Source organism: Homo sapiens, chromosome 2, assembly GCF_000001405.40.
Source record: "Homo sapiens chromosome 2, GRCh38.p14 Primary Assembly".
NCBI classification, from domain to species: domain Eukaryota; kingdom Metazoa; phylum Chordata; class Mammalia; order Primates; family Hominidae; genus Homo; species Homo sapiens.
The window spans coordinates 160,257,141-160,833,856 of NC_000002.12; the positions used below are offsets into that span (position 1 = coordinate 160,257,141).

Here is a 576,716-nt window from a genome sequence, read left to right on the forward strand (position 1 = left end):
GGACAAGGCTGCCACCAGGCCCAATAATCTGTTGGCATTATAGAGTAGGGTAGGCAAACCACAGTAAATCAAGGCCTCGCCTTCATTTTTCAAAAAGCCGAATGGATTAAAAGTGTGTGCGTCATTCTTTACCGTGAGAAGGCAGACAGGTTTTGCAACAAGCTAGAGGATGGTGTGTGGAGTAAATAACAAATGCCTCTTGGTCGGAGGCTGTTTGATCGCTTCAGGTGTCCATGTGGAGGGTCATCTTGAGAAAGGGACTTGGGACTATGTGCTTTCTTATTCTTTGCAGGGATGAAAAAGAGGAAAACCCAGTTTGGAGGCCATAGTCTGTAAAATGGCAGGATCTGCCAGCTTTGGCACCACAGAGTGTGGCTTTGGGCAGAGCAGTTTGTGCTTCCATTTATCTGGAGTTTCCTGGTGTGTAGAAGCCCCACCCCTGAGCACAGCAGGAGGTTGAATAATGAGGATTGGCAAAACTCAGGGATGTGCTCACCTCCCTAGATTATGAAATCCCATTGTCTAATCAGACCATCCCATAATGGACATTAAAAACAAACAAACAAACAAACAAAAAAAACAACAAACCAAGAGTATTTATTTTTCAAAGAGATGATTGTGACCGTGGATGGCAGAAATAATGTCTTGTTAAAATGACTCAATTCCTTTTAGGTAATTGCAAGGGCGGCTGGTTTCTTCAAGCATTCAGATGAGCTCCTCTAGAAGCTTTTCACAGGGCAACGAAACTGCTTTGGTGCCTCCTTCAGGGCTAAGACCATGATTTGGATTCACCCTGCCTTAAAGGAGAAAAGTTGGAAGCAGCAGGAGGCATCTGTAGAGAAGTGGTGAAGTGAACATCTCTCTAGGTCCCTTGTTTTGTAACCAGATTTTAATCAGTGAAGAATTCTGAAAAAATAACAGAAAGCAGTTTGGAAGCAGCTTTCATTACAAAACTGTATAGTCATGTCTCCAAGCCACCAAAGTATTTTATAGCCATTTGCCCGAAATGTCAGAGTAAATAAGCATATCGTCCAGAGCGCTGCCTGGAACCAGAGTCTCGTTTTGTTGGAGGCATTAGGGGAAAGGCAAGGGAGCTCAGCTCCAGGGGTATTGCGCCCTAGTCTAGTCTAAATGGCTCTTCTCTCTGACGTGACTGGAGTGTTTTCTGTCACCTCTAAACATTGCCTGCAGTGATAACATTCATTCCCCAGGCTCAGGCCCCCTGTAACAGTCAGGAATGTGCGGAAGAAGCCAGAGTGGGACAAGATGGCTGCCCTGCCCAGCCCGCTGCTGGCCGGATGTGGAGCTGGGAGGAGCTGACTCTCATTTTGCCCCCTGTTGTCTTTGGAAGGCTTTCGTTTGGGTTTTGAGTGGGTGGTCCCTTAGGTCTCCTACTACATTCCAAATATTTCCAAAACGTTCTGAGAAATGGTGGTGCAACTAAATGAACATACTCTCCTGACTAATGTGGGAAGCTGATTGGGGCTGGCAGTTCCTCCTTCACATCCCCCACTTTGGTTGACACATAGAGTGTGTCAATCTGAAGTTCTAAGATTCTGGGTACAGGTTTTTTTTTTTTTAATTTTACAGCCCCTTATGGTTTAATGCTCAGTGGTTTCCAGGCTTTTTGGATGGCTCACTGGATTCAGTAAAAGGTTTTTAAGCAGATACTCCCAATACTTGTTATTTGTAAATTATATATATGTTATATGTACTATTGAACTAACATATTATAGTAATTAAAAACAGGGAAAATGTTAAAGAATGAAGCAAAGAGTTCGGGGTGGTGGCTCACGCCTGTAATCCCAGCATTTTGGGAGGTCGAGGTGGGTGGATCACTTGAGGTCAGGAGTTGGAGACCAGCCTGTCCAACATGGCGAAACCCCATCTCTACTAAAAATACAAAAATTAGCTGGGTGTGGTGGTGCAGGCCTGTAATCCCAGCTACTTGGGAGGCTGAGGCAGGAGAATTGCTTGAACCTGGGAGGCGGAGGTTGCAGTGAGCCGAGATCACACCACTGCACTCCAGCCTGGGTGGCACAGCAAGACTCTGTCTCAAAAAACAAAAAACGAAAAAGAATGAAGAAAAGATGAAATAATATTATTTTATTGATGGTACAAAACCCCCTTTTGCTTTTTGCTTTCCTATTAAGGTTCTATACGCATTTTATATTTATATGTAACTGAACTGAATATGCTTCATTTGAAAAGTTTGATATAACACTTTGTGATACAATTCAAAAGTCTGCTTCTAAGATCAGTCTATTTTGATACCTGGCTTTAGTGATTCTCATGGCTAAAACAATACTACAGCGATAATGCAAGAAGGGCATAATTGGCTGTAACTGCTAAGTTAGACTCACTTTTTTACCCACATCCACCAGCTATGCAAAGGTTCTGTTGAAAGTTTACCAATACATTTTCATCTGCCTTGGGTCAATCAACAGTTCTTATATTCTAATCAAAGTGCTTCCCATTGACCAAACCCAGAGAAAGTCAGAAGGCAAAGAAGTCTGATTGATGCACCATTTTTACATAGATAAGTAGAGACAGAGATAGACAGATAAAGATATATTCAGTGTTCTCTGAAATTGTACATTTGAAAGATTTTTAAATAATTTAGAAAAACCCCACTTCTCAGTTTTTTTACACTTTATTTTTATTGAGGTAAAATACACATTTAAAATTTACCATCTTTACTATTTTTAAGTGTACAGTTCAGTGGTAATAAACACATTTATATTCTTGTTTTCCCTTTCATCTCTCCCTCTTCCCTATCTTTCCTGGTCTCTGGCGATCATCCACTTTTTTAGCTCCCACATTAGTGAGAACATGTGATATTTGTCTGTCTGTGCTTGGCTTATTTCACTTAACATAATGGCCTCCAGTTCCATCCATGTTGCTGCAAATGACAGGATTTTATTCTTTTTTATGGCTGAATAATATTCCATTGTATATATATACCACATTTTCTTTATCCATTCATCCATTGATGGACTCTTAGGTTGAACCCATATCTTGGCTATTGTGAATAGTGCTGCAATAAACATGGGAGTGGAGATATTCTTTCAATATATTGATTTCCACCCTTTTTTTTGGACATAAATATATGTCCAAAGCTCTCTGAAACTGTACATTTAAAAGGTTTTTTGTTTGTTCATATAAGAGATGATCTTGCTGTGTCACCAGACTGGAGTGCAGTGATGCAATCATAGTTCATTGCAGCCTCGATCACCTGGGCTCAAGCAATTCTCCCACTTCAGCCTCCCAAGTAACTGTGACTACAGGCAAGCACCACCATATTCAGCTAAATTTAAAATTTTTTGTAGAGTCTGGGTCTCACTTTATTGCCCAGGCTTGTCTTGAACTCCTGGACTCAAGTGATTCTCCCACCTTGGCATCCCAAAGTGCTAGGATTACAGGTGTGAGCTAATGTGCCCAGCCTACATTTAAAATATTTTAAAATAATGTAGAAAAATTCCATTTCTCAGTTTTCGACACATGTACGTATTAGAATTTTTAATAACGGTAACACTGTTTTCAGAACCAACATTTCTCAATGGTGGAAACAATTCTAAATATCCACCTTCAAAGTGTTCTCTCCATAGCATACATTTCTTTTGTCAAAGCAGTCAGTTTCTCATTCATTAGTTACAATTCAGTACCTTCATTTTTGCAGAGCTGTTAGGTTGCATATTCCAACAGCTTCTTGTCACCATGGAAATCTTTGAAAATACTTTTTACATAGTAATGTGACAGAAAGGGGCTCACCCGATAAGCCATTTTGGTTTATTTCTGCTAGGTAGGATTACATTTTAGGAACAGCTCAGGCAAATAGTGAGGGAAACAAGTGGATCCATCTAAGTCCCTGTAAGTAACACCTGGTGCACTGGGGTGGGGTGACTGAAGAAGGGTTGAATAAAGGCAGTTACAAAGACATGTGCGCAGTTCAGAGAAACCAGCAGTGATAGGGAAGCAATAGCAGGGGCCCTTCCTGCTTTCTCCTAAGCCTGAAGGGGTAAGGAGAGGATGCTGTGATCCAAGCCCAGGGAGAGAACTGGAGCTCTAGGAGTGGGGGCATGGACTGCAGCTGTGACTCTGGTAGAGGGATTATATTAGTTTGTTCAGGTACCATAACAGAATCGCACAGATGTGATAACTTAAGCAACAGAGATCTATGTCCTCACAAGTCCAAGATGCAGGTGCTGGCAGGGCTGGTTTCTTCTAAGGCCTCTCTCCTTCCAGTCTTCACATGGTTTTTCCTCTGTGCCTGCATCTGTGTCCAAATTTCCTCTTCTTATAAGGCCACCGGTCATATTGGATTAGGGTCCCACCTAATGATCTCATTTTAACTTAATTACCTCCTTTAAGGTCCCATCTTTAAATACAGTTACATTATGAAGTACTAGGGGTTAGGAATTGAACATATTAATTTGGGGGGACTTAATTCAGCCCATGACATGGACACTGCCAACCTGTGGCCCACAGGGAGGAAGTGTTAATTGATCTTTGCTCTAGCCCACCTGGCAGCCTACTGGTCTGCCAGCATCTCTCATTGGCCAAACCAGATGGAAGTCAGAGGCAAGTAAGCTTGTTTAATGCCACCCTTGAAGGTCAGTCTCTTGAGATATAGACAGCAGAAAAGAGTAATCTGCAGGAGCAGAGAGTTTCCAGCTCACAAAGTCACTGAGCTGAACTTAGAACACAGAGATTTCATGACAGGCTTATAAATGATTTAATGTAGCAAGAGGGAAAGAAGTAATGATCAGAATGAGCCAGGGTGTTTGGTTTTGTGGATTGCACAAGAGATGCTAATATCAGGGAACTGCTGTTACTAGGCTCAGCATTGCAGTGACAATTTGAATCTCTCGTATGGTGCTAGTCCTTGTGAGAATTAGAAAAAGGCATCCCCTATGGGCAGACAAACGAGAAAACATTGCCTTCTGCTGGACCAAGCAGTCTTTTTGGTATACAGCTTTTGGTGAGCAACCTGTTCATCCTACCCAGCCAAACACGCACTGTATGACCCTGTCAGTGCCCCTTACCATGGGCTCAGCTGGAAGGCCCACACTCTGCCAGTCCATTCTTTCCAGCCCCTAGCAGGAACAACTTGAGGACAAATTTTGATGTTGTGCCTGCTATAGTCTGCAAACTGCCAGCCTCCTAGTTCCACATGGAAAAAAAAATCATTAAGCCATGAAAAAATTCAAATCTATCACTGGCTGTCTTATTAAATCATTCAAGCACCTTGTGCTGGCAGTTTCTGGTTGATCTGAACTTAAGTTTTTGGTGGATCTTCCACCTAAAGGGAGTAATTAATGTTAATTTAGATCATTGTTCCTTGTTAGCACTTCTGGGAACCCCATTTTGAGAGTTTAGAATTATTAGCAAAAATGAATATAAGCATTGGCTATAAGCATTGGATTTTTTTCATCCATCGAACAGACTGCAGCTTACGGTGAGAAAGCCACACACTGCACAACTCTGGGGGCGCCATTCACGTAGTCATTGTACATTTGTATGGGCTTTCTGACAATTTTCTAGCAGATGGCAGTAAAGACTTCTAAGAATAGTGTGCCTCCTCCATCCCCAGTTGATCTAAAGTTGCAGTTTGAGTAAGTGGTAGGTTAGGTATCCATGTGTGTGAGGCACTAGGAGTGGGGCTGGGGAAAGGAAAGGACCCAGTGAAGACAAAGGCGTGATCCCCATTTCTCAGTACAGTGGAGGAGGGAGACATATGGGCACCCCCTTATGAAGCCTCAGCTTCAGAATAATACCCAGATGCACTCCTTCCATCTGGCCCACCCTATCTGGTTCTGTGATGAGGTGTGAATGAGGAGAACATTCCACCACCCCACTCAGGCAGTGGCAACATTGGGCTATTAAAGCTATTCTTCAGGCTCGAAGGGCCAAGACTCTGAGAGACCCATGATAGCCACTGCCAGGCCAGGAGAGGGAGAGTTGCAGAGGCCCAGGGGACTGGGGTGGACGGTGAGCACGTGGCAGGCCCCGGAGCAGCATGGTTGGTTCCCCAGCTGCCATGGCTGTCTTTTGAAGCCACTGGAACAATACTCAATGCACCAGAGCCCCCGTAACCATGAACTGCATCCTTGCTTAGCTAAACCTAGTTTCCTTTTTTAAGGAGAAAGGAGGGGAGCTCTTTCGCAGTATCCACAAAGCCAATACAACTACACATGGGAAGCCACTTATATCCCTGCTACCCTAAGCCCAGCTCCCCACTGCCCATGAGGACTAACTCCCTCTCAGCTGCATTCCTCGGGCTCTCTGCTAGTCTTTGCCAATACTCATCCTCTAACCAATGGGCTCTTCCTACTCTTCTTTTTATGACAGATGCAGCAAAGAGGTCATTAGATAAGGATTCTTTTACTTGAGAATAGGATTCTGACCCTCCATGCATGAAGAGCTTGTGGCAGATACTAGATTGCAGTAAGATGAGGTGGAATGGAAGGTGGGCACATGGAGACAAATGGGGTTGGCAGCACTGACCAATGGTGCAGAGGGCCAATTGGAGGACAAAACAGATGAGATGAATTAGTTTGGGGAATTCACACTTCCCCATGACCACAAGGTTGAAGCTCTTTTCATTCTCAAAAACTCAAAGGCATTTATCTTAGAAATTTAAGAATTAACTCATGGTTAATGAGATGCTTCAACTGGTGAGGATAAGTCTCTGTGCTCTGTGAGGCGCTTTTCTTGGGAGGCACTTGAAAAATACCTGGGAAGATCCAGAGGCTGCTGCATTTGAGTTTCTGCAGGAAGCTGGATTTGTGGCCTCAAAGATAGTAACTCACTGCTGACATCTTAGAAATATCACTGTTTCCTTAATTTAATACATGCCAAAGTTGGTGGCTGAGAGATTGTATCTTACAAGCCTATTACCAGCCGATTTACTAGGCCTTCGGGAACAACTTTGGAAAGAGGATGTTAATCAAGCGTTCATTTTATCTTCTTTTTCTCCTACACTTTTTACTTTTTCTTCCTTATATTATTTTCTCACTTACCTCCCTAAGTCTTTCTTTTCTACTTCCTTTCTCTCCTTTATGTCACCCTCTCATTACTTCTCTTTATATTTTTTTCAGATTTTACACTTCCACACCCTTCCTGCCCTTCAACTCTGTTTCAAACTTTTAGCACATTCTATATGACAGTGAGACATAAGCAGACTTCATGAGGCAAATTTATGGCATCACAAAAGGTCTCTTCTTGTGGAGGGTACTTGCTCTCTTATGGCAGAATTACTTCTGTTCTTTAACATGTGGTTCCCTTTTGCTTCTGGGCAGAGAGTAGGAGAAGAACCAACTTGCTCACCCCTCCAAACTCCCACACAGAGCAAGGTATCAGAGCCTGAGCAGGGTGAGCTGGGCTAAGGCATTTGCATGGCAAAGTGGGTGGTGCCAGCAATGGGAGATTGGTTGCACACAGGGGGACTGAGCAATGAGTAAGTGTATTAGCCCATTCTCACATTGCTGTAAAGAACTACCTGAGACTGGGCAGTTTATAAAGAAAAGAGTTTTAATAGACTTACGGTTCTGCATGCATGCTGTACAAGAGGCCTGATAGGAAGGCCTCGGGAAACTTACAATCATGGCAGAAGGCAAAGCAGAAGCAAGCATATGTTCACATGGTGACAGGAGAAAGAGCTACACACCTTTACACAACCAGATCTTGTGAAAACTCACTCACTATCATGAGACCAGCAACGGGGAAGCCCACCCCTATGATCTAATCACCTGCCACCAGGTCCCTCTCTGAACACTGGAGATTACAATTCAACGTGATTTGGGTGGGGACACAGAGCCAAACCATATTAGTAAGTAGATCAAAGATATTGGGAGCCAGGCTTCTTACCATCAGAAAATAATTACAAAAATGGGAAGGGACCAGTCACAGTGACAATCCCAGCATTTTGGGAGGCCGAGGCAGGAGGACTGCTTTGAGTCCAAGAGTTTGAGATTAGCCTGGACAACATAGTGAGACCCTCTCTCTGAAAAATAAAAAATAAATTAGCTGGGTGTGGTGGTATGTGCCTGTAGTCCTAGTTACTTGAGAGGCTGAGGTGGGAGGATTGGTTGAGCCCAGGAAGTGGAGGCTGCAGTGAGCTACATAATGGCACCACTGTACTCAAGCCTGAGTGATATAGTAAGACTCTGTCTCTAAGAGGGGGAAAAAAAAAGGAAAGGGAAAATGAAATCTGTGGTTGAAAATTCATGCTTTCCAATATTTACAGACAAGGTATAAATATGTGTGTGGACATACACATGTGTATACACATACTCCCTAACCCTGTCTACTGACAAGACTTGGGAACAGTGACATGCAAGTAGCAAAGAGTATACCTAGTACCTAAACCTTAGCTTCTAAATGTCATTCTCCATCAAAAGAAACTAGGGCTGACCGGGCGTGGTGACTCATGCCTGTAATCCCAGCAGTTTGGGAGGCCGAGGAGGGTGGATCACTTGAGAACCAGCCTGGCTAACATGGTGAAACCCCGTCTCTACTAAAAATACAAAAATTAGCTGGGCTTGGTGGCGCACGCCTGTAATCCCAGCTACTCAGGAGGCTGAGGCATGAGAATCGCTTGAACCTGGGAGGCAGAGATGGCAGTGAGCTGAGATCATGCCAGGTAACAGGGCTCTTTGGAGAATTCCAGGGCTGGGGCAGGGAAAGTACAAAATAAGCCTGAAACATCTTGTGGTGCCAGTAGGCAAGGCGATGCTTAAAGAATGACAGGGACATGTCTAAAAAATAGACGCTGGCTTGCAGGGCTCCCACGGGCCAAACGGGGGATAACTTGAACATCAAAACAAGTAATGACTGCAACCGATTAGAATCCACTGAGTAAAACAGGAAATTCTGAGTCCATACTTACATAAGGTAAATGAATAAATTAAAAGTTTGAGGACGTTTGGGGTATTTCCATGGTTTCAAAGCACTTCCTCACAACATACTTATTAACTGCAAAGTGTGAAAGGTAACTTTACAGTGGAGATGCCTGGCAGACACCACTTTAATTAAGTGATCAAAGAGAGAGAGTATCATAGGTAATGAAACACAGTGAAATCACTCACGTCCTGACGGGATGCAGTGAGGAGAAAACAGCTTCACTTTGTTGATATTCCTGCCAAAATTGGACCACGCAGAAACTTCAAACAAACCAATCTGAGACACTCTGCAAAATCACAGGCTCATAATCTTCAACTGCGTCAAAGTCATGAAAGTCAAGGAAAGACTGAGGAGCTATTTCAGACTGAGAGAAACTTAAGAGACATGACAATTAATGTGTGAAACTTGACTGGGGTCTGAGGTTTAGTTGGTAGTAATGAGTCGGTGTTGCTTTGATGGTTGTGTTGTGGTCATGTAAGAGAATGTCCTTGTTTTTAGCGGGTAATGGAGCATTTGTTCTGTGATCTGCTCTCAGGTAAATTAGGACACAAGTTCTTTGTATTGTACTTGCAACTTTTGTGTTTCAAAATTTAAAAATATTTCATAAACCAAATGGCATACCCACTTTGGGGAAAAATAGACATTATGAGGTAAACACAAAATTCCCATTAATTTAGAACAAAGCATGAGAATTTCCGGAAATTTTGTTTATGGTGGGCCACACTGGGCTATCTCTGCCTTGCATCCCTGGGGCTCTCTATTCTCTCTCCTCAGCTCTCGAGGGTCCTCTGATGGCAGAATAAAAAAGCGCTATGATTTGTGAGAGCCCTAGGAAGGCTACAGTATTAGGTAATGGAAAGGGTCATCATCTTACCTCCTGACTCACTGGCCAGAGGACGGAGCGACTGCCCAAATCAGACAGCTCAGCGATTCACCTCTGAGCTGCTGCTTTGGGTGGAATGGAAGAAACTGGTTGGTGTCTTAGGTATAACATGAAGTGCTCAGTAAGTGGCAGGAGGACTTGTGGCTTGCATCTCTTTTCCCATGTGAAGGGCCAAATGTGGAAATAAAAGGAGGATACGGAACATTTTTGCTGTTGCAGAGCTGTTTTGTCCTTCAGAGTCATAGCAAAGGGCTCTGTGAGAGGGATGAAGTATATCACCTAAGAACATGTGATGAGATCAGAATACCTATTATGAGTCTATAGCCTACCAGAATCACTATCACGAAACGGTGGCTTGCTGTGCCGCCCTTGACTTTTATGAATGGGTCCTATCTGAAACAGGCTTGGGAAACTGTCATTGTATTGGTGGAGAAATGTGGTGGACACTGCCCAGTAGCCCCTGCAGCAGCCCCTGTACAAAGTGAGTAAATACTATCTTTCTCCAGAGAATCTGGCGGGCTTTATTCTTTTTGACAGTAAGAGCTACAGATGCAAGTTCTTTTCTCCCTTTTCACCTTGGCTGCCAGGAAACATAATTATTGAAGTTTAACTGTAGTGATGGTGGAGAACTTTGGCCTATAGAGCTACATTCTGTGTACTCCTTATGTCTCTTCCCTGTTAATTTATCAAGTCCAGATTTCTACGTTTGTAATTGTGTTTCCTACACAGTTGCCTCAAATCTTCGTAAAATACAGGTTTGTAAAACAAAATAAAACAAAACAAAAAACCCAGATCATTGGAAGAATTAAGTTGAAGGATCCAAAATCTTCTCAATAAAATTGAACTAAATGTTAGGGAGAAAATAACAGTAATGGAAGTTCCTTCACGTATTTCTTAGGAAAAATTGTTGTTCCTGGCTAGGAGGCCAGGAACAATATTTATGGTCTTGAACATGTGTCAAAGACATGAGTTACAAAGTGGATAAAATGGGATTCCTGCCTAGGCTTCCCTGAAGAAAATAACAAATAGTTCTCAAGATATATGAAGGGCATGGGAAAACTATACAGGTGTTTGCAAATCCATAATCTGATGTGTGGAGAACATGTGACCAAGGGTAAAAGAAATCAAAATGACATTACTTGGAAAGTATCCCACACCCTACTTGATTTTTTTTTTTTTAAAGGACAGTTCTTTCTTCTTACACATTCCAGTATTTTCAGAACAGAAGTGACAGCAATGTCAACTCTTTGGACATCTGCTCCAAGTCTCATTCTGGCAAGGGCAGAGCTATCAAAGACTTTGTCTGTCTGCCTGACAATTTCATCTCTCAGAAGGTAGAGGAACCCGTGAGGAAAATGGCTGCTCTCAAGTGAATTCTGATCAGTAAAAAAGGAACTGGTTGGAAATGTGGAAATACTGAGAATCTCAGGAGAGATGTTTTCATTATCTTCGCCCCCTCACAGAACTCCCAAAGCTCTTTATTTAGATCTTTTCTTACTTCTCCTTATAATATTGTCACTTATAGACTTGTGTCTCTAAGATTGTCCCTTGAGGACTGGGACCACATCACATCATCTTTGTGTCTGCCAATGCTTGGGGTAGTTATCTTTTAAACACAAAAAAATCAATCAAATGTGCTTAGTTGGAATATGAGCATAGTGACTTGCATAATTTCAGGATAATGTGACAACATTCTTTAAGAATTTTTTTTCTTGATCATAAAATGTTTTCATTGTTGAAAACTGGAAAAATTATTCAGGGAAGTATAAATGAGAAAATACAAACTTTCTATAATCCTCCCACTTGATAAGCATTTTGAAGTACTTTCTCCTTGTTATTTATTTTTAAGACAGTGTATCTCTCTGTCACACAGGCTACAGTGTAGTGGCGTGAACATAACAGCCACTGCAACCTCAAACTCCTGGGCTCAAGCAATCCTGTCTGAGCCTCCCAAGTGGCTAGGACTACAAGTGTGTGCCATCATGCCAGGCTAATTTTTAAAATTTTCTTGTAGAGATGACTCTTGCTATATTGCCCAGGCTGGTCTCAAACTCGTGGCCTCAATCAATCCCCTGGCCTTGGTTCCCAGTGTTGAGATTACAGGCATAAGCCACTGTGCCCAGCCTCTCCTTGGGTTTTATACTTATTTCATAGTTTTGATCATACTGTATCTACAGGTCTGTTCCTAACACTTTTTATTCACGTTATATCCTAAGCATTTTCCATGTCATTAAAATGTCCTCATTTTAAAATGACTTCATATTATCTTGCATGTCTTTAGCGTAACTACTGTCATTTAAAAAATAAAGCAACATAGGGATTTTCACTGGCTACAAGTTCTAAGAATTGTGGTATGTCTGAGAAGTCAAAAAGGAACCGGCAGGGCAGGGGAGACAGGTGAAGTCCCAAGTTCTTCCTCCGGTTTTGGGTTTTATCCTGAGTCAACTGTGGTACATCTGGAAGGTGAGTTGATGATGTGGAGTGACCAGGGCTGACGAGGAAGAGTTAAAGCTGGAAGGAATGCTCAACCCAGAGAAGAGCAGAGCCATGGAGTCACGTTTCCACACTTGAAGTATGACTGACTGACTCTGTGGCATCCCGGTTGGCAGCACTAAGGCCGGTAAGTGGGAATTTCAAAGCCACAATTTGGACTCCTCTGCAAACAAGTTTGAGAGCTGTTCCCTAAAGCTACCTGATGCCCTGTGAGGCAGGCAGTGCCTGGTCCCTGGAGGTGTTCAAGTAGGGCAGGTGGCTTCAAGGATACTAGAGGATAGGAAATCCCTGCAGTCTGGTTTATGGTCTGGGTCCTGTGTGAGCACTGGAATAGCCTACATCAAATCTTAAGTCTCTCAGAGTCGCATAAAACAACCGAATTCTTTAATTCAAAGCCACGTTTTCAATTCTGAGCAGCCCAGAGACCTGCCATCGCTTTCTCGCGCCGAGTCACGTGGTCTGGCAAGGCGCGCGGTTTCCTCCCTAGCCGCCCCCAGCTGCCCTGAACCTTCAAAGTCACATTTCAGTCACTCCCCAGTCTGACCAACAACGCTCACAATGAGGGCGCTGCCAGCACAGGCGACGGCCTGCGCTCCAGTCTTACGAGGAACCCCAAATTCAAGACCCCTGTGACCCAGGCCTGTGTGCCCCGACAGGCTAAACCTCCGCCCAGGGGCTTCCCGATGTCGGCTGCAGCGGGTCTGGGTTTTCGGCCTGCAGAGCTCGCGTCTGACGGCTGAGGAACAAAACACCCTCCCTCTAGCGGCTCAAGCGCACACACCCTCTTGCCTTCCGCAGCCACCGAGCGAGTCACGGGAGACACTCTGGAGCCATTTTGCGGGGCTGGAATTCCTTCGCCCGGCGGAGCTCGGCGCGCACCCGTCAGCTGTGCCGAGGACCCTGCGCCCGGGGGGCCCCGCGGCCACGTGACCCCCATCTGGCTCTCGGCCTGGACTGAGGGGGCTGAGCTCATCGCGTTGCTATTCGAGGGGCAGAGACTGCCTGGCCTTCCTCAAATCCTGAGCTCCCGGCTCTCCTCCCTCCCCCACCTACTTGACATCTCAGGCTTTTTGTGGAAGGGGCAGGGCGATTGAGAGGTCGGTGACCTTTGTCCCAATGGCGCTGGCTCTTTTCCTTTTTGGCTACCCTAATGGAATGAGGATATAATCAGTCATATCTTAACATTCATTGAGCCCCGGCTCAGGCTGGGAGGCACTGCCTTTCTCCTAGTGAATTTTAAATCAGTATTTGTGGGATTTAAGCTCCAGCGGATAAACCTAGAGCCACTGGCCATGAAGGGTGTGGCAGTGGGGTGAAAAACGGGACTCCCGCCTCCACTCCCTGGCTTTCCTCATTCCAGCCACTATAGAGGGGAAAATACGTAGACCACAGAGCAACGGCCACACCCTCTTTCCTCTCCTCCAACCCCAGAATTCCACTTCAGTCTCAGAGCTTTCAGCTAGGTGGGGTTTATCCCCAAACATGCCACAACCCCTCTAGTTATATGGGAGCGGTAACTGTGAACCACCATCGCTGGCTTGATCCTCCCTTTTCCGTGGATTGGTGCTCCTGAGTATGTTTACCGGTTTCAGTACATAACACAGCCAGATAGAGGGCCGCGGACTTCAGCGGCGAGAAGCTACAACAAAAATAGGGTGAACAAAAACGAAGGTGCCCAGGAGCCTGAATTGCATTTCTTTCTTACCTTTGGTCATAGAAAGGAGCACTTAGGTGTTTGGCTGGAACGCAAAGTGAGACCAGAGCTTACATTCTTAGCAGCCTGGGTTTGTCTCGAGAGGCCATGCTTCTCTCCTCCCTGACATTTTGCTCTCAGAAGCACCAGTTAGCATCAGAGGAATGTTGTTTCCTTCTCTGAAACAGCCATCAAGTACCAGCGATTTCTTGGCTCCGGCAAGTTAAGTGCTCTGACCCCTCCCTTATCTAACTCACCCCGCACACCATCCACATGGCAGGGGACGCAGCCAGAAATGGAGCGGACTGCATCTTTTCCTTGCCCACTCTTTTTATCACCATGACAGAGCCACTGGACACCAGGAAATAAATACTGAACCACCACACTAAAACGTTTACTCCACTTTGGGCAGAAGGAGCCTATTTTGCATATTAAGTGCCTCCTATAAAGCAGTCAAGTGAGGGAAAGAGGAGTTCTCGCTCCTCCGTGAATGCTGCACGGGAGCCTCCAGTCGGGAACAGCTGAACAGGTAGCTCTGAAAGAGGACCTTGGTCATAAACGCATAGATAAGATTATCCCGAGGTTCTCGCCCACATGCTTCCTTACCACAGGTGGGAGGGCTGCTGTTAGGCTGTCTTCCTTGCTGAGCATTGACAAGCAATGAAATAGTTGAGGCGTAGCAGCAAGAAAGGAGGAAGAAAAAGGGCCTGGTTTTTTGGTCTTTAAGAACAGACCACTAGTGGTGTATTTTGGGCTGGATATTTGCTGAGCCGACCGTTGACGTGCTGAGCTGACGGTTGACGTGCTGAGCTGAGGGTTGACGTCTCTGGTCATTACACAGATTTAAATAACCAGCAAAAGTGGGGTGGAAAGGTTTTTCCAATTGTTTTCAAGGAAATGTATTTTGAGGATATATTGAATCTGACATAACTTTCAACTCACTTTCAAACCAATCTACTGAGCTGAAGAAAGAGATCAGAAATGAAATGAAATTCTGATATACACTTAATCGACTTAAAAAAAATTGACAGGAAAAATAAAATTTCAGATGTTTTTTATTCAAAGGTTCTCAAAAGAAATAAAACAGAAAAGCTAACAATCTGATCAAATGTACAGTTCAAAAATGTCTTTTGGCGTTTAACAACAAGTCCTAGGAAAGAAAACTACAGAGTTATCTTGAACCGGACAAATAAGTTACCACTGGCAAGTCTGTGGCACTAGTAAAACAAAAATAAAAAATTAACTCTCTTGATCATATAGATATCTCTATGAAAATCTTTTTTTTTCAATCTGTACAAAAGGTCTTTCTTCATAAATTAATTTTTTTATAATTTAATGGCTGTCTACTATGTGATGTTTAACTGATTTTTTTTTTTTTATGTACAGAGGTTATGTTTCCCAAATCTTACCCAGACGAGTATGGCACTTAGTTCAGACATTTCTAGCAGCAGATTTCCCCTCCCCTCTAACCGAGCTATCAAATTTCTGTCTTAACTAATGCAAAAATATCAAGTAGTGAGAGACCCAGGTTTATAACTGTACTAGGTACACAGAGGGTGCTGCGTTCAGTCTGGACTTTCACAAAGCAGTAATATTCCAGGGAGCATAGAACCAATAATACCACAACTTTAAAAAAATGAAACAAAAACAAAAACAAAAACACATTTCTCTTATGACTATGTAATTTTCACTAGAATCTACACTTCTCAGAGCAGCAAGGACTTTTGAAACTATGAAATGTCACTGACATCTATCATCAAATACAAGCATAAAATTTAAGAACTAAAAAATACTTGAAAGAAATAACTGCTTAGCCCTAGCTCCTGAGCTAGGAGGATTTGGTCTGTGGAAACAGGGAGGGCCAGCAACCTGTCCCAGCACAAAAGAAAATAGACTCTGAGGTAGATAACTGATCATACACAGCTGACCAGACAAGTACACAGTTTTGGAAGACAACTTAATTTACCATTGCTTTTAAAACATATGCAATTGCCTTAATAAAAGAGCTTTAATAACAGTGAATTATCTTATATGTACTAAAGTAGAAATAACTGTGTATTTATGAATCAGGAATTTCATAGTTTCAAAATTGGTTTTCTTTACACTTGAACACTTGTAGTGATGATGTAAAGTGTGGCACTGCTTGGATCCAAATCTTCCTTCATGCTTTTTTGTTTGTGTGTGTCCATACATCAATTAAAATTATAAAACCTAAATGCAAAGGTACAAAAAAGGCACATTCTCCTAACCGCAAACTGGTCCGGCAAAAATAAAGAGCACAGAAGATGTGATGCTGAGACAAGTTGGAGCTACTGGTTACTGGCTCTTCGGTCTTTGGTGAAGTTACCTTTAAAAGTGCCAAGTCATTTTTATTTTTCAAATTTACCTAATAGAGAGAGAGAGAGAGAGCTAGTAGCCAATCGTTTTGCTTCTATTCGTTATCTCAGCTTATGTTTGAAGATAAATCCTTACTTTTAGCTTTTGCCACTTTGTTGCAATAGCAACATTTTTCGGTTTGCCAGATTTCAGGCATAATTCTCATTCTAAAGCACTATCATTAGTATAAAGGAAGGACAAAACATTCAGTGACTCCCCTCCCCCACCCCCATCCCCAACCCCAACACTACCTACACTAAATCTAGTACATCAAGTTAGCTTTTTTTTTTTCCTGAAAAAAGGCAAAAAAGACTTTACATTGCATCATACAGCAGATATCCTAAATCAGTCAAACTATCAGAGGAAACTGTTGGCGTACAGCCTTACAAACAATTTACCCTAATAAAAGTTCCCCAGTCAGAAAATGTGTTTCACACAAAACATTTTTCCCTTCTTGCATTTCACTACCTTACACATTATGTGAAAAATCATTAAAAACACCTACTACATATTTAAAAAAGCCAAAATTTCAGCAACTTTTATTGACTACCTTTTAAAAGCCCTATGCTGCTGTTTTACAAGGCATAATAGACCAGCTCATTTGGTCAAAGCATTCTACATCATTAGTTTGAACTAACTTTTACTGAAACAGCTACAGCATCAAAAGAGTTAAGGCAAATTGGAATTCATAGAAAAGGATAAGACACTTCACACTACGTTGAAAGAAAGACAGAAAGCTAAGAAAAGAGACACTGACGGCAACACTGAATTACAGCAACACTCGCACTGCAAGCACAGAACACCATGGGTGAAGTCGGACTATTTAAACTTCAGAAAGCCCATTTCATACAGCTGGAAAAAAAAAACACAAATTAAACACAAAATGAACAAAACCACAAAAATCCGGTCATGCACTTGGATAAGTCTTCATGGTCTTTGTGCATACCCAGAAAATTGAAGTTTTCTTTTCTTTTTTTTTTTCTTTTTCTTTTTTTGCATCATAACATTTGATAAAAATCTTTTGTTTTTGTTTTTTGTTTTTTTTTTTTTACTAAAATAAACCTGTTCGGGGGAACAGCTACTAGATGAATTTAAGGGTTTTATGCACCTTATAGAACTTATAGCAAAAATAGTTTTAGTTGATTTCATTATAAATAACGTTTTCAAGAACCTGTGCAAAACTGTCAATAATTTCCTAAAGCACAATTGATCAGAAAAATCCATGATTGTTCAGCCTTCACACCCTTCTTCATGTAAGAACACCTTTCTGTACATCTGGAAGAGAAAAATAAAAGACAAATGCTTTTGTAGATTTGGTGTGAAACACTACAGAGCTTTGTAATCTGTTTCTTGTTTTAAAGAGATATGTGTTTGAAAAAGGTTATGCTCATCACTGATGGTAGACTGATAAATGCAGACTCTGGAACTGATGGTTACTTTCAATGCCTGTCACATCCAGGACTTGCAAAATACTTTCTTTTCTAATTTAGAGCCAAATTCATTTGGGTCTCTAAAGAGTGACTTTATGAAATCAAAAATACATGTTATCACCAGGGCAATCCAGAAACCAAGGTATTCTATATCACCAGGGCAATGCAGAAACCAGGGTATTCTAAGTTCTACACAGCTATTTTATTACAGTCTGCATGGTAAAGTGAAAAGTTTTGAAATTTGTGGTTCAAGTGAGAGTTGGGAATATAATCTTTCAATCTAAGGATATTGACATTTATCTAAATTCATAATCAAGATGTTGCTAAACTTGTAATGCTAGATTGAGCAACATCTTATGCTATAGGTCCTCCAGTTTCTGAGTATTAAAGTAATATGATATAGGATACTTGTATTATAGAACAATTTTGGTTCTTGGTGTTCTCTGATGTTACAGATTTTTATTTTTTTCTTTTTAGTGGGGAGAGTATACATTTGGCTTCAGTATAAAGCATTCTCTTTAGACAAAATGATTAATCTTAAATTCATAAAATCACTGATTTTAATATTTCAACAAGACTAGATGCCTTGGCCACGATTAAAGCAGTATGATAAAATCCGAGTTATCCCAATCACCATTCTGATTTTAAAAAAAGCCCTATAGATTGTGCTTGATTTGAGCCCCCCAGTTATGAAGACCTTTCCCTCATACCTCACAGTTACTTATTAGGTTGAAAGGTATATGGAGAATGGTCATTAGACGTCTCGACAGCCACCTGCTGTTGACCACTTGCCTCCTACAACAAACAAAGCAGAATGGATGAGACATGTTAGTGAAAAAACCTCAGCTCTGCTACTTAGGCCTGACTGAATCCAACAGTGCCTTAAAAACAGTTACTCTTTAAAGTAAATTTCTTCACGTCATGTAGAGCTTTCAAGGTTAATCATTTCCCTAAGCAGCTGGCATGTCTAACAGACCCAAAGCACCTCCCATCCAAATGTTTATGACTTTCCTATTCTTATCAAGCTACAGCATATCAAACAAATCTCTTACCCTCTTATCCCCTGGGGACAGATGTGATTTGGAATTCAGTATTTTCAGATTTTATAATCTGAAATGTGGTATGCATATGCTGTATATCATTTAATGCCTCCAGTAGGGTCTAGGGCTGCACCTCATAAGCAAACATATTAATAGTTCTACACTGGAAGCCATGAAGCAGCACAGTTAAGTGGGATCAAGATTTTGTCTCATCTCAATTCAGGTTGAGTTTTGCCATAGGTCAGGTTTTATGCTAAAGTAGTTACAAAGATAATTTTTATTTTCAGATTTCTTTTTGGGTTTCAGATTGCAGGTAAGGAATTGTAGGCTCTGGTAACTGTGGTTGTCAGTAATTGCACAAACAGAAGTAAAATACTACTACCACCACCACCACCACCACCACCACCACCAACACCTACTACTACTACTACTGCTACTACTATCACCACCACCACCACCACCTCCACCAACAGGCCAGAGTCCTATGATCCTTTCCTGGAATTGGAACCTTTGGGATCTGCCTAGTGGGCAAGATCAACTGGATTGATACATTTCCTTGAAATTTTAAGGATACTTTGCAGGAAAATGCCACGTTTTCTCTCTAACCATAATTCAAATGCTAGACTTCTTTCTTTCATATCAGTATCTTCCATAACAAGAACAGTTATCTAGCCATACTAACAGCCTCTGTAAAAACAGCTATAGCTTCTTCTTCATCCCTGTAGCAGTTTCAAAACAGCTTTCTCTTTTCCACTAAGTATCTTAACTACAACTGATTTCTTTTCGTCATTATTAATTATCATTGATACGATCTTTAGTACTGGGACTGCAAACTCCAGATTTATCTTATTATGTCTGTAGTATCATTTTATGAGAGACAAGACAGAACGTCCGAGGGGTATGAAAGGCACTATAGGCTTAGAAAATATTTCTGGGAGTCTTAAGAGGTGTGGCCTGGATGTTGTTACCCTAATTTGTCATGATCATAGCTCACTGTAGTTGCAAACTCCAGGGCTCAAGGGTTCTTCCTGCCTCATACTCCTGAGTAGCTGGGACTACAGGTCCATGTCACCATGTCTGGCCAATTTTCAAACAATTTTATTTTTTGTAGAGATGGGATCTCACTATGTTGCCCAGGCTGGTCTCTAACTCCTGACCATAAGCAATCCTCCCTCCTCAGCCTTCCAAAGTGTTGGACTTACAGGCATGACCCACCACATCTGGCTAAACGCAATTCTTTATGCAAATATTTGACGTCTGGTAGATTTTTCTGAGTTCTATTTAATTTACCCATTTCTGAAACTACTTATAGCCAGAATGGTCACTGGATGGTCTCTACCAACCTCAACAGGAACCGCTGTCGTCTGCATATGTGCATACTGTGGCAAGTAGGCTCCTTGCATAGCTGACGTTGCAGGCATGTACTAGAAAGAAGAATGAGGTCAGAATGGGCAATGGTAAACCATGCAAAATTTGGAGTACGTGGGGGGATTGTGAGATGGATATAATGTATTTGGAAATCTCAAAGAAGAAATTTAAATGGGCTACACCTCAAAGCTTAAATAGTGCATATAAATATGTCATATGGAAGGTAAACTGTTTTCTACTTTTTGAATCTGCTAAACTAAAAATTCCACATTTCTTTGGATTTGCTAACAAAGTGAAGATAAAAAAAGTTTATTATGGGTGAAGATAAAAAAGTTTGTCACTCTCAATAATTCAGTATCACTAATGTGTGATTTTAGAAGATCTCTCCTCAAAGGACCTCATTATTTTCTAGCAGCCCCCTAAACTAGTACCTAGTATTGTTTCTACAGGTAGAGCCCACAGGGGTAAGACTTATTAGACCTCTAACAGGTCACTGCAGATTAGGCAGCAGAGCCTGGCTTTTCTGACACTGACAGTCATCCTTTCCCAAAGGCAGGAGAAATTTCTAGTCAGTCTCATTGGATATGTGTGGCCCTGGCTTAGCCTTCACAAGAAACAGCTGTAGGTTTTGAGTGTATAAGGGGAAAACGCACCACCCTTTGTTCTTTTAAGCCACTATAGAATAGAGGCTAAATTAAAATCCTTTAGCCATCTTACCAGCAAAATGCTAAGCATCAAATCTGGAAGCTGATCTGGTGCCAGCTCAACCTCATTACCCAAAGGAGTCCCCTGGACTTTGGTGAAATATTTCAATATTAAGACCATGATTCAATACTCCCAAACTCCATAAAAGAAGAAATAAGCGAGAAATAATTCCCTGCTTTTACCATCTTGTATTACCTTCGTCTTTCGCTTCATGACACTGCCACAGGGACAGTGGTACTAGTTATATAGATGACACTAGTCATAAAAGGCTAGATGTGGTCACGTGTGGGTGCTATATTCTCGTAAAGGAGAGATACCCAGAGAATAGACTTTCAGTTCATCAATTAATTAAGAAATAGCTGAGTATTTACTTTATGGAAGGTCATGTGGGGGGAAGAGAGGGGATTAGACATAATCTGTTATCATAGAGGCTGTCATTTGATAGGGAAGATACAGGCTGCATTAATTTACCCTCCTCTGTTTACAGAGACACATGATAATTATTTGCCACCTACTGTTCCGGTGCTGCCTAGTGACAGATGACTCATCTGCTGGGCCAGAGGGCTGATCATTGATGCGGGCTGTAGTGACATGGTGTGCTCCATTGAGGGAGTTAACACGGCACCCTGGGGAGTTGGAGACAGGAGCAAAATTAGACAAACTGAGGCAAGAGTTAAGATCCTGTAATTACTTTTTACAAAGGAAATACCTTAGTTTGTTTAAGAATGTGAAGCAAAAACAACCTTCCTCAATCTTGCAAATGGCATCATAAACAGTTTCCTAAAAATCTTCTAAATTGCTCTTCCTGAGAGTTTTTTAAGAGCGTTAGGGGAAATGATATCTTGGCATTCACTTCACAACAATCCCTGTATTAAAGCCAGTGTCCCTCTTCTCCTTCCCTTTCCCTTCACTTCCAGTAACTGGAAGCAAGCTAGTCCAGCAGGAGGAGCTATCATAGGAAAAACAAACTGATTATCACTGCCTGCCTAGGGTTACAAAACGCTTTCTTAAAAAAAAATCTGGAAAAAAAAGGCAGTTGATGTTTTCTCCAGTCACCAAACAATGTATTATATTTAATAAGATCAATATAGTATTTTGTTTAACAATGTTCTATCCAGATAATCGTCTGGTTCAAGATCAGGTTGTTAGGATCAAGAGCACATTTCTTCATTCACTCAGTGTTTCTCAGAACTTTAAGTTACATTTTGGTGCCTGGGAGGGAAGGCAATTCAGATATGATTAATAATCTGAGTCCAGATTCTTTTATTTAATTTGAAAAAATGTTAGTCATTAAAATCAAATTAAATATATTTAGGAAAATAGGAGGGAAAAAAAAAACAATTGCTTCTAACTCAGCCAGTCTAATACAACCACTGTTAGCAATGTCAGGGTACTACTGCCAGATCATAGCCTCTGTGTGTTTCTGTACAGGTTCAATCAGAGCACATCAACAACTTCATATCCTGGGATTTTGCTCTTAACTTTGCATTCTATTCTAACCATTTACCTAGCTTGTTGAAAAACTATCATTATCATCATTTTTTTAAATGGTTACATTGATTGTATAAACCAAAATTCAATGAACTCTTTATTTTTGGACTTTTGCAATCACCTCATTATCTGAGAATGCAAGTATTCTGACACGCTCTGTAACTACTAATGTATGTTTTGTTATCACTGTACCTGGCATCCCTTAAATACAACTGTTATTTATTGATAATTAGATAGACAATCTAGGACAGAGTTAGGTGTACAGGAACTTTAATTCTGATGTAAATCAGGCAGTTTAAAGCTGGGTGGGGAAAGGTAATGAATCCTCAGATAGCAACCTTCTGCTTACATTCCTAATGTCTCCTCAAAGATGTTAAGCTCAGATACGTGCAGTCTTTTTCTCAAATGTTGCCAAAAAGAAAAAAAGATATAGATGTGTGTCAGAGATAATGTTTGTCATTAATACATTCTGTTAGAAATTTTTTTTTTAACATGCATCATCAAAAAGCAAGTGGTAACACGGAAATGACTCAGAAGCCTAGAAGATGGTGGAGCAGTTTCCTGCTCCTTTTTCTCATTCATTGGCACCATCTGTAATAGGAAGTCCTCAAATTCAAAGCAAGCTGATTTCCAAGCATTCCAAAATAGGGTAGCATGGAGTATCAGGGACACAGATTGCTATGGGCATGTGTGGATCAGTGCATGTATATTATGTACACATGTACAGGTAAGTGTGGGTTTGAAGATGTGTCTATGTATGTGCACATGTATAGATCTATATGTATGTGTATATATCACACAAAACGTATACATATATCAGAGCGCGCCTCTCCTATTTCATCACCTAAACATGTTTTATCTGCTTCTTAAAGGTCATCTCAGCAATTTCTCATTCAGAACCTGTTATCCCTGGATTGCTATTTCATATACATGGTCTTACATCGCAGTATCCACTTTAAAAGGTATCCGAAGACAAATTGCTGTCTGAACATAAGGCCAAGAATACAGTTCTTTTTCTAAGCAACCAAATCTGTTTTTATTTTACACATATTGTGAACTGTATTGCTTACCAGGATTCCCATTTTGCATCAGTTACTAGAAAGCTTAGAGCCAAATTTGTGATTTTCTCATGTGAGCATGCAGGGTCATTGTGTTGGACATCCTTAGCCTTATTGTAACTTTGTTCTCCATATGTATTTTTAAATTTTCAAACCCTTCTTCCACAAACTAGATCTTATGTGTCTTTGAAAAACACATGAAATACACTATATAATAAGTATAACTCATTCAATTTAAAAAAATGTAATATATATGAATGCTCACGTCATTAAGAAATCACATTTGTTATTTACCAAATAATGTGCTACCACTTTAGTATTTATAATCTCCATAGAAAGGCCAAGTAACACTGATGAAAATCTTCATCTCGGTTTTGAACTTTATATCTGCATTAAACAGAATGTAAAAAATGAGAGCGGTTTTATCCCAAGTACTATTAAAAATGTAGCCTCTCATTTGAATGATCTCTAAAGAGCTGGTATGAATAAGAAAATGGTGCCCTGCCTCAAATATGATATATTTTAAGTTCTTATAGAAAATGTAACTTAATATCTTCTACCAAGTTGTTTTATAAGGATGAGAAGAAGTTTTATAATGAAATTGTACATTCTCATATTCCATGTTTAAAATTTCCCAAATCCTATACCACCCTTGGCAAATGGTTTTAACCTAGAGAGAATATACACATAACTTACTTGTAAAACACAAAGTCATTAAGATAAAAAACTTACAGGGTGCTGTAGAATATATGGTTGAGGTTGCATCCACGAAGGACTTTGCACCTAGAAAAGGGAGGATTTTGAAAGAAATATTGATTTTCATTGTAAAGCTTACCTATTTCTTTAGAACTCTTTTTAATCATGTTAAAAATCTACAGAAAGAAAACAAGGAAACAATACTATCAATGATTAAAAAGATTAAGGCAGTTAGAATTCTTGGCAAACTGGTCACTCTGAACAGGATGAAATGATTATTTAGAAACAATTTCTATTTGCCCACTCAAGAAGTAATTGTTGAGTATCAGGCAACAAAGAGAAAAAGGCGAAACAGACTGGGCCCCACCCTCAAGAAATTTACTATCTATGCAAGGGAGATAAACACAGCAACAACTCAAATAGTGAAAAGTGTTAACAATCAAGGTATGAACTAGGTGCTTTAGAATTACAGATGAATGACGATTAATTCCAGCACATCTTATTAGAAGCTAACCCTTAAAGTATGTGCTTATTTAATACAAAAAACCAAATTCAATTTCTCTTTCATATCTAGGACATTAATTTTAGAAATCTTGTATTGTGGTCAACAATTTCTACTTAGTGCAGAAAATAAAAATCTGAAATTCAGATTAAGGAAATTAAACTTCAGTAACTAGATTTTGACATCTACAGTCAAATGGGCATCCACACAGTAGACCCTCTGAATTGAGAAATAGATGTGAGAGTCAGGTTTTGTGGCAGGAAAGAAAGCATGTGTAGTCTGCCACTCAAGAGAAAAACATATCAGCCCATTTCTTGATGCCCAGAGCTTTCCAGAGTCTAAGTAATTTTATTAAGTTTCAGTTTCCAATTCTTAACAACAAAACCCTCCTGCATTTTATCCCCTATTGTTAACTTCAGAGGTTCAACAGAGAGGATATGGGGAAGAGTCATGGGGGAAGAATGTATTGCGATTTACCTTGATAGCAGAGCCCCGATACTTGTTTTCTCTGGTTTCCTTTGCCACCTAAGGCAGACCAAAGTTAAGTGCTTCTGCCTTGTTAACATTTCAGTTATCTGGACTGTAGCCTTTCCCCATTGGGGTTGGTGGTTTCTTGCAGCTGCCAATTTCTCAAATCCAATTGCATAAGCTTATGGTGGTTTAGTGGAGAAAGGCCCACTCCAACATGAGTGCAGGGCCCTCACTGGATATATGATGGGAAGGCAAACAACTCCCTACAGACCCTAATTTGGGCCAGATGCCCCCATTTTTTATATGCTTCAGTGGTCTTAATAATCTAATAGCTTATAGCATTACAGGATTAGGGAACTATGACATCTAATTTTCTTTCTTAAGCAGCAAATCAGCTGCTGTCAATTTCTATTCCTCAATTTTCTAATTATAAAATGGGAATAATAATGTTTTGTAAACTCTTTACTATTGGTTCTTAACCTCTTTAGGGTCATGGAGCCCTCTGAAAACCTAATTAGGGAAATAGAACATTTTTCCCCACTTAATTGCACACACACAAGCAACATTTTGCAAACAACTTAAGGAGTCACAGATCACTTAAAGCTCATCCACTGACCCTACTAGGTCCCTGAACTTATGTAGTTAAAAATCAGTCTTTGAGGCTATGGCACCGAGTGTCAGGCAATGCAATGAAATTCCATATGTATCTTAGAGAAATACAGAATGCCCAGGAGAGGAAATAAGGCCTCTGAAATAATATGTTATTTCTAGTTAGCTATATCAAATCTATTACTGACACAGATCTCCTAATTTTTATTGTACAAAATGGTTCTGTGGCCAAATGCACACTGGTTTTATATTATAAGAGGGAAAAAGAGGTGTTGGAGAAATGTGTTAATAGCTGTAATATCTATAGCAACATAAATTCAAATTAATACTTACAACCTTTCATTTGCCTGAGAATAACTTACACTTGCCCCTATTTTCAGTGACATATAAATGACAGAGGTTTCCAAGTTCAGACAGTTAAGAAAGACTACCTTTTCATAGCAGACACATGAATTGTTAATTAGGGAAGTGCACTAGAGCAGATCTCACTGAGTCTTATACAGTCAAAGAAAGGATAGGAATCCTAAATCCAAAACAACTAAAGAGGCATTAAATTAGTCAATACTACGCCCAGCAGAATGAAGCACCAGAATAAGTAACATAAGAACCCAGAGAGAAAAAAGAAAAGAAAACGAGTGACAACTCAGGGAAAGGAGGCTGTAAGAGCCTAGAAGCATAGGAGACTGTGAATGATAATGCCAATCCTCAGTTTTAGCGTATCTAATCACTTCTGTTATTCAAAACCATTTTTATGTTTTTAGGCAGAATTAGTTATATGACATTGCTTATGTTGGCCAATTCATTATTTAAACGTATAACTAATATACTCTTATTATCAGCCACCTAATCATGCATATTAATGATAATAATCATAGCTAACATTAACTGAGTGATAATGATATGTGAGGTCCTTGGCTGGGCTCTTTATACAGTCTCATTTGGTTTTCATAATTCTCTCAAGCCTATGAGATAGAAACTATTATTATCCCCATTTTAAAGATGAGGAAACTGAGGCTTATAGAAGTTAAAATAACACAACTATTAGATTACATATTGTAGTCCTCTAACCCCAGAAATTAGGACTACAACATCTAATTCAATTGTTTTAAAATCAAGAATACACAAAAATTTAGTCACACAGGATCCTGATGGTCAACAAAAGGGAACTCTGCTCCCACATGTCTGCAACTGAACTCCATTATAAGGTTCCTATCTGGGTCCAGGAAGTAATCCTGTTAGAGGTTTTCTGACACAGGAGGAGAAATGCATGTACACTACTGGGTTCATGGCGGACAGGAGCTACCTTTGCATTAAAATCAAATCAAATCTTGAAATACAAGACATTTCAAGAGTTTTTGTTGCTAAGTTGGGAATTTATTTTAAGGTAAAGCCTCCTCACTTAACCTAAACAGGAAGTCACCTTTTTGCTTTTATATTTTTACCTCAAATGTCAGCTGCATTGCTCACTTAATGCTACCTACTAGAGACACATCTTTATGTATTACCATGTTTATACTTGTTCTTTTATCAGTTCCTGCTGAAGAATAAACAAAAGCAAGGGTACACACCTATTCTGTATTATATCTAACGGCAATTATCTTAAGTTTCAATTTTTGGGACACATGGTGTCCAAAAGCAGGGCCCCTTGGTGAAGGAAGTGTTTGGGTTCATTCCAATCCAAAATGCTATGATTCCAAGGACTGACCACTGACAAACATTTTCCTTTGCTTTACATTCTCCTATACATAAATTGCTCTGCCAAATACAAAGCAGCTCATACTAAATTGGGTATCCAAGCTGCATAATATTTGACTCAAATTTCATAAACGCTCAAAATTTTAAGACACATAAAAATGTAGCAGAGATTCATGGTCCGCAAGTGGTTATACTGCTGACGAATCCTAAAGGTACAAACCTGGTAGGCAGATACAGGAGATGCAATATAGGGTGTAATAGAAGTTTGAGTGATCATTCGGTTTGTAGCAATACTGTATGGTGAAGGATAAAATCTAGAACAAACACAAAAGCCTTTATTAAGTAATCCTTTAAATAGAATAATTCATGGAACAAATGTCTGATATTTTCCACCTTCACATTTTCCCTCAAGCCATTATGGATTTATTTTAACGACATACCCGTTCTGTATAGCAGCTGTAGTTGGGTCGTAAGTAAGTGTCATTCCAGCCTATGGGAAAGAGAAAGAAATATAAACATTCATCTAGAAAGGCATGATTTAAAAATTCTATTTTTAGCCAGGTGTGGTGGTGTGCACCTGTAGTCCCAGCTGCTGGGGAGGCTGAGGTGGGAAGATCCTTTTGAAGCCCAGGAGTTCGAGGCTGTAGTTAGCTATGATTACATCACTGCACTCCAGCCTGGGCAACAGAAGGAGACCCCTGTCTCTTAAAAAAAAAGGGGAGGGAGGGGAATTTGTACTTAGAGTCTAGTAGCATTTGATAAAATTGGGAGTTTCTGTTAGTCAAAATGACTATAAATATGAAAATTAATCTCTGGACCTGCACTGTCCCATGTGATAGTCATAAGCCACATGCAGCTATTTAAAACTACATAAAAAATCAATCTCTCTAGCATACTAGCTACGTTTCAAGTGCTCAGAGAGCCACCTGTGGCTGGTGGCTGTTATTGGACAGTGCAGATTCTAGAACATTTTCCCTAGACATTCTTGGATCAATATGTTATTGTTTTTAAAATAATAATTCATGGAAAGTCAATACAGGGAAATGGACGTCCAACATTTTATTACGAAATTGAGAGTTTTAATTAAAAAAAAAACTATTCAAAAGAGAGGTGAAAAAAACCCCAACTCAGTGATAAATGTACTATTTATATATAAATATTTAGATTACTATTTAGGATAACTTCTAAATATTATAAATATAAACCCCTCTAAGAAACCATGCTAGCCTGGGCAACATAGTTAGATCCTATCTCTATAAAAATTTTAAAAAATTAGGCCGAGCACGATGGTTCACGCCTGTAATCCCAGCACTTTGGGAGGCTGAGGTGGGTGGATCATGAGGCCAGGAGATTGAGACCATCCCGACTAACACGGTGAAACCCCATCTCTAGTAAAAATACAAAAAATTAGCCGCGCATGGTGGTGGGTGCCTGTAGTCCCAGCTACTTGGGAGGCTGAGGCAGGAGAATGGCATGAACCCAGGAGGCAGAGCTTGCAGTGAGCGGAGATCGTGCCACTGCCCTCCAGCCTGAGCGACAGAGCAAGACTCCATCTCAAAAATAAAAAATAAATAAAAAAATAAAAATTTTTAAAAATTAGCCAGGAGTGGTGGCATGTCCCTGTCGTCTCAGCTACATAGGAGGCTGAGGTGGGAGGACTGCTTGAGCACAGGAGTTCAAGGTTGTGGTAGGCTATAACCACACCACTGGACTCCAGCCTGGGCAACAGAGACCATGTTTCTTCCTTTCTTTTTTTTTTTTTTTTATTTTGTTTTTTTTTTTTGAGATGGAGTCTCGCTCTGTTGCCCAGGCTGGAGTGCAGTGGCATGATCTTGGAACACTGCAGCCTCTGCCTCCCGGGCTGCAGCGATTCTCCTGCCTCAGCCTCCCAGGTAGCTGGGATTACAGGCATGGACCACCACGCAGGGCTAATTTTTGTATTTTTAGTAGAGACGGGGTTTCGCCATGTTGGCCAGGCTGATCTCTAACTCCTGATCTCAGGTGATCTGCCTGCCTTGGCCTCCCAAAGTGCTAGGATTATAGGTGTGAGCCACCGCGCCTAGCCTACAGAAACCCTGTTTCTGAAAAAAACCAAAAACAAACCCAAATCACTTGTGTTTTTCTTATGGCAATTTAGAATGCTCTTTTACTTCATGTGTAGCTAGCTGGTAAACACAGCTGCTTCCACCACCTATCGGTCCATCTGGAGAATCACTCTGTTATCACCATATATAATGAAAAGAATTTTAATTTGGCATCACTTGAATTATAATGTACCGAAAGGAAGATTTAATCCTGGCACCTATTTCAGAAGTGTGCAGCCAAGTCAAGATGCCTTTTTGTGTTACTTTTCATGTGGGCATTCAAGATCACACCCCCTCCCCCACCCCGCAAAGTTTCAAGAAAGGACTTACAAGTCTCACCTCTCCTTCTCTATGCCATGGTCTTCCATTAGGGATGTATTTGTTTGGGTTCTGTCTCTTTTTCTGTCCTCCATCAGCAAACTTACACAATAAAGGTTCTGTGGGGGCTAAGTAAACAGAGAAAAATAAAATGAAACCACAATGATACGTGTATGTGGATGACAAAATGTATTACAAAAATAGGAATAGTGTTCACGCTATTAGAAAATTCATACAACACTTTAAGGCAAAAGCAGTTTACTCAGACCTTTGTAAAACTGTCCACGATGAAAAACATAGTGCAGAAAAACATACTAGTTATTATTTCTGAACATTTAAATAACTATTCTGAGGAAGCAAAGGAATCTTTCGATTCACTTTCACACTTAAGAGTAGACACATTTCTTTTGGTTTTGGGCCCTCTCCAATTCCACCTCTGGACCGTCACCAAAATAATCTTCAAATTCAATAGGATTGTGCCATCCTCCCCTCCCCCAACTTAAAATGGTCCCTTAGCGTCCCATTATAATTCCTAAGAGGGACCCTTCACTTCTCCCAGTAGAAAACAAGCCACCTCTACACTGCTCGCACATATATTTTTATTCACAATTTGTAACAATTGGTGAGTATGTTTACTTGCTTGGTGTCTGTTTCCCCTTCTAGGCTATACGCCCCATGGGGGCAGTAACATTGTCTGTTTTGTCTATCACTGTATCCCCAGTGCCTAAGTGTCTGGACTTTGTAGTTGCTTATTACATCTTGGTTGCATCAGTGAATGAATAGAAATAGGTCTCATATGTTTATTTTTGGGATACGTCAGTGAAGATGGCTGTTGTGAGAAAGCTAAAAATACTTGTCCACCCTATTTAAAGGTTTTTCTGTGCCTTTAATCATACAACTGGGTATTGCTTTACTATATATCTATATACCACTATATATAGATCTGTATATTATTACTATATTACTTATAATATATATTACTATATACCTATACATTTATATAAATTCTTCTTACAGAATCCATGAGGCCAAAACAGAAAAGCAGAAGATGTAGAGAATATTTTCAAAGATATATACTCATTAGAGTTAAAAAAAAAAAAAAGTCTACAGACAGCACAATAGGGCACCAGTAACTTTTCCTTTTCTTTGCTTTTCTGCAATGGAAATAGCAGTGTATTCCAGAAAGTTGTGCATTTTTCTGTGTTTCTAGTTAATGTAATAAAGGCAATCACACCTTCCTGTCTGGTTCCCACATTCTGTCCTTTGTCTACTGTAGAACCATGATTACTACTTTCAAGTTCTGTTTCAAAGTTAAATAACCACGAAGAGAAAAATATTACTTGTGGAAAATTTACTCCTTTCTCCTGTGCCTCTTATTATCCTAATTCATCTCTTATTTTATTTCATGATTACCCACCCACTAATGACAGGGTGGAAGCAGTAGTGTCTTTCAACACTTCTCTGCCAAAAAACAAAACAAAAGAAAACAAAAAGCCCAACTGTAACTCCTTCTGGGTGAGCTGTCTGGGCTGCTGCCTGGCACTCCTTTCTTCTTTCCCTGGTGTGAACCACTCTGGAGGGATGGGTTGGAATGCCAACTCACTTCTGAATGACAACTGGACTATGGGTATGACGAGTCAGGAACAAAAATGTTAGGTGTCTGGTGAGACTATCAGCAAGCCTTGGCCCAGATCTAGAGAGGTTTATCCACTGACATTTGAGGTTGTAAGATGTTGACTCCACATAATCTCGTAGAGCAAGAGAGAAGATAATAAATTTGGTGGTGCTGGTACATAGTGGGTCTTCTCTAAAACGAGGTGCTTTTATCTAGAGGGTTTATGAAAACTAGGTCCTAGACTGAAATTTAACCTTTTTTTTGTTTTTTTTAAAGAAGTTACTTGGCTCAGCAAGTGATCCCAACTGGCCGTTTTTCTCTATTAGCATAATTTCTTTCAGAGACAGTAAATGATCAGGTTGGACTCATTCTAGAAGTTCAGTGCAGGCCACCTAAACAGGCAGGTGTGAATAAAAGCAGGTAAGCAGCCAGACCCTGATGCCTGCCTAAGCTCAACATGTGCTGAATGACCAAGTGTCCCCATCTGTGGATAAGGTGCTTCTAACACATTTTCCTTCATCTAGACTCCAGCCTGTCAAAGAAAAAAAAAATCTCAGGTGACAATAAAGCCTGCTAAAAATGCATAACAAGGAGGTAAACATCAAGGGAGTGATGACATGTTTGCAATTAGATCATTTAAAATAAACAAATGGAAGAGGATATAGCTGAACCTTTCAAAAAATGAATTATATTTACTACATGATTCTATGCTGTCATTAAGCTATTTTTTCCCCGCTAAAAGCAAAAAGGGAAGTAGTTACAACAGTTTGTATACTGGCAGGCATTTCATATCTTAGGAAAACAAGCTTTTTAAGAATTATAACCAGTAAAAATGACACATTTCTGAGATAGTTGCTGGCTGCTTGTTTCAGGGAAATGGGAGTACCCCAATATTCCATGTGAAGCAATATAAAATTCTAACAGCTTTCCTCTTTAAAATTCTCTTTGGTCTATTTAACCATCAAAATTTTAACTTAATGTCCACTATGTGCCAAGTACACAAGAGCTGGGGATACAGTGGTAGATAAAACAGGGTCCTTGCCTCCCTGGGGCTTGCAGTTTAATGGAGAAAAGAGTGTACCTAATCTCATGAAAACCCATTTAGTCATTTATGGAACAGAGCATTGTTTTTAGAGGTATTTGTTTTCAATAAAAATGCTAACCAGAAGCAAAATACTTTTGATGCAGAAACAGCTGTATTTCTTTGACAATTGCTGTTCCATTTATTTGAAGGACATTATTAGAAACAGCTTCTCCCTATAAGTTCTTAATGTTTTATTCATTACAAAGATTGTCCATGTGCCCTAGGAAAGCAAATTACATCAAGATTTAAGAAATTTTTAGGTATTTTAGGGTGGCAAAAGGGCCTGACTTATTGTAATTGATATGTGGTCTTACCATGATGTTGAGCAAGGGTTAGATGATCTGTTAGATTTTTGGGTAGGAAAAACAAACAAAACACACTGATGTCATGACCCACTTATTTTTAAGTGTGTGTGAGCGTGTTACAAAATGAGAGATCCTCATTTGGCCAGCATCTCCTGTGGCTTCTACCAAACCAGCGGTAGTCCCTAGTTTGCCTTTTGGAGCTGAATATACAGGTTACAGGTTGAAGAATCAGGAGATCCTATGTGACAGTAGCTTGTTCTATAGAGCGTACCTTTCAGCTGAACTCCAATTGTTTTTTACAAGGGAGAGATACCGGAAGACTGACATGCAGAAAAGGAAGTGCCATAAATACTAGTCATATGACTTTGAGTGATATGTAAGTTTGGCCAAATTAATATAAAAATTAATATGTAACTGTCAATCTTCTATATGCATGGTTACTTTTCCAGATTAGCAACTTTTTACCTTATTCTGCAAAGCAGTGATTACAAATAATTCTGACAAATGATTTGTGATTTAAGATGTATTCCTGTGTTAAAGTACTATAAAAATGATATAACCTACCCTTAAATCAACTGATTTTGCCAAATATGCAGAGCATTCTAGGTTAAATTTCCCCTTAATTAGTTGTGATCTTTTGGGTTTGTAAAGGGATTCTCATTCTCATCACCCAAAACTAAAGAGTTATTTTCCTGTTCATCAGAACCAACAGGAACATGCATCTCCAACAGCTTGACAACTGCAGTGTTACCTTGAGCATTTGTTAAAGGCCCCAGGCAACACTGCAATGCAAACACTGATCTAATATTTTCCGGCATCTCTTAAGAGCCATCTAAGGTAATCATGTCACTGGATTCTCCAGTGTGCTCTCAACAGAGCTTTGAGAGTGGGATGGTCTCTTACACAAGCTTGATTTTGTGGTACTGACAATCCTTCCTGAGACTGTGAGCTCCATGGATAAGGCTCAGGCTGACTTGCTGCCCATCTCCACCGAGTATTTTCCTTACCGATCTTCTGAAACTTAACTCTACAGTGATTTGTGCTCCAATGTCTTTCTTTGATATTTGTACTAAAAAATCACTTCTAGAATGCCTGCTCTGAGTAAGCACTGTAGCTCATGATGAGATCTGCAAGTCCTCCTCACTTATCAAACAGCTTGGAAGGACTTGGAGCTCTCTAGAGTTTGTAACAGAACTGATCTTTTCCTCAGCAGGTTCTAACGAAGGTCTTCTCCGTGCTTTTCCCTGTCAGATGCTGACAGCAGTTAACAGGTGGAGAAACTGTCACTTCCAAACTTCCATCTTTCTAGTTATGCTGTATTTTATCCTAATCAAAACACTGTAAAATGTAAACTGCCCTTGATAGAAGCTTCCCTATCCACTGTGGAAAACTAGTCCACTCAGCAACTGTAATTAGCTTTCTTTCTGATAATGTTGGCTACTTTCAACACTCCTCAACTCACAAAATGCAAGGAACTAGCTGCTGCTTTTAAAACATTTCAATAAGGATCCAATAAATATTATCTATTTTTTATGGGCACAACATCGTTTCCTGTTTTAGCCCTCTCCTTTTCTAACTGAATTCTGTTGACCTATTCAACCACTAGGAAGAGCTACAGCTTTTCTCTGTGGACGTTCTTCCTCCCGAGGCTGTTTAGGTTTCTCCTCCTCCCCTGTGCCTTAGGTAGTGTTTCTATCTCCAACCCAGTTTGAGAAGAGAGTAACATTTGTAATATCGTCATGTTACAATCATGTTACCTGATTATATATAGTCATGCTTTGCTCCTGCTGGGTTTGAGTTTTCTTCTTATTGAAATTCTCCTTCACCTCACTTCCCAACCCATCAACTAAGAGTTGTTTATCAGTAAAACAATGATTTGACAATATTAAAGTCATGTTAAATACAAAACAAAAACTCCATACCTCCCATGACTCCAACAAACATCTTTTAATTTTCTATATTTACTACTTTTCTAAGTCTATGTAGAGCCATTTATTTTTCACATTTGCAATGATAGGTCCTTTTCTTCTACCATTTATGTTGTGGGTCCTTCTCTACCTTGTTTAATGGTGACATAGTATTTTATTTGCATAGTTTATTATTGTAACTAACACCGCAGGAACATCTGTGTGTGGATCTTAATCTTTTTTAATTCCAGTGCCAACTGCTATAGTGGTGGGTGTACTGTATGGTGGTATTCTAACCAGTATTCTAACTGGCTCATAATTAGTCTCCAAGGGTTTAAAATTCTGCTTTTGTATTTACTAGCTAGTGACTCCGGGAAAGTTATTCAATGTCTCTGGTCTCATAATCTCTGAAATGGGGATGATAATAGTGCCTACTTCAAAAGATTGTTATAGTTAACATAATAAGTGCTTAGAAGAGCTAGTGTTCTTAACTACTGTGGCAACAGGGGGAGCTCAAACTTTTGAATTATGGCTCCTCCTCTTGTTTTCAAATGAAGAAAAATTCTCAGGAGAGGGACACTTCTGGTTCAGAAGGTCTAAACACTTGGGGACTGGCCTGTTATCCATGGGATTTGAATCTGAGAGATTTAAGGAGCTGGCTAGAGTTGCTGCCTTGGCTTCTTACAGAATGAAGAAATGTTGAAGTTATAGTTAAGGATAAAGTTACTGGTCAATGTCTTTTAGAAAACTGTTACACAATAACACCTACAACTTCTACCCAAGAGCCTTGTGCTTTAATAAAATCTTACTCCACTATTTACTCCTCACTGGCAGAACCTGATCGTGAAAGGGTGTAAAATGTTGATTTGTGAGGCTGGCTGTAGGCTGGGTGTGATCGATGGTGATAATTGTTGTAAGGCAGCCTCACCATAAGCCTGGTGTGGGGACTAGAACACTGGCACATCTCAGGTTGTGGGCCCCTGTCACTTTTTAAAAACTAGTCTTCTCCTCCTCAGTAGGAATGAATTTGAATTCTGGATCTGCAAGACCGCCCTTGCCCCACTGGCCACCTAGGCCTGTTCCAGCGCTTTTGCTGTCACGACAACAATTCTTCTTAAGAGTATAGCCCTTGAAAGGTACAGCTCATGATGCTGTGTGAGTTCAGATCCAGTTCTGTTTTATGTACCGGGTGAGGGAGATATGACTGCACATCCTGAAGGTACCAGGGACATTCCACATGTCTTCAAGTATTTCTTTTGTCCTAGAGCTACCAAAATTTTCTGTTTTTACAGGGTAACAATGCTTAAGAGAAATATTAAGGGAACAAAATGGGCAATAAAAACCTTTGAAAAATCTCCAGGCCTTTTACTAGATTCATAATTTTCCCTCTAAACATTATCTTTTCTGCTACCTGGCATAGGACAATGCCCTCATAATATCACTATACACACAGAGTTATGAAATGTGGGCAAGAGCGGTTTTCAAGCCCCACTGGACACATAACCAATTGGAAAAGTCAGAGTAACACAGAAAGCAGATGTAAAACAAGCTGAAGCCTTTGAAGGGAGTCTGCCAGCAGACACATATGCACTTCATTGAGGCTCCTCTGTGACAAGATGAAGCTGTGAGCGATGTGGCAGAATGATAACAGTGCAACACTGAGAATCTAACAGGCATTCCCTGCCCTTAGCACACAGGGACTTATTCACACTCCATTAATGTCATGGAGAGGTTCAGAAAGCGAGATGGGAAATCATACTGTCTCCTGCAGCACTGAACACACAGTTAGCCTTTGTCTTTGAGAGGTGGTGGTGGTGGCGAGGGGGAGAGGTGTTTGTGCAGGGAGTCAGGGCGCCAGAGCTGTTCTCAGCTCTAGGATAGTTCCAGCTCACATGCCATACGCATTAGTCTTCTCAAAGACTGTACTCTCTTCCAGGAAGGTCCTAGAAGAGCATTTTTAGACAAATCACTGAATCATGATCATGTGTTTCAGTGTTTTTGCCTGAGGCATGTCTCCTAATTTGGACACTGGTTCTAGATAACTAAAACTTCCCATCTCTGTTTCTAACATTCATTGTGTAGAAAACTGCCACCATACTATTTCTGCATAATGGAATTTTTATCAAGCAAGTATTAAGTGGTTGTGGAAAAACTCGATGGAATTCACCTAGCTGTGTCATGAAGAAGCCATGGGTTCTTTTACCCTGGTTGGGGACATTCCATGTAAATCTGACTTAATACAAACAAGCCACCTCCAATATTTCAGGAAAAAATGCAGGACTGGGTGGGGAAAGACAGAAGGAAAGGCCACATAAGCAATTATTTTTTCCCCCAACAAACTATAATATACATTTAAAGAAACATCTGCTATAAGAAAAGATAAAGCCTCTTTTAAAATATAGTGACATCAGACACAAAAGCACAAGATTTTAAAAGAGCATTTCAGAAAGCAGACGGCACTAGAAATTGTGATGTGGTACATTAGATTTTTACAAAACTGTAACCATGTGCTTTATTATGTGCCATGCCCCAGGCCAGAGTGGAACATGGCTGGCATGAGGGACCCAGCCATGCCACTCGGGTATGGAAAGAATATGGTGGCAGGAGGGCAGGCAGTGTAGAAGTGACAGCTCATGTGCATAGCTGACTTCCTCCTGCTTAGTCATCTAGAGACTTCCTTAAGAGTGTCACAGCTAGGATGAGTTCATTGTTCAGTTTGTTCATTTTGAGAAAGTATCTTTCGGGAATTGTGTCTAACGTGGGTTTCTTTTCTGTACTTGGCTCCAATGTCATGGGCAAACTGCCAGCCATGCAAGAATCCAAGTATTCTGACAGGAATCATCCCAGATAATTCTGCTTACGCCAGCTAAACAACTTGCATCATTAAATAAACCGTCTTCTGACTGTATTTATGAAATGTTATGTCTACCTATCAATGAGACTACATTATGCAAACATTCAAGTGGAGGCTCATTCAACTGACCCCTGCCTGACAATATTTTTGTTTTTTATCTGGTTCTTCTGATAATAATCATATGCCCTCCACAGAGAAACTGATGCTATGGAGTAACCATTCAGGGGATATAAAGAAAGAACAGTATCTAATACACAAACTGGTACTCAAAAGAATTCTGAAGTCACCATGTATACAAGAAAAAAAAAAAAAAGAAAAAAGAAGTCTAGAGAAGTTGAAAACTCTTTCACATTCTTTGTGGGTTTTCAAGTCTACTGGGGACTTGTTTTGGAAAAAGCTGAATTCACTGTGCCAGTGTGCTTCCAAGTCTGGCATTATACATTTAACATTCATGCCTAAAGGCAATTTAACCTCCTGTGCAAAAAGGTGGTATCCAAAAAGGCCCTCAAATTAGCAATAATTCTTGGGAAGAGCTCTGCATGAAAAATGCTCTTAGAAACCTGTTGGTAACTTCTGGTGGTAGGGTGATGCACAAGTTCCCTGAGTCTAGCACAAAATTAAAAAGAAAACATAGCTCCTGCCCCCAAAGAACATGCAATCTAATTGTCAACCAAGACTTACACACTCAAAAGATCATTACACATTCAAAATGGCACAAAATTAAGTGCTAATTCAGAACAAAGTGAACAGCTTGACTGAAAAACTGTACCCCTGCAGTAACGCTCTCAATGTAAAAGGAACTAATCTGTTTCTTGTGCTCCATTTGTAACTTGGCACAGCTTGGAAGAAATTACTCTTTACTAGCTGTGAAGGTGAAGAGGATCCTACGATCATTTACATGTGGTTTGGAAATCTAGGGCTTTTATTTCCCTTGAATGGATGTGACCAATAGTCTGCAAACCCCCTTCAAAGAAAACACCAATGACAAAACCACGAAGTTCTTTAGAGAAAAAAAGAGACTGTCTAACCTTGATCTGTGACACCCTGAGATCTACTGTATTCAAGGAACTGAAGAGCTTTTGTTGTTATTAATTTAGCAAACCATTCCTTCAACAGGGAAGATCTTATCTTAGACTGATACACCATCAAAACAAAAGTGTCCTAGATGTTTTTCCTTCTCAAACTTTCCTTGTTGCACACAAGAATGAGTTAAAAAAGCAAAGAGGTCACAAGTAGGTGGATGAATAGGTGGTCACAAGTAGGTGGAATAGTCCCTTCAAAGGGACTAATGTGTGGGGCCCTGCTCGTGCAAAGGCTGACACCGTAGGAGCAAGAAAACGCCAGCTGGGCACAGGTGCTCAATGCCGGAGGCTGACAGGGTAGGGTTTACAGAAGACTCCCACGTACAAAATTTCTCCTTTGTCTTTACTTGGGCAGAAGTTAAAAACATTATTTTCTCTTTCCATTTTTTTTCAACTCTACTGATGTTGATGGGAAAACAATACTAACTTAAAAAACAAAAAAAGGAATCTCTTCCACTAGATTGAGTTTCTTGAAATAATTACTTCCAGGTTTTATATTTTATGCTCCAAATTTGTGTATGTAAGCAGTTCAACTTCAGATACAGTCACAGATGCAGTGTGCTCTCAGGTTTTAGTATTACAAGATCAGGTGTAGCCTGTGGAACTGCACATACAAATTAGTTTCTCTATGAAATGAAAAGCAACTGAATACAGAAAATTAAAGTGAATTTCTAATGGTAAACATCAGTCATCTAGCTAAAGATAAAACAGTGGAGCTACGGCGGAATAAATACTAAACACTAGTTATACGTGCACAGCCTTGGAGAAACTGCTCTCTTCCATGACTTCTGGCTGGAATGAATCTAACTTCAAAACACCTCAATGTTTCTTGGCTGTGTCTCATGTGAAAAACTGGGATAAATATTCTATATTGCCTCTGTGCTTGCTTTCAAGATTGGGCCTGACCTGTTTTTTTATGTTATTTAATAAGGTTCAATTCACTGAATCTATTAACTTCAGTGTGTACATATTTTTGCATAGAAAAAGTGGCAAAAATCTGTGTTTTGGCAAATGGGGCACTCTGTTCTAATTCTTGTGGATTCTGTGGCAGTTGCTCACTTTAGAGACTCCTCCCCCATTCAGATATGAGCACCAGTGTCTGCTCTCCCAGCCTGAGTATTTGGGATAAATCTTCTTGATATGGTGAACCCACTTGACACTCCAACAAACAGGTGGCCAGGGTAGCAGTTAAAGGCTCCCTCTCCAGACCTGTACCCAACACTAAGTGAAACCTCAACTTTAACCCTTGGGCATGCTTGGGCAGAAGCTGGAAAGTAGGACTTTTAGCTGACATGGACCTAAGGCTCAAAGAAGACTTGCTGATCTGGGATACAGATTGGGAAGTAGAATTACAGATGCATTATGCCAGCTAAACATAAGATGACTAAAATTACAGGGGAGAAAGATGGAGGAGGGTGTATGTGGCTTTTTTTCTTTTTCCCCATTTTAACAATTTCATTACCTCCCCCTCAAAGCAAGGTGATGTGGTTTCTAAATTTTGAAACTTTCTCCTTTCTGGCAGGTGGCATGCTAGTGGCTGGCTGCAAATCAGATCAGAAGACATTTCAATTTCCCCCCACATGGTAGCTTGTTAAGAACATGGTATTGGCCTGGTGTTACAGTGTAGTAAAATTTATTCAAAACCACCAAATATTTGTTGTTGCATAGTATGGCTCAAAAGTTGTGGTGGGCATGAAAATAAAAAGCTGAAGATACAGTTTCTACTTTCAAGGAGCTTCTAGTTTAGTGGGACTGACACATGTAAACATGTTAAGTGCCACAGCACACACGGAGGTGTCCTCAAGGTGATGATCTGCAGACACAGCATAACCCAACTGGGTCAGAGGAGGTCCTTGCAGGGAGAAGGCAAGCCCTGAACACAGTCTTGAAAGCTGAGGAAGAGACAGCCAGGCTAAAGGGAACCAAAGGGATCTGGGTCATTGGAAACCATGAGAGAAAGCCAAGAAAAATGATGCAGCACGCTGTGTTGGGAATACCATTTGTAGTTCAATGTTGGAGGAGGATAAGCAGGAAGGCAGAGGATGGAGGGAGACAGGACTGCAGAAGTAGGCAAGGGCTCCTGTCACCTTTGGCTTTCCATGCCATTCCAGGAATCCTCAATCTTTCCTTCTAACTGAGAGGGGGTCGATTTTTAACAATAAAGTGACACATAGGTATATATTTTATCTAAGTCTCTCTGGCTACAGTCAGGGAGAATACCTTAGAGAGGTAAGAAGAAATAGGGCTGATGCAATGGTGCAGATGAGAGATGATCAGAAATTAAACTAGGCAGTGGCAGAAGAAAGGGAGGGAGAAGGTAGATTCTAGAAATAATCAGAAAGAAAAATTTGGGGACTTGAATGATTATTTGTATGTGAGATACAAAGCACAGGGGAGGTAGGGGAGTCCAGTCCTGGGTTTCTAGCTTGGGAGTCTGGGTAGATACTGGTTCCACTAACTGAGAGCAGGAAAACAGGAGGAAGAGCAGAATTAGATGGGAAGTGAGGTAAGGGGGACTAGTGTAGTTCTGGAGAGGATGAATATAAGGTAACTGAGGTCAGGCAGTCTGAAACTCTGGGGAACAGCCAGGATGAGAGATGAATGAGAGTCAATGACTATGAATATAAGTAGTAGTTAAAACCTTGAGAGTAGATGAAATTATCAGAATCCTGAGCCAAAAAATGGAATTCAAGGCAACACTAACAATTAAAAGCAGATAGAAGAAATAAGTTTACAAAAGAGAAAGGATTAACACAAGATGGGAAGAAAACGGAGACAGGTGCAAAAGTAGTCAAGGGAGGACGCACTTCATGGATGAGTGAGGGGCCAGCAGTCCCAAATACATACAGCAGACAGACACAGGATAAAAAGAGGGGAAATTCTCCAGATGGGGTAATCAGGAATTAAGAGTTACAGGTTGAACTGTGTGGGGTCCTAACACCCAGCCCTCAGAATGTGATCTTACTTAGAGACAAGGTCATCAAAGTTAAAGTAAGATCATGGCGAGGGGGTAGGCCTTCATCCAATATGGCTGCGGTCTTCCTAAGAAAGGGAAATCTGGGCACAGAGACAGATACACAAAGAGGGAAGGTGCTGTGAGGAGATTCGGGGAGAAGACAGCCATCTACAAGCCAAGGAGAGAAGCCTGAAACAGATCCCTCATAGCCTGGCTTGGGTGTCTGGGTAGAAGGAACCAACCCTGCTGACATCTTGATCTTGGACTTCTGGCCTCCAGAACCCTGAGACACTAAATTTCTATTGTTTAAGCCACTCAGCTTGTGGTACTTTGTTATGGCTGTCTAGCTAACTAATATTGCGCATTTACCAAGAGGAATTTCAACCACACACCAGGGAATGTCAGATTGGAGAGAGTGATGCATAAATGGGAAGTAAGGAAGTGAAGACTACACTTTTAAATGTTGACATGAGAAGGTGCTGTAAGGAACCAGAGTGCTTAGTTTAGTTTCTAGATTGTAAAGACTTAAATGATTTCAAACACAAATGGCTATCTTCTTGAATATTTTTGGCATGAAGTAATTCATAGTTTTTGTTCACTGAATCCTGTGATTTAAAAAATGTCTATTGTAGTTATGTTCACAAGTTTTGTTCCTAGTGTTACTTGTTTGCACGTTTCCCCCCATTTCGTCACCAATTAGTCTTGCTAGATATCTATTTTAGTAACTGAAAATCAAATTTCTCGGCTTTGCTGAAAAAAAAAATGAACAAAAGCAAAAGACAGAGACTGAAATTATAGGAGAGCAAGGCAATGACTGGCAGAGCAATGTCTCAATGAGACGGCACCTCAAGGACAGCTTCGAAACCCTTGTACATGAGACTTTAAGAAAGGGGACTGATAAGACTGGATGTGGGTGTAGGTCCCCTTGCTGGGAGAGAGCAGGAAGCTGACGGAGCTTCTAGCTGGTGATTTCAATTTTATTCATCAAGTAGGAAGTGAAGTCATCCACTTGAGATTAGGGAGGGGGTTAGGTAGGGGACTGAGCAGGCTGGGGAAATTGAGAACTGCTGCTAGGGAAGGGTAAGGAAGCTGAGTGAGGACTGGTGGTGCTGAGCAATTGATTAAGCTGAAGACATTTAATTTGTGGTAGTGCCAATCTTTGGCTGCATGGATATAACAGGAGTGGTGTGCGTGAATTACAGCAGGATTAATTCAGGTTCAGCATTCTGTCATGACAGTGTGAACAAGGGATGGGGTGCAAGAAAAAGGAGAATGCCACTTAAGAAATGATTTTAACACTCAAAAATGGAGACCAGACTTAGTAGGAAAGAGAAACAGGTAAAGGAGGATGAATAAACAGTGAAAAGAGAAGGATCCCTTTGTATTTCAGATCAGGGTTTGTGGGAGTTAGAGTAAGTGTGACATTGGAATGAAAAACCCATGAAGTGTGGTGTTCTTGGTAATGACAACACAATGTAAAACCATGGGAGAAAGTGGCTAAAGTGGAGTGGACATAAAGGCCATAGGAACTGAGGTCTAGGCACTGCTGGGATAGAAAGGTACCACAGTGCTCAACGGATATGATCAAATGAAGGGAGGTTCACTGAGGATGGTGATAAGGTGGTTCAGAAGCTGGCTGCTGCATCAAAAGAGGAGTGAATTGCACAATGCTTTACAAGTCAGCTCCTTACCACTGCTTCCATTAACATTTAAACATCCAATGCCTATGCCTAGGGAGAGGTGAATTTTTAAGTCTTATTTCTAAATCCAACAAAATGCATCTTAAAGAGTGAAATGAGGGGTTTTTGTTCTATTGAAGAGTCATCATGTGCTAAAGTTAAACATACATCATATAGAAGACTACTGATGAAGTTTCAGACAAACAACATACCAGAAACTCCTGGTGGTGTCTTAATAAATTTTCCATTAAAATGACCAATAACAGCTTCACATTTTTCTGTTGATTCCATCCTATTTATAATAAAAATAGAATACATAAATATTTAAAGGTTTCTTAACTTTCATCTTGTTCGGTGCATGCATAAACATTCTTATAGGTTTTTTGGATATAAATGAAACCTAGTAAAAATGTGAATATGATAAAGGGTCTATTCTACCTTTTATCTAACTGCTGCTTTTGTACTTCTATAGTAAAATGACAACTGATAACAATAGAGTATATTCTGAAGCAAAGCAAGAATCTACTGAGTGTTTAAGATCAAGTATATCAAACGGATAATTTTATTGTAATTGTTGTAAAATTGAAAAATCAATACACAATAGCTTTGTTAGCCATAATAGTGAATTGCAGATACAACAGTTTAAAATACTAGGGTATTTTCTACTTGCTAAAATACTAGTCATTTTAAAATTGTCTTTGCTTTCACAAATTCACAAAATGACAGACTAAAAAGTCATGATAACAGCCAGTATCAGTGAGAGGGTGCGCCTTATATGCTTCTTACATTTGCTTCAGGTTTAAAATTAAATTAGTGAAGTCAACTATATACTTTCTTTGTCACCTTGGCTTTGGAGGAGTAAAGGCTGGAGGCTAACTTTACAACTTAGTCAATTCCTATAGGTGGCTGAAAGTATCTGAGAAACATTGCTGGGAACTTAAATTACTTCAAATCATTTTTCTTTAATGGATGCAACACTGAATAATCTACTAAAAACACTCTATACTCCTGGACTACTCAGAGAGTTACATCTTAGTTTTAACAAACAGTGATAGTTTCAAAAAACAATGTAATTTAATTGAATTCTCTCTTTGGATACAGAAATGATACGACTTGATCTGTTTTCAGAACACCCACAGAGGTGACAAAATGATGCTGAGCTATTCAGTGACTCACTTGCGTCATTTTAACAAGTGGAGCACATGCTGGAGATGCTGGCCTTGGTGACTTACTACTCATAGGATGTTTTAGTTTTATGATAAAACTAACTGGCCTGACAGAAACAGCAATGAACTAAAATCCAGATGAACCAAGTACTAGCCCCTGCTTCATTATTTGGCAGTTAGGTAACAATGGAAAAGTTCCCTTTTTTGTCTCAATTTTCTTCTATATAAAACAACATAATAATAATGCTTTGTTGATATATAACAGGTCTGAGGTAAGATGTGATTGTCATTTGTGTATAAAAGCAAACCCTCAGAAATTCTTCCTACAAAATCAAAGTCATTACTTTAAAATATATACACATTATTTGTTATTGCAGAGTATTAATAAGTTTCTAATTAATGCATCATATAAAAATCAGCTTTTATACATGGGCTTTTAGATTAGAATTCTGATCAAAATCAAAGAGCTTTCTATTTAGTATTTTTCCATCAGAAACCAAAATAACCACTACTCTGAAGTGTTTTTTTTCTGGGGAGAAAAAGATAAAAAATTAGATGGAAGGAGTGAGGGCACTTTAGCTATAACTAGACTTTTAGACTTTTTTTTTTTTTTTAAAGACAGATCTGTCACCCAGGCTGGAGTGCACTGGCATGATCAAGGCTCACTGTATCCTCCAATTCCTGGGCTCAAGCAATCCTTCTGCCTCAGCTTCCCCTGCAGCTGGGACTATAGGCATGTGCCACCATGCCTGGCTAATTTTTAAACTTTTTGTAGAGAAAGGGTCTCACTATGTTGCCCAGGCTGGTCTCAAACTCTTGGGCTCAAGCAATCCTTCCGCCTTGGCCTCCCCAAATGCTGGGATTATAGGTGTGAACCACTGCATGCGGCCCCTAGAAGATTTTATTTATTTATTTATTTATTTTAAGACAGTCTCGCTCTGTTGCCCAGGCTGGAGTGCAGTGGCGTGATCTCGGCTCACCGCAACCTCCATCCCCCAGGTTCAAGCGATTCTCATGTCTCAGCCTCCCAAGCAGCTGGGATTACAGGTGCCTTCCACCAGGCCCAGTTAATTTTTGTATTTTTAGTAGAGACAGGGTTTCGCCACGCCGGCCAGGTAGGTTTCGAACTCTGCCCGCCTGGCCTCCCAAAATGCTGGGATTACAGGCATGAGCCACCATGCCTGGCCTAGGTTTTATTTCTCACAAAAAAAAAAAAAAATCTGAAATAGAAATTATAAAATGTTAGTATTTGTCATATCTGTGTGGTGGTTACACAGTTATCATGTCCTTGTCTTACTTTTCTGAATGTTTTACATATTTCATTTTAAAACCTAACTCATTTACTTTATTGATGAATCAAATTTCCATCGAATAAGAAAAAACATACTGATTTATCTATTGAATTTAGGAGACTGACTGTTATTTTTAAAAAGTTAGAAGCATCCTGATGATCTAAGGACACACACACGTTCAGAACTTTTGCTCATGTGATAGTTCCTTTCCATAAGGACCCAAATATTTAGTGTGCTCAGCTTCATGAATTCTAATGAACTTGCAAAAGATCTGGAAAAATGCAGTCTGGTATTTACACATAATTTAAGTTCACAGTGCAACTGCTCCCATAACCCTAGCTGAAACTGTCTCTTCTTAGTCATTTTTAATTTTCCAAGATAACTTGGCAAAGCTATTGTTGTTGACATAATAAAGACTGGGCAGAAGGCTTACCTAGCAAAGCCAACACCACGACTTGTACCACTGGAATCACGTAGTATCCTTGTAGAAATAACTTGTCCAAATGGTTTGAGCATATTTTCTAGTTCTTGCTCATCCATGGAGAGTGGCAAATTAGAAATGTAGAGGTTGGTAGGATCTTGTTCCTGTTGCTAAAACAGAAGAGAGTGTTGTCCATTAATTTCCAACAGAAGGTGAGATATTTATGTTAACACACCTATTTTTATTAGCTACTTTCTTTGCTCAAGTCCTTTTAAAGTACTCAGAACCTCAGAACACCAAAGTCACCCTGGACTCTTGAAAATAGTGTCTGAAGCTTGGACAATCTGTGCAGGCCAGACACGATCCCACCAAGCCCTTCTTAGCAGATCTGGAAATGGCACTACTGAGTTGGAGAGGATGCCCTCATGGAACCACAACTCTCAGTTGTTTGCGGTGTTTCTAAAAATAACTGACCTCTCCTCCACTGTTATTTTTAGGAGTCCATTTCAGGCACACTATTGCGCAGGAAGCTATTATTTCAATTTAATTATTGCTAATAATTCAACTTAGAGATACATGAAGGATTCTGGACCAAGTCATCTAGCATCCAATAGGGATCTGCCTAAATTTCCGTCCTCTGCTCTATGGCAAAGTTCACACTACTTTTGAGTCATGATCACCAACAGTAAAAACAGGTAATTTAACGAAAACAAGAAATAACAAAGCCGTATAAAATAGTCAATTCTGGGTAGGGAAAATTTTAGACTCTTGGAAAAGCTGAACTCAAGAGTAGATGGGAAAGGAAATACTTTGTTCAGAGGACATGGCATTGACTTGGGACCCAAAGATCAAGCAGAAGTCAAGAGGCTTGCAAAAGGCTATCTAAGGAGTTTGATTTTACTTTGTCAGTCACTACTGCTTCAGCTTTCCTACTTAAGCAGTGCTAAAAGCAAGGAGAATAATTATGTAACTGTAGGCAAAAGGCAAGGTAGTCTTGCCAGAGCTGCAAAATGTTCTTGAAGTCTTGTGTTTTATCTTTAAAAAAAAGTCATGTAAATTTTGCAATCTACTTCCTATCTAAGTTTATTTTAATAGAGAAACAATGTTTTTGACCTAATACCAGTAAGTAACACCGACACTCCAGGAAGATAAGCCATGCTTATCTTGTGATATTACGCACATGAGCTGCATAATGACATTTCAGTTAATGGCGGATGGCATATACGATGGTGGTCCTGTAATAGAGATGAAAACTTCCTATCACCTGGTAATGTCTTGATGATCCTGACACTGTGTAGCCCTGGCTAATGTGTGTGTTAGTGTCTTAGTTTTTTATAAAAAAGTTTAGAAAATAATAAATAATAGATTTTAAAATAGAACAATGCTTATAGAATAAATGTATAAAGAAAATACTTTTGTACAGCTGCATAATGTATGTGTTTTAAGCTAAAACACACATACTTGACAAAAGTCAAAAACTTAAATTTAAAGGTTTATAAAGTAAAAAAGTTACAATAAGCTGATTCATTAATGAAGAACAAAAATTTTTCTTTTTTTGAGATGGAGTCTTGCTCTGTGCCAGGATGGAGTGCAGTGGCGCGATCTCAGCTCACTGCAACTTCTGCCTCCCGGGTTCAAGCGATTCTCCTGCCTCAGCCTCCTGAGTAGCTGGGACTACAGGCATGTACTACCACGCCCAGCTAATTTTTGTATTTTTAGTAGAGATGGAGTTTCACCATGTTGGCCAGGATGGTCTCGATCTCTTGACCTTGTGATCCACCCACCTTGGCCTCCCAAAGTGCTGGGATTAAAGGTGTAGGCCACTGTGCCTGGCCAGAAAGAAATTTTTTAAAATAAATTTAATGTAGTCTAAGTATACAGTGTTTATAAAGTCTACAGCAGTGTAATGTCTTAGGCCTTCCCATTCACTCACCACTCACTCACTGACTCATCCAGAGCAACTTCCAGTCCTCTAAGCTCCAGTCATGGTAAGTGCCCTATAAGGGTGCACCATTTTTATCTTTTATACCATATTTTTACTGTACCTTTTCTATATTTAGATACACAAATACTTATCATTGTATTATAACTGCTAACAGTATTCAGTACAGTAAGATGTTGTACAGGTTAGTAGCCTAAGAGCAAGAGGCTATACCACATAGCCTAGGTGTACAGCAAGCTACACCATCTGGGTTTGTGTAAGTACACTCTATGATGTGCACATGATGACAAAATCACCTAACAATGCATTCACCAGAATATATCCCCGTCATTAAGCAACACATGATTGCACACTGGTAGGTGACGGGGAAACAGGAGGAAGAAGAAACTGCAGTTTGAAAGCTACATCTTGAAAAATAGGGCGGTTTTGGCGGCATGGAAGCAGGGGAATGATATGATCAAACCCATCTTAGTTTTGATTTTAGGTTCTATCTTTTAATAAAGATGGGGACCCCTTAATTAAAGGGCACTAAAACACTCTTTGGACAGAGATATGGTATAAAAAATGTTACAGAAGAAACACATATCAAAATATTGTGAGGCCAGGCACAGTGGCTCACACTTGCAATCCCAGTATAGGCCAAGGTGGGAGGATCATTTGGGACCAAGAGTTTGAGACCAGCCTAGACAACACAGTGAGACCTCATCTCTTAAAAAAAAGTCAGCGAGATGTAGTGGTGCCCATCTGTAGTCCCAGCTATTTGGGAGGCTGAGGCAGGAGGACTGCTTAAGCCCAGGAGTTCAAGGTTGTAATGAGTTGTGATCATGCTACTGCATTCCAGCCTGGGCAAGAGCAAGATTGTTTCTCTCGTGTGTGTGTGTGTGTGTGTGTGTATACACATATATATGGAGTATATATGGAGTGGACTTTCTTTTTAAGAATGTTCATAGGAGAATTTGTTATGTATGAAGAATTTTTAGAAGGGGATCGACAATGTAGGCACTAAATCTGTGTTTTAGTTGCTTCTGTTATTAAAATATTATTAAAAATATTACACATGCTTTAAAGTCTTGATTCAACTTGAAAGTTTACCGATGAGGAAATAATATTTAAAAATGCTATAAATCAGAATCCCAGAAAGAACTGGGCTCTTAACCCACTCTTTGATATAGTGAAATAGAGTAGACTAACGCAGGTAAGTATTTCCTATGATGTGAATGCATTTGTTTTCAATAGCAACGACCCTGTCGGTTAAAAACCTAATTTCATTTGGGATGACCTTTAGCGCTAATGTTATTTATGTTTCTTTTCAAACGGTCAACATATCTTACAAACATTGTCCACAAAGTTGCAGTAATTTAAAAAAAAAAAAGAATGGAAAGAAACTCCAAGCTGGCAGCACATGCCACAAAATAACAAAGTGTCCATGAATTCTTTTTTTTCTAATCCCTTCTTTTCACGGGTGTTTTTTTTTTCTTTTTAAATTTTACTTTCTTTTTAGTTGTTGTCTATGCATTCTTATAACCACACATTCACTGTGAACAAGACATATAATGCATGTGATAACTGGTGGTGGTTCTTGAAATGAGGATAGTTTAGTATCTTTAAAAGCAGTGACAACCATAACTGGTTTATTATTTACAATGCTATGTGTGAAAAAAACACTTATTCTTTCAATTATAGGTGACCAAACATAAAAATAGGGTCAACAGGCCTCCTTTGTCCCTAGGCATGGAAGGGTTCAAGGGCTTCCATAACAAGTAGAAAACTAGATCTCACATTGGCCGTCAGAGTGATAAACAGCTACTAACGTTCACGTGAGTAGAAAAGCCAGGATCGGAAGTCCTGCACAGCGTAAAGCACTCAGTCATCATCCGAAAGAAATTAACAAAAACCTCCCCGTGCGTGTGGAATGGTTCCTAAAATGCAAGAACGGGGACTTGGCAGTAAGAGCAGACATCTGTTTTCTCTTGTACAGAATAGGTTCAACAACCAGCAGATAGCCAGTCACTGGCATGTGACTGCAAACTGCTCAGAGCATGGTGAAGCTCTGGATGGAGAGGGGGGATTATATTCCTGCTCGTGTGACTGCCTATTTATTGAAAAAAAAAAAAAAAAAAAAAGTGTAAACTTCCCAACAGCCAAAAAACATATGAGGATTTGCTGACCCCCATCAGGCCATAGGAGGAAATGAAAGGCCTACAGAAGCCACTTTGCTAATAGATATAAACAATGTCCATTAGCGTTTTCTGTCTTTGTAGCTCGTTATCTGCGTTTCTTTTCCTTTTATAGAATGTGAGTCTTTTATTTGAAAGATGTACACATTTGTAACATTTGCCTAGTTTAACATAAACAGGTTTTCCAAAAGGCCCAAGGCCATTAGGTTAAGTTTCATCAGTGTACTTGATGGATATAATTTTAAACTGTCCCTTTCTTAATTCTCAATATCTGCCCAAGCTTGGAAAAAAGTTATTTTCTCAATTATTTTATTTGATCATCAACAAAACAAACACTTAAAACCTGCCACATGGCAGGTACCAGACAAAGCGCTGAAAATTAAAACAAGAATAAAAACCAACCACTGGTCTCTAATGCTCTCATTTTGCAGTTTTGCAATTTAGTTTTGAATATTTGTGGGGTTCTTTTTCAACTTAGGTACCCAGTATGTCAAACAATATTATATTTCTGTCCCATCCTCTAAGTGATTGCCCTTAATTTTTTTCTGATTATATAAAGATGAAAGACTTTAATATATGGCAATATGAATTTTCCTGATTAGTTCATTAGAGGAGAGTGGAAAGTGACGGGTACCCTCCCTATCACCCAAGCACAGGGGCTGGACTTAAACTCCTTTTAAAAATCATTTCCCCACTGGGTGTGGTGGCTCATGCTTACAATCCTAGGCAGGTGGATTGCTTGAGCTCACGAGTGCGAGACCAGCCTGGGCAACATGGCGAAACCTGGTCTCTGCAAAAAAATACAAAAATTAGCCAGGTGTGGTAGTGCGTGCCTGTAGTCCCAGCTACTCAGGAAGCTGAGGGTGGAAGGATCGCTTGAACCTGGGAGGCGGAGGTTGCAGTGAGCCGATATCACCCCACTGCACTCCAGCCTGGGTGACAGAGCCAGATCTGGTCTCAAAAAACAAAACAAAACAAAACAAAACAAAACAAAAATCATCTCCCTGAAAGATGTGTTTCAGGTGCTCCTTTATCCAGACAGCATAAAGGGGCTAAGTCAAGTCTAGATACTCAAACTCATGGTTCTATGGTATAGAACAATAAACCCACTGACATTTAAAATACCTCTTGTAACTATAATGATATCATAAAAAAGAAATCAGGTCTAGGAATCTCAAGTCATTCTACAGGGACCTAAAGAAATTCACAATATGCAGAATGTTGGCAGCTGGCCAGCACCTCTGAACCTGAGTACTGGTCCTCGCCACAGATGATGGAGGAAGGGGTCCTTTTCCTTAGCCAATGTATAGTATCAAGCTTTCTAAAGAGGTCTTTGAACAGTGCTCATTTTCAACCTGGGGGAAAGCTAGTATTTGAAGAGCGCTGTAGACACGACATATAGTGCCAATATATACCCAGTCCAGTGTTGAATAAATGCATTGTAAAGGCTTCTTCAAAACAGTGTATAGTTAATATTCTATGCTGCTTAATATTACAGGCATTGAAAATGGTGCCTAGGTAAGTGTTCAGGGGCCACTCTAACTGAAGCCTCTACATTCTTAACAGATTGCTAAAATAGAACTCTTTCTAATTCTGTTTAAGGGGAGACCACAAAACAATGGGTGTCAGGCACTCCCACATTCCAGAGTGAGAAATCAGACCACCTAAAGACAGCCTGAAAGGCGCTGGCTGAGAACTGGTTTGGGACACTTAACTGACTGCTCACTTCCTATGTCTAAGAGACTGGGGAGACTGAGAGTGAGCATTTATGGGGAGAGAAACGCTGAAGCGTTCCAAGTCTCACCATGTGAATTGCTTTCCTCTCACCATCAGTCAAGCAAGAGAGGGCGACCACTCAGGGAGCTCGATCTGTGTCTCAGGAACCTGAATGGATACAATAGATAGATGTCTAACTTAAAATCTAAGGGAATCTTCAAGGAGAAAGGCTGAAAGGCTGACAAGTATGGCTGGGAAGTAACTCTCTCCTAAGGATGACTGGCAAAGGTAGATCAGATGTGGGCCACACAGGTAGAGTTGGCCCAGGGTTGTGTTAGATCCTCCCAAGAAGGCTGCTTCGAGGGGAAGAAATTCCAGCAGAAAGGGGCTGAAGATAGACCATTAGATTATCAGGAGCTGACCATGTCAACCTGAGGACATGTATTCTTTCACTTCAAGGAGCTATAGGAGAGAAAGATCAATTTAGGGAGGTGGGGATGGAGTTGGTTAAAGACCTCAGAAAACCAAAGCATTCCATGAGAGAAAACATCAGCATGCTGCCTGGCTAGAAAAATCAACATCAGATGACCTCACTGTCAGGTCATCCTTTTCCAGCACACCATCCCTGGAGGGGTTAAATGAAGCCATGGCTAGTGAGCTGAAGGAAGAGTGAGAAAAACACAAGCTTTGGAAATAGGAAAGAAATGAATCATTTGCTCATCTCACTATAAGCTTGCTACTTGGAGCAGACCTAATCCAGGGAAGGGAGAAGCTTCAGCTGAAGATTCACTACATGATACTCAAAATTTTTGTCAAATAAACAGTACTGGAGTATTAAATTACAGGCATCACACACACTTAACATCATAATCTGTTCCTGAAAATCAGAAATTCAGCATCAAAATGTTAACCGAGAGCCTATTTCACATTATGTTAAACAGGAAAAAATTATAATGTATTACACATCAGTCAAAATCCTCAACCAAATTTTCTAAAATGTAACTATTTTATTTTCCTATTTTTCTATAATTCCCTAAAATGTAACTAAATACACTCATCATTACATCTGTCTCTGTATGTGTGTGCACACATATAACAAATGGTTCTGTTGGAATGGAAACACTGCTGCCTGATCACCAAATAATACGGTTGTCAGCCAACAATTGCTTTTTAGGCTGTGATGTCTCTCAGCATCAGCAATATCCAAGACACACATCCCTTATGTTGACTCTCAGCAGTTTTAAAAACATCTACATATGAGTCTGACATTCTATAAACTGTATTTGCTATGTAACTTGAGACTCTGACTGAAAATGTATTGAAACATATGTACGCTTCATGGAGTTTGGCTATGAAAAATTGAGGCATTCTACCAAACACATATCAACCAGAAACACCTGAAACGAAAGAAGCTTGGGGAACTTCTTGAAATAACGACAGTGGCTGCAGAAGTCGTGAGACTTGCCCTGGATTTTATCCAAAAGCAAGGAGCTTCAGTGAGTGCATTATTAATAGAACGGACAGTGGGGGAAAGAAGTAAGTTGTTTTCCGAGTGTGCCCTAAAAGTCCTGCTTATACAATGCCGGGTTACCCATTGTTTACAGAACCAGATTAAACATTCTGCAAATCATTATGCAACATAGGTATCACATAGTCATAATAAACATATTTAAAACCTCATAATCACCGTCTTTCAATAATGTCACAGAGAATCTCTACGCGATGGACAAATAATCTGAAAATCATGGTGCTCACATGAGGCCAGGTGTGGTGGTTCATGCCTGTAATCCCAGCACTTTGAGAGGCTGAGGTGGGCAGATCACTTGAGATCAGGAGTTCAAGACCAGCCTGGCCAACATGGCAAAATCCTGTCTCTACTAAAAATACAAAAATTATCCGGGTGTGGTGGCATGTGCCTGTAATCCCAGCTACTCAGGAGGCTGAGGCAGGAGAATCGCTTGAACCTGGAGGGGCAGAGGTTGCAGTAAGCCAAGATTGTGCCACTGCACTCCAGCCTGGGTGACAGAGTGAGACCCTGTCTCCAAAAAAAAAAAAAAATCTATCTATCTATCTATCTATCTATATATATATATATATATATATATAGTCTGTTTATTTTAACTTCTTACTCTGGAGTTTAAGAAAATCTAAAGTAAGTCCAACTCAATGCAAAGTTTTAAAAATATTAAATGGCAACGGCTACTTAGAAAGGTGATTCCTCTTACTAATTACTGAAATCTTTATGTTGATTCTTTCATTCAAAGTACATCTCTACCCTATAGCTTCACACTGGTTTTTCAACATCCTTAAGGTCCTGGGAGGTAACTTATCCGCTTACCAGAGTCCTTTAACTTCTATGAACCTTCTTATGTGTATGTAAATGCTTCTCAGGGAACAATTACGTGCTACAATTCAAAAGTAGCAGAAGACAGTATAAAATTACTTTCCTCTTTACTTGAAGAAGCCAGATAATATAAAAGTATTGCTCTTTTAAAAAGAATACTCAAAAGATCAAACTGCTGAGTTTCAGGCTTGTTACTTTCCTCTTTACTTGAAGAAGCCAGATAATATAAAAGTATTGCTCTTTTAAAAAGAATACTCAAAAGATCAAACTGCTGAGTTTCAGGCTTGAAAATATTTTCTGTAGCAACTGAAGAACTCAGGTTTTAAAAAATTTAATTAATTACACAGATGTCTTAATAACTGCACTGTAGTCAGTAGGTATTATGATGTAATGCAAAATTACATTTGGGTAATAAAGACTGGGACATAAATATCAGTTTATTCAACAGAGACTCCTAAATGTGTTTGGTGCATAATGGAATGTGTATTATAGAATGTAAGCACTTAAGAGATGCATGTCATTCCAAGTGTGACTCTCCTTGTTGAGCCTTAGCTCTTTTAATAAAAAGGCCATGCCCGTTTGAAAGTGGGGTTGGGGGGAGATGCACAAGACAATCTAAGGTCCCTCCAGCTTTAGAATTATGACTGCACCTGAACTAGGGATTTAGATCATGTAAGGCCAACTTTTTCAAGGCCATCAAGTCTATCTAAGGCATCATTACTTTTGGAAGAGGGTCTGAGCATCTTAAACTAACTTTCAGGATGAACCTAATGCAAAGAGAAGGACACAATGACTGGCTGATCAACTCCATTTACATCCAGAAACTGTGATATTCTAAGTCAAAACCGTAGAGGGAAACTACCATAATATGAAAGTTTTCAAGAAAAAAAAAATGTACCTTATCATAATTAACATCCATGTGTACTGTGCTAAAATATATATTAAGCATGAAACATGGTCTCCCATTTTATAATCCCCTAACATTCAAGCAAGTTACTCACTTGAAGAAATTTTCAACAATATTGCTCATCTAAAATATGCTAAAAGTTCATCAGAAATAAATTTTGAATAAAGTCATTATAGAACTACTAAAAAGTAGATTTATATACCATTAATAATCAATACCTAAAAATGTCTCACTATTGCACAGTAAAAATAGCATCTGTAGCCCACATGTGCATTAAAACTACTTGTTTTATTATTTGTATAATGTATGTGCCAGTTATATATATTTTTGAAATAGAATATGCTATATGCTATACATAATTATCTTTTGAAACATGTCTAGAAGTGTATTCATTCCCTGGGCATTGACATTTAAATTTAAAAAAAAAAAAAACAGTACAGATCTTAAAGACTCACAAATACCTGATTACCTGAGAAAATATGCTGCTATTTCTCAATTTACTTATGGGGTTACATAATTTACTATGTAAATTTTATATATTTATAAATCCTCCTTCATAGATTAAGTTACAAGGAACAGTCCTTTGCACAATAGTGACTGTGGAGGCTGCGGAGGCACAGGACAAGTGTCCAGAAGGCGCTGTGCTGAGTGGGATGAAGGGGAGATTACAGATGCAGATAGAAAAAGCAGACCTGTCGGGCTTCACAACCAAAGCTGTGGAACAGAGAAGCAATTGCTGGCTCTCAACTCACCTTTGCCATTTGAGCTTGAACCCCACTGGCCTTCAGGGCAGACACAGCTTTTTGAGCTGCTGCAGGGCTGTCAAAGTCGACAAAACCATAACCTGAAATGCAAAAACACACTTAGTATTTAAGCCATTATTCTGTGGTTAGGTAAAAGGGTAAAAGAACAGCTCTACTTTGTTTCTGGTGTGGGCAAGAGACATGAAAATGTCCTGAGGGAGCTCAGGCGTTAACAGCTGCAGGCCAGTGGCCTCCTGGGCCCTTCTTCCCTGTCGTCTATCACCAGACAGACAAGCCTGCCTTCAGAGGGAGTTGGGGGAGTAAAGAACCAGCGTTTCCCTATTCAAGATCTTACGTGTCTTGTATTTACTGGTGGGGGGGAGACATCTAAGTTGCCAACCAAGTTTAAAAAAAAGAAATTTAAAAAAAAAGGAAGAAAAAAAATAATCAACTTCAGGGAAATAGCATTTTAATGATTCGGTAAGAAAGATGGAGACATCCTACAGAGTTTACAAATGACAGAAACAAAAATTATGTTTATTTTGTAGATAAACTTGTATTTTTAAAAATTTGAATAAGTACAACTATTAGACACCCCCAATATAAAATAATCTAAAGTTTAGTACTCAGTTAAAGATATCATATTTATTTTCTTAAAATACAGCTCATCACACCCCTTCAAAATAAAGAAGAGCTGGGGAAAATGCCTCAAGACACCTAAAATATGTTTTGGCAGTTCATGTTCTAAAGTCTAAAAACAAAACATAACAAAACAAACACATAACCTCCTTAGAGATGCTCTGGTTCAAAGTTTCCTTATCCATAGCTTTACAAACATTTTTAATGAGCTGGTCATCTGTCTTCCCAGGCCACAACAAGTCAAAAGCAGAAAATTAGGGGAAAAGGGGGGCTGGGGTGATGGCAGGTCTGCTACAAAGTAAGTATATGAATGGCATCTAACAGTCAAAACTACTAACAAGCAATAAAAGAGAAAAACTATGCAAAGAATAGGACTTACACAGCATAAGCACTAACAGCCTCATGAATCTCAACAGATCCCATGAGTATCACCGTATCAAAATAGAGAATCACAGACTTTTCACTGTGATAATTCTTAAGTTATTGAGAAAAGGGTCAAGTTATATTTAGTAGACTAACGAAACGGTACCAGGCAAAATACCAGAGCCTTCCATGGAACTCAAACTAATTGTAAATGAATAAGAATACTTTGCAAAAGAAAAGCATCATTGGAAGGTTGTTTAGAAGAGGAGCTAGCCCTATCATTTACTTACAGAAATATTACTAAGTAATATTTCTATCTAAATTAGTAGTAATTTAGATAGTATGATACTAGTGACAAAATCAACATCAATAAAGTCAAACAGAAAGCTCAGAAACAGCCCAAAGTCAGTTTTGCAGTATTAGTACCAAAAATATTGCCTGGTAACGAAATAAGTTATAATGAGATGGAGCAGACTATTGACTACAGAAATAGATGTTTCAGGAGAGATGAATGTTAAAGCTGAAACAAGAAGCGGCTTCCTTATATATTACTTGGAATTGGGCTGAAATAAGGCTTAATTTGATTTAGACAGTAGAGAAATAGCCAGGCTGGAGAGCAAAAGGAAGAGGTTGATCTAGGTAAAACAAAGAATGATACTCAACTACCAGGTTAGAAATAAGGTTAAACATATCTTGGATGTTTTTTTAGACATCTGTTGTCCATGCTAACACGCAACAAAGCTCTGTGGATACACACACAGGCATGTACATGCACAAACTCTCTCTCTCTCATATAGTTTCAGCAGGTCATAAATGAGAACCCAGCTACAATGAAATGATACAGCTTTTACTGATGGATATTTAAGTTTTTTCCTTCAATTTTGCTATTGTCAACAAATTACAGTAAACAGAAGATCTCAATTTTGATGTTATTGTATTTGAAGTTACTATCAACTCAGGTAATATTTGCATTCTGTTATCTGTTATTTTCTTATAGAGAAATCCATAATGCCTGCATTTTAGTTAACTGTTTACATCCTTTTCTGGCCTTTCCCAATGCCTACCACACTATGGCTGTTTTATAACCATTTGCTGAAGACAAACATAATAGTTAAGTATGCAACCTTGTGCTCTTTCATGCTGTCTATCTGTATTACTTTCAAGTAAATAGAAGACAATATACAATTTGAGTTATACAGACTCTATGGATTTGATTATATAAATAGGTGTAAAGACGTTTTTGAAGGCAGGGTTCACTAAATAACATGGCATCCTCTCACTGAGGCTTCCCAGGAGAATTCCTCTCAGGTTTCAGGACCAGGAATAGTTATGTTACTCCTGCTCTCCTCTCACATTGTGATGACTGAATCATGGGGCGAGCTATGTTTTCTATTTTTGCCTTGGCCAGCAGGAAACACAGGGACATTTGGTAATAACTTAAAGCTGCCTGCTTTTACCCTTATTTTTCCTGTTAGTCTAATTCATCCTGAAACTATTTTTGCTAATGTGTATAAGTATTCTGGTCTTACATGCACTTCTGTAAGTATAAATAATGAATCAATCAATTTCATAACCAATCTTTTGTGAGCTTTTCTTTTTGTCCTGAACTGACATATTTACCAGCATTGGAGGGCTTATAAATGCCTTTTGTTGGCTAAACTTTGAGAGAAACTGAAATGTAAAATAGCAACTGAATTGTGAATTTTAAAATTTAATAACTTAGGTACATGTTATTCTAATGTTTCCTTCAGCTTAATTCTCTTGAAAATACATGTTCCAAAAATATGTTTTGTGGCAAAAAATGTTCTGTAACCCTCTAAGATCTCTCATTCCCATATATAAAGTCCTTTGATCTGCTTAATTTCAAAAAATTAGTATATAACACAAGTACCTTTCATTTATATTAATATTCTATAATCTTTTATGCATTTATTTATTTATATTCATTTATCAATCAGTCATCTATATGCCTATCTATCTACCTATCACGTCAAGTTATCTTGGGTAACATGTTATCTAACTTTATCATGAGTTAAGTGTTATTTCTTCTCATTTGTCCTGAAATTACTTTTTTCTTGCTTCTAGGATTTTATAAACCCACTCTTACCCTCTCCACTCACTCACTCACCCACCGTCTCAACCCACCAGATATCTGTTGACACCTATTGCTGGGAGGCTTGTGTGAAGCAGAGAGCCCTGGAAGGTTTCTATTACTGCCCACACACCCAAAAGCAGTGTCTCCCAAAAACCACTTTAAAGGAAGGTCTCCAGGAGACTTCTTGTATCTAAAATAAGTTCTGAATTAGTCCTACCCTTAGAAGTCCATAAATCTCTCTACTATGGACCCTTACCAACTGTTAAGGGTTTGTATTGTGACAACATGTTAGATTTAGCATTAGTTTATTTTTTACCCATACCTTTTCTAGATCACGTAGAGCACTTTGAGGAATTTTGGCTTCTATGGAATAGGTTGCTTTTGGAGCAGAGTGTAAAATAGTGTGGTTTTCAGTTCAGGGATGTGGTGAAGCATTCAACCTCTGGGTCCTTTCTTTTACTTAAATTAGGGCAGCTCTGCTTTTTAACACACTGAGCCGACATTAAGATTTCTTTTGGGGTGGGGAAGAAAAAGAGAGGAGGTAGGGTATGGATAAAACCACTTGTCTACTCTGATTTCTCTCTAGTTTCAAAGTGATGTTGGTGATCAGCCTCCTATTTTTATTCCTGCAAGAGTCTATTTTTCTTTATAAAACCAAAAGATTTTTTTTCTGTGTCTCTGCTCTCCCAAATCATTTATAAATGTTAAATAAGACTAACCTTGGAAACTAAGTATATGCATTTCAGTCTATAATTTGACTCTCTCTAGTTTAATTCATTTAAAATATTTATTGGGTACCACTCTACATAAAGCACGCTCTATTCACTGTCCCAAGGCAAAATTGCCTTAATGTGCCATGTTGATTAAACATGAGCTTAGCTATTTGCTACAATAGCTCCTTTAAATTTAGGCACTTTGAAGAAGAGACAGAAATACAATGAACCACTTCAAGTCTAGATTAAAGGAAATGCTTGGCTTATAAGGAGAGGCCCCTACCATAGGGTTCATTTATGTTCTCTGCCTTTTTCAGATTGTGCTAAGCCACTGCCCCGTCACCACTACTTGAAAAACTGGGGTCTAATTAACGAGGAGATTTGCCTTCTCTGCCTATTCCTGTCAACTTATTTCAATTCATGGGGTCAGTAGTTAGATTCAAAGTCAGCTGACTCTATTCTTCCCTTTTCCTAGAAATCACATGCCTATTGTTAAGATGCTGGATCATTAAAAGTCAGAACCACAGAGCATCAGTGCTGCCTACTGTAGACGCCTCCTCTTCCAGCTCATGGGGCTGGATGAGCTCATCCTAATTACATGGAAAACTGAAGGTCAGTGCATCAAATTAATGCAGCAGCATATTTCAAAGGGGCGCATGACCTCCCCTCCCTATTACAATTTGGTCAGTGAAAATGGTTGTCTCCTCCCTGCTGCCAATATTGTCAACAGGCATTCAGCAGAGAACAATTGGGAGTACTGAAACATGTAATTAAGTACTGCTTAAAACTACTCTATTCTAATTAATAGAGCCAATTTGCACAATATGTAATCTTTTCAGTTCTTTAGTACAGTCCAATGGTCTTCAGTAAGCAGCTCTAATCTCCTCAGGCTCAGGAAAGAAAAGCTATTTTCTAACTCTACTCCCCTTTTAAAAGCAAGGGCTAAATGCCAACCCGTATTTTGCATGTTAACTCTACTGGCGTCAAATCTGGAATTCTGGCAAACTGCTAGCTGCTGTTGGGTTTGTAGCCAAAACCCAACCAGGGACAAATGTAAGTAATATGCTGACACTGTGCAAGACAGAAACTGGGTGATATATAAGATCTGGTTTTTAATAAAACGAAGGTGGTTTTGAAACCAAAGATCAGGTTTTAAATTCCATCATTTTTCTAAAGCTATCATTTACCAAATAACCAGCCAAGAAAACATACCTTTGCATTTGTTCGTTGTCTTATCCAAAATTGCCTTTGTGGAGACTATTTTCCCATATCTAAAAAAAAAAAAAAAAAAAAAAAGGAAAAAAAGAAAAGAAAGAAAAAGAAGTTATAAGGAACCCTTATTAATGCCTAAATCCAAAGAACACACATTCTTTTCAAACATCTGCAAACTTTAGAGTACAAAATTTTCTTTACTAAGAGACAGGAAATGAGAATTCTGAACTCAAAACTGAAAAAAAGGGAATGGCTAGGCCTCTTGTTTGAATTGTGGGATTGCAGTTTGAAGTTCAACTCTGAAGAAATCAAGTACTTACCTGACAATCTTAGGACAGAAACATGGGATGTGGGCTCTATACCAAATATTTTCTTCTAATAACAGTATATCAGTGGTAAAATACAAAGCCAAATGCAAGGTTATAGAATTCTAACAGGAAAGTACTGTCCTATGATCCATACAGCTTTTATGAAATAGTAACAGCGGAAAGCTGCTTGCATTATTCTATTCATTTTGGTTCTGTGGACACCATTGCAAGGCTCCATATCGCCACAGAAGGGCAGGTGTGTGCGCATGTTTATGTTTAGCACACTTAATGGTGTCAAACAGATCCTTTTTACTGAGGACTTTTATAACTGTTCATAAATACACTTATTTACACCACTTGTAACTCAGTAATAATAATTATACAGTAAACTCACTTTGTGTGCATGCACATGTGTCTAAGAAACGGACAATCAAGAATATAATGAAGAAGAATATAAGAATTAATCAGGGATTAATCATTAATTTTATGAAGTTTCTATGAGAAATATGTTCAAATTCCTTTATGTGCCATAGATGCTGGGGAATATAGGAAAAATTAAGAACATTAAAATTTAGCATACTGCTACTGAAAACGAAGCGACAGTATAATGTAAATATGAACCGAACCCCACACTCTCTCCATAGTGGCCATACTATAAGGAAAAGCACTGTTATCTATGCTTGCCTTCTAAAAATTGAGGAAAAAAAGTTTTGAAAGATAACTTTTAAAATTGTTTCTTAAAAATCAAAGTAAGGCTGGGCACGGTGGCTCACACCTGTAATCCCAGCACTTTGGGAGGGTGAGGCGGATGGATCACTTGTGGCCAGGAGTTCGAGACCAGCTTGGCCAACATGGCAAAACCCTGTCTCTACTAAAAATACAAAAATTAGCTGGGTATGGTAGTGCATGCCTGTAGTACCAGCTACTTGGGAGGCTGAGACAGGAGAATCGCATGAACCGGGGAGGCGGAGATTGCAGTGAGCCGAGATTGCACCACTGCACTCCACCCTGGGCGACAGAGCAAGACTCCATCTCAAAAACAAAACAAAACAAATCAAATCAAAGTAAGACTCTGGGAAATGCATTTAACTTACTCGATGCATCTGAGTCTCACGTTTCCTCATTTACAGTCTACTTTCCTAGACATTTACTTCAAAAATTCCACATTTGCTCTACTTTAATTTTCTCATGAATGATTTTGAGGACAAAAAGCATATTAAAATTTTTAGGAAATGGAAGTATTTTGTAGCATTTTAAACCATTGTGAATATTACACACTTGTATTTTATGCACTGAAACAAGCTGAAATATATTTATCTAGAAGAAAAAAAAATGGCTTGAGCCACTTCTCTCCTTCAGTTAATCTTCCTTATGTTCACTCTGTGTAATCATGTAATCAAATGATTACTAACTAGGCATGAAAGTAAAGATAATTTCAGGTTCAAATGACAATTACATCTAAGAGGCATAATGCTGCACAAACACCTTCAATTCCCTGTTGAGATTCTGAGCATTTTAACAATATTAACACAGATCACTAGGCTTACAAAGAAATAATCTATAAAAATCTACAAATGAGAAAAAAATAAGTGATCTAAAGACAACCTTTCAGCAACCATCTATCTACCTAGGTTACATGCTTGATATTTACCAGCTCCTATCGTTTGAATATTTCACCCATCCAAATCTCATGTTGGAATATGATTCCCAGCTGAGCATGGTGGCTCATGCCTGTAATACCAGCACTTTGGAAGGCCAAAGCCGGCGGATGGCTTGAGCCCTAGAGTTCGAGACCAGGCTGGGCAACACGGCAAAACCCCGTCTCTACCCTCCCAAAGCACAAAAATTGTCTGGGCATGGTGGTGCGGGGCCTATTGTCCCTGCTACTTAGGAGGCTGAGGTGGGAGGGTCGCTTTAGCCTGGGAGGCAGAGGTTGCAGTGAGCCATGATCTCGTCACTGCACTCCAGTCTGGGTGACAGAGTGAGACCATGTCTCAAAACAAAACAAAAACTCCCAATGTTGGAGATCAGGCTTAATGAGAGGTGTCTGGGTTGTGGGGGTGGATCCCTCATGAATAGCTTGGTGCCATCCTTGTGGTAGTGAGTTCTTGCTCTATTAGTTCTGGTGAGAACTGGTTGTGCAAAGAGCCTGGTACCTCCTCCTCTGTTTTCTTTCTCTATGTGATCTCTGCACACACCTTCTCCCCTTTGCCTTCTGCCAGGAGTGGAAGCTTCCTGAGGCCCTCAACAAGCAGCAAGCGCTGATGCTGTGCTTCTTGTACAACCGGCAGAACTACGAACCAAATAAACCTTTTCTTTTAACAAACTACCTAGCATAAGTATTCCTTTACAGGAACACGAAAAATGGACAAAGGCACCAGGACTCTCTCGTGTGTACAAGTCCTTGACAAAAGCACTTTTAGACTGTATCCCTGTTTCATACTTTTCCAAAAGCGGGGGGACGGTAGGTATGACTCCAATTTGGGGTAAGGAGATTGAGAGTCACAGTGATTAAGAGACTGCTCAAGCTCTCAGAGTTCAGGGCATTTTGTAAACCAAACAGAAGAAAGGCTCATTTAGGAGAAGGAAGGTAAAGGGTTGGCCTTCGACACTTCTAGTTCTGCTTTCAACATTTAATGATGGGAAAGACAGGAAAATGCATGGAGAAAGGGGAATGAGGAAGTAGGCAAAGAGAAAAGGCTCAGTAGTGCTGAATGCAAGCCATGCCACACCCTCTCTCAGCTTGTTTGCTACATCTGGCATGAGTCCGCTCTGCCAGTGCACCTCCCTTCTCTGTGGCAGGTACTCCCCCATCTCATTCCATCTTTCACAGCCCTCTTTCAGGGGTTCTTTGCCCATTCAGCTTCCTCTTCTCCCTCCTTAACTAAGTACTTTCATCAAGTTTAATATTTGGTCTTCAACTGTTTCTTCTCTTAGGAAATTCATTCAGTGCCATGTTTTTAATTAATGAATCTCCTCTGATGCTGCTCAGTTCTTCCTTGTGTGTGTATGTGTTTTTTTTAAAACTCACCAAAGCTTTGGTTTTTCTCTCTTCCTCTTTCTACTTAAATACCTTAATATTTTATTAGGATTCTTAAATATCCAGTGAAATATTTAAGTAGTGAAATATCAAGCCCACGACTTTCTAAATCTCATCTTCAATATTATCTCAAACATGGCTTTCCCTGTCTCTCTCCATATCTCTTTTCATTCACTAGCACTCACTCTCCCAATCTCCTACCAAGCTCGGGGTCCTCGTGCCACCACTAACTCAGTAATTCCTGAACCCAGGTGATCAATAACTCTTCCAAATTTTGTCTTTGATATGTTTCCAATCTTTACTTTCTCCCTTCACTGTTCCTAGACACATGCAAAAAACACATAATAGTTCTCCCTGCATCCAGCTTTTCAACCCTGTCTGTTGCATTAATTTACCTTAAATACCCCTTTAAACATCTCTCCATTACCTATTCTACCCATGCTTGAACTTGAAGAACTTGTTCAAACATTATCTTTTCCATGAAACTATCACTAATCTCTTCAACTATTTAGTTGGCTATTTTCTAAGAAACTAGAAAGGGCATTACATTTGTTGACTTCCTACTTATGTCCTAGACACTGTGCCAGGTACTTTGCATGTATGCTTTTATTTAATTAACTTCACAACAATCTTATGAGGTAGGTGTTATTATTCCCATTTGTGCATATGAGAAAACAAAAAGCTCATACAAGTTTTGAGCATTACACCTTGCCTGAAATCCCAGAGCTCACAAATGAGTAAATTTTCATGGCAACTTATCAATGAAATGATTTTGAGAAACAATGCCCTCTGAGTATGGAAGAAGAAGGGTAATGGAAGGTCTGTACGGTACTCAAATATTCATTTTCCAAGCACAGGACATTTTTTACTCATTTGTTTTAAACATAAGAAATAAACACGTGGCTTATGGTTGAAAGAGGGATAACAAGACAGAGGATGGTGAGTAGAAAAAGAGTGATTTCTGACATTTATCAGTTTTACTTTCTATTGTGGTTTTCCTTGCAAGTTGTGGAGTAAGACTGAAAGACTGTGATTTCACAGAACATCAGAAACGGATTCCACTCTGTCTGTGGGGCAGCTGCATACTGGCCTTCTGCAAACAAGTGGCACAGGAAGCTGCTTATTTGGATTTACCTAAGGTGCTGAAGGGCTTCCCTTTCCTAAAATATTCTTCTTTTGGGCTGTCCACTCAATTATACCACTTCCAGCACAAGAGGCTCCCATTAAAATACAGACCCCAGAACTAGAAGATGCAACCCTTGAAATCCGTCAGGCCCTAGCTAAGTTAGCTCCTCAGTGGGCAACTTGGATATCTTATTGTGGCAATGCAGTATAGAACCAGTAGTTTTTGATGTCATGACAAAAGAGCCAGGAAAGGTCCAGATCTAGAATATGAGGAGGAGCCATATATCAAATGGCACCTCAGGGACTGGGATAAGGAGTGGGAGGGTTCACAGTAGTCATCATCTCTCTCTACTCATTTTACTTGCAGTAAGATTTAAAGTGAGGGGTGAGGGGGAGCTGTTATAGACAGTTAACATTTAATCTAATTCTGTTGTCAATCACCAATGCCTGTAAGAGTAACAGACATCTGGGTACAAATTCATAAAGCAACCAGATCTTCACCTCCCCTTGCTCCTATCTGTAGCTTAATTTTTTTTTTTTTTTTAAATCATCAGCCAGGCACGGTGGCTCACGCCTGTAATCCCAGCACTTTGGGAGGCTGAGGTGTGCAGACTGCTTGAGCTTAGAAGATCGAGACCAGCCTGGGCAATGTGGCAAAACACCCTCTCGACAAACAATACAAAAATTAGCTGGACGTGGTGGTGCACGCCTGTAGTCCCAGCTACTTAGGAAGCTGAGGTGGGAGGATCACTTGGGCCTGGGAGGCAGAGGTTGCAATGAGCCAGGACTGCGTCACTGCACTCCAGCCTGGGTGACAGAGTGAGACCCCCTGTTTAAAAAAAAAATCACTGTTACGGAATAGGGACATATGATGTACTAGGAGAAACAGGTCTCCTGACTGGCGGAATTCACACTCTAAGGACACTAAGAAAGTGCACGACCAAACAGCATGATGTAGAATTTCATGAAAGAAAAAAAAAAAAAAAAAAACTGTGACTATGAAGATTCTTTGGATTTCATCTGGCTTCAAAGTAACTGGGTTAGACCACAGCCCCAGCTACCCAGATTATAATATTCTTTGCTAGAGTAGATAATCCACTCCAGAGCAAGCTCTGACAGTAAAAAGATGAAGAGTAATTAAGAGACATGACTATATAATAATATGAATTTCAAAGGGAGAGGATAACAGGTAAAAGCTCATGTTCAAACCTCTTGGCCCAAGTGAGCTTGGCTAATAAAACCTTTTACTTAGAATTTACTAAAACTTCTTTAGTTTACACCACAGTTTTACTCATTTCTTTCTTTCCATTTAGATCTCCTCTTTCATCTGCTACAATATAAAATGTAGGTATATCTCAGTTTGCACTTAGTATATAAAGCTTAATTTTCTCCTCTGCCTCTATCACTTAGTTACTCCTAAATTCTACCTTTTTGGTAATTTATATTACAAAAGAAACACAAGCTTATTGTACACTTAGAAGACAAAGAAAAGTAGGTTGAAAAATTAAAATCACCTGAAGTCCTGGATATGATTATTGGTGCATATCATTATAGACTTTATCCACTGGCACGTACAAATGTATAAACGTATGTGTGTGCGTGCAAGCATGCGTGCGCGTGCACACACACACACACACAATTTTCCTGTGTGCTAGGGAACGTGCAGCTTTTGAAGAGTCCAGGTTATAAGCCAAAGCTCTGGAGAGTGGCGTCCACTCCAACCACCACCAACAGATGGCGACAATGGTTGTTAAGTTATTTTAATATTGGTCATTTCAGTTGTAAATTCATTTAAGGCACATGGGGTCATTTGCAGTGCTTGTGCTAGTTTTAGAATATTTTATGAATATTATTAAACCTGAAAACACAATGGGTGTGTTTAAAACAACAGTAAAAAAAAAAGTGATATGTATAAACAAAAAAGATACTTTAACTTTGAGAAAGGGCAGAATGTTGCTCATGCATATAGAATGATAGTTTTCATAATAGCTGCTCCTGAAGGACAAACAGGGATTCACACATCCCGTAAAAGACGCTGTGCCTATGTATATGACCATAATTAGCAAGTAGGAGGGACAGGGGATTGAAATGAGAAAAAGAAGAGAAAAATAAAACATCAACATCAGAAAACTTATGACCTCGTGAGTTAATTCAGGGGAATAATAAAAGTAATTACTTACAGGTATACAGCTCCTACTCTATGCCAGGCACTATTCTAAGCGAGATGTGTGTGTGTGTGTGTATATATATATATATATATATATATACACACACACACACACACACACACACACACATATATATGCGCCAATTATTTTAATCTTCTTAATCTTTTGGGGAGGTGGAGTATTACTCCTACTTTGTAGATGTGAAACTCAGGAGCAGAGTCAGTAAGGGACGTATTCAAGGTTACACAACTAAGTAGCAAAGATGGGAGGTAGAATGTTTGCTTTGGAGTTTAAAGGCCAAGCATGTTGACAGCTATGGAAACTTGGGTCACCAACCACAGACTGTGCCACAGATTGAAAGTAATTCCCAGTTTGACTCTGCACACAGCTCCAAAAGAGTAAGGAGATGAGGGGTGGACTCCGTAATTGCTAAGGTCCTTAAGACAGATGCTGATGACATTCAGGAAGAAGTTACCTGACTAAAGACCTTCTGGATACATGACATTGGTCTATCTTGGAATAACATGCCCAGTAGAGCATATACCTCAGTGAGGGGGTCGGCAGGACTGGCTTTAAAGCTTAAAAGGAATAACTAAGGTATCTATTTGAGGGAAATGAATTTGAGGACTACAAATCTATTTGAGGAAACCCCCTCTTGTTATTTTGGAGTTGCTGGGAAAAAAGAAAAAATACAATACACGTCCTCACACATGTACACACAGATGAATGCAGTTTTCTAACTCACTTTTTTGGCTGCTTTGTTTTTTCAATGGCCTCCCAGACAAAGGGGATTTCCTAAAACTTGCTTTAGCTCTTTCAACAGTGGTTGGATAGGGGAAGGAACACAAAGTATACATTACGTCTGTTTAGCAAATAAAGTTTTTTGGAGAATGAGGCCTAAAAATAGTAGAAAGGGTCATTACCCATGTTATTCTGAATTCTCACTACCTGGAATAATTCAGCTGGTTATATTTCCTTTATTTACTTGGCATGTAAAGTGGTATTTGGAGATGAGATAGAAGATGTAAAAATTTATTAGGCAATCAAAATCAAGTAAATTTTATATGACATTTACCTCTTTTGCCCTGATGATTTTCAATGTTTCTACTTCCAAGACACAAAAATTAAGGGTATAGAAAGATATTCCCCATTTCATTTGGTTGTTCTGGCCTAACTCTTACATTAGATAGCTGCCCCTTCCACTTGTGTTATATGGCTGAGTGTACCTTTATGAATAAAAGATTCCTGGTGTATGTAGCTGGAATTGAAGCCAGGGTTTAAAGGAGAATGCTTGGCAAGAAAAGCTACTGCAGACCTAAAGGTCAGAAACAACTGAAAACCAGGCGCTGAAGGTGAAGGGATTACGGGAAAGATAAGTACAGTCAAGAAAGGAGAGATCAAACCAAGAAATCAACTCAAAAATATTTATAGCATGTTTACAGTATGCCCTTTCAAGGCCTGTGAAAAATACAGCAGATGCCACACCTACCATTAAGGAGGACAGTCCTTTGGGGTATGTAAAAAACTTTTAATACTAAAAAATAACTAAAAATATGAGACCCTGTATGATGTATGCTAAATAAAGGAGGCATAAACATAGAGGGAAGGTCAAGTTGAGTAAGAAAAACTGGAGAAAACAAAAATCTAGGTGGGCTCTGTAGGACAATAAAGAATCTAATGCAAACCTATGTAGTGAGTTATGGAAACTTAAGTCTCCAAAAGTCTTGGAGGACTCTGCATTCTAAGAAAAGGACAGAGAGAACAGAATGAGACTGGAGGATTTGGAACTGTAGAATGAAATCACAAGAGCAATTATTTTAGTAAGATTAACGAAAATTTTTGTCCAGGATTAGCAGAGAGAGATGCCACATTTTATTTATTTTCTTGCTTTTTGTACTTTGGCAATAACACTTAAGTTCAAGAAATTACAATGAGGGATGACGAGACGGAGGGGGTGAATGGAAAGGCTCTACAGGGCAGGAGAGATTAAAGACAAAGGATTTCTTTGAAGAAGTCTTAAATGCTTAACTTGACATCTGAGAAAAATAATCCATGGTATCTGTGCAATGGAAAGCCAGTGGCTTGTCTCTGTGAATTTAGAAGATGGGGAAAAAGAATCACAAAGTTCACTTTTCTGAACTGTCCTGGAAAGGAAAACAATTTCAGCTCCAGCCACAGATGCAAAGCCTGCAGATTTGAGGTGATTTAGCAGAAGTTCAGACAATCCTCATGTGGTCTAACTCTCAGCTAGCCTAGCTGCCTTACAGCATGTGAGCTGATGAAGACTGAATTACAGAAGCATTGGGACAGTTATCACATTTTTTCAAGAGAAGATACAGACATCTACATACCTGATTTTTCATAACTTTGAAATTTTCAGATCAACACATCCTTTGAGAGTACAAATGAAACTGGTCATCTCTACCCAGATTTTGAGACTAATAACCTTTTCTCACTAAATTGAGAATCATTCCTGTTAATGTCTTACCAACATGCCTGGGTGAATCCATTATAAATAGTATATGAAGGTAACAATTGATGCTGTTTACTGTATGTATAACTTGGACTAAAAAATTCATATAAAACACTAAAACTATCTCATTAAAAATCGCTAAGATGCATTTTTTTGCCATAGACTATGAAAAATGTATAACCTCTCTTCTAAATAAAAGAGCATATTATAAAGCATTTGATTTATTACACAGACTTGCTATTATAGTTTAGTATCAAGTCTATTATGATCTGCAATCAAGGTAACGTAGCTTTACATTATTTTATGGTCTTTTAAGAGCACATTGCACACAAAAGGTCATTTACATTATCTTATGACAATATTTTTACCAGAAGTCACTGTACTACAGCACTTAAGGATGTAGTCACAGATGGCCAGACCCAAATTAGTGCTCCCGAGTACTAACATGTCAGAGGAAAATAATATGTGCCGAAAATGAAACCCAGAATTTTGCAAGTAAAATGTATATTATCTATCATAAAAATGAATCCCTAAATGTCTCAAACACTGATGAATGTCCAACTTTTAAAGCAAAGGCAATTTGATCATAGAAAGTGGCCTTCTATTTCTGAATTGAATTTATGAACTGACAATAATTATTTCTTAAATTTTCTTCCTCTCCCACCAAAACCTGTAATGTATTTTCTTTGCTTTGACAGTGTCACCCTTGTGTTTATATACTACTTAACTTTACTGAAACATAAGGAAGACAATGTTATAATGGAAAGAAGAGAGAGTTGCCACCAGAGAGACCATATCAAGTGCTGATATGGCCAATGGGCAGCCCTGTGACTCTGGTGTAGTTAGTTGCCTGGCCTCAGGATCCTCATCTGTAAAGTTGTATGATAATGTCTCCCTCACAGCACTGTTATAAATGACCACTATGGTGCCTGACATATAATGAATATTCAATGACTAATAAGTGTTATTCTTTTCTCCCATACCCTTCAATTAAGGGCACTTCTAATTACTTGAGACTTGAGAGCATTTACCTAGACTACCTTCTTACCCTAATATCAATGTGATCCAATGTGGCAAAATATTGAGAAAAGAGAGACACAACTTTTTTGTAACTTTTCAGCACAGTTTTTTTTTTTTTCATATTGTAACCTCTCAACATACATTGGTTTGAGTGAATAAAATATAAACATGTAATATGATTTTCCCCCAAAAAGTGTTTGGTGTGGGGAATTGGCAGCAGTGAGGAGAAGGGAAATACATTTTGCCTTAGAAAATGAATATGACCTTATAGTTTATGCCAATTTAGCTCAAAAAATCACAGGAGGGAAGCAAGGCAATTTAGGAACTTAAAATGGAATTAAAAATTAGCACCCTCCCCCCGCCCCCAACACCACGGAAACAAAACTATAAGGGGCTGGGGTGGGGCGGAACGTGTGCAAAAAACCCAGAAAAGCTTTCGTTTCTAAACTGTTTTTCAAGTGTCTCTAAATTTGTCACTCCTTTTAAAGTAAATCACACAACTGGAAATCTTACACACACATACACAACCAGATAACTGTGTCAGAATCTGTAGAAAGTGAATGCATTAAACTCCATCACTGAAAACCATAAATGACTGCTTCATTCAAAACAAGAACAGCATGACAGACAGTAAAAGTAAACATCCTCTCTGAAGCAAAACAGAGTTATCTGAAGCTATTAAAACAGTGTGCAAAATTACCTAGAAATTTCTCTTGATTCTGATACAAGCTAAAAAGGCAAGAGTCAAATTGGACATTTCTTCGACTGAACACTAACGCTGGCTTTGATCCAAAACACTCCACCAGCATATTGATTTTCAAACGTAGTCCATCCTTTTCTCAAGTAATAAATCCTGACTGCCCTGTGACCTTGAAAAGCCAGTCTGAAGAACAGACTGACAAGGAAAATGATATCTATTTTACTCACTTCAGCTCTAAAAAATTTGGGGATAGGATATAAACATATCCCTAGTAAAAGACACACTTGGACTGTATAAGCAAGGGAATGCTACCACAGCCTGCCAGCAGAGTTGACGTTTCTAAACTTAGACGTTTGGCTCAAAGGTCACTTGTGACAATGGTTACAGCTGTAAGAGCGGATCTGATGGAAAAGGATACATAGCCCCCCGTATTGATTTCTTACTGGTTTGTCTGCAAACTACCCTGTCCTTAGATACTGCAGATAAAGATGAGCAATCATTGCGGAGGTAGGATAGTACGGCTCCAAAAATTCAGAATCTTGAAACTCAAGAAAATCAGAGAGGAATTATCTTTATATGAAAACACGTAACTATAAAGAGCACCAAATGCTGTAAAATTACTTTAGTATCAGTTTCTCACAATTACCATATCCCAAATGAAGGTAAACATGCCTCACCCTCAATAGAGCTTGAATCCACTGTTTTCCAGATAATGATGTTCTTCTGCTTGTAGTTGGCAAGTGTAGGGTCTGGGTATGGAGATCAGGGCTAAAAGTGCTTCTTATCTATATGATTGTCAGTAAGCATTTACCAATCTTGTTTTGAGAAACCTTGCATAATAGGAGAGCTGTTGATAGGATGGCAAAATGCTATTCAGATTCCTTAAAAAACAAAAAAACTAGATTCTAGAAACTAAAGGCAGATAAGACCAATGTTGATCTGAGGCAAAATTCTAGATTGGATTAGTAAATAGAAGGTCAGAGACACTTATGAAAAGAACAAGTACTAGCAAAGTCCTTAAGAGCAAGTCATGACACCTTAATTTTAGACTTGTAACCTCCAGAACTGTAAGAACATTAAACTTTTGCTATTTCTACTTTGGGGAGTGGTGAGAAAATCAGGGCTGCTTAGGAATGTTACATAATGTATTCTGATTTGAGTTAAATAAAAAAATCATTATTTGCTCATACATCAGATGAAGAAACCTGGGAAGATGAAATGTGGCTTGAGTGAGTGGGTAACTGGATGAACGAGTGATTGAGTTGTCAACTGTTGGTTAGCGGTCATGGTGAACACGAAGGGAGGCATCTGGGGATATGCCATATAGCTCTGTTCTTGGCCAGCACTTGTAAAAGACATTTTAAACAATGACATAAATCAGGTCATTGGTGGCACACTTATCAAATATATAAATGTCCCAAAGCTCAGGGGGATGGTGAATGTAAGATGACAGAATTAACACTTCCAATTATTTCAACAGGCTAGAATGAATACTTAGCCAAAGTCAATAAAATAACATTCACTAGGGAAAAATAGGTCTTATACATAAGTTCCAAAGGGGCAAAATCAACTGTACAAATTTAGAAAAAGCCTTGGCTTGTTCACATGAAAATATGTTTTTTTTTTTTGTTTGTTTGCTTTTGATTAAGCACAAGTTCAAGTTCCCAGAATAACTAAAATATAGGTTGCACTGAAAAAAAAAAAATGAGCCGATCATAGAAAGACACTATGCTCTTGGGCCTTTCTGCTCACCATTCTCCAACACTCACTGTTATGGGTTGAACTGTGTTCCCCCAAAAGATATGTGGAAGTCCTATGCCCCAAGACCTCTGAAGGTGATCTTATTTAGAAACAGGGTCTTTGAAGATGTAGTCAAGTTAAGATGAGTCTCTCAGGGTAGGCCCTAATCCAGTGTGACTATTGTCCTCATAAGAGGGAGATGTGAACAGAGACACATGGGGAGAAGGCTGCGTGAAAACGGAGGCAGAGATTGGAGGGAGAGATTCCTGCAAGCCAGGAACTTACTAAGGATTGCTGACAAACTACCAAAGCTGGAAGAGGTAACGAAGCATGTTCCCCCACAGGTTTCAAAGGGAGCATGGCCCTGCTGACACCTTAATTTTGGATTTCTAGCCTCCACAACCGTAAGACAGTAACTATTAGTTGTTTTAAGCTACCCAGGTTGTGGTACTGTGTTACAGCAGTCTTAACAAATGAATAAAACTCCAGCCAGCTTGCCTGTATATCGCTATACAGGTCCCTGTCCTGCCCTGCTCCACCTTAATTTCCTGCCCTTTAAGATTTTCCTTCACCAGGGAAATTTAGCATCTTTCTGCAAGACTCAGTTTAATGGCATTCTCTAGCATTTTCCGACCTTCCCTGGCTGAGCTGAGTGCTGTCTCTGCACTCTGCCCATGGCATCCTGTCCACGCAGCATCTTGGTGCAGCAATCAGCACACTGCTACATTATCTGCATGGCTGTCATCCCCATTAGGTGTGTGCCCTTGGACTGTGTGTTTTCCTCCTCGTATATGAGGCCTCAGCATAGTGCCTGAAAATAATAAACATTTGACATTCAGAAGAAAGGAGTGGAGGAATAAATAAATAAGACAGCCTGTTTTCATGAAGTGTTTTCTACATTGAATGCAATTATTCTAAACATCTCCTTTAACCTGGTCTTCTGAGCTCTTTCAGAAGAGAGTAAGCACCATAAACAAAGAGCTAGAAATCACATCCTACAAGGAAGGAACAGTTGAAGTTCTTACCGATGCTTACCTAGAAAAGGAAAGACTATAAAGCAGGCCTTTCCAAGAACTGGAGTCGAGTGTTTGCAGTCACTAGAAGTTTTCTAGCAGAACTAGCCTGGGTCAGGGAGGGTGCTGCAGAGCAGGGTTTCACAAAAACTAACCTGGGGAAAGATGATCACCACTGTGTCAGCAGAAAAATAGGTGCCATGGATTTGTCAAAAAATTAAGTTCGATTATGTACTTCTAATTTTTTTGATAGTGAAATGGTCTTTCTTTTTAAGAAAGAGTGATAAAAGATGGTGGTTGTTGGAGTTTGTGTTCTTTTTGACTCTATGCTGGATCCCTAACCCTAATTATTTTTGTTTAGTTTACTGGTCCTTAAAATCTAAAAATCTAGGAAACTACTAAAATATGGTGGGTTGGGGATAGAGGCTTTGATATCCCTGCTTTGAAAGAGGACTGGACTTCTTGTTGATACAAGATGAATGTCAGTAAATATAATGATTACATGTACAGAATTACTGAGTAAAAGAATAGCGGCAAAGATACCTTTTAAAAACCACACCTCACAGCATTCAATTTATTTTAATTTCAAGTTATAAACTGGGACAAAAACGTCCCAATACAATTTTGTAAAATCTTGTATGAATTGACCATGCCACAAACAAAAATCCACATAAGAGAAAAAAAAAATCAAACAACAGGGGGAGGCATCTGATTAGCTTTTCTCCTCATTCTCTCTGGGATTCAGCTGAAGTGAGCATGTTATCAGCAATGATGCCTCCTCACACTTCCTGTGACTATCCTGCTGAATTAGCAGAACACAACCCCTCCACTGCCCTGACTTCCTGCTTCCTCTCCCGCTTTGTTCAGGGCTTACTTAACTTTGTATGCTTAAATGGTCAGGGTAAAAATGGGTCCTGAACATCCATGCAGGATTTTACAGGTCTGTCAAAAGACCCCTCAGAGCCAAAAAGGAGTGAATCCTCCAAGGGGAGCTGAGATCCTAGTGATACTAGAAAATCACTGAAGACATGGGGTCAAAGCATGGAACCAGAAAGCTTCTTTACATGACATGGTTTTATATATATATATAAAGTATGTTTTTTATACATATATTTTATATATATAATGTTTTATATATATAAAACATACTTTATATGTGTATAAATGCATACACGAGTGTTTATACAGACATACACATACACTCATATGTGCATATGTCTATACACACACATACATAAAATAAGTATAAACTATTTTATACTTTAAAGAGTAAATGTACCAGCTCTGGCATTAAAATGGGATTCAAGACGTAAGGCAACCCAGGTGGAGGTGAGTTCACTCTTTGCAGACCTCACCCCAGAGGCTGCTGGGTGATGATGGAGGTGGGGGCAGAAAGGGTAGGTGGGCTTTCTTTGAGATCGAGTTGAGGGAAAGGCAGGGATATGAAATGATTATCTCTCCTGTGTTATTTGAGAAATATGTATTATAAATCATCTATATTGTGATCCTAATAATAATAATTCCCATTCTCTTGTTAGGAACACAGTATGTGTTGTAGAATGGAGGTACAATAAATGATACAGTCCTGAAGAAAACTTATGTGCCCTTTCCCACTACTTAACTGCTCAGAGCTCAACTTATCAAAATATTTGTTTTGTTTTACCTGGGTCAGCCCCCACCAGGCCAGCCTGGGACCCTTCCACAGGCCAGTCCCTGTTCCAAACCACATCCAGAAGAAGGTGATAATGACCTCCTTAACACCCAAGCCTACACTGGGCTCAGTAATTGCTCCAGGCCCCTGCTTGTTTCCTCTCACAAACACCTTAACTCAGAAGGAAGGCAGGGAATGGCTTGAAGCTGAAGCTCATTTCCTAGACCTAACTCCAAGCTCTTCCCAAACCACACAATTCACTGATGGAGCCAATAAGACAGGAACGGGGAAAGTGAAGTACAGGATGGGTGGTGGAGAGTAATAAGCACTTCTAGGTCCATTAAATGAAAAATCAAATTTCCTTCTAGTGGCTGAGCATAAAACAGAAGAAACAATCATAGAAGAATCAGAGAGATGTTGTGATGGAAACTCAGGAGATAACAAACCCGTTTTTCTAAAACCAACAAGTACCTCAGAGAGATGAAGCCCCATAACATTTCAGCATGAACTCTAGTGAACTTAAAAAAAAAAGAGATAAAAAGTGCATTCATTTTAAATGCATGAAAACATGAGTGGTACAGCACTTATTCTAGTACCACAGACATGAGATGCCCATATTTATAAATCCTTTTTTTGACAATGATTATTTTGAAAACTCAGTTCTATCAACATTTTCATTCTTTCTAATGAGGAAATCCTCCATCAATGTTCACAGAGCATTTATCTATAGTACTTAAAGATTTCCATTTAGCTGACACAACATTATGTAAGGAGATTTTGCAGAAAAGGAGAATAAGATGTAGTAATGCATTTTAGGTGCTCAACAAAATATTTTTGAGTAACCATATGAGCTAACAGAAGGAGAATTTGTTATTTCTAATGAGTTTAGCAATGAATATGTGGGCAGTCAGAGTAAAAACCAGGAGAGAGCTATGACAAGTACTTGACTTCTATGACAAAGTTTTAAAAGTACTGTCACATTTGACACATTATCTCATCCAAGCCTGCGGCAACCTGGCAAAGGCGGTACCATTAATCCTGTTCTACAAGGAAGGAAACTAAGGCAGAGGGGACAAATGACTCATCTTTCCCCACTGCACTGCAGTTGAAAGAAACCAGAAAATAAAATCAGGTTATTTGGTAGGTCCTCAGTAACGAGTCTGAGTCAGGTTCCACTGAAGCTCTTTGAGTAGCCACTTCCAGTGACTATGTGTGTTAAGGAAACTGTTGGCTAAGAAGGGAAGAGATCATTACCAGAGCCAAGAATGGACCCGAGCCAGGAGGAATGTATGGAGCCAAGGAAATAATGCAACACAGCCCCCTTCTTTAGGGAGATGAAACAGAAAAAGTTCAACCTAAAATTCAACCCTTTAGTCACCATTCCAGGCTAAGTTTAAATCACAAGTTTTAAATGTATACTAATATGAGTAGAGACTTGAAGTGATTCTGGGGGAAAACACAACCCAAAACGGTAGTTTTTGAGACAAACACTTAAAGCTATAATGGATACCTAAGATTTTATCCTGAAATGTGAAAAAAAAAAAGGGATATTTATCTCAGAAACAAAAAGGTCAAAACCCTTCAGCTCATCACATAATAAAAGCAAAGTAATGAGGATTAAAATCTGTTCCAATCAACCCTGCAGAAGAAAGAGGATGATATGTTTAGAATCTAAAGAATATGATTTGTACACACAAGCTCAACAGAGAGAGAGAAATGATTCCTGGAGAAATGGCATGTGGTGGACCTATCCACCACTTGAAAAGGGGATGAGAGAATGCATAAAACATCATTTAGGGGGAAATTTTTTAAATGTATTTTATTATCAAACTAATGAACCAAGTGAAAAAATGCAAAGGTATAATGATTTGCAGGAACATCAAGCTCCTACTCAGAATATGGAGTAGCTGGGAGAAGGAGGGTGGCAAAGCAATGTCTGGCAGCATCCGATTCACCAATGGGCTGAGATGCTCTTACTGTTACACCATGCAGCAAACCCAGACATGACAGTTACAGGACAGCAAACTCCTAGAGAACTGTTCAAATTGTTGTGTGTAAAAAATGTTAATGTGCTGGAGACAACAGTGACAATCAATTTCATAAGACCAACTCGTTCCTGCTCTCGCTAAATGAAAAGAAGGAAAGCTAAAGTATGTTTGGGTTTTCTTTTCATTTGTTCTCAAGTTCAGGAAGCACAGAACAGATTTTCGTAGAATCTTGGCTAATTGGACTTACAATCCTGATGTAACTGTATCCCATATAGTCATGCCAATTAAAAACTTCCCAGTCGAGAAGGACTCTTTTCCCCAGGATCTTCATTATATACTTCCAAAACTACATGTAATGTTAACTGTTCTTAGCTTCCCTTTGTGTCTAGGGCACATTTACGGATTGGTTCCCACAGGATTCATCCTGCCAGGTATTCTGTGCATTTTTAATTATTTGTTTCTTATGGTCTTCACAGCTGACAAAGAGGACCATTCATTAAAAGTATAATTTGGAATGGTCACTGAGTCTGATACTCTTCTGCATAGACTGCAAATTAATTCAAACCTTTAGCCAAAGTGGGTTAGGATAAGCTGTCCTTCATCATTTTCTCCTGTTATTTTACACTGAGCAGCTCATGTTAGGGTGTGAAATTTAGGTGTGTTCCCTTTTCTAATAGAGATAACACACACTATCAAATTGGCAAAGATAACAACAACAACAAAAACAAAAAGTGAAAAATCCCAGGTCAGAGGGAAAATGACAAACTAGGCATACACATCTGGTAAGAGCAAATTGGTTATACCCAGAGTGCAGTTTGGCAATCTGCAGCAAAAGCTAAGTCATTTCTCCTAAGAAAATTATTAAGAATGTATACAAACACTCTGTGGCAAAGATTACATAGAAAAGTTAACAATCTAAATACTAAGTGAACTGCAGAATAGCCACAGAGTGGAAAAAGCATGTCATCAGTGATACTGTATGGCCTTGTTTTTTAGCGGGGAGACAACCCATGCCTCTAAGAAAGAGGGAACAGGATATTGTATCCTGGGAGACACAGACCATGAAGAAACCAAATACACATTCCCCACCTTCTTTTCTCTTGAAATACCTAGATCAGTGCTGTCCAATAGAAACAGAATGCAAATCACAAATGCAGCTGACATTTGTAATTTAAAATTTTCTAGCAACCACATTAAAAAAACAGATGAAATTATTTTCAATAATATTTTCAATACAGTATCTCCAAAATATTATCATTTCAACATGTAATGAATATAAAAATATTGAGATGTTTGACTTTTTTTTCCTAAGTATTTGAAATCCAGTGTGTATTTTATACTGCCAGCGTATCTCTATTTGGACTCGCCACATTTCAAGCACTCAATAGCCACATGCGGCTGGTGGCCACTGTGCTGTGTACGCAGATATAGATGTTTATGGGCTGTTGCCTCTTTCACAGTTTAACATTTCCCTTGCCATGGGAAATAGTAGCTTGGCACCATTTAAACCATGGCTAACACAGTTGCAGACTCTGCTTTAGATTGTTTATGGTAGTTGCTTTAAAGTGGGCTCACATTAGGGCAATAATCCAACTTTTGTACTTCTGAAGTTATTTTTCTAACCCTGGGTCTCAGGGAGATAATCACTCACTTTTGGGGTTAATCTCTGAGAATGTCTGAATAGCAAGGCATACTTGAAAAGTCCCAGAAGCATTTTCTTTTCGTTTTTCTTTTTCTTTTCTTTTTTTTTTTTTTTTGAGCCAGAGTCTCGCTCTATCGCCCAGGCTGGAGTGCAATGGCATGATCTCAGCTCAATGCAACCTCCACCTCCTGGGTTCAAGCGATCCTCCTGCCTCAGCCTCCTGAATAGCTGGGATTATAGGTTCATGTCACTGCAGCTGGCTAATTTTTTGTATTTTTAATAAGGCGGGGTTTCACCATGTTGGCCAGGCTGGTCTCGAATTCCTGACCTCAAGTGATCCGCCCCACTCAGCCTCCCAAAGTGCTGGGATTACAGATGTAAGCCATCGTGCCTGGCCCCCAACAACTTTTTCCTTTCAATGTACTTGGTAAGACTAATAAATGGTATAAATTAAGTCTTGTGGCACAGCAGAACATCCTACAATTCTTCCTTCATTCCCAACTCTTAGGGCTTTGAATGAGCTTTAATCATATACTTTGAGTGAAATGAATTATAATATATGACTTGAGAACACACCTCAGAATGGTACATTTGTTTGATGAGCTTCATTTTAAGAAAAAAACTGGGGGGGAGGGGAACCACATATTTATTCACTGCCTAAAAAACAAGAAATTGACTAAATCTGAAGCCAATTGACCCTGCAGATCCGCAGCCTCTACTTGTCTGAGATACCAAAATTTAACCACATGATGTTAGGGGAGCAATCAGGGAAGCCACTAGCTCTTAGGGCACCTTTCTTGCAAATTAGAAAAATGTACCCTGTATGGGAAGGGTCAATCTCTGAAGTACAGGACTTGGTGACTCAGTGTGAGATGGATATCAGCTCCATTCACCCCCGACCAGGCATTCTTGTGCTTGTGCAGGTGACAATGCCCACAATCGTACATGGAATCCTGGGAACAATGTCCCAGTTAGCATACAACAGCAGACACAGGTAGAAAGCTTTGGTGACAGCAGTGAGCTCAGTATGTAGGTTACAGATTTCCTCTGGACATCCCAGTACCAAAAATACCATCCTTATTAAATACTGCAAAATTGGTAACTGTCCTCCTTATGGAAAGGTGAGGCAGAAAATAAAGAATACCAGATTTTCAAAAAGTAAAACTACTGTTATGCATCCAAATTGGAAATTAAAAATTTAAAGCCTAGGGCAGTTCTTAATATGAATAAATATGTGATGAACTTAATGAAAATATTTTCCACAAATCTTTATAAAATATGTAATACATGATTCTGGGAGTGTCCACCACCCAATGATATAACTGAGAAAGTTGGAGTTTGTTGATTGCACACTTTTTCACTCCTCCTTTACTGTAGTGACGAGAGACTATAGAGTACTCAATTTTATGTATACTAGAAAAAAGTTACAGTACATTCTATTGTCTATCTAAATAAGGTCTAGATGAAAGTGCACAATAATGGCATGTCAAGCTCATCTCCCCAACCAAATCTGGTATTCCTTATACATTGGGAAAGCAGTCATCATATCCTGCTTGCTATCTATATATCTTTTTCTCACATATATTTTAATCTTGTTAAGGATAGAAACTGTTTTATTCATTTTTATGTGCTATGCTATCTACCACAACACCTTTGACATAATTGGTGCTAAATAAATGGTGGTTGAATTGATTTTTTAATTTAAAAGACTTAAAAGTTCAAAAAAGAAAAGGTAGTGGCCATAAGACAGAGAAGACAGGGTGTGCACAGAGGAGCCTCTGATAATCACCCACTCAATAGGCAGAAGAGGAGAGTTGAGGAAAGAGAATGAAGCAAACACTATTGGTTCCAGGCCCTATTTGTGCCAGGCACTGGCCAAGGAGCTTTACATATGTTACCTTACTTAATCCTCATCACAGGCATTATAATCCCTACTTTATGAACAGAGAACACTGAGGCCAGGAAGCAAAAGCAAGTTGTCCAGGATCATCCACCTATTACACAGGCAAGCAGGGTTTCATTAGGCCTGCCTGAGCCAAATCACATCTCTCTCCCCAGCGCCCTCAGCACTGGAGGCCAGGCATGGTGGGAGGAGCTGCTGAAGAAAAAGCCAAGAAGCCAGCTGCACAGACTCTGAAGAAAAATTCTATTGCATGTCATCTAACGAGAGAGTTACATTTTCCCTTTTTCCTTTACCTGTAACACAACTCCTTCCAGTCCACTGAAACAAATGTTTTCATTTTGAATAACATGACCATCTCAGCACAAATTCTAAATTGATGAACAAGTTATTTTAATAACATTCAAGATAAAATTCCAGGAAAAAAATATTTTGAGCTCTTATTCCTTTGAAGTTTATGGTAACAATGACTTGTTACTCGTTTTTCCTGTGTTTTGGATGTAGTTGGAAACAAACAGATGTCAAAGCCATGGTGATGCTCTAAATCATTTGTGGTGATCTAAAAGTTCTGGGAAAAGCATCTGTAAATTAATTTTTGCCACGGTGCCAGGAAGTAAAACACAAGAGTGTATTTATTACACACCATGATGTGTCTTTTAAAAAGGTTCTTATTGAAAGGTCCAAAACAGCAAAATGAATATAGTCTATATCTTCCCCATACTGACATACATCTTTACATACGTGTGTGTGAGAGATGCAATTAAAATATATATATATATACACACACATACACATACATACACGTATATATAAAAAACAGCCTTTGCAACCAAAGTAAACCGTTATAAGCTACTGTGAGTAAACACACAGCAACATGTTTTAAAGGTATTTATCTTTGCATTGATGTTTAGATCATTACTGCTCATCAAATGTTCACAATACTCAGAGTGCTATGTAACTCTATGTCCTCATCCTTTAGAAGCCTGTACTGTTCAGGTTCTGATGTCTCAGTCATTCTCACTCTTAGACACACACATAACATGTACAAATCTGTTGCTCTGTTGTGTAGACCTTAAAGGATCAGTTTAGATTAATTTCAGTATTAGCCAATCAACTGTTGAGAGGGCTTCTTCACCAATGGTATTACTTTTTGATTCTTACTTTCTTCTATATACTTTTTAATGTTATTTTTTTCTAATTTTTCATGACCTATGTTACTTTTGACAGAAAATATTAAAACATACTATTTCTTTGCTGTCATTTATTAATGGATCAACCTTATTTAAGGACTATAGGTTAAAATACCTAAAGTAGCCAGATGAGACAATTATTTGAAAACATCTCTAATTCTGCTCAATTCCAGTGACAGCTTTAAAAAGAGACATCTTTGAGTTTATCTTCTTATGGCAGATATGAGACTCTGGAAGACTTTAGAAGGAAGAATTTCTCAAAACATTTTCCCAGGAGGTAGAGGCCCAACACTAGCTTTCGGTTCTCCAAGGTGTAATCTAGTAACAGCAGAAACACGCTAGCATACCTCAGGGTACATGGGGGAAAGGGTGGAACAGAGACCCTAAGGAAACAACAATAGAAATTATAGGGGGCTTGGAGTGTGAGGAACCAACAACACTTGAAAAAGATCTGAGGCAGGTGCAAATTCAAGTAGGAAGAAATGTAGGTAAGAATTTTCTGATATACAACTTATAAAAGATGGGCAAACTGTTACCACCATCCAGAAAAAAAAACCTAGCAAAACAAAGAAAACTTCCTGAGTCTAAAGCTAAATAAATTAGCAGTATTTGTCCATCCATTAATGTTTGTAAAACTTCCAATTTACTTTTTTAGAAAACTGGGATACCCATAGGCATGTTAGTAAACATACAGATTTTTTAACACTTGCTATTGTAAAACTCATGTAAGTCTTAGAGGCATGATCAATACCTTTAAGCCAACTTAAATACCCAACTTTTATAGACAGTGTCATACACCAAATGATGGTTCTGAATCTGGTGACTAAGTACATTTTCACAGTTTACTCTCATTTTCCCCATTTCTCCCCTTTTATAAAATGTTCTTTTAAAAATATTATAAAATTGGTCTTGAAGAATCAGAAAAATTATTAGTTATTTTAGAGCTTAAAAAAATATATGTTTGAGTGGGTGGAGGGATAACGAAAATTTTTTAACAGAACTGGGATGTTGGCTCTGTAAGTATTAAATCCTTTTTACTTAATCATATAATGAAAATTTTTTCATGTCATTAAATATTCCTCCAAAGCAAGATCTGCAATAAATGTTTTAATGAACACACTATAAACTCATTATTTCTGAGTATTTATATTGTTTCCAATGTTTTGGTATTACAAATGACATTGTGATAAACACCCTTTTACTACCATCTTCAGTCCCATAATGACCTTCCCTCTACCAGCACCCATCTCACTGTTCCTGCAGGGTGAGTGACTGTGGCAGAGGAGAGCCCTGAGTCCCGGCACTTTCATCCTGACACTGAAGCTGATTACTTGGTACCACTGTCAATGACAGAAAGTCTCCCTCTTGGTAGCCCAAAAGGGGAAGGGGAATCTCATCTTCACTGTGAGGAGGGGAGAATTCAGAATTCAGGGCCCAGAAAGGAATCAGAACTGAAAAAACAAACCATAAACCACAAGAAAATAAATCTTAATTAGACAGTATCTCAAGGACATTGTCCCTGTTTTTAGGGACTCCTAGAAATGGGTGTTCATAAATAGGGAGGCAATAGGGCAGTTGTGCTGTGCTACCATCTGTTTTATGTTTTAAACTGAACTAGCAAGGTACATTAAAATGTTCAAATAATTTTATCTCACATCTCAATTTCCCTTCCATTTTGAATCTCACAATAAATATTTGTGTTGATAAATGAACCTGGGCAAGACCTAAGGTTGACCTTTCACCTCCAATCTAGTTATATGTTTTAAAACATTTATGACTAAAATTTCGTTTTGCAGTCTTAAAATGTGATCCTAAAACCTAGATGAACTTGCCTGTGAAATCAAATGACAGTAACTTGTTTTTCAAAGGGCTAATTGAGATGTCCTGAATTCTGAGCAGCTGCTTTATTACTGTCATTTACAGAAATTTACCTTAAATATCTGACCCTTCTCCTCATAGAAAATGGCTTCTATTAATACTTGGCATAATATCATTAAACTGGGAGACAAAAATCATCTTCTGAGAAGCATGTGTTTTGAGTATCCAATAATCTAAATCTATGTTCCCATAAAATTTTAAACATAAATAATCTAAGCAGCTATTCACTTGTGTTCCTTACAGTAACTGAAAGATGTAACACATGTAATGCAAAATAAGAAAAGCTTATTTTTAAAAGCCATTATATTTATTTGTTAATAGTGCCAGTGGACTATTTAGAGTATTTAAATGTTCAAACAGTCAAGTCTCCTCTTAAGACTAAGTTAGAGTCACAGCAGAAATAGAGCATATTCTAGAGGTCAGACAGACACTCACTCCACCCGGAAGCAAGCATCCATATCATCTGCTCATGTCAAAGTCCTTAAGAGGCACATATCAAGTTAGCATTTCAGAAAGGAAAATCAACAGACTTTATATATATATATATGTGTGAAAAATGTTAGATTGCCATTACCCCATTACCAGTGAAACTTAGGGATGTCCAAATGATATGTGAAAAAATAATTATTGGCTGGGTGAGGTGGCTCACGCCTGTAATCCCAGCACTTAGGGAGGCCGAGGTGGGCGGATCACGTGAGGTCAGGAGTTTTGAGACCAGACTGGCTAACATGGTGAAATCCCATCTCTACTAAAAATACAAAATACAAAAAAAAAAAAAAAAAAAATAGCCGGGTACGGTGGCAGGCGCTTGTAATCCTAGTTACTTGGGAGGCTGAGGCAGAAGAATCATTTGAACCCGGAAAGCGGAGGTTGCAGTGAGCTGAGATCATGCCATCGCATTCCAGCCTGGGCAACAAGAGTGAGACTGCCTCAAAAACAAACAAAAACAAAAAGAAAGAAAAGAAAAAACAATTATCTCCCATGAACTGGAATAAGGGACCTATGAAGCCACCATGGCATGGAGCTCATGGAAACTTACTGATAAGACAAACTGAGATCCCAGGCAACACTTCCATTACAGACCACATCCAGAAGAAGACCACTGCCAGCTGGGCAAAAAGGCTCACTTCAGTGAAATGCTACACCCAAGGAGGGGCAACTGCAGAGTTCTCAAAGATTCCTCTTTTCACTGAATCTCAGGCAAACAGAATCAGACTTCTAGTGAATATTTCTAAAAATAAAGGCAGAGTGTGCATTACTTGTATGTTCAAAGATGGCTGATTTGCATTTCAGAAATTCTCTTGGAATGTCATAAATTTTTAAAAAATTAAAAACAAGAAGTCTACATTAAAATGACAGACTGATTTTAGTTAGCAATACAGCAGCACTGAGCCACATTTTGCTGTCTTATTGTAGCCAAATTACAGCCATGGCTTTGTCCTGGGTCTGCATATGAAAATGGAACAAGTTCAGTGGGGCCTCCTGTTTCATTATTAAGCCTATCGGATTACTGGTTCTAATTAAGGATCATGTTACTGGCTACCACACAGTTATTAATGTGCATTATTGCCATTATAGGAAGTTCTGACCTCTGCTGTGAGTCACCTGGAGTAAAATTTAATTATCAACCAGAGAAAATGGGAGTAAAGACGATATAAAATGGCTTCTTATGAGGCATCTGTGATTGTAAAATACTATTTTATAGCACTTGTTCTGCCATTAGGAGAATAATTAGAGTGGAGCCCCTTTTTAAAACCTAAAAATAAACTATCCAGAAGGCAAGACCACAATATATTCTATTCTACTTTTGATGCGTTATTAATTTAGCAAATTGCATAATATATTTTTCAAAGTTCAAGAACATGAGCTACAAGAAACTGAATTTACTGAATGAAATTAGGCTAACATTTAAAACAATATCATAGGAATCGCAAATATGTTTTAAATAAACATATTTTCCTATCCTACTCTTTGTTGGCCAAATATAACATCTTCAAAAGATATGAATAAGTTATTTTTCACTGGTGTGCAAGATTAAAGATATGAAAAGTAATTAGGAATCTGAACAACTTGTCATTAGGAAAGCAGCTGCTACCTTTTAAATGGACATTTTCTTTCTTTTAACCTGAAAGTTATATTTTTTAAAAGTCAAGATGAAATCGGTAAAACAACCCACTTCTGATATTTTAATTGTAAAACTAACGATGCCACATAGTCCTCGCAATAGCCAGTAAAGAAGGCAAAAGAGGTAACTTGTAAGCAGCAACTGGGGGGAACAGCAGGTATTACTAAGAAAGACAGTGGTTTATTCCTCTAGAAGTTTTAACCAAGATTAAGCACTTAACTTTCTGAGATACCTTCCGTGGAGCCACACCCAAAGGCAGAAGATGGGCAAATATATTTTTGCATCCCATTCCCTATCTATGATGTTTTGCCTGCCTTGATGAACACTTCATTTTTCTTTTGTTTTTTGTTGTTGTTATTTCTAGAAGTTGTTTCATTCTTAATGAACACTTTAGTCTACGACTCCAACAGTATATGGAAACACCAATGGTTTCTATAAAGGTGTAAATTATTCAAAAGGAGGTCAAATTTTAATTTTCAAGAGCCAAGTGCATGGAAATGGCAAAACATTTACAACTGTGTTCATTTTGCAACTATTTACTGAGTGCCTACTAAGTGTTAGCATTCAGTTCAGACACTAGAGAGAACAGAGAAGAAAACCCATTATTACAGTACAGATGGGTGTTAGGTACCATGAGCTATGGGGGGCTCTGCTGGTTGGGCTTCATATCATCCCACCATTTAGCACAGTGCTGGACACATAGTAGATGCCCAATAAAAGCTTATTAAACTGGACCTAGTATACAATAACTCCCCAGACTAAAAAAGTGACGTATCATCTTTAACTTAAAATATAATGATAAAGATATATTAATAGACATTTCTAGCTATGAGTCTCTTAGGTTTGGTGGTCTACATGATAGGATACATACCTCTATGTATCTCCTACAAATAAGCTTAGAATGTTACTATTTTACGCCTGTTTTACAAGAAAGGACACCAAGTCTCAGGCAAATTTGCCCAAGATTACATGGTAATTTCAGAAGAAATGAAACTGGAAACTCTTTTTCTTCCTATTGTGAAACCCACAATGCTAAGTAGAGTAACTCAGAGGGCACTCGAGTCCTAGAGACTAGTAGACAGAAAAACAAGACAACAGCCCAGAAAAGAGGGCTATACCAGACATTTTCATACCAGAAATGATCAGTTTATAGAGAGCAGCTGAAAATAAAGGTGAGGGAGGAAAGGGTGAGTTACTAACATTTAAAGGCAGGAAGTTAAGCCTATACGGGGAGGCTAGTAGTGTTTCAGGGACCACTGTGGAGTTCAAGTGGCACCTGAAACCGCCCACACCTGATGAAAGTGAGGAGACCTGAAGTAGAGATTAGAAATTCATATTCCATGTAACAGCATTTCTATTTTAAAGATAAAGAAACAGAAACGCAAATATTCAGTGCATTCTTAAAGACTGGCTTGTAAGCAACCCTTGCTGGTAACTGGTAGGTCCAAGGTCCGAAGTCAGGTCATCTGTTTCTAAACTGACTCCAAGTCATATGCTTTGTCTTTTACTTATTCTTTGAGAAGACAGCTCACATAAATCATATCCCTTAAAATCCCATTGAAAAATGTCAGAGAAGTTCCCCATGGGAGGGCAGAATGGGGATAATATTCAGTTTTCCAGTGCTTGTTCTGATTGGCTAGAGTCTGTTTTCTAACTGTTAAATATTTTGATGATCACTTCAGAAGTGGGTGGTGAGTAGTGGGAACAATCTTTCCTTATAACGCTAGATTTAAAACTTAAAGAAGGTTGGATACCACTGTAACAGTCCAGGCTATACAAAGTATGGTGTCAAAATTGGTATTGCAAGCAGACAATGGCTGTTCAGAGTGAAGGAGCGTTAGTAACTTCACTTTTCACTTCCCAGAACCCGGCATAGTAGGCACTCTCAATAATATTTGTTGAATTACTTGATAAACAAATTTTCCCCAAATCTTGGAAGCCTTCTCCGGTCTTTAGGGTTTTCTCAACCACTGAATTTCTCCCAGGTATGCCCCTTCTTAAAAAAACTTTTAGCTAGAGCTTTGGCTCTTGACCTCTTTTGTTCTGGGTCTTTACAGTTATCAGAGATGGGCTGCGATATTACCGACCGTAGGAATGTACTCTTTAACATGAATATGCCAGTCCAGAAGTGATGCTAAAAGTATTTAACTCCTTGTATGACACAAACACTAAGCAAAGTGGGCAGCAGTTCATGGGGTCTCCTGGTGCTGCATGGGGCCCTGGGGCAGCCTGGGCATTCTTTCAGAAGAGTGGCCTGCTTTCCTGTCTTTCTAAGGAGGGATTTTGTTTATCAAAATGGTATAAAATGAGAATTAGAACATATCCTTAAAATAGAGACAAATCACAGAAAATATCCAAATCTCCTTTAAATCCATTTAAAAAGTGAACCTAAATTGATCTGAGTTCTCATGTTGTAAAACTGGAAAAGCTTCCATCATCCGTCCACTCCTCCTGAAGATACATTAACCAATGCAGGAATGGGGTTAGGATGAAGACAGCCAGCAAGCAATAGGTGCTACATATTAATTCTCTCAATGATTAATCCTAAGACTGAATCTTTCAATTGTTTTAAGCCTTCCTAAAACTTAAGACTCTGAAGGCAATGCAATGGAATGGAAAAACTGAAGAACAGAAATTAGCAGTCTTAGACAATAACAAAATCCTCTAAACACTATAGAGTTATGAACAAAATTTCTTAAAGCTACCTTCCAAAATACACCAAAGAAAACCTTATTTTTCATTTGGATTCCCTGATAAATTGAAACTAAATATAATATTACAAGGAAGTTCTGCTCAAAAAGCAAACTTTGAAAAGAATGATTATGAAAGAAACTTCATTGTTTCCTTTTCTAGCAGTACTAAGAAAAAAAGATATTTTCTTATCACCAGTGAAAAAAATAGGTATAAAACCACTGTCAGAGTCTTTCAGCTTTAACTTAAATCATGTAAGAAATGAATATCAGAAAAATGAATGACTTTGAACTAAAGGGGAAAAAAATCCACTTTGAGTATTAATGCAGAGGTGGGACCATGGCTTTTTTCTTTTTTTTCACTAAGGGCCGGCAATTAATTGCTTAGAATGCTAAAGCTGTATTCTATTGCCTCTGTAGATGTACGAATTCAAATGGTTTAAAGTTTCAGTGAAAAATTCAACATAACTGCTCACAAGACATTTCAAACAACTTTACCACCAAAGCAAATACAACCTTGCCAAAACACAAGATTCTCAAACAAATTTTAAGGTAATGGTTATAACACCATACTATGTTTATTTAAACACCATCTTAAACCTTACTTTTATCACCTCTTACAGCATCAGTGTGATATCCAGTGATGTAAGAGACAGCCACAATAATGAATTCCAGTGATGCCAAAGATCAAGTAAGACTACAGAACTGGAAAATTATTCTAAGCAAATGGTGGTGAACACAAGACAGTAGTAGAACTAATCAGTTTTCTCATCGAAGGTCAACAAGTACCAGTATAAACCAGCCCTGAATACTATGGGTGAAATCACCTGAAGGTCTGTCTACCAATTTCTATCTGTGGAAGTTGTCATTTTGAGAATTACATTTTTACTGATCTCTAACACCATACAAAAGTACCTTCATATATATTATGATTCATAACATTTTTAGACTAAGGAATTTTGCTGCACTTCAAGGGCAATGTCTCAAATCTAGCCCAATAACACACCAGTAGAAGCCCTGATATCCTTAATCTTCTGTTTGAATAGAGTGCTTTATTACTTAGTGCTTTCATATTCATTATTTCAATCTTAATTCAGAGTCCATGATTGAGAAATGAGGCTAAAATAAACAGCAACAAATTAAGCACCGTCTAATGCATGGAAAATAGGCAGGAGTGGTATTTCCGAGCTTTGACCATTCTAGAACAGAACAATGGCCTGCACAGTGATTATCTCTAATTTTATTACCGGAAAAAGTTTTCCTAATTGTGATCCAATTAAAGGATGCTATGTATTGCACCTAAAACATAGTGAGAAAGTAAACCATTATATAAATCCACCCCAAGCCAATACTGGATTTATTTTCCCAAAAGAGTATATGCATTTGATATCCCAAATGCTCCCCAACAAGGTATTTTAAAGGTGTCTCATTCAAAATATCCTCTTCACCAGAGGAATGAAAAGTTTCTGGTTGATGTTTTTCATTTACTTACAAGAATAAAAATGACATTTACCCATCTACACATTCAAACATAAATGCTTATGTGCAGGTATGTGTGTATGTGTATTTATGTATGTAGCATGTATACATATTACAGCCTGTCTTGTTTTAGAAAGGACTTAGGGTAGCTTACAAAGAGACATACCCTAGAAGGCAAAGGTAAAAAATCAACAGCAAAGAACACAGGACAAAGGCAAAAATGAGGCAGGAATGAAATGGCTTTCACAGAGGCTGACTGTTTCAAGTGCTTCTCATTGATGGCTGAGCCTGAAGAGCTTGTCTAATGACTATCAACCTGCACTGATCAAATACAGCATATGACCTAGAGATGAAGCACCTGATTGACAAGAAATCTATCATAAGCAGCTCTTCAGCACAAGCATAATTCAATGGTAATTGGTCCTAATGATGAGTCTGGAATGCAAGTGATAAATGTAATGTGAATGATGATAAGAAAATGTATCTCAATGCATCCTATTGCTTTGAAAATTGACGATTCATATAAGACATATAAGGTAAAACTCTATAATCTGAAAACTTGATGAATTAGTATAACTTATTTCTTGACTATACTGGAAGACAGCCCAGTTAATGATTACTTGAGTTTATTAATGTTTTATAGAGGGATATTTAATACCAAAAAATCTGAAACAAGCAAGGTTCCAGGACCTTAGAAAGATGAAGAGAAATCCTTTATTTCTCCTTTTTTGGATCACAGAGCAGAAAGGAATCTGCCAAGAGTTTCAAATAGCTTTCCTCTTGCATGCCCACTCTGATGAGTTACTAGTGGTTGTATTGTATAGGGAAAGATTCCGAGGCTCAGCCAGGCACAGTAGGAAAGAGTATTCTCATCTATTTATTAGCAATTCTGCCAGGAGAGAGGAAATGAGGTGGTACATGGCCACTTGCTTGTTTATTTCTGATCTCTGGTTTAATTTGCTGATGTCACCAATGAAGAGCCAGAGGCTAAAAGTATCTGATTATTTACCACTGCTTAATAGATGTATTTATTCGTAGCCTGCTTCATTACAAAAATGACTTGATGTGTTACAGAAATACACATAACAATAAATAGATGAAAAAAATCCAGGATGATAGAGAAGAATATGTATCATGTGGGAGGATAAAGTTTGTTCTTGTGGCAAATCCTAGAGCCTTCATTTTCAACACAGCCTTTCCCAGCACTGAGTAATCCACATTCACTACATTTTAGTTGCTCATCTCAGAGACAGAAAGAGAGAGAGAGAGAGAGAGAGAGAGAGAAAGGAAGGGAGGGAGGGAGAGAAATATGTACCCCAGGAATAGGTCATGAGTTTGGCTATCAAGATAAAAATGCCTCCGCAATTAGGGATTTGGGCTCATACCCAGCCTTCCTTTGTGCCATATAAAGCAGCATTTTATTCTTTCATTCAAAAATATTTACTGATTTTGCTTATAATAAGCAAAAATAAGCAAATTATACAATATGTTAGGGGATGGTATTATGACAATAGCACAAGCAAAGCGGGGTGGGGGGGTGGAGGGGGGTTGAGATTGAGAATGCCCAGGTGAAGTGGAGGCAGATTACAATTTTTTAAAGGGTGGCTGAAGTAAGCTGATGGAGAAGGTGACATGAGCAAGGTCCTGAAGGATATGAAGGAACAAGTCAGAAGGATCCAGGGGAGGAGCAGTGCAGGCAGAGGAGGAAAACCTGGTGTAAGGCACGTGGAAGGCCTGGTGCACTTAAGAAACACCAAGGAGTCCACTATGGCTGAAGTGAAGTGATGGAGGACAGTAAGGGGAGATAAAGTCAGAGAAGTTATGGGGAGAGGAGGCAGAAAATATAAGGTCTTGTAGCCATCGTAAGACAGCCTGGCAACCGTGTCAGTGTGGCAGCAGCACTCCGAGGACCCTGCTGATGGAAGTTTTAAACACTAACAGCATTACAAGTGGAGAATGGAAGACTGCCTAATCTGCTCCCATCCAAGATCATTTAGGAAGCATCTCCTCATTTCTCCTCAATGTGGTATTAAAATTCTTCTGCCCTGGACATTTGTCAGTGGTGGGACCCATGGAGTACATCTTGGTCTAGCAGTATCAGAGGTCAGAAAAACCATTACATCTGTGTAATAACAATGAGGTACAAATGAACAGCCCTGTAAAGAAATAAAAGCAATCCAGAAAGACTCACAACAGATATATCATTACTGTCTACACAAGCCAAGGAAACGCTGGTACTGTTAGGCAGACATTGAAAGGAAAGCAGGGGAGAGGAGGAAAAGAAAGGAATGAACAACAATGGCATGATGAACTGCTTCCAGAAGAATGTTCCTTCATGCTCAAGGCTGGGAATTTATCAAGAGGTTTATCAGGAACTCAGGTAGAGAATGAAGCAGACGGCTGCATAGTATTCCATGGTGTATATGTGCCACATTTTCTTAATCCAGTCTATCATTGTTGGACATTTGGGTTGGTTCCAAGTCTTTGCTATTGTGAATAGTGCTGCAATAAACAAACGTGTGCATGTGTCTTTATAGCAGCATGATTTAGAATCCTTTGGGTATATACCCAGTAATGGGATGGCTGGGTCAAATGGTATTTCTATTTCTAGATCCTTGAGGAATCGCCACACTGTCTTCCACAATGGTTGAACTAGTTTACAGTCCCACCAACAGTGTAAAAGTGTTCCTATTCGCCATAAAAAAGGATAAGTTCATGTCCTTTGTAGGGACATGGATGAAGCTGGAAACCATCATGCTCAGCAAACTATCTCAAGGACAAAAAACCAAACACCGCATGTTCTCACTCATAGGTGGGAACTGAACAATGAGAACACTTGGACACAGGAAGGGGAACACCACACACCGGGGCCTGTCGTGGGGTAGGGGGAGGGGGGAGGGAATAGCATTAGGAGATATACCTAATGTAAATGACAAGTTAATGGGTGCAGCACACAAACATGGCACATATATACATATGTAACAAACCTGCACATTGTGTACATGTACCCTAGAACTTAAAGTATAATAAATAATAAAAAAAAAAGAGAGAATGAAGCAGATGCATACCTCACAGGAGGTTTAAAAGTCAGAACCAATACTTTTAAATTGTGATTTATTAAGCAGGCAAAATACAGGTAATACAAACCTCTGCATATGAAACACATATCCAGGCAAGTTGCTGAATGTTTCCTGTCTTCAAATAATTAAAGGCGGGGCAATTAATTCAATGCCAAAGTAAATTCCTACCAAGAATGGGTATAAGAAAAATCACATTTTAAAAAACTTTCAACAAAGATGTCAATCAAGCTAAAAGTTGCTAGAAATCATGATTTTGAGTATTTGCTGACTTTAATGTTTACTGACAGTCCAGGAAACTGTTGTGCATCCACTAATTTCTTTGCAGGGCCATTAAGAGAAGGGACCAGATTCTCCTTTCCAATGGAAATGCATTAGATATCCAAAATATCAGCATTCCCAAGTGAGCCACTTTGATAATAAAAATAACGATTGCTATACAAACTGAAAAAAGAAGGTGACTAAGCAATGTTCCTTCTGTGATTTTAAGGGTAGTCAAACAGAGAGCATGAGAAACATTTGCTTCTACCTCTTTCCCCAAAAAGTTTGAGGCTGCTGGCAAAAATATATGCAACACCACAAGACAAAAATAGATATAAAGTTCAAGGTAAGTGAAGAAAAAATCAACCCAGGAGTAGTTTTTCCACAGACACATGAACCTGAAAGTGAGATCCTGCAGAGCTGCTAATGTTGGATGCAAAGCTGACTCATAACTTCTTAGTAGTGAACATAGGGAAATACAACATTACGAAATTGAGTATTCATTAGAGTAAAACCAGGTCCTGGGCTTAAGAGAAGTTCTGTTTTTCCCAGCTCTAATGCCGGAAGGAGCGTCTTCCTGTGGTTCCTCCTAAAAGCCATACTCTATGTGCAATGCACGGTCAAGGGATCACCTGGGGCCCAAGTACTGGAATTCTACAAGGGCAAATAGCTATGTGGTTAATGCACAAGGCTTTCTGATAATATTGCTGCATCCAGGGATAAATGGCACATTCCTTGGAACAGTGGCTACCAAATTAGGCTCTGAAGAAGTACTTTAGGGGTTCCATCAATTTTCCATATGAATATTTTGTATTTAAAGACTTCTTAGCCTTTAAGTACAAAAACAAATAATAGGAAATGCAGGCAAATATATAGCACAACAAATGTTAACTTACTGATGACCACATCTACATTAAGTTGCTTCAAGTGCTGACACTAGACAAATGTATCTCCTGCTATCTCTTTGTATAAGTGAGTCACCGATTAGGAAAGTTGTAACTCTGCGTTGGTATTCTTTTGGAAATTCAAGTCTGCACATGTCCGTTCATATAAAACTGTACAAATGACCTACACATCCATCATGCTCAAACAAATGCCAGGCCAAGAGCAGGTACAACTAGTTGGCACACACCCTCACCATGATCTAATAGACAGCTGTATAATACTAAAGTGCCTACCGCGTTGCATCATGATAAAGTGACATCATTGACTGGTACTGATGCTAAGTTTTGGGTGCTTCTGGTCTGACTTTTATATCTATTATGAGGCACGTGAATAGCTGTATTATTATGAATTCAATGTTGAGGCAAAAAAATTATTTCCAGTTTCTATTAAGATTAATTCAAGGGGATATCAAGACAAAATGAGCTTGTTAAAAATTAAAACCTTTTGCAGCTGCATAAGGATTTTCCAAATGTCATACAACCAAAACAAAATACAGAAATAAATTAGGTATGTTACTGATACTGTTCTGCAACTGTTATCCACATTTTTGAGTTTATCAAAACTGTCTCACTGTTCTCCCTGATAAGTTTATAAATGTAAATTTGTACTTATAAAGCATATAATTAAAAATACCACTTATAAATATTTTTGTATATAGTTTTGTTGAACATTTTTTTAAAACTACACTTGCTGGACTAGTTCTCTTAAACATGTCAGGAGATGCTGATTCTGTCAACCCTTGGAGACTGGGTGGGGCCTGTCACCTCCAGCAATGACCAGCCTCATCCATAGGTGGCAATCCAACATAATCTAATTCAATGCCAATATAACATAATACAAATATTATCCTTTCCTCTGTCTGCCAAGTTGGGAAGCTCTGTGATGAACAAAGAAACTCCAAATCCTTCATACAATTCTTCATAAATCTTATTTCTTCGAAGAGCTTGTGTCAAGACCTGCCCAGTGGAGAGGACAAAGTTAAGTTCTTTGGCAAGAAACTGAAGTACAGATATTTCATCCTCATGATAAAGAGCAGAGTTAAGTGTAACATTCACTTGTGAAAAGTAAAGTGGCAAATCAAGAAGAGTGGATATTTCAGGAGATATGGACTCTTTTCCCAAGCCTGCCCCTTCCTAGTTTTGTGACTCCAAAAAGGTCATTTAACCTTCCCTGAGCCTCAGCTTTTTCAGTTATAACATAAAAAGACGAAATCAAGCTCTCAACTGGGATTGACCATTAGAAGCTTTAAAAAAGCTTCCCAGTAGCAGTAACATTAATACATGCCAAAAGTGTTCAGAGCACTTGACATTAACCCACTTAGTCCCTACAAGAACCCTACGTTGCAGATATTATGATTATCCCGACTTTATAGGTAAGGAAACTGGGGCACAGAGAGGTTGAGAAATTTGCTCAAACAAGAGGCGGGGCCAGGTGGAAAGCTCTGAGCCTGTGCTCTTTAGTATAAGTGCCTGTTATGCTGTTTCTCCATTAAGTATCTCTCTGTCTTCTGACTCCTGAATCTATAGAAGGACCTGACATGTAAATTTTGATTCTGGTGCGTGTTCCTCGTTAACAGCCACTTGACTAGAAGAGATGTAAAGTTCTGTAATTCAGACTAGAGATGAAAAAAGTTCAATAAACTTTTTAATTAAATAAATGCTCAAATTCTTGTGCCTCAAAAATCAGAGCCAAAATTAAATAAGTATGGCTTTTAAAAGGTAATTGCATGCTGTCAAACTTAAACTAAGGGTAATGAATAGGGGTGGTGGAGGAAAATCTAAGAAACAAAATATTATCTAGCCAGCTACACAGGGGCATTGAAATAGGTTAAGCATTGGAGCAAAAGCTATGCCTCATATTAAGGGACAGTGAAAACAATTCCACAATTTATGGCCTGGCTTTGAAGGTGAAGATGAAACACTTTGGAAGCCCACTTGGAAAGCATCAGTGCTCCTGTCCAAATGGGCTAGCAGGCCCAATTTGTTTCGAGGACCACAAATGAATGTCTCTTTGTTTCATCTTTAAAGAACTAGTCCTTATGCTGCAGGAAAGTGTCCTTTGTAAATCTGGAAATCTAAAGCTGTACATGCAAATGCTGATACTCAAACACATGCTGATCTCCCATGCAGATTCCTTTATTAACATGTGACACTTAACAGAGGCAAGAAGATGCTATGGCACAAAGAAAAAATGAGGGAGACAAGTGGTCCTGGCCCCTTAAGCAATTTAGACAAGCGTTAAGTCTGGCATGGCCAAGTTAGTAAGCGCATAGACAGGCAAGAGGAGAGAAAGTCCATGTGCCCTGGCAGCACCATAAACTTGGTCAGGATTGTTTGTGCTGTGAGTCTACTTTCTCGCTAATTCTAGATACACCATTTATGGAAACTCATCTTCCTTTCCTCCCACTCAGTTCCACGGCTCTCTCACGAAATTTCGTCTCAAAAGTCTCCAGTTTGAAGTCAAACAATTCTAATCAAGGGAGTTGCAAACACTTTATTAAATAAAAAACAACTTTTCAAATAATTTATACACCTAAAACAAAGTATAAACATCTAAGAAAATAATTAAGTATTGGAGATCACTGCTGACCATACAGGCTATCTCGACTGAGAGTTTCGAATCCACTATAAATAATCAGTGAGTAATAAACAAACAGAACACCTGTTTCAGCTGACAGAATGTTTAATTACTAGTCTCTCTTCTGCACTGAAGATTCAACAGCCTGGAATTCATGCATTACTTCTTTCTGTTTAATAGCCACACCAAAAGTACACTAACTCATAAAGCAAACAGGCACTCAATTTGCAGTTTCCCCTGAGAGTAGATGAGAATTTCCAGGTAAGAATAAAAACAAACTCTTTCTCCTGATCCCTATATTTGTTAATGATATCAAATTCCCAGTTTCTTAAGACTCCAAATCTTATACTCATCTTTGAACCACATTCTTCCTCTACCCTCCCTCTGGCCCACATTCTATCAAGGACAAACCTTGGGGCAGCATGTATCACCCACCTTCTCAGTGAAGTACAAGTCCTCTTCTGGTGTTAAAGATTCCCCCCATCATGGCATCAGTGAATACCAGACAGGGCAGGTAGGCAAGCTAGTCCTGTCTTCAGTGCTGGGGTGGGGCTGCCTAGCTCATCCTGAAGATTCATTCAAATGCCAAACTTTGCCTGATGCCCCCCATCACATGCAATCACTCCCTACTTTGTAATCTCAGTAGTAACTTTCTATCTCTCACATTCTGATCTACATTATGTGTGAAGTTCATTTTCTACACCTCCTTAAAGGTGGAAAATGTCTCAGTGCAGTATCTAGAAAAATCACTGGCATAATGTCTAATAAATATTTGTTAAATTACAAAAAAAATGGGATTCACCATTCACTTCTCCCCGAAGTGTCTTGATCTTATGTTTTAATCAGATTTATACTTACAGCAAAACTATAATGTTCTTATATGCCCATTATTTTCTAAAGCAGTATTAGGACTTGTAAGACAGTGACCCCTAAAAAATTGTTTCTTTTCATATATGCACAAACCCTCTCAGGCGCCTAGCAAATGACAAGTTGGATACCTTCTCTATGCTGTGTAATCTTGGGGAGCTGCACATTAGACAGCTAACCAGGAGCTGAGTTTCATATGACCAGCTATGCTAAAAGGGATTATTTTGCTAGATGTCAGGAAAGACAGGTTCCTCCTCTATCCTCCTGCCTTTATTTTGAGTTTTTTATTTTATTGGCTATTCAAGTGGACATAAGAAAAGGTGCTTTTTCTAATAAAATCTTGTTAAATCTATCATGGCCCAATATCTCTTAGGGTCCTGGAGAAATTAGTCTATTGTAGTTTGTGGTGCTGATGAGGAAGCAAGGGTGCTGATGAGGTAAAGAGGAAGTTAATAAAGTAGCATTCAGGGTACACTTGGAGAGGCAGAAAGCACAGTGGTTCAGAGGATGAGCTCTGGAGTCAGACTGTCCATTCTTAAGTTCTGGCTCCACCATTATCAGCTGTATTATCCTAAGCAATAAGAAAAAGAAATATCTTTCAACTTCATTTTGTTCTTCCTCCATGTTATGAAGCAGCAAGAAGGCCCTCACCTGATGCCAACATCATGCTCTTGGACTTTCCAGCCTCCAGAACCATAGCCAAATTAACTTCTTTCCTTTATAAATTACCTAATTTGTGGTATTCTATTATAGCAGCAGATAACAGACTAAGACAGAAAATTAGAGATGATAATTTTGCTCATAAAACTCTTCTAAGGGTTAAATAATAAAATACTTGGCATAGTTATCGGGAGACAACAAGCATTAGACAATTTTTGGCTGCTAGCATTATTTAGATGTTTACACATTACACAGAATTTTTTTTCACATGCATTTATTATGAACTAAAGATGAAGGGAAAAGTTATACATTTCTGAGATTCAACAGTAACTCAATAAGGAAATTCTACATAAAACCAAGCACAACTGCCAAATAAAGATTTTAGAGGCTTTTATTCCTGATGACAGTACTTTCACCTTCGTATAATGGTTAAATATCCCCAAGCTGCTGCTACAGAAATCCAAGGCTCATATAAAGGAACAAGGAAAGGATGTAAATACTATCTTCAATCACAGAGAAGGAAAGGGTGATTTTTAAAAAAATTCTTATGGTTATGATAATTATTTCCAGTGCCGGCTCCCCAATTAACTTCTGCTAAGGCTGATATTAAAACGGGTTTGCCAACAGCTTGTGTGCAGTATTTGGGCATTAGAAGACAGAATGGCTCTTTATCATGCCTAGGAGTAACAAAAAGATACCCTAAAGAAAAAGGTCAACTGACAATAACGAAGATTGGCTAAATTTCTAAATATCCATGCTTACCAGCAGATTTTATACTAAGGATACATTAGAAAATAGACATAACTGAGATTTTCTGTCAAAATATCAAATGCATGTATGAAGTAGGTACTTGGTAATAATTAATATTTGAGGTTTCAACAACTCAGGATGACATTAAAATTCCCTGACGTGCAGTTATGCTTAATACTGCAACAGCACACATTTGAATTGTGGATACTCTCACAGAGGAGAGCACGTTATGAAGCCAGTGAAGAAGCATAGCCCATTACCTAAGGTCCATATTTCAATAAGGTTTTGTTCTAATTGTGTACACAGCAATTTTCAAGAGGGGATTAAACACTGTGTTAATTTTTGAAAACTGCCACCCCCTAAGAAGACAAACCGACTGACAGTTCTAATGATAAAATCGAAGAAAGTATACACAGAGGTATGAGATGGTTCTCTATTGGGAAGCAGGTATTTATTTCATGGGATTTTCTTTTTCTGTGATGCTAAAATTATTTCTGTGAAATCTGGGGATTTCCAAAAGTCTTCAGACTACATACCTTGGTATGTCAAAGAAGTACTGTACATAAAGTATTACTTAAAGTGCCAACAATCTTCTAAACCAAGAGAAGTAATGATGCAACTAACATGAAAAAGAAAAGGATTCTATATTTCGCTTACCCAAGAGATGAATGGGAAGAAGATTCAGTTAATTACACAATTGCTCTTAAGCTCTCAACTCTGCTTTGGTGTCCATTTATTGGGCAGGGGACGGGGGATGATTGCGAAGGTTCTGTGTTTTGCTCAGTCTCAAATGCATCATGTGTTAAACTCTTCAACATGGAACCTTACTGGAATACTGTCCATGATGAGAGAATTGAGTTACAATCAGTGACTCAACATTTTGACTTAGCAGATTGGCATTCCTTTTTACGATGGGACAAATTCTGTAAACTGCACATCGTATAGATCACACTTTTCAGCAAAATGCTCAAGTTCCTTGGTCTAAGCCCTCATTGTGTCATTTATTATGTGTCATCCTATTATGCTAGCAATAACAGAAGCAAGCCAAGTTCCAGAAAATACTGTTATTAATATTTTATGTATGGAGAATCTTCTAGATCAATGAATAAAGAACTTGAGAAGATAAAAATGAGTTGTTTTCTGGAACAAAAACATTTGGAAATCAAAAGAAATCCTATGATTTATAAAACAAAATTTGTAAATGGGTGCAAGAAGCTATATAATAGTAATAGACACAAAAATGGAATGCATTTTCTATAAGTAACTGCAGAAAACTCATCACTTTAACCCAATTTTCACTTTTTGGGAAGACTAAAACATTTTTTACCAGTCAATAAAGATTAGTTTTTATTTTTTTAATTTTTAAAGGACACACTTAATGAGAGAAGAACTATTTGCCCACAACCCTATGTTTTTGTTTACTTTTATTTTTCTTTCCTCGACCCTCAAAGAAATATAAGAAATAAAAATTCACTAGATACAGATTTCAGTAGCTTTGTAAAATACCATTTTAAAAAAAACAGAAAATTCAAACAACTACAATACAATATAATATAGCTCAATATGTCCTAATCTCAATTATCTGAGATGTAGTAGCTACCAAAGAAAAAATCATCTGTGGATATTTTATTGTAATGCCTGTGAGTTAAATACACCATAACCACTATCACCATCACCAGCAGTAAGACAGTTCTTCAATTTGCTTGGAAGATAACACATAAAGGGTAAATTATATCTTAAAGAGAAGCTATTTCCTTATATTAGCCTCTAATTTAACCCTACACGAAGAGCTTCGGGTTTCTAAGACTCAGAGGCGTTGCTTTAGAATGATGCCGAATGCAGGCAATGAAACCTTTGGTCTATGTCTGTCACATCTGCATAGCAATCTGAATACTCCTGTGTAGAATACATGTGAAGCATGTGTGTCTCTTTCTTTCTAAAATAAATGTAATAACTAAGGGTATGTTCAGGCTTTTTGGACTGAGTCAAGTCATTTGACCTTGGGTCCCCTAACTCAAAATTCTCTCTTCAATTTAAAAGTGAGAACTGAGTCCCTCCTGGGTGGAATGATTTTCCTACCTCATCATAGGATCATTCTTTTGTATTGAAAATAAGGGCTCTCCTATTTCAGGTAATTTCTATACATTCCAAAGGATTTCCTATTTACATAGAGATTTCAAAACACTGGGTCTGTTGGGCCCATTGCTCCTTTCAGAGTAAATGTTGAAGGTAACTTCATAATAGGGTAAAAGCTGATTAAGCATCAAAAAACTATTTAATTTATTAGAATGCCTTCACTTTCAAATTTTACCCTAAAGGTAGCCTAATCATTTTGTAATAAAAGCGATGATTATTTAATTTCAGGGTGGAGAGAAAACATCTTTTAGCAGATGGATTGCTTAAGAAATCTTAGTATTACAGAGATCAATGGAGATGTACAAATAATGAATATAACCATTTCAAGTTGTCCTTCTCCTGTTAGTTGCCCTAATTTCTTATGACAGTAAGAATAACTTAAAATATTCTTTTAAATCCCAGCTACTTGGGAGGCTGAGGCAGGAGAATCGCTTGAACCCGGGAGACAGAGGTTGCAGTGAGCTGATCACACCACTGCACTCCAGCCTAGGCAACAGAGTGAGACTCTGTCTCAAAAAATAATTTAAATCAGCATTCAACAAACTAGCTAGTGGTTTCAGAAAAGCAAGTGGTTCATTGGGCCCTATTTGTAGATAACAAAAATAAAAGCATGGTCAAATCTGGGGAACACAGGGAGATGCTGGAGTTTTGGGACTAAGAGAGAACCACTAAAAGTCGGTGCCTTTCATGTGTGCTCTCTCCCAGTTAATGCAACTAGAGGCTTCCCTCTCACCTATGAGAGTCCTTGCCTTCTCCAATCCACTCTTCCTACTTTTGTCAAAATTAGCATCTGAGAGAGACAGAAAGAAAGGAGAGAAATTCATTATGCTACTCTTCTACTCCAACAGCTAACTTTTTCTCTGTAACTAAAGAATAAACTCCAAACTAAAATGTTAGCGTTAACTGTCTTAGTCAAGATGCTAACAATATGCCCCCAACCTACACCTCCAGCCTCATATTCCTTTACACCCACTGACACCCCGTCATGGGAACCCCGGGTAACTAACAACTGCCGAGTGCCAGCTCTGCACCAAGAAGCCCTTTCTGTGCCTTTTTAAACATCCAAGGGTTCTCACACCTCTTGGGCACTTCTTGATGCCTGGAGGATACTATTGCTTTCACCCTTCATGAAATTTTTGTTGTCCTTTAAGACTGAGATGTCATCTCCTTCCTGAAAGCTACCCCAATTCCTTCACATCAAGGTTAGCTTTCTTCTGGCTTCTCCCAGTACACCACATTGATGATAATACTATCCTGTCTCTCTGCTGACCTGTCTTGCTTTACTGTTTCACCTTTTAAGATCTGTGCTGTGTTCAAAAGCACAAGGAAAACTTACAGAGAAAATAAAACATAGGGACAGAAAATAAATATGTATTGAATATTATAAATGAGGAAACAGATTACATTTCAAAAATATTTCATTTTAAATAGTAACAGGCTATCATATCATAAGCTAGATTTAATTTCACATTTCTATTAAAGTCATATGTTTTACTGCACTTGGAAACAAGTTAAAAATTTACTGAATCAAGAATTGGTTTAGGAATGAAGGAAGGGCTGTCTGTAAAAGACGCAAAGAGTAGAGATTTTTCTTTTAATATCAAGTCACTGGTTTTTCCATTAAAATAAGTTACTGCTACACTGAGTTATCTAGAACTCTGCATATGATGTCAATACCACAGCAACCTTTAAGATACCCGGCCTTGGCCAACAGAGACTCTCAGACATTTACTCCACTACAAATCAGGGAGAGCCATTACCAAATCTTGCACACCTATGCTATTTGTAAATCTTTAAAAAAGGCTGGACATAATGGAATATTTCACATGCCACAGTAATTATTATGATGAGCAATAATCAGGGGTGGGTAGCATGTGGCTGCAACAATTCTTCTGCAAACACAGGCATATCTCAGAGACATTGCAGGTTTGGTTCCAGACCGCTGCCATACAGCGAGTATTGCAATAAAACAAGTCAAACGAATTTTTTTGTTTCCCAAGCATATGTAAAAGTTATGTTTACACTATATTGTAGCTTATTATGTAATAACATTATGTCTAAAAAAGCCCGGTGTGCATACCGTAATTTAAAAATACTTTATTAGCCAGGCACAGTGGTGCACACCTGTAACTCCAGCTACTCAGAAGGCTGAGGCAGAATCACTTGAGCCCAGGAGTTCAAGGCTGCAGTGCACTACAATCATGCTTGAGAATAGCCACTGCACGCCAGCCTGGGCAACACAGTGAGACCCCAATCTCTTAAAAAATATTTTATTATAAAAAAGTGTTAACAATCATCTGAGCTTTCAGCCTAAGTTGTAACCTTTTCATTGGTTAAGGATTTTGCCTTGCTGCTGATGGCTGCTGACTGATCAGAGTGGTGGCGGCTGAAGGATGGGATAGCTGTGGCAATTTCTTAAAATAAGACAACAATGAAGATTGCTGCATCAATGGACTCTTCCTTTCATGAAAGATTTCTCTATAGCATGCAATGCTGTTTCATAGCATTGAAGAGAGAAGGCTCACTTCTCTCAGCCTTCACAGAGTTAAAGAATTAGGGTCTTGCTCTGGATTAGGCTTTGGCTTAAGGGAATGTTGTAGGTGGTTTGATCTCCTATTCAGATCACTCAAATTTTCTCCACATCAGCAATAAGGACGTTTTGCTTTCTTATTCATTTGTTCACTGGAGTGGCACTCTGAATTTCCTTCAACTTTTCCTTTGCGGGCTGTTTGGTGCAAGAGACCTAGCTTTCGGCCTGTCTCGGCATTTGGCATGCCTTTCTCACTAAGCTTAATTTTGATTTTAAAAGGTTTTAATTTAAAGTGATAGATGGGAGATTCTTCCTTTCACTTGAACACTTGGAGGCCACTGCAGGGCTATTATTTGGCCTAATTTCAATATTATATCTCAGAGAAAAATGGAGGAGAAGGAGACAGAAGGGGAATGACCAGCCAGTGGAGCAGTCAGAACACACATAACATTTATTGATTAAGTCCTATATGGGAATGGTTTGTGGTGCCCCAAAACAATGAACATTAAAGATCACTAATCACAGATCACCACAACAGACATAATAATGATGAAGAAATCTGAAATATAGTGAAAATTACCAAAATGTGACGCAGAGACATAAAGTGAGCATATGCTATTGGAAAAATGCCAATAGACTTGCCCAATGCAGGGTTGCTACAAACCTTCAATTTGTATTTTTTTTTAAAAGCAGTATCTGCAAAGCACAGTAAAACGAGGTATGCCTGTACCCCTTCCTCCCAAAAAAAAAGCCTCAAGGAAGAGGAGGTTGGAGGTTATGTTAGCATTAAGCTACTTCCCTGGCTTTCTCAGCTTTCAAAATCAAAATCTGGTAGAGCTTCTTCCTCCTTTGTTTTAAATGTACAATTCAATATAAATTAAGCTTATTCTAGCAGAATTTCAAGGATGGAAGAAACAAGAGATACTAATATTTGTTCAGAGACAATTGTGTTGTAGGCTCTGGACCAGCTCTTTTACTTACATTATTTGATTTAATGCTTATCACAATTTTTGATAATAGCGTTATTTGACCTATTTTACAGTCTGTTGACTGAGAATTCAGAACTTGCCTAGCACTTTTAGGTAACTCTGGGATACCAAACCCAGCAATCCTGACTACAACGCTTTTGTAGTCTGGGTGACAAATCTGTTTAAGATGATACGCTGTTAGCATCATGTACTGTCACAGACATGTGGCTAAGTAATGTAACAGGCACTTGGAGAACAGAACTATATGGAAATAAGATGCTGATTATGAGCTGGCAATACATAAAAATTTAGAAATAAAGAGGAGAGTTACTGGTGTGGTCCAAGCACAAAGGAGGCAAACAGCGTTTGGACCTGGCCTTGCTGAATAGAGATGGGGAGGGGAGGCACCGGATGGGAGGTAGTAGAGGAGCAAATGGTTCTCCTGTCACACTGTAGGGAGGGAGGAGTCAGCCGGTTCTTCTGGTAGGGAGAAGAAGGAAGAAGGGCTGGAGAAGAAGGAAGAAGGGCCAAAGAAGAATCCACAAAACTTAGTGACAAAGGGACAAAGAGAAGGAGCTGCTGACTCCTAAAGCTTTCCTAAAGCTTCATGTTTAAGAAAGTAAATTTGGAAAAGAGACAGTGTTGAGAGAAAGGATATTTTGAATTTGAGGTTGAGTATGAGGTAAAAATAAAACAAATAAAATATTCAAATGGAAAATGTGCAGGAAAGTAGAAAGAGTGGAGAATAACCCTATCAGAGGATGGGACTATGGAGGAGGCAGCCAAGAAAACAGAAACCAGAAGGGCAGAGAGTTGAGCAGGAGAGGGATGAGAGTGAAAAAAAAAGCTAGGGAAAATAAGAGATATTTAAGATGCTAGTGCAGTTTCAGTTGAAAGTCTGAAGGCAAAATAAAAATGGCTAAGATGTCAAGAAAATGGACACAACATGAGCCCTCAATTCATCCATCTAAACAGTCTGCCTGAGAAGTCTCAATGAGAGAAATATTGCATTGGCAAATATTTATATGACAAATAGACCACACAGATAAGCACGGTCAAGCAGAGTGTTTGTTTGGCTTGATTTCAGAGAAGGAAGAGAATTAGGCCAAGGGATAGTAGATGAATCCTTTTGGCTACCTGGATTGTTCCATTTCCTGAACTTGCTGGTTAACTGTACTGATATCTTCTTTGTGAATAGATAACCTCTTAGAAATAGGGAGCAAAGTTGCAGCAGCCTACAGCAGTCAAGGTTCCAAGATTCCTCGTACGTGTTTCACAATTTAGAAGTTAACTAGAGCTGGTTGACATCTTTCATTAAATGTTTCTAGGAAATTTATCTCTTTTCAATCCAGATTACCTGACAGCACTGTCACCACCCTGTATCAGGAACTTAGGCTAGTTGGCTTCCAGTCTGAGCTCCTACCCCACATGCCTCCTCCTCTTAGCCAGGGTGATCTACACTTTCCAGGGTCATGACTCCCTCTTTCGAGTCTGGGTGGGGCTGCCTTTCCCTGTCATCTCAATATCACAACATCTGCTTTTCCACTGTAACCGCCTCTAACATTACAGCATCTCTATGTTCTACTTCAAACACAGTTTTTAAAAAATATTTTTTGTTTTCCTCTCTAGTTTTTAAAATCTTCATGTCATACTTGCCTTTGGACTTCATGCACTGTTTGTATGGAACTGGGCCACCATGATAAACATTCCTGGCTTGTCCCCATCTTTCTGTTAAATAATCCTCTAAAATATCCAAGCCCCCTGCAGAGCCAAATCATTTGTTTCCTTCGTTACCCCCCTAATTCAGCCTCACCAGGTCAATTTGTAATTACAGTGCTAAATTTTTAGTTCTAAGTATTTCTTTTCTTTTTTAGAGGTATGGATTTATATCTTTTTTTCTGAGATGTTTCTGATACCTACTTTTCTAAAAATCTCTAATTATGTCCAGTGGTTTTTTAAGCTCTAGCATGAGTCCCTTCCTCATAAGGTTCTTGTCACTTCTATGTCACCAACTAGCTCTTCTTTATTGGAAACAATTAAGTTCAGAACAGGAATGCTCTTTTGTGCTTTCTCTACATTCTAAGGCACGAAACTCTCAGCAAGTCAAATTTGGTATTTACTAGATTCTCTGTGTTAAATGGAATGAAGTTTCCAGCAAATTTTGAGATAGACTCTTCTGTTATTGTTATGTTTTGCCTCTGCATGGTACATATCAAGAAGACTATTATCAGACTTCAGTATAAAACCTGGGATTGTACAAGAGCCTTCCTTTGCAAGTGACGGGAGAGAGTGAGGGCTGCAAAGCGTTATTGCTGCTATTGATAATAGCAAGGAGAGTAATGTTTACACACGTTAAGAAAATCCATACATGTCAAAGAGAACAACAAAAAAGAAATGAATATTCTAGGAAAAATGATAAAATGTTCTTCTGCCACATTTGTAATATGATTCAGTTCAATAAAAAAATTACTGACTCAATTTTTCAAGTACATATTTACTGTATATAAAACATGGCATTACTCCAGTATTTTAGGGTTAACTGTCTCCTTGACATCAAAACTCACCCTACATAATTCAACACTAGCTGAAGAACAATTTGTTTTTTGAATTCCTCTCCTCTTCTCTTACACCTCATGAATTTGAGAGTTACGTCCATTCTTCTGCTTCTTACAGTCATATTTTTAGTTCCTTAGACTTTATGGTGCTCTTATCTACCTGTAATTACGCTGCAAAAACATAAGACAACGCCACTGAAAGGCCAGCAGCAGAGGAGATAGCAAAAGGCTTATTTGTGGTCTTGAACAGCTGCAATAGGGCAGGGCGTGCCTGGCAGGGTTCCCTCTGCCTCCAGCCAGCAATGACAAACCCCAAGAGCTGGGCTTGCTTTCACAGCAGTCGCTAGTGCAGGACATTATTTCACTGCCCCAAAAGCCAAGGACTGGAGTCAAAGTCCACAAGGGCTGATCAAAAAGGGGGACATGAGAAAAACACAGGGAGAGTGCTGGGAGGGATGGCCTTCTAGAAAGTTCTCCAGATCCTGAAGAGCAACCACCTGCTGTCCCACCCCTCCCCTTTCAAAACAAACACAGCACAACAACCATCACTCCTTCCCCCACCCATGGAAGGCCAGATGTTACTTTTAGTTCCAGTTTGGAAATAACTGACCAAGTTAGTTTTGAATTTTTTTTTCTTAAAAAAATAAGAAGTAATGAATCTGGATTTTGACCAGGAAAAGAGAAATGAGATGTTATCAGTCAGATGTTTTGAAATTCAGGTAATAGGAAACATTCTCTAGCAAAAGTCTTCTATTGCAGTTATGCAAAATTCTCTCTTTAAGGGACCATTATTGTCTTAGGATAAATAAAAAGTACGCTTATATGTGTAGGCTTTTCTAGCTCGATGCAATTTGATGCTTTCAGTCCTTACACAATGATCTTTGCACTATACAGTGCTTCTGGCTCCTTGTTTTAAAATTAGTGCTTTCTTACTTAGTGAGTTAGTGTAATTGCAGCAAAGAAGCACATTTATATTCTATTCATTGACAACATTAGCATATAATGCAAATTTACTTTGGAACTTTATGCACATGCACACATCCCTTCAGAACACTCTGAAAGGGCAGAATTGAGTTCTTATTCCTAAAGTGATGAGGGTGTACAATCCAGACCACAAAACTATGGATGCTAATGGGGACAGACTAATATGGTCCCAGCTGGAATTAAGAGCTTACAGTCAGTATGACGTTAGATGGTTAACAATCTTTCTGACAAACAATGATAGCTAAAGTTCCTCTCATAGGATAGACCGGCCCTCAGAGGTGCATCCACAAAAAATGAGAACTCCTGAAAAATATCTAGCCATAAGTTTTTTTTAAAAAAATTCATATTTTACTTCTCATATGCCCATAAAGTCAAATTCTATTGAGAAAATGCTCCAATTCATTTTGATATGTAGCCAGTCTGATGATGTTAATATTGACTCAAAAAGTATTTAAGAAGTTAAAACTTGAAACCCATTTTATTGTTGTGACACTGAGAGTCCACAGATACTTCTTATAAACTTCTCTTATAATGCAGTATATATCACTCTATAATATGATCAAGAAAATACTTAGCAGCTAAAATAATAGGAACAACTACTACTTACGGTTGACAGAGCTTCACCAGGTCCTGGTCGGTGGTGTGGGGAGGCAGTCCTCGGATATAGAGGTTCGTTTTGCTGAGCTGATCCCATCCTGAGTTGCTACTGCTGCTACTGTTGTTATTACTGCTGGTGGTGCTGGGACTGGGAGGGGCCATGGGGTGGGCTGGGACCAGAGACTGCTGGAAAACAAAGATCAGGAGCCTTAGTATGCTAGCATTAGGAGGCTGACACCAAATAAAATGAAGTTACCAAGATTTAAATATAGATTACTTTAAGCTACTTTGAGTTATAAATTTTAATTTACACTTTAAAAAAGGTCTGTTCATGCTACTTTAAAAAAGCCCTCTCCTTCAACATAAAATTGATAATAGGGTTTACTAAGTAAAAGTTCTCTATGTGCACCTTAAATGTGACTAAATTTATGTAACATTAATTTATTCACACATTTTTCAGGAACACATCTGAGACTCAAAACGTGCATGAAGTTAGATGATACCATCTTAATACACAGTAATTTAGAAATCACTAGACTTTTGAAAAGGTTTTCAAATTCTGAAGAACGTTTGATTGAAAGTTGCTTAAAATTTTATTAGGATGACTCTTAAAAAAAATTACTTCTCAAGTACAAGAAAGTTAGAGTTTAATCCAGATACTCCAATAAGGACGATCTCACCTAGTTCTAAGACAGGCACACGACTTCATTGAGACATCTGGGTAAGATTCCCAGGCAGGCTGCCTTTCGCTCTGGCTAACCTTGTGAAATTTAACCCCTGTGAGAATGGTGTCCAAGCTGGAAAACTTCCCAGCTTGCAGCACCCACCACAACTCAAAGTAAAGCCTGCAACCAAAGGACTCAGTGTGGTTTTACAGTCGGCAGCCACCTAGGAAGAATGTCTGAAATTGTACTCATACCAGATAATTCTCTGTGCACCGACTGAAAGAAACCACAGTTCTCTGACCCAGTGCCACACACATGACTTTGAGGAAGTTAAATGGCTCAGCTTGAGACAAAAGGGCACGTAACCCCAAGTGTCCTCACAGCAAACGCGCAGCAATTTCACACCAGGACAGGGACGTTTTTTCACCTCACATTTTCTAAATCATAAATATACTGTACTAACTCAAGGACATCACTCATGAACAGTTTGAACATCCAAAATTAAATAGTCACTAGACAGTCAAAAGGTTCAAATCTCATGGCTTGGTTTTTACCAGCACAAACAAGAAAGTCAGGCATGTCTATAGGAGACAAATCAAATCCCACAGTGGAAAGTTGGAGAAGCAGACCCCTTACAATAAGCATATCCTCATTTACCTTGTCACCAACCTCCGTTGCCCACTATAGATTCCTAGTTTTGTACCCAGCTTCTGCCATGGTCATCCTAATTCCATAATATCTCAACATATGGGGATCTCATTAATTTATTTTTATTTTTTATTATTTGAGATGGAGTCTCGCTCTGTCACCCAGGCTGGAGTGCAGTGGTGCAATCTCGGCTCACCGGAACCCTCCACCTCCCGGTTTCCAGTGATTCTCTTGCCTCAGCCTCCTGAGGAGCTGGGATTACAGACGCACAACACCATGCCTGGCTAATTTTTGTATTTTTAGTAGAGACAGGGTTTCACCATGTTGACCTGGCTGGTCTTGAACTCCAGACCTCAGGTGATCCGCTCAACTCGGTTTCCCAAAGTGCTGGGATTACAGGCATGAGCCATCGTGCCTGGCCCCATTAATTTAGATATGTTACCATTTTTTCTGGTCCTATATCCTTCAGATTCTTCCTTCCACTGCCCAGGTTCCTTGCTGAGATATCATCTGAGTCCAAACACCACTTTATTTAAAGAGATTCTCTTTTAGAAGGAGAGCAGCAAAGGGTCAATAATAGTCAATGCAGAAATGCTATTCACTGAAGGCTGAACTTGAACTGGGAACATCGGTATTGCTTAATCCCAAAATAAAAGCAGCCTGAGATCATATCCTACCAAATCTATTTGATTCATGCCCTTAATGAGCAGCTGAACTCATATCCTTTCTCCAAACCACTAGTTTTTCTCTAGGGGCTAACTACTTACTAGATATAAAACTAAGACCAAATTCTGACACTTGCTCTGCCACAGGTGGCACCTCAGAGCACTGGCCATGCCCCACAAAGCCTGTGCTCCTTCTCTGAAGCCACTGAGTTGCTACCTGCCATCCAGCCCTACTCTATTTTTCACATCAGTGAGAACAGAGGTGCTGGAAAGTAGCCCACACACCTGCCTCCTGTCCCAAGCCTTTGATTGACGCAGAGAACTTGTAGCTATTAGAACTAGACAGGACTGAATTTTCTCTTAAACCTCCTTTGATTAGTGTCTCAGAAACCATCCCTGACACAAGCCACACTGTTTTCACAGTAGGACCCAGTATGTTTAGCGTAGCTGTTGGGCGATGAAATGTGGTCATCTGGGATGAGACTTGGAGAAGTCAGTAAGAAGCTGTGGATCAGGCCCGCCCCTACCTCTTAGTGGGATTACATCAACACGAAGTAAATGAACCATCAGGCATTTTAAAGACTGCATTCCAAGACTGCATTCACTTGAACCTTTGATTTTGCCAGGAGTGGAAAGGGAGTGGCGGGCATGCACTTGTATAATTAAAGAAACATTTGGATGTATGACTTAGTTGGAGATTATTTAGACATGAAAGTAGTAGGTTTTTTTATTTATGTATTCATTTCTGGCCAAAATACAGCTATGATTTACATATCTGAATTTACAGAGCCAGTTTAATATAAATTTGATGGCCATCCATATTTACTGCAGTATTTTCCCAATGTGGGAAGCAGGTACAGCCTGTGCTTCCCTGCTTCCCCTGTTAAGTTTCCCCTGTGAGGGAATGAAATCTCCCAGCATCTGATCCCAGGCAGAAGAGGGTTCCTAAATGTACCCAATGAGGACTACTAGCCTCTGGTGAATCCTATACAGAACAAAGTTCAAATTCAAATTTTATTTCCAAATCAATTCTTTCTTGGGGCTAACTGAAGACAGAGAAAGAAAACTGAAAGAGAGAAGCGTTGAATTATTCTAGGTTGTCAATTTTTAATTTTCTGGTGCAGAAATTTTTAAACCCAAGATTACGTTTTTAGAAGTCACTGAAACTGGGCCGGGCGCAGTGGCTCACGCCTGTAATCCCAGCACTTTGGGAGGCCGAGGTGGGTGGATCACGGAGTCAGGAGTTCGAGACCAGCCTGGCCACCATGGTGAAACCCCGTCTCTACTAAAGATACAGACTCTGCTGAGTACTTTACATACATTACCATACTTAATTCAATCAGACAGGCAGGTAGGTTATTGTTCTCCCATTGTGCAGATTAGGAAACCGAGTCTCAAAAAAGGTTAGGCCATGTGCCAGGGCCACACATTTAGAAGGTGGCAGGGCTAGAATTTGAACGCAGGTCTGCTAGAAAACAAAGCCAGAGCAGAGCCTTCAAACAGTACTCTACGTGGGACCCCAAAACACTTTCTATGTCCTGAATGCTCTATTTGTATTCTTTCATTTTCTGTGCCCATCATTTTTGCTGACTAATTACCAAATTCCAGCTTCTCTGAAATTTGATACTTAATACCATTGGCAGATATGTTTTTTAAGAAAGTAAAAGGTGCCTTTAATGTTTTTTAAGAAAGTAAAAGGTGCCTTTAAGTTGACTTAATTAACACACAGTCTGTTAAGTATTAAAAAAACAAAGATTAGCTCTTAAAAAAATCAGTTTTAAAAATTCTACTTTATAAAAATCTTTTCATTAAAGAATAAATTCTACAAACAACTTCTGAAAGCTTCAGCATATTACTGCTAAACATTAGAGTCAACATTTTAGGATGACGTGACTTAAAACAGTGAAAAATTAAACCCTCATTCATAGATTAAAATGCAAATACTGACAAGCCTTTAATTACAGCTTCAGAACTCTGATAAATTTACAGCAATTACACTTTGCGTTAGATTAGGTGTCTTGGCAGCACAAATGATAAACAAATTTTTAAAAAGCTTACAAAGGGACAAAAAGGGACAATATTTTAGCCAGTTCCATTTTCATCACTGGTAGTCCTTCTACATTTTGCCTCTCAAAACCCGGAAGCTGCCTTGGAACGTGAAAAGACCCTCTATGGATGAAGCTTGCAACTATTTACACACATTCAATCTAATTAGGGGACCTGGTGGCTGGATAAGCATGCTAAGTGCCCACTCATCCCAAAAGAGCCTAGTAGTCTCTCAGCCTTCTCTAGCCTAATTTTTCCTGTTATCAGGTCAGGCAAACAAACTACATTCTTCTATCTCCAAGGGCAAAGAAAACAAGCTAATTCAATTTTCTTGATAATATTTATATGGGCTTAATTTGCATGCCAAAATGGATAGAAAACAAAGTCACTCGTGAATAAAGGGGTGGTTGTATTAGACCCTCAGCCTTTCCTGCACGAGTGGTTTGGCACCATCAGGAAGAGCGTTCATCAGCACTCAGAGAGAACTTCCCGTATGGACAGCACTCAGAGAGCACGTCCTGTGTGGGCAGCATTCAGGGAGGACTTCCTCTATGGATAGCAATCAGGGAGCACTTCCTGCATGGACAACACTGATGCCTCCTTCCCGCCAGAAGCCCCACTGGGCCTCCTACACTAAAAGGATCAACAACAGGCACAGGGCAACTATACACAGGGTAATACTATCTCCCTCTCTATCACATCACCCCCTATAGAGAAGAGAGAAATAGTCTCTCCTCTATGAATACAAATCTAAAGGTCATTTACAAAATTAACCACATGTGAACTAAAATACATTAGTAATCATGTACATTGTTATAGATTTCTATGCAGCAAAGATAATTTTAAAACAAAAACTTGTCATTTAAAATTCTATTGTCTCATTTCCTTCCTATTACTAATAGGCTAAAGAACAGTGCTCTGACCAATCTTATAGCTGAAGCTGTCCTCCTCTTCCCACCCCCACCTTACTTAGCCACTTCTCTAATAATTCTAGTACGTTTTGAAGGGAAAGGAAAGCTAGGACCTGCCCTTTAATTTTCTTCAAGTCTTCTTTAAAGTTTTCATCCTTATAGTTCAAGAAGGTTATCATTCCCACCCCTGTTGCCCCTACACCCACCACCACCACCACGACCACCACCACCACCATCCCAAACAGCAGGTTGGTTTAATACATCAACTATTTCCTTCATCCAGAAGCAAAATAATCACTACAGTTGCTCCTGAAAGCAGACAGAAGTTTACAGAACATTATCATTTTCACAGGGAAACAGTATAAGATCAAGCCTGAAATGAACTGAGTACTATGTGAAGACAATGTCTGCTACACTTATTTCCATACACCAGTTCCTCTCTGTATGCTTTCAAGATGTAAAAGGAATTTAACAATTTAAATAAATTATCAAAAAGGAATGAGGGGGGCCCCCACATGGGCCAGTTATCACTACAGTCAGAACATTTTCTTTGTTTCCTTTTGGCCATATGAGTGACTGAGAGAGGGCTGGGAATGGTGGCTGGAAAGAGAAGTTCTGGCACAGGGAACTGGAAAAACAAAACTAAATGTGGGAGGTGAACTGGAGAGGGGTGAGAAACTGGCCAGGAATCAGTTGCTCCTATGGATAGGTCAGAGAAGGAATGCCTGAGGCCAGGATGTTAAAAAACACATAGCTACTAGATTAATGAAGAGTAAGGCCCCTTTACACAGCCAGTGTGTCTCACTTATACATACCATGGAGTTAAGGAAATAATCAATTAATCCCATTTGATAACAAGGATATCAAAGCTTAAAATCACATAGCTAATTAGTTAATGAAACTGGTTCTCATATCTTCACTGTTCCTTGTTTGGAAAAAAACTTTGCAGCTTCTCAAGACTGTGAAACTGACCAATAGAGTATTAAATTTTTTTTTTGGCTGGATTAAGCCTGTCAAAGGAGAGGGGCCCATGTTACCTTCACTATTCCAATAAAACCTAAAAATAAAAATTCCCAATATGTTTCACAATTAATTCTCAAAGATATCCATCAAAGTTGATCCTTGCATGTAAAACTGCAATCTCCACATAGAAATCTCTTTACCTAAGTTCATGAATAAACCATCATTTTCTTATGCTTCAGATAAAAGAATTAAAGTTAAGACTTGCATTGTTGAATACAACATGACTGACTGAGATTTCCTTCCAGATCCCATCAAGACATTAGATTCCTTATCATTCAAGTATCTTTTAAGGGTTGGTTCTGTGCTCCTGAATGCTTATCAGCCCAATTGTTCTATTTCCTTCAAAAGTTCTTCTAAGAACTCCAGCGACTCGCCAAGTTGCCCACTGAGAACTCTGGGCCAGGAAACACACAAGAGTTTTTGTGCAATTTGTTCCATCTAGTTTTTGTAACAGCATTTATAAGGGGTATGGGTGTGTGAATATGAAGATACCAGACTGAAGACATTAAATTTAAATTAATCACCACAAAACTAGAGGGCCAAAAGAGAAAGTAAGGGGACTAAGGCAATGATTTCAAAATTTCCTTGCCAGAGAATGCATTCATCAGAAAGGAAAAGCTTTTAAGAGTGGGTTCCCAGCCTTAGCTACCCTTAATTGCATTGCTTATAATGGTGTAGTACAGTACAGTTTCTAAAAATAGAGTTCAACCAAGGGAAGATCAGGGAGGAGGGAGGATGAAAAGACAGGGGACAAAAAGGTTGAGGAAGGCTTCACAGAGGGGGTGGATGGCTGAGTGAGCTGAATACAAATGACATGTCATTAAGAATAAAAGGGGTGGTGGCTCATATCTGTAATCCCAGCACTTTGGGAGGCCAAGGTGGGAGGATCACTTGAGCCCAGGGGGTTGAGACCAACCTGAATAACATAGCAGGACCCTGACTCTACAAAAAAAATTTGGTGGCACACGCCTGTAGTCCCAGCTACTGAAAAGGCTGAGACAAGAGGATCACTTGAGCCCAGGTCAAGGCTGCAGTGAGCTGTGATTGTGCCACTGCACTCCAGCCTGGGTAACAGAGCGAGACCTTGTCTCAAAAACAAAAACAAACAAACAAACAAAAACAATAAAAGGAATGGCAAATCTGAAAGAAAGGTGGGTAGAGTAAGAAGAGGAGTGACCAACAAGGACATAGACTGGAAGGATCATTCTTCACAAAAGCCAGAGAATTACCCTGGTTGGTTCAGAGGAAGCTCCCACAAGTTGATGTTGGGGTAGGAGTGTGGTGGTACTAAAAAGGTAGTAGGAAGAACCTAAAAAGCAAGGTGGAATGTGGACATGATGTCACAGGTTACCAGAATCTCACATGTAGAAAAGAATTTAAACACAGTAAATGAAGAGCATGGCTTCTGGAGAATGCAAAACTAGAAAAACACTTCCCTTCCTTCTATAAAAATAATGTTTATAACAATAATAATAAAAAAAATTGGCTGGGCACGGTGGCTCATGCCTGTAATCCTAGTACTTTGGGAGGCCAAGGCAGGTGGATCACCTGAGGTCGGGAGTTCGAGACCAGCCTGACCAATATGGTGAAACCCTGTCTCTACTAAAAATGCAAAAATTAGCCAGGTGTGGTGGTGGGCGCCTGTCATCCCAGCTACTTGGGAGGCTGAGGCAGGAAAATCATCTGAACCCAGGAGGCAGAGGTTATAGTGAGCTGAGATTGCACCATTGCACTCCAGCCTGGGCAACAAGAGTGAAACTACATCTCGGGCGGGGGACGGTGGGGGGGAGGAATTGAACGGAAAAGTTAGAATATCCAGATTCAAGTTTTGTCCTGGCCAGGAGCAGGAATGAGTATTATCCCTGGAAGGCTCAGGTCTTCACGTGTGAAATAAGCAGGTTAGCCTGGATGATTTCTAAGCTTCCTTCCAGCTCCAAAATACTCTAAAATTCTGGATAGTGCTGGACAGTGCCATCTCCAGATAAGACATATCAAGACAGAGCCCAGTCAGGACCTTTAGTACTCTTGTCTGTCTGCCAAATAGAGAAATGGAGCAAGAGTTTGTTAAACTGGCAGACTCCAAGGCCAACTTCTGTGACATCGTGCAACTTAAGACCAACAGACATCATACTGCGGCACCATTTTCCTATGCCCCTTAGGCCAGCATGGATTCCCGACTTAGTCATAAGTGATTCTAAGAAAATATTCTAAATATGTAAGCTATCCTAAAACAACAACTGAAGCCTAAAGGAACAAATGTAAAACAAAAAACAATCTTAAAGAGCTCCTGAAACCAGAGTATCCTTAAGGTAGAAACAATATTACAGCTGAAATAACCATAGTAACTTAAGATCTATAGAGACTGTATGTTACTTAGCAGCCTGCCATCTTTGTGTTTCAACGTGTAATCAGTATAAAGAGTTACATTTCACATTCTATTCAATCTCTTCTATATAAAAGGACCCTGTAACAGCTCCAAAACCACTTTAAAAGAAAATTCAACACAATAAATAAATTACAGCCCAAACAAACAGTAATTAGAACGCAGTAAACACAAAATCCCACCCAACTTCAGGTGCAAAATTAATTATTCTTCTGAATTCTGAATGCAGGTGTGCAGTGTTTTCCTCCTCCTTGAATTTCCAGATCCATGCCAGTTTTCTTCCTCAACACAGAGCCTTGTGAAGGGGACAAGAGCAAACTCTTCCTTTACTTTTTACTCAAAATAAATGGAAAAAAAAAAAAAAAGAAAGAAAACTTCCTAGGGGAAGTGAAACATTACTTTTATCATGACAGTTCAGAATACCTCTGCAATGCATTTCCTGCCTCACCCCAGTAGATTTAGGATTCCAGGGCTGACAACTTCCTCCCAGCTGTTTTTTAAAGTCTATCTACAGTACAGTCTGTATCTTAGTATTTCTTGTAAGTAATGAATTACCGCTGAGATTGTAAAGTCCTCAGGGTGGAAAATACCCATTCAAAAACATACTTTCTCCACATTAAACAAACTTACTGAAAGTATTATTAGGTGATTAAATATTAAGTTAGAAAACTTATATGAGTAAGCTTATAAAAAAAATACTCCCACAAAACCAACTTATTTATTTATTCTTAGATCCAGCGGGACATGTGAATGACCTTGCAGTACCATGGGTTTCACAATTTAGCCCCTAGAGAAAAAAGCATTATCTGTACTTACAGGAAACTGAACAAGTATTTGCAATCTCCCCATAATAATAACTTAAAAACATAAAATCTTATCTGACAATGTTGTAATTTTGTGTATAAACATCACTGAGAAAATTTTTTGAATTAATATAACTCAACAATACTGTCTACTTTTGTTTCTTTCTCATGGTAAAATCTAGTAGCTTATATCTGATATGAATAATTAGAGAAAGTGAGTGATACTAGAACAGCTCTTCTATTATATATCAGTCTATGTATTTCTTTTTTTTATTTTTTAATTTATCTTATTTTATTTTTTTAAGAGACAGAGTCTCGCTCTGCCTCATGGGCTGGAATGCAGTAGTGCAATCATGGCTCACCACACCCTCAAACTCCTGGGCTCAAGTAATCCTCCTGTCACAGCCTCCCACGTAGCTGGGACAATAGGAGCATGCCATCGCGTCTGGCTAATCAAATAAATAAATAAATAAATAAATAAAAACTTTCTTTGTAGAGACTGGATCTTACTTTATTGCCTGTGTTGCCCAGGCTGCTCTTGAACTCAGCTTCAAGAGATCCTCCTGCCTCAGCCTTTCAAAGTGCTGGGACTACAGGCATGAGCCACTGGGCCTGGTCAATCTGTGTATTTCTGTGTCATGTTTGCGTGTGTGAACAGTCATGTTTGTGTGTGTGAATAAAGATAGAGGGGAAGAGATGGCTGTCTCTAAGCTATACTGCCTGAGAATGGGGCTTGCTGGGTTTTTTTTTTAACATTTTCGTCCAAGATCCACCTCAAAAGTTAACTTTTTGCCTGACCTCTCCATCCTATATACATAAATAGGCACAGACATATAAAACTGAAACGTAAGTTTTGTGAAACAATATTTTCCTTTACCAAATACAATGTACCCTAATGTTATCTTTCCTAGTATATTTCGTTAAAAGAAATAAACGCTGGTTGTAACCCACTGAACTGATACTTCCCACTAATATTGCCACCTACAGGTTAAAAAACAGTGGTCAGCAGCGTTTCTCAAACTGATGTGCACGTGAAGCACCTGCACTGTTAAAATGCAGATTTTGACTCAGCCATTTGGGGTGGGGTCAAGTTTCTGCATTTCTAACACAAGCTTCCAGGTTTTGCTCATGCACAAGGCAGGACTCCTGGTCTGTGTGAATGAATTTGGGAAGGGCCCCCTTCCAGCTTTAAGGAGGAGCAAGCTGCATCTATTCACACAGTGAGATAAAAACCTTTGTTCCACTGATTTCAAACCCAGTATCTGCTCAGAATAACAAAATGCTAGAGCTGGGAGGGGTATGAGGGATCATAAGAGCCAATAATTATCCACTAGAAGTATAAGGAAATCTTGGGAGATGGCAGGAGGGGAAGCAGAGGTGGGGACATACTTGAATTTTTGGCAAAGGGAGCTTGGCTTTGAAAATGCTGAGAAACACTGATGTAATGCAACCCCTCACTTTTCAGGAAACCTGAGGCCAGGAGAAGTCAAACCACATATCCAAGGCCATACAGCTAATCAGAGGGAGAACTGGGCTTCCAGTCCCGACACTGCTGTCATAAAGCACCAGTCCTTGTTTGTTACGAGGATTGCAGCAAAGATGATGGTACAGGCCAAATTTTATTAATGAGTTTTTAAAAACTGAGTAAAATTGATATGCTAGACCTGTTAAGACAGCAGACAAAAATTATTTTGTGCAGCCTCTTTTATACCTCAGATTTTATCCACTGTCAACTTCTAGATCACTTACTTAGATGTCCAGGTCTATGCTAGATATCCAGTTGCTTGCTTTAAAGAAAAAAAAAAAAGGAAACACACCTATGAAATTGATAATTTAAAGCTCCCAAAAAATGCTCGTGAATGCCACCCATTTCTATTTTTGTATTTATTTATATTAAGAATTTTTGAGTAGCATACAAGATCATTATCTGTACCATTTACAAGAAGATACAAAAATCAAACAGGTTAATTAAAGCAGTTTGGAGACTGGATGCAGTGGCTCACGCCTGCATCCCAACACTTTGGGAAGCCAAGGCAGGTGATCACTTGAGCCCAGGAATTCAAGATCAGCCTGGGCAACATAGCAAAATCCCATTTATACAAAAAGGAAAAAAAAATTAGCTGGGTGTGGTGGTTCACACCTGTGTCCAACTACTGGGGAAGCTGAGGTGGGACGATCACTTGAGCCGGGAGGTCAAGGCTGCACTGAGCTGAGATCATGCCACTGCTCTGCTCTTCAGCCTGGGCACCAAAGTAAGACTCTATCTATAAAAAAAAAAAAAAAGCACTTTGATGCTTTTCTGTCATAAGAGTACACTCAGAGTCAACTACCAATTTAACCGGCTTGAATTAGGAACCCTTAAAGAATCACTAGAATTGCCTACCCATGGTCATGTCTCCCTATATATGTCACAAATTCATACACTCAAAACAAGTTACTTCATACTCTGTTTCTTTAAAAATAAAATGGAGAGATTTGTAAGATTGTTTTATTTTGTGAACTCCACTGTTTGCTTCTTCCTAAAGCTTCACAAAGCATATACTTAGATAAATTCTCTAAAACAAACTGGTTTTCCTTCAGTTAATGTGGGCCGGACGTGGTGGCTCATGCCTATAATCCCAGCACTTTGGGAGGCAGAGATGGGCAGACTGTTTGAGATCAGGAGTTCAAAACCAGCATGGGCAACATGGCAAAACCCTATCTCTACAAAAACACAAAAATCAGCTGGGCATGGTGGTGCATGCCTGTAGTCCCAGCTACTCTGGTGGCTGTGGCCAGAGGATCACTTGAGCCCAGTTGGCAGAGGTTGCAGTGATCAGAGTGTGCACCATTGCACCCCAGCTTGGGGGGCAATAGAGGAAGAACCTGTCTTAAAAAAAAAAAAAAAAGTTAATGTGAACCTTGCTTCCAGCAGCCCACCATTATACTCTGAAGGGCTGTTTCTAATTTGACCTAAGCATTTTCCCATTTTTACAGGGACAAAGTTTATTTCAGGTGAAATTTCTATTTAATGATACTGCATATTTGGACTGAGTATCTACTGCTAACAACAGCCCTGAGACTTTCCTCTGTTTTATGGAGTCAGCCCATGCACTATTGTCTAATCACTTTAGTGGTGATGGTATCAACCTGGGAATACATAGGTGCCCTGGGAGCTAACCAAACCAAATGCTGGCAAGCCTCATTCCTCTCTTCATCTCTTCTGAAGCAGATAAATTGAAGTAGAACGTCATTCTGTGGTAAGCAGGATCTGGGAAATGCTTTCAATGTTTACAGAAATCGGATGCAACATTTTTTCTTTTCGTTTTAAAATTATTTCACAATATTCTATTTGGAGTAGGAAGTTATTGCTCAACAAGAAAAAAAGTGAAGATATTAGTCTTTCTCTGCACCTTTTTACTTTTCTGTTGCTAAAGCTAATCATAAAGCATCATTTCATCTCTTTTACCAAAATGTGCACATTGCTAGTTATTGAAAATGTCAAAGAAAATTTCTTTTCCAAAGAACCTCGGACAACATAAAGTTCTGGCCTCTAGAACAGAGACCCAGGACCTCTGTGTGTTTGGGGGCTGGGTGTGGAGATCAGTGGGCAACACAGAACTCAGTTCCTACACTTGAGTTTTCTGATCCTTCTCTTCTTTCATGATATTTAGTTTCATTATAAATCTTTTTTCTTTGCTGTGCATGATCAAACATGCAATCTTTCATTTTCCATTGTTATCCCAGATTAAACTAATTAGTGACGAGTACCCAAAATGAGTTTTGTAAATCTCAGCCTTTCTAAATGCACAAAATAAGAAAATGACACCATCTCTCCTCACTCACCACAGAGAAACACATTTATGAAGAAAATGATGCCTAAGTGGAAACTGGCTTCAGGAGCCTCACACTCAATGACTAGTGACGGGGAGCAGCTCTCTGCCCACCCCCACCTAAGCCAAAGCCACCAGTGGGCTTTCCAGAACAGGAAAGGGAAAAACAGACTAGAGCCCAAACATGGAGAAACACTATGGTGGACCCCTGCCCAGAGGACAGGGCAGACAGGAACAGCATTCTAGGTGTGGCCTGCAGCTACGCCAGGACCTCAAAGCGAAGTAAACAGAAAAAAGCAGTAGCATGGAAACTTCAGAGCGCCCCGTACGATATCAAATCATTTTGCTAAAAAAGAAAAAATGCAGGAAGAGGATACACAAACAGTTTTAAAATTTATATTTCTTTAAAAAGACAACTTCACATATTCCTAAAATTCAAGTCTTCGGATCTAACAGTTTAAATCTTAGAGCAGAGCAAAAAGAATGCATTAAGAGAAATGGTGGTTTGTTGTTGTTGTTGTTTTGTTTCTGGTAAAGATCGGAACCAAGCATGATAACTTCTAGTATGGAAAACAATTTAGGAAGGAATAGACAAGCTTCCTTTTCTCCACTGCGGCCAGGAAGCTGGGGAAGTCCACCCACACCCTCGTGGCAGGGAACGGTGGCAGCCACTCTGCTCTTCCCCGCAACCCAGTAGTTGCTCCAGTTACATAAAAATTGCTCAAATTAAAACATCATCCTACCTTTAGAAGAACTTCCATCACAAAGCAAATTAAATGAAGATAAAAATCTGCAGGACAGTTTAATCCTGCCTGGATATGTTTTTTTAAATTAATATATAAATTGTAAATATTGCAGTGAGAACTTATCCATAAAATCCTGGAGAGGTTATCTCATTCTGCTCTCCCCAGGAATACATGTAGAAACTTGGTCTGCCTTATAGACTCTAACTAACTTCATCTCTGTTCTCCCTAATTGCAAAATTCAATCTTCCCTTACAATAATAGCTCATATGCAAATCCTGGATAGCAGTCATCCTAGAAATAGATAAAACACTGGGAACAATGTTTTCCCTTAATAGGGGGATAGGTTTAGCTCTCTTTTTACCCATTTTAGTAAAATGGGTAAAAATGGATCTATAATATTTTATCTTTTTGTTACTATCAAAATAACCTAGGCAGTCCTTAAAAATAGTTTAATAAGCAAAAACTAAAGAGGAAAAACCCAAAGCATGACAATTTCTGGAAAATATTTTTTCCCCAGAGAACTAAGTGTTACGCATAATACTAATTGCTAACATTATTGAGCATTTACTCTGTTTTTGGCATCAAGCTAAATGCATTCTTCATTCAGTTTACAGATAAGAGAACAGAAAAGGGAGTTCCCCAAGGTCACCGAGGAGGTAGCAGTCAGGTTGTGAAAGATCAGTCGACAACCTCTTCAGGAGCTGAGTGGAAGAGAAAATGGGAGTGAAGGAGGCATATGCCATTCAGTTTCACCATACTGGGGGCTTTGTTTGATAGAGAACTACTCTATGAGGCTTTTAGAGAAACTGACCTTTGCTACGAATGGTATATCTATGTCATGGTTACTAAACATCTTCCAATAAAACATAACCAAAAGGTTTGGCTCAAGAAACTGGTTGCAAAACAGTACAACTGAGTGACACGGCCTTCCTTCCTTCCTCTAATACCAACAGCACAGCATTACTGTGAAGGATTATTGCTAGAAAACATTCAGGAAACCTGCTTTCCTTTAGATCCCAATATATGATATTTCAACTCAACAAAAAGTCAGTACTTTCTAAATGGTGTTTCTACATTTGGATTAAAGAACAAATCTCCCCTACCAGCCTGTCAACCCCTGCAGGATAAGGGACCAGGCCCTGCCTAGTAATCCCACCCTATGTCTTAGAGCCTGGACTAAGCTTTATGTGTTTGGTGAAGGAACATAGATTAACATTATGTTAGAAACCATGAAGCTGCTGCAGTGATTAAAATGTTATATGTTGAACACCTCCAGCGTATAAGGAGGTGGGTGAAGTTGGCAAGGGCTAGATGGTGGTGGAACCTAAGTATCTTAGAAAGGAGTCTGAAATCTGGGGAGAAATGCATTAATCATATCATTTTCCTCACTGAAACAGAATCTTTCACTTGAAATTTATTATATTTCCTCTCCAGACTAAAGCATCTCCAGAACAATTTCCCAACTCCATGACAGGTGGACTTTTAAAATTCCTAGTTTAGATTTCAAAACACCAGGGACAGTAGACAAATTATGACTGATAGCAAGAATTATAATTCAGAAAAAAATTTGAGTCCTAATAATCTTATTACCTTTGCATACATGGGGTATATGGGTATCTGTCTTTTCAAAACAGATTAATCAGAATTACTATAAACCTTCAAGAAGATGTAATCACTTTGGGATCCTCCTGCCTTTGGTAATGGCCACATCTGGTCAGGCAGTTGTTATTCATTCTTTCCAGGATTTGCTTTATTAGACTTTCAACTGAAAAATGACACCTTCACTCCAATCCTTCTAATTGATTTTTAACCTTAGAGAAGTGTGAGAGAGTTCGTTAGAGGACTAACTTGTTAATAGAGTCATCTGGGTGGTTTGATAAAATTCTTTCAGAAGAATCACAACACTCCCACCCCACAACACTAACGTAGTTTACTTAATTTTTTTTTTTTTAAAAAGCTACTCCTTAAAATGCATTTCATCTCTTTAAAACATTCAGTTCACATGTAGAGCCATCCTAATACAATTTAAATGTGATTGGCTCCTGTCAGGAAACGTAAAATGTACGATTTATACAGTAACTACAACACTGTACATGGACATGAACCTATTCCAAAATTTAAGATGAAATATCAATGGAGAGAGTGGAAAGTGGCTGTTAGTTTCCAAGGGATGCTGTAACCAATTACTACGAACTGGGTAGATTAAAACAACAGAAATGCATTCTCTCCCAATTCAGGAAAACAGAAGTCTGCAATTAGGGTGTTAGCAGGTTAACATTCCCCCTGAAAGCTGTAAGGGAGAAGCCTTCCTTGCCTCTTCCAGTAGCGACTCCTGCTGTTCCTTGCCTTGTGACGGCAGAATACCAATATCAACCTCCATCTTCACGTGGCCTTCTCTCTGCATCCTATCCTCTTCTTGAAAGGACACCAGTCAATGGTCACTGGTCATCTCAAGATCCTTAATTAATTCTACCTGTAATTAATTAATTACAACCACCCTATTTCCAAATAAGGTTACATTCTGGGGTTCTGGTTAGACATGAATTGGGGGGGGGGGAACTGACCCACTACAGTGGCTTTCTCTAAAGGACTATTTTATTTTTAAAAAATAGACAAATAATAAGTATACAAAATGATGGAGTACTTAGTGATGTTTCAGTACATACAATGTGTAGTAATCAGATCAGGGTAATTAGCATATCTATCATCTCAAACCTCTATCATTTATTTGTGTTATGAATATTCAATATCCTCCTTCTAGCTATTTGAAACTATACATTATTGTTAACTATAGTCATTCTATGGTGGTATAGCGAGCTATGTAATCAGAGCACATACAGAGAATTATTTTACAGAAGCAGCCACTACGTTGTAATACCAATGAGTTCTTTAACCATATTTAGATCCAGATAACAACTAATAGGTCATCTTGTCCAGTCTCATATCCAAAGTAGGAATTTTCTTTAAGGCATAGAGATTGGGGATGGAGTAAATAAATAAAAACTTAAGGTCGGGTGCAGTGGCTCACGCCTGTAATCCCAGCACTTTGGGAGACCGAGGCAGGCAGATCACAAGGTCAGGAGATCGAGACCATCCTGGCTAACACAGTGAAACCCCGTCTCTACTAAAAATACAAAAAATTAGCCAGGCGTGGTGGCAGGTGCCTGTAGTCCCAGCTACTAGGGAGGCTGAGGCAGGAGAATGGTGTGAACCTGGGAGGCGGAGCTTGCAGTGAGCCAAGATCGTGCCACCGCACTCCAGCCTGGGCGAGGGAGCGAGACTCTGTCTCAAAATAAATAAATAAATAAATAAAAACTTTAAATGTCATTTTTTAAATGAAAAAAAATTGAATTTTCTTTATGGCATAGAATTTTACCTATAGCATAGAGATTTGGGGTGGGGGTAAATTTAAGAAATTTAAAATGTCATTAGAAAACAGCAGATGTCCCAATTTATTTCTAAAACATTTCTAACTGCTACAACATAGAACAAGTCTAGTCTCCCCTTCTTTTAACCAACTTTAAATCTTTAGTGATAACTATTATCCCCCAATAATATTCCTCTAAACCTCAAAACAAACAATAACCAAACAATTTCTTTGGCTTGGGCAACTTCTAAGGAGGCAGTACAGCAATTAGGAATGAAAGGATGGATTCTGAAATTACAGTTCATATCCCACCATGGTCACTCACTAACTAGGTGACCTTGGGCAAAGCATTTAAAGCTTCCAAGTCTCATCTCTTCATCTGTACAGTGAGGAGGAGGATACCATCTATTCCATACTAGCTCGCAGTGTTGTTGTAAAGATTACACAAGCTAATTAATAAACTGTCGGGCTTGTAAGAAGTGCTCAGTAACTGCTACCTACACTTGAGTCCATCTTTCTCAATGTCTGATATGGTTTAGATTTGTGTCCCTCCAAATCTCACACTGAAATGTGATCCCCACTGTTGAAGGTGGGACCTGGTGGGGGGTTTGAATCATGTGGCAGATCCCTCATGAGTGGCTTAACACCATCCCCTGGTGATGAGTGAGTTCTCACTCTGAGATCCGGTTGTTTAAAAGTGTGTGGCCTTTCCCTCTCTCTCTCTTGCTCCCTCTCTTGCCATGTGACACATCTGCTCCCACTCTGTCTTCTGCCATGACTGTAAGCTCTCTGAGGCCTGACTTGAAGCCAAGCAGATGGTGGTGCCATGCCTCCTGTACAGCCTGCAGAACCATGTGCCAATTAGATCTCTTTCTTTATAAACTACCCAGCCTTGGATATTTCTTTATAGAACCACCAACAGACTAACACAATGTTCATCTCTAAATTTTATTTCCTGATATCCAGGAGGGCTCCGCCGAGGGCACACATGACCAGTTCTAACCTTAAAATCAGCCTATACATATAAAGAGCTTCTCGATCCCCCTCGTCCTACTCAGGGGCTTGGAGGCTTCTTTGCACAGCCTCATAAAAAAATAAATAAATAAAAAATAAAAAAGAGAGAGAGAAAGCTAACTAAAACAACAACAACAAAAACCCCTAGGTTCAAAAGTAACAGGCAGGTGAAGCTGGGAGAGCCACTTCCCCAGAAGAGGTCCCTGGAAGGCCTGGCCTGTTCCAGACTGTCATTGTTCTGGGATTTTGTCACTTGAGATTGTTTTATCATCTGAAACTCTAAAGAGAGAGGCATTTGGGTCAGGGCCCCACTTTAAAATCTCAAAACTTCCAGGATGTGACGTGATGAAATGCTCATCACTTAGGACAACTGAGAAGAGCATCAGGAAGGGAATGTAGAGATGCCCACGTGTTCTGTTCGGGGTGCCTCCCTTTTATTATTCTCAAGCTTCACAGAGAGAAGAGAATGCAAAAGATCATCCCATCTACATTTTTTGGTAAGATTATTAGATGCAAGGAAGATACTCTTCCTCTATCTATGTACCACATGACAAACCTGCGCTCACAAGAGACTCAGAATGGATGCTGGCTATATTGGTTCGAAACGTCCACTGAAAGGCTGGGTTTCTGTGGTAACCTGGGAAACCTAGGAACCTGGCTTCCAAACATGGTATAATGTTTCTACACACAAAAACATGTGTTCTGACTTCAAAAAGCCAAACTGAAAGAACTTCTGAACTAGAATTTATTTGTCTAGGTAGTATGATGATTTCATTTCTTAATCAAAATATCATAATTTTATTAATATAGGTAAAACTATGCTAAGGGCGTAAGCAGCTAAATTAATTTGTTGGCTAATACTCATTTATAGTCAAACCAAATACTTTGAATTGAATGTTTATGTCCTCCTAAAGTTCATTTGTTGAAATCCTAACCCCTAATGTAATAGTATAGAAGGTGGGGCCTTGGCCAGGCACAGTGGCTCACGCCTGTAATCCCAACACTTTGGGAGGCTGAGGCAGGTGGATCACGAGGTCAAGAGTTCGAGACCAGCCTGACCAACACAGTGAAACACCGTCTTTACTAAAAATACAAAACTTAGCCAGGCATGGTGGCGCGTGCCTGTAATCCCAGCTATTCAGGAGGTTGAGGCAGGAGAATCACTTGAACCCAGGAGGCGGAGGTTGCAGTGCTGAGAGCTGAGATCGTGCTATTGCACTCCAGCCTGGGAGACAGAGTGAGACTCCATCTCAAAAAAAAAAAAAAAGATGTGGCCTTTGGAAGGTGATTTAGGTCATAAAGATGGAGCCCTCATGAATAGGATTACTGCCCTTATAAAAACATACCCCAGAGAACCCTATGGCTCTCTCTGCCACATGAAAATACAGCAGTCAGCAGTCTACCACCCAGAAGAGAGCCCTCACCAGAACCCGATCATGTTGGCACCCTGATCTCAGACTTCCAGCCTCCAGAACTGTGACAAATAGATTTCTGTTGTTGATAAGCCACCTAGTCTACTTTGTTAGAGCGGCCTGAACTAAGACATCAACCATTCAGGTCTTTTTATACACCTAGTCATACTAGAATTCCCTCAGTATTTTTCACAGAAATGCAGGATTTTATGATTATTTATTCCTATTACAAACGTGGGCTTACCTTCCAGTGTGCCGCTTTCTGGAAGCTACTGTTATTTTGTGTACATCACCACTCCTCCTAGCTAGGTGTCAGCTGAAGAACTGGGAAGCATGTTTTCTACATGGTGTACAAGTTGCTGCTTTCAACCAATTTGATCACAGGACACTGTCTGTTTATCAAATTCTAAGACTGTCCCCACCCCTTGATATTCCTGGCTGCTTTCCCCTCTAGCTGTTCAATAGCCCTATATATGGTTGTCAGTATAGAAGTTAAAAATTTCAAAATGTTATTAGCTGCAGCAGCTGGGGATGCGGTGATGCTAGTAAATGGGAAAAGACTGAGGCAAGTGAGATTACATTACAGTATCTAGTCTTTTTATTTTAATGATTTTTTTTTTTTGCAGTCTTCCCTTAGGAGGGATGAATAAGAATTGGGTAAATCTCCACATTTTAGCAAGAGCTTTTAATCACTAAATGTTTTTTCCTAAAGGTAGCATTAACTGGCAGGTTTTAGGGATGGTGCCTGAACAAGCAGAGGCAGGGAGAGGAGCCACGTCGTGGTCTGGGTGCCTCTCTGATTAGACAGCTGACCAGTTTCAGGGGAGGAAGGGGTTTCTGCAATGGCACAAGCCCTGGAACATTTTCTGTCTGTGCTGCAAATGACAGTCTTTCCTACTCTGTGTACAGCAGAGAGGGTGAGGAAAAGGGTCAACAAAAAGAAAGAAAATGGAAACTCATTCTCATTGCTCACAGTATTTGGGCTCAATATATGCTCAGGAATCTCTCCTTTTTGTGACAGCCTCCCCCACAAAACACACAGATCCTCCCACCCCATAATGTGCAAATGCATACACTGCCACCCCATCAGGCAGTTACTTTAAAAATTATATGGCAGACATTAGACAGGAAAAAAAAAAAGAAAAGAAAAAGCTTTTCCTTATCCTAGATTTCAGAGAGCTTCATCTGAACCCAGAGGTTTATGCCTGGCCCTGGCATCTTAGCTGGCTCAGCATGTCCACAGGCTGACCTCTGAAACTATTTCCAGTGTCCTAGAGGAACTCAGAATGGCTCTCATGCATCAGTCCAGCTGCTCCGGTACTACAGCCAAACAGGGTTCCAACTAACATGTGCTGTTAGCTTTTCTGACGTCAATCCTAAGCAAAGTATCCCAATTTTTCTTTGGACTCAATTTTAACTCAGTTACTCATAAGACTGTCATTCTCTTATTTGGCACCCATTTACATTTCCTGCCTGCATCACCCCAGACTTAAAAGATCACTGCTTTAGAAGACAGTTCATTTCTCATCACTGAAAGGTTCAAACACACAGAGCAACCGCTCTTTGAGGAATAATTCACCCAGTGGTCCTTAGCCTTCAGTGAGATTCCAGGTAACCCAGATAGCCTAAAATGCCCCCCACATTGTTTTTGCCGGCGACAGAGGGACCCAATGGTTTACATTTTTAATGAGCACCCCAAGAGTTTCTGATGCAGGTGGTACGGTGAGGGGTAAAACCAAGACAGCAAGTCTTTGAAATTCAGAGACCCAGTGCCCCTGCTAAGCTGGAAGGGCTACTCCACGGGATTCCACAGCTAATCGGAATCTTCTGGGCACTCTAGCTCTGGGTCCGTGTCACTCCCAAAGCAGCCCCATCTTGTCCCTTGCTCCACACAGAGTCCACCTTTCAACTCTTCCAAATGACACTTGACTTGTCACTCCCCAGCAGGAAAAGGCGTCTCCTGGTTCTAAAACTGCCTGCTCTCTGCCCGCACCCTTCAGATCCTCTTTTGTGTCAGCTGAGCCAAGCAATTTCCGGTTCCCTGAACTGACACTTCTAACCAACCCTCCCTGCGATGCGAGAGGTTTTCATGGCTCCTCTAATTGACATGTAGGGAGTTCCTAGGTTAACAGGTCTACAAACTTTATTGGGATAAACAAATTGCTGGGATGAATCCCCCTGGGGGGAGGCCTTCCACAGCATACACCCACACAGTGACAGGCCAGATCTTTCTGTTCCTATTCAGGCATAGAGTAATTTCCACATGTGCTCATCTCACAAACTGTCTCCATCCTTACTTTAGTTGACGTGATTGTTTGTGGCAAAAATTTCAGAAAACAGCTGTCCTGGTCAACCCAACGACCTCATTTTAATCAGAAAGGGTGGAGCACCTCTAGGCGCATCCCTGACACAGAGCACTGTCACACACTGACAATTCTTGCTGAGATAATGACCGATAAGTATACCTAACTTCACACCCTGGATGTGTTCTGGAAAAATTTGATATGAGCAAATCCATGTTTTAAATGTGATGAGGAAACACAATTTTTAAAGAAAGCCTGAGAAAAATACCAGAAAATGCTGTGCCCTGCAAAATATGCATGAAATACATAAATGCTATTGTTACAAAGAGAGGTTCCAGTGCTCAAAGATATTAAACAATCTAGCTGGTAATGATAAACATACCTAAACAAAAGCTTAAAAAACAACTCAGCAGGATGGGCGTGGTGGCTCATGCCTGTAATGCCAGCACTTCGGGAGGCCAAGGCAGGTGGATCACCTGAGGTCAGGAGTTCAAAACCAGCCTAGCCAACATGGCAAAACCCCATCTCTACTAAAAATACAAAAATTAGCCAGGCGGGGTGGCGCACACCTGTAGTCCCAGCTACTCAGGAGGCTGAGGCAGGAGAATCGCTTGAACCCAGGAGGTGGAGGTTGCAGTGAGCCAAGTTTGCACCACTGCATTCCAGCCTAGGCAACAGAGCAAGACTCTTGTCTCAAAAAAAAAAAAAAAAAAAAAAAAAAAAAAGGCAAAAAACCCTCAGTAATTAACCAACAATCACATAATGAGGAATCCTTTTATAATGAAAATTACTAGTTTTTTTTTTTTTTCAATCAATCCATCTAAGATGTGTCCCCTGTATTCTGGTGGGGAGGGGAGGAGAGGAAAATTTTACCAAAAACCTGAAGGTTGAGAAAAACTAAAGAGAGGCCCCTCTAATAAAACATATGTACATCTTTAAATTCTTACATAAGACTCAAGAAACTTAAGTTTTAATGCTACTTCATATTCTTACAGAATTGCAGCTCTGTAATAGCTTTCAAAACAATCTTACAAATGGGCAAGAATATTACAAGAACTCACTCCCATTCCCTAGAGGTAACCTGATACCTTAATGGGTAGTGGTGCAACCCATCCCTTTCTCAAGACAACAGGCATTATTGCTTTTCCACTCCACCCACTTACACACCCCAAGTGAGATGTGGTGGATGAAACCCATCACATCAGAATTGTTCTAATGTAATAAAGAGCAGGAACTTTAGGAAAAAAAAGAGATCATCTGCCTGGAAGAGGTAGACCTTGAATTTCAACTTAAAGAAGAGAGGGACACAAACTTGAAGATAGGACGCTGTAGTTCTGTGGCCAGTTGTGATAGCCTAACAAAAGCTTGGAGGAGAGGAAGGAAAGACTTCAGAAAGAAAGGAAGGGCTCAAGACTGATGGCTCATGCCTGTAATCTCAACACTTCGGAAGGCCAAGGCAGGAGGATCACTTGAGGCCAGAAGTTTGAGATCAGTGTGGGCAGCATGGTAAGACCTTGTCACTATGAAAAAAATTTTTTTTTAATTAGCCGAGTGTGGTGGCACACGCCTGTGGCCCCAGCTACACAGAAGGCTGAGGTGGGAAGACCGCTTAAGCCCAGGAGGTTGAGGCTGCAGTGAGCCATGTGCATGCCACTGCACTCCAGCCTGGGCTGAGACCCAGTCTCAAAAAAAAAAAAAAAAAAAAAGCAACGAGGAACTTTTGGCTGGAATGGCAGGTATGAACTTGCACAAAGCAGAGGATGGGAAGAAAGGGGCAGTCACTCAGGATCCTTGAAGGCTATGGACATTGCCATAGCCATTAACATATTTAAGCTATTAATATTTCTGTAAAGAAATATCTTCTAACTGCAAGTTAAAAACAACCACCAAAAAAAAAAAATAACATTTCCATATACATTATGTACAACAGAGCCACCAATATAATACTTCTGCTATGGAAGCTAATGTGACCACAAGTGAGTCATGAAGTATTTTGCATTTATTTCAGGTCCAACAACGTGCCCAGTTGATGAATTTTGCCTAAATTGAATGTCTCTGGTACCACATTGTTATGGGGTGAATTGTATGCACCCAAGAAGACAGACTGGAGTCCTAACCCCCGGTACCTTGGAATGTGACCTTATTTGGAGACAGGGTTTTTACAGAGGAAATCAAGTTAAAATGAGGCCCTAATCTAGTATGACTGGTAGCCTTATTAAAATGAGAAGTTTGGACACAGACAGGCAGGCACACAGACAGGCAGGCACACAGACAGAATGTCATGTGAAGACGAGTTATGTTGCCACAAGTCAACTACTAGAAGCTAAGAGAGAAGCCTGGAATGGATCCTTCCCTGGCACCTTCAGAGGGAGCATGGCCCTGCTGACACCTTGAACTCAGAATGCTAGCCTCCAAAACTGAGAAAATTAGTTTCTGTGTTTAAGAAACACAGTTTGTAGAACTTTGTTATAGCAGCCCTAGCAAACTAATACTCAGGTGCTTCGGTAGTCTGCTTGGGCCAGGTTGTCCTGTTGACTAGTAAAACACACATTTTGCCATAAAATATTTTTAAAAGAAAAACATTAATATTTTGCTTCCATGATGCAATTACTATTTTACCATGGCCTTCTGTCTCACCACTTCAGAATTATGGATAAGTCTTAGGGATTCAAAACAAAAATAACCAATGTAGGGCTGGGCACAGTGGCTCATGCCTGTAATCCCAGCACTTTGGGAAGCCAAGATGGGCAGACCACCTGAGGTCAGGAGTTCGAGAGCAGCCTGGCCAACATGGCGAAACCCTGTCTCCACTAAAAATACAAAAATTAGCCGGGCGTGGTGGCACATGCTTGTAGTCTCAGCTACTCGGGAGGCTGAGGCAGGGAGGCGGAGGTTGCACCGAGCTGAGATCGCACCACTGCACTACAGCCTGGGGCGCAGAGGGAGACTCCATCTCCAAAAAAAAAAACCAAATTAATTAATTAAATAATAACCAATGTAGTAACGATTACACAGATATGTGAAGGATGCTTCCCCAAATAAAACCAAGCAAAAGAACTATCTAGTCAAGATTGAGCTCTTAATCCAAAACCTTTTAACCAAACCTATGAATCAGACCTACCTTCACTTGGTTTTATTTTGTACCTACCTATACTGATGGTGCTAATAAGTACTATCTGGTTTGGGTTTCATTTTCTTTCAAGTCCTTCTGTGCATCTTCTGGTAAAAGTGTCAACAAAGAAGGATCCTACACATCAGGGGTCTGCAAACTATGGTCTGCCGGTCAAACACTGCCTGCAGCTGGCTTTTGTATTTAAAGTTTTATTGAAACACAACCATGCCCATTTGTTTATATATTATCTATGGCTGCTTTCCAGTTACAAAGGCAGTGCTGAGTAATTGTGACAGAGACCTTATGGCCTACAAAGCTTAAAATATTTACTATCTGGCCCTTCACAAAAAAAAAAAAACCCTGATCCCAACTATAGATAGTGTATGAAATATATGAGCAGTTCCCACGTAAACCTTTATTGCTTGTTTCTCTCGATTGTCAATAATCCCAATTCCATTAGTACTATTTTCCAATCCTATTTCACACATTTCACTAGAGAACAATAAAAAGAGGAAGGGCATTCTAGCACTTTGGGAAGTCAAGGTGGGAGAACTGCTTAAGCTCAGAGTGGCTCAAGACCACTCTGGGCAACATAGTGAGATCTTATCTCTACAAAAAATTAAAAAATTAACTGCATGTGGTGGTGTGTGCCTGCGGTCCCAGCTATTTGGGTGGCTAAGGTGGGAGGATTGCTCCAGCTTGGGAGGTTGAGGCTGCAATAAGACATGATTGCACCACTGCACCACACTCCAGCCCGGGCAACAGAGCAAGACCCTGTCTCAAGAAAAAAAAAGAGAGAGAGAAAGGACCTCTTAGAATGTTAAATACTACCTTCTTTTTTGCTTAAATTTCTCTTAATGCTCGCCAGTTTTTCTGCACCCCTTTTAAAGAGATAAAACCAAACTCGGCAATGAATTGATGTCAAGAACATGGAAGATATATTTCCTTTTTTTCCCTATTCTAATTTAGTATCCTAATAAGCAGTTTCATAGAGTCAGTTAAAGGGTAGACTAACTCTAAGGTGACAATCAACACAAAACAGCCCATTGAGAACTCTGTTTCTATACAGGAAACAAATCAAATGCACCTGGAAGAAAAATGGTCAAAATTCAGGTAAACTGTAGCATGTCAGCTGCAAATCAGACATGTTCTTACTAGGCATTTCTTAAATATCTGAAGCTCTTATGGCACTAATTTCTAACTTATATAGTTATTTATACACTTGCTCCATACTCTCTCTTAGACTGTAAGGTTGACAACAGGATTACTAATTTGTTATTGCCCTCAGGGCCTAACACAGTTCTTGGCCCATAATGTACTCTAAAATATTGACTGAATGAATGATAATCCAAGCTGAATTTGGTTGAAAATGGCCAAGCTGGCCGGGCGCGGTGGCTCACACCTGTAATCCTAGCAACTTTGGGAGGCCGAGGCGGGCAGAGCACCGAGGTCGGGAGTTTGAGACCAGCCTGACCAACAAAGAGAAACTTCGTCTCCACTAAAAATACAAAATTAGCCGGGTGTGGTGGCACATGTCTGTAATCCCAGCTACTCGGGAGGCTGAGGCAGGAGACGCACTTGAATCTGGGAGGCGGAGGCTGTGATGAGCTGAGATCACGCCATTGCACTCCAGCCTGGACAACAAGAGAGACTCCATCTCCAAAAAAAAAAAAAGAAAAGAAAACAAGAAAAAGAAAAAAAAAGAAAATAGCCAAGCTTCACTGGCAGTCAGGATCTCTGGGTTCTAGTCCTGGTTTTGTTACAAATAAGCTATGCGATGTCCTCACCTCTAAAATAAGTACTGGGAAAAGCTCATCTCTGGGTCCTTTTGGCCTAGTATACTACACTTCTTTTGTAATAACACATTATATACTGAACATTCCTTCAGATCACTTCATCCGAAACACTAGTATCACATCGCAGAATTCATTCAGGATAAAATTTCATGTTGTAGACACCAGAAACAGTTGGTGAGGGAGACCGACAGACTTCCACCCACTTTTCGTTGGACTATGCAACTAAGAACCTTAATATAGATTTTTTTTTAGATGGTACAAGTGAACAATTTAGTCTAGATTACCTATTATAACAAAGGATGATCAAGTGGCCATTCAGAATTTTCAAGAACACACAGCAGTGTGTTCCTCACAGACGAGCCTTCTCCACAGTAGGGTTGTAAAGTCCTAACTGTGGTTTCTTCTATACAGGAACTTACACCTAGAAACCACAGAGTAAATTCTGCATGCTGTAATAAGTCAGGCAGGAAGGGACTGAAAGTATGCAAATTTTTCTACCCACAGCCAATTATATGAGAAAGACAAAACAAATTTAGAGGACAAAAGAATATTCATTATTAGAATGTGTGAGTTTTCCAGATCACTGACATTTTAAACTAGATTGATTTCTCAAGTCAGCTTTCTTGACTTTGTAAATGCTTTAAAAAGCAATAAAACAGGTGGAAAAACTGACCTTAACAGAGGAGAAATTAAAAGCAAAAAAAGAAATGAGAGTTGGCAGATACTAGTTTATTTTGCCTGAAGTTAACATGCAACTTACTATTGCTAAAGGCCTACTCTGTTCAGAGAATGACTTTTTAAACCTCACATAAAAGCAATTCTGAAGTTCTATCAATGATTTTTTAAAAAGATACACTCTTTAACATTCATTAGAAAAACATTAGTGCAAGTGTGTGCCATACTTAGAAAAACAAAGATTTTAAGGTAGGATGGTGAAGCACTAAGTAAAAGTCAGAAGATCCAGCTTTTCAAGCTGTGAGAATTTAAACAAATCACTCAATGTTTCTGGATTTTAATTATTTAGGAGTAAATTAAAGGGGTTGAACCCGATAATCTCTAATGTCCTTTCCAACACTAAAATGCAAAAGCTTCTTTTAAATAAGTGGTTCCCAAACTGTTCCAAGAACACAATTAGTAAATATTCTAAAACTAAATTATTCCATGATCAAGTAATTCTAGGAAAACAAATCATGAAGTCAGACAAATATCTCCACTGTAGGACTTCTTGAAGACTTTTTACTGCTAATTTACACTTTTACTCTCCTGGACAATACTACATAGTATGTAGTGTTTCCGAAGTTTCTTTGTAAAATGAGTATTTTAATTCCTTGAACACTTTCAACCTTTAATAGAATCCGTGTATCTTAGTAAGCACAATTAAGGAAAGCAGCTTTGAACAATAAACTTCTGAATTTAAAATCAGATGCTGAAGGCCGGGCGCAGTGGCTCACGCCTGTAATCCCAGCACTTTGGGAGGCCGAGGCGGGCAGATCACGCGGTCAGGAGATCGAGACCATCCTGGCTAACACGGTGAAACCCCGTCTCTACTAAAAATACAAAAAATTAGCCGGGCGTGGTGGCGGGCGCCTGCAGTCCTAGCTACTTGGGAGGCTGAGGCAGGAGAATGGCGTGAACCCGGGAGGCGGAGCTTGCAGTGAGCTGAGATCGCGCCACTGCACTCCAGCCTGGGTGACACAGCGAGACTCCGTCTCAAAAAAAAAAAAAAAAAAAAAAATCAGATGCTGAAAGAAGGAAAATGCTCACATAATAGTCGAGGGCATCTATTTCAGAAACTGTAATAACATCTCCATAGTGTTTACATATCATAAAGCACTTTATCTTACATTAACTCTTTTGACCCTTAACCCTGAGAAGCAAGGACAAATATAATAATCCTCACAAGTCTTTCTCATCACAAGGATTTTCGGCTAGTGAACAGAATGATCACAATTTTCTTCCACGATTATAACCGTAGGCTTTCCTTGACCCTTCCTCCAAAATCCTCTTTTGTATACAAACTGACCTGTTAGGAGACACCCCAAGGAAGGAGGGAAGCATCCAGAGTACCTGTGCCAGGTAATGTGCCACGTGCTGTCACCCAGATGATGTCATGTAATCATCTCAATAACACTGAGTAACTATTACCCCTGGTTTTGCTGCCAAGGAAATTAAGACCCAGAAAGTTTAAGAAATGTCCCTTCGAGTGATAAGAGCTGGGATCCACACCAATGTCCAACTTTTTTTCTTTAAAAGCAACCTGTGTTTTGAAATGGTTTGATAGTGAAATTTTTTTAAATGGACGTTGGCCATGTGGTTCAGTTGAAAAAAATTAACACTTTATTTTGGTTTGTGTTTCATGGTTTGTGGAATCTGTTTGAAATATGATTTGATTTACACAAATATTACAACAGTAGTTAGAGGGAGGTGTAATTTATACAAGAACTTCATCTTAATAATTACAACCACCTCAGTTCTTACTAGGTGCCAGACAGACCCATATGTACTATCTCATTTAATCCTCCAAACAACTCCACAAGGAAGGATCCCAGGACTATTCTACCTTCAAGGCTTTTACCTCAGAACTTCCTCTCTGAAGCAGCCTGTTTCACCTCTCTCTCCCAGGGACTTTTCTTTTTATCTTTTTTTTTTTTTTTTTTTTTTTTTTTTTGAGATGAAGGAAGTCTCACTCTGTTGCCTAGGCTGGAGTACAGTGGCACCATCTCAGCTCACTGCAACCTCCGCCTCCCGGGTTCAAGCAATTCTCCTGCCTCAGCCTCCTGAGTGGCTGGGATACAGGCAGGCGCCACCAAGCCCGGCTGATTTTTGTATTTTTAGTAGAGACGGGGTTTCACCATGTTGGTCAGGCTGGTCTCGAACTCCTGACCTCGTAATCCGCCCACCTCGGACTCCCAAAGTGCTGGGATTACAGGCGTGAGCCACCGCGCCCAGCCGTAGGGAATGTCTACCTGCGCATGCACGTGGCACTCTCTGACCGAGGTCCGGGGACTTTCCCCTAGGCGGAAGGATCTTATCAGAATCTCCATGCCCCACCCTATACCAAAAGCTCATTGTCTTTCTTGATTTCACGTTTCCTTAGCCTTTGGAACAGTGCTCTCAATTTTCAGAGCATACTCATCTTACCAATGTCAAACCCTATATAAACCCATTATCCAGATGCTTTCCCTTACTTATTGCTCGTGGAGGGTCAGGATACCATGCCAACTCGTACCTCTGAACTCCCATGGCTCCTTACTACTGCTTGAGTCATCCTTGCACTCATTTCTGTTTGAATGCTCACCAAATTCCCAAGAGCATTATTCCAAATCTTTTGTCATACTCCTTAAACTGAAAATCCCATCTTTTTTATTTTATAGAATCTGAACAGACAACCTCGCCTCCTTACTGAATCCTAAGCTTTCATAAAAAGGTGAGCTTCACTGGCCTTCCTGCCTTCTCTAGCATAACCCATTTTCTCCTTCCTGTAATCACTGTCAGGAAGACTTCTGAGGAGCCCTTTCCTGTAAGACTAATCCTGCCTCAACCTTTCATAAAAGTAAGCCCTATTTCCAAATATTCCCTCTTTTTTCTAGCACCTTGCTTTACCTACAAACACAGATGCTGAAATAATCTTGTCTCTAGGCTGTCACTTGAAATTTTCAGGAAAAAAACTCTCTTTGGCGTCTGACTTTCCTAAAGACACACCCTCTTCATTCATTCACTCTTTAAACCCTTTGGAATGTGCTTCCCTCACCCCTGCCTCCACCCTCCTTTCCCGCCCCACTACACACACAGGACTCCACTGAGACTTCTGTTTTAAAAGTTTACAAAGACCTCCCAATGGGTATTTCCAATGGCCCTTTACTAGGCTTTTGTCTTTCTTGACCTCTTGGCAACATTTAATGGAGCTGACCACCTCTTCTTAAAACTTTGTTCTCCTTGGCTTCTGTGACACTCTCCGGATTCTCTCAGTTTTGTGCCACTTCTTTCCTCCTACTTTGCCTAAGGCTCCCCCCTACTCCTGCCCAATATAGAATCTGTGCTCCCCGAAGTCTGTCCCATCTCTTGTCTTGACACATTCTCTCCTCGGAGTGCTTTAATCCATTCCCAATGCTCCACCTATTAAATCTGAGAAGTTTCTGTGCTTCTTCCCCAGAGCTCCGGTTCTCTAACTGCTTGCTAGAAATTTCTGCCTGGGATGGCAAGTGGGAAGAATAATGTGTAATTCATGTGGACAAGTTAAAATGGCCAAACCAAACTCACTGCCTTTCCCCCAGAAACTCTTATTTTGGTAGGCTGAATACTCTAAACCACTCACCACTATATCTGCCCATCTTCCATATTCCTTTGAGGTGGGAGATGTTTTAATATAACCAATGTACTTGTTAGACTATAGATATTAAAGGTGACTGTATAATTATGAATGACGTATATTACCAAGAATGAAATTTGCCATATAACAATGTGTTTGAGAAGATCCAGGACAAACACGAAAATCCATGCAGACATGTGAGGCAGCTTCTACTCTGACTTCAAGGTAATCTCAAGGGAGTGGTAAAGAAATGCTTACAACCATCTCCCCAACCAAAATAACTTCTTAAAGTGGTTTTCACTAGGGGTGTGTGATTAGCCATTTAGGCTGGACGATTCTTCCTTATGAGAAACTGAGCTGGACACTGCAGGATATTAAGTATCCCTGGTGTCTGGACACCAGTATCAGAATTCAACAATCCCTCTCCAATTTATTTTAATAGCAAAATAATAACAGTAATAATAATAATGATGATGATGATGTGGAAAATCCTTGTAATAGAAAGGCTGGGTTTTTCCTCATCACTGAGCCCCAGAGCAAAAAAGGTTGCAGTAACTTTTCATTTTCCCAATCATTTACGACTAGAAGCCTACGATGGTCTATTCCCGAGACCTTCCCCTCCCCATCCAGCCAGTCACCAGCCAAATCTTGTCAATTCTTTCTACACAATATCTTGAATCCATTCTATTTAATACATTCACACTGCCACATTTTACATCTTTATTTCAACTGAGACAATACCTTCTAAACTCAGGCTCTGCTCTCACCCATTTTAGCAAGCTTGCTCCTATTGACCTCTGTTCTTCAAACTCTACCCTGCAGTCAACCTAACCTGAACTACCCACTACTTCCCTGATAAAGCCCATGTTTTCTATCTTCAAATCTTTGCTGAATCAATGTTCTTTTTACCTGAAATGTCGCCTTCCATGATGCAACCAATTATCCTGTCTCCTGAGTTAGAAATTTTGTTCAAGTTCTTCTCCCTCTCCTTCCAAATGCAGTCACGAGAACTTTTGGAGGACACAGATCCCTCTGACAAATGGATGAAAGCTATGAATCTCTACCAAAGAAACAGCCAATGTATGCACATTTTGCATACAATTTTAAGGGCTTCCTGTATTTCAGTATCTATAAAATTTGGTCACTCCTCCTGCCTACAATTTAACTGACTTCTTTTGGGTCCTCACTAGCTCTCAGCAGTTTTAACAACTAGCTAGCTGGTTTCCCTGCCCAGTTTCTCCCCTAATGTGCACCAGTATTATCTCCTGCATGCCACCAGTTTACTTCGCAAAGATTCCTGTATGCTTTTTTTTTTTTTAAATCACTTACACCTACAACTCAATTAATTATAACTCAATGTTTCTGAGCCCCTCTTAAACTTTCAGTTTAAACAAAAGAACTATTCACTGTCTTAGAATTGGTCTGATACATTTAACATATAAAACTGAGAATACAAAATAGAGCCAAAGTACTTTCTAGAATATCTGAATTGGCAGGGTTGGGTTGATCACAAATGGTCTTCCAAAAAGGATTTATAGGCAGTTCTCCAAAGAGGAGAGAGACAAAGAGATTTTGTCTTAGAACAGAGAAAGAAAATGCTGGACGATAGGACCGATAACTAAGAAAAAAAGGGGGAGATTTAAGAATCTAAGACAATTCAAAACAATGAGGCTACATATTTGCTCCCAACCTACACAGCACCAAAACAATGAGACTGGAACCAATTTTGCAAAGTGATACATCAACTAGCAAAGTAAGAAACAAACAAGGTAAGAGTGCTTTCTTCTCTCTTAGCCCCTACTTCCCCTTCCCTCTCTTCAGCACTCCCTGCTCCTCCCCATCTTGCTCTGGAGCTTTGCAGCCTCTGCAGTGCACACCTAAAACTCCCCAGACACACTGAAAACTCCCCTGGGTTATACACTAACAGCTGCTTCTACAATGCTGACATTATCTGTACCTTGTACTTCTTACAGAAATCCTTACTCTTCCATTATACATTAAAGAAACCTCTAAAGAAGCCACACCTCCCACTGCACGGCCCTTTCAAAAAGGGAAAAGCTTGCACATGTATCTCGGAACTGGAAATTAAATTAAATTAAATTTAAAAAACGAAAGAAACAAAATGAAAAATACAAACATATATATGAGGAAAAAAAAAAAAGAAGCTAAGAGCCAAAAAGCAAGTTTGCAATGAAGACAATCATATGTATTCATAATAAAATAAACCCAAAGGATTCCAACATAGGTAGGACAGTCTTGGCTTGTCACATTTAATACAGAAATTAAATGTGGAGAAAATTTATCTGTCCACAAAACAGCTGTAAGTCAAATGAAAACAGGTGATTGTGATAATGCCTCTATATTTAGAATATTTAGAACAGCTACTCTCCTGAAAAGTAATCTAGAATATGAAATTTCATATATATAGCTACGTTTCCCCCTCACTAACTCATGTACATAAATTTGTGCCTTAAAAATGTTTCAAAAAGTACAGAAGGCATATTTAAAATATGTATAAAAAATAGGAAAATTTTAAGTTATTAAGTTAAAAAGTATCTGTCAGAAACAAGTGATTTCTAAAAAGGTAGGACAGGAGTTTGCAGGAAACAAAAATAATACATAAAGAATAGGAAAGGACCACCCCTCAAAACTCAGGCATTAGAAACAAGCAGTACCTTCATGCGTGATTGAAATTCTCAAAATGAATTCTTTGCAATTTCACCACAATTTTGAGACATTTAAAAAATACAATTTTCTAGGTTTCGTTTTGTTTTGTTTTTTCACTGTCTTTTTCTTGATAGCCAAAGGACTGCATGCTCATTGTGGGGGACAAGAGAGACTGGATGGTTGAAAAAAATGTAAAGGATCATAAAAAACAGTCATTTGTGATTCTATAGCAGAGGAAGCCATTTGTTAATATTTTGGCATATTTCCTTCCAGTTTTTAAAAATACATTTTTGAGATTGTATTGCATATACAATTGACAAACAAAAGATAATCTTCTCTAGTTTACATTACACTGTTATGAAATTCCATATGTTTAAATGAATAAAGTGGAGCCAACATAGATTTCTATGTATTAGGGTACTGTTCTGTGTAACACCAAGTTTCTTGCTGCTGCTGTCGTTATATTAAGTGTTAAGTCCCAACAGTTATATTGATTTTTTATTTTAGTCCAGGATTTCATTTGCTCCATTTAATTCTTTCACCTTATCCTAATTCCAGGAAATGCTTTCTTCCTTTCCTCACAGTGTGTTCTATACTATTTTAAAGTTTACACCAAGATTTTAGAATGTGTTAAGCAAAGCATTCTGTACAGATGCGAGTTTAAAAACAAACACCCACTAAACACCTACAGATGTCCAAGGACAAAAAAAATGTTTATTTTTCTGAGTAATGCAAAGACGATATCTTTGAAAATCAAATACACAAACAAGACAAAGGAAAGAATTCAGGAAATAATTGTGCATATACTAATAATCAAACCTGTTTTCCAGCAAATTAAAAAGTAGCATTTTTCACTGATAAGAATGATCAATGCTCTTTTTACCTTCCTAATATATTTGCATGAAATAAAGAAGAAAGGATTGAAAGTCTTCCCCAGAGAGGAAGCAAATTCTGCTATCGAGGGCATAAACCATGACCAACTGTTTAAAAATATGGTGGGATCCACTTTTCTACTTCTTGGTACTTTCTTTTTTTAAAAAAATGTGGTTGAGAATTTCATTTTCAACCTCAGGTCCTTACCCTTTTTCAGGCTGCCCCTCATTCTAAACACAGTCCATTCTTAGAGGCTGTAAACACGGTCCATTCTTAGGCGACTGTGTCAAGGTCTCCCTAGACCACACAGAAGTCTCCTAGGACCACCCGCTGTTGCTTGCTCTGTGGGGACATTAATAATAGCACCTTAGAAGGATTAACAACTACCCTGTGAAGTGGGCACTATTATCTTTACTTAGCAGAAACTCAGACTTAGGGAGGTTAAGTGAAAAAGCATGCAAATGGTAGAGCCACAACTTAAGCCATAGTCTTTCAATTAGGTAGAGTGCAGGCGGAAGCATGGACCAAATGGTTCAAGGAGGTAAAATGTGAAACGTGCGTTATCAGGGCCTAAGGAATATGCTAAGGGGCAAACTTTTCAGTGGAAAAAGTAATAGTATGTCTTATTATCATGATTTTTTTTATAATGAGTTTTAAAAAGCGAATTGGATTTCCCTGAGAGAGGGCTGCTAGATTTAGCAAATTCAAAAATGCAGTGTGATGAAAATCTGGGACATACTTATACTAAAAAATTATTCACTGTTTATCTGAAATTCAAATTTAACTCAGTGTCTAGTATGTCATCTGTGAAAGCCTTTATAAAACAAACAAAAAAACACTAATACATTCAAGAGCTACAATTCCCACATCTGAAATCTGGACACTGTGGGCCACATGTCTTTGGGAGGCCAAGTAAAGGGAAGTGTAGTGAGGCCACAGCTGTTCTTGACGGGCTTTCTTTTTCCTAGTAGCAGACACAGCCCTTGACTCCAGGGACCTAGCTTTCACCATGTAGGCCACTTAAGATGTCACTGCCTCAAAACTCCAGACCTTCTCTATATGGATGCTATGAAGATTAAATATGACTGAGGTTTATACATCCTTAAAATATTTATTTATTGGGTGAGTACTTTATAAATATATTCTCAGAAACCTGGATCAGATAGACTCTTACCCTCCTAAGAAAGGTCTCAAAAATAAAAGTACTAATATATGGTGAGCCCAGTTGACAGTAATCTCTAAAAATAAGGAAAAGTAAAAAACTAGAAGTATGTTCAAAACCTGAAGTGAACTATGGAACATGTAATGAGATGCCAAAACGGTCCCTAGTAGAAAAAGTGGACAATCACGATGAATTGTACAGTTTTCAAATGGCTATGTATGGGTAGATTTTAAAATATCATCATCATGACTCATAGATCCTACCTGACCACAAATACACAGAGATAACATAACATAAAAATGGGCCAATACCTTACTTATACATACCAATTTACCTTTCTGCTACTCTCCACTAAACCTCCAATCTCTGTAGCTTGAAGACGTTTACTTTCTTTAAAACAACAACAAATTGGGACTGTTTCAGGCAGTGTTCATTTAAATATCTTCTATGCACAAGTTTAATCTTCAAACTTTAACAAAACCCAATCTACTAAACACAAATTGCTGTGAACAGAAACTGCCTGAAGAGGATTAATCAACAGCTTTGTATGTCATCCTCTAAACAAGGCCAAACACTGAATCACTGTTGAATTCCTCACGTGCAGCTACACCCAGTTAATCTTGAAGAAGGCAGTAAACTATGTAAATCTACTTAAACTGGGAAGATAAGTACTTCCCTCATCAAAAGTTAGCAACATTTAACAAGTACAACTATTGGAGGGCAAGACCATTAAACACACACAGATATAAACACACACATACACACATGCAGAAAAATTTTGCATTCACTCCCCTACCTCCAAAACCCTACTGGAAACCACTAGGACAACATACTGCTTAGCAAAAAAGGCCTTCCTACATGCCACGATGTGCAGAAACCAAAGTATGGTTGGTTTGTAACTTAGCTACCTCAAGAAAGCAGTTCCAAAATGGAAGGAAACAGGAAGAGGAGTAGCTAATAAAAGAATTCAAGAAACAACACAAAGGAAAAATGAAAATACCAATTTTCTATATCTAAAAGCCTTTGAGTATAAATCACTTTTTTTGTTTCAAAACACACTAAAATATTTTCATAGCTACAAAAGTCCTGATAAATGGTTTCATTTTGGTTTTTGGGGTGCTCTTTTCATACGATCAGATTGGATTTGCTTAATGAACACCATATACTTCAAAGTCACAGTCAACAGTAATAGAACGTACACATTTGTCCACTGAGACTTGAACCAATCATCTTTATTTAGATACTGCCTACTCGGTTATCACTCCATTCAAAAGCTTCTCACTTTGACTTGAGCTGAGCAGGTGTATTTCTAATGTGCTCACAGGCCTGTGAGGCAGGAAAATCCTGTTGATCCCAGATGATGCCAGAGATCAGTACTCCCTGATGCCCTAGCTACACTACGTGGGGGCAGGTGAGAGATGAGTACCAACCACCGCTGCTTTAACTGAAACTAGCTCACTCCTACACAGTCGACCCTCCGTATAAAGAGGTTCTGCATCCGCCTACTGTGGATTAAAAATATTTCAGGGAAAAGCAATAAAAATAGCAATAAAACAATTTGAAAATAATACAGTATAACAATTATTTACATAGCATCTACATAGTATCAGGTATTATAAGTAATCTAGAGATTAAAGAATACGAGAAGATGTACATAGGTTATATACAAATACTACGCAATTTTATATCAGGACCTTGAGCCATCCTGGAACCAATCTTCCTCGGATGCTGAGAGATGACTGTATATGTAAAATGTAGAAAGCTTTAAGAGTTGTACAATCATTCAGTACAGCCACATTTTTATATCAATGCTGCTTCCAAACATCACAAACTTACCATCTGTATCATCCATTTGCTTCATCATTCACCTCCTAGCTCACAAGTTCTCCCTCCCCAAAAAGGTGGGAGGAATCCCTAAACTGGACTTCTGAGATTAGAAGGGTGATGGGCTATGATGCAGATAAGTTCTCTATGGGTTGCTATTGAGCAGTACATGTAGGCAGGCAGCCGTAGTGTGGTGGCTTGGAAGGGAGTGATTGTCAGGGTTCAAATCCTGGCTCTGCACTTTGAGTTGAATAGACTTTGGGCAATTTGCTTAATCTATGCCTCAGTGTTCTTAATTGTAAAATGGATATACAAATATTGCCTGCCTCACAGGGCTTTTAAGATGACTAAATGAGTTAATCTGCCAAAAACATTCAGAACAGCAATCAGCAGGTAGTGAAGTACTCAATGAAAGTTAGCTACTACTACTATGTATGTATAATGCAAGTGTGATTCCAAACCATTACGGTGTTTTTTCCAAAGGTGACTGTAAAGTATTCCTTACATTCCATTTTTTTTTTTTCTGGCAAATTAGCTGAGATCAGCTCTAACAGCTGATTATGTATTTCTAGACTAAAATCAAACTGCATCATATACCTAAAATCTGCCAATTCTTTCATCAAAATGAACAAACTAATATGAACTGCAAGGTTGAAGCTTAACATCACAAAATCTTATAAAAAGCATTAATTAGACTTCCCATTTAGGCTAAGCCAGGATGAGATCACAAAGTCACTCATGGTAACCAGGTCCCCGCGCTGGAAGTGTGCTTTCCCAGTGAATGGCTAAATACTAACAAAAGAAACCTTTGACTCAAATACCACTGGTACCCGGGGTCTTGTGTCTGTATAATGCCTACACATTCATTTCTTTCTTTGCCTATAGAAAAAAGAAAGTCTGTTTGTTTTTCTGATTCAGTCAGCCCTTTTAGTCTTTGAATCTAAGGAGAGCCCTGTGAAAAGAAGAGCATCTTATCAGCGTGCTCCAGACCAGCAGGCTACCCCCCTTCACACACAAAACCTCCAGCCCCTCACAGCCAAAGGCCTCGCCCTCAGAGCCTTTTCCCCATTTCAGAGCTAACACCCCGCCGGGTTTTGACAACAAATAAATGAATACACAAGGCCCTAACATAATTAGCCATCTTTTCAGGTAGAGTGAGGTGGGTGGGGGAGGAGGGGTTGCAAGGGGAATGTTTATTGTAAATTGGCTGCATTTATGAAGTTGATGTAAGTGTACTGGATCCGAGAGCATTTCTTTTAAATGAAGCCACATGAAATGACTTCGAGATGCCTGCTTCTGAATCTTGACTATCTTAGCATATCCTTCAGCCGAGTCATAAATGCAGATTTTATTTATTTAATTAATTAAAGGAAAGAACTTCTTAACCCAGGTAAAAGTTCCATGGACTTCCACATCAAGGGCACACAGACCACGGTGTGTGTTTACTGCCTCTTTAAAGAAAAGTTAACATAGAAAAGAACCAAAGACCAGAAGGCAGAAAACATTTCTTTTCGACACTGCCAAAATACTTGCAAATACACTTACGCTAGGACATACACACAAAAAAGAATGACTCTGACGACAACAAGACCTAAACATAATCAATAATCCTGTAAATACCTAAAGGGAAGCCACCAAGCATCACTGCCATCGGTCGTGATCTTAAGAGAGCCACGGTCTGCATGGAAGGCTACAGTTCGCTTGCATCCTTTTTGGGATAATAACTTAATTGATTTGTCTCAGTGGCTAAGGATGCAGACAAGAGATTTATTATGGAGGAAAAATATCTGCAATCCTGTTTTTGTTTTCTCAACAAGCATCTTGCCACTGACCTCTAAATCAATTTAACCTTTTCTAAACAGACTTGCACATTTTTTAGATAATTTAAAGCTACGTTTTGTTATTGCTGCTGCTGAAAGGCTCTGTGAGATGTATCACAACATGGCTTCAGTAACCTTCTTTTAAAAACAAAGATGAAAAACAAAAGGCCTCAACTATAAGCTCCCAGCTCCATTCCTTTTCCCAGCAGGGGATTGTGATCTAACCACTGAAGTGGCTTTCGAGTTCAATCTGTTAAAAAATGTATGAAACGGTATTAAAATAGGAAAGAGCATGTGTATGACTCAGGCATATCCAAGTATCTTCTGCAACTAGGATGTCACAGGATTTCCCTGTGCTACTGAAAACCTTGAGAAAGTGACAGTAGAAGTTCCTGTTTCTTTCTCTTTTTTTTTCTTTAAATGAGGGGGGCGCGCGCGAACACACAGACACACACAGAGACACAGACACACACACACAGACACACGTCTTCCGGGTTTCCTACGAATCAGACAGGTTCTCTGAGGTTCCTAGCGAAGACTGCACACCAGCGTGACGACTTATTACCGCACTCCGCTACACACAAAGGTTTTGGGAAAAACCCAAACTTGTTGCAGAGCTGGGTGAAGCCCCCGGCCCGGCGCGCTTCTGCCCTCGCCGGCTCTCCGCTCCTGCCCCTGCCCCTTCCTCCACTTCCCACCCTGCCCGGCCCGGGCGGCGGCGGCGAGGGCATCTCCCCTGCTCAGGTCGCCGGCCGAGCAGTCCCCGCGGCCGCCTTCCTGGGAAACAAGGTCACCGCCCAGCCGGTCCCTCCGAGGAGGCGCGGAGCCCCTGAGCGCGGCCCCCTTTGTAACGCGGGGCTCGCCGACCTCGGCGCGGCATCCCGGCCGCCGCCTCACCTGCTTGCGATAGGGCGTCCGGCAGTTGCTGCTGCCCCCGGGGTTGCCACTGCTGCTGGGGAAGATCATCGCTGCGGGCGGCGGCGGCGGGTGCGGGCGCGGGCGCGGGCGCGGGGCAGCCTCGCCGCGAGGGGGAGGGCGCAAGGAGGTGGCCGGCCGGGCCCGGGGCCGCGGCAGCTCTGGGAACTCCCTCTCGCCGCGCGGCGGCGGCCGGCGGGGGCTGCAGCTCCGCGCTGACTTCCCCTCCGCCTTCGACCTCCGCACTCGCCTAAAAGTACGGCGCGGCAGCGGGCGAGACTCGAGCAGCTCGGGCAGCCGCCGCCCTGCGTGCCATGGACGGGAGTTCGCGCGCGGAGCTGGCGGCGTCGCCGACTCTCCCGGCGGCAGCGGAGGAGCAGCGCCGCCGCGTCCCCACCTACCGCGGCCTCAACCACCGCCCTGAGAGCGCGCCGGCCGGGGGCGGGGAGGCGGCAGCGCACCGCCTCGCGCCGCGCCCAGGCCCACCCGCGCCTCCCCGCCCGCCCGCTGGGCGCGGCGCCTGCCGCCCCATCGCCCGCCCGGCCCCCGCGCTCTCCCTCCCGGGATCGGGGCCGGAGCCGGGGCCGGGCGGCCCGGGGAGCAGCCGGCGCCCCCGCTCTGGTGCAATGGTTGGGTCTGGCTCCCCGCATGCCGCACATTCCTCGGAGTAGCCAACCCCCCTCCTCTGTTCTTTTTCCCCCTCGGTTCTTTCCTAAGCACCAGCGGCAGCTTTGCACCCCGGCTCGAAGCCCCTTTTAAGGTCGTCGCTTCGGGGACCACTCTGGCACCTCGGTCTTCCCTCTCTTCTTCACCTTTCGAACTAGGCCCCCCGCGCCACTCTTCAAGAAAAGGTGTGGACAATCACCCCTACTTCAACGAACACACGACCCTCCCGTCAAACCTCTGCAAATCTCCATCCCCCGATTCACACGCTAAAATTTTAGCAGAGGAAACAGCTCTCCACTCCCCAGCCCCTCACCCAAATACGATCGGTAAAGTTTTGTTTTATCCCTAAGCCAGAGTTTACCAGCTTTCCTTCAAGATGATAATATCAAGGAGCGAAAATCATTTAAGGCCACCGGTTTGGTAAACCTTTCTCCCTAAAACCTGGAACAGTGTAATCCTTCCTTATGTTAATTATTAGATGCGACACAAATGTGTTTTCTTAGGACACAGAAACTCGGCAAAAAAGAGACAAAGGGAGGAGGGACTTCCCTTTGTTTCCCGATGTAAATGACCTACGGCTGCTCAAGCCGTCCCTTTTCTCGACCACCTTTCCGTGGACGTATGAAGCCCCGAACCTGTGCAGTGCAGAAGGCCTCCACAGCAGCCCGGACTGACAGAGCCTGCGGTCTCTGGATAAGCCACTGGGACGGGCTTGCCATCCTTCACATTGGCCTGTTCCACGGTGACTTTTACAGAATACTATCGCTGCAGTAAATACTACAGAGTTCTTCCTTGGTTTCTGGTCTCTTAATACCTTCCTGGAAAGGCTCATCTGCCATGATAATGAAAAATCCTAACTTGTCTAAAAAGTGAAGGCGTATGCCTTCTGGCTTCCCTAAGGAAAACAGTGTCCCCTATGGAAATGAAGTCTTCTGGCAAAGCTGTGGCCATTCAAAGGCTTTTCTAGCAGCAAGGAACTGGAAAAAATATTCATCCTAGATATCCTGCTGGTGACTTAGTGAACCTCTTCCATACTCAGGCTCTTCCAACATTCTCCAGCCAGATAACTGGAAAGCCTCACCTATTATAAATAACCGTATAAAACACACATGTAATTCCTGATTCTTTTCATTAAAAAAAAAAAAAAGCAAAGTAACTTATTCTGGGCACAGTGCTAGGTGCACAATGGACGAGTAAGAACTTGCCAGACAAAATTTACGTAAAAATCTGTCCTTTAAAGTGATTAAGTATCAAACACAGTATAATGAGCATTCATTGAAAATTGGTGTATCTGGTGGAACTATTTTCTGCTACTCCATGCATAAGACAACTGTTTTGACTTCCCTTTTGCTGTCTCCTCTCACTAGGACCCTTTACTGCAAGTTATCAAGCACAAGTATAAAATAGAAAACATTCATCAGAATGTTCAAGTCATAGGTGCCTTTCTCTGAGAACTTACTGCTCAACACCCCAGCAGCTCAGACCTGTCGTCTGTGCATCTATGGAAAAAATTCCCTGTACAACCTCAGTTGTCAAGAGTGGTCTCTTAGGAAACCACAATGTAAACCACAAAAGAAGAGAATAGATTAATTTTTCTATGGCTGTACTCTAAGGTCATGATATTTTGGATGCTGTGCAATCCAGAATGCTAAAATTTGATTGGATACACTCTGCAATAGTTTTATGGGGATAAGAAAAGTTTTTAAGTGATGATGAAATTTAAATTAGAAAACTAAAAGAATTCTAATACTAAATACTAAGATATACTAAGAATACTAAAAGAATGTTAAAAAGACTCTGGCCGGGCACGGTGGCTCACGCCTGTAATCCCAGCACTTTGGTAGGCTGAGGCGGGCGGATCACGAGGTCTCGAGACCATCCAGGCTAACACGGTGAAACCCCGTCTCTACTAAAAATACAAAAAATTAGCCGGGCATAGTGGCGGGCGCCTGTAGTCCCAGCTACTCAGGAGGCTGAGGCAGGAGAATGGCGTGAACCCAGGAGGCGGAGCTTGCAGTGAGCCGAGATCACGCCGCTGCACCCCAGTCTGGGTGACAGAGTGAGACCCCGTCTCAAAAAAAAAAAAAAAAAAAAAAAAAATTAAAAGACTCTAAGACTAGAGAAGGATATCTAAAAGCCAACAAAATGTATGTTCTATAATGGTGAATGACATAAAAGGAGAGAATATAAGGCATATATGTTTTAAAAAAACAATGTCCACCGGGGTTCAAAAGTTCCAAACTTAACTAGGTACTGTGTTCTTAAGTAAAGCATTACAAAGAGATAAGATAGATTGTCTACCCTCAACAAAATCTAAAATGTAATGAAGTCACTCAAACACAAAGAATGCAACGTAAGAAAAAAAAACATAACTATGAGACCCTGTATATAACATACACACTCAATTATAGATTATTCATAAGTGCTTAGTTGTAAGAGTGATTACAGGGACAGATCCTGGTGAGGTTCATCTGAAAAAGTTCCTCGACCTTTGAAACAAATATGTTCTAACACATAGAAAGTAAGAAAACAGTCCAGAGAGACTGCAAGTTATCATGGTAAAAACGGGGCTTTGGAAGAACCTGTCCTAGAGATGCTCATCCTCTTTTTTTTTTGAGACGAAGTCTCGCTCTGTTACCAGGCTGCAGTGCAGTGGCGCGATCTCAGCTCACTGCAACCTCTGCCTCTCGGGTTCCAGCGATTCTTCTGCCTCAGCCTCCCGAGTAGCTGGGACTACAGGCGTGTGCCACCACGCCTGTCTAATTTTTGTATTTTTAGTAGAGATGATGTTTCACCATGTTGGCCAGGATGGTCTCGATCTCTTGACCTCGTGATCCGCCCATCTCGGCCTCCCAAAGTTCTGGGATTACAGGCCTGAGCCACCGCACCTCACCAATGCTCATCCTCTTTCAAGGGAAACAGACTTTGCTGCCTGGGCTGTCCTATGTCTTCCTCCCTCACCTCACTCAGCTGGTAGGTAAAGAAGCTGTGGGAATCTGATCCAAGGGCAACTGACAGGCCAGTGACCTATGACCTGGCTGGGACTGAAAAAATGAGCAGGACCAATCCAATTCTCACCCTTGGGGATTTGATTCTGAAAACTTCAATGGCTGAACCAGTTACTAAGGGGCCAGCAACTATAAGAGTGCCAGGGGTAGAGTTGAGGCCACAACAAGCCAAAACCATATGCAAGCCAAGGTTATGAGGAAGCAGAAACTATGAGTAAACAGGAAGCTTACTGGCAGCGGGCAGAGAGTAGAGCATGCCAGGAGTGGGTGAGCATTTGGCCATGAAATGATGGAGGGGGCTGCAGTCCCTAGAGCTGCTTTGGCTCTTAAGACTTACAACAGCCCCTCCACATGTGTACTTAAAACACCCTTCTTCAGAAAGCTTAAAGGAATCTGGACTTTGCAATCCAAGGAACAGAATTAAAGCAGAACCAAGCAGATCTGGGTCCATATTTCAGCTTCCCACTTGTGCTCTGGGCAAGTTTGCTAACCTCTCTTGAGTGCCAGACTCCTCACAAAATTGTCTTAAGTACAGTACATGGACAAAAGTGTCAAACTCAGTAAATGGCAGTTGTTGTTATTTTTTTCCAGGTTTTATCATGGTGATGCCTAGATTTAAATGGTTGCACTGTGCAAATAACTGATGCTGAACATCAAAGAACAGGAGCAAGGGTACAGCAGGAATTAAGCACAAGCAAATTTAGGCAAGGGGAGGGCATTTTTGTAAAAAACTGTTAAATGGCTGAATGAATATTCTTTCTAAGGTTGTGTATACTGCAGATTTAACTTTAAAAGGAAAACGAAAGTCTAAAAAAAGGTCTGTTTCAAGAGCCTAGGTGCACTGAAGTTTTTCTTCATCTGTTTTTGTCCAGTTTCCTTTAAAGAAGTTAGGTGTTGGAGAAGAGCCATTTTTGAATGAATTGGAAGACTGTGAGCAGTATCAGAGATCACTCTCATAAGCCAGGAGGTGTATACCAACTAGAATAATAAGGATGCAGCCACCAGTACATGCAGAAGCCTGCAATCTAAAATAGGAGATGACACACATAGGTAATAATGCCTTCTGCCACTTAAAAGAGCTCATATACCTGAAATTAGAGAATTGAATTTGAAAGACATTTGTCCCAAAGCAACAATTTTAAAATGAAAGTTTCATTTTTAAACCTTTCACGTCTCATTTAACTTTCACAACAACCTTTGAGGTTGGAAGGGTTATAAGCCTCAATGTACAGATGAAAGAAAAAAAGTTAAGGCTGGGTGACCTATCCACAAAGCTAGTAAGCAAGTAGCAAACTAGGATTAAAATCTAGACCTGGCTAGGGTTAAAAGATTTACTAAGTCTTATGCTCTCTAAAACTCTGTAACGCCGCATCTCAAAAAAAGCCTTATAGATGATGATGCTTCAATTCCTAGGTGAGTACTTGTAAACCATAGAGCGCCCAAATTGCTTGCTGTACACTAATAATGCAAGACATTAAGTGATAAGTGCCAGGCAAGTGTTCTAGACAATCGTGTGCTATGGGAGTCCACAGCAGGGAGAGATCAATATTGGATATAACATGGGCGTGGGAAGCTCAACTGTATAAATGTTTTGTTAGAAGGATACTCAGAAAGAAGCATTGTGCAGATGATCAGAAAAACAGAACTACAGATAGAAGGCTAGCATGAGGGACAATGCAGACTTGGGGTAATCACTGCTGAAATCATTGCTAATTGATGAACTTCCTAAAAGGGGAAGGTGAGGCGTCCTAGAGGACCCAACACCCTAATACACATATTACCGAGCCCCACATAAAAGAGTAAGCTTTGAATGAAATTACTACAAAGAAAGTATGGTGGCGAAGCTAAGCTTTGAAAGAAGGAAAAAAAATGGGGGCAGAGAAGATGTCCAAGAGATAAGAATAGAACACCTCTATCAAGAAAAGAACTGACCTACAGCAGGTTCTATCCCTCTATTGCTGTTGAACCATTTCAGGCACCCATTTTTATTTGGGTGAAATTGAAAGGTGAAAGGAATTAAGAGGAAAAATTCATTCAACACTATATCAGACTGCAACCTTTAATGCATAAAATATAGCCACACTGTATAGGTTAGTATATGCAGTTCACACCAAAAAAAACCTATTTACTTTTGAGAGTCTATGTATAAGAGCTCACAAAGCCTCTGGCTCCCAGCAAAACAGGAGAAAAAAAAAGAAGAAAAAATAGGGGGTCAGCAGATTCTTTCTGTTCTTTCCTCGTACAAAATAGAGTTGATAAAGTACCCTATTTCTAAAGTAGCAGCAACATTTTCTATTATTTACTATTTTGCTTTTTAAAAAATCTGCAATTCTTATTCCAAACGTAAAGGCTCCCTAGACATGTATAAAAGTACATGCGTATAAAACTGAAACCACTGTAATAAAATAAAACTATAGCTATAATCCTAGAAGGTATAGAGAACAATACAAACACAGCCATATTCTGATGAGTCCTACCAGAAGCCATAGTCTGATTATTCTGTCCTGGTTAACAAAACAGAATAAATGAGTTTTGTCCCACTGCTGCTTCTCTGCATGTAGTATTAAATAATAATAGCTGTCATTTATTGAGTAACTAACTATATTCCAGGCACTTTCTAAGCACATTACACACACATACCCCAGGACAGAAGAATGACTATCCCATTTTACCAAAGAGAAAACTGAGTAACTTGCCCAAGGTCACAAATCCAATACATAGTAGAGTTGGGGTTTGATCTTGGGTCTCTTTGACTCCAAAGTCCCCTGTCTCCAATAATATTAATAATGGTTATTACTACTATTAGCTATGGATCAAGTCCAAGCCCCATAGAGAAAAACTTACATGGTATTAAGAGCCAAAGCTTGGGCATCAGAACACCTGACCCTGAATCCTGGCTTCACCATTTACCATCTGTGTCACATTGGGCAAGGCACTTATCCCTTCTAGAAGCCCCCATTTGCTCAGTTGTAAAAGCATGTGGATTTACATTGAATTTCCATTCCACTGAATATAAATGCAAACTTTCCAATATTCGAATATATCGTGAATAGTACAGGTATATATATTCAGCCCCAACCTAGCATCTAAATCTCACTTCACTGATGGTTGCTAAGGTATAACTTCTCTCTTTAAACCAGTTTTTTTGTTTTTTTGTTTTTTTTTCTGGAATCATTGGTGGGACAGAGTTAGGAGAGAAGCAGAAAAATTTATCTTCTGGGATATTGTAGGATGGCTGAGATGGTGGTTAGGTGAAAGTTATTTCCAGAATCCTGAACTGGAACCAAGTTTTATTTTCCCTCAAAAAAGGGTGAGAGACCATATTAGATATTAGCTAAGTTATGAGATTCATAGATGCTTATTTTAGGTCAACTAAAATCCTAATCACCATTTACAACATCTCTCTATGAAGAAACATCCTCCAAATTTGAAACAAATAACTTATAAACATTTTGTGATCTAATCTGTTCATAAATTAGTTATTGCTCTGCTCTGGCATAATAGTTAATAAAAATTCAAAGCTGACAGCAATTTTTGGCATAAGGGTTATCTATAAGTTTCTGTCCCTAAGTTTTTCTATTAAAAAAATCGTTGAGTTAGCTAGCCCAACTAACCTGGGAGGCTGAGGCTGCAGTGAGCCGAGATTGCACCACTGCACTCCAGCCTGGGCAACAGAGCAAGACCCTGTCTCAAAAAAAAAAAAAAAATCTATAAAAACAGGTACATGGAGTCATATCCTTTTCAAAAATACAACATCTGAATAAAATGCCATTTAAATTAAAATTCAAGATTTTGCTTTGGCTTAAACAACAGTGAATTTGTAGCTATAGATCAAATTCCACAGCAAAATAAGTAAACTATTTGGGATACCAAGACAAAGAGAAGGTCCATTTTTCATATATTGTGAATTGCTGTTTTCCTAAATTGACTGGACGATGTCTCAATCTTCTATACTCTGATTGTGCAAATCTAGTATGGAGCTGTTATTCTCCATGCCTATTGTAAGCCTATAAAAATGTAAGTGCTTATTTTCAGAATATTTCAAGTTAATTCAATGAATTTTCCATGAATTATAGTAAAACTCATAAATTGTGATGGAAAGATATTACTAGGTAATCTCTGAAATTACAGTAGTAGAGCTGGAGTTTGATCTTGGGTCTCTCTGACTCCAAAGAGATGGAAGTAACATAATTACCTATGTATGTGAGCAAACTGTGGGTAAAAGACAAGAGCTGAGGTGAGGAAGGAAGGAATGGGTGTGCTGGGAAAATTTCTGATCACATCCACTCTTGCTACTAGGACCTGGGAAGAGACAGAAAGTACTTAGGAAATTTAAAAAAAAAATTGTGGAAAACTGGAGCCAAAAATCTTTATATCGTGGGAAACAAAATTAATTCAAACCTGGAATGACCATGTCCTTTACATGAGTAAAAAGCTAACTTTAACAGCAAACTGTACCCGGGAAAAACAAAACCCTCATGTAAGCTAACAATTGCAAAAGGTTATTTAATAAGAATTTCCTAATTATCTGTAGGGAGAGGGTGCATAACCAATGTCTATCCAAAACCTAAGATGGATAGCACAAGTAAGGTTTTAAAGCATTCAATACACAGAAGGAAAGAAACAGTAAGTTTCCTTTCTCTTCAGTTGCTAAAATTACCATTAAATTAGGTCTATTTCATTTAAAGAGGAGGATGCTAGAATAATTAATGATGTCCTTTATGTAAATGAGAATACTGAAAAGCCTTTCATTCTCCCCTGAATTATAAAGGTTCAAATAAGAAGATATGGAATTACAAATGAATTTCTATTCAGTTGAATATGTATGAAGGTAAAGTTTCCAACATCAGGATACATAGTTAAGAGTACTGAAATAGGATATTTAAGGAGTTTATAAAAATTCCCCACCCTGAGTATCTTTAAGAATGACTAGTTCTGGGTTATCTAGTATGTTTAACACATGGGGTGAACTGATGACAGACCTGTGGCAAATTGATACTCCCCAAGTGAAGAGAAGGCAAATGAGGAAATTCCGATGTTGCCATGACAATGTGACTGATCATGACATCAGTGATTCCTAATTCCAAACTGTAAAAAACACTCCCAGAACGCTGACAACATATTAGATACTCCCAGAACCACCCTTCCTTCACCTCCCAATCTAATGTTTGATCTAGTGGCAAATACAATGTTTCAAACAAGTCATTATTATTAAGTGTTAAAATTCAGTTAGACTCTTTTAAACTGGAGAAAGTGCCAGAAGGAAGAAGTAGATAACTTCTGAAGACATTTACATTTTTGGGGGCTATTTACATTTTTCACATGTAAGACATAATGAATTTATAAAAATGTTACAATTTATAAAATGCTTTATTATGCATTATCTCATTAAAGTCTAGGGGAAGGAGGCAGGACAGGTATTCTTACCACCTGCCCCTGCCCCGCCACCAGTGCCGACCTTTTTTTGAACAGGTAGATACCCTCAGGTCGATCAGGCAACTTGCCCTCTGACATGAAGCCCTAGAAATATAGAATTTCAGAGGTGGAAAGAATTATTAAGGGCCGGTCCTTGTAATTGCTATACAATAATCATTATCAATAAATCTTTCAGTAATTGAATGAATGCTACTGTCTCTCCTTGGACACCTAGACCAATAATAAATTCATTCCATCTATTCATATTTAGCCATATCTACTAGAAAACTTTGTTAAACAGCCTTGAAATCTGAAACCATCCATCATAGTTCTACCGCAGGACTAGAATCGGTGGCTTCTATAGATTGTATAGTGCTTTTTCTCTGTATTCTGTACTGGTCAACTTATAAAAGTGAGAGCTAAGTCATCTTTTCTTGCGCTTTAAGAATCTTATAAGATTGCTTAAGCAGTCTGTAAATCTCTAACAATTTAACTTAACCTAATGTCCTGCACATAGTTATGTTTTGTTGCAGGCATGAATGGATGAGGTAAAAGTTTTCTTGCGCGTGCACACACACACACGCATGCACACACACACAGAAAGGACAGAAATAATTTTCACCTTCTTTTCAAAACCATGAATATCTGGGTTAAAAAGAGTTATATATATGTAAAAAATGTAGTGATGCAGTAATCAAATAAGAAAGAACATGCTTTATAAACTACATAGTGAATTTGCATCCTAATCTTTAGATTACTTAAGATCATAAAGAGAGACTGTAAATAAGTGTTGCATTTTGCAACTGTATGTGACTTACTTATTCAGTAAATGAGATTCTATGACCAAATAGTTTCTCTTGACTTCAACCATTAATTGTCAGAATAAATCTTCTCACTTTATTTTTTGGGTAAAAGAGAAGTATCACACTCATCTCTCTGTATCAGTGTCCTATAAATATTCAGACATAAACTGTATGTCATGCAATCTAAGATACCACTGATTGTGAGCTGCCTGAAAATTACAGAGATGTTAATTGACATTTGAAAAAAGTGGACTACAGTAATTAAAAGACACCATAACTTACAACCTGCATTTCAACTGCAGAGATGTTGAAATGTAAAAAAGGTGAGTCTTAGAATCTATAAAGCATGGCATACAAGTACATGAATACACAGCATGCAAATGCATATCCATGTCCTTTCTATTCATAACCTTGGCTTTAGAAAAATATTTGTCAAACACTCATTTTTAATCTTCCTAAGAACACAGAGCTACTAAGTTTTTACAAGTAAATGACTCATATGCTCAGTTTTTCCAAGGAGATCTGACAGTGTGTCTTACAAGTAGTGGGCACAGTCTGCACGCATCAGAATGAGAAACTTCACCCTAATCTCACAAAGACATCCATCACAAAGGAACAAGCTGAGCTGTCTGCTTCCCTCCTCAGCTCTCTCTCCACAATCACGTCATTCTACTTCAAGTGTTTTTCAGTGCATTTATATAATAAGAAAGATGAAAGGGAGATGAACCTAAATCTATAGATATTTATCAGACTTTGCCACTGTACACTTCTTGCTGTTACTGCTTTAAACTGTCAGTTGCAAACATACCTTGAGAACATGAATACTGGACTGTTACTTCTTTGGCAAGTTTTAGTCAAATGCATGCATATACACAGACACGCATACACTCCAAAGATCAGTCATCAGTACTGTTCCGGCACACGGCATCAATTCCAACTGATGAGCCTCACAAATTTCCACCCTTTTACGGTACCTGGAGTGCCAGTTCTTAGTCTTTCTGGGTCTTCAGATTGGAAAAGTAATTTTTACATAGATCAGGTAAATCAGATAAAAAGACATATATCTGAAATGATTATCACAGTCCTTAAAATTTATATGAAATTACAAAGTGAATCAAAAGCAATAACAACAGTTAAGATGACCCAGTTACAGGAAAAGATGTAAATGATTCACATTTGGAACAACGACTATTAGTATCTGATACTTCATATTTGTTCAGGAACTGACTAGTTCCTTGCATTTCCTCTTCTTCCATATGCAGCATTCCTTTTAGTCATTTAACTGCTGGTGTGATGATAAAACCAACATGAAAAACTGAAACAAACCAGCCAATTTATTTATTGACTGCAGGTTGATTAACCTGAGGCTTGGGGATTATCCATTAATTTCATTTATCTGTAATGTTCCCCTTGTTATAAAAGAAAATTATAATTGATCTCACCTTGAAAGTCATCTAATAAGAATTATTAACATACCAAACTACTGATATAGCCAAGCCTCTAACACAGGGCTTGGCACATATTAAGTGTTTGAATATTGGTTCATGAATGTTGGAATGAATGAATAAGCAATATATTAAAAATGTATGCAAGTCCTATTCAAACAGATGTTATTATTCTATAAAGTTAAAACAAGCTTATGACTTTCAAATACTTAAGAAATACTTAAGAAGGTTTGTAAATGAGTCACTGTTATCTTGGGTGAGATAATTAATCACGGTTAATTCAGTGATAAATTTTACATTCTAATTTACCAGCCAAACTTCCTCAATATTAAAGAATATCATGCTAAATTCTGTAATTTGTAATTTCTTGATTGATTTAAAATATATTCTATTTTAGGGGGACTCTTTTAAGAAGTCTTAGAATTCACTTAAGCTATTTGCTATGAACATTATTAAATATATCAGGCTAAAAAATATTGCAAATCACTATAGGAACTGTTTTCCTCCCTTTCTATGCCTGTTTGGCCCTTTATTTTAAAAATGAATCATAATTTAAGCTTTTAGTGACTGACAGATTTTTTAAAGTAGGTGTATAAACTCTTTAAAAAAATTTTGTTTTAGTCCCATGTCTACTCCTAGGTGTATAAACTCTTGTAGTTCAAAATCATATCATTCGTTTCATTCTATCATTTAACATTTAAAAGGTTATATCAGTAAATAAGAATGGACAAAGTGCTGATAATTGCTGAAGTTTTTCTTTCCACCTTATTGTATGTTTGAAAATGTCCGCAATTCAAGTATTTTTAGTGGATGTCAGTGTATTAAAAGACTTGTGAGGTTGATTCAGAGGATCCCAGACAACAAAAGTAAACTGATTCTTGGTGCTACAGCACCTAGGAAGTGACTACATAGCCGGTTATAAGTTTTCTTTTAAATAACTACTTTATCTGCCCATTTACCTTTTCCTCATGAATCTCTCCTAAAAAAGAAAATGGGAAAAAAACCAAACATTTAAAAAGTTATGAGACTACAGTCTGGATAGTACAAAGGTTACAGTAAACCCATTGAGAAATGCTGCAAATCTGAGTGATGAAACAAATAGGAGGCTGCTAATTTCTACATTTGACAGTGAAAATACACGATTTTTAAATTAGCAGCTTATCTGTGATTCATACTGACTCTCTTCTCTTTCTCCATATCTTTTATGGAGTTTTCTCGAGCTTGAACTGCTGGAACTCTTCTGTTTTTCCCTCTGACTGGTCCTTATTTACTCCAAATTGTTGTATACCCTGCTTCCAAAATAATTTTTTTCTGGCCTCTTTGGCTGTATCACTCTACTTCCTAAAACTCCCACATCAAATGCAAATTTCTGAACAGCACTTGTAAAGCTCTCCACTTTCTAACTCCCTTGTCCCTTTACCTCTATTTCCAGCTACTATTTGTGTCTTGGCTGCCCATGAACTCACTCTTCTCTAGCTCTGAGCTTTGCCAGGAAACAGCCTCTGTTTTTCCATCAGCCAAACCACACTCATCCCTCCGTTTACTCTGTTGAAATCATGCCTCATGGTCTACCCACTCTGAGTTTTTCCTACTCTCATCTATTTTCCAAGACCTCTTGCTACATTTTCTAAGGATGGTATTAATGCCTAAATTAGGCCAGCTCAGTGTCTTTACATTATAAACTCCTCTATTGAAGATACAATGATGGCCAAGATTTAGCACATACTCCCCATACGTACTCTATTGAAATGCAGCCTGCGACAGTCAGCAAGTACCCATTGACCTGGCTTCACTGTCAGTCAGTAGTTCTCGGCCTCCTTTCCAGTCCAGCTCACCTGAGGATTATGATATATTCCCCTCAGTCACTGTGGCTCACTTCTACATGATCCTGAGCCAGAAATTATGAGGACACATGCTCCCAACTTTACTGAAAATTTTTGTTACAAAGAATGAACCAGAACATGGTTACAGGAACCCAGAAAAGATAAGCATTAACCTCAGTACCCCCTACAACTTTCTCTGCTATAAAACAAGTTTTGCTGTCAGATACATAAAAATTATAGCCTCTTGAGGTAAGAAGGTTTGGAAATGATTCACTGTTATCTTGGGTGAGCATTTATTTATTAAAACCCAAGATGGTACCACGATGTATTTTAGAATGACTAAAGCAACCAAGAATTACTTTCCCCGGATGGCACAACTTCTGTTGAAACTCCAATGGTTGACCGTTCTGTCTTCCCCACACCAAGAGGCACCGTCTCTTCCTTTTCCTCTTCAAGGTACAGCAGGACAGCTCTTGAGATCCACTCTAACTTATTCTTTTTTCTTTTTTTTTTTATTATTATACTTTAAGTTCTAGGGTACATGTGTACAACGTGCAGGTTTGTTACATATATATACCTGTGCCCTGCTAGTGTGCGGCACCCATTAACTCCTCATTTAACATTAGGTAGATCTCCTAATGCTATTCCCTCCCCCCTTCCCCCACCCCACGACAGGCCCCGGTGTGTGATGTTCCCCTTCCTGTATCCAAGTGTTCTCATTGTTCAATTCCCACCTATGAGTGAGAACATGCGGTGTTTGGTTTTTTGTCCTTGAGATAGTTTGTTGAGAATGATGGTTTCCAGCTTCATCCAAGTCCCTACAAAGGACATGAACTCATCCTTTTTTATGGCTGCATAGTATTCCATGGTATATATGTGCCACATTTTCTCAATCCAGTCTATCATTGATGGACATTTGGGTTGGTTCCAAGTCTTTGCTATTGTGAATAGTGTCACAATAAACATATGTGTGCATGTGTCTTTATAGCAGCATGATTTATAATCCTTTGGGTATATACCCAGTAATGGGATGGCTGGGTCAAATGGTATTTCTGGTTCTGGATCCTTGAGGAATCGCCACACTGTCTTCCACAATGGTTGAACTAGTTTACAGTCCCACCAACAGTGTAAAAATGTTTCTATTTCTCCACATCCTCTCCAGCACCTGTGGTTTCCTGACTTTTTAATGAGCACCATTCTAACTGGTGTGAGATGGTATCTCATTGTGGTTTTGATTTGCATTTCTCTGATGGCCAGGGATGATGAGCATTTTTTCATGTGTCTGTTGGCTGCATAAATGTCTTCACTCTAACTCATTCTATATGCTGCCATTTATAGTAATGAGTAGCGGGCAAGGAATGGGCTTTCAAGAAGAACTACTGTGTCAAAAAGACAGTTCTACTGGCTGTTAGCTACTTTCACCTAAATCTACTGTTCAGCTGTAAAAAGCAAAAAGACAACAATATCATCCTCACAGAGTTTTTGTAGGAAACAAAGCAGACATTTCAGTTTGTTAAATGACAAAGATATTTATCATCATTTATTTACCTTCTTCTAATGCCCACCTTTTTCAGATAAATATAGCATATAGCTAAGCACTCTTCCTGGGTGATATCATTTCATCTAAACCTAAGCCTTGAGTTTAGGGGGTCGTGAGTAAGCCTGACAGTTCCACTTCAAGAAAACCTACACATCCACTTTCTTTCATTGACTGACATCATTGTGTATCATCAAGTTCTGTAATTCCAATTCTTCCATCTATTCTGTACTCTTGTTCACAAAAATTATAGCATTAGACATTTTAATTGTGCCAGACATTGTTTTAAGTATTTTACAGGCATTATTTCATCAATCCCCACACCACACTATTATTCTCATTTTCAGACCTGGAAATGTAAGTTTCTCCCTCATTCTCTTTATTCTCCCATCCTCTAGTCTATGAGGTCACCATCACCACCACTAGCACCACCAGCACCCACCCCTCACAGCTCCCCCCGCCCCACCACATTTAATTTACTTAACAAACCTAAATTCCCCAGTCAGCTAATTCAAGTTTGTTATTTCTAGTGCCTGGTATTCATAGCCCTTTCATCCTATCTTTAAAATAAGCATTTTTTTCACCAGATTTTTCTATTCCTCTCCTGAGTTACTCACAACCTCCCAGGCAAATCATACTATGCTAAAAACTCAATTTTAGTTATACCTTTACTGCTGTATAGCATTCATTTTACTCATTTGCAAGTGGCTCCCTATCCCATCCCAAGGAGAATTAATTCCAAACCTTTTAGTTTTTTTCTCAAATTCCTAATCCTACCCCTACAATGATAAGGTAGAGATCATTCATTATTTACATGAAATTCTCTCAGTTATCTCTCAAATACATATCTATACTTTTGCATCTCTTCTTGGCACTCTTCTCTATCCTAGCTAGATAGCTTCTCTGTGTTCAAGATTTAGGTTTCCATTTGCATCCTTGATTTCGAATGAACTTCTCTATAACATACCCTCACTTGACTTTCCCCAGCCCAACTTCTATACCAGTTTGATTGCTTGCTTTTCTTTTTCTTTTCTTTTCTTTTTTTCTTTCAATTTTTCTTGGCAACTTAATACATTTTTTACTATAAAAGTAATACATTAATATATTTTCCTTTTAAAAATGTGAACAGCAGATGCAATGGCATTTTTCCAGTAAACTAACTTGCTCAAGTCTTCTCTATTCTAAAAAAAAGCGGGGTGGGGGGGAGGGAAATGATTCCCTTGCTTCTTATGCTACTTTATTCCTTCTCTCTTTCGCTGCTGGAGTTCTTGAAAGACTGTCCGTCAGTGGACGTTTGCACTTCACTGCCCATTCCAGATACAGACCACTATAACTTGGCTTCTGACTCCCACTTGTCCCCACACAACATGATGTAGTTTTATGACAGCACCAGCCACTCATCTTCATGGAATTCCAAGTTGTCTACTCTTTTGGGGTCCTCCTTTACCATCTTTTTTTCTCTGCTCTAGGTTCTTTTCCACGTATGATCTCACCCACAACTAACATTTCAGTAATCACCAGTGAACAAAAGAATACCACAGCCAGAGCTCCAATCTTGGCTCTTCTCTTGGGATCTAGACCCCTGGTTCAAACTTCCTTGAGGTCCTGTGTCCCCTGGTTGGCCTTCGCTCCTCTCTCTCTCTGATATCACTACTGAAACTGGTGTGCCCCACCAAGGCCATTTGTATTGTACTTTGGTTCTATCTATCTGTCCATTTCACTGGAGGGTAAACTCGTCCAGAGCATCCGGTCTACCTCAATGCCTTGTACACTGTTACAACTCTAGAAAGAAAAGTTATTTAAAATTTATTGACTTGGAAGTTCAAGAAAAAAAGTGCCATTTCTTTTTTTTTTTTTTGAGACAGAGTCTCACTCTGTCGCCCAGGCTGGAGTGCAGTGGTACAATCTCAGCTCACTGTAACCTCCGCCACTTGGGTTCAAGTGATTCTCCTGCCTCAGCCTCCCAAGTAGCTGGGATTACAGGCGCCCGCCACCACACGCTGGCTAATTTTTGTATTTTTAGCAGAGACAGGTTTCACCATGTTGGCCAGGCTGGTCTCAAACTCCTGACCTCAAATGATCCACCCGCCTCAGCCTCCCAAAGTGCTGGCATTACAGGCATGAGCCACCGCACCCAGCCAAGTATCATTTCATAAAATTAAGAATTTAAGCCAGAGGTGAGAGATTGGGGGGGGGGGGAAACAAAAAGAAAGATGTCTCATACTTATTAGCACTCTTACTGTCTGTTTTGTCTGGTTTTCACTCAGAAAGCCTTCAGAATCTGAGAAGCACGTTTTCTCTCATGAGTGAAAATACTCTCAAATGCATTTGGGACTGCTGGTCATTTCCAAAGTGCAGGGGAATGAAGCCCCATTAACTGGCCACTTCTGGATGTTCATGCTATAACCGGGAAGCTGAGCAACTGAATTTTAAACTGCTGTTTGGGTTCTTCTTCAACCCAACATTCAGTTAAAAACTTTATATGATTAAAAAAATACATATTTGGGTCTTCTTATGACTACTGTCTATTCACTCACAAATGACTATATGAATAGCAGAAATTAAGAAAGATTTTACAGAATGTTTATAACCTTTCATGTTAAAAAAATAAAAGGCAGCAAAGGGATGAAGAATTGAGAACTCTTTCTTGGTATTTATTTTTGTCCCCTGGGCAACTAAAAAGGGGGAAAAAATGAGCAGCAATAGGAAGGTGGGGGATTTAAAAATCCTTAAAAAAAGACTGCCTTAAAAATAATCAGGAATTGATCATCTATTCACAGATAAATTATTAAGATGAAGATCTGAAGGATTAAAAAAAAAAAGTCTTCAGATCCCTATTAGACCTTAATTTTGGCTCCTAAATGGAATATGGTCAATAAAAAATGACTGCTTCCCTTCTTGGAGTCTGAAGTTAAATTATCATCTCCATTCCTGCCAGTGTGGCTGCTTAAATGGGGCAGTGTGAAGTGAGAGCATTTAAAAGCACTACTATTTTTTATAAGGTAGTCCAGAATCTCAAGTTTAACGGTATACACTTGTTCAGTGCCTCTGTAAATAAATAATTTCTTACTACTATTACAGTGAATCCTTTTTAACCTAAAGGGAGATGATTAGGTCTCTTAAATTTTTCAAAATAACATTTGTCTTCCAGCTGGCTTTTAATTAATTTATATTTTCTTAGCTCCCTTAAAGGCTAACTAAAAGAAAACACAAAATGCTTACATTTTATAATTCCCTAACAATGTTCCTCATCTATTCATTCAGTCAGTGTTTACAGGGAGTCTAAAACCACCGGGTACTGTGCATGGAGAAGGAGGCCTTATATAAGGTAGCTGAGGGGCCATGAGCAAGCAATGCTGGAAGGAAGGAGAAGCAATGAGGTAGAGGAATCATCACTTGGAAAGTGAATCACAGGACAGTGAGACTCAGAGAGTAGAAGAATGGCAGTAGACAGTAAGAAGCAAAGCAGCCGGACTCTAACCCAGCTAAACAAAGAGCAACTACAGCAGAAATGGCAGAAGTTCAAGGGGAAAAATTCAAAACTCCTGCTCTTGATTTTGTGCCTTGAATGGAAAACTGTCATCCAACTGGTCTCCATAGACCCACCTAGGAGGCTGCTTTCTCAGGTTCTGTTGAGATCGGGTTTCATAACTAAGATTCTTATTCCCTTATATATTCTTAGAACAATTCCACCTCATTACTTAACACAAACAGTAGTGGGTCTCTATTACTGTGCTTGCAATCAGAAGTATCCTGCTAAACAAGCACTAATAAAATTGTGCAAGAAACTGCTTCTTGTAAGTTAGTACTTAGCAACAGCAAGTCCACTTAAGAAGGAAATAATTTAATGTCAGGCAGCACCACCTGCTCATTTAAGGCAAGTTATTAAATTATTTCCATGTCTTTCAAAACACTTATATTAAGAAAAATCTGCAGTCCTTGCACTTCCACGATTGGCAGGCACCATGTTCATTTTATCATCCCAATTAAAGTGTTGCCTGGTGTCCAAACGAAAGAAAGGAAGAAAGAGAGAGAGACAGAAGAAAGAAAGAAAGAAAGAAAGAAAGAAAGAAAGAAAGAAAGAAAGAAAGAAAGAAAGAAAGAAAGAAAGAAAAGAAAGAAGGAAGGAAGGAAGGAAGGAAGGAAGGAAGGAAGGAAAGGAAGGAAGGAAAGAGGGAAGGAGAGAGGGAAAAAAAGAAAAGAGTCTTCTCATACACAATCTAAGCTGTCTCTAATTTTTTAAAAGGAATGGCAAGATACATGCTCCCTCTCCCTCAACAAACATAAAAATTAGATTATCCTTTATCAAATTTAAAATGTTTTTAATGTTTATATTTTAGTGTCTCTGAAAGAAACTATCATGTGACATACATGAGTTAATTTTATTTGTTGCCAATTCTTATAAAAAGTGGATATAGATGTTGTTAAAGTAGGTTTTAGAGATTCCATTTTAGTTTCAAGTGTATACCTTTTAAGTCAAAGGAGGTACTTTGTTTGCTATTAGAAGCCAACAGATTTTTGACAAGATGGTCTTAAGGACTGTGTTATATTTAGGAATGAGCGCTTCCTCTCCAGATCTGTGCCGCCACCTCATTCCGGGTGACTTCTAAACAACCTAGGGTCACAGTGGCCTCTCTTTAATTAGTATCTCACTGCTGGAGGGAGGGGAGCATGTCAGGGGGAAAAGAATGTAAGAAGACATTATAAACAAAGGTCTTCAAGGCAACTTAGTGGTTTGGTCAAGGAATGGAAGAAAGCCTAGCTCCTTTTTTGTTACCAAAGTAAGGCCGGAAACGGTTTTGATTCCTACAAATTGAGATGGTTGGAATTTTTCTGTATGTTTGTTAATTCTGCCTTAACGTGTTAGACTTTATCTCTAATCAATTTGATAGCCTATGACTGAAAACTCCACATTCATTGTTTAGATGACAAAATAATGATCCATAAAGAAAACAGAAGATTCAGTGGACACTTTTCCATCTAAGGGATGATTCCATTAAGGTTTTAGCAATATCCAAGTTACGTTAATACAACATTTTCCTTCTTTAAAATAAAGAAGTATAATATTTAGGAAAGTAGAGGTCAATAATAACTATCTAAGAGATATTTTTTAAATCCATCATAGCTAAAACTGTACCTCCCATATATATACCTACAACTAATTTTATGAGGCCAGGAACAAAATTCTATTTAAATTGAGCTCACTGCAATAAATAAATGAGTGAATAGGTAAAGAGAACTGAGTCAAAAATAAATTTTACCTGAAAATCAAGAATGACACAATTAAAAAAATTGTTAAAGCCTAAATATATAAACATATATGTTTATCTGTATCTATATTTATGTCTATCTGATGGTATATATTAATACATAGAGATTTCATATAGATCCAATTCCACAAGGGAATTACATTTTTAAAATATCAAAGACTAAAATTCTTGAAAACTAAGACGGTTATCTGTATGAATAAGGAACACTTTTAGAATATTAATTCTTCAGTTAAAAACACTGACACTGATTAATGGTTTCTGTTGGGTATTATTTACAAGAAATCATCTCAGCAGGGTGCCTGTGTCCAGTTTCATAATCACATAGTACACTCACCCTACAGGATTATGTTCTAGGCAAGTTCGAATGTTAAGTTGAATTTCATTCTCTTCAGGAAGTGACTTTTACTCAAGATTGAATACAGCTGTTAGCACAGATCACTGTTCCAAAAACATTTCTATGAGAGCTGGAAGAAAACACCATTTTAAGAAATGCAAATTCACTTTCATTATTTCAAATCTGTGCAAGCAAAGCTGGAAGGGAATCTCTGGTCTCTGTTTGTTAGTTAAATTAGGTTATTATAAATATTTAAGAGAAAACATGCAGGATGGCTACGAGATGGCTATAAGACTTTCCATGTACTTCTGGAGCCTACATATTTTAATCACCAGTTTGTTTATAACAAATACAGTGGCTTGGTTTTTGTTTCAAAAATCAAAGTTATACTCAATTTCTCCTTAAATTTCACTCTCTAATACAACTTGGTTTTCTCTCTTTATATTCACAGAAATGTAGCCTGGCAAAAAACGTGGGGTGGCCTCAGCAGAGGAAATGCTGCCAGCTGAAAACACCGGATGTAATCGAGACCACAAGAGACACAGACTTAGTTATAAATGTCGAACTAAAAAGAGGTATTGGAAAGAAACAAAGTCTAACTTTTTATTGGCTGGATTAATTATTGTAGTGAAATCTTGCTATTTCATAGTTTAGTCCCAAACAAAACAGCATGTCGGGGAATTATTTTTATAATCCTAGGTTCCACTTTCTAGAGCTTTAAAAGAAGAAGAAGAAGAAGAAAAAAACTCTATGGATTCTTACCATCCCTGGCCATTTTCCTACTACTGTGGGTAGGAGAACAGAGGTTTTGGGTGTCAACCTACGAGACAGTACAGGATAGGTTGGATCGGCTTCCACAAATAGCTGGGAAAAGAGCATTTTTAAAGAATGTCTTTTAGCATCACAGAAATGTCCTTTTACTATATAAAGAACCAGAATAAATCTGTCTATAGATGGACCCGTAACAGACTAAGTTAATTAGTATTATTAATTCTCTTTGGCAATGGGGTGGGGATAAGAAAACTTAATTTACAAAGTCTGTAATAGCTGTTTTTCTATTCCCGCCCTTTGACATTGTGCTTCCTTTTGTATGGCGTAATGGTGATAACCATGTTCCTTCCCTATTGGCTATGAAAATCCAAATTTGAATTCAAGACAAGCATAACACTTTGGGATCCCTATGATCCTCCTAGTTTGGCTATTAGTGCTTTCCAAGCTGCACTTTTCAACAGTTATCTATTGCTTTCTATGTAAAGATTGTTTCAATTAAATACATTTGTCTGTTCAAAAAATAATTCTTCAGGCAAAAATTTAAAATTTAATTTACTTTTTAGCCAGGGAAAATGATATTTTAATTGTCAAAATATAATAGTTTTTATTTAAGACCCTGACTAAAGGGAGCAGTTAGCAGTTTTTGCACTTTAAAGTTAACAGGAAGTCTCCTTTCTTCCTTTTTTTTCATATAATATGATCAATGTTTCTTGGAAAGGTTAACATTTCTCATAAGAGATTAAAGGACCCACCATAACTCACACAGGAGAAAGTGGGCATCTTCTGATGGTAAGAACAGGTCATTTTTGAAACTATGTTGTTATACATGTCAGCCATCTTATTAAGTAAGCTCTTGGAAAAAATAAAAGAAAATCTTTTGCCACTAGAGGGAGTTCAAAATTCCCTTTGTATCAGTAAACACGTAAAGTGCATTTAACCTCTGAAACAATAAAAACTATGATTGTAGTACACTTTTTAAAAAATTAAACAATAAGACTAAATCAAGAATTAGGTTTTTGGGGAATATATCTTTTCCTTCAGTTAGAATAGCTATGGTGAATATATGCCATGGTTATTATGTACAGCACACATATGTTAAAGGTAACTTAATAATTTTAATATCTGGAAGCAGTACAATGAATAAGCATTCTTATTCATTGGGATTGTAATCTTTTACTCTTTCAAGCTGTATTTAATAATAACTGTGGTAGACATTTCCAGAAATACCTGCCCACAATCCCTCCCACTCTGCATGTGCTTTCCCAATGTGATTCTCTCCTCCAAAGTCCAGGACTGGAACCTGTTTCACCTCTCCTTGCCTAAGGGATGGCCCTGTGTGACAGTAGAATGCAGAAGTATGGCTGAGTGACTTTCAGATCTGGGCCTGAAGAGGCTTTCAGCCAATCACCCTGTAAAGAAATCTGGGCTAGTCTGCCTTCCAGTTAGAATCCACATGGAAAGAGAGGCTGTACAGAATGAGAAGCTACACAGAGGAGAATGGAGGCACTCCAGTCAACAGCCAGACAACTGTGAGGCATGTCAATGAGGCCATCTTGGACATTCAATCCCCAGCTGAGCTCCCAACTGCATGCAGCTGCCTGAGTGACCCAGCCAAAGTCAAATGGAGCAGAAGAGCCACCCAGCTGATCCCAGCCAACCCAGGAAAATGCAAAATTTTAAGTCATTTTTAAGTTTTAAGTCATTTTTAAGTCATTTTAAGTTTTAAGTTGGAGGTAATTTGTTACTCCATAATAGATAATTGAAACAATAATACTAGTAAATATGTTTGTATCATGGTCTATATTTTTTAAAAGCCCTTTTACATCCACTATTTCCTATAGCCATACCATGCAGTGGGAAACTAGATCAAAGGTTAAATATCCTGGCCAAGATCTTGGAGTGCTTAAAAACAAATACAAAGTTTAAGAGAGAGATGTTTCTCTTAAGTAAATGCTATATATCCCTATTTTTCTACTTTTTATCTTATGTAGTAGTGATTAACAAATAATCAAGTATTGGTTAACAACTACTTTCTCCCGTGCTTCTTTTCCATAAGAACTAGTTAATCTAAACAATTGTATTCATTTATTTTTCTATTAGTCCTACCAGTTCAAAAAGTAAAAATAGTATTTTGGGACCTGTGCCTCTTTATTTATGCACACCTCTAGCTGTGTTTTGATGTTTGAGAAATGTTAATTATTTGAAAGTTCTACACACAAAGCACTGACAGCTTCAAGTGGTAAGCTGAATTTTTAAATGTGAAATGACCCTTAATTCTTTCCTTGCTTATTCTCATTGTAGACAAGTTTTACAACTCTCCTATCTGCTTGACTTTCAGTTGCATGAAATAATGATGGGGCGCTTAGCACCAGGTCCTTTGCATTTTGGTTCCCCATCCCCCTTTCCCTCCTCCAGGGTTACCTGTGATATTGTATATGACTGATATGGACATGACGGTCCCAGCAAGAGAAAGACACTGGATTTTTCCCACTGATAGCTAAGTGTTCTTGCGGGGAGTTGTGTGTGGCAGGAGGAATGGTCTCAGAATCCAAGAATGGCCTGGGTTACCTAGGCAATAGTCTAATAAAATAGTCTAATAAAATTAGACTATTGCCTAGGTAACCCAGGCCATTCTTGGATTTATTAGTTTATTCTGAAAATCTGCTAGAAATCAGATTTTCAGAATAAACTAAGTGGTCCACATTCAAGACAGAATAAAATTCAAGTTTTGAAAGCTTTGGATCCAGACCGAATCAACCTACTAGCCAGATTCTTTTCTGAGGAAGCAAGCATCCCACTATCTTTTGGTACAAAGGTTCTCATTACCTGCAGAAGACATGCTACTTCCTCGTTTCCCACAGCAGTCACAATGCAAATGAGAACAATAAGTATAAATGTTAAGTTATAGAGGCTGGAAGCCAGGAATCTACTGGGAGGCTGTTAAGATAAATGTAGATTAAGCATCTTCTACTTGATACCTTCCAAAGTCTGTTTCATAATCTTAGGCTAAAGAACCAAATCTTTCACATGGCCCACATATCTCTGCAAGACTTGACTCATACTTATTTCTCCAGTACTATCTTGCACTATTGTCTTCCTCACCACTAAGAACCAGGTAATCTGGACTTTCAGTTCCTTATACTTGCAAGGCAACCAATCCAGCAGTATGTTTCACACATGCTATTCTCTATGCATGGAATGCTCCTTCTCTACCTCTTTGCCTAGTTAACTCCAACTTATTCTTCAAGGCTCGGCTTAAATTACTTATACCAGAAAATCTTCCCTCTTAATCCCCAGAATAGGCTGGGTCTTCCTGTTATATAACCCTCATATAGCATACTGTATATCTCCTTTTCTGGACTCACAAAGCTGCAATCTAAATTATTATTTAATGTCCATCCTTTCTGCCTCATTATAAAAGCTCTTTGAGAAACGGGGTTGTGCCTGTTTTGCTCATTGTTTTATCACCAGTGTTTTGTATAGTACAGAATAGGTATTCAATACTATTTATTGAACATGAATCTATTATATTTAAAGAATTTAAAAATGTATGTCTACATATAAACTTGCATATGTTACATTATATTATATGTACTTCTGAAGATACAAAGAAGAATCTGACAGTTTCAGTAAGAAAAAGACATGCACAAATGACCAAGTGGTAAAGCAGACTCTGATCCAGTAATATGAAGAGAACTAAATAACATACCATGGAGAACAGGGAAAAGGGGATTGACTCTAAATGGTGACCATAGGAAGCTTTGTGGAGGAGAATCTGAAAGCGCCTCTAAGAACAGGGAAGATTTATACATACATTTTTCTGGCCCACTAGAAACAGCAATGTTCACAGTGTTTGCCATCCCACTAACATTTTTCTGTTCTTCACTCTTCCTTTTCACTTGGTATTCCCGAATGCCTTCCAAACTCCAGGAAATAAAAGAAACAGTGGTTTAATGGGGGCATTGGCAATGCTTAACTCAAATAAATGACATTTTGACAATAAACTATTAGAACTGTGTGAAAACCGATTTAACTCCTTGCAGCAATAATAGCTTGGCAACTGTGTAAGAACTCAGATTAGGAACTGCAAATCAATTGTCCAAAAGAAGTCTTTTCTTAAATCCAGATATAAGGTATAAGGAATGTAAGATGTTTGGGCGGGGAAAAGGGAGTAAAGGTCACGCAGGCCACCTGGTGGCAATGTGTCAGAGAAGGAGCCAGAGCTTTGGGAAAAGTGAGGCTCACTGCCAACACTGCAGGAAATCTTTGTGACACACTGGTGTGTCATGAAACAATGATTGGGTATCACTAATAACAAGCATTTCACTTAATGGTTTGGAATTCGGATATACTACATAGCCTGCCCAACTACCCAGAACAGAGCAGAATTAGATCTGGGAAATCACCCTAGTTGCCCAATCCTCAGGGAATTCTCATCCTGTTGGATCCAGCAAGCTGAGTTACGAGCTACTCTTCTCTTCTGAGGTTCCTGGCTTCTAGCTAACTGGTCACATCTCCGGGATGAGCACCTACTCTCACTGGTTTTGATACGAATATTAAAAAAAAAAAAAATCTTTAGACTGAGTGAGGTAGCTCACATCTGTGGTCCCAGCACTTTGGGAGGCCAAGACAGGTGGATCGCTTGGGCTCAAGAGTTCAAGACCAGCCTGAGCAACATGGTGAAACCCTGTCTCTACAAAAAAATACAAAAACTAGCCAGGTGTGGTGGTGCACACCCATAGTCTCAGCTACTCGGGAGGCTGAGGTAGGAGGATCGCTTGAGCCTGGAAGTTGAGGCTGCAATGAGCCGAGATTGTGCCACTGCACGTTAGCCTGGCCCACAGTGTGAGACCTTGTCGCCAGAAAAAAACAAAACAAAACACAAAAAAACTTTAAAACAAGTTTGTTCACAGTTATGAGAACTTGAGTTCACTGAATTCAAGTTTTCAGCAACAAAATTCCATTTTTAGCTTCACAATTAAAACAAGTGAAATTTGGTCCAAATAACAAACATTAAGTGACACTGAGGTATAATTTTGATTCCTGGATTTACATACAGTATGTCAATGTTAAAGTGAAAAATAGGCTTCCGTTATGAAAGACACATTTGGTAAGCCACACTGCCTACATAAAATTTTCTGATTCTGATCTGCAGAAATGTGGCTTGGCTTTGGAGACTGTTCTTTTTCATATCATGTCTTCACAGTGCTATCTTAAAGCCTTTTGGCAACAATTCTTCATAAAGTGAATTTTAATTCCCAAGTATATTTTAATATCAATCTTTCAACACAAAGCACTATAATTTCAAAGCAGTTTGGAATATCTAGGAACATGTCTGTGCAACTGAACTGCGCTTCCTCTTAAGTATGGCATTGTGCAATCCTCGTTTACTTTGGATTATGTGATAAGGACTCAGCTCCTAATCATTTTAATCTCACATTTTTATGACCCTTTTGTTTAAAGTCAATATTTTAATTGGCATATCAAGATCTGAATGGATCTTGGATTAGAAATTGTGTTTAAATTGAGAAAAGGGCATATACTAGTCAAATGACTTCGATATGAGCACAGGAGCTGAATTTTCACTGTAGTAAAGGAGCTTGTTATAAAATAAAACGTTTAAAAGTAATGAAATAACATTCAATAGAAAAACTGTAGTCACTAGTTCATGAGAAGTGTTTAGCTGATACAGGATTCTAGTCCATTTAAAAAACAAATAAAAACCTCTACAACTACTGCTTTGGGCAATACATATATATTAAATTCAAAAATATTTTCAAAATCTTACTCTAGCCAATAGTTTCAGTCCATCCAATTACCAACTATTTCATCAACACTACTAAAAAATAGGGCATGAGTGTGAGCTCCTTTTCCCCCCACATTGCTCACCCAAAACAAACAAACATGAAAGAAAGAGCCTTTGAGGGAGACAGAAAGGAAAAAAAAAAACAGCAACGCACAGGTTAGAAAGAAGTCTCTAACAGTGCTATCCATTAGAATTTTCTGTGACGATGAAAATATTCTACATCTGCAGTAATACAGTGGCCTCTAGCCACATGCAGCTAATGGGCACTTGAAATATGGCTAGCATAACTAAGAAACTTAATTTTTAAGTAATTTAAATTTAAATAGAGTTTGTGGCTACCCTATTAGACAGCACAGGCTTATAATTAACTAAATCCCTGAAAAATGAAACTATTGTTTATGATCAGTTAAATATGGCAATTATCTTGCGGCCAGCAGGAGTCTAGAATTATTTTTATCTAATGGTTATCTGATGATCTTTAAAAATCATTACTAAATCAGCCATGAAAAAGAGCTTGGACTACAAATAAATAAAAGGAGCTTTGACTTCCTGGTCAAAGATGGCCAGAAATGGTAAGAATCCCAGGGCAGAAAAGACAAGCCCGACCCTGAGTCCTATTGTTACTGTTCTGCCATCTTACCCAGCTTTCTCAGGAATTAGACATTTAAAGAGGACTGGTATTTTAGCCAGGGCAGTTCAACATGACCCCAACTTTCTACAGAATAAGTAGAACCAAGCAGAAATGAAAAGAAAGATCTTGCTAACTTTCTATGGAAAGAGTGGGGTTATTTTAAACTATCACTACACCTTAACTAAATAACCTACTGGATATACACTCTGTTGAGACCATGAGCCCCTTATGGGGGACATATAAATATTTAATTGGGGTTTTATCTCTTTTTTATTGGTATACCAACAATTTTTTAATCATACAGTTATTATGCCTTATGTGTGGTCCCGAATACTTTTATTCATTTAAGTTTCACAAACACTGAGGTAGGTGGAGAAGAAATTATTATCCTCATTTTATAGATTAAAAGAAAGGCTTGAAGTTAAGTGATTTGCCAAAGGTGACCCGAACATCAGTCCTCTGATTGCTATTCCACATCTCTTTCTTCAGAGTATTTAATAAAGGAACGATTATATAGTATATTTTACTGTTTAATAGTTGGAATGCAATAGGAATGGCAGATTTTTATATTGTCCAAGCCTTAGGCTTTTCTTTGTATTTTGGAGGACCTTTTACATTAGAATTCCAGCCTTACTTTTTTCTGTCAAAAAAGGCACTTATTTTCAAGATCATCTCTGGCTATGAGAAAAGAAACCTATACTCCTCACATAAAAAGCAAGGAAAAGCAAGAAGTTATATGAGCAATTGAAATAGAATGATGGAAAATCTTGAATTATTTTAGGTCCAGACTGTATTAATCTTCTTTGCCTAAATTTCCTAGCACTCAAGAATGCATTCATTATAGTATCCTAATGACTTAGAGTGTGTAACTAAATGTTTCATCAATAGCCAAGTTATTATTTAATGAGAATGGATAATTTGACTGGGGTATAGAGGAGCAGGAGGCAGTTTTGATAAGCATTACAGGATTCATCAAGTCACCTCCATGAGTCCAAGAGATTATCAATAAAGGTTTCATGATTGCTACTTGACTTGAAAAAAGTTAAAGTCACCCAGTTTAACTGCTACAATGGTCCCTTCCAACTTAAGTAACATATGTAAGTAACTGTGATAGATAATCTCCAATGAGCCACTGTCAACTCCTTCCTTTCTGGTACTCACCAGAAAAAGTAGAATCTACCTCGTCTCTGCTCGAATTTGGGCTGGCATGGTGAGTGGCTTTGACCAATAATGTGTAGTAGAGGTGATGCTGCTCCTGGCAGCTTATTCCTCTCCTCTTGGAAGCTGACCACCATGTAAAAAGTCCAAGTATCTTGAGACCACTGACCCGTGAGAAAGGCCAAGCTCCCCGTGTAGAGAGAGAAATGCTAACAATAAAGCAAGGGGCACCAGCTATTAAAAGGGAAACCTTCCTAATATTCTAGCCCATCCAAGCTGCCTGCTGAATGCAGCCCACTGCCTCACCCAGATGATGACATGTGGAACAGCCAACTGCCCCTCCAAATTCCTGAGCCACAGAATCATGAGAAATAATAAATCATTACTTTTTTAAGCCACAAAGTTTTGGGTTGATATGTTTTATCTATTACCTTACTTGATTACCAAGCTTGCTACTTCTCCTTTTTATTCTGAATTTTAAAAGTAACTTGAAAAGTAGTAATCTCTCTTTCTCTCATTCTTAATACAAGAACTAACTTTCAGCTGTCCATTTTCACTCAAGTTTAAATATGGCTGAACACAAATATTTCCGAGGGTGCTGCTGTCATGGAAAAGGCCCACCCAGACAGAAAGCTCATCCCTGAGGTTTCCTGCTACATTCGTCCCATTCTTATTGCCACCATCTAATAAAAATAAAATTTTAAAGGAGCTAACAGAATAATGGGCTCCTGGAAAAGCATAGCCTCCATTTTCACATTGTTTGAAGACAATGTGTTTAGCAAAAGAATCTGTAGCTAAGGTCTTTATACAGAAATTTGAAGGGCAATGAAGAAAAATAACCAGACGAACCTGGGGAGCATAGCTAGAGAAGTCTACAATGCTCAAAGGGAATACTCTCCAAGGTAAAACCTACTGTATAGTGCCCCATTCATTTAGCTTGGACCCTGGAAGAGCGATGTTAAAGGAAAAAAAGAAAACTTATACAGAAATAGAATAGCAAATTGACAACTACTATCCCAAAGGCCGCCATCCCAGAACTTCATGGTTGCCCTTAGGGACACCAAACTTATCTCCACCACTGCCACCTGCTTCATTTTTGGTCTAGTTTGTTGCTCCCACCTGAGCCCTTCTAAAGGAACTCTTGAGAAGGGAGAAGTGCAAAGCCTAGATTGTTCTCATTTTTCTTGAAGTCCCTCCCAGTTTTGCACAATTAGCAAGAATAGTATATAAACCATAGGAAAGTAATATAGAATCCACAAAGCAGTCTACCTAATGCCTCACTCAATTTCAAAAATTGCCAGTTCTGTCAGAAATGTCAACACTCCAATCAAGTATTCACTACACAGAATCTTCATCTTTCCATCAGTAACAGTGAAGGAGTAACAGATGTTAAAATATGACCAACTTTGTGCCTGACAAATGAATCTTGAAATATCCGTAGCAATATGAACAAAGGCAGTATGTGAATACGACACTTCGTCTGGATCGACTTCCCAAGGGTTTGATGGACAATGTCTCAGAACATTTTTGCATCTTAAGAATGTATAACATAGATGTTCAAATTCTGAGGGCTACAGATACAAAGGAATGGTCCATATTGCCTGTGCTAAACACATAGCTGTCATTCAGGAAAAATCACAGGCACTGATTATCAAGGGACCTGAGTTATATGTCACAGTTTTTCTAAAGTCAAGTTCCAATTATCGCCATATTGATACTACCTCATTTAAGGGATTAATGATACACAAGTGAAATTCTCTAAAACAGTTTCTAAGAGCCTGACTCTTAAAAGGCAGGAGAATCACCTTGTTCATCCACTTTTACTCCTGTGATCAGGGAGATTAGCTAAGATTTTTGACAGGACCTGGACAAAAACTAAGAAATGCCTTAGGGTCCTCCTGTTCCTACCATTGCTGGAAGGGAAGAAGTCACTTTGATGTTGATACCCTCTCTAACTTCTCAAGTCCTTTTTCTTTTCAGTAGCACTGAAAGCATTCAGAAGTAAAGAATATTCTTCGAGATCATTATAGCAGACTCCATAGGGGAATCAAGTTATATAAAAAGTCCATTGTTTATGCAGACGAAAGGCAATCTTCAGAGGCTCAATACTTTCTTTTTTTTTTTTTTTTTATTGATCATTCTTGGGTGTTTCTCGCAGAGGGGGATTTGGCAGGGTCACAGGACAATAGTGGAGGGAAGGTCAGCAGATAAACAAGTGAACAAAGGTCTCTGGTTTTCCTAGGCAGAGGACCCTGCGGCCTTCCGCAGTGTTTGTGTCCCTGGGTACTTGAGATTAGGGAGTGGTGATGACTCTTAACGAGCATGCTGCCTTCAAGCATCTGTTTAACAAAGCACATCTTGCACCGCCCTTAATCCATTCAACCCTGAGTGGACACAGCACATGTTTCAGAGAGCACAGGATTGGGGATAAGGTCACCAATCAACAGGATCCCAAGGCAGAAGAATTTTTCTTAGTACAGAACAAAATGAAAAGTCTCCCATGTCTACCTCTTTCTACACAGACATGGCAACCATCCGATTTCTCAGTCTTTTCCCCACCTTTCCCCCCTTTCTATTCCACAAAACCGCCATTGTCATCATGGCCCGTTCTCAATGAGCTGTTGGGTATACCTCCCAGACGGGGTGGTGGCCGGGCAGAGGGGCTCCTCACTTCCCAGTAGGCGCGGCCGGGCAGAGGCGCCCCTCACCTCCCGGACAGGGCGGCTGGCCGGACGGGGGGCTGACTCCCCCCACCTCCCTCCTGGACGGGGCGGCTGGCCGGGCAGAGGGGCTCCTCACTTCCCAGTAGGGGCGGCCGGGCAGAGGCGCCCCTCACCTCCCGGACGGGGCGGCTGGCCAGGCGGGGGGCTGACCCCCCAATCTCCCTCCTGGACGGGGCAGCTGGCCGAGCAGAGGGGCTCCTCACTTCCCAGTAGGGGCGGCCGGGCAGAGGCACCCCTCACCTGCCGGATGGGGCGGCTGGCCGGGCGGGGGGCTGATCCCCCCACCTCCCTCCCGGACGGGGCGGCTGGCCGGACGGGGGGCTGACCCCCCCACCTCCCTCTCGGACGAGGTGGCTGCCGGACGGAGACGCTCCTCACTTCCCAGACGGGGTGGCTGCTGGGCGGAAGGGCTCCTCACTTCTCAGACAGGGCGGCTGCCGGGCGGAAGGGCTCCTCACTTCTCAGACGGGGCGGTTGCCAGGCAGAGGGTCTCCTCACTTCTCAGACGGGGCGGCCGGGCAGAGACGCCCCTCACATCCCGGACGGGGCGGCAGGGCAGAGGTGCTCCCCACATCTCAGACGATGGGCAGCCGGGCAGAGACGCTCCTCACTTCCCAGATGTGATGGCGGCCGGGAGGAGGCGCTCCTCACTTCCTAGATGGGATGGCGGCCGGGCAGAGACGCTCCTCACTTTCCAGACTGGGCAGCCAGGCAGAGGGGCTCCTCACATCCCAGACGATGGGCGGCCAGGCGGAGACGCTCCTCACTTCCCGGACGGGGTGGCGGCCGGGCAGAGGCTGCAATCTCGGCACTTTGGGAGGCCAAGGCAGGCTGCTGGGAGGTGGAGGTTGTAGCAAGCCGAGATCATGCCACTGCACTCCAGCCTGGGCACCACTGAGCACTGAGTGAACGAGACTCCGTCTGCAATCCCAGCACCTTGGGAGGCCGAGGCTGGCGGATCACTCGCGGTTAGGAGCTGGAGACCAGCCCGGCCAACACAGCGAAACCCCGTCTCCACCAAAAAAATACGAAAACCAGTCAGGCGTGGCGGCGCGCGCCTGCAATCGCAGGCACTCGGCAAGCTGAGGCAGGAGAATCAGGCAGGGAGGTTGCAGTGAGCCGAGATGGCAGCAGTACCGTCCAGCTTCGGCTCGGCATCAGAGGGAGACCGTGGAAAGAGAGGGAGAGGGAGACCGTGGAGAGGGGAGAGGGGAGAGGGGAGAGGGGAGAGGGGAGAGGGCTTTTTTCTTTTTTTCCCTGAGACAGAGTCTCTGTTGCCCAGGCTAGAGTGCAGTGGCGTGATCTCGGCTCACTGCAAGCTCTGCCTCCTGGGTTCTCAATACTTTCTTATAATTGTGAACATAAAGGATTTATCCTTCTCCATTAGGAAGCCTGACCACATGAACTTCATCTCCTATCTGAGGCAGGACCCAACATCCCTGGCCTCAAGAAACAATGCACAAGAACAATTCTGACACCTAAAACGAATCCAGCATCCCTGACTTGATGATGCTTCCACCTCAGCTCCACCTTCAGCATACACTTACCAACTGATCTTTCATCCATCGTTTGACTCCCAAGCTGAAGAACACCTCAAATACCCCAGGAAGGATCTCCATGTACCACCTTCTCCACTGGATGAGGCATGAGGGTCGCCATATTTACTGCTAGCAAAGCCTGTCCCCATCTCTCCCCCACCCTCACCAAAATCTAGTCACTCTAAAATGGCCTCTCCGGTGATGTCCCTAGATCTGCTGGCACAGAAGTGGAAATATACAGTACTTTCCATTTCCATTTCCTTAGTAGGTTGTTGACTCGAGGTCACTCTCTGTAACATTCTTTCTAGGGATTCTTATAGCACAGACGTATTTGTGCACATTGGAGGCAGCTATCACCTTCTCCCAAGAAATCTCACTTACAACATCTTCTCACATCCTCTAGGTTTCCATCTTGGATTATTCATCAGTGTGTAATCATTTTAGCAGGGGAAGGTAGATTGTTTTGCTTTTTAAAAAAATTGAGATATAATTAACAGAATAAAATACATAGATCTTAAGTGTTCAGTTCATGAGTTTTGACAATTGTATACAGTTGTGTAACCACCACTGAAAACAAGACATGAGACATTCCCTTCCACGAGTGTTCCCTCATGTCCCTTTCCTGTCAACTCCCTCTCCAACCACTGTCTGATGTCTGTCATCATAGAGGAGTTTTGCCAGTATCTGGATTTCATGTAGATGAAATCACAGGATAAAGTCGTTTTTTTGCAACTGGCTTCTTTCACTTGGAGTGTTTTTGAGAGTCATCAATATTGTTGCCTGAATCAGTTGCTTGTTCTTTTTTTATTGCTAAGTAGTATGACATTTTAAGATAATTTGTTTACCCATTCTCCTGTTAATGGACATTTGGATTGTTTCCAGTTTGGGGCTTTAAAAATAAGGCTGCTAAAACATCTTTATGTAAGTCTTTTTTGTGAACCTATGTTTTTATTTCTTGTTGGTAAATACCTAAGGGTGGTATTTCTGGGTCATACCAGGTAAATGTATTAAACGTATGTTTAACTTTTAAGAGGCCGGGCACAGTGACTCACACCTGTAATCTCAGCACTTTGGGAGGCCAAGGCAGGAGCACTGCTTGAGGCCAGGAGTTCAAGACCAACCTGGGGAACATGGCAAGACTGCATCTCTATAAAAAATTTAAAAAATTATCTGGGTATAGTGGCATGTGCCTGTAGTTGCAGCTACTAGGGAGGCTATGGCAGGAAGATCTCTTGAGCCCAAGATTTGAGGCTGCAGTGAGCTATGCTCACACCACTGCACTCCAGCCTAGGCAACAGAGTGAGACGAAAACTTTATAAGAAACTGCTGAACAGTTCTCTAACATAGTTAGACCACTTTACATTTCCACTATGATTAAGAATACCAAGTGCTATACATCCTCCCTAACAGTAGGTGTTGGCCGTCTTTTTTATGTTATCTATTCTAGTGAATGTGAAATGGCCTCGAATTATGGCTATAATTTGCATTTTCCCTGATATCTAATGATGTGAAGCACCTTTTTCAAGGTTACTAGCCATTCATATATCTTCTTTTGTGCAGTGCCTTTTCAAGTATTTAATTGGATTGTTTGTCTTTTTATGGTAGATTTGTAGAAATCCTTTATGTATTCCAGATCCAAATACTTTGTCAGATATATATGCTATGAACATTTTCCAAGTTGGAACCTGTCTATTCAGTTTCTTAAAGATAGTATATGTTGGTAAGCAGAAATGTTTAATTTTGATAATGTCCGATTTATCAATTTTTTGTTTATGATCTGTGCTTTTTATGTCATGTGCAAAAAAGCTTTGCCTACTCTGAGATCACAATGACACTTCCATGTCTTCTTCCAGAAGATTTACAGTTCCAAGTTTATATTCGGGTTTATAACTCAATTCAAATTAAATTTTTAGTATAGAAATAGGTATAAAATTTCATTTTTTTCCCAGAGAGACTGCTTCTTAGTACTACATTTGCCCATAGTTTGGGAAATAGTAGTATCCAGTGTATTTGAAATCTAATTTAAACACCTTAGTTTACATGTAAGTTGTACATGCCCACGCCATGCTGATTTTATTTTCTGCTGCATTCAACATTCTAGTAGAACTAGCCATCCCAATACTGAGAAGTATTACAAGGATAGATCATTTAAACTGCACATCCTACAGCAGCTAGAGACTTTGCGTTATATAAATATTTCACTTTGATTTTTTTAAAGCAGGAGCTCAGATATAAAAAGACTCTTAGGTTCTAATTTTAGTGAAAGTCTTATAATTTGACTCATAAGTACAACTATTTAGAATGAAATGTTTCTAAGTGTAAAATATCCACGACTTGTTCCTGTACTTGAAATGGAATAGAGAGGCAACAGGAGGCCCAACGCAGGCAGCAGAAGGCAGGAAGGAACAACCGCCTGCTAGAAAGGGCACTAAGGGAACTCATGGGCAGTTTCTTTCTTTTTTTCTCCTTCTTGTTTCTTTTTAAACCCTGCCTGCCAAATTAAAATGACCTTGAGGCTGGGCGCGGTGGCTCACGCCTGTAATCTCAGCACTTTGGGAGGCAGAGGCGGGTGGATCACTTGAGGTCAGGAGTTCGAGACTAGCCTGGCCAACATGGTTAAATCCCATCTTAATTAAAAATACAAAAATTAGCCGGGTGTGGTGGCGGGCACCTGTAATCCCAACTACTTGGGAGGCTGAGGCAGAAGAATTGCTGGAACCCAGGAGGCGGAGGTTGCAGTGAGCCGAGATTGCGCCACTGAACTCCAGCCTGCGTGACAGTGAGACCTTGTCTTAAGAAAACAAAAAAAAAAACAAAAAAAAAAACCTTGACTTACACAGAAAGAGAGCACAGCCCCTCCTCTGGACTTAGAAGCAGCCCAGAAGAACTGAAGACAGCCTCATAGTATAATGACAATCATGAAAGATTTGAAAATCAGTTAAGCATGTGCTATAGTCTGAATATTTGTCCCCACCCAAATCTCATGTTGAAATGTGATCTCCAATGTTGGCGATGCAGCCTGATGGGAGGTGTTTGGATCGTGGGGGTGGATCCCTCTTGAATAGCCTGGGCCATCTCCTGGTGATGAGTGAGCTCTTGATCTGAGTTCACACCGAGATCTGGTCATTTAAAAGTGTGTGGCACCTCCCCCCACCCCCACTCTCTCTCTGGTTCCTGCTTTCGCCATGTGAAGTGCCTGCTCTGGCTTTGCCTTCTGTCACGAGTCAAAGCTCCCTAAGGCCTCCCCAGAAGCTAAGCAGATGCCGATGCCATGCTTCCTGTACAGTCTGCAGAACTGTGAACCAATCAAACCTCTTTTCTGCATAAATTACCCAGCCTCAGATATTTCTTTATAGCAATGCAAGAATGGCCTAGCACAGTGTGCTTTCTGTCACATTTTAATTCAAATTCCATTAACACAAGAAATAGAATATTGGTCAATGAATTAGGCCACTCTACTTTACTTGTAGAGTTTCTGTACTTGTAGTACTTGTACTTCTGTACTTCTGTACTTGCAGAAACTCTACTTGTAGAGTTTCTGGTAAGATGTCAACTGCTCTCTACTTAGCTTTCCCAGATACTAACTCAATGGGGATATCTTTGACCCCAAACTCTCTTTAGGAAGAGTCCAAAGATTGCTGGATTTCTTGTTATGAATGAAGTACTTTGATTTCCACAGTAATAAGGTCTACAACAACATTCTGTTTTTTATTGTACAGGTAGAAAACCAGTGTGTGTGTGTGCGTATAAGAGTTAAGTGGGAAAATGGAACAACTTCTTTACAAATATTATAAAATACATTGTATAAAATAAAACACACTCTATTCCCTTATATTTAAGCATCTATCAAGATTCATGGAGAAATTTTTCAAAGCATACTCTGAATCCTGATGCCAAAAATCATTTGATATGTAAACATAAAGTACGTGGAAACCACATACATAAAATCATAAAAGTCTCAGCTAAAAGCACAAATATCTAGTTACATATTTATTAATAATAACTAACTTTTATTGAGCACTTTATAAATGCCATATACTGTTCTGTGTACTTTGCGTGTCTTACTCAACTCATTTATTCAACATGATAAAGCTGTGAAATTACTATCGCTATTCTCAGTTTACAGAAAACCGAGAAACAAAAAGGGCAACTTGCCCCGGATTACATTCAAACTCAGGCAGTCTGACTCCAGAACCCACTGCCTTTGTGCTGTGCACTGAACTGTGTCTCCCAAAAATGGCTATGTTGAAGACCTTACTCCTACTATGACTGTATTTGGAGACAGGGGCTGTAGGAGGTAATTAAAGTTAAATGAGGTCAAAAGGCTGGGGCCCTAATCCTACAGGTCTGGTGGCCTTACAAGAAGAGGAAGAGAGAGGAAGAGATCCCCCAACCCCAGCACCAAACACATATGCACTAAGGAAGGACACATGCGCACACAGCAAGGAGACACCCTTGGCAAGCCAGGAAGAGCCCTCACTAGAACCTGACCATGCTGGCACCCCGATCTTGGACTCCCATCCTCCAGAACTGTGAAAAAACAAATTTCTGCTGTTTAAACCACCCAGTCTATGGTATCTTGTTATGGCAGCCCGAGCAGACTAATCAATCCACTCTGGAAATTTCCCTTCCCAGAGACTTCCAAATAAGGGGAGAATCAGAAAGAATAAAAGATCTAATTTTTACTCCACCTATAATTTCTTCTCATACTAGTACACTTGCCCCCTTTTACCTTTTCACAGGGTACTAAAAGCAACTGAGAAACTGAAACCTTATTGGATTTTATCATTATAAATATTCATAGATATTTTTTAATATTCACATCAATACATGCAGGTTAAGACATGTTTACTACATTGATCTTTGCAAAAGAAACATAAAAGCTTCTGATCAATATAAATGTAAAAGTTTCTGGTCAGATTTTTAGCATAACTAGATTTTCAGGCAAAGACTCTGGGACTAAAATGGAATAAGAATGAAGACCTTAAATGATTGCTGTTACAGTGTTCCTGATTTATTAAAAATAATCACAAAGCATTACTAGCAATGCCAAATCTCTAGCATTCTGATCAGTGAAAGGAATTATCAGTGTCTAAAAGGTCTTTGTCAACTCTAACATCTATAAACATTTAAGTGGTATTGAGCAGATTCCATAATCTGATCTGCTTTTAACTGTGGAAATCAATACAGTTATTAAGAAGCTATTTGAATAATTCATGTTGTAAGTGAAGGCCTTCAGAGTAGCCACAATGTGCTTGCATCTTAATGGTATTTTAAATAAAGTTGTGTCTTGCTACAATGCACATTTAGTAAGCAAGACCAATCCCCATCCATCAGTTCAGAGGCGGTGATGAGAGAAATTCTGACAGTTTCAGAGGAACAACTAAGCTATCTGGTTTTTATAAATAAGGGAGTTAAGGGAAAGTTTCTTCTCCCAGTATCTCAGAGGAAGATAGTATCTGCCTTTTCATTCACCCCACTGCCTTGTTGCTGAGGTCTGACATTCTCTTGGAGATACTGTTCAGTGATATCACTGCAAGGCCCATCTGGCTATGTTAACTGGATTAAATGCATATCCATCAGCTCCAAAAAAAAAAAATGTATTAAGTGTCAAGTGGTTAACTCCAGGTAAAGACATCTGGGCAAGAATAGTTTTCTTTCTTTGAAAGTTTTTCAACCTTATATCATTATCATAACGTTTCCCTCACATTGAAATCAGAGTTTAAATAACACCTACCTTCAAAAAGTTTTACATTTCAGACAAGTATCAAAGAATATGAGACTATAAGCAGAGGCTCCAAAAGTTACCTAGTCCCAGCCTCATCCAATACTTGAACCCTGTCTATGACAGTCCCTCCATGTTAAGAACCAGTCTATTTGAACTCATCCTGTTCATAAACTCATTGCCATCTTCTCCAGGATTGGCCGATTGCTCTTCAGGCAATTATGACAAAGCTCTTCCTTATGCTGAGCCCATATCTGTCTCCCTACACTTCTACCTGTTTGTTCTAACTCACCCTTAGGGGTCACTTAGTCAAGTAGGACACCTCTTTTACTTGCGATCCTTTCTGACACTTGAAGGTAGAGATTATGGTCTTTCTTTCCTCTTAGGCCAAAGCGTTCTCAGCATCTTCACTTTTCTCATGCTCTGTTCACATCCATGGACACATCAATATCAATGGAAGGGTCTAAGATATATACCTTTGGAAACCGTGTATGTGAGAGAACCCAGTGGACATGTCCACTATCAAAACTTATCTCTATTATAAGAAATTATTTCTGTTTTAAACTAATTACCAGATACCAGCTAGCACCTTTTCTTTGTTGTTTGTCCACCCCATTTTACTCCCCATTCCTCGGACTGCTGTCCCCTCCGGTTGACAGGGCTTTCCTCTCCCATCCCACAAAACGTTCCACATGCTTGCCTTGACTTTTCTCTCCATTCTTGTCATGAATACTGCCCTCTACTGCCGCTGCACCCTGGCCACACCAGACTACTGATTGGCGCCTGAAAGTTCCAAGCTTTCTTGCCACCTCATGTTGTTCTCCACCAACACCACCTTGCACCCCTTCTTCATGTAACTAATGCTTACTCCAGGCAGGCAGCCTGAGAATGCAAAGTAGAATGTGTTAATCAGTATAGACGAAGTACTTACGAAATAACCTTCAAATCTTAAGGACACAGTGAAAGTTTACTTCTCATTTATATTCCAGTTCAATAGTCCAGGGGCAGGGATAGTATTTCTAGGTGGGCGAGTGAGCTACACATGGCCATCCTTCAAGGTCCGAGAATGTGGCCACCTTCTACACCTGACCTCCAAGGTCATCTCAGAAAGTGAAGAAAGATCATGAAGGCTTGTATAGGAGATTTTATGCCCAGGCCAAGATGTAGTATATGTTCCTTCTGCCCACATTCCACTTACCACAACTCAATCACAGGCCTCCAAACTTACTGCAAAGAAGCTAAGAAATGGAGCTGCAGGAAGAAAATGAAACAGGGTTGCTAAATTCATAATTCTATTTTGTTCTTCGTGAAAGTCTATGCTTACTGATATTACTAGAACTGGTATTTTTAAAATGATACAAGAATATACAGTATTAGAAAAGGATACTTATAAAAGGATAAAAGCACTGCTCCACTGGGTGGTGAAATTCTGCATATTTACTTGTTTCTTTCCCCAGCTGAACTGTAAGTTCCTGGAGGCCAGCAATGTGGCCTTCATTTTTATACTGCTAGAATATAGTGCAGGACATTCCTGCTACAAATGTCCATTTATAGTTGAGACAGCATGAATGAGTCTTTGTCTATTCTTTCTGCAATTCCTAACTAGATTGCTAAAATGGTACTTGAAAATCCAAAGATCAAGAGATACTGCAGCATGCTCTTCTGAGTGCTGGGGGTCAAGAGATGCTACAGTAGCTCTTACACAGAATTGGATGATGCCCTTGATAACCATGGGGAAGATGCAGCCATCTCCTTTCCCCAAGACTCTGATCTGAGTCTTACTCATCACTGAATCCTTAGCACTCAGCACTCTTAAAAACGGTTGAACGAATAAATGTAAAACACTGAAAAATATTGTTATAAATAGGCTAATCAGATCATAGGCTATGTTAACTTTAATTTTCATGCCAAAAGTAACAAAATCTGATAACAGGACCAGCCATAAAATGCTGTCAAACAGTTTTTACTGGCTTATAACAATTATCTTTATATCCTTTTATAATATTGTCTATTCTTATATTCTTTCCATAATATCAGCTCTAATATATTTTAGTCTAATAATTTTTTTAGAAAGTTGTATTCATTTTTAAATAAAGTGAAATGGTAGAAATCACCTGACTACTTGGGGATTTGAAAACCATTAACTCCCCCTCCCCCTCCCCCTCCCCCTCTCCCGTCTCCCTCTTTGCACGGTCTCCCTCTGATGCCGAGCGGAGGCTGGACTGTACTGCCGCCATCTCGGCTCACTGCAACCTCCCTGCCTAATTCTCCTGCCTCAGCCTGCAGAGTGCCTGGGATTGCAGGCGCGCGCAGCCACGCCTGACTGGTTTTTGCATTTTTTGATGGAGACGGGGTTTCCCCGTGTTGGCCGGGCTGGTCTCCAGCTCCTGACCGCGAGTAATCTGCCTGCCTCGGCCTCCCGAGGTGCCAGGATTGCAGACAGAGTCTCGCTCACTCAGTGCTCGATGTTGCCCAGGCTGGAGTGCAGTGGCGTGATCTCGGCTCGCTACGACCTCCACCTCCCAGCCGCCTGCCTTGGCCTCCCAAAGTGCCGAGATTGCAGCCTCTGCCCGGCCGCCAACCCGTCTGGGAAGTGAGGAGCGTCTCTGCCTGGCCGCCCATCGTCTGGGATGTGAGGAGCCCCTCTGCCCAGCCACCCAGTCTGGGAAGTGAGGAGCGCCTCTTCCCGGCCGCCATCCTGTCTAGGAAGTGAGGAGCGTCTCTGCCTGGCCGCCCATCGTCTGAGATGTGGGGAGCGCCTCTGCCCCGCCACCCCATCTGGGATGTGAGGAGTGCCTCTGCCCGGTCGCCATCCCGTCTGGGAACTGAGGAGTGTCTCTGCCCGACCGCCACCCTGTCTGGGAGGTGAGGAGTGTGTCTGCCCGGCCACCCTGTCTGAGAAGTGAGGAGCCCCTCCGCCCGGCAGCTGCCCCGTCTGGGAAGTGAGGAGCCCCTCCGCCCGGCAGCCGCCCCGTCTGGGAAGTGAGGAGCCCCTCCGCCCGGCAGCCGCCCCCACTGGGAAGTGAGGAGCGTCTCCGCCGGGCAGCCGCACCGTCCAGGAGGGAGGTGGGGGGCAGCCCCCGCCAGGCCAGCCGCCCCATCTGGGAGGGAGGTGGGGGGCGCCTCTGCCCAGCCGCCCCGTCTGGGAAGTGAGGAGCCCCTCTGCCCGGCCGCCACCCCATCTGGGAGGTGTACCCAACAGCTCATTGAGAATGGGCCATGATGACGATGGCGTTTTTGTCGAATAGAAAAGGGGGAAATGTGGGGAAAAGAAAGAGAGATCAGATTGTTACTGTGTCTGTGTAGAAAGAAGTAGACATGGGAGACTCCATTTTGTTCTGTACTAAGAAAAATTCTTCTGCCTTGGGATGCTGTTAATCTATAACCTTACCCCCAACCCCGTGCTCTCTGAAACATGTGCTGTGTCCACTCAGGGTTAAACGGATTAAGGGCGGTGCAAGATGTGCTTTGTTAAACAGATGCTTGAAGGCAGCATGCTCCTTAAGAGTCATCACCACTCCCTCATCTCAAGTACCCAGGGACACAAACACTGCGGAAGGCCCTAGGGTCCTCTGCCTAGGAAAACCAGAGACCCTTGTTCCCATGTTTATCTGCTGACCTCCCCTCCACTATTGTCCTGTGACCCTGCCAAATCCCCCTCTCTGAGAAACACCCAAGAACGATCAATAAATACTAAAAAAAAATTAAAAAATGGGGGATGAATGGAAAGAATACCTGCCCTGCTTGGTGCTAAATGTGGCTCTCCCCTTCACCAAAGCTCATTTCTCATTTTCAGCTCTATACATCTCCAACCTGATGAGGCCACAGGACTCCCTGCTGCCCTCAGTATGACTTACAAACAAGCCCCACCTCAAGCCCACCCTCCTTCTTTTGCAGATTCCTTTCTCACCCCCTCCACTCTGCAGCATACACCCTTCACCCTGCTGACCACACCAACCATACCAGCACTTGCTGCCATCCTGAATGACAACTGCCACCTGCTGTATACCAGGCACAGAGGAAACACTCTTTTTGTGGAATCTACGAGGGGTGCTAAGCACTCTATGGGAATCACTTCATGCAATCTTCACAGTGCTGTACGCAGGTACTAACCTTGCACCCATTGGCCAGGTGCTGTGGCTCACACCTGTAATCCCAGCATTTGGGAGGCAGAGGTGGGTGGATCACCTGAGGTCAGGAATTCAAGACCAGCTTGACCAACATGGTGAAACCCCATCTCTACTAAATACAAAAAATTAGCCGGGCGTGATGAAAGGTGCCTGTAATCCCAGCTACTTGGGAGGCTGAGGCAGGAAAATCGCTTGAACCCAGAGGGCGGAGGCTGCAGTGAGCCAAGATTGCACCATTGCACTCCAGGCTGGGCAACAAAAGTGAAATTCCATCTCAAAAAAAATAAAAAATAAAAAATGAAAAAAAAAAAAAAACAAAAAACATTAACCCAGTTTGTAATAGTGGTGGTTTGTTTTGTAGATGTAGATAGAATGCCTTCTTCCTTTGGATTAAATCATTACAAGCTGAGATATCATCATTAGGAAACTGTAAAAGCAGGAAATGCTGTCTTCCTTTTCCAGTCTATAATTAAACAGGAAGATAAAGATACAGACTGAAGTAGCTCCCAAGCCAATATTTTGAAACTTGTGTTGACCTGACTTAAATACCTTACTTAATACTGTGACTGATTTTTATTAAGAAAAACAACAACAACAACAAACTCAAGTATCTAAAACTAGAAAAAGGACAGGTGCAGTGGCTCACGTCTGTAATCCCAGCACTTTGGGAGGCCAAGGCAGGAGGATCACTTGAGGCGAGGGCAACATAGTGAGACCCCATCTCTACAAAAAACTATAAAAATCAGTCAGATATAGTGCTGCATGCCTGTTGTCCCAGCTAGTTGGGAGGCTGAAGTGGGAGGATCCCTTGAGCCCAGGAGTTTGAGGCTGCAGTGAGCTGTGATGAGCACCACTGTATTCCAGCCTGGGTGACAGAGCAAGACCATGCTTCAGAAAAAAAAAAATAAATAAATAAAAACTAGAGAAAATATCATAACATGTTTATTGTCTTGATGTTTTGTATTAATTGTCAAAGAAACACTCAGGATCTCTAAATTTATCTGCTTGTGTTAAACCAATGTTTGCTCTTTGGGTGTTGGTTGTTTTGTTCAAAATATCCGTGATTAACCCTGATGAGTGTTCACCTTCCAGTGCCTTCATAGTTTTTATCTCCTTTGATAAATGAAATAAAGAAGCAACAGGTACAAAACTAATCCAAAAAAAGTATTTCCTTTACAATGTACAAGTATAATCTATATTTGGATTAAAATGTAAACATCAATAATTTATCATTTTGGTAGTAAAATAACCTTAGTGTGTTATTAGTAATTTTCAAATCTACTTAAACCCAATGCACCAGACAAAATATAGAAATAAAACGTTTAATGCAGCACTGTTTTTATTATTATTATTATTATTTTTTTGACAGAGTCTTGCTCTGTCAGTCAGGCTGGAGTGCAGTGGTGCAATCTCGGCTCACTGCAACCTCCATCTCCTGGGCTCAAGCAATTCTCCTGCCTCAGCCACCCGAGTAGCTGGGATTACAGGTGTGCGCCACCACTCCCGGCTAAATTTTGTATTTTTAGTACAGATGGTGTTTTCACCATGTTGGCCAGGCTGGTCTTGAACTCCTGACCTCAGGTAATCTACCCTCCTCGGCCTCCTAAAGTGTTGGGATTACAGGCATGAGGCACCGCGCCTGGCCAATGCAGCAGTATCTTAAAAAATCATCCTTTTATTATTTCCATCTAAGTTTTTTTTCAAATTATAAAATCTTATATTTAGGTTTTATCTATCTAATGAAAACCAAATAAAACCTGAATAAAAGCAAACTTGAACCCCTTAAAGAGGCTGTACAAAGAATTTAAGTATCAATCATGGCAGGACTAGAGTCCTTGTCATCTGGATCTCCATGGGGATGTGATCTAGTTTGAGGCCTAGAAAATCAGATCAGTTATGAGAAGGCTCTATGGAATTACTGGAACTTAGAGGAGATGGAAAAAAAAAGATACAGATTGATATGGAGGCCTCTGAGCTCCCAGGAAATCCCAAAGTCCTCATCTAAAGGTCCCAGGGCTATCATGGTGAGCTAATAAGTACAGTCATTCCTCATCCATGGGAGATGGGTTCCAGGACCCCCAGAAGACACCAAAATCCCCAGATGCTTAAGTTCCTTATATAAAATGACAAAGTATTTGCATATAACCTAGGGACATCCCCCTGTATATTTAAATGATCTCTTAATTACTTATATTAATAACACATAATACAACATAAATGCTATGTAAATAGTGGTTATACTATATTTTTTGTTGTTGTATTGTTATTCATTGTTTATTTTTAAAAATATTTTCAATCTGTGGTTGTTCAATCCATGGATGCAGAACCTGCAGATATGGAAGGCCAACTGTATTCTCTTCCAAGGTGTGCACTTTTACAGGTCAGTGCAACAGGCTTAGAATGACCTTATTACGAGAATGGTAATCAACAGTGTCAAGTGCTTGTACCACGTAATCACAAAGCTAAGCACTGGAGGGTATAGCAGAGAACAAGACAGACGTACTACCTGCTCTCACAGGGCTTACAGTCCAGCAGAGAAAACTGGCATTCATCAAACAAGTACGAGTATGATAAAAGTCTCCCAGGAGAAATTAGGAGCTTATGAGATCACATTACAGGGACTCCAGACTTGGTGAGGGAAGTGATAAGTTGTGATATTTACATTTGCTCAAGTCACTTAACCTTGTAATGCCTTAGTATCTTCATCTGTAGGATGGGGTAATAGTAGTGCTTACCTTACAGGACTCACGTAAGGATTAACAAAGCACTAACCACAGGGACAAGCACTGGATAGGTGATTGTTGTGTGTTTCTGTAACTACTGTTATGATGATGATGATGATGATGATGATGCTTATTATTACTATTACTATTGGCCTGAATAAGGAATAAAAGTTTGCCAGGCAAAAGGGAGAGAAGGGAATAGCAGGAGGAACTAGTCCAGAGAGAAAAAAAAAAATATGTGCAAAACCCTGGAGATCCAAAAGGTTGTGGTGCTTCCAGATGGACAAAATTAAGGCCTGTAAAAAAGAAATAAACTAGAGATCTCTAAAAGGGAGGATCCTTCTGGATCCTTTCCAAAAGTTTCCCCTGTCATCCTTACCATCGTAAAAGCATTTCCCCTTGACTCTGCTTTTCTTTCCACATACCATATTATGATCGTTCTTTTCTTTTTTATAATTTTCTGCATTTTCCAAATTATCCCTGTAAGCATGCATTACTTTCATAATTTAAAAAAAGAATTTTAAAAGTGATCCCTTCATTCTTTCTCTCCCCATAACAACCTAACTTCTGCCAAATTTGACTTGTATTCATTGCCCTCTTATGTCACTTCCCCCTCACTCAACAATGCATTGCCACCACTCCAGCATCATGTTTCTCAAACACAGATCTGCTCTCTCATTCCCATGCTTCAAACATTTCATGGCCTACAAAATAACACCCAAGCTCCTCAGGAAAATCACCCAAATGACCCAGAACCTACATCCAGTCTATCTTTCTCGTGTCATCTCCTACCACTCTTCTCCTTACCCACCCTTCTTCACAAGCACCCTCAGCCACACAGAACTTCTCACCAATTTCCTGAATCCAGTATATACTTTGGTGCCCCTCTACCTTAGTTCATGATAGTTTTTATGCTAAGAGTGGCTTTCCAGCCTTCTCCAGCTAACAAAATTCACTCCTCCTTCCCAACCCACTAAGTTTCAATGTCATCTCCTCTATGAACGTTTCTTCTATTCTCTCCACCTCACCCCCAAACACAAGCCCTTGTAATGACCTCTATGTTTATCTCCTGCTTATACTGAGTTCTATCAAAGTAGAAGCCATATCTACTTTACCTTTGTTGCTACATCCAGATCATATCTCAATAAATGTCTGTGTTGTTACTGTTCAAATTAAGATAATCATATAATGGTTTCTTTGAGGAAACCTCATGAGAGGTAGACTGTTTAAACTAGACATAGAAAGGATGCAAGGACAACACACCATTTCAATTATTTACTCTTTTCATGCAATGTTACATGAGTATTTACCAAGTTAGCACACAGTTACTGACTGCTTACTATTTGTGCTAGGTACACAGTTGTGAATAAGATGCTAAAGATACTAAAGAAACACACAAATAAATGCATAGTTATAAAATGCAGTAGGTGCCATATAAAGAAAGAACAGGAGACCATGAAGGATGGCAACTTTGAGGTCCTGGGGTACCAGGAAGTGCCTCTCTAAGGAAGCAACTGGAACAATGCAAAGTGAAAGTGGAGGAGGAATTAACCATGTAAAGAATGTGAGAAAGAGTGTCCCAAAAGAAGGGGAATATACTGGGAGGTCCTGAGGCAGGAAGGATCTGGGCGTGTGTAAGGAAGTGAAGGCCAGCATGCCTGGAACCCAGTGAAGAAGAGGAGTGGCGAGCCAACCTAGAACTCCTCTAAGGAGCTGGTCCTGTGAAAGAGTCTGCACTTTCTTGTAAAGGCACCAGTAAGTCACTAAGGGTTTTAGGTAGTGGGGGTGGGGCTGGGACAGTGACAGGATCAGATTAATGTTTTTCAAATATCACCATGAAATGAGCAATTGAAATTTCTTTTAGGTAGAATTACTAGTGAGATGGAAAAGTTCTCCATTTATTTGATTTTTCAGTATACTTAGTATAATAATTATTTGAACATCCATCAGTAAACATTATATTCAGTCAAATATTTGTCTCTGATCATTCTTAAAAGTTAAATTCAAACCACCTCTGTAGCTGTCTCTCTTTCTCTGAATCGTATACTTCAGGTACACAAAGTTACAATGCAGATCCTGGTTCCTAGAATGCCACATTATACATGCCATTAAATGTTTAATCAGAACTATCATTCCAAAAAGTTTAAAGCCTCTTTTCAAGAAAAAGACCGGTATCTGATGTCAATTGAAACTCAATTTTTTCATTTTTACTTCAGTTGAAAACCTGGCCTTTTCTACCTGAGCTGATGCTTTATAAATGGCAATATAAGACATGGTACAGGCTGTTATTTTTGTTTGTTTAGAAATGTCACACTCCTCTCTGTTGCGAACAAATGTGCTCAAGTTACAATTATGTCAGAAAAAGTAGATACCATGCAGTATCATTTTTTAGAATGTGCTTGTGACATTTTGTTAAACCAAGAGAAATGTTACAACTAGAAAGGGTGAGAAGAAAGAAGAAGATAAATATAATTGCAGACTGAACAAAAATGAACAGGAACACACTTGCACACTTCAGTTTATTAACTGTGGCTGGCAAGCAGTCATGCTGCATGGATACTATTTACTGCTTGGGAGGAAAATTGTGAACCTGCCTGGAGAGGACACCAAAGGAATATCCAAGCCAAGGAAAGAAAGAGAAGGGAGAGAAAATTATAACCATCACATACAATGTAATATAAACTCCATTCCCAAGCTTTTTTTTTTTTTTTTTTGAGACGGAGTCTCGCTCTGTCGCCCAGGCTGGAGTGCAGTGGCGCGATCTCGGCTCACTGCAAGCTCCGCCTCCCGGGTTCACGCCATTCTCCTGCCTCAGCCTCCCGAGTAGCTGGGACTACAGGCGCCCGCTACCACGCCCGGCTAATTTTTTGTATTTTTAGTAGAGACGGGGTTTCACCGTGTTAGCCAGGATGGTCTCGATCTCCTGACCTCGTGATCCGCCCGCCTCGGCCTCCCAAAGTGCTGGGATTACAGGCGTGAGCCACCGCGCCCGGCCCATTCCCAAGCTTTTTATGGGCAGTGATTTATCCATGATAAAAGCAATATTTGGAAAATCAGTGAAAGAAAAAGAAATACAGATCAAACAGGGGAGCAGAGAGCAAGGACCTACAGGCAATGTGAAAAGAGTGGAACTAATAATTTCAGGAAAAAACAAACAAACTTAAAAAGGTAAAATAGTAGTTGTAACATTGATAATACCACCACCAATAATAGAACCTAATGTATTTAGCACACACTACATGTTAGGTACTGTGCTAAGTGCTTTCTATGGTTTGTCTGATTTAAACCTCTTACCAGCTATAGGGTGAGTCGTCTTTTTCTTTCCACTGGAAAGATGAGGAAATTGCTGTTCAATCCAATGTCAGGAAGCTAAAAGGTGTACGTGAAGTCATCTGGCACTTTTGCAAAGGAATTCTAGGGAAGTTTTTTTATTATTTTTAATCTAGATAATTAAGGCTTAAATAAAATACAGTATAGATTGTTACCTTACTCCTTCTAATGGAAAGTTTTCTAAGCCATATTGTAAATTTTCCTTCTCTTCTAAACACAATACCTTGAGCATAATTTAAAGTTCCCTTAATAATTCACAGTAGACTGAGCATAATTTAAACATTAGCTATCATGCTCTACTGTAAAACAGCCTCCAAGCTGCTAAGATATGTAAGGATGATTTGTTCCTTCACCACATGGAAGCTGAATGCTCTCCTGAGCTGTTCCTATTTCTTATATTTTGACTGTCTGTTCCCTCACTGCCAAGTGATCCACTCTCCAGCAGCAATGTGACCTCCCCTTCTTCCAATTTGGCTTCTTCTCCAGCCTCCCCTTGAGCCACCCACTGCCGGCTGAATTCCAATCAGTTCAATTCAATACATTTTTCACAAAGTCTACTTTGACCTGTACTTGTTCTCTGTGGGCTATTTTATCAACAGTGATAGTAGAGATAGTGTGCCAAATCAAACAAACAACAACAAAAAACCTGGCACTTCTTTTCTAATAAACTTCAGCTAGCCAGATATGAGGGACTTTGTATATCTTATTAGAGGCTGAAAAGATTGACAGGCCTGTGAATTAGCAGTAGTATCCTCATTTTATTTTATTTATTATTTATTATGTTTATTTTATTTTTATTTATTTAATTAATTTATTTATTTATTTATTTTTGAGATGGAGTCTTGCTCTGTCGCCCAGGCTGGAGTGCAGTGGTGCGATCTCAGTTCACTGCAACCTCCCCCTCCTGGGTTCAAGTGATTATCCTGCCTCAGGCTCCCGAGTAGCTGGAATTACGGGAATGCACCACCACGCCCAGCTAATTTTGTATTTTTAGTAGAGACAGGGTTTCTCCATGTTGGTCAGGCTGGTCTCTAACTCCCGACCTCAGGTGATCTGCCTGCCTCAGCCTCCCAAAGTGCTGGGATTACAGGCGTGAGCCACCGCGCGGTATCCTCATTTTGAAAGGAGTAAACTGAGGCTCTCACAGCTGGTAAGTAGCAGAGCTGAGATTTGAACATGGTCTTTCTGATTCATGTTTCACTGCCATAAATGGTGTGGGAGAAAGGAAACACAACCATTTCTTGCAGAACTAATGGCTTCAAGAAATAGCTACAATTTGCTTTATGTATTTGCTGTATGGCAAGTATTGGATAATATTACAGATTCATATTGAAATGATACCACCATGAAAGATGATCTTACAATTTGATAAGGATTCAGAGCACAGACCAGAGATTGCTAAATAGGCAACATACAATATGTGATCAGCTGGGGAGGGCTGCCTATGCACTAACAGGTGCCAGCTTGAAAGTCGCACTTTCACACATCGTGTGACTTTCTCGGTGATTTCCTGGCATTCTCGGGTGCAGCTCACTACTTTTGAGGCAGATTATTGCGTGAGGGCAAAACAAATATGCAAAAAATAAAGGTTTCTCTGACTCATTTTTAAAATTTATTTTTGGGGTTATTGGTTTGTTTGTTGTTGTTGTTGTTGTTGTTGTTGTTGTTTTGAGACAGTGTCTCACTGTGTCACCCTGGCCGAGTGGTGTGATCATTGCTCACTGCAGCCTCAACCTCCTGGGCAAAAGTGATCCTCCCACCCCAGCCTCCTGAGTAGCTGGGTCCACAGGTCCTTGCCAGCACACCCAGCTAATATTTTTATTTTTCATAGAGATAGAATCTCACTTTGTTGCCCAGGCTGGTCTTGAACTCCTGGCCTCAAGTGATCCTCCTGTCTGGGCTTCCCAAAGTGCCGGGATTACAGGCACCAGCCATGGCATCTGGCCTAAAACTGTCAATATCTAAAAAAACAGATCCAGAAACTTGCCACGGAAACTATTTTCAATGTCAAATTACATTTGAAAGCATTTTCTTCCCAATTCACTCATATTTAAAGTTACTTAAATCTTTACACAGGATAGAGAGGTCTTCACATGGCAACCACACTCCACAAAACTTCCTCAGATCTGTAGTAAAAATTGTTGGTCACATCTTGGTTTCCTGGATGTCAGAAAACACTAACTAAAAGAAATTGCCAGGCCGGGCACGGTGGCTCACACCTGTAATCCCAGCACTTTGGGAGGCCAAGGCGGGTGGATCACCTGGGGTCAGGGGCTTGAAACCAGCCTGGGCAACATGGTAAAATCCCATGTCTACTAATGATACAAAAATGAACTGGGCGTGGTGGCGCATGCCAATAATCGCAGTTACTCCAGAGGCTGAGGCAGGAGAATCACTTGAACTCGGGAGGCAGAAGTTGCAGTGAGCCGAGATCGTGCCATTGCACTCCAGCTTGGGTAACAGGAACAAACTCTGTCTCAAAAAAAAAAAAAAAATCTCCAAAGTAACTTTTTAAACATGAAGGCCAATAATGTAAACTATATGCACAGTTATGGAGAAATGGCTTACTGGATGGGGCGGGCCCTTACACTGCATTCACTTTAGATGCACACAGCCCTTATGTGCTGCTTTGACTTTTCTGTAGCCACAAATCAGAAGTGCTCAAGCAAAAATCGCATGAGCTCAAATAGTTCCTTAGTTCAGGCAGCACCTTGAGGATACTGTTTTGGAGAAAAGACCTAATACCCATCATACAGTCTAATCATTTTTTGTGATGCAATTGTTTTGAGATTGTTTGGGTTAGGGTCGGTCTCTATTTATGTTCCAAATAATCCCGTTAATAGATGGTTTTCATTCATGTAAATTCATGCTTTATTTGTCTCATTTCTAGCACTGGCATATTTATTCCTACTTCCCATAAGTATCTACTATTTAGAGAAAACACTGGGTGGCTTCCCGAGTACGTGACATTTAATTTCATGTTAGAAAAATAAACAGGACACCACACAAAGTACTATCATTCTTTCTGCTTCTAAGATTTACATTTAAAATGCTTTTACTTGATCCTCCATGATCTTTTTAATAGCGCAAATTCTTAAAAGATTAAATATATTTTGGGGAAACTTTTAAATCCTTAATTCTTAACAGCATATTTCAAATAACTGAAAGTGATACACATGTTAATCTTTTAAAATTTCAAGCAGAAGTATAAACCAACATAAGCATTGTGTTTCTGACCTATTTAAAAAACGTTTTCCTCTTTCTCCTCCACATTTATCATTATTAACTGTTGACCAAAATCATGTATTATTTCACATGTTACATGGTTAATCTTATTGCCTCCAGTGACCAGGAGGTATTTTATGACCAAAGTTCTCAATAAATAATTTACTCCACTTTTCCATTACTTAGAAAGTAATGTTTCACAATAGGGCCTGACACTAATACTCCAAGCATAGCCACTGATTTACTAAATAGATGATCTAAGGTCTAATGCACCTATCTTCTTTCTAAGAGATCAGTTCATCAATATTGATTGAAACCAATGTGCACAAAAGTATATATTAGGAACACAGGAACTTCCTCTAAACACCACTTAACTTCAAGCCTAAGCCTGCTGAGCCAGGGGAGGATTTATGACTTTTCCTACACCAGCATCATTAATTGGGGAAAATTCTTAATTACAATCTAACACACAATTCAATCCATTAACCTTGTAGATAAGTTAAAACTAACCTCTGGGCCCACAGAAGGCAGATGCTCCCTGAAGCAGGTGATGGCTCCACTCCTCCCCCAGTGGTTGTCCTTACCCAAAGCAAGGCAATCAAGGTGAATGCCCTGATTCTGGTCATAACTTTGAAGAGGCATCTGCTTTTTGCTTTTTGTGGGGAATAGGGAGTTGAGGGCATTCAATGACTCTGAAAGGCACCAAGTCAGAGGAACAGGAGGAGAAGCAGGTGGTGAGCAGCCTGGGTGCCTTCACCACTCAGCATGTCACCATGAGGTAAGGGAATCAACACATATCACACACACACCTCAATCCAGGGGCTTTGCAGATGACAATATATTTAATCCTGGCAACAGCTCTGCAAAGTCAGCATCGTTTCCCCAGTTTTGCAGATAAGGACACTGTGGTTCAGAGAGACTAGCAGTCTCACGTAAGGTCACGCAGGACAACTGTGATATGACCACAGGTCAGTGGGGTGTGACCACAGGTTATCAGCTAGCTAGTTACCAGGGGAAGGGAGTCCTGGCTCTGCCACTACACAACAGTGCCTGCTTCCTTTTCTAACACAGGCCATTGGACAACCTGTTGCTTTTCCGCAATTTCCTCTCTGGCTGTTTTGCTTCTTTTTAATGATGCCCTTGAGTCAACTTATTCTGATTTCACTAATATATCTTATTCTGATTTCACTGATATATCTTATTCTGGTTTCACTAATATAACCATATTGAATGGCGAGGTAGAAGAAAGGATGTGTGTTTTCTCCCCAGTCCCTAAGCTCTGTGAGAAACATCCGTGCCCTCAACCTCCCTTTTCCTATGATCTTGTAAGACATACAGCATCCTCTTGTCATCTCCGTCCTTCATCTAGTCTACAATAATAAGAGTTAAATGAGCAATAAAACTTAATATTATCCCTCCTAGAAAAGGTGTTCTTGCTGGGTAAGGTGGCTCACGCCTGTAATCCCAATACTTTGGGAGGCCAAGGCTGGAGGATCACTTAAAGCCGGTAGTTTGAGACCAGTCTGGGCACACAGCAAGACCCCATCTCTTAAAAAAATTATCCAGGTATGGTGTTGCATGCCTGTGGTCCCAGCAACAAAGGGACTGAGGTGGAAGGATCACTTGAGCTCAGGAGTTCAAGGCTGCAGTGAGCTATGATTGATCCAATGCACTTCAGCCTGGGCAACAGAGCAAGACTCCATCTCGAAAGAAAGAGAGAGAGAGAGAGAGGGAGAGAAAGAAAGAGAGAAAGAGAAAAGAAAGAAAGAAAGAAAAAATATGCTCTTTTGAAAAAATCAATAATAATTCTCTGATGAAAAGAATAAGGAGAAAATGGTGGCATTTCAAGCATCTGAGTGAGAGGCAGGGTGGCCGTGGCCTTGCCTGAAGTTCTTCACTTTAATTCCAGTAAGTGGAGGGACAGGAATGACTTCCTGTCCCTTTCATTTCATTTTTGTAAAGTCAGCGCAACAGTCACTGAGGGCAAGAGCCTGCACCTTCATCACCTCTGGAAGGAAAGCTGCGGTTGGCTGGTCCAGCTTCGGGAGCGCTATAGGCCAAGCATGTGTGCAGGCCTGCAAAGGCTGCAGAAGATACCCCAGCTGGGCTCACACCCATCACTGCCACTCACCGCTGCCTTCCTCTTTGCGTTATAACCTCCACTTTCACTGCTCTGTACTCCATTTGGCTCACACAAGTATTTGCCTACAGCTAACAATTCAGAAATTCTTCACAAATACACATTTCCAGTAGAAAATAATAGGAGATCATAGCAAGGAGAGAGAGTTTCGTTGCCCTTGGACTTGCTGGTTATTTTCTTTTAGGCATTAGCCATTGAAGTGGCCATTTGCTTCGTTGTAAAACAATCCCTCAGGCTTGCAGACTGTCGAGTAGAATCATTATTGCCATCTTCTTGATTTAATAATTTCAATCAATATTCAGTTTTCTATGATAATGGAAGGCAAGTGGCAGAGCAGATAGCCCTGAACAACAGACAGCACAAGAGTTATTACTATTGTTTTCAGCTAGTGGATGCCTCACAGGCTCTTCACCAATTTCCTTTCCAAGTTCTCCTTTGCTTAGCTCAACGGGCCCCAAACTTGGATGTGCATCAGATTCACCAGGGCGAGGGTATTCAAGTGACCTGACAACCTGTTGCCTTGTGAGAAAAACCAATCTGTTTTGTGCTATTTATCACAAATAACTGGCAAGTGGACACTCAAGCATTTGACCATGCTTAGTATAAGGACACAATGCCTGCCCTCTGCTCTGTCTTATGCCTTTTGCCCAAGATTTCTAGGTAGCAGCCCTGAGCAGGCCTTTAATGTTAACATATGACACCAGTCAAATTAGGGCAGAAAAGGAAGGAGGTGAAGAAAGAAGAAAAGGTGCTATTTTGTTGAAAAAGCACAGTGAGTGGTATCTGGGTGGAAGACTTTAAACCTAGGCGGTTTTTGAGATTCTAGTACTGGGTAAGTAGAAATAATACTCTGAACAAGAAGAATATTTGGCAAGAGGAATAGAAACTTTAAGCAAAAGATATGGAACATCATATTAGCCATAGTCATTTCTTTCTTTTTTTTGAGATGGAGTTTCACTCTTGTCACCCAGGCAGGAGTGCAATAGCGCAATCTCGGCTCACTGCAACCTCTGCCTCTCGGGTTCAAGCGATTCTCCTGCCTCAGCCTCCCGAGTAGCTGGGCACCCCCATGCCCAGCTAATTTTTGTATTTTTAGCAGAGATGGGGTTTTACCATGTTGGCCAGCTGGTCTCGAACTCCTGACCTCAGGTGATCCACCCGCCTCGGTCCCCCAAAGTGCTGGGATTACAGGCGTGAGCCACAGCACCTGGCCAGCCAAAATCATTTCTAAACTTAGATAGACATTTCAGTTAAAGAATGAAACCCCAAAAAGAATGGAAGAGATGGGAAGTTAGAAGGCAGTCTAACATTTGTTATTTACAGTATACATGAAAGGAAAATCATAGCAAGGAAATGGGCTCTTCCTGCAGAACTGAGAAGAAAATGGAACCCGCTGTCAAGAGAAGAAAGAAAAAAAAAATGTTATCCATAAAATTAGCCAGATGCTTTTTCTTACCCTTCTGACAAAACCAGGTTTCATTTCTGCCAAAAGTAGTTTTCACATAAAAGAAATGATAACCTGTTCTAGAAAAAAGAGGTTCAAAAAGATGTTCAGAGTGGTCAGGATGGTTAATCCAATAACTGTGAAAGCTGATTCTTACTCACTTAAGCTATTAAATCCAGAACCTTTCAGTAGATATCTACTTTCATTTTATAACATGCCTCTCAAAAAACATCAATTCAGGCTGATACAAGACTAAGTATTTAGGGCTGAAAATGATAATGATGTAGTCTTTTCAACCAGGATTGTAATCAGGAGGGTGAGCCACCGGCCCTTTCAGAATGAGACGCACTTCAGTGAGTTCAACAGCAACTTTGCGGCCGGGCGCGGTGGCTCAGGCCTATAATCCCAGCACTTTGGGAGTTGCGAGGCAGGTGGATCATCTGAGGTCAGGAGTTCGAGACCAGCCTGGCTAACATGGTGAAACCCCATCTCTACTAAAAATACAGAAATTAGCCGGGCATGGTGGCAGGTGCCTATAATCCCAACTACTCAGGAGGCTGAGGCAGGAGAATCGCTTGAACCCAGGAGGCAGAGGTTGCAGTGAGCTGAGATTGCACCATTGCACACCAGCCTGGGTGACAAGAGTGAAACTCCGTCTCAAAAAAACAAAACAGCAGCTTTGATGGAGAGCAACAAAGGCAATTTAACTTTATGTCTCCTATTTCATTCCATGGCTGTTCTCTTTTTTCATTCACAAGTGTTTTGTTTATTATGTGGTCTGTCTTTCTCTATGGTTATGAAAAGGAATTTGAATTTTGTGAAATTAAATGCAGTTAAGCCACCTACGATGAACTTAAAAAAACACACATACACAAAACACTATTTTACTAACTAAATGCCAAAGCCTTTTAAAAGAAGTATGGAGCAAAGTGCTCTCCTATATGCCAGTGGAAGGATAAATCAAGACATCCCCTTCAGGAAACACACACCATGCCACACCACGACTCCCCACTCCACTTGCAGACACATGTCTCAGAGAATTTACCACACATGCATACAGAGATCCACACAGGGATGGGCACCATGACATATCTGTAACTGGAAAAACCAGCAACAGCTTACATCATCAAAAAGTAAACAGTTCAGCAAATTATGATATAATTAAAAAACAGAAAACTACTATGCAACAAAATGAATAAAATAAGACATTTCTCAAAAACAATGCTGCATGAAGAAAACTGCGGAAGGATACATAGATTGTGACATCATAAATGTAGATTTAAAAACATAAAATACAGTTGTACGTATTTTTTATTAACATACAAAAATGTAGGAAAAGTGTGCATATTAAGAGTAGACTTGAAATTCATGGTGAGAGGTGCCTCTGAGGAAGAAAGGCAGGCAATATTTTCTTTTATTAAAAAGAAAAAAGGAGGTAAAGCATATGGTCAATATTGTAATCTGTTAACACTATCAGGTGGTTATATTGGTATCTTTTATATTGTCCTCAGCAGCTTTTTGAATATTAAGTTACTTTTTAAATATTGTGTAACTTTCACTATTTTCCATTTAAAAGTCACACATTTTCTTGAGTTCATTCAATTGCCCATTTACTTATGCATTTGACAAATATCTATTGAACATGTCATTAATCCTAGGATGTGAAGAGTTAAGAAAATATTCTTGCCCTTGCAAGAACCACATGAAATGGACTAATTCTTATTTAAGAATCCTGTCATATTCTGTAAGTAGGTTTCTGTACACCATAAGGAAGGATTTCCACTAGGTTTGATATTGTCCAAGAATAATTGCAATGTGCTTATTTACAGAATAGTATGCTACTGTAGTTCCATAAATAAAATGGTCAATATTTATCTTTATCTTCTTGTCAAGAGTTTTTATTAAAGGGCATCTAAGCAAATGAATCTTGAGGATGTTCCAAAGTGAGTTATCATCAAATAATCACCATGACAAAAAGTCAAATAAGCTAATCTTTCTTTGAAGGTTTTCCAAAGAGACAGATTAATTGGCCAACCTGTCACCATTAATGACAAAAGCATGTGATGTGGTGTAACTTGTATTTGGCATAGTCATTATGATTGTACTTCCAACATCTTATGACGCAATTCTCTAGAAATTCAAGATTAAGTGTTTGGTTCATCCTATCTCTAAGGTAGCCACCAATAGTCTTTGCATAACAAATATCAACAACTATACTGAACAAAAAAATCAAACAGTACTCGATATTGTTGGCTAACTCTAACATTGCTCCTGCCCAACTCAATCCTACATTTTTTATTCAGATTTTTTGTTTGATAAAAGAAGCACCGCTTTTTTGGTCATCACATGTCAGCCCTCAGGCTTTCAGGCTACCTAAGTATCTCTTACTCTCAGAGAAGTACTCTAGATCTTACTCAGGTAAGAAAAGGTCAGACACTAACCAGGTTACAACCAATCTCAGGAGTAAGGAACCCCAGCATTGAATCATTAAAGCAGGCCTGGCACAGGAACCAAGCCGGAGGACTGTGGGGCAGAATCTTCTCTTCTCTCTAGGGCCTTCTCCTGAGTGTTCTCAACAGTTACCAAAGCTCAGAGCAGAGCTCATCAGATTACGAAACTGATTCAGATCATCTAAGCCTATGCTTGGGTCTGATCAAGAAACAGGCAACAAAACTCCAGGTACAAAGGGGCTTTGGCAGAGCTACACCCTCCCCACACCACACACACACACACACACATACACACACACACACACACACACACTCTCACATTTCTAGAATTTCAATCTTTACATAGTAGTTAAGAATGTCATCTAACTTCCACACAGCCTCCCTGTCATGATAATTCTAACACTTATCAGAAAAGTGTTTATTATTTTAAAATGTATCTATGTATGACTATCATATGGAATATACACACAAAGTGTTTTAAGTGTTTTATTGTACTTTTATTGCAATTTATTACCATCTCAAGTGAGTTACATTATGTCTGCCAATCATACCTATAAAAACCAAAGCTCCTAAAATCATTGTTTTATGACATTAAATGTATTCAATAAATTATATGGTACTGATATATTCTAGAGATTCTATATTCTGCCAATCATGCCTATAAAAACCAAAGCTCCTAAAATCATTCTTTTATGGCATTAAATGTATTCAATAAATTATACGGTACTGATATATTCTAGAGATTCCTCTGAATATAACAAAATATAAATATAAAATATTGTTTGCTTTCAATTGATGCTTTGCCAAACTCTAGTTAAAGAGGAAAAAACCCTCTAAATTAGACATCCATGTGAAAATGAGACACCAAGCAGATGTCAGGCTAATTTTAAGATTTTTAAATTTGAGAATTGGAACAGTGAAGTCCTCAGCTTTTGTTTTTATCTGAAATACTCATTTCTCAAATGTTAACACAGTAACAGAAAGCCAACATGTACACAACACACACAAAAACAAAAACAGAACAAAATTAAAGCCCAAATCTCAAGTTCCAGAACCCACACCTATGATGCCATCGTTTGCTGTATCTGCTTTTAGTTGACTTCTTTACAGTTTTGATCTTTATTGTGGATAAGTAACTTAAGTGAACCTAAAAGGAGATAAAGAAAAACAAAAACAAAAAGCTAAGTGAAGCTCTGCTTCAAGGGAAGCAGTGAGGTGGAGTGAAAACAGTGACTTTGAAGTGTGACGGAGGTTTCAAATCCTGGCTCAACTCCTTACCTGCCATATGACCTTGGGCAGTTGCTTCACCTCTGTGAACCCCAGCCTCCTCTTATGTAAAATGGGATGATAATAATTATTTGCTACAGTTGTTGATAAAATAATTTCTTAAAGTGCCTGACAATAGTAGGCAATAAATAAATAAATGTTAACTAATTGTCTTCTCCTTGTCTCTTTTCCCAAACAAGATGCGAATTATCCAGGGAGAGAGCATTAGGAAAGTGAGCAACACTATGGAAGGAGAGAAATGCATAGAATGTTACCCAGTGAAGACTATAAGTCAGGAGGACATTCTAGTCTGCACATGATAACAAAAAGATGGGCGTTCCTGCAGATCATATGGGGGTAAAAAGAAAAAAAAAAAAAGGTGGGCACGGACCAACTGCTGTGAGGAATGCAAAATGAACGCAGCTGACCAGTAAGTGTACAAGGTGAAAGCCTAGCCACAAAGGAGAAGAAAGTTCATTTAGTGAGAGCCAAGGAGAAGAACCAGGATTTCTGATTAAACACCACTTGGATTCCTAGTCTTATCGCCTGAGTGCCATCTCTAAGTGAACCTTATGCACAGCAAGGAACAGTGACGAAAGAAACTACAGCCAAGTTTGTTTCCCAAACGTCAGAGAGGTTTAGCAGAAATAACACTGTGAAGACATGGTCATCTAGACTTACTCATAATTTTCAATGTATGAGAGCACCACAACCATCTTCCATACAAAATAAGCTTTTTGGTCCCACTGGCAGTCAACAAGGCAAAACCTGTCTGGGCTTTCAAATGTCATGGATCAGCTGGATATATAGCAACATAAACAAGTTTTCATCAGGTCTAAAATGCCATCAACAGTAGGATACACCATTAGTCTATGTACCACTAATAAATTTTTTAAATGTTCCAAAATGAAGAGTCTGACAGAAGACTGCTACAGAAAACTGAGACACCAAAGGGTCACATTTTCTAGGGAAGGGCTAACAAGAAATAAACTTGCCATGCTGAAAGAAACAGCAAGTAGACATGTATATCTCAAGCTTGGGACCAGCTGAAGAAAAAAAAAAATCTCTGAGAATGCAAACTGCCAACTGGTACTGCATCCACACAACCAGTGTGGTACAAGAAAACCTCAAGCAGGTAATTTAATATCAAGCAGTCTCAGATTGGTAGTGTCCCTGAATGGCTATCACAAGCAAACACAAATCTCCTCTGAAGAGCTTGACTCTAATCCAGGCTGATGACCCACTGAAACATGCCATCAAATGTAAGACACACCCCAACTTCAGGGATGTTAAAGAATGGGGAGGAAAGGTGTGCATTAGAATTAAAGAAATGTAGTAGCCATTTTCCTAAAAGAATAAGGTGATATTATATATATGGGTCTGGGTCACTCAACAAATATTTATTAGTGGGTATCCACTACATGAGTAACAAAGGTTTCAAAGAAATTGAAGGCACGACCCCTGCTCACAAGTGGCTCATTAACAATATCTCTGAGAACATGGATTCATGTTTCTATCTGATTTAGTTTTGGACTGTTTGCCAACATGGTTATGGCACAGTTACAAAATGGTTAGACAGGTAAATGCACCCTGCTCCAATCTTGAGTAGGCGTTTTTACTGCCTAGCATTGGAAGTTTATCTATGAAAAGTCAGCCTTAATATAAGTAAACTTATTTTCATTCCTTCAATTTCAACAAAAAACATACAATCTATTTTCTGATTACTTTGATTAGCTTTCACTCAAACTAATAGTATTATGTACAGTATGTGGGACAGGTAAATTTGATCATTTGGTTAAAATGTATAGATTAAGTAGATATTATTAACTTCTATTTGGGGCAGGAAAGTTTGAGGTAACTTCATCTTGAAGGCTTTTAAAAAATCTACAATGTAAGACATCATTAAAGTAATTTGTATCCATTAATTCAACTTTGAAAAGTGAACATATATTTTGGTCAAGAGAGATTCAAACTCTTGCATGAAAGGAAGTATCAGGGGTTAGCTAAATCATGGCTCACAGAAAATATTATTTGTTAGCATTAGTTTTGCCTTTACCCATGGATAGGGCTACCTGTGTTAGAATTATTATATATACATATGCCAAAACCCAGCCCCAGAGGACCCTTCAACACAGTCTCTAATGCCATTTCTTGGGAAATGTTCTGTTACCATCATCTAAAAGAATACAGGTTTCCCCTCCAAAGACAGAGCCACTTGGATTCATGCCTTTGTACTTTTCTTGGAATACCCTCATCCCTGATTTGGGTCCTGGTAACTGTTTACAAGAAAACACAAAGAGAATCTTAGGAAATAAACTACATACAAATTAGACATATCATAGGTGCCCTTTCAAATTCCACATGGTCTGGCTCATCTTTACACATTAAATCATTCTTTCATTGCACTTGCAATCTCTTTTCTGAGTTTACCCTCGTTTTCAACCTTAACTCAAACCAGCGTCCTGTCCTCTTTGTCAGAGAGGCAGGACAGGACCCAGAGCTTCCCGCCTGGGGCTGTTTCTCATCTCTTTGGTTCTTGTTGCCACCCAGCCCTGACTCCAGGCTTCCCTGGAGTCCGCCCACACAAGGTGTCTGCAACTCGGGGCTGCAGGGCCTTGAGAGCTTCCAACCATTCTCTAAATGTGTTGTTTCTTTAGTGGGTTCTAATTTCTTCTCAGTTGGCTAACACTCTGCAAGAATCACTATCCAACGCTTTCTAGTTTCCCATCTTGGTACCCACCTCTCCACAGACCCTTTTCTTCAGGGAGTCACTACCCTCAGCATTTCTACCCAGACCTTCTGTTTCCTCTCAGGACTTTATTGGTATTCTGTAACTAACTCTCAAACAAGCGTATCAACGCAGAAATGATTCTGGGGAAGTACCCAAAGAGCTGTCATGAGATAACATAGAATTACAGGGCAGACTCATTCTGGAATGTAAGTTGGAAAGAGGTTAACAGATTTCAAAAAGCTGAAATAAAATAAAGGAGACGAAAAGTTGACCTCGTAATGAATAGACACAACAGTGAAAATCAGGGAGGGGCTAGAAATTTCTGAAAGGAGGAATGATAAAGAAGATTCTTAATAAAAAATGTCTGGCCTGTACTGGCAACATCTGAAGCCTTATGCTGGTAACTAGGATTTCATTGAGTATGGTACTCCAGAGCCAAGACAGTAAAACTGCACAGATATATTTTTAAACCCATGAGGCTGTTGTGTGGGTGTAGATGTAAAAGAAAAACAAATGCAAGCTGGTGTTCTGCTTGGAACAGCTCCACATCACACTCCCCAATATTATTCTATAAACCCAATTTATTTTTACTTCCTAGCGTATGTTAATTATCTGTATTATAGAGTTTTTCGATTGTCAGTAGAAAACAACAACATTATTTACTTCTCACAGTACACAGGTATTTTCCTGATTATATGAAAAAGTATAACATTTATAAATTAAATTTATTCTATTTATCAACCACATCAATTTGTTGTCCTCTTCCTTTTTCCTATTACTTACTCTAACATAAAATATGTTCATACTTATCTATGTTTTATATTTTAACAATAGTGATTTGCATACATATAAATTTTCTAGAACAGTGCCCATCACATGGTAAATATTTAAAAATGTTACCTGTAATCACTATCATTACTATCGTTATTGTTAATAACAATGTTCCTTATTATAGTAAATTCTATCATAGTCTATACCTGCCAGGAAATTCCTACAGCTATGCAAGATGGATGTTGCCTCATCCATAGAACATTTTTTATCTTTCCTGGACAGAAATTAGGTCTATTTCTCTAGTTTTTCTGCAGATCTCTCTCCTGATACCATCCGTGGCCCTCATCTTAGATTGTTAATGTCTGTTTACTATATTCTATTTCCTGTATCAGACTGTACTGTACTCGCTCTCAGAGTGGGGGGGGTATGACCAACCTATGAATCCCCCATATGCCTAGTTAAGAATATCTGTGCAATGAATGTTATAATGTAAGAAAATGTAACAGGAAACCAACATGGTGTAATTCTTGCCTTCAGTTCCAAGAATGGTCTCTCTCGGACCCATGTCTTTTTATTTCAACATTTTTATACAGTATTAGAAAGCATCTGTCCACAATAAAATCTCCAAATCTGCATATAGCACCCTACCCTTTCATTGCACTGACATACTGAGCTGATGGGGATAAGCTGTGGGAAAAGTGGGACAGAAAAGTGACAGATGATCTTCAATATCCATAAGCAAGACTTAGCCCACTAAACCACCAGTTCTAACTGGAACCATTTGGGAGTTATTTTGGACAGTTTCTGAAAGGCAGGAGCCCAATATGAACCAAAACTCAAAAGGGCAATAAATGCTGGGCAGGGAAATAAAAACTATTTATTGGAAATAAAACTGAAAACATAATGCTTCTATGTACAAAATTCAAGTGCGTGTAAATTGGTCACTCTAGGAGGTTGTAATGATTGCCCTTTGAAAACAATGAAATGCAGAATTACTAAAATGATTCAAGGAATACAGACATTTCTATGTAAGTATACATATTAAAACTAGGAGTCTCTAATCTAGAAAAATATTAATTTAAAGGAGATATTTTAAGTTTATAAAGTCATAACTAAATTTATTCATCAACTTATGGAAAAATTAGGAATAGAGGAAAATGTTTGAAATACATATTTTTGGGGAGAGAGAAGCATATTACAAATATGTGTGAATCACAATGCTGGGTTGTTTAAAGAATATCTGGAGCAACTGGTTGATCTCTCGCAACTCACAACTTGTACTCCAAGAAACTCCCTCCCTCATTTCCAAAAGTAGAGACAAAATCATGTTTGGGAAATCCTTTGGTGTATATATATATATATATATATATATAACCTTTCATACATTCTGATTATAAGTAGAAGTCCACTAGGTATTAGAAGAAGTGAAGAGGATTTATACTCTAAGAGAAAGTAAAGGACAAAAAGTTGTTTGTATTAAGGGCTCTAAACTACAAGTTTCAGGCCAGGGTTAGAGGGAGGCAAACATTTCATTTCTCATTGAAAAATTACATTTTAGGAACTGTTTTGATATTTTGAGGTACACTAGCACTCAATCATTCAAGTATCCTGCTGTAAATCTATTTATCGGGCTGACAGTTATTTATGTTTTGCTAAATAACAGGTAAACTTGTATGAAGCAGTTAAATCCTCTCTCTAGAAACATGCTTAACAAATTTCCAAATTTCAGACAACAGACTAGAAAACAGAAGCAAAAACAGCTGGCGTCACTGGCTTCAGTGACCTAAATTGAGCCCAAATCTTCCTCCTCGTTTTGAGTCAGGCATTTTTGTGTCAGTTGACATAACTATATTTTATTCTGGTGTTGATGTAAACTATTTCTCAGAATTACAAAGCCAAACATTTCTGGGAAACAGGCAGAGAAAGAAAACTTCAATAAAAACCCAATACCTACATTAAAAATATATATATTTGTATTTCTGAGTGATAGAACTATAAATCAATCTCTTAAATATTTCTATTTTCCTCAAAAAAAATTGCTTCAGTTGTGTGTCATTCCCTTTTACTGTTGCTAACAACACCGAAGGATAAAACATTCTGGCCGAGCTATAACTATAAAATTAGCCTAACTAACTTTAACAAAATATGATGTGAACTTAAAAGTTAGCTTGTGTTTTGTTTCATTTTAATCGATAATATTGTTGCCTCTTTGCATGTGCTATTTTTTGAAAATGTCTGAAAGAGGAAATCAGGAAATGCATTTTGTATTAATTTCTAGTGTTATTTTCAAACAAATAAAATTCACTTTGTAATTAAATACAATCTCCCTTTTTTATACAAGCTTAAATAAAAGTCCAAATAAGGTGAGTGCTTAAGCTCAGTTGCAAACAATATAAGTATTGCATTCTTTGACAGTCACAGAAATAATTCTCATTCAGTGATCCTTTTATTATTGCTATCTTTAGTTTCCATGGGGGTTTATGTGAATAAAATAAAATAAAATCCCACACGTACTCAGATAGAATTACAAATGAATGTTCTCTATTCCTGTTTATGTTAAGAGTTCCAAGAATGACTATCATGAGTACACATAATGGTGCTCTTTTAGCAGTGCTGACATAAAAGGGCCACTCAACTATGTTGTTTAATTGTATATATTCCAATGCTAGGCAACTCTCCAAACCTTATTGTAAACATTGTATAAGGTCTGTAAGTTTGGCAGAATAATGGAGCTCAGGCTTTTACAGTTAACGCTAAGTGACAGTTGACTTCTCTTTAGGATTGTATACATTGTTTGCCTTGATTAGTGCAGATTGCTCTGTCACGTAAAACAAGCTGGCATTTGGAAACTCAGCCTAATGTTGCGCTCTAAGGTTGTCACTTTTTCCCCATGCACACTGACTTGGTGCAGTGTTTTGTTTCCAGGTCTATAGAAAAAAGTAATCTATTACAGATTCTTGTGTTAAGGCTAGAAATAGAATAGAATAGGAATATTCAATCAACTGCTGTATTGAACATGTATTAAGTACACAGGTATTATGTAGCAACAGAGAGATTTTGTTAATTTCATGGAATTTGTCATTTAAAAGTATTTTTAGGCAAAATTCATGTTTTTATATACTCTTGAAGCAGACCCTAATTTCTGTGCTATGATTAAGGAGGAAGGAAAGGCAGAGAAACATAGGATAAAAGGTAGTACATTCCTACCCTTGAGTTTTATAAGAATGAGGCTCATTTACTGTTCAAAGGACATTGTTTATACATTCCAGACTTCCATCTTATAATTGCTCTAGGATTTGTAAAAAGGAAATCTCAGCAGGGCAGCAAAATTTATTCAAAGCAATAGCTGCACATAATTGGTATAAAATACCAGAACAGTCTGCTCTGAAAACTCTTTTTCTCAGCAACGCAGATTTCCACCCCCTCAACTCTCTTTCCATATGCAAATAAAGTTTGACTACTTCTCCTCTATTACTTGAGTCTTTTCTTCCTCTACTCAGATAATCTATTTTTTAAAGGTCCTATAAATATTTTCAATACCTTTTATATGAAAAACTTTTTTGATGCCCATTTGGTTTTAGTAGTGTTTACCTGGTTACTATGACAACAGGTAAGAAGAACTCATGTTGTAGAGGAAAGCTAGTTTTATCTTTATATTTTCATAAAACATTATGAGTTAATTATGTGTTTTATCATACATAAAGGTTAAAAACTTCTCTGCTGTGTTATTACCATCTCAAGAACTCAATTAAATGAACAAAGGAACATAAGTTTGAGTCTGGATATTATTATTCAAATTTGAAAAATATATTAAAAAAAAGGTGAGTCACAAAGTGTGGCATATCCCATACATTACAACCACGAGTCTAGAGTGTTAGCTGGACTTCTGACAAAATTCCTTCAGAGGTAAAATAAAAAGAAACAAAATAACAGCATCTTCCTGTTTAAAGGGACATGTTCATTCTAAAAGTTATTTCCAACAAGTTCTTTTTTGTGTGTGTTGATGAACAAGCGTACAATAGCTTTGCTAATTTAATACCACTTTAAAACATCACTTGATAGGATTTGGGCAGATTTTCTTTACTGATATGACTGCAAGATCATGGGATTTTGCGGTTGTTCTTTTTGAAAGAGAAAAACATCTCCGTGAAACCAGAAACACCACCTCTCAATAGGAAGGATTAAAAAACATTCTTCAGTCGTGATGGTTGCCTAATAATGTGAACGTATTCAACGCCACTGAATTGTACACAAAAAATGGTTAAAATGACAAATTTAACATTATTTACCACAATAAACAAAACAAAACTTCTTGAGTACGTATGTACAGGAAGAGTCATTTCAAACATTTGTCATAATCAAACTTAGAGCTTGTTCCTTTTAAAATGCAAAATCTCTGATATAATTCTTATGACCTATTAAAGACAGATTAAATAAAGCATAATGTGGAAAAGGTAGGCAAAAAGTAGGCTTGAGTAGTGTAAGAATAACCAGAAAACAAATATCCATTAACTCAATGTCCTGCAAAGTATTTTCAGTTGCGTCGCAAGTAATATATCGTATTTATGGTGTGATAATCTTTCACATTCTTGTTGAATAATTATGAGATTCAAGTGATTGTTTTTTTCAGGTTATGGACTTAAGATAATGCAGATTTCTGAAGACAGCCTAAAAAATCCCACTAATAACTAATTTTCTTAGAAAGTTTCCATTATTGTTTTGCAATAGACCTGTAAAAATGCTATGGTAGGCACTCACTACTGCTTATCTAATTCATTTGAGTAATCACAGCAGATTTTTAAAAAGGCAATGGGTAGCCATGTTAACTGAAAGAAATGAAACTATCCATTAAGAAAAGTAGTAAGCAGCCATTCCTTTATTCAACAAAATTTACTGATTCCCACACTTCATTCGCCTCTCCACCTTTTCCCCTCTATCCTGTGACCTGGGGGCCGACCACAGGCCCTGCATCACTGGTATCCTCCTCTCTCGGGCTTCCTATTGGTTCCAATTGGAGGCACTGGCAGATCTAAGGGTAGGAGGAAAGTGAGACATAACTGGTCCACATGGGCTTAGTCCTTGGCTGAAGGTCATCACCTCTCTCAGGGAGCCCCCAGCACTGGGCTTCCCCTCCAGGTTCTGGTAACTGCTCCCACCCTTTGCTCTTTCAGACTTTGAGTAGTAAAAGCACTCGTATTTTGCTGGCCTCAGAAAATGTCGTTGTCTCTTTTAGGTTTCCCTAAGACCTGCCAACACATTTGTAAACATTCCTTAAATACCAAGTTTGCGTATGTATGTCATGCATTGCCTATCAGAATCCTAACTAATATAATCACATATTCTTGTCAGACACAGTTTTAGGTCCTTAGAAACCCTGAGCAAATCCTGAGAAATATTGTTTTTAGATATGTAGCCATTTATTTTGCTTTTTAAAATTTAATTGCTTTTCAATTAATAATGCCCCATCCATATGTTATTTTTTAAATTATACTAATAGAGTAGAATGGGCCCCCCATTTTTTTTTTTTTTTGAGAAGGGTTCTCACTCCATCACCCAGGCTGGAATGCAGTTGTGTGATCTTGGCTCACTGCAACCTTCGCCCCCCGAGCTCTGTCAATCCTCCCGCCTCAGCCTGTCATGTAGCTGGAACTACAGGAACAAGCCACCACATCCAGTTAATTTTTGTATTTTTTTGTAGAGATGGGGTTTTGCCATGTTGCACAGGCTGGTCTCAAACTCCTGGACTCAAGTGATCCACCCACCTCGGCCTCCCAAAGTGCCGGGATTACAGGCATGAGCCACCACACCTGTCCACCGCCTCCCTTTTCTATACACATTATATTCATGATATTTAACTTAAGATAGTCATTGAATACTTGGTTTTTTGCATTTTATGAAGTGTTTATGTGACAACGACAAACTAACTTGGTAGTGATTGCCTTTGGGGACACTATGAGCAAGTCTCATAGTAAAGCTTGAGATTGAGAATATTACTTAGGTAATTTAGGCTAAAAGCTCATTTTTATCCTAATCACGTATGTATTTGAAGCAGAAGCATTTCATCACTAAAGAATTCTGTCTGTGCCTCATATTCCTCTTTATCATGTTGGTAAACAAAAAATATGGATTCAATTCAATAAACACTTACCAAGTACCTACTATGTGCAAAACATTGTAATAGGCACAAAACTGAACAAAACACACTTCTTTTTTTTTTTTTTTTTTTTTGAGACAGAGTCTCGCTCTGTCGCCCAGGCTGGAGTGCAGTGGCGGGATCTCGGCTCACTGCAAGCTCCGCCTCCCGGGTTCACGCCATTCTCCTGCCTCAGCCTCCCAAGTAGCTGGGACTACAGGCGCCCGCCACTACGCCCGGCTAATTTTTTGTATTTTCAGTAGAGACGGGGTTTCACCGTTTTAGCCGGGATGGTCTCGATCTCCTGACCTCGTGATCCGCCCGCCTCGGCCTCCCAAAGTGCTGGGATTACAGGCGTGAGCCACCGCGCCCGGCCCAAAACACACTTCTTGTCTTTAAGGATCTTATGTTCTTGTAAAGGAAGCCTGCATGTACACAAATTACTGTTTATAAAGTACGATATAAAACTATTTCTAAATACACATGCAACCTCATGCTATGCCTTTTCTTTCCTGATATTTTGTGACTTTCTCAGTCTTTTTCCCCTAGCATTAAATGTTATACAGCATAGTCTAAATGAAATGTCACTTAATGCAAGTTAAAATATAAGAAGAAGCAAAAATCAAATTAGTAAGCAGTCTCCATTTTTTAAGCAACGAAAGAATGAAACTTTACAGGCGGCCTAAGAGTGACAAACAACCAACACAGAATTGCATGTATCTAGCAGGGCGTGGTGGCGCATGCCTGTGGTCTCAGCTACTTCGGAGGCCGATACAGGAGAATCACTTGAGCCCAGGAGGTTGAGGATGCAATGAGCTGTGTTTGCACCACTGCATTCCAGCCTGGGCTACAGAGCGAGACTCTGTTTCAACAACAACAACAAAAAAAAATTAATTAAAAAAATTTTATATACTTGCTTCAGTTTGCCTGCATTTTTCTTCCCTAAGGGACAGAGTCTCACTCTGTCACCCAGGCTGCAGTGCAGTGCCACAATCCTAGCTCACTAGCCTTAAACTCCTGGGCTCAATGGATCCTCCTGCGTTAGCCTCCAAGTAGCTGTGACCACAAATGTATGCCACCATGCCTGGCTTTTTTTTTTTAATTTGCCTGCAGATTCTTAGAGAACGTGGGTAAACTGTGCTAAAAGCTTCCTAATACATTAAGAAAGTTTGATGAAAGGTACTAAAACCAGAAACTTTTATTTTAGGAAGTAAACTTGTATCAACAAGAAAATTCCCTGTATTTCCAGGGATAATAATTCCTCATCTGCTTATTTGACCCTCACTTTCCTTTTAGACTTTATATCTTTCCGATTGAATGTATACATTTTTAACTCAGAAAAATAATCCACATGACTTTTAAGGTGTTCATCATGCCCATCTTTCACCATTGAAAATTAAACAAGTAAAGGAAGTCCAAGTACAAAGCTACCGCTATGTTTTCGGAGAGATTTGAAACAATCTATTTACACATGAATATTATTAACATCAAAAAATGTTTTGGCTCAGCATGTTGTTTAAGATGATTCTCTCAGTTCCAACCAATCTTCTAGTCCTAGCGGGCCAATTGCTCTACCAAAAAGGCACTGCATGCTGTCTACAAAGGCATGTCTCTCCCCATTCTTAAAACACACTTCCTCACTGGAGACCTCCTTGACTATGACACTTGTCAAATAATAATGGTACACATACAACTTAGGTTTCCTTACAGATAGCACGATTTTAAATTGTCCACGGTCCTTTCCTTCTGTGTATCCCAACACTTCGAGAATTCACCAGTTATGGTCACACACACTTATGGGAAGAAAAGTTTTGAACCAACCACGGTGAAGGACGCTTAAAACAGTGAGAAATAAACAAAAACAAACAAACAAAGCTAGCTACAATTGTACCTTGCTTTTACTCAATCATACAATCCTAAGAAGTTGGGTGAAAATCAAATGTAATAAAACAAACTCATCCTTTTCAAAAGACTTAGGAAATTGCACAAACCATTTCTCCTAATATCTAATTAATCTTTAGTATGCCATGGTTCCTGATAGCTTTAGTTTAAATTATACTTTCTATCAAAGAGTTAGTGACCTGTAATCATCTTTGAAATATGTAAATGAACTAAGGTGGCATTTTTACTGGTAAATCTTTTGTAAATTGTGGAAAAATCATTCTCTCTTATTTGCTCAATATATCCCAATTTCTCCTGTATTTGATTTTCCTAATGCATGGCACACAGCCAGTTGTGACATTTTCAGCTGGTGGACTTAATGAGTATATGATCCAAACAGCACGAGGGAAAAGCTGTGCCCAAAGGCACAACGGGCTTGTTGATGCCACCTACTGTGCATTTTGTTTTTCCAAGGTTATCCACATAATTGACTAAAACAGAGCTCCTGAAGCCTAATTGTATGATGATTCCTGAAGGCTGCCCACCTGCCAAGTGTATTCAGATAGCGCAGGGAAAAAAACAGAGACCGGTGTGGAGTGCTTGGCATTAGGAAGGTGGTTCCCATCAGCGTGGTGAACGAAAGGGTTGGCTTCAACAGAGAGAGGTGGTGTTTAATCAGAGCCTCACTGGGTTGTTGTTGTTGTTGACCAAACTAATTACAACAGGTAGTGATGGCAGGATAGAGAAACTTTACCAAGAATGAAGTAGAGTCCATCCAGCCGATCTGGGAAAATTCCAGGCATGCTGAAAAAGTGAAGAGGGTTTTGGCCCCACAGCCATAACAACAAAAATCTTTAGGAATGTGGCAAAGAAAGACTTCAGAAACACAACAAGGCCATGAATAGGCCAGGGGCCATGGAGGGTGAGCAGGGCGCAGCTCTGGGCTACCCAGCTCATCTACAACAGGTTAGACACATGAGAGCAAGGCAGAATCAGCTCTGGATGCTGCTGTTCTGCCAAACCATGAGAAGCAGCTATGCTAGCTGTAGAAAGCACAAAAGTCTGGCCGGCCCTGACTGCCAGGTGACCTCAGACAGAGTGACCATTACTGATTCCTGTTCAGACACCAGCTGGTGCCACTGGCCCCATTCGCATCCCATCCAACCTGTGATCAGTTTCCTGGAGTGATGCTGAAGCTCCTGTGTGGTCTCTCTTCTCCCTTTTTCCTCTGCAGGCCATGGATTGACCAGTCCTGTGAGGTTATGCCCAGACCCTCCCCAGCTCTGGCCCTTCTGCCACTTCCCCTCTCTCTGCCTCCCTAGAGCTCTGCTTCTGTCTCTACACTCTGGGTAGCCTTTCTCATCTGTAAAATGAGTGGCTTAGACTAGATGATCTTAAAGTTCCTTCCCATTCTAACATTCTGTGATTCTTGGATGTTATAAATTCCCAGAATCATAAAATTTAGAGTTGAAGGAACTTCAGAAGTCATCTATTCAACCTCCTACTCAACCTAGGCTAACCTAGCCAGAATTAATACGCTTTGAAGGTTCTATGTAGTTGTTTTTGGCTAGCTGAATATGGCAATAATCAAAGCTTAAAACTTTCAATATAAAGCATGAAAAAAATACATATATATATAAGATTTTTGAAACATTTAAGAAAAGATTTGAAGGAACTGAAGCCCATTGAGCAGCATGTTTTATTGCTTAGAAGTTGGTATCTAAGCAGCAATTCCCAATCTTTGCTTTCACAATATCAGGGGCATATTAAAAAATCATAAGGGATGTCAGAAAATCCTCCAAAAAAAACTAATTTTCAATTTATTATTATGTTTATAAACATATAAGGCAGGGTGATGGGGTGTCACAACAACATCAAATAAACAAAGCCATCAAATAAACAAAGAGAATAAAGAGTATAAAGGGGAAATACAGTTATATTTTGACATGCATGCAAGAAAAATTAAAAAGAACGTCATCTGTTCTTAAAGAGTAGGTTTCAGTGGCAAGCTCCTTTTCAAAATTAATTTTGATCTGTGATAACAAACATACTCTCTCTCTTCAAAAGAATTATTTTCTTCATAGAACCTATGCCAACTACCATAATACAGATCTTGAAGAAATCATTGGATGTATTTAAGAAACAAGTACTTAAAACAATAACTTTTGTGTTTTATTATTAATTACTTAAAGGGGTAAATTCATAAATAAATAAGAGATATACCATCCTTAAAGTTTGGAAGATTCATTAGTGTTAATATATCAATTCTCCCCCAATTGATGTATAGATTTAGTATGATTCCAGTAAAAATCCTAGCAGATTTATTTTTATGGAAATTGACAAGCCGATGCTAAAATTTATAAGGAAATGCAAAGAACCTAGAATAGTTAAGACCACTTTGGAGAATACGCACTTACTATATTGCTACAGTAATTAGTATTGACACAAGGATACATATGAAACAGAGCAAGAATCCACTGGGAGGCCGAGGTGACGGATCACCTGGGGCCAGGAGTTCAAGACCAGCCTGGCCAACATACCGAAACCCCATCTCTACTAAAAATACAAAAAAATTACCCAGGCATGGTAGCAAACACCCATAATCTCAGCTACTCAAGAGGCTGAGGCATGAGAATTGCCTGAACCTGGGAGGCAGAGGTTGCAGTGAGCCTAGATCACGCCACTGCACTCCAGCCTAGGCAACAGAGTGAGACTGCCTTAAAAAAAAAAAAAAAAAAAAGCAGGAGTCCAGAAGAAGAACCACACAAACATGTTCACCTAGTTTACAACAAAGGCAACAATGAAATTCAAAGAAGGAAATGTCTTTTCAATAAATTGGGCTGGATCATTAACAGCCATACTGGGGCACCGGGGGTGGGCGAGGTGGAACAAACAACAATAACAAATCTTGATGCTATCCACACCAAACACAAACATTAATTGGAAATTGATTGCAGGCCTAAATGTGAAAGATAAAACACAGCTTCTAGTAGGAAATGTAAAAAAAAAAAAGAAAAAAATTCACAATCTTAAAGTAAGCAGATTTCTTAAACAGACACGAAAAGCAATTATCATAAAAGATTGGTAAATTTTACTTCATTAAAATTAAGAACTTATATTTATTAAAACTATCAATCAGAGAGTAAAAAGGAAAACTGAAAATTAAGGGAAGATATTTTCATACATATGTGTGATGAAGGATTGTATCCAAAATATATTTTAAAACCTACAAACCAATAAAAAAGACAACCCAATTTAAAAAGTGAACAAAAAGTTGAATTGCATGGTATGTAAATTATATCCCAATAAAGTTGTTATTTTTAAAAAATGATCAAAAAATTTGCAAAAGACTTCTCAAAAGAGGATATCTAATTGGCCAATGAATATATTTTTAAAAGTGCTCAACATCACTAATCATCAGGAAAATGCAAATTAAAACCACAATGAGATATCCACTCACCAGAAGGGCTAAAACTAAAAGACTGACAATATCAAGTTTTAGTGAGGACATAGAGCAATTAGATTTCTCATGCCTTGCTGGCAGGAGAAAACTGGTAGTGTCTACCCAAGCTGAACATACACATATCCTATGACCTACAAATTCCTCTCTTAGGAGTAAGTGCATATGTTGAACACATGATATGAACAAGACAATTACAGTAATTGTATTCAAAATAGTCTTAAATTGAAATAATCCAAATGCTCATTAATAATATAATGGATACATAAATTTTGATACAATATATCCTGTAATCCAATACACATAGCATTAAAAAAAGAACCAACTGCACACATAACAACATCAATGACTCAAACCAAAATAATAAGGAGCTAAGGAGGCCAGACAGAAAAGGATACATACAATATGGTTTCATCTTTATGATGTACAAGAATGGATACAACCAACCAACAAAGATAGAAGTCACACTAGTAGTTACCTTTAGTGGGTACAAGTGAGGATGCTGTCTGGTTCTGGAAATGTTATATCATCACCTGAGTGGTTATTACATGAGTATATCAACCTACAGATTTAAAATTTGTGCACTATATAAGTTTTAAATAAACAAATAAAATTATTCCACTGCACTTTGTGATGATGCACACTATGTTTTAATTACATATCACACCTTCCAGGGCCTAATACCATGCCTGGACAGTAAGTATTTACTGAATTTAATTAAACTGACCAGGTATTTCCATTTGTATCAACTTAACTAGATGATTTTTAGAATAATATGTCTGATTTGCTAATAGAAGAACTATGGCTGTGCACTTCCTGAAGACTCCTTTAAAATTCCCAGTGCATTCACTTATATTTAAAATATCTGGCTTCTTTTTCCCCAAAAAAGGGAGCTAGGAGGATTTGCATACTGAAAAACAAACAAAAATGACCCATTTGCAGGATTTAACAAGATTCAAATCAAAGAAGCAAAGGAAGAGGAAACAAAGAAAGGTGCTGTTGTGGCGCCCTAGAAAGCAGATGCTCATTAGGGCTCAGGCACAGATTACTATCACAATGTACTTATCTCAACATGCTATCGTCAGACCACACAGTCAAATCAAATTTTGAAGGCTCAAAGGATGTGTACTGAAGAACATCCTGTACTGCTGAAACATGTATTTGAATTTTGTGACAGAGACAGAGAGAGGTAGAAAAGAACACCAGATATCACCCACTGTCATTTTAAATCCTATTTGTAGGTTAAAAAATAATCTCTCTTAAAAAAAAAAAAAAGCAAACAAAATCAAGGTTAAAGATTTCTTCTGCTAAACTTAAAGTCTGATAAACAATTACCAAATAAGAAACACATCTTTTTTTAGGTTTTTGCCAATTGAAAAAACACAACTTTTTTGTGATTATTTTTTAGGTAAAGAATAATTAGTATTCAAAAAGTAGAAAAAATGGTTATAAGTAATTTTCAATTTTAGTATGGGTTAAGAAAAAAATGTAAACTGCTTGCTATTTGACTTTATCACATTTAAGTTTCAATCTCATTAGGAGTATACATTTATCATAAAAATACTTCCTATTATGCTAATTAAGTACTTTTGTTCAAAGTATTACATCATGTCTATGGTTCCATAGCACACTTATACGTTACCAAATAAAATTTTATTTAAAATTTCCATATAAAATTGGATAAAGAATCAGAAGAGAAAACCCAAATCAGGGGCAATTGTTAGCAAATACTTAATCATAATCTACAGCATTAAGAGGTAGTAAAGATTTTTTAGCCAAATTTTGTCAGACCCACTTGGTCCCTGATTCCGGCAGATGGAGTGGGAGTAGCTTATACGATGGTCACACTGGTGCATCTACCACTATCACACACACCTGTTAGTGGACAGAAGTCAGTCCAGAGTGGCTTAACTCTAAGAGTACAAGAAGCAAATTGGAGAACAGGAGTGAAGAAGAGAGAAAGTAAACACACTTTGAAACTGTTCAGACCCTTGCTGGATAGGGGTATGGACCTCATGCCACCCAAGCCCACTCTGCAGGACACTGGCTTTTGTGCAGCTCTTCATCACAGAGTCTGTTGAGCTACAACCCAGAAAAAAAACATGAAGGGATCTCTGGTCTGTCTGATTCATCCTCTTAAGCATAGATTTGTTCAGTATTTGTCTTCCTTCCAGGATAAAATTCTTTTTTTTTTTTTTTTTTAAGAGACGGTGTCTCACTATGTTGCCCAGGCTGGTCTGGAACTCTTGGCTTCAAGCAATCCTCCCCCATCGGCCTCCCAAAGTGTTGGAATTATAGGCATAGCCACTGCTCCCCACCCTGGGTAAGATTCTTAACCTGTGCTCCACAGGCTGATTCTAGGTAAACATTTGAGGCTAATAAAAATGTACGCCATAGGCCGGCGCGGTGGCTCATGCCTGTAATCCCAGCACTTTGGGAGGCCGAGGCGGGCAGATTACGAGGTCAGCAGATCGAGACCATCCTGGCTAACACGGTGAAACCCCGCCTCTACTAAAAATCCAAAAAATTAGCCGGACGTGGTGGCGGGCGCCTGTAGTCCCAGCTACTCGGGATGCTGAGGCAGGAGAATGGCGTGAACCCGGGAGGCGGAGCTTGCAGTGAGCCGAGATCGCGCCACTGCACTCCAGCCTGGGCGACAGAGCGAGCGAGACTCCGTCACAACAACAACAACAACAAAAAAATGTACGCCATCATCGGATTCTCAAGGAGGTCTAGGGTCTGGGGATTCCCTAAAAAGTTACGAAGCATTGGCCGGGCGCGGTGGCTCACGCCTGTAATCCCAGCACTTTGGGAGGCCCGGGGCGGGCGGATCACGAGGTCAGGAGATCGAGACCATCCTGGCTAACATGGTGAAACCCCGCCTCTACTGAAAATACAAAAAATTAGCCGGGCATGGTGGCGGGCGCCTGTAGTCCCAGCTACTCAGGAGGCTGAGGCAGGAGAATGGCGTGAACCCGGGAGGCGGAGCTTGCAGTAAGCTGAGATTGTGCCACTGCACCCCAGCCTGGGCGACAGAGCAAGACTCCGTCTCAAAAAAAAAAAAAAATTTACGAAGCATCAACGAACCAGGAAAAGGTAAAAAGAGAATTGGAAGAGATAGACAGAATTTTTACTTTGTCTTTTTGTTTCCTTCTGGTTGCCAGCCTCAAGAGATGTTTGCTTGATTCAGGGCTGAAGGAGAGTAAAGAAAAGCTGTGAGGCTGTAGTAATCTAGTAGTGGTAAGCTCAGCATGAGAAGCAGTACTAGGAACCCTCGGCTCTTAAAAGGAAAAGATTTTATTTTAATTAGGGGGAAAAGGGAACGAGTTTATCTCTGAGGCCAGCACAAGAAAACAGGTGAGTGGGTCTAGAAGTGAAGAGGGCTCTCAGGGGACCCCCAGAGGAAGCTCCAGCACAAACTCCCTGATCCCTGTGACTTCACAAGCTGCACCTCCCATCTTCTTGAAACCCCTCCCCTGCCATAAAAGGGCAAAGCCTTGTTGAAAGATTGTAGAAGAACCCTGTCTTCCCACTCACCCAAAGAAAGCAAAGACGAGTTCCTGGAAATCTAACTCTGAAAACTCACCCCTCTCTCCAAGAAACATCTGATGTGGTGATTTGGTTCAATGGCAGTGTTAGTAGAGAACTATACGTGAATTATAAAGTGGGTTACTTTTACAGACTCTTACAGGTTCGCTGGGGACCATATCATTAAGGATAACTATTTATTTATGAAATGAATTTCAAGTTTTAAATAACCAAATGACAAGCGAACTGTTTGGAATAAAATTGTTGGAAATGCAACTCACTTATAAGTTAAGGTATACCCAATTTTTGAACAAATCACATAGAGCATGAGAAAAACATCATCTAGTAGCCAGTTCTCTGATAGGTAATTCTTTCTGTGTTTATTGTTTTTTAAATAGAAGTATACAAATGATCATATGGAATGAAACCTAAAAAGAGGCTGAGATTAGGCACCTTTTTAAAAGAATGTCATTTTAGAAACAATGAAATTAATCAGAGCTGTACTTTGTAGGAGGCAAAGAGAGTCGTGGGAGTATTTCAGCTAGTGACTTGAAAATACATTTTTCTGGCAAATTTTTCTTTTTATAAATGTCTGCATTTGTCAAAAACCTGTTGGATGATGAAACGAAATTGTTGTTGAGAAGACAAAGGTAAAGTTGACGATATTACAAATATCAATATAATTTACTTTTCCTAATGACTAAATATTTTATCTGAGACCTTATTATATAAACTGTGAAAGTATTTCATTGTAATTCTACTGGTAAGGGAGGGTTTAGGGGTTCTCCAATTCAAATATACTCCCAATTGCAACTCAAAATCATCATGTTTAAAAAGTATTTAACAGGGGAAATAGTATAGTATTATTTGAGGATAATATAAATGTAAGCTCATAATATAAAATTCTGTTTTCGCAATTTGATTCCCTGTCCTCCACCCCCCACCCCCAGTCCAAGAAACTCAAGTTCGGAGCATGGCATTCTATGATGTATCCATCCAATTCTGCCATTCTAAGTATTCAGTTTTTCAACTTGTAGAAGAAACACCTCTAGTATTGTGTGAAATGGGTCTGGGAAGATGATGCATTTTTCCTTCAGGACCAGTGAAAATATTTATGACATCTATGAAATGATCTCATTTTGTTGCACAAAACCTTTCCCTGAAATCACTGTTTATCTGGGACCCAGCAGCCCAACTGCATAGCGCATGTTGTTCAATGGGCAGCCTGAGGAATGGATTCCAGGGCCCATATTGAGGCCAAGTAGAGGACAACAGGACTCCTGAAGCACTTGGATCCAGTTGCAGAGGTGAATATCTTATTTTGAAAGAATTAAAGCTGGCTGATGACCAGATAAAGAGATATCCACTAAAGATCAGGAATAATTTTTTAACATCTTATTTTCTGAAGAAATGCCAGCCCACATTAGACACATTATAAATGTGTAGATTGCAGGCAAGCAATGATCTAATTAGCAGCATTACAAACCCCAAACTTATTTCCTCCCCTTTGCCGGAAGCAAAGCTAATCAGTTAGGAGAAATAAACATCATTCCAAATGGCTCAAAACAATCAAAGTTATATTTCTGTATAACCACTATGCCATCATTTAAGGAGTACATTTCCAACCTGCCACACCTCTAATAGGTTGGCTTAACAGCACATTTGTAAGCATAAAACTAGAAAAATAATAGGGTGAAATAAATTAATTGAATATGAAACTTTAAGGAGAAGTTAACATAAAGTACAAAAAAATTATTCGTTTAAAATTCTAAGTACTCTTAAAAGAATTTATACAGCAGAAAAAATGCAAAACAATGCTGGTAAGTAAAAAAATTCATTTATTCATTTAAAGCCTTATGTCTTTCTAAAATTCCCAGATTTATTGTAGCTTTTATTAGCACTTTTCACTTTCTTGCAAAAGACATGGCAAAGTGTTTAATCCTACATATATCTTAGTGCCTTCTCAGTCACTAAAACCCAGGACATCAGCTGGTGTGCTGCTTTCGTGGGTGCACTACTTTGTAAATATTCTGTGCTTATTTCTTGCCTTGTGTCTATTCTGTCCTCCCTGGTAGCTTGTGAGGTGCTGGAGAGCAGGTACCAGATATTCAACTCTTTAAACTTTCCCAATGTCAAGTGCAAAGAATGATGTACTGGGGTCACTCAGTAAATACAATTGATTGGCTAGTGTTTTAGTCCTTCATCATGAGCCTCAGCAATTTTACAACAACTACCAGCTTAAATCTTTACCTAATCCAAAACACAGATATTATAGTGAATGTAGGAAATCACCCACCAACATTGATTTAGCATGTTTACAGTGCCAGATCTACATGCAAGCTAACTGTTCATATCAGCATCCAACCTCACTTTTAGAATCTAGGTTTTCATATTCAATGTCCAACATATTCTCAATCTTCTAAAATGCATCCATTTAAGAATTAGTTAAGAGACAACATGGGGAGAGAATAACAATGCTTAATTTTATACACTTTTCTCCCCTAGGAGGTTCAGATGTTGATTTTTTCTCTCTCCTTTTTGTTTTTCTCTCATCATTTTGACATGCTTATTTTCCAGGGCTTGTTTGAAAAATTAAAATATTCACATAATTTTGTTAAGGAGACTAGATGCATTGAGGAATTAGATTATGGGAGATATATGTTCAGTTTGTGGTTGGCTTAGCTGTTACCATCCTCTCTACACTCTTCTATTGACCTCATATCTACCAGACTAAGAAATGCTTTGTTTCTATTATCAAATTTGCATATGTACTCAAATTTGTGTGTGTGTGTTCAACACACACCATTTGTTCTAAAATTACATTTTGCTCTGTATCACCTAACCAAACTACCTATGGTAGACCTCCATCGTCCCATTGCTGCCTCTCATGAGGCACAGCTGAGTTCCATCAGGTTTCATTATTTATTCATTAAAATAAAACAGCAGAGGCTGGGCGCAGTGGCTCATGCCTGTAATCCCAGCACTTTGAAAGGAGGCTGAGGCGGCGGATCACGAGGTCCGGAGTTCAAGACCAGCCTGGCCAACGTAGTGAAACCCCGTCTCTACTGAAAATACAAAAATTAGGGAGGAATTGTGGCACGCGCCTGTAGTCCTAGCTACTTGGGAGGCTGTGGCAGGAGAATTGCTTGAACCTGGGAGGCAGAGGTTGTAGTGAGCCGAGATCGTGCCACCACACTCCAGCCTGGGCAACAGAGCAAGACTCCATCTCAAAAATAAATAAATAAAACAGCAGAGGAAACAGAACATTTAAATTCATCCCACATAAAATCCCCAAGCCGATGTTCAACTTTTGAATATTTGGTTTGGTTTTATACCAAATGTTATGGTGCTGCATTTGAACAACTGACAGGTCATTACTACATTTCTTTAAAATAAGCTATTTTAGATTGCATAAAACACTTCCACTTGAGAGTAACTTGACATACTCCTATTTCTATAATATTCTATTATTTCTATAATATTCCAATAAATAGGATAAAACTTTACTGTCTCAATTTAAAAGCTAGATGCCGAAATGGTTTCAATAAACTATTAAAAATACAAAGTCAGAGCAATATATTAGTAAAAATTCTTTTCTTGAATGTATATTACATGGAAATTCCCCACATTTGAATTTAAACTCAAAGCCAAGATTGCCTAAGATGTAAGGTGTATGTAGTTATACTGATACTAAATGACTGAATACTTTCCTAGCTCACCTATCTTTTCCTTTTCCCTTCAAGGAACTTAAGATTTGGCTCCCAACATAGGGGAAAAAACAAAAAGTTGTATGGGAAATTCAAAAGAAATAGCTGTTGGAAGAGAAGGGTGCTACACTGTTGCATTGTAATGCATCTTCATTTTAATAGTTACATGTCCTTCAGCCTTTCAATACCACTTCCAGATAGTCATACATAATACCCCACTCACTTAAGGAAATAAGGTTGATTCATCAGTGTAAAATACTGCATTACCAAACTGACATATTTTAAGCAAACTTTATTTACATCATAAATGTGGTTACTTCTTATGACACAAAGCGCCCCATGTCTGAATATTATGCCTGTGTACTTCCACTTCATTAGATGCAACAGTTTTATGTATCAAATCAGGACTACTAATTTCTGGAGAAACAGATTGATACAATATTCATTTGGCTAGAAGTAAGTAAGAGTTAAGGAATTCAATAAAAAATGCATGCAAAAGTTCAATGCAGAAAAACTGCTTTGTTCTACTAGCCTTTATTAATAGAATAAATTATATCATTTATTATTTTCAGATTCTGAAGCTAGGTTCAGATATATTCTGTGTCATAAGCGTATGTAAAAATGGCGTAAAAACAAAATTGTTTTGTTTTAGAAAGAAACGTATCTTTCGTATAGACATTTCTTCAGCATGGAAAACAATACTTCTTCATACACAAAAACTTAAAAAAATCAAGCTTTCCATTAATTTTATAGAAATATATTCTTAGAACTATGTGAATAAAGATTACAACTGTCCCAAATTGCTTTCAGTTGGTACAAAATATGTAGCTAACTAATCATGGAAAGAAAATTTTGTACTTCCCTTTCTTCAAAAGAAACAGAATATTTCAATCCCCATAACTATTTACATACATGCACTGGCAATAATGTATGTTGTAGTATCTTTGAAATAAACAGACCATAATTCAAGGGTTGCTTTTACAATAAGTGAAATTAATGCAGCCACTGGTTGAAAATGTGTACATACAAATCTTTAAGTTAAAATATGTTAGATTATCAACATCTTTTTTCTGTGTAGCTAAAAGATGGATATTAAATTTAATATAATACAGCATAGGTCATTTTAAAATTGAGAAAATTATTTAGGACAATATGTGGTTATGTTTATAAAGCTACATCAAGCTACATTTCAGAATGAATGTGTCAGCTGATAAAAAGAACCTGCTGTGATAAGACCATCCTCACTGAGAAATAAAAAAAAAAAACAAAAAACCAACAGCATGTGAAATCAGGTTACTTGAAATTTATGTAACTCTACACCAAGGTATTATGAATATTATACAATCTCATTCATTTCCACTCATGTCCTGCTCTTCCATAGTACACTCAAGTTTATTTTACATTTCATGGAGACATATTACTTTTTCTAATGATTTTTTTTCTTTCTGTCAAAGTACAAAGCATACCAATATGGTCATTTGCTCCAATATAGCCCAACGGATGGTATTTTTTTATTAATAAAATGTGGAAGTAACTAGTATGTTTTTATGGGGAAAATTACAAAATAAGTTTACCAAAATAGACTGGATCACTAAAACAAGAAGAATGGTTTGGCATATATAACTTTTAAAAGTATGGTAACAAAACAAACTGTTAAGTTCCATTTTACCTGGTATTATCTGTTCCTTCTGATTAAAAGAATTAGATTTGAGAAAATCACATCTATCTCTTGAGTACAAATTAGCTATCACTTTTTAGATGACCATGCCATTCTTCAGTTTTTGATATAGCTTCCAAACAGAAGTTTCAAAATGACTCTGCCTAGCAAACACATCACTGTACTTTAAACAGAGTGATGTTTTCTATCCCATATTTTCGGAAGGTTAAAGCACACACAGAGGCAAGAATCATGACAGACAGCAGATCCTAAGAGAGTTTATTAACTCTTTAGGTAGATTAGGCAACACTTGTTTTTAAACTAACTACAAATCAAAGTCTTTTTTTTTTTAAATGATTCAACATTACTACCATGCTACCAACAGATACATAAGGGAGAGAAAAAAAAAAGGGCTGCCTGTTCCGAACTCTGCTTACCTAAAATTTGCATCTAGTCACGTGCCATTTTTAGAAGATGTCCCCTTCTGAGATAATCAAGATACTTGTACAACAGGGAATTTAGACTTAATTACCAAACTTTAATACCATGTTATATAGGTCAAGTGAGTATGTATACCTTTCTCCAGAAACAAAGGAATTCCGAATAATAGGATTTCAGATTTAATTGTAGAATTAGCAAAATGTTTTGAGAATGTCATTTACCGCAACACAAATCAATATTAAATGCTTTATGCAGGAAGCACACTTTCAGAAAATGGGCCGTAAAGCTTTCTGGGATCCGACCCTAATTACTAGAGCAGGCTCTTGCCGTTTGTCTCTCTCTTCAATTATTTACAGGGCAAAAAAGCCAAATGGCATTGCATTAGCTACATTAAATGGTATGGACTTGGTTTCTAACTTACTAATGGTATATAAAAATTACTAAGGTAAATGTGCCTGTAGAAACATGGCTTTTTTTCTTCCTCACCTGAGTGGGTGTATTTATTATTCATATTGTTAAGTGTTGAATAAGCTGTCCTTTAGGCACCCAATGCTGCATAATTTAAACAAGTGCATTAAATATATAAGATATCTAAAAGGTAGTGCATTGATTATGCCACAAAATTTCTTTGAACAGCTACCATGTAGCTCACAGAAAACTAGCATCTCCTGCAAGTTCCTAAAACAAATACTGTGAGAACTACACAGAGATGAATAAGGGGTATCCTTGCTGCTACCATCTTGCTGCTTTCTGGTGACCCAAAGTAAAGTGGGAATTGGGGGAAGTGAAAATGAGGCCCGGGATTGCTAGGACATTTCTGGTCTCGAAACTGACAAGTGTCCTTTTTACGTAGACAAATACAGGGCTATGTCGTAAGTACATGAAAACGTGGACCACACACATTCTAAGAAAGAAAAGGCTGAATCAGAGATTCTTTGTACCAGGCCGGAAATGCCCAACTACCAGCAAGCAGAGCATGATTACAACCTCCCAAAGAAAGTTCGGACACTGCATCCATACCTGATTCTTTTGTGATCTAGAAGGGCACCCAGAGTTGTGATAGATGTTAATGGCTGAAGAAGGCTGCTGCGTCCAACTTCCACCCTCCCAAATTCTGGCGGCTGCTTCCAAAGCAGTGAAATTTCCAGTCTTCATGGCCCAAATAATTTTTTTAAATGAGTTCGGGAGGCATCAAATTCTTATTGTAAAAATAAGATAGGCCCACTAACAAAGTACCCAGGGTCCCTAGAAAGCCAGGCGCAATTTGTATGGCTACATGTCATCAACTGTTGTTACCCAAGAGTGTGCCGAGGTCACTTTTTAAAAAGCAACATTGGAAATCGATCTGTGGCAAACATATAAGCTAGTTTTGTTTTTGTTTCTTTTTTAACCAAATACGAAGTCACTTCTTTCTCTGCACTGAAATCTGCCCATTGTCCCTCCTTTGCAAAACCTCTAGAGATTAGAAGGGACATCAATGAACGCGAGTGAACTTTGGCCACTTTTCTACCCAAAACACCAGCGTAAAAGTAGAAATCAGTAACCAGGTGAAGTGCCACACCGCACAAAGATCAGAGGCGAGGGGCGGGCGCTCAGGGCCGGAGGCGGGGAGGAAAATATCCCGGCCCCGCCGCCCCTCCAGCCCCAGTCATCGCGTGCGCGGGAGGTGGAGGGGCGTCCCTGGGGGGCGGGAGGCTCCGCGCCACGGCGAGGGGAGCGAAGAGTTACAGCTTACAGGGCGAGGCCCTTGGAGAAGGGGTCGAAAAGCCGGGCCACCAGCGGATCCAGACGCGCACACCAGGCGACGGCCGCCGGCCAGCCAGGGCTCGGCGAGGGGCGCCGCTCGACCCCACGACCCTCCCCGCTGGCCGGGCCAGGAAGGGGCTGGTGGCTCTTTCCTGTCTAGTCTCTCCCCCCGCGGCTTTCTGTAACCCGATCCCCGCACTCCGCTCCCAGGGAAGCCGCCGCCCCGCGCGCCGCCCGGCTCTGCCCAGGCCAGCGCTATAGTTAGCAACCTTCCAGCAACTCCGCCCGGCGGTGGCGGGGGTTCGCCGCGCGCCCCCCTCCCCAGGCCTGACCCTGCGCGCGTCCCCGGGCCCCCTCCTCCGGCCGTCACCTCTCCCCGGCGCCCCTTTACCTTGGCTTGCAGATACTGGGGGTAATAGTAGGTGGCGTACTGAGGGTACATCTGCTGTTTCCACACTTTGCCCATGAAGCTGGAAGGGAGCCTGCCGTGCAGGGTCGCGGACACTTTGGGGTTTCCAAGTCTCGGGCTCTCCTGCCTCTCCCTTTCCGGCGGCGGCGGCAGCGGCGGCGGCGGCGGCGGCTGCTGCTGCTGCCGCTGCTCCACCTCCCAGCCGGGACCAGACGTCCTCCTCCTCCTCCTCCTCTTCCTCCTCCTCCTCCTCCTCCTCCTCCTCTTCCTCCTCCTCCTCCTCCTCCCAGGCAGAAAGAAAGACACTGCAGAGCGCAGAGGGCACCCCGGACAGGGCGCTCCCAAGGAGTTTCCTCCCGGAGCCCGACTGCTCCGGGGCTGCCAAGGGCTGGCGCGCTGGCCGCGGTCCGCTCGGGCGAGCCGGCTGCGCGGGGCTGAGAGGTGATCAATACAAGTGGAAAGTGCGGCAGCGGCGGCTGCGCTTGGTGCCAGGCGGCATCTGGGGTGGGTGCGCCCGATGTGGAGAGAGGAGAGGGGCTGGCGTTCCGAGGCCGTGGGGGAAGGGCGGGCGGGGGCGGGGCCTGGGCGCCGCCGAGCCCGGGACCCGCTGGAGGTGAGGGCTGAGTTTTAACCACTCCTCACCTCCCAGGCTCGCGGTTGGACGGGCGGAAGCCCTGTGAGTCCAGATCGCTTTGTGTCGGGGGTGGGGAAATGGGAGTGGGAGTGGGGGTGGAGGGGGAATGCGGGGGGACCCAGCTTAAGAACTGCAGGGCGGGCACCTCTTTTGCTTTCCCGAGTTTTTATCTTCGTAAGGGGGAGGGGAAATAAGGGAAAAGAGGAAATCTGATTAATCGTTCACTTCCCACCGCCCAGTAATTTTTTTTCACAAGGGAAGGAAAATGATTTAATGCCCAACAAAGCTGGAGTCTGGACACCTGGGTTCTGTTCCTCCCACCCACCCCCGACCCGGGGCCACAAGACTAATCTAGGTGACCTTGGGAGGGTTAGCGTCCTTCGGTTTGGTTTTCCCAGATGTGAGACGTGAAATCATGCCCCTTGCACAAGGGGAGGCAAAGCACATACATACATACACACACACACACACACACACACACACCCCTCACAACATATAGACGGATCCTTCTAAGAGGGGGATGCCGCAAAGAGGCAGAATGTTATTAGAGGACACAATATAGACATCAGCTTTTCTCTGCCTCTTTCTAATGCTGCCAGACAGTCTGTCAACTCCCACTCAGGAGCAAGGAAACTCCCTGAGTTTGGAATATTTTAAGGCCATTTTGAAAGTCACGCTGGCATATTGTTGCAGTGTGCTTCAGTGACATATAAAATCAATCTCTCTTTCTGCCTCTCTCCATCTCCTAATTGTCACAGCTCTAGACAGCCTCAGACCAGCAGTGGTTCAGTTCACTACATAACTAGATATAATTTAATGGAATTAATTGGTCCCCGAAGCTGCCTGCAGAAGACTTTTATATTCCAGCTCAAAAAGAGAGCTAATACCAAAATGTACATACGGATAGCATAGGTAAGCAAGCATCCTCAAATTAGGGTTCCGGCACATCTAATAAAATGTAATAAAAAACTGTGTTTGTTATTAAATAGACCTTGTTTACTTTGTCATTTTGGTTTTTGAAGAGTCTTTTGTTAATAGCACAAGGTAAATTAAACTCAACTGGAATGCATTATTTTGTTAAACAGTTATTATTTTTATATGATAACATTTTAAAATAGGTTTAGTAAGATACTTTAAAACAATGACAAAATAAGGACCTGAAACCCTTATAATCGTTCTATGGTTTAGACAAATTTCTAGATCTTACATGTTTGACAAAAACAAAATAAATATAAGTATAGGTGAGAACATTTTGGCTCTGCCAGGAGGCAAATCATGTCCCTCTCATTTACCTATGTAAAAGCCTATAAGGAAGCTAATATTTACTATGTCTGCTATATTGTAGGCACTGTTGAGGTGCATGCAGACCTGAAAAGTGGAATGGGTCACTGTCAGACTAGGGGAGCCTAAAATATTTCCCATATTGTTTCAATGTGGGGCCTTTTAATGTTTTTAAACAGGGAACTGACATGAACTAAATTGTGCTTTAGGAAGACTAGGAATGATGGTTTGGAAGAGTGACAGAAGGAAGAGAAGTAAATCGAGAACAATCGCAGAAGTTCTAGGTTTGAGGTAATAAGGGAAACTACCAAACTTAGACTGTTCTACTTACTGTTTTTTCTGGATGATGGAAATTCAGCCTGTTTTAGAGAGCCCAAAAGCAGACCTACACTTGTATAGACACTTGATTTATGACTGAGTTGGTATTATAGCGCAGTGGAGAAAGAATGAACTTTTCAATAAATGATTCTGGGTCAACTGGCAATCATATGGAAAAAATGAAATGGGAGCCCTGCCTCACACATACCAAGGGAGGAGGGTGGAAAATTGAGGTGAATCATGACCTGGATGTGAAAAACAAAAGTATAAAGCTGTTAGAAGACAATATAGAAGAATACCTTTTTGACCCTGAAATAGGAAAGATTGGTTAAATAAGGGGAACAACAGTGTAAGATTGACAGATTTGACTGTTAACATTAAGAACACTGGTTCATTGAAGGATTTTATAAAAAGCGATAAAAGCCACTAAATACCTGTAATACATATAACACAAAAGGTTAGTATACAGAATGTATAAATAATCAATAAAAAAAGAGAACTTGTTAGAATATGAACAAAAGAATGAATGTGTATTTCACAGAAGCACAAATATTCAGAAAACATATAAAAAGATGCTCAAGTTCATTAGTAATAAGAGAAATGCAAATTAAAATAATACTACTATACCATTTCATATTCACCGGATTTGCAAAAATTAAGAACTCTAAAAATATTAAGAGTAGGTAAAAATGTGGAAGGGGGGAAATCTGAAAACACTGCTTCCTGGAGGAAGTATAAATTGGTCTAACCACCACTTTAGAAAACAATTTGGCATTCCTGAATTTCATTTGCATGTTTCCTACAACACAGTAACAGGTACGTACCTTAAATAAATTATTTTATATGTGCACCAGGAGAAATATACAGGAATGTTCATAATATGCAGAAAATAACTCAAATGTCTACCAACTGTAGAGTGGATTAAAAAGGTTTTAGTATATGCACACATTGGAGTCGTTGCAGAAACAGAAATGAATAAGCTGCAGTTAAAAGCATCAACATGGATCATTTCAAAACTGATGTTGAATGAAAAAGGCAAGTCAACAGAATGCATAAAGCATGATTCCATTTGTATGAAGTTCAAAAACAGAAAAAATAACTAAACAGTATGTTATGTAAGAATAGGTGCAAGAGTAGTTTTTAAAAACTTTTATAAGGAAAATCAAAAGTAAAATAACATAAAATTCAAAACAGTATCTCTTAGGAAGAAGAAGGATGAAGTATTTAAGGAGGGGCCGAAGGAGACCTCTAGAAATAGTAATGTTGGATGTTTTGCTCTGGGTTATTGATAACATGAGACTACATTTCAATACTTTTGTTTTAATGTTCATAAGTTCTTTTGTATTTTTGCTGTATTTCATGTGAAAACATTTTAAAACAAAATCAGCTTTTAATTTTAAGCATGATCATTTTCAAACAAATACAAAAGCAGAGGAACCCTCTGTTCCTAACATCCAGCTTCAACATTCATCAACATTTTGTCATTCTTTTTTCTTCCCTCTTCTCTCTTTCTCTGTCTCACACACACACAAACACACACACACACTTACTTTTATTTTTCTAGAGTATTTCAAAGCAAATCCCAAGCATCATATTTCACCAGTAACTATTCTACTACCTTCCTCTAACAAATAACTTTTTAAAACATAATACCATTGTCACACCCAAAAAATTTAACAATAATTTGTTAATGTGAGCTAATACCCAATTCTTGTTCATTTTCCACTGTTGTCTAAAAATCGTTTTTTGTAGTTTGTCTATTTAAATCAGGTTAAAACAATGTCCACATATTAAATTTGGTTGATATGTCTCTTAAGACTCTCTTAATAAAAAAGTTTGTCCCCATTCATTTTTAAATTTGATATTTACTTGTTAAAGGATTTGGGTCATTTGTCCTGCAGAATTTCCCGCATGGCTGATTGCAACCTCATGGTGTCATTTGCAATGATGGTTAGTTCTAGAGGTTTGATTAGATGCAGATTCACATTTTTTTGACAAAGAATAGTTCCTAGATGGTACTGAACACACATAGGGAATGTGATGTGATGTGTATCCCATCAGAAAACCATAATGTCTGGTTGTCTCATTTTTAGGGATGTTAAGTTGATCAGAAGTTCAGGCATTATCAGTCTGACTTGTTCATTATAAAGTTCCCCATCAACCATTCACAGGATGTTTTTCTACATTCATGAGTTTTACCTCAATCCATTTTTTTTTAAATTAGGAGTTACAAATTGTGGTTTTTCTCCTTTTATAATTTCTTCTGCACTTACTAGTTAGAAATTGTCTACGGAGAAGAACTTTCTGTCTTCAACTCTTTGGTTAACTTAAAATACAGGTAGCAAAGGAAAGGTAGGATAAATTTCTCCTATTTATCAATTTTTAGGAGAATGAGTTGGTGCCCTAGGAAACTCCAAAGCTAACTAGTTTTAAGTAAGATTCTGGATTTGTGGATTTTAATGTACTGTATTTGAATTGCTTCAACCCATTGCAGTCATTATTCTTGTTGGTGCTCAAATTGTCCCATTTTTGGGCAATAGGAGCCCCTTCAAATTGCCTCATGTGAAAAAAAAAAAAACAGACTCTAATAGTCTTGACAGTTTTTTTTTTTTTCTTTTGGCTTTTTAGCATGATAAGATTGTCCCAGGTTCTTATACGGTTCATACCCAGATCTGAGTCAGCTATCAGCCATTTCTCTTTAAAAAAAAAAAAAAGTCAGCTTGCCTTAAAAATTTTAAATAATGACAAATTTTCTAAAAATATGTACTACATGTTTAGCACTTTTGTGGGAAGGAGCTCATGAAGGAATCTTAATAAAACTTTGTGCCAAGATGACCTAGGAAAGCATGACCCATTAAGTGCTTTTTCCCGAAAGAAGTTATACATTGACGTCTGTGCCAGCATTGAAGAAGCATCTTCTATGTGCAGGACATTGGGGATACAGCAGACTTGATGCCTGCCTCACGGAGCCTACAGTCTCGTGAGAGAGACAGTAAAACAATGATAAGTTGTGATAAACTCTATGAAGAAAGCAACAGGATAATAGAGGGAGAGTAACTTTGTGGGAGTTGGGTTACGAATCCTAAGTAAAGTAGTTGGGGACAACCTCTTCCAGGAAGTATAATGAATAAAAATGGGTCAGCCATAAGAACTTTTTATGGAGTAAAAAATGGAGGGTTGTATTCCTACAGAAGAAGCAGCAAGTTAAAAACCTTGAGGCATGAGCTAGTCCATCCAAGATCTACAATCTGTTTTCTCTTATAACCAAAGATAAACATTTTTTATAGTTAATCAGAAGTGGACCAAACAAATCAGTTTTGATTAATGCCTTTGTTCTAATGCCGTCTGCCTGAGACTGTTGGAATAATTGGATAAAATGAGACATTTTGCTACAAAAAGCCCCCGTGCTACAGCATTAGTGAATTGTAAATGAGATTTAGGTTCATGAGAAAGGTCTTATGCAGAACCTGGAACATTACTGAGTGGTTACTATTCTTGTTTCTATAGTAGGTAACTAGGCTATATCTGCAATACATTTACTGAACACTTAAACAGAAAGGCAGTAGTTTGATGAAAGTGTTGCTGGCATATATGTTAGCATTCTTAGAGGGTTAAACAAGTAAGAACATAGGTAAAAGGGAACCAATACTTATAATCTACGATGAGGTTTCATCATGAATAGGGAATTGTTTTATAATCTGCAGGAATGTTTATGTATAAATCTTCTAGCCTGATGTTCCTCAGATATTAATCGTCAGACCCTACTTTGTGAAGCCCTAAATTAAGAAACTAAAATCTTTTATGTCATTGCTAAAGAAAAATATTTTCTTTATAAATGGTAATATGCTTTTAAAAACAATTCATTAAAATGAAACATACCATTTTAAAATTCTCAGAATGTGTTCCCCAACCCCACCAGAGCTTGAGAAGCACTATTGACTTCATACTTCTTACCACAACTCATAACTTCCTTCCTGACCAGGCCCTTCCCATTTTTCCAGATTCATTTCCACTATATTACCTCTTGGCACAGAGTTCTTTCCTCCCTTCCATTGCCTGCTTCTTCCAACCCTCACCATATTGTTGTATGGTGAGGGTTGGAAGTGTTGGAGGGTTGGAAGACCAACTGTGGCCTTTTCTAATCCATTTGCCTAGGGCACCTTTCACCTTTCTTCACCTGGTTCATTCTTACTCTTTCTACAAGACTCAGTTCTATCCAGACTTTCTTCAGCCACCAGGTTGGGTCGAGTACCCCTCCCACGGTTCCCAGTCTGAACCTCTCTCCAAACATCAATCATATGAATTCATTCAGTAAATAAGAACACAACTGGAATGGAGGAGGAGCAGAGTTGGAGGAGAGTTGGAGAATTATAGGCAAAAAGATGAGTATGTGCAAAAGTGTATGCCTGGAGATCTACAAATCATTCATTGTGACTTACAATGCCAAGTACATGCTGCTATGGTCTGAATGGCCCCAAAATTGACATGTTGAAACTTAATCCCCATTGTGTTGGTATTAAGAGGTGGGACCTTTCGAGAAGTGATTAAGTCATGAGGGCTTTGCCCTTATGAATGGATTAGTGACTTATAAAAGGGCTGGAGGGAGCTAGTTTGGGCCTACTTTGCCCTTCTGCTCTTGGCCATGTGAGGATGCAGCAAGAAGGCTCTCACCAAACACTGAATGCCAGCACCTTGATCTTGGACCTGGCAACCTCCAGAACTGTAAGAAATAAATTCCTACAGTTTATTTCTGTGGTATTTTGTTATAGCACATGCATTTTGTTAAGGTACATGCAGAGGTGAGTGAGACTGGAGCTGGAAATACTTAAGTAGGGGCCCACATCATGAGAACTTTATTAGAATACCACTGTGCAATGAGTGAAATTTTAAAAATATATTAAGCATAGTCAATAGAAAGAGGCTTGTGGCCGGGCATGGTGGCTCACACCTGTAATCCCAGCACTTTGGGGAGCCGAGGCAGGCGGATCACTTGAGGTCGGGAGTTTGAGACTAGCCTGGCCAAAAAGGTGAAACCCCATCTCTATTAAAAATACAAAAATTAGCCAGGCATGGTGGTGGGCGCCTGTGATACCAGCTACTCGGGAGGCTGAGGTAGGAGAATTGCTTGAACCTGGGAGGCAGAGTTTGCAGTGAGCCGAGATGGCACCACTGCACTCCAGCCTGGGTGACAGAGTGAAACTCCATTTCAAAAAAAAAAAAGAAAGAAAGAAAGAGCCTTATAAATCATCTGGGCTTTATTCTGTTGACCCAAGGGCATTACTGAGGGGTTTTATGAAATCTGAATTGCAATCTAAGTTACAAGGTCAGATTTATGATTAGAAAGAATACATTGTCATCAAGATGGTAGATAGATTCAAGAGGAATAAGTGAGACTAGAATCAGAAACAGCAATTGTTCTGGAGAAGAAGTGACAATGGCTTAAACTAGAGCCAAGATGTATAAAAGCAGTGTCACTGATCCATTCTAGGTACAGGCAGTAAGGAGTGCATTGTCTGTGGAGAATGTAACAACAATAAGAAAATAACTAAAAATCTGTTGGCTTTCCATTATCACTGAGCACACTTTTTATCACTAAACAATATTAGTAATAAGTATACACCCTCAAAAAATATTTTGTTGGTCTGAGTTCCAAACAATTGCCATGGTTACTGTGGAGGTTTAATAATTGTATTCATTATCTATTACTGATGAATAGTTATTCCCCAAATTTATCAGCTTAAACAACAAACATTTATTATCTCACATGGTTTCTGAGGGTCAGGAATTTAAGAGTGGCTTAGCTGGGTTCCGGCTCAGGGTCTCTCATGAGATTAAGCTGTTAACCAGTGAAGTAGTCACCTGAAGATTTGACTGGAGCTGGAGGAACTGCTTCCAAGCTCACTCATATGGCTGTTGACTGGCATCCTCAGCTTCTCTCTATATGAGCCTCTCTCTACAAGACTGCTCCTGACATGGCAGTGGCTGTCTCCAGAGTGAATGATCAGAGAGAGAGTGTGAGATGGTGTGATCGACTGAGACATAAGCTGCAGTGTCTTTTATAGCCTGATCTCAGAAATGACTTACCATCAATCTGCCATATTCTATTAGTCACCATGTGGCAAGGGACACTGCCTACACAAAAAGGTGAATACTAGGGTGAGCAAAATTAAAGATCCTCTTGGAGGCTGGCTACCACCATAATGTATATGGTGAAAACATTCTTATTACTTAGTCTACTTACTTACTCATACAATAAACATCGTATGCTACTTTGAAGTTAATTTAGAAAATTACTCTTTAAGCAGTTACTCCCCATTTCCCGCTCCTCCTAGCCCCTGGTAACCAGCAATCTGCTTTCTGTTTCTATGGATTTACCACTTCTGGATATTTCATATAAATGGAATTATACAACCTATGACCTTTTCTTGCCTGGCTTCTTTCACTTAGCATAATGTTTTTTTTCAGGTGTATCTGCTTGTAGCATGTTTCAGTGCTTCATTCCTTTTCATGGCTGAATAATATTGTTACACACATATATATGTTAAATATATAATATACATGTATATATCACAATTCATTTATCCATTCACCTGTTGATGGATATTTGGGTTGTTTTCGCCTTTTGGCTATTGTGAATAGTGCTGTAATGAATGTTTATATAAAAGTATTTTGTAGGGGTTGGGTGTTACTGATTTTGACATGCCAGTGAACATTTGAGTGTGTTCAGTAGGTGCTCATGCCTGTGAGTCTAAAGCTAAGAGGAGAGGTCAGAGATTGAGACAGACCTGAGAGTCAGCAATGATATATGGGTTGTGGTTAAAATTAAAAGAAGGACAGGCGTGGTGGCTCATGCCTGTAATCCCAGCACTTTGGGAGGCCGAGACGGGTGGATCACCTGAGGTCAGGAGTTTGAGACCAGCCTGGTCAACGTAGCGAAACCCCATCTCTACTAAAAATACGAAAAATTAACTGGGCATGGTGGCAATGGGACTGTAATCCCAGCTACTTGGGAGGCTGAGTCAGGAGAATTGCTTGGACCTGGAAGACGGAGGTTGCAGTGAGCAGAGATCGCACCATTGCACTCCAGCCTGGACGACATAGTGAGACCCTGCCTCAAAAATAAATAAATAAATAAATAAATAAATAAATAAATAAATAAAAGAAGGATGAGATCACCTAAGGAGAGCATGCACAGAAAAAAGAACAATGGACCGAGGGTAGGAATTAAGTCAAAATATTTATGGCATAAAAGACTTGGCTAAAATCTTTAGACATTCTCTGCTCTAGTACCTTGGGCATCCTTAGCATCAAACCAGCTCACATAGGCAGAGCTTCTCATTTATTCTTAACCTATGAACTTTGTAAAACTATATAATTTCCTTCAATTACTTACTCAAGAGTTTAGTCATTTTTATTATTAAGAAATCCCCTTTTATTTCTAGGTGCTCAAATTGCAATTTATGACATTAAGAAATCCCATTCTGTTCTGTGGAAGATAGATAATGTTTTGTCAGTGCTCTAAGATATAAATAGCTTCTCAGGCATCTTTTCTATTTGACTAAATAATCCCAGGCCTTTCATCTTTCCTTTAAATATTTTCTCATATTTAGATGCATTGTCTAGGTCTCCTGTAATTTGCTACATCATGAGTCAGTTGGATAATCTAGTAGGGTGCTATCATGCTCAATAAAGTATGTGCTTTACTGAGTTCTTTTCGTGAATCCTTCTTTTAAGACAGTATCATGTTCTGTTATTATAAAAAGAACAAGACAAACCCACTATTGATTTACTAGTATCTTTAACGTGTGTTCCATTATGAGCTCAAGCCCATTTATTGGCATTTATGTCTAGATCTTTATTTCTCTTATTCTATCAGTAGACAGTATTTTAATTTCAGGGTACATGTTAATATTTCCTTCAAAATTTTTGATTAAAATCTTTTGTTTTACATATATCTCTAATTTGCTTAAAAAAAACAATATTCTTCTTATATTTTTAAGTGTTAATACTTTTGTCCTATTTGTTATACCAGGGTTGAAAATTTTCCCAATTCCTCTTTGTCACTGATAGGGGATACTGAACAACACTGGGGACCTAAAATTCATCCCAATGTGGTAGATTTCAAGCAGATTGACACTAAGCTGTTCGCCTGCACTTTTGGGGATATTACTCTCCATCAAATTATGCTCCTAGGATTGCATGAGACTTTTTATGTTTGCAACCTTCGCACTTTAATGGACACTGGAGTGTAAGCAAGACTGTAAATCTGTCTACAGGACTAAATTCCAGCTCATACGAACCTCAGTTGTTTCCATTTCTTGTATGCTCAATGTAGAATGCAGTGATGGTAAAACATCCAATCTTTGCCAGGACTTTTTGTGTTTGGCATATACATTGTGATGGACACAGCAAGGGTAATGAAATGCAAGTAATTCTGTGCTGCCAAAATGCTTTTGTTGGAAATTTTTTCTGTTTGGAAGATGCCTGGCCTAGCGAGTTGAAGGAAATCTAACCCAGCATTCAGAAGAACAGAAACTACACTCTGATGTCTGGAAGAAAGTGACTCCTGAATAATGGGATTACAGGCCAGTGATGTTAATTGCTGTGCAGTCATTAGGATAACTAGACTTTTTGAAAGATTGGTCTTGTATGTGCTCAGAGGGAGGAGCTAACATACCTTAGTGTTATGCAGGGAGACGAGATCACCTAATAATTTCCTGGGTTACCTACTTAGTTAGTTATCTACTAAACTCCTGGGTAATTGGTGTTGGTGGAGAATGGGCAGAGTCTGTATAGGTCAGGGCACCTACCAGGATCCTGCATGAAAAACAGCCATTTTCTAGTTGGCTTCCTAGAGGTCATGCTCACATTTGACTTCCATGAATTTCTTACACTTGATAAGTCTTATACAATGTCAGACAATTACTTAATGTCACCTCACTTAATCCTCACGATCCCCCTGCTATGTAGGTTACTGTCTTTGCATTTGCAGATAAGAAGACAAAACTGCCTGAGGTTACATCTTGCCCAAGCCTTCAGAGTAGAGGAATCATGATTTGGATGGGGTTTATTCTCATTGCATTATGCCTCATTATTTCACTTTAAGCAAAGAGCCAATGGATGATATAAACAATTCAGTTAATTTTCTAATTAATTTTGTAATTAGTAGAAACATTTATGTAAATTTTCTGTAACATTGTGTATTTATCTACTCTCATCTTGTAAAAGCTTCTTCTGATCTTAATTCACATATAATTATGATTTTTATGCAGTTATAATCATAACAAATGCACAATTTCAGGTTCAATCACTCTCATGTAACATTTTATTCACATTTTTCTATGTTGTATAGCTTTTATAGTTATAATTTTAGTAACTATACAATAATGCACTCGGTAAATATTCAATCATAAAAGAAATGTAGCAGTGAAAATTAAGGCAGTACAAATATACCTCACTTTAGGAAAACCAGAATTATGGACAAGCAAAAAATGCAAAACAGGCTGAATATTTTCTTAACAAAAGGATTCAATATAGAATTCCTTTAAATAGTGTGCTCCTCTGGATCCCTGGGGAAATTCAGGTTTTCAAAATATGTGAAGGTCTCCCTAAGGCTGGATAATTTCTGAGATCCTTTCTAGCACCACCATGATTAATGCATTGGTTGTGTAAAACGAGGATACCGATATATTCTAGGTGTTATTCAGTTACAGAAACCTACAGAAATGAAGGATGTGTTTACTTCTTAGGCCTTGGTGGTTCAATAAAAACTCAGAAGAGTTTTTCTCTCACTCATTCCCACGGTGCCCGAATCCAGGCATTTCTAGAATTGTAGTGTCCTCAGGATGTCAGGGACAGTGTGCGGTCATCTATTCTAGTCTATCCTCTTGCCTCCAGTCGGAGCCACACCCAAAACCAGCCCAGACAGATGAGACTCTGTCCTATTTTTAACAAGATCCAGGGACGGGAGCATTCCTCATTTCCTCAATAACCCCATTTCAAAACCTGTATTCACACTTCCTGTTTAATTTTCATGCCATTAACAGACACTCTCCATGTACTTCTTAAAACTTTATATCTAATATAGGATACATTTTTCATGAACTTAAAATTAAGGAAATAATAAATAGGGCTCACATAGAAAACAATATGCATTTTAGATTGTCTGTGACTTTAGATGTATCAGTATAATGTCATATTATCTTATAACAGGATATACAGTAGCCAATATTATTTACTAAAAATCCCAAATTTTATAAACTGTAAATACATATCTTAAATATCTGGAGACATTTGACTGGGAATATGATTATATTTAAGAGAGAAGATAACAATATGCCCTCACTTACAAGCCCCCCACCCGCCAATGATTTTATTCTTGCTTAGTGAGATTAGATAATATTTAAGTGAGATTTTATTTAAGAAACGCAAGAATGAAAAAACTATAGTTTTATTTTTATTCAATGAGGTTCGAAAAAATCACTATTTACCATACTGCTGATGTTCTGCTAATTGCCTCCCATCAACTTTTATTTTAGTTCTTTTAAACACTAGGAAGCTGAAAATTTTAAGGAGGCTTTTTAAAAGGACAAAGATTAGTAGAGGATAGAACTGGTGACTTTGATTCAGACCTGATGAGCATCCTTACTTTCATGTTTTCTACACAGCCCTTGCCTCAAATCAAAAGCTTGTTCTGGATTGCACGGGAATCTTTCTTAGTAGGTGAGATGTGCTTTCCTAAAGCATCATGAGTTAATTGCTTTCGTTTGGGCTACTTTATTTTATAAAGGTATCCTACAAAAACAGATTGATTATTTGACTCTGATAACATTCTGACAGGCCTGCTTGCTTCATTTTCTGTTTTTGTTTTTGTTTTTTTTTTTTAAGGAAAATTTCTGTTGTGAAGAATGTAAACAACAGTGTAAACACTCCCCTTGTTTCAGTCTCCTCTTGTCTGTTTTGTTTTTTTCTTTTTCTCCGTTTGGCACTGAGACTGATATGCAGCCGCAAGCACTAGATAAGAATTGTCTATCAGATTTAGCCATTCTGCACATGATTAATTTTGTTATGGGCAAAACATAGTGTTTTCTAGGTTTCTCTGGCAGTCACTGTATCAGGTGATACTTGCCCTTAAATCATCTTAGTTTATGTGGAGTAAAGCATGTCAGGTTGAAACAATTGTTTTCTTCCATTCATGCTACAGTACCTCTTGGGCTTTCTAGGATCATATTTTCATTCTTATGAAAATGGTGGCTGGGCCTGGTGGCTTACGCGTGTAATCCCAGCACTTTGGAAGGCCGAGGCAGGCAGATCACAAGGTCGAGAGTCCAGCCTGGTCAACATGGTGAAACCCCGTCTCTACTAAGAATACAAAAATTAGCCAGGCATGGTGGCGCACACCTCTAGTCCCAGCTACTTGTGAGGCTGAGGCAGGAGAATCGCTTGAACCCAGGAGGCAGAGGTTGCAGTGAGCCCAGATGGTGCCACTGCACTCCAGCCTGGATGACAGACCAAGACTCCGTCTTGGAAAAAAAAAAAAAAAAGAAAAGAAAAGAAAATGGTTAATATCACTTTGACAGATTATCTTGATCCTTTTCTGTGACTTATAAAACCCCTATGACAAAGACATGACTTTATTTTTCATGTTATAACTAATTTTGAGGCAAGTTAAACTAGTGAAAAAGAGAAGAAGAAGATCGTGTGAAACAGATAACGAAATAAAACAACCACAAAGCAGAAAGATGTCTTTCCTGTCAGGCTCTGGTAAAAAGATATAAACTCCTCAAGGGCAATACAATTTTGTATTTTACCAGTTTTCAGTGGCTGTATGATCAACAAATATTACTGAGTGGCTAATAGGTCTGCACACTCAGAAAATTTAGTCAAAAATGTATTTCCTAATAATATGAAAGTATAGTGCAGTCTCTTTTTATTGTTTATACAGATAGATTTTTGAGAGAAAGTCTGGAGACAGACTTAGGTTTGAACTCTTGCTGTTTTTATGTGTTTACTGATTTAATTTTTCCAGCTTTATTGAGGTATAATTAACAAAAATTTCACATATTTAAGGTATGCAATGTGATTTTTGAAATACGGATATATTGTGCAATGATTACCACAATCATGCTAACATATCCATGGCCTTGCATACTTACCTTTGTGTTGTTATTGTTGAGCCCTTGCCTTTAATTGCTGTGTGACCCTGGACAAGTTACCTAACCTCGCAGTGCTTCAATTTCCTCATTATAAAATGGAGAGAACAACAATTGTTTCTTCTCAAAGGTTGTTGTATTTTATACATATGAAATATATAATTATATATATATATATGCATTGAGAAATGTGCCTGGTAAATAATGAGCACTATGTATGATAGCATATGTTAGCTATTATTGCTCATTTTAAAATGTAAGATATCATTGCCACTATTATTATAGTGATCTTGGGCATTAGCAAAAATTATGGTGTTTGAAAATGACAGCCAAGAGAATAGGAATTCTTCATAGAAATTCCAGACAGTAAAGGAACTCCTGGGTGGTGTGTAAACATGAATAAGAGGATTTACCCTTTACTGATCAAAATTACCACTATTTTGTGATTAACTGAATACTTTTTTTTTTTTTTTTTAAGAGACAGGGTCTTCCTATATTACCCAGGTTGGTCTCAAACTCCTGGGTTCAACTGATCCTCCCTCCTCAGCCTCCCGAAGTGCTGGGGCTATAGGCATGAGCCACCAGGCCTGGATGATTAACTGAATCTTAAAGTTCAGTTTAAATATCATGAAGATTCACAGAGGCAGTTATGACTTTTCTTGAGATGTACAGAGCTGGCCTGATCTTACCAAGCTTTCCGAGCTCAGGATGGGTGGGCATCGATCTTCCAAACTTCCTTTAGTTAAAGGAAACCTGCAATTTGCCTAAACTTCATACTTGTCATCTTCTCTGCTTGTCCTTTTGTGCTATCTCTAAGTTTCATCTGTGTTCTCCACATTTGGATAAGCACTTGCCAAGTTTCAAACTTCTTTGAATGATATAGAGCAATCCATAAAAATCACTAGGTCTTTTGTAAATTCTCCTTCTTCTTCATGCTATATGTAGGAATTGTTTAATTTCAAAAGCATCACAAGCAGATTAAAATATTTTCCCATTTTGAGTATTCATTAATTTATTAGACAACTATTTACTGAACATTCCTATGGGTTAAGCACTTGATACATAAAGATAAATCAACTCTGCTTCCTGTCCATGTGTCCAAACTTACGTTCCAGTAGTTTAGTGTTGATCCATTCCATAGTTGATCCTCATTATCATTTAGTCTACTTGCTAAAATTTTTTTGTAATTCCAAAGTCAATACTTGTGGCACTTTTGCAATCATTTTTAGATATGTGCAGAGTTGGTGAAAAATTTGAGTCCCTTGCTATGCACATTTCCAGTTGAGGCTGAACAAGGCGATACTCTGCCTTCTTGTTTCAGCCCTCATGTGGTCCTTTTGCAGTCTATTTATTGCCACTTTTTAATTAATTAATGTATTTATTTTTGCATGTTAGTGTTTTTGTTGGTGACTTCCCTGTTTTTAAAAACCCCAACTATAATGCTGAAGTGCTGCCTGGAGTTTCTAAAGACAAGGTTACTGTATTGTGCGGTATGGAGAAAATATATGTTGGGCAAACTTCATTCAAGCACGAGTTATAGTGCTGTTGGCTGCAAGCTCAATGTTAGGAAATCAGTAATACTATACATTCAGAAAAAGGAAGAGGAAATTCACCAGTCTATACATGAGACCTCTCTGGAAAGTGCTCACATAGCATCAATAGTGCATGATGAAGCTATGGGAAAAATGGAAAAATTGCTGAATTTGTGGATTCATGAGATGAATTATGATGCTGAAAACCAAAGATATTTATGGTCATGTTACCCAAGGTCAGGAAAGTGTTAAACCCCTCTAAGTTAGTGTTTTATTATAAAGAAATACTGCATATAATTATTTGTTAGAAATATATATTAAATATGGTGTCTTTAAACACACATAAAATAAAGTTATATATTGATCAGTTGACAAAAAACCTTGCGGCCGGAAGCTTGTGGGAACCTATCCCTGTATTTCCTCTAGGAGCAATGGCACAGTATTTGTTAATCCAATGTTTATAGTGACTTTATAGAATATAACTACTATGAATCACAAAAACTGACTGTACATTCTTTAATACTCTTATAGCTGTGATTCTCAATCAGGGTGATTTTGTATGCCAAGGGACATTTGGCAATGTTTACAGGCATTTTCATTGTCATGACTAGGTGGAGGGTGGGGGATCAGAAGATGGTGCTATTGGCATCTAGTGGGTAAAAGACAAGGATGCTGTTAAACTTCCTACAATGCACAGGACAGCTCCCCATAATAAAGAATTAACCTGTCAAAACTGTCAAAAGTGACTGGGTACAGTGGCTCACACCAGTAATCCCAGCACTTTGGGAGGCCAAGGTGGGTGGGCAGATCACCCAAGGTTAGGAGTTCAAGACTACCTGGGCCAACATGGTGAAACACTGTCTCTACTAAAAACACAAAAATTAGCTGGGCATGGTGGCTGGCACCTGTAGTCCCAGCTACTTGGGAGGCTGAGGTGAGAGAATCACTTGAACCCAGGAGGAGGAGGTTGCAGTGAGCCAAGATCTTGCCATTGCACTCCAGCCTGGGTGACAAGAGCAGAACTCCATCTAAAAAAAAAAAAAGAAAAAGAAACTGTCAAAAGTGGCCGGGTGTGGTGGCTCACACCAGTAATCCCAGAACTTTGGAAGGCTAAGGTGGGTGGGTTGCTCGAGCTCAGGAGTTCAAGACCAGTGTGGGCAACTTGGTGAAACCTCATCTCTCCAAAAAAAAAGTCAAAAGTGCCAAGGCTGAGAAATCCTGCTTTATACCAAGGTCTGCAAATTATTTCTATTAAGGGCCAGATGGTTAATATTTCCACCTTTGTGGGCCATGTGGTCTCCCTCACAGCTACTCAACTCTGCCACTGTAGCATGAAAGCAGCCACTGACAATATCCCAGCTGATGAATGGGTGCAGCTATTTTCCAATAAACTTTATAAAACTAATCAGCATGTTGGATCTGGGCCTGGGTTTTTGAATCCCTTCATAGCAGTGATTCTCAGTCTTTGGATGCTTGTTAGAAGAACCCAGCAGCTTTTAAGCAGTGGTATTTCCTGAACTCCACTCCTTAAAATTCTGATTGGATTGGTCTGGGATATGCCTCCAGGGTTGATATTGCCTAAGGGCTCTCCAGGGATTAGAAAGTACAACCAGCACTGAGAGCCACTGCTCTGAAGAGCTGCGGTTTGTGTATTTGAAGGTCGACTTGCACAGTAAACCCTTATCAGTAATCAGCAGACCCTTTTCTTGCAATCTGGCTTTTGTCCCATGCACTCTCCTGAAAGTCCCCAAATTAATGGCCTTTTTTTGTATTCATTCCTCTGAACCTCTGAGGTTCAGATTTAGAAACACTCCATGTTTCTTGAAACTCCTCACTCTCCTGATTCTCCTCCTGTGCTTCCAACTATTCCTCTATCTCTTCTTCCATCTCTTGAACCTTAAATATAGGTGCTCCCCTGAGAGCTGTTCTGAGACTCCTCTCTGACTAATTTTCCCTGGACTTTGTCATAGCTCTACCTGTCTATAAACAACATTCACACTGCTGTTGGCTTGATGTCTCCCACAAAGATTGGTTTAGTAGGTTACCTGGTGACTCGAGTCTTTCTTTTCTTTTTTTTTCCTTAAGACGGGGTCACACTCTGTCGCCCATACTGGAGTGCAGTGGTGCTGTCGTAGCTCACTGCAGCCTCTACCTCCAGGGCTCAAATGATCATTTCTCCTCAGCAAATTATTTTATTTTTATTTTTTGTAGAGATGGGGTTTCACCATTTTTCCCAAGCTGGTCTTGAACTCCTGTACTCAAGTGATCTGGCTGCTTCGGCCTCATAAAATGTTGGGATTACAGGCATGAACCACCACACCCAGCCTCTAGTCTTCGTTTGATATAGTTTTGGAAATTAGACATGAAAATTATTATTCATGAAACTAACCAAAAGTCTCCTTTTCCAAATATCAATTCCCACCTCATAGGAACTTTCATAGAACATTAAAAAAAAACTGTGATCCTTACTATGGAACCATCTTCACTGGAAAAAACTGCAGTAGTGTCATTTGGGGAATTTGTAGCTTACGTTATGCATCTAGACCTACCTCATGCTGAATAGAAAGTATATACAAATTTAAATAACACTTAATAAGTAGTATAAATGCTAATTTTGCATTTTATATCACCAGAACTGTCCTAGAGTTCAGAGTTATAATAATGAGGCACTTGCTCATTGGAAGATACGATCTATCTGGTAGACCTTGGCAGGAGATAAGAAGCACATACAAACTGTGTAACTGGCGAGAACTTTAAGAGGGTCTGTTTACCAAGGTGTGGGCGGGTGTATTTGTTTCCTAGGGCTGCAATAGCAAATTACCATAAACTTGGTGGCTTAAAACAAGAGAAAAGTATTCTCTCACTGTTCTGGAGTCCCGAAATCTAAAATTACGGTGTCAGCAGGGCTGCACTCCATCCAGAGGCTCTAGATAATTACCTTTCTTGCTTCTTCCAGCTTCTGGTAGCTGTTGGCAATCCTTGGCCTCCTTGGTTTGTGACCACATCACTCCAAGCTCTGCCCTTGTCTTTGTATCACTTACTCCTGTCCTTTCTCACTTTTGTATCACTTTCTCCTCGGTTTGTCTTCTTCTCTTTTGTCTGTGTCAAATCTCCCTTTGCCTTTCTCTTATAAGGACACTTGAGATTGGCCTTTCGGCCCACCTCAATAGTGAAAGATGATCTCCTCATCTCAAGAGCTTCAGCTTCATTACATCTACAGAGATCCTTTTTCTAAATAAGGTCATATTCATTCACAGGTTCTGTGAATGTGGACATGTCTTTTTTGGGGGCCACCATTCAATCCACGAGAGCAGGGTTGGGGGAAGCCAACAAGGAATGGCAAGGCCCTGTGAGGTCTGTCTTTACCACAACTAGGCCTGCAGCGGAAAGGGGAGGAAGCACACGATGGAACCTGGAGCCAATCACTATCACTGTAGGGTGGGGAGGGAGGTACCTGACAGCAGTGTGGCTTTCGAAAGAGAAATTCAATTAATGTGTGGGCTGCCATAAAGAGAGCCAGGAGAATAAAGATCCAGTTTCATCCTCCTCCTACCCTCCTATTTGTGCCTCCCATGAGTCAAGTCAAGATAAAAGAAAAAAAAAAAAAAAGAAGTTCAAATGAGGTTGCCTTCACAAGTGCAGCAATAGATTTAGTTCTTCCTATATGTAAAAAACAAATGAGAACTTTTTTTTTCCCTGTAATTTCAGACCATTACACACTGGTACTAGGAAGTACTAATTACCTCTGTGTTTTGGGAAAAGCACTATAAGCAGAGTATAAACCACCTTAGTCCTTTCCATACATAAGGATAATTCCATTACCATAAGCATTGTTACTATTATTTTACTCCCCTTATTTATATTCCTTCTCTCTACCAAAAGGAATTTAGGTGGCTCATGAAGAAGAGGTTATATTATTATAAGGATGATGAAACTGAAATAGAAAATCAAGACCATGGAAAGGAGGAGAGAGAAAAAATGTCAACCTGAAGGGCTGATATATTTGCTGTGATGGAGCATCAAATTCAGTTCTGCCCTCCTGGCAGCCGTCGTTATGATAACGTAGTTATGTCCACATTTCACTTGAACAGAGCTTCCCTTATCTAGTCACGAGAAACTCTGCAACACACAGTTCCACAAAGACTGTCTCCTCTCTGGTTCATGTAATAGTCACTTTCTATTATTAAAAATTACCAGATAATTTGCAGAGCTAATCACTTGTGAAAATAAAAACTTGTGGGTTGGGGAAAAAAGACTGTAGAGGAATATGGAAGGACTAGAAAGAAAAGAAATAATGAGGGAATGAAGAGGGAACATAGTTACAGTCAATGAAGCTCTTCTAATCATTTATTATTTAGACATTTTCTCACCCCTCCTTTTATATTTTTGTGTTATCGAGGGATAATTTATGTACAATGAAATTCACACATTTAAAGTGAATTGTTGATTATTTTTGACAAATGTTTATAGCTGTGAAACTAGCCTCGCAATCACGATACAGAACATTTCATCACCAGCCAAGATGCCCTCATACCCGTTACACCTAAATCTTTCCCTCCACTGCGGGCTGCTAGCAACAGCTGATCTGCTTCTTATCAATATAGTTTTGGCTTTTCTAGAATTTCACATATATAATATTTTATGCCTGACTTCTTTTACTTAGCATAATGCTTTTGAGATTCATCCATGTTGTTGCCAGATATCATAATTCATTCTCTTTTTATTGTTGACTAGTTAACCACTTTTTGAAAATATCACAGGTTATTTATGTGTTCACCAATTAATGGACAATTGAGTTGTTTCCAGTTTTTGGCAATTATGAATAAAACTGTTATGAATATCTGAGTACAAGTCTTTGTGTGAGCATACATTTTCATTTTCCTTGGGTAAATGCCTAAGTGGGATTAGTTATATGGTATATGTATATTTAACTTTATAAGAAACTGCCAAATTGTTTTAAAATTAGCTGTACAATTTTACATTCCCACCAGCAATGTATACTATTGTTTTGCATATTTGTCAACAGTTAGTATTTTGAGTCTTCTTTATTTGGGCCATTCAAGTGTGTGTGCGTAGGTGGTATTTTTTAAGTTTGCAGTTTCCTAATGGTTAATGATCGATATGGTTTGGCTGTGTCACGCAAAATCTCATCTTGAATTGCAATCCCTGTAATCCCCATAATCCCCACGTGTAAAGGGAGAGACCAGGTGGAGGTAATGGAATCATGGGGCCAAGTTTTCCCTATGCTGTTCTCGTGATTGTGAGTGAGTTCTCACGAGATGTGATTGTTTTATAAGTGTTTGATAGGTCCTCCTGTGTTCATTCTCGTTCTTGCTGCCTTGTGAGTGAGGTGTCTTGCTTCTCCTTCCACCATGATTGTAAGTTTCCTGAGGCCTCCTCGGCCACGCGGAACTGTAAGTCAATTAAACCTCTCTTCTTTCTAAATTACCCAGTCTTATAGCAGTATGAAAATGGACTGATAATATGATGATGTTAAGCATTTTTTTTTTAGTATTTGTTTACCCCTCTTTGGTAAACTGTGTGTTTAAATCTTTTGTTCATTTTAAAAATTGGGCTTTGTGTCTTATTAAATCCTAAAAAGTTCTCTTTGTTTTAAAATAGCCTCATTTAGACAAATCCATAAGCAAATGTGTTTTGCAAATTTTTTTCTTATGAAAAATATTACTTATACCATACAGCTATTGTAAGAAATTAGGTTAGCTATATGCAAAACTTCTGATACCTAGCAGCTACTTAGGAAATGCAAATTCTCTTCCCACACCTTTTCCCTTCACCAATAGATTCAAGTACTCTAGAAAAGTTAAGGATTGTGCAAGCAAGAAAAAGTTTTTGGGTGAGGACATTTTGGAGAGAATAATTTCAGGACACAGGTGAGGTTATAAGGGAAATTGCAAAGGATTAGAGAGGAATGGTAACGATTGAATCAAGAAGCACAGATGATTCAGATATTTGGGAGATGAGGGAAGAAGAAAGAAGGCAGTAGCATAAGTGTGAAGCAGCACAGTGTAGTGGTTAAGCACAGGAGTTTGCAGCCAGGTTTCTTGGCTTTGAAGCCCAGCTCTGCTGCCTGCAAGCCATGTTGAGTGTGGGCAGTCATTTAACCTGTGTGTGAAAATGCAGGGAAGAGAGCAGCTTGGGGGGTTGGGGAAAGCTTAGATTTGCATTTGCTAAAGAATATCAAGTACAGGGACCACAGAAATTCTGCAGGATATGTCAACTCAGATGATGATTTCTCTTTTCAATTAAGTGTGATGTTAAAGCATCTGCCCAGAAAGAGGAAAATCAACGGCAGCTTGAAGCTTAGGGGAAGTGAAGAAAATGAGGGATAGCAGTTGTTGAGACTTAGTGACTTGGCAAGAAAGGCATTAAAAGATCACTAATAGTCGAGAAGGAATCAGGTGAGCTTGGAGGGCATGAATAAAAAATGGCTTCCATCAACAGATTTTTGTGACTCACTCCAAATGACATTTATCAACCAGGAAGCAGGAGAGGGAGAAAACAGAACACAACCTACAGAGGGAAGAGATAGTGGTTGGCAAGACAGCAAATTTATAAAGGATTCTAGACGAGCACATTGTCAAAATGGTCAACTGTTTAACATATATCAAGACGATGGAATAGCAAGACACTAAGGAAGAAAGTGTTCATGAGCATGTTCTATTTCTGTAAGTAGAAAAAAGAAAGGATCAGGTAGGCACGGTGGCTCATGCCTGTAATCCCAGCACTTTGGGAGGCCGAGACAGGTGGATCACCTGAGGCTGGGAGTTCCAGGCCAGCCTGACCAACATGGAGAAAACCCATCTCTACTAAAACTACAAAATTAGCTGGGTGTGGTGGCAGCACATGGCTGTAATCCCACCTACTCAGGAGGCTGAGGCAGGAGAATCGCTTGAACCTGGGAGGCAGAGGTTGTGGTTAGCCAAGATCGTGCCATCGCACCCCAGCCTGGGCAACAAGAGTGAAAATCTGTCTTAAAAAAACAACAAAAAAAAAAAAAAGAAAGAAAGGATCATTTTTTTAAGTGGCAAATTTTAAATGGCAGCTCAAATGAACCAGAAAGTAAGATGGAAAGGAAAGCTGAAAAGGTAGTGGCTCACATACTTCAAGTTTGTTGATAACCCAATGTGGATGAAGTTGAACTGATGCATGGCGAGATATCCGATGGGAGGCTCTCTGATTATGGGGAATTTTAGAGTGGAGAGTTTCGAGGGAGAGAACTTTGGAGGTTGAGGCACATTAACTCATAAGTATTAGAGTTAGAGATGGAAGAAATAGCAAACTGGTTGATTAAAGGACTATCGGGTCAGTGTCAGGGAGTGTAATGCTGGGGGGTGGAAAGTGAAGATGCTCACACACACTGCGGAAGACAGTAGTCCCCATGGGACTAAGAGGCAGGTTTTAGAGATCAGTAGATTGTTGCAGAGATTTCTCAAGTATATTGTCTTGCCAACTAATCCTGAAAACAGGTGGTAGGTCTGGGTCCAGCTGAAGATTTGCTTGACCTTGTCTTACACCTAATGCTAAGCGAGTTTTTGTATTACCTTCTGTGATTGATGTCATCTCAGTATTCACAGCACACCCACACTGTGCTCCAGAAAACATGAAACTAACAAAGCCCAGCTCTCAGCATCTTCCTCCTCACTCTCAGACATAACAAGCCTGCTGGGACAATTCCAATGAGCTGCCTTTGCCTGGGACAGAAACGTAGGGCTGGAGAGGGTGGAAAACAAAATGATCTTCCTACCTGCTTCCTGTGGGGCCATTTTAAGCGGGTGGGAGAGTGGGAGGGAGAGCTTATCTATATTTCAGTGCTGGTTAAAAAACATACCTTGGCTTTTGATTCAAGGTACTAATTTATGTAGTTTACATATTTGCACTCTGAGCCCCACGGTTCTTAACCACAAGTACACAGGCGTGTAAAAGGCCATTTAAGATGAGTCACTGAAATCTCGAGGGGCGTTTGTTCTCCCTCCTGCCTCTTCCACTTCTAGCGTGTTAGGTGAAGTTGTATTTGGAGGAGGCCCACAGGAAGAGCTAAGCAACAGCTTCAGAATTCAGCTGGAGCTTATGGTACATCATGTACCTCAATGGAAAAAAAAATTAAACTTGCCAGTGTCTACGTTAAAAGTTTTTGACATTTATTTAAACAAGGTCAGTTTCTTCTTTCTCTATGAAAATAGGCAAAATATTGCCACCTAAATGTCTTCATTTCAAGTAATTTGCAACACATACACAAATCACTGAGGGGCTAAGGTGACATTATTGATAATTCAAGTTTCAAAAAGGGATTCTGAGAAATTGCTTTACTGCTATGTGTTCCAGACTGACTGCCTCCATTAAGTACGTTCATTAGATAATCGCCTGACTTTTCCACTTTCCTTTTCTGGTGAAGCCACATGTAACATGTCCAAAATGTCTAGGGGAAATCATGGAAATCATGGAACTTGTGCACATGCATACAGCATTGCTTTTCAAAAAGGACAGAATATGTTCAAGAACTATTTATATTCTGGGCAAGCTTTGAATTTGTATATATTATGTGCACAGAAGATAATTTGTTATCATGTTGTACACCAAATTAAATGACCCTTTGATACTGAGGTCATGCCCATTCATATTAGTAGGAGTTAAAGACACCAAGAGGACCAAAAACTGATGCCAAGAATGCATGGAATGGTTTCCATGGAGCATAATGGCACAATTGTCTTATGGAACAAAATTGAAAAGAACTGGAGAACAGGAAAAGGGCGTGGTGTCTGCAAAAATGAAAAACTTTATTCATGGATTCAAATTTATGCTTAAAATGAATTGAATGTGATACACCATTCTTAGTTTTCAGACAAACGTTAGAAACTAGCTAAATAGTGATGGAACTTTTAGAGTAGTCTGGCAAATTTTTCTGGAAATTACTTTCCCTCAACCTCAAGTATTATCACCAGTTCTTTTTCACTCTTCCTGAGAGGATGAAAGAACATCTTCTAATTTTGGTAGAGACAGTGTCTTACTCTGTCACCAAGGCTAGAGTACAGTGGCATGCAATCATAGCTCACTGTAACCTTGAACTCATAGGCTCAAACAATTCTACTTCAGCCTCCTGCATAGCTAGGACTGTAGGAGCACACCACTATGTCTCTCTAATTTTTTATTTTTAGAGACGGGGTCTCGCTACATTGCCCAGGCTAGTCTTGAACTCCTGGCCTCAAGTAATCCTCCTGCCTTGCCCTCCCAAAACGCTGGGATTACAGGTATGAGTCACCACACGCAACGTACTTTTATTTTTTAACTAATGCTTTTGAACAGGTTCCTTTCAAACTCCTTCTCAGGACTTCATGCCACCGATCTTCACATTGCCTTATAAACCTGCCATTTCTCCCTACACATCTTGACGGGCTTGTTAGTAGAGTCCATTACCATGAAGAAACCAATCTGACCAAAAGATTGTTAAATTTTTGCCCAAGAGATATCCAAACAATTTGTTTTATCTTCCTATTTAACTGTTGGTTACATTTTGTTGTATTCTATAACCATAATTAAACCTTCCTATGATTGTCTACAGCTTTGTGAATGCTGAAAACCAATACATTGCTTTAACATTCTTGTATGTAAATATTGGTCACTCAGAGGCTTCCTGATAGTACAATTTGGTGCCATTCTTAGGACCATTACTTGTGTTAAATTCAAATTAAGGTACCTTTCTTATGCCACCAATTGCTTAAAATCATTCCACAGTTTAGTTTGTTTCATAATTTCTAGTCTAGATTGTTTGTTATGGTGCTTTCCCCACTATGTATCTAACTAGTTCCTTTCATACTCTTCTTATAACTTGGAATCTATTTTATTGTTCCCTAAAGCTCCTGACTTTGTTTGAATTTGACAACTTTGGTCATTCGTGGACTAATACTTTCATAGTTACCCCTCTCCCAACTTTTCCCACAGATCTCCTCCTCGGAATCCTTGTACCTTACTAGTGTTATAATTTGGACTGATTACTTTCTAGGTTTTATGTCATTCTATGGCTCCCTTTTACTGTGCTCCTGGATTGGATGGATGTACTGTTTCTTGGATCCTACATTTTTTTCTTTGATTACTTTGCTCCTTTGTTTTGCTGTAGTACATTTTTAAGAAACTACTTCTGAAGAGATACATGGGATGAAATGTTCTGAGATTTTACAAGTTTAAAAATGTCATTTCTTCTGCTCTCACCTCTGAAAGCTTGACTGAGTGTAGAATTCTAGGTTGCAAAAAAAAAAAAAAAATCCGTTAGAACTCCCTAACATGATAAAAGGAATTTATGAAAAACCCACGGCAAACATTATGCTCAATGGAAAGACGAACACTTTCTCCTAAGACAAAGGAACAAGACAAGGAGGTCTGCTTTTGTCATTTTTATTCAACTTTGTACTAGAAGTTTTAGAGCAATTATTCAAGAAGATGAAGTAAAACTAGTCACAGATGATATGATCTCATATTTAGAAAAATTTTTAAAAATTTCCCAAAATTATTAGAGCTAATAAATGAATATAGCAAAGTTGCAGGATACAAGATCACAAATTCAGTGGTAATTCTACAATGAAGAGACCAAAAAAGAAATCAGGAAAACAGTACCATTTATAATACTATCCAAAATAATAAAATACCTTATAAATTTAACCAAGGTGGTGAAAGATTTTTGCACTGAAATCTATAAAACATTGCTGAAAGAAATTGAGGAAGACCTAAATAAATGAAAAGATATAACATGTTCATGAATTAGAAGATTTAATATTGGTAAGATGTCGATACTAAAGCAATCTAAACATTCAATACGGAGTCTATCAAAATTCCAACAGCCTCTTTATTTTTTTTTTGGCAGAAATGGAAAAACCAAACTTCAAATTCATATGGAATTGCAGGGCCCCTAAAAAGCCAAAACAATATTGAAAAAAGAACAACAAAATTGGAGAGCTCACATTTCCTGATTTCAAAAGCTACTGCAAAGCTATAGTAATTAAAACACCGTGATACTGGCACAAGGATAAACATATAGATGAATAAAAGCATGAGTCCAGAAATCACAGATCTGTGGCAAACTGATTTCAACAAGGGTGCCAAGACCATTCAATGAGGAAGAGTAGCCTCTTAACTAAATGATGCTGGGACAATTGGATATCCCCATGTAAAGGAATTAATTTGGATCTTTACTCCATATACAAAAATTAAAGACCAGCCTGGGCAACATGGTGAAACCTTATGTCTACAAAAAATATAAAAATTAGCTGGGCATGGTGGCACATGCCTGTAGTCCCAGCTACTCAGGAGGCTGAAATGGGAGGATTGCTTGAGCATGGGAGATTAAAGCTGCAGTGAGCCATGTTCACACCACTGCGTTCCAGCCTGGCTGAGAGAATGAGACCCTGTCTCAAAAAGACAAATAAAACATAAAACCTCAGAATGGATCAAAGACCTAAGAGTTAAAACTATAAAACTTTCAGAAGGAAGTATAGGAGTAAATCTTGATGATATTTAGATTTGGCAATGGTTTCTTAGATATGACCCCAAAAACACAAGTAGCAAAAGAAAATAGAGAAATGAAATTTCACTGAAATTAAAAACTACTATGCATCAAAAAACACTATCAAGGGAGTGAAAAGAGATAGCATGATAGGGTGACTACAGTCAATAATAACTTAGTTGTATATTTTAAAATGATTTAATTACATAATTAGATTTTTGTTTGTTTGTTTTTTGTTTTTTTTTTTTTAAGACAGAGTCTTGCTCTGTCACCCAGGCTAGAGTGATCTCTGCTCACAGCGACCTCTGCCTCCTGGGTTCAAGCAATTCTCCTGCCTCAGCCTCCCGAGTAACTGGGATTATAGGTGCCTGCCACTGTGCCCAGCTAATTTTTGTATTTTTAGTAGAGACAGGCTTTTGCCATCTTGGTCAGGCTGCTCTCCATCTCCTGACCTCGTGATCCACCCGCCTCGGCCTCCCCAGAGTGTTGGGATTACAGGCCTGAGCCACCGCGCCTGGCCTGGATTGTTTGTAACTCAAAGAATAAATGCTTGAGGGCATAGATACTTCATTCTCCATAATGTGCTTATTTCACATTGCATGCCTGTATCAAAACATCTCATGTTCCCCATAAATATATATTCCTACTCTACACTTGCAAAAAATTTTTAAAAATAATAAAAATAATTTTTTAAAAAAGTGAAACAAACCATGGAAGGGGAAAACATATTTGCAAATCATATATATGATAAGTCTGATATCTAGAATATATGAAGAGTTATTACAAATCAACAACAGCAAAATAAATACCCAGTTTAAAAATAGGCAAAAACCTTGAATAGACATTTATTTAAAGAAGATATACTAGTGGCTAACAAATACATAAAAAGATGGTCAACATCATCAGCCAGTAGGAAAATTCAAATCAAAACCACCATAAGATACCCTTTCATATCCGCTAGGATGGTCATAGCTAAAAACCAAACCAAGCAAGTGTTGTCCAGGATGTAGAGAAATTGAAACCCTGAAACATAGACTAATAGACTACTTGTTTCCCAGTGTCTATTAGTTTGCTATGATGAAGTTTATGTTAAGTGTATTTTACCACAATTTTTAAAAAATGAGGGGAGGGATGGCAGGCTAAAGTACCTGTCACAGTTTTGTCAACTGGGCTAGGCTATAGAATGTAGCTACTTAATCAAAAACTACTCTAGATATTGCTGTGAAGATATTTTGTAGATGTTGTTTACATCTACAACTGATTTTAAGTAATGTCAATTTAAAGCTTTGCTTTAAGTAAAGATTATCCTAAAGTGGATGGGAAGGCCTTAAGAGCACAAAAAAAAAAAAAAAAAAAAAATTCTGCCTCAAGACAGCAGCATCTACCCCTGCCTGATTTTCCATGCCTGTCCTACAAATTTTAGACTTGCCATTTCCCACAATTTTGTGTGCCACTTCCTTAATATATATATATATGTGTGTGTGTGTGTGTGTGTATCTCCTTTTTTTTTTTCTGGAGAACCCTAATTGATACAGTGCCTTAAAAAAGTTTCTCTTAAAATATTGAAGCCATTCTTCCTAATCTTTTAGTTGTTGATGAGAATTTTAATACCATACTTTTGCAGATGATTTATTGATTTCTCTTGGAGGCCCTTGGAATCTTCCTATTTTTGGTTCCAAAGTTAGACAATGGTATCCTGAGTGTCTTTCATTGGAAGAAAAAGAGTTTTCAAATATGAAGATGTGTTTCTCCCTTCAGGTCTGGAATGTGACTTACGAAATTCCTTTGTTTTCTCTTCGCTGTTTTCTTTATTCTCTGTCTGGCATGTCTATTAGGCAGATATTTGACCTTTTGGTTAATTTTCTTTGTCCCCTTACTCTGTTTTTTTGTTGTTGTTGTTGTTGTTGTTTTATTTTTTAAAACAGGTTCTATGAATTATTGTCCTACCTTGGGTTGATAATATTTTTCTGAAATTATATTTGAAATGTTCAAAAGTTCCCTATTCAGTATTTTTTATTTTATTTTATAAGTGTTCTATTTTCTGGAATTTCTAGTTAAATTTTATTTGCTCTAAGCTATCTCTTCTGTTAGTTTTCTGCTTATTTATCATGAGAGGCAAAATTGCATAGTAGTTTATCACTGCAAACTGGAAGCAAATCAAACCCCACCTCTAATAAGAGCTAACTGTCCAAACTTGGGCAAGTAACTTAAGCCATCTCTGCCTCAGTTTCCTGGGGCATAATAACTAAGCTTACATTCATTTTGTGAAGATCTAGAGAGTTTGTTTATAAGCATACTCAGATAACTCCCAGCACATGGTAAGCACTCAATACATGTGAGCTATTCTTACTGGTCTTCTATTTCACATTGCAAGCTTTATTCATATGACTAATGAATCTTGGTTGTCTATTCACATTTTTAAAAAATCAGATTGCAAAGTTGACTTCATGCTGTTTTTGTGGGTGAGACTTACTGACTGGAAAACTTACTGTTATTATGAGTCAGAAGTGGACACTGAAATAAGCTTAAAAAAGAGAACTTCACTATGGAGCACCAACACTTATACTCTAGTTCTTCCTGGATAATCAGCTCCATTTCTTTAGAAGAGAACCCTCAAATAAGTTTGCTTTGCATTAAGAGCTTGACTGCAAGCTCTTCTATGTGGTAGGAAACTGGGATGCATTGATTGCTAAGTATATTCACCTAGAAATGATTCCCCAATTTTCAGCCACACTCTTTCCCAACTTTTGGTCCTACTTGGCTGTGGTTGAGTCATTAGCCTTTTCTGGGTTCAACTATGTGGTCGTGGTTGTCTCGTTCATTGGCTGTAGCTTCTTCCATGTACGTTCTGAGCTGGGGCTTTTTTTCTCTTCATCAATAAGAAAAAACACAAAGTAAAAATCGGCTGTAATCCCATCACACCAAGATAATTATTGTTAGATTTTAGTCTTTTTTTTCTCTTTAAAATCACCAAATGCCCTTCTCTAGTATTGTTTCTATCCATTTAACAGATTCAGCAGCACTAAAGCCCAGCATACAATTTGACAAAGTCAGAATTTCTCCATAGGACGTGGGGAAAGGCTAGGGACACTTGTGTTGATAATAATTATCTCTTGACGCTTTATATTATTATAAACCAGACAGTGATAATTATCTTTGCAGCCAAATCTGTGAATATTCATTCATTTCCTTAAATTTTCCAGAAGTTGAGACAAAGGATAAAAACACTTTCCAAAGGCTTTCCATAAATATACCAAACAGCTCTCGGGGCCAGTTTTACCAGTTTAAGCACAAGCAACAAGGTTTGATAATACGCCCCATTTTCAGCACTGATGATTATTAAGTTTTTTGGTAATTTAATGGATAAATACCTTACTGTTTCAATTTGCAGTTTTTCAACTTGTAGTAAAGTTAATTTAAAAAATAAATTAATTTTTTTATCTGGCTTGTTCTTAGCAAATAGCTCATTTTTTGTTGGGGGTGTTCATTCATTCTTTGTTTTTCCTGATTGTTTTCAACCTTTCCACTAATTATTATTATTATTTTTTTGAGAATCTAATATGCTAGGCACTGTTCCACATTTTGGAAATACAGGAGTAAATAAAACATAATCCCGACCCTCATAGAGCTTATATTTTAATGAGAAGAAAGACATAATACATAAAATGTAGTAGGTCAGATGGTGGTAAGCACTGAGAAAAAGAAAAATAAAGCAGGCAAGGATATGTTGGGAGTGGGGCCTTCTGAGGACCTATCAAGAGGGCAACATTTGAGCAGATATCTGAAGGAAGTAAGGGAATGAGCCATGTCTTTAACTGGGGTCAGAGCTTGCAGGCAGAGGGACTAGCAAGTGCAGAGACTCTGGGATGGAAGTGTGCTTGCTATGTTTAAGGAACTTCAAAGAGGCCAGAGTGGCTGGAACTGAGCAAGTAAGGAGAGTATTAGAAGGAGAGGTCTGAGAGGTGGGAGTACATATGTGGGGGGCAAATCATGTAAATACTCAGAGATAGACCCTTGTAAAATCTTTAGCTTTTACTCTGAGGAAATGGCAAATTATTGGAAGGATATGAGTGGAAGAATGACATGCTGTAACTTATTTATTTTTTTTAATCAACCAAATTCAATATCTCGATCTTGTTTTACTTGTTTTTAGTCCTGTTCAAACAAATCAACTGTACAAGGATATTTTTGAGACAACTGGGAAAATTATACACAGTCTAAGGATTAGAAGGAATTGTTAAATCTTAAATTTAAATTCTAAATTTAAATTAAAAAATTGTAAATTTATTTATATATATATTTTTATTATACTTTAAGTTCTAGGGTACATGTGCACAATATGCTGGTTTGTTACATATGTATACAAGTGCCATGTTTGTATGCTGCACCCATTAACTCGTCATTTAACATTAGGTATATCTCCTAATGCTATCCCTCCCCTCTCCCCCTACCCGACAACAGGCCCCAGTGTGTGATGTTCCCCTTCCTCTGTCCAAGTGTTCTCATTGTTCAATTCCCATCTATGAGTGAGAACATGCGGTGTTTGGTTTTTTGTCCTTGAGATAGTTTGCTGAGAATGATGGTTTCCAGCTTCATCCATGTCCCTACAAAGGACATGAACTCATCCTTTTTTATGGCTGCATAGTAATTCCATGGTGTATATGTGCCACATTTTCTTAATCCAGTCTATCATTGATGAACATTTGGGTTGGTTCCAAGTCTTTGCTATTCTGAATAGTGCCGCAATAAGCATACGTGTGCATGTGTCTTTATAGCAGCATGATTTATAATCCTTTGGGTATATACCCAGTCATGGGATGGCTGGGTCAAATGGTTTTTTTCTAGTTCTAGATCCTTAAGGAATTGCCACACTGTCTTCCATAATGGATGAACTAGTTTACGGTCCCGCCAACAGTGTAGAAGTGTTCCTATTTCTCCACATCCTCTCCAGCCCCTGTTGTTTCCTGACTTTTTAATGATCACCATTCTAACTGGTGTGAGATGGTATCTCATTGTGGTTTTGATTTGCATTTCTCTGATGGCCAGTGATGAGCATTTTTTCATGTGTCTGTTGGCTGCATAAATGTCTTCTTTTGAGAAGTGTCTGTTCATATCCTTCATCCACTTTTTGATGGGGTTGTTTTTTCTTGTAAGTTTGTTTGAGTTCTTTATAGATTCTGATTAGCCCTTTGTCAGGTGGGTAAATTGCAAAAATTTTCTCCCATTCTGTAGGTTGCCTGTTCACTCTGATGGTAGTTTCTTTGGCTGTGCAGAAGCTCTTTAGTTTAATTAGATCCCATTTGTCAATTTTGGCTTCTGTTGCCATTGCTTTTGGTGTTTTAGACATGAAGTCCTTGCCCATGCCTATGTACTGAATGGTAATGCCTAGGTTTTCTTCCAGGGTTTTTATGGTTTTAGGGCTAACATTTAAGTCTTTAATCCATCTTGAATTAATTTTTGTATAAGGTATAAGGAAGAGATCCAGTTTCAGCTTTCTACATATGGCTAGCCAGTTTTCCCAGCACCGTTTATTAAATAGGGAATCCTTTCCCCATTTCTTTTTGTCAGGTTTGTCAAAGATCAGATGGTGTAGATGTGTGGTACTATTTCTGAGGACTCTGTTCTGTTCCATTGGTCTATATATCTGTCTTGGTACCAGTACCATGCTGTTTTGGTTACTGTAGCCTTATAGTATAGTTTGAAGTCAGGTAGCGTGATGCCTCCAGCTTTGTTCTTTTGGCTTAGGATTGACTTGGCAATGCGGGCTCTTTTTTGGTTCCACATGAACTTTAAAGTAGTTTTTTCCAATTCTGTGAAGAAAGTCATTGGTAGCTTGATGGGGATGGCATTAAATCTATAAACTACCTTGGGCAGTATGGCCATTTTCATGATATCGATTCTTCTATCCATGAGCATGGAATGTTCTTCCATTTGTTTGTGTCCTCTTTTATTTGGTTGAGCAGTGGTTTGTAGTTCTCCTTGAAGAGGTCCTTCACATCCCTTGTAAGTTGGATTCTTAGGTATTTTATTCTCTTTGAAGCAGTTGTGAATGGGAGTTCACTCATGATATGGTTCTGTCTGTTATTGGTGCATAAGAATCCTTGTGATTTTTGCACATTGATTTTGTATCCTGAGACTTTGCTGAAGTTGCTTCCCAGCTTAAGGAGATTTTGGGCTGAGATGATGGGGTTTTCTAACTATACAGTCATGTCATCTGCAAACAGGGACAGTTTGACTTCCTCTTTTCCTAACTGAATACCCTTTATTTCTTTCTCCTGCCTGATTGATGGCCCTGGCCAGAACTTCCAACACTATGTTAAATAGGAGTGGTGAGAGAGGGCATCCCTGTCTTCTGCCAGTTTTCAAAGGTCATGCTTCCAGTTTTTGCCCATTCAGTATGATATTGGCTGTAGGTTTGTTATAAATAGCTCTTATTATTTTGAGATACGTCCCATCAATACCTAATTTATTGAGAGTTTTTAGCACGAAGAGCTGTTGAATTTTGTCAAAGGCCTTTTCTGCATCTATTGAGATAATCGTGGTTTTTGTAGTTGGTTCTGTTTATATGCTGGATTACATTTATTGATTTCTGTATGTTGAACCAGCCTTGCATCCCAGGGATGAAGCCCACTTGATCATGGTGGGTAAGCTTTTTGATGTGCAGCTGGATTCGGTTTGCCAGTATTTTATTGAGGATTTTTGCATCAATGTTCATCAGGGATATTGGTCTAAAATTCTCTTTTTTTGTTGTGTCTCTGCCAGGCTTTGGTATCAGGATGATGCTGGCCTCATAAAATGAGTTAGGGAGGATTCCTTCTTTTTCTATTGATTGGAATAGTTTCAGAAGGAATGGTACCGGCTCCTCCTTGTACCCCTGGTAGAATTTGGCTGTGAATCCATCTTGTCCTAGACTTTTTTTGGTTGGTAAGCTATTAATTATTGCCTCAATTTCAGAGCCTGTTATTGGTCTATTCAGAGATTCAACTTCTTCCTGGTTTAGTCTTGGGAGGGTGTATGTGTCGAGGAATTTATTCATTTCTTCTAGATTTTCTAGTTTATTTGCGTAGAGGTGTTTATAGTATTCTCTGATGGCAGTTTGTATTTCTGAAGGATCGGTGATGATATCCCCTTTATCATTTTTTATTGCGTCTATTTGATTCTTCTCTTTTCTTCATTAGTCTTGCTAGCGGTTTATCAATTTTGTTGATCTTTTCAAAAAAAACCACCTCCTGGATTCATTGATTTTTTTGAAGGGTTTTTTGTGTCTCTATTTCCTTCAGCTCTGCTCTGATCTTAGTTATTCCTTGCCTTCTGCTAGGTTTTGAATGTGTTTGTTCTTGCTTCTCTAGTTCTTTTAATTGTGATGTTAGGGTGTCAATTTTAGATCTTTCCTGCTTTCTCTTGTGGGCATTTAGTGCTATAAATTTCCCTCTACACACTGCTTTGAATGTGTCCCAGGGATTCTGGTATGTTGTCTGTGTTCTCATTGGTTTCAAAGAACATCTTTATTTCTGCCTTCATTTCGTTATGTACCCAGTAGTCATTCAGGAGCAGGTTGTTCAGTTTCCATGTAGTTGAGCAGGTTTGAGTGAGTTTCTTAATCCTGAGTTCTAGTTTGATTGCACTGTGGTCTGAGAGACAGTTTGTTATAATTTCTGTTCTTTTACATTTGCTGAGGAGTGCTTTACTTCCAACTATGTGGTCAATTTTGGGATAAGTGTGATGTGGTACTGAGAAGAATGTATATTCTGTTGACTTGGGGTGGAGAGTTCTGTAGATGTGTATTAGGTCCGCTTGGTGCAGAGCTGAGTTCAATTCCTGGATATCCTTGTTAACTTTCTGTCTCATTGATCTGTCTAATGTTGATAGTGGGGTGTTAAAGTCTCCCATTATTATTGTGTGGGATTCTAAGTCTTTTTGTAGGTCTCTAAGGACTTGCTTTATGAATCTGGGTGCTCCTGTATTGGGTGCATATCTGTTTAGGATAGTTAGCTCTTCTTGTTGAATTGATCCCTTTACCATGATGTAATGGCCTTCTTTGTCTCTTTTGATCTTTGTTGGTTTAAAGTCTGTTTTATCAGAGACCAGGATTGCAACCCCTGGCTTTTTTTTGTTTTCCATTTGCTTGGTAGATCTTCCTCCATCCCTTTATTTTGAGCCTATGTGTGTCTCTCTAACTTATGTTTTAAGAAGATCTCTTTGGCAGCTGTGTGAAAAATAAGCCATAGCAGACTAGGGTGGCATCAGGGACAAGGAGTTAGGAGGATTATTGAATAATTAAAAGGACAGATGATGGCAGCTGGGACCAGGGTGGTTGCTGTAAAAGTGTTGAGAAGTAGTCAAATTCTGTCTATATTTTTGCATCTATATTTAAGAGTGAGAGTTATCTATTTATACACCCACCCGCTCACCCATCTGTCCACTGGCCTGTCACCCATCTGTCCATCCATCCATCTATCCATCTATTCTCATTGTAATGTTTAGATTTCAGCATCTGAATTTAGAAAATGTCTATTATTTTAATGCCCCAAAATTGTTGAGATAGCATGGAAATTGCATGTTCCTTGAAGTCTGAAAAACCTTGTTCAAGTGACCCTCTGTGCCCTGTACTTTTCATAGAGATAAGGCTTTGATAGGCCAGGTGCAATGGCTCATGCCTGTAATCCCAGCACTATGGGAGGCTGAGGCAGGAGGATCCCTTGAGCTCCAGAGTTTGAGACCAGCCTATGTAACATGGCGAGACCTCATCTCTACCAAACAAAAAAAAATCAGCCAGGCGTGGTGACCTGCACCTGTTGTCTCAGCTACTCTGGAGGCTGAAGTGGATCTCCTGAATTAGGGAGGTAGAGGTTGCAGAGAGCCGTGATAGTGCCACTGCACTCCACCCTGGGCAGCAGAGTGACTTTGGCTTTTATAGCTTTTTATATATCTTCCATATAAGTAGTCTGTTCAGATCTTTTATCTCTTCCTGAGTCAATGTTGGTCATTTGCATTTTTCTAGAAAGTCCATTTCTTTGATATTTAAAAAATGTATTGCTTTGAGGTTTATAATATTATAATTTTCAATGTCTCTTTATGTTTGTGGCTAAGTTCTCTTATTAGCTTTATGTAGTTGTGTTTTGTCTTTCAATGTATTAGACTAAGTAGTGGGATGTCTGTTGTATCTTTTTCCCCACAGAATAGCAGCTCTTACATAACTTTGTCTGTTTATTGTTTTACTGTTTTTCGGGTCATTTTTATTTCTTAATTTTTTTTTCTTTTTTCTGCTTTCCTTGCTTGTTCTGTTGCTGTCTCCTGATTTCTTGAATTAAATACCTAAAACACGATAACAAAAAATGAACTGAGTTTGCCTCGGACAAATGCTTTGGCCATATCTCATTAGTACTGACATGTCATGTTCTCATTATTGCTCTTTTCTTAGAACTCTGTAATTTCAGATTTTTCCCAAAAGCTATTTATTAGTGGTTTCTCTTTTCATTTCAGAATGTTTGTTTTCAGTTTAGATTTTTGGAATTAATTTCTAGTTATAATTTGTGGTCAGAATCTATGTCTTACATGATTTCTGTTTTGTTGAAATTCATCAAGCTTTTCTTTGTGGCTAAATGCATGATCAGTTTTACACATTTTCCGTGGATCTTTAAAATAGAAAGTGTATTCTTTGTTGAGTACCATGTTCAGTTTGTAGTTATTAGATCAACTTTATAATAGTATTCAGCATTTCAGTATTATACTTTTATCCTTGATTTATATGTCAAGAAATAAGGCCACCCTCAATGTGAAGCAACAAGGATGAAGATTTTTATGATGATCCACTTAATATATCTATTTTTTCTTCCTTTTTTTTTTAAAAAAACCACAAAACAACAACAACAAAACAGAGAAAGAAGTAGTAAGGTCAGGTGTAATGGCTCACCTCTGTAATCCCAGCACTTTGTGAGGCTGAGATGGCAGGATTGCTTGCGCCCAGGAGTTTGAGATTAGCCTGTGCAACATAGCAAGACCCTGTCTACATTTAAAAAAAAAGTAAGACAGATATATGTAAGCCATCCGTATTTGTTGTGTTGTTTATTTACCTTTTTTACTTTATGTATTTTATTTGAAATATTTTCATGACTTTTAATAACTTTTTTGATAGCTTCATTAACATAAAATATCCCTTTGTTACATAATTTTCCCTTTTAATATGGTTTTTGCCTTGGATTCTATTTGGACTGATATTAATATTGTAATCACTGCTTTCTTTTTTTTTTCTGACATAGTTTATGTATATATAAGACTCCATCATTTGGCTGAACAATGAAACTTTAGCTTCATTAAAAATCAATTGAGGTGGTCTCTCAGCCAAGGAAGACGTTGGTGCTGAGGTTGATATTCCTATCAAGAACAGTAACTGCCATGGCGTCCAGTGTTTTGATGAAACCTCGAACACATGGCTGGAAGGTTTCATGTTGTTGGAGCATTTGTTGTATCCCTGGGGGGTTGCAGCTCTCTAAGTTTGCTGTGGCTAAACAAAAAAGACATACACAGATTTCTACAGAAATTGTGAGTCCATGAAAGATTTTGAGATGAGGAAGGTTTGTATCTTTCAGAGTACAAAGTGATTTTGGAACATAACGAATTTCTTTGGACTGTATTACCTAGAAGTTTGTCACCCACATGTGTTCCCGAACTATTATGAAACATGAAAATGTGGGCCAAGAAATAGTTTATCTTGATAAAGAAACAATGAACAACAACAAAATCAATTGAGATAAGTTAATATTGATAATTTGATTTTTTTCTTTAAAAATCATATGCTATGTTGCATTATGCACATAACCTACCTATTTTACATTTTCAGATTGTTATAACATGTATGTAAATTTATATGCTATAATCTCCAAATACATTTGAAGTGGAAAATATGAAAATGTAGGATAATTTTTTAAAATTGGGTGCCACAAAACACTATTTTAGTAGAGGATAATTATAAATGTTGCCTTCAATTTATTTTTCATATTAATTTCAGAAAGACCCTTCTGTGTCAACTTTTGGTGAATAAAAATGACAAGCAATCAAACAATAGCATAAGAACTCTAGATGACAATGTTTTGTCTGTAGTTAATTATCAGGTGATATAGAAAATGTTGATGAGATCAAGCCTCTCCATTATTATTGTATGGGTTGTTCTCTGCTTGTCTTCTGATGCCCCTCACTCAGATCCCTTCCTGCCCTTCTTTGACCTGCTCTGTTCCCTGGGAGGCTGGTCCCCTCAGTGCTGCCTCACCTACTCTTCCTTACTGACAGCTTCTGGTAGAACTCAGTCAATGAGAGCACAGACAGGAGCCTGTAGGGTGGGGCGGGGGGGCAAGAGAAGAAAAATGCTGGAGTATTTCTTCCCCTATATTGTGGAGCCTTTTCCTTCTTGGCTTCAGCTCTTATTGAGCAACACCATTTCCCCTCCTTCCTCCTCCGGCCTAGAGGTGGAAATGGTGCTGATCTCTGGTGGCTTCCACACCCCTCACTGGTCCCTTTAACCTTCCCCACGCCTCTGTAAATTGTGAATTATTAAAGTCTCTTTAGAGGAATCATGTAAATGGAATTCTATTTTCTCCTGGTATCCTCCAGTGCAATATAAGCCTGAGTTCTTTTTTATGAGCAAGAGAAAACAACTCAGCCTTTTAAAGGGTTAGAAGGATATCATGGTGCTGAGAATTAACGAAGCTTGACGACAAGGCTTGAGAGTGGTCAGGAGGCAAAGTGGGGTCCAAGAGCATGGCAGAAGCCATCATAAAGGCTATGGACATGCGCTATGGATATGTTTGGGTCACGTGCTTCCGCCTCAGATCATCCTGAACCCACCCAGAATAATTTTATCCCTGACTTAGCATTTAAAGTCCAAGGAGAGGCCAGTAATGTCTCCTTCTCCTGGTTGTTGTGGGGAGGATGGAGAGGGGATCTGGGTTATTTGGCTTCTGAAATACGAGGTGTCCACAGAAAAATTGGACCAAGAGGATGGAGAGGTGGATTCCAAACAGACAGAAATGACTAATGCCCACTGTAGATACTATCTTTAAAGGCATCTTAACATTTAACACATACTATTATATTCATGCCTATTCTAATACCTTAGGGACTTAAAGGGTGGTCAGGTTAATTGACTTCTCTTAATTATGCAATTATTTGCTCATTTATTTATTGATCTCTCCTTTTCTGTGTCTGCAGTTGAACAAGAACTGCTGGTTAAGTTATCCAGGATGTGTTCCATAGATTTTATTTCTGTCAACCCAGTATATATGTTCAAGTAAAGCAAATATACCCATGGCAAGAAGTTTAGAATCTGTGAATCAGATTCACATATAAATATGCTATCATCAGCCTTTTCCAAGAAACAATATTGTCAGAGTTTGCTGATAACCCTCACAAATGAATTTGTTCTTGGTTATCAGGATAGTAAGTCCATACTGAAAATCAATGTTAATTCAAGAATTCTCAGCTCAAATGCAGCTTGTTCTGAGCTCTAGGAATTGTGCAGGAGAGGGAGAAAGGGATGATTTGTGATCTGAGGAATATGCTTTGACAGCCCAAACCCCAACACATTCAAAAATTTCCACAGGGGCTTTAAAGGTGACCTTGATGAGGAAGGGAAAGCAATCTTTACCTGGTGAAGGCAGAGTAAGAAACACTGCCTAGAAAGATACACACATGCAAATTAAGGTGAAAAGAATTCTGGATTTTACCAGTTGAGAGCTGTGGGATTTTGGAAATACAGTTTAAAAGGCTGGCACCTCCACATAAATAATGGAGAACCTGGAGACTAGCTATCAGACGGTGGCATCTGCCCATAAACGTCCAAGAGCAATGAGAAGATTCAGCTATGGTAAAAGAGAGCACTGGCCCCTGCTGCCCTAAAGCTAAGGACTGTCATTGAAACAACACTCCAAAGGGCTTCTTGGAAGCTGCCTCTGGAGCTGGTCCACAGGGTATAATTATGAGATTCCTGAGCTCCCATGCCACTGTTAACTAGAAATAAAGGTCATCTGACTTATAGTTCAGCTAGAAATCCCTGTCCTGAGTTAAGTCTGAAAATACAAAAGTAGAGGCCTTGTACTTTAATTCACAGACTTTTTCCTTAAAAGGAAGTGCTGGTAGAAATCATGCCACCTCTTCATTGTTTAGTGTGTATAGAAATAAAATGCTAGGTATTTAAAAGTAGCAAAAGAAAATCTCAAGTTTTGTTCAAAATAGAACACATAGGTTCTAAACTATAAAGTCATAGTAAACTGATGCTTATTTCTTTAACGTTAAAAATACTTGTTAAAATACTTGCTAATAATTACGACCTCATTAACCAAGCAGTATTAAGGGACAAAATGGGACACAATGCTCCTGGAATTAGTTAGAAATTGAGTTTAGATACATATAAAAAGCTGTGTTTCATTTTCAAAATGAAAGATGATATGGATTCTTGCTTTCCTAGTTTTTAAAAGAAAGTATTAGATCAAACATGAAGACAGATTGATCTTGGGAGTATTTCTAACTTAAGAAATCAAAATCCATGTTCTCTCAAAATTGATATGAGTTTCAAGGATGGTTTTTTTGTTCAAAGACTCTTTTAACATATTTTGGGCCTATTAGAATTTTTTTTTTTTTTGAGTCAGTCTGGCTCTGTCACCCAGGCTGGAGTACAATGGTGCAATCAGTTCACTACAGCCTTGAATTGCTCAGTGCAGCCTTGAACTCATGGGTTCAAGCTATCCTTCTGTCTCAGCCTGCAGAGTAGCTGGGACTACCAACATGTGCTCCACTGTGCCTGGCTAATTTTTAAATAATTTTGTGGAAATGAGGTCTTGTTATATTGCCCAGGCTGGTCACAAACTGTTACAAATATTATAAACTATCACAGATATATGTCTATTTAGTGCAATCCATGTGTATCACAGTGTTCTAAGCCATTAAATTGGAAGACATGAGCCCTGGTCCCAAGGGACTCACAATATTAAAATCATAGATTACAGATGAGCCAATCTCTGAGCTATGGAGGACGAAGAGTCCCTGGTCAGGAAGCTCAGGTCCTGACTTTACCAACAGTTCTTTAGAACCTTGTTGAAATTAACTAAATGTTTAGTATTTCCATTTCCTCATACTTCAAATGTAGGATAATATCTGCCCTTCTTATCTCATGGGTCCCTGACCTAAGAACATAAGATAATGACTATAAACATTCCAAAAAATCCTAACACATTATTGTTATCTATACTAGACTCAAAACTGCAAAAGGATTTGTGTTTCCTTTTAAATAGCTTTAAGAAGCATCATTAACATTTGTACAACACTGAGAATCTCTTTGCACCCCAAGTTACAGAACTGTGTATTTAGCTACAATTTGGGCTGTGACTTAAGTGGAAGATATAGGTTACACCTCCTCTAACTAGAAGCAAAATGCAAATATTTTGAAGATTTTTTTTTTTTCTGACGCAGAAGTGTGGAAATAAGCAAATTGCAAAAGAAAGAGGAACATTATACTTAAGTCCTGAAATCTAAAAAATTTCAGTTTAGGGCTTTTTAAAAATAATTGGTAAAGTTCCAGGGTTAACCTACTTTGTTGAACCTTTGGGCTGTCCAGTGTGGAGCAAAATTCTTTAGGGATACAATGATACTTGAAAAAAATATTTGAAATATATAAGCCAGGCCGGGCACGGTGGTTCACGCCTGTAATCCCAGCACTTTAGGAGTCGGAGGCTGGAGGATCACGAGGTCAAGAGATCGAGACCATCCTGGCTAACACGGTGAAACCCCGCCTCTACTAAAAATACAAAAAATGAGCCGGGCGCGGTGGCGGGCGCCTGTAGTCCCAGCTACTCAGGAGGCTGAGGCAGGAGAACGGCGTGAACCCGGGAGGCGGAGCTTGCAGTGAGCCGAGATCGTGCCACTGCACTCCAGCCTGGACGACAGAGTGAGACTCCATATCAAAAAAAAAAAAAAAAAAAAAAAAAAAATATATATATATATATATATATATATATGTATATATATATATATGTATATATATATATATGTATATATATATGTATATATATATATGTATATATATATGTATATATATATATATGTATATATATATATGTATATATATATATATATGCTATCACTCACTTATAAAAAAGTATAGAGATCTGAGTAGATACATTAAAGATAGAAGATACTGGTTTTCATTCTAGGTTCATTCATTATAAAATGAAACCTTGACACATGTAAAAAACTTGATTCCCACAACTGTTAAAGGTGTTTTGTGCCACTGCTTCTGATCTTCTTACTGCTCTCCTGGCCTCCCCTAGCGTGTCTGAGTTTCTGTCACTGAGACCAGCTCTGTTTTCAAGTATTTCACATTTAACCTTCCCAGGAGAGGATTGGTTGGGTTCATCAGTCTATTCAGTATTCAGTACCCTGTAAGGTCTCAAAATAGGTCACTTCAGAGGTTACTGGCCAGGCAACTGCTGTTTCAATTAGTTGTGGCTGTGGTGTTGGGGTCATATGATGCAAAGCGCATCCCAAGAGGAGGGTTTCCATGCATGCCCATTTTATATAGGAAGTACAGGAAACATTGGTGGAAGAGTGGTGAAGTGGGATAGGAAAGATCACCAGCAAAGGGTGCATTATCAAGCACCTATAATCAAGCACTGGGTGGCTGGAGTTTAATCCATGGGGAAATCTTGGGAAATGGCATAAAACATTTCCCAGGGTTATCCTAATGAAAGGCAAGAGAGCTGGAATATTGATATACCAACTCCTCTTAATCATTGGTTAAGAACAGCTGAGAGGGAGGTAGAAGAGGGGTGTTCATTCTTGCAGACTGCATTGTTCACACCTTCAGGTAAAGGGATGAAGTTCAACTGGCAGCTGAAAGTGCTGGAGCTCATAGAAATGGTCAGGCCTGAAGGATGGGGGCAGGGTGCCACTGCATTAACTACACATGGTAACTCCAGGTAAAATCGCTCACAGCCAATTTACCAACAGGCTTCTCATATATAGGCTTTGTGGAACAGCCAATACCATTTTTATTAGAACAGTAATTCAACTTAAATTTTAAAATCAACTTAAAGAAACAACACATTTTTGTTTTGACTTTGGGACAACCTTATAAATGCCTAAAACTCTTTTTTTATATTGAATTTAGATTTTTGTACATAAGCTGATAAACGAATATTAATCTTTTCTGTGGTGAAACTGGGTGTTAATTTTTCAGTTTTGTCAGTGTCAACCTAAATAACAAAAACTGAAAGAAAATAGTGTTTATTTGGGAATAAGCATTGCGATGGGAATAGATGTGCCGTAGTAAACTATGTATTCAGGGGGGTAAAGGAAGGCAAAGGTTTTTAAAGAAAACGAGGAGGATTACATAATTGTTTTGAGATAATTATCCTTGGCTACAAGGATCAATAACAAGAGTGGCATCTGTCCAAGTTTAAATAGGCAGTTGCTGGGCAGACGTCCTCACAGAAGTGTGTTTTTGTGTAAGGCTTTGATGGCCTTTTTGCAAGGTTGTGGTTTTTGTAGTCTTTTGTGATAGCTTTTGTTATCTAGCATATGTGTGTGGGAACCCTCCCTTCATGTCCTTCCCCAGATCTGTTTTTCAGTTTGTTTTTAACATGAGTGACTCCATTTTTATTCTGACAACTTTTTATAGTGGTATCAACATCTTTGTCAGTTATTTGAATTAGGCAATTAGTTGCATATTTTATTTTAATTTTTGTCCCAATCTTAATGAAAAATAGAAGTGCTAATATCAATCATTGAACTTTTTATATGCTTAATAATGACAAAGATGAAAACCATAAAGCTTGCCAAAAACCTGAATTCTTTTTTTTTTTTTTTTTTGAGTCTTTGAGTTGTGCTCCATCACTCAGGCTGGAGTGCAATGGTGTGCTCTCCGCTCACGGCAACCTCCGCCTCCCTGGTTCAAGCGATTCTCATGCCTCAGCCTCCTGAGTAAATTCTTTAGTCTATTTGAACTCAAGCTTTGTTTTCAATTTTAAGAACAAAATTAACAAGAACAAAACAAGATTATGATTTGAACATGAAGTAAGACTAGGACTTTGACAGTTTGTTTTGTTTTATTGATTTTAGAGACAGGGTCTTGCTCTTGTCATCTAGGCTGGAGTGCAGTGGTACAATCATAGTTCACTGTAACCTGGAACTCCTGGGCTCAAGTCATCCTCCTGCCTCAACCTCTGGAGTAGCTGGGACTACAGGAACCCACCACTATGCCTGGCTTTTGTATTTTTTTAATTTCTGAGAATTGGCATCCTTTAAGACGTATAAGTCTGCTGATTTAATATTACATTTTCAACTTTTGTGCATGTATCTGGAATACTTTATGTACAGAAATTGGAGACTGCATAGCAGAACTACTTTATGTAAACATTGAAATAATTGAAAATGTCATCTTAGTAAAGTTGAGCCCTGGTAGAGATGGAGTTGTGCCTGGCCAAGTGACTATCTGTTTGAACCTCCCATCAGGATCTGAGTTCTGTCAGTCCTACAAGGTCATAAGGCCAGGCAGGCCCAGTCACCATCCAGTATAGATGGCAGTGATACATTTGGGGCTGAGCACAAGCAGGACCAGAAGCAGCACAAGCAAGCTGTGTGAGTATAGCTCTCAGACCCCATGTCAGAGAAACATCTTAGCTGACGTCCGTGTTCATAAGGATAGTCATTACAAGTAGCCGATGGAAGAGGAAATAACCTAAACACGATTTATGGGTGAATCTGACCAATTTGTGGTACAAACCATAACTCAAGTGTGACTTTGAAAGACTATTGTGTATAGCAAATCCTCCCAGTAAGCCAGCTGCTTGTGGGTGATGCAGGATATAATTCTTTGGCTATGAACTCATAGCGACAGAAGACTTGTATCTTCTTTGCTGAGAAGTGGGTCCTCTGGTCTGTGTGGGATCCTGTGCTAGTGGATCCGACACTCTGTTAACTCCCTGGATAGTGGTGCTGGCTGAGGTCTTGCAGGCAAGAAAGGCAAATACGTATCTGGAGTATGTGTCTATTTTGGGAGAACAAATCTCTGACCCTTCCAGGATGGCAGGGGTCCAAGAAGTGAGGTTGCTGATGTCAGATGTCCAGGTTATTCTACATGGTTGGTTAGTGTCTGTTCTATGGTGGATGGTCTCTGGTGGGTGCTCTCATGTGATATATAGATCTTCATACTTTGTGCCCATGCCCATATCTATTCACATGCTTCTATCTTAGAATTTATTGCACTTAATCTTCCAATTTCCCTTTTACAGGTCTCTGACCACTTTTTTTTTTTTCTATTGGCCAAAAGAGCTAGGCCATTTGCCACTGCCTCTGAATCATATACCTTCAAACCGTGGGACAGTTCTCTTTCTACCCAAAGTGGATATAACCAGGTACCATGAGCATTTGTGTATGTTTACATTCCTATGTTGTCATTTCCCTTGAGTAAATATCTAAAAGTGGAATTTCTGGGTCAGATGGTAAGTGTATGTTTAACTCTAAGAAACTGCCAAAGTGTTTCCAGAATGGCTATAGCATTTTGCATTCTCACCAGCAAAGTATGAGAATTATATGCCAACGCTTATTTTTTTTTTAGTCTTTTTAATTTTAGTCATTTTAATTTGGATGTGTCCTAGCATCTCATTATGATTCTAATTTGCATTTCCCTGGAAACTAATGATGTTGACTAATTCATGTGCTTAATGTCCATTTATATATCTGCTTTTTGAAGTAGCTGTTCAAGTCTTTTGCCCATTAAACAATTGGATTACATTTTAAAAATTGAGTTATGAGATATTTTTATATATTTTAGATATAAGACCTTTTTCAGGTGAATGTATTGCAAATATTTTTCCCAGTCTGTGACTTGCTTTTTTATTTTTTAATAGTATCTCTCAAAGAGCAAAAGTTTTAATTTTGATGAATTTCAGTTTATCAAGTTTTTCTTTTATGATTTTTGTGTCCTAAGAAATCTCTGCTTAGCCCAAGGTTGTGAAGATTTTATGTTTTCACCTAGAAGTTTAATAATTTTAGCTTTTATGTTTTGGTCTATGATCCATTTAGAGATTTTTGTGTGGGGGTGTATTGTGTGAAGAAATACCAAGATCGATTTTTCTTTATATGGATATCCAGTTGTTCCAGCACCATTTGTTGAAAAGACTATCCTTTTCACATTGAGTTACCTTGGCACCTTTGTCAAAAATCAATTCTCTATGTATGCGTGGGTCTATTTCTGGACACACTATTCTGTTTCAGTTATTTATATGTCTCTTCTTATGCAATGATACCCAGTAGCAACATTTATACTTAACATCCCCATCTTGGTTTCTAAGTACCTTTGAGCTGAAAGAAATCATGGCTGATTCTCAGGTATGTGACATAGGAAGTACAACATGAACCTGGGATGTCTTATACCCAAAAGCAAGGAAGTAAAAAAAAGACCAATGCACATGACAGACAGATTGAAGATGCTCCCACTGGCCAAATTTGGGACAATTTTAACATTAAAAAGATCATCAACTGTAACTGATCATAACCCTTAAATCCACAGTGAGGGGGAGAGTAAGGGAGAGAGAGAATGTCTCAGTGCCACATTGAAGGTGACTTTTACATCAAATCCTCATTCTGAAAATCTGTAATTAAAGGGAAATAATTATTTACCATATCTTTTTAGAAGATGACAAGAAAAAAGTCTTCTTTATAGAAGAATAACAGCTAATGTAGAAGAAATGAAAGAATTAGAAAACCATCCTTTTGCAATTCCCAGCGAAATAATTGATTTATGGAAGAATGATCTGTGGATGCTAAAGGCTAAAATCATTAGGAGAGAAATAGTTGTAGAGAAAGGACTATCTCATGGCACCAAAACACCTTCTCACTAATTGCTAAGGGAAACAGAAAACTATAATAAAGGAATTTGATCATCAACACTTAAATGAATTACCTTCACATGATGTCTTTTTTTTAGCAAGAGGATCTATTCCAGGATTAGGTGTTGAACCCAGTGATCATGTTTTCTCAGTCTCCCTAATCTAGAATGCTTTCAACTGCCTTTCCTTGAGTTCCATGCCATTGATATGTTTGAAGATTACAGGGCATTTCTTTTTTAGAATAGGCCTCAATTTGGGTTTGTCCAGCATTTCTTCATGATTGAATCCAGGTTATGCATCATTAGTAGGAGTATCACAGAAGTCAGGCTGCGTTTTCCTCGCTGTATGCTATCTTTGTCACATGAAATCAGTTTGTACTGTTACTCATGGCCTTAACTTTGAGTACTTAAGAGGTGTCTGCTACTATATAGCTCTACTATCAAGTTACTTTTCTTTCTTTTTGTAATTAATAAGTACTTTGTGAGGAGAAACTTTTCAGGTATGTAAGCATTACATTTCTTATCCTATTTTCACCCACTAGTTTTTAGCATCCATTGATATTTATCTGCGTTATTACTCTGAAGATGGCCAAATGATTTTCTGTTTCCATAATTTCTTCTATAATTTATTTTCTGACTTTCTATAGTAAGAAAAATCTCTCTTCCTATTTATTTATTCACTTATTTATATCAGTGTGTACTCAAGAACTTTCATTCATGGATTATAATTACCACCATTTTTATTTATTTTGATGCTCCCATTGGCCCAGATTTTCATATTGGAAACCTCTTCAAGCTTCCTCTGTGTCCCTTTGACACATCCCCTAATTATTTGAACATTTTCTGGCATAGCAGGATGTTTTAGGCTCATCTTCTACCTTTCCTGCCTAGCCCTGGAATTGGCCATTTCTCCAAGAAGTCCTGATTCCTTTAGCAGAGAGTGGTGTTTGGGAGATTTGGGGCAAGTGTGCTCATGATTACTGGGGTATGGCTGCTCCCAGACCCTCTCGGTGGGAGCAGCACTAGGTGTACAGACAAATCATATTCATTTCTATCTCTTCCTGAGTTGCATAGCTCCAGTTCCAGTTCAGTACTACAGGATTTATTCCACTTTCATCTTTTCCCTGTTTGTATTTCTTCTCTTCGTTTATGAGAAACCTATCACTCATTATTCTTAGAAAATTTACTTATTTGTCCAGTCACCTTTATGGACAAGCTAATTTCCCCATCCTGCCAGGCTGTCCCTGCTGTCTGATTTTGACATTGTCCTTGAGTGGGACACAGGTATTGGCTTGCACTGAAATGTCCCTCCTCCACATTCTAATGCTGTTCTCATTATTACCAGCTACCACTGGGCTTCCCCTGATGTGTCACTCCAGTGCTGCTCTCACGCAGGCTGTCTTTATCCATCTTGTTTCTTATGGTAATAGAGATAATCCTAGTGATTCTTCATTAAGCTGAATTCTAGTGATTCTTCTAATGATGATAGATTTTTGTTATGTGTACATAAACATATATATGTATGGGTGCGATATATCTGTATATATATATGTGAATACATACATATGTGAACCTATATCAATATTCTATCTATATAAAATTTATTTAGTTATTTATTTTTTTGAGACAGGGTCTTTCTCTGTCACCCAGGCTGGAGTGCAGTGGCATGATCTTGGCCTACTGCAGCTTCTGCCTACCAGGCTCAAGCAATCCTCCCACCTCCATCTCTTGAGTAGCTGGGGTTATAGGCATGTGCCACCACACCTGGATATTTTGTTGTATTTTTAGTAGAGAAGGGGTTTTGCCATGTTATACAGGGTAGTCTCAACCTCCTGAGCTCAAGCAATTCACCCGCCTTGGCCTCCCAAAGTGCTGGGATGACAGGCCTGAGCTACTTATACTTGGCCATATATGACTTTTAAATCAGGGAAGTATGTTCAACTTTGCAAAATGCCTTTTCATCATTTAGTGAGATGATTAAGTGGGATGTCTCCTTTAATCTATTAATACGATAAAAGATGAATAGGTGTTCTAATTTTGAACTATCTCTTGCATTCCAAGAATCTCATTTTATCATTGTGTATTAATTAATTAACTTGCTTATATTCTATGACATTCTGGCACTATTTATAAATTACATACTGGCCTTTAGTTTCCCTTTTTGTGCTATGTTAGGCTCAATGTCAGTGTCATTCTTTCCTTCTCTCTCCATGCTTAGGGATCACTTAGGATTTGAAATAATGTGTTCCTAGAAGTTTTGCATGAAATCATTAGCGAGACTGAAGGGGCCTTGTGTTCTTGTGAGGGGTTAATCTTTGATAACCACCTCAGTTTCTTTACTGGCAATTAGTCTGTTTTTACAAATCTTATCTAAGGACAATTCTGATAATTCGTATTTCCCTAGAAACTGACTTATCTAGATTTTCAGGTATATTTGCAGAATTTTGTGTAAAGCATTTTCTTACAATTATTTTGGTTTCCTTTTAACCCATTATAATTGCTGGGTTTATGTGTTTGTTTTCCTTACATTTCCTTTAAAAAGTGAGACAACCTGTCATTTTATCCATTTTTGTGGATATTTTTCAGGAGATCAGTTTGTATGTTTATTGCTTCTATATTTTTTATTTCCAAATCATTAATATCTGCTTTTGTCTTTAATTCATTTTTTAAATTTTCCCTGGATTTTTTTCTTATTCATTTTTCTTACCTCTTGCTTTAAATATAAACTCATTTATTTTCTTTTTTCTTATTTAATAATTTGGTTAAGTCTCTGAATTTTTCTTCAAAGCACTGATTTTAGCCATAACACATGGATTCTGATGTGTAGTTGTTTTTATTGCTGTTATTTTCTAAACATCCTTCAATTTCACTTACCATTGCCTTTAAGTCAACTTTTTAAATAGTCTTAATTTTTAGGCAGTTGGGGATTTTTTCTATTTAAAAAATCAATTCTACTTTTTTGTATTATATCTTGAGAATATGATCTGCCCTATTTCTACTTGAATGTATTGGGAGTATTTTGTGGTTCAACGTATACTGAAGGTTTGGGGATATTCTTTGGCAATCAAAGATGAAATAGTCTTTGTTTTCAGGACGAAGTGTGTGATACAGAGCTTTTTAGAGAGACTTTATGAATTACAGAATCTGATCTTATATCTGTACTTTAAAAAAATTTTTTTTTTTTACTATTTTCTTGTACTGTCGTTGGTCAAAAGAATGAGTAAACCTTCCCTGATACTTCTGTAGTTTTATTTCTCCTTGTATTTTATGCTGTTTTTGCTTTAAGAATTTTCACTCCAGGGCCTTTGGTATTAATGATCTCTGACAGATCTTTATTGTAGATTGACTCTTTATCTTTATGAAGTGAACTTATTCATCTTTAGCGTGTTTTGCCATGAATTCAACTTTGCTTGATACTAAAAATGTAATTATTCTGTTAGGTGGTTTTTTTGGGTAATCGTCTCATATATGTGCCCAGTATTTAATTTTGCTCAACATGTATCTCTTGCATGCAACAAATAGTTGAGTTTGGTTTTTGAAACCTACCTAAGAATTTTTTCTTTTAATGAGTGGCTGCTGTGATTTGAACAATGATATCACTCCAAAATTCATGTTGAAACTTAACCCCAATGTAACAGCATTAAGAGGTGTGGCCTTAATGCTGTTAAAATGTGGCATTAAGAGACAATTAAGTCATGATGGCTCTACCCTCATGAAGCGGATCAGGTGCCCTTGTAAAAGGCCTTGAGTAAGTGAGTTTGGTTTTCTTGCTCTTCTGTCTCCTACCATGTGAGGATGCAGCAACAAGGAGGTGCCATCTTGGAAACGGAGAGCAGCCTTCACCAGACCCAATGTCAGCACCTTGATCTTGGGCTTCCCAGCCTCCAGAACTATAAGAAATCAATTTATATTCTAAGTTACCCAGTCTAAGGTATTTTTGTTATAGAAGCACAAATGGACTAAGACAATGGCTTTATCTCATTTATATATGTTAATATACAGCTATGTTTGTTCTCAGTTCTCTTTTGTGATTTCTGCCATTACTGCTTTATTTTCTATTTTGCTAAATAATTTATATTTTATTGTATGTGTGTTTTCTTATAGTTCAGAAGATTTATAATGTGCTTTTTGGCCTCTTATTGCTTATTTTATAACTTTAAATGATATATTTAAGCTTACATATTTTGATTTATCAACTATTGAGAGTACCTATTGACTCTGCTATGAATAAGAAAATTTATGTTCACTTCCACACACTTCTCATTCAACTTCTAATTTTAATTATTTTAATTCTTCTTTTTTATAATTTACATGATTATATACATTTCTTTTTTATGAGAATTGCAACCTTAAAATTTAATTCATAGTTGTGGCTGATTATTTTTAAAGGCTTAGTGGTTTTTTTCTTTTTTCTTTTTTTTTTTTTTTTTTAACAGTTTTAGATTCACAGCAAAATTGAGAGGAAGGTACAGAGACATTCCATGTATCCTGTGTCCCCACACATGCATCATCTCCCCCATTATCAATTTCCCCCCCAGAGTGGTGGTACATTTGTTACAATTGATGGGCCCACATTGACACTTCATTACAGCCAAAGTCCATAGTTTACATTACGGTTCACTTTTGGTATTACATGTTCTATAGGTTTGGACAAAATTATAATGACATATATCACCATTATAGTATCATACAAAGTATTTTTTCTGCCCTAAACATCCTCTGTGCTCTTGCTGTTTAGTCCTTCTTTATCTCTTAACCCCTCGCAACCACTGATCTTTTTATTCTTTCCATAGTTTTGCCTTTTCCAGAATGTCATATAATTGGAATCATAACAGTATGTAGCCTTTTCAGATTGGCTTCTTTCACTTAGTATTATGTAGTTTAATGTTTTCTCCATGTCTTTTCATGGCTTAATAGCTTATTTCTTTTAAGCACTGAATAATATTTCATTGTCTGAATGTACTATAGTTTATTAATTCACCTACTGAAGGACATCTTGATTGCTTCCAAGTTTTTGCAGTTATCAATAAAGCTGCTAATAAGCATTCATATGCAGTTTTTTGTATGGAAGGAAGTTTTCAGATCTTTTGGTTAAATACCAAGGAGTGCAACTACGAGATCATATGGCAAAAGTATGTTTAGTTTTGTAAGGAACCACTAAACTGACTTCCAAAGTGGCTGTACCATTTTGTATTTTTACCAGCAATGAGAGTTCCAGATCCCGCAACTTGTTGCTTCACATCTTCACCAGTGTTCGGGATTGTCAGTGTTCCGGATTTTGGCAGTTCTAATAGATGTATAGAGGTACCTCGTTTGTTTGTTTGAGACAGTCTTGCTCTGTCGCCCAGGCTGGAGTGGAGTGGTGTGATCTCGGTTCACCGCAACCTCTGCCTCCCGGGTTCGAGTGATTCTCCTGCCTCAGCTTCCCCAGTAGCTGGGATTATAAGTGTGCGCCACCAAGCCCAGCTAATTTTTTTTTTTTTTTGTATTTTCAGTAGAGACAGGGTTTTTCCATGTTGGCCAGGCTGGTCTTGAACTCCTGACCTCAGATATTCTGCCTGCCTCAGCCTCCCAGAGTGATGGGATTATAGGCCTGAGCCACTGTGCCAGGCCCTCATTGTTGTTTAAATTTGCATTTCCCTGATGACACATGATGTGGAGGATCTTTTCATAAGCTTATTTGCCATCTGTAAACCTCCACTGATGAGGTGTGTGTTAAGGTCTTCGGCCTATTTTTAAATGAGGTGTTTGTTTTCTTTTTATTGAGTTTTAACAGATCTTTTTATGTTTTAGATAACAGTCTTTGCCAGATACATCTTTTGCAAATATTTTCTCCTAGTGTGTGGCTTGTCTTTTCCTTCTCTTGAATTTGATTTCTTTTTAAGAGTCAGATGTACTGAGGCTTAATTTACATACAGCAAAATTTATCTTTTTTGGGTATACCGTTCTATGAGTTTTGACAAGGGTATACAGTAGTATCAACACTACCACAATCAATACATAGTAGAATAATTCCATGACTGCTAAAATGCTTTCTGTAGGCCTTTGTAATAATCTCCTACTCCACCCTCAGCCTCTGACAACCACTGATCCTAATTGCCATTCTTTAAAAAAAAAGTCATTATAAATGGAGTAAAGACTACATACTATAGTCTTTATTGTGTGCTTTCTTTCATTTAGCATAATGGTTTTATGATTTATCAACACTGTTCCAAGTTTTGGTAGTTTTTTTCTGTTCTGAATGTAGATTTCATTTTATGAATATATCACAATTTGTTTATTCCCAGGTCAATAGACATCTGAATTATTTCTAGTTTGTAGGGCTTATGAATAAAGCTCCTTTGAACACTTTAATACAGATGTTCGGGTGGATATGTTTTCATTTTTTTTTGATAAATATCTAGTAGTGGATTGCTTATTGTATGTTTAACCTCATAGGAAACTGTCAAACTCTTTTTCAAAGCAGCTATAATACATATACATTTTCAACAGAAATAATATAAAAGATGCAGTTGCTTTGCTTTATTGTCAACACTCGGTATTATCAACTTTTAACATTTTAGCCACTCTAATTGGTACATTATAGTTTATTATTGAGGCTCTAATTTCAATTTCCCTAATAATAATAATTAACATATTATTATGTTTGTTTGCCATTTGAACCTTTTATTTGGCAAAGTATCTGTTCAAACTTCCTACTTATTTTTTTTTAATTGGGCTGTTTTCTTACTGCATTTTGAGAGTGCTATATATTTTCTGAGTAACAGTTTAATTTATCATTTTTAAATTTTGTTGTTTGTACTTTTGTGTCTTAAGAAATTTTGCTAGCTCAGTGTTACAAAAATTTTATTTAGATCAAAGATTCATTTCAAGCTAATTTTTTTTTTTTTTTTTTTTGATACGGAGTCTCGTTCTGTCACCCAGGCTGGAGTGCAGTGGCGCGATCTCTGCTCACTGCAAGCTCTGCCTCTTGGGTTCACGCCATTCTCCTGCCTCAGTCTCCTGAGTAGCTGGGACTATAGGCACCCGCCACCACACCCAGCTAATTTTTTGTATTTTTAGTAGAGGTGGGGTTTCACCGTGTTAGCCAGGATGTTCTCGATCTGCTGACCTCATAATCTGCCTGCCTCGGCCTCCCAAAGTGCTGGGATTACAGGCGTGAGCCACCATGCCCGGCCACATCAATCTTTTTTCTTTTATGGTTTGTGCCTTTGAGTGCTAAGAAATACTTGTTGGCCTAATGTTCTGAAGATTTTGTCTTTCTTCTAGAAGTTTTATAGTTTCAAGTTTTACATTTGGGTCTATGATTCATTTTGAATATATATTTTTTTACTTTTTGTTTTTTAATTAAAAATTTTTCTATTTAGAGACAGGGTCTCACTCTTGCTCAGGCTGGAGTGCAGTAGTGTGATCATTAGCTCACTGCAGCCTCAAACTCCTGGGTTCAAGCAATTTTCCTGCCTTAGCTTCCTGAGTAGCTGGGACTACAGGAGCAAGCAACTATGCCTGGCTTTTTAAAAATTCTTTTCGGAGATGAGGGTCTCACTATATTGCCCAGGTTGGTCTCAAACTCCTGTGCTCAAATGAACCTCCCACCTCAGCCTCCCAAAGTGCTGGAATTACAGGCATAAGCCACTGTACTCAGTCTCATTTTGATTTTTTAAAAATACATAATTGGAGGTTTGAGTCAAGGATCAATTTTTTTTTTAACATATAAATGCCTAATTGTTACAGTCCCATTTATGGAAAAGACCATCCTTTCTTTATTGAATTACCTATGTACTTTATCAATACCAAATAGACCAATACATGAGTCTATTTCTGGGCTTCTGTTTTGTATCTTTTTGTATCTTTTTGCCAAGACCACACTTCCTGCATTATGATAGCTTTATAAATCTTGAAATCAGATAGTGTAAGTCCCTCAACTTTGTTTTTCTTTTTCAAAATCATTTTGGCAATTCTGGGACTTGATTTTTCCTATAAATTTTAGACTCAACTTGTCAATTTTTATAAAAATAACTTCCGGAATTTTCATTGGGAATTACATTGAATCTACAGAGGAATTTTGGCAGAATTGACATCTTCTGATTCATGAACATGGTATATCTTACCATTTTTCTGCTCTTTGATTTATTTCATCAAGATTTTATAGTTTTTAGCTTTTTGCTGATTATGGAAGATTATATAGACTTGAAGTAAAAACATTTGTTTCTTCCTTTCCAATCTGTATGCTTTATATTTCTTCCCCCTGCTTTATTGCTCTGGCTAGAATCCTCAACACCATATTCTGCAGTAGTGATGAAAATGGACTTCCTTGATTCATTCCTGATCTTTGGGAAAAACATTCAGACTTTCATCACTAAGTATGATACTTGTAGACTTCACTGAGATATATATATATATATATATATATATATATTTTTTTTTTTTTTTAATTAAACAAGTTTCTGGGTACATGTGATAACTTAATACATTTTATAATTTGTAAAGATCAAATCAGTGTACTTGAGATATCCATCACCACGTACTCTCTTTTTATAATGGTAGAAGTATCCAAATTCTTCTAGCTATTGACTTAATTGATTTTAAAATAATATTAATTGACCATGTCCTTTTTTATGAAACATGATCCCATCTCTACCCATCAACTTCTAGATTTTTTTAAGTAACATTTTTATATTGCTTTGGTTTATAATGTTTACATTTTATTTTGTAACTTCATTCTTGTTTAATCTTAATTCTACATTTGAGTCAATTTAAAGATCATTGCCAGTACTTTAGCCACATTTTCTCCACTCTTCTCTTGGCCAGTGAAGTTCTTCTTCAAAGTTATTTCAGAGGATGTGGGTAAACTATATTCCTAAATTTTTGCATGTTTAAAAATAGCGATTCTTATATTTGAATGTTTAGCTGGATTTTTCCCTATAATCTTGTATGCATTTCTCCATTATTTTCTAGAGTTGAGTACTGCTGTGGAGAAATCCAAAGCTAGCTTATTTTTTAATCCTTTAGTTGACATTCTTATTCTTAGGCCTGGGTTCTCACAAGATTATCTTTTTGATCATTTAAGTTTAAATAGTTAACTTAGAATAGTGCCTAGGATTTAATTATCGCACAGTAAATATTAGCTATGAACCTTGACTTTATTTTCTTTTAAAAATTTTAAATTATAAGTGCATAATAGTTGTACATATTTATGGGGTACATGTGATATTTTGATAGAAGCATACAATGTGTAATGATATCAGGATAATTGGGCTATTCATAGCCTCAAGCATTTATTATTTCTGTTAGTAACATCCTAATTCAATTCTCTTAGTTATTTTTAAGTATACAATAAATTATTGTTCACTATAGTCACCCTACTGGAGGCTGAGAAGGGGAGTGAGTGGGGGGGGTATAAGGAAGGATGGTTAATAGGTACAAAACATAGATAGAAGAAACACTTCGACTTTCTGTTGTATAAAGAGTCTTGTTTTAAGTTATCTTATTTAATAAAGAACTTCTTGTTTCATGGTAAAGAAAAAACATTGTGCATGTGTATGCATGTGTTCCTCATTTGTTTTCTGTCAGCTCTTTTTCTTGAAGTATTGTGTAGATTCTAAGCTGATCCTGTTTGTGAAAACTACTGATTTCTAAATGAGGGAAATTCTTCCTGGACTGGCTATTTCAAGCTAAATGTGGGGGAAGAGCCAGGGGACTGAGCTAAGGTAGCAGTAGTTTGAGAAATCTTAGTCTTCCGATCCTCTCTCCTTAGCACACTGGCTTATGAACTTGGACTGTCTCTGGGATGGTGTGATTTCTCCCCAGCTTACAGTGAAGTCTTGTACCATATAGGACATGTAGTGTATGTGTGTGTGTGTGTGTGTGCACGCATGCATGTGTGATTTAGATTTCCATTTCCTCCATATTCTTGACTCTGTAAGCACTGTTAAGTCTCCTTTTTCCTGTTTATTTACTGTTTTCTTTTTCATCTGCTCACTTTGCATGTCTTTCCATAGTGTAATTGCTTTTCTTTGTTTGCTTTTTTCCTTTTCATTGGCTGCAGAATTCCATTTCTTATTACCGTTCATCTTTGAATGAAAACGATCTGCTCATAACTAGCTATGACCTCAAGAATTTGGAGGAAAGCAACCTAGAGGGTGAGCTGAGGTATCAGACAGTTTCAACTCAGAGGATTAAGTTGAAATAACAGTAGTTTGAGAAATCTTAGAGTTTATGGAAACTCTGAAAGTCTCAGAATGTCTCTTCCCCATGTTTTCAGTGTTCTCTTGTACCCTCCTTGGGTGAGCAAATGGCTTGCATTTTAATAATGGTTTTTGCATGTGATGTTTCCTTTCTTTATTTCTTCCTTTGTTTTTTAAAAATTCATTCATATTTCTCTTTGAAGAGGCACTATAACTTAGTGGTTATGAACACAAACTTTGTAGGCACTTTGTTTAGGTATGAATTTAGGTTCTGTCATTCACAAGCTGTGGCCTTGGGCAAGTCACTTAACCCCTCAATGCCTCAGTTTCCTCACCAGCAACATGGGGATGGTGACAATAATAGTACCTACCTCCTAAGGATATTAGGATCAAGTGAGTTAAAATGTGTAAAGAATTTTGAATAGTCCTGGCAAAGAGCAAACACTAGATGTTTCTAAAAATAAAGCCATCTGTGATCACCTGCTATAAAATCTGATTGCTTCTTTTTATCTCTTTTCCATGAAATCACACTGGCAGACTTCTTGTACAAATGTCATGCCGTGTCGTTTCTCATCCAGCACCACATCCCCTGTGGCTAGCAGGTTGAAGCAAGCTTCCTGAATATTTCTGAGCAAACTCTATGAATTTGCTGTTGCAACTGAAGGATCACTGATTGAGCTCTTCAGAACCATATGCTGATTTTGGGGAACTTGTTGTACTGCATACAATCTGTCATGTGGTGTCTCTCCTCCCAACCTCTTTCAATTCGGTTCAGAATCTTCTGTCTTTGGTAGCCGTTTTTCATAGTTTTTGGTTTGGGTTTGGGATTGGGATTATTTTCCAGTTTCATTGCAGATGAAGTTTTTGTCTGTTTTTATCATTCTGCTTATTGTTTAGGTTGGTTTCAGGGAGGGGAGTAGATCTTTACTAAGTCAAGTGGAACTAGAAGTTGAGTCAATTTGACTCAAACCAATTTTATTAAATCAGATTTTAAATTGCTATTCAGAAAGTATAAAACCAGCATTTATTTTCTGTAAATTAATCACTTGTTCTTTACAACTCAGAGACATGTTTCATTCTAAGTCTCTACATTTTAAAACAGTAACTGAAACTCTTTTATTAAAAAAAATACATTCATCTAGTTACAAATCAAATACAGTCAGTCCTCTGTATTGGTGGATTCTGCATGTTATGTGGAGTCAACCAACCATGGGTGAAAAATATTAGGAAAAAAACATGGTTGCATCTGTACTAAACATGTACAGAGTTTTTTCTTGGCATTATTCTCTCAACATACAGTATACCACTATTTACATAGCATTTACATTTTACTAAGTATTGTAAGTTATCTAGAGATTTATTTAGAGATGATTTAGAGTATACACGAGGATGTGCATAGGTTATGGGCAAATACTATGCCATTTGATATCATGGACTTAAGTGTCTATGGATTTTGGTAGCCAAGGAGGGTCCTGGAACCAGTTCTCCATGAATACTAAGGGGCAACTAAGACAGAAAAGCCTAAACAGCTCTCTGCCCTTCCCCTGTTTTCCGTTTCTTCAGTCCCGCTTCTCAAGAGCAATTATCTTTCACCAGTTTCTCTTTCGAGTTCTGGCAGCTAGCTTGATATATTTAAATCACCAAAAATATATATAAACATCTTTTTTATGTCGTTTAATTTTGTAACACATCAAAAAACAACAAATTGGCGTGTTGGGACATGCTCCTTGTGTAATGTCATGATTCCCTTGATAGAGTTGCACTATCTGAATTTTGCATGTAACTTCATTAACCTAGTCTCAACAAGGACTCTTTATGGTTTGCTGTTAGATTTTTCTATTTACCATCACAGAACCAATTCACTGAATCTCAGGTAAATGGGGGCAGTTTTTCCTGAAGACTGCCAGAGTAGTCTGCAAAAGCTTTGTTTCTGTTGTCATTCCCCTTATGTTTAAGTTAGACATTGCTTCCCTGCCCAGATTTGCTCAGTGTTTTCTTGAAAACACTTTAATTCAATCTTAGATTTTTTTTTTTAACCAAGTCCTTTAATTAGTCATTTGGTAGCTTTTCCTAATACAGGTTCAAGATGTTTTACCCACAATTTCAAAATTAAAGAGTTTTGTTTTTTGGTAACTCATTTGGTGGCAAAACCTGGCCTGAACTGATTTGAGGGAATATTTATCCCCGTAAGTGTCTAATTATGAGCTACTGACCCACATCCCATTGGAACTATTACATAATTTAATATGCATACATGCTCTATTGCCTTTCTAAAATCTGAAGAGTTCTGAAACATTTCTGGCCCTGAAAACTTTGAATTCAGGGATTGTTGATCTGTATCATGAGAGTAGAATGTTACTAGTACTGTAATTACATAGGCGAACCCTGTTCTCTAAATACTATCTTAAGCCAACAGTGCTGTTTGTATTTGTGTCCACTACTGTCCAGTCATAAATAATTCTAGTTATTTAAAAAGATAATTTAAGACCTTGGCTAAATGTTTTCTTGAGAATAAAAAGGCAAAGGACATTGCACTTTTATAGAAGTAGTAATGGCAAGAAGAGCTACCACTCCGGGGCTGGAAGAACAAAGGGAAGAGTTTGGAATTATTAGAACCCAGCAAAATGGAGACTCTGAAGGGCTGGGATTGAGCTTCCGAGCAGGTGGCTCTGCCTGGCTGGAGCTGGTATGTCTGAGGTGGTACAATGAGGTTTCTGGGGCCCTGCCGACAGGAAGAAAACAGTCCTTCTTCCTCCTCTAGCCTGCCAGTCTTGCTCTAGTGCCCTCCATTAACACAGGCTATCAAAGAGCTGGTTGCCAAAGGAGGAATAGTTGACAGATTTTTAGTGCCAGGATTCCAAGGCAGAGTATAGAAGGATGGGTGTAGAGCTGAGAGGCAATAGCTAAAAAAATGGGCACAGACCAGGCCGGGTGCAGTTGCTCATGCCTGTAATCCTAGCACTTTGGGAGGCCGAGGCTGGCAGATCACTTATGGTCAGGAGTTCGAGACCAGCCTGGCCAACACAGTAAAGCCTGTCTCTACTAAAAAATACAAAAATCAGCTGGGTGTGGTGGCAGGCACCTGTAATTCCAGCTACTTGGGAGGCTGAGGCACGAAAATCACTTGAACCTGGGAGGCAGGGGTTGCGGTGAGCTGAGATCACGCCACTGTACTCCAGCCTGGGTGACAGAGTCAGACTTGGTCTCAAAAGAAAAAAAAGGGCACAGTCCAGATTTTAGGCTATTCAGTATCCATATACATCTGTCTAAACATGTGAATTTTCTGACAGCAGCAATAACAAATATATCCAAGTATCCCTCATATAAAAGGTGTTTTCATTCTCTCTACAAAAGGGGACATAAAAATTCAGTATAGTCAAATTAAATCATATCTTAACATTTAATATTTAATATGGGTGACAATCATGGTATGTACCTCTTGGTGATATTAGTTACTCCTTAAATTCATTTCCATTCCTTTACAAATATTTTATAATTTAATGACTAAATTATAAATTTAATCACTACCAATATTTTTTTCACAATAATTAGGGAAAAAGAGAGGGAAAGAAAAAAATTTGTTTATATATATTACATATATAAATTTTGTTAATATATGCAAATATATATTTATATTAATATAAATATAAGTATATAAATATATATTTATATTACATAAATATAAAGTATATATATTTTTATATACACATAAATAAATATAAAATATATATTTATATTAACATAACATAATTATATAATTTATAATATAAAACACTATATTGCCTATAATACATATCATAGAAGATAAAAATATAACCTATATAATAACATAACATCAGGCAGTATATCATATTGTATTTATATAACAAGGAAGAAAATATGCATTGTTGTTGTAGTCCTAGTTTTATAAGGCTGTAGTGATATTTATAACTTCTTTCTTCTATTAAACATCTTGTGTTTTCATTGCCCCCAGCCAGCATTTCAACTGGTCTAAACCCTTTACCTGGTGGGGTGATGCAAATTTTCATTATTAAAGTGTATTTTTTGTGGTCATGCCTTCCTTCACTTGTTATACTTTTCCAATAACTTTTGCTATTGTAATGGAAGTACTAAGAGGCACCTGAAAGAATACTCTGGGTTCCATGTATATTTTCCTTTCTGCTTTCATTTTATAGCCACAACTTTGTGTTGGTACTCAGGATCAATTGCTCCAGTCAATAGTGTGGCCCCTTTCTTTGGCTTCTGATATGGTGGCACAAGGAGCTCAAAATGACCAGGTAACATTTCCAACTTCCAATTCAGTGGCATCATTGCTGTGTCTTTTGGGTGGAAGTATTCCTCTAAAACCTCCAAACCTGCAAAGTTCAAAACTGGGGGGAACAGGCATCAAATAATCTGAGTGGGTATGATATTGAAAGAAGTTAATTCTACTTCTTACCCTTTGATGATTTCTGGACCCATCTATTCTGGCTTGTGAGAAATGACACCATACTGGTCATTGATTCATGGCTTATGGTAGCCTGTAAGGGAGAAACCAAACATTTCATGATATTGTCTCATAACTGGTATTGTAACAGAATCTTCAGTAAGTCATTCACTGTTCTATCAGACTAGTCATTTCCGAGCATTACATTGCATCAGAAACACAAAATTAGGTTTATTAGGTTGTTGCAGCAAGAGAGAATGCACATATTGGGGAACCAAGGGATGTCTCACAATGGGTGAATTAGAGAAGGCATTTATGGGGTTTAGGGAGCTGGAGTTAGTCACAGGATGATGTATCAGTCCGTTCTTATACTGCTAATAAGACACACCTGAGACTGGGTAATTTATAAAGGAAGGAGGCTTAATTGACTCACAGTTCCACATGGCTGGGGAGGCCTCGTGATCATTGCTGAAGGTAAATGAGCAAAGTCATGTCTTACATGATGGCAGGCAAAAGAGCTTGTGTAGGGAAACTCCCCTTTATATAATCATCAGATCTCATAAGACTTATTCACTTTCACTAGAACAGCACGGGAAAGACCGGCCTCCATGGTCAATTACTTCCCACCCAGTTCCTCTCACAACATGTGGGAATTATGGGAGCTAAAATTCAAGATGAGATGTGGGTGGGGACACAGCCAAATCATATCAAATGGTCTTGTCAGGGATTAGTCAGAATCTATAGACCAGACAAGTTGCTGGCACAGTCATTGGCCTTGTCTCTAACATATGAGTTGAGGCAGAGTTGCCATTTGATCAGTTGGTCAGCGGTCTGTCCTTGGAACACATGAGTCTAAATGAGCTGTGTTAAGAGTATGAATTTATATTGCTTGTCTTGCATGTCACAGTTTAGGACAGTTAATCTGTTTTGTGAGTCCTAGTACAGTTTTACAAATTGTGGTCTTTGCCTCAATTCTCAGATACCCCTTCACAGCAACCAACAGGGTATATTTTTCTACTTAATCAGAATCCCTTTCTGATGGACCATTCAGGATGTGATCAATCCAGATCTATACCACTCTTTGAGGGGTCATAACTGGGTATTGAGTTTTCAATGGTAGTTGTTTTTATCTCTTTAATCATCAGGACTTCTTGTTCTCTTTGTTGGATGATCACTTGTTGAATTATGTGGCATGACAGCAGCTGTGTAGTAACAAGACTCTGGAGATCACACAGTTGGCTTCGGCAACCCAGACAAATACTAAGATAAGGATTATTAAACTTTGCAAGGTACTTCAAAATACTAGGTAAACTTCCAAATCTGGGCCATGAAGACATGTCTCATAATCTATTTGGATCTTCCTCAATCAAGTGGCTTTTCCCATTAATTTGGATATGGATTACTCCGACAGTATCTGAATAATTAGTCCCATATCTAGTTACTGTCAGGGATAAGGATCTTAAGAGTACTGTGATTGAAGGCTAGGAGTGCTTATGAACAATTAAGAACCTTAAACCAGCAAAGAGGGAAGGAAATAACCAAGAAGTAAAACTCCCAATATATACAAAGAAGTGAGAGTAAGCAAAGGTTTTTCGCATCTGGGGTTCTTGTTGTAACAGTCTTGGGTGAAGTCAGTCTACTTCAAGAACCATTGGATCTATTGAGCCATAAAATTGAAGAGGCAGAGCAGCTTGCACTGTAGACTGGACTTGCTGCAGAACCTTCTCTTACTGAGTATGCTGAAATTTACAGCCTTATAAGTTATTTGATCAGAGAAGCACACACAAATGTGATATATATTTTCCCCAAATCCAGAGAGGCCCAGAGGTTTGGCATTGAGAAAGAAAAGTTTAAAATACCAGCATAGTATTTAGTTTTCTTGAGTCTTAATACTTTCAGAGAGAGATAAGAGCTGGACTCCAAAGATATACTAGGATGCTTAAGTCTGTTGTCTTTCAGTTCTATTATAATAGCATGCTAAACAAATGGAAAAACATCTCATGCTCATTGGTAAGAAGAATCAATATCATTAAAATGGCTATCCTGCCCAAAGCAATTTACAGATTCAATGCTATTTCTATCAAACTACCAAGGACATTTTTCACAGAACTAGAAAAAGTTATTTTAAAATTTATATGGAACCAAAAAAGAGCCTGAGTAGCCAAGGCATTCCTAAGCAAAAAGAACAAAGCTGGAGGAATCACATTACCTGACTTGAAACTATACAACAAGGCTACAGTGAACAAAACAGCATGGTGCTGGTACAAAAACAGACACATAGACCAATGGAACAGAACAGAGAGCCCAGAAATAAGGCTGCACATCTATGACCATCTGATCTTTGACAAAGCTGACAAAAACAAGCAATGGGGAAAAGACTCCCTATTCAATAAATGGTGCTGGGATAACTCTGTTACCATATGCAGAAGATTGAAGCTGGACCCCCTCCTTACGCCATATACAAAAATCAAAATTAATGACATAAATGTAAAACCCAAAACTATAAAAATGCTGGAAGACAACCTATGCAACACCATCCTGGACATAGGAAGAGTCAAAGATCTCTTGACAAATCACAACAAAAGCAAAAATTGACAAATGGGATGTAATGACACTTAAGAGTTTTTGCACAGCAAAATAAACTCTCATCAGAGTAAACAGACAACTTACAGATTGGGAGAAAATATTTGCAAACTATGTATCTGACAAAGGTCAAATACCCAGCATCTATAAGGAACTTAAACAAATTTACAAGAGAAAAACAGCCCCATTAAAATGTGGGCAAAGGACATGAACAGACACATCTCAAAAGAAGACACACGTGTGGCCAACAAGCATATGAAAAACTCAGTATCACTGATCTTTAGAGAAATGCAAATCAAAACCACAGCGATACGCCATCTCACACCAGTCAGAATGGCTATGATTAAACTGTCAAAAGATAACAGATGCTGGTGAGGTTGCAGAGAAAAGGGAACCCTTATACACTGTTGGTGGGGGTATAGATTAGTTTAACCATTGTGGAAAGCAGTATGGCAATTCCTCAAAGAGCTAAAGGCAGAACTACCATTAGACCCAGCAATTCCATTACTGGGTATATACCCAGAGGAATATAAAGCATTCTACCATAAAGACGTATGTACGTGAATGTTCATTGCAGCACTGTTCACAAAGACATGGGATCACCCTAAATGCCCGTCAATTACAGACTAGATAAAGGAAACGTGGTACATGTACACCATGGAATACTATGTAGCCAAAAAGAGAACAAGATCAGGTCTTTTGTGGGAACATGGATGGAGCTGAAGGCTGTCAACCTTAGCAAACTAATGAACAGAAAACCAAATACAGTATGTTCTCACTTGTAAGTGAGAGCTTGATGAAGAGAACTTATGAACAAAAAGATGGAAACAACAGACACTGGGGTCTACTTAACGTGGGAGGGCAAGAGGAGGGAGAGCAGCGGAAAATATAACTATTGGGTAATGATTTTCATCCTGGGTGACGTAATAACATGTACCACAAACCCCCATGACATGTGTTTATGTAACAAACCTTCACATGTACCCCCAAACCTAAAAAATTTAAAAAATTGTTTTCAGCACGTTAAAACTGTACAAAGCCCTTTGAATGCATTATCTCATTTAATCCTGACCACATTTTATTGAAGTTAACTGCGCAGGATTTTCAGGTTGATCTTTAGGAATCCTTGACTGCCTCTGGAGACACAGATCCACAATTTACAAAATCAAGCTGACGGTCAATGAGAACATCAAGATTTCCTCAAGGCTGGCCTGAGACTACTTATATCAGAATTGTCTCCAGAGCTTAGGGAAAACTTCGACTCCTGGGTTTCATGCCGAAACTTCCAAATTGGTATTTCTGAGGGTAGGGTCCAGGAATCTTCAACTCATTAATCTTCCCACCTTTCAAGGGGATTCTTATGCACCTTGAAATTGGAGGGCCACTGTTCTACCTATATTCATTAATTTCAGATTTCTATTAGATACATTAACTTTTATTAAGAGACAGGTTCTCACTCTGTCCCCCAGGCTGGAGTGCAGTGGCATGATCATAGCTCCCTGCATCCTGGAGCCCCTGAGTTCAAGGGATCCTCCCACCTGAGGCTCCCAAGTACTGAGACTACAGGCAAATACCATGCTGGGCTAATTTTTAAAATATTTTCTGTAGAGATGGGATCTCATTATGTTGACCAGGCTGGTCTCAAACACCAGGTCTTGGGTGATTCTCCTGCCTTGGCTTCCCAAAGATTTGGGATTACAGGTATGAGCCACTGCACCCAACCAGATATGTTAATTTTTTAAGAAGAAATTTACTAAATAATCTAATGTGGTGCTTAAGGCAGTCTACGATATTAAGTTCATAATAAAGTCTTTGGCCTGTTGCACTTATTAATAGCATCTTAATAAAACATCTATATGAGTAAATATTTAAGATACTATGTGATAGTCCTGATATGTGAGGCTTAGGTTCCTAAAAACACCATGGACGCTTTGGGAGGCCGAGGCAGGTGGATCATTTGAGGTCAGGAGTTCGAGACCAGCCTGACCAACATGGTGGAATCCTGTCTCTACTAAAAATACAAAAATTAGCCGGGCATGGTGGCGTATGCCTGTAGTCCCTGCTACTCGGGAGGCTGAGACAGGAGAATCGCTTGAACCCGGGAGGCAGAAGTTGCAGTGAGCTGAGATCACGCCATGGCACTCCAGTCTGGGTGACAGAGCTAGACTCCGTCTCCCAAAAAAAAAAAAAAAAAAAAAACCCCGCCATGGAAGGAGAATTCACAGGCAAGAAATTTTAGAATTTACGGGAATAGAGAGGTTGATGGATTAAAATCCTAAGAAAAGCTATTCTTTTATATATTTATTTGTGTGAACACAAAATTAAAATATTAAAGATATCTGTCTAAACGGACTATCATTGGGCCTTTTGCATGCCTTATATTAGTGTATTATTCCAGATTGTCTGTTGTAAGTGGCAGAAAGCCCAATCAAACTAACTTAAAAACATCTTTTCCCCTTGGCCCATATAACCGGAAAGGCAAGTTGGTAGTCTCGGCAGGATACCGGTGCACTTGGAGACCCCCAGGAATTTGTGTCTCTCCCATATGCCCTATATTGTCCACATTTGAGACAGGTTTCACCCAGTAGTGCAAAAAGATGACCATCACTAAGTCTAGGACTAGAGCACACCGGTATGACATTTCCTGGGAAAAATCCTTCTCTTTGTTAATTCCATTGAAAATCTCATGGCTGATCATCAGAGTTCTATGCACATTGATCAGAGTGATGCAGAACTTTTAATGTTCAGGCTGAAAGTGAAGTCAGCCTCACTAGAATTTGCTCTGAGAGCGGGGGAGGATGAATTCTTAAAGGAAAACCAGGAGGCTCTTTTTAGAAGAGAAGTATGGACCATGCAAGGTGAATACCACAGCTACAGTGGGTGAACGGAGAGGCATGCAGTTGGTTTTCATTTATTCTCTTTAAGATTTTTTTCTTTTTTGAGACGGAGTCTTGCTCTGTTGCCCAGGCTGGAGTGCAGTGGTGCTATCTCAGTTCACTGCAACCTCCGCCTCCCGGGTTCAAGCAATTCTCCTCTCTCAGCCTCCCAAGTAACTGGGACTACAGGCGCCCGCCATCACACCAGGCTAATTTTTTTGTAGTTTTAGTAGAGACGGGGTTTCACCGCGTTAGCTAGGATGGTCTCGATCTCCTGACCTCGTGATCCGCCCGCCTCAGCCTTCCAAAGTGCTGGGATTACAGGCGTGAGCCACCGCGCCCGGCCCTCTTTAAGATCTTTTAAGTAAATCTTTAGAATATTCCTTCTTTAGAGTTTCAATAGGATGTTTTTGGATTGCTGCAGACAACCTTCACAAAAGAGGCTTCTGTAGCCCCCCTACCCCCTGCATCGACCTCATTCCTTTTGAATTTTTTTTTTTTTTTTTTTGAGACGGAGTTTCACTCTTGTTGCCCAGGCTGGAGTGCAATAGCGCAATCTCGGCTCACTGCAACTTCCACCTCCCAGGTTCAAGCAATTTTCTTGCCTCAGCATCCCGAGTAGCTGGGGTTACAGACATGCGTCACCACGCCTGCCTAATTTTTGTATTTTTAGTAGAGATGAGTTTTCACCATGTTGGCCAGGCTGGCCTCGAACTCCTGATCTCAAGTGATGTGCCCACCTCAGCCTCCCAAAGTGCTGGGATTACAGGCGTGAGCCAACCACGCCCGGCCTATCTTTCTAATTTTTAACTCAGTTTTGATTTTCTTCTTTCTGGGCCCAATAATGAATAACTAGAACTCTTGGGATGTAAAACCTTTGTTTAGCTTTTTTTAAAACCTTGTTGGCATAGCCAACTAAGCATATCTCATACCTGGCCATAGTACAGAGGATTATATAGATTTAGTCATGAGGAATGTGTCATCAGGTTTAAGTCTGCAGTCAGACTTGCCTGAGTTCAAATCCTGATTTTATCATTTGCTAGCTGTGACCTGGGGCACATTTTAAACCTTTCTATGACTCAGTATCTTTGTCTACAGAGTCAGTCCAATAGTGCCCTCCCAACACGTTGCTGTGAGGATGGATTAAATGATCGGATCTATGTAGTACATTGTAAAGGCTCAATGAGCATTGACAAGAGTCTTTATGCCAAAGCTTGTGAAGTCTGCTGGTTACCTTTTTACTAGTATCTCATGCCTGTCTTCCTTACAAACATAAGTGTGTAGCTTTAAGCTTGGGATTTACTATCTCTCGACATTCTTTTCTTCTTTGCAAAAATCTTCATTACAAAACTCTCTACTCCAGTTCCACCACATACTTTACCTTCCTCTCCTATTTCCAGTTCTCATGTTCCCCTCTTCTCATTACTGCCAAGAGGACTGACTCAGCACTCTCTTATATGGAACTGAAATTCTTGAAGTTGCTAAAAAAGCAACGTAAAAGAAATCCTTATGAACAAAATTTTGGTGAGGTCAACTCAAGATGGGAGAATTTGTTCTATTATATATTTAGTTCTTAGATTTCACAAACAGATCTTGACTGCTTTACATGTGTGTCGATAAGACAGTTTGAAAGATTCATTGGGAGATAGAAAGCTAAATGATGCATTGCGTCTGCCCTTAAGGAGAGGAAAATTTTGAATCTGTTTTCCATTTTTATGCACTTGACTTTAAGATGAATTAAAACTGTTATAAAATGATCTGATTTTGAACATCTTTTAAAAGTAATTTGTTGTTACTTTCTCTGCATCTAATGAATCCACTGAAGAAGATGTAAAGGATGAAGATCACAATTTTAACTGATAATTATTGTGTGCTTACTGTATGTCAAGTCCTGTTCTAGGTGCTTTATTAACACTAAATCATTTAACTTATCATTCCCATGTTGCAGATGAAGAAATCGAGTCTCAGCTTAAGTCTCATGTCTAAGGTCGTGCAATTTATACATCTGGATTTTTTGAAATGCACAGGTATTTGCTTGTTAGGCATATACTTAAAGGAAAATCAGAAAATGTAGTAAATAATGATGTGGGGTTATGATAGCTCTTTGACTTTATGAATCATTAGAGTCATCCTAAAAGATTCTTCAGTTTGAAAATTCAGTTACTTCTTATCGTCTCATAATGTATTTCTATTTTGCTTCTGTCTATCCTCTTATTCATTTGTTTATTTGCTGACTTATTCAATAAATATTTAAGTGTCTACTCTGTTGCAAATCACATAAGACTCAGGTAAATAAAAGACTCATAGTTTCTCCAGAAGAGCGTGTTTTCAATCTAGGGGTGGTCACCTTTGGGAATTGAAAGTCATCCTCTATTAAATATTTTTTTTAAATTCCATTTTTGGGTGCTATTGACAGGGAAATCTGGGGTAAGTTAAGAAGGAGCCAAAATTTTCACTAGTGATAATACTGGCAAAGTTTTCTGGGGAGAAGAAAATGTCCTTTTTTGGAGCTTTTGCTTCTTTCTCCCCACACTTTGCCCACATGCTTTAGCTATAATTTCCTGTCAAACTTACTGATGTACTAATAAATAATGAAAAGGCTGATGCTGTTAGCCATTTCAGAATTACAAAAGCTTCTTTTTCTCAATACTATTGCCAATATTTATTTCTTAGGATTGTATATTACATTCAGAAAAACAAATATCCAAAAATGTAGATCTACTTGATAATGTAAACTGTCTTATTTTTATCAATACTGTTGTATTCCTGGTTTTGACTGTTTCCATCTCACTGCTGATGGAATTCCTAGTAAAACAAAAGAAAAAGCCTTATGTTCTTAATATAATAGTAGAGGGAGCATTTCATAATTCTTTAGAAAGGCCTACAGACCTAAAAGTGAGGATGCTTTCTAATGAGGAATCTGCATCACCTGGCCCAAGATCTGGTGAACTAAAGAGTTTGGGATCTAGATAGAAGTGAAAAATATGAACTCCAGAAAAGAAAGACTCTTAAATTCTCATGATAGAACATCAGATTTTCAACTACTGCAAGACAAATTTTTACTTATTTCTGGTTTCTGGAAGCTATGTTAAATTAGTTTGTGTTCTAAAATTTGAAAAGAATAGTCTGATTAAATTTCAAGATTACAAAATCCTCCCCAATGATATATTAAAATATGTATTTGATGTAAAATATAAATCTTTAAAATACATATTTGATTTTTTTCCCCTATAGGTAAAACACAAAAACCTAAGATGGAGAAAGGTATAATATATTCAACCTCAATTTCATGCTTCCATCTTCGTCTTTGACTGGAGGCCAGAGATTCTGAACATACTTTTTGGTTATTTCATAAGACTCACAAACCTAGTTGCAGGTGATGAAAAACTTAACACTGTTTGGCATAAGCCACTCAACTGCCTTGGGAGAGTTGGAAATTTTCCCTTTCCCAAAGCAGCAGAGCTAGTCGTTGAGAAGGAAATGAAGCACTGCTGCATATAATGTGTAAATTCTACTTCTTAGGCTTAAAAAGAATGCTTACCAATTGAAAACAGAGGCCACGTGGGGTATGACCAATGACCTTGTTCACATAAAGGTGTTAGAACTAGCAAGATTTTTCTGGCTTTTCCCCCTCTCTATATATTCATGGAGGTATGTGTGGTCAGTGATTTGGGCATCTTCAGAATTCAGGTTTCTGAGTTTCCATAGACAACCTAGTAGAGAAAATTTTGGTTCTTGATCCAGGTGTTGTTGACTTTTAGTCTAAGATATTTATGTCTCAAATAAGTAGAGCGTTTTAAAGATTTCTTCAAGGTTTTGAGAACAGGAAAGACAGAGTGCTTTTTAGCATTGAAAGATATCTTTAATTTTCTCATTTCCTGTGTCTGGTGTATTCACCTTCAATATTTCTTTCCTATCAACAAATTTCTAAACAGCTCTCCAATAGCATTCCATTTGAAATGAAATTGATTTTGTCTTGATGTAGCTAACATTAGGAGCTAAGTGCATATTTCCTGTTTAATCATTTCAACTTCATTTCCTAAAAAATGAACATACTGAGTATTTAACCTCTTTGGTGGTAGGAAAAAAAAAGTGCAGTCTTGTTGGCCCAGAGCCTAAAAACACCCAATAAGAGCTTTAAAGGCAGCAGTGTAGGAAGCAGTTAAGTATGTAATTAGAAACAAATCTAGAATCCTAAGATTTTCATTGGATAAAAACTCAGAATTTCTGGGAGTCAATCTTAAAAGGCACCTAATCCAATCACACATCTGGAGTTTAAGTCCCATCACACCCTTGCCAAGCAGTCACCCTAACATATAATGTCTTATCATGGCAGGGACGGGGAACTTAGCATACCCCAAAACAGCTCTTCCAATCATAAGGAAGGTTTTCATTATGTGGACTCAGCATCTATGTCATGGTAATTTTTACTCATTGGCTCTGGAGAAATCAATGGGGGGCACACAAAACAACATCAACATTCTATTCCACAGCTCAGTAAAATTTTAGACAGTCTGACACCTCCAATTCTATCAACAGTACCTGCATTTCAGCTCTGTACTGCACAGACTCTGATTTGTTTATGAGAGTTTGCTACTATGACACCTGATCTCAAGCCCTTGTTCAAGTTGTAGCCCGAGCAGGGCAGAGTAAATCATGACTTTCATCAGTCTTATTCACAGCAGTGAGATTCTATTAAAGTCTCAACAACAACAAAACAACCTGATTCAAAAAGTGCCAAGACATTTATCCAAAAAAGATGTACAAATGGCTAAAAAGCCATGAAAAAATGCTCAAAATCACTGGGGAAATGCAAATCAAAACTATAATGAGAAACCATCTCATACCCATTAGTATGGCTACTATCAGAAAACCCCCCAGAAAAATACCAAGTGTTGAAGATGTGGAATAATTGGAACCCTTTTGCACTGCTGATGGGAATGCAAAATGGAATAGTCACTGTGGAAACAATACAGTAGTTCCTCAAAAAATCAAATAGAATTACCATATGATTCAGCATTTCTATTTTGGGGTATATACTCAAAAGAATTAAAGCAGGATTTCAAAGATATTTGTACATCTATATTCATAATAGCTAAAATATGGAACCAGCCCAGGTGCTCGATAAACGAGTGGATAAGCAAAATGTGTATTTATATCTGAAATATCATTCAGCTTTAAAAAGGAAAAAAACTCAATATTTGCTATAACATGGATGAATCTTGAGGACGTTATGCTTAGTGAAATAAGCCAGTCACAAAAAATATACTTTATGGTTTCATTTCTATGAGATACTTAGAGTAGTCAAAATCAGAGGTACAGAAAGTAAAATGATGGTTATCAGAGGCTAGGGGGAGTAGAAATGGGGGTTCTTTAATGGATATAGAGTTTAACTTTTTCAAAATGAAGAGAACTCCAGAGATGGAGGATGGTAATGTAACACAATGTGAATGTACTTAGTGCTACTGAAGTGTATGCTTAAAAGTGGTTAAGATGGTAAATTTTGTTATGTGCATTTTACCACAATAAAAAATTGAGCAAAATAGTCTTGTGTCATAGACTACTAACTCTGTCCCACAACTGAAATCTATTGAATGTATTATCAATCTTTTTTATCCTATCTAGTAGATACTATAGCCATCAGCCCTCTTCTACACACATCACTAATAAGAAGCAACATTTCTTGTTATCTGGGCCACGGACTATTCAACTGCTTTGATGTATATGAACTCTCTTAAGCTACTGTGGAGTAGATATTACTATTGTTTCTGTTTACCAGTGTGACAATGGAGGCACTTAATGAGAGATAAAGTTACCTTGCTGAAGTTTATACAGGTCATTAGTGGAAGAACTAGAGAATGAACTAAAGCTGTCTAGTTCTATGTACCAGACATGTTATGCTTAGTTGGTTTTTCTGGATCCAGATGAAAGACTGGTCACATATTTCTATTAGAAACCAATTTATATTTGTTCATCACTCTGATCCAAATCTTTACGGATCCTCAGCTGGCATTCACTCTCACTCTAGGTTTCATGCTATTAGCAATTATGATCTTGTTTTCTAAATCTCATCCAAGACATTGATAAATGTGTAAAACTGACAGGGCCAAACTAAAAAACACCCTCTGGTGCATTATGAGAAGCCTCCCTCCAGGCTGACATCTTTGCATTAGTCAACTACTTTGGGTAGTAGTTGGGTAGTATGAAACCATGTGTGTGGCTTTATAATTATACTATTTTTCTAGCTGAAGGTTTCTCAACTTTAATGTCACAACACACTGGTGTTTTGCAATGGACTGTGAGGTATTTCATAACTAGTTTCTTTAAAAAATAGAACAGACTAAAGATTACCACCAAGTTAAAGCCATTCTCATTAACTTCCATTTTATCAAACTTTTTTGCATGTGGTATACAGGGTTAGGTGTTATAGCTGGCATGGGAATAATAGTGGGTATGTCCCTGGGAGAGTGAAATTAAAAAAATCAACTATCAAAAGTGTAGTGGTAGAAAAAAATGATAAATGCTGCCCTGGCTCACATTTTTTTTTTCATCTTGGTTATAAGAATTTAATAAGAAACTTTGTCAAATTCAATTTTAGTATTTCCTCTATTTTCATGGCCATGACCTCGTATCAGGTTCCTAACTTCTCTTTCATAGAGTATCAGAATGGATTTTTCACCTACTTTTTATTGTGAAAAACTTCAAACATATAGAAAAACTGAAATATAACAAACATCTATATGCCCACCTAGATTCCACATTTTACCAAAGTTCTTTTATCTGTATGTATATGTATGTACATATTTTGTTCCCTGGACCATTCGAAAATAGGTTGCAAGTATGACAATTTTTCTGGGGCCAGTAATTTGCCTTTGATCCATTCCCTGCTCTTCACCCTACACTGTGAAGGTACCTCTGGGAGCCATTTACTGCAAACTGCATTTCCCAGACTCCCTTGCAACTGGGTTTTGTAGGTTTTGGCCAATGTAAAGCATGGGCTGGAGATTGGATGAGAAGACAGGGTGTTTCTACCACTCTCTGTGTTTTGGGAAATGACTTCGTTTACTTCTGTCAGCCCCTTTTTCCACAATCCAGGCTTCCACTGGGGAGTCCTGGCTAGTTCCCACTGGACAGCCTTGGCTCCTGGACTCTGGTAATACAACCTCCTTCCATTGTCTCTTCAATCCCAGGGTGGTAGTGGTTTCCTGCTTTAGCTAATCTCTGGGTTGCCTTTTTGTCCCATTAGCCCTTTCACTTCTGACACTTTTTAGGCCAGTTCCCTGTATTGAATCCCATCTTTTGAACACCCTTTTGTGTGTGTGTGTGAGTTCTGTTTTCCTGATTCTGATTAACACGGCCTTTAAATTCTTCCCATTTCTCCTAAAAATAAGAACATTCTTTTATTAACCTCGATACCATTATCACTTAAGAAAATTAAGAATACCTCCCTAATAACATATAACACTCCAGCCCATATTAACATTTCTCAACTTGCTCCCCAAATGCAGTTTATAGTGACTGTTTCAAACTAAATCCAAAGTTTATTCATTGCATTTGATTGTTAAGTCTTTTCAGTCTCTTAATCTAGAACAATTTCACTAATTCCTTCACCTGCCCCCTGACCCATGCCCCACCATGATATTGACTTCTTAAAGAGACTAGGTCAGTGGTCTTCTAGAACATCCCTGAATTTTTCTGACTTTTCTTCTTGGTGCTATGGGACTTGTTCCTAACTCTAGTTTCTATAACCCAGAAGTTAGGTTATACAGGCTTGATTAAAGTCAAGATAAATATTTTTGGCAAGAATACTTAATAGATGCTGCTGTTGATTTCATATTGCATCACACTAGGAAATATACCACATCAGGATGTCCAGCTTCCAGTGATAATACATTTGATCATTTAGATAAGGCCATGGCTACTAGATCTCCCTGAATATAAATACATTTTTTACTTTTGCATTTTGTTTTTGGCATTCTTGTAGCCCTGTATGATAACTAATTGAATGTTAGTATTTGTTACATATAGTTTAGTTATCTTTACAGTTTCTATAGAATACTACCTTGGGGATTGTACATGTTCTATAAATATTTAGGAAATGAATGACCTGCCATGAATTTTATAGCAGCATGATTGCTTGCTCATATATCCTAGTTCCGTTTTCACTCATCTCTTTTTTTGTTCATCTCCTTTACTCTTAGTTTTTACCTCCACTGAAGAATGAATGAAATATAAATGGATTGGCACTAAAATCAACTTGCTTTCTGTCCATTCAAATCAGCCAACTCAACATGTCTGAAAACTCATCAACCTTCCTACCAAACTTGCTCTTCTCCCTGCATTGCTTAACTCAGTGCGTCACTCAGTAGCACCAGCCACCCACTAGACTGGAGGTTCATCTCTGATCCCTGACTGTCAATCACACCACTCATTCAGTTATTTCCCAAGCTATGTCCATTCTGGCTCCCTGTACGTCAAATCACTCAAATCTTATTACCATTACTCAAGGTTAGTTTTTCACTAATTTTCAGGTAGACTACTTCAAAGACTCACTTTCTCGCTTCCAGATGACCTCCCTCAAATCTCTCCTCCCTGGTTCATACTGATGGCCCAGGTTTCTTCATCTCAACCTCCTACTTAAACTCTTGTCAATCAACCTCCATTGTTAGCAGGATTCAAGCCTCGCTCTATCAAGGGCTGCTTGCTCTCCAGTCTTGCATCTTGATGCCGTGCCTTCTGCACCCACTACACGAGCCCCCATGTGTTACAGTCACAACGGACTGTACTCTCACGTTTACACACTTGTGCCCCTGCTGCTGCTCCTTGCTGTGGCACTCCACGTTGTATTCCCCTGGTTATCCTTTACTCATGCCTCAAGTCTTAGCTGAACAGGCATCTCTATGTGAATCCTTCCCTGATTCTCTCAGTGTATCCTTGCATCCAAGCACCTAGCACAGTGCTGACACAAGTAGGTGACCAATACATGTCTACCCACCCCACTGAAGGGGGTATCCAGCCATACTTCTCTCTGCAACCCTGAAAAGGCTTTCCCTGGTTCTTCCTTCCATCTGAATCAAACCCGAGCCCCGTTAGTCTCTCTTAGCAAAAATTTCCTCTATTGCCTAGACTTATGGCTAGATATAAATAGATATCAAAAATATAAAAATGTAGGAAAAAAGGAAAGAGTCAAGGCTGGAGGCAGAGTTTCCCAGAGCAGCAGCAGGGCCACTCTGTAGGTCTGTAGAGAAAGCCTGGGGACAAGAAGTCTAGTGAGGTACAGCTAACATCAGGCTGGATTATGTTATTGCCAGGAGTAAAGGGCCAACTCCAAATCAGAATGTGGGAATCACAGCAGGGCCAAATCGTGAAAGTCACAGCCAGAAGAATTCCGTGGTGCCCCTTCTTTCCATCTCATCACTGCGGTTGTGCAGACCAATGATGAATCTAGAAGTTCATGGTTTGCACCAGCCCTGTGAAATCACAAAACAGGGCTGATAATAGTTTCAGAAGAAAGACCAGGGATTGGTCCTAAATTGCAGTATTTTAAATAACCATTTCTTTTTCCTCAATGAATTCCCCTATGTTTTTCTACCTCTTTTGGAGAATAGCAAATGATAAACAGGGACCTAAGAAGGAATAAAAATAAACCAATGATGAATTTTAACAAGGCCAATTCAAAAGAATGCAAATACTACTGCATGAATCTGAATAGAAGGAGGAAAAATGTTCAAAGAAAAATGATTATACAAAGAATGATAAAAATAGGAGGTTGATGTATGGAAAAATGTAACACATGAAAAATAAGAAACCAGTTTCTAACTTCCTCATTTGCTTAGTGTTTGGTAATCATGTCACTCTTCCTAGAATCCTCCCAGTCCCTTAGTGTGGCCTGCAAAGCCTGGGATCTGGCCTCTGCCTAGATTTCCGGCTGCATCTCACACCTCCCTTCTTCTGTGCACTAGGTCCAACCACATGACTGTCCTTCTGTTTTTCAAATACACCAAGCTCCTTCTTGCCCCAGGGCCTTTGCAGATATTTCCCCCTCTTCCTGGAACAGTCCCCGCACCACCCCTGCTGCACTATTGATCCTTGTGCCAGCCTCCCCAGCCATGCTTCCCCCACAACCCTTAACAGGTTCTCCTTGATCCCTCCTTCCGTCTGAATTAGCTCTGTCATTTTTTTTTTTTTTTTTTTTGAGACAGAGTTTCACTCCTGTTGCCCAGGCTGGAGTGCAATGGCGCAATCTTGGCTCACTGCAACCTCCGCCTCCCAGGTTCAAGCAATTCTCCTGCCTTAGTCTACCGAGTAGCTGGGATTACAGGCATGCACAACCATGCCCGGCTAATTTTGTATTTTTAGTAGAGACCAGGTTTCTCCATGTTGATGCTGGTCTCAGACTCCTGACCTCAGGTGATCCACCCGCCTTGGCCTCCCAAAGTGCTGGGATTATAGGCGTGAGCCACCACGCCTGGCCGTGAAATTTTTCTTTATTGTGCTAATCAGAATTTGCAATCATGTATTCATCTGGGTGGTTACTTGTTTAAGGATTGGAGGTTTCATAAATGCAGGGAACATGCCTGTCTTGTTTTCTTCTAGACAGTAGGAACTCAATAGACAAGTTTTGATTGAGTGAAGACTGAAAGGGAGGATGAAGCAATGGACTGCCGTGTTCATCTTTGCAGCAGAGACTGTTTATACCTCAGTATCCCTCAGCATTATCTCTTCTTCATTAGTACTATAATAGAGCCTCAATATTGACCTGAATATATGCCTTCCCAGAAAAAGGCTACATTTTCTCAGACTCCCTTGCAGCAGAGTATAGCTGTATGACCAGGTTCTGGTTAATGGGATGTAAGTAGAAATATTTGCAACTAATCAAAAAGGTATTTCAAGGGGAGGAGTTGTGTGCTGGTCTTTGACTATTCATCCTTCCTATGTGCTGGGTTAAAGGTATGATGGTTGGAATTTAAGCAGCCAAATTGGATATGATATGGCAATCAAAGAGTTACATTGTGCAAAGTAGAAGGACACTGGATCCCTGATGATTTTGGGAAGCAGAGCTGCCACACTAGGTCAAGATCTGGAACCACTACAGCTGTACATAATCCTAAATGGCAAGCACAGATAAGGTGCTGTGAGACAGGCACAAGGCATGGGGCTTAAGGACATCTGAGCCCAGTCTTGAGAACATGGAAGATAAATGGGGAAAGACACTTCAGGGAATGCAAACCCCATTAATAAATATACTAAGTAATGAAGTAGCATAGTGTATTTAGGTAATGACAATTAAACCCTTAGTATCATTGATACACAAAAGGTAGAGCAAAAGCAGGTTACAAATAACACATAGACAATTGAGATTGTGGCAGGGATTGCTTCTTATCGAAACATCTATTCTCCCTTTCCTCCTTTACTGTGATAAGTCATCACTCATATTCTCTAAACATTTCTGTTTCTCCCCCTTTTGATAAATGGTAGAATTATACTTCCTGACGCCTTGCAGTTAGATGTAGCCAGGTGACTTGCTTTGGCTAATACATTGTGAACTTTAAAGAATAAAGTAGGAATTACCATGTTCTTTGGCCACGTTCCTGATCATGGTTCTGGGTTTCAGAGTGAAGACACGCAGAGCCAAGCCCTAACTAATCCAGGATGGTCATGTAACAAAAGAGGAAAATAAGACTTTGTTGTGGTTAAGCCTCTGAGACTTGAGGGTTTTTTGTTACTGCAGCATAATCTAGTTTATTCAGATAGATGGGACCCTGGTTTTATTCAGGGCAGCCATGCACCCAGATGAGATATTTTTCAGACTCCCTTGCAGCTAGGTATTGTCAGGTAACTAAGTGCTAGCTTTAAGACATAAGTTAAAGTGTTGTCTAAAACTCCTGGGAAGTCTGCATAAAGAGAAGTTACTTAATTGGAGATGTACTATTTTACCCTTTTACTTCTTTCTGTCATCTGAAATTCAGGTAATTATGGTTCACTCAAAGAACTGTCTTGGACCATGAGGCAATACAGTCTCTTATAAAACTGAACATGCAACTATTAATACCATACAACCTAGAAACTACTTGTGATGGTTAATATTGAGTGTCAACTTGATTGAATTGAAGTATGCAAAGTATTGTTCCTGGGTGCATCTGTGAGGGTGTTGCCAAAGGAGATTAACATTTGAGTCAGTAGACTGGGAGGGGCAGATCAACCCTTGATCTGGTGGCCACCATCTAATCAGCTGCAAGCATGGCTAGAATAAAGCAGGCAGAAGTTGGAAGAACGTGACTGACTGAGTCTCCTGGCCTTCATCTTTCTCCCATGCTGGATGCTTCCCATCCTCAAACATCAGACTCCAAGTTCTTCAGCTTTTGGACTCTTGGACCTACACTAGTGATTTGCCATGGGCTCTTAGGCCTTTGGCCACAGGCTGAAGGCTGCACTGCTGGCTTCCCTACTTTTGAGGTTTTGGAACTCAGACTGGCTTCCTTGTTCCTCACCTTGCAGATGGCCTATTGTGGGACTTTACCTTGTGATCGTGTGAGTCAATACTCCTTAATAAACTCCTCTTCATATATACATCTATCCTGTTAGTTCTGTCTCTCTAGAGAACCCTGACTAATACAGTACTCTTAGGCATTTATCCTAGAAGAATGAGAACTTATATTCACCCAAACATCTGTACCCAAATGTTCATAATAGTTTTATTCATAAGTCAAAAACTGTAAACAACCTAGAAGTCCTTCAACAGGCAAATGGCTAAACAAATTATGGTACATCATACTGTGGAATACTACTCAGGAATAAAAAGGAGCAAAATATTGGTGCATTATAAACACAATAACATGGAAGAATCTCTAGAGAATCATACTGAGTGATAAAATCCAAAATATTATATGCTGTATAATGCCATTTATGTAACATTATTAAATTGGAAAAATTATGGAATAGATTAGTGGCTGCAACTTGTGTTGATAAAAAGGGTAATTTGTATTGATAAAAATATTCTGCATCTTGACTGTATCATTGTCAATATCTTACTTGTGACATTGTACTAAACTTTTGCAAGATGTTACCATTGGGGAAAACTGGGTAAAGTGTCTATGGAATTGCTCTGTATTATTTCCTACAATTGCATGTGAATGTACAATTATATACAACAAATGAATGAAAAAAGCCATAAAGTTATAAAAGGGAAAAAAAATCACAAAAATCTGAGATATACCATAGACCAATTGAACAAAAGCTTCCTGGAGCTTGGATCTAGGGGCATTGGTATTTTTAATTAAGGTTTCTCAGGTGAATCTAATTTTCAGCTAGACTCGAACTCAAGACAGCTGCTAAAAAATGATGCTACACACTGCTCCAGGGCTTATTACAAGGCCTCGAAAGAGCCTTATCCTCAGCTCCAAGTCAGGCGACATATGCATGATACCGTAGAGGAGAGGAGAGAATGAAAGTAGGACTGCAGTGTTCGTCGTCATAGCTTATCCCCACTGCCCAACCAAAAGGTGGACATTGTTGGTGTTTCCTACCCAAATTTTGCCAAGCTAAGTGGGTAGTCAGGATTTTAATATGAGTGTAGAAATCAGAATGTTTTAGGGAGAGCCCAGCTGGATATTGGGCTTAGGCAGAGGACTTGTTGGTTTATCCGTCCTTTGCGTGAGCAGGACAAAAGAGGATGAGAAAGGGATAGCAGGGAAAAGAGAGAAGGTGAAATGGAGAAACCCATGTGTCCACTGTTTGTCTTGAATTTCCTCTGTGCCAAGGAATATCACTGTGTCATCTGGCTAGAGTCTTCAGGCTATTGCTCTACCCACAAGAGAGGACCTCTGGTTGTGGGAATCTTAATAGTAAGAGGTATGAAATACTGGTCATGAGAACTGAGGAGGGTCAGCTGGGAGTGGCTTCTCATAGCAGAACTAAGAGCCTTCTGAAGAGTTCACAGGGTACCCTACAAAGAAGCCAGAGGATTTTGAGGTCAGTTCAGCATTGGTCAAAAAAGGAATGAAAGCCAGCAGAGAGCAGACCACAAGAGCAACTAGTTATGCAAGATGCCGCTATCCTTGTCAATTCCTTCTTCCTGCCTCAGCACAGCAGAATAGCAGGTGCAATGGTTCTCAATCCTGGCTGCATGTTAGCATCACCTGAAGTTTTTAAAAGTACTGCTACCCAGACTGCACTCCTAGACACTAGGATTTAATCACATCCAGTACTCCCAATTCCATTCATGCCAACTGCCTTAAATACCACCTCCCTCTGGATGACTCACCATCTTCTGAGATTGAGACTGACATCCTCAGCCTCCTACCCAACATGTTCATGAGAATGACTCAAAGGCACCTCAAACTCATGCCATTATCTTCCTAAACAGTTTCTTTCCAAAGTTCCCTCTCTCAAGTAGTGGCTCCTTAATCTACTTGCCTGTGCAAGCCTAGATCCTTGAAGTTATTCTTGAAATTTCCCTCTTCCTTATTATTTGTCAATGTCTCTTGATTTTACTTCTTTCCATCATCAAAACCAACAGCCTAAGCTACCATTATCCCTTGTTTCTTCTACTGCAATAGCCTGCTAAAAGGCCTTCCATGTTAATTTTAATACTCATCTTCAGTTAATTTTTTACATTGCTCCTGAAATAACTGACTTTTGAAATAAAAATATGATTCCATCATCCCCACCTTCCCACTATCTCCAGTTGAAAATATTTGAGTGCTTTTCCATGGCACTTGGGTTCAAGAGCCAAATCACAGACATCCCATACAGGCTTACTGGGCCTGACACCTGCTCATCTCTTATTTTTCAGTCACTCCACTTTCTGTACCAGCTACTCTGTTCTTCTTTCTGATATTCTTAATGAGCAAAGTTCCCTCTAACCACAGGTCTTTTGCATGTGCTGTCCTCTATGTTTGAAATTCTCTTTGTTGGGCCTACTTCCTCACCCCTTTACTTTCAGATCTCAGATTGGGCCTCACTTCCTTCAGGAAGCCTTCTCTAATATGTCCCAACTAGGGAGCAACTTATACTAGTCATGGTTTTAAATTTACCTATTACCATGTGCTAAGGACTATGCTAAGGGCACATGCATCATTTCATTTAATCCATACAACCACCTAATGATGTTAGTACTATTGTCAATTACATTTTACAAATGAGGAAACTGAAAGAATGAAAGTAGCTTGTCTTTGGCCACAAAACTGATAATGACCTCAGGTCTGTCTGGTTCTAAAACCCATGTTACATGCGCTACATTGTACCACTCCCCAAAGACATGGTTCAGGGCATCTCCCTTATGGAGCCCCTTTCCCATCTGATATACCAGTCACCCATTAAAGGTAGACCAGAACTCAAGGCCTGCCCTCTAGACCAAGCCACCATCCACTAGCTTCTGTGGCTTCTCTGTGCTGGGTACAAACATATGACAGCACAGGCAGAGGCAAGCTGGAGAGATGACAAAGTAAATTCATGACAGTATAAGGAAAACATGATAAATGAAAGTCATGCAATGGGAGGATGGGAGGATCACTGAGAGGCTTGTAGGGCTTATTTTGCATGTGTACAAGGAATGAGTGACTAGTGATAGCAACAATAGGGCTTTCTCAGAGATGGAAGAGCCGTTTTACTAAAGGAGAAAGTAAACATTACTTAGGACAAATCTCATATCATACTTTAGTGTTTACAAAGGAGACAGAGGGAGACAGGCCAGGAAAGAACAGATTTCCCAGGGGAGGAAATTGCAATGAAAATAAGTAATCTGGATCAAGTCAGAGCATGTTTGAACAAAAAGAATACCCAAGGACAGAGGAAACTCTAAGGATAAGATAGGATTTTATTCAGCAGGAACCCCTGCTAGCTTTATTTTAGACTGTTTTTAAAATGGTGAGTAGTCAAATGCAAGGGAAGAAGCTCTATGAACTAACACCATTTCCTATAGGTTTTGATGCTTGAAAGTTTCCCCCAGGTTCAGAATACATATTTTAAAATTTAGAACGGCTTTAACATCTAACAATCGGAAAATGTTTAAGTAAATCACAGCCCATGCCATGAGATGGAATAATATGCACCCCTTAAAATGATGCAGATGACAAAATGCAATGACTCAGGATAACATTTGTTATGTTAAAAGTCTGGCTCTCTTCCTGGCCCCCTTCCTTACACTATATACAAAAATTAATTCAAGATGGATTAAAGAATTAAATGTAAAACCTCAAACTATAAAAACCTTGGACATAGGAAAAGGGAAAGATTTCATGACAGAGATGCCAAAAGCAATTTCAGCAATAGCAAAAATTGTCAAATGGGATCTCTTTAAACTGAAGAGCTTCTGCACAGCAAAAGAAACTATCAACAGAGTAAACAGACAACCTATAGAATGGGGGAAAACATTGCAGACTATTCATCTGACAAAGGCCTAATATCCAGCATCTCTAAGGAACTTAAATTTACAAGAAAACAAACTCATTAAAAAGTGGGCAAAAGACATGACATACTTTTCAAAAGAAGACGTGTGGCCAATAAGCATACCAAAAAAAGCTCAACATCACTGATCATTAGAGAAATGCAAATTGAAACCACAATGAGACAACATCTCACACCAGTCAGAATGGCTATTATTAAGTCACAAAATGACAGATGCTGGTGAGGTTACAGAGAAAAAGGAATGTTTTTACACTGTTGGTGGGAGTGTGAATTAGTTCAACCATTGTGGAACCATTGTGGAAAAACAGTGTGGTGATTCCTCAAAGACCTAAAAACAGAAATACCATTCAACCCAGCAATGTCATTACTGAGTACATATCCAAAGGCATATAAATCATTCTGTCACAAAGACACAGATACTCATATGTTTAGTGCAGCACTATTCACAGTAGCAAAGTTATGGAATAAATCTACATGCCCATCAGTGGCAGATTGGATAAAGAAAATGTGGTACGTATACACCATGGAGCACTATGCAGTCATAAAAAAGAATGAGATCATGTCCTTTACAGGGACATGGATGGAGCTGGAGGCCATTAATCTTAGCACACTAATGCAGGAACAGAAAACCAAATACCACATGTTCTCACTTATAAGTAGGAGCTAAATTATGATGAGACATGGACGCATGTGGGGGAATAACACACAGTGGGGGGGGTCAGGGGGAGAGGCGGCAGAAGATCAGGAAAAACAACTAATGGGTACTAGGCTTAATACCTGGGTGATGAAATAATCTGTACAACAAATCCCCATGACCCAAATTTACCTATATAACAAACCTGCACATGTACTGCTGAACTTAAAAAAAAAGCAAAATACAAAATATACAAAATACATGTGATTACAACAACATCAAAATATTTTCTTTTTATATCTTAATTTTTAAACTTCAATAAGTGTGTATTTTAGGAATTGGTATAAAACACAAATGTTATTTATAATGTTGTAGCCCTCTTTCATGTCTTATATTCATTTTTTCTCCATGTGTGCACAGAAGGTATTTTCAACACCTCCATTAGGTCCGTGGCCACTCGTTTTTTTCCTGGGCTATAAACACTGCTGTTAGTTCCTTGGGCTTCCTTCTCTCATGGATGACTTTACGAGGGTTTTAATTTTGCTTTTCTGAGTAGTGGCTTTTTTTCTGAGATACCCATATTAACTTCAAGAAAGTCTCCTAGGATACCCTGACTACTAGCTGGGCATTCTCTAATATTGAGCACATACTGTCTTCTGTAGAGATCATATTCATTTTCTATTGGTAAACAATAAATTATCACAACTTGGTGGCATAAAATGACATCCATTTATTAGCTCACAATTTCTGTGGGTCAGGAGTCCTAGTAACTAGGTCCTCTGCTCAGCAGTCCCCCAAGGCTGAAATTCAAGTGTTGGCCAGAGCTTTGATCTCATCTGAGGCTCAGGATCCTTTCCCAGCTCAAGGATTTTTGCCAGAATTCAGTCCTTTGTGGTTGTAGGACTGAGGTCGCCATTTCTTGTTGTCTTTTGGCTGGAAGTGTTCCTTGCTTCCCTAGGGGCTTCCCTTAGGTCCTAGCCATGTAGTCCTCTCACAGCCTGGCAGCTTTCTTCTTCAAGGATAGTGGAGACTATCCACTGTTGCTTTGAGTCTCTTTTTGGTGCTTACCTAATTAGGTCAGGCCCACCCAAGGAAACCTCTTTTTGAGTACGGTTGATTGAGTAGGGTCATGATTTGCATCTGCAAAATCGCTTCATCTTTGCCACATAACAGCCTACTGATGAGAGTGATATACCATCATATTCACATATGATGTGGTCCTGCCCACACTCAAGGGGAGGCGATTACAAATAGAGTGTATATATCAGGGGTTACAAACCTTGGGGACTATCTTAGAATTTTGCCAACCACAAGGTTACAGGCTATAAATTAAGGGTGTTGAAATATTGGGTTAGAATTTACCTAAAGTATACTTTAATTAGATTAAAATTTATATTTAAAAATACACATTTTTAACTATATTATATACCAGTTTTGCCAGAGTTTGTTGCCATCTTTATTTACTTGAAGTTTCCCAAGAATGCAAGGTAAGATGTTAAATTTAAAAAAGTACTGTTTGCAATTGTTATCTCTGAGAATCTGGATTTTCTTGGTACTATAAAACCAATGAATGAATGAAATAATCAAAACCAACCAACCAAACCCAGTTTGGAAATAAATGGGGTGCTGAGGAGAATAAAAGAATGCTTATTGTTTTTTACATTGGGGAGATGACATTTCAGATTTTCTTTCAAACAAAAACGTTGCACTGTTGAAAAGTATAAAATTGTTTGCAGAAATAACCATTGAAGAGGGATGGGAGAGTACGATATGTATTGAGACAGGAGGAGTGAGGCAATGAAAGGATGTGCCTGATATTCCCTGGATCTGTCCAGGGTTAAGCTGCTCTCTGAACACATAATGCCACAAGAAGCTGCTCTTCTGGGAAAGAATTTTAAAATCTGTCCTGCTGTCCTACCTCATAGCCACGTAGCAGTCAATTATTTCCAACTCAGCTGGGATTGTAACAATACTTGCCAGCACTTTTATGGCCCTTACCTAGCACTTACCATATATCAGGTATTGTTCAAATCTCTTTATGCATAGTAACTCATTTAGTCCTTACAATAGCTCTCTCTCTAAGGTATGCATACTATTGCTCTCCCCATTTTACAGGTGAGGATGCTGAGACACAAAGAGGCCATACAACCTGCTCAAGATTGTATCAGTGGGAGGTAGAGCCCAGGTTTGGATTTGGGCTGCCTGCCCTCAGAGGCTGTGTCCTTCTCCAGTTAGCTGTCTGCCTTGCAGGGAGGTGTTTAAAGGCATTATCCTGAGGTCAGTGAACACCATCAGGGACAACCCTACCATTCCCTCTCCCTCTAAGTGAGTTCCTTATCTACACAGCCCTCCCATCAGCATCTAAGCTCCTTCAAATAGAATTAACTATATTTTGATTATCTTTCTGTTTGCTGCAAGCCAAGAATGTTTCCTTGCTCCACTAATAATTTTTTTTAAATTAAGAAACATTTCCAAAATGAAATGGCCAACATAAAGCCAAAGATTGGGGGCCTCCAAATGTCTGGTTTAATTGTGGGAGTACCTGGGAGGAGAGTGGCTGAGGTGATCTGATCGGTGGGCTGTTAGACACAGTCTGCACCTCATGGTCCCCCTGGAACAGCCTACAGGACCGAGGTCCTGGAGCCACGTTGTGGTTGGCCTGGCTCTGGCCATGGTGGTATTGCCTTGGAATGTAAGCATGTCATCCCCCTATTTTCCCTTTAAAACCTACATTTGAAAACACATTTCTGGATGTAATTTGGTCAGACGTATTTGCAATGAGGTGACATTTCTTGTCTTCTGTGGTTAAACCTATAGCTGTTTTTTATCTTCATCTTTTCTATTTGGCTGCTTTCTCTGTTTTTGTTTTTCAATACTGTAGCTCCTGCCTCTTATTCCTTTTTTGCATCAGCCATTTTATGCTATCACTGATCTTGTGGCTCACTTCCTTACCTGGAAGCTTTCTAATACCTTTGCCATAGACCTTCCCACGATGTCTACTAGTACTCACCCTATTCTGTGCTCACCCTAATTAGGCAAGGACTGGCATTATCTTATGTTTCTTGGAATTTCCTTGGAACAATGCAGTCTCTAGTACATTTCCATCATTCCCAAGGGAAGAGGTTTTAGACAAAGTGTTTTTGGTTGCAATGACTGAAACCCAAGATGAATGATCTTAAGCATAAAATAATGAATTAGCTCTGATTTTAAGATACTGAAGACTCACAGAAGTGAGCTCACAGAAAATGCTCAAGAAGATATAGTGGCTCACAGAAGAGCTTTAAGTGCTGGAGCCTTAGGGATAAGAACCGTGGACTCATTTCTTGTCTCTTGCCTCCGCTGAGCCTCATTTTGCAGCGTGGCCCTCTCTACCCTCTCCATGTGGCAGAGAAGATGGCCATCATTAGCTCCAGAGCTGCACCAACCCATTGTATCCAAACCTACATCTAGCATCTGAGTATCATTCTCAGGGAAAGATTCTGACTCACATGGCTTGTGGGGAGATGACGTCTTGTGACTGGCCTGACCCAGCCCATGTGAGCCTCCCCCTGTGATTTAGTGGTAAAGCTCTGTCTCTAGCTTCACAGGGGCAAGCATAGGAGCTCCTCAAAGGAAAGAGGGCTGTGTTTCAAAGGGGATGGAAAATCATGCTATGTGACAAAATCCCTGGCTGCCACAGCCTGATGTAGTAGGGAGATCCTCCAATATAACAGCCTCCAACGGAGTGTCTAAATAATTCCCTCCAACTATTCAGTTTCCGTTTATGTGATATGATTTAAGGGTATCATTGAGGTTGAATGTGAGCTGTGGAATACAAGTCAGTAAGAAAATTATAGCCCAAGCCATGTGGGACATCATGACCATGTAAACCAACAAGTTAAAAATCACTGGTAGCGGGAGCTAGGGCAAGAATGAGCCAGAGGAGGGCCCTGGTGAGCCCCAAGTAAGATTACTATTCAGGATGACACAGACAGCTCATATAGAGAACGATTGCCTTGAGTGTGCACCAGGGCTCAACGGAAAACCTCAGAAAGCCACTTGAATAGAAAATCGAAGGGGTCCCAATATGTGGACAGGGGTACTTTTCATCCTGCTGAGGAATCAGCAAAAAGAGCCAGTCAATTCTTTGCTCCAATACTGATTTTTTAAAAAAAGTTTAAAAAATGGAAAAATAATAATTAGAGATATTCATGGGATACACAGTGATGTTTCAACACACAGAATGTATAGTGATCAGATCAGAATAATTACCACATCCATCATCCCAAATGTTTACCATTTATTTGTGTTGGGAACATCTAATATCCTGCTTCTAGCTATTTGAGAGTATATAATATATTAATGTTAACTACAGTCATCCTACAGTGGTATAGAACACTGGAAATTATTCCTCATCCAGCTCCAAGACTAGTTTGTGCTACAAGGGTCTGGAGATAATTTAAGAAGGGGAGTGGAGTGGGGAAGGGGAAGGGAAAAGATGCATTTATGAAATACGTCACTAATCTAAATTTGTGGAGAGAGTTCTGGGATTTTCTCATAGGACCAGAACTCAAAAGCCTCCATCTGGGTAAAATCAAGATAAAATGTTTGCTGACTCCTTATACCCTAAGGGGTGAGATGCTCTTACTAAGAGCTTCTGAAAGCTTCTTTTCAAGCAAGCCCCTGTCATAAGAAAGACAATAGGATGTTTACAGTTTTCTTTCTTTCTTTTTTTTTTTGATAAATTCTGGCTGATGGTAATTCAGAACCATGCGTAACAATGTTTAGTTTTCTATGCAGACAGTGCAATGCTTGGACATGTCATGAACTTTGCAAAGAAAAAGAATATGCCTTGTAAAAAATTTAGTACCCAAATTTTGGGACCCAGAAAATTGAAATCTGTGAAGAATGCACATCTAAATCTTTAACATAGTGCCTCGGGGTTGGGGATGGGGGGGTAGCAGGAGGGAGGGGGATGTAATTCAAATACCAGCCTGGAGGAATCATTTCCATTATGCTGTAAGAAATGTAAGAAGTTATTATAATGAGGTCAGTTCTGGTCCTTATGTTATTAGCCGACCAGTGAGGACAGAGACAAGGTAGAACAGAAATTAATTAGTATTATGGGGGCTTTATAATCCAAGGTATTCAGAAATTTAGCAAAACTAGGTCTGTGTTCTTAAAAAAAAAAAGGATTATAGAGAGACCTTATTAAAGCACAGAAGGCTCAGCTATTTAAGATGGTGACATACATAGAGGCAGGAATGTGCAGAGAGAAGCTGAAAGGCAGCCAGGCCCTGAAGGAATTTCAGTGGAATTTCTTCACCGGAGGAGTAGTTAATAAATAGAGCAGATTTCTAAGGGCAGAAACTAGAGCAGTTACTACAAATAGTTTTATTTTTCCTCCTCCTTCTTCTTCTTCTTTAAAGAAGGGAGTGATAGGAAGTTGGAGAGGAAAATGTTGAAACAAAGAAAAACAAGCTTCTTACTAGCTCTCTAGGCCATCTCCCATGCAAAAATGTCTGTTCCCAGACATTCAGAATGTTGTATCATTTAGTAATCATAAAACATACTGTAGAGTTGACCTTGGGTGTTAGTTTTAGATTAATACTAGATATCATTAGGAACTGCATGTAATATAATACTTTTCAAGAGTCTGAAATACCATTTGTTTTGTCTTGCTGCCAACATTTCTGCTATTTTCCATTGCACAGGACAGAAATGAGGGCTTGAAAATCCTTTTGTGCTCTGCAGTCGTCCCCTCCTCCTGCCTTTGATGCAGGTCTTCCTCATAGTCTGATACACAAAGCCTTTTCTGGGACAGTGTTAATATACTAGATGTTTACAGATCTGAGGTTCTGAGTTATTTCTGCTTCCCCTTGATCAGGTAGGTTGGCTAACTCATTGTGCACATGCGTTTTTATTCTTCGTACTGTAAAATGATGACATAAAGAGAATGGGTGTAAATGTGTATATCTTTCCACCAACATATCTACAGTTTTATCAATATGCAGATTTTCTCTCACCTTGCCAGTCAAAAAATATTTGACCAGTAATCAGCTTGGCAAAAACTGTTAACTTTGAAATTTGCCAGTTGATTCCTGGGGCTGGAACTATTATCTGTTGTTCCTGTTACTATTTCTCTATTTGTGTCTCTCTCTGTCACTACCCATGAAAGTAAAAAGAATATTTACCCAAAGCCTTGCGATCTCACAAAAGAAGGGTTCGGTCAGGGCAACAGCTCAGGCAGCCCCAGTGAATAGCTCAGCTGACAGGCGTGTGGCGTGACTGGACTCACTGCACAGCAGCATTTCTCAGACCATGGGCTGTGTGGTCACCTGGGGTGTTTGTAGAGATGCAGATTCCTAGGCTCCACACCAGACCTACTGAAACAGCATTCCTGGGCTTGGGGCCTGTGAGTCTGCATTTAATTATGTCGCCCACGTGACTCTGAGATACATGGGCCTAGAGGAATGGAATGTGTACTTTGAAGGGGAAGACATGATGGGGGCTAAGAAGGCAACTGTAATGGATATTTGCTTTCATTTCAGCCCAAACCTCACAGGGAAGAGCAATAGCACAGGTTACAGTGTGCCCCAAGCAGCAGCCATTTGGAGGTGCCAGGCAAGCAGGGCACATGTGGTACTGCAGGGTCTGTGCAGGAGTGAACTGGGGCCAAGTGATCAGCAAGCATTCAGGGAGTGTATTAGAAAGTATCAAGCCGTAAGCAGAACGCTTTGATATCCTGTGTGTGTGAGAGATCATTGATTGCAAATCTAGTGGGCTCAAGCACAAAGCATTTCACTAAAAGGCTAGGGAGGCCTTTGAAGATTAAGGAAGGCTGAAAGGTGAGCTAGAAAGACAGGATAGTAGATCTGTTGTTAGAGGAGGGCATGGTACCTTGATCAACAACCCCCTAGTCTGTATCCAATGAGAGAGAGGGATTCCCTTAAAGGAACTCATGGTGCATTTTCTCAAAGTAAGGACATGGAATGGAGTGGATGTGAAACAGTCAAGACAATTGGCCCCTTGACCAAAAAAACAAGCAAACCAGTGAAAGCCAATCTCACTATGCAAAAAGCCATCTATCAGCTATCAGGGATGTCCAATAAGCAGAATGAGATGGTCAAAGGGCCAGAGAAGAATCAGGAATTTCACAGGAAGAGAGACAGGGACAGAGTTAGCAGGAAGGCAGGTACTCAGCAAGGGCAGGCCTGCAATAATGCTGTTTTGCTTATGAACGTTCAGAGGGCTGGCCTCTGCTTCTTTGCCCCTGGACTCCTCCCAGTCCAGTCTGCAATAGTCTCTACTTTGCAAACCCTCTCCAGGCAGGGTGCCCTCTGCTCTGCATCTTGAGTGCTTCATCTCTCCTTGGATGACCTATGGGATACTGCTCAATCTCTTCCTTGCCTTTTTTCCCACTGGAATTTCCCTCATTCCATGTTTCCATGGGAATTGTTAAGTTGCCAGGGGCCTCTACTCTCTTGCCTATTTCCCTCCATGTCACTCTCACTTAGGGGACCCTGTGGCTTAGAACAGCCATGCCAGCACCATGGTTGGTTAAATAGGCCTTTGTGGTTTGGCCTGGGAACCATACCACTATTTATCATGATTTTTTTCTATGAGGAAATTCTTTGAGTTCCAAACACCCCATTGACTGATGACCTTTCTGAACACAACTGTCCCATCTGGGATCAGCAATGGGGTGAGATCACTAGGAATTGTCAGAGCCAAGCTGGGAACAGCAAAACCAGGGCCAGGGCAGGCTAGGGTCAGAAGCAAGGCATAGGGAGGCATTTGTGAAGGGAATAGCAGGATCGGGGCGGTCAGGGGTTAGTTAGGGAGTTCATAGCAGGAAGGGGTCCAACTCAAGCACAGATGTGAATGTGTAGGTTTATGGATGAATCTAGAATCAAACTTGCTGGGAGAGGGATTGGGAGAGGAGAGAGTAAATGACATGACAAGCAGACAATGGATCCAGGGTAGGTAAAATGTGGAACTGTCAAAGGGCAGAAGACCTACTGGGGCAGTGCCTTTATTATCACTCCCCTTTTGGGCCTGACTGCCTAGAGCTGAGGAACTTGGCCACTAGTGTTTATATCTGTTCTCCCACTAAGGGAAGCACAGTACCCAGGGTCATGGGGACACCGCAGCCTTGCTAGGAGCCAGTCTTGGGTTGCTAGTCCCATTCCTCGCAGAGGCATTGTTCCCACCCAGATCCCTCAGGCCCACTGCGTGGATGCCTGGTTGCTACTTCTCTTCCTTTTTCTGGCTGCTCTTCCTTTCTCACCACTTTTCTTTGCAAGCTCCATGGAAGGAAGTCCTGGGTCATGACCTTCATTTCCTGCCTCATGTGGCCATAAACTTGAAGGAGATAGAGTGAAGAAGGAGAGACGAGGTAAAACTGGAGAGGGGCTAGTGAGAATGGTGATGCTGAAAAGGTATTTGCAAGAGAATTGGAGTTCTTCTTAAGAATTCTAGGGCTCCAGAAGCTTCCTTTCAAAAAGGGTTGGTCATAGAAGCATTATTCATAAGAGTGAAAAAGAACAATCCAATGTCTATCAAGTGATGAATGGATAAATGGGTAAGCAAAATGTCATATAATCATATAATGGAATATTAGTCGTAAAAAATGTAGTACTGATACATGCTACAACATGAATGAACCTTGAAAACGCTATGGTAAAGAAAGAAGCCAGGCACAAACGACTATATATTCTATGATTTTGCTTATATGACCAGAAATGACCAGAATGATCAAATTCATAGACACAGAAAATAGATGAGTAGTTGCCAGGTGTTGGGGGAAGTGAGGAATGGGGAATGTCTTCTGATGGGCATAGGATTTCCTTCTTTCTGGAGTCATGTTCTAGAATTAGTGGTGATGATCACAATCTTGTGAACGTACTAAAACCTGCTGAATTGTACACTTTAAGATGGTGACTTTTATGGTATGTGAATTGTGTCTCAATTTTAAAAAGGGATTGGCAATGGCTTGCTGAGGAGGAGTTAATTTTCACCTGCACTTGCTGTTTGCAGAGCCTGGGTCCCCTGCTGTTCTTTCCAGGCTGCTTCTAGTGCATGGAGCTTGTAGACCTCAGTCAGAGAATCTGGTGTAACCATCACCGAGTTAAGCATTTCATAGTTGAGAAATGCATTCAAGTGGTGACAGAGAGATGGGGTGAGTCTTTGGCCCTCAACAATCTCTATCAGCTTCCCCAAAGCTACTCCAAATAACGAGAATAACAAAAGTCAAATACAAATACATCATACTATAGAAACGCTCAAATAAAAAGTACTACTAAGCATTCATAGAAACTTGCCACTTTAATTGATCTATTTCATACAATGTAGGTAAAAAAAACAAAAACAAAAACAAAAAACCACACAGACACACATGGGTTTTCTGACCAAATACAGCTGCACCTGAAAGTCATCTTTTCACCTGATGACTACCCCGAAGCCCCTGTTGCATGGGATTCCTGACATGGCCATTTGTGCTGTGATCCTCTTTGTGCTTTGAATGCTTGATCTGGAGCTGATCTGTCTAAGATCCTGTTTCAAAGTCTTTTATTTATTTATTTATTTATTTATTTATTTATTTATTTATTTTTTATTTTTTTGGAGACAGAGTCTCACTCTGTCACCCAGGCTGGAGTGCAGTGGCACTATCTCGGTTCACTGCAACCTCCCCCTCTTGGGTTCAAGCAATTCTTCTGCCTTAGCCTCCTGAGTAGTTGGGACTACAGGCACATGCCACCATGCCTGGCTAACTTTTTTTTTTTTGTATTTTAGTAGAGACAGGATTTCACAATGTAGCCCAGGCTGGTCTCGAACTCCTGAGCTCAGGCAATCTGCCAGCCTCGGCCTCCCGAAGTGCTAGTATTACAGGTGCGAGCCACTGAATCCGGCCTCAAAGTCTTCCAAATGGTACAGTATGCCTAAGTAGGCATTGGTCCTTGTTGGTCCATCATTAGCAAAGATATTGGTTGGTTAACAAGGCTCACTTTGTGAACCAAATGCCTTGTTTAAGCAGAGTGCAAGAGGACAGAAGTGCTGGATTTCTGCTTGCTGTTTGATCAGCTAGCATTTGGAGGTCAGGCTTCAACCTCTAGCTCATAACCCCCTCTTCTAGTTCTGGCTGATAGGAGATTTTTGACTGAAGTTTTAAGAATATATAAGAAGAAATGCAGAAGAGAACAGACTGGGAAGTAGAAAGGGAGAGAGAAAATGAGTCCTATAATACAGTAAAGTAAGATCAGAAGCATGAGGAGTGAAAGATGGACTATGTTGACATTTGCAGCTATGGTTCTCTAGTTGAAAGCCTAGTTTCAAGTTGAAAGTCTTCTGAAACTTCTTTTAATGTTTTTTAAGTTGGTACCTAATTATCATACATACTTATGGGGCATGTGTGATATTTTGATACATGCATACACTGTGTAATGATCAAATCAGTAATTAGGATATACATCACTTCAAACATCTATCATGTCTTTGTGTTGGGAACATTTCAAATCTACCCTTCCAGCTATTTTAAAATATTCAGTAAATTATTTTTAACTATAGTCACTCTGTGGTGCTATCAAACATTAGAACTTATTCCTTCTATTAATATCTAATTGTTTTATGCATTAATCAACCCCTCTTTATCCCCTTTTCCCCCCAATCCTTCCCAACCTCTGGTATTTATCATTCTACTCTCTACCTCCATGAGATCCACTATTTTAGCTTCCACATATGAGTCAGAATATATGATATTTGTTTTCCTGTACCTGGCTTATTTCACTTAACATAATGACCTCCAGTTCCGTCCATGTTGCTGCAAGTGACAGGATTACATTCTCTTTTATGGTTAAATAATATTTCATTGTGTATGCACACCACATTTTCTTTAACCATTCATCCATTGATTGACACTTAGGTTGATTTCATGTCTTGGTTATTGTGAACTATGATACAAAAAACAGGCATGCAGATATCTCTTCAATAAACCAATTTTCTTTCTTTTGGATATATACCAAGCAGATTGCTGGGTCATATGTAGGTCTATTTTTAGTTGGTTGAGGAAACTCCATACTGGTTTCCATAGTGGCTGCACGAATTTACATTACCACCAGAAGTTTACTAGCATTTCCTGCTCTCCACATTCTTATTTTTTGTCTTTGATATTAGCCACTTTAGCTGGAATGAGATGATATCTCATTAATTTGATTTGCATTCCCCTGGTGATTAGTGATATTGAGCAGTTTTTCAAATGTTGGCCATTTGTGGGTCTTTGAAAAATGTATATTCAGGTCTTTTGACCATTTAAAAATCAGGTCATTTGTTTTCTTGCTATTGAGTTGTTTGAGTTCCTTATGTATCCTAATTATTAATCCCTTGTCATATGGATAGTTTGCAAATATTTTCTTGTATTCTGTAGGCTGTCTCTTCGCTGGGTTGACTGTATCCTTTGTTGTGCAGCAGTTTTTTTAGCTCGATATAATCCTATTTGTATATTTTTGCTTTTGTCATCTGTGCTTTTGAGGTCTTACCCCCCAAAATGTATGTCATGTCATTTTGGTTAAAGCACAGAACTATCTTTGGTATGCTTTTCAAATATAGATGGTATTAAATGACTAGTGTTTTCTTCTCATGAATAAAAACATTTTTAAGGATATCCAACAGTTGTACCTGGGATGCAAAAATACTGAGATGTATGAAGATAGCATCTATTGTATCATAACCTCCCCCATCATGGAGAACCAGACATTGGCTGCAAATGGAGGCTCATAATTTCAATGTTTACTTCCACCTGTTCATTTTTTTCCCCTCTCTTTTTAAAGTTTCTTTCTTTTCTTTTTCTTTCTTTTTTTTTTTTTGTTGAGATGGAGTCTCGCTCTGTTGCCCACGCTGGAGTGCAGTGGCGTGATCTCGGCTCACTGCAAGCTCTGCCTCCCGGGTTCATGCCATTCTGTTGCCTCAGCCTCCCCAGTAGCTGGGACTACAGGTGCCCGCCACCACACCTGGCTCATTTTTTAATTTTGTATTTTTAGTAGAGACAGGGTTTCACCATGTTAGCCAGGATGGTCTCGATCTCCTGACATTGCGATCTGCCCACCTCAGCCTCCCAAAGTGCTGGGATTACAGGCGCGAGCCACCACGCCCGGCCCTAAAGTTTCTTTGGTTAACTAATTGAACATAGATTAAGTAAGAAATTTAGTGATATGAGTGAATGGGCCTGTATCCGTGTATTTCCAGTAACGGGCTTCATTTATTTTCAACCTCTTCTCTGACTACTCCCTTTACGTTCTTGCTTTAATATATGAATTCTCAATGTGGGCAAAAATTAGTTCTTGTTGGGCAGGGGCAGTGAAAAAATCATACTCTTTACATACAAAACATAGATCTTTCACAATTTCACAGGGGACAATCGGGTAATACCTAAAAAGGCTCCTTAGGGGGGGTAATAATAAAGAACAAGTTAGGAAATACTCCTGTGACTGAAACCTGGCTGTCCTTGAGGTCTTTGTGTTTCTTGCACCTGTTTTCTCATTTAGGAACTGGAGGTGGGCAAGTCATCCTCTTAGTTCCTCTTTGTCATTTGCAAACCAATAAAATTTTAATAAAATTTCTTTCTAAAATTCCTAAAATAATTCTTTGCAAAGTGTCTCACCTCCCTTAAAGTGTCTTTAAAGCACACACTAATCTTCCTGGTTCAGATAACTATTGATTTTAGGTCACTGTCCTTCATTCTCTGAAGAATTTAGCACCCCTCCTCCCCCTTCCCCCTCCCCTCCTCCCCCTTCACCCTCCCCTCCCCCTCCCCCCTCCCCTCCCCCTTCTCCTTCCCCTCCTCTTCTCCTTCTCCTCCCCCTCCCCCTTCCTCTTCCCCCTTCCCCTTCTCCTCTCCCTCCCCCTTCCCCTTCTCCTCCCCCTTCTCCTCCCCCTTCTCCTCCCCCTTCTCCTCCCCCTCCCCCTTCCCCTCCTCCCTTCCCCTCCTCCCTTCCCCTTCCCCTCCTCCCTTCCCCTTCCCCTCCTCCCTTCCCCTTCCCCTCCTTTCCATTAAAGCAAACTAAATATGGCCTGATAAGGACTCTGTACTTCTCTATTTGAGTCCTTTGTGGACGAATTACAACATAAGTTAATAGGTAGACAAGATTGAGAACCTAACTTGGAAGTGTGTGCCTATAATAGTGGCTGGGTCCTGACCAATCCCAGCAGCCATATGTCAACCACTCATATACTGTCAAGTGTTCAAACTGTGTTCAAGTAAGGCAAATGCTGAACTATAACCAATCCAGTTGTTTCTGTACCTCACTTCTGATTTCTGTATGTCACTTTCCTTTTTTTGTTTGTAAATCTTCTTCCACCCCATGACTGCACTGGAGTTTCTCTGAATCTGTGATTCTGGGTGCTGCCTGATTTGCAAATCGTTCATTGTTCAATTAAACTCCTTTAAATTTAATTCAGCTGAAGTTTTTCTTTTAACACTGTCTTCTTTCCTTCTTTTCCTCCTTCCTCCCTGGGTCCTTCCTATTTTCCTCCCTCTCCTTCCCTCCAGTATCTTCCCTTTGACAAATCTCTCACCATTCCAGGACCTCTAATCCACTGGCTTAACTTTTTACTGTTTGTTACCCAGCCCACCAAGTATTCACCGATTACACCTTTGTAAAATTCAACCTTCCTTCCTACTCTTGGCACACCCCTAAGCCTCTGAAAGATAAATATATTCAGCTGTGCTGAGTGGTCTCACTTTAAACATGTAAGCACAAACTGTTAGGCTCTGAATGCTACCTGACAGTAATAGTATATTTCTGCACTTTATTCACTTTACGACTCTCTTATTCTTCTAAATGACTATTCTATACTTTCGTCTCTTCAAAACATCAACTCCCCCCTTTCCCTTTTCACAAAGAATTTCTCATGCCTACAGCACAAATCTGCCAACATTTCTGCATCTGTAACTGTACTTTCTGCCAGCCCTACTGCAATGGATGAGTTGAACTGCAAGTTATGGGGTTTGACTTAAGGCTACCTCCTCTACTTTGCAATAGCTCTCATCACTTCCTGCCTAATTGCAAGTGTGCTTTCTCTCTCTTTCATCATCATCCTTTAGAACATTAACTAAAATACGAACATATGTAATATCTTTCATTTAGAAACTAGTCATTCCTTGACCCCACATTTCTCTCAGGCTGCTGTCCCATTTCTCTGTCCCAATTAGAGCAAACTCGTTGAAAGAACTATTCTTCTCAATGTCCTAATTCTCTCGTTCTCTCTTTTTAGTTATAGCTTTATTGAAATATAATTCACATGACATTATAATTAATCCACTTAAATCGTGTAATTCAATATTTTTTGGTATATTCATGGACTTGCACAACCATTACCACAATCTTAGACCATTTTTATTATCTCAAAAAAAAAAATCTTACACCCATTAGCAGTTACTCTTATTTGTCCCCAACCATCACCCTTAGCTCTAGGCAACCACTAATCTACTTTCTGTCTCTATAGATTTGCCTATTGTGGACATGTCATATAAACAGAATGATACAATATGTGGTCTTTTGTAACTGGCTGTTTTTCACTTAGCATGATACTTTCAGGATTCATCCATTTTGAATCAGGTATCAGTATGTCATTTCTTTTTATTGCTGAATAATATTCCATTACATGGATATACCATATTTATCCATCATCAGCTAATGAACATGGTGTTTTTTTCTGCTTTTTGGCTACTGTGATTATTGCTGCAATGAACATTCATGTACAAGATTTTGTGCAGGCATAAATTTTTATTTTTCATTTCTCAAGTTTTTTGTGTGAATAAATGATTTGTGTATCTAGCAGTGGAAATGCTGAATCATACAGTAAATCTGTGTTTAACATTTTGAAGAATTGCCAGGCTGTTTTCAAAGTTTGCAACATTTTACATTCCCATCAGCAATGTTTGAGAGTTTCAATTTCTTCACATCTTAGTCAACATTGTTTTTGTCTTTTTATTGTATTCATCGTAGTGGGTATTAAATGGTATCTCATTATGGGTTAGATTTACATTTCCTTGATGGCTAATGATGTTGAACATCTTTTTATATGTGTATTGGTTGTATATCTTCTTTGCAGAAACATCTATTCATATAGTCTGCCCAGTTTTCAACTTGGTTATTTTCTTTTTATGTTTGAGTTGTAAAAGTTTATAAATATACATTCTAGATACAAATCTGTTATATATATGACTTGCAATTATTTGCTCCCATACTATGGGTTGCCTTTTCACTTATTTTATGGTGTTCTTTGAAGCACAAAAGTTTTTAATTTTGATGAAGTCCAGATTACCTATTTTTTCTTTTGTTGTTTATGCTTTTGGTGTCATCTTAAAGGAACCATTGCTTAATCTAATCCAATATACCTCCTGTTTTTCTTCTAAAGCTTTTATGGTTTTGATCCATTTTTTGTTAATTTTTATGGAGTGAGGTAAGGCTCCAAATTCATTATTTATTTATTTATTTATTTATTTATTTTTTGCATGTAGATTTCCAGTTTTCCCACCACCATTTGTTGAAAAGATTTGTCTGGAACTCTAGTCAAAACTCAGTTGGTCATTGATGTATGAATTATTTTTGGAGTCTCAATTCTATTCCATTTACCTACTTGTCCTCTTGCAAATACCACACTATCTTACAAGTTTTGAAATTGAGATGTGAAATTCCTGCAACTTTGTTATTTTTTCAAGATTGATAGGTCCCTTGAATTGTCATATGAATTTTGGTATCAGGTTACCAATTTCTCAAAAGATGTCAGCTGAGATTATAATAGAAAGCACATTGAAACTGTGGATCAATTTGGAGAGTATTGCCATCATAATATTAAGTTTTCTAGTCCATGAACATGAGATATCTCTCAATTTATTTATGTCTTTTCTAATATCTTTCAACATTGTTTTGTAGTTTTCAAAGTATAAGTTTTATACTTCTTTTGTTAGATTTATTTCTAAATTTTTTGGTGATATTGTAGGTGAAATTCTTTTTGGAATTTCACTTTTGGATTATTCAATGCTAGTGTATAGAAGTACAATTGACTTTTGTATATTGATGTTGTATCCTGCAACCTTGCTAGACTTATTAGTTCTAATAGCTTTTTGGTGAATTTGTATAATTTTCTACATACAAGATCCTTAAGGTCTATATGCAAGATTATGTTATGTGCAAATATAGGTAATTTTACTTCTCCCTTTCCAATCAGGATGACTTTTACTTAATTTTACCTAAAAATTACCCGACTGGCCTGGCTAGAATCTCTAGTATAGTATTGAATAGAAGTGGTAAGACTATACATCCTTGTTTTGTTCCTAATCTTGGGGGAAAAGTTTTCAGTCTTTCAAGTGTAAGTTATTAATTGTAATGTTAGCTGTGGGTTTTTGTAAATGCCCTTTATCAGGTTGAGGAATTTTTCTTCTGTTCCTAGTTTGTTGTGTGTTTTTATCATGAAGTAGTGTTGCATGTTGTCAAATGCCTTTTCTGAATCTATTCAGATGATCACATGGCTTTTGTTTTTCATTCTATTGGTATGGTGTAATGTATATATTAATTGATTTTTCAGATGTTAAACTAAACTTACATTTCTAGAATAAACCCTGCTTGGTTATGGTGTACAATACTTTTAATATGTTATTAGTTTGCTAGTATGTTTTCTTATATTCATAAGAGATATTGGTCTGCAGTTTTCTTGTGATGCCTTTGTCTGGTTTTGGTATCACAGTAATACAGGCCTCATGTAATGAGTTAGGAATAGTTGTTCTACAATTTCTTAGAAAAGTTTGTGAAGGCTTGATACTAATTCTTTAAACATTTGGTAGAGTTACCAATGAAGACATCTGGGCCTGCATTTTCCTTAGTGTTTTTTGATTACTGATTCAATCTTCTTACTTATTATAGGTCTATTTAGATTATCTATTTTTTCTTGAGTCAGTTTCTGTAGTTTATGTCTCTTTAGTAATTTGCTTGTTTCATCTAAGTTATCTAATTTATTGGCATACAGTTGTTCACAGGATTTCCTGTGGTCCTTTTAATTTCTGTAAGATTTGTAGTAATGTCTTATTTTTGTTCTTGATTATAGTAATTTGAATTGTCTTTTTGCTTCATCAGTCTTGATAAAGATCTGACAATTTTCTTGATCTTTTTGAAGAACCTACTTTTGTTTTTGTTTCTTGTCTCTATTTTCTATTATTTATGTCACTAACGTCTGCTCTAATTGTTATTATTTCTTTCCTTCTGCTTGGTTTTACTATTCCCCCACCCCAGTATTTTAAAGTTATAAGGCTAAATTATTGATTTGAGATCTTCTTTTATAATGTAAACAATGGGATACATATAATGTACAAATTTATGGGATGCAGATAAATCAGTGCTGAGAGGGAAATTTTTACTTGTAAATTTCCCTCTAAGCACTGATTTATCTACAGCCCATCTGTTTTAGTACATAGTATCCCAATTTTTTATTCATCTCAAGGTATTTTCTATGATTTCTTATGAAATTTCCTTTGTGATTTCTTCTTTGACCTATTGGTTATTTAGAACTATGTTGTTTAATTTCCACATTTGTGAATTTTCCCAATTTTTCATTATTAATTCCTCTAATTTTTTCCATAGTGGTTGGAGAACATAGTGGTTTGCATGATTTCGGCCCTTTTAAATATGTTGATGCTTATTTATAGCTTAATATATGGTCTATCTTGGAGAAAGTTTCATATATGTTTGAAAGGAATGTGTGTACTGCTCTTGTTGGGTGGAGTATTCTATACTATCTGTTGGGTTAAGTTGGCTTATAACATTATTTAAGTCTTCTATTGTTTTGTTGATCTTCTGTCTGATGGTTCTATACGTTATTGAAAACGGAGTATTGAAGTCTTCAGTTATTGTTGATTTGTCTATTTCTCTCTCCAATTCTGTCAGTTCTTGCCACGTATATTTTGTGTTTGTATATATAGAATGGGATCTGGAAGAATTTGGTCTAAGTTGTTTTAGTGGTGATCTCTTAAGTAGTGGGAATGTGATACTCTTTTTTTTTTTTTGAGATGGAGTCTCGCTCTGTCACCCAGGCTGGAGTGCAGTGGCGTGATCTCGGCTCACTGCAAGCTCCGCCTCCCAGGTTCATGCCGTTCTCCTGCCTCAGCCTCCTGAGTAGCTGGGGACTACAGGTGCCTGCCACCACCCCCGGCTAATTTTTTTGTATTTTTAGTAGAGACGGGGTTTCACCATGTTTGCCAGGATGGTCTCGATCTCCTGACCTTGTGATCTGCCTGCATCGGCCTCCCAAAGTGCTGGGATTATAGGCATGAGCCACCGCGCCCGGCCACTGTAATTTTTCTTATGTATGTGTGTCCGTATTTTTTCTTAATTTCATGCATGTACTACTTATGTTTTCATAAAATATTGTGGGTTTTGTGTTTGTTTATTTTTTAAACACTAGATTTAGAATGTCTTGTTTTCAGTCCACAGTTCTGGTCCTGGCTTAATAATGTGAACTTGGGCAAGTTATTGACTTCTATAAACCTTGCAAAAAATTCAACTCTGAAACAGCACTGGTAACAGCACATCTCTATACAGTTATGTGAAGATTAGAGAGATAATACAAACTGCTTAGTGCTTAGCAAAAGTCTGTTGTGTAGTCATAGCTTTATAAATGTTAACTATTATTACTGTGCTTCAGTGTTACCAGCAAACATTTGAACATAGCTTTCATCTGAAAAACTGAGCCAATGCTTTGCTTAAAATCATGGCTTTGGGTCAAATGGAAGCATATTATATAGTGGGAAGTTCATGAATAAGATTCCTTTGATTCATAAGCTAAGGGCCATTCATTATGGTTTAAATGTAAACCAAGTAAAGGCCTTGAACCAAAGCTCACTCTGTTCCTAATGATCTGTGGGATCCAAACACATGCCAATGCATGCAAAGCTCTGATGAACTTGGGGCTTTATCCAAAGCATGCTTTCCTCTAGTACTCTTAATCATCATTCAGAGGTATAAATTTCACAAAAGGAATCTTACCACTACAAGGGCACTACTATTTACTACTCACACTACAGAGCTGCACCATCTGTCTCAAAACCACAATTTTATAAATTGCTTTTGATGATATATTGTAGGATTGCCCTGTATATGACATTCATGATGAAACCCTCCAGTGAGGCCTCTTCGGTTGAATCAAAATCAACATGTTAATGACGCCCACCTACCCCTAAAAAAGAAAAGAAAATGCTAACATCCACATTCTGCTTGATGAATCAAAGAAGCAGGGTGCAGATTCCGTAAGATGAATGTTTCTTTCTGCCAGATTGATATCCAGAAACTGTTAGTATTCCAGATCACCTTGAATTAAGTAATCTTAATTATCCACATGTCAGTGGAAGCCAGCAAGACTTGAATCAAGTTCAGAAGAATCATTGGCTCCACATCCCACCATTTACCCACCCTCCTTCCCCTAAGATGTCCCGGGAAACATCAAGAAAATATAATGCAGGGATATGTAGAAAAAATATAAAGAGGGCCCATTAAAGGTGAAGAATTGATAGTAAAGAAACCTGGTCGATCAATCAATCAAAAAATATCAATACCGTAAAAGAGACAATAGAGGCAATTTAATACTCCAACCTTAAAGAGAAAATGGAACGGTGCTCTTCTCTGTTTAATTAACACCAGTTGCTGTAACAGATACACCCAGAAATCTCTGTAGTTTAACCCAATAAAAATGTAGTTTTTGCTCCTGTCATAGTCTTTTGAAAGATTTCTTGGTCAGTAGCCTTCTGTGGGAATTTTCAGGGACCCAGGTTCCTTCCACATTGTATGGTCCTCACGAGCACTTATTAAGCACTTTGGTTTGGAAGAGGCTTCCATCACCATGGCTCACGTTCTGTGGGGAAGAAGTATACATTAACCCTACCTATATGTAAGCAGCTGGGAAATATGGTTCCTGTCTGGGAAGGCATTTACCAGCTACATCTCTATGCTGGAGAAGGAGAGCACAAATGTTGGGTGGTTGGCTAAACATCACTGCATCTCTTTCCTTCTTTTGTCACCTTTTTGGAGTAGACACTCCAAGTATGTGGGTGGTAGTGATGGTAAAATCTTTTGTGACATATCAATAATATAACTTTACAAGGCCCCATTGGTGGCATGGTTATTGACATCACCAAGAAGTACCCAATTTAATAAACATTTGTTAACACTCTAGTGTGTGCCAGGTTCTACTCACTGCTAAGGAAAAGATGAATGGACGTGGTCTGAAGGAAAAGTGGTGAGACAGACATATATGCATAATTAACATTAATTGAAGGTGAGATAAAAGTGCCAAAATTGAAGTATAAATAAAAAAGGCCTTAGTGGACTGCCAAGCAGGAGGGTATTAAATCTTGTACAGTGAGCAGAGAAACCTGATCTCTAGGCAAGGTTCTTTGTTTTCCAGAAGGGACCTACTCATGTTAACTCAAGTAAAGGAGGGATTGTTGAAAGAATATGAAGATCGCAGAAAATCAAAATGCATCCAGGCCTCATGAGAAAGGGGGCCTGAGGCAGATAAACTGCTGCAGAAGCAATCTCTGGTCCCTCTTTGTACCCTCTCTGTTTCCTCTACTCTCACTCAGCCCTACATGTTGCTCATCCTAGTTTGACAGGACCTTTTGAGTCTTGTATTCAGCCCCACTTGGCCTCTATTTCTCCTTTAGACATAAAGTTAGCAATCTAATTGGTTGCTAACTAGCTGATGGACAGGCTAGCCTTGGGTCAGCTGTTGCTGAGGGGCGTCAGTGTGAAAATGAAGGCACCACATGGCCTATCAGGCTGCCCCTTGCAGGGGTTTTGATAGGGGCAGGTAAGTTAACTGTCTAATATAGGGGGGCAAGTTTTAATTGGCTGTTAAAAGAGGTCCTGGATTTCAACTGGGGTTAAAGGCTAGAGAACAGTTCTGACTTAGATAGAGCATGAGCAAAGACAAGAAATAAGGAAAGTTCAAGTATATTTGGGGAATGACTAGGCACCTAGAGTGTCTGGAGTATAAGATCCACAGGACTGGTGGAGTTTAGAGTGGATTATTAAGTTATGAGGCCAGAGCTAGGGAGTTTAGAGTCTGTAGACAATGGGAAGAGCTTGAAGATGCTTACCAGGGAGATATACAAAAGATAAAAACCTCAATGCACACACAGTAGATGTTGGGAGTGTTCAGCATGGTTTCTTCATGGATAGCCTTTCATCCAGCATCTTAATGGTGACAAAAATCCTCTTATTAAGGAACCGGTCACTTAACAAGAGGAAACATGTATGGTAACAAGAAGGGGATCTCAAGCTTTGGAATCAGGCAGATGTGCAAATCTCAACTCTTCCACTTTCTAGCAGTATATCTTGGACAGGTTACTCAGCCTCTCTAAGCCTCAGTTTTCTCACCTGCAAAATGTGATTAATCTTCAGCCAGTTATATACTGGTATGGCATAATAACTGGAGGGGTTATGGATAAGTTAAGTGTCCATTAAATTGGCTGGGCATGGTGGTTCACGCCTGTAATCCCAGCACTTTGGGACGCCAAGATGGGTGGATCACCTGAGGTCAGGAGTTCAAGACCAGCCTGACCAACATGGTGAAACCCCGTCTCTTCTAGAAATACAAAAATTAGCTGGGTGCAGTAGCACATGCCTGTGATCCCAGCTACTTGGGAAGCTGAGGCAGGAGAATCACTTGAACCTGGGAGGCGGAGGTTGCAGTGAGCCAAGATTGCACCACTGCACTCCAGCCTGGGTGACAGAGCAAAACCCCATCTGAAAAAAAAAAAAAAAAAAAGTGTCCATTAAATTAATTGGTCAGGGCCAGTGTTGTATTTGTTGTAGAGTATAATATTTTGCATGTCATTCCACTTTTTAGGTTTGTATTAAGTTTAATTGGCATAAAGTTCATAAAATGCTTAGCAAGTGCCTGGCACATGGTAAATAGTCATTCCACACATTTTGTTTTTTCTTATCTATTTTTCCTTGAAAATTTCAAATCTCTAATATGAAGAGAGTTTGAGTCAAGGAGCCCTTGAACTGTTTAGTCATACAATGACTTTCTAAGGCACCTAAGCAGCCCCAGGCTGGCCTTGGGTCAGCCTTTTCAGCAGACAGGGAAGGAAGCTCCTCACTGTGCTTTTAGGGATGTAAGTCTTTTCAGTAATGGCTCTTGCTCAAAATGGTGCATGTTAATGCTGTAGATGCCCAGTCATCACTCCTGCATCCTCTGATGCCTGAACCAGTTACTGCCTTCTAAAACTTGGACGTGTTCCGCATTTAGATTCCTTAGTTTTGCAGTTGACAGAGGGCAAACTCATGGTTAGGTTTTATATAGGCGCTCATCATTACGATAATTAGCTGCCAAAGAAAGATCAGGAACATCCAGTGTCTCCTTTGTAAAGTACTTAGTATTAATTCCAGCCAAGAAAGAGAAAATGTAATAATCTGTGATAGGCCCCGGCTGCAAATAAAACAAAAATGTGGTCCTTCTAGAGCTACTCAACTTTACAGATTGAAAGGAATCCAATAACTTTGGATTTCCAAGCATGAGGATCTTTCTAGAATATTAAATCCATTGGCTTTTGAATCCATGGTGTCGTAACCGTGACAGTTTTGGGTGAGAAATGACCTACTGGGAACACCTGAAGCCAGTTTTTATGGAGGGATGTCTATTATTAATAGTATTACTTAGAAAGTATTGTGGTGTACTTTTTTTTTTTTTTTTTTTTTTTAACCCAAAGGGGTTTGGATATTCCCATTGCTACAGCTTAAATAATGCTGCCTGTGATGGTTAATATTGAATGTCAACTTGATTGAAGTATGCAAAGTATTGTTCCTGGGTGTGTCTGTGAGGGTGTTGCCAAAGGAGATTAACATTTGAGTCAGCGGACTGGGAGAGGCAGACCCACCCTCAGTCTGGGTGGGCACCATCTAATCAGCTACCAGAGTGGCTAGAAGAAAGCAGGCAGGACAAAATCCTGCTGTGCTGGTTGCTTCCTGCCCTTGAGCATCAGACTCCAAGTTCTTCAGCTTTTGGACTCTTGGACTTACACCAGTGGTTTGCCAGGGGCTCTCAGGCCTTTGGCCACAGACTGAAGTCTGCACTGTCAGCTTCCCTACTTTTAAGGTTTTGGGACTCAGACTGATCCACCACTGGCTTCCCTGCTCCTCAACTTGCAGACAGCCCATCATGGGATCCAGTTAGTTCTGTCCCTCTACAGAACCCTGATTAATACACTGCCCTTGTGTGTGGCATGAGCAAGATAAAAAATTTGAAAGATACTGCAAAAATATAAGCTGCCTTTCTTGTCACCTGTGACTCTTCCTACTGCTCTTAGGGCAGAGATGAATTGAGTGAGAGAACAAAGTTCAAGGTCAGAGAGATGCAGACCTGAGGACTCCTGGTGTCCCATGCAGACCCATCATCTTCCCTTTTTTCCTCTTTGTTTCATCTATATTTATTCTAAGTAAGAATTCTTTTTCTACTCCTTATCCCAAGCACAGAGCTCTCAGGGTCCCAAAGATCTGTAGCATGACTTTGTTTTTCTCAAGAATTGACTCGACTGTCCCAGCACATATGAGAAAATGTAAGACAAGGGACATGCAAAGCTCTAAAGAGGATCCAGACTGGACCAGACTGTTCCTTTATCACTCCAGTTAAAGGTTATCAGTTCCATGGTGAGGGAACTGGAGAATCATTTTCTTTTTTACATTGTAGTTTATTGTGTACACATGTGTAAAGTAAATGGAATCAAATTCTCATTACTGAATGTAGTTTAGTCATTCTTAGTAAGTCCTCTGTCTTCTTCATACTATCTCAAGTTGAGAAACAATTCAAGGATTGTTATTTGTGATTCCTGAGTCATTTACCTACCTAAGTAATTCAATGTTTTGGTGTCAAGAGTGAGAAAACCAGGCAAGACTGGTTGACAGGCTGATTGATTTGCTGGGTATATTTTGACATGAGTTTATGATTAGTACATTGAGATGACCAAAACCCACCATTTCTTGTTTCTGATTCTTCACCTCAGTGTTGGGGTTGGGTATAGTCAAGTGCAAATGCAAGGAACATGGAAGCACTAATTCCTAATATTCAAGAACAGTGTAATCTGTAATGCAGAACTATGCCGAAATGGCTTACAAAGCCCTTGCTCTTGAGGAGTTCCACAATGACCATTAAAGGTGCCTCTAAAATTTGTGCTGTCTCCTTTAGCTTCTCTTCTAGAAAGAAACTAAACTTTTTAATTGTGGCCTTCTAAAAAAGTTTGGAATCTTTTGTCCAATCTCTACTACTATAGTCTTGTCTGTAAATCTGGAAGAACATCATCAAATGTCCTCTGTTTTTGCCTTTAGCTCTTTTTCCCTACAGATTCCAGATTATGTTGTTCCACTTCCACTGGAAATGTTAGTATTAGAATGCTTCCTTATTCCACCTGCTAAAGCTGATTAAACTCTGTGATTGATTAACTGTGTGAAGTCCCACATAGTAAACTTTTTTTTTTTTTTTTAAAGACAAGGCCTCACCCAGATTGGAGTGCAGTGGCATCATCATGGCTCACTGCAACCTTGAACTCCTGGACTGAAGTGATCCTCCCCCTCAGCCTTCCAGGTACTGGGACTATCGGTGTGCACCATCATGCTTGACTAATCTTTTTTTTTTTTTTAATTTTTAGTAGAGACGAGGTCTCACTATGTTGCCCAGAGTTGTCTCAAATCCTCATGCTCAAGCAAACCTCCCACCTCACAAATTTTAAGATAGATGTGGAGGAGGTACTATCCTGAGGAATTTGAGTCAGTCAACATGATTTGCCGTTCATAAAGAATCCCTTTTCTGGTAACAATAGTTATTCTGGAAAACAATCATTTCATATATATATGTGTGTGTGTGTGTGTGTGTATATATATATATATATTTTTTTTTTGTACAAGCCACACTACTCCCAATATATTCAGGAATTATTTGTGTGGAGACAGAAATGTTAGCTCTTAACAATGAATTTTGATTCTTACAGAATGGTAAGGAAGATTGTATGTAACACATCCTGAATTGGCAAAATATGCCAAAGACATTGGCTTTTCCATAAAAAAAGTGGGAATAAAGTCTTAATATTCTATTGATTATTGGTTGTCGCATAGTTTTTTCCAATGGCAGAATTTCTTGATTACGTTATTCTGTGTTTGGAAACAAACAGCATGTTTAAATTATATAATCCCAGGCCTCTCCATAACAATTGAGTATTATTTGCCACACACAGATTGCAAAACATTATGCTATCTGGAAAGGGTCTGTACTTACCCCATCAGCCCTAACGGGTGATATTGTATCATTCCTACAAGGGTTTCAGTGGTCATTGGTGGGGACTGCAGGGAAGGACAGCTCCGTTCTTTCTGGAGCATCATTGTTTGACAGAGAGTGGAGGGCCAGGTGTATAAGATCACCAAGTAGTAGAAGGAGCAGCAGGCATGGGAATCACCTTAAGGGACATAAAGGGACAGGCTCTTTCCCTGTGTTGAGACATTACATAAGTGTCTGGATTCTGTAATGCCTAAAGGAGAGGCTCCTAAAATATGACACACCGCACCATGAGAGGGGGAGCTGGTGCCAGAATTAATTTAAAGATCAGCAAATTATTGGGATACTTCTTATTCCCAAGTATTACTGAGCAAATTCATACTTACTATACAAATTAAAATTTCTTTTTTAGAGAAGCTATACAACCTCTTGTTAGGCTAAGTATCACTGGGCATTCTCTTCCTTTTAGTTGTAAGTTTGTGCTGAAGAGTTCTTTATAAAAGATTCATTATTTCATCGTCTGTTTTTATAATTCATGAACACACTTCCATTAATTCTTATTGTAGTTTTCCAACTTTGTTAGTTCTCTTTGGACTTCCCTTTTAAAGTCGGCTTTAACAGCCCAAATTTTTGTGTTAATCTTTGTCTGTTGTTCAATAACTGGGGTCATTAATTCACTAATAGCATTGGAGAGGTGCTAAAGTTTTTCAAAACTGCAGATTGACCTAATTAATGTCTTTTCTGAATTGTGCTAATTCCCCCATTAACCACTCTGGGGCCTCTTAAAACTCCCCAGTCTCTGCCTGACAGACATCTATTCACAAGTGTTACATGCTTCGAACAGGTTGTGATTGCCTTGATTATGAGTAAAGTAGCAGTGTTTTTAAAATGTTTGCAGAAGCATTTTTTTTGTCATTTCCTTTTCGGATTAATCATTTATAACTCTTTAACACTTTGCCAACTTTTGATTGTCTTCCACTCTGATTTCCTGTACTTCCCAAGGTCTGCCCTACTACCACCACCCAATGGCTTCTATTTGTTGGTGACTGACAGAAAAGAGGATTAAGCATAGGCCTAGATCAGAACTATTTATCCTCTTAACCACACAAATTAAAGATAGTAATTGTTTTACAATGAGGAAAGTCTAAAGATTGGCCCCAGATTCACTGTATAGACTCTATTGTTCATTATTTAGAACCATGTATAGTAAACTCTATATAACAATGAATTGTGCTGTCATCTCCATTCTATATCTCCATACAGCTATAGTTACATCCGGGTCCTGGAGTGGGGGTACTGACCTGACCATGAGATTATCATTTGAGTGTGCAGAATGTAAGCATCACATAAGCAGCTGTTCTGGAAGAATGATGACTTAGGCTTATTTCTGGCTAGGTGGCTTCCAAGCTACACAAGTACATAGACAAAAATGCAAACCACCATTTCTTATTTTTTAGTATTGAGCATAGTCACAAAATGTGAATTAGTTTTTATATATGACATGTTTCCCCCTACATGGGATAGTCAATTCTGCACTGACAGCTAAGGACTAAAATTAAAATGTAAAAGAAAACATACAAATCTAGTTCAACAAAAGTCAGATGCACATTTGGTGATCTATTTGATAAATCTTCTAAATTGGATGATGATCAGTAACTCCTTAGTCCCTGTTCCTTGCCCTCTTTTTCAGACCACTGTATTAATCATGAGTTTCTGGTCCTTTGACATCTGAAGCCTTCCTGACCCTGAAGAGTGATCCTTTCAGAGCTAGCCAATTCCTAGAACTAGTAAATGACTGGCTTGTGAGCATGTCTTTTGAATGCAAACAAACCAATCCAGAGCCCAAATGTCCAACCACTTCCTATATTGAACTCTCACATTCCAGGCCACTTTTCCCCTTCCTACTTTCATCCCAAGGCCAGGTACCTACACCCCAGGGCCTGCTGAAATTATTCAAACTCACCAATCCTAAACCTGCTTACCTTGCCTTATCCATTGCTTCCTGTAGATGCCACAGTAAAGGCTCTTGTCTGTACTTTTGTCTTGCTCCTGCCTCCTGATCCACTCTGGTGCTTCCCCTTGTGGCGCCTGTGGCCCCTGTGTGTCTTGTGTTGTTGAAAACCATGGAAGAAGCAAACAAAATGGTCTGAGGGGTGCCTTCTATTCAATTTCAGTTCAAGTACAGTAGTCGCCCTTGCCTGTGACTGCTTATGCATTATAAGCCTAAATCGGGACCTGTGAAAATAACAGTTGTCTTTACAATGGCAGTTGTCTCCTGATCTATTTGCCTCACCATATTTGAGTAATAATAAAGCCTACATTTTAAAATAAGCATTTATTACCTTTAAAAACAATATATAAATGATTTATCGTGTTAATTTTCACTGTCCAACTTCCTCCCTCTCTGCCCTACGTCTACTAGAATAAGTGTTTGGAGGGCAGGCATTTTTTTCTCTTTTGTTTACTGGAAAATTCTAAGGGCCTAGAATGGTGTCTGGCACATAGTATGTGCTCAGTAAGTATGTGTTGAATTGAATTAATTACTTACTTGATTTACTTTGCTATCTTTTTTCCAAAGCCACTCTGTAGAGACTTGCTGAGTAATGTCACTGTGAAGCCAGAATCAGAGCAAAAAAATGTGTAACTCGTGTTATTGACACACATGGAAGAAGCAAACAGAATGGTCTGAAGGGTGTCTTCTGTTTAATTTCAGTTCACAGTACAGTAGTCACCCTTGCCTGTGACTGCTTATCTGTTATAAGCCCAGATTCTGGCTCTGACAACAGGCTAGGTAGGAATTGTGAACAAGACATGTCACTTCTGTCTCTTGGTTTGTTCATTTGTAAATTGAGGGGATAGACTAGATCAGCAAACATTTACTGTGCTAAATAATTTTCATGAATGTTTCCATTCAGTAATACAAAGCCGATAATCACTATTATCTTCATTTTAAAAATGAAGAAACTGAGGCTCAGATAAATTACATAAATTGCCAAAGTCACAGTTTGCAAGTGAGAAATTAAGATTTCAGCACTTGAAATCTTGTATATATCCCCCCAAGCTATGTTCTCTTTCTCTCTCTCTCAACTATTTTTTAAATAATAATATATTCAGAAAAGTGCACAGATTATAAATGCATGCTGCAGTAAACTATCACAAAATGATTCCATGTGTGAAAACACCACTTTTATCAAGAAATTTAAAAATCACAGAAGCACTGTCTCCTGAATGCTGTCTCAATCACTCTCCCTTCCATCTTCCCCAAAGGTAACCACTAGCTTAAATTCTGAAATCAGTTTAGTTTTGCCTACTTTTGAAATTCATAAAATGTATTCCTACAGTTATATTCTTTTGTGTCTGGTTCTTTTGCTTTTTTTTTTGGTTTGTTTGTGAAATTCACTAGTTTTGTTGCCTGTAAATGTAGTTTGTCATTTGATTTCCCATTGTGTGACTATATTACAATATCTTTATACATTCTTCTATTGTTGAATGTCTGAGATGTTTCTAGTTTGGGTCTATTATGACTAATGCTACTGTGAGCATTCTTTTGTACATGTGCATGTTCACTTGGGTATATACCTAGGAATGAAATTGCTGGGTCCAACAGTATCTTCAACTTTAGTCTCCTACCAGCCGTGTATGAAAGTCCCAGTTGTTTCACATGTTTATTCCAGTTGGTATTGTCAACCATTTTCCCTTTTGTGTCTTCTACTGGGTAGTGGTATTTGCTTAGATTTGAATTTGCGTTTTCCTAATGACTAATGAGATAGAGCACTTTTTTTTATATTCATTAGCCATTAGAGATTCTCTTTTTCAAAGTGTATCTTCAAGTTCCTTCACCATTTTTCTACTGAATTGGCTGTATTTTTCCTACTGACTTGCAGACATCTTTGTAAATCCTGGATAGAGTTGGTTGTATGTATTATAAATATCTTTTCCCACTGCAGTACTGTTACCTTGTCACTTGGCTAGTGATGTCAATACTGAAACTAATTTTAGTGCCCCAATGTTGGGCAGACATAAGCTGACTTAATATTTACTATTTTGTATTTTTCTGGTATATAATTACTAGGTATATCAAACTTCTCAAAGTAATTCTGAGTTGATTTCCTCAAGGTTCTTTTTTTTGGGGGGTGGGGGGAGGTGTAAAGCTTTCTTAATATGCATATGGGCTTTACAGGGACTAAAAAACACTCCTTGGGATTCAAGTTTTGCTAAATGTAGTGAAAGAAAAGCATGTGAATTCAGTGCCTTTTAAATAGAAAGTCCTTAGCTACTAATACCAATGCTATTGCTGACCCCCATTTTACCTCTGATCTTCATCCTCATCCTGATCCTCTCTCTGTCTCTACCTCCTCAGATCCTCAAATTGTATTTAAATTGTATTTAAATTGTATTTAAGGATAAATTGAAGGTAGGGATTATAGTATCAAGGATGACATGAGTGCTTTAATGAAGGACGGTTTTAAATATATTGCATGGTACTTTTAAAAACTAAAAGAGCAGTTTGTTTAGGTGTAATGTCAAATGATTTGCTTTTATCTTTCAAAATGGTAGCAATAACTCCACAGCATAGACAAGATGTGGAGATGGAAAGCTGTGCACTGTAACACTGCTGCTAGACCCAGAGGCTCTGTGGCGTCACTCCAGAGTGACATCATGCCATAGGGCTTATTGAAGGCAATCTACTTGCACTTGCAGCGTTTGAAATTTTGGTCTATTCATACAGATGTCCCTTATTTTATGGTGGTACAGATTGGTATGTGGTATACCAGAATATGTGTTACTTAAAGCAAAGTCTCTTCCTGCCCATGCTGTGTAGAGGCAGCTGACACGAAGAAAGGGGTACACAGTTATCTTGGTCAGTCAAGAATAGACCTGGGAGGCTGAGGAGGGAGGATCACTTGAGCCTGGGAGGTAGAGGTTGCAGTGAGCTGAGTTTGAGCCACTGCACTCCAACCTGGCGATAGAGCCAGACCCCGTCACACACACTCACTCACTCACACACATTAGACTTGTCAATGCAACTAATGTCGTAATTTATTATCTCCATGCAGAAGCTGGTCGAAAAACCAAAATCACAGAAAGTTTTAAAGCTCAAATTACTTTAGATGATCTGCTTCAGAGATTTTAAACCTAGGATTCTTCAATAGGCTTCTGTTGATTTACTCCTGAAATTGATTCCCACAGGTCTTGTGTATGTGTGTACATGTATCTTTCTGAGGAGGGGGTCCACAGCTTTCAGAAGATTCCCAACATTTGTGATGAACTGATCAAGTTTAACACCTCCTCTTGTGCAGATGAGAAAGCTGACTGACTTAAGGTGCCACATTTAATGACTGGCAGAATCAGAACCAGATGCCATTGTTCCTGATTCCTGGACAAGCACTTCAGCCAGAACTAAAGATTACAAGGTTAAAAGTGGGAAATTGGATAGGGAGCTATCTGGCAGTCTCTATTAATGGGATTAGACTTTTTTCTATCAAAACTCACTTTCAATTATAATAAGAGGATTCAGTGGAAATATGGGATTCAATATACAAAACATTGCTTTATTTCCAAGGCATCCATTTATTTTGTAACTTGGGGGCAGTCTATAATTAGAGTTAACGGTAGTTCTGATTAATAAATTCTATCTGCTCTCATACTGTGCTAGAGTTCCTTCTGAGTGCTGGGACATGTTTTATTAACATGGAAAGGCTGTTGCAGCTCACCTCTTGTCACTTGAATCAGTTGCCTGCTGGCCTGGCACTCAGTTTTGTGTGGCAGAACCTTACTGAGCCTGAATGATAATGGACCTTTTAAATCCTAAGCAATAAACATTCATTTTACCACTCCACCCAGCACAGAAATGCTCTCTAACCTCAAATCAGCCACAAATAAGACTTGGAAATCAATTCATTGTGCATAGGCTTCCTGCCTGCTTCATGTTTTGCAGCAAATAATTTTAGCAAAGTGTCTGCTGAGCATGTGTGTTTTGAGTATGCAAAAGTTGAGATATTATGTATAATGGGGTATTCAACCCTTTTGTGACATTTCTGTTTTTATCCATAGAACACATTCTATTGAGCAAAGCTAATTTTTATGCGTTGGTAACTAGAATGAGAAAGGCTCTAAGTGGGTTTCAGGGGAGGAAAAATCCCTCAAATTCCCACTTTAGTGATTCTCCCTAAGTTTTGGGGGGAATTCTCAGCATCCCAAAGTCCTCTGGTTATTTCAAAAATTACATTTCATAGAAAATCAATTTATTATATTTGTGCTTGTCACATTCATTAGAATATTCTCATGCATAAGATATCAGTTGCTGGAAGAGCCTGTAGGAGTGCATTTAGCCCTGAAGAGGAATATCTTGTTAGGTTGAGACAGAAGATCAAATGGATATGTCTCAAATTCCCTTCTGCTGGGGTTTGAAGTTTGAGGCAGACTTTCTTCCTCATATCTCGTAGGTCAGAGTTCCTCTAGAGTTCCTCCAGAGTTCCATTATTTCATCATGCTCTGGTGCTCCTGGGAGCTTCCAATTTCTCAAAATTCATGAGAACTCAAGGCCAGAAGGAGCAAGTCACAAATGTTTTCAGTTAGAGGACCACTCAGGGAGGCAAAGAACCCTGTCCCAACTAATGCTACTGGAATCACTCCCCCTCTCCCTCCACCACCCCAAAAGTACTGCAATTAGTGGCAAAACTGATGCTGCTTTTGGGAATTTCAAGGAGCTGATGTGTGTTTTTCATTAACATAAAAAAATTAGTAACTGATGCCAGAAACTGAAGCACTGGCTCTCTTAAACTACAATATAAACCTGAATGTGCAGAAGACCAACCCAAGACAACATGAGGGTCCTCTTGGGCCACACTCAGATGGATGTCTTGAAGTAGGGATGTGTGGGGCAGCCACAGAAGATCAACTAAACTCTTCAATGATATTCATTTATTCTCTCTTTCTCTCCACACATTTGCTTTCCAGTAAGGTTTTCCCCTCATTTTAATCATACATTCTGATTAAAAATGGGGACCTCTCCAACTTCATTGTATGCCTTTTATTTTATGTTTCAAGCACTCATCTTGAAAAAAGAGAGAGCATGTGCCAAGGCTATTGTAAGGTACTGATTCTATTTTAAAATCACTGCAGTGTATTTGAGATAGAGGCATGATACGATGATCTCCCTTATTGCAGTCATGATTAAACATAATGAGTAGGATCAGCCTGCAAGCTTATCACTATTCTATGTTGTAAAATTGCCCAAGAGTAAAATGCAAATACAAACAAGGAGTTTTAATGAGCCAATGTAATAAAAGATCCAGGCAACAGGAAACTGGTGGCTGTGCTTTGTTTCGCCCCTTCCCAATGGGTGGCTTGAATCAGCCTCCTTTAGAGCAAGTCTGAGTTGGGTCAAGTCAGTTTCCAAATATAAAATTTAACATATTGCAGGTTAGCTCTAAACAGTATTATTCATTTACAAAGAACATTTTCTCATTTTCATTCACGTGAGAGAGATAACACTGAACTCTCCTGCAAGATACAAAAAGAAGCAAGGACAATTTCCTCAAAATACCTTTTCTTAGGTGAGTTAGTGTAAATATTTTGGCCATTTTAATTGACTATACCTGATAGTGCTGGGTTAAGAAAAAGGTCATTAGGGATCATTAGAACTAGAATTCTCTACCATTCTATAATCATGCTCTAATTGAGGTATATACTAAGTCATCATCACAAACTAAAGTTTATGTTTTAACAATAGAAATAATCTAATGGTCAGATTGCAATTCATTTCAACTGTATCTGTGCAGCACAGCAAAGGCCCTTTGGCTTTCTTCTCCTTGAATCTACATATTTCTGCCTGCATATAAATATTCTAAAAGTACCAAAGATAGACCCCCGTAAATAAAGCATTTAGGTTAATTCTAGCACACGATGAGTTTTCCTTTTTGATTTTTTGCACAAGAACTGGTTGTTAATTTTAGACTTTGGCAAGATGGAAGGTGGGGGTGATGTGAGTCTATTTCACCTTAAGTTATATCACTGAGGCACTATGCTGCTGATTAAGGTTCTGTGATGGGTAAGGATGAGTATTCACTTTTGCTGACAAGGGGATGTTCTGTGTGTAACATGTTTGCAAGGGTTTTGCAGTGCAGCACTGGATGTCCTCAATAGTGGGAAACCTTCATATGGCCTTTTCTGGTGAGCTTGTCAAAGGATGCACACATATTAGACATTCAGATTCCAGTGGGAAATAGGGAAGCCAGGATAGAAACTGTCTTGCCTCACTGTGACATTTTAACTTTTGGAAAAAGAAGTTGCTTTCTAGTGTTGTTCGTGATTTTTTGTTTGTTTGTTTAACTTGGGTGCACATCTTGAAATTTTTGGATTTTTACCACATCCTCTCTTGTGTCTACACTTTCTTCAGACAGAAACATGATTCAGTGAGGATGCATTTATCTTTGTGATTGCAGAGCCTCTGTCCAGGTTGACCAGAGCTCTTACCAAAAATAGATTCCAACATGTGAGAGCAGTAAAGTAAGTCACCATCTTTGTAGGTACCACTCATCTCACTACCACTCTTGGGGAACAAATATGTAATTTAGAAGGATTTTCTTCTTGTTATGAAGCCAATAATATAATTACCACTTGATAATTTAAGGAGTGCCAACTCTTTAATGACATTTAGTAAGCACTCAATTGCTTTAGAGGGCATAGACATTGTGTCACCTGCAATTCATTAGAAGGTCACAAGCTATTGTCAAAATCTGGGCCTGTTTGAGCTCCCTGCAGTGATTTGATAACATTGTGTTCTGTCTGTGGAGGTTCCAGGGTTTGAGGGTTTTCTGGAATCCCCACTTCCTGGGAACAGGGTGCTGAAGATCGACTATGAATTGGGAAATTTGAATGGAATAAAAAAGCGGCTTTTATTTTAAAGAGATGCCCTTTGAAGCTCTGGAGGGCCCAAACCGACTGGCTTTCAAAACATGTTGACTTGGCCTCCCTGTTCAAATTTGATAAATGATCTTCTGTTTCTAATTCTTGATTTAAAAAAATTTTTGTTGTTCAATGATCTTTCAACCTTATGAATGTGCCAGAAAGTTAAAAAATGTTAAAGGACTATTTTACCTGCTGAAAAGGTACATATTTTGAAGGGGAGGATGGTTAAAGGATATACAATACACATGAAGGAAGAAAAACATCTTTGTAATACTAAAAACAACTAAGAATCTGCAAAAATCTCACCGTTATCAAATTTAGATTAGATTAGATTTTCACAGGGCTTAGGTGGAGATGTAAAGGTCTTGTCAGAGAAAATGTGACACACCCATAAGAGTGACAGCTATTACCTTTTAGCTTATTTCACCTTCTCTCTCAGTTCCCTCAAAATGCACCACTGAAAGTTGTAAGGCACACACACACAGATAGCATATATAAAGAGTCACACATGTCCTAAAATGTTGACAGGTGTCTGCAATACTCATCATTGGAGATAGCTTACTGCTGAAGTTAAAGTACAATATTGAGATTGATAAAGACAGAGATGGGGGAGACTGAGCTAGTTCATGTAACAGCTGCAATCATTCCCAAATGTTTTTCTGCATAATCATGCAAGAAATTCATCATGCATTTCCTATTAAATATTCATGCAACTTGCTCCATAGGAGGGCTGTGGTATTTATTAATTCCCTGGTGTTGGTAGGTTTTGGTACATCTACTGCCAGAAATAAATGTGTCATGCCTAGCAAATTCAGTTCTTGGCAGAAAATATTAGAATATGGTACTTGCTTACAGGATATTGCAAGCTTTAATTATGTCTAAATGATTTTCAAGACTACCTTGGAATAAGTAATTGGTTCCTTTTGTTTTTAGATGAAAGCAAGGGTCTGGTGGAGAGAGGTGGAGATTGAATGGGTACATAGAAGCATTTCACTTTAAGTACCCTGTCTTTAAGAGAGGTGATCCACTTCTACCACATATTAGTAATTACCGAAAAAAGAAGTTGGGTCTAATCATCATCAGCAAGTGAAGTCATCTACTGTTTCATGCTGTTGAAATTTCTTTACCCTAAGACTTTATTAGTTTAAAGGATGAAAGAGAAAATAAAAACTAATTATCAAAATTGGTCCTCTAAATTTGTCAGCACGTAACATTACAAATCCCAAAGCTGTTGTTTACCAACATAGATTGACAGAAATCCAAATGAGGCTTTTCTTAGTCCATTTGGGCTGCTATAACACAATATCATAAGCTTGGTAGCTTATAAACAACAGAAATTTGTTTTTTGCCCTTCTAGAGGCTGGGAAGTCTGTTGAGTGCCTGCTTTCTGGTTCATAGTTGATGTCTTCTTGTTGTGTCTTCACAAGGTGGAAGTGGTGGGCTCGCTTTCTGGGTCTCATTTTTATAAGGGTGCTAATCCCAATCATAAGGTCTCTGTCCTCAAGTCCTAATCACTTCCCAAAGACCTCACCTCTCACTACCATCACTTTGGGGCTTGAGATTTCCATGCATAAATTTTAAAGGGACAGAAACATTCACACCATAGCAAGGCTGATAGCTTGCCTTCCAGAATACTTTAATATGGACAGACATGGGGTAAGGTGGCTTTTTAAAAGTAAAACACTTAAATGATGACTATTTTGTGAGTCACGCAAAGCTTGAAACCACAGGAAATAAGATGGAAGTAGAGGACACAGGCCCTCTCTTAAAGTGCTTACAATCTAACTAGGGGAGAAAGACATTCATCCAATGAACAGCTAGAGAAACAAACATTTGATATTGTAGGACTGACTGTATACATAACACATGTCATGTTTACCTTTCCAAAACTCTTAAATAAATATTTATTTTTCATGACAGTTCTGTCAAGAAGGGAAGATAATGTCCTCACTTTTTAAGCAGAAAAAATTCAATGGCTGGCCTATGTTTTTCAGCACTTAAATGAAGAGTCATGGTTACAACCAACTATACTGCCTCTTGGACACACTGAGGTAAAACATGACCCAGGAAACCCCCCAAAGGATGTATGTTCCAGCAGTCCTTTTTTTGTTCCTTAACAAGGGCTCCCCAGAACTCATTAAAAAAAATGATGGATTTTTGCTTCTGGTTATGTTGAAGTAGTAGCAACAAACCACTCTTTAGCCCAAAACAACTAGAAAAGCTAGATGAAACAAAAACAATTAATTTCATGGCATTGGAGAGCTACTGAAGCAACCAAGGCTGAGGGGAGGAGGAATATTCAAAAAAGGAGCAACCTCAGAGATTGCAGCCAATAGTCTGCATCTGTTTATTTTACCCTGGAGAATGGGGCAGAGGCTGAAAATCTGAAATTTGCCTCCAAGAGGGAAGGCCACTGCTGGGGGGACAGTAAAACCAGCAGAGAATTTTGCAGTGGTGAGAGGGAAAGTGGGGTGGCTAAGAAAGCATGGGGCAGAACACTGAGATGGACACATAGTCAATACATAGAGCTCAATGCATTTGCTAAAAATTTAAAGCTGTGGTTCAGAAGGGTAAGAAGCTAAGCAGAAAGCCTACAAAAAAACATAAAAGATTTCAGCAGTCCTGCCATGCTGAAACACAAGGATAAAAGTTCAGGACCTATCCAGGAGTGAAGTAAACCAGAGGCAGACTTAGTCATACAAAATTGCAGTCAGCCTTGATCAAATTAGGTTGATCAGTTTCTAACCTTTCCAGCACAGGAAAGACAAACTTTTTCTAGATGAAGTTAACATTATATGGTGCTTCTGTTCTGTGTGTGTGTGAGTGTGTGTACACCTGTATACACACATATATTGTCTAGTGTTCACTAAACTAGACAACTAGGTATGCCAAGAGATAGGATCATATGACCAACAATAAGAGAAAAAAATAGAGAATGTAAATACACCTATGGTTGATTCAGATATTGACATTAACACACAAGGATCTTAACTATCATTAGGATGCTAAAGAAAGTAGAGAAAGGGAAGGAAAATAGGAATCAAGATGGAAAATTTTACCAAAGAATTAGAATTTACTAAAAAAGAATTAAATGGAAATTTTAGAAATAAAAAATAAGACGCAATAGATGAGTTTCACAGCTGAATAGATTGAGCAGAAGACATGATTAGTGCACTGGAAGACAAGTCAATAGAAAAATAAATTGCAGCACAGAGAAAAAAAGAATTGGCCAGGTGTGGTGGCTTATACCTGTAATCTCAGCACTTTGGGAGGCTGAGTGAATTGCTTGAGTCCAGAAGTTTGAGACAAGCCTTGGCAACATAAGGAGACCCTGTCTCCACAAAAAAAATACAAAAATTAGCCTGGCATGGTAGTGTGTGCCTGTAATCCCAGCTACTAAGAAGGCTGAGGTGGGAGGATTATCTGATCCTGTGGAGGTCGAGGCTGCAGTGAGCTGTGGTGATGCCACTGTATCCCAGCTTGGTGACAGAGTGAGACCTTGTCTTAAAAAAAAAAAAGTATAGAAAAGAACATTAGAGATACATGGAAAACAGTTAACATTTTATATCACATATGTCAATTGAGTACATAGAAAAGGTGAGTGCACAAGCAACATTAGAAGATAATTAGTAAAATTTTTTCCTAAACTGATGAACCAAAAGGTTTAGGAAGTGCCTCAAACACAAACAGGATAAATAAAAGAAAAATAACCAAGTCATATCACATTAAAAGCTGTTGAAAACCAAAGACAATGAGATTAATTTTAAAGCAACAAAAATAAGTTAATTGTCTTCAAAGGAACAACAAAAAGAATTTGAACCTGACTTATCACAGAAATGATGAAAGCCATGAGACAATAGAATGGCATCTTAAAGTGATGGAAAAAAGTATCTGCTGTGAAAGGAAAATACAATCTTGGGACCCCAAATGCACTATGTAAACGGGAAAAAGTTAAGTTTGGGAACTGAGTCATGCAAACAAAACAAAAACAAAAAAACCCAACAAAAAACTGCCTGCTTTTGTTCCCAAACAGACAGCTGTAATTTCACATGCTTACTTGACCTTATGTAAAGTGTAGAGTTACTAAGCATGAGACAATGCATAATTGAATTTCCCCCCACTCCCGTATTTTCACATGTGAAATATAGATTCAGTTAGCACCAAAGCCTCACAAAAATGTAACCACTTGGGTCTTTGCCTACCCTCCCCTCTTTTTTTCTTTCCTCTCTCTCCTCTTGCCCACTCTTTCCCCTTTAAATACTGAAGTCCTCAAAACCATCTTGGAAAAAATTCACAGATTATAGATCTTGCATTTCTAAAGTAACTTGCGTTTCTAAAGTAACTGGCATTTCTTTTTCCCAGGTACATCCTCCACCTTGGCAAAATAAACCTCTAAATCGATTGAGATATGTCTCACTTTTTGGTTTATATTGCCAACATAGAATTCTATGCCCAGCAAAAACATTCTTCAAAAACAAATTGAAATAAAGATATATTTAGAGGAACACAAACTAAGAGAATTTTTTGCTAGAAGACCTTCACTAAAAATAATCTAAAGGAAGTACTTTAATCCAAAGAAAAATCACTGCAGATAGAAAAACAGAAACTCAAGAGGGAATGAAGAACATCAGAAGAGGTAAATATGCAAGTAAATCTAAACAAGTCTTGATTGTTAAAAACCATTAACATTAATATCTATTGGGCTTATAATATACAGAGAAATTTAAAAAAATCATGTAAAAGGTAGGAGGGGCTAGGTAGAGTTAGAGTGACCTAAAGTCTAGTGTTCTCTGGGAAGTGGTGAAAGAAATAATTTGATCTTATTATAGTAAGCCAAGGATGCATTCTGTAATCTCTAGGATAATCCTGAAAAAATATTTAGAAGAAAGTATAAATACAAGGTAATAGGGAGGAGAATGAAATAACAACAAAAATATTTAATTAATAAAAAAACAAGAATGAAGGAAAAAGTATAAAATAGGCAGGTCATATAGAAAACAAACAGAAAAATGGTAACTATAAAGCCCAATTTATCACAATTATATTAGATAAAAATGGATTAAGAATTACCATTGAACATTTAAGAATTTATGACTTGATTTAAAAAACCTCAATGTTCTAATTAAAAATGGTATGCCTAAAATGTAAGGACACGGAAAGTTTAAAAGAATGATAAAAGGTATACCATGTAAATACTAACCAGAGAAAAGGTACACGTTTCAGACACTTACCTGAAGGTAAGAAGTGTTAAAATCGATGGAAAGATATTTTGTAATGATAAAGGAGTAGGTACACCAGGAAAATATTATAATTCTAAATCTATAGCCACCCAATAATATAGTTTCAAAGTGTATAAAGCAAAAGATAATGGAAGTAAAAGAGGAATCAAATCCACAATCATACTTGGGGACTTTACTCACCTTTCTTAATAGGTGATGGGTTAGACAAAAGAATCAGTAAGGTTACAGAAGATCTGAAAAATAAAATTAACCTACTCTAGTTAATGTTTATGTATAAAACAATGCACCCAGCAATGTCAGAATACTAATTTTTTCAAGTACTAATGGAACATTTGCCAAAATTGTCCATATGCTAGGTCATAAAGCAAGCCTCAATGGATTTTAAAAATTCAGTCCTTCAGAGTATGTTCCCTGACCATGGTGGAATTGCCCTAGAAACCAATTAACTAGAAAATTCCCAACTTTTTGAAAATTAAACAATGTACTTCTAAGTCACATGCAGAAATTAGAAAATACTGTATACTGGATGATGAAGTAGATACAATTTGTTAAAACTGATGTGATACAACTAAAGTGCTTAAAGGCATGTAGTAGGAAGGAAGACAGAAAAGGAATAAGCTAAGCTTTCATTTCAAGAAACTAGAAAAAGAACAGCAATCACAAATAAAACAGAAGAAAAATTACAAAGATAAAACAAGTAGTCAACAAAATAGAAAACAGTTACAATAGAAAAAAATTTCAACAAAGCTAAAATTTGAAAAGATTAATAAAACTGATAAAACTCTAGCAAGACCATTCATGAAAAAGGAAAGATACAAATTAATATCAAGAATGAAAAGTGGGCACTGCTACAGGTCATATAGATATTAAAGAAAACTGGATTATTATAGACAACTTTATGCCAATGAATTTGGCAACTTAGAGGAAATCGACAAATTTCTAAAAAACCTTTAATTCACTTTGTTATTAAGGATCTTTTTATTTTATCAAAGAAATCAGATCCATTATTAAAAACCTTTTCACAAAGAAAACCCTAGGGTCATGTTACTTCACTGATGAATTATTCTAAACATTTTAGGAATAAATAATACCCACCTTACATAAACGCTTCTAGAGTGCACAAAAAGAGATACTTTTCAACTTGTTTGATGGGGTCAGTGTAAACCTGCTACTAAAGCCTAAAAAGGAGTTTACAAGACAAATTACAAGTCAATCTCTTTAATGAACTTAGAAGCAAAAATCCTAAACAAAACTGTAAATCAAATCCAGTAATATATAAAATGAATAGTCAGTAGAAGCAAGTAGAGTTTATTCCAAGAATTTCGGAGTTTATTTGAGAAAAATGCAGGCAGCCCAATAGAAAATGGAGATTTACATGGACACTTCATAAAGGTAGATGCCTGAATTATCCTAAAGATATAGAAAGGTGCTTAACTTCATTGAACTTCAGGGAAATGCAAATGGATTAAAACCATAATAATATATAGTATGCACCCAGATTTGAAGTAATTGTTGTGTGACTGTAAATTGGTATAATTATCTTGGAAAATTATTTGGCAATATCTACTAAAGATAATCCAGCAGTTCTAGTCCTGGCTCTATATATAACAGAAGTGCAATTACATGTTCACCAAAAAATATACACAAGATTGTTCATAGCCCACAGTTTATCATAGCACCAAATGAGAAATAAACCAAATATCCATCAAAAGTAGACTAGATAAATTATGGTGTATTTGTAAAATGGCATGGCATATAGCAATGAAAATGAATAAACTCCTGCCACAGCAACACGAATGAATCTCATAAACAAAATGTTGAACTAAAGAAGAGAGTCAAAGAAGAGTACATAATACATGAATTCATTTACATGAATTTCAAAAACAAGCAAAACTAATATATGGTATTAGAAGTAATGAGAGTGGTTTTCCGTTAGAGTTAGTGACTAAAAGTGGACATGAGATGTTTCTAGGGTGGTGGTAATTTTCTGTTTCTTGATGTGCTGAATATATGGGTGTCTTCACCCTTCATGCTTGAGATTTGTGCGCTGTTTTGTATTATATTTGTTATACTTTATCAGAAAGTTTACTTTTGTATAAGGAACCTCTTAGGTAAATTGTTGAATGTGCTTCAGCCAAGGTACTGAAGAGCAATTCCTTCATCTGACTTAGGAGACTCTTTGCCAATAAGGACAACAACGGAAGATGGGTGGCAAACGTTCTTTTTCTTTACACAGATCTCCTGTGCATCCACAGGCATATGAAAAGGAGGGAGTGTGAAGCAGGTGAGAAAGAAAATTCCAGATAAATGGAAGATTGGTGTTATTGGGAAGAAAAGGTTTAAAATAGAGGCCTTCTGGATGAGGTTAGGGCTCTGCTCAAAGAGGTAGTAAGAATTTATCCTGTTTGCTGTTAGAGCTTGTGACAGATAGAGATGCCCCTGAGGTGTGGGGGATGGGAACATTTCTTCAAAGCTGTCATGGGAGTTGGTTGAAATCACCCACCACATGGTGGATGGGAGATGGGCAGATAATCTTCACTCAGATCTAAACATGGATTATTTGTGCATATCCCATCCACCTTCCACTAGGGAGATTGTGTCTTCCCTAGGAGATGGAGAGCTAATTTAGTTGTTCTGCTATTTCGGCTTTCCAAGTACTCTTGTTTTTCAGGCCTGGCAGGAAGTGCTCATCAGATTCTAAAGGAAAGCCCAAATTCCACCTTGAAGAATAACAAGCTTTTGTAACATTTAAGCATCAGGTGAATTTTCACTGTTTACTTATGTTTTTCTCTAATTAGAATTCTGATGTTTTTTGGATGTGTGTGATTTTGGAGTGCATGTGTATGTGTGTGTGTTCATATATACTCTGCTAACAAGATACTAATTTTCTAGTCCTTTGATCATAAAAAGTTCTTAATGTATATAAGGTACAAAGTCTAAGTTTCCTTGATTTTTAAATCAATTTGTTTATTTATTTAGTGAGACGGAGTCTTGCTCTGTCACCAGGCTGGAGTGCAGTGGCGCCATCTCAGCTCACTGCAATGTCTGCCTCCTGGGTTCAAACAATTCTCCTGCCTCAGCCTCCTGAGTAGCTGGGATTACAGGCATGGACCACCACACCCAGCTAATTTTTGTATTTTTAGTAGAGATGGGGTTTCACCATGTTGGCCAGGACTGTCTCCATCTACTGACCTCGTGATCTGCCCACCTCGGCCTCCCAAAATGCTGGAATTACAGGTGTGAGCCACCGTGCCCGGCCTTTTTTGTCAATTTAAATCTTGTTTCTACTTATGTAAGTCTAATGAAAGTCATTGTTAGCCTCCTATAGAAACAAATAATGAAATGAATAAGCATGTTTTCCTGTAGCAAACAAATATAAGCTTATCTAGGTCTGATACTGATGGTTATATGTTGCTAATACACACTTAAATGACCTGCATCACTGTATTAGAAAAATCAATTAAAAAATATAACCAAAGATGAAAGGCAAACCGCTCAAGACAGTTTATGGTTTAGCTCTCAGAAAATTGTCAATGCTTGGCTGCATTAGATTAGAAAAATCTCTTTTGTAATGTTTAGCTGAAAAAATAATGCATTGTAACAATGTATACAGCAATTTACCACTCAGAGGTCTTGTGTAAGTAAAACAATAAATTGGAGCTCAACAATATTCAACCTAAAATCCTTTCAGAAAGGTCCTCTGCAATAACAGTACATTATTTTCAGGAGCATTAAGTGCTGTACTAGTAATGGTTTCTTAATGCATGTAGCCTCTTAAAAGGAAATAAGTGACTAATGAAATCCTCATGGATACTCATGAACTCTTTGTGACTAGGATCAGCAGCAGCTCAATCCAGGCTTCTGGGGCCCCTCCTTGGAATACCGAGTGGTGGATGGTTAGAGCTGGATGAGACCTCCAAGCAAAGTCTCTCAAAGTGCAGTCTACTACTGCACTGGCATCACCTGGGCTGTTGTTAAAATAAACACACGCTAACAACAACAGACTTGGATTTGACTCAGAATCTGGATGTGGAGTCTGGAAATCTACATTTGTTCTTTTTTTTTTTTTTTCTTTTAACCAAGTTTCTCCCTGTAACACTGATGCTCACTGAAGTTTGAGACCTGTACCCTTAGAGGCCATCTAGTCAAACCCCTCATTTTCAGATGAGGAAGTTGAGGCTTAGAGTCACCGAGCCATTTAATGGCAATGCTGAAATAGACACAGATCTTCTTACTACCCCCAGGCCAAGATCCTTTCTACCACATATAGTTGCTTCTGAAGTTCATTGAACGGTATGAGCATTCTAAGAACCAATGCTATATAGTCACAAATATGACTCCAGATAATTATGAATTTCTCTAAACCCACATTTTATTTGACTTTCAAAAATACACTTAAAGGAAAGTCCAAAGAATATGGAGGATTGAAAACTAACTCCTTCCAGCTGTTTAGAAAGTGGTAAGGCTAAGAGACCAGGAAATACTCCTTTCACCACTCATGGAAGTGTGGTTGAGATGCAAATACAGTCATATGCCGAACAACATTTTGGTCAATGACAGGCTGCTTATACCATAGTGGTCCCATAACATTACACTACCATATTTTTTTTACTATACATTTTCTATGTTTAGATACACAGATACTTACCACTGTGTGACAGTTGCCTAGATTTTCAGTACAGTAATATGCTGTAAATGTTTGTACCCTAGGAGCAATAAGCTTACACTGTGTAGCCTCGGAGTGTAGTAGGCTGTACCATAAGTTTATATAAGTACACTCCATGATGTTTGCACAGTGATGAAATTGCCTAATGACAACATTTCTCAGAATGTATCTCTGTGGTTAAGTGATGCATGCCTGTAATTTCTATTTTGTGAAAACAGATAATTCCAAAGGTTACAGTTTATTAACCTGTAGGACATTAACCAGTTTTGTATATAACCTAGCAGTCTTATCCTAACCTTACTTTATTAAGTTGTCTACAAACACTTGTTCCTCAAATTCTCATTTGAACCAGGTTTAACATCTCACTGGTTTCTTCATTAATTAGTGAGTTGAATACAGTCTTTGATATGTAGTTATTAGATAGTCGAATGAGTATTATTCTCTAAACTTTAAAAAATTATACTTTAGTAATATACTGGAATAATTATACTGGAAGGAGTAATAATATATACTACTATTTAATGCATACATGATATTACTATTATGGAAACACAAGCACCTCTATATATATATACACACACACGTGTATATACACGTATATGTATACATACATGCACACATGTACATGTATGTATACATATGTATGGATATGTATGCATGTGTATGTATACATCTATGTATGTGTATGTATACATATATGTATGCATATGTATATGTATATATACATGTATATACACATATATGTATGTATACACGTATATACACGTATATGTATGTATACACGTATATACATGTATATATACGTATATGTATGTATACGTGTATATATACATATTTATGTGTGTATACGTATATATACATATACGTGTATATATGCATATATACACATACATGTATATACGCATATATACACACACATATACGTATATATATGCATATATATGCACGTATACATACATATATGTACGTATACAATGAGAACACAGGGACACAGGGAGGGGAACATCACACACTAGGGCCTGTGGGGGATGGGGGGCTAGGGGAGGGATAACATTAGGAGAAATACCTAATGTGGGTGACAGGTTGATGGGTGCGGCAAACAAACATGGCACGTGTATACTTATGTAACAAAACTGCACGTTCTGCACATGTAACCCAGAACTTAAAGTCTAATAAAAAAAGTATGTAAACATTTCATTATATATTAATGTTTTTAATATATTTTTAAAAAAATATATAATTTTGTCAGAATATTCCCTCTCTCAGCTTCAGTTTGTGCCACTGGAAAATGAGGATAAGACTTATTTAGCTTCTAGAGTATTGTGAGGTACAACCTCACACTGTCTTCCACAAGGGTTGAACTAATTTACACTCCCACAGCAGTGTAAAAGTGTTTCTATTTTTCCACGTCCTCTCCAGCATCTGTTGTTTCCTGACTTTTTAATGATCGCCATTCTAACTGTCATGAGATGGTATCTCATTGTGGTTTTGATTTGCATTTCTCTAATGACCAGTGATGATGAGTTTTTTTTTTCATATGTTTGTTGGCTGCATGAATGTCTTCTTTTGAGAAGTGTCTGTTCATATCCTTTGCCCACTTTCTGATGGGGTTGTTTTTTTTCTTGTAAATTTAAGTTCTTTGTAGATTCTGGATATTAGCCCTTTGTCAGATGGATAGATTGCAAAACTTTTCTCCCATTCTGTAGGTTGCCTGTTCACTCTGATGATAGTTTCTTTTGCCGTGCAGCAGCTCTTTAGTTTAATTAGATCCCATTTGCCAATTTTGGCTTTTGTTGCCATTGCTTCTGGTGTTTTAGACATGAAGTCTTTGCCCATGCCTATGTCCTGAATGCTATTGCCCAGGTTTTCTTCTAGGCTTTTTATGGTTTTAGGTCTTATGTTTAAGTCTTTAATCCATCTTGAGTTGATTTTTGTATAAGGTGTAAGGAAGGGGTCCAATTTCAGGTTTCTGCATATGGCTAGCCAGTTTTCCCAACACCATTTATTAAATAGGGAATCTTCCCCCCATTGCTTGTGAGTGTCAGGTTTGTCAAAGATCAGATGGTGGTAGATGAGTGGTGTTATTTCTGAGGCCTCTGTTCTGTTCCATTGGCCTATATATCTGTTTTGGTACCAGTACCATGCTGTTTTAGTTACTGTAGCCTTGTAGTATAGTTTGAAGTCATGTAGCGTGATGCCTCCAGCTTTGTTCTTCTTGCCCAGGATTGTCTTGGCAATGCAGGCTCTTTTTTGGTTCCAGATGAAGTTTAAAGTAGTTTTTTCCAATTCCATGAAGAAAGTCAGTGGTAGCTTGATGGAGATAGAATTGAACCTATAAATTACTTTAGGCAGTAGGCCATTTTCACGATATTGATTCTTCTATCCATGAGTGTGGAATGTTTTTCCATTTGTTTGTGTCCTCCCTTATTTCCTTGAGCAGTGGTTTGTAGTTCTCTTTGAAGAGGTCCTTTACATCCCTTGTAAGTTTGGTTCCTAGGTATTTTATTCTCTTAGTAGCAATTGTAAATGGGAGTTCACTCATGATTTGGCTCTCTGTTTGTCTGTTACTGGTATATAGGAATGCTTGTGATTTTTGCACATTGATTTTGTATCCTGAGACTTTGCTGAAGTTGCTTATCAGCTTAAGATTTTGGGCTGAGACGATGGCGTTTTCTAAATATACAATCATGTCATCTGCAAACAGAGACAATTTGACTTCCTCTCTTCCTATTTGAATACCTTTTATGTTTTTCTCCTGCCTGATTGCCCTGGCCAATACTATGTTGAATAGGAGTGGTGAGAGAGGACATCCTTGTCTTGTGCCAGTTTTCAAAGGGAATGCTTCCAGTTTTTGCTCATTCAGTATGATATTGGCTCTGGGTTTGTCATAAATAGCTCTTATTATTTTGAGATACATTCCATTAATACCTAGTTTATTGAGAATTTTTAGCATGAAAGGCTGTTGAATTTTATTGAAGGCCTATTCTGCATCTATTGAGATAACCATGTGGTTTTCGTCGTTGGTTCTCTTTATGTGATGGATTACGTTTATTGATTTGTGTATGTTGAACCAGCCTTGCATCCCAGGGATGAAGCCCACTTGATTGTGGTGGATAGGCTTTTTGATGTGTTGCTGAATTCAGTTTGCCAGTATTTTACTGAGGATTTTCACATTGATGTTCATCAGGAATATTGGCCTAAAATTCTCTTTGTTTTTGTTGTGTTTGCCAGGCTTTGGTATCAGGATGATGCTGGCCTCATAAAATGAGTTAGGGAGGATTCCTTCTTTTTCTTTTGATCAGAAAAGTTTCAGAAGGAATGGCACCAGCTCCTCCTTGTACCTCTGGTAGAATTCGACTGTGAATCCATCTGGTCCTGTACTTTTTTTGGCTGGTAGGCTATTATTGCCTCAATTTCAGAACCTGTTATTGGTCTATTCAGAGATTCAACTTCTTCCTGGTTTAGTCTTGGGAGGGTGTATGTGTCCAGGAATTTATCCATTTCTTCTAGATTTCCTAGTTTATTTGCGTAGAGGTGTTTATAGTATTCTCTGATGGTAGTTTGTATTTCTGTGGGATTGGTGGTGATATCCCCTTTATCATTTTTATTGTATCTATTTGATTCTTCTCTCTTTTCTTCTTTATTAGTCTTCCTGGCAGTCTATCAATTTTGTTGATCTTTTCAAGAAACCATCTCATGGATTCATTGATTTTTTTGAAGGATTTTTTATGTCTCTATCTCCTTCAGTTCTGCTCTGAGCTTAGTTATTTCTTGCCTTCTGCTAGCTTTTGAATTTGTTTGCTCTTGATTCTCTAGTTCTTTTAATTGTGATGTTAGGGTGTTGATTTTAGATCTCTCCTACTTTCTCTTGTGGGCATTTAGTGCTGTAAATTTCCCTCTACACACTGCTTTAAATGTGTCCCAGAGAGTCTGGTACGTTGTGTCTTGTGTTCTCATTGGTTTCAAAGAATTCTTTATTTCTGCCTTCACTTCGTTATGTACCCAGTAGTCATTCAGGAGCAGGTTGTTCAGTTTCCATGTAGTTGTGCAGTTTCGAGTGAGTTTCTTAATCCTGAGTTCTAATTTGATTGAACTGTGGTCTGAGGGACAGTTTGTTGTGATTTCTATTCTTTTACATTTGCTGAGTGTTTTACTGCCAATTATGAGGTCAATTTTAGAATAAGTGTGATGTGGTGCTGAGAAGAATGTATATTCTGTTGATTTGGGGTGGAGAGTTCTGTAGATGCCTATTAGGTCCACTTGGTCCAGAGCTGAGTTCAAGTTCTGGATATCCTTGTTAATTTTCTGTTTTGTTGATCTGTCTAATATTGACAGTGGGGTGTTAAAGTCTTTCATTATTGTGTGGGAGTATAAGTATCTTTGTAGGTCTCTAAGAAGTTTATGAATCTGGGTTCTCCTGTGTTGGGTGTATACATATTTAGGATAGTTAGTGCTTCTTGTTTAATTCATCCCTTTACCATTATATAATGGCCTTCTTTGTCTCTTTTGATCTTTGTTGGTTTAAAATCTGTTTTATGAGAGATCACAATTGCAACCCTGCTTTTTTTTTGTTTTCCACTTTGCTTGCTAGATCTTCCTCCATCCCTTTATTTTGAGCCTATGTGTGTCTTTGTCCGTGAGATGGGTCTCCTGAATATAGCACACCAATGGGTCTTGACTCTTTATCCAATTTGCCAGCCTGTGTCTTTTAATTGGGGCATTTAGCCCATTTACATTTAAGGCTAATATTGTTATGTACGAATTTGATCCTGTCATTATGATACTAGCTGGTTATTTCGCCTGGTAATTGATGCAGTTTCTTCATAGCATTGATGGTCTGTACAATTTGGCATGTTTTTGCAGTGGCTGGTACCAGTTGTTCCTTTCCATGTTCAGTGCTTCCTTCAGGAGCTCTTGTAAGGAAGGCCTGGTGGTGAGAAAATCTCTCAGCATTTGCTTGTCTGTAAAGGATTTTATTTCTCCTTCACTTATGAAGCTTAGTTTGGATGGATATGATATTCTGGGTTGAAAATCCTTTTCTTTAAGACTTTTGAATATTAGTCCCCACTCTCTTCTGGCTTGTAGGTTTTCTGCCAAGAAATCCACTGTTAGTCTGAGGGGCTTCCCTTTGTGGGTAACCTGACCTTTCTCTCTGGGTGCCCTTAACATTTTTTCCTTCATTTCAACCTTGATGAATCTGACAATTATGTGTCTTGGAGTTACTCTTCTTGAGGAATATCTTTGTGGTGCCCTCTGTATTTCCTGAATTTGAATGTTGGCCTGCCTTGCTAAGTTGGGGAAGTTCTCCTGGATAATACCCTGAAGAGTGTTTTCTAACTTGCTTCCATTCTCCCCATCACGTTCAGGTACACCAAACAAATGTAGATTTGGTCTTTTCACATAGTCCCATATTTCTTGGAGGCTTTGTTTGTTTCTCTTCACTCTTTTATATCTAATCTTGTCTTCTCACTTTATTTCATTAATTTGACCTTCAATCACTGATATCCTTTCTTCCGCTTGATCGAATCATCTACTGAAGCTTGTGTATGCTTCACAAAGTTCTCGTACTGTGGTTTTCAGCTTCATCAGGTCATTTAAGCTCTTCTCTACACTGGTTATTCTAGTTAGCCATTCGTCTAACCTTTTTTCAAGGTTTTTAGCTTCCTTGCAATGGGTTAGAACATGCTCCTTTAGCTTGGAGAAGTTTGTTATTACCCACCTTCTGAAGCCTACTTCTGTCAACTCGTCAAACTCATTCTCCATCCAGTTTTGTTCCCTTGCTGGCGAGGAGTTGTGTTCCTTTGGAGTAGAAGAGGTGTTCTGGTTTTTGGAATTTTCGGCCTTTGTGCTCTGGTTTCTCCCCATCTTTGTGGTTTTATCTATGTTTGGTCTTCGACGTTGGTGGCCTCCAGATGGGTTTTTGGTGTGGATGTCCTTTTTATTGATGTTGATGCTATTCCTTTCTGTTTGTTAGTTTTCCTTCTAACAGACCCCTCAGCTGCAGGTCTGTTGGAAGTCTACTCTAGACCCTGTTTGCCTGGCTATCACCAGTGGAGGCTGCAGAACAGCAAATATTGCTGCCTGATCCTTCCTCTGGAAGCTTTTTCCCAGAGGGGCACCCACCTGTATGAAGTATCTGTTGGCCCCTGCTGGCAGGTGTCTCCCAGTCAGGCTACAATGGGGTCAGGGACCCACTTGAGGAGGCAGTCTGTCCGTTATCGGAGCTCGAACACCATGCTGGGAGAACCACTGCTGTCTTCAGAGCTGTCAGGCAAGGACGTTTAAGTTTGGAGAAGCTGTCTGCTGCCTTTTGTTCAGATATGCCCTGCCCCCAGAGGTGGAATCTAGAGAGGCAGTAGGCCTTGCTGAGCTCTGTTGGACTCTGGCCAGTTCGAGCTTCCCTGCTGCTTTGTTTACACTGTGAGTATAAAACCCCCTACTCAAGCCTCAGCAATGGCAGACACCCCTTCTCCCGCCAAAATTCAGCATCCCAGGTTGATCTCAGACTGCTGCGCTAGCAGCGAGCAAGGCTCCATGGGCATGGGACCCACTGAGCCAGGCACGGGAGGGAATCTCCTGGTCTGCCAGTTGTGAAGACCATGGGAAAAGCATGGTATTTGGACGGAGTGTACTGCTTCTCCAGGTGCAGTCACTCACGGCTTCCCTTGGCTAGGAAAGGGAAATCCCCCAACTCCTTGTACTTCCCGGGTGAGGTGACACCCTGCCCTGCTTCAGTTCGCCCTCTGTGGGCTGCACCCACTGACCAACTAGTCCCAGTGAGATTAACCAAGTACCTCAGTTGGAAATGCAGAAATCGCCCATCTTCTGTGTCAGTCTCGCTGGGAGCTGTAGACTGGAGCTGTTCTTATTCGGCCATCTTGGAAGCGACCTCAACAAAATTATATTTCTAATAAGAAGTAGACAGAGGATTTGAGCTTGGATTTCTCTGATTCCAAAACTCAGGAGTGAATCCAGATTCAGTTACTTGCTGGCCTGAGCCTAGGGCAAGTTACCTAACCTCCCTGAGTTTCCGTTTCTTTATGATACCTGTGTTGCAGGGTTATTATGAAATCAGAAACAATGCATGGAAAGTAGTACAGTAGTGCCTGTCACACTGTCAGTGTTTCGTTAAAGCTGACTGTAACCACAATTACCACTGTTACCCTTTTGGCACCTATGCTTGCCTGTTCCAATGCCTAACGTCCCTCTCACCTCAGCTGAGACTGCTCCCAGGTAGCTGTCAGGGCTCCAAGCATGACACTCTGGCAGGGTTTATTCCTTGGAATTACTGCCTCCTGCCTTTGTGCAGTGCTTCTCAAGTTTTAACCTGTGCAGGAATCACCTGAGGGTCTTGTTAAAATACATGCCCTGATTCAGTGGGTCTGGGGAGAAGCCCAAGACTCTGCATTTCTGACAAGCTCCCAGGCAGTGCCTGCACCATTCTCCAGTTCTCTTTCCCTAGCACCTTCTCTTGCTGCTTGCCTTGCTCTCCCTCAACCCAGTTTCGCTAACTGAAGGGCTTGTTTTCTGCTATGTGATAACAGAACACTGGATATTAGTGATTTTCCCAGGCAACAAATTTGCTTTTTAACCATTGTTTTCTTGTTGTTTTTTCTTTTTCTTTCTTTCTTTTTTTCTTTTCTTTTCTTTTTTTTTTTTTTTTTTTTGAGACAGAGTCTTGCTCTGTCACCCAGGCTGGAGTACAGTGGTGCCATCTTGGCTCACTGCAGCCTCTACCTCCTGGGCTCAGGTGATCCTTCCGCTTCAGCCTCCTGAGTAGCTGGGACTACAGGCATGTACCACCACACCCAGCTAATTTTTGTAATTTTAGTAGACACGAGACCTTTTTATATTGCCCAGGCTGGTCTCAAATGCCTGAGCTCAAAGGATCCTCCCACCTTGGCCTCCCAAAGTGCTGGGAGTTCAGGCAGAAGCCACCATGCCTGGCCTTTAACCATTGTTTTCTGCAGCTTCTAGTTCCCTTTCCTCTACTGCCTCCATGCACATAGGGAAGAGTTCACTGATCATTTCAAACAGCTGTGAAGAGAGGGTACTGTTTGTGAGTAAGGACAGATGGGGGTGAGGTTGAGGGTGGGGAGCAAGTTTTTTGATATTGTCAAGTGACATGTCTCAATGGCCACTTATTTGTGTGGGCCTATTTATCAAGTACATAAAACAATTCACAGTAGAGTCAAAATTTCTAAAAAGAGCCTAATGAATTCTCCCCTCTTATGAACCTATGTTTCATCTTAAAAGTAGGTTATGAAAGCTAGCACAGTATTTCTGTAGCAAATGTTGATTAACTTTTTTGTGCAATTGAGCTGTTAATAGGCAGTACTGTAGCTTTGGGAAATCAAACAAATATTGACAGAACCTAGTGAAATGGTGTGGTGATTATTGTACCCTTTCTGCCACAGACCAACTGGGGCCCTCCCCTGATAACTAACCATCAGGCAAACTCTGCCCTTGGGGAGAGATGCAATAATTGACATCCTTATTTATACAAGTTTTTAAAAAATGTCAGAAAAATTCATTTTGTTAACAGTAAGTATATATATATAGCCCTCTCTACAATGTTATTCATGCTATACCCATTTTTACGTATGAGGATATTGTGCCATAGGGTTTAAGTATCTAGATAAGGTCTTGAAGAATTGTTATCTAAGAAAATATCAATCATGCGGAAATTTCCAGTTTTATTGATCATTACTTGGAAAAAATATTTTGCAAATGCCAATATTTTATGCATCTGTCCTCATTATCATCTAGAAGAGAGATATGCCCTTTCATTTATTAAGTGTGTGAAGCTAGCAATGCATGCTGGTAAGGAATGTTACATGGAGTTATAAAGGAGCACACTTTAAATGTTTATGCTTAAAAAGGGCTGCCGTTAAAGCTGTTAACTTTCTGTAAGTGACACTGTTGATCGCCTACCCAATTACACCCTGCAGCTGCTCCTGTTCTGTGCCCAGCTACCACCTTGATCTTGCTGTCAGACTTTGACAGGCAAGAATGCAAGATAAGAAAATGCCCAATATTGCTTTCCTCCTGTACAGCCAGAGCTTGAGTTTGTACCCAATCTGGTCTTAAGGGACCTGAAACGCAGCTGGCTGGGGCTGCTGGGAAGGCTCTTCCTCCCAGATAAAGAGACGCATGTAGAATGTGTCTTTCTTCTGCATTTCAGAGTGATTGTGTGAAGATACAATACCCTGGAACTGAGGCAGCCATTTTGTAATCACTAGAGCAAAATGCTGAGGACAAAAACAAAATTCTGAGTAGAGGAGACTGGAAAAAGGAAAGGAGCCCTGGTCCTTAGTGTCACTGTGAAGCTCTTGCTTCTGTTGTAGAACTGCCCTTGCTTCCAGACTTGTTGCTCTGTGAAATGATAAATGCCCTTTTTGCCCCAGTCACTCTCTGTTGGCCCTTCTGTTACATCCTACCTTGTGTTCCAACCCTTGAGAAGGTGACCCCTGGGATTGTGACTGAGTGCTTTCATGAGAGAGTAAGCTCTACTCTCCGAACTTTCCCTGATGTGGCAGAGAGCACAGCTGTGGTCAGCTGCACTTGGAAATTGGCTCTATCTGATGGAAGCTGGACGAATTCGCTCTGCCAGCCCTGATCAGCAGCCTGACCCTGCTTCCTCCCTGTGCCAAATTCCTGTGTCATTTGTAACAAAATCTCAGGTTTGGGGTCAACAGTGGTTTTTAAGCTTTTAGCTTTAGAGATAGACAGATGTTTAGGACAAGTTTATTTCTCTGAATATGGCCTATAAATTATAGTCTCTTCAGTCATGTGAGTGGCATAGAATTTAAAGGCAGATTTTCAACAGACAGAGCTATTTATGTCCTTTGAAAATGGTGCCATATATAAAAAGGTCTTTTACTTAAAAAGGAAAACTGTTTTCACTGCTACAATCATTATCAGAAATTGAGCCCAGACCTTCAGACTACACTATGATGGGAGGGATATGTATTTAGAAAAAAAGTGGTAACTATGAACTTATACAATACTATTTTTGGAAACTTGTAGGAGCCACTTGTAAAAAATAAATTAGAAGGTATATTGATCTTACCTGTCTACTTTCCTTTTGGTTTTTATAATACCAAAAGTTGCTTTTCAGTTTAGACTGATACTCCTTCACAGAGGTAACTTTTCACTTTCTATAATCATATATTATTGTAGTTACTGTTTGTGTATATGAACACTGAACATTAAAAAATGGAAAATTTTGGAATTAGAAACTTCTTTCCATTTTTGAATTAAAGCCTCATTGGCTCAAAGTTTTAAATGTTGAGATAAAAATTATAGCTAACCTCCTTGTTATCTTTTATTTCATCGTCATATTTTTCAAAACCTATTTTTATGTGCCTGTGAGATTTAACAAGCAAAATGCATTTTCTTCCACGTGCATATGAAAACAATAATAAATTTGGCACAGAAAAACTGTACTTGGAGATACTCATTAAATTTAGAAAATATAAGATCTAGGCCATTAAACAAGCAAGCAATATAAACAAAACCACTGAAAAAAGAAGGCAGTGTCACAGAGGACACTGTATGACAAAAGCTACAAAGATGTCATTCACGTCTGCTCTGGCTGCTTGGTTCTGTGTTCACTCTTCCAAAGATCGAGTGAGAAAAGAGATTCTAAGAGATGGAAGATCAGAGGATGATCAGGCCTCATCAGTCTGTGGTTTCAGCTCTGCCTAACCATTCTTCTCTCCACCTTTCACCTGTCACCTCTGTTGTCAATGCTGCCCTGTGTCCTGTGAATTTTTGTATTGTTTTCATAATGTGAGTCAAGTAAATATTTAATGTAGTCCTTCAAATGTGCAAACAAAATGCAAATAAGATCTGTGCAAACAAAATGCAAATAAGAAGGTCAATTCTCCCAAGATAGGGATCTTTTCAAGCCATTGAAAGGATTTTTTTTCCCCCAGGGGAGTAGCATGTTCGAAATTGTGCTTTAGGGAGATTTATCACGAAACTATGTGTAGGAAGGAAGGAAGTGGAGGAGTCTAATTGGGGAAACTGGTTAAAGAATCATGGCAGTAGTTTAGATAAGCTTGTGAGGTTTTGCTGGTATGGATTGGAGTAGTGTTCAGGAGAAGGGAGATGAGACGGGTACAAAAACATTAAGCCTGATATATGTTAAATATATCTTGCATTCCTCTCCACCTCACTCAAATTTGATCTGCAAGCCCAGCCATGCTTGAATATCCAGGGCAACTTCCAGCCAGAGACTGGAGATGCTTACCCACTAATGATACCATCTGATGGCTGTACCCTCAGCCATTCTCACTGCTAGTGCTATGGGTGTGAACACTTGGAGTTCTCTAGACAGCCCATCTGCAGCATTTTGCTATGCCCTCCATCTGAAGTTCTTTCCCCTCATTGCTGGGGCTTACTCATAATTCCAGAACATGGTTGAACATTGTCTCCTCTTTGCAGCCTCACATAATACCTCCATGTCGCAGAGCTTGACTATCTCCTCTTTTGGGTGCATCTGAATCTTATCTGGATTTGGCACTTATCACACGGAATTGCACTTATATTTAAACTCTCCACTGTGAGGACCCATAGTGGGTAGTTGGTAAATATTCCTTAAACGGTTAAATTCGGATCACTAAAGGTCCATTCTTTTTGTTTTTTTTGAGACGGAGTCTTGCTCTTTAGCCCAGGCTGGAGTGCAGTGGCGCCCCTCTCGGCACACTGCAAGCTCCGCCTCCCGGGTTCACGCCATTCTCCTGCCTCAGCCTCCCGAGTAGCTGGGACTACAGGTGCCCGCCACCTCGCCCGGCTAATTTTTTATGTTTTTAGTAGAGACGGTGTTTCACCGTGTTAGCCAGGATGGTCTCAATCTCCTGACCTTGTGATCTACCTGCCTCGGCCTCCCAAAGTGCTGGGATTACAGGCGTGAGCCACTGCGCCTGGCCAAATTCATTCTTATTCTTGGACTCTAACTTCCCTGCCTTATAACATGGTTCTTAAAACTGACCTGCCTTCACCCCTATTCCTGAGTTTCTCTTGTGCTAATTGCTGAGTAACACAATCATATCCAAAGGCTGTTGGTCTGCGCTGTCTTACTGCACCCTTCCCTTATGATTGTCGGGACCCTGGCTGAACTCTGCTGGTGTCAGCCCTGCCACTTGTCCACAGACCAACCATGAACCATGTGACCAACCATGTGACAACTCTCAAGTTTTGCCTGCTCTAGATAACTGATGGCTCAATTCCTAGTCCCTCCCTGCCAACCCACTCACTACCTGGTTTATAGCTGGAGTACCCTGCACCCCTTGATCTCATACTTGTTCAGCAGGCTGAACTTCTGCCACCAGCAGCTAGACCTCTTCTTGCCTTTGTTTCTCTCTCCAACCCTGCCTCTCTGGTATATTACTGATGGTGCCCTGCAGCATGTCAATATAGGCTTGATGGATTCCAATGGCTTTGGGAACAGCTTGGATTTTAAAGGAAGGCAGGCAATTGTGGGACCGGAGTCAAAAGCTAACTGAGGCTAACTGGGTGATCAAGAACATGGAGATGGCATAGAGGAAAGAAAGCACTAAGAGGAAATTTTTTAGGAAAGAAGAAAATAAATTCAGCTTTTAAGTGTGGATGATGAGTAGTTTGGGATATACCCAGGGGTGTTATTAAAATATTGAATGAGGTATAAAATGGCATCAACCAATCAACACAGATGCCAATGTTAGCTTATATAGGTACTTGTCAGTTCAGGATATATGATGTGGGCTGGAGGGAGCTGGCAGAACAAAGTACTGGAAGGTCACAGTGCTCTTTAGCCTGGGCCAGAGTCAATAAATGCCAGGTAAACTTCCCATCTGAACGTCAATCGTCTTTTTCCTTGCCCCTCCCTCCAATGGTCAGACTGTGTCTATATATGCCAGTGGGTGGTAGTCTTAACTTTTTTTCACTCCCTCATTAACCTGTAGATAGTTTATCTTAAGATTACCTCCAGACTCCTAGTTAAAGCACTCTGTTAAACTCATCCTTGTACCACTTTTTATCACTTTGTTAGAGCATGGCCAGCCCTCTTCCCTTTAGCACAGAAAGCCCTCTTTTATCCTCACAAGCAAGAGAGGGCTGACTGCTATGGATTTATGCAAATTCCGTTTTTAACCTGCCAGCCAAAGAATAGGAGACAGATTAATTCTTAAGATGTTTTTTAGCTTTTGAATTTTGCGTTCCGGGGAGGATGTTTTTGATTTTTTCTTTTTGGCACATTTGAGTTAGAAATAAAGATAGAAAGTTAATTGTTAGCTCTGGGCATTCAAAGAAGATGAGGATTTTTGCCCACCCTGCTTAGAAAAGACAAACTTATTGCCTAAGGATTTAACACTAGATTAGTAGCTTCTGATTCAAATTGAAAACATAATCAATGTCAAATAACCAAATTGGTTGCATTAGGGGTCACTCATTAGAGAGAGCAGAGAATTCGCACAGTTAATGGGAAAATCTCTTCTAGCAGGGCAAGAAAAAATGCTGGATTCTAGTTTCACTTCTGCTAGAGTCATACTGGGAACTTTGGAGTATGAAACTTTGATTTTCCCAGATTCCTTCACTTCTAGCATTGATCAAGGAGATATGCAAATTTGCTTCCTCTTTTACCCCCACAGGTGTGCAGGAGGTTTGTATAGTGGGAAAGCACTAGCTTGTGTAGCTATAAGCCTCTGTCCTTTTAGCTGGTTTAATGGGTATAAGAAGCATTGATAGTGGGGCTGTTTCTCATGCAAGGCAGTCTCTTGCTTATTCAGTTGAGACAGACTGCCACCTCAGAATCTCTGGGTCTTGACTCTGCCGTGAGATTTGCCAAGTGGTGACATAAACACCCACTCAAACGTCTGTGAAATGTCTGCCTCTGAGTGTTCCCTTTGATTCATCTCCCACCCCATCCCCTGACACTCATTTCCTGACTGACCTTGCTCCAATCCCAGGAGCAAGCTTTCTGGCCTTGATCCTGGGCTGGTAGAATCAGCCACCTCCTCTGAATGTCCAAAATGCTCCACTTGGCCAGCCTCTCACTCCTAGAGTGGCAGCAAGGAGTTGGAGGTGTATCACCTCTTAGTGATCTTCCTAAGAATGCACTTTACCTGGCATTAGACCCAGGGTTATCTGGAAGGAATGATATGTTGGCTAGTTACTGCATTTATATAGATAAGTTTAGTGTTTCTCAGTGTTTTGAGATATATTCTTTATGGTTAAAATTGACTTTCATGAGAAAAACCCTACCCATTCTCTGCCTTTAATGATGCCTAGGTTTTTCCCTACCTTGGAATGTAAATCTTTGCTTCACCTCATTGCCTTTTCAAGCCACTGCATTAACGCAGTCACCTTTCACTGCCAAATTCCTGAACAGGTGAAATGTCCTGGTTATGTTAATTTCTTCATCACCAATTCTCATATTAAGCCTTTGCAATCTGGTTTGCACTCCCACCAGACAACTGAAATGACTTTTTTTCCTGGCCTTTATGCCAGTCCCATGTCATTTTCTCAGTTATTACCCCATCAAATCTCTTGGAAGTACTTGATACTGTTGATTTTCTTTTTCTCCTTAAAAATTTGTCCAAGGCTCTGTCTCTATAATACTGAATTTTTGCTTCACCTCTTTAACTCTTCCTTCACTCTGTGGTGACACTGCTTTTCTCCTGTTGACCATCAACCTATGGCTTTTTCCTTTATTTTTCATTTATTTTTAATTTTTGTGGGTACATAATAGGTGTATATATTTATCGGTTACATGATATGTTTTGATACAGGAATGCAATGCATAATAATCATGCCATGGAGAATGGAGTGTCCATCCCCTTACGCATGTATTCTTTGTGTTACAAGCAATCCGATTACACTCTTATAGTTATTTTTAAATGTACAATTAAGTTATTTTTGACTACAGTCACCTAGTTGTGCTATCAAATACTAGGTCTTATTCATTCTTTCTAACTATTTTTTGTACCCATTAACCCTACTTGTCACAACTTCCCACTACCCTTCCCAGCCCCTGCTAACCATCCTTCTACTCTCTATCTCCATGAGTTCAATTATTTTGATTTTTGAGCTTTCACAAATAAGTAAGAACATGTGAAGTTTGTCTTTCTGACTTACTTAACTTAACATCATGACCTCCAGGTTCATCCATGTTGTTGCAAATGACAGGATCTCATTCTTTTTTATGGCTGAATAGTACTCCACGTATATATGTACCACATTTTCTTTATTCATTCATATGTTAATGGACGCTTAGGTTGCTTCCAAATCTTGGCTACTGTGAACAGTGCTGCAACAAACATGGGAGGGCAGATATCTCTTTAGTATACTGATTTCCTTTCTTTTGGGTATATATTCAACACTGGGATCACTGGATCATATGGTAGTTCTATTTTTAGTTTTTTGAAGAACCTCCAAACTGTTCTTCATAGTGGTTGTGCTAATTTATATTTCTACCAATAGTGTATGAGGGTTCCCTTTTTTCCGGTCCTTGCCAGCATCTGTTATTGCCTCTCTTTTGGATAAAAGCCATTTTAACTGGGGTGAGATATAGTTTTGATTTACATTTCTCTGATGATCAATGATGTTGAGCACCTTCTCATATGCCTGTTACCAAGGCTTTGTTCTTGACCCTGTGCCCATCCATTCTCAAAATTAAAGTCGTATCAAAATGGTGGTAACTCCCTATAAATGCTTTAAACTCTGACCTCTCACATAAAACCTTATTCCTTATAATGAGCTACCTACTAGTCATTTCCACTTGGATATCCAGTCTCCTTCCCAGGTTCTCTATTGCAGGAAACAAACTGACTGGGTTTAAATCTGGGATTTAATCAATCACTTATTGGTTGTGAGACTCTGGGGAAAGTGACTTTATATTGCCTCAGTTTCCTCAACTTGAGAATAGGATGGTGATGGTGGTAATAGAGTCTACCTAAGTGGATTTAATAAATAATATATGGGAAGTTGGTTTCGCACAACACCTGGGTGCCATATTAAGTATTAAAAAATATTATCATCTACAATTCTGCTTTCTTTTTAATTCTTACATCTAGTAATTCACCAAGTCATTTTTCTTTCTTTTTAGTAGTCGCTCTAGTTTCCATCTCTGCTTCATTTCTATTACCTTTTGAATTAATCTTTACAGGGCCTTAGTGCTACAACACCAGAACCTCTTTGCTGTGTGTTGTATCACTTATTAGGCTGCTTCACAGTTCAAAAAGTTTACCCACTATCAATGAATCACATTAGAATTCTTCAACTAGATATCTAAGGCTAAGCATCAATTGTTCTTGCTTTGGGGCTCACCTTGAACTCTTGCTACTTAATATATACTCCAGCTACTTAGTATGTAAACTTCTGCTCCATCAAGTCAATCAACTTTCCTGTCCTTGGAAATGCCATGCCATTTCCACTACCTGAGAATGCCATTTAAATGGCAATACTTGCCTAGGTAAGGGAGGTAGGGGAGAGGTGACATAAGCCCTGTGTATTTGCCATCCTTGATACTTCTTACAAGTAAATCTTAAATTCATTGATTTTGAAGAAAGAAAAGGAACCTTTTGAAAGTCTTGGAAACAGAAAACAAAGCTCAAGAGGGCATAAAATGTATAAAAACAAGAAGTACCCTGTTCATATTATGATTCACTACACTTGCTAATGGAAGATATTGTTTAATTAACTGACCACCTACAGTGTGCCAGATATTATACAGTGAATACAACTAGCCTGTTTTCCTCCAGATGCCATCCAACCACTCTTTTCAATATCAAGACAAAGGACTGCATAGCACACTATGACTTCTAGGTCCTCTTTAGTAGGAAAAAATTAGTTCCCAGATTATATACCATAAGATTCATTGCCAAACCCACTGAGCTAACATTTGGGTGGTAATTATTAAACACCATATGCTTATTGAGCTCGTAATATATTAAAAGCACTGTTTTAGTTCTGTGGGAAACCCCAAAGAAAAATAAAACATGTCACTGAACTCTATGTGTTCTTGACTTGGCAGTATTTTCAGTGCTGTATATATTTTTTCAAAAATTAATTTTTATGAAATACATCTACAAAGTTAAAAATGTGGAATACTCTTATAAGATAAAATAAAAATGGCATTTTCTTTTTTCATACCTCCCTGAGTTTCCTTACCCAAAGGCAACCACATTCAAGTCTTGTAGGTTTTTGTTGAGCTACTTAAGTCAATATTTTTAAATAATATTTCTTGACTTTTTGATTCTTGAAAAATGAAAATTTAGCCCTCTCTTATTACCCCCAAACTCTGCTACTTCCCACCTTCCTTTTTATAAGAAATTATATTGTAATTTTTGGTACAATTGTCAGAGTTTATATTACTGTACTTATATAAACATTGTTTGCCTTTACTAAATAGTATATTAAGATTACAATTCCTTATACAACTTTCGTTTTTTAAATAGTTAATAATTACCTCATTTTGTCATTTAGAAAATTGTCTACACTTCTAATTTTAAAAACTATAAAATCTTAATGCTGTTGAACATATTAAATAATCTATATAGTTTTGTCCCTGATCACACCTCTACCCTTGGGAACTCTCTCTTGTACTTTTTGATTCTTGTGTTCCAGTCTGGACTGGCAGCTCTCTAAGTTTTCTGAAGAGCTGCCATCTTTGAAAATCCCTTTATCTTTCTCTTGAGTTAGGTCCCATGTTTACATCTTTCTTGATTTACTCAATTGTTTTGGTTTGTTTATTTTTGTTTGTTTCTTTGAAGACATTCCTTATTACCTTCCTGGGAAGGGCTTCATGAGAATACATTTTTGAGATATCTTTTTTTTGTAGCTTCAAACTTGAGTGGTAGCTTGGCTGGGTATAAAACTTTAATTAGAAATCATTGTTTTTATAAAACTTTGAAAGCATTGCTCCATTGTCCTTCATCTTTCAATGTTGCTGATAATAATTCCAAAAATGTGTTGACAGCATTTCTCCATTGTTATTACTTCTTGCTTTTTCTTTAACTTTGTGACTTTTTGTTAACTTTGAAAAACATATTTAACTTTAGTTTTGGGGATGGTTGGAGATAATTGCATACATTCAAGATTGCATTTTTACCCAGGTGTCTTCAGTGTCATATTAATTTAGAAACACTGAACTATATCATTGTGTAGAGTTCATTTTTGAGTAAATCACAGAGAAACGCTCTGAGATGACCATGTACTGATTATTTACGGACTATTAATGTCACATGCTTCCTCTTCCTGCCTTGTATTTGAAATTAATTGTCCCTTTCTCAGTGCATTCTATGCCTTTTTCACGACTTTTTTTTTTTTTTGATACAGGATCTCACTTTGTCATTCAGGTTGGAGTGTGGTGGCATGATCATGGCTCATCACTGCAACCTCTGCTTCCCAAGCTCAAAAGATCCTCACACCTCAGCCTCCTGAGTAGCTGAGACTACAGGCACACACCATCACACCTGGCTAATTTTTGTATTTTTTGTAGCAATGGAGTCTTGCTTTGTTACCCAGGCTGGTCTTGAATTCCTGAACTCAAGTAATCTGCTGGCCTCGGTCTCCCAAAGTGCTGGGATTACAGGCATGCACCACCAAGCCCAGTCTCCTTTTTCATCACTTTCAGCATAAAGCTAATCATGCCATTTATGACATTTTAAGAATGTATCTGTATCTACTAATATTTTTAAGCATCTTTATTGAGATATAATTTAAATACCATATTTATCTAAATGTACAGTTACATTTTAAAAAATATGTCCACAGAAGTGGGCAACCATCGCCACAATCTGTTTTATTATCCTCAAACAAAACCATGTATATGTTAGCAGAAAGTTCCCATTTTCCCTTCCCTCTTGCTCCTACATCCATTAATCTGCTTTCAGTCACTATAGATTTGCCTATTCTGGAAATTTCACATAAATAAAAGCATATGATCTGTGGTCTTATGTGACTGGTTTCTTTTACTGTATATAGTGGTTTTCAAGGTCTATCTGTGTTGTAGTAGTTACCAGTAGTTCATTCTTTTTTATTGCTAAATTGGACTACATTTTAAGCTCTCTAAAGATAGGTCTCTTTTCATGTTTGAATGTTTAACACCTAGCATAATAACTAGGAGCTATATTGTCTTACATGTTTGTTTATTAAATAGATAGATGGCTAATTCTATTTTCAAATCTGCCCTCATGGTCCTACTTCCAAAACTTTTATTTGACCATGACCACATATTTTCTTAAAGTTTCATATTTCAAAAAAGTTTAATTAAGATTTGGACAGAAAAGGAAAGTATTCTAAATATAGATAATCCTTAATTCACAGTGGAATAACATACTAGCCCCAACTACCTTCTTTATACCTTATACCTTCATTAGTGATTTCCAGTCTCTAAATCAGTCATTTAATGAAGTTCACAGTCACTGACCAGGATAAGATTGGAGCAAATAACTGTTTTTTTTTAGCCTGTTTCTAGAATAAAGGAGATGCCCTTGGTCACCTAAACTAATATGATAATTTAGTTTTGTGGAACTCTACTCCGATTCAGCCCCGTCATGTTTTTCCCTGAGAGCACTAAGTATTTCTCCTTTCAATCCTTTGGTTACTCTGAAACCAAACAGAATTTGGTCAAGGCTGGGACATAGGCATTTTTTCCAGTGTTCTGCCAAAAATAGGGTCAAATGTTTGTGGGCTCCTCTAATTCTATCTCATTGTCCAGTCAACATTTGAAAGGCAGAGAACTGTGCTGAGACTCGTAAACTGTGCTTTTCTGGTTCCCCCCAAGCCTTGCACACTCAAAAGAAAATACCCACACACAATGGTTTGGGAAACCCTCCAACTTCAATATCTAAGAACGATTTAAGAGTTCAGGTGGAAGAAGGAGGGATAGAATACCTCAAACTTATCTTTCTGTGATTCTACTCTTTTTTTTTTTTGAGGCAGAGTTTCACTCTTGTTGTCCAGGCTGGAGTGCAGTGGCGTGATCTCGGCTCACCACACCCTCCACCTCCTGGGTTCAAGCAATTCTCCTTCCTCAGCCTCCCGAGTAGCTGGGATTACAGGCATGTGCCACCATGCCCAGCTAATTTTTGTATTTTTTTTTATTATTATACTTTAAGTTTTAGGATACATGTGCACAACGTGCAGGTTTAATTTTTGTATTTTTAATAGAGACGGGGTTTCTCCACGTTGATTAGGCTGGTCTCGAACTCAGGTGATCCGCCCACCTCGGCCTCCCAAAGTGCTGGGATTACAGGCGTGAGCCACCGTGCCCGGCCCTGTGATTCTAGTCTTACAAGTCCTAACATATAATACTAAAACATGCGGAAAGAAGTGGTAGGATGGATATGAATTGAACAGATACTAAAAATTAAACTCATATCTATTTGTGGGTTATAGCTTCTATCTTTGACTTATATATTTATGATTTCAGAAACAAGAATTTAATTTTTAAAACTAGTTTCATGGGCTCGAATTGTTTTTGAACAGCTGGACATCTTTTATAGTAGCACTAAAGATGATGTTTCTCCTTCACAGCCAGAGACTGGGGGTGTGTGTCTTTCAGATTGATGTTAACTCAAACATTTTTTTCTGAACACATACATACATATATGCACACACATGCATGCATGCACACAGTATTTTTATTTTTATTTATTATACTTTAAGTTCTAGGGTACATGTGCACAACATGCAGGTTTGTTACATAGGTATATATGTGCCATGTTGGTTTGCTGCACCCATCAAATCATCATTTACATTAGGTATTTCTCCTAATGCCATCCCTCCCCCTGCCCCCCACTCCACGACAGGCCTGGGGATGTGATGTACCCCACCCTGTGTCCAAGTGTTGTCATTGTTCAATTCCCACCTATGAGTGAGAACATGCAGTGTTTGGTTTTCTGTCCTTGTGATAGTTTGCTCAGAATGATGGTTCCCAGCTGCATCCATGTCCCTGCAAAAGGACATGAACTCATCCTTTTTTATGGCCATGTAGTAGTCCATGGTGTATATGTGTCACATTTTCTTAATCCAGTCTATCATTGATGGACATTTGGGTTGGTTCCAAGTCGTTGTTATTGTGAATAATGCCACAGTAAACATACGCGTGCATGTGTCTTTATAGTAGCATGATTTATAACCCTTTGGGTATATACCCAGTAATGGGATTGCTGGGTCAAATGGTATTTCTAGTTCTAGATCCTTGAGGAATCACCACTCTGTCTTCCATTATGGTTGAACTAGTTTGCACTCCCACCAACAGTGTAAAAGCGTTCCTATTTCTCCACATCCTCTCCAGCATCTGTTGTTTCCTGACTTTTTAATGGTCGCCATTCTAACTGGTGCACACAGTATTTTTTTTAAAGCTAAATCTTTTTTTCTGACTTCAAGAGCTGTGAAAAAGCTGTAAATGCCCCCTGTAGGGAAGCTCAAACCCAACAATGCAAACATCTGACTTTATCCTTATGTTTCTTCCTCAAAAAGATGAGAACACAGGGGAAAGTTTACCTATTTTTATCCATGAAACAAGGTCACTAAATATGTTATGTCAGTCAAATCAAAGCCCCATCTTTAAAAATGTTTCTGTGTAATCTATAACGTGCTTTTGCTAGAACTTAAGAGTGACATGAGTTCTGTAACTTATTTCCCTAGTTGGTGATAAGGGTCTGAATTTTTGGTTGACATTTCTGAAATACAGCTGCTGGAGCACTAGCATTCTGATTCAGAAATCTGACTACATTAGAAGAAAATTAACCTTTCAAAAAGCCACTGTTCTAAGGAATGATTTTAATCAAATGAGCTTTAAATGTTGTACCTGCATTTAGAATTTTTGGAGAGATTGCAACTCCCCAGTGATCTATCTACTTTTTGAAGACGAAGAAAAAAAACAAATTTATGATAAAAATAACTATGAAAGTTGTAAAGAGCATCATAAATGAAACTAGGTTGCTTTAACTGAAATGGTTTTTATAGTAGCACCAGATTCAGAAATGAAAGAAACTGACTTTATTTTAAATAGTTTGATACCTTCAAAGAAAAATAGCAGGTTGTATTAATATCTTGTCAATTGTATGTTTTCTGTTGAAATATCTCATGAAACACTTACTTATTGATTTATTTGCTATTTGACAGGTACTTCCACTGTGCTAAACATAAACATGGAGGGTGGGGATAGGGAGCTGTTGCAGGAAGTATCAGATCTATTGCACACAATAGATTGTTAAAATATTAAGTACCTCTGGCTGGGCGCACTGGCTCATGCCTGTAATCCCAGCAGTTTGGGAGGCCAAGGCGGGTTGATCACTTGAGGTCAGGTGTTCGAGACCAACCTGATTAACATGGTGAAACCCCATCTCTACTAAAAATACAAAAATTAGCCGGGTGTGGTAGCATGCTCCTGTAGTCCCAGCTACTCGAGAGGCTGAGGCAGGAGAATCGCTTGAACCTGGGAGGTGGAGGTTGCAGTGAGCCTAGATTGTGCCACTGCACTCCAGCCTGGGTGACAGAGCAAGACTCCATCTCAAAAAAAAAAAAAAAAAAAATTAAGCACCTCATAGACTATTAAATATTCAAATGAACATTATAGTGCACTTTCAGTCTACAAACTCAAGTATGCAAGATATATTTTTTTACTCCCCCTTTTACTTTCTCTCATTTAACTTAATATGATATCCAAGTCTTGATCTTACCAATTTGTGGGAAATTTCACCTCAGGAATTCTTGGTGATCCTTCTCATTCTGGGGTCGGGTTGAGATTTAAGGGCTTGTTATGGGTTGAATTATCTCCCCCATGAAGATATGTTGAAGTCCTCACCTGCAGTACCTTACAATGTGACCTTACTTGGAAATAGGGTCATTACAGACATAACTATTTAAGATAAGATTATAATGGAGTAGTGTGGGCCTTTAATCCATATGACTGGTGTCCTTATAAGAGGAGGAATGGGACGTAGAGAAGACAGCCTTACGACAATGGGGACAGAGATTGCTGTGATGCATCTACAAACCAAGGAATACCAAGAATTGCCAGCATCACCAGAAGCTAGGAAGAGGCAAGGAAGGATTCTCCTTGTAGGTTTCAGAGGGAACATGGCCCTGCCAACCTGCTGATCTCAGACTGCTGGCTTCCAGAACTGTGATACAATAATTGTCTGTCATAAGCCAGCCAGTTTGTGGTACTTTGTAATGGCAGCCATAGCAAACTAATTCAGAGCCTTATACCATGTAAGAAACAAGGGGTGGGGGTGGCAGTGTGTCTGAGCTGTCAACTTCTGGCCACATAGATAATGCTAAATAGGCCATTGTCCCTGTTCACATGCTTGGGACTCAGGTAGTTTTTAGAAGCAAGAACATCCAGAACCTCTGATCTTTTTGCCTGGAATATCAAGTGGCCAGCTTCAGGCTCTTACACATCCTGGAGTACTGGCTTATGCCTTCCTTACTTCCTTTCCTAGCCCAGGGATGATTTTTAATATTTGGGGAATGGGGGTAGCCCCTTTCTTCTGTCTGCTTTTGTAGATTACCCTTTTTTTTTTCCTTTTAAAATTTATGTCCCTTCTTAACTTTGGCTTTCTAGTCTTATACATTCTCCTGAGGGATTAGGCTTTTGAAAAACAGCAGGAGGAAGCCTTTCTCTGTTTTCTATCCCTGAGATAATGAAGCTACAATCAAGGGAGGAAAGCCTGATACAGACAGACTGGAGAAGGAGGAAGTGGAAACACAAGGAGGAAAAGCCTTGGAGCAATTATCAAACTAATATCCAGCCACAAAATTATTGTTTTTATTATTTTTTAGAGACAGGGTATCACCATGTTGCCCAGGCTGGTGTTGAACTCCTGAGCTCAAGCAATCGCCCACCTCAGCCTCCTGAAGTGCTGGGATTGCAGGTGTGAGCCCCCACACCTGGCCTGAGACACAAAATTATTAACAGGACTACATTAAATTTTCCAATGGCTTTTTAAACTATTGACCCAGCTTTCTTACGTCCTGACAATAAATTAAATTTATCAGATTGGGGATGATCAAGAGAGTGGTCTTTAATGCAGTTTCAGGGATGAGGAAACATTGATGGATCTCTCCAAGATTCTATTTTAGGAAAAATTTTTGCATGAATATTGACTGACTCAACCATATATATTACTGATGACCAGATGATGCATCTGTTGATTTCTAAGACAAGCAATGTAACCAGACCCAACAAATGAAGAGCCAATTATCTTGACCTTCTAAGTCAGTGATCCAAACCTAGCTCAGAATCATTAAGGCTCTTATAAAAAATAAAAACCCAGACTCACTCCTGGACATTGCCATCTGGAGGAACGCCAGGCAATCTGTAGTTTTTAAAAGTTCCTGGGTGACTTTGGCCAATCTGGAGAAGCACCAATCTAAAAGATGAAATTTATTTAATAATCTGAGCCATGATTGCTATATATGTATGGTTCAGGCGAATATGAATATTTAGTGCTGTTTGGATACTGTCTACTATCATCTGCATAACAGCTGCCTTAGCAGAATTAGTTCAATAGGTTATACTTCTGTACCTTTGTTTTTAAAATACATAATTGTATTTAAAAGAAATGTATTAGCCTCTTGTATATAAACCTTTACTACTGTCCCATCAGTCTGGTAGGAAGATTTCTTGCCATTTGATAAAAGGAAAAACTGACACTGTTTCTAAGAAGCACCAAAAGTTAGTCAATTATGAGGACATTCCCAGATATTTTTTAGCAGAATAAACTTAGATGTACCCTTCCATATTACCTCAGGTCTTTGAGTGTCTATTTAGTCGTCAATTGGCAGTATCTAGTCCTCTTAATTTAACACAATTAGCATTTCTGAAATTAATCACCAAAGCATTCTAAATTACGCTGTTTGCTAATAGGAAGGACTCATTTTCCATGGAGGGCTATTTTTAAAATACCTGCTTCGGTGCAAGAATTTCATCTGCTTCAGCAAGTATTGTGGGTGTGCCTATGAGTGTGTGTGTGCTGTAGTGAGCTATACCTATCACTGCCTTTTTGCATTCTTGGCCAAGATACCATGCCAATCAGGCACAATAATGCACAATACAATAACAAAACTCAGACAAGACTGGGTGAATTGCTTAACCGCATGTGTCTGGTACATTTAGAACAGACAGTTGATCTGGTAGATTCAGGAGACATAGAACAGTCTTTCCAGGTGCTAAAATTCACTGGATATTTCAGTTAAGACAATAATATACATATTAAGAAGCACCTAACAAAAAGACACTGTCTAGTTAATTGTATAACAAAAGAGAGTCTTTGTTAAGGGACTTAATGCAGAGCCCAGCCCAGAAAGCCCAAGAGCTGGTGGAAAAGGATTTCAGGAAAGAAAGGAGAGGAATGTTAACCAAGCTAACCAGCTGAAGCTTATCACTTCCCCAGAAGTTGCGGTCTTTAGACCTGTTTGTGTAAGAGGTAATAAAACCTGGCAGGCTGGTACCTGTTAAGATGCCAACATAGGTGGTTTGTTCATGCAACCTGAAAGTCGGCTCTGCGCTCCTCCATGTGGGGGCTGGAGTAGCTACCTGGCCCTTGTCCTGGCCCTGGGGCTAGAGTCAGGGAGGCAGGGAGCAAAGTAAAGTTTGAGAAAAAAAAATCAGCTTTGGCCCCAGTGCCACCCTCTTTTCTCTCAGTCTCTGCTTGCAGTGTTGCAACTGTGTTTGGGGGTGTATGCTAACTTTGGGAAGACGTTGGCAGAGTGCTTTGAATGGCTATGTCATTTTTCATACAGCTGTTTTCTACCCAAGTTTTCTGGTTAAGTAGCATTTTTGCTTTGGTTTGCTTCCCCATTTTGACATCAATCTGTGTCCAGTGTTCTTCAGTGGTTCTCAGAGACTTGGCATCTGGCTACACTGATGTGATTCAGGTGCAAACACAGACGGTTGGAGAGAAAGTGCCTCTACTGGAAAATGCCTCTAGAAAGCACTTCTGAGAAGCTTGCTCTTTGCCACAGATACTGCTTTGCTCCATTCTAGCTTGGTTTGGCATACCCATAAATGTCTCCATACGGTTTATTAGGTTTTTGGTAGTAAGCTTATTCTAAAATAATTGGCTAAATGAAATGAAAACAGTCACAACTTGTTCCATAAAGAGATGATCTAATTTCAGCAAATCAGTGCCACTCGTTCTGGATTTTATCTTATAGTTTGTAAACATGGAGCAGGTAAGAAGTATGAGGCAGGTTGACAGCATTGTCTAGGTTGTGCACTGAACATCCTGGGGTACACCATTTAAATAGGCTTCTTTGAGTACTGACAAAATGACTCACCTTGCTGATGGCAGCGGCAGGCCATCCGGAGGGGCCGCTGCTATCATGTGGGCTGCAGTGGGGAGGCGCAAGAGGCGGCAGCAGGAGCAGCTGTGAGAGCAGCAGTGGTGGCGGTGGGTCCCCTGTACCCCGCGTCCCCGAGGCAGCCGACTGCACCACCCCCACCCTCGCACGGCCGGGCAGCACCTGCTCTCGCGCCCGGCCTCCACCGCGGCCTCAACCTCACTTCCCACTGCATGCTGGGGGAGGTGAATACCTGGCCGACAGCGCAGCTGGTACACGCAGGGCCGGCCCTAGGAGCGTCAGGTTCATTTGTGCCGGGTTGGCCCGAGTGCTGCGCCACCTGCACCTCACCCACTGCCCTGGGAGCTGAGCCAGTCTCCCACCGGTGGGGGAGCAGCGCGGTCAGGCACAGAGGGGCGGGCAGAGAGAGGCCCCAAGGTGGAGCTGGGTCTGGGGCAGTGCCACATTCCACAGAGCTGGCAGGAGCAGGCAGGATCCCTACCCTCCCAGGCGTGGCTGCAGCTGTCCAAGTTGCTGCTGGGGACCCAGGCACAACTGTACTCTCCCGGGCCCGGGAAAGCTTTCCCTTCCCCCTACAGGCTCGGAGGTGTCTGCTCCCACTGCCTGGCTTCTCCCCTCTGTTAGCGCCTGCTCTGATCACAGAGAAAAGTTGAAGACAAGCCCAGGTGCTGTCACAACCTGGCTAGGTGTGCTCACGCTCAGGGCAATGCTAACAAGCCAGCCCCCTGCCACCTAGGCCCCCTCTGGACTTTGGATGCCAACAAGCTTGGGAGGGAGACTGAGGGGGCACTGAGGGCAGCTTGGCACTGGTCTGCAGGCGCCCCTTGGCACAAACAGCCTGGGCGCCATGAACAGTGGCAAGAAGCAGACAGACTACTGTGGGGAGGGGGACAGGTCCCCCGTGAAGCCAGGGAGGTCCTGAAGCCTGGGGGCCAGGCTTCTAGTCCTGCGGACAAGAGTGGGAACTTGTGGTGCCTTTTTCCAGGCCTTCCCATGGCCATGGACCAATCAGCGTACACTTCCTCCCCTCTGAGGCCCGTGAAAGCCCGGACTCAGCCAGACTAGAGGAGACAATGGGAAGACTTAGCTGCAGAGAGAAGCTGCCCACGCCAGAGTCTCCTCTCTGCTGAGAGCTGGGGAGACAATGGGACGACCCTCTCTGCTGAGAGCTAAAGAAATGATAGGACGACCAGCTGTAGAGAAGAGCTACCCTGTGCTGAGAGCTGAACACTCGTCGGGACACTGGCTACGGAGAGGAGCTGCCCATTGCGGGTCTCCTCTGAGCTCTCCTATTGCTCAAAAAAGCTCCTCTTCATCTTCCTTACCCTCCACTTGTCTGTGTACCTAATTCTTCCTGGAGGCAGGATAAGAACTCAGGACCCACTGAATGGCAGGGCTGAAGGAGCAGTAGCACAAACAGGGCTGAAACACGACCTTTGCCCACCATGTTGCGGGCAACAAGAAGGAGAGAAGGAGAAAAGAGCTGCAGCCCTTTGGGGACCCCAGACCTAGGAGATCCCTGAGCCAGGGCTGTGATACCCGCTTTAGGACTCTGTGGTTCTGGGCATCTCCAAGGTTCTGGGTGCCACACTATGTTCCCCAGTGTCAGCCGTGGAAGCTGCTTATGGTACGTCTCGTCAAGCCACAGCCTCGCAGGGAGCTAGCGCCCATGCTGGTGCCTAGAGGTGCCTGTCCTGCTGCAGCTGGTATGCCTGGCTGTGCACAGTGGCCGGATCCCACGCTCTCTCACACACCCCTCACTTCTCCACACCTGGCTCGCCCTTGGCAGGCATGGGATCCAAGCTGGTAGAGGGAGCCAAGCGCAGCCTGACAGGCCAAGTGGGCAAAATGAGCTCAGTGGGCCACAGCAAAACTCGGGCAGAGGCGCCGCTGGCCACAGAGGTTTCTGGCTGGTGAAGCAACACTGCAAGGGTCCTGTAACATTGCTATTCAAGAAATTTAATCTTACAGGAATGGTTTTACAAAATTAGATTCAAAGATGGGGAAAAATATCCTATGAAAATCAGAGAATCTGGTCACCATTAAACTATAGTTCTGGGAAATTATTTTTTTGCATTAGAGCTGAATGTTTCATTTGACTCTCAACTTTATACGCCAAATTGCATATTTCACATAAATAACAGAGTTACCTCTTCTCCAACCTCCATTCTCAGTCTCTAGGAATAACCACTTTCAACTCTTGAGAGTTATTCTTTAGGTATTTCCTCTATATTTCAAAATCCCATATTTAAACTGCTTTTACTTGATTTTCCTGTTTTAGATATTATCTTTGGACTTCCTGTATACCATGGAAGATGAGAATTGAGCTTTCTTAAATATCTGCCCTCTTCAGTTCCACCCTAACTTTCTACAGAACTATATAATTTCAAGGTAGATCACACTTCAGTGTTTGTATTGTTCTGAATGTGATTTTTAGTCACAGCTGAGTCATGTGGTATAGTATTATTATATTTCCTTTCTTGTTGACCTTCTTGTTTTCCCTGTTAATAATTGTTTGTTCTTTTGTTAGCTTGGTTATCTATACACACTCACTAATTCATTCCTAACTCTCCATGTTCATGTTCCAACGCAGTCTGATTATTCTCAAGGCCTGCTACCTATTCCAGGTTGGAAATCATTTTTGCTCCACATTTTGAAGTAATTGCCCCATTGTTTTCTAGCTTCCACTGCTGGAGTTGAATAATCCAATGGCATTCTGATTCTGGATCTTTTGTCTGTGACACTTCTCCTTTTTCATTTCATGAGTCCCTTTGAGGACCCATGTGACTAGGGGCGGATTTCTTCCTATTCTCTGCATTGGTTTTGTTCCCTGCAAGTTCCTTTTTTTTTTTTTTTTTTTTTTTTTTTTTTGCTGTTTTTAAATTTTGGTTTCCTACTCCTCTGTTAGAGACTTTCCTCACCTGTCTAGTGATCTCTGGCTTTCCATTCACATTTAAACAAGCTATGAGAAGCTTTCTATATGGAGGAAGGGTTTTGTCAACTGCTAGACTCCATCCTGGGGCTGGAGTTGGTAAACTGAGGCCCATAGGCCAAACCAGTGGGTCAAAAATGACCCACTGCTCATTTTTATATGGCTCTAAGTGTGGTTTTTATATTGTTAAATGTTGAAGAAAATAATGAGAATAATATTTTCTGACACATGAAACTTCTTTATATTTTTATTCCAGTTAATTTTCTATAAAGAACAGGGTGAATGAATCCTAGTAGCTGGAATTCCGGTGGGAAGAGAACTATCTGGCATTCCTCACCCCCAAGAACCTGTATTCCTCATTAAAATGTTTCTGACCTTTTCATAGTTCTGATCCCAACTAGTAGACAGCTTTGCTATTGATAGAACCCGGAAAATTCAGTCATCATCCCCCTCAAGCCTGCTTCCATCTGACTGCTTGACAGACAATGGTGGTGATAGAGCTGCTCTGGAAAAAGTAACACTATGCCCACACTGTAATTGTGCTGTATCAAGCTTGCAAGTCCCAGATGGGAGTCGTGGGATGTTCTGCTTAACAGTTTAGTATGTGACTAATAGAGGATGTGCTCTTTGGGGCTGGATATTTCAGCAGAACCAGACAAATATCCTGTATGAGGAGTTTAGGGCCATAATTGTAAGAGTTTCCAGGGAAGTGGCTAAGGTAGGAGGGCTTTGGACATTGAATTACAAGTTTCTTACAACCTACACAGAATCTTTTTAAAAGACTTTTTTCTTTTTCTTGATAGGGCAGTCTGGACCCCTGGCTGATGTAGTGAACTTAGTTCCGCCTTCCTGACTAGTGTCAGGAATCATCTCTCAGAGATGTGGTCTTGCTACACAGAGACTGTCAGAGGTTATCTTTCTCTCACTACAACCAGTCATTTCCAAAGATAAGGGCACACTCAGGAGCATTTTCCTTGGGCTCTGAGAAGAGGCCTTGAACCCTGGCTCTGCAGGGCTGCTGTGATAGCACCAGAGGGGCAGGATGGGAGGCAGAACGACACAGATTCACAGGAACAAGTGTGTGCTCAGCAACTGAGGTACTTGTATTTTCAATAGGAACATAATCTTTTAAAAATGTTGATCAGTTCACATCACTATATTATGCAAAATATTCTCGTGGTTTCTCATCACATTTGTCACTAACTCCAAGTTCCTGGCCGTGGTGGCCTAGAAGGCCCTGCATGCTCTGGCCTCTTCCATCTCTCTGATCTCCTTTCCTGCTGTTTTATCCTTTGCTCATTCTGCGCCACCCACATCCGCCTCCTGTCTGCTCCTTGAACGTGCCAAGCTAGTTCCTTTCTCAGAGTCTGCATTGGCTCCTCCCTCTGCCCAGTGTGGTTTCCTCACATCTTTAGATGACTTACTCTCTTACTTCATTCAGGTGTCTGCTGAAATGTCAGCTCCTCACAGATCTTTCCTAACCATCCTCTCTAAAATAGTCCCCTCCCATCATCTGTCACCACTGGCAATCCCTCTATCAGCAAACTGGGATTTTGTCTGTCTCATCTCAGACCCATGCCCCACCTTCCTCCACTTTCTCTCTACTGCGGAGGCTGATCTCTGCAAATCACATCTCCTAGCCTCCTTTGCCAGTTGGCTTCAAGTTAACTTTGGTCATTACTCTTTTGGGGGAGAGGAGAAAGAAGGAAGTGGAAACGCCCAGGAGATTTCTCACCTTTTCTCTCCTTTGGGTGGCATCTCCAGATATGGCTGCATCTCCCCCATGATTCTAGCATCTGCGAAGTGGCCTTGGCCTCTGGGCTTCAATAATACCATTTCTTTCCTTTATTCTCCAGCCCAATAGGCAATTGCAAATTCCCAGTTTGCCTTATTGTCATGTTTGCTCTTTAAGCATTTCTGACACTGTTCTAATTTCCCATATTAAATCCTGGAATACTCTTTATTGGACTGTTTTCCTGGCTGGATCCTGATTGGTCTATCCTGCTGTATGTTTTTCATAGCACTTGTCACTACCTGTTATTATATTATTATCGGTTTATGTGTTTATTTTCTGTCTCCTGCATTAGAATGTAATTTCCATGAGGCCTACATGCTTGGGAACTCTGGGCAGACATTGGAACCTGAAATTAGAGGGCTGTGCATTTCTACTTCCTGACCATTTCTCAGAGAGCTGGAAAGAAGGCCCTCCTGTGTTTCTGTCGAGAAGGCAACAAGCACAGTTAGAAAGGAGGAGCTGGGCCAAGTGCTATGTGGGAAGCTCTAGCTGCTCTAAGACGTTCTCTGGTGTATTTCCAGCTTCAGGGAGACATGTCCAAATTCCAGCTCCAGGAATTGGGAGTAATGGGAACTGGCCCTATAGGGAGAAAAAGGCACCATGGGAGACTTTGGAGCACATTAGGGGAGGAACCTACAGGTTGGTTGGGGCTGGGGAGGGAGGACTTTCTACTCAGCTGAGGAGATAGGGACTGAGGTATGAACACAATAACTAATGTTGCATGTGGGACACACTGCTGTGCCCTGCCCTAAGTGTTTCACATTATTAACTTCAATGCATAAAACTACATTAAACTACATATTTGAAAATACCAAAACTAACCACATGCTTTATTTGATTTTAAAAAGTTGACAGTTTAATTTGTTCTTGAATTACTGGTTTATTTTTAACAGAACAAATCAGTGATATAAATAAATAAACAAGTAAATATCAATCCCAGACAGACACCAGGAGATAAGATGAATAGGTGTGGATGCTTTGCTAAAGATAAAAATGACCGATGAGAATGAAGGATGACTTCTTATCTCTCAGGGAGGGCTGTGTACATGCAAGGTGCGGGTCTCTTCTACTGCATACCATTTTTAGCAACCACTTTTGTTTTCAAGGATTATTTAGGAGTATGGGTCTTAATTTCCAAGTAGGTGCAATTGTTTGGGTATTTTTATGATTTATTCTGATATTATTGGATTATGATTACAGAATATGGCCTGTAAAAGCCTCTGTTTTAAAACTTTTGCTAAGGGCAATTGTTTTCTGGCCAGTACAAAATTGATTTTGTAAATGTGCTATGTGCATGTAGGAAGAAAAAGGATATTGTCTAGTTAAAGAATCTCTACTTATATTATTATGAGCTCATTCAGTGTACTGTTTAATTCCTTTTTCTTATTCTTTTTTTTTTTTGAGATGGAGTTTCGCTCTTGTTACCCAGGCTGGAGTGCAATGGCATGATCTCGGCTCACCACAACCTCTGCCTCCTGGGTTCATGCAATTCTCCTGCCTCAGCCTCCTGAGTAGCTGGGATTATAGGCATGCAACACCACGCCCAGCAAATTTTGTATTTTTAGTAGAGACAGGGTTTATCCATGTTGGTCAGGCTGGTCTTGAACTCCCGAATTCAGGTGATCCACCCACCTTGGCCTCCCAAAGTGCTGGGATTACAGGTGTGAGCCACCACGTCTGGCCTATTCTTATTCTTATTCTTACTAATCAAACCACTTGGAAAGAGGGATTTTAAAGTCTCCTGCTGTAATTGCACTTTTAAATATTTTTCTGTTTGCATTTCTAAAGATTTTTCTTGTTCATATGCTGTTTTGTGCATGTAGATCTATATGTTATCTTCTTTGGAAGATGTGACTTTTTAAATAATTAATTATTTATTAAGCCTATAGCACCCAGTATTCCCAGGCAGGCTCCCACATATGACTTATATAACTTTTGTGACTTTAGTCATCATATTCTGTCTTTATCCTGCTTAGTGCTTTGAATCATAAATTTAACTTTTATGAAATTAATATTTCTCCTGCTGTTTATTTTATTTATTTATTTTATTTTATTGAGACAGAATCTGACTTTGTCACTCAGGCTGGAGTACAGTGGCACTATCTCGGCTCACTGCAACCTCTGCTGCCAGGGATCAAGCAATTCTCCTGCCTCAGCCTCCCGAGTAGCTGGGATTAAAGGCATGCACCACCACACCTGGCTAATTTTTGTGTTTTTGGTAGAGATGGGGTTTCACCATGTTGGCCAGGTTGGTCTTGAACTCCTGATCTCAAGTGATCCACCTGCCCCGGCCTCCCAAAGTGCTGGAATTACAGGCATGAGCCGCGGCACCTGGCCTATGCTGTTTATTTTTGTTTGTGATTGCCTAATATTATTTTGCCCTCCATTTTGTTTTCAGTTCGTTAAAAAATTATTATTACTGAAAATGTGTTTCTGATAAACAACATATAGCTCAGACTTCTATTTTTAAATACCAAAGTAAAAATATCTGTCTTTAAATAGGAAAACCTGGTCACATTCCGTGTTACAATTGGTATACTTGATCTTATACCATCCATAGGAAGTAATTTGTTGTGCTCTTATTTCTTCTTATTTTTGTAAGTTTGATCAACTTTTCATTCTTTAATTGCCTTGTCAATTTACAAGTTTTCTTGTATATTTCTATTCTACCATTGGTATTTCCCATTCTTCACCCTTTTGATCAAACACACATTTATCTATCTATTGCATCAACCCCCTATTTTGAAGTATTGAAAACCTCAGGGCTTTAGTCAATTCATTAGTGACTGATGAGCCTCAGGAGGTGATATTATTTTCATTCCTACTAATAAGATTTTAGGGGCTTGAGCCACTAATGGAAAAAAGTGGATTCATAAAGAAGTTAGGATCAAGAAAACACAAATGAGAGATAATGCCCATTGTTGTATAGTCACAGAGGGCTTACAAGGCAAGCCACAGAGGTCAGAAAATGGGGTTAAGAGGCTTCTGCTACCAATGCAGTGAAGGATCAGCATGCAAGCATTTAGTCTGGTTTGACATGAACCTCCTCTCCAGGAGGTCTTCCAGGGTCTGCCTTAGGAGACCGTATCTGGTTGCATGTGGCCAGGAGGTCAGAGGAATGCTGATAAGTAAGGGGTGGGAAATGGAGATTGGTCAATCCCTCTTTGGGTGGGGAGCCTAGAGATCACTAGTAAGAAGGACCAGAATTTTATACAAATGTAGAATTGCAATTAAACCTGTTACTGTATCCTCATGCTCCCTAAGTTAAACATGACTGCAATGAACTCACCAATAGAACCCTATAATGTATCAATATCCATAAAAATATTAATACATTGTTAAATGAGGGAATCTAGTCCTTAACTATTTCGGAGGCAGTGCTGTGTTTTCTTAGATCTCTGAGATCAGCTTTTCTAGGCTTCTGTGAACTCGGACTTCTGTTTCTCAGAACTCTTCCTTTCTTTCAATGGACAGGATATAAGCGGGGTCTGAGAGGAGACTGCCACCCCACAGAGCCTCCCTGACTTATTTCCCCCTCATTCCACTTCTTTTTCCTTTTCTCATTTTTCAATTGACCCTGGAAAGCCTATCTCATCGAGAATATTTAGATTTTATCACTTTGCTCAAAGTTTTTCTCAAGATTCATCTATTCCAAGAATAATTTTATGACTTTCTTAGCTCATTTTATAATTTTGGCTTTGTCTCCCTCCCCCGACCCCCAACTTAAAAGATATACATACATATATTTTTCTCTCCACATCTATATCATAAATCTTTAAGATCATAAAACATGTCTTTTGCTTGATTTGTTCTTTCTTTGCTTTAGAATAGTTACATGCGAGCCTTAGATACTTAAGAAATGCTTGTTTAACTGATGTTTACACTGAAGTATAAAAATATGCAGATGTACAAATGGGATAAAGAATCTTTAAGACACAAGTAGAACAGCATTGAAAATTATTTTAGGAAAAGCTATTGAAATATCAGTGGATAATAAAAACTATTTTTGGAACCATAAAGAATCAGTGAAGCTAAATGATGCTGTTGAAACTGATGAAAGAACCAAAACACAATAAAAATGGATGAAGGATGTGAACACATTCACAGAGAAAGGCAGAAATATTAAAACCTCTTAAACACATGAAGAGATACTCAACCTCATTTATCATAAGAGAAATTCATATTAAAACTCATAGGAATTTCTGATTCTGGCCAAGACTGAGTAAGAGAGACCAGCTTCAATCTTTTGCCTTAACAGAGTAGGAAACTAGACACAATCTGAGACAATAGTTTTCCATCTTTGGACAACAAGCAGTCCAGGTCTGGGAACCCTGAGAAAAATGAAAAAAGCAAACAACAATAATGAAAGAAAGAATAATAGAAAGAAAAATAAAGACCTGAATAATTGCACTAGCTCCTTGTGCCTGGAGAATTTCCAGGTTTCAGTGAAGAAAGAGGAAACCCAACACAGCTAGGCTGGCTTACAGTGAGGAGGAGACAGACTGGAGTTCAGGGAGGACAAGGGCTAGTTATTGTGGAGTACACTGGAGCGGAGGGATTGGCTCCAGGAAAAGTCTCTAGGGGATGCAGAAGAATCCTCTGAGTCTTTCACTGATTGCTAATCTACAGATGAATGAGAGAAAACTGCTTCAGGCTAGGTTAAAAACCACTGGAAATCAGTGGACAGACAGATTCCAGGATCTCACACAGGGCTGGTAATAGTTTGTGTTCACATCAGCCCAAGTGGAAAGACCTAATACATGGGCATTAAGTAGAATCCTAAGTAGTAGGGCAAAGTTGATCCTAGGCTCATGTCCACCTGGACCTATCCTAACCCAGTTTAAAAGCAAGCCTTGAAATGATCCAAATGATTTCAAATTACTGAATTGTACATAAAAACAAAATTCAACATTATTTTAAGGAATACTGGAAATCCAGCAACAAACAACATATCATAATCCTCCCCAAAACTATCAGACATGCAAAAATGCAAAACTTATGATCCATAACCAGGAAAAAAAATCAATCTGTACAAACACACAGAAATGATATTAAAAGGACTATTACAAATATGCTTCACATGTTTAAGAAAACATGGTGATTACAAGGAGAGAAATGGGAGACATTAAAAAAAATAGTACTTGGGTAAAGTTTTCAAATACGTAGAAATTCAGTGTCTGAAATGAAAAATGTACTGGATGGGGTTAATAGCAAATTAGCATCTGTAGAATAAATGATTAGTAAATTTGAAGATACAGCAACACAATCTGTGAAGCACATAGAGAAAAAAAATACTAAAAAAATCCAGAGCAGCAGTGACCTATAGGAAACTATCAAGTGATCTAATATGCATTTAATTGGAGTCCAAAAATGGGGGTAGGGATAGAAAAATTATTGAAGAAATACTGTTCAAAAATTTTCCAAACTTGACGAAAACCATAAATCCAAGGAGCTCAATGAATTGAACAGATTAGACATAAAGAAAACCAGAACAAAGCACATCATAATCTAATTGTTGAAAACCACTAAAAAAGAAAAAAAATCTTAAAAGACCAGGAATATAGATACATTATATACAGAGAAACGAGGTTAGAAATGATAGGAGAATTTTTATTAGATACTCTACAGCCAGAAGACAGAAGAGAGATATCTTTAAAGTACTAAAAGAAAATAAATCTGTCAACCTAGACTTTTTTAACCAGTCAAAATGAAAAGTAGACAAAGACAGACATACAAAAGCTGAAAGAATTTATCATTAGCAGATCTTGACTTCAAGAAATATTTTAAGTTCATTAGGGAAGAGAGAAATTCGGGTCTATGCAAATGAATGAAGAACCCCAGAAATTGAAAGTATATGGATAATATAACAGGCATAGTTTTACTTTTAAAATCTCTTTAAACGCTAATTATCTATTTAAAGCAAAACTAACAATGTATTGTGGAGGGTATAGCACATATGGTAGTAAAATCAAAGCACAACAAAAGTAGTACAAAGGACAGGAGAGAGGAAATAGGAATCTATTTGAAAGTAGACTGTGATAAGCTAAAGATGTAAATTGCAAGCCCTGAGGCAATCACTGAAAGAATGAAATGGAGATATGGCCAATGTGAATAGTTAACAAAAAATGGGATAATAAAACCTCAACCTAAAGTAAGTTAAGAAAAGGGAAAAAAGGAACAAAGAGTGAATGGGACAAAAAGTTACAAGTAGAAATATGGTAGATTTTAAACTCAACTAAGTTGTTAATCACATTAAATAGTCTAAATGCCTCAATTAAAATGCAGATTGTCAGACTGTATAAAAATGCAGAATCCCATGATACTGTCTACAAGAAACCAATACAAAATGTAAAGACATAGGTTTAAGTAAAAAAAGGAAAAACTTATACCATGCAAACACATTAAATGAAAAAGCTAGAGTGGCTCTATTAATATCAAACAGAATAGATTTCAGAACAAGAAATAACAAGGAAAGAGGAGCATTTCTTTGAAAAGGTCATTTCATCAAGAGGACATAACAATTTTAAATGTGCACGCACCTTATAACAGATCTTCAAAATACAGAAAACAAAAACTGATAGAACTTAAAGGAGAAATAAAGATAAACCTGCAATTATAGGCAGAGATTCAACATTGCTCTTTCAGTTTTCAGTAATTGATAGAATGAGTAGACAGAAAATCAGAAATGATAGACTACTCAAACAATATCAGCCAACTTGACCTAATTGACATTTATAGAACACTGCATCCAGCAACAGCAAAATACAAATTCTTTTCAAATAAATACTGATAGAACACTTATCAAGATAGACCCCATATTCTGGATTGAAAAGCAAGTCTCAATAAATATAAAAGGATTAAAATCCTAAAATCTATTTTATCTACATAAAGCAAGATTAAGTTAGAAACTGGTAGCAGATCTCTGGAAAGTCTAAATATTTAAAAATTAGTCAACATACTTCTAAATAATTCATAGTTCAAATAAGAAATCACAATGAAATTAGAAAATATTTTAAGCTGAGTGAAAGTAGAAACACAACAAAACAAAATCTGTAAGATGCAGTTTATAAGAAGAAAATTTATATCAGTAAGTGCTTATTTAAAAAAAAGGACAAAAGTCTTAAATCAATGATCCTAGTGTATATCTTAAGAAACTAGAGAAAGAACAGTAAATTAAACCTAACATAAGCAGAAGGAATAAAATGATATAGACAAACCCACAATCAGTGTAACAGAAAACAAACAAACAAGAAAGACAATGAAACCAAAAGTTATATTTTTCAAAAAAGCAATAATATTGGTAAACTTATAGTCAGATTGTTCAGAAAAAAAGTAAAACACAAGCAGTTTTAGGAATGGAATGAGTGAAATTACAACAGATTCTAGAGGCATTAAAAGGACAACAAAGAAACATGTTTAATGGCATTAAATTTTATGTAAAGATAAAAGGAACAAATCCCCTAAAAGATGCAAGGTAAGTGCACATAAGGAGAAATAGGTAACATAGTCCCAAATCTATTGAAGATACTGAATTAGTGGTTAAAAGCTTTTCCAGAAAGAAAACGCTAGGTTCCAAAAGCTTCACTAGTAAATTAACCAAATAGTTAATAAAAATAATAATATCATTTCTATACAGTTTCTTACAGAAAACAAGTTAGGAAGGAATACTTCCCAAAATGAGGTCAGAGTTATACCAATACCAACCAGTAAAACTCAAACCCATAAAAGACAAGGAAATTAAACTACTGATCAGTAATCTTCAGGCATAGAAGCAATAATCTTTCACCAAATTTTGGTGAATCACCTCTAGCAACAAAAAGGATAATACATCGTGACCAGGTAGAGTTTATCACAGGAACATAAAGTTGTTTTAACATTTGAAAATCAATCATTGCAATTCACTGTATCAATAGACTATAAAAGAAAAAATGCATAATCATCTCAGTAGATCCACAAAAAACAGGAAATATTCAACGTTCATTCATGAAAAAAAAACTCTCTGCAAACTAAGGAGGGAACTTTCTCAATATAATAAAGGGTTTCCACAAAAACCCTACATTTTAAATCACAATGATGAAATACCAAAGCTTTCCCTCTCAGATTGGAAGAGGGCAAAGGAACTCGTCATTTTTTTCCAGTAATGTACTGAAGCTATTAGCTAGGGCAATATGATAGAACAAAGACAAAGAAAGAGGGAGAGAGAGAGAGAAAATTAAAATTCTATTTCCAGATAACATGATCATGTATGTAGAAAAATAATCAATTTATCAAAGATTCAGGATATAAGGTCATATACAAAAATCCAATGTATTCCTATGCTATCAACAAATATTTGGAAATGGAAATAGAAATATAATTTATAAGAACATCTGAAATATTTGGGATTAAGTTTTTTAAAATCCTCAATATTCGTACAGTGAAATGTCTAAAACATTGCCAAGAGAAATGAAAGCAGGCCTAAATAAATGAAGAGAAAGGTCATGTTTACAGATTAGAAGACTTAATATTAAAATGTCAGTTTTTCTCTAATTGATCTATGATTTCACCATGATACCAATCAATATTTCAGCACTATTCAGGAAATTGGCAAGTTGATTCTAAAATGTGCATGGAAATAAAAAAGACCCAGAATAACCAATATGATTTTGAAAAATAACAAAATTATAAGACTTCTACAATCTGAGTTAAGACTAATTATAAAGTCACTAGTGCAATGCAATATTGATGTCAAGGTAGACATATAGATTAACACAATAGAAAGCTCAGAAATAGACGTAGACACATATTACATGATTATGTGATTTTTGACAAAGGTTTCAAAGTAATTCAATTGGGTAAGTATGGTCTTGTCAACAAATAGGCATCCATAAGTCCTTACCTCACATCATGCTTAAAAATTAACTCAAAATGGATTATAGAATTATAAAAGTGAAACTATTAAACTTTTAGAAGAAAGTATGTGAAGAAATCTTTGTGACCTTGGTTAGCAAAGATTTGCTAGATAGAAAACCAAAAACACAAACTATAAACTAATAAGTTGTTATGCTAGATTTCATTAAAATACAAAATTAGAATCTTTTGCTTTTCAAAAGACTCTTTTATGAAAATGGAAGGTAAGCCATAGTCTGAAAGAAAATATTTGTAAAATATAGTTCTAAAATAGACCTTAACTGGAAGATATAAGAACACTTAAACTCAATAATTAAAAAAACTAATAAATATTTGAATAGACACTTCACCAAAGAAGATATATAAATGGCAAGTAAGCACATGAAAGGATGCTCAACATCATTAGTCTGAAGAAAAAGCAAATTAAAACCTCAATTACCATTACATACCCACTAAAGTGACTACAGTTGAAAACCGACAATACTTTGTATTGGCAAAGGTATGATGCAAACGCAACTCTCATATATTGCTGATGGAAATAAAAGAAAATGTCACAGCAATTTTGGAAAACAATTTGGAAGTTTCTCATAATGTTAAAAATACACATCATACAACTCAGCAATACCATTTATAGTGATTCATCCAAGAGAAATAAAACGTATTTTCTTTTTTTAATTTTTTTTTTTTTTTGAGACAAGGTCTTGCTCTGTTTCCCAGCCTAGAGTGCAGTGGCACTATCATGGCACATGGCAGCCTTGACCTCCTGGGCTCAAGCGATCCCCCACCTCAGCCTCCCAAGTAGCTGGGATTACAGGTGGGTGCTGTAATGACCAGCTAATTTTTGTATTTTTTGTGGAGACAGGGTTTAGCCATGTTGCCCAGGCTGGTCTTGAACTCTTGGATTTAAACTGTCGGCCCATCTCGGCCTCCCAAAGTGTTAGGATTACAGGTGTAAGCCACTGCACCTGGACTGCTTTTTTCTTTTTTTTTTTTAAATTAAAAAATTTGTTTTTGAAAACATATTTTCACACAAATACTTATTATAGAAAAACAACCTGTCGTATGGCAAGAGTGACACCATCTTGAAGCAATGATGACTTCTGCATACCAAGGTGTTTGGCAGCAAGGTCTTACAACAATACCTGTAGGATAAATAAGCCCTCATAAAGATGCTTAGGCAACCTCTCCAGTAGTCATGAGTTTTGGCAAGAAAATCTGAGATGTGACCAGCTGCACATGTTTTGCCCTAAAAGCTTGCTATAGAAAAGATATTTTCCAAAGGGCAGGTGTGGGTATCCACTGTCTCACAGCCACCTGAGACATCGTTTCTGCTTATAAGTCCCTATTAAATATTTATTTTTAAGAAACTGGATTTGTTAGCCTCTTTATTTGGCCTCTCAGCATCCTTAGGCTTTAGGGGGCAGGTTTGCATAGAACTGTCCATGTGGAATGCTTATACTCAATTATTCATGATGGTTTTATTCATAATAGGCCCAAACTGAAAATAACCAATATGTCTATTAACTGGTAAGTGGATAAACAAATTTTAATTTATCCCTACAATGCAGTACTATGCTACAACAGAGAAGAATGAAAGATTGGTACACACATCAGCACAGATGATGCTCAAAAACATTTTATTAATAGGAGGAGCCATACAGAAAAGAGTGCCTACTGTATAATTCCTCATGAAGTACTATAAAAGGCAAAACCATGGTGGCTAAAAGCAAATTAATGGTTGTCAGAGGCTTGGGATGGGGTTAGGGAATTTGCTGTAAAGGGGCATGAAGGATTTTGGGTGTGATGTTCTATACATGTTCTATATAATGTTTGTGGTTGTGATTACATTAATACCGTCATATATGTTTGTCGAAACTCAAAACATTATATACTTAAAACAAATTTTATTATATAAATTATACTGCAACAAAGGTAATTGTTAAAAACTACCCTTAATCGATTTTTCACCTATTAAACTGACAAAACCCCAAAAGTTTGAATAATGCACTGTGTTAGTCCCACTTTGGAGAAATGGGCACTCTTAGACATCATCTTTGTGGGAGGAAAATAGTTCATTCTATTATAAATAGCTATTTGATAGTATCTGTCAAAATTACAAAATCATATACTCTTAGACCCAGCAATTCTATTATTGGAGACTATCCTAGTCAATTGAAAAATGGGAGACTATATACATTCTACATTATGAGTTAAAATTCTAAAAACTGAATAACAGGTTTTAAAAAATGAGAATTGATAAAGTATATATGATACAAATACAATTGCAGGAAGAAATATCTCTGAGAAGAAGAAAATGTTTCTAAGGAGAAAAGAAAGAACATGGATGCTAAATAAGGATTTGGATAGAAGTTAATTATGATACAAATTGATTAGACATTTAATTAATGTTCTTAAATCTTTCAGACATGCATGAAAGATGAACAAATGTCTGTAAAAAGTTATGAAAATCTTGAAAACACACTCATTAAGATGTATATTCCACTCTGTACAACTTAGTAGCTATAGATGCCAGTATTAAGATAATTACCATCTTTATTCAAGAAATAATTATAGAAAAGCTATTGCAACTATATCATTGTGACTACAGTATACATGAACAAGACTTCTTCTGTTTAGAGGGCTAAGAATTCTTGAAGAGCACAAGACCCAAACTCATGAAGTCTTTGATAAACACAAGCTGAAATATGGCAGAAAGTGCCTATATGATCAGGAAAGGCTTCTGGGAGGAGGTGGTCAGTGAGGTGAGCCACGAAAGTGGGTAGGGGTAAAATGGGAAGGGTCATTTTTTCTAGAAGGGGGGGGCATCATTTGGGTGGTGGGAAGGCTCAAGGACAAGGAGTGAAACAGTGCAGAAAGAGAAGGACTTCAGGTGGGAGATGAGGAAAATAAGAATGTAAGAGGAGGTACCCTCCTGGAGAACCTGAACACTACACTGCCATGTCTGCACTTACAGGCACAGGATGTCACTGGAAGCTTTGAGCAGGGGTCAGCCATGACAGCGGAGTTTAAAATACAGCATATCTGGCTGCAGTGAGCAGGATGGGTTGCAGCACTGAGAGATTGCAGGCAGAGACTGATTAGGGAAGTGTTGGAATACATTAGGCATTAAGTGATAATAACCAAGGTTCTGGTCAAGGGTGTGGCTATGAGATCAGAAAAGAAGGCTTGGATATAGAATAGATTACTTTACAAGAGCCAACAAGCTTGGCGACTAATCCTGTGTGTAGGAGAAAGAAAGGAAAGGGAAGAATCAAAGACAGCTTCTTGGTTTGAGACTGTCTTGTGGAGAGAATGATTGTACCATTGACAGAGATAAAGAAGTCAGGAAGAGATGCTGGTTTAGAGGAGGAAAATGGGGAGTGTGATTTTTAAAATATTATGTTGGAGTGGAATATTGGATATCAGTAAAAATATTCAGAAGGTAATTAGGGAGAGAGGTCAGACTTGGATAATTTAAATATGGAAGTCAACAGAGGACTGAAGGATAAAGAGAATTAACATAGTTTGGTTAAGGGGGAAACTGATGAAGAAGAGTATTACAAACAAGGAGTGTCCCCAGTAAGGACTAACAGAGTTAGGGAGGCCTAAGGGAATCAGGGCTGGAAAGTCCACTAGGGCGGGCGATTAAGAGGTCAACAGTTCCGGTAAAGTGGGCAGTTGAGAATAGGTTTCTGGGGTGTGGGAGAAGAGGCTGTAACCCATTAGAGGTAGATGGTAATGACTATTTGCTTAAAGAGGTATCAAGAAGAACAGGGAGAAAAAATATAGGCAGAGTAGTACCAAATGGCCATATGTTTTGGGACGTAAAAGCAAAGAAACTGGAGGAGAACTACACACACACACACACACACACACACACACACATATACACATATATATGTATGTATGTATATATTAAGTATCAGGATTCTTAATATAGACATCTATATCAATAATAATTTTAAAAGTTTGAATGAATATTGACATTTTTATCAGTGGATATATTTAAAAGAAAGCCAGTCTTCAAATAAAAATGAAGAAGCATGTGTTTCTTGCCACTCAAGAACAGAGGTCCCGATCTAGTACCCTATAGGATGAATCTGGCTCACAGGTAAAATATTAAATACATTATGCAAAGCACAGCATTTTAAACTTTTTGACTGAATGCCATAGTCCCCATCACTCCCTGTTGTCCCATAGTCAGCCTGCATCACTAGTTTGTCACCAGCCAAGCTCAGACGGCTTCTGTGTGTGTAGCCCCTGCTGTAAGTCTTTCTAATGGTAAATCTTAAAAAAAAAAGGAAAACGTGAAAATAACTCAATAATTCCAGGCAAAATATCCTGAGTTTGTCTGAGTATATTATACTTTTTTCTTAGCAAATTGGGTCCAGTGAATGTTATTTGTAGTTGTTGTTGTCTTCTGAATTATCTCAATGGGTATTGCTCCCCCTCCCCAGGCCCTCTTAGAGGACTGATTGTGGTTTGAGTGCTCTCACCCTTGCATTTGCTATGTGCTCCTGTTTGCTTGAGTGTTTCTTTTATCCAGTTCTGTTTAATTACCATGCAAAACCCTCTGTTGAGCTTTTAATTAGCAAGTTATCTCCGTCTGAAGACTGGAAACCCTGGGCTCTTTCAGCATATATTAGACAGCTAAAATATGAAATTAAAGAAAACAGAGTTTTAGCCAACAGAAACAAGTGACTCATTTCCTTGTGAAAACACACAAGGTTTATGTTACTCTGGCAACGATATTCCAGAATAGCATCTCTCCCCTCCCCTGTCAGAGCTTTTATGTGTTTCTGTTACAGTCTGTGTTCCACAGTGACCTAATGTTGAACCAAGTCACTTAGTGATTCATCAGACACAAGAGAACTGTGCTTTCATTTAGATAGCTCGTCCTATGTCCTTTTGACCAAAGGAAGAAAAGTTTACTTTGTATGAAGAGAGGAACTGTAAAAGAGATATAAAGAACTCTTGACTGAGTGCTGTCTTAGGATGTAAGTGTGGTCCTGCTGTTACTTTAAAAACACCACAACTGGTTCCAGTGTGTTAGAATTCTAAGAGCCTATTTTTCTAGACAGCTGATTAAATCATAATGTGCAACCTGTATATGTACCACGTAGGGAAATGAAAATTCAGAGACCCATTGCAGAAGACTCCAGATGTTTCTTGGGACTCACATCGTGGGAGGGAATATCACAGTGCTTAGGGTCAAAATTTTAACCCAAACCACTACAACTCTCCAAAGCAAAAATGTGTAGAGCAAAAACAGTTGAACTAACTCTCTCTTCTAGGTTTTAAATTCTCTGAGGTACTTAAAAGGAAGTGAGGAGAACCTTCAATTTATTAAGCTCTTGCTGCTGATGTTATTTAAAAATTATGGTCTGAATGGAATGATGGTTTCAGGATTTTAAGTTTAGATACTCTCTGTGAACAGCTTTATACTTTCATTGAAAGGGCAGTAAATTTTGTAGCCATTAGAATGCAACGAACTAAAAATTATGGGTGTATGAAGATTTTTAGTTTCTCTCTCATACTTACCACCTGTCTGCAAAAGAGAATTTCAGGTTTGTTCAGTCATTGTTTTTTCTCTTTCAAAAAGTGTCTTTCCATTTCTCCTGACTTTGAAGAGAAAGAATAGAATAACAGGCAGAGAGATTCATTGGAATAGTAGGAGGATGAGGGAGAATGATTTAGTGTCAATATACATTTTATTTCCCATTTATATATAATGTCAATTTGTATAATGAGGGGCTAGAAGAAGAAAAGTAAGTGGAAAAATAATAGAAAAAGTCATGTAGGTTGAAGGTAGAGGAGATTTTTTGGAGATTTGAGAAAGGTCCAGGAACAGACATTATATATGATAGTGTTGGGTGGAGGGGAGAAAAAAGAGGATTTTAAGAATTGCTGAAACTCATGTGTCTTCATCATAGTGTTCAGTACATACAAGAAAAGGGCTTCATTTATTTTGAAATTAAATTTGTTTGCAAGGACTGTATACTTTTAGCCATAATACTGCTCTGAGACTGAACCACGTGGATTATGGTATTATAAACCACAAAAAGTATTATTATTTGAAAATTGCTTGACAAAATTCTGAAATTATTCCTAATAGAAAAATAATCTCAAATTGGGAAATGTTGAGTGGAAATTCCTTTTTTTATTTTTCTTCTTAATTTTTCTGTGTGTGATACCCAAGTATTAAGACAGAAAGCAAAAGTAACTACAAATCACTTACTAAGCACTGTCATCATGAAGGTATCTCTGATATGAGTAGCCTTCCTTTTCAACATAAATAAACAAAAAGCATTAAGGAACAATTTAAATTCTAAAATTAGTTCTCATTATAATTTCTTCTTCTTCTTTTTTTTTTTTTTTTTTTTTTGAGATGGAGTCTCACTCTATTGCCAGGCTGGAGTGCATTGGTGTGATCTTGGCTTACTGCAACCTCCACCTCCCTGGTTTAAATGATTTTCCTGCCTCAGCCTCCTGAGTAACTGGGTCTACAGGCATGCACCACCATGTCTAGCTAATTTTTGTATTTTTAGTAGAGATGGGGTTTCACCATGTTGGCCATGATGGTCTCGATCTATTGACCTCATGATCCGCCTGCCTCCCAAAGTGCTGGGATTACAAGCATGAGCCACCGCGCCTGACCTCGTTATAGTTTCTTACATGATTTTTTTTCATTTTAATAAAAAACTATATACTATTTTTTTAACTATGATTTTTCTCTTTGTTTTCAAACTTCAACCCTGCTTTTGGGTATCTTTAAAAAAAAACAGTCCATCCGTTGGGCGTGTGGCTTCTGAAATTACAATTACAAATCCCTCATAGAAATACTGATAGAATTTTTTTTTGAAATTAATAACCGAAGTAATTGCAAAATATTTTCAACTCGTTCAGCAATGTAAAATGAGAAAGCTGAACTATTTGCCACACAGGGCAAATAAAGCAGGTTTTATAGTTTTGTAAATTGTAATCCTCTACCATAAACATCAATGAAATCACATCTAGAAATATAACTGTATGAGAATCAGATAGTTTGTATGTATTTCAAACTTGAAATATAAAATGTGAATGAATTATAATAGATCACAAGATTTGAACTTTGATAGAAATAAACACTGACCAAGACCTTGATCATCAGCCTTAAAAAAGATGTTACATGCCACCATATATTGGTTATAGAATGCATTATTAACGAACCAATGAGATAAGTGTCTGATTCCCAAACTGTTTATTGGCCTAAACATTGTTAAATTTCATGAGCCATTTTGCTTCTGCAAATCTAGAAGGAAATCTGGTGATTTTATTGGATAATAAATATTAGCTATGCCTATATGATGAGAGAATGACTAAGAGTAGGGTGAACTCTGGAATCATTGAGATCAAAAACATCTTGATTAATTAAAAAAACATTTAGTTGTGGTAAAATATACACAACATGAAATTTACTATTTTAAGCATACAGTTTAGTAGTGTTTGTACACAAAGTGCTGTGCCACCAATCTACAGAAGTCTTTTTATCTCGTAAAACTGTGAAACTCTATATCCATTAAACAACTACTCCTTATTCCCCCTGCCCTCAGCTCCTGGCAACCATTATTCTACTTTCTATCATGATGAGTTGAGTACTCTAGATACTTGATATAAATGAAATCATATAGTATTTGTCTTTTTGTGACCAGTTTATTTCATTTAGCATAATGTCCTCAGGGTTTACCTGTGTTGTAGCATGTGACAGCATTTCCTTCCTTTTTAAGACTGAATAATATTCCATTGTGTGTATGTTCTACATTTTGCTTATCCATTCATCTGTTGATGGACACTTGGGTTGCTTTCAACTTTTGGCTATTGTGAATAATGCTGCTATGAACATGGATATCTGTTAGAGACTCTGCTTTCAATTCTTTTGGGTATATACCCAGAAGTGGGATTGCTATATCATATGGTAATTCTATCTTTTAGTTTTTGAGCAACCACCATACTGTTTTCCACAGCAGCTAAACCTTGTCCACCAACAATGCACAAGGGTATCAATTCCTTCACATTCTGGTTGACATTTATTATTTACTGTTTTTCTTAATAGTAGTCATCTTAATGGTTGTGAGGTAGTACTTAAATTGTTTTTTTTTTTGTTTTTGTTTTTGAGATGGAGTCTTGCTCTGTTGCCCAGGCTGGAGTGCAGTGGCATGTTCCTGGTTCACCTCAACCTCTGCCTCCCGGGTTCAGCAATTCTCCTGCCCTAAACTCCTGAGTAACTGGGATTACAGGCACACACCACCATGCTCGGATAATCTGTTATATTTTTAGTAGAGACGGGGTTTCACCATGTTGGCCAGGCTGGTTTTGAACTCCTGACCTCAAGTGATTTGCCCACTCAGCCTCCCAAAGTGTTGAGATTACAGGCACGAGCCACTGTGCCCAGACTTAATTAATTTTAACTACATTCAAACATTAAAATTATTAAATAGAATTATGCCTCCTGTACATGTAGAAAAAGCCATAATTCAGTTTTTGCTTAAGTTGCCTGTCCCTTTTTGAAGTTCATTTAAAAAACATGAGGCATGTGTTACATAATAACACTTTTTAAAATAAAATTATTTTACACTTAAGATTCAATTTATCTATTGCTGAATAGTAGATAAATGGCATCCCAAACTTAGTGGCTTAAAACAACCATCAGTTATTTAACTCATGATCCAGTGATTTGTGCAGGGTTGGAGGGGACTGTACATCTCTGTTCCATGTGATATAAACCAGGGTTGGATGTGTGGAGGCCAGGATATTGGGAAGCCTTGTTTACTCACATGTATGGTAGGTGCTGTTGGCTAAGACTTCAGCTAAAAATGTGGGCAGGAATGCCTGCGCCTTGTCTCTCCATGTAAGTTCTTGGCTTCCTCATAGCGTGGTGACTGGGTTCGAAAAGCAAGTGACCTGAAAGGGAGCTAGGAGGAAGCTGTATTGTCTTTTATAACTTATGTTCAAAAATTACATGGTGATGCTTTTGCTGTGAACCGTTAATTGAGGAAACCACAAAAGCTGACTTGGGTTCAAGAAAGGAGATATAGAAGGCTCTGGAAGAACATACGGGATGAAAAGAATTGTTGTGGCCATTTTTGGAAACCACAATCTGCCACACTTAGTAACTTACTAAATCAGGTAACTATATGTGAAAGCATCTTTCTCCAACACTTAAAATAGTCACATTTATTTTATGTTTCAAGGTATACTGTAGATCTACTTAACTATACTATGTTACATAGAAGTACTAATGATGTTTTCTTTTTTAAAAAATTCTCTTTCATATAGATACACATAAAGTCTGTCTGTCCTGCCCTTATTTTATGAGCTTTGCAGGCCTGGAGCAAGAGTGCAGCTGGAGAACCACATATCGTATATTTAAATATTTAATAGTTTCAAATCAAATTAGCAACATAAGTGAAGTCATTTATATTCCTTTTACCTTGACAAATATTCCTTTATAATAACCTGGGAGGTCAGATTTCAATTTAGAATTTTGGAATTATAGAAGTTCTATGCCAAATGTGATGGGAGAGGCTGCTCCTGACTGCTGCCTCCTGTCTCCCTTTCTCTTCCCCTCCCCAGATCCATCCAATATTGAAGGGCTTTATTTACACACATGTGAACAACCCACTCCTTATCCAAATTCCAGCTGTAAGACAATGCCGTACTAGAAGTGACTGTTCTTGGGCCACCCCTCAGGCCTAGAAATACAAACATCAGAGGTGCAGACCACCTTCTGGGAGATGGCGCAGGGAAGAGGCCCGTGTAGACCATGGGTGCCTGCATAGCTTCCGGGAGCCATTTGTGTAGGCAGTTACAGGGTCTAAAGTACACAGAATGAGATCTAGAAGTGAGGACGATGACCACATCCACTTGGCCCTGTCTCCTTTAGTCTGGAGCACAGCTAGGGGAGGAGCAGTTCAGGGCTCTGGAATATTCAGAATCCAGAGCAGGGAGCCTCTTGCCCGGGTAAGAGTGCAGTACTTGAGGGAAGGTGGGAGAGAGGGCATAGTGCCGCTCCCACGCTCCCATCCTGAGCTTGCCCTGGGCCTACTTTACATGCCAGGTGCATTTGTTTTCTTGCCCTTTCATTCCTCTTCCCTTTTCCTTTCTGTCTTTTCTCTTTCTCTTCTTTCATTTTCCCCTTTTCTTTTTCGATTTATTTTCCAGATCTTTCTGGGCCCTCTTTGTTCATCTTGGTAAGCCCCATCTTGGTAAGAGCAAAAGGTGCCAGGGCTTGAGTGAAGGTCTTCCTTTGGCAATGGCACCATCCACCAGGAATGAGGGCATTGGACCCTGACAGTGATTTCACAGCCTTTCTCTATCTGCCCTCTATCTGCCTCAGTTTTCCAGAATCAGAGTTGGAGTCTGAGCCTGCATTTTGGTGCTGCTTATACCCAGATTTATAGTTCCAGGCTTTAGAAACCAAGCTTTATAATAGAGGAGCTGTTTTTATTTCAAGGTAGCCAGCAAATGATTTGCCCTATTGACCTCCAACCAGGCAGGAACAAACAACTTTTATGAGAATTGGTGTTACTTGGAAAGGATATTTGGAACGAGTGAATCAAAACTGTTTTTATCTTGTGAAAAACATTATTTTCCCCTGGATTTTGGTTCATTTTTAATTCAAGTACCTTACCAGATGCTTTGGGTCCAGTCCCAACTGCTCTCCAAAACCAATATGACAGAATTGAATAGCCCAACATGCACCTCCTTTGTCTTCTATCCTGTTTCATGTTCTCCTTCAAACCACTTTGACTTAAAAATTTTTGCATTAGTTTATTTCCTGTACCTCAACTAAAGATCATTTTAGTTCCTACAGGATTTATACAACCTCCATGTCCAGATGGGTGATGTTAAGATGTAACTAAACTATTCTCCAATCAATTACCTTTATATCATTATCTCTGCTGGCTCTTGTCTCTGGCAAAATTTTAAGGCTTAAATACTAACATATATCTTTCTTTACAAAAATAAACAACAAAGAAATAAGAAAATTACATCATGACAAAAATCTCTTCATATAATTAAAAGTATTAATTACCTAGAGAACAAAAAGTGTGTTAGTTTCAGCTTTTTTTATATTTAGACTTTAAATAGGGTAGAAGCTTCTGGACATTGTATGTCAAGAGCTCTAAGTATACATTACATACACAGGTTTTAAGACACTAAAAGCTAGAACTAAAATGGATGTAAAAATGGATCTGTCAACCTCTAATATTCAAAGGTATAATATGAGATTTGAGAAGTTAAGCATGGAAGGCATGGGCCATTACAAAACATTTCAATTTTTCTGACATGACCTGCCTGATGAATTTTTACTTTCTGATGATTTTTGAGAGCTGTAAGTTTTCTTTTTAAATAATTCTCAGTTTTCCGTATAGAAAATCTGAAAGACCACAAAAGAAAAATATCATTAATAATTTCCTAAACAAAAGATACCTTTTATTTCCATACATATCCTTTTTTAAAATTAAAAAAGCATTTCCCATATAACAAAAAACTTTTTCTACAGCAATATTTACAAATATTTGATAACAATATATAAAAAAGTTGTAAAAGTAACATGTACAACAAACAAAATTTCAAACCATATGAGAGTTCAAAATATAAAATGATATTTGTCTCTGGAAAATATGACATGTATTTTTATGTCATTAAGTCTGTGTCATCCAAAGAAAATATTACTAAAACAAATTAGGAGGAGAAAGAGGGAAAGGGATAGTTTAATTTTCATTCTCTTCATCTCTCTCATTAGAGCATGATTATATATTTTTTACAAAGATAATTTAGATATTTAATCATATATTATGAATATTTTTCCCCTTGAAGATATTCTTGTTGGAGGCTGTGACTATTACAAGTTTTAGCTGTTGTTGTATAGACTTGCTGACTGCTGTCCATTTGAGATTGTATTGCATCTTTGGGTTTGTATCACTGTTTCTTGGATTTCATATCTTTTTGAAATTACCTTTTCAGTTTGCTGTATTATATCCTGAAGTATTTTCAGAGATAGTCTGTGGGTTGTGAAAAACTTTCTGATTATTTTCATGCCCAAAACTATATCTTTTCTGCACTCATATCTGGTTGATGTTTTGCCCAGTTATAGAATTATATATTCAAAATAGTTTTTTTTCTCAGTAGTATAAAGGCATTGCTCAACTGAAATATAGTATCTAATGCCCCTTATAAAAAGTCTGATACCATTCTGATTCTCAATCTTTTATACATAACTATTCTTTCTGGAACCTTGTAGAATCTTATCTTTATCATCAGAGTTCTGAAAAAATGCTGGATATGTTCAAGTAAGGACCTTAAAAAAATATTAACAGCATTATATCATGCCACCCAAAAAGTTAATGCTTTAAAACAATAGGAAGTTACTATTTCTTATTATTCTATTGGCCAGGAAATAGTGCTGAACTTGGCTGAGCAATTGCTTTGCTACATTGGGGTTAACTGCGATCACTCATTTAGCTATGTTCAGCTGACTGCTGGGATGGGCTGGAAGGACCAAGAAAGCTTCATTCATATCTTTGTTGCCTTGGTGCTCTTCCACATGGCCGCTTTCTCCAGATGGTGTTCTTTATTTGACTTTCTAACCTGAGCTTTCTTGCAGCATGACAGCTGGCTTCCCCAAAGAAGGCTAAGCAGAAGGTACAATGGTTCATCCTGCCTAGTCTCAGGAGCTACCCAGTGCCACTGCTGCCACATTCTGTTGGTAAAAGCAAGTCTCAGGAGAAGTGCAAGTTTAAGGGTAGGGGAAGTACAGTTTGATGAAAAGAGTGACAAAATCTCAGTGCAACAGTCATGTGGGATAAGAGATACTGTAACCATCTTTAGAAACACTCTACCAGATTTATTTAGTAAGAATTTTCAGTTCAAAAACATTATTCTTAGTTTTAGAAAATTCCCTTTTATTACCTTTTCTCCCTCTCTGTTATATTCTTTGTTTTATCATTTAGGATCTCCTGTTAGATGAGATCTAACTAACAGGGACATGATCTTCTCTGTCTTAACTTTTCTTCCTAGCTCTATTTTTTATCTTTTAGAGGATTTCTTTAGTTTTTTTCCTCAAAGTCTATTGAATTTCTTGTATTTTCAAAGACATTTTAAAATTTCCATGAACTCTTTGGTATTCTTTGATTGCATATTCTTCTTAGCAGTGTGTTCTTGTTTTCTGTAGGCAACTTGTTCTCTAATATTTTTAAAGTTGAAAGTTATTTTTTATTCCCTCAATTATCACTGTTTCTTTCGAGGTCATTGTTTTATTTCCTCATTATATTTATGAACAATGGACAAAAAGACAAGCTGTTTAACAGGGAGCATGTTTGAGTTTCCTCACAAGTGTCTAGTCTTGTTGAACCAACAAGTTTCTCCCATTCATTGAAAGCTGAGTGTGAATATGGTCACTAAAAAGCTTTACTTAAGGGAGTAAGATCTGAAAGCAAGCAGGCAAACAGACCAACTCTATCCTGTTTTATACCAATAAGGACAGCTTTGCTCTGAAGTGCTTCTGGCATACTGGTCAGTTTCTTTAGATATTAGTTCTTTGGTTTTATTGTGGAGGCAAACATTGTGGCCATCTTATAGAGGGTGGGATGGGGTTGGGAAGGGGCCAAGTAGTACAATTGCTCTGTAAATAATCCCTGACTAAATCATCTTGATTTCTGTCCCTCTTTTTAGCCCAGCTCACTCCAAGCTTAGAGCCTCTCTTTTACTTTGTTGCTGAGAAAATGGCTCCTACCCCTCTTGCAGCCTTTTCAGTATCCATTCTACATTCTCTCTTCCAGAAATTTATCAAAAGCCCTGGTTACCTGATACTTTCTCCTCTCCTTTGCAATACTGTTATCCACTTATTTTTTTTTTCAGCTTAAAGTAATAAAAATTTGTTGTGAATTCCTAGGTTAGTGGTTATCTCCTCTCAGCCTCAAGGGAGGGAACAACACTGCAAAAAATCACTGAGAAAGCTCACACTGTTCCAACAGCCCTGGCCAACACAGGAAGGAGGAAGGTAATTCCCCAGAAAAAGGGTTGGTCTTGTCTTTCTTAATCCAACAGGGGTTAGGAGGACAGGTGCAGGGGACCAGTCCACTTATCTTTTTGTACTTCTTCACTGTTCTTACTTTGAGATGTTTTCAGTTGGCCACATTGAAATGGAAGATTACAACATGATATTAACGGTTACTTGGTATTCCACTATATAAATGGACTACAACTGCTTAGATGAGCAGTTAGATTGTTTTCATTGTTTGGTTACTATTCTTGTAAATGTGTAAAAAGAAAAAATATGTTTTTCTTTTTTTTGAGACAGGGTCTCACTCTGTCACCCAGGCTCAAATGCAGTGGTGCCATCATAGCTCATCATAACCTCAAACTCTTGGGCTTAAGCCATCTTCCCACTTAGCTGGGACTACAGGTGTGTGCCACCATGCCTGGTTAATTTTTAAATTTTTTTTTTTTTGTAGAGATGGGGTCTCCCTATATTTCCCAGGCTGATCTTGAACTCGTGGCCTCAAGCGATCCTCCCTCTTTGGCCTCCCAAAGTGTTGGGATTACAGACGTGAGCCAGTAAGCCCAGCCAAATATGTTATTTTAAAGATAGTTAAGTCTTTATGGGCATAGCTGGAATAGGCTGGATGAGTTGATGAAACGGTTAAAATGTTCCTCATAAGAAATAAGATTTTTTTAAAGGGAGTAAATGGGTTTGGGAAAACAAGGTTAAAAGATCGAGGAGAATCAGCAATATAGCAATAAATTGAAGCCCAGGTAGAAGAGAAAGCCAGAAATAAGGGGGACTTTGTGAGGAGATGGGTGTCTATGATTAGTGTTAAGTTGTTGGCTGTGCTTTGCTCCCCTGTAACATCCTCTGTAGCCTCACATCTGCAGTAGAGTCTGCTATACACAGTCTTTGGGGAGAGAAGGGATTGGGCAGTGCTCAGAAACAAAAAGAAGATGCAGAAAAAAGACATTGGGGATGATAAATGCAGCAGTAATACATACTTGAACCCAGAAGGTACTAGCAGAATATAAACAAGGCCCACTCTGCCTACCCATATACATATAGTGTTTTATTTTATTTTTTGAGACATATTCTCACTGAGTTGCCCAGGCTGGTCTCAAATTCATGGGCTCAAGTGATCCTCCTGCTTCAGCCTTCCAAAGTGCTAGGATTACAGGCATGAGCCACTGCACACAGCCTGGAAGTCATTTTGGAACCCATTTTACATGAAACTTGAATGCTAATTCTTTATATCAAGTCTCTTCCACTCCATCTCAGTCTCTTTTTACCTAGGCTACACAGTGTCAGGTGAAGTCCTCTTCCTTTTAATCAGAAGTAGTTTCCAGAAGGCCTTAGGGGAGTGAGGATGGATTGCTTGAACTTACCCCCATTCTACTGTGTAAGGGCTAGGCATGCCCAAGTTGTCTTGAAGGGCTAGCTTGCCTCTCTCACAGTATCCTCTGTATCACTTAAGAGAACTTACTGTTGTGAAAGAAAGCCTAACTCACACTACCTTATAAATAAGAGAGGGAAATGATTCACTGACTTAAAGTCCTAGAGTAGGGTAGGCTTTAAGTTTGGCTTAGTCCTGTCTCCCTCTTTTATTGTTGTTACTCTTCAAGTGGCCAGAAAATGGCTATAGATTTTTTCCTGGCTTCCCATGCATACAAAAACAGCACCCAGAGCAGGGAGAAAGGATGTCTTCCAGGAATTTCTCTTAAGGGGACATTTTTCCCAGGGGCCCTCAGCAAACCTTCCCTCACTTCTCACTGGTAACATGTCCATTCTTTAACCAATCCTAGTTCTCAATGGATCCTGAACCAGTTAAGAGAGATGAGATCACGACGATTAAATGAAACTGGGAGAGGAGGGAGTTAGACAGCTTTAATGTCCAGTGTGTGCTCTTCATAGTAAGGGGTCTCCTCCTCCATCTCTGATGCCCATATGAAAGAATCTCACCAATTAAACACAATTTTCTTCATGTCCTCTCTCTGATTCCAGGCCTCTGCTAAGGAGAGGTGGCATTTAATCTTGGTTTCCCATTACTCTCCAAGCCCATGACTATTTTCTGATCTGTCCCAATAAGCTTTAGCTTTTGCCTCTCCTTAGTTGGATTTTCAGCATCCAAGTGGTTGTTAAGAAATTCCCATTTTCTCTACACCCTACCAAATATTTTACTCCATGAGTACTACCCTTCTACCCTTTGTACAAATCTTGGTGTCCTCAGCTGTCTCTGGAATATTGCCATGACAATCCTTTGCCTCCTCCTGTATCTGCTCCATGAAGTTTGTAGTTTGCTAGACACTAGAGGATATACTCATTTCAAATGTTGTTAAATATTTTCAATTGCTTTTGAAAGAGATGGCACCAAATTATACTCTGAATAAGAAATGAGTACCTATGTCCCATTACATGCTTGCCAACACTGTGTGCCATCAAGCTTTTTGATCATTGCTCATTTTATAGGTTAAAAGCTGGAATTGTTAATCTCATTAATTTCTTTGTCAGCTGGAGTACATCTTCAAGTAATTATTTTTTCTTGAAAACGAAGAGGCACTCGGGTGTGGTGGCTCACACCTGTAATCCTAGCACTTTGAAAGGCCAAGGTGGGTGCATCACTTGAGCCCAGGAGTTTGAGATCAGCCTGGGCAACATGGCAAAACCCTCATCTCTACAAAAAATGCAAAACTTAGCCGGGCATGGTGGTGTATACCTGTAGTCCCAGCTACTCAGGAAGCTGAGGTGGGAGGATCTCTTGAGCCTGGGAGGTGGAGGTTGTAGTGAGCTGTGATTGCCCACTACACGCCAGCCTGGGTGACAGAGTGATACCCTGTCTCAAACAAACACACAAAAAAAGGCAAGAAAAAGAGAGAGAAAGAGAAAGAAAGAAAAAGAAAAGAAAGAAAAGGAAAGGAAAGAAAGAAAAATAGAAAAGGAAAGAATTCCTGCATGAAATATTTTCTGAGCCCTCATGTACAACTATCTATTGCCTACCCACACGAATGACACATCTGAGAGTTCTAGGGTCACAGTACAATCGTATCCTGGTTGTTGAACAGTTATGCGGCTAGTCTGATAATTTGCTCTTGTTTTGCATTCTTGAAAATTATGTTTCTTCTTTTTGTCATGTAGATATTTTTTCCAGGATTTATTTAGTTATAAGTTTAGTTTTGTTTTTTTTTGTGTGTGTGAACATATCAGTTTCTCTCAGAAACATTTTCTTATAGCTTTACAATTGTCATTATTCATTAGTTATAGTTTCTTTTTCAGGAAACCCAATTTTTTAAAATTTAATTTTATTATTTTTTTGAGACAAAGTCTCGCTCTGTCACCCAGGCTGGAGTGCAGTGGTGTGATCTTGGCTCACTACAACCTCCCTGGTTCAAGCAATTCCCCTGCCTCAGACTCCTGAGTAGCTTTTATTTTTATTTTTTTATTTAAAAAAATTTTAAGTTCTGGGATACATGTACAGAACATGCAGGTTTGGTTTTTTAAATCTTTTAAAATAATTTTTTATTTTATTTTGTTTTAAGTTCCAGGATGCATGTGCAGGATGTGCAGGTTTGGTTTGTTACATAGGTATATGTGTGCCATGGTGGTTTGCTGCACCTATCAACCCATCATCTAGGTTTTAGGCCCCTGCATGCATTAGCTATTTGTCCTAATGCTCTCCCTCCCCGTGCCCCCCACCCCCCGACAGGCCCCAGTATGTGTGGAAACCCCAATTTTTAGGAATTTTTTCTTGGCTCCTTATTTCCTGTGTCTATTTGTCATTTTATATCTGGCCCATTTTTTTCTTCACTAACTCTCCTGGGATAACACACATCTTTCTTGCACATCTTTAAACATCAATAAAACACCAACACATTTTGATTCTTTATTCACATATTTCATTTCTAAGGCATTTAAAAATGTTACTCTTCTTACAAAGATAGGGCTCTTGCAAAAGAATTCCATTGTCCATAACCACATGGAATTTGCGGACCACATAAGCAGAATTTGCCAAAGCCCATCCCTGTGACCATCTCAGTTGCATGCACATTTCTTATATAAACATACCTATGTAAGAAATCAAATGCCAAAATGGGCGACATGTGTTTATCATCATACGCTGCACCAATCACGAACTTTACTTCAGGAAGACTGAGTAATTAAATGTTAGATAACCACATGACTCCTGCAAACAATCATTCTCTATTTCTTATATGCCAGTGTCGACATCTATAAATAAAAAACTGGGCTTTACGAATCACTGTAAATAATTGTAGACGAATTGGCTGGAGCAATTATATGAAAACCACATCCAGTTGAATCTTCATGTGTTTTATAATGAGAACAACATAGAAGATCGCCTAGAAGAGTGGTTCTTCATCTTGATTGCACATTAGAACCATCTGGGGATGCATGGATGAACCCAAGCACACTGAGCTCCCCAGATGTGGTGCCCACTTTATGCATACTGACTACTTCAAGTGCCTTGAACCATCTGGAAATACTGACAATCCTAATACCTACACTGCATATGCCCTTTGATGCAGCTTTTCTATCTCCAAGAATTCATCTTACAGAAATACTTGCCTATAAGCACTAAGATTCATTTTCAAGATATGTATTCATCCAACAAATATTCATGAAGCCAACACTCTTTTAAACATAGATCAGTGAAGGAAGATTACAAGAAGATTATAGTCTTGTGGGAAGGGCCAGATAACAAACCCACAAATAGATAAACTAGAAAGGGAACACACAGCTATGAATGTTGTGGAGAGAATTCAAATACAGCACCCAATGAGGCCCTTTGAAACTGTAGGCTTCTTTTTGCTTTGATTTTCCCTATATCCACTCTACTGTGGAAGTCTATGTTAGAGAAGAATCTCTGTGAGGTATCTTCACCCAGTGGGGAGTGGAACCACATTCTGACAAGTAAAGCTCAAATCTTTTCTTTTCCAAGATGCCACCAACCTTATCTATGGTTTCTTTCTCTTTTTAAATTTGTTTTTTTTATTGTGGTCAAATACACCTAACGTAAAATCTATCATTTTAGCCATTTAAAAATGTATAGATCAGTGGCAGTAGCTCCACCATCTGTCTCCAGAACTTTTTCATTATCCCAAATGGAAACTCTGCTCATTAAACAATAACTCACCATTATTCCCTTCCCCAACCCCTGATAGCCACAATTCTACTTTCTATCTATGAATTTTAGTATTCTAGTACCTCATATAAGTGAAATCATGCAGTATTTGCCCTTCTGTGACTGACTTATTTTTCTTAGCATAATGTCCTCAAGGTTCATTCACATTGTAGTATGTGTCAGAATTTCCTTCTTTTTAAAAGCTGAGTAATATTCCATTGTATGGATATACCACACTTTGTTTACCTATTCATCTGTCAGTGAACATGTGGGTTGCTTCCACCTCTTGACTATTGCGAATAATGTTGCAATGAGCACAGGTGAGCACATGTTTGTTCAAGAACTTGCCTTTAATTCTTTTGTATATACCCAGAAGCGGAGTTGCTGGATCATACATGAATTATGTTTTTGATTTTTTGAGAAATTGCAATACTATTTTCCACAGTAGCTGCTCCATTGCTCCATTTACCTTCCCACTGGCAATGTACAGGGTTCCAATTTATTCACATCCTTGCCAACACTGGTTATTCTCTCTGTCTCTGTGTGTGTGTGTGTGTGTGTGTGGGTGTGTGTGTTTTAAAAGCAGTCTTTCTAAAGGGATGAGGTGATAGCTTACTGTGGTTTTAGTTTGTATTTCTCTAATGATTGGTAATGCTGAGAATTTTTTTCGTCGTTTGTTGGCCATCTTCTTTGGAGAAATGCTCTTTGTCCTTTTTTAAATTAGGTGATTTGTTTGTTGTTGAGTTGGATAAGTTCTTTATTCTGGATATTAACCCCTTATCAGATATATGATTTGCAAATATTCTCTCCCATTCTGTAGGTTGTCTTTTTACTCTGTTGATTGTGTCCTTTGATGCACAATCTAATTGCTATTTTGATTTGTGAGAGAGATATGTTAGAGTCTCCTATGATGATGGAGTATTTACCGGTTTCTCCTTATAATCCTATCCTATTTTGTGTTATATAGTTTTGTTTGCTGTGTGAAGTTTCTTGATTGATTATACCTTTAATCAACAGAAGATATAACTCTATTTTCCCATTCTAAAAATGTGTTTTTCCTAGAATTCTATTTTGTCTGGTGTTGCCTGGTATTTTAAAATACCACAGTTGCCTTTAAAACATAAGATTTTAGATTACAAATATTTTTTCTCTTTAACTTTGATAAATCTCTCCACTATTTTCTTACACTTGGTATTGCCAATAAGAAAACTGCTGCCAATCTGATTGTCTTTTTAATATGATTATATGATTTTTTTCTTCTTGGAAACTTTGAGGATTTTCTCTGCAGCTTTGAGAGTTCACTGTGACATTTCTAAGTGTTATATTTCTGTAATTGAGCTCTTAAATCTGAGAAACCAAGTTTTTCTTCAGCTAAAATTTTATTTGATTGTTTTATTGATCACTGGCTCTACTCTACTCTCCATCCTGTTTGTTCTTTTCCTGGATTTCTTGCTGCATAGAGGTTGGACTCCTGAGTCTATCATTTATGTCTCCTATTTAGCTCTCATGCTTTCCACCGTTTTGTCCTTTTTAGCTTACTGTGACAGACTCTTTGGAATGATCTTCTAGTTTAGCAAGTTATTTTTTACCTGTAAATGTTCTGTTGTTCAAATTAAGGTTTTATTTTTAATATTATTGACAAAACATTAATTAATGGGAAATTTTTCAGATTTTTTTCACAGGGGCATTATCCTTTCAAATCTCCTTGCAGACATTAATTTTACTTATTTCAAAGTCCTCTCTTGCTGTTTTAATTTCTTTTTCTTGGGGATAAATTCTTCTTTTGTAAATGGAGTTTCAGGCCTCTCTTTCATGGCATTTACTGGCTTCCTACAAATATTTAAAGAATTCTTCTCACGCCTGTAATCCCAGCACTTTGGGAGGCCGAGGCGGGCGGATCACGAGGTCAGGAGATCGAGACCATCCGGGCTAACACGGTGAAACCCCGTCTCTACTAAAAAATACAAAAAATTAGCCGGGCGTGGTGGCGGGCGCCTGTAGTCCCAGCTACTTGGGAGGCTGAGGCAGGAGAATGGCGTGAACCCGGGAGGCGGAGCTTGCAGTGAGCCGAGATCGCACCACTGCACTCCGGTCTGGGCGACAGAGCAAGACTCCGTCTCAAAAAAAAAAAAAAGACTTCTTGTTTGTTCACTCATCTTTGTAGTTGTAAATCCTTGTTTAGTGCTCTGTGAATATCATCTGTGCTTATTACATATTTCCACTGACAATTGTAGGCAAGGGACAGGACAAGTTGACATCAGGGTGTTCTGGTAGCTTGTCTTCCTTTCAGCCACCTTTCTACTTCCTCCTGGTGCCAAACAGCTATCTTGGGTAGTAAGACTGTGCCCCTTTATTTCCATGCTCTTCCTGGCTGCTTTGACCTGAAATTGTCTACTACTCTTCACTGCTTTAGCACAGGCAGGAGACCAAGGATAGACTGATTGATAAGCAGTAACAAGTCCAGTCCATTAATCGCCCTGATAAATGTGCCATGTACTCTCTCACTCCCTGTTTCCAGTGGTTCTAAATTTGGACTACCCGCCCTGTGCCAGTCCCACCTTCACAACAGTTTTCTCATGCACGTTTTTAAAATGATGGCTTTCTTCAGTTTTGTTTTTCTATAGATCTGATTCCATCTGCTTGCCTTATTTCAAGCATAACTTAAATTTTCTGGTCTGTTGATGGCACATTGTATGTTTAATACTATTTTAAAGTATGTTGCCTGTCATTTCAAGGAATTTGGGGCAGTGTACCAGTCAATGTCTAGTCTCTAAAGCAGAGAGCCTTTTAGGAATTTCGAAGAAGAAAGCACAGGAAATTGGGTGCTTGAAAAGCCATTGGAAGGGCCAGAGAACCGAAGGCCCAGGAAGGTGAGGGAAGGGATTCAGCTTGCCCCAAGGTTCTTCACCAGCTTTGGAGGAATCTGAGCTTCTACTGAACATGGATCAGAGCTACAGAAAACTGTCACTGAGCTCACAGGTTCTGGCACAGTCAGAGCACCAAAGCCGGTGAATCTCTGGAGAAAGCCTGGGACTGCTGCAAATATCACCTCCACTGAGCTCAGGGCTCTTCCCTTCAGCCTTCTGAAGCATGAGATGTAACTCATTAGGAGAAATTACACTTATCAAGACCCCTGGAGGAAAGGGAGTCTGGGACATACAGGAAGGGAGAGAAAATGAGTGCTGGTTGATGTCAAGAGCAATGCCCAAAACTTGCATGAAGGGAAGGAGTCCATGTGTTCAATCTATGATCTTGATTCTGCTTCTCTCTGCACAATGCCCAAGCTTCTAGTTGTTCATGAGTGACCTTCTTTTTTACCCAAGCCTCTCTTTCATATTCATCTTTATCTTATTTCACCAGTAGAAACCTTGTGGGGCTGGGAGCAGACCAGGCATTGAGCCCAACATTTACCCAGACATGATCCTTGACCTGCGTCTTCGGGGATTTGTCTTATGCCCACCACTGTGCATGGTACTCAGTGGTCATTTGCTGGATATTTGTGACTAAGTGAATAAAATAGAAACAGACAGCCAAAAGGAAAAAAAAATAGGTTTTAACAGTAAAAAACAGAGCTGCTAAATTAAGGAGTAAGTTAAAATAAAAGGGACCTGAAAGAAATACAAGCCTTTTTAAAAAAATCAGGGACAAAAATGTTGAGAAATATGTTGTTTCTATAACTGATGAAAAGAGAGTAGTAGAAAAAATACACATACAAACCTACACACATACATGCACACATGTGTAACAGCACATGTACATGCACACATTCAAGATGAAGATGAATATAAAAGATAAACTTGGGTAAAAAATAAGGTCACACATGAACAACTAGAAGCTTGGGCATTGTGCATTCATTTTTTACTTAATCTAGGAGATCAGGATATCAGCAAGGACAAGGAACAGAGAATCTGGAGAATGGATAGGGATGAGGAATTAACTGATGATGAATTTCAAAATAAATTAGATATGATAAATATTCACAGGAATTTGTTGAAATCACTACATATACAGCTGCTATCACTTTTTAGAATTTGAGAGGAGTGAGAGTGTTGGGAAGGTAATACTATATTATTCTAAAAGATAACTCTGAAGAGCATAAAAGAATATGTTTAATTTTCACATCTACAAAATATATTGAGAAGTATTATTTTAAAATTTCATTTTTAAGTCCCTGGAAAAAATATATTGATGAATCACCATCAAAATTTTGGCATGACAAACTTTAGGGTGGGTTAATCTGACAGATTTCTTTTAACAGACACTAATCAAAGTGATATATGGAATACATTAAAGAACTATTACTATTAGTTCATTGTCTACTTGGAGGAATATATACATGATTTAAAGTTTGAAAGCCAGCTTCCTACATGTCTCATATATAAAATGCTATGGGGGCAGTCAAGGGCCCCAAGAAGTTGCGGTGATATTGGGAGGATGACGCTTTTGTGAAACTTGTCTCTACTGAATGACTTAACAAGGAGAGAATAAACTTTATCTGCAGCAGGAGGAATTTAGGTTAAAAATTAGTAAAATCCTTTTTTCTAGGAGTTTCTAGGTATGAAACATTGGGATATGTAACCATCAGAGATCATGGAGGCTTATTCTTTGGAACATTGTCAGGATATGGGGAATTCTCCTTCCTGAATAATTTACCTACATAGGAATGAATTATCTGAAAGACAGTACTACTGATGGTTAAGTTCTAGACTTGGTATTTCACTTTCATTAATAATCTAGCTCACAAAATAGATTTGAAAACACAGATTGTATTCTCAGACTTCTGTACAATTACGGAGGTTGTAAGAGGCAAGTGGTTCCGCAGTCAGAACTTGGGGCTATGTGATGAGTTACCTTGTTTTATATTTAACAGGACAAGTAAGAGTGCCAGGACATTAAAAGACTGAATAGAGTGAGATCACTGACAGAAACATTTTTGCCTAGAAACTCCAACTTCAAAATTGCTTTAGTAAAGTTAACACTAGTCAGAAGCCAATAGAATACAGCTCAATAGAAATAAGTAGAAAGTGATAACAAAAGCTAAACACTTGTATGGCATTCACCAGATACCAGTCAGGTTTTTAGACTCTTTCATATGTTAACACTGGGGGGAAATAAAAAGCACATGTGTAATGTAGGATGTTAAGTTCTCAGCTTATATGGGGGGAAAAACCTGAGATTTCATTTTAAAAAAAATTGTTTTTATTTTTATGCCATTCTACTGATTAACTAGAAGTTGGCAAAATTTTTGTATTTTTAAAGCAATTATAACACCAATAAAGTAATAGGTATGAAGCCTACACAGGAAAAGGAAGCCATTTCCAGAAATCTGCTATGTGTCAAGCATCATGTGATTTATCTCATTTGATCCTCCCAACAATCCCAATAGGTAAATGTTAGTATTACCAGTGATAGATGAAGAAACGGAAACTTGGAACAAATAAGTAGTTATCTCTCAGCTGCCTGAGATATCCAGATAGCCAGGACTTTGTGACTCTAAAGCCTGTACTCTTTCCATGTTATTTAAACTGTCCTTTAGATGACAATAAGCATATTGGTGATTAATAAAAGCCTGAGTGGAAAAAAGCCTAAAATCACACATTCTATGAAAAAGCAAATATGTATTTTATTCTAGTTACCTATTGCTAAGTAGCAAACATTTTAGAGGTATGAAACAATAATCACATTAATATGCCCATAGATTTTTTTTCTGGTCAGGAGTTAGGTAGGTGGAAATTTCTTGTCTCTGTGTCACAATGTCTGGGATCTCAGCTGGGAAAACTTGAATGGTTGGAGGTGACTGGATCAGCTGGGTCTAGAATCATCTGGAGGCTTCTCTCCATTTTCTGGCTTCTGGATTGGGAGGACTCAAAGGGGTGGGCTAAGCTAGGACTACTGACTGCAAGCTGTATGCGTGGCCTCACCATGTGGCTTCGGTTTTTCCCAGCATGGTTGCTGTGTTCTAAGAGGGACACCCTAAATGAGGCTTTCTTTAGTCACCAATATGCTGACCCTGTCTGGAGGGTCAGCATTTCAAGAGAGCCAGATGGACATTGCATGACCTTTTCTGGTCAACCTGTGGAAGTCATTTGGCATCACTTCTGCCTCATCCTATAGGCCATCAGCTCACCAGGGCCAGTCAGATTCAAGAGAGAGTAATGAGATTTCACTTCTTGATGAGGGAGTGGCAAAGACACTTGCAGAAGAGCCCGCAGAATGGGAGATATTTTACAACCACCTTCAGATGGAACCATCTGCCACATATATGGCCAGTGATTGAATGAGAACACACAAAAAAGTGTAAACCATTTATTTGTAAGAATTAGAGTCTGCATGTGTGTGCATGCAGGTATGTATTTGTGTATGTGTGTATCTTTCAAAAATTTCTCTTACAAAAACATTTGTAAATGATAAGCATGACCCTTGTAGGTATGAACAGCTGCATTCTGAGCAGAGATGTTGGCTCCACTTTCTGGTCTGCTTACCATGCCCTCCTGATAGGAGTAGAAAGAGTAGGAATTATTTTCTAAGCTAAAGCAAACCTAAGAGGAAAAAGATAAAGGAGGGGTCTGTGTCTCAAAGATTTAGTTTAGATTCAAAGAAGAATCTCTCTAGTAAAGCTTGTTAAAAACTCCAGTGAGTTTTCTGCAGGAAGATTGTGAAACCCCCTCTCTTTCAGCTATCAGCCTCACTTGGAGGTTTGCAGAAGTGTAATTTACACAGGACAAATGATAGCCTATTAGTAGTCAGGCAGGTGTTCCTCCTCGACCTTGAGAGGCCTAATTTTTCAGAGGTGGGCGGTGCATGGGAAGTGTTCTGAATTCACATAGATTGTTTCTCTGTGTGCTTTGAGTTTATAATTTTCCTGAATCTTGTAATAGGCATGGTGAGATTTTGTGGTGTCAGCAAAAGGATTCCCTTTGCCTGTGTTTGGAAAATATCAGCTTACAAACTGAAGCATTTTCGAAGTCTTAGTTGGTAATTTTTGTGTGGATTTCTGTTGTTAAGTTATGGCAAACTAACGTAAATGTGAAATTAAATCCATAGAACGAAATGCGCGTGATGAATAGAACTTTTGTCTGTGTTGAGTAGTCTCAGAGTATTACTGACCTTGAAGTAACATGGAACAGCCATCAGTGAAAAAACTCTGTGCTCTGCAGAAACCAGGCTACATAAATATTTTATTTAGCGGAGATAGTGACAGATCCTTAGAATAACTATTTTTTTTTTTTACTATTGCATCAAATATGATTTGATCCATAAAATCCCAGCTGTAAATTTACCTCCAGTGAAGTTGAGCAGCTATTTAGACTAACTGAAAAATTAATATTGCCTGTTTACAACAGTACATGGAATCTAGTTAGGTGGGATCTATAGCGCTATTTTTTTGAAAATGACCATTTTGCCAGTGACAGTATGTATAATTTACATGTCATTTTCAAAAAGCATACTTTTAGAGTTGACGCATACAATGTTATTGATTTCTAATATTCAGATAATTAAAAATTAAAATAATTTTTACAAAATCAAGAGAAGCATATGTTGAAGCATATGATGAAAAGGCACTATGATTTGAGGTTTCTAAGAGTATAAAATATAAAGGGTGGACTGTCATTATGACGTGCTGTGTCCCCCTCACTCTCCATGATGCCTGCCTATATTTCTGCCATCTGTCTCTACTTGAGGAAAGAACACAGGAAAATAGTTTAATCTTTGAGAAAGTCAAGTTAAGGCGGAGGAACCCATCCTTAAGAGCTCTTAAACAACAACTCCTGATGCTTGGGATATCCTTTTCATATTTTAAAGTTGGATCATCTCCAAGGTCCAACCTGGAAAGATGGGCTGTAAATCTCTTGCTCTGCTTGGCAAGAACTATTGAAGGGCTTCTCTATCAGTGTCATCCTCTCTAGTCCTGATCAGCAGAGACTGAGAAATCTTAGCTGAACTGAAATGACCCCTAAAAGCATTTTGGCCACAAGTGCAGAGACAGGGTTGGCTTGTTCTCTGGATTTGTACCCAGCCCCCTGATCCTTGTGCTGTCTCTCTAAAGATGGTAGTGCAAGCACAAAACACTACCAAGCACAGTGGCAGCCACCACAACAACAGCAAAGACTGCTGAACCCACTCATGGAAATGGCACCACCTGATCCATAAAATGTCAGATAGATTGACAATCTTACATTTTATTCATATACTATTTTGAAAAATAAATTTTCCATTTTGATGATTTACTCATATATATTTGAAGTGATTAAATCATTTGAAGCTACTGAAGTCTTTAGTTTGAGGGCTAAGACAGCCATACTTCTTTTTGGTAGGACTGACCCCATAACTCGATTAGTTTTGTTTCTTTCAGCTGCTCTTTCACTTAGGTGGATAAAACAACATGAGTTATACTGATGAAAAAATAATAAACATTTGTAATTAGCTAACATTTTCTGAGTGCTGACTATGTGTGCTGTGTGTATACATTTTTTCTTGTATAATATATTTCTTGATAGTCATCATAAGTCTATGAGGTAGGCACTCTTACTATCCCGTTTTAGAGATGAGTACCCTGAGGCCTACAGAGATTGCTTTAAATCACAAGCCAGTAAGAAGCATAGCCAGAATTAGACATTACCTCCATCTGACTCCCAAACACAACCTGGTAACCACCCTGGTAACTGCCTTCCTTCCCACAGGATTATGAAGAATGACAACTGAATAGAGTGTCATGCTGATACAGCAAATTCAGAAATTGCTTGGTTCCAGTGATTGGCAAAAACAGCTCAAGAAAATTATTATCCACCCTAAATTCCAACTTAAGGCACACTGAAGTGAAGTAATAAATCCAAGGACATTAATTTGACAAATGAGGAGTATAAATTGTCCCTCCCAGGCAAGGAAGTATGCTTTCAGAATAAAGTTGCCTGTTTCTCCAAAAGTTTGTGAATCTCAAGCTTTCTGTATTCCAAGGTTGAAATAAAAGCCCAGGTGGGCATTTTAGAATCAGACCTAGACTACTGAAATGAGTCACACCAATTCAAGTATTCTGCCAATCCAGCAAAGGATATGCTCCCAGGGTGGAAAATCCTTACTAGAATTTACAACTTATAATGGAAATATCACCTGAAATGTTTCCTGTTCAGAAGGTAACCCTCAGCAAATATTCATTTCCCCAGATGCTAGTGATAATAAGAACTAACTTTTATTGAACATTTACTATGTACCAGATACCTTGCTGAGCTTTGTATGTGTAGACTCACTTAATTCTAACACCAACCTTATGAATGAAGGACTATTTTTATCACCTTTTTCTAGTTGCCGAAGATCATATGGTAGATAGACGAGCCAGATCTGTGTAACTCCAAAGCTAGTGCTCATGGTGCAATTGTTCATATGATTCTGGTGTAAGAGGAGGACATGCAAAAACAAAGAGAAAGCCACCTGAAGTCAGAAAAGGAAGAGAATTGGCTACCTCTTCCTTTTTCTTTCTTTATGAAGATAAATCCTTCAAGAGCAGCCCTTCGGTTGCTAGGAATTAGACATTCTTTGATCACTAATTTTTTTCCCAGCCTACTAGCGCTTTCCTGGCTCCTATTTCTCCCTCTAAATGTAGCCTAGGTTCTACATTTTGTGTCTTCACCTATCCTCTCCCCAGCACTGTCATTTCTCTTTCCCCTTTGTTTTCTCATGACACCCATCATACGAATCTGCAGCCCTGGGCAGATCCAGCCAATATGACTTTCTGAACTAAGCCAAAGTTGCTCATGAAAACTTCTAGAGAGACTCTCCCAGTTCTGTGATGGCCCCCACTCCTCAGTGCTTGAGTAGTACTTTGACAATGTAGTATACACTCTTGGCCAGGTGCTTCTCCAATTCTCAGTCTCTACTCCACATCTTTACCTCTCTCCTCATTATTCCACATATGCCACACTCAGTCCCAGGAGAAGACCTCCTATCTTCCTCACCAAGAATTAGAGGCCACCAGGCAAACTCCTAAGCCTCTACCCTCCAAACTTACCTACATCTAAGCTGGACCTTTTCCGTCTCATCCCCCACAATCCCCCTGTGTGGACCTATATTTCACAGAAAGAAGTGGAATTTCCTCTTCCTGTGAAATATAGGTCCATACAGGAGCATCATGGGGGATTTTGGTGGCACCCCAAATTGTGACTTGATTACTAGTGAGATTAGTTCAGTGTACAAGGAAAAGCTAAGGGGACTAAGGACAGAACCTGGCATTTATCAGATAGTCAAAAACAAAGACAGTGAACGAATGGAGAAGAAATTATCAGTGGGGGTGGGAGGTGGAGGGACAGGGTCCAGGAAAAGGTAGTGTTAGAGAAGCCATCAAAGAAACAGAAAGGCAACGGTGTTAAATGCTGCGGGGGTGGGGGGGGTGGGGTCAGCTTAATAATTGAAATTCAACCATTATATTTCACAATGATAAGTTCAATAGGCACATTTGCCCAAGCAGAATTAGTGGAGGGATAGGAATTTAAAGTGGTGGTGTGTGCCTGTAACTCCACCTACTTGGGAGGCTAAGGCATGAGAATCACTTGAACCTAGGAGGCAGAGGTTGCAGTGAGCTTAGATCATGCCATTGCACTCCTTTCTGGATGCTAGAGTGAGACTCTGTCTCAAAAAAAAAAAAAAGTAATTTTAACTGAGGTGATATGATATCTCATTATAGTTTTGAGTTGCATTTCTGTGATTATCAATGATGTTGAACACCTTTTTATATTTCTATTTGCCATTGTATGTCTTCATTTGAGAAATGTCTATTCAAATCTCTTGCCCGTTCTTTAATTGGATTATTGGATTTCTTTTTCCTGTGGAGTTGTTTAAGCTTCTTATATATTCTGGTTATTAATCCCTTGTCAGATGGTAGTTTGCAAATATTTTCTCCCATTTCGTGTGTTGTCTCTTCACTTTGTTGCTTGTTTGCTTCACTGTGCAGAAGCTTTTTAACTTGATATCCCATTTGTCCGCTTTTGCTTTGGATTGCCTGAGCTTGTGGGGTATTATTCAAGAAATTTTTGTGCAGACCGGTGTCCTAGAGTTTCCTCAATGTTTTCTTGTAGTAGTTTCATAGTTTGAGGTCTTAGCTTTAAGTCTAATCCATTTTGATCTGATTTTTGAATGTGGAGAAAGATAGGAGTCAAGTTTCATCCTTCTGCATTTGGATACCCAGTTTTTCCAGCATCATTTATTGAAGAGACTGTCCTTTGCCAATATGTTCTTGGCAGTTTTGTTGAAAATGAGTTCACTATAGCTATATGGATTTGTTTCTGGACTCTCTGTTCCATTGGTCTATGTGTCTGTTTTTATGCTAGTAACATGGTGTTTTGATTACTATAGCTCTGTAGTATAATTTGAAGTCAGAGAATGTGATTGCTCCAGGTTTTTTTTTTTGGCTCAGGATAGCTTTGGCTATACTGGGTCTTTTATAATTCCATATAAATTTTAGAATTTTTTTTCTATTTTTGCAAAAAAAGTCATTGGTATTTTGGCAGGGATTGCATTGAATCTGTATATTGCTTTGGGTAGTATGGACATTTTAACAGTATTGATTCTTCCAATTCATGAACATGGAATATTTTTTTTTTTGGCATTTTCAATTTCCTCCATCAGAGTATTGTAGTTTTTATTGTAGAGATGTCTAATTTCTTTGGTTAAGCTAATTCCTAGATATTTAATTTTATCTGTGGCTCTTCTGAATGGGATTACTTTTTTGACTTCTTTTTCAGGTTGTTCACTGTTGGCATATAGAAATGCTACTGATTTTTGTATGTTGATTTTATATCCTGCAACTTAACTGAATTTGTTTATCAGTTCTAATAGTTTTTTGGTGGAGTATTTAGGTTTTTCCAAACATAAGATTATATCATCTACAAATAAAGATAATTTGACTTTTTCTTTTCCAATTTGGATGCCCTTTCTTTCTCTTGTCTGATTGCTCTAGCTAGGACTTCTAGTACTATGTTGAATAACAGTGGTGAAAATGAACAACCTTGTTGTGTTCCAGATATTAGAGGAAAGGTTTTCAGTTTTTCCCCATTCAGTATGATACTAGCTGTGGGTCTGTCATATATGGCTTTTATTATGTTGAGGTATGTTTCTTCTATACCCAGTTTTTTGAGGATTTTTATCCTAAGGAATATGGAATTTTATCAAATACTGTTTCTTTTTTTTTTTTTTTTTTTTTTGAGACAGAGTCTCACTGTCTCCCAGGCTGGAGTGCAGTGGCATGATCTTGGCTCACTGCAAGCTCCACTTCCCGGGTTCATGCCATTCTCCTGCCACAGCCTCCCGATTAGCTGGGACTACAGGCACCTGCCACCACGACTGACTAATTTTTTGTATTTTTAGTAGAGACGGGGTTTCACCGTGTTAGCCAGGATGGTCTCGATCTCCTGACCTCGTGATCCGCCCACCTTGGCCTCCCATAAGTGCTGGGATTACAGGTGTGAGCCACCGTGCCCGGCCTCAAATACTTTTTCAGCATCAATTGAAATGATCATATGGTTTTTGTCCTTCATTCTGTTGATATGATGTATCACAAAAATTGATTTGCATATGTTGAACCATCTTTGCATCCCTGGGATAAATCCCACTTAGTCATGATAAGTGATATTTTTAATGTAGACTTCAGTTTGCTACTAATTTGTTGAGGAGTTTTACATCAATATTCATCAGAGATACTGGCCTGTAGTTTTCTTTTATGTGTCTTTGTCTGGTTTTGGTATCAGGGTAATACTGGCCTTAAATAATGAATTTGAAAGTATTTCCTCCTCCTCTATTTTTTGGAATAGTTTGAGTAGGATTGGTATTAATTCTTCTTATATGTTTGGTAGAGTTCAGCAGTGAAGCCATTGGGTCCTAGGCTTTCCTTTACTGGGAGAGTTTTTATTACAGCTTCGATCTTGTTGTTATTGGTCTGTTCAGGTTTTGGATTTCTTCATGGTTAAATCTTGGTAGGTCGTATGTGTCTAAGAATTTATCCATATCCTCTAGATTTCCAATTTATTGGTATATAGTTGCTCATAGTAGCCACTAATGACCCTTTGAATTTCTGCAGTATCAGTTGTAATGCTTCTTTTCATCTTTGATTTTATTTATTTGGGTCTTCTCTCTTTTTTTCTTGGTTAGTTTGGCTAAAAATTTGTCAATTTTATTTATGTTTTCAAAAAACAATTTTTTGTTTTGTGGATATTTTGTATAGTTTTCTTCATTTCATTTATTTCTGCTCTGATTCTTATTCCTTTTCTTCTACTAATTTTGGGTTTCGTTTGCTTTTGCTTTTCTAATTCTTTAAGATGCATTGTTAGGTCATTTATTTGAAGTTTTTCTTCGTTTTTGATGTAGGCGCTTACAGCTATCCTACTGTGGCTGAGCTGGTATTCAAGATGCAAGACAAAGTCCTCTTTACTCTTCACTTTCTTCTCCTCAAGCAGAAGGAAGAAGTCACTTCTGTTGCTCCCAGCTGCACTGCCTGGGGTTGGGGGAGGAGTTGTTCAAGCACTCCTTTAGCTGTTCCATCTGTCCATCTGTTGTCTTTCTAGGTCACTTGCCACCCTAGTCCACTGGCTCTAAGCCTAGCCCAGCACTAGGAGTTGCTAGCAATTACAGTCCTTTTTCAACTTTACCTAGGACCCCAGAACACTTTGGCCCATGCTGGCAAGGCCTTCCAAGAAGCTCAAGTTCTGCCCACTGGGATGGGTGATTCTCCTCTGGCTGTCTGGTCCAAATGCTCCCTCCATGTGTAGGCTTCAGCTGAGCCCAGCATGGCTTTGCTCTCCACTGTGACAGGGCAGCAGTGAGTTCAATGTGAAGTCCACCAGTCACTGCACTCTCCCTCCCCGACATGCACAGACTCTCTCTCTGTGCTACTGGTGACTGCCAGCAGATTAAGGAGGGGTGGCGTTGGTGATTCAGGACTGTCTCCTACCCTCTTCAATGCCTCTTTCAGCAATATGAAACTAAAACTAGGTACTGTGATAGCTCATGTGGGTTTATTTTTTGTTCTTATGATGATGCTTTTCTTGTGTGTGGTTACTTGTTAAAATTTGGTGTTCCTGTGGGGGAAATGAATGGTGTAGGCTTCTATTTGTCCATCTTGCTCCCCTCCTATTTTCATTTTAAAGATGATAAAAACTTGTGTATCATCAGTTAGCAAAAGTCTACTGAGTGCTTTAGCTAAACTCTGTGTAAGGGAGGGCCCTTACCCTTATGGAGCAGAAGTCCATCATGAACGACAGGCGTTAAACAAGTAATTATAAATAATTAAGTAAAACATTATAATCAGACAAAAATGACATGAAATATCAGGTGCTCTGGGAATATAAAACAAAGGTTGGCTATGGGTTTTGGTAGGGGTGGATAGGTGTTAGCTAGGTGAAAGGAAGGAAGTAGAAGAAAGAGAGCATTTAGGCATAGTGTGAAAGCAATGCAAAGGCCCTGAAGTAGGAGAGAGCATGGCACATACCCGGAACCAATAGGAAGTACAGTGTGGCTGGAGCTCAGAGAATGAAGGTAGGAAGTGGTTGAGGTGGAGATGGAGATGGAGATGGGGATGGGAGTCATATGAGGAACATGGCAGGCTATAGGAAAGGAGATCCCAGAGGAGGTGAAATTGAAAATGAAGATGGGAGAAGGGATAATTGCCGCAGGAGGTTCCTGGAGAAGTTAGAAGGAAATGGAATTCTGACTGCCTCTAGGCAACTTCACATGGGTGTTGCAGAGTTGTTTCCAATATGTCAAAAATGGAAATCATCTCTCCCCTTTTCAGTACCCCTCTCCTGAAATTTCCTCCCCAGCCTCCTCGCTCCCAGCTCTTTACCCTGTATCCTCTCTTCTGGTAAATGATATCAACCTATGACTCAGAAGCCTCATTTAGAACATAATAAATCTGAGGATAGGGTTACACTAAACTTCTAGTAACAATCACCTGCTCCACGTGATCAGTCATCATGCCCTAACAAGTTTCTAATCCTAACAGCTTTCAAAACAGCTCTCCCCTTTCCTCTACCTCCAGAGACACTGTCCTGGCTCAGTCTTTCAGTTTCTCTTGCCTGGGTTGTTACAGCAGCCTCCTGACATTTCTTCCTGTCTCCAATACATGCAGTGCACAGCTGCCAAGGTACCCTTTTTAATACTCAGATACATGGACATGATTCTTCTCCACATGAGAAAAAACTTTTGCTGCTTTTTCCATTGTCTGGAATATAAAATCCAGACTCCTTAGCTCAGTGTACATGCATTTTACTGTCTGGAACTCTTTGATATTATCTCTTGCTTGCCATCTCAGGCATATTTCAGGGCTATTTGCAACCTCTCCACTTACGTACATCAGGCTATAAATCCCCTTTTCATCACATCCACGTGATAATCCCAACTCATCCTCAAGGTCAAGTGTTCTCTCCTCCAGAAGGTCTCCTCTGCCCTTCCCACCCCAGGCAGGTTACAGCCTCTTCTCCATGCTCCCATGGTGCCATGGACATGTACTTATCACACTATCACAATTGTGGGTCTGCTCTCTGTTGCTTATACTTAACTGAGCTTCTTCGGGCTGGGAATTAACTGAACCTGGTTAATTTTCAAAGTCCCTGAATCCAGCATAGTGCCTGGCATAAGGCAGATATTCAATGGGAATGAGGAGTGGGATCTCTTTCTTTGGCAGTCTACTTCGATTTTGTTTGAGTACCCCCAAATTCTCACCATGGAACAACTTTGAGATTTTGAATTAGAGCCCAGGTTAGTCAGGAATTATACTTCACATATTTGAGTTGTAATTACATCATATCAGAAACCACTTGCGAACTTTTTGCAGTAGCCCATTGTAATCTGATGTATTTAATTTGTTATTATGACACCCTCCCAAAAGGACTCAAAGTAGCTTATAAAGGTAACAAAGTTTCAGAAGATAATTTTGGTGGTCACTGTAGGTTGTGATTTTCCTCCTTTTTCTGTCAATCAACCCCTGATTTTGTCCAGGTGGTCATAGGCCCAGCAAAAAAATATTACATTTCCCAGGGTACCTTCCAGCTGGGGTTGGTCATATGAAGAAGTTCTGGCTAATGAAAATAAGCAGAAATGGCACATGCCTTTTGATATCTGTGCTGCTTCTCTTCATCCCTGGAATTGAGGATTCAGCCCTGGAGTAGAACCGCCATCTTGAGAGCACAAGACAATTGTGAAGGAGAAAGTCTCCTCTCCGGTTATGTGAAAAAATAAAACTCTACTTTTTAAGCACCCATCTGAGGAGTGTCTCATGCTTACAACCAAACCTAATACCTGACAGAATAACAGTCAGTGAGAAATATGAAACAAAAGAAAAACATAGGCAGGAACATAACGCAAAACCAGGAATCTATCTACAGTGTGTACTAAAATATGTACCGTGAAGTGCTATATGCTCTCTATGGGCAGGTCAGATATTCATTTCCAAGATGTCTAGAGGACAATAAGAGGAGACAGATGTGGTCAGTTATTTGTCCATAAGAAAAAAGCATACTTACCCAGAAAAAGAAAATGAATTTTGATGGCAAGACAAGACAGATATTTCTCTCCACTGTTGTTTACAGCATGAAAAACAGTGTTCTTGTCAGTAGCCCTACAGCAGCAAATGTCTCTGGGTAGTTCTAGTAACTGATGGTCTCATCCAAAGTGCAGTGAAGAAAACAGTTAGGGTATTTAGACAAATAAATGGACCACACATCTCTCAGGCAATCCTTCATAGCTAGGCTTCCTCTACTGTTTTCTAGGTGAACTACATTAAAAATCTTACGAAAACTGCAGACCTCTGAACAGAAAATTGCACATACACACCAAATTTTACCAACCATTTAAACTCAAATTAACCAATCAAACCCAGAGTTAAGGGTTTGAAAATTCCAGGTTAAGAACCCAGTCCCAATCTGTATTCTCGGGGGGACTTATTTTACAAGATGTTTGTTTTCATGTAAGTATGATGAGCCACTGTCCCAGTTTTCTTGAGAGGGAACAGTTTCTTGGGATGCAGAATAAGTAGAAAATCATACACCTTAACCGTTTGCCAAGCTTTGGTGTGTGGGGATGTGTGTACGTGTGTGTGTGTGTATGCGTATGCATTGTGGAGGTAGGTAGGCCTCTAGCTGTGAAAATTAAGGGTTTCACAAGGATATGTGCTTGAATGCGTGGATACCTACAAGTCTAAGAGGCTCACACTGGCAGGACTGGACTCTCACTTCATCAAAATCAATTTTAAACCGTCACCAAAGTGCAAACAAATGAAAAAACACAATTCCAAAATCTGATGCCTTTTTCCAAAGCTACAGTGATTTGTATGTACTAGTCATCTTGACTGTATTTTTATATCCCTGACACTTCTTGGTATATCTTCTGAAGTAATTATTTGCAAAATATAACCCAAAGTTACCAAATGGAGAGATTTATCATGTGAAAATAATTATCCATAAACTAGTTACAAGTTGGAGAGAATCATACAAATTTATTAATTTGGTTGCAGAATGGTTGACTTTAGGTTTTAGAATCATCAAGGTCCTTCTTTGTGGTAATATTTAAATAGTAGGACCGTTTTCTGTTTTTAAATTAAAGTCACCCCTAGACTCTCTTATTAAAACTATATTAATTATGTGTAAGGGAATTGTTGATTTTCTAATCTTTTTAGGTTGGTTGGTTGAAGGAAGGTTGGCCCTTGATAGCTGGATAAGTAATGAAAAATGGTTATCAGACTAGGAGAAAAGGCAAAATCTGTCTTTGTTTTAATTGTTTGGCAATTGTTAACTGCCCAGTCAAGAGATCTTTCCTACCGTCCTTTTCTCTTATGCTAGGTAGTACTCTCATAAAATTCTGAAGAGACATCAATGCCATTTTTTAAAAATTTATTATTTTTTTTTGTGTGTGTGGAGATGAGGGTCTCCCTATGTTGGCCAGGCTGGTCTTGAACTCCTGGCCTCAACCAATCCTCCCAAATCAGCTCCCAAAGTCCTGGGATTATAGGCATGAGCCACCACACCCAACCTAACATCAGTCTTCTAAATTCAAATAGTTTGACTCAGCCCCATTCAAAGGCTTGTAAAAGTCAGTAAGAACTGCAAAAGTCTTACTTTATTCTTGAACACTTTTTCATAAGATAAAGGGCCCCTCACTTGCAGCAGCCCTGGTGATGTGGGAGCTGCTGGTTGCATTCTAAGTGGGCAGGGAAAGTCAGGTTGCAATCTGGAAACATTTTATTAAGCATTTCTGATGGGAGGTCTCAGAAGAAATCTCCAAGACTGAAAATTTCTTGTGATTCCCTTTCTCATTCTAAAATGCACCTAATTTGTGCCTAGTTTTGTGTTTGTAATTTTATATTCTTTTTCCTAAAGGTGGATCTCCAAGTTGTATAAGCTTTAGATTCCACAAAACATGAAACTACCCATGTATGAAGTCCACTAGATGATTATTTCCCTGAGAAGCTCAAATTTACTATTTGCCAAGAGGCTGGCATAAGGTTTATACAGGACAGCCACTAAACTAACTAGAATCATTTACCAAATCCCAGATTGTATCCCAACAGAGTTTGAAAAAAAAGATGGGGATGGAGGCTTATCAGTTAGTCAAGTACATTAGCAACGTGAATGATTAAGTAAGTTCTTTGTTGTTCATTTGTTATGTCATGCCTCTCCTTGTATGCTTGTAGATTACAGATACTTCCCCTCAAAGGAATAAACCACTGGACTAAGAAAAATGTGCACATATCATTTTGAGGGCACCAGGTATAGATTGCAGAGTCAATGAATTTTGACATTTGAGCTATCCAAAATGAGAAAGGGAAAATGGGAGCAGGGAAATGATTAAAAAAAAAAAGCATTGTACACTGAATATGAAGAGTTTGATGGCTTTGGGAAAAAAGTTTTGTTCATCCAGCTAAAAATGATGTTATTTCTGTCTCTATGAATTTCTGCCATATGATATAACTTTGGGTTTGTAAGTAGTATTTTTTTTTAAATTAAAGAATACCTTATGTTGCCTTGCAAAATAGTTTTTTGCTATTTGTGAAGAGTTTTCTTTGGTTAGGGGATATATTAATTGGTCTCAATAATATAACAACTAATCTTGAGCCAAATATCAACCAACTTTATTAATACAAACCAAATATCTTCTATGTGTCCTCATTTTACAACAGCATGTTCTGAAATATAAGAAAAGCTATCCTTGAAGTATTTCCAGACAAATTAAAGACAGGAAATACCAGAGAATTCATGTGCTGAACTCTCATTAGATTTACTGCCCAATTTAGCTGTTTCAGCATGAGCCTGGGATATGCCTCCATACATTTTGATGTGAATTCCAAGTGGACTGAACTTGTAGAGCTTTAGAATTTCATCTATCACTTTGCATTTCTCTGATTTTGGGTTATATGTCACCATTAATCATAAAAATGCAAGATCCCTTGAAGTGTGGCTACTTGGGCTCCTCTGTGGAGTTAAAAGGGCAAAAATGAACAAACCAATAAACACATCAAATTGATATCTGAGCAAAATGATCGAGATTTATGTCTCAGAATTATTTAGAATTTTATATTTTCAAATATTTTCTGGGTGGTTTAAGTACAGCATTTTCTGAGGAGTGTGATGTGACTTTCTGGATTACTTTACTCTGCCTCCATGAGGAAATTTAGCAGTGTATGTGGAATCTGAAGCCCACATCTGATCTCCCTTGGGTTTGCTGCCCTCAATATAGCTGTCACCACATGCTTAATGCTCCTTTGACATCCTGGTCTCCATATTGTTAAGACAATGAAATAGGCAATTATATAAAATAGAAATATTTGTGGAACACATAGCTAATGGTCCAAATGGAATGTGAGTTATTTTTATTTGTAAAAAAAAAGTTTCTGTAATTCTCTTACTTGATATTTTTTATTGGTTCCTCATTGGCTACATCTGAGGTTCTCAGATTCAGGTTCATGGAATGAGAACCATTCTGTGATAAAAGTTTCAATGTATCGAAACTTAAAAAAAAATTGTTGGGGCTTTTCTGTTCATAGAAATAAATTGACTACTTTTAAGGGACTGTTTTTTTCTGCGACTTACGTCCTTCCTACTTTCTGGTATTTTTTAAAAACCATGTTCTAAAATGAAATGCTGATGTTTGCAAATGTATGTTTGAAAAAAATGATTTAATTTGGCAACATAAAAACTTGGCCATCTTAAAATGTCTTTGAAATTCACTGGTCTGTAAAATCCAAAAGTCTAGGAATGACTGCCTCATGAGATGATGATTAACTTCTTCTTGTGGCATCTAAGCCTCTTCGCAGTCTGGTCCATGCCTATTTTCCAGCATCATTCTTCACCATTTTAAACCCAAGAATTCTGGGATGGAGACACACTTAAAGAGTTGTATTACATACTTCCACACCTTGTCCTTCTAAAAATCTCCTAATTAGCTTTCAAACTCGGGAAAAAAAGTCACCTCTTCTGTGAAGCCTTCCCTGATAACCCCATCTAGACTTTCTGTGAAGAGATTGGTTACCCTGTTTTCAGCTTTCACTGCTTCTAGGTATGGCACTAGCCAATGATATAAAGATGTGTTTGCTTGACTGCCTCACATAGGGTGAAATTCTTTTTTTTTTTTTTTCCTGGTTTATTTCTTTATCCCCTGCATCTATGCCAATAGTTTATACGTAATAGGTGCACAATAAATATATGATTGGATTTTGGGTGGATAATCAAATAATATCTTGCAAAAGTCCTGCTATTAATTTATTTGGTAATTTATAAAGAAATACTGTAAGTGCCTATTATTAAACAGGTTCATTAGGCATCATGATGGTTGCATTGTGTAAAATATAGCCTTTGTTTATAAACTGCTTATAATCTAATTGAGGAAGGCAATCCACAGAGCAAATGTTATCTAACCAATACACAAAATGATCAAAGACTAGGGCAGTATGTATTATGTGCAATCAATGGAGATGATGTAAAGGAAGTACTGGGGTGAATGTTTTCTACTTTTTCTCCTTGAATCCTCCAGAGGCTTCGAGGAGGATGTACAAATATTCTGAACGCTCTTTGCCACATAGCCAAAGCCACACAAAATTGGGACTCCCATTCTCTTTCCCAAAGCTGTTTCCTGCATTCACTGTGCAACCTCTTGACTTGTTTGCCTATTTATAGTCTTGCTTCATCCCTCATGCTTGACACTCAGAACTGCTTTTCTGTCTCTGATGCTTCAGTTTTCCCCTGCCACCATCTGTAATTGATACTTGCTGGTTGGTTTTGTAGCCTCCCGTAAAGACCTAGAGTAAATAACCCACTTGGCATTTTCTTTCTTTCTTTCTTTTTGACAAAAAGTTTTTAATAAAGTACTTCTTTATTAGCAAAAAATAACCAACTTTTTTTTACACAAAAGTAGTGTTTTTCATAAGAATTAAAGATTTCTCATAAGCATAAAAGAATAAAAGGTGCTCATTTGTATACATGTGGAGCATCTTTAAGATGTTCAAAGTAAATTAAAATGTGAGTCTTTCTGAAGTGAGCTTTGTTGCTTACATGAATGCTTGATCACTGACATGTTCACCTGAGGGCAAAGGATCTACAATTTACAGCAATCATGCAGAAATGGGTTTTCTTTCATATGGATTCTACTTGGTTCTGCTCTTATACTTTGTTTTTTATTAAAAAAATTAAAATGTTAAGTGGAAACAAACAAAAACTAGGAAGGCCCTGAGAAGACTGCACCATGAAAATAGCATCATGAAGAGGCTGCCTGAATTCTACACCATAGATTGAATGAGAACCGCTTGCTGCCTCTGGGTCTTCACTGGCTTATGGGTAAATTTAGGGGAGGAAGAGATAATTACTAAGATGTCTTCTCAATTCTCAAATGATTTGCAGAGATGTTATATTAATTTTTTTCATTTTGCCTACATATATGCTTGATTTCAAAACTTCAAACTCTACAGAAGTAAATAAAATCTTAAAGTGTTTTTATTTATGTACACCTACCCCTCACATAAATGCATACACTTACACACACTCCACCCACATTCATATTCAGAAATGTAAAACACTGATCCTCCTTTACTTGAACTCACTCGTGGAGTATCTCTCAGACTGTGTTCTCTAAGTCCATGGAAAAACACAAAAATAACTTTCATTCTTCCTACTTTAGTCTATGATAAGCAACATACAAATATTACTTGCAGAATTAAACTTCATAGAATCTCAGTAATTATTTGCAAGTAAATAACTAGTTTTTTTGAGGTGGAGTTTTTCACTCTTGTTGCCCAAGCTGGAGTGCAATGTCGTGATCTTAGCTCACTGCAACCTCTGCCTCCTAGGTTTAAGCAATTCTCCTGCCTCAGCCTCCAGAGTAGCTGGGATTACAGGCGCATGCCACCATGCTCAGCTAATTTTTTTTTCTATATTTTTAGCAGAAATGGGCTTTCACCATGTTAGCCAGGTGGGTCTCGAACTCCTGACCTCAGGTGATCTGCCTGCCTCAGTCTCCCAAAGTGCTGGGATTACAGGCGTGAGCCACCGTGCCGGGCCAATAACTAGTTTTAATTCTATTTGCAATAAAGTAAAAATAATTTAAAGGTCATTTTCATCTTTATTCAAGTCTTTAGGTTTACTTTGTTTTTTAAATCAACTTCCAAGCAACATTTAAATATTATTTTCTTTAACTTAAACCAATTTTTACCCTGCTTTCATTTGCTTAGATGCGACATAAGCCCCAGTTTTCTACTGTTTTGTTTTTGTTTTTGGATGAAATCTTAGTTGTTTAATGAACTTCAATATTTATATTTAGTTAAAACTCTGCTATCATTTATAACCAGATGAGACAGCCATGGAAAGATAAATTGATAATTTATGCCTCTTGCATTAGGGAAACAGTTCTTGTATTTACAATATGCTGAGCACAGCAATTCCCTGCCTAGCCTCCTAATATTTGTGTACATTTTTATGGAGGAGTGTGACTTTCAAATTAAAAATGATTTGTTGCAAGAATATTGACTAGGAAATGCATCCTGAGAGAAGACAGCAGAGAAGAAGTAATGAGATTTTTTTGCTACCCCTAGCCCTGGGCTATTCAATAATTTTTCTTCTTTAAAGCTAAGAGGAAGAAAGAGAGCCTCAAACTGAGTGGCAGATGTTAAGTCAGGAAATGGGAAACTCCGCCTTCGCAAGAGCTTGAGTCGTCTCCGTGACCTCTGTGGCCTCGTTGAAAGGCTTTCTCTGAATTGAATGACAACACGGAGGCTGAGGGTAAGATTGCAAATCAGAGAACGTGGGTATGAATGGGAAGCTTTGACCCCTGCCCCTTGGGTGGTAGTTCAGACCTGGGTTAGGGTGAGGTGTGGAATTGCACTTCCAGATTGCAGCCCTGCCAGGAAGGTTTTTGCAATGCTGGGTGGTCTGGTAGGGTTTGAGGTCCCCCCACCAAGAGAAGAACCTAAGAAACTTTGCCTGCTCTTACCCTGGTTTCTGCTTGGCATCTCTACTTCTATGTTTCAGTTCTTCTTTCAGTACATCCAAATTGGCATCCGGGACTTGAGCACCATATGGCCCAGATGTTTTCTAGAATCACTGTGGGCATGCAAACAGAGACCACTGCCAGGGAGCCACTCCTACCTCATACTTCAGAGCATTTACACAATGATGTGGCTCAGAACAGATATAAGGCCCCTGCAGAAAGAGGACACCAACTGGTATGAACATGAGAGGGACAAAGAAAACAGTTCTGAACACGGTCTTTTAAGGTGGGGCTTTTTATGCCATTTTTTGTTTAAGTATTGCAAAAATTAACAAAACAGAACTGTAATGATTTAAACTTTTTAGCGGGAAATTCAAGAAATGTTTTGTTTTTATGTATTTTTTTTAAAGATGAGAGTTACCAAATCTAAACAACTTTTAAAATCTTCTTTAATAAAGTTGGTCCATTTTTCTCAAAACCTGCATCTTTGACAATTTATCATACATTGAGCTCTTCTCTCTCTCTTTACTGCATTTATCCAATTCATTTGATCTCTTCTTCCCTTATCGTTGCTTGTTAGCCAGGTAACCCTGGGAATATGTGCCTTTTAGCAACTTTCTGTGCACTTCCTTGTGTGTAACCTGCTGCCAAGCAGACAAAAATTATATTTATCACATTGGGGCAGGTTTTCACTACTGATAAGTATCAGCTGTCTAGAGAGCAGGTATGGAGAAGTTATAGGAGCAGCCTACGGAGACCAAAAACACACGGAGAAACAAGGGCTGCTAAACGGACATTTCCCTCAGAGGGACCAGCATGTGTTCCCAGCCAAGATGAAGAAGACACAGAGGGTGGGGGGAACTCTAAGAAAGAAAGGGGTTTTCAAGGGAGGGTGAGGGAGAAAAGGAGACAAAGTTAGCAGAGAAGGGAAATACTTTAGGTCTCAGAATGTGGCATCATAATTTTATCTGAAGTGATTGGGCTTAGAACAATAACACTGGCAAAGCCATCAGCTACTAGGAGGTTTCTTGAGGGATAACAAATCCTTTTGCTTTGATCAGGTTCTGTTGATTTTGGAAAGGGGGTGAAGTACGTTCTCACCCGGCGGGATGGGGTTTACTCCAGGGAGGCCCTTGATCACTTACTGGTATGCGTTTATCAGAATCATTGTCATCATTGTCATCATTTTCACCTTGTTTATTTGTCCATCACTAGGGATATAATACCCAGCATCATTCCTTTGTGTGTGTATTTATGTGTGTATGCAGAAGAAGCATTGATAGACTGGAAAAAAGAGATGAGAGGGCTCAGGAGGTTGAAAAAGCAATGAAGTAGGCACAGTTAGTGATGAGACACTGGGATGAAAGTACTTCAGATTTCAAAGGGTACAATTTCTTGTGATGTCCCCTTTTGGGGTGTAGCCAGGGCAATGCGAAAGCAAGAGTGGAGGAAAGACAAAAATTATTGAGAATCAGCTGGTAAAAAAGCTTCAAGATGGCTATTAGTATATCTTCTTTGGAGAAATATTTATCAAGTCCTTTGCTAATTTTTAAATTGGGCCATTTGCATTTTTATTATTGAACTGTAAGAGTTCTTTTTATATATTCTGGATACTAGACCCTTATCTGATTTGCATATTAGTTTATCCTGTTCTGTGGGTTGCCATTTCACTTTCTTAAAAGTATCCTTTCATGTACAAAAGTTTTAAATTTTAAACAAGTTCAATTTACCCATTTTATTTTTTGTTTCTTATGCTTTCAGTGTCATATCTAAGAAGGCTTTACCTCATCCATGGTCATGAAGATGTACTCCCATACTTTCTTTTCTCCTTTGTTTTTTATTGACACATAATAATTGTACATATTTATGGGGTACAGTTTTGATACATTTAAACAATGTGTGAGAACCAAAGCAGAGTATTTAACATGACCATAATCTTATACATTTATCATTTCTTTATGGTGAAAACATTCAACATCCCTTCGTCTAGCGATTTTGGAATATAAAATGCAATATTGTTAACTGTAGCCACACTTATTCTCATACTTTAATAATTTTATGGTTTTAGCCCTTATATTTAGGTATATGATGCATTTTTTAAAGCTAAAATTCAATTCATTTATCTTTTTTTTATAATTTCAACTTCTGTCTTAGATTCAGAGGGTACACGTGCAGGTTTGTTACATGGGTATACTGCATGATGCTGAGGTTTGGAGTACAAATGATCCCATCATCCAGGCAGTGAGTATAACACCCAGTAGGTACTTTTTCAGCCCCTCTACCTCTCTTCCCATTCTAGTAGTCCTCAGTGCCTATTGTTTCTATCTTTATGTCCATGTGTACCCAATGCTTAGCTCCCTTACAAGTGACAATATATGGTGTTTGGTTTTCTGTTCCTGAGTAAATTCACTTGGGATAATGGCCTCCAGCTGCATTCACGTTGCCACAAATAACTTGATTTCATTCTTTTTTATGGCTGTGTAGTATTCCATGGTGGATATATACCACATTTTCTTTATCTAATCCACTGTTGATGGACACCTAGGTTGATTCCATGTCTTTGCTATTGTGAATAGCACTGTCTTTTTGGTAGAACATATGAGTGCATGTATCTTTTTGGATTTATTTTCCTTTGGGTATACACCCAGTAATGGGATTGTTGGGTCAAATGGTAGTTCTGTTTTATGTTCTTTGAGAAATCTCCATGCTGCCTTCCACAGTGTTAAATTAATTTACATTCCTACCAACAGCGTATATGTGTTCTCTTTTTCTCACTGTCTTGCTTGTTATTTTTTGACTTTTTCATTATAGCCATTCTGACAGGTGTGAGATAGTATTTCATTGTGGTTTTGATTTGCATTTCTCTAATGATTAGTGATGTTGAGCATTTTTCATATGTTTGTTGGTCATTTATATGTCTTCTTTGAAGAAGTGTCTGTTCATGTCTTTTGCCTACTTTTTAATGGGGTTATTTGTTTTTTGCTTGTTGAATTAAGTTCCTCATAGATCGTGGATATTAAACCTTTGTCAGATGCATAGTTTGTGAATACTTTCTTCTATTCTGTAGGTTGTCAGTGTACTCTATTCATAGTTTCTTTTGCTGTACAGAAGCTCTTTAATTAGTTCTCAATTGTCAGTTTTTCTTTTTGTTGCAGTTGCTTTTAAGGACTTAGTTATAAATTATTTCCCAAGGCTGATGTTCAGAATGGTATTTCCTAGAGTTTCTTCTAGGGTTTTTATAGTTTGAAGTCCTACATTTAAGCCTTTAATCCACCTGGAGTTAAGTTTTGTATATAGTAAAAGGTAGGGGTCGAGTTTCATTTTTCTGCATAAGCCTAGCCAGCTATCCCAGAACCATTTATTGAATAGGGAGTCCTTTTCTCATTGCTAATTCTTGTGCACTTTGTCAAAGATCAGGCTGCAGCTGTGCAGCTTTATTTCTGGATTCTCTATTCTGTTCCATTGGTCTATGTGTCTGATTTTTTATAGATACCATGCTGTTTTTGTTACTATAGCCTTGCAGTATAGTTTTAAGTTGAGAAATGTGATGCCTCTAGCTTTGTTCTTTTTGCTTAGGATTGCTTTGGCTAGTCACACTCTTTTTTTGGTTTCTATGAATTTTATAGTAGTTTTTCCTAATGCTGTGAAAAATGATGTTGGTAATTTGATAGGAATAGCATCGAATCTGTAGTTTGCTTTGGACAGTATGGCCATTTGAACATTGATTCTTCCAATCCAGAAGCATGGAAGTTTTTTCCATTTGTTTGTGTCACCTGTGATTTCTTTCAGTAGTATTTTATAGTTCTCCTATAGAGATCATTCACCTCCTTGATTAAGAGGTATTCCTAGGTATTTTTTTTTGTGGCTATTGTAAATAGGATTGCATTTTTTTATTTAGCTCTCACTTTGAACATTATTGCTGTATAGGAATTCTACTGATTTTTCTACATTGGTTTTGTTTCCTAAAACTTTACCAAAGTCATTGATCAGTTACAGGCACATTTTGGCAGAGTTCTTAGGGTTTTCTAGGGATAGAATCTCTCTCTCTTTTTTTTTTTTTTTTAACTGATTGGTATGGAATCATATCATCAGTGTAGAGAGTTAACTTGACTTTCTCTTTTCCTGTTTGGATGCTCTTTATTTATTTCTTTTGCCTGACTTCTCTGACTAGTACTTTTAGTACTACATAGAATAGGAGTGGTGAGAGTAGACATCCTTTTCTTGTTCCAGTTCTCAAGGGAAATGCTTCTAGCTTTTGCCCGTTCAGTATGATGTTGGCTGTGGGTTTGTCATAGATGGCTTTTATTATTTTGAGACATGTTCCTTTGATGCCAAGTTGTTGAGAGTTTTTGTCATAAGGGTATGTTGCATTTTATTGAAAGCTTTTTCTATGTCATATAATTTTCGTTTTTAATTCTGTTTATGTGGTGAATCACATTTATTGATTTGCATATGTTGAACCATCCTTGCATCCCAGGAATGAAGCCTACTTGATTGTGGTGAATTTCCTTTTTTTTTTTTTTTTTTTTTTCTGAGACAGAGTCTGGCTCAGTCGCTCAGGCTAGAATGCAGTGGCATGATCTCGGCTCACTGCAAGCTCCACCTCCCGGGTTCACACTATTCTCAGCGTGAGTAGCTGGGACTACAGGTGCCTGCCACCATGCCCAGCTAATTTTTTGTATTTTTTTTTAGTAGAGACGGGGTTTCATTGTGTTAGCCAGGATGGTCTCGATCTCCTGACCTTGTGATCTGCCCACCTTGGCCTCCCAAAGTGCTGGGATTACAGGCATGAGCCACCGCACCCAGACATTAATTTACTTTTTGATGTGCTGCCAGACTCAGTTTGCCAGTATTTTGTTGAGGATTTTTACATCTGTGTTCATTAGGAATATTGGCCTGCAGTTTTCATTTTTCATTGTGTCTCTGCTGTGTTTTGGTATCAGCGTGATGCTAGCTTCATAGAATGAGTTAGGGAGGAGTCCCTCCTCCTCGTTTTTTTGGAATAATTTCATTAGGATTGGTACCAGCTCTTCTTTGTATGTCTGGTAGAATTTGTGAATTCATCTGGTCTGGGGCTTTTTTGGGTTGGTAAGTTTTTTATTACTGAGTCAACTTCAGAACTTGATATTGATCTGGTCAGTTTCTTTCTGGTTCAACCTTAGAAGGTTATATGTTGCCAGAAATTTATTTCCTCTAGATAGTCTAATTTGCGTACATGGAGGTGTTTATAAGAGTCTCTGAGGATCTTTTGTATTTCTGTGGCATCGGTTGTAATGTTACCTTTGTTGCTTCTGATTGTGCTTATTTGGATCTTCTGTCCTTTTTTCTTTGTTAATCTAGCTACTGATCTATGAATTTTGTTTATCCTTTCAAAGAGCAAACTTTTGGTTTTGATAATTTCTAAGAATTTTGATATCAGTTTTGTTCAATTCTCTTTTAATTTTACTTGTTTTTTCTGCTAGATTTTTGGTTAGTTTATTCTTGTTTTTCTAGTTCCTTTAGGAGTGATGTTAGATATGATCTATTTTGAATTAATTTTTGTGTATAATATGAAGAAGGGATTCAACTTTATGTTTTGCATATGACTCTCCAGTTGTCCTAGTATCATTTGTTGAAAAGACTATTCTTTCACCATTGAATTGTCTTGGCACTCTTGATGAAAATCATTTCACTACCCTTGTGTCAGTGCCATTCAGTTTTGATTACTGTGGCTTTGTATGACATTTGGAAATTGGAAAATCAGAGTTCTCCAATTTTGTTTATTCTTTTCTAGATTGTTTTTGGCTATTCCAGGTTCTTTGAGTTTCCATATGATTTTCAAGATCAGCTTGTCTATATCTGTAAAAGCCTAGCTGAAAATTTGATATGAATTGCATGGAATCTGTAGATTAATTTGGGGCATATTACCATCTTAACAATATTAAATCTTCTTATCCATGAACTTGGAGTGTCTTCCACTTACATTTTCTCAAGTAACATTCAGCAATGCTTTATATTTCTTTGTTAAATTTATTTCTATTTCTATTTTATTTTATTTATTTATTTATTTTGAGACAGGATTTCACTATGTTGCCCAGGCTAGAGTGCAGTGGTGTGATCATAGCTTGCCGCAGCCTTAACCTCCCGGGTTCAAGAGATCCTTCAATCTCAGCATCCCAAGTAGCTGGGACAACAGGTACACGGCATCACAGCTGACTAATTTTTGTATTTTTTGTAGAGATAGGGTCTCACCATGTTGCCCAGGCTCGTCTCAAAGTCCTGAGCTCAAGCAGTCCTCCCACCTTGGCCTCCCAAAGTGCTGAGATTACAGGCATGAGCCACCATACCCAGTCTCCATTTTATTCTTTTTGATGCCATTATAAATGTAATATTTTTCTTAGTTTTGTATTTTGAGTTTTCATAGCTAGTGCCTAAATACAGTAGATTTTTGTATATTGTTCTTATATCCCACAACTTTGATGAGCTCATTTATTAGTTCTAATAGATTTTTAGTGGATTCCTTAGGATTTTCTTTTTACGATATTATGTCATCTGCAAATAGAAATAGTTTTATTTCCTCCCTTCCAATCTAGATATGTTTTGTTTCATTTCCTTACCTAATTGCCCTGGCCCTACCTCTGGTACAAAGTTGAATAGAAATTGCGAGAATGGACATCCTTGACTTGTTCCAGATTTTAGGGGCTAATTCCATTTATTTCTGCTTGAATATTTATTATTTTCTTCTTTCTGTTTTGTTTAGATTTAACTTATTTTTTCTAGTTTCTTAAGTTTGAAGCTTAGGCTATCACTTTAAATATTTTTACTTTCCAACATATGCATTTAATGCTACAAATTTTCCTCTAAGCACTGCTTAGCTGTATCCCCCCCAATTTTGATATCTGTAATTTTATTTCGTTCAAAAATTTAAAAAATTTCCTTTGAGGTTTCTCTTGAACTCATGTTATTTAGAAGCGTTTTATTTAACTTCCAAATATTTGGAAAATTTTCAGATATCTTTCTATTATTGTGTTCTGGTTTAATTTTGCTGTGGTCAGAGGATATTCATTATATGATTTCTATTTTCAATGTGTTAAGGTTTTGTTATAGCTGAGAATATGGTGTGTGTTAGGAATGTCCATATGTACTTGAGAAGAATATGTCTTCTGTTGTTGTTGGGTGAAGTGCTCTCTAAATATTACCTGCACCAAGTTGGTTGATTGCACTGTTCAGGTTGTATACAGTCTTACTGATTGCCTGCTTACTTGTTCTATCAATTCCCAAGAGAAAGGTGTTGAAATCTCAAATTGTAATTGTGGGCATGTCTATTTCTCCTTTCAGATATGTCAGGTTTTTACTTCATGTTTTATGAAGATCTGTTGTTAAATAAATATTTAAGATTTTCTTGTCTTCTGGGAGAATTGTTTTGTTTATCATTACGTTGTGTCCATCTTTATCCCTGATAATCTCCCTTGCCCTGAAATCTACTTGGACTGAAATTAATATAACTATTCCAGTTTTCTTTTGATTAGTGGCTTGCATGGTATATCTTTCTCCATCATTTTGCTTTTAATGTATCTTGTTTTTCTCTTCAACGTGAATTTGTTATAGATAGCACATATATACATTTTTCAATGTATATATGTGACTGTGTTATCTGTATCTATATCTATATCTAATACAACTAATTTATTTTCTTGACAGTTTTCTTAATGTAGTCAAGGTTGTTTTCTCCCCTAAATGCATACAATCATTGGACTATAACAGAACTTTATAAACAATTTTCTTAGGTTTTTCCAGAGTCACAATATTTGTTTCCTAAGGTTACTTACTTCAGGAATACTTATGTAATATTGGACATCACAGCCATATTGATTATGTGGCTAAGGGGCCATAGGAGTCCAGGTGGATGAAACTACTAAATGGAAGAATTTTGTTTCAGGAAACTTTTCTTAAATCCAGAAAACATTACTTCATTATCCGGAGTGATTTAACATAAGAATTAGACTGAGTACAAGCATAGAGTTGATGAGATAAAGTTCAACTCTGTCAATTCACAGATGAGAAATCTAAGACCAAGAGCTACTTGGCTAACTTCCATACATCAGGTCCTATTTTCCTCCTACTTTCAGCGGAATGGAGTGAGTTACATTATTATATTGTTGCTATGATTATTTTAACAGTGAGATCCACTCCAATAGCTGTCTATATTGATACTCATGAGTGGCCATGGGAAGTAGACAGAAACTGCTTTCTGTGCAAGGACCTAACCTTGAGGTGTGCAGTATATGTCCAATCTTTTATTCAGCTACTTCTCAACATTCTTGTATTAACTTTCAGATCTTACCATTTTTAATCTTGGATTCAAATTCCCAAATTGTGTTTAGAACTTTCTACTTAGATTGCTTTACAAAAAACACTAGAATTATCTTTGTTTCTGAGAATTTATCGGCCAGCTCGGATAATTTACTTCTATAAATTAGTATTACTTAGCAACACAAAACTAAGCCAAAAGAACGAAACTGGAGGCATCACACTACCTGACTTCAAACTATACTACAAGGCTACAGTAACCAAAACAGCATGGTACTGGTACCAAAACAGAGATATAGATCAATGGAACAGAAGAGAGCCCTCAGAAATAACGCCGCATATCTACAACTATCTGATCTTTGAGAAACCTGAGAAAAACAAGCAATGGGGAAAGGATTCCCTATTTAATAAATGGTGCTGAGAAAACTAGCTAGCCATATGTAGAAAGCTGAAACTGGATCCCTTCCTTACACCTTATACAAAAATTAATTCAAGATGGGTTAAAGACTTAAATGTTAGACCTAAAACCATAAAAACCCTAGAAGAAAACCTAGGCATCACCATTCAGGACATAGGCATGGGCAAGGACTTCATGTCCAAAACACCAAAAGCAATGGCAACAAAAGCCAAAATTGACAAATGGGATCTAATTAAACCAAAGAGCTTCTGCACAGCAAAAGAAACTACCATCAGAGTGAACAGGCAACCTACAAAATGGGAGAAAATTTTCGCAACCTACTCATCTGACAAAGGGCTAATATACAGAACCTACAATGAACTCAAACAAATTTACAAGAAAAAAACAAACAACCCCATCAAAAAGTGGGCAAAGGACATGAACAGACACTTCTCAAAAGAAGACATTTATGCAGCCAAAAAACACATGAAAAAATGCTCACCATCACTGGCCATCAGAGAAATGCAAATCAAAACCACAATGAGATAGCATCTCACACCAGTTAGAATGGCAATCATTAAAAAGTCAGGAAACAACAGGTGCTGGAGAGGATGTGGAGAAATAGGAACACTTTTACACTGTTGGTGGGACTGTAAACTAGTTCAACCCTTGTGGAAGTCAGTGTGGCGACTCCTCAGGGATCTAGAACTAGAAATACCATTTGACCCAGCCATCCCATTACTGGGTATATACCCAAAGGACTATAAATCATGCTGCTATAAAGACACATGCACACATATGTTTATTGCGGCACTATTCACAATAGCAAAGACTTGGAACCAACCCAAATGTCCAACAATGATAGACTGGATTACGAAAATGTGGCACATATACACCATGGAATACTATGCAGCCATAAAAAATGATGAGTTCATGTCCTTTGTAGGGACATGGATGAAATTGGAAATCATCATTCTCAGTAAACTATCGCAAGAACAAAAAACCAAACACCGCATATTCTCACTCATAGGTGGGAATTGAACAATGAGATCACATGGACACAGGAAGGGGAATATCACACTCTGGGGACTGTGGTGGGGTGGGGGGAGGGGGAGGGATAGCATTGGGAGATATACCTAATGCTAGATGATGAGTTAGTGGGTGCAGTACACCAGCATGGCACATGTATACATATGTAACTAACCTGCACAATGTGCACATGTACCCTAAAACTTAAAGTATAATAAAATAAATAAATAAATAAATAAACTAATTTTTCAGATTTTCCTTCTCGGAGCAAAGGTTAGTGACAAGGCCTAAGAACTTTTGAGTCAATTTTATTTGGCTAAAAAATATCCAAAATTTAAAAAAGGAAGATTAGAAATTTGCAAGCTCAAATGTCTTCCTAAATATATCTTGAGGTTTAAAACAATAACTCTTCTTCAGATATTTTAAATTTTTTATTCTAATCATCTATAATGCCAGCAAATTTAAAAGGTCTTTAGAGAAAATAATCACCAAATATTTGTAGCATTTTTCTTTCAAATGTTTGAATTTTTTCTTTCAAATGTTTGAATTGTTGGTTTTATTTCAGAGTGGTTCTTAATTTATCCCAAAAGAGTTGTCAGCCTGTGCTGTTTCAGGATCTCCCCACAGTGGAAGTATAATGACAGTGTTAGTATGTCTTTCCATTATTGCAGAAACTCTATTTTTTAAAGTGCCTTTAGCAGGATTCTGGGAATTCACTGTAGGTTAACAGTGGGGCTCTCACCACTTAGAATTCTTTTCTCCTAATGAAAGGAATCTGAACCCTTGAACTCTGTCAGGGTCTTAGGCATGTTCCCTGGGCCTGATTTTCATCCTCAGAAAATGGAGGTCAGATACATGTCAAGAATAAAAGAAAGGTCAAATGAGAGTAGTCAAAGACTTTGCACACATCCAGATGACGTTAATGTTTGACCATGGTGTCTAGAACCTGCTAGGCAGTTGGTGAGTGAGTGGATGAACAAATGAATGAATGAGTAAATAGTGAGTAAATATAATAGTAAATATTCAGGGAAGCTATTGATTATATGCATGGTAATACCTTACTTTCAACGTGTTCACCTGAGGAAAACGGTGATTGATATAAAAAGTGTAACAATTCTCAGCCTGCTCCTTTCCCAAGTGATTAGGGCAATATAATTTGTTAATGTATTGTTCATAAAGAATGATTATTGGAAACAATTTAGGATTTTAAGAATTTCCTGGTTTATTGTAGAAATATGGCTTTGATTATCACCCCCTTGACTGATGATAACACTTATGCACCTCATAGCCACTCTCATTTATACATTTTGATTAACATGTGAAACAACATGAGTTGGGGAGGGAAATTATGTTTGCATTCTTCCTCTGTAATTATAGCTATAGTGAGTTCACAAGCTCAGGTGTGCAAGACATATCTCTAATTGAACTTAATTTATGACTCTAAGCATTAATTCTGTCAGATTGGCAGAAAAGGGAGAAAATCTAGGGTTTTTTTGTTGTTGTTGTTGTTCTCTCCCCTGTTCCTTCAGTTCCTGGAATTTTGCCAAGTTTCTGAGAACTTACACAATGCCCAAATTTGGGAGAGAGGGTGCTGCTGTTCTTACATCAGTCAGTAGGACCCACAAAATGCTGTTGAAATATACTTAATTTCTGTCTGTACAGTCTCATCAGGTCCCAGTGTCCCGCAGCTCCCTGCTCATGCTTGAGGTACAGGCGTTTTTGGGACAGGTTGCTGAAAGTCCATTTTGCTAGATGTGTGTCTTGCTCCCTTTCCTCTCGGGGTCTCCTTTGTGGGGTTGTGCCACTATGCTGGTGTCCTCGTCAGGATGTACTTTTCTCACTCATCCCAGCCTCCTCTGCACCACCTTCCACTCCTTCTACCACCTCCTCCCCCAAGAAGGACTTCTAGCAGAGGGGAGATCTGTTTCTCTTTGCATTTCTTCCAAGAAACTCAGCCTGCAGCTTTTAGTGAAATAAATGCAAAAAAAGACTTATAGGGAGCTTTAGTGTTCTTCTTCTGCCACTTATTTCCTTTATGGCTAAGTCCCTGATGGAAAGAGAGAAAAGGAAAGAGAAACAAAAGAAGCAAACCAAAACCAAAAATAAAAATATAAATCCCAAATGAGTAAAAACAAATTTAAATCCATAAAGTAATACTCAAAAGAGCTATACCATCAGATCAAGAGCGTAAGTATTAATAGGAGCTAATGTTATTAAGTATTTTTTACCTTCCAGGAGCTCTGATTCCTGCAGATGTATTACCATAATTCATCAGAAGATGGTGAATAGACATTCTGATCCCTTTACAATTGGGAAACTGAGTGGTAAAGGGATTAAGTAACTGTTGAGTATTAAATTTGAATTCAGGTTGTTTAAAATTCCAAATTCCGTACTTTCCTCTATTTACTTTGTTTTATTTCACAACCCAACAAAAATAATGATCAATAAAAGCTAACTAGAAAATGAGAAATTTGGAAAGATAGTTATTTAAAATTATATTAGATCAGCTAAAATCTATATGAGAACATTTGGGCTGAGAATCAGGGACTGAAAGTTATGGTCCAAATGACATGGAGTTGACACCTTGAGGAAGGCATAAAACAAAGTGGCTCAAACCAGTGTCCCTCAGCTGGAGAAATGAGAAACAAACTGTGGTGCATTGCAATAGAATAATACTCAGCAATAAAAAGGCATGAACTACTGATACACTCAACAATGTGGATGAATTTTGAATGGCATATTGTAAGTGGGCAGAGTCAAATTTAAAAGACTACATAGTGTGTGATTCCACTTATATGACACTCTGGAAAAGGCAAAACTGTAAGGATTGTCTTCCATTTTTACTGAGATGGTAGTTACATGACTGTATGCATTTGTCAAAAATTGCAGAACTGTACCCTAACTGGGTGAATAGTACTGTATGTAAATTATATCTTCATTTTTAAAATGGAAGGAAAAATGCAAAGATGATTAGGATTACTTTAGTTGCTTTACTAAACTCATTAGAAATATCCTAACTTACAATTTTTTGGTGTAATTTGAAAAACAGAATGGATTCAGTCCCTTAATAACCAACTTCCTCTTAATATTGTACATGTGACCCACAGAAACCCTAGAGTATCCCACATACCATATTTCTTCAAATTTATAACATAACCATTCTGAAATTCAGATATTTCTTACAACCAATGATAAGAGAAAATCACAGTTGCATGTAGAACAGTTAAGTCTTGGTGTAGTTATTATCTACAAATGTACAAAATGTACAGAATTAGCCTTTGAACAATTAATATTGAGCCTTAGTTAAACTTAGATTTGTTGAGTGTTGCTTAAAATGCTCTCAAAATGATTATGCTTGGGTACATGTCATTATGATTGACCGACACCTGCCAGGTGATCAAATTTAAGACAGAAGAAATTGCTAAATTCTGAACAAACAAAATATTTCAAAGCTAGGAGAGTTTGGGAGTCATCTATTGATGTACGTGAAGAATCATTACTCAAGCCCCAAATATCTACCCTTGATAGGACAATATCAGGTCACTGGTGAGGAGAAGACAAAGCCAGCTTGGCGATTCACACTGAGAAGGAGAGAGGGTTTCTTAGGAAGAGAAAAAGAAATCCTAAATCAGAATAGAAGGGAGAGGAGAACAGTCAACTGAAGGGATGGGCTTTAGAAACTATTAGGGAGCTGTTTGTTTTATTTCTGTTTGGGTCAGAGTAGAGGGAGAAGAGTGAGAGAGAGATGGAGAAAGAGTATTTAAAATGTTTTTGTATGTCATATAAATAAAATATTTCAGGGGCATTTTTTAAAGATTACACTAAATTTAAATTGCTTTTTGATTACTTCTGGACTTTAAGATTGGTTTTTCTTGGGAAGGTGACACCATGCCAAGATGGGCTGTGAAGAGACTCAACTTTTATGAGTAACATATCTGTCAAAAGCTTTGGACTGACTTTCAAGAAAAGCTGTTTAATTTCCAGTGATATGGAATTTAATGAAAGAAAAATATGAAACTATTAGTTTAACAAAATGGAAAATGCAGAAGAAATGCTGATATGTTTCAATATCCCTCAGAATTATACTGTCAATCTTCAAGAGCAAAAGGAACCAAAATGATGGGCACTGGTTATGAAAAACAGCCTGTCACCATAATGCCATGCATATCTGTCAGTGGCTCAAAGTGAATCCCAAGGTTCTTTAGACTATATATCTGAACAGATCTTTGACTTAAACTTTACCCATTACACTGAAGAGAAGGTTAGTCTATAATTATAGAGTATATGAATACTTTCGTCAGTTATTAAAAGTATATGTTTGCACAATTATCTTGTGGGTTTTTTCCCCCCTGCTCTGTCACGGCTGGAGTGCAGTGGCGCAATCTCAGCTCACTGCAACCTCCACCTCCCGGGTTCAAGCAATTCTCCAGTCTCAGCCTCCCGAGTAGCTGGGACTACAGGCACACACCACCATGCCCAGCTAATTTTTGTATTTTTAGTAGAGACGGGGTTTCACCATGTCGGCCAGGATGGTCTCGATCTCTTGACGTCATGATCCACCCGCCTCAGCCTCCCAAAGTGCTGGGATTACAGGCGTGAGCCACCACGCCCAGGCTGTGGATTTTTTTTTTCTTCTGAGAAGCTTGTATGAAATCTATGGCACATCTTAACAATTTGTGGCATCTTAGAATTGAGTTCTAAAGATATTCCAAAAATAACTTTTCAGTTACCATATTTTTCCTTCAAGACCTTCAGAGATATTTGACTATTATATTTCTTTGGTGCCACTCCAAATATTGTTCTCATGACCTCCAAACATCCCGAACTCTTCCAATTTTGTATATCCTAAAACTTTGACTAGGAGCCCCTATAAGAAACGTTTGGCCTGGTTTTGCATGCTTAAGTGTGTGTGTGTGTGTGTGTGTGTGTGTGTGTGTGTGTGTGTGTGTGTGTGTAGCTGGTAGTGGGGAAAGAGAGGTAGGAAGAGAAGAGGAAGGGCAAAAAATACTGACAGGTGTGTCCTGCTTTCCCCAGAATATCCTGGGCACCTGCCTTCAAGTGCAACATGTGTGAGGCAAGAGACGTGATAATGAGAGAATCACATTCATTGATGTGGTTGGTGCAGTGGCTCTTTCCTTTTCATTCACACCCATAGGTTTTTGCAGGATTTGCTGCCTGTAGTCTTGGAATCTGCTTCCTTCCCCGCTGGTGTGGTTTGTGAGTAATCCACAAGTGATCACAGTCAGAGCAACATCTACTCCAGCGAATTCAGGGATGTCTGTCCCCTGCCCCAGTGACTAATGGCATTTCAACTGTCAGATTAGGGTTATGGGAAGGTAGTGGCTCAGCAGAGCCTTGGAAAATTCTCTTTTGCAGGAAGACTGTCTCTATACTGCCTGTATGCTTGCTTTTAGGCACCTTTGACCTGTACCTTGCACTCTTACTGGCCAGACTCATGTGTATTTGAAGGGAGCAATAAGGACTAAATTAGCTCTGTAATTTGGAAAAATCATTGATTATTTTCTGAGTTATAAATTATAAGACTTGTATCTGTTTCCTTGAATGTTAACAATTCATCAGTGTTTAATTACTTGCTGAGTACACATCTATGCAGGAAAATCAAGATTCAAGCAAGAACTTAAAAACCCAGAAAATCTGAATCTCTGGGTTAAGGCAAGTGTCATGTGTTCTACTTGATATCAATGGGAGATAAACTAAAGACTGACTGTCGGCTTAAATGAGAGGATTCTACCATTTGTTTATCATTTATTCAGCAAATGTCTGTGGCAGGCATTGTTCTGGGTGCCAGGTTTACAACAGGCACAGAGCACCCAAGTCTTGGTTCACATGCTGCCTACCTTCTAGGGTAGGAATAACTCATGGCCACAGTCAGTAGAGTGCTTTATGCAGAGCACGTTTCACAATGAACTTCTCTAAGTTCATTTCTTGAGGAATTTCATTCATTACCTTTTGCCAGTTGCTCATTATTTTTCTTGATAAATGAATTTGTAAGTGCCATGAATTAGATACATAATATTTTTAAACCTCATGAAACTTATTTCTGTTAAACATAAGCATTTCCATTGAACAGAGAAAATCATAATAGCAAACTGAAGTTGTTATAGCAACAATGAGAACACTTCAGTATTCAGGAATCATCTCTTTTTTTCAAGAGTAAATGATACAATTAATGCTTGATACTATATTGTTTACAGACTTCCTTGTGACTCATGGCTCTTCACATGTCAGTCTTAAACAGATGGGAAGGTATTCTGAAATAATAATTCAAATATTGGTATATGGAGCTGCTTTGAAAACCATGACAGGCTTTTTTATCCATGATGGATTTACACCTCTTTTATCGTAGCAAAATTTCAAAAATTACATCTAAAGAATGAAAAAATTTTCTTTTATAAAGTGGACAGCTGGAACATGCTCATAGAAATGAGGATTTGTGCACATACTGAACAAGAGCACAGAGCAATTGAAAAGCGCAGCCTCTGTGGACTATGGAGCTAAGCAGGCTGGATTTGAGTCCTGGCTCTGCAGCTGACAGCTGGGGGACCATGGGCATCCCCGCTCCCTGCCTCAGTTTCCCCACCTGTAAAATGGAGATGGTAAAGTACCTACTTCATGGGGTTGTTGTGAGGCTTAAAGGAGTTAATATATATCAAATAAAGGATTTTTAACCCAGAATAAATGTTACACAACTATTTTGCTCTTCTTGTATCTTTGAAAGATCATCCGGTTCAGGTTTTGGCATTTGAGCAGTATTTGGTGTTGCCAAGGCAAGAATGTTATTTGCCCCTTTTCTTCAAACTCTCTATGAAACCAAGAAACAAAATATATATGAATATCTGTTTTATCTAGATTTTTTTTCATAGAGCCTCATGTCATTTATATTGCCTTCGGTGTCCCCTCAGTTCTCAGCGTGTTTAGGGGTGAAATGATGAGAAGTAGCATTGATTTGTGGAGGAAACAAAGTCTTTGGAGTGAGGCAGATGTATTGTAAATCTAGGCTCTGTCATAGACAGTGCCTTAACCACTTCTACCATCTGCAAATGGGAGCAATGATACCTACCTCTTAGGGATGTGAGATTAAATGAAATGCATGTACTTAGCACATTCTAAAGATCAACAAATGTTTGGATCCTATCTGGCTGAATAGTAAAAGGAATGGTTTACATTCCTTGAGCAGAAGTGGCCAACTTCTGACCCACATAGGCCTGCCCTGCTTCTCACATACCCTCTCATCCCCACAAATCTCACAAACCTCTATAGATATACAGCCAATTCAAGCAAGAGTCAGACATTTAACAGGCTGCCCTACAACTTTTAAAGTAAATTGGCACAAAAATCTCACTCCAAATAGGGATCAGTTTGGCCAATCAGAATCTGCTTCACTAAAAGTTTGAAATAAGATTTATAAAGGAATGAAAAGAAGCTAACAAGTCAAGGTTTGAGGTGGTCAGGCCCACAGATATGCTGAAATGAGGAGGCAGAAGCTATGAGCCAGTCCAAACTCTGAGACAGTAAATTGGACTGAATGTCTGTGTTCCCCACAAATATGCATTTTGAAATCCTAACCCCCAATGGGATGGTATTAGGAAGCAGGGCCTTTGAAAGGTGATTAAGGCTTGGGGGTATGGGATTAGTGCCTTATAAAAGGGACCCAAGAGAGCTCATTTGCCCTCTTCCCACCATGTGAGACTACAACAAGAAGCCAGCATCTGCAGCCTAGAAGAGAGCCCTTGCCAGAACCTGACCATGCTGGTACCCTTATCTCAGACTTCCAATCTCCAGGACTGTAAGAAATAAATTTCTGTTGTTTATAAGCTACCCAGTTTATGGTAATTTTTCATAGCATCTCAAAGTGACTAAGACAGGGAGAGAATTATGGAAGAAAGGGTGAATTGGTTGGCTGGCAGCTCTAGGATCAGGAAAAACAAAGACGAGAGTCAAGTCATTTTGATGACAGAGGCTCAATCAACAAATCAACTCTTGCTATCAAGAGGGTTCGAAAGCCAACCTGGATATGAACTCCCTAACTTATTCATCTCTCTGAGGCTGATCCTCCATAGTTCCTATTTTTCCCATGAGGTTAGGGGATTTATTTTTCTATTTTAATTTAATTTCTTTTTGAAGATTTGAGAAAATTTTGAGTAAAATGCACAAGTTGTGCATGGATTTTGTAACATCTGTTTTGACTGGTTGTGTGTGTGTGTGTGTGTGTGTATGTTTTCTTATTTCTTATTTCTTTTTTTATTTGCTTTAAGTTCTGGGATATAAGTGCAGAACATGTAGGTTTGTTACATAGGTATAAGTGTGCCATGGTGGTTTGCTGCACCTATCACCCCATCATCTAGGTTTTAAGCCCCACATGCATTAGCCATTTCTCCTAATGCTCTCCCTCCCTTAGACCCCCACCCCCTGACTGGCCCCAGTGTGTGTTGTTCCCCTCTCTGTGTCCATGTGTTCTCATTGTTCAACTCCCACTTGCGAGTGAGAACATGTGGTGTTTGGTTTTTTTTTCCTGTGTCAGTTTGCCAAGGATGATGGCTTTCAGCTTGATCCATGTCCTTGCAAAGGACATGATCTCATGCCTTTTTGTGGCTGCATAGTATTCCACAGTGTATATGTACCACATTTTCTTTATCCAGTCTATCAATGATGGGCATTTGGGTTGGTTCCATGTCTTTGCTATTGTAAGTAGTACTGCAATAAACATATGTGTGCATGTGTCTTTATAGTAGGATGATTTATATTCCTTGGCATATATATCCAGTAATGGGATTGCTGGGTCAAATAGTGTTTTTCTGGTTCTAGATCCTTGAGGAATCACCACACTGTCTTCCACAATGATTGAACTAATTTACATTCCCACCAGTAGTGTGAAAGCCTTCCTATTTCTCTACAGCCTCGCCAGCATCTATTGTTTCTTGACTTTTTTTTTTTTTTTTTGAGACAGAGTCTTGCTCTGTCACCCAGGCTGGAGTGTAGTGGTGTGATCTTGGTCCACTGCAACCTCTGCCTGCCGGGTTCGAGCAATTCTCCTGCCTCAGCCTCCTGTCTGGGACTACAGGCACATGCTACCATACCTGGCTAATTTTTTGTATTTTTAGTAGAGATGGGGTTTCACCATGTTAGCCAGGCTAGTCTCAAACTCCTGACCTCATGATCCACCCACCTCAGCATCCCAAAGCTTTGGGATTACAGGTGTGAGCCACTGCACCTGGCCTGTTTCTTGACTTTTTAATAATCGCCATTCTGACTGGCGTGAGATGGCATCTCATTGTGGTTTTGATTTGCATTTCTCTAATGATCAGTGATGTTAAGCTTTTTTTCATATGTTTGTTAGATGCATAAATGTCTTCTTTTGAGAAGTGTCTGTTCATATCCTTTGCCCACTTTTGATGGGGTTGTTTGTTTTTTCTTGTAAATTTGTTTAAGTTCCTTGTAGATTCTGGATATTAGACCTTTGTCAGATAAGTAGATTGCAAAATTTTTCTCCCATTCTGTAGGTTGCCTGTTCACTCTGATGATAGTTTCTTTTACTGTGAAGAAGCCCTTTCATCTAATAAGAACCCATTTGTCAATTTTGGCTTTTGTTGCAGTTGCTTTTGGCATTTTTGTCATGAAGTCTTTGCCCATGCCTATGTCTTGAATGGTAAATGGTATTGCCTAGATTTTCTTCTAGGGTTTTTATGGTTTTGAATTTTACCTTTAAGTCTCTAATCCATCTTGAGTTAATTTTTGTATAAGGTGTAAGGAAGGGGTCCAGTTTCAGTTTTCTGCATATGGATAGCCAATTTTCCCAGCGCCCGCCATTTATTAAACAGGGGGTCCTTTCCCCATTGCTTGTTTTTGTCCAGTTTATCAACAATCAGATGGTTGTAGATGTGTAGTGTTATCTTTGAGGTCTCTGTCCTGTTCCATTGGTCTATATATCTGTTTTGATACCAGTACCATGCTGTTTTGGTTACTGTAGCCTTGTAGTATAGTTTGAAGTGAGGCAGTGTGATGCCTCCAGCTTTGTTCTTTTTGCTTAGGATTGTCTTGGATATATAGGCTCTTTTTTGGTTCCATATGAAATTTAAAGTAGTTTTTTCCAATTCTGTAAAGAATGTCAATGGTAGTTTAATGGGAATAGCACTGAATCTATAAATTACTTTGGCCAGTATGGCCATTTTCATGATATTGAGTCTTCCTATCCATGAGGATGAAATGTTTTTCTATTTGTGTCCTCTCTTATTTCCTTGAGCAGTGGTTTGTAGCTCTCCTTGAAGAGGTCCTTCACATCCCTTGTTAGCTGTATTTCTATGTATTTTATTATCTTTGTAGCAATTGTGAATGGGAGTTCATTCATGATTTGGCTCTCTGCTTGGCTATTGTTGGTATATAGGAATGCTTGTGATTTTTGGACGTTGATTTTGTATCCTGAGACTTTGCTGAAGTTGCTTATCAGCTTATGGAGGTTTGGGGCTGAGATAATTAGGTTTTCTAAATATAGAATCATGTTGTCTGCAAACAGAGACAATTTGACTTCCTCTCTTCCTATTTGAATACCTTTTATATTTTTCTCTTGCCTGATTGCCCTGGCCAGAACTTCCAATACTATGTTGAATAGGAGTGGTGAGAGAGGGCATCCTTGTCCTGTGCCAGTTTTCAAAGGGAATGCTTCCAGTTTTTGCCCATTCAGTATGATATTGGCTCTGGGTTTGTCATAAATAGCTCTTATTATTTTGAGATATGTTCCATCAATACCTAGTTTATTGAGAATTTTTACCATGAAAGGCTGTTGAATTTTATCGAAGGCCTTCTCTGTATCTGTTGAGATAATCATGTGGTTTTTGTCATTGGTTCTGTTTATGTGATGGATTATGTTTATTGATTTGCCTATGTTGAACCAGCCTTGCATCCCAGGGATGAAGCCCACTTGATTGTGGTGGATAAGCTTTTTGATGTGCTGCTGGATTTGACTTGCCAGTATTCTATTGAGGATTTTCGCATCAATATTCGTTAGAGATATTAGCATGAAGTTTTCTTTTTTTATGTTATGCCTCTGCCAGGTTTTGATACCAAGATGATTCTGGCCTCATAAAATGAGTTAGGGAGGAGTCTTTCCTGCTCAATTGTTTGGAATAGTTTCAGAAGGAATGGTACCAGCTCCTCTTTGTATCTCTGGTAGAATTTGGCTGTGAAACCATCCGGTCCTGGGCTTTTTTTTTGGTTGGTAGGCTATTAATTACTGTTTCAATTTCAGACTTGTTATTAGTCTATTCAGGTATTCAACTTCTTCCTGGTTTAGTCTTGGCAAGGTATATGTCTCCAGGAATTTATCCATTTCATCTGGATTTTCTAGTTTATTTGCATAGTGTTTATAATATTCTCTGATGGTAGTTTGTATTTCTGTGGGGTCAGTGGTGATATGGGGGTTTATTTTTCTATGTGTTCTCAAAAAATATTCTCCTGGCTGGTGGAGGTTCTTTAACCCATTTCTTTTTTTTTTCCTTTACTCATTTCTATTTCCACTCTTAGAATAAACTCTTACTTTACTTGGGTTCACTTAGGTAAGTTCCTGTTCCTCTCTCCTCCAAAATTCTTATTATACTAAGAAAGAGAATGTATCCAATACTGAAAGATGATGGCCTCTGAGTGTGGATTTCCATGTTGCCTGTGGAATTTGCCTTTTAAGTTAAGGATCCCAGCTTTGCTAGCTTTTTGGTATAGGAGTCAGTAGAAATTGGCTTTCTAAGCTTGACCATTAGATGTTAGACCTTGGTAGTCACTAATGCACCATCTTTACAACCTTTAATTTTTATTCCCTTACACAACGCAGGGGGTGGGGGCAGTGTATACAGAGCTTGGGAGCATGGATAATTAAAATCATAGCAGAAATAAACAAGAAAGAGACCAAGAAAATCATACAGAAAATCAATGAAGTGAACAGTTCATTGCTTGACAGGATAAACAAGATCAATAGACTGCTAACTAGGTTAACATAAAGAAGATACAAATAAGCACAATAAGAAATGACAAAAGTGACATTACAGCCAATCCCACAGAAACACAAATGATCCCCAGAGACTATGAACATTTCTACAGACACAAACTACAAAATTTAGAGGAAATGAATATATTCCGGGAAAAACACCACTTCCCCAGATTGAACCACAAAGAAATTGAAACCCTGCACAGACCAATAATGAGTTACAAAATTCAATCAGTAATAAGAAAAAACCCTACCAACCACAAAAATCCCTGGATCAAATGGATTCAAAGCCAAATTCTACCAGACATACAGAGAAAAGCTGGTACCAATCCTATTGAAACTATTCCAAAATATCAAGGAGGAGAGATTCCTCTCTTACTCTTTCTGTGAAACCAGTATCATGCTAATACCACAACCTGGCAAAGACACACAAAAAAAGAAAACTACAGGCCAATATCTCTGAGGAACATAGATACAAAAAATTCTCAGCAAAGTACTAGCAAACTGAATCCAGAAGCACATCAAAAAGAGAATCCATTATGATCAAGTGGGTTTCATTCCTGGTATGCAAGGATGGTTAAACATATGCAAATCAATAAAGGTGATTCACCACATAAATAGAATTAAAACCTATATGATTATCTCAATAGACACAGAAAAAGCATTTGGTAAAACCCAATATTCCTTCATGATAAAAACTCTTAACCCACTAGGCATCAAGGAAACAAACCTCAAAAAAAAAAAAAGCCATTTATGACAAACAAATGGCCAATATCATACTGAACAGGCAAAATTTGGAAGCATTTTCCCTATGAATTGGAAAAAGACAAGAATGTCCACTATGATTAATTCTACATAGTACTGGTAGTTCTAGTCAGAGACAACTGGCAAGAGAAAGAAAAAAAGGCACCCAATTAGGAAAAGAGGACATTAAATTATCTCTCTTTGCTGATGATATGGCTGTAGACCTAGTAAACCCTAAAGATTCCACCAAAGGACTTGTAGACCTAATATACGACTTCAGTAGAGTTTCTACTTACAAAAACCAACATAGCAAAAATCAGTAGCATTTCTGTATACAAATACCATTCAAGTTGAAAACCAAATCAAGAATGCAATCCTATTTACAACGACCACAAAAAGAATAAAATATCTAGGAATACCACTAACCAAGGAGGTAAAAGATCTCTACAAGAAGAACTACAAAACATTACTGAAAGAAATGATAGATGACACAAACAAATGGAAAAACCTGCTATGCTTATGTATTGGAAGAATCAATACTGTTAAAATGGCTATATTGCCCAAAGCAAACTGTAAATTCACTGCTATTCCTATCCAGTTATCAATGTTATTCTTCACAGAATTAGAAAAAAACTATTTTAAAATTTATATAGAATCAAAAAAGAGCCTGAACAGACAAAGAAACCCAAAGCAAAAAGAACAAAGCTGGAGGGACCACATTACTCAACTTCACACTATACTGTGAGGCTATAGTAACCAAACCAGCATGGAACTGGTACAAAAATAGACACATAGGCCAATGGAACAGAATAAAGAACAAAGAAATAAAGCTGCACATCTACAACCAACTGATCTTTGACTCAGTTGACAAAAATAAGCAATGTGGAGAGGACACCCTATTCAATAAACAGTTTTGGGAAAGTTGGCCAACCATAAGCAAAAGAATGAAACCAGCCCCTACCTTGCACCATATAAAAAATTAACTCAAGATGGATTAATGACTTAAATGTAAGACCTCAAACTATAAAAATCCTAGAAGTAAACCTAGAAAATATTCTTCTGAACATTGGCGTAGGCAAAGAATGTCCTGAAAAACAAATACAACAAAAACAAAAATTAACAATTGGGACCTAATTACACTAAAGAGACCCTGCACAGTAAAAGAAACTATCAACAGAGTAAACAGCCTACTGAATGAGAGGCAATATCTGCAAACAATGTATCCAACAAACAACTGATACCCAGAACTAATACCCAGAATCTATAAGGAACTTAAATCAACAAGCATAAACAACCCCATTAAAAAGTGGGCAAAGGACATGAATGGACACTTCTTAAAAGAAGACATAGAAGCAGCCAACAAACACATAAAAAATGTTCCATATCATCATCATTAGAGAAATGCAAATCAAAACCATAATGAGATACCATCTCAAAATCAGAATGTGCTAAAAGTTAAAAAACAACAACAACAAAAAACAGTTGTTGGCAAGGTGGTGGAGAAAACAGGATGCTCACGCACTGTTGGTAGGATTGTAAATCAGTCTAACCACTAACCACTGTGGAAACTAGTTGGAGATTTCTTAAAAAACTAAAAATAGGTTACAATTTGACCTAGCAACCCCATTACTGGGTATATATACCCAAAGGAAAATACATTGTAATACTCAAAAGACACCTGCATGCACATGTTTATTATAGCAATAGCAAAGCAATAGCAAAGACATGGAATCAACCTAGGTGCCAATCAGTGGTTGATTGGGTAAAGAAAATGTAGTACACATACACCATGGAGTACTACACAGCGATAAAAAGAATAAAAACATGTCCTTTGCAGCTGCATGGATGACCCTGGAGGCCATTATCCTAAACAAATTAATGAAGAACAGAAAACCAAATACTGGATGTTCTCACTTACAAGTGGGAGCTAAACATCGGGTACATGTGGACATTAAGAGGAAACAATAGATACTGGGGACTCCAAAAGGGGGAAGGAGAGAGGGAGACAAGTGTTGAAAAACTAAGTATTAGGTATTATGTTCACTGTTTGGGTGACTGGTTCAACTGAAGCCTAGACCTCAGCATCATGCAGTATATTCATGTAACAAACCTGCACATGTATGTACCCCTTGAATGTAAAATTCGATAAAAAAGAGCATGGCTCTGGAGTCAGATTTCTTGGGTTGAATTTCTGCCTCTACTGCTTACCAACTTAAGGCAGCATTCTTAATCTCTCTTTGCATTAGTTGCCTCATTACTGTTATTATAATGTATGCTTAAAGGTTATTGCTAAAATCGTATTAGTCTTTTATCAAAACATCTATATGTTGCATTTGTTTGCTTACTTATATGTCTTTTATGAGACTCTAGGCTCCTTAAAGACCAAATGGGAATACACTGTTGTATTTCCATTTCTTAACACATAGTAGACACTGAATAAATTAATATTCCCTTTTCTAAAACAATCTTTCTATGAGACTTTCATCCTGCTAATTTTCATTCTCTGAACTTATAGAGATTTTTATCTCACTTTAACTCTTCTTCTACATGTGGACATAAATCTGTAGTACATATTATGCTTACTTTATTCATTTACTCTATTAATTGTTCTATTTAATTAGCTTCAGCTCAACAACTTTTGGGTCCTTTACAGCCCACCTTTTCTTACCCTGTTTATCCCCTTTTTTCTGCTTTTTTTTCTCTATTCTTATTGTAAAGTAATTATTGTGCTTATCATTCTTAGTGTCTTTCTGACTGGACCTATCTGCTTGTCTGACTTAGCAAGGTCATTTAGAATTCCAGTCCCATCTGTTAAGGAGTTTACTTTCTCTCCAGGTGACTATGTCAGCTAAATCAATGAGTTTCCTATTTCTTTAGCCAGGTCATTGATGAAAGTTAAAACATACACCTTCTACCTATTTACAGATACAAGATGTTATTCTCCAAGTTATAAGATCATGAGCAGATATGTGAAAAGCCAAGTTTAATAAGAAGATTGTTTTGTAGAAGAAATATTTTTGTAAAAAAAACTTTTCAGTATGAGAATGAATAACTTTTGGCTCAATAATTATTTGCTTAATTGTTCAGTAGCCTACAACCCAATATTTCAGCTTATTAAACTATTATTTAGTTTCATGTAATTTTTTTTTGGTTGTCTTAAAGTCTCCCCAAGCCTGTCTCACATCTGAGTTTATCCAACAGATATACATTGTGTCCTCTATGCAGGTGCAAATCAAAATCTAGCAAACTAGCAATTAAGTATAAATCCTAGTTTTAGTGCAATTTGGATGAGCAACTCTTTAGGCTGGGTTAGAACAGGTTGTAAGATTTGTAGCAATAATTGGTAGAATCTTGACTTTAATAAGGTGGAATTATAACATATATGTTGCACTAAAGAAAAAGATAAACCAACAGATCAAAATCTCATTCCTTCATTTGATGACAGTAATAAATCTACATGATGTGCTTGCAGATGAAAGGAAGTCATTGTGATTTTTTATCTTGGAAAAATACATCCTTGTTAGGAATCAAAGATAACCTCTTGAGTAAAGTCTTGTTCCGAAACATTTTGCCATGTTGAAAGGTATGTTCAACTTTCTTGGTGTTTACCCAGGCAGTTCAAGCAGCTTTACAGGTCACAGAAAGTGACCTGAGCTCTTTACCATTGGCATCCAAAGGTTTCCATCAAGTCCTCAGGAGAATGCCATTTCATTGCTTTTTCAGCCCAACAGACCTACAGCAGTTTGTTTGTAAGATCACCTCCTGAACAGTAGAAAGAATCATGACAAAGGTAGAGATTTGCAGTCATAGTTACCACTGAGGCTGAATTTTAGTGGATTAACTTGCTTCATTGAAAAACATCTTTTACAGAGATATGAAGACTTTTTGTAAGCAAAACTGAAAAGGTCTTATAGGATGTTCAGCCTGATGTTTTGTTTTTCCCTACTGGGGCTTTCCCTTAGGTTGTAAATTCCAGCTTTCTAATGTCAGATTCCTCCTTTGTTGAGCTCTAAGGCATTTCTGGAATTACTCAGTAAAGGGACTTTGACAATCCCCTGCCCTGTTCTTAGGTCATAGAGCTGATTTATGGCTGGAGGAGGTTCTCTAAACAGTAGGTGAAATTGGTGAAATGTTATTCATTTATTAAAGTGGGCTTAGGAGTTCCTCCTGCTGATCAGTGGGGGTTGTCCTAAATCTAATCAGCCCTGGGTGCATCAACTTATTACTATTTTGTAAGTTTTCCTGCAGGAAAATGAACTTCACCATTACAGAATTTTAAGGGTAAAATCTGAAGAGTACATTGATGGTGTTATGGCAATTCTAAATCTGCAGTTTCAGGTTGATAGTATAGAAGCAGCTTCAGAAATGAATACTCCTATTAAGGTAAACTCATGAATTCAATATTCTTTCAACAGACATTTATTGACACGTGTCCATTCTGTTCATGTACTGCACTAGGTACCATGGATACAACAGAGAATGAGGCAGACAAACTGTCTTTTGTAACTTACTGGGGACAGACATTAATATTAAATAATAGCAAATATATGGTAAAATGGCAAGTAGTGTTCAGAGTTATGAAGAAAAATAAAGCACAGGCAGGGTACAGAGAATTGGGGTTGTCATTTTGGGTATGTACTACTTTTCTATTGCTGCTTTAGCAAATTACCACAAATTTAGTGATTTAAAATAACTTGAACTGTTGTCTTACTGGTCTGCAGGTTAGAAGTTTTACCCTGGTCTCAATGGACCAGCATCAAGGCATCAGCAGGCTCTAGGGGAGAATCCCTTTCCTTGCTTTTCCAGATTCTAGAAGCTTCTCACATTCCTTGGCTTGCTATCCCCTTCTTCTACTGATGTGAAGCAGCATCATCACATTTTTCTGACCCTTCATTCACTGTCACCTCTTCTTCTGACCACAGCCAGGAAAGGCTTTCCTATTTTAAAAGCTATGTGATTATATTGGGTCCTCCCAGATAATCCAAGACAATCTGTTTATTTTAAGGTCAGTTAATTAGCAACTTAAATTTCATCTACAACCTTAATTCCTTTTTGCCACATAAAATAACTTATTCACAGTTTCCATGGGATTAGGGTGTGAACATCTTTAGGAGTCCATTATTCTGTCTTCCAACAGGTACTTTAAATAAGTCTCATTCAAGTGGTAATTTCTTAATTAAGATTTGAATGGATGAGGACTCAACCCAAGTGAATATGTGGAGGAATAGTATTGCAGGCAAAGGCAAGGTATTGTAAGTTCCCTCTTTGAAAGGGAAAGGATGCAGGAGGCTGGCCCAGAGTAAGGAAGACAAAAGGTGATTGACAAGGTCAGAGAAATAGGAAGGGATCAAATCAAGTAAGACACCAGAGGCCTCAATGAGAAGCTGGGTTTTATTCTCTATATGACAGGAAACCATCAGAGTATTTAGAACAGAAGAGTGACATGATCTAATATATAATTTTAAAATGTCATTCTGGACAATGCCTTTGGAAAACAGTTTGACATTATCTTGTAAATTTGAAGATGCACATATTCCATTACCTAGGAATTCTATTCGTGTATTTGTGCCACAGAGAAAAGCTTATATATGTATACTGGGAATATATCCAATTATACCTGTATCTACAGTTAGTAATAATCTAAGCAAACAAAGAAAAAACTTGCATAAAACCCAATATCCATCAAAATTGTTAGTAAACTGTGGGAAATGCATACGATAGACTACTGTATAATAGTGAGAAATGAATAAATTCTAACTATATATCACGACATGATAAATCCCAGGTACCACCTAATGTTTAGCAAAAAAAAAGCAAGACTGTGAGAAGCACACAGTCATTAATTTATTCTAGAAATATTTCTTAATTTTAAGAAATATTTAAGCATTTACTTTGTACAAACATTGTATTGGGATATATTTGTAGACAAAATTGACAGAGATCTCTCTGCTCATGGAACTTACCTTCTAATAGTTGGACATAGAAAATCTATAGTAGACGGAATAAATAGGCAAATCATATGGTACGATAGAAGGTTAAAAAAATGATGAAAATAGAAAATAGAGCAAAGTAATGGAGATGGAACTGCTGTCATTTAAAATAGGATGATAGAGTAAGCACCACTGAGAAATATTTAAGACTGAAGGAAACCTTTTGGTTATCTTGATGAAGAACTTTGATCAGCTTGATGAAGACACTTGAAACTGCCAGTGCAAAGGCCTTAAAGATTAGAGGAAGAAGGCCAGTATGACTGGAGAGGAGAGAGTGAGATGAGATGGAAGACAGAAGAGATCAGCAGATGGAAAGTCATGTTTGGGGTCGGGGAGTCTTTTGAGCGTTGGTAGGGGCTCTGTGCTTTGGGAGTGACGAGAAGCAACTAAAGAGCACAGAGTAGAGGGTCTTCGTGGTCTGATATATATTCTAAAAGAACCACCCTGGCCAATGTGTTCAAAACAGACTGCAAGAGACAAGGGCAGAAACAGTGAGACCAGTGAGGAGGTTACTTTGGTGAGTAGGGTGAAAGATGATGGTGGCTGCGATGAGAGTGGCAGCAGCAAGGATTTTGAGAAGAAAGAATCTGGATTTATACATTTTTTCTAAAAAAATTAAATTGTTTTTATTTTGACATAATTTTAAGGTCATAGAAAACTTTCAAGAATAATACAAGTTCCCAGGTACATTTGCGTACTCTCTCTCGCTCGCTCCACACGCGCGCACGCGCAGACCCACACATGAGCGCATGCACACACACACACACACACACACACACACACACACACACACACACACACACACACACGTTCTCTCATATAACCCCGGAACAATTATCCAAATCAGGAGATCACCATTGATACAATAATGTTATTTAACCTACAGAACTTATTCAGATCTCACTATGTGTCCGAATTATATCCATTAAAGCAAAGGAAAATTTTGGATCATATTTGTGTTGCTATTTCTCTTTAGTTTCCTTTAATCTGGAATAGTTCCAGTCTTTTTGTCCCTAGTAACATTGACATTTTTTAAGTATGCTGGCCAGTTTTCTGTTTGTTTGTCTTTAGAATGTCCCTGAATTTGAGTTTGTCTGGTGTTTTCTCATGATTAGGTGTAGGTTCTGCATTTTTGGCAGGAATACATTCTTGGCACAGAGGTGATGCTATGTCTTTCACAGTGCATCATACAACGGGAGGCACAGACATGTGCCATTGATTTATCCCACTTCTATTAAGGTTACTTAGTTAAGGTGGTGTCTGTCAGGTTTATCCAATGTAAAGTCACTAATTTTTCTTTTTAATTAAAAAATAACTTGTGGGGAGATACTTTGAAACTATGCAGTAAATATCCCGCCACTTATCAAACTTTCACCACTGGTTTTGGCATGCATTGATGATTCTTCCATGAACTGATAATTATCACAATGCTGAATGATGACTTTTCTAATTCTGTCATTTCTTCTAAATTTACTATTGGCTTTCTACTGAAACAGAACATTTTCCCTTCTCCCTCTATTAATTAACAACATGTATTCTTCGTTCAATGAATCTTAACCTATTAATATCATTATTTGTTTAAGTACTCAAATATCTCAGATTTGGTCAATGGGAGCCCTTTAAAATGGTTCCTGTGTCCTTTTGACATGTCCCTGTCCTAATTTGAGTACTTTCTCATTTGTAGCACACTAAGATGGTCCAGGTTTATTTTGTACTTTTCCAGCCCTGGCCCAAGAATCAACCATGTCTCCAAGAATTACTGGTTCCTTTCAATTAAATATTGGTAGGTAGTTGCCAGGTATGTTCATTGTTTTTGATATCTGTGTATGTTTTGAAGGTGGGAGTAAAAAGAAAAGGAGTCAAGGATGATTCCAAGATTTCTAACCTGAGCAAATGGGGGGATGGGGGTATCACAAAATGAGATGGAGAAGGCCAAGGTAGAGTACATTTGGAGAGAGGACCTGGAGTTCAGTCTGGCCACGTTGAGATGTTTATTAGACATTCCAGTAGAAATGGCAATTAGGCATTTGGATATCTGGGTCTGTAGTTCTACAGAGAATCCTTCTCTGGGGATAAAATTTGGAAATCATCAGTGTGTAGGTGGTATTTAAATCCATGAGAAGGAATGAGATCATCAAGGGGATGAGCATAGATAGCAAAGAGAAGATAACCAAAGTCTGAGACCTGGGGCATGGCAACATAAGAGGTCAGGGATAAGAAGGAAAAACAACAAAGAAGACTGAGGAAGAAGGAAAGAAGAAAGAACTTGATGTTCCAGCTGTCAGGGGAAAAAAGGGCACCAAGGAGGAGACAGTGATCAACCATGTCAAATGCTGCTGCTAAGTCAGGTCAGATGAAGTCTGAGAATTGAGTAACACGAGGATTGAGAATTGACCATTAAAAGGGGGCAGTTAGCCTAATTGGAGTGGGCTTAAGTGAGTCTAGGAAATATGGAATTAAACAGAACAAGTATAGAATAATACTTTTAAAGGGCTTGTTGTACAGAGGAGCAAAAGAATGGAGTAGTAACTATAGGGAGTTGGAGGTCACAAGAAGGTTTTTGAGTTCATTTTTTATAAGATGGAAGAACTAACAGCAAGGTTATGTGTTACTGATGGAAGTGATGGAGAAGCTAGTGAAAAAAGTGATGAATGGAAGAAGCTTGAATAGGTGGAGTCTGTTTTCTTGCTATTTCCAGTTTCCCTTTCTAGAGGCTACCCATGTTTCTTGCCCCCTGACTCCCTTCTTCCGTTGTCAAAACTAGCAATAGCAGGGGGTGTCTCTTTCCATCTCTCTGACACCTCCTTTCATCCTCCTCCTTTCTCTCATTGCACCCAAGAAATGTTCTACAATTTTAAGGACTCATGTGTTTTGATTGAGCCTACCCAGATAATCTAGGGTAAACTATCAAAGTCCTCAACCTTGATCACATCTGAAAAATCTTTCTTTTTTTTTTTTTTTTTGCCATGTAAAGTAACATGCACAGATTGTGAGGATTAGGACTTGTATATGTAAATTTGGGAGGGTCAGTCTGCCAACCACATCATTATTCTGCCAACCACAGCATCCCAGAGATACCAGAATCCTTGAAATAGTTGGCTTCTTAGGTGGTTTTGTTTATTACTTTAACTTGCCTAGCTTACTCTTTAGTTATTTAGACTACAGTAAACTTCTTGTGAGTGGTCATGAATTCTAGATGACTGGAGCATATTCTATGTGCACTGTATATGGATTTGTCATTTAAGTGTTGCTGATTAAATGCTCTGTATTCACTCAACTATCACTGCAAAAGAAGATGGATACAACTTCCAGACTCATCTCTCATCCTTCTTCAAATAAGATTTTCCAGATTTTTTTGCACCTGGTTTCTAGCTAAATTCCATCCGTGGGGGCCTACTGAGAGATTAGACTGCAGGAAGAAGGAAGCAGCCAAGGTATTTCTGCCTTTCTAGTTTGGCTTCATGGGGTAGTTTCCTGCAGTGATTGCATTTCTTTTTGGTTCCACCTCCCCTGAGAAGCCACCTCCATGATTCTAGCTTGAGCTGGAAGGACTGGCTTCTTGGTTCTAGGACTAATGAGTCCTCCCTGTGGGTACTTGTGGCTTCCTGCTGTTGCTAATCTCTGGGTTGCCTCCATTTCCTAATTGGTTTCTTAGCTCTTCCATCATGGTGCAACCAATTCACTATATTACATTTTCACTGTTTGAAATAGCTAGAGTAGTTTCTGTTTTCCTGACTTAACTTTCACTGATAGCATGGAGAATAAAGCTGTGCTAACTTCATTCTTGCATTCACAAAAATTTTTTTCCTCGTCAATCTGAAAGGGCTCTTGTACTCTTAAAAAAATGCACAAAGTTTGACAGAAAACCCATTCAGTTTGTTCAGAAGTATATAAAAAATTAGCACCCTTGTGGCATTTCTGACATGAGATATGTGGCTCATTGTTTGCTTACGGAGACTGATGTCATAGGGTAAGCTCTATGGGTACATAAGAAAAGAATTTCAGGAAGCCACTCTGTGAACTGCTTGGGATTAGATTTCTGAATGATGAGCCCAGTGGTGTTGGTGGAGCAGAGGACAGCACCATATCCCACTGCCAGTGTCAATCAAGAATACTCAATCATGGCTTTGGGGCACAAAGGGCAGGATAAAGAGAATTCCACATGTCTAAGAAGTAGTTTTCTCTGCCTCAAGGAGGGAAAAAACTAGGACAAGGATGCAATCTGGGGTGGTGGGTGGCTGGCTGTCACTCATTTCTTCTCACACACACACAGTGGAAAAGGGATGAAGGGAAGCCTGTTTTCCTCTGAATAGTAACGCTATTAGCCAGAAGGAAAAGATTTTAAAATAATTTGCATACATGATTATTAGAACGGAAAAGGATGACTCTAACACTGCAGTTCTTGACACAACTTTGTGGCTTTCTGTGGTTGAGATAATGTACATAAAGCAGAGACCCTGCCATCTGACTAATTAACTCGGCAGCAGGGAGGGAATGGATGAAAGGATAATTAATAGGTCAAAGACCCAATGCTGTGTTATGATTATTTGAATAATATTATGATAATTTGAATAAAGTACAAGAGTTTGTGAAAATTGGTTGCTGGCTAGAACTCCAGCTGACAAAACATTTGAATCACGCTCATTTTCTACCTCCTGGGTAGCTTTCCTTCCTTCCTGAAAGTACTGAGCATATGTTTGAATATCGGGGGGCTGAGGGAAGATGGGTAGAAAACGACTGTGAAAAAAATACTGTTTTAAATGCCCATGGCAGAATTATACTTTCTTAAATGTCCATAGCAGAATTCCTCCCCTTTCTGTTCACATTGAAGTGACCTTAACCGGCAAACACAGTTGCAGGCTGAGACAATAGATCCTGCGGCATTTGAGTTTTCAGGGACTGTCCAGTGAAATGAGAAACCCAGTGCCTATCTCCTGGTATTTTGTTTTTAGTGAATTACTTAATTATATCACGTCTATGGTTGATGGATTTCCATCTTTAATTGTAAGAATCATTCTTATTTTGAAAACTTTGGGGTTTTAAACCAAGACTATATTTAGAATTTTTAAAACACATTGAATGGGTCCTACACAAAAATTAGTTTGGAAACTATTATGTAGATTATTAACTAATGGACCAGAGCTCATAGTATTCCCATACTTGACAATTATGGGGCACCATATCATATAACATTTCAGCGGCTTTATTTAAAAAAAAAACACTGGAAAAATAGACTTCACTGTCAACATTCAAATAATGATCTAGAATGTGGCTTGAGGAAGTTTAGGGCAACTAATAAAAAAGCCAACCTGTTTTCGACTGCATGAGTTTATTTCCAGCAGGAATTCTGTGTAAGTTTTATTACTTTTGTGAACAAAGTAGCTCCCTTCCACCTTACAGTTAATCCAGTGACTCTCAACTAAGGGTATTTTACTCCCCAGAAGACACTTTGCAATACCTGGAGACATTTTTGATTGTCACAACTTGGAGAAGCTACTGGAATCAAGGCAGAGCCCAGGGATGCTGCTAAGCATCCTACAATGCACAGAACAATTCCCACAGCAAAGAATTATCTGGCCCAAAATGCCAATAGTATTGAAGTTGAGAATCCCGAATTAATCCAAGTGTGGCCTTCAGTGAATTCAAGAATGGAAATAAGGTTGCCTTGTCTAAGATCCTCTTTAAATTTACTGTACTCCTTTGTTCTCCACTTATCAGTTTTAGCTTCTAAAAATAGAGGAAATAGGGCACCTCCCTGCATATGACTAAATGTCTAACTTCCTTTGGTAGCATCTTAGGTACATCTGCTATATGGTTACAATTTGGTTGTTAATGATTAACATTAATTAATGCATAAGGAAAAGTAATTCTTAGTCTTAAGAAGGTAGAAGATGAACCTAGGAGGTAGAAAGATAATATTTTTTTCTAAAGGACAGTTCAGATCAGCAGTGGTCCTCCAGGAGCTATCAGGCTCCTGACAGACTTCTGCAGTTGAGTATAGTAGAGCTGTGAGCACTAAGCTAGCTGAGTATGGCTTCAGAACAAAGCTGGGCTCTGTATCTTCTAAAGAGGCAATCTGGATGCCCACCTGTATGGGGCTTGCAATTCCATATATTCTCACCAGCTAATTTAAAGGATTTTCATTTAGCTTGAAGATTAAACCAAGAGTGTGCCACATATTATTTATTATGACTGGTAGATAAATTAAAGGCATAGCTTTATTTCTGAAGCAGGACCACAAACAGGTACTGTAAGGTCTAGGGGACAGCATTGATAGTAAAGAATATACTATTTGATATTTAAGAATGCTTATCATAAAACTTTAAGAATTTGATTTGTGACCAGGTGTAGTGGCTCACGCCTGTCATCCCAGCCCTTTGGGAGGCTGAGGTGGGCAGATCACTTAAGGCCAGGAGTTTGAGACCAGCCTGGCCAACATGGTAAAACCCCATTTCTACTAAAAATACAAACATTAGCCGGGCATGGTGGCGTGGGCCTGTAACCCCAGCTACTTGGGAGGCTGAGGGAGGAGAATTGCTTGAACCTGGGAGGCTAAGGTTGCGGTGAGCCGAGATCATGCCACTGCACTCTAGCCTGGGCAACAGAATGAGGCTCCATGTCAGAAAAAAAAAAAAAAAAAAGAATTTGATTTGTATTTTGAAAGTAGTGAGCTTTTAACTAGATCAGAATTTCAGTTTTCCAGCTTAAGCATTCTCTCCTTTATTTCACTCCCTAAACATTATTAATATTTAGGTTGCCAAGCAGCCCACAGGAAGCAACTGTATCCACTACTCAGTTTCTGTAAATAACAGTAAATATAGAAAATAGAATATATATCATTCTTATACAGTCAAATTGCTTGATGTAGAACAAGAGATTATATACATGTTAATAACTTGAATGTAACTCTTGAACTACAGATATGTGTAGTTATGTATCACTATGTCATATTCAAACTACAAACATTTATACAGTAGTCATATTGTTATCACTTTGAGAAATAACAGGAGTCACTTAGATGCAGAAATTTTCTTCAGCTATTTATAGTGAGAATGGGGAATAATGGTTTCTCCTATTTTCTTTAGCTTATTAAGCTTTGTATTGTAAATGTGTGTTTGTTACTTTCATGGCCTTAACAGAAATGAAAATTTAATAAAGCCTTCCTGTGATAAACACCACACACACACACACACACACACACACACACACACACACACACATATGTATATAAATAGTTTTGCTGTTGAGGAAAGGGCTTTGAAATAGGTGATAAATGTAAATCCATTGACATCTATCAATGCAGTTGGAGCCTGCATTTCACCAAAGTATGTGGTATTATACTTTACATTTTCATTAAATAAACTATTTACATAATAAGCATACACACATACACATAATGTGGTGTTAAAATATGAAGAAATGATTTGATGCTTAGTTTGTGAATTTTGGACAGATATATCTGGTAGCATTTTCGTAAATTAAAAACACAGTATTTCAAAAACAATTATGTTGGGATTTATATATGAAATCCCAATTTATAAATAGTACATTGAAGAACATGACACCTTCGTAACTTGGGGACTGTCATTATACACTAGTAGAATATTAAAAGCTATTGTCTTGAATTAATGGCTTAAAACTGAAAATGGTAAGAAAACAAAGAATAATAAATAGACACTAAAATAGAGAGACATACAGTTCTATAAGGCTCTTTCCTCAAAGCAGAGATCAACTCCACAAACACAGAAGCAACCAAGAGCAAGCTGTGGAATCTTTTCTTAATTCAGAAAGGGTTTGGGAGACACAGAAGAAGTGGTTAAGTGAGGGGCTCCCTCTGTGATGTTCCTCAATGAGAGGTACCTTCTCCCTGGGTCTGAGTCCCAACACAGGAGAGTGATCAAGCAGAGTTAAGGCCAGGAGGATGAGCCTTAACAGGGAAGCTGGTGCTCCTAAAGCCATCTTGTTCTTGATAGCTCTGAGAAGGGCAACTCTACTGAGTTGTTAACATCAATTAATGTCTGTTGACTGTACAGCAATGGTGAGCCGAGCACTTAGTGACTTAATGACACACTATTATAAAAGCATATGAGCCAAAACCGTGGAATTTATCTGCCAAATAAACTTGTGCTCTAATCCTTGTTTCAGGATCTACATCAAGTGGAACACAACTTAAGAGAATAACTTCAAAGTCCATACAGACAGCTCCTCTTTGCCTTACAGTCCAGTTACTTTTGTCTTCAAGGACATATACTAGCTTTTGTTCCTTGGGACTGTTCCACATGTGAAATCTTAAACTTTAGAATTCCATCCTTCGAACAAACTACATAACCACTTTTTCCCCACTTGACTATCCCAAACCTACTCTTTGAACTTATTAAAACCTGCAGTTGTGAGTTTCTCATTTGATGTCACTTTTCCCCATATCTATACCCACTGTTGGTGTGTTTAGTTATGCTCACCTGCATCCTCACAGATTCTGTTCACCCCTTGATCACTTTCTGTTCTGACCCTGAAAATCCTCAAACATAGGCTAACTAAACCATCTTATTAAAATTCAACTTCCCATCTCCAATCTTGCCCATGTGCTCATTACATTCCAGCAACATGAACTTTCTTGTTTTCACCAAAAAGTGCTGCATTATTTCATGCCACTGAATTCATGTTTCTGGTATGTTCTGGTCTTTGGCACTCCTTCTCTTTCCCTGCTTAAAAGTCACCCTCTCAGTGGTGCCTTCCTTGACACTCTCAGGCAGAATTAACTGCTGTCTGCTGTAGTTTTCATACAATTTTATGTATAACTGTTAGAACAATCATCACACAAAATTGTAATTATTTGTATGTCTGCCTTCTCAACCAGAGTATGAGCTTGAGGACAAGGATAGTCTTTAATCATCAATTTCCTGAGCTCCTGAGGCTAGAATGGCTGGGTGATAACAGGTAGTAATTTAATGTGTGATGAATGAATATAAGCTACTCATTAAAGTCCCAGCCCCCTTTCCCCAATACTCCTGATTTTCACAGAAAACAAATTTGTTGCCTACTATTTCTGTGGGACCCAGTTGTTGCAGAGTCCTTCACAATAGCTTATCTTAATAGGTTGGAATGTGTTATTCTCAATTCTGACATGATCTGCCTGCTGGTTGCTTCTGCCCACACATCTTCCACTTCAGCTAGGTGTTTTCAATTACCATGCCAGCCCAGACTGACAGTAATCGGATTGGTTTCTGCCACCACAGAAACCATAAAACAGCTTTGAGTCTAATTTGATCTCCTGTCTTCCAGGCACAGTCTTAACTTCAGACTTCTGTTTATGTAAACAGTAGATGGCCTTATGTTTTAAGCCACTGTTAGTTTGGCATTTAATTTTTTTAAATGTCATTTTATTTTAGACTCGGGGTACCTGTGCATGTTTGTTACATGGGCATATTGCATACTGGTGGGATTCTAGTGTACCCATTCTAACGTACCCATTACCCAAATAGTGAACGTTGTACCTGAAGGATAATTTTTCAACCCTTGCCTCCCTGACATTTAATTAATTGCAGTGAAAAGAAACCTAGCTGATAAACATATGAAAAAACAGTTTTAAATTGCATTAAGAGAAGGACACATGACATTTAGGGAGGCAGAAAAGGAATGAGGGGAAGAGCAAGGAAGCATTGAAGTGAGGAGTGAGGAAGAATTAACCTAGTGAGGCTTTATGTTATCAACAAGTCATACACAGAGTATTAAATAAGACAGAGGCATGGTTTGGTGAAAAGGAGACAAAGGCATTCTTGAGTAGGCATATTTAATGACTTTGAGATAGGAGAAAGTAAGGGAATGCATTTTCCCACAGAAAGCAACAAACTACTTACAAATAAACATTTGGAACACAAGGATACATGAGATAGCAGACCTCACTATCCTAAATAATGGAAGACATTATTTATACAAATAACAGACATTATTTCTGAATAATGGAGGGACAATTGTACTGGGTTGCATAATGGTGACATCAGGGGAGCAGAGTTCCAGTGCTACTGTGGACAATGACTCAGGAACATCCTAGCACCACCGAGATCACATGTGCAGGGTGTCGAAAGCAGATCTGTATTGTCCCAGTTACACCATCAAATCAGAGCATGGCTTAGAGCTGGCCACTTAATACTTCTCAGTTTCTTCATTTTCAGAAAAAGGGATATGAACCTGAAGACTCAGGGTGCTTTCAACTCTCCATTCATGGCTCAATGATCCCAAAGTTGAAAGCCTTTCCTCCTACAAGTTCTGTCTTAATGACCTTATGTTTTCTGAATCTTTGTTTAAAACATGTTAATTAAAGTTCCTAAAAATTACAAAATAAAAGTGTAAGAGTGGGGCATTGGGGAAGGTTATCGAGAAAAAATTATGTTTCCTACCATAAATTTTCCAAATTAAATTGCTTCTCACTCAGTTTTTTGCCTTTACTACTTTGACTGCTTGTTGCTTTTAGCCCATTAGATAGGAGAATAATTTTCTAAGTTATATTTCAAGCTCTAAGTTTCATCTATAATAAATAATGACAATATTTCCTTTCTACTTCTGGGCTTATGGACAATAATCATAATATTTTTTAATTTTCAGAAGAGTGAAAACATTTTCCTTTCTCAGAGAACAGGCAGTTTCAAGGATAACATTTGCAGTGTGCAGTACACCCCTATTAGAAAAATAGCTTCTTTATAATAGAGAAAAAAATGGTGGCCTATGATATGCTGGATAAAGTTCTGGTTCCCGTGGAAACCGCACATGGCCACCTGATGATCTTGGATCAAACAGCCGCACACAGCATCTCAGTTTACATTGTAAAATGGAAAGTAATCAAAAACTCACAAGTGAAAATTCATGAGGCAATTCGCCAAATGTCAACAATGGCTTTGGACACACTTAGACATGCAGGACATGACTTAGAACCACCTACGAACATTAGGAGAGAATCTTAAGAAGTTAATTTCATCAAATCTACCTGCCTCCAAAATTAAATTTGTGAGAATGAATAAACTATATATTTCTTTTTAAAAAATTATATATGTTAAAATTTATTTGACTAGGGGGATGTATTAAGGATGCCCTTTTAAAAGCAGGACATATGTTTCTCCGAATGCCAAATGTCTTCCTAAATACTGTCTTACATGCTCTTTAGTAGTATTTAGCTTTGTAATATATATGAATGATAAATGTTTCTTAAGCTACACAATAATGTGAATGATTAATTACAATATCACTTAAAAGCTTTTGTTTTTAACCTGGGGAAACATACGGATACGGAGAGTTATGTTTAGTTGTTGTTGTTTTTTGGGTTTGGTTTTTTTTGTTGTTGTCTGAACTTCATCTCATTTTTTACCCTTTTGGCCATGTCGTGAAGGATAATTAAATTTGTATTGAGTTTTGTGAACCCCGTGGAGAAAAGATTTATATCCACCTAGGAAATCTTGGAAGCATGAAGTTTTGTACACAAATTCTGGGATTTCTGTTGTTAGCTTGTTAGAAATCTTGAGATTTAGCCAAGAAGCAGAAATATAGAGCATATCTAGAGAATCTGGAGGAAGAAAAACTGGGTAAAGATTGAGATATTCAAATTGTTCAGTCTTTTTCAGAACTTAAAGGAAAATATCTAAAGTAAAATTATCTAAATAAGATTGGGTATAGAATAGAGGCACTCTAAGAACTGATATTTGAAATCAGATATATTAATATAAAGACTGATGGTATTCAACCATAAATGGCTGGGTTTATGCATAATTACTTTAAGTATAGAGTCATGAACAACATTTCTGTCAATAATTGTTATCATAGGAGAATTTCAAGGTAGATGCACAACCACATTCAATAGGAAAAATATATAAACTGATATTATAATAAATCCCTTAAGCCTTTTCTTGTGTGTGAATGGGAATGCATATTTAGATATGACATTTGATGGTAAAATCATGCACTGAGTACTGAATATACACAGAAACCATGTTTTCAGAACATTTAAAGAGCACTAAAACTGTACGTAAAAAAAATTTTTATAGATGCTATTAGTGAAGCATTTTTAAGAGTGAAATGATTCATAAGAAACATTACTGTTAATTATTAATAAACAATATCAGCTGGGAAAACACCAAGTTTTCTGTGGTATGCCAAATGTATGGCGCATAACACTGGGGACAGCCATTGTCAGCACAGCCATGTGTTAAGTCAGAGGGCAGGGAAAAGGGTACAGGTTAAAAAATGAAAGCTCTTCTTTTCTGAAAATGTCCACATGCAACTTCCAGCCAGCTAGCCAAGAAGACCTAGAGACTGTTTCTTCTGATCTGTATTTTGGGAAGCCTCTCCAAGTTTTCACTGGTTTATTAAAGGCCAGTTCTATATAAATTACCTTGATTGATATTTTCACAGGTACACCTTTCTGGTGATCAGTTAAGCCTTGGGAAACATTCCCTTCCATTTAAAACAAAACAAAACAAAGCAAATTAGAGAGTCAGCGTGGACCATATTCTCACAAAAGCTGCCCTTGGCTGAAATCTTTATTGAGTAAAAAATTATTTCCATATTCATTACACCATGCTCATGAATTGGAAGACTTGGTGTCAGTTTTCCCCAAAATTGATCTCCATGCAATCACAATAAAAATTCCAGCAGGTGTGTGTGTATGCGTGTGTGTGTAAATTGACAGTCTCACTCCAAAATGTGTATGAAAAGCAAAGAGCCAAGAATAACCAAGACAGTCTCAAAAAAGAAGATCTAAGCTGGAAGCTTTCCACTCCCAGATACCACGATTTATTGTAAAGTTACCATAATTAAGACAGTGTGGTATTGCAGCAAGAATAAACAGTCTGTAGGACAGAATGGAGCTTCCAGAAACAGAACTACATTTATGAACACCTGATTCATGACAAAAGTGACACTACAGTGCAGAGGGAAAAGGATTGTCTTTTCAATAAGTGATGCTAGGTCAACTGACGATCCATATGGGAAAAAAAGTTTATCTTGCCCCCTGTCTCACATATTCACAAAAATAAGTGCCAGATGGATTTTAAATCTTAATGTGAAAGGCAAAACTATAAAGCTCCTAGAAGAAAACACGGGAATGTTTTCAAGACCTTGGTAGGCAAGTAAAGCTTGGTGGTATTTATTAAAATTATAATATATTTATAGCCATCATTTAAGAATTTCATGTTTAGGAAATTACCCTATTGAACGACTTGCACAGAGGCACAGAAATGTGTTGATTATTCTATTGGTCATTTTCTTCTACTAGCGTACTGTTATTGCCCAGCTTTCACGGCATTCTACTCTTCTAGTTTGTTCCTACCTTGCCAGCTATTTCTTCTTGGTCTTATTCACGGTTCTGCCCTGTGCCTTCATTCCTTCTAAGTTCTTTTCCCACATGATCCCCTGCAGTCTAATGGCTTGAAGCACCATCTAGATGCAGTGGCTCCCAATTTTTTATTTCTCTAGCTCATATCTCTCCCCTAAGCTTATATGTCTAACTTGCCATTACTACTTGGCTACCTAACAGGCATAGCTGATTTAATACATTAAAAATGGCACTCTTCATCCTCAGCTTGACCAAAATTCATCGTTGCCCACTCTTCCCATCTTGGTAAGTGGCACCATCAGCCTCCCAGTTTGGGACCCAGACCTAGGAGTCACCCATTACACTTTCTTTTTCTTGCCTGTCCACTCAATCCTTCTCCAAGATGACTGTTGCACTTTAATCCATTTACTTCTGTTTATTTCCACTGCCCTTATTGGAATCATTCTATCATTAAATCCCAATTAGGCAATTTAAATAGGCCCTTAGCTGCTTTTTCTAATTCAATTTTTCCCTTTTAATAGTTCATTTTCTCACCAGAATAATTTTTTAAATCATAAACAGGATCATGCCACTCTTCTTAAAACCTTAAATGGCTTCCCAATGCTTTCAGAATAAAATGTAGACTCTTCCCTATGATAGCCTATAAAGCCCTGCCTTTTCCACTTCCTGCCGTATATGACCCACCTCACATCTCTCTACTTTCATCCTTGCCTTCTGTGCTCCAGCCACACTGGCCTCCCTTCTGTTCCTCAAGTACCCCAAGCCCTTTCTCCCTGCTGGGTCTCTGCATTTGCTTTTCCCTTTGCTCAGACTGGTCTAGCTCTTCAGACAGCTGCCTCGTTCTCATCCTTTAGGTCTATATTCAAATGTCGCCTAACAAGAGAAGTCTTCCCCGACCACCCTATCTAAAGCGATGTCATCAGTTGCTCTTTTCTCATCTCTTTATTTCCTTCATGGAAGTTAGCACTAACTGAATTATATAGTTATGCATATTTTTAGAATTAGTAATTACTTTATTTAGTTATTAATGTATTTTCTTCCTGCTAAAATGTAAGCTGAATGAGGGCAAAGTCCATGCTTATGTGTCCTTTTTACCAGCACCTAATACGATTACTGGAAATGGAGGACACAAAAATTTTTTTGTTGAATTAAGGGATACGCAAATTAAAACATTATATGTAATTATAAGAAACTGGAAATAATACAATGAACTGGATAAATAAATTATGGCATCTTCCCATAATTAAATAGTATAAAGCCATTAAAAAGAATGATATCTGTATTTACTGAAATAAAGAATACACTTATGGGTTATCTTACATCATATAGCTGAGAAATTAAAAAAGCAATAGCCCTAAAAAGAATTGAAATACATTTGGTTAAAAACATATTCTACAACAGAGAATATGCACATAGGCAGGTTCCAGGACCTCAAGTGGTGAGTCCAAAGTTTTTCCCTGCCAGGGCTGTCATCTGGGGTAATTTTGCCCCAAGGAGATATTTGACCATGACTGCAGACATTTTTTATTGTCACAACTCGGGGCTTGTGGGGAGGTGCTATTGGCATCTAGTGAGTAGACACCAGGGTTGCTATTAAGCATCCTACAGTGCATGGGATAGCTCCTTTTCAAAAGAATTATCCAGTTTCCAGTAGTGCTGAGGTAGAGAAACTCTGGGTGGGAGGGAAGGGGGGGATGCAGCATATCTATCTGTCTATCACTGTCTCATATCTGCGTGGAGATCTGAGCTACATGGAGTGGGGGTGCCACTTCAAGTCTTCACTTTAAAAAAACTGTGCCCACATCTGGCAGCTGTCATGAGTCATAGTAATTGGCATGTTTACCAGCAACTATTAGAATAGCCGAAATATTTCCTAAGTCACTCAGCCTGAGTAATTTGCTAATTTTTAGTTGTTTTCTGCATAGTTCAGGCTTGAGATGCATCTCTAAAATATTGTAGGAGGTATCTGCTTTGCGACTACTTTTCTGCTTCTCTTCTCTGTGGATAATTAGAAGGATTTATTCCCTGGAGATGTCAAGTAGGCACCTTTCTCATTACCTAAATTCACTTAGAGAAAAATAAATCAGTATACAGATGAAAGTACAGGAAGTGACCATGGGAGTTGTTTTAATCCAGAGAAAATAAGTTCTCCTATGTATAATCAGAGAACTGCTGAAGAATTCTTCACCTCTCTTTTTTTTTTGGAATAACCTTCCTACATCCCCAAAACTGTGTTGAGGCAGAATTTATAACTTGCTTAATTTATATACAAAGAAGAGCCTCTCCTCTCTAGGTTTTTTTGTTTGTTTGCTTTTTTAATCAGTACAGCCTAAGTTCCAGGGTCGTGTGAGGTGAAAGGGGATCATACGTTTCCCAGGATAGAGTGAAAATATCAGTTTGAGTAGAAATAGTGTTATTATCCATCTTTTAGAAAGATCCAATGAAAGAAAATCAGATATGTGCCAAGGAACAGCACAATCTGGAAGTTGCTGCATAAGGAGAAGGAAAATATTGCCAGAAGGCTGGGTATAAGCCTAGAATGGTGTTTCTCCAATTCAAAGTCATGGCTCTTGAGTTGAAACAGGACAAGTCACAGAAAGCCACTTCATCCTTCCCTATCTTAAGCATGGCTAGGGAGGAGAGATGGCAGGAAGCTCTCAGATGAAATGACATTCAGGGCTCTGGCTTCAAATGTTGGGCCCTGAGTCAGGGAAGAAGCAGGAGAAAGATGCTTTTACAGTTTGCTAACACAAGGCAAAATTATAAAACTGCACTTTTCTATCTCCATTCCCACGAGACAATTTGGGACTTCTTTTTCCTCTTCTAAGATGGTGGCAAAACATCGGAGGTAGTGAATATAGGGTGAGGAGTCTCAGGACTAAAAGTCTCTTGGAACCACCCTGAGTCCTGCATTCCCCCCAGAGGATCATGGGAGCATTGTGCACCACACCTTCCGACCCATCCTCATTCAAATATGCCTAATCTCAACCACCTCAAAATAGTGTGAAGAAAGGCAAAAGGCCTAGACTGAATAGTCTCTGCAAGAGTAAATGAGTGCAGGCTCTGGCACCAGGCTACCTGTGTTCAAATATCAGCTCCAGCACTCATACCTGCAAGATCTGGGGGGAAGTTACTGCCTCATCTTCCATTGATACAGGGCCAATGATGGTATCTACCTCTCAGAGTTTAGGGAAGGATTAAATAAGCGAATGCATGAAAAGCATCTAGCACAGTGTCTGGCCTATAATAAATGCTCAATAACTGTTCTTGGCTACTATTATCTCTATTAATAATGCCAAAGAAAACAATGTATCCACTCCCAGGTGATAGCAGGAAGTCAAGAAGTGAAGATGTGTCAATTCTACAATCCTGGTGGTCAAGACTGAAGGGGGGATGATAATGATAGAGAACAGCCCTTCCTCTGTCACAAGGGCTCCTTGGCAAATTTATACTGATCCCATCTTAGGGAGGACTCAGGCCACACCCACCTCACTGCTAGGCCAAACAGTATACTGTCCCCGCAAGGTACCCTGCCCTCTGGAGACTGTGAGCCTTCCCTGGCTGTCAGCCTGGCACAGGCTTCCTCTCTCTTCTTTCTCTGAAAGAAGAGAAAGTCTAAGGGCTTTCTTTGACAGCCAGTGCCTGCTCTGCCAGATCCCACTCTGCCTGTGCACATGGCAGGCCAGAAATACCAGGAGATTGACACCCACCACCAAGGAGCAGCCCTCAACCAGTAAGTGCCTCAACCAAGTGCTCAACCATTGGTAAAATAATTCTAACGTGTGTTCTACACCGACTACCAGAAAGCCTAGCAAGATTCCACTCCAGTCACCTAAAGGGGCAACTTGATATTGCATACTTTCTTCACTCCCCACCCTTCCCTGTCTCTTCTATGAGTTCTAGGTTCACCTTCCAAATAAACTATTCGCACTGAATCCTTCAAAATCAGGATCTGCTTCTAGGGGAACCTAGGTTAAAATAGGTATGGAGAGAAGTGTGTAAGAATCCTGCCTTTCAGGCTAGTAGGTTGATTACACCGAGGACTACAAAAAACAGATGGAGCTGCTCTTCCATGGGAATAACTGTCTGTCTGTCTGTCTGTCTGTCTGTCTATCTATCTACCTACCTACCTATCTATCTTAGGCAAAGAGATGAGAGCTGGGATCAGGAGCTGGGTCTACATGCACATAATGGTAAGGTCTGAGGATGTAGGAACAGAGCCCTGGTGGCATCTGTACGATATATACACATTTGCTCCAGAAAAGCCATGGAGAGAGGAGATGAGTGGCACAGAGCTGTGTACCAGAATGATGGAAAGAGAAGCCTAGGGGAGGTACAAGGACTAAGGAGAAGAATTATGTTAAACAAGGTATACGAGATGTTGAGGGCTATGGTAGATGCAATATAAACTTTTTCTCTGCCTCCCTGATGGAATCTTCAATAAAATCAGCATTGCCCAGTAAGGAGCTCAGTGGGAGTGGATTCTATTTGCTGATGGTCAGAGATGCCCTGTCCTTTATAATGCTGGGTGTGGCACAGCCAGAAAAATCACCTGTGGGGACATCTGACTTATATTTGTATCATTCACAACACCTGCTTCAGGGCTAAAGCACACAGTAACTTCCCACTGAATTCTTACTGAATGACTGAATAAATAAATGCACCTTTCCGTCTTTTGATAGGCACATCCATTAATAATCAATGATAATCACTTTCTGTGCTCTCTGGTTGAAATTACTTCAGTTGCAAAGCCTACCTATTCATATTTATTTCCCCACTCATGCCACTTCTATGTCAGTACAAACACACACACACAAACACACAAAATATGCACAGCTCTTCTAATATAGTCACTTGAACACACATAGAATTTAGTATTGGTGCTATTTAGCAAAGCTCAGAATAAAAACTCATTCAATCATCATTAAACAAATATTTATACAACAAATATTTATAAGTTATTGGAGAGTCAAAGATGAAAAAATAGGTTTCTTGTCTTCAAAGAGACCTCAGTATGAATTATGGTCATGAGTCTCTCTCCAACCCTTTTCCTTCGGTGTGAACCACTGGTGAATCATTCCATGGAAAATACCCAGGTCTCATTCACTTCCACTCTTTGGGGACAGACTTGCTGCACCATTAGCGTATTACCAGTCTTCTTTAAAGAAAACTCCCAAACTTGTCTTTGTCCTGGGAAGGTAGGAGTATGTACCAGAATGTGAGCACATTTTTTATTATCTCTTTCATCTCCAGGCTTCCTTTCAACCACCTGCCTTCCCTGACATCCTGCCCAAAAGGCAAAACAGAGTTTCTGGACATTTTGTTAAAAAAAAACCCAAAAAGTTGGAAAGCCCATTATTTGGACAGCACAGCCAATGTGTGTTGAAAGGCTATTCCAATGTAAGGCAGTTACAGATCAAAACTGAGCCAAGAGCTCTATGCAGGGGTGAAGGAAAAGAAATAGAGGGCAAAATGGGACGGAGGTGGCTTGACGTACAAGGTGAGGGCTTTGTAAGAATCTATAAGCTTTCTACAAACAAACATAATTTTACAATTTAATTTATTACTGGCTTTAGGGACTGTCAGTGTTGTTCTTTGGAAATTACCCATTTGAACACCTCAGAAAATCTGATGGATAAAACAAAAAGTCGAGTCTCTCTCCAACCCTTTTCCTTCGGTGTGAAACACTGGTGAATCATTCCATGGAAAATAGGAAAAATAGTAAAGAGGCTTAAGTTGTAAGTTACAAATCTGACTTTAACCTTCAAAGAGAAAGAAAAATAGTTTCTGGCTTGAAAAAGAACAATTATGCACACTTGCCTGTTTTCAGGCTCAATTCCACAAGCCCTTAGAAGATAAATCCAACTATAAATTACTATGTTAATGGACTTAGAATCCGAGTGGCACTGCATTGTTTGCTTTTTGTTTCTTTCTGCACTTGATTTGTGTTTAAAGAAGGCTTATTCCACCCTAACAAATTTATATAACGGATTTCAATGTATGTCTCCCTAATGTAAAATGATTTTTTAAAAGTACGACATTTAACAAGTAGTTTTATCTTCAAATAGCAAATATATATGTGATACATAAAACAGCAAACCAGTAAGTATTAAAGCAGGTACCGGGTTCTTCGTCACATTGTCTGGGATGCCCTTTGCGGCTTTTATTTTTTCTCTTTCTTGTTTGAGTCTTTTCAATGCTATTTTTTTAAAAACATGCAACATTGTTCCTACCTTGAAAGAGTTTGCAGAAGAAATAATGTTTTATTTTCATGTAACAAATGGAAAATAATCTAGGGCTCTTGTTTTTTAAACTGAAAACTGTAGAAATTTAGAGAGGGGCAAGGTCATTTTAGGTTATAGATATTTAATAAAGATTAACTAATTAATTAATACCCGTTTGTGAATGACCACTAGATAATGGTGAGGTTGGAACTAAGCATCGGAAAGCTGTAAAAAAGGCACTAAACAGGCATTCACTACAAGGATATGTAGGAGATGGGTGAGGGATGGGGGCAGGGTAGGCTGTGGTTGAAAAGAGCAAGTCCAAAGAATGTGATAAGATCAGAGAGGGGAGGTAGAATCTGGTGACAGAGAGACTGGAAGGAGTAAAGTGATGGTAATTTTCCTTGCCATATCTGGGGCAAGTAATAATTTGTGTCTTCAAAGGAGCTATTATTATTTTTATTGACAAGTGATTAAATCAGTAAAATCTCCAGTCTTTAGTAAAAAATAAAATCTGGGTTTCTCCAATTGAAAGAAAAAAAGATTTCCTGAGGTTTAAGCAAACACTGAGGTGAAAACTCCAGTTCTCTTTTTGGTCATGACTAAGTGATGAATCATTCTCTTCAAACATCACAATATGTATTAAATAGCATAAAAATATAATTTTCAGGCATCTTAAATATATGAAGAGCCAGTATTTCCAGCTCTTAGGAACTAAAATATGTATGGAAAGAGAATTTAAAAAAATACAAGCCTAGACAAATACTTTTTTCTCCTGCTTTCTAAGCCAATATAAAATTAGTGTAACTTTGGCTGAAAGTGGGGATTATGGGAAAGTGTAATACACACAAGATTAATTGGGTCACATTGCAAAATCCGATGACTGATTTGAACTTTCATGTTACCCAAACCAGTTTTGCTTGATTATTGAGAATCTTGAAGGTAGAAAAATCCAACTAAATAAACACTCAAAGATATTTTAGCATTTCTCAGTTTTTACTCTTACCTCAAGTTTTTCCTATGTATGAATTTAAGACCTTTAAACTTAGTTAATTATTATCTTGAAACTTATGTAAATGTGTGACTTCAGTTAAAAATACATTGCTAACTCATTAAAGGGAAATGACAAGAAACAGCATCATTTAAGTCAAGGGTTGGCAAACTTTTTCTTAAAAGGCTAGGTAGTAAATATTTTAGGCTTATAATCATTAATAACTCCACTGTTATAGAGTCAAAGAAGCTACAGACAATATATAAACAAATAAGTATACTGTGTATCAATAAAATTTTATTTATAAAAACAGGTGGTTGTCCCAGGGTCATAGTTTGACAATCTTTGATCTAAATATTGCCATCATTAAGGTAACTGGTAAGCCTCTTCCAAGCTGAATACCAGTATGAGCCCCCTCACTTCTATTTTATTACTATTTCCTGGGATGGGGAGTTGGTCCATGGAAATGGGACAATAGATGTTTTTGTGATAAACACTATTTTATTGATAAATGTTACTCCTTTTCAACTTTTCGTATTTTAATTTTTAACTCTGAAACATGTCAAACAGGTAAAAGAGTAAGAAAATAATATAACAGACACCATTATACTTACCACACTTATTTTACAGTCATGTTTTCATATTTGCTCCAGATTATTTTTTGAAGGAATAAAATATTACAGATACAACTAAATGCTTATTCCCATTCCATTCTCCTTTCTCTATGCCAAGAAATTAATCCTTCCTTTGTAGGTAGTCTTTTCTCTCTGTTTGCTTTTAGGATTTTCCTATTGTCTTTGATGTTCTGCTATCTGAGGATTCATATCTTTCATCAACTCTGAAAAATTATCAACAAATATCCCTTTGAATATTATATTTCCCCCATCTTCTGTGTTTTCTCTCCTTCTATAACTCCTACTTCAGCATATGTTTGATCTTCTATACTCTGTGCTTAAGCCTTTGTTTTGTCCTGTTTCTTTATCTCTTTGTGCTGCAATTGGGGTAATTTCCTTGTCTGCCTTCCATTTGTTAATTCCCTCTTAAATTGTCTAAGCTTTATGTCAACTAGCTTTTTTTTTTTTTTTTTTTTTTTTTTTGAGACAGAGTCTTGCTCTGTCGCCAGGCTGGAGTGCAGTGGCGCAATCTTGGCTCATTGCAACCTCCACCTCCTGGGTTCAAGCAATTCTCCTGCTTCAGCCTCCCAAGTAGCTGGGACTACAGGCACATGCCACCATGCCTGGCTAATTTTTGTATTCTTAGTAGAGACAGAGTTTCACCACGTTGATTGAGCAGGATGGTCTCAATCTCCTGACCTGGTGATCCGCCCACCTCGGCCTCCCAAAGTGCTGGGATTACAGGCATGAGCCACCATGCCCGGCCTCAACTAACTTTTATTCAAGGACTTTTTCTTCCTATCTAAAGGTCATTTTTCTTTTTCAAATTGATCATATATTTTTATAGTGTCATATGTTTTGATATTTATTTTTCCCTTTTTTACTCTAATCATTTGGTTTTATAGATGATTTCACATTGTTTGATTTGATTATATCATATTTGACAGTAAGGAGGAGTACATAATTCTTATATTTGTTGTGTGTGCTCACTTTCCACCATGGCTTAGAATTTATTTGTGTGTGAGAGTTTATTTAAACAGAAAAGTGTTCTTGTCTTAGCTTCATTTTTTTCCTATTGGAGTTCTTGCATACATAGAAGTTCTGGTTGGGAATGTTTTCATTTTTGTTTTTGCTGGATGCTCCAAGGATTTCACCAAACTTAGATAAGTCTTATTGTTAATTTTTCAAACTAGGAATGTCCATGCCCATAGATGACATAAATTTGGTCAGGCTTGGAGTTTTTAGTTTTCACAGGTGACTTTTTTTTCCTCTCCTCAGAATCCCAACAAAGACAAGTTTCCTTTTTGCTTTCTGTATCAGTGGGTAGAATTGTTCTTATCCCCTTTTCACTGAGGCAGCAGCTCTTCTCTTATCCCAGCTTTATGGTGGGCATGATGCTTTAGCTCCCCCACCTTTCCTGAGCCCAAAGCCATGTCTTCTGTACCTACATGGGCATTAAAAACACCTTTAGGTATACCTGAAGACTTAAATGTTGGGCAATTTGCCTCTTGTTGCTGAAGTCCTAGGTCCTGAATTTAAAGTACCTCCTATTTATCTGTCATTTTCTTGTTTTTGAATTCAGGTATGCCATTAAACATTGTTTTATTGAATATATCTAGCATTTATATATCTTCATAAATAAATGACAAAGCTCTGAGTTATCTTTGTCATATTGCTGAAACAACTCTTTAAGTTAGCATGGCATCATTCCAAGGATTTGTATAGTTATAGTATATATTTTTTAATTATAAAGCCATTTTGGGGGTGTTCTTTAACATCCTAAAGTATGCTTTCGTTCTTGACTACAAGTTATATGCACTCTTACAGAATTTGGGCTTTGTCTGAACAAAAAGCTTTGCTTGCTAACTATTTGATAATAGAGGAACCGTACAGAAGATTCTTGCACTTAAGACTCTATTTCCCATGAGTGTATAATATATAGTATTAAAGGTGTTATAAATACAACTCTCTTTAAAAATCTAATAGATTTTACAAATTTCTCTTGATACATAATTGGAAGTGTCATTTATCATTATGCCAAAAGAAAGCCAGCACACTCCATGATCAAGGATATTTTTGCAAGTATATTTGGAAATTTATTTTTTGCATTGTAGGAAAATGCATGGCATTTACACATTCACGAATAGCATACAACCACACTGCCAGAAATCTAAGTAGTTAATATGGCTTGAAAACAGATTTTGCATATTATATCTATAATTTTGCTAATTCCATCCCAAATAAGGATCAGTATTGCAGCTGAATTTCTGCTTCAGTTCATATTAAGGTGCTTTTTCCCAGTGTCTGAGCCACTATACCATAATCCTCTGAAGTTGTAAGCATATGTAAAAATTGCAAGGTGGTAGCCAGCAAATGTCCTTAATATCTCTTCTTCATAGTCATCCTACAAAAATAGGAGTTTTAGGAAATGCTACTGAATTCAATTTTCTTTACATGAGGGACTGTGATTAGTGAGGCACCATGTGCTGAAATGCTAAGCCTAAATAAATGTTGATGCTAGTGTCTTCCTGGAGGATGTAACAGAAAGAGTATAGTCCAGCCCCTTCCTCCACTCCCTATCAAGAGTTTATAGCATCTAATAAATATCACAAGTGTTAGCATTTTCACAATGGAAATTTAAAGATCACATGACAGCTTGAGTCATTTTGTTAATACCTTTATGTGCTCATTTTTGTCTGATTATGGCATGATAAAGCTGGCCACCAATCTGGAAAATTCAAGCCAACAGCCAGCTTTTCTGGCAAAGAGATTGGCCTAATCCTCACTTAGGAACATTTATTTTCAACTCAGCTCATTAGCTTTCCTTTTCCTCCTGAGCTTATCCTTTTGTGTTTTCTTGATCATTGAAATACTTCCCATGGAAATTCAGATTTCAGATTGTTCTACACAGAGTTGCAGAAGAAGCAGTGGATCTTTTATCATTTTATTTATTTATTTTATTTTATATTATTATTATACTTTAAGTTTTAGGGTACATGTGCACAATGTGCAGGTTAGTTACATATGTATACATGTGCCATGTTGGTGTCCTGCACCCATTAACTCGTCATTTAGCATTAGGTATATCTCCTAAAGCTATCCCTCCCCCCTCCTCCCACCCCACAACAGTCCCCAGAGTGTGATGTTCCCCTTCCTGTGTCCATGTGTTCTCATTGTTCAATTCCCATCTATGAGTGAGAATATTCGGTGTTTGGTTTTTTGTTTTTGTGATAGTTTACTGAGAATGATGATTTCCAATTTCATCCATGTCCCTACAAAGGACATGAACTCATCATTTTTTATGGCTGCATAGTATTCCATGGTGTATATGTGCCACATTTTCTTAATCCAGTCTATCATTGTTGGACATTTGGGTTGGTTCCAAGTCTTTGCTATTGTGAATAGTGCCGCAATAAACATATGTGTGCATGTGTCTTTATAGCAGCATGATTTATAGTCCTTTGGGTATATACCCAGTAATGGGATGGCTGGGTCAAACGGTATTTCTAGTTCTAGATCCCTGAGGAATGGCCACACTGACTTCCACAAGGGTTGAACTAGTTTACAGTCCCACCAACAGTGTAAAAGTGTTCCTATTTCTCCACATCCTCTCCAGCACCTGTTGTTTCCTGACTTTTTAATGATTGCCATTCTAACTGGTGTGAGATGCTATCTCATTGTGGTTTTGATTTGCATTTCTCTGATGGCCAGTGATGGTGAGCATTTTTTCATGTGTTTTTTGGCTGCATAAATGTCTTCTTTTGAGAAGTGTCTGTTCATGTCCTTTGCCCACTTTTTGATGGGGTTGTTTGTTTTTTTCTTGTAAATTTGTTTGAGTTCATTGTAGGTTCTGGATATTAGCCCTTTGTCAGATGAGTAGGTTGTGAAAATTTTCTCCCATTTTGTAGGTTGCCTGTTCACTCTGATGGTAGTTTCTTTTGCTGTGCAGAAGCTCTTTAGTTTAATTAGATCCCATTTGTCAGTTTTGGCTTTTGTTGCCATTGCTTTTGGTGTTTTAGATATGAAGTCCTTGCCCACGCCTATGTCCTGAATGGTAATGCCTAGGTTTTCTTCTAGGGTTTTTATGGTTTTAGGTCTAACGTTTAAGTCTTTAATCCACCTTGAATTAATTTTTGTATAAGGTGTAAGGAAGGGATCCAGTTTCAGCTTTCTACATATGGCTAGCCAGTTTTCCCAGCACCATTTATTAAATAGGGAATCCTTTCCCCATTGCTTGTTTTTCTCAGGTTTCTCAAAGATCAGATAGTTGTAGTTATGTGGCATTATTTCTGAGGGCTCTGTTCTGTTCCATTGATCTATATCTCTGTTTTGGTACCAGTACCATGCTGTTTTAGTTACTGTAGTCTTGTAGTATAGTTTGAAGTCAGGTAGGGTGATGCCTCCAGCTTTGTTCTTTTGGCTTAGGATTGATTTGGCAATGAGGGCTCTTTTTTGGTTCCATATGAACTTTAAAGTAGTTTTTTCCAATTCTGTGAAGAAAGTCATTGGTAGCTTGATGGGGATGGCATTGAATCTATAAATTACCTTGGGCAGTATGGCCATTTTCACGATATTGATTCTTCCTACCCATGAGCATGGAATGTTCTTCCATTTGTTTGTATCCTCTTTTATTTCATTGAGCAGTGGTTTGTAGTTCTCCTTGAAGAGGTCCTTCACATCCCTTGTAAGTTGGATTCCTAGGTATTTTATTCTCTTTGAAGCAATTGTGAATGGGAGTTCACTCATGATTTGGCTATTTGTCTGTTATTAGTGTATAAGAATGCTTGTGATTTTTGTACATTGATTTTGTATCCTGAGACTTTGCTGAAGTTGCTTATCAGCTTGAGGAGATTTTGGGCTGAGATGATGGGGTTTTCCAGATATACAATCATGTCATCTGCAAACAGGGACAATTTGACTTCCTCTTTTCCTAATTGAATGCCCTTTATTTATTTCCTTCTCCTACCTAATTGCCCTGGCCAGAACTTCCAACACTATGTTGAATAGGAGTGGTGAGAGAGGGCATCCCTGTCTTGTGCCAGTTTTCAAAAGGAATGCTTCCAGTTTTTGCCCATTCAGTATGATATTGGCTGTGGGTTTGTCATAGATAGCTCTTATTATTTTGAGATACATCCCATCAATACCTAATTTATTGAGAGTTTTTAGCATGAAGCGTTGTTGAATTTTGTCAAAGGCCTTTTCTGCATCTATTGAGATAATCATGTGGTTTTTGTCTTTGGTTCTGTTTATATGCTGGATTACATTTATTGATTTGCATATATTGAACCAGCCTTGCATCCCAGGGATGAAGCCCACTTGATCATGGTGGATAAGCTTTTTGATGTGCTGCTGGATTTGGTTTGCCAGTATTTTATTGAGGATTTTTGCATCAATGTTCATCAAGGATATTGGTCTAAAATTCTCTTTTTTTGTTGTGTCTCTGCCAGGCTTTGGTATCAGGATGATGCTGGCCTCATAAAATGAGTTAGGGAGGATTCCCTCTTTTTCTATTGATTGGAATAGTTTCAGAAGGAATGGTACCAGTTCCTCCTTGTACCTCTGGTAGAATTCAGCTGTGCATCCATCTGGTCCTGGACTCTTTTTAGTTGGTAAGCTATTGATTATTGCCACAATTTCAGAGCCTGTTATTAGTCTATTCAGAGATTCAACTTCTTCCTGGTTTAGTCTTGGGAGGGTGTATATGTCGAGGAATTTATCCATTTCTTCTAGATTTTCTAGTTTATTTGTGTAGAGGTGTTTGTAGTATACTCTGATGGTAGTTTGTATTTCTGTGGGATCAGTGGTGATATACCCTTTATCATTTTTTATTGCGTCTATTTGATTCTTCTTTTTTTCTTCTTTATTAGTCTTGCTGGTGGTCTATCAATTTTGCTGATCCTTTCAAAAAACCAGCTCCTGGATTTATTAATTTTTTGAAGGGTTTTTTGTGTCTCTATTTCCTTCAGTTCTGCTCTGATTTTAGTTATTTCTTGCCTTCTGCTAGCTTTTGAATGTGTTTGCTCTTGCTTTTCTAGTTCTTTTAATTGTGATGTTAGGATGTCAATTTTGGATCTTTCCTGCTTTCTCTTGTGGGCATTCAGTGCTATAAATTTCCCTCTACACACTGCTTTGAATGTGTCCCAGAGATTCTGGTATGTTGTGTCTTTGTTCTCATTGGTTTCAAAGAACATCTTTATTTCTGCCTTCATTTCGTTATGTACCCAGTAGTCATTCAGGAGCAGGTTGTTCAGTTTCCATGTAGTTGCGCGATTTTGAGTGAGTTTCTTAATCCTCAGTTCTAGTTTGATTGCACTGTGGTCTGAGAGACAGTTTGTTATAATTTCTGTTCTTTTACATTTGCTGAGGAGAGCTTTACTTCCAACTATGTGGTCAGTTTTGGAATAGGTGTGGTGTGGTGCTGAAAAAAATGTATATTCTGTTGATTTGGGGCGGAGAGTTCTGTAGATGTCTATTAGGTCTGCTTGGTGCAGAGCTGAGTTCAATTCCTGGGTATCCTTGTTAACTTTCTGTCTCGTTGATCTGTCTAGTGTTGACAGTGGGGTGTTAAAGTCTCCCATTATGATTGTGTGGGAGTCTAAGTCTCTTTGTGGGTCACTCAGGACTTGCTTTATGAATCTGGGTGCTCCTGTATTGGGTACATATATATTTAGGATAGTTAGTTCTTCTTGTTGAATTGATCCCTTTACCATTATGTAATGGCCTTCTTTGTCTCTTTTGATCTTTGTTGGTTTAAAGTCTGTTTTATCAGAGACTGGGATTGCAACCCCTGCCTTTTTTTGTTTTCCATTTGCTTGGTAGATCTTCCTCCATCCTTTTATTTTGAGCCTATGTGTGTCTCTGCCCATGAGATGGGTTTCCTGAATACAGCACACTGATGGGTCTTGACTCTTTATCCAATTTGCCAGTCTGTGTCTTTTGATTGGAGCATTTAGTCCATTTACATTTAAAGTTAATACTGTTATGTTTGAATTTGATCCTGTCATTATGATGTTAGCTGGTTATTTTGCTCGTTAGTTGATGCAGTTTCTTCCTAGCTTTGATGGTCTTTACAATTTGGCATGATTTTGCAGTGGCTGGTACCAGTTGTTCCTTTCCATGTTTAGTGCTACCTTCAGGAGCTCTTTTAGGGCAGGCCTGGTGGTGACAAAATCTCTCAGCATTTGCTTGTCTGTAAAGTATTTTATTTCTCCTTCACTTATGAAGCTTAGTTTGGCTGGATATGAAATTCTGGGTTGAAAATTCTTTTCTTTAAGAATGTTGAATATTGGCCCCCACTCTCTTCTGGCTTGTAGAGTTTCTGCTGAGAGATCTGCTGTTAGTCTGATGGGCTTCCCTTTGTGGGTAACCCGACCTTTCTCTCTGGCTGCCCTTAACATTTTTTCCTTCATTTCAACTTTGGTGAATCTGACAATTATGTGTCTTGGAGTTGCTCTTCTTGAGGAGTCTCTTTGTGGTGTTCTCTGTATTTCCTGAATCTGAATGTTGGCCTGCCTTGCTAGATTGGGGAAGTTCTCCTGGATAATATCCTGCAGAGTGTTTTCCAACTTGGTTCCATTCTCCCCGTCACTTTCAGGTACACCAATCAGACGTACATTTGGTCTTTTCACATAGTCCCATATTTCTTGGAGGCTTTGTTCGTTTCTTTTTATTCTTTTTCTTTAAACTTCCCTTATCGCTTCATTTCATTCATTTCATCTTCCATCACTGACACCCTTTCTTCCAGTTGATCACATCAGCTCCTGAGTCTTCTGCATTCTTCACATAGTTCTTGAGCATTGGCTTTCAGCTCCATCAGCTCCTTTAAGCACTTCTCTGTATTGGTTATTTTAGTTATCCATTCGTCTAAATTTTTTTCAAAGTTTTCAACTTCTTTGCCTTTGGTTTGAATTTCTTCCTGTAGCTCGGAGTAGTTTGATCGTCTGAAGCCTTCTTCTCTCAACTCATCAAAATCATTCTCCATCCAGCTTTGTTCCGTTGCTGGTGAGGAGCTGTGTTCCTTTGGAGGAGGAGAGGCGCTCTGCTTTTCAGAGTTTCCAGTTTTTCTGCTCTGTGTTTTCCCCATCTTTGTGCTTTTATCTACTTTTGGTCTTTGATGATGGTGATGTACAGATGGGTTTTTGGTGTGGATGTCCTTTCTGTTTGTTAGTTTTCCTTCTAACAGACAGGCCCCTCACCTGCAGGTCTGTTGGAGTTTGCTAGAGGTCCACTCCAGACCCTGTTTGCCTGGGTACCAGCAGTGGTGGCTGCAGAACAGTGGATTTTCATGAAACGCGAATGCTGCTGTCTGATCGTGCCTCTGGAAGTTTTGTCTCAGAGGAGTACCCGGCCGTGTGAGGTGTCAGTCTGCCCCTACTGGGGGGTGCCTCCCAGTTAGGCTGCTCAGGGGTCAGGGGTCAGGGACCCACTTGAGGAGGCAGTCTGCCCGTTCTCAGATCTCCAGCTGTGTGCTGGGAGAACCACTGCTCTCTTCAAAGCTGTCAGACAGGGACATTTAAGTCTGCAGAGGTTACTGCTGTCTTTTTGTTTGTCTGTGCCCTGCCCCCAGAGATGGAGCCTACAGAGGCAGGCAGGCCTCGTTGAGCTGTGGTGGGCTCCACCCAGTTCGAGCTTCCCGGCTGCTTTGTTTACCTAAGCAAGTCTGGGCAATGGCGGGCGCCTCTCCCCCAGCCTCGCTGCCGCCTTGCAGTTTGATCTCAGACTGCTGTGCTAGCAGTCAGCGAGACTCCGTGGGCGTAGGATGCTCTGAGCCATGTGCGGGATATAATCTCCTGGTGCTCCGTTTTTTAAGCCCATCGGAAAAGCGCAGCATTGGGGTGGGAGTGACCCGATTTTGCAGGTGCCATCTGTCACCCCTTTCTTTGACTAGGAAAGGGAACTCCCTGACCCCTCGTGCTTCCCTGACCCCTTGCCTCGCCCTGCTCCTTGCCTCGCCCTGCTTTGGCTCACGTATGGTGCGCTGCACCCACTGTGCCGCACCCACTGTCTGGCACTCCCTAGTGAGATGAACCCGATACCTCAGATGGAAATGCAGAAATCGCCCGTCTTCTGCGTCGCTGATGCTGGGAGCTGTAGGCCAGAGATGTTCCTATTCAGCCATGTTGGCTCCACCCCATTATCATTTTCTTTAATCACTGGGTGAGGCCCCATTTTTCTCCCCCTCTTGATCTAATTTGTGTTGTTTTCTCCAAGAGGTGCTTTAAGAGGAACTCTTCTTGATTTCTCATAAAACTCACTCTAACTCGGATATCTGTTAGATGCTTAATAAATATTTTGTGATCACTTTGTGACCAATCATTCATTGTCCCAAGGTCAACATATTGCTGCAATCTGGCTTAGGGCAACATGCTTTCATTCCTTTTCAAGTGGTCTTTAGTTCCTTCCACTGAAATGTGTCTTTTCGAGCTCTGCAATGTTAGGAAGTTACAGAGGTGAGTGATTTGTCAATTTAAAATGCATTTGAGTAATTACTATTAGTTTTTGCTTTATGGGTGCTTCCTGATGCATTTCTGCAAGTGAACTTTTCTTTTCCATTCCTCTTTAGGCTCTCCAAACTCACATTACAGCTCCGTCTCTATAAAACATCGAACTGACCTACTTCTTTTTTTTTTTTTGCATGTATAAAGGTCTGAGCTTGACTTTAACATAAAGAGTAATAAACTGTCTATAAGCTGGCTATTTGAGGTAGCCCATGAAATAATTTATTTACCAAATAGATTATATGGCAATATATGACAACTATGACAAATAATTATAGAATGACTTTCTATATGACAAATAATTATAGAATGACTTTACCCAACTATAAGCATCAATATTTAACTTAGGTATTTTTGTTCCTAAATCCTGAGAAGGGTGTAGTAAAATAAAAAGGAAATACAAACTCTCTTAAACTTATCAAGACTGGTAGCTATATACAACGGTATGTATCACTTTTCCTATAAGACAATTTCAACTCAAAGGTTCACTTCCTGTTGATCCCAGATTTCTTCTAGTAATCTCCCTTCTGAAAAAGTTACCCACATTTGCAGTTATACCTTTTCAAATGTTGACTTATAAATCAAAGAAACCAAAATGAATCACAAATACTTGAAGACAGTGAAAACAGCAAAGCAAGAAAATTACTTGATATATGTGGATCTGAGCATCTGAACACTTGAGTTTATGGTTTCTCAAGCACAGGGAGAGAATATGTCAAACCAGAATCATATTTAGCACTTAGTCTGGAGGGAACTTGCCACAAGGAATGAAGATGTTTTCAGTGTCTCCTGCAATTCTAGCAAAAGTATTAGGATTACAACTGTCCTCAGACGGATGGACTATTGTTTATTTGGTAGCAGAATATTCACGCAACAGTGCAGTATGATTTCTGTAAATGAATTTCATTAAGCAGGAAAACCTTAACTCTTGAAAATGTAATTTACAGCTTTAAAAAAAAAACTAATCTCACATTTATTAGGGATTATTAGGATACATTTTTTCTGAGTCTAGTCTAAGCCTAGTCTTTTTCTTCTTTCTTTCTTTTTCTTTTCCTTTCTTTTCTTTCTCTTTCTCTCTCTCTCTCTCTCTCTTTTTTTTTTTTAATGGAGTCTCACTCTGTCACCTGGGTTGGAGTGCAGTGGCATGATCTCGGCTCACTGCAACCTCCTGGGTTCAAGTGATTCTCCTGCCTCAGCCTCCCCAGTGGCTGAGATTACAGGTGCCCACCACTATGCCCAGCTAATTTTTTGTATTTTTAGTAGAGACGAGGTTTCACCATGTTTGCCAGGCTGGTCTCGAACTCCTGACTTGTGATTCACCCACCTTGGCCTCCCAAAGTGCTAGGATTACAGGTGTGAGCCATCACGCCCAGCATTTTTTTTTTTTTTTTAAGAATCATGTGTTGGAGTGTCAATGCAGTATTTCCTGCACATTTACATGAAATTTGAGGTAGTGACTATATATTTTTACCCTTGTAGGCATGACCATATCTGATATTTTTGTAATTCATCACTCTTAGTACATATACAAGAGATGCTTAATAAATACTTTGCGATCACTTTGTGATCAATCATTCGTTGTTGCAAAACAAATTAATGTTAGAGCTGAGTATTCCATGTTCCAGTTTAGGGTTTTTGTTAAACCATGGGATCACCAATAAAAATAATTTGCTTATGAAAAAGCAAGTTGTATTAACCTGAAGAGTTTGTATGAGAATTGTGAATGTTAACATTTTAAAAACTTTTTAATACCTAAAAATCAACCATCTTTCTGCTAGAATTAAATGTGTCTCTAAACAGTCTTGGTAGCTTCTATTCAAATGATGGTTTGACTGTTTTCCTGACTCACTTTAATGAGCCTTTGGCTAGAAGTTGGTGAAAAACTATGACATCCATTAATTGCTATTGCTGCTTTCTCTATGGATTCTGAAATATGAGTATTAAATTTTGTTATAGTGGAATGTAAGAGATTGGGATTTTAGTCTAAGATAGTGATTTATATATAATTGGGCCTAAAGACAAAATAAGGTATATTTTTCCAATGATATCTAGTGTAACTGCATTGAAATCTTCAGGAATACTTGACATGTATGAATAAAAAAAATCATTATAGGCTCATAGTATCATTTAAAACAAATAAGATCATACCATCCCCCTGCATAAAACCTTCTGATGGTTTTCCAAAGGACTTAGAATAAATTGCAAACTCCTTACCATGGCCTTAGAGGCTCTCTCCTCTCAGTAGGTCTCAGTCAGTTGCTCCTCACACATGCACAATCATTCCATTTTAGGGCCTTTACCCTTGCCCTTCCCTGCCCAGAATCCTCTTCCTCTGCATCCATCCTGCTTACTTTAAATGCTTCAGCTATTAGCTCAAATGCCACCTCCCCAGAGGGTTCTTCCCAAATCACTCAATCTGAACTTACCCCTTCCCCATTCACACACACACACTTTACACACTTTCACTCTATTTTATTGCTAACTTTTATATGGTATTTATAGTTGTGAGAGAATATCTGTACGTAGTCTAATATTTCCACCTGTGGCAGCTGCCTGTGGGGTCACAGGTGGAAATCTTGTCACATCCCCTTGGCCTACTATGATTTCCTTGGCCTACTATGATTTCAACTGCAGCTACAACAGACAATTCCCTGAAAACTCAGACTTATCTCCAGAACAGTGACCCTCCTCGAGCACACTCCACTTCTTATCTTTCTACTTTTTGCTCCAGGACTTTCTCTGGTGCCACAGGGGAGTTGTTGTTCCCAGCACAAGCACAACCAACAGGAGATGGGAATAAGTAGATAAATGTTGAGGTTTCCCCATCCTCAGGTGGACAAGGCTGGGAGGACCATTATAGTTTCTTAGGAGATTGCAGCAGATGTCAAGCTCCTAGTTCCTAGAGCAGCAACCTTAATATTGTCAGTTTCCCCCTTTTCAACTCATTCTACTCTTCCTCATCCCCAAATTTATCAATAATCAGTACTTAAGACTTTTTCTCATGCCCTGCTTATAGGAGAACCTAATTAAGACATATCTGGGGGGGGGGTGGAGCCAAGATGGACGAATAGGAACGGCTCCAGTCTACAGCCCCCAGCGTAAGCGACGCAGAAGACGGGTGATTTCTGCATTTCCAACTGAGGTACCGGGTTCATCTCACTGGGGAGTGCCGGATAGTGGGTGTGGGACAGTGGGTACACCGCACCGTGCATGAGCCGTAGCAGGGTGAGGCATCGCCTCACCCAGGAAGCACAAGGGGTCAGGGAATTCCCCTTCCTAGTCAAAGAAAGGGGTGACAGATGGAACCTGGAAAATCGGGTCACTCCTACCTTAATACTGCACTTTTCCAACGGGCTTAACAAACGGCACACCAGGAGATTATATCCCACACCTTGCTCGGAGGGTCCTACACCCACGGAGCCTTGCTCATTGCTAGCACAGCAGTCCAAGATCAAACTGCAAGGTGGCAGAGAGGCTGGGGGAGGGGCGAGGCTTGAGTAGGTAAAGCAGCCAGGAAGCTCGAACTGGGTGGAGCCCACCACAGCTCAAGGAGGCCTGCCTGCCTCTGTAGGCTCCACCTCTGGGGCCAGGGCACAGACAAACAAAAGGCAGCAGTAACCTCTGCAGACTTAAATGTCCCTGTCTGACAGCTTTGAAGAGAGTAGTGGTTCTCCCAGCACACAGCTTGAGATCTGAGAATGGGCAGACTGCCTCCTCAAGTGGGTCCCTGACCCCCGAGTAGCCTAACTGGGAGGCACCCACCAGTAGGGGCGGACTGACAGCTCACATGGCCGGGTACTCCTTTGAGACAAAACTTCCAGAAGAATGATCAGGCAGCAGCATTTGCAGTTCACCAATATCCGCTGTTCTGTAGGCACCACTGCTGATACCCAGGCAAACAGGGTCTGGAGTGGACCTCCAGCAAACTCCAACAGACCTGCAGCTGAGGGTCCTGACTGTTAGAAGGAAAACTAACAAACAGAAAGGACATGCACACCAAAAACTCATCTGTACGTCACCATCATCAAAGACCAAAGGTAGATAAAACCACAAAGAAAGATGGGAAAAAACAGAGCAGAAAAACCGGAAACTCTAAAAAGCAGAGTGCCTCTCCTCCTCCAAAGGAACGCAGCTCCTCACCAACAACAGAACAAAGCTGGATAGAGAATGACTTTGACGAGTTGAGAGAAGAAGGCTTCAGAAGATCAAACTACTCCGAGCTAAAGAAGGAAGTTCGAGCCAATGGCAACAAAGTTAAAAACCTTGAAAAAAAATTAGACTAATGGATAACTAGAATAACCAATGCAGAGAAGTCCTTAAAGGACCTGATGGAGCTGAAAACCATGGCATGAGAACTATGTGATGAATGCACAAGCCTCAGTAGCCAATGCAATCAACTGGAAGAAAGGGTATCAGCAATGGAAGACGAAATGAATGAAATGAAGAGAGAAGAGAAGTTTATAGAAAAAAGAATAAAAAGAAACGAACAAAGCCTCCAAGAAATGTGGGACTATATGAAAAGACCAAATCTACGTCTGATTGGTGTACCTGAAAGTAATGGGGAGAATGGAACCAAGTTGGAAAACACTCTGCAGGATATTATTCAGGAGAACTTCCCCAATCTAGCAAGGCAGGCCAACATTCAAATTCAGGAAATACAGAGAATGCCACAAAGATACTCCTCAAGAAGAGCAACTCCAAGACACATAATTGTCAGACTCACCAAAGTTGAAATGAAGAAAAAATGTTAAGGGCAGCCAGAGAGAAAGGTCGGGTTACCCTCAAAGGGAAGCCCATCAGACTAACAGCAGATCTCTCGGCAGAAACTCTACAAGCCAGAAGAGAGTGGGGGCCAATATTCAACATTCTTAAAGAAAAGAATTTTCAACCCAGAATTTCATATCCAGCCAAACTAAGCTTCATAAGTGAAGGAGAAATAAAATACTTTACAGACAAGCAAATGCTGAGAGATTTTGTCACCACCAGGCCTGCCCTAAAAGAGCTCCTGAAGGAAGCACTAAACATGGAGAGGAACAACTGGTACCAGCCACTGCAAAAACATGCCAAATTGTAAAGACCATCGAAGCTAGGAAGAAACTGCATCAAGTAACAAGCAAAATAACCAGCTAACATCATAATGACAGGATCAAATTCACACATAACAATATTAACCTTAAAGGTAAATGGGCTGAATGCTCTAATTAAAAGACACAGATTGGGAAATTGGATAAAGAGTCAAGACCCATCAGTGTGCTGTATTCAGGAAACCCATCACACGTGCAGAGACACACATAGGCTCAAAATAAAGGGATGGAGGAAGATCTACCAAAAAAAAAAAAAAAAAAAAAAAAAAAAACCAAAAAAAGGCAGGGGTTGCAATCATAGTCTCTGATAAAACAGACTTTAAACCAACAAAGATCAAAAGAGACAAGGCCATTACATAATGGTAAAGGGATCAACTCAACAAGAAGAGCTAACTATCCTAAATATATATGTATCTAATACAGGAGCACCCAGATTCATAAAGCAAGTCCTTAGTGACCTACAAAGAGACTTAGACTCCCACACAATAATAATGGGAGACTTTAATACCCCACTGTCAACATTAGACAGATCAACGAGACAGAAAGTTAACAAGGATACCCAGGAATTGAACTGAGCTCTGCACCAAGTGGACCTAATAGACATCTACAGAACTCTCCACCCCAAATCAAGAGAATATACATTTTTTAAGAACCACAGCACACCTATTCCAAAATTGACCACACAGATGGAAGTAAAGCACTCCTCAGCAAATGTAAAAGAACAGAAATAATAACAAACTGTCCCTCAGACCACAGTGCAATCAAACTAGAACTCAGGATTAAGAAACTCAAAACCACTCAACTACATGGAAACTGAACAACCTGCTCCTGAATGACTACTGGGTACATAACGAAATGAAGACAGAAATAAAGATGTTCTTTGAAACCAATGAGAACAAAGACACAACATACCAGAATCTCTGGGACACATTCAAAGCAGTGTGTAGAGGGAAATTTATAGCACCAAATGCCCACAAGGGAAAGCAGGAAAGATCTAAAATCGACACCCTAACATCACAACCAAAAGAACTAGAAAAGCAAGAGCAAACACATTCAAAAGCTAGCAGAAGGCAAGAAATAACTAAGATCAGAGCGGAATTGAAGGAAGTAGAGACACAAAAATCCCTTCAAAAAATCAATGAATCCAGGAGCTGGTTTTTTGAAAGGATCAACAAAATTGATAGACCACTAGCAAGACTAATCAAATGGATGCAATAAAAAATGATAAAGGGGATATTACCACTGATCCCACAGAAATACAAACTACCGTCAGAGAATACTATAAACAACTCTATGCAAATAAACTAGAAAATCTAGAAGAAATGGATAAATTCCTCGACACATACACCCTCACAAGACTAAACCAGGAAGAAGCTGAATCTCTGAAGAGACCAATAACAGGCTCTGAAATTGAGGTAATAATTAATAGCTTACCAACCAAAAAAAGTCTAGGACCAGATGGATTCATAGCCGAATTCTACCAGAGGTACAAGGAGGAACTGGTACCATTCCTTCTGAAACTATTCCAATCAATAGAAAAAGAGGGAATCCTCCCTAACTCATTTTATGAGGCCAGCATCATCCTGATACCAAAGCCTGGCAGAGACACAACAAAAAAAGAGAATTTTAGACCAATATCCTTGATGAACATTGATGCAAAAATCCTCAATAAAATACTGGCAAACCAAATCCAGCAGCACATCAAAAAGCTTATCCACCATGATCAAGTGGGCTTCATCCCTGGGATGCAAGGCTGGTTCAATATATGCAAATCAATAAATGTAATCCAGCATATAAACAGAACCAAAGACAAAAACCACATGATTATCTCAATAGATGCAGAAAAGGCCTTTGACAAAATTCAACAACGCTTCATGCTAAAAACTCTCAATAAATTAGGTATTGATGGGATGTATCTCAAAATAATAAGAGCTATCTATGACAAACCCACAGCCAATATCATACTGAATGGGCAAAAACTGGAAGCATTCCTTTTGAAAACTGGCACAAGACAGGGATGCCCTCTCTCACCACTCCTATTCAACATAGTGTTGGAAGTTCTGGCCAGGGCAATTAGGTAGGAGAAGGAAATAAATAAAGGGCATTCAATTAGGAAAAGAGGAAGTCAAATTGTCCCTGTTTGCAGATGACATGATTGTATATCTGGAAAACCCCATCATCTCAGCCCAAAATCTCCTCAAGCTGATAAGCAACTTCAGCAAAGTCTCAGGATACAAAATCAATGTACAAAAATCACAAGCATTCTTATACACTAATAACAGACAAATAGCCAAATCATGAGTGAACTCCCATTCACAATTGCTTCAAAGAGAATAAAATACCTAGGAATCCAACTTACAAGGGATGTGAAGGACCTCTTCAAGGAGAACTACAAACCACTGCTCAATGAAATAAAAGAGGATACAAACAAATGGAAGAACATTCCATGCTCATGGGTAGGAAGAATCAATATCGTGAAAATGGCCATACTGCCCAAGGTAATTTATAGATTCAATGCCATCCCCATCAAGCTACCAATGACTTTCTTCACAGAATTGGAAAAAACTACTTTAAAGTTCATATGGAACCAAAAAAGAGCCCTCATTGCCAAATCAATCCTAAGCCAAAAGAACAAAGCTGGAGGCATCACACTACCTGACTTCAAACTATACTACAAGACTACAGTAACTAAAACAGCATGGTACTGGTACCAAAACAGAGATATAGATCAATGGAACAGAACAGAGCCCTCAGAAATAATGCCACATAACTACAACTATCTGATCTTTGAGAAACCTGAGAAAAACAAGCAATGGGGAAAGGATTCCCTATTTAATAAATGGTGCTGGGAAAACTGGCTAGCCATATGTAGAAAGCTGAAACTGGATCCCTTCCTTACACCTTATACAAAAATTAATTCAAGGTGGATTAAAGACTTAAACGTTAGACCTAAAACCATAAAAACCCTAGAAGAAAACCTAGGCATTACCATTCAGGACATAGGCATGGGCAAGGACTTCATGTCTAAAACACCAAAAGCAATGGCAACAAAAGCCAAAACTGACAAATGGGATCTAATTAAACTAAAGAGCTTCTGCACAGCAAAAGAAACTACCATCAGAGTGAACAGGCAACCTACGGAATGGGAGAAAATTTTTGCAACCTACTCATCTGACAAAGGGCCAGTATCCAGAATCTACAATGAACTCAAACAAATTTACAAGAAAAAAACAACCCCATCAAAAAGTAGGCAAAGGATATGAACAGACACTTCTCAAAAGAAGACATTTATGCAGCCAAAAAACACATGTAAAAGTGCTCATCATCACTGGCCATCAGAGAAATGCAAATCAAAACCACAATGAGATACCATCTCACACCAATTAGAATGGCAATCATTAAAAAGTCAGGAAACAACAGGTACTGGAGAGGATGTGGAGAAATAGGAACACGTTTACACTGTTGGTGGGACTGTAAACTAGTTCAACCCTTGTGGAAGTCAGTGTGGCCATTCCTCAGGGATCTAGAACTAGAAATACCATTTGACCCAGCCATCCCATTACTGGGTATATACCGAAAAGATTATAAATCATGCTGCTATAAAGACACATGCACATGTATGTTTATTGCGGCACTATTCACAATAGCAAAGACTTGGAACCAACCCAAATGTCCAACAGTGATAGACTTGATTAAGAAAATGTGGCACATATACACCACGGAATACTATGCAGCCATAAAAATGATGAATTCATGTCCTTTGTAGGGACATGGATGTATCTGGAAACCATCATTCTCAGCAAACTATGCCAAGGACAAAAAACCAAACACCGCATGTTCTCACTGATAGGTGGGAATTGAACAATGAGAACACATGGACACAGGAAGGGGAACATCCCACACCGGGGACTGTTGTGGGGTGGGAGGAGGGGGGAGGGATATCATTAGGAGATATACCTAATGGTAAATGATGAGTTAATGGGTGCAGCACACCAACATGGCACGTGTATACATATGTAACAAACCTGCACGATGTGCACATGTACCCTAAAACTTAGAGTATAATAATAATAAAATTTTTAAAAAAGACATATCCTATAGAACTATAAAATATATAACTCATAACAGCTAGGGATCTTATCTTTTTTTGTAGTTTGCTTTATTTATAAATTTATAATACCTAACACAGTCTTGGCTTACAGTGAGTGTTGTGTGTGTGTGTGTGTGTGTGTGTATGTATGCGTATATATATATATTTGCGTGTGTGTGTGTGTGTATGCACACTAAAATAGAAAGTAGAGGTTATGAATGAGTTCGGGGAGGAAATAAAATGGTATTCAAAAGAAAGGGACGATCAAAGGAAGCAACTGCAGACGTTATAGAATAATATGAGCATAAATAATACTAACTAACTGAACAGAAAAAAGATGTGAAACAGGCACAGAAATTGCTGAAAAGTTCTAAGTCATTCAATCAAATACAAGAGGGTTCAGGGTTTTAAAAAATCCGAGAGTCCTTACGAGTTGAGCGTGCTATCAGAGAAGTTAAGTGATGGTATTGTTTCAGCACTAAAAATTTCACTTTCTTAGAATCTCAAAGCTTGATTCATGTGATAAAATGGGTTGATGTTAAATCCAGAAGTATAATTAATTAAATAGTATTTTTTTAAAAAGATGTGCTGGGACTTCTACTTATGGCAACACCAGAGTAACTGGTACCAGACTTGTTCTGCCATTAACAATGAGACAAGTCATCTGAGGCATTATTCTCAGTAATTGGACGCAGGAATGGCAAGGTCGTAAACATTGAGAGAAGGAAAACACATAAGTTGAGCCTGATATCTGCCTGGGCTTTCTCCCTGAAGACACTTATCATCAACTGACACAAGCTTCTGGAAGCAAAGCAGAGGGCAGCTTTGCTGAATGAAAGAGGCTGAGGTCAGATTTAGGGGCTGCTGTATTGATGAGAATTAGCAGGAAAGGGTACCAGACAGCTGGGAGCTGCATGGGGAGGAAGAGTATCCAGGAGAAGCTCCTGAATGGCTGATGGCTGAAAGAAGACACCAGAAGTCATGCAATTAAATTGCAATGCTAGATAATGTTGGAGTTCTAATCTAGCTATAATGGAGAGATCTCACTGAGTATCTCATATATTCACTTTAAATCCCAAAAGGCCAAACCTTATGGTATACACCATACTCTAGAGTAACAGCCACATTCTAGGACTAAGGCAAAACCAAAATAGACCCAAACTACCAAAGAAAAAAATCCAGCTTGACATGGTTAAAAGGATCCATAAGTTGCTGGAACAAATCTGGACCCCCTTAGAAAACATAATCTGGACTCTCAACAACGTATGTAACATAATGTCAACATTCAATAAAAATGTACTAGATAAGTGATGAAGCAAGAAAATATGACACATTATTAGGGGGGAAAACATGCTGAGATAGCATTGATGTTGGAGTTAGCAGACCTAAAAATGAGAACGTATAAATATGTTCAAAGACCTAAAGTAAAAGATGAGCATAATAAATAAGTCAATGAGGAATCTGAGCAAGAGATTATCAGATTAGATTTTCCAAAAAGACATCACTCTGTGCTATAAGAAAGACAATTTAAATATAAAGATATAAATAGGTAGAAAGTAAGAGCATTAAAATATATAACACGCAAATGCTAATCATTAGAAAGCTGTTGTGATTATAGTAATAAGAAAAAGTAGACTTCAAGACATAAAGTGGAAATTTCAGCATGAGAAAAGTTCTAGTTTATTAGGAAGATATAACAATTCTAAATACATATGCATCTAATAACATAACTTAAAAATTATGAAGCAAAAACAGAAATAGGGAAGTAGCCAAATGCAGAACCATAGTCTTAGTCCCTTTGTGCTCCTAAAACAAAATACCTGAGACTGGGTAATTTATAAAAAACCAGAAATTTATTTCCTCACAGTTTTGAAGGCTGGGAAGTCTAAGATCAAGGCACCAGCAGATTTGGTAACTGGTGAGGCTTCCAAGATGGTGCCTTCAATGTTGTGTCCTCAGGTGTCAGAAGAGTGGAAGAGAGCAAATTCACTCCATTGAGCCCTTTTATAAGGACCTTATCCCCATCTATAATGGCTCTGCCTTAATAACTTAATCATCTCCTATAGGATCCACATCTTAATACTATCACATTGATGACTAAGTTTCAACATATAAATTTGCAGGGCAGGTAGCATTTAGACCATAGCAATAATTAAATATTTTAACATTCTTCTCTCAGTGATTGATAAAATTAGACCAAAAAATCAAAAAAAGTTATAGAAGATCTGAACAACAATATCAACCAATATAACTTAGTAGAAATTTATAGATGAGTACACCAAATAATAGAATACACTTTTTTGTCAAGTATACATTGGATATTCACCAAGATAGGCCATATTTTGGGCTACAAAGTAAATCTCAATACATTTCAAAAGATTGAATTATATAGAGTATGTTGTCTGACTACAATAGAACTGAATTAGAAATGAGTAGCCAAAGATAATTAGAAAATCACTGAATGGGAATTTAACGACAGACTTCTAAGTAGTCTAGTGTTTGAAGAAATTGAAAAATATTTGGAATTAAAAAGTAATGAAATTAAAATTTGTGGAATTTAGCTAAAATGAGGGATAGAGGAAATTTTATCTTTAAAGGCTTCTATTAGAAAAAAAGAAATATATAAAATTATGATCTAAGTTTCTACCTTATAAACTAGAAATTAATATCAAGTTAAATTTAAGTAGAAATAGGTAAGGACATGCCAGCCTGAGTGACAGAAAGACCTTGTCGCAAAAAAAAAAAAAAAAAAAAAAAGATAAATCTGTGAAAGAGATAATAGATACACAATGGAAAAAACTAACAAAGTCAATAACATTGAGAAAACACTAGCTAGACAGATTAAGAAAAAAAGAAAAATAACAACCAATAGCAAGAAGGAAACGAGAGACATTCTAGAGTTGCCACTGACATTAGAGGAACAAGCAGGGAATGCTATAAACAACTTTATGCTAATACATTTGACAACTTAAGCAAATGAACAAATTCCTTAACACAACTTACAAAAATGGGTACAAGAAGAAAAAGACAATCTAAAATAGTATTACATCTATTAAAGGAACTGAATTTGTTGTCGAAAACTTTCTCACAAAGAAAATTCCAGACCCAGGTATTTCACTGATGAATTCTAAAATCCTTTAATGGCAATTCTGAAGCTACAATACTTAAGACAATTTTAGGGACCTGCAACATCAAAATTATGCCTTTTGCACTTTTATTATTTCATAAGTAAAATTTTCATTGGCCACGTAATTTACAATATTGTCATAGATTGGATACAGAAACAGATGTAAAAATATAGCTGTCTTCTATGACACTACACATTAAAAAGATTGATAAAAATGTAAAACTATGCCTCTCCACAAATTTTTTGAAAAATGTACTTATTTTATGCATATGTTAACATATACTATAATAACTATTTTAAATAAAATCAACTTCAAAATTTTTCTGTTTTAAAAAGTTTTTAATATATAGATAAACATAACCCATGTAAGCAAAAGCCCTTTGGAAGCCTAAATAATTTTTAAAAATTTAAAGAGGTTGAAGCAAAAATGTTTGCAAACCACTGATTTAATAAATCTGACTAAGCTTTTTCAGAAAATAGAGGTGGAGGAAAACTCCCCAACTTGTTCTGGGAGCTCAGCATAATATTGATATCAAAACAAAGTAAACTTGTTACAGAGGGTTTAGAGCCAAGATGGCTGACTAGATGCAGCCAGGAAGAGCTTCTTCCACTGAGAGAGCAGACTATCAAGAAGATTGGCACCCTCTGACCAGATCTTCAGAAGGAAAGCATGAGAGTGAACAGAGGGAGGTCACAGAGCCTGGGCTGAAGTGGGAGGAAGCTGGGAACCCTGCATGGGGTTGCTGAGCAACCAGGACTTGTTCCTAGCCCCAAGAGGCTCCTGGTGAAGGGATGAGTTTAATAGTCATGAAGCGGCCTAGTCTCTGCATGGACCTCTGGAATTCAAGCTGCAGGAGACCCCACTGCCCACATGGACATTTGAGCTGGCAGAAAGGACTTTCTGGAGAGAGTTGGCAGGGCCAAGACTCCATTCAGTATGGAGCCCAGAGGGTTTGGCACAGTAATGGCTACAGTAGAGCATGGCCAGGGATGCCCACACTCAAGGCTCCCCATGTTCCTCTAGGTGGCTTTGGCCTTTGTTGATTGTTAGACATGGACAGAACAGGGCTATCTTGCTCATGAGATGAGAACAATTTGATCTTAGTAACCCCTTGTCTGCTGATCTCTCCCAGGGTCCCTGCTTGGCCTTACCCACTTGCAGTGCAGCCTCAGGTTCCCAACCAAGGTGCTTCCCAGCAACCACCATCATAGCTTTTTTGCTGGCAGACCCTTCCTGTCAGAGAGCTTTGGTAGATGGGCCCCCACCAGCTGCACCTACCAGCAGCCTCCCCCCACCACTTTACTGGTGCCCACTCGCCCATAATCTCCCTCCACCACTTTGCCAGCACACATATGTGGACCGCAGCACCCTGCTGCTGGCACATGTACACACACATATCCCACTACCCTGCCACCATTTGTGTACATGTGTGGAACCTACTGCCACTGCCTCAGTGAAGTGCTTTTGCTGGAACCCTCCATTGGAGTGTTGTTGCCAGTGGACCAGGAACACCTCAGCCCCTGCAGTGCCTCAGGTGCTTGACCTCAAGGGGCCAGAGAACAAAGCTGTGGGCCTGGTCCCAGCCCCTCAAGGTAAGAGCACACAGCCCAGGAGGGCTGAGGTGAGCCGTGGCCTCCTGAAATCATCCAGAAATGAAGCCAGTTGACTAAACTCAACTTATGCCATATTTAAATCCTCAAGGTCATCAAAAAATGTAAAAGCAAAAAGCCCCAACCAAAGGATAACAACATCAAAAATTAAAGGAATATCAGTCCACACGCACACAAAAGCCAGCATAAGACTGCTGGCAACTCTGAAGGCCAGAGTGTCTCCTTTCCTCCAAATGACCATATTCACTTTCCAGCAATGGTTTTTAATGATACCAAAATGACAGACATAGAATTCACAGTTTGGATGGCAACTAAGATCATTTAGATTCGAGAGAAAGTTGAAACTCAATCCAAGGAATCTGAGGAATCCAGTAAAACCATTCAAGAGTTGAAAGATGAAATTTTAAGAAGCAAACTAACTGATCTGATGGAGCTGAAAAACTGACTACAAGAATTTCAGAATACAATCGGAAGTATCAACAGCAGAATAGACCAAACTGAGAAAATCTCAGCTCAAAATCCAGTTCTTTAAATCAACTCAATCACACAAAACTAAAGAAAAAAGAACTCAAAATAATAACCAAATCCTACAAGAAAGATGGGATTATTTCTTGTAAAGAGGCCAAACCTGTGACTCATTAGCATCCCTAAAAGGGAGGGAGAGAGAGCAAGCAACTTGTAAAACATATTTGAGAATATTGTCCATGAAAATTTCCAAACCTTGCTAGAGAGGTCAACATACAAATCCAGGAAATTCAGAGAACCCCTGTAAAATACAAGACAACAATTCACAAGACACACAGTCATCTGATTCCCCAAGGTTAACATGAAAGTAAAAATGTTAAAGACAACTAGAGAGAAGAAGCATGTCACCTACAAAGGGATCCCCATCAGGCTAACAGTGGACTTTCAGCTGAAACCTTACAAGCTGGAAAAGATTGGTGGTGCGGGGGCTATATTTAGCATCTTCAAAGAAAATAAATTCCAATCAAGAATTATATATCCAGCCAAGCTAAGCTTTGTAAGCCAAGGAGAAATAAAATCCTTTCCAGAGAAACACATGCTAAGGGAATTTGTTACCACCAGACCTGCCTTACAAGAGGTCCTTAAGGGAGTGTTGAACGTGGGAACAAAAGACTGTTACCAGCCACCACAAAAACACACTTAAGTACTTAGACCATTGACACTATAAAGCAACTACACAATCAAGTCTATATAAAAACCAGCTAACAACATGATAACAGGGTCAAATCCACACATAAATATTACTGTAAGTGTAAACAGGCTAAATATCTCACTTAAAAGCCACAAGGTGGGAATTTGGATAAAGAAGCAAGACTCAACTCTATGTATGCTGCCTTCAAGAGACCCATCTCACATGCAATGACACCCATTGGCTCAAAGTAAAAGGAAGGAGAAATATCTATCAAACAAACAGAAAACAAAAAAAGAGCAGGGGTTGCTATTCTTATTTTAGACAAAACAAACATTAAACCAAGAATAAAAAGGACAAAGAAGGGCATTACAGAATGATAAAGGATTCAATTCAACAAGTCTTACTAATCCTAAATATAAATGCACCCAACACTGGAGCACCCAGGTTCATAAAACAAGTTCTTAGAGAACTACAAAGTGACTTAGAAAATCACAAATTAATAGTGGGAGATTTAAACACCCTACTGGCAGTATTAGATCATTGAGGCAGAAAACTAACAAAGATATTCAGGACCTAAATCAACACTTGAGCAAATAGAGCTAACAGACATCTACAGAATACTCCACCCAACAACAACAACAGAATATACATACTTCTTATCTGCACATGGCACATACTCTAAAATAGACCACATAGCCATAAAGCAATTTTTTAAAAATTCAAAAAAATCAAATTCATACCAACCATACTCTCAAACTATAGCACAATAAAAATAGAAATTAATACCAAGAATATCTCTCAAAACCATAGAATTACATATAAATTAAATAATCTGCTCTTGAATGACTTTTGAGTAAACAACGAAATTAAGGCAGAAATCAAGAAATTCTTTGAAACTAATGAAAACAAAGATATACCAGATTTGCTGGAACACAGATAAGTCAGTGTTAAGAAGGAAATTTATTACACTGGATGCCAAATCAAAAAGTTAGATCTCAATTTAACTCATGTCATGACTAAAAGAACTAGAGAAATAAGAGCAAACCAACTTAAAGCTAGCAGGAGACAAAAAATAATGAAAATCAGAGCTGAACTGAATGAAATTTAGATGCAAAAAACTATACAAAAGATCGATAAAGCCAAAAGTTGACTCTTTGAAAGAATAAATAAGATTGATAGACCACTAGCTAGACCAATAAAGAAAAAAGAAGATCCTAATAAACATAATCAGAAATGACAGGGGGACATTACCACCAACCCCACAGAAATACAAAAAAAACCCCAGAGACAATTACAAACACCTGTATGCACGCAAACTAGAAAACTTAGAAGATATGTATGAATTTTTGGAAATACACAATCTCCCAAGATTAAACCCAGAAGAAATAGAAACCCCAAACAGACCAATAATGGGTTCTGAGATTGAATCAGTAATTTAGAAAACCTACCACCAACAACCAAAAAAGCCCTGGAACAGAGAGATTCACAGCCAAATTCTACCAGACATATAAAGAACTGGTACCAATCCTACTGTAACAGTTCCAAAAAATCAAGGAGAAGGGACTCCTCTCTAACTCATCCTGATACCAAAACCTAGCAGAGACACAACAAAAAAAGATGACTTCAGGCCAATATCCCTGATGAATGTAGAAGCAAAAATCCTCAATACCATCAAACCAAATACAGCAGCACATCAAAAAGCTAACCACCATGATTAAGTAGGTTTTATTTCTGAGATTCAAGGTTGATTCAACATATGCAAATCAGTAAATGTAATTCATCACATAAACAGAACTAAAAATAAAAACCACACGATCATCTCAATAGACACAGAAAAGGTTTTCAATAAAATAAACATTTCTTCATGTTAAAACCTCAACAAATGAGGCATTGAAGGAGCACACCTCAAAACAGTAAGAGCCATCTATGACAAACCCACAGCCAACATCACACTGAATGGGAAAAAACTGGAAGAACCCCTTGAGAACTAGAACAACACAAGGATCACCACTACTACTAAACATAGTTCTGAAAGCCCTAGTCAGAGCAATCAGGCAAAAGTAAGAAAGAAAAGGCACGCAAATAGGAAGAGAGGAAGTCAAACTATCTCTCTGTGCAGATGATATTATTCTACACCTAGAAAACTCCAGAGTCTCTGCTCAAGAGCTCCTAGGTCTGATAAGCAACTTCAGAGTTTCGGGATGCAAAATCAACATACAAAAATCACCAGCATTCCTATACACCAATAACATCCAGGCTGAAAGCCAAATCAAGAATGCAATCCCGTTTATGACAGCCACAAAAAGAATAAAATACCTAGGAATACAGGTAACTAGGGAGGTGAAAGATCCTTACAATAAGAATTATAAAACACTGCTGAAAGAATTCAGAGGTGACACAAACAAATGGAAAAACATTCCATGCTCATGCATAGGAAGCATCAATACTGTTAAAATGGCCATACTGCCCACAGCAATTTACAGACTCAATGCTATTCCTATCAAACTACAAACAACATTTTTCACAGAATTAGAAAAAACTATTCTAAAATTCAACTGGAACCAAGAAAAATCCCCAATAGCCAAAGCAATCAGAAGCAAAAAGAACAAAGCTAGAGGCATCGTACTACCTGTCTTCAAACTATACTACAAATGTACAGTTACCCAAACAGCATGGTACTGGTACTAAAACAGACATATAGACAAACGAAACAAGTTATAGAACCCAGAAATAAACCTGTACTCCTACAACCAACTTATCTTCAACTAAGTAAACAATAGCAAGCAACAGGGGAAAAACTTCCTATTCAATAAATGGTGCTGGGATAACTAGCTAGACATAGGCAAAAGATTGAAACTAAACACCTTGCTTTCACTGCATACAAAAATCAACTCAAGATGGATTAAAGACTTAAATATAAAACCTAAAACTATAAAGATCCTAGAAAAAAAGCTAGGAAATACCATTCTGGACATCAGCCCTGGCAAAAATTTTGTGAAGACTCCAAAAGGAATTGCAACAAAAACAAAAATTAGCAAGTGGGGCCTAATTAGACCAAAGAGCTTTTGCACAACAAAATAAACTATCAACAGAGTAAACAGACAATCTACTGAATGAGAGACAATATTTGTGAACTATACATCCAATGAAGAACTAATATCGAGAATCTATAGGGAACTTAAAAAAATCAACAAGAAACAAACAACCCTGTTAAAAAATGGGCAGAGGACATGAACAGACACTTTCCTAAAGAAAACATACACAAGGCCAACAAGCATATGAAAAAATGCTAAATGTCACTAATTATCAGAGAAATACAAACCAAAACCATAATGACATACCATCTCAAACCAGTTAGAATTGCTATTATTGAAAAGTCAAAAAATAATAGATACTAGTGAGGTTGCAGAGAAAAAGGAATGCTTATACACTGTTGGTGGGAATTTAAGTTAGTTCAGCCACTGTGGAAAGTAGTTTGGAGATTTCTCAAAGAATTGAAAGTAGAACTACCATTTGACTCAGCAATCCCAGAAATGCATACATACCCAAAGGAATATAAAGCATTATACCATAGAGACATGTGTGCATATGTTCATCACAGCACTATTCACAATAGCAAAGACATGGACTCAATCTTGATGCCCACCAATGGTGGACCAGATACAGAAAATACGGTACATATACACTGTTGAATACAATGCAGCCACAAAAAAGACAAAATTATATACTTTGCAGCAATATGAATGGAGCTGGAGGCCATTATCCTAAGTGAATTAATGCAGGAACAGAAAACCAAATACTACATGTTCTCACAAGTGGGAGATAAACATTGAGTACACATGGACACAAAGAAGGGAACAACAGACACCAAGGGCTACTTGAGGATGGAGGGGTGGGAGGAGGGTGAGGATTGAAAAAACTACCTGTTGGGTACTATGCTTACTACCTGGGTGATAAAATAATTTGTACACCAAACCCCAATAACACACAATTTACCCATGTAACAAACCTGCACCTGTACCTGCTGAACCTAAAATAAAACTTGAAAAAAACACAGTTGCCTATTGATGGTTTACAGCTGACTTTTTGCCCAGAAATTGCATTCAGGTGAAGAGTGTTTTCCACCCAAGCTTGTACCCCTGCTTGGAGATCAACTTGCATATAATGACTAGATGCTACGAATGTACAAGTCTTGTCCCCATGTCTCCATTTGGGACAACTTTCAGCACACAATTCTCCATCTCAGATCAGTTTTCTAGGAAATCTGATCGAAAAAAGTTGATGCCACTAGTTGTAAGCAAATTCTGAAATAGAATTTTGATGGTGGATCATCCACCTGAAGACTGTCGTGAAAATCCCATTACTAATTATAGATGAAGTATGGATGTGTTTTGGTATGCTGAAACAACGCCATTGTTAGAAAGTTTCCTGATTGTGAACTGCAATGTAATACTCTTGGGAAAAAATGCACTAAGAAGTGGGCAGGGGTACAGTAAGATGGTCATTTGAGAGGTTGGAGGGAAGTAGTAATTATAAGGATAATAGCATTTGATGGATATTGCTCAGGGCATTAATTTATTGGGGAAAGAGAATGAATGGTTGAGTGTGATTAATCACTAATTTAAAAGACAGGCCTACTTGGAAGCACATAAAGCAATTTTTATTTATTGAAGCCGGAAGTAAAAAATGCTGAAGAACAGTTACATAAATGAATTATAAGTATAGTAGAGTTCCAGAGGTGACGAACAGCTCAACTTAGGCAAGACTTGAGTGTCATCCAAACTCATGGAACTACTGTCAAGAAATGGAACCCTGAGACATAGAATACAACATTCAGGTCTATACACTGAAGTATCTTGGAATCCCAAATTTCCCTAAACCCTCTGGGCCTGCAGAAGTGAGTCCTCCTTTGAAATACTAGTGCTCTTAATTGCTTAAAGACAATACAAAAGCCTGTCTTGTGCAACACAAGAGGTATTGCTTCCTCTTCCCTCCCATTATTTTCCATCTCCTCTCCTGAGAGACTAATAACTAGGATGAGTCACAACACAGCACCCCCTGAGAAAGCAGTGAGTCTGCTAAGAGAGGAAGGGGATGATATGCTGAGGGGACTGCACATCTAGCCAATATGTACCAGCAAGAATTAATTAGAAGAGTATATACAGTAACTATTGCATCATGAAGATGCTGGATCAAGGGAGACAGGATATAAAGTTTCACAAGAGTATTGATATAGCAGCACTGCCTCATGATACAGGAGTTGGCATCTTGGCAAAAATCCTGGGAGACAGTGCTAATATTATAGGTTGGCTCTTGGAAGCTTTAAAAAAAGTGATGTTATATATTAAGTAATGTAGAAGTGCTTGACAAATTATGAGAAGGGATCACAAGGTGTAGAGAAATAGGAATGCTAGAGTGGATATACTTTTTCAGGTTATGAAGTTACCAACTGACTGCTGGGTAGGAGGACCTGGAGGACACTTGTTTACTCAAGAGGCACTGGCATCATTGAGGAGTTCAGTGGTTGCTGCTTTATGTTGACCAGGGCCAGCCAATCGTAGAAGATGATGTTACAGAACTGGGGTCCTTGATATTAACAGGGAAGACAGGATCAGGAAGTAATAAAGACAAATAAGTTACATTCCGCATTCAGAAACAAGGTGGCATACTTCTTGTAATGAGAGAGCTATGGAGATGAATATGGCACCCCCAGTGGTAAGATAGCAGTTGATAAGAATACTGCTCAAATCTATACCTTCATTATCAAATACAGTAGCCACTAGCCACATGTGGATATTCACATTTAAATTTTAATTAGTTAAACTTGAATAGAATTTAAAAACTAGTTTCACTAACCACACTTCAAGTGCTCAATAATCACGTGTGGTTAGTGGCCCATACTGGACAGTACAGATACAGAACATTTATATCTCTACAAGAAGTTCTAAAAAACAAATTTGGATGATCAGGAGGTTAAGTCAGCTGTTCTAATTTTTAAAATTACAATTCCTTTCCTGAAATGAGCCAGTTTTAGGTCCAGAATCTATTGGCTAAAGGATGGACTATGTCTCTAAAAGGAAGGACAGAGCAACATCAAAACAAGGTATAACATAATGATTTCCCTAGTCCTTCCTTGAAGGAACATTGTAACCATTACTCAGATAACTAAACATTAAGAAAAAAAATAATTAGCTGGGCACGGTGGCTCATGACTATAATCCTAGCACTTTGAGGGGCCGAGGTGAGAGGGTCACTTGAGGTCAGGAATTCAAGATCAGCCTGGGCAACACAGGGAGACCCTGTCTCTACAGATTTTTTTTTTTTTTAATTAGCTGAGCAAGGTGGTGCATGCATGTAGTCCCAGCTACTCAGGAGGCTGAGGTGGGGGATCGATTGAGTTTGAGGTTACAGTAAGCTACCACTGCACCATTGCACTCCAGCCTGAGCAACAGAGAAAGACCCTGTCTCTAAAAATAGAAATAATTACACATTTCTGATATTTTGAGGGTTATGAGAAAGAGTCTAAGTTAAAAATGAAATCTAGGACTCAAAGCATCTTATATAGTCTTGCTAGAGTGTGAGCATTTGAGGGTGAGGCATAAATAAATGGCTTGATCCAGGTCTGGCTCACAGTGGATCTCCTGGATCTATGGGCCTCACCCTCCAACTTTATACTTGAAATGAAGATATTTTACAGAACTCCCCCATCAGTTGACTGACTCACCACCTTGGTTCCTTGGCCTGTTGAGAAGGAGCTTTATTATGTAGGAGGCCAAGTAGAAACTACTGAAACTTCCCTCAGACAAGATACTAAATTAAAAAACAATATCGTATCACATGGGTAATGGCAGAGATCAGTACCACCTTAAAGACCTATGGGATTTGGGGGCATAAAATGGTGCCCATTATTCCACCATTTAATTTACCTATATGCTCCCTACCCAAATCAGATAGATCCTGGAGGATGACAATGGACTAAATAAGCTTAATAATAGCCTCAATTTCAGCTGATGTACCAAATGAAGGATATTTTCTAAAGACTGAGACTCAGGTACATTGTATGAGGCCATTGATATGGCAAATGCATTTTTTTCCCATTCCTATCAGAAAGAGGACCAGAAAAAGCTGGCATTCATATGGGGTGGACAACAGTGTTCCTTATGGTATTACTATGGGGCTCTACTAACTCTCCTGACATCTGTCATATGATAGTACCAAAGTATCTGGACCATATGGACTTTTTGCAGAAAATCACACCAGTCTACCATATGGATAATATCATGTTAATCAGACCAGATGGGCAAGAAATGGAAAGTATATTGGAAACCTTGGTAAGTCCCATGTACTGCAGAGGATTGGCTATAAACGTCATAGGGATATAAATGACTACCACATCAATGACAATTTTAGAGTTCCTGTAGCTTGTGCCATACTGTAGCATTCTTTCCAAAGCAGAGAACAAATTATGTCATCTTGATCCTACCACCACTGAAAAAGAAAGCATAGTACCTATTAGAATTTTTAGATTTTCTGAATACAGCATATATCATGCTTTGGAATGCTCCTCCAACTCAACTACCAAGCGACTTCAAAGACCAGCAGCTTTCAGTGGGCCTCACAGCAAAAAGATTTCTGGAGTAGTGCAAAAAAATTATATGTACTAGAGTTATCTGTAATAGTAAAAAAAATTCATGAGGAGCTTATGGCAAGACCCCAAATGAGAATTACAACCTAGACTCTTATGTGTCTGAAGCAAAGCTATGCCATCTATAATGGGTAATTTGATTCCATTAGAAAAATAGGTCCTGGCATGCTATTGAGGTCTAGTAGAGATAGAAAACCTAATCATGAGACATCAAGTGACTACAAAACTAGAATGACCATCCTGAGCTGTGTTCTGTGAGAACCTCAAACTCATCAGATTAAGCAGATCCAACAGTAATCCATTGTATTCTTACAATACGGTTGGCCACAAGTAGGGTCAGAGGACACATGTTAGCTGCACAGCAAAAAGTGGCACAGATTGTAATGTCACATCATCACACTCTCTGCTCATACCTGTAGCTTTTTTGAGAATTCCTTATGACCAACTGACAGAGGAGGAAAAATGCCAAGCATGGTTCACAAATAGGTCAGTTTGCTGTATAGATGCAGGTCACAAATCGACAACAGCTCAACTATAGCCCCATTCAAAGTGCACCAAAGACAGCAGTGAGGGAAAATCTTACCAATGGGCAAAGCTTGGGTGTTTAACCTCATCATTCATTTTGTGAGGAAGGAGATGTAGCCCAAGGTAGGAATATATATGAAATCATGGGTTGTGGTGAATGGCTTGTTTGGTTGGTCAGTTTCTTGAAATGAGAAATATTACAAGACTGGGGAAAAGGAAGTCTGGGGAAGAGGCATGTGGATAGACTTTTAGGATTGGTCACAAAATGTGAAGATCTTTGTATCAAATGCATGCACTCCAACTTACCTTGCTCACTCTAGCTACTGCCACTGGAGAATGTCCAACTTGTATTGACAGAAACCAACACTGAGCCCCTGACATGACACTATTCCTTGAGAAGATCAGCCACTTAGTAGCAAGTTGATATTCCCAGGTTTGCCTTTCCTGTCTGCCTTCCTCAGCCAGCACCAATATCTGAAGGTTTACAAGTGTTATTCCCTATTATATAAAATATATGGATCCAAGCTATGCAAGGGGTAGACAACAGAGAGTGCTGAAGTGTGTGTATCCCAATAAATCTCTTACACGGAAATCTCCATTTCAGAGTCAAATGACCGAATAAAATCAACAAAAATTAATGTAAGATGATTATATATCTAAATGTAAAAACTAAAACCATAAGTTTCTAGGGGGAAAAAAAACAAAAGAAAATGTCATTTCTCTGTGATTGTGGGGTAGGTAAATATGTATTAGGACACAATGGCACTAACTGTAAAGGCAAACAGAATTTGATAAACTGGATTAAATGAAAATTAAATACCTCTGCTCATCAAAAGATTCACTGTGACAATGACAAAGCAAGCCAAAGACTGGAAGACTATCATTGGAACACAGGTATCTACCAAAGGGCTTATATCCAAAATATATAAATCTAGACTACATAAAGAACTCTTAACAAGTCAATAATAAACAGAAAAACATATTATTAATAAAACAGGAAAAAGTCTTAAAGGTACATTTTCCAAAAGAAAATATACAAATGGCATCTGAAAAGGTGCTCAGTATCTTTTATATCACAGAAATATAAATTAAAACCACAATGAGCTATTACTTTGCTCTAAAATTAAAAAGACTAGCAAACGTGGAGCAATAGGAACTCATACACCACTGATGAGAATGTAAAATGGTACAACCATATTGAAAAACCGGCAGTTTATCTGAATAAACCTTCATATACTAGGAATTCCACTCCTAAGTATTTACTTATAAGAAATGAAAACATATGCATCCACAAAAAAGCTTTACTTGTAAGAGCCAAACCTGTACACATCTCATGTACATGTTGCTATAATCTGAATGTTTGTGTCCCTCCAAAATTTATGTTGAAACCTAACCCCCATTGTGGCGGTATCAAGATGTGGGGGCCTTAAGAAGGTCACTAGGTCATGATGGTGCTGCCCTCATGAATGGGATTAGTAACAGTATCAGAAAGGCTTAAGGAAGCGTTCTGCCTACTTCTGCCATGTGAGGACTCAGTGAGAAAGTACCGTCTTTGAAGCAGAGAGCACTTATCACCAGACACCAAATCTGCGGGTGCCTTGATCTTGGACACCTCAGCTTCCAAAACTGTAACCAATAAATTTTTGTTGTTTATTAATTACCCAGCCCGTGGTATTTTGTTATAGCAGCTTGAACAGACTAAGACATACGCCAACATGAGAAAGGATAAACAAGCTGTAATATATTCATACAATAGAACACTTCTCTGCAATAAAAACGAAAGGATAAATTTCTGATACACAGGATGAATCTCAAAATTATGATGAACAAAAGAAGCCAGACAGAAAAGAAAATGTATATAGCTTTGCTTATATGAAGTTCTAGAAAAGTCAAAATTAATGTATGGTGGTAAAAATGAAAACTCTGATTTCCTTTGAATAGTGTTGATTGACAGGAAGAGAGTATGATAACACATTTTGTGGTAATAAAAATGTTCTATATATTGATTGCAGTGATATTTACATAGATATAAACACTTGTCAAAACTTATTGAATCATATACTTAAAATTTGTGCATTTTACTCACTGTATATAAATTATTTCTCAATTTTAACAAATTAAAAAATTTTAGAATCCAAAATAAATAACCAAACTTTTTTGGGGTTTTTCACACATTATGTGCAACACATTGCTCTAGATGTTGGGTATGACATTGGTAAGAAAAAAATATAGATGCATGGAGACTGCATTTATGTAGTCTGCAATTTAAAATAATAGGGGTAATTTTGTATAAAAGTTAACAATTAGGAAAATCTTGTGGTAGAAATAAGTAAACATCACACTTTAATATTAGCACAACTCTCCTAAGAATATTCTTAATGCTACTTTAAAAAGTTAATTGAGCCATATATAATTATAGACTTCAGTTCTCCATGTCTCTTTGATATGTTTTGGCTTGATACCCCAAAGTAGTTTGGTATATAAGGAATTCTACAACAGTAGCCAGTAACTCTTTATAAATCGTAATTTGTGGATTGTTAAAAACATCTTTATGTTCTCCAAGTATTATACTAATCACTTTTTCACATTGCACTGACACCCATAAATTCTCAATTGCCCTGATTAATAATAGGTATAGCAGTGTAGTTTTTAAATGATAAGGGCTAGTTCAAAACTTGGTTCTGTATGTTTGTGCAATATATTATGTGACTATTTCAGGAATAAGAGAGCAAATCCTTCCTCACAATGTTATGTTTTAAAGATTATTATTAAAATTCACTGACATTTCTTGAATCTAGGGTAAGAGGGATGACCCAAAAATGCCCTGGAAAATGACATCCAAAGTTTGATGTGACATCAAATCTAAATGCTTAGATAATTAGCGGTTGACTATATTATCACCTTGATAGGTGGAAGGCAAATGTCCTGACTGGTCACTTAGGCCACATTGTTGCAACAAATTTTCCATGCTTTGAAGTTTCTATAACTCATTATTAAACAGTTTACGAACATTATCAGTTAAATTTCATGCTTTGAAACAGTACTCTTAGAAATAGCAGAAAGATTATGCTAAAATGTAACTGGCACACCTGAACTGCAGTGCCATTTATGTAATGGCAAAGCGTTGCTTTTAAGAATGAGGAGAGACCTAGAAAAGGTCAAATGATAGAGGTCTGTTCATAATTGGAGTGGTTTTTCTGTAAGATAACTAAAAACCCAATGATACATATAAATTTTTTTAAATAACATTTTTCATTATATATGTACTAGCAGATAAGGGTCAAGGAAAGTAGAAAGAGGTATTTTCCTACCTTCCATTAGATTTGTAGACTAGCTAGATAAATGTAAGGGGAGGTATAGCAGGGATGATCCAATTATGATTACCATAAGAAAGTGGTATTAGATGATTTCCTTGTAAGTGGAATTAAATTTATGACGCAAACATGTAAAAAATGTAGTTTATAATACATAATGTTATTCTTTCACCCACCATCAGCTGGCTTAATAGAGAAGCCATGACTACTGAGTGAATACAAATAGGATCAACCAAGATATCAACATTTTAAAAAGTTAACATCTTGTTAGCATGAAGTTCATGTTGGCCTTTTTATGACGTGCACAAAAATATCATCCTAATATACTTCACATATTTAACATAGTGGTATTTTTCTAAGTCAAGCTTTGGTGAAAACATCACTTTGAAAATTGATGAAGAAGAAGGAATCTTGGGCATGACAGCTTGAGGAGCTCAGTGAATCTACTCTCTAGAGAAAGTGGAGGAAATTGGACATTAAAACCGCAACCATTTAAATGGTTCCAAGGACTTACAGCAAATGAAGCATTTATTTAAGAAAATCTATTATAATTCAGCAAGAACAGCATGAATCTGTGATATCTGAAACAAGACCCAATCCCTATCTTTTACCTTCTAACTTAGCAAGATGGAAACTCAAAACAGGACAGGTGCACTCAAGAATACAATGCTTTCTCTCTCCTCAGCTCTCATTCAGAGGGCTTTCTCCCCAGAGGGGCAGGACATCAGCATTTCTCATTCTGCCGTAGCTGCATGCTGTCAAAGCTAGATTTAGGATAAATGTGGTGAAAGGTGGGGGCTCCCTTCTTCAACCCAGCACCCACTCATAAAATGGAGGCTCTTCCTTGGTCATGGTGCTGCTGAGAATACTGGAATCTGAGTTGCCCTGGCCCCAGCTCATAAAGTGGTGATTGTGTGCCAGGAGAGGCAAGCTGAAAATACCTGAGGTTGCTAGACACTCCCTACCCACACTGAGCTCTCAGCAGCTAAAGCAGGAGTGTCATTCATCGAGAAGCCTGCTGTTTTCCCCACATTCACTGCCACAGCTGAGTTTCAGAAATGTTTCCTTAAGGAAAAGTGGCCATAAAAAAGATAGTTCATAATTTGTTTCAGAAGGAACTCACTTTATCTTCAAGAGTTTGGAGAAGTTCAAGATTAAGGGCAGTCTCAAAAACAGTGAAGGTTGTGGTGAAAGTGAATTATGATATTGGTAGAATTATTAGACATATATAGGTTAATCATGGGCCAGCTAGTTTGTGCCTGAAAGAACTGGGGATAGCTAGAAGAAGCCTGCTGGAGTCAGAACAAATGTCAAACACTGACTTCTTCAAGAATAATCTTTTTAAAGAACCCCAAATTTGATTAATTTTTTAGTCATGGAGCAAATTGCTAAATCCCCAGGGAATTTTTTAAAAAATAATAGATCAATCACTGGAGCTTAAAATGTGTTTGGTGGTGGTTGGGAGGGGGCAAGGAGCTATGGAATGGGGGGCGGTCAGGGAAAGAGACAGTCAAAGAGAGTCCTGCCAAAACCACTGTCATCCAAGGATGACTCCAGGCATACCCGAGGCTACAGCCCCTGCAACAGTAAAGGCTTTACACTTAGCGGGAGGATAAAGAGTTCACTAAAATAACCCAGTAAGTCACTAAACAAATTAAAAATCTAGTAACAATAACAAGTCCCAGAAGGACGTGACCAGTACCCAGAGCTACTATATTACCTAAAATGTCTAGTTTTTGACAAAATCTATGACACATACACACAGAGAGAGGGAGAGGGAAAAAGAAAAATATAACCCATACATTAGAAAAACAAAAAAATGAAAAGCAACAGAAACTGTCCGTGGGAGTGACCCATGTCAGATTTAACAGACAAAGCCTTCAAAGCAATTATACATATGGTTTAAAAAAAAAACAAACACTATTAAAGGAGTAAAGAAACAACCTGTGAATTGGTAGAAAATACTTGCAATGCATACATCTCATAAAGGGTTAATATCCAAAATACGTGGGAAACTTGAACAACTCAATAGCAAGAAAACAAATAGCCCAGTTAAAAGTGGGCAAAGGAGCTGAGTAGACATTTTGCAAAAGAGGGCATACAAATGGCCAACACGTATATGAAAAAGTGCTCAGCATCACCATTCATCAGGAAAATGCAAATTAAAACAGCAACGGGATATCACCTCACACCTGTTAGAATGGCTATTATCAATAAGAAAAAAGTTACCAAGTGTTAACAAGAATATGGAGAAAAAGAAACTCTTGCATAGTCCTGATGAGACTGTAAATTAGTACAGTGTTTGTGGAAAATAGTATTGAGGTTCTTCAAAAAATTAAAAATAGAACTGCCATGTGATCCAGCAATCCAACTTCTGGATATACATCTAAAGGAATTGTACTCAGTATGTAAAAGAGACGGCTGCACTCTTATGTTTATTGCAGCACTCTTCACTATAGCCAAGATACAGAATCAACCTAAGTTTCTATCAACAGGTGAATGAATAATGAAAATGTGCTATATATATATACAATGACATATTCAGTTTTTAAAAAGGAATTTTTTTCATTTACAACAAATGGATGAACCTGGAGAACATTTTGTTGAGTGAAATAAGGCAGGCACAGAAAAGCAAAGCATCTAGTTTATGATCTCACTTACATGTAGAATCTTTTAGATAATAGAAGCTGAAATCATAGAGACTAGAATGGCGGTTACCGGAGGCTGGAGAGGGAGGGGAGGATGGTCATATGTTGGCCAAAGAACTCAAAGTTTCAATAAAACAGGAGACAAATGTTTTTTGGATCTATCACACAACATGGTGATCATAATTAATAATAATGTATTGTTGCCTTAGTGTGTGCTGCTAAAACAAAATGTCTGAGACTGGTAGTTTAAAACAACAAATTTCTCTCTCACTGTTCTGGAGACTGGGAGTTCAAGATCAAGGTACTGACAAGTTCATCGTCTGCTGAAGTCCCGCTTCCAAGAAGGTGCCTTGCTGTGGCATTCTCTGGAGGGGTGGAACACTGTGTTCTCACATGGCAGAGGTGAAATGCTATGTAAAGTCTCCTTTACAAGGGCCTTAGTCCCACTTACGAGTCAGGAGCCCTCATGACCTACTTACCTCTTAAATTCTCCATCTCTTAGCACCATCACATTTGGCCATTAAATTTCAACACCTGAATTTTGAAAGGGACACATTCGAACCATAGCAATTATATATTTCAAAATTGCTAAGATAGTAAATTTTTAAAGTTCTCACCACCAAAAAAAAAAATGTTAAGTGATATGTTAATTAGCTTGATTTAATCATTCCACACATATATCAAAATATATATTCCATAAATATATGTAATTATTTTTTAAAAATAAGTGAAGATAAGTATAATGACAATGTTGCATCAAATAAAGCATATCTGTAACAAGACAGAAATTCTGGAGTAAATCTGAAGATACATTGATTGAGATTATGTAATTCAAAGAACAAGGAGAAAAAAGAATGAAGATAAATGAAGAGTCTCAGAGGAATATGGGCCACTATTAAACGCACCAACTTACATATAATGTGAGTACCAGACAGAAAAGAAACACACAAAGGGAGCATAAAAATGTTCAAAGAACGAATAGCTGGAAAATTCCCAAGTGTATTAAAAAATAACCTGTTCCTCCAGGAAATTCAACAAGCACCAGGCAGGATAAACACAAAGAGATCAACAAACAGACAAAACATAACAAAAATGCTGAAAGCCAAAGAGAAAAATTGAATCTTGAAAGTAGCATGAGAAAAATGATTCATCACTTAAAAGGGAACCTCCAAAAGATTAGCAGCTAGCTTTGCAACAGAAACATATTTTAAGTGCTCAAAGAAAAAAACTGTCAGCCAAGAACCCTATATTAGCAAAACCCTCTCAAAAAATGAAGATTAAATCATTTCTAGATAAACAAAACTGAAATTATATGTTGAAAGCTGACCCACCTCACAAGAAATACTAAAAGAAATTATTCAGGTTCAAAGCAGGTGATCCCATATTTGAATTCACATTAATAGACAAAGAACACTAGTAAAGGTAATTTTGTCATTATAAAAGATGGTACAGATGTTATTCATCCTTTCTTAACTGATTTATAAAGCAATTGTATAAAACCACGTGTATAATGAATTATTGGGTCCATACATATATAAATGTAATATACTTGCTAGTAACAGCACAAAGGGGGTAACTCAGAGCAAAGCAGTATTGGGCTAAGGAAATTACTCGATGGTAACTCAGAAATGATAAATCGGAGTATTAATATATTTTTTAAAACTATAAATATAAAATTTTCTTTCCTTTGGCTTTTTAAAAACATAATATTTTATAAATGATCATAACAATGTATTGTGAGGTTTGTAACACTTAGAGATTATATATAGATAGATAGATGTATCAACAATTTCACAAAATGGGGAAAGGGATATAGAGCTATATAGAGTGTGTATATATATATATAGATATAGATATAGATATATCACACTGGAATTAATTTAGAATAAATCTGAAGCTGATTCTGATAAATTGAGACATATATGGTAAGCTCTAAAGCAATCGGTAGGGAAATAACTAGAAATATATATGTACACAAATACCTTGATTTATTGTACTTGCCTTTATTGCACTTTGCAGATACTGTGTTTTTTTACAAATGGAAGGTTGTGGCAACCCTGTCAAGCAAGTCTATTGGCACCATTTTTCCAATGGCGTGTGCTCACTTTGTGTCTGTGTGTCATACTTTGGTAATCTCCAAATATTTCAAACTTCCTTATACCTTTATGGTGATCTGTGATCTTTGTATTACTATTGTAATTGTTATGGGGTACCACAAACCCACACCCATATAAAAAGGCAAACTTAATCAACAAATGTTGTGTGTGCTCTGACAGCTCCACTGACCAGCCATTCCTCCATCTCTCTCTCTCTCTCCCCGAAGGCCCCCCTATTCCCTGAGGTACAACACTATTGAAATTAGGCCAGTTAATATTCCTACATTGGCCTCTAAGTAGTCAAGTGAAAGGAAATCATATATATCTCTAAACCACAAAATAGAAATGTTTAAGCTTAGTGAGGAAGTTATGTCAAAAGCCAAGATAAGCTGAAAGCTAGACCTCTTGCATCAGTTAGTCAAGTTGTGAATGCAAAGGAAAAATTATTGAAAGAAATAAAAAGTGCTACTCCAGCAAACACATGAATGATAAGAAAACAAAAAAGTCTACTGCTAATATGGGAAAAGTTGGAGTGGTCCGGATAGAAGTTCAAACCGGCCACAAGTATCCCCTTAAGCCAACACCTAATCCAGAGTAAGGTATTAACACTCTTTAATTCTATGGAGAGAAGTGAGAAAGTTGCACAAGAATAGTTTGAAGGAGCAAAGGTTGGTTCATGAGGTTTAAGGAAAGAAATCCTCTCCAGAAGATAAAAGTGCAGTCAGGCATGGTGGCTCACGCCTGTAATCCCAGCACTTTGGGAGGCCGAAGCGGGTGGATCACCTGAGGTCAGGGGTTTGAAACCAGCCTGGCCAACATGGCAAAACCCCATCTCTACTAAAAATACAAAATTAGCCAGGCATGGTGACATGCGTCTGTAATTCCAGCTACTTGGGAGGCTGAGGCAGGAGAATTGCTTGAACCTGGGAGGCGGAGGTTGCAGTGAGGTGGAGGTTGCAGTGAGTCAATATTGTGCTTATTGCACTCCAGCCTGGGCAACAAGAGTGAAGCTGCATCTCGAAAGAAGAAAAAAAAAGATAAAAGTGCAAGATGAAGCAGCAAGTGCTGATATAGAAGCTGCAGCAAGTTATCCAGAAAATCTAGCTAAGATCATTGAATGAGGGTGGCTACACTAAACAATAAATTTTCAATGTAGATGACACAGCCTTATATTGGAAAATGTTATATAGGAAGTCAATGCCTGATTGTGAAGCTTCAAAAAACAGGCTGTCATAAAAAAGGATGAGTTCATGTCCTTTGTAGCGACATGCGTGAAGCTGGAAAGCATCATTCTGAGCAAACTATCGCAAGGACAGAAAACCAAACACCACAGTTCTCACTCATAGGTGGAAATTGAACAATGAGAACACTTGGACACAAGGCGGGGAACATCACACACCAGGGCCTGTCATGGGGTTGGGGGATGGGGGAGGGATAGCATTAGGAGAAATACCTAATGTAAATGACGAGTTAATGGGTGCAGCAAAACAACACGGCACATATATACATATGCAACCTGCACGTTGTGCACATGTACCTAGAACTTAAAGTATAATAAAAAAATAAAACAGGCTGTAAGGGTTTGGGGGGAAGTGGGGAGGGTTAATGGGTACAAAAAAAATATAAAGTTTAAAGAAAACCTAGTATTTGATAGCACAATAGGGTGACTATAGTCAAAAATAACTTAATTGTACATTTTAAAATAACTAAGAGTATAATTGATTTGTAACATGAAGAAGGATAAATGCTTGAGGTGATGGATACCACATTTACCCTGATGTGATGATTATGCATTGCATGCCCGTATCAAAATATTATATGTAACTTATATATACCTATTATGTACCCACAAAAATTAAAAAGAAAGTTTAAGAAAACAGCCTGAATCTCTTGTTAGGGGGTAATGCAGCCGGTGACTTTAGGTGGAAGCCCATGCTCATTTACTATTTTGAAAATTGAACGGCACTTAAAAATTATGCTGAATGTACTCTACTTGTGTTGTATAAGTGCAACAACAAAGCCTGGATTACAACACAACTGTTTACAGCATGATTTACTCAATTTTATTTTTGAGATAGGGTCTTGCTCTGCTGCCCAGGCTAGAGTGCAGTGGTGTGATTACAGTTCACAGCAGCCTTGACTTCCTGGGCCTAAGTGATAATCAGCCTCCCAAGAATCTTGGACTACAGGTACCTGCCACCACACCCAGCTAATTTTTGTATTTTTTTTAACAGGTGGGGTTTTGCCTTGTTGCCCAGGCTGGTCTCCAACTCCTAGGCTCAAACAAACTGCCCACCTCGGCCTCCCAAAATGCCGGGATTACAGGTGTGAATCACTGCACCCAGCCTTACTATTTTAAGCCCACTATTGAGACCTATTGCTCACAAAAACAAAAAAAATTCCTTTCAACATAAAACTGCTCATTGGCAATGCACCTAGTCATCCAAGAGCTTGATGAAGATGTACAGATTAATGTAGTTTTCATGCCTGCTAACAGCATTCATTCTGCAGCCCATGAATCAAGGAGTCATTTTGACTTTCAGATCTTATTACTTAAGAAATACATTTTGTTAGGAAGGGCAGCCAAGATGGCCGAATAGGAACAGCTACGGTCTACAGCTCCCAGCATGAGCGACGCAGAAGACGAGTGATTTCTACATTTCCATCTGAGGTACCGGGTTCATCTCACTAGGGAGTGCCTCAGACAGTGGGCGCAGGACAGTGGGTGCAGCGCATTGTGCGCGAGCCAAAGCAGGGCGAGGCATTGCCTCACTCGGGAAGCGCAAGGGGTCAGGGAGTTCCCTTTCCTAGTCAAAGAAAGGGGTGACAGACGGCACCTGGAAAATCAGGTCACTCCCACCCTAATACTGCGCTTTTCTGACGGGCTTAAAAAACGGCGCACCAGGAGATTATATCCTGCACCTGGCTCGGAGGGTCCTAGGCCCATGGAGTCTCGCTGATTGCTAGCACAGCAGTCTGAGATCAAACTGCAAGGCGGCAGCGAGGCTGGGGGAGGGGTGCCCCCCATTGCCCAGGCTTGCTTAGGTAAACAAAGCAGCCAGGAAGCTCGAACTGGGTGGAGCCCACCACAGCTCAAGGAGGCCTGCCTGCCTCTGTAGGCTCCACCTCTGGGGGCAGGGCACAGACAAACAAAAAGACAGCAGTAACCTCTGCAGACTTAAATGTCCCTGTCTGACAGCTTTGAAGAGAACAGTGGTTCTCCCAGCACGCAGCCGGAGATCTGAGAATGGGCAGACTGCCTCCTCAAGTGGGTCCCTGACCCTGACCCCCGAGCAGCCTAACTGGGAGGCATCCCTCAGTAGGGGCAGACTGACACCTCACACGGCCGGGTACTCCTCTGAGACAAAACTTCCAGAGGAACGATCAGACAGCAGCATTCATGGTTCATGAAAATCCGCTGTTCTGCAGCCACCGCTGCTGTTACCCAGGCAAACAGGGTCTGGAGTGGACCTCTAGCAAACTCCAACAGACCTGCAGCTGAGGGTCCTGTCTGTTAAAAGGAAAACTAACAAACAGAAAGGACATCCACACCAAAAACCCATCTGTACATCACTATCATCAAAGACCAAAAGTAGATAAAAGCACAAAGATGGGGAAAACACAGAGCAGAAAAACTGGAAACTCTGAAAAGCAGAGCGCCTCTCCTCCTCCAAAGGAACACAGCTCCTCACCAGCAACGGAACAAAGCTGGACGGAGAATGATTTTGATGAGTTGAGAGAAGAAGGCTTCAGACAATCAAACTACTCCGAGCTACAGGAGGAAATTCAAACCAAAGGCAAAAAAGTTGAAAACTTTGAAAAAAATTTAGACGAATGTATAACTAGAATAACCAATACAGAGAAGTGCTTAAAGGAGCTGATGGAGCTGAAAGCCAAGGCTCGAGAACTACGTGAAGAATGCAGAAGACTCAGGAGGCGATGCGATCAACTGGAAGAAAGGGTATCAGTGATGGAAGATGAAATGAATGAAATGAATCGAGAAGGGAAGTTTAGAGAAAAAACAATAAAAAGAAATGAACAAAGCCTCCAAGAAATATGAGACAATGTGAAACGACCACGTCTACATCTGATTGGTGTACCTGAAAGTGACAGGGAGAATGGAACCAAGTTGGAAAACACTCTGCAGGATATTATCCAGGAGAACTTCCCCAAACTAGCAAGGCAGGCCAACATTCAGATTCAGGAAATACAGAGAACGCCACAAAGATACACCTCCAGAAGAGCAACTCTAAGACACATAATTGTCAGATTCACCAAAGTTGAAATGAAGGAAAAAATGTTAAGGGCAGCCAGAGAGAAAGGTCGGGTTACCCTCAAAGGGAAGCCCATCAGACTAACAGCGGATCTCTCGGCAGAAACTCTACAAGCCAGAAGAGAGTGGGGGCCAATATTCAACATTCTTAAAGCAAAGAATTTTCAACCCAGAATTTCATATCCAGCCAAACTAAGCTTCAAAAGTGAAGGAGAAATAAAATACTTTACAGACAAGCAAATGCTGAGAGATTTTGTCACCACCAGGCCTGCCCTAAAAGAGCTCCTGAAGGAAGCACTAAACATGGAAAGGAACAACTGGTACCAGCCACTGCAAAATCATGCCAAATTGTAAAGACCATTGATGCTAGGACGAAACTGCATCAACTAACGAGCAAAATAACCAGCTAACATCATAATGACAGGATCAAATTCACACATAACAATATTAACTTTAAATATTAATGGACTAAATACTCCAATTAAAAGACACAGACTGGCAAATTGGATAAAGAGTCAAGACCCATCAGCGTGCTGTATTCAGGAAACCCATCTCACGTGCAGAGACACACATAGGCTCAAAGTAAAAGGATGGAGGAAGATCTACCAAGCAAATGGAAAACAAAAAAAGGCAGGGGTTGCAATCCTAGTCTCTGATAAAACAGACTTTAAACCAACAAAAATCAAAAGAGACAAAGAAGGCCATTACATAATGGTAAAGGGATCAACTCAACAAGAAGAGCTAACTAACCTAAATATATATGCACCCAATACAGGAGCACCCAGATTCATAAAGCAAGTCCTAAGTGACCTACAAAGAGACTTAGACTCCCACACAATCATAATGGGAGACTTTAACACCCCACTGTCAACATTAGACAGATCAACGAGACAGAAAGTTAACAAGGATACCCAGGAATTGAACTCAGCTCTGCACCAAGCAGACCTAATAGACATCTACAGAACTCCCCGCCCCAAATCAACAGAATATACATTTTTTTTTAGCACCACACCACACCTATTCCAAAATTGACCACATAGTTGGAAGTAAAGCACTCCTCAGCAAATGTAAAAGAACAGAAATTATAACAAACTGTCTCTCAGACCACAGTGCAATCAAACTAGAACTGAGGATTAAGAAACTCACTCAAAATCGCGCAACTACATGGAAACTGAACAACCTGCTCCTGAATGACTACTGGGTACATAACGAAATGAAGGCAGAAATAAAGATGTTCTTTGAAACCAATGAGAACAAAGACACAACATACCAGAATCTCTGGGACACATTCAAAGCACTGTGTAGAGGGAAATTTATAGCACTGAATGCCCACAAGTGAAAGCAGGAAAGATCCAAAATTGACACCCTAACATCACAATTAAAAGAACTAGAAAAGCAAGAGCAAACACATTCAAAAGCTAGCAGAAGGCAAGAAATAACTAAAATCAAAGCAGAACTGAAGGAAATAGAGACATAAAAAACCCTTCAAAAAATTAATGAATCCAGGAGCTGGTTTTTTGAAAGGATCAACAAAATTGATAGACCACTAGCAAGACTAATAAAGAAGAAAAGAGAGAAGAATCAAATAGGTGCAATAAAAAATGATAAAGGGGATATCACCACCGATCCCACAGAAATACAAATTACCATCAGAGAATACTACAAACACCTCTACACAAATAAACTAGAAAATCTAGAAGAAATGGATAAATTCCTCGACACATACACCCTCCCAAGACTAAACCAGGAAGAAGTTGAATCTCTGAATAGACCAATAACAGGCTCTGAAATTGTGGCAATAATCAATAGCTTACCAACCAAAAAGAGTCCAGGACCAGATGGATTCACAGCTGAATTCTACCAGAGGTACAAGGAGGAACTGGTACCATTCCTTCTGAAACTATTCCAATCAATAGAAAAAGAGGGAATCCTCCCTAACTCATTTTATGAGGCCAGCATCATCCTGATACCAAAGCCTGGCAGAGACACAACCAAAAAAGAGAATTTTAGACCAATATCCTTGATGAACATTGATGCAAAAATCCTCAATAAAATACTGGCAAACCAAATCCAGCAGCACATCAAAAAGCTTATCCACCATGATCAAGTGGGCTTCATCCCTGGGATGCAAGGCTGGTTCAATATATGCAAATCAATAAATGTAATCCAGCATATAAACAGAACCAAAGACAAAAACCACATGATTATCTCAATAGATGCAGAAAAGGCCTTTGACAAAATTCAACAACGCTTCATGCTAAAAACTCTCAATAAATTAGGTATTGATGGGACGTATCTCAAAATAATAAGAGCTATCTATGACAAACCCACAGCCAATATCGTACTGAATGGACAAAAACTGGAAGCATTCCCTTTGAAAACTGGCACAAGACAGGGATGCCCTCTCTCACCACTCCTATTCAACATAGTGTTGGAAGTTCTGGCCAGGGCAATTAGGTAGGAGAAGGAAATAAAGGGTATTCAATTAGGAAAACAGGAAGTCAAATTGTCCCTGTTTGCAGATGACATGATTGTACATCTAGAAAACCCCATCATCTCAGCCGAAAATCTCCTTCAGCTGATAAGCAACTTCAGCAAAGTCTCAGGATACAAAATCAATGTACAAAAATCATAAGCATTCTTATACACCAATAACAGACAAACAGAGAGCCAAATCATGAGTGAACTCCCATTCACAATTGCTTCAAAGAGAATAAAATACCTAGGAATCCAACTTACAAGGGATGTGAAGGATCTCTTCAAGGAGAACTACAAACCACTGCTCAATGAAATAAAAGAGGATACAAGCAAATGGAAGAACATTCCATGCTTATGGGTAGGAAGAGTCAATATCGTGAAAATGGCCATACTGCCCAAGGTAATTTATAGATTCAATGCCATCCCCATCAAGCTACCAATGACTTTCTTCACAGAATTGGAAAAAACTACTTTAAAGTTCATATGGAACCAAAAAAAGAGCCCGCATCGCCAAGTCAATCCTAAGCCAAAAGAACAAAGCTGGAGGCATCACACTACCTGACTTCAAACTATACTACAAGACTACAGTAACCAAAACAGCATGGTACTGGTACCAAAACAGAGATATAGATCAATGGAACAGAACAGAGCCCTCAGAAATAACGCCGCATATCTACAACTATCTGATCTTTGACAAACCTGAGGAAAACAAGCAATGGGGAAAGGATTCCCTATTTAATAAATGGTGCTGGGAAAACTGGCTAGCCATATGTAGAAAGCTGAAACTGGATCCCTTCCTTACACCTTATACAAAAATTAATTCAAGATGTATTAAAGACTTAAACGTTAGACCTAAAACCATAAAAACCCTAGAAGAAAACCTAGGTGTTACCATTCAGGACATAGGCATGGGCTAGGACTTCATGTCTAAAACGTCAAAAGCAATGGCAACAAAAGCCAAAATTGACAAATGGGATCTAATTAAACTAAAGAGCTTCTGCACAGCAAAAGAAACTACCATCAGGGTGAACAGGCAACCTGTAAAATGGGAGAAAATTTTCGCAACCTGCTCATCTGACAAAGGGCTAATATCCAGAATCTACAATGAACTCAAACAAATTTACAAGAAATAAACAACCCCATCAAAAAGTGGGCGAAGGACATGAACAGACACTTCTCAAAAGAAGACATTTATGCAGCCAAAAAACACATAAAAAAATGCTCACCATCACTGGCCATCAGAGAAATGCAAATCAAAATCACAATGAGATAACATCTCACAGCAGTTAGAATGGCAATCATTAAAAAGTCAGGAAACAACAGGTGCTGGAGAGGATGTGGAGAAATAGGAACACTTTTACACTGTTGGTGGGACTGTAAACTAGTTCAACCATTGTGGAAGTCAGTGTGGCCATTCCTCAGGGATCTAGACCTAGAAATACCATTTGACCCAGCCATCCCATTACTGGGTATATACCCAAAGGACTATAAATCATGCTGCTATAAAGACACATGCACACGTATGTTTATTGCGGCACTATTCACAATAGCAAAGACTTGGAACCAACCCAAATGTCCAACAATGATAGACTGGATTAAGAAAATGTGGCACATATACACCATGGAATACTACGCAGCCATAAAAATGATGAGTTCATGTCCTTTGTAGGGACATGGATGAAATTGGAAATCATCATTCTCAGTAAACTATTGCAAGGACAAGAAACCAAACACCGCATGTTCTCACTGATAGGTGGGAATTGAACAATGAGAACACATGGACACAGGAAGGGGAGCATCACACTCTGGGGCCTGTTGTGGGGTGGGAGGATGGGGGAGGGATGACATTAGGAGATACACCTAATGCTAAATGACGAGTTAATGGGTGCAGCACACCAGCATGGCACATGTGTACAGATGTAACTAACCTGCACATTGTGCACATGTACCCTAAAACTTAAAGTATAATAATAATAATAATAATAATAATAATAATAATAATAATAAAGAAATACATTTTGTAAGGCTACAGCTGCCATAAATAGTGATTCCTCTGATGGATCTGAGCCAAGTAAATTGAAAACCTTTTGGAAAGGATTCATTCTAGATGCCATTAAGAACATTTGTGATTCATGGCAGGAGGTAAAAATATCAACATTACCAGAAGTTTAGAAGAAGTTGATTCCAACCCTAATGGATGACTTTGAGAGGTTCAAGTCTTTAGTGGAGGAAGTCACTGCAGATGTGGTAGAAATAGCAAGAGAACTAGAATTAGAAGTAGAGCCTGGAGATGTGACTGAATTGCTGTAATCTCATGATAAAATTTGAATGGCTGAAGAGTTCCTTCTTATAGATTATCAAAGAAAGTAGTGTTTTGAGATGGAATCTACTCCTGGTGAAGATGCTGTGAACATTGATGAAATGACAACAAAGGATTTAGAATATTACCCCATCTTAGTTGATAAAGCAGTGAAAAGGTTTGAAAAGATTGGCTGCAATTTTGACAGAAGTTCTACTGTGGGTAAAATGCTGTCAAACAGCATCTTTCATGAAAGGAAGAGTCTATTGATGTGGTAAACTTCATTGTCTTACTTTAAGAAATTGACACAGCCACCTCAATTTTCAGCAACTACCACCTTGATGAGTGAACAGCCATCAACATTGAGAATCAGCAAAAAGATCACAATTCTCCACCAGCAAAAGGTGGTGAGTTTCAACTCTGAAAGCTCAGATAATTATTAGCATTTGTTAGTAATAAAGTATTTTAAAATTAAGTTATGTACATTTTTTTAGACATAATGCTATTACACACTTAATAGACTATAATATAAACATAACTTTTTGTTTGTTTGTTTATTTGAGATGGAGTTTTGCTCTTGTTGCCTAGGCTGGAGTGCAATGGCACGATCTCAGCTCACTGCAACATCTGCCTCCTGGGTTCAAGTGATTCTCATGCCTCAGCCTCCCGAGTAGCTGGGATTACAGGCATGCACCACCACACCCAACTAATTTTGTATTTGTAGTAGAGGCGGGGTTTCTCCGTATTGGTCAGGCTGGTCTCAAACTCCCGACCTCAGGTGATCTGCCCACCTTGGCCTCCCAAAGTGTTGGGATTACAGGCATGAGCCACCACACCCAGCCAAACATAAATTTTATATGCACTGGGAAACAAAAAAAAATGTGTTACTTGCATTATTGCAATACTTGATTTCTTGTGGTGGGCTGGAACAAAAAATGCAATATTTCAGAGGTATGCCTGAAGTGAGAAGATAATTAAATTAAAATGCTACTTTAGAACATATCCACTTAATGTAAATACCCCTTCTTAATATAAAGTGAAAATAAAGAAAAAGGACACAAAACAGAAAATAAAAAGTAAAACGGTACTCTTAAATCCCATTTCATCAATAAGAACATTACATGTGAATGGATTAAGCAATCAATTGAAAGGCAAAATTGTCATGCTAAATAAAAAGAAGATCAACTACATATTCTCTATAGAAGATATATTTTAGATGCAAAGATACACAAATTGAAAGTAAAAGGATGAAAAAAGATAATGATGCAAACAGCAACCACTAAACAGATAAAGTGGCTCTACTAATATCAGACATAATAGACTTTAAAACAAAAAAAAATTACTAGAGATAGTGACTTTTTAAAATGATAAATGGTTCAGTACATCAGAAAAATTTAACAATTACAAATATATATGTACCTTATAACAGAACACCAAATACATGAAGTCAAAACCAACAGCAATAAAGAGAGAAACAAATAATAATAATAGTTGGAGACTTCAATATCCACTTTCAGTACTGGATAAAGCAACTAGACCATAGATCAACAAGGAAATAAAAGTCTTAAACGACAGTATACATGACCTAGAACTAACAGACATCTACAGAACATTCTAACCCACCATAGCAGAATATACATTCTTCTCAAGTGCATATGGGAGAATTTTCAGGATAGATCATATGGCAGACTGTAAAATAAACCTTAATAAATTAAAAAAGATTAAAATAATATAAAGTATGTTCATGAATCCCAAAATGAAAAAAATTAGGAATGTATAACAAAGAAATTTGGAAAATGCACAAATAACATGAAAATTAAACAAGATGGTTTGAAATAACAGCGAGTCACAGGAGATACCAAAAGAGAAATTAGAAGATATTTTGCAGTACAGCTGGGAGTGGTGGCTCACACCTGTAATCCCAGCACTTTGGGAGGCTGAGCCAGAGGGATTGTTTGAGCCCAGGAGTTTGAGACCAGCCTAGGCAACATGGTGAAACCCTATCTGTATTAGTCCATTTTCATGCTGCTGATACGAGACTGGGAAGAAAAATAGATTTAATGGACTTATGGTTCCATGTGGCTGGGAAGGCCTCACAATCATGGCAGAAGGCAAAAGGCACTTCTTACATGGCGGTGGCAAGAGAGAATGTGAGAGAAGCAAAAGCAGAAACCCCTTATTAAACCATCAGATTTTATGAGACTTATTCACTACCATGACAACAGTATGGGGGAAACCATCCCCATGATTCAGTTATCACCTACCAGGTCCCTCCCACAACATGTGGGAATTATGGGAACTACAGGATGAGATTTGGGTGGCGACACAGAGCCAAACCATATCATTCTGCCCCTGCCTCCTCCCAAATCTCATATCTTCACATTTCAAAACCAATCATGTCTTCCCAACAGACCCCCAAAGTCTTACCTCATTTCTACATTAACTCGAAAGTCCACAGTCCAAAGTCTCATCTGAGACAAGGCAAGTCCCTTCCACCTATGAGCCTGTAAAATCAAAAGCAAGTTAGTTACTTCCTAGATACAACAAGGGTACAGGCATTGGGTAGATACTACCCTTCCAAATGGGAGAAATTGGCAAAAACAATGGGGCTACAGGCCCCATGCAAGTCCATAATCCAGCAGGGCACTCAGATCTTAAGCTCCAAAATGATCTTCGACTCCATGTCTCACATCCAGATCATGCTGATGCGAGAGGTGGGTTCCCATGGTCTTGGGCAGCTCCACCCCTGTGGCTTTGCAGGGTACAGCCAGTCTCCCAGCTGCTTTCACAGGCTGGCATTGAGTGTCTGCACCCTTTCCAGGCACGTGAAGCAAGCTGTCAGTGGATCTACCATTCTAGGGTCTGAAGGATGTTGGCACTCTTCTCACAGCTCCACTAGGCAGTGCCCCAGTGGGGACTCTGTGTGGGGGTGTGCACCCCACATTTTCCTTCTGTACTGCCCTAGCAGAGGTTCTCCTTGAGCACCCTGCCTCTGCAGCAAACTTTTGTCTGGACATTCAGGCATTTCCATACATCCTCTGAAATCTAGACAGAGGTTCCCAAATCTCAATTTCTGACTGCACCTGCAGGCTCAACACAACATGGAAGCTACCAAGGCTTGGGGCTTGTACCCTCTGAAGCAACAGTATGAGCTGTACCTTGTCCCCTTTTAGTCATGGCTGGAGTGGCTGGGATGCAGGGCACCAAGTCCCTAGACTGCACACAGCAGAGGGGCCCTGGGCCCAGGTCACTAAACCATTTTTTCCTCCTAGGCCTCCAGGTCTAAGATGGAAGGGGCTGCTGCAAAGGTCTCTGACATATACTGGAGACATTTTCTCCATTATCTTGGTGATTAACATTCAGCTCCTCATTACTTATGCAAATTTTTGCAACTGGCTTGAATTTCTCTTCAGAAAATGGGATTTTCTTTTCTATCACACTGTCAGACTGCAAATTTTCCAAACTTTTATGCTCTGTTTCCCTTTTAAAACTGAATACCTTAATAGTACTCAAGTCACATCTTGAATGCTTTGCTGCTTAGAAATTTCTTCCACCAGATACCCTAAATCATCCCTCTCGAGATATTCTCGAGACTGGGAAGAAAAATAGGTTTCATGGACTTATAGTTCCATGTGGCTGGCGAGTCCTCACAATTATGGTGGGAGGCAAAAGGCACTTCTTACATGGCAGTGGCAACAGAGAATGAAAGAGAAACGATATGGGTTTCCCCTTATAAAACCATCAGATCTCATGAGACTTATTCACTACCCTGAGAACAGTATGGTGAAACTGCCCCCATGATTCAATTATCTTCTCATGGGTCCTTCCCACAACATGTGGGAATTATGGGAGCTACAAGATGAGATTTTGATGGGGACACAGAGCCAAACTGTATCACTATCTCTATAAAAAAAAAATTAAAATTAGCCAGGCATATTGGCATTGGCATGCACATGTGATCCCAGCTATTGGCAGGCTGAGGTGGGAGGACTGCTTGAGCCCGTGATGTTAAGGCTGCAGTGAGCTGTATTTGCCTCACTACACAGATCTTGATCTGAGAATTGAAATCTCCTCCTAGGCCTCTGGGTCTGAGATGGCAGGGGCTGCTGCAAAGGGCAGTACAGAAGGAAAATGTGGGGTGCACACCCCCGCACAGAGTCCCCACTGGGGCGCTGCCTAGTGGAGCTGTGAGAAGAGGGCCAACGTCCTTCAGACCCTAGAAATTGAAATTTATTTTTTAAATATTTTGTTTCATTTTAAGTTCCGGGTTACATGTGCAGGACGTGCAGGTTTGTTATATAGGTAAATGTGTGCCATGGTGGTTTCCTGCACCTGTCAACCCATCACGTAGGTATTAAGCCCAGCATGCATTAGCTATTTATCCTGATGCTCTCCATCCTCCCACCCCTTGACGGACAGGCCCCAGTATCTGTTTTTCCCCTCCAATGTGTCCACGTGTTTTCATTGTTTAGCTCCCACTTGTAAGTGAGAACATGTGGTGTTTGGCTTTCTGTTCCCGTGTTAGTTTGCTGAGGATAATGGCTTCCAGCTCCATCCATGTCCCTGCAAAGGACATGATCTCATTTATTTTTATGACTATAGTATTCCATGGTATATATGTACGACATTTTCTTTATCCAGTCTATCATTGATGGGCATTTGGGTTGATTCCATGTCTTTGCAATTGTGAATAGTGTGGCAATGAACATACCTGTGTGTGTATCTTTATAATAGAATGATTTATATTCCTTTGGGTATGTACCCAGTAATGGGATTGCTGGGTCAAATGATATTTCTGATTCTAGGTCTTTCAGGAATCACCACACTGTCTTCCACAATGGTTTAATCTACATTCCCACCAAAAGTGTAAAAGTGTTCCTATTTCTCCATTTCCTATTTCTCATCAGCATCTGTTTTTTCTTGAATTTTTAGCAATCACCATTCTGACTGGCATGAGATGGTATCTCATTGTGGTTTTGATTTGCGTTTCTCTAATGATCAGTGGTGTTGAGCTTTTTTTCACGTTTGTTGGCTGCATAAATGTCTTCTTTTGAGAAGTATCTGTTTCTGTTCTTTGCCCACTTTTTAATGGGGTTGCTTTTTTCTTGTAAATTTGTTTAAGTTCCTTGTAGACTCTGGGTATTAGACCTTAGATAGATAGATTGCAAAAATTTTCTCCCCATCTGTAGGTTGTCTGTTCACACTGATGACAGTTTCTTTTGCTGTGCAGAAACTCTTTAGTTTAATGAGATCTCATTTGTCAATTTTTGCTTTTGTTGCAATTGCTTTTGATGTTTTTGTAATAAAATCTTTTCCCATGCCTATGTCCTGAATGGTATTGCCTCTAGGGTCTTTATAGTTCAGGGTTTTACATTTAAGTCTTTAATCCATCTTGAGTTAATTTTTGTATAAGGTGTAAGGAAGGGGTTCAGTTTCAATTTTCTGCATATGTCTAGCCAGTTTTTCCAGCAGTATTTATTAAATAGGGAATCCTTCTCCCATTGCTTGTTTTTGTCAGGTTTGTGAAAGATCAGATGGCTATAAATGTGCAGTCTTATTTCTGAGATCTCTATTCTATTCCATTGGTCTATGTGTCTGTTTTTGTATCAGTAACATGCTGTTTTGGTTACTGTAGCCTTGTAATAGAGTTTGAAGTTGGGAAGTGTGATAACTCCAGTTTTGTTCTTTTTGCTTAGGATTGTCTTGGCTATATGGGTTCTTTTTTGGTTCCATATTAATTTTAAAGTAGTTTTTTTCTAATTCTGTAAAGAATGTCAATGGTAGTTTAATGGGAATAGCATTGAATCTATAAATTACTTTGGCCTTATAACTATTTTTATGATATTGATTCTTCCTATCCAGGAGCATGACATATTTTTCTATTTATTTGTGTCCTCTCTGATTTCCTTGAGCAGTGGTTTCTAGTTCTCCTTGAAGAGGTCCTTCACTTTTCTTGTTAGCTATATTCCTGGGTATTTTGTTCTTTTTGTAGCAATTGTGAAAGGGAGTTCATTCATGATTTGGCTCTCTGCTTATCTGTTGTTATAGGAATGCTTGTGATTTTTGCACATTGATTGTGTATCCTGAGACTTTGCTGAAGTTGCTTATCAGCTTAAGGAGCTTTTGGGCTCAGATGATGGGGTTTTCTAGATATAGGATCATGTCATCTGCAAACAGAGACAGTTTGACTTCCTCTCTTCCTATTTGAATATTCTTTATTTCCTTTTCTTGCCTGATTGCCCTGGCCAGAACTTCCAATATTATGTTGAATAAGAGTAGTGAGAGAGGGCATCCTTGTTCATGCCAGTTTTCATTATTAAGAAAACTTCTAAGACCTAAAATCTGAAAAGGAGACATAAGAATAAGAAAGAACTTTTCATTCTATACTAGACAAGTTGTTTCCAGATTCAGAGTATGTGAAAGTCATCTGCATTTATTCTAGAACACCAACCCCTGTGTGACAAGTAGTTGGGAAGCTGGGGAGGGCTACCTGCTGAAGCAGAAACAAATGAATGTCAGAATCCTCTGTTTCATGGAACCCACTGTATTAGAATGTGCTGTCCACCAGGTAGAGGTTGATTTGATAAATTCTTCTTTCTAAGGCCAAAATACCCCTTGGAATAAGAAAATATTCCTTGGTTCTGTCTATCTGAGAAAAAGAAATGCTTCTACCTTATGATAAATTCCTGCATTGCACAGTGCTTTATAAAGTCAGCCAATATCTGGTCTCTAAAGACTTTGTCCAATAACTTTCTAAGTCCGTTCCCTTGAATATGTAGATTTGCCTGACTCAGTCAAAAATGTCATCAATCAGCATTTTCAGTAAATAATAGTGTAGAGCTTGTTCCCTGAGCCGCAGTGAATGATTGTCCCAACACATGGTGTTCTGAATTATTAGATGAGTAGGAAAGAGTCACTGCAGGATGAATTCTGCCTACAGTTGCAGGCAAGTGAGTCCTGCTTTACAACTGGCAGGAAGCATGTTGTCGGGACATGGCTAAAATAATATGAAGTTCACACTAATTTTATTCAACAAATATGGGTGAACATAAAGACAACCAACACCTGGTCCTTGCCTTTGAAAAGGCTCAACATTTTCCCATCAAAGGAGCCAGGTCTCATAAAAGATAAAGAAGTATTCTCTCTAAATTTTTTTTGACTTTGGAGTTAACTTGGCATGATTTTTTCCCCTAATTTGTAAAAAATTTATTAACATGTTTATATATCACTTTTGAAGTGCCTTTAAATAAATTAGGTCTGTAAAGTTCTGGTTATAACAGTGTTGTTCTCTGTCCCTGAATAATGTCTTGTTCCCTTGGCGAAACTCTAATCAATTTAAGTCAACATTTTTGTCACTTTCCTTGATTTTGTTTCTTTTCCTCTATCCAGCTGGGGGAATTCTTCCCCCAGCTCTGTGCCTGTAATAATAGCAGTAACAATAATAGTGCTTCCCATGAGCCAGGAGTATTACATCCTTTAATTTTCACAAAATTATATGAGATGGGTACTGTTATAATGAAAATGAGGCACAAGAGTTTACATATGTTGCTCACAGACACCCAGTAAGTGCCAAAGCTGTGATATAAACCCAGGATATTGCACACTTAACTACTTTGCAGTTCCTCTCATTAGCACTCATATATACCCATCATATAATATGTTAGTGTTTGATAGTCTCTGTAAGAGTTGTACCTCATTGGGTGGCCAGGGCATAACACAGCCACAGAAAAATTGTTGTTTGGGCCAAAGTATAGATTTGTCATTTGCTATTCTTGGCCATGTTCTAGCTCCTGAATTTTTTCCTAAGTGGTACTTTATTAACACAAAATTTTTTTTATACAACCAGCATTCAAGGTTCATGTTGAATCAAACAGTGTTTCACTGAAAATTTATTGCTATTCTTCAAAGTGGTGCCATTGCAGGAAAAAGGCCATGTAACTCCCTTACTTTTGGAGCTTGAGCCACCATGTCAATTTCAACTATCTTGAGGCTGCTGTGCTGGAGGTGTCTGCAGGCTTTCTAGGCTACAGTTCCAGCTGAGCCCAGCTTTTCAGCCCTCCCACCAGACAAATGAGTGAAAGGTTCTTGGGCCTTCCAGACTCTTTCATCTACTAGTTGAGCAGCATCAAATGACTGGATTTAATGCTCTTCTGTCACCGACTTGAAATTCTTAATTTTTGGACAAAGTGCCCCTCATTTTCATTTTGCATTGGATCCCATTAATCATTTAGCCAGTCTTAATTATGTCATTGGATTATACTCATATATATATATATATATATATATATATATATATATATATATATGAAATTGAGATATCTCTTGTTCATTACTCTCATCTCACTTTGATTATAAGTGTCTTAAAGATCGGCCACATAGACTTTCTTGGTCTCCCACAACTCCTCCTTAGTCCTGGGCACAGGAACCCAGTCAATATATTTTGAGAGACTTGACAAAGAAGAAAAAATGGCACGCTTAGTGTGTTTAGCCCTTGATGGAGTGCATGTAGAGGAGCCTGAGAGTAGTCAGTAAATGTATCCATCTGCTTTTCTCCATGGCACACCTTCTACTTGGGTCTCCTGGTGGTTCTTTGGTGTCAGGTGTGGCAGAGTAGTTTTAGGTAAAAGCTATGGATACACCTCAATGTACAAAAACAGTATTTTCCTTTATACCCAATTGACATGTTGTATGATTAAGCTAGTTAATTTATAATAGCTCTCCATAAAGTGATGGTAAAAGACTAGGTAGAGTAGTATTACAACGTGAATTAGCAAGAATTATTAACCTAAAAGGCACTGAAGTGACTCCATTGTTAATTATCTTACCTTAACAACAAAACTTTTAAGGCATTTCTTATGAAAAAGATGATCAGTAAAGTGAATAGAACAGTTGTCACAAGTGCTAACAGAAAGGACTGAGAAAAATGTAAACTGAATGTACAGAACTAGAGAAAGAAGCAGGGAAAGAAGGGAAACTATATTCGTTTATAAGTGAAACAACCATCCAGGTTTCAATATTCCTTTGAAATAAGTTTGCCTAAAACCGTGTTATAAATGGTACCTGTCTCATTTAACTACTTGGCAACATATATAGACAGCAAGTGAGTTTCTTGCTCTAGAGATCAGTTTTTGACACAGTGTAAAACATTTTCCGGTAGGTAAGGTTGTAAAAGTTTTGGAGGTCATTGGATACTATTTCCTGGTATACTACAAACATTTGTGAATGAATTGGGCTTGCATAACCTTCAGAGAACCAAGACATGTTACTAAAGCACTTAGTATCTAAAAGAGTTGATTATGAGCCAAAAGAATTCATTCTGTGCTTCAGTTATTCCTTCACCAAATATTCAGGAGCCTGCTCTGTACCTGGAAATAGTCTAGGTACCGAGAGAAGTGCTGAAACATAAATACAGTCCTATGCCTTTCATACACTTCAGATGATGAAGAGAATTTTCATATTCACAGACATTTTGTAGAGGACAGTTAAACCCAGCCAGCAATGATAATTGAGTAACATCGGTTGCTCATGTTTTTACTTATTCACAAGTCACTGTTTACCAAAATTATTCAATGGCCCTCCCATCCTGGACCAGACAAAAATCACTCTTTGTCCTAGCTAAAGGAAAGATCCACTCCAGGATTTTAAAAACAATACACCATTTTACTCCAGAGATTACGAGTTACGTTTTAATGGCAAAGGAAGCACTTTATGTGACTATTTGAACAGTACCACCTGTTGAAACTTGTAATGTTATTGCCTGAGACTCTTCAGAATTCAAGATTTAAACTTTCCTCTAGTCGTGTGAGAGCTGATGTGAGCACTGCCAAAGATACACCAATGAGATCCTCTGTCCTCAAAACTCAGATATTTCGAGCCCTGCTTCGGGGAGGAACAGCTCTGGACACTGGCAGCTTCCCGACACCAGCAGCTGAGGCACGTTATGTCAACAAGATGGAACCTGCCTGATCTCACTTTGCCAGGTACACTGGAACCCAAACCACAGCAGGATGACCATTTGATGTGTGTGGTTACTTGGGAGTAATAGCAGCATCCTTGCAGTGTGTCTGGATGGAAAACAGCTGTCAGATTTGAAGGCACTTGTAGATAAGGTCATTCTAGGTGTGTGTGTAGTGACTGCTTTTGTTCATTTCTTGTTGGTTACGTAGAGCAAGGGTTGAAATTGTTTCCCCCCACCCCCCCACCCCCACCCAAAATTACATGTATAAGAGACTTTTCTGAGTGGGACAAATTCAAGGGGGGAAAAATCATGTTACTCCCTGTTATTCAGGGAAATCTAATAATTTGGCCCTAGAAAAGTGGTATTCACTATATAAGTCTACAGTGATCCTGATGGAGATTGCCCTGGAATTTTTATTTTTCTAGGATAGGGCGGGCCACTGACTGTGGTTTGTTCCTTTATTTAATCTATTCATCCTGCTCCTACCAGGTGGCTCAGAAAACATAGATACCACTAATTTTAAGGGAAGTGACTTGTATTCTTTAAGTTCATAATTGACAATTTCATGGGAAATAAAGAGGAGATAATGGAAAATGATAGAGCCAATCACAATGATAAAAATGGAGAGGGTAAAAAGACATTTAATTTATCTTAAATAAATGAGAAAATGAATAGGAAAAACAGATGCCATTAATTCTTCTTTCAGGTCCCTTATGGTAATAGAAATAAGAAGGAGAGGAAACCCAAAACATAATGTTGTTTATCTATCTAGTTATCTATCTATCTATCTATCCATCTATCTATCTATCTATCTATCTTTGATTCTGTTCATAATTCACCTTGTCAAGTGCCAAGGACTCTCTTGCCTTCAAATTTAGACAAGAGCAAGTTTTCATCCTTTTTTTCATGTTTTTGAGCATTTTTAAATGATAACTGAATTATGAGTCATTGCCGAGTTTTTGGCATGATTGTACCAAAAGCGCATAACATGTTTTCTACCTGTTGATGAAGTTATTGCCTGCATGTAGAACTCCAGGAACAATTTGGCTTCCTGCCCATGAAATTACTTCTCATCATTCAGGTTTCAATTTAATGCCAGTGTGTGTACTATAAGATGTATTTTTAATCCTACAAATGAGTTGCATATGCATTTCAATTTCCGAAAACCTGGGCTGAATTTTAAAAGAAAGCATTTGGGATCTATTGTATTAAAGGTGCTTCTGAGCTAAGTGCATTCTAAATACACTGTACAATCAAAAATAATGCTGGACTTTGGACACTATGCTAAATTTTTTAAAAAAGGAAAAAAATACACAAATGATACCTTTTTGAACTTGCTTTTCCTGAGAACTGAAAAGATATATCATGGACTTTTTTTTTTTCAGTTACCCTTTGTTTTTTCCCCTTCCAATTTGCCTTCTGTCATCTTCTGCCCACTAGCCTAGTAAGTCAAAACAACTCTAAAAGGAAAGTGTCTTGAATAGGAAGCTTATTCAGAAAGCATTTGTAGTAGAGGCAGAATCTACTCCAAGAAGAAACCAGTAAGGTACTTTTAAAACTTCATTTCTTGGTGTAAAGATTCTGTTGCTGGATGAAGATCTATATAAAATATATTACAATGTACTCCAAATTTAACAAATTAAAACTACTGCCACACAAAATTTTTTTTAAGTGTGACAAGAAGCATTAATTTCTGTATATCCTTGCTAATAAAAAGATCAATAAACATAATTTTTTAAAAAATGAAGAAAAACACATATAATTCCCCCATTAAAAAGCATCAAAATATAGGATAAGTTGGGAAAAGGAGTGTTCTGAAGTGACTGGAAACAAGAATTGTTTCCTGTTGCTTTACATTAGCAAAAATAGAGTAATATAGTTTGGATGTTGGTCCCCTTCAACTCTCATGTTGAAATGTGGCTCCAGTGTTGGAGGTGGGCCTGCTGGGAGATGTTTGGGTCACGGGGGAGGATCTCTCATGAATGGCTTGGTGCTGTCCTCGTGGGAGTGTGTTCCTACTCTATGAGTTCACATGAGATCTGGTTGTTTAAAAAAGCCTGGCACCTCCTCCCTCTCTCTCTTGCTCTCTCTCTTGCCATGTGACACACTAGCTCCCCCTTCACCTTCTGCCATGACTGGAAGCTCTCTGAGGCCCTCACCGGGAGTAGATGCCAGCACTGTGCTTCATGTACAGCCTGCAGAACCATGAGCCAAATAAACTTCTTTTATTTTTAAATTACCCAGTCTCAGGTATTTCTTTATAGCAATGCAAACTAACACATAGATTACAGCAATCTACCGAACAAAAGTACAGTAGTGACCAGAAATAAGTCATTCCACTTCATTAGAATTCATGCATCTTCTGTAAAAGCCGTTATCTACTTCTGCTATGTAATCACACAGGTAATAAATATCACGTCATGCCTATTAAGGCCAAGACTATTTTAATGGCTTCTCATACACTCAACTGTAGAACAGAACCAATGAAGCAAAATAGTGTTTATAAGTCATTTTCAATATATGAAACTAAAATAGAGAACAAAAGAAAACATTAGCATAACATAAAAAAAATCCTTATTTAAAATTGTTTTTTATTTTAGTAGAACGCTAGTATCACATTTGATTGAGGATGTAGAACACAGTGAATTGTCACTGAATACTGAGTTGTAATTTTTTCTACTTACCATGATTCTCTTTGGTTACTGAGAATCAGTTGTTCCACTTTATACTTTGGTATATGGTTTTGTGGGCAAAGAAAGACATATTGGGGAAAAGACAGTTTATTTAATTGTAACTATTAGTTGTCATTTATAATCTGAGTTCATTCCTCTGGCACTTAGAACTTAGGTATTTTTTTTTACATTTCATTATATATTGCCATTATATATTGCTATTTATTTGTTTATGTTTACTTTATGGCCCAAGCTGGATAAGTTTATTGAAGACAACCATTTTCATCATTACTTTTTACTATAGTATTAGACTTTGATACATGATGAAGGCATAATTTTGGCTTTAACTTTCCATGTTTATACCAAGTTTTTGAGTCAAGTCCCGTGCCAGTGATATCAATAATCTCTCCCTTCACTAGCAATCATATGTCCACAGAATTGTAGAATTCAATTGAATTCACAGAATTGAAACTTACAGCCCATGTAATCAACCTTTTTATTTCACAGACAAAAAAATCCCAAAGACTAAAAGACATTAAACATTTGGCCCAAAGTCAAAGGAAGGATTCATAGCTTTCAAACATTGGAAAAGGGTTCATCTTATATTTGAGTAAACTCTGGCCCAGACACCTGGTGTTTCTTGGCAGCTTGCCTTAACAAGGATCATAACTGATGAATGGACATTTATGGTTTATTCAAATTAAGATAAATCTCACTTATCAGTTGGCATAAGGCAAATTAATCCCTAAGCATAATTTTTAGAAACCAAATGCTTTGGTGCAAATAGGAAAGCAAGATCAGTAGCCTAAGTAAAGATGCCAAGTTTTCTAACGAAGTCTCTCTGTAACGGTTTAGCAAACTACCTAAGGATCATTTAATTACTTTATTCACTCATGCATGCACATATGTGAACACAGCAATACATCTGGCAGCCTCTTTCTAAAGAGTTTAAAAGAGTCATCAAATTCTCTAAAACATGGCTGTCAGGATTTTTCAGGTTAGAGGAATTTGATTGAAATGTCATTGAATATATTACAGAAATAATTACTTTTCCTTGTTATTTGACAAAAATGTTGCTGAATTAATTGATGTATGAATTAGTAAAAGGACTTTTAGATAAGGGCCTCCTGAGCAAAAAAAAAAAAAAAAGAAAAGAACAAGATTAAGGACAGAAGAGGTTACTTATAATGAATATTGCTTTCTTTTCCTAGGCTGTAGCAATCTAAGAATCTTTTTGACATTCCACTGGGTAAGGGTAGAAACAGAAATTTGAGCTTGGAATTTCTTTCTTAATAGATGGTCCAAGAGAAGGCAACGAGGTAGGAAATTCGGAACAGAAAACAAGCTAAAAATTAATGGCACTTTTGTGAAATAATGTTATCCATTTTTATTTCTGCAATATGTATAGAGAATATTTATGCTGTATCGTTTTTGAAAATTCAAAGCTATATCTTGATGTGAACTGAGGTAAAATTGTCCAGTCAGTTTTTTTGACTTTCTATTTTCAAAATCAAAACTTGATATACATAAACTAATACCCTGTCAACACTGTGCCCATCAGATAATTCACTTCGATTCCTTTCTGTAAAAAAATAGAATACTTGAGAATGGATAAGCCTCTTTTTTTTGTCAAAATGTCAGGATAACTGAGAACTTCATTTTTCTTTTTTAATAAAGTAAAAATATCCTTTCCTCCCACCCATACTCTTTTATGGAACTATGATTTGCATATTAGGCATATAAGTCAATGATGTTTGAAATAATTACACCAGTGTAATCTACAACCCATAAAGTTCTGTTTGACACTACTTTCTGGTTTACTCCCTTTTTCCAAGGAACAAACTACAGTTCTGATCGTAAATTTGTTTTGTCTATTTAGAATTTTATATAAATTGGATTATACAGTACTTTTTATGTCTGGCTTTTGTTCAACATAATGTTTTTGAGATTCACCCATGCTATTACTGGTTTTAGAAACTTATTATTTTGTATTTCTAAGTGGTATTCCATTGAGTGAATATACCACAATTTGCTTATTCAGTCTCATTTTGATGGTCATTTGGGTTGCTTGCAGTTTGTGGCAATTATTTTTAAGAATCTACTACAAATATTTTTGTACAGGACTTTTTGCAAACACATTTCTATTTCTCTTGGGGCTATGATTATCCTTAAAATAAACTGCCAAACTGCTTCCCACCAATAATGGCGAGGGTTTCATTCTACTTGCTTGTCAACATCTGCTATTACCAGACTTTCTAATTTTTGCTATTCTAGTGTATGTAAACTGATATCACCCTAAGTCCATAATTCACATTAGCATTCACATTCACTCTTACTGCCATATATTCTACAGGTATTGACAACTGTATTATGACATGCATTCACCATTATAATGTCATACAGCATAGTTTCATTGCCCCAAAAATCTTCTGTGCTGTCTATTCATCCCTCCCTTCCCCCAACCTCTAGCAACCACTGATGTCTTTACTTTCTCCATAGTTTTGCCTTTTCCAGAATGTCTTATAGTTGAGATCAGATAGTATGTAGTATTTTGGTATGTAGCATGTTCAGATTGATTACTTTCACTTGGTAAAATGCAGTTAAGGTTTCTTCATGTCTTTTCATGACTTGATAGCTCATTTCTTCTTAGCACTGAATAACAGTTCACTGTCTGGATCTACCACAGCTTATTTATCCATTCACCTACTGAGGACATCTTGGTTTTTTCCAGGTTTTGGTCATTATAAATCAAGCTTCTATAAACATTCATGTCCAGGTTTTTATCTGGATCTAAGTTTTCAACTCATTTGGGTAAATAACAAGAAGCATGATTGCTGTATTGTACGGTAAGAGAATGTTTTGTTTTCTAAGACATTACCAAACTGTCTTCCAAAGTAGCTGTGCCATTTTGCATTCCCACCAAGAACAAACAAGAGTTCCTGTTACTCCACACCTTCACAGCATTTGACATTGTCAGTGTTTTGGATTGTGGCCATTCTGATAGGTGTGTAGTGGTATCTTGCCCTTTTAATTTGCAGTTTCCTAATGGTATGTGATGTTCAACATCTTTTCATATGCTTTTCGCCACCTGTATATCTTCTTTAGTGAAGTGTCTGTTCAGGTCTTTTGTCCATTTTTAAAATTGATTTATTAGTTTTCTTGCTGTTGAGTTTTAATATTTATATTTTTGATAAGAACCCTTAACCAAATGTGTCTTTTGCAAATATCTTCTCCCATTCTGTGGTTTCTGTTCTCATTCTCTTGACAGTGTCTTTTCCAGAGTAGAAGTTTTTAGTTCTAGTGAAGTCTAGCTTATTATTTTTTTCATAGATCATGTCTTGGTGGTATATCTAAAACATCATTGCCATACTCAAGGTTACCTCAATTTTCTCCCATTTTATTTCAAGGAGTTTTATAGTGTTGCATTTTACATTTAGATTTATAATCACTTTGAGCTAATTTTTGTGAAGGGCATAAAATCTCATATGGATTCAATTGTTTGCATGTGGATGTCCAGTTGTTCCAGAACCATTTGTTGAAAAGACTATCTCTGTTCCATTCTATTGCCTTTGCTTCTTTGTCAAATATCAGTTCACTATACTTGTCTGGGTCCATTCTGGATTCTCTATTCAGTTCCACTCATCTTTTTGTTTATTCTTCTACCAATACCACACTGTCTTGATTACTGTAGCTATATAGTATGTCTTTAAGTTTGGTAGTGTCCAACTTTCTTATTTTCCTACAATATCATGTTGGTTATTCTGGGTCATTGCTTCTCTATTTAAACTTCAGATTTAGTTTGCCAATATCCTTAAAATAACTGCTGAGAATTTAAGTGGGACTGCATTGAATCTATAGGTCAAGTTGAGAAGAATTGATGTCTTGACAATATTGAGTCTTCCTGTCTCTGAACACAGACTATCTCTTCATTTATTTCGTTTTTTTTTTTTTTGACATCTTTCATCGGGTTTTTTTTTTTTAGGTTTCCTCATATAGATTTTGTACATATTTTGCTAGATATATACCTAAGTATTTCATTTTGCGGGCTCCTCATATAATTGTTATTGTGTTTTTACTTCAAATTCTACTTGTTCCTTGTTAATATAGAGAAAAATGATTGACTTTTTAATATAACCTTGTTTCCTGCAAACTTGCTAAAATGATTTAATAGTTCCAGAAGTTCTTTTGTCAACTCTCTTATATTTTCTCCATAAACAATTATGCAATCTGAGAACAAAGAAAGTTTTATTTATTCCTTCCCAAACCGTGCACCTTTTATTTCCTTTCTCGTCTTACTGCATGTCTTAGTCCATTTTTTGCGGCTATAACAGGATATCTGAGACTGGGTAATTATTTTTTAAAATAGGTTCATTTGGCTCATGATTCTGGTGGCTAGAAAGTTCACGATGGGGCAAACCATCTGGTGAGGATCTTGTGATGCTTCAACTCTTGGTGAAAAGCAGAAGTGAAGGCGGGCACTTGCAAAGAGACATGCAAGAAGGCTTTCTCAGGAATGAATCCATTCCTGCTAGAGTGAGAACTCACTCACTTCCACGAGGCAGCATTAATCTATTTATGAGGACAGTATCTCTGTGATCTGAACACCTCCCACTAGGCCTAGCTTCTAACACTGCCGTACTGGGAATCAAATTTCAACACAAGTTTTGGCAGATGGCATTCAAACCTTAATATTGCATTAGCTAGGACTTCCAGTATGATGCTAAAAAGAAGTGCTTAGAGGGAGTATCCTTGCGTTGTTCCTAATTTTAGTGAGAAAGCTTATATTTTCTCATTGTTAAGTATGATATTAGCAGTAGATTTTATGCAGATTTTTTTAAATCCAGTTCAGTATGCTCCCTCTATTCCTAGTTTGTTGAGTGTTTTTACATGAGTGGGTGGTGGATTTTGTCAAATGCTTTCTCTGCATCTGTTGACATGATCAAGTAATTTTTATTCTTTAGCTTGTTGATGTGATGGATTAGATTAATCTATTTTCTGGTGTTGAACCAACTTTGAATTCCTGGAAATAATCCCACATAAACACACTGTATAATTCCTTTTATACATTGTTGGATTCAATTTGCCAATATTGAGTTGAAGATTTTTGCATCTATGTTCATGGAGATATTGCTCTGTAGTTTTCTTTTATGGTAACGTCTTTGTCTTGTCTTGGTATTAGGGTAATGCTGGTCTCATAGAATGAGTTTGAAAGTATTCTTTCTGCTTCCATCTTCTAAAAGAGATTAAGAAAACTGGTATAATTTCTTGCTTAAATGTTTGGTAGAATTCATCAGTGAACCTGTGTGGGCCTGGTGGTTTCTGCTTTGAAAGGTTATTAATTTTGGATTCAATTTCTTTAATAGACAATTTTAATAGAAAATTCAGATGGTGTATTTCTTCTTAGGTAAATTTTGACAGACTCTGCCTTTCAAATAATTTGTCTATTTCATCTGGGTTATTGAACTCGTGAGCAAAAAGTTTTTCATAATATTCCTTTATTATCCATTTGATGTCCATGGGATTTGTACTTACGTCCCTTGTTCATTTCATGTTTTAATTATTATTTTTATTTAACTCATAATTGTACATATTTATAGAGTACAGAGGGATATTTCAATACATTTATACAATGTCTAATAATCAAATCAGGGTAATTAGCATACCTAGGACCTCAATCATTTATAATTTCTTTGTGTTGGGAACATTCAAAATTTGCTCTTCTAGCTGTTTGACAATATACAATAAATTTTGTTGATTATAGTCACCCTGTGGTGCTACAGAACACTAGAAATAATTCCTCCTATCTAGCTGTACTTTTATAACCCTTAAACAACCTCTCCTTATCCCCCTTCCCCCACTTCCCCACCTCTAGTAACCACTATTCTACTCTCTGCTTCTATGAGATCAATGTTTTTAGCTTCCACATATGCATAAGAACATGTGATATTTCTCATTCTGTGCCTGGCTTATTTTGCTTAACATAATGTCCTCCAGGTTTATGATGTTTTACTGACATTATAGTTTTGATTTGCATTTCCCTGATGATTAGTGACATTGAGCATTTTTTCATAAACCTGTTGACCATTTGTATGTCTTCTTTTAAGAGATGTCTATTCAGCTCATTTGCCCTTGTTAAAATCAGATTTTTTGTTTTAACCAAAGTTGTTTGAGTTCCTTGTATATTACAGACATTAATCCTTTATCAGATGAATAGTTTGCAAATATTTTCTCTCATTCTGCAGGTTGTTTCTTCCTTCTGTTGATTGTTCCATTTGCTGTGCAGAAGCTTTTTAGTTTGATATTATTCCACTTGTCCATTTTTGCTTTTGACTTTCTTCTTTCCAGTTTGAACCCCCTTTATTTCTTTCTCTTGTCTAATTGCTTTGGCTAAGACATCCAGGGTGAATAAGAGTGGTGAGAGTGGGCTCTGATCCTTGTCTTGTTTCAGTTCATAGAAGTAAACCTATTCAGTATGATATTAGCTATAGATTTGTCATATACAGCTAACGTTGCCTTGAGGTACAGTCCTTCTGTACCTAATTTGTTCAGAGTTTTTTCTATCATGAAGGGATGTTGAATTCTATAAAATGCTTTTTCTGTGTCTATTGAGATGATGATATGGTTTTTGTCCTTTATTCTGTTTATGTGATATATCACATTTATTGATTTGCATGCGTTGAATAATCCTTCCATTCTTAGCATAAATCCCACTTGATCATGGTGAATAATCTTTTTAATGTGCTGCTGGATATGGGTTACTAGTTTTTTTTAGGGTTTTTTTTTTCATCTATGTTTATTAGGGATATTGGTCTATAGTATTTTTTTATGTTGTATCTTTGCATGGTTTTGATATAAGTGTAATTCTTGCCTCGTAGAATGAGTTTGGAAGAATTTCCTCCCTTTTGATTTTCTGGAAGAGTTTGAGAAAAATTGGTATCAATTCTTTAAATATTTGGTAGAATTCAGCAGTGAAGCCATCAGCTCCTGAGTTTTTCTTTGATGAGAGATATTTTATTGCTGATTCATTCTTGTTACTCATAATTGGTCTGTTCATTTTTTTCTATTTCTTCTTGGTTCAATCTTCATAGTTTGTATGTGTCCAGGAATTTAGACATTTTCTCTAGGCTTTCCTAATTATTGGTATATTGCTGTTCATAGTAGTCTTTAACGATTCTTCATATTTTTGTGATATCAGTGGTAATGTCGCCTTTTCAATTTCTGATTTTATTTATTTGGGTCTTTTCTCATTTTTTCTTGGTTAATGTAGCTAATAGTTTGTTAATTTCATTTATTTTTTTCAAAAAACCAACTTTTTGTTATGTTGATCTTTTTATGTTTTAGTCTCAATTTTGTTTATTTGTACTCTGGCCTTTATGATATCTTTTCTTGTACTAATTTGGGTTTTTGTTTGTTCTTGATTTTCTAGTTCCTTGAGATGTATTAAGTTATTTAATTAAAAATTTTCTACTTTTTAAATATAGATGTTTATTACTATAAATTTCCTCTGAATACTAATTTTGTTGTGTTCCACAGATTTTGGCATATTGTGCTTCTATTTTCACTTATTTTTAATTTTTTAAATTTTCTTTTTAATTTCTTTATTGACTGTTCATTCAGGAGAATGTTGTTTAATTTTCATGTATTCACAGAGTTTTGAGAGTTCCGCTTGTTACTGATATTCAGTTTTATTTCACTGTGGTCAGAAAAGGTACTTGATATAATTTCAATTTTTAAAAATTTGTAGAGAACTTGTTTTGTGGCCTAACATATGATATATTCTGGAGAATGTTCCATGTGCTGATAAAAAGACTGTGTATTCTGCAGATGTTGAATGAAATGTTCTATAAATGTCCATTAGGTCCATTTTGTCTTAAGTGCAGTTTTAATCAAATGTTTCTTTGTTGCTTTTCTGTACAGATGATCTTTCCAATGCTGAGATTGAGCCATTGAAGTCCCCAAATATTATTGCATTGGAATCTATCTCTCCCCTTATATCTAATAATATTTGCTTTATATATTTGGATGCTCCAGTGTTGGATGCATATATATTTATAAATTATATCTTCTTGCTGAATTATTCCCTTTATCATTATATAATGACCTTCTTTGTATCTTTTTACAATTTTTTACATACAGTCTGTTTTATCTAAGTATAGTTACTCCTGCTCACTGTTGCTTTTTATTTGAATGGAATATCTTTCCGGCCCTTCACATTCATTCTGTCTTTACATGTGAAGTGAGTTTCTTGTAGGCAGAATACAATTGGATATTGTTTTTATATCCATTCCACCAATTGATATCTTTTAATTGGGGAATTTAATCTATTTACATTCAATGTTATTATTCATAGGTGAGGACTTACTCCTGTCATTTTGTTCATTGTTTTCTAGTTGCTTTATGTATCTGTTATTCCTTTCTTCATCTCTTATTGTTTATCATAGAGGGTTGGTAGATTTCTGTAATGATAAATTTTTTCTTTTTCCTTTCCTTATCAGTATTCCTTTCCTTAACTGTGTTTTATACTTTTGCATGTTTCCATGGTGGTGATTATTGCCCTTTTGCTTCCAGTTGTTGGATTTCCATAAGCATTTCTTGTAAGACCAGTCTAGTGGTGATAAAGTCCCTCATTTTCCCTTATTTTCCCTTGTCTGGGAAAGACTGTTTCTCCCTCATATCTAAAGATTAGCTTTGCTGGGTGTAGTATTCTTGATTGGCAATTTCTTTCAGCACTTTGAATACATCATCTTATTCTTTCCTGGTTTGTAAAGTTTCTGCTGAGAATCTGTTAGTGTAATGGGGATTCCCTTGTGTGTGACTTGACACTTTTCTCTTGCTGTTTTTAGAGTTCTCTTTGTTACTCTGACTTTTGACAAGTTGGCTATAATGTGTCTCAGAAAGGCCCTTTTTGGGTTGAATATGTTTGGGAAATTTTGAGCTTCCTGAATCTAAATATCCATATTTCCCCAAGACTTGGAGAGCTTCAACTATTGTTTTATTAAGTAGGTTTTCTGTGCCTTTTCCCATCTTTTCTCTTGATATTACTATAATGTAAATATTTGTTTGCTTAGTAGTGTCTCGTAAGTCCTCTAGGCTTTTTTCACTCTTTTTATCTTGATTTTTTTTAAGTGAACTGTCTTTAAGTTTAGAGCTTCTTCTGTTTTTTTCTAATCTGTTGTTGAAGCTCTCTATTGTATTTTTTATTTCATTCACTGAATTTTTTGGCTGCAGAATTTCTGTTTGGTTCTTTTTTCTTTTTTATACTATCTCTTTTTAAATTTTTCTTTTATATCATGAATTGCTTTCCTGATTTTGTTGAATTATCTGTCTGTAATATCTTGTATCTCACTGAGTTTCCTTAGGATCATTATTTTGAATTCCTTTTCTGGCAATTCATAAACTTCCCTTTCTCTGGGGTCTGTTACTGGAAACTTACTGTATTCTTTTTGTGGTGTCATATTTTCTTTCCTTTTCATATTTTTTGTGTCCCTGAATTGATATCTATGCATCTATTGGAACAATTGCCTCTTCCAAACTTTCTAGAGTAGCTTTAATAGAGAAAAACTTTCAACTGTAGATGGGTTTTGGTGTGGCAGTTGGAAGTGGTATGGTGATTCTGGTTCTAAGTAGATGCAGTGGTATAGTCTCCATGCAGCTTCTTTAGCTGCAGTTAATGCCAGTGATAACTGTGAATGCCTCAGTGACCTAAGCTGTAGAAATTAGTGGCAGTGGCATTGGTAGTGTAGGTTGTTAAGGTTCTCAGTGTCAAGGGTTTTTTTGGGTCCTCCTATTCTCATTTTTCTCTGTAATGGGGAGTCTTAGGGATTCACGACAGTCTGACATGGCCTACTAACATCTGCAGCAGTGCCAGGCTCCAGCTGCAGGTGCTCAGACTAGCTGTGGAGACAGAATCTTAGGCTGAGTCTCATAAACCATTTTGGCACCTGGGCCTTGAGGTGCCTGTTCACTCTCTGTGATAGGGTTGGATGTAGACTGCTCAGAGAGCCAGGATCTGTGACTATGAGATATTCTCTAGCAGCTCAGGGCCAGGAGGCTGAGCTGCGGCTATGATTCTGACCCTGGGGGAGCAGAGAACTGGCCCAGCTCCAGGGAAGAAAGGATGCTCCAGAAGTTTGGACCCAGGGAGCATTGTATGGCTGCAATTTGAGGGCCAGGACCAGAGCCAATAGGGCTCAATGGTAACTTGAATCTCAGTGGATGAGGTATCATATAGTGGTGACTCTAGACCTTTGAATGGTGGAACTTGGCAATATCCCAAATTCTGTGAGGCCAGGAAGAGTAGCAGCAAAGCCCAGAATGACAAAGTACAGCTGTCATTTGGGCCTTGGGAAACAGGGAGCAGCACAGCTATCATTCCACTCCTCAGGGAGAGGGGTGTCTTAGCAGCTCATACTCAAAGAGGCTAGTCCAGCACTATGGAAGCAGGGTACTAGAGTTGTTTAGCCTGTAAGGTGCAGACTTTCAGCATGGCCCACACTCTTTCCCTGGGATGTATTGTATTATTCAGCTCAGCCCTGGTTGTGCAGCTGCCCAGCTCAGCCAAGGCACTAATTCCCCAGGGGCAATGAACTGCTTTAGCTCATGCCCAGGCACCATTTCCCTGGGGTCCAAGGTGCCTCTTCAGCTTAGATGCTGAAGCTTGTGTCCACTCTGGGCAGCCAAGCCTCTGTATCCTAGGATGCAGAGTACTGCTTCCACTTAGGCACTGGGGAGGCATCACTGTTCTGGGCAGCCAAGGTACTGTTTTCTCAGGAGGCAGCGTGCCTCTTCAGCTCAGGCACAGGAGGGTATGGCTGTTCTGGGTGGCCAAAGCACCATATCCCCCGGATTTCAGGCATGGTTTTAGCTCCAGAACAGGGGGATAGGGTTCAGTAGTGACTGAGAGAGTTATGTAGAGCAGCTGCAACATCCCTGGAAAGCAGCACACAGCTTCATCTTGAATCCCATAGAACCAGACACAGCAGCAACTGGGAAGGGTGTATTGAGCAGTTCTGCGAAGGAACTATTTCGCTGGGATGCAGAGCATGGCTTCAGCTCAGGCACAGAGGGGCAGGGCACAGCACTGACTGAGAGGCATAGACAGAACAGCTCCACTAAGGCACCATTTCTGCAGGAGGGAGTGTGCAGCTTTAGCTATGGTTCCAAAAGTGCAGGGTGCAGCAGCCACTGAGAGAGGTCTAGAGAGTGGCTCTGCAAAGGCACTGTTTTCTTAGAAGGTAGTGTGCGCATCAGCTCTGGCCCCTAAGGGCAGGTTGCTCCAGAGACTAGAAGGGGTAGGTGGAGGGGCTCCATTACTGCTTGGCCCCACATAAAACAGAGTAACAGCTGCTTGCAAGGTGCCTTGTGTGGGCCACAGGGCTGGGGTGGTTTGGTGGCAGCTTAGGCTCAGGGATGAAAAGGAACCATGGCTACTTGCCCCTGGAGCAAGAAACACTCCAGCAATAGTTCTAGATCCAAGGTGGCATAGCACATTAACTATGCAGCCACAGGGGATGGGTTACAGTGTTGGCTCCTTCTCCGGAGGGAACACAGTCATGTGAACTCTGGGAAGCTCCCTCAATTGAGCTTACTGCCTGTGAGGACAGCAGGAGTCCCCAGTGATAAGTCGTACTTGTCAAAGGTGTTGATGGGGGTTTCTAGAATCCTCCTACTTACCTTTACCTTCCCAGGAGAAGTTCCTCCTGGTTCTCATTTGAGCCCAGCTGGCGAAATCGGGGTGGTGGAGGCCAGTTGTGCTACGTGGCTTCCCTGGGTTTCTGAACTGACTAGGGTTTCTGTTACTCCTTTGATGTACTGACACTCTCCTTCAGTTATTTTCATCAAAACATAGTTGTTTATTCATTGTTTTGGCTGTCTTAGAGGAAGTGAGAAAGCACTAGGGGCTTCTAGTCAGCTATCTTGCTGATGTCAGAATCCCCTTGTCCACTTCTGACTTTAGTAATTTGTGTCTTTTCTTTTTTTCCTTTAATTAGCTTGTCTACAGGTTTATCAATTTGATTGATCATTTCAATGAAGCAATTTTGGTTTCACTGTTTTTTTTTTTCTCAATTGATTTCCTGTTTTCAATTTTACTGATTTCTGCTCTAACATTTTTTACCTTGCGCTTGCTTTGAACTTAATTTCCCCTTCTTTAGCTAGTTTCCTAAGGTGGAATCTTAGATTATTGATTTAGATTTTTCTTCTTTTTAAATATATGCACTCAGTGCTATAAATTTCCTTTAGGCACTGCTTTCACTGCATCCCACAAATTTTGTTGTTTTATTTTCATTTTCAATTATTTCAAAGTATTTTTTTAATATCTCTTTGGATTTATTTTTGACCTACGTGTTGTTTGGAATTGTGTTGTTTAATCTCCAATGTTTTGGGACTTCCCAGCTATACTTCTGTTATTGATTTCTAGTATAATTTCATTATGTTCTGAGACCAGACATTGTATGATTTCTTTTAAGTTTTTAAAGGCATGTTTATGGCTCAGAATGTGATATATCTTGGTGAATATTTCTAATGAGCTTGAGAAAAATGTGTATTTTGCTTATGAACATCACAAGTGCATCTTAGTGTTTTCTTTTTTTTCACCCCCTTAGGTGATACGATAGCTAGAGTAAGCTGGATTTGGGTATCTGATGTATTTCTCTTCTTCCACATGGAAGACTAGAGGGGAATAGGGTTGAGTATATCCCTTCATTCAGGTCAATTAGGCTTTGATAAAACCTGGCAGGTTAGGCTCTGATATAACAATTTCTCTTAAGGGAAGATCCTATTAAGAATAAAATGCTCTGGTGTATTTCAAAACAATTTCCACTCCTTCTGCAAGAAGCCTGTGGGGACTTTTCTCTGATCTTCATTGTGAGAACTTTTTAGAGTTTCTGAAGATAAAACTCACAAGTGGGAGGGCCCATCTATTATTGCCTTCACCCAGTGTTTCATATTTTAAATTTTCCCACACTGAGCCTCCAGAAATTTATCAGTTACAGTTCAGATTTTCCTACCTGGTATTGGTTCCCATACAGTGTGTTTCTACTCTGGTAAATTGTGGTTCTCTGTATCCATCTGTCTGTCTTTCCAACATGGGGGATAGCAATGAAGCATCCTTCATTGAAGGCATGACTTCATTGAAGGAATGACTTCACTCCTCTGATGGATCTAAGAAGAATGGTCGATTTTTCAGCTTGTTCAGCTTTACTTTTTTAATGGGGTGACAACTTCCAATGCCAGATGTCATCACATGCCAGACCAGAAACCAGAACTATCTTTTTATTTTAATCCATCTGTGTCTTTACCTTTAAAATGTATTTCTTATAAGCAGTATCTACTGGGTTTTGCCTTTTTATCCAGTCTGTAATCTCTGCCTTTTAATTGGAGGGTTTGGTCTTTGTATATTTAATGTAATTATTGCGAAGGTTAAGTTTAAATCTAGCATCTTACTATTTGTTTAATATTTGGCCTCTCTGTTCTTTGTTCTTTTGATCATTTTTCTATTCTTTTGTATTTAGTATTGTATTTGTCTCCACTGTTTTTTTTTTATTCATACTTCTTTATGTTATTTTGTTTTAATGGCTGCTCTAGGGATTGTAACATACATCCTTAAATTGTCCTAGTATACCTTAAATTCATATCACTTCACATATAATGTAAGAATCTGACCATAGTGTATTCTATTTACCCCAATGTCACTTGTGCTATTATAAACCTACATTTTATTGTTATGCATATTATAAACCCCACAATACATTGTTGTTATTTTGCTTTAAACCTTTAATAGTCATTTTTCTGAATTTAAGAAAAAAAAAACAAAAGGTGTATTAACCTTTTTGCTATTTCCAATAACTTTCAGTCCTTTCTGTTGATCGGAACTCATATCTGATGTCATTTCCCTTAGCCTAAAGAATTTAGCTTAGAATTTCTTGTAGTACGCGTCTGCTGGCTATGAATTTTCTCATCTTTCATTTATTTGGAAATACCTTGATTTCACCTCCTATTTTTGCTAGATATAAAATTCTAGATTGACAATTATTTTTTCTGTCATTTTGAAGAGGTTCTTTCATTATAAACTTGCTTCTTGTTTTTTATTGAAAGTTCACTGTCATGTCTAAGATTTTCCCATCAGGGATATTCTTTTCCTTGCTGCTTTTAAGGAGTTTTCTCTTCGACTTTTATTTTTAGCAGTTTGATTGTGACGTGCCTAGAAGTTTTTTTTTAATTTTAATGTTTATTAAGTCTGTTGGATGTGAGGTTGATGTTTTCAATTAAATTCGAAAAACTCTTAGCCAATATTCTTTCAACTTTTTTTGCTATGTATTCTTTTCCTCTAGAACTCCATTTGCAGGTATATCAAATTACCTGGTATTATCCTAGGGTCATTAAGATGCTTTACATTTTTTCAATCTTTCTTCCCTCAGCCTGTCAGTTTGAATAATTTTCCTTAACATGTCTTTAAGTTCACTGATCCTTTCTATCTTCATGTCTAATCTTCTGACAAGCCTATTTAGTGATTTTTTTAAAAGTCTCAAATACTGCATTTTTCAGTTTAATTCCCATTTGTTTTTTCTTAGACATTTCTCCTAAAATGTCATATCTTATTCTATTATATCTATTTTTCCTATATATTTGTTAACATATTAATAATTTTTGTTTTAAAGTCGTTAATTCCAGCAACTGAGCCATCTGTGGATCTGTTTCTGTTAGCTTTTTTCTCTTGCTTAGAAGCCACACTTTCCTGCTTCTTTCATGCCTAGTAATTTCTGATTATATACTGAGCATTATGAATGAGAAGTTTTAGATACTCTGGATTCATTATCTTCCTCCAAACAATGCTGATTTTTGCCCTATCAGGCAGTAAATTGCTAGAGCATATCCTTGTTCCTTTGGAATCTTGAGTTTTTGGCTTTATTCGAACAAGTATATTTCAGTTTTGCTTTTAGTTCTATAGCATAGACCCTAGTCCTAAAACTTGATCCTTACTCATAAACTACAGCCTTTCTGAGGTTTTAATAAAAAGCCCCAGGTTTTACAAGCCTAGACTGTAATTTGGCAGAACTTGAACCCCAAACTCTATCTTCCTAGAAGCAAGCATTTTCTGAATTTTTCCCTGGGATTTTAGTCTTCTAACTATCACTTTCTGCAAGGATTCTTACAGTCTTTATTCACACATGTACAGTTCAAGAGTCAGTGAAGGATATATATCCTGGTGTCTGACCAAACAACTGGGCATCATGGCCTAGCCAAGTTGACACATAAAACTAACCATCACATATGTTTTGACAAATTCATAGCTAAAGATAATAACTAGCTGAAAAATGGTCTGCAGAATGACAGCAGAACACAAAAACCTTAAAAATTATACTTTTTTCTATTTTTCTTTTTTCTTTGATGTCCAGAGACACTTACTTAGTAATATACTTGTTATATATATTTGTTTTATCTTTTGACTGTAAGCTCCTTGAGGGTGGAATCACCTTCTATTATATCATTGTACATAGTGATATACAACATACATAGTGATATATTTATAATAAATAGTGATATACATTGTACATACTGATATATTTACCACTTACTATATATCGATGTACATTACTATACATAGTACAATGATATACAGTAAGTGGTAAATGGATGTTAGTTCAGATAAATTACAGCTGCTGAGTTTTCCTCCTATTATATTATTATATTAAATAAAAGATAGCAATAATAGGCTGGGTGTGGTGGCTCACACTTGTAATCCCAGCACTTTGGAAGGCTGAGGCAGGATGACTTGAGCCGAGGTGTTTGAGACTAGCCTGAGCATATAGGGAGATCTTATCTCTAAAAAAAAATTTTGGCCAGGCACAGTGGTTCATGCCTGTAATCCTAGCACTTTGGGAGGCTGAGGTGGGCAGATCACTTGAGGTCAGGAGTTTGAGACCAGCCTGGCCAACATGGTGAAACCCTGACTCTATTAAAAGTACAAAAAAATTAGCCAGGCGTGGTGGCGCACACCTGTAGTCCCAGCTACTCAGGAGGCTGAGGCATGAGAATCGCTTGAACCTGGGAGGCAGAGGTTGCAGTGAGTCAAGATTGTGCCACTACACTCCAGCGTGGATGACAGAGTGAGACTGTCTCAATAATAATAATCATCATCATCATCATCATCATCATCATCATCATCATCATCATCTCTGGAGCTCTGTTAATGGTTGAAGACTTTTGAACACATATTCCCAATTATAAAAATTAAAACAAATTAGCATTCACTATCTCCTCTTCTGTAATTTGTATCGTGATCTGAAATTAACTATGAAATGATGACTTGAAAATATCCTAATACTTTAATGAAGGTTCCACAGTCATTTTAGGTGTAGAACTGGGCCTGCTTCACAAGAATCGCTTGAACCCAGGAGGCGGAGGTTGCAGTGAGCTGAGATTGCGCCACTGCACTCCAGCCTGGCTGGCAGAGAGAGACTCTGTCTCAAAACAAACAAACAAACAAAAAACTTGACCCACCTAGAGACCTATATGCTCCTTTCTCATTAAGAAGTGTTGGAGGCTCCACAAGGTTCTTTTCTAATGAAACGTTCTTAGAGATATAAACTAACAAGTCATTTTATCTGTCTTTCATTTAAAACTGTTGTCATTTTTACCTCTTAATAACTTTTGGTAAATTATTTAAATGTTGAAACAACAAAAAGAATATTGAAAAGTACAGGGGATGATTTAGAGAGTATTTATAAGTAATCTCCTTATATAGTTTCCTTGAACTCTAAGTAGGAAATGTAAAAAAGTGATGACATCCAAAGTCGGCTTCTTTTAGCTACTGCGTAAGAGTGAAAGGATACACTGCTGATTTTCAACATTAGAGTTTACCCTAACTCCATTTTGACTTTAAACTCCATGTTTAAAGCCAAACTGAAATCTCATCTAAAAACCTGAAGATGTTGTTACTGACCCACATGTTCCACGTGAGTGTAATTAGACTGTTAGTGATTTAAATTAGGATGTACATATTTTAAGGATTTTGGTGAGACTGGCTATTTTGGGAGAGAATATTGCTATGTGTATAAAGAGTTGGTTAAACAGTGCCTACTGATGGGAGTGTATAAATCTGTATAAATCCTTGACACTTCATAGTTCAATCTCAGAATTTATTCTGCAACACATCTGCAGTCATACCTATGGGCCAGCATGGCAACTTGTCCCTGCATCAAGCACTGAAGTGTAGCTTTGGCTGGTATACCACAACTCCAGTCCAGGAAGTAGTAGAGGGCATATACAGTTTGGGTGGCTGCAGATTTCTCTGAGAACAGCTTTCCTGATCCAGCATTGCAATGAGCCAATAATGCATCTTTTGAAGAAAAAAGCTTCCCCTTTGCCATCCCTCGCGGAGACAGGTCATATATGACATTGCAAATAGAACCACCTGAGGGCTTTC

The 576,716-nt window shown here is 38.7% G+C and overlaps 1 protein-coding gene, 3 long non-coding RNA genes, 1 other non-coding gene and 1 pseudogene across 7 annotated transcripts, besides 14 other annotated features; all 6 read right to left on the bottom strand.

Moving 5' to 3' along the window:
* Positions 1–578: 578 nt before the first annotated feature.
* Positions 579–14,755, bottom strand: LINC02478 (long intergenic non-protein coding RNA 2478). The gene is made up of 2 exons (NR_103775.1): positions 14,580–14,755; positions 579–906 (listed from the first exon to the last, which is right to left on the bottom strand). It is a non-coding gene; the product is annotated as a long intergenic non-protein coding RNA 2478 (long non-coding RNA).
* Positions 12,963–13,572: an enhancer, noted in NCBI's record as "H3K27ac hESC enhancer chr2:161126614-161127223 (GRCh37/hg19 assembly coordinates)". NCBI's record gives its function as "activates a minimal SCP1, AML or CMV promoter by ChIP-STARR-seq in naive H9 embryonic stem cells {active_cell/tissue: H9 hESC(naive)}" and the evidence as "EXISTENCE:reporter gene assay evidence [ECO:0000049][PMID:30033119]".
* Positions 14,756–15,010: 255 nt separating the features above from the next.
* RBMS1 (RNA binding motif single stranded interacting protein 1) lies at positions 15,011–236,667 on the bottom strand. 3 transcript variants are annotated; one of them, NM_002897.5, is made up of 14 exons: positions 236,149–236,667; positions 110,076–110,251; positions 61,029–61,087; positions 56,016–56,107; positions 46,190–46,347; positions 43,511–43,590; positions 29,838–29,944; positions 27,855–27,904; positions 27,635–27,728; positions 24,174–24,224; positions 21,408–21,518; positions 20,163–20,243; positions 18,490–18,574; positions 15,011–17,624 (listed from the first exon to the last, which is right to left on the bottom strand). In NM_002897.5, the coding sequence occupies exons 1-13, from the start codon at positions 236,221–236,223 to the stop codon at positions 18,497–18,499; spliced, it is 1,212 nt and encodes a 403-aa protein (NP_002888.1). In that variant the 5' UTR covers positions 236,224–236,667; the 3' UTR covers positions 15,011–17,624; positions 18,490–18,496. The 3 variants fall into 3 exon arrangements, with proteins under 3 accessions (NP_002888.1, NP_058520.1, XP_047301324.1); NM_016836.4 differs by having other exon boundaries at positions 29,829–29,944; XM_047445368.1 differs by lacking the exon at positions 15,011–17,624 and adding an exon at positions 25,117–25,164 and having other exon boundaries at positions 18,250–18,574; positions 29,829–29,944.
* Positions 51,846–52,015: an enhancer, noted in NCBI's record as "experimental_54032 CRE fragment used in MPRA reporter constructs". NCBI's record gives its function as "activates a minimal promoter by MPRAs in K562 erythroleukemia cells, with activity observed for the introgressed 2:161165582 or rs79054495 variant allele {active_cell/tissue: K562}" and the evidence as "EXISTENCE:reporter gene assay evidence [ECO:0000049][PMID:34662402]".
* Position 51,931: a transcriptional cis regulatory region, noted in NCBI's record as "Neanderthal adaptively introgressed variant 2:161165582 (GRCh37/hg19 assembly coordinates) or rs79054495 in the experimental_54032 CRE". NCBI's record gives its function as "modulates activity of the experimental_54032 enhancer by MPRAs in K562 erythroleukemia cells {active_cell/tissue: K562}" and the evidence as "EXISTENCE:reporter gene assay evidence [ECO:0000049][PMID:34662402]".
* Positions 150,090–150,179: a silencer, noted in NCBI's record as "silent region_12048". NCBI's record gives its function as "represses an Ori minimal core promoter by ATAC-STARR-seq in GM12878 lymphoblastoid cells {active_cell/tissue: GM12878}" and the evidence as "EXISTENCE:reporter gene assay evidence [ECO:0000049][PMID:35858748]".
* Positions 150,430–150,579: a silencer, noted in NCBI's record as "silent region_12049". NCBI's record gives its function as "represses an Ori minimal core promoter by ATAC-STARR-seq in GM12878 lymphoblastoid cells {active_cell/tissue: GM12878}" and the evidence as "EXISTENCE:reporter gene assay evidence [ECO:0000049][PMID:35858748]".
* On the bottom strand, positions 150,670–150,742 carry MIR4785 (microRNA 4785). The gene has a single exon (NR_039946.1). It is a non-coding gene; the product is annotated as a microRNA 4785 (primary transcript).
* Positions 160,530–161,064: an enhancer, noted in NCBI's record as "NANOG hESC enhancer chr2:161274181-161274715 (GRCh37/hg19 assembly coordinates)". NCBI's record gives its function as "activates a minimal SCP1, AML or CMV promoter by ChIP-STARR-seq in naive H9 embryonic stem cells {active_cell/tissue: H9 hESC(naive)}" and the evidence as "EXISTENCE:reporter gene assay evidence [ECO:0000049][PMID:30033119]".
* On the bottom strand, positions 180,289–181,121 carry LOC100419108 (centromere protein L pseudogene; annotated as a pseudogene).
* Positions 182,124–182,697: an enhancer, noted in NCBI's record as "H3K27ac-H3K4me1 hESC enhancer chr2:161295775-161296348 (GRCh37/hg19 assembly coordinates)". NCBI's record gives its function as "activates a minimal SCP1, AML or CMV promoter by ChIP-STARR-seq in primed H9 embryonic stem cells {active_cell/tissue: H9 hESC(primed)}" and the evidence as "EXISTENCE:reporter gene assay evidence [ECO:0000049][PMID:30033119]".
* Positions 182,698–183,269: an enhancer, noted in NCBI's record as "H3K27ac-H3K4me1 hESC enhancer chr2:161296349-161296920 (GRCh37/hg19 assembly coordinates)". NCBI's record gives its function as "activates a minimal SCP1, AML or CMV promoter by ChIP-STARR-seq in primed H9 embryonic stem cells {active_cell/tissue: H9 hESC(primed)}" and the evidence as "EXISTENCE:reporter gene assay evidence [ECO:0000049][PMID:30033119]".
* Positions 191,940–192,747: an enhancer, noted in NCBI's record as "NANOG-H3K27ac hESC enhancer chr2:161305591-161306398 (GRCh37/hg19 assembly coordinates)". NCBI's record gives its function as "activates a minimal SCP1, AML or CMV promoter by ChIP-STARR-seq in primed H9 embryonic stem cells {active_cell/tissue: H9 hESC(primed)}" and the evidence as "EXISTENCE:reporter gene assay evidence [ECO:0000049][PMID:30033119]".
* Positions 219,638–220,137: an enhancer, noted in NCBI's record as "H3K4me1 hESC enhancer chr2:161333289-161333788 (GRCh37/hg19 assembly coordinates)". NCBI's record gives its function as "activates a minimal SCP1, AML or CMV promoter by ChIP-STARR-seq in primed H9 embryonic stem cells {active_cell/tissue: H9 hESC(primed)}" and the evidence as "EXISTENCE:reporter gene assay evidence [ECO:0000049][PMID:30033119]".
* Positions 236,208–236,728: an enhancer, noted in NCBI's record as "H3K27ac hESC enhancer chr2:161349859-161350379 (GRCh37/hg19 assembly coordinates)". NCBI's record gives its function as "activates a minimal SCP1, AML or CMV promoter by ChIP-STARR-seq in naive H9 embryonic stem cells {active_cell/tissue: H9 hESC(naive)}" and the evidence as "EXISTENCE:reporter gene assay evidence [ECO:0000049][PMID:30033119]".
* Positions 236,915–237,094: a silencer, noted in NCBI's record as "fragment chr2:161350566-161350745 (GRCh37/hg19 assembly coordinates)". NCBI's record gives its function as "represses an EF-1alpha promoter that drives an FKBP-Casp9 reporter gene in an ReSE screen in K562 erythroleukemia cells {active_cell/tissue: K562}" and the evidence as "EXISTENCE:reporter gene assay evidence [ECO:0000049][PMID:32094911]".
* Positions 257,781–257,950: an enhancer, noted in NCBI's record as "experimental_54109 CRE fragment used in MPRA reporter constructs". NCBI's record gives its function as "activates a minimal promoter by MPRAs in K562 erythroleukemia cells, with activity observed for the introgressed 2:161371517 variant allele {active_cell/tissue: K562}" and the evidence as "EXISTENCE:reporter gene assay evidence [ECO:0000049][PMID:34662402]".
* LOC105373718 (uncharacterized) lies at positions 297,551–391,382 on the bottom strand. The gene is made up of 3 exons (XR_923526.3): positions 391,230–391,382; positions 390,974–391,063; positions 297,551–298,178 (listed from the first exon to the last, which is right to left on the bottom strand). It is a non-coding gene; the product is annotated as an uncharacterized LOC105373718 (long non-coding RNA).
* Positions 312,511–312,680: an enhancer, noted in NCBI's record as "experimental_54167 CRE fragment used in MPRA reporter constructs". NCBI's record gives its function as "activates a minimal promoter by MPRAs in K562 erythroleukemia cells, with activity observed for both the introgressed and non-introgressed 2:161426247 variant alleles {active_cell/tissue: K562}" and the evidence as "EXISTENCE:reporter gene assay evidence [ECO:0000049][PMID:34662402]".
* Positions 340,194–342,091, bottom strand: LOC124907902 (uncharacterized). The gene is made up of 2 exons (XR_007087275.1): positions 341,986–342,091; positions 340,194–340,459 (listed from the first exon to the last, which is right to left on the bottom strand). It is a non-coding gene; the product is annotated as an uncharacterized LOC124907902 (long non-coding RNA).
* Positions 391,383–576,716: the final 185,334 nt, after the last annotated feature.

Coding starts and splice junctions, on each gene's coding strand:
- RBMS1 (XM_047445368.1), bottom strand. CDS start 236,223: ATGGGCAAAGTGTGGAAACAGCAGATGTACCCTCAGTACGCCACCTAC. Junction 29,945..43,510: donor GACACCACCAGGAGTTTCTG/GTATGTTGTTTG, acceptor CTGTTTACTTAG/CCCCCACAGAACCTTTATTG. Junction 24,225..25,116: donor ATCGGGGCTCTGCTATCAAG/GTAAATCGCAAT, acceptor TCCCTTTTCTAG/GTGCAAAGTCCTTCGTGGAT.